Raw genomic sequence first — 559,063 nt, 5'->3', positions numbered from 1 at the left:
AAGGTTTTTGAACTATACCAGTTTTAAAATTTTAAAAACCGTATAGTTTTGTATTCATGGTTTGATAACCATACTAGTTGTAAACGGTTTCAAAACCATAAAAGTAAAGAAATGTTTTTTATGGTAAATTTTACTGTTAATCGGATGGACAGACTGCTGTCGGTTATTTTACCATAATTTTTTTAATGAAAATTCTAACCGTGCATGGTTAATATTATAATGCATTTAGAGTAATATCGAACTCCTTTGCTTAAGTTTATAAAAAGCTGGCTGTACGTCAAAATAGGCACACATATTCGAAATATTGTTTAAAATTTATAATTCCACCCGCAGCTAAACTTAAATCTGAATCTATGATTATATCCCTTATTTTTTCTCCGGTGTTATCTAATAATATTAATTACATTTTAATTACTAAAATAAAAATAGATTTATTAATTTTCATTACACTAAACTTTAAAATCTCACTTTTAGAAGTTTTGGAACACAAAATAATCATTTCCTAATATTTGCTTAAGTATTTTTTTACAGAGAAGACGGTTTTTTTCCTATCATCATGTGAAGTTCGACTAGCATTAGCCAGAAACCGTAACTCGATGGTACGGCTCTCTATAATTAAGAAACTAAGCTTAAATGAAAATTTTGCTCCAATCGTATCTAAACTCTGTTTCATTTAAGAATTTAATAAATATGCGTGCATATTATTAAATTCTTTTTTCAAACATTTATTTTAAAATCATTTTTAATCATTATGATAATTCCTTTATATGGTGTACGAGTAATGTAAGTTGATACATTAACCATGATTTTTATTTCTAATTTCATAAATACTGGCATGTTAAAAAATAATAAATTTTTTTTCTTCATGTAATTGGCAGAAAGCATACTTCGAGATAAAAACATTTAGTATCTCATATTCTATTCCATCAATCGAATACGAAACAAATTCAATAACAATTTCTGTTTTTCTGCATCAACATACTCCAGCAATTTAGCACGTTCTTTACGACAATTTAACCGGCTTGGAAATGGTATTTTTTATAGCAAGCAATTACTTTAGAGGAGTTTGGCTTACAAATCGTTTGCATTTTTGTTTTGGAAAAAAAAGTCATTTTAAGATTTAAAGACATCAGATCTTTTTTATGCTGAAACTTAGGACAAAACAAAATATAGTACGATTAAGGAAGGCTTTTCAGCAAATTGCTCAGTATACTGGAATAAAAAAGAGAAAATGCGAGTGTTGATGTGAAACAATGTCTTTTAGAAAAAACACCCTCAGTTATTTTTCTTGACGACTTTAAATGAATGAAGCGTACAAAAAAATTGCCAAACATTTAGTTTTTATTTTTTATTTTTTTGGGGGGGGGGGATATAAACTGACTTTCAATTAGAAATAAATGCAGTTTATCTACAACTTATGTTAAAATTATTAACCGTAAAGGACTAAAACTTGTAAAAAATGCAAAGAAACTAACTTTCAAATAAATGAAAAGAAAGCAAGACATAAAAACTTTAAAAACCCATTTTGCATTAACTTACCATTTTGTGAAACAATTATGATTGAAAACTTCCTCAAATTTTTCCTTTGCATATTATTCAAAGACAAACAATAATGTACGAAAAATATTCATTAGTTTATATCTTATTATATCAACTATTTATTTGTATTTTCTGTTGTTATAAATATGCTTCCATTTTATATATCTTTGTGTTTAATACAAAATTGGTGATTTTACTACACGAATAAATTTTCTTATTTTAATAAAGTCAGATATAGCTTTTTTAAAGTAGTTGTTTAAACCATTTTTTGCTAAAGGAATTACGTAGAATGCTCAAACAAAAGATTAAGTGACCGCATAACTTCTGATATAATGCTCGGATGTTCACGCATTCAGATACAATTATCTAAAAAAGATACTTTCAAGGAAAGTACGTTTGTCTTCCTGATTCCGTAGCTTAAAATGCACTCTGAAGAGCCTGATTAAGATATTTCTGAATACTCCCACGAGTAATAAATTAGTACCTAAAAACCAAATCAACTCATCAAAAGTATTTCAAATGTTCAGTTCTTTATTAAACGCATACTATGAGGGTGTTTTCACACCAAGGTTATCATTTAAGTATTTTTACTGTTTCAAAATAAACCATGAAATGCAGGAAGGTAATCAGATTTCCTTATAAAACTTCATATTGAATCGCATATTTTAGGCAAGTAACCAATATAATAAATGGCATTTCGATACTTTTAATATTTACTAAAATATTTCATGTTTTTTCAAATGCTGTTTTATATGAGAATTGTCTTTTATTAACAACATTTAAATTTTATAAAGGTAATACTTCTGAACACTCACCAAATGAAATGCAATATATCTGTTTCAAAATAACCATTGTTTTAAAGTTATAGGCTTAAATGTAAAAATTTATAAAGAAAGATAATTCTTTTTGTTTGAATCTTTTAGATCATAATTGTGTTTAGAATATGTTTTATTAATTTGAAATAACTTTAAGGTCGATTACTAATTGCAGCTATGTTTGAATTATTTTTTTGCGTATTTTTTACATGGTACTGCCATTTTTCATCTATTTTACTAGTTTGTCATAAAAATAAATGCGTAAAACTCGAAACACGTTCAATTTTCTATATTTATGAAAAATAAGGGAAAGGGCTTCGTTTCCTGCATAGAAAAATTTTATAGTTTTTATGTCACATTCAGCCAAGCAATAGTGAGATTGTTACGTTATTTGTTATAAAAATACTGAAGCAACATAAAAAAATGTCTTTATATGTATATGTTTCAATTGATTGATTTATTGATTGTTCAGATTATTTTTGTTTTAAATTATAGATTGTTCGAGCAATGATTGGTTGATTGCACATCTTATCAATGAGGTAATTAAAAGTTCTCATCCGCACCTTGGAGTTTTGAACAACTACAATTTTTAATTTACGCTATTCAAATCGTAAGATAAAATAGAAATAAAATTAAATAATTCTCGTGATTTTTATAAACTAATATATAATTATCTACATAATTTTAACACCAGAATGTCTGAAAAATTTAGTGCATCTCGACTCCAAAAGCTGTGACAACTACTTCACACCGAAGTGGTGAAGTGAACTAACATAAATAGTTCTCGGTTCTTTGTACTTCATTACACTATTACACCATGTTTTTATACTATTTTATGTAAAGTAGTTGCCACCATTTTTTTGTATTTAGTAACACTAAAACATATGATTAGAGTAAGATCATGTGCACGTAAGAGCCAGTTAGGTAATTAATTTCACAAGTCAATAAAAGGTTATTGTTAATCAAACATGCGCGTTATACAGATTGAATATTAAAGCGAATTCGAACTAGGTTTACACAACTGGAAATATACAGCCCAATTTTAACGACAAACTTCTGGCTCTGTAGACTTCGTACAGCAGCGAAAAAGAAAATTCAAAATCACGTTATCATTGGTGTTTTCGGAAGCGAAGATGGCCCAAAAATGGTGTGAATGAGCTCTAAATTCGAGTAAGCTTTTTCCACTTTAGGTGTTTAGATTTAAATTACACCCTTTAAATTGAACATGACAGCTCTATTTGGTATTAACTTGAAGTAAAGTGTTCTTTCTCACACATATTATGTTGACAAACATTAAACTGTTGTGTTTTCTCTCCAAGTATAATGTTTGTCAACATAATACTTGAAGAGAAAGCACAACAGTTTTTACAGTGCACTTAGTCGGAGGGGGACAGTGTGGCCCTTCTTTTATTTATTGAGTTAAGGTCAATTATTTGTCTAAATTTTAAAAAAATGCGCGAAACAACAGTTTAATAAATATATAACAGAGGCTCAAAGTCAGATGAAACAGTACATTGCAGTTATGTTTTCTTTTCTTTCATTGTTCATTTAATTGAAATTCCTCCACTGATAAATCATAAATAATGACGTTAAAAAAATAAACTAAAATACTCTTTTTCAATTCATAAAACTGATTAATTGCCAGCTGCTTTTCCCTATGAAACAAATGAAGCTCGAACTTCCACACCTAACTTCGGGATAAAATAGAAAACTATAGACTTTATGTGACCTAACTCATTATTTTCGTTCCTTTCTATACGTAAACTGGATGCATTTATAGCATTTAAAACTATATTTTAGTTCTGGAAAAAAGTATAGTAGCGATGATTCCAAGAAAAGAAGATTTTCTTCAAAATATTGCAAAATACCTCTGGGGCCGTCGTGACCCCTGCTGTTATTCTATTTAGAAGTTTCAATGCCGCTCAATAAGGGATAGATCCTTTAGGATGAAATGCATACTTAAATAGGATTACATTATGAAAAGTCAAGAAATTGCACTGAAAACTGTTTTTGGAATAGCAAAAAAAGGGCTACTCAAGTCTCTCCATCTTACTAGTGTTAATAAATTTTTCTTGATATATATTTGTTGTATATAAAGGATGTATATATGCCATAATTTCTTATACTTTTGCATGAACGACAGAAATACTAAAAATAATTTATATTAAGGAGTAGTCAGCATGAATCTGTCCACATTAGAGCCAATTAAACCCTTTTTTAAATTTTCTCCTTTGTTTTAGTTTGTTTTTCAACCTTGCATTATGTTTTTTAATATCCATAACAGTATTGTTTTTATAAATATCGAATTGTTACACTATTAAGAATTGTAAAACTGTAGCTCAAACGATTTTATTAGCTGTATTAAACTGACATCAATGGCTAACAGGCTATGACTTGTGGCTGAACACTGGCTAACAGGCTATAGGAAAGTTTTTCAATATTCGTAGCTAATTTATCTTCTTAATTAGATTTAATCATATCTTGCTAATTATGAGGCAATTCCCAAATCTAAATTCGCTAGAGCTAAATCTTACAATCTAAACTGTGAAAAATTTTGGGTAAAATTACAGTAAAAAGTACCGGCACTCAGAATGTTTGTACTTTTTACCGTAAAATCCATTTTTATCGCAACATGTTAAGGAACAGAAAATCTGATAAACCGTAATTTTTTACAGTAATAATCACAGGAAAATCACTGAATCACTCTAATTAAACAAATATCATTGTAAAAATTACTGTAAAAACTGATTTTACGGATGATGCACCCAAAGTGCCATTACTTTATACCGTAATTTGATTCGCTATTTTTTACAGTGTTTAGAAAGACAACTTAACATTTTATAAGGACAACTTGCTTTTAATAAAGAGATGCTACATCGATAGAGAAAAAATGGCAAAATCTTCGATCAAAACAATTACTTATTTTCATCTTAGGAATTTTAAAACCCATTAATATTTAGGGAAAATAAAACATAAAGCAGATGTCTTAAAATATTTCAATAAAGCGTCTAGTTTCGAGAAAATTTCAATGGCAAGAGTATAGCCCAAAGGAAAGTCTTTTAATAAATGAGAATTTTCTCCACAGATTCTTGAAGCTCACCACATTATTAAAATGTTTAGCGTGACTAAAAGGAACACGAAAAGTATTATAAATAGTAACTCGAAAATAACTAATCTTCAAACATCTGCTTCTGGCTATTAAACACAATGTATAATCTTTTAAGAGGATTTCTCGGTCGAATGCGCATTATCAATATTCTAATTGAGGAATATTTTGAAGTTTCAATTTATAACCAATATATGGAAACTTTTGTATTTATAAATTCACTTTCCTGAATAGAAAGAGATGGAACTATTTAAAATATTCAAGCGAAGTCAACAAAACATAAGCATTCATCGTAGTCATAAATGCCCTTGGAAATATATTTATGCTTTGCTAGCTTGTTAAATTCCCCAATGAATTTCTATGTGGTATTTCTTATCTTATTTTGGGAAAATTTAGCAAACGTATAAATTATAAGCTATTTAACAATCAAAAACTCTTTTGAATCAAAATTATATTGGTTTATAAAGAAAGTTAACCCCTTCCTTCTCGCTCCCGTGAAAATGGTGGGGTGATTTTTTGCTCGCTATTTCTCGCTCCCGTGATATTGACGGGCAGGGGTGTTCAGTAGTAATGCGCCAATAAGAATAAAACTAGTTCATTTCTTTTGCCCGGAAAACATTTTATTTCTCATTTTACGCACCATACAGCCGTACTAGGATATTTTTAAGGTAATTGTAAATAGTTAGTTTATCTTAAACTAGATACTTGCACTAATCAAATACGTGTATTTGGCAAAATAGACACTTTTATGACCGTTTTCTTGAAAATTAACCGATCGTTAAGGGGTTAAAAAATTTGAAATACGATCTTTTTCTGGATTTTTTCGACGGATTTCTTTTCATAATTAATATAAGATGCTGATTTTGATGTCTTTTTTTTCTTAATAACTAATAATGCTTCTAATGTATGGGAATTATTACGATATTTTGCACGCAATAATACTAAAATAGTTATTATTAAAGATGTATTCTTGAACCCATGTTTTAATTTATTATATTAATGGGTTGAAACTTGGAAAACAATGTATTCATTTGCTATGAATCAAGGCTTCGAAGAGAGTATGCTATGTATTCCCCATAACTTTCCTTAATATTAACCCATAATTTTGAAACTTGGTTAGATATTATATATTAGTAATATATGTTACCATGAAAGGCGAAATTATTATTGACAAATTAGGAGTTGCACAATTAGACATTATATGGTTCCCCTGACTAGCCCCAGAAATTACTTGTAAAGCTTTATATGAGTCTGACTGTCAGGTGAACTTGTAGCTTTATGTGGTTTGAAGCATCAAATTGCTAGTTACAAGGAAGGATGCGTGGTTCGATTCTCAGCTGCGGTTGATTAATAAAAATTAGATTTACATTTCACCTGACATTTCGACGTTTCACAAGATGTGATGGAGTTTATGTTGGCTCATGCGCAGTATAGAACAAATTCATTTAAAAAAAACTTTGTATTTTCAGATTTTTAAGTAATCTATTGAATTTTAAAAACATGGACATTCTTGAACATGTAAAACATCCAATTTTGTTAATTTTGGATACAATTTGTATTAATTAAAAATTTAAAGAAACATATCGAAGTATTGAATCCTCACAGTTTTCGTAGATATAAAGTATGAGAACAAAATATTTTAGTCACTTAGTTTCGGGTTTAAATAATCTATAAATTGACCAATCAACAAACGAATATGCATTCAGCTGAAAATTATTTTCACAAAATTGAACACAAAAATGGGTATGTATGAGAATTGAACACCAGAAATTGGTATGTATGTTGCGGGAATTCGAATAGTCTTCAAATTAGTAGGTTATGCAAATGTCTCTCAAATATCTGAATTTTCACTTAAAATTCGAAAATTTTACAGCTCCATATACCTAGAGCACGTAAAAATTTTAATCAAATATGTACTCTTCCCCTTACATGCCCGACTGGGCTTATAAACATTTACTCATAAATTTATTAAGCATCCCTTTAAATTGAGATTAGAATAATTTTTAGAGCAAATTTCGCTTATTTTTTATTTCCATATTTACAGATATTTTGTAGCAAAGCAAAATGTGATAAAAAAAAATGGAAATTAAAGTTGAAATTGATATGTGAAAGCGAAAGTGAAAATGATAGCAACTTTAAATGCTTAAATAAATGCAACTACGTCAATTTTTTCGATGTAAAGTTCGTTTAATACTCATTTCTACTTAATGTTTGTAATGTCCCTTTTTCGATCTGGTAAGTGAATAGTATGAAGTGTATAAAATTTCTTAAATAAATAGTTACATTCAATTGTTTTTATTAATACATTCGGAAAAGATATCCTGCCACGTAAAAGTTTAACTAGGATACGCATTTTGAAGAAATTGCTTAATTGGTTCACATAAACATTTTTACAGTTTCCAAACCCTAATATCACTTCCTACCATTCAAATCGCTGCAATATTGGCAAAATGACAAGATGAGAAATACGCCTATCATTCACACATTATCTGCCAGGAGGAACTTTAAGTCATCATTTTGTGTTGGGATCTTATCGTGTTCATCTTATCGTATCATCTTATCATCTTCATCTTATCATCAAGATCCAAGTAAACAAGTCTTATAGGATTTTGAAATCAGACAAATAAAAATAAAGGGTAAACATTTAGAATCAATTCGTTTTTCATTGGCAAAGTACAGTATATTAGTCTCCGTTTGAATAACTATCACATCATTCTGAAAAAAAATTTCTGAAATAATTCATTTTTCTATTTTCATACAAAGCAATTTATTATGAAAAACATTTTAAATTTGTTTTGCATATAATTTAATTAGAATTATTTGCAAATCCATACTTATGATTTTTTTTCAAGCACTTACCGAATAAAAAGTAAAAAGCACGCTTAAAAATATTTAAAAAATGAAACAAGTTTTCAAAATTTTAAAAAAAAATTCTAATTTTAGTTAGTTTTAATTTAAATTTTTTTTATAAAACTGTTTTAAAAAAATTTAAAAATTTCATAAAAATGTTTTCTAACTTAAAACTCTAACATAAAGAACTTTTTCTATATTTTATAATTAATTTCTATAATATGAAAAATAAAAAATTAAAAAGCGTTTTTTTAAGCTTAATATTTTTTTATATTAATGTGTGTAACAGAGGATATTTTGAATTTATATTTTGTTACTTTATTTTAATTTTTATGCAAGGAAAATTGTTTCAAAAATATTCAAACGTAAATAAAGTTAATGTATTTCATAAAATTCACCTGAAACTTTATTTATCAATTCTTTTCACAAATAAATTCTTCATCTTTAAAACAAAAACAAAAATTAAAACTCTAGAAAAAACCTTTTTGCATTAACTATCCATACACCGAAAAATGTTTTTTTCGTATTCGAAACCAGATATTTTAGCACTTTTCACAGATTTTTTTTTTAATCAAAGTAAGAAAACTCTTTTTTTTTTTTAAATGCCCTCTTGACTATTGATACTTAGTCTGAAAGATGTATGTGCTTTAGTTTTTCAAGTAAAGCACTCGGAAAAAATATTTAGTTCTTTTTTATGTTGAACTTCTTGCTGAAACAAGAAAAATGTGATTAAAAAAGCTTTTTTGAAAATTGCTCACTTTGTTGAATGGGAAATAAATAAATAAAACATTTTGAAAAAGTTTTAAGGTAACAATAAATGAGTGAAAGGTCTTTAAGATCTAAATGCTTGTTGTCATTTAGCCTTTTAACTACTAGCAATTAATATTGAAAACATGAAAAGCTACATGTAAATGTAAAGAAATCTACTTATTCACAACGTGAGTTTAAATTTTATTCGACAAATGATAATTAAATTATCAATGTCAGTTTAATGCAACTAATGAAATCATTGGAATCACATTTTTACAATTTTTGAACAGTGTAACAATTTGATTTTTCTAAAACCAAAACTATTATGGATATTTAACAAAAACATAACGCAATTGTTCCTGCGTATATTTAGTTGCATGTTATTCCTGATCTGTATTCATTATATTTGACTATACTGATAATTAAGGCACCTGTAATTTAAATTATTGTTTATTAATATAACTGAAAAAATGCATAAATACTGTGAAAAATATATAAGTATTACTACGTTTAACAATTCCTTAATATTAATATTGTGTAAAAAACATTCATTATATTCTAAGTCATTACGCACAATAAACATTTATCATTCAATCGTTGTTCAGGATAATACTTTATTCATTAAATAATATATTTTCATTATATTCTAAGTCATTACGCACAATAAACATTTATCATTCAATCGTTGTTCAAGATAATACTTTATTCATTAAATAGTATATATTTTAGCAAAATATTACAAAAGCATTATTTTAAATAATATGAAAACGAAAACTTGAACTACTTTTTTTTATTTTCCTATGCTACTATGCATGAATACTGATGAAATCAGTTAGACATTCTATTTTAATTAATACATTATTTCACATAGCAGCCATTTTTTGATTTTTATTTGTTCTGGTATTATAATTACATTATTTCCTAATTAATAAGATTAAATTTTTGTTTAAAATAAAGAATGTTTTGTTTAAGAGTAAATGCGTGGTACATTCGAAACGCTTTTAATTAATTTTTAAGCCAAAAACATTAGATGAAATCTTCTTAAAAAATGATTAGTACTGTGCACGTGAATTTTTTGGACAGTATTAATTTATTATAATCAAACTATTGAAATTTATATTTTTATTTTAAATGTCAATTTTAGCAAACTTAAGAAATAAAATATAGTTATTATTTTAAACGTAAATAAAATAAAATATAGTTATTATTATTTTTTAATAACACGTAATAAAATTAATTAAATTTATTTGAAACATAAATTACTGCCAGAAATAATTTAATTAAATAATTTCCGTCGAGACATATTATTTTTATGATGAATAAACTCAACAAATTTGCTCAGTAAATAGTCATACTAAATGTCGTTTTAAAAAGTAAACATAAGTTCAAAAATTATTATGCTTACGAAAAAATTAATTTGAAATAATTTGAAGAAAGAAAATCAAATTATCAATAGAAGATTTTACATTCCATTACCTTTAAATTCTAAGATTTAAGTAAAAATTTGTATTGTTTAAACTACCATGTTTTGTTAGAGAACAAAAAGAAGAAGAAAATTTTTAAAGACAAATCACATGCTGCTTTTTTTTATGTTGTTAAAAATGATACCTTAAATCTTTCCAACTTTAAGTCACTTTTAAGGTATATATTGTTATTAAATACCGTTAAATCAACTGGAAAATAAATTTAAAAAATATTGGACTAAAAACCTTTTATTTCTTTAAAAGGGTCAAGTTATTCTTCAATTTTTTGAAGATTGTGATAAATGTTGCTGCTCTAAATTATATTTGCTCAACAAAAAGCTTTTTTAAAAAACTATTAATTAACAATAAAGCACTCTGAACATTTTCCCATCGATATTTGAAAATAATATCTTTGTATTAGACTTAAAGATAAAAAGAAACCAGTTACACTTAATAAAGTTATAATTTTATTTTTCCAATGATAAATTTATTCTGAATCTATCTTTATTTCTGATCCAAATAATATTTTACCTAAGTTTAATTATCTTAATAAAATTTCCCAAGTGTTTCATCTTTTTTTAAATTTTAAAATTTCAATAAATTTAAGAAACTTTTGACGCAGGTAAACAAAATATCACGTTTATTTTTCACAAAAACATGTTTAATAATTAGAAACTGTTTGTCAATTAAATTTATAAAAACTCTGTGTACATTTTTCCTGGGAATTATAATCATTTTGCCTATGAATTCCTCTAAAGTGTTCAATATTATAAGATCGAAAATAAATGAAAGGTCAAAAAGAATCAAACAATTTGTTATATAACGAATTTTAAAAAAAAAAGCTTTTTGTTTAAATAAGATCAGTTCTTTTTATCTCATTAAGCATAATATTTCAGTAAATATTTATGTTTTCAGTTAATCTTATATTTATTATGTTATGTGAAAAAAAAGTTTTCCTATTACTTATGTTTTTCTTAATTAAGTATAGTAAACACTTTTTTAAACAAAAGTATGTGTTTTCAAACATTTAAAAATTACAATCTTGCAATCTCAAAGGAAATACTGTAATCTTTAATTACATTTTCAAAATCTACAAGGCTTGCATTGTAGCTATTTGTATATTTTAATTGGTCTTTATCATTTATATATGTTCAATAACATGAGAAGAAATTTTTGATAATTTCTGACTTTACATAAAAGATGATAAAGCATTTTTTTGTATTTAATATTTCAAAATAATAATGTTTCAAACAATAATGTCGCAATATTATGCTCAAACTCAAAACGAAAGAAAAATTACCGCTTTCTATTTTAGTTGCATTACCTTCTTCCACAAAAACATAACGATGCTCTCATTCATATTTTTAAGTGCAATTTTATAAAAACATAAATTCAATGACATATTTCTGAAATGTTCTTTATTAAATATCTAATTTCAGATGAAACGAAGCGTTTTAGAAATAGATCTCATATTCCTGAAATGTGGTATACTATTATGCCTAAAATTTCAAATTAGTTTTTGACATCAATTACTTATCCAACGGACTTAAAGAAAACGCAATATACAGTTTTCATAAAACAGATGCGTCACTAGAATTAAAGACGCTTACATGATTTTCAAAATTATCAGTAAATCACAAATTCGTTGTCAGAATGAATACCCATGAAATAGATAATTAACCTGGGTAATGGGATATTTGCAAGTGACGCAGTGTGGGTATCTCGATCCTGATTGGTTGTTGAAACGTGGTATTTGCTTACGTTATCAACTGTTGTTTCTGTTCAAATTCAAGTAAGCCAAGCCCGTCAAGTACCAATTCTCTTAAGTGACACATTCTATTTTCTTTCACAAAAAATCTATTCTTTCACTATACATGTCTTATTTAATACAAAGACAGGAATGAAGCCATGTAGAACATAAACAAACTAGTTTAGTTAGAACGTAAACAAACTAGCTTTTTTAGACAGCTCTACTAATTTCTGATATTTAATGATTTCAAATTTAGCTGTTTAGTTAGTAAAAATTAGCAAGTTTTACTTAACACTATCGTAATTTTAATATTAAAATAATTTTGGAAACATATTGATTAAACACTTCGTTCGAAAATTAGTTATTTGGAGAACATTGAATTCTGAATTATTGAATTCTGAATTATAATTTGGAGTTATATTTAATGATAATATAACTTCAATGCATTATATAACTTCAATATACTATATTGAAATTATATTTAATAGAAGGAAAATTTAATTATGTATAATTTAATAAATTGTAATATTTTTGTATTATTAATTTATTATGAAGATTTAGCATTTAACTTCAAAACTTATTTTATTCGCAATACGCTAAAAAAATAGTGTCAACTCAAATCGTGTTATAGCTAAAAACAATTTAAAAAAATGTATAAACTTTCTTTAGACCACTCTTCATTTTGAAGAACTAATTTAAATGATGTTTTAGCTTTGTGAACAGTGACTATGTTAATTCTTGTTTTCCGTTTGCCTATTTTTGCAATAATTTAAGCACAAGTCATAAAGTAAATATTTACTGCATTTCTCATTTTATTTTCGTTCCATTTCAAACAATGAGGTTCTATTAAGAAGAGTTATAAAGTAAATAACCTGGTCAACTTTCTTCTCATTTTTTATAGTTTTGTAATAATAGGAAAATACTCAAAAATACATTTTTAAGGGAGTAATTTAATCACTTAAAAGAGGAGCACTTTAAAATTAATTTGAAAATACTAAAGAAAACTGATTAAGAGCATAAAATATTCTCTGATATTATTATTGTAGACTTTCCTATAAGATATTAATCTCATTCAGTTTCCATGCAAATTCTTAACGTTCCAAAAACTAACTGAAAATAAAAAGAGATTTTAAAGAAAAAAGTTAATTTGATATGTAATTGAAAAACTAAAATTACCACGTTTCCTTTTGGATGTAAACTAAATAATTTGTAGAATTAATTTAAATCGTCAAGAGAACAAAACAACTTAAAAGGTTTTGCATGTTTAAAATTTTAAAAAATAATGCAATTAATTTTCTTTCAATCGGAAAAAAATTATTTTCTTATCTTAATTGAAAAAGGAGATAAGACTCGTTTTTTTCTGTTCCTTTCTAACCTTATTGAATTTTAAAGCTTTTCTTTTCATCATAATTATTTTACAAATTTAGGTCTTAGAAAAAGATAAAAAAAATAGCTACAGAAAATTTAGAATAGTTATAAACTTTATTTATTTACTTTTATTTCCTTAAAAAATTAGTATGATAATAACGGAGTTTGTTAAATAATTTCAAAATATTAATAACTAGAGACATGCAGTTTTAATTCTCGAATTGTTTTACATTTTTATCTAGACTATCGTTTCTCTAAGATCATTATTTTATGTCAATTTTTATTTATTTATTTTTCTTGCAAATTTAAAACAATGTATCAAAAAATGTAATAAACATGACTGCTTAAAGTTTAAAATAGAAAAATAGTTACTTTGTCTCAACTTATCGTCATAAAATTCTTGAAATAGCTTTAGACTTTTTTTAATATAAAAATGATAAAAAGAAGTTCAACTAAGCGTTCAGTTTTAATTTTCGAAGTGTTATAATTTTTATACCTCATTGACGATACTCATATATTTTTTTTCACAAATTTAAAACATTATATGCATAAAAACCTAATGAAAGCTACCACATAAAATATTTTTTTTTATCTATTTTGTTTCAGTTTCTCTTAAAAACTTGTTATTTATTTTAAGAATAATAATAAAAATAAATATGTAATTTGAATTTCAGAGTTAATCTAATTTTTTTTCAATTTCTAACAGTAAAAAGTGCCAAAACTTAATTAAAATATTGTAATTTTTTCAAAAGATCAAATATATCATCCATTTGTTCCATCGTAGATAAAAATGTATTATTTCTAGGCGTATTTTACATTAATGCATATAAATTATTTTTTTCCAAATTTATAATAAAATTCTGCTTTGCGTTAGCATTTAAAACATTAACATCGTTTTCCTTAAAGTCTTATTCTTTTAAATTCTTAAAATATGCATTAAAAGTGAGAAAAAAGCATTTTGATTTTTTTGATTTTATTTACGGTATGGTACGGTAAATTTTATTATTTTGTTTGTTTACTTCAAAGTGTTTTTCGGTTTTGAATGTGATCATCAAAATTTCCGGTACAAAAAATTGCTATCCGAACACAATATAAATCATTTCACTGCCAAATATAATAACATTAAATATTGTATGTTTCTGAGAAAAGAAACAAATAGCAAAAAAAAAAACTAATTCGCTGAGATAAAATATGTGACGTATTAAAACGATCAACTCATAACATAATTAAAATATTAATTAACGTAATCAAGTAAATTTCTTCTCATATTTCTTCTAAATATCTTTTAAATGTTATCTTCTTTTATTTCGGAATAACCACTGCCTTAAAGCAGAAAAGTCACGGGTGAAAGTACAAAAAGAATTTTCATGATCAAATTATGCGTCTGTGAAGACCGTTACCTCGCCGAAAGACCTTAGTTGACACAGTCACAGTGAAAAGAAAAAAAAGTCAATATTCGATGTCGTGGTGGATAAATGAGTGTGACGTAAGATGAATTCTCTGTGCTGATGAAAAGAAAAAAGAGAATAAACGAAGAATATCGACTTCTGTGATGAATGAGGCGACGTCACATTTCTGCTGAAATTCTTTTCTGACTTCCGTTGAGCGTCGTTATTTGCAGTGTTAGCATTCTGGTATTGAGGCTATGTAATTGCATTCCTTTAGAAAAAGATTAAAAGAGATATAATAAAGCAAGTAGCAAATGGCTGCATATTAAAATAAAGAATATTTAATTCTTATCTATATATTCCATATCCAGTAAATATGGTATTTTCATTGTGTGTTTTTATATTTCAGACACTCAATTAAAATTTCATTTACTAAAAATATTAATTTATTTTTACTTTTATTAAAAATGCAAAGTTATATTTCTTTTCTCTAAAAAAGCATATTTATTTTCTATCTTCCTTCACCAAAATCTATATATATATTTCTCTTACACGGCGACAAAAAAAGGCCTCATTACAACTCCCCGAATGGCAACGCTAGAAAATCGACCAATGATTGCCGCTAAAAATGTCACATGCCATATCTATCTGAGGTGGCTCAACATATAGCGCTTTTAAAAATGGAAACTGAAATAACCAGAGAGAGCATTCTCATCAAATGTGATCTCCCTATTAGCTGCGGCAATCTCATACTCAGAAGTGAGTAGTCTTTGTCAATAGATCTCTATTTTAGTATTTTGTCGAAAGCGCCTTTTTCACGAATTTATATATTAAGAATTTATTTGACGATTTTTGATTTATGTCACGAATTTATTTGCTTTATTACTGTTATTAGTAATTCATTGAAAAATAAGTCTCAGTCGTGATGTTTCGCTTTAAGATTTTATACTATAGCACATTTCTAATAGGTTTAACGAATTACATGTCATTTATTTGAATTCAAATTTATTTTAATGACTTAGTATTTACTAAAAAGATATAATTTTTTTTTTAAAAAAAAGTTTTTATATGGATTTGAATGATTGTTTTGAATTCTTAGAATTTAATGCATTTGCAATGCATCTAAGTTAATAGCGAGCGAAGCGAGCTTGGTTTGAGAAAATAAACCATATAAGATTGCGTAGCAATTTTCGGGGGTTGGCGAGCAGGGGGCGCAGCCCACTAGTATATTTAATTTTCCTAATAAGCAAAGCTTATTGACAATTTATCAAATGTACTTGACATCAAAAATTTTGCAACCAGCATTTTATAAAACTATAACTTATTTGCTCTTTTTTAAATAAAAAGTGTTTTTCCTTACAAATATAATAGTTTTAGCTCCTATATCTTAGAACATTTATTAAAACTGAAAATTGTATTTACATTTTATAAAATGGAATGTTGTTTTTAAAAATACTTTTGTATTTTATAATATTATAATAAATAATATATAGTATCGATTGCAAAAATACCGTTGTAATAATTTTACTATAAGCTATTTATTGTTATTTAATTATTCAGATCTTCTTAAAACTTTTTCACTTTCATTTTAAAGACATAGAAAGTGACATCAACCCTTGTCACATAAAATTCATAGCATCTACATTTTCATAATAAACTGACGTATCTAGTTCGTAATTAAACCCCAAGTGAGAATAATTTTGATGAAAGTCTCCAGATTACATCATTTGCATTTCCAACGTTTCCTATTATAAATATATAGCTTAAAATATGAGCATAAATAGGTAGATGAAAAGGATTTATTTAAACTTCAATGAAACTGATGAGAACATTATAATTCAGCGAAATGTATACACGTGACTATGTTCGTTTCATCAAAATTCACTATTTAATGGAGGCATTTAAACAAACCAATCTTTCTTTTTATAATACGTAGCTTAACTGCCTAATGCAATGCAAATAAATGCATATTGCACTAAGTATTTATTCAAAATTTTGATGCAGAAAAAGAACCTCATTCTTTGGACGAGAATGGAACATAATATAAGATTTCATGTGTATTAATTAAATATTGAAATACTAGAATTGCTCATTATAAAGTACACAATGCTTCCACAATTAAATTTAATAAAATCTAAAGCATCTAATTTATCTTTTTGTTTTATCTCATTATCCACTGAAATCAATAGTATTTATAAAGTAAACCTTTCAGTCTGTTTTCTTTGAAACGATTTTAATAAATACAATTGATTCTCCAATGCTAAATTCTTTTCTACATTCCAGTAACGAAACCCATAATCTCACTGGAATGATTTGTCTTTTAAGATAAAACAATTAAATTTGAAAGTTTCGTAATACCTTAAAATAGCTTTCACATTACTCCTTTTCATTTGGAAATTACAAAATATATATAAAAAAACTAAGGATAAGAAGAAGAAATGCATGCTTGGTGAATCTTTTTTAAGTTATGTTTTCCTTTTTCATGATGCTCAATTTTACCACGTTTATATTAACTTGCCTTCCTATATGTCTGTTCGGGTGGAATTTTGTAATCGATTTTAAACTAACTTCCCGACTAGCTACAGACTTCAAATTTGGCACATAGTTCAGAATTAGATGACAATGCATGAAAATGAAGAGAAAGAAGACATACAAAGTAAAATAAAATTTAAAATAAAGAAAATTTTCGCGATTGTCTTTGGTTTTCAATTCGATTATTTCAAATTAGTGTCACATGTCAGTTGAAAAGTTTTGTGTACAGTGAGTGAAAAAATTGAGATTTTGGAAGTGAGTACCAAAAAAATCAAAATAAATAATAATATTTTTAAAAACCACGTTTTTGTAGTGGATAATAATAATTAAAAAGTAAAAGTTTGAAAAAAGAAAAACGTAGGGGGGTGCATGAAATACATAACAGTACATATACACATTTTCTTACTCATACACATGCACAGCCACATACACATCCACATATACATCCACATACACATGCATATACACAAACATATTCCACATACACATCCACATTCAGATACAATTACAATTACAGATATGGATAGACATATTCTCATGAGCACACATACACACACTAATATAACATTACTGTTATGTATTTCATGCTCCCCACGTTTTTCGTTTTTCAAATTTTTATTTTTTAATTATTATTCTCCACTATAAAAACGTGGTTTTTAAAAATATAATGTTTTATTTCGATTTTTTTTCTGTGCTGCAATTACTGTATAACAATTTCACTAAAATAGTTGTACACAGTAAAATATTCTATATCAAATTACGGTAAAAAGTACTCACATTCGGGGTGCCGGAACTTCTATTTTTACATGAACATGTTACAGAAAAAAATACCATAATTTTAACTGAAACACTCTAATTAAATAAATATTACAGTAAAAATTACTGTATAATAGTTTATGGTAAAAAAGAATTTTATGGTGAAAAGGATTTTATGGATTATGCAGTCAAAGTGTACCGGTACTCTCTAAACCAAACTCAATTACGCATTCCTCGAACCAAAATATTGTGTAAATTTGCTGGAACTTTAACCCATTAGCAGATGCTATATCAAATGACTTAGTGTATTCGATATCAATGTAAAAGAATGAAAACATTGAGTGAGTATTTAACTATACTTCAAACCATGACTCCCGTTATAGGAACATTCAACAAGAAAGCTATTATCAACTACTATTAATATTTTTCTTAAGTAGCGTTTGAGGGTAAATGAAAATGCCTTACTAAACAAAGAAACTTGAATTAAAATATGACAGAAGGAAGTCACAAATTTGTCCAGTTGTGCCCAGGTTTGAAAACTTATAAATATTTTTCATTTTTGTAAATATTATTGTTAGAATTTCATATATTTATTCATAAGGTCATATGATTAAAATTAAACTACAGAAGTGAACAGAAAGAAAATAAATTGTAAATGTTTCAATAGCGGCTTGTTTGGCACCTATAGTCTGTCTATGGAAAGTATTCTCCTCGCCATTCGTCAGGAGCAGTGGCGGTGACTATAGTTACAAGGTTTAACTACTTTAAGTAGGGGATTTTGGATCAATATTTAAGAAAGGTTTTGACAAAGGTTGAGGAGAGAAGGGGCATCAGGTGAGAGAGAAGTTCCACTCTTTGAAATGCGCTATTTCTTGTTCTATAGCAGCTGACAGCTTTGGACTTGAAGGCGAGGTGAGTTCTTTCCATAATGAGTTTCTATAATGTGTTTCTAAGTAGTTGAACTTATAAACACATTAGACACCAAACAATTATTATATTTTTGCAAACAATTATTGCAATACAGTTCAATTAAATTGAACGGTGTTTCCAATCAAGTTGTATCATAGTATTATATATTCAAATTTAAGAAACCCTAATGTGTATAATAAAATGGTTTATAGGGCGCATTAATATGTTCAAATTTCTCGTCATTTTTCTTTTTAGTTTATAATAAATATCCGGTTATTTCGGGGATCAGGAAAATAATTTTGTTTTCTCCCCAATAAAAGGGTTTATTCTACACATTACCGTGTTTATTTTTTTTTTAATTTCTCATCAATTTTTTTGAAGTTCATCAATTATTTCTCATCATTTTTCCCATACAAGTCTATTAAATATTTATGAGTTTTTGTAGCCAACTTCATATTTAAGCAGCATGATCATTGTATATAATGACAGAGAGGCTTAAAAGATCTAGCCAAGGCTTGCAAGATGTATCACGGCAACAAAATTCCTTGACAAACAAAGCAACAAAGTTAAGTAAAAGTTCATTTTACGAAATAGTTTTTGGTTAGTGCCTTTTCAAATATGAAAAGTGGAACACATCATTTTTGGCATATTTAGCTTCTTAACTTTCGAAAAGGAAAAATTGCTGTTTAAGCAAGAAAAAAATTGCGATGTGTTTGGAGTTGTATTGACAGCATGCCTATGATAAATTCGGTTTGAAAAATTTTGATCCCCAATTTTAATGATGAAGATGCACCACGTTCTGAAAGACTAGTCTAAGCTGATGACGACACAATAAATGCAGTAATTGATTCAAATGGGTGGATAACAACTCCTGATATCCTTTATCGAATTCGACAGATCAGGATCATTTGAAGCTCAAAGCTTCCTCATATTTTTACCGAAAGAAGTATGCGCCGTCGAGTTACTGTCTGAGTTTTGATTCCCAAAAGTCAAGAAAATTAGGGACTTGTTGACAAGAAATAGGTTGTCTGTAATATTTTTACGACCTTTACAAACTTTAGACGACGTAACTTTTACTTCAAATGAGAAGTTAAATAATCCTCTGGATCAGTTTTTTGAGAACAAACAACAGAAATTTTATTGAGGATGGAATCATGATACTTCCAGAAGATCAACAAAATGTATTGGACAATATATAATTATTACTATAAGAAAACCGTCTTTTCTTTTCCTAAAAAAACGAAATTACTTTCAGGACGCCTCAATATGAAGCACGTGGATGACGACCTTTCCAAGAAATTCTGTCAACTGATACCAAAACAAATTTAAAAATTTTTAATACAATAAAAGAAAGCTAACATGTAAAAAAAGATTTTTTTATCTCTAAAGACTGGAAAAATTGACAAAGATTTTAATATTTTTATTGCAGAATTCTGTTGCTTAATTCGGTAATTATTTAAACTTTTTTTTCCTTCATTAATTCTGGGGTGCTTGTAAATTTCGTTAGTTTATTCACGAAAACTCCATTACTGTTTTATGTGTTTCACTTTACGATTATGCATTCATTTATGATCTCAGATTGTCGAGCAAACTGGACCATTAAACACCTTAAATAACTTCAGTCATTTCGCATAACGTAAACTATGTTAAGAGGATAACAAGACAAAACTTTGAGCAAATACATAATAAAGTTCTGAATTTATTTTTGTGTGCAAAGATAAATGAAATGCTTTAATGTATGCAAAAGTTAACTAAAAATTCGTAAGACAAGTAATAAAAATAAAACGCAGCAGTTGACGACGCATAAACAAAATTTAAATGTTAAATTAAGTAATTAAATTAACAATTGTTACCCGCATTGTTGCATTATATTTGCTAAACTTGAATGCTAATAAATCTATTAAATGAAATAGAAATAAATTTGTGTTACACAATTTAAAATTCAAACACAACCATGATGGTTATGCAGTGTTTTGCAATTATTTCCTTTACAATATAGTTTTAGAATTTCTGCCAGAAAATTATGCACATTATAAATCACAAACTAAGCCATTAAACAGAAAATGAAAAAATTAAATCACACTACATCAAAATCTAACAAATCTTTACTGATGTAGGCAGGACTCGAAACATCAAAATCTGTTTAACTGTTGGAGGAAATATGCTTGACTGTTTGAGGATTCATATTTGAAACAACTGCTTTGCAATTTTTTTGTTTTCCGGACAATCAAATAGGTTTTGATGCTTTACAGTAATCACATCTTCAACAGAGATTCATAAAATTTCAATAGCGCTTCTTTTTCATCTTTGAAATACTAACCTACTTCTTCGAACGTGCACACTTCTTTCACTTCTTTTTTTGAATCACTTCTTTCACTTCTTTTTATACGTGACATACATGACATCGGTTCTATGCTTCAGTAAATTTAATTTTTCTATTAAGAAGGCTACGTCCAAGGAATAGGGAAGTTTAATATTATAAACAAATTAACTGTTCAACTAAAAAAAATTATTGCACTTATTCAAATAACAATAAGGTAGATGCTTTTTATCTTTGTTCGAATTAATTAAAGTTTTTACTACATCAGTTAAGCATCAGAGCCATCTAGGTATTTTTGTAGCAAATCCGATGTTTATTTTCGAAGCATTTGAACAAAATGTATTTAAGACCATCATTATGGAACAAGCGTTAGTTTTGAATATTTAATAAGTCTCTGACTAAAAACATAATTGAAAGATAAGTAATAATAAATAAATAATTAGATATATAAATAAGTAGTAATAATAATTAATAAAGTGACTAACCATTAGATAATCCCTCTATTAACATTTGATATAACATGCCATGACAAAGAAAATGTTAACAGTTTTTAAAGGAAACTAAATGCCTTCCTTAGTAAAGAACAGAGAAAAACAGTGAAACCAACCTCTATAGAAAACATTCATTAGTGAATTGCTTCACGATTTCCACTAATGGTTAGCGATGTTTCACTGAGGAACAGGAATTCTCTTTCGCAGATTTCAAAGTATTACTGGAAAATAAAGCTCTAAGCACGATTGTTAATTTGATATGCTTTCTCTAAATGGTGTTCAATAGCTTTAAGTGTTTCACATTGCTTTAACATTAAAAAAAAATATAAGTTATTTAATAGTTTTCCTAATTTTTAAATATACATTACTAATTTTGTTGCTTTACTATTGTTATCATAATGAATTTCATTAAACACCGTGGATAAAATAAAAACAGTTTAAAGATATAAGTTATCACTGAAGTCTATTATTTAAATATAAGTTATCATTGATATTATGAATTTTTCACAGACCGATTTAATGTTGTTCAACCTAAATAATAATGGAATTTCAATAACTTAAGTCACGAATTAGGTAAGTTGCTTTAAAAGAGTAAAAGTTTATAAACATTCGATTCGAACTCGTATATGCATTATTTTTATGTATCTTTCAGTATTTGTGATCAATGCGATGTTTTATGAAATTTGCATTTTAATGTTATAGCACAAAGAATGTTTTCTTTTTTAATTAAATGAATAGGCTATCTCAACATGAAACTTATTTATTTCACATTTTCTGTTAAAAAATAAATTTTAAATAACTTCATACAAGTGTAAATGATGACAAAAATTCTAAAATATATAAATTATATAAAATACGTTTTAGGTATTTAGAAAGCATTTTAGTTAATGAAAAAATATCGGCTGACTTTAGGTAAAGAAATAGCTTCGCTTTGAAACTTCTAAAATATAATTTTCAAGAAAGACCAAACCATATCCCTCTAAATGTATACTTTCAAAAAATTACCATATTATAAATGAAATGTAGAGTTTACTCAAAACATCGTGTGAGCTCATTCAGGCATTAATGAAAACCACTCGAGCCACATATTACGAGTGCCACTTGCAATGTTTGCTGACATTTTCTACTCGCACGTTTTCTAAACATTCATTTTCTCTAAATACTCATTTTCTTAAAACTAGTATTTTTCCTGTCTGTTTAAAATAATATTACACGGAGAAAACAATTCTAGGAAAATTTCCATTCTGTACTGCATGTATGGCAATACTTTTACTGTTGTTACTTATAACGAAAGCAAAAGTAAAAAGTACATACTTTATTAATTCTTTATTGCTTTTTTTTTGTCTAATATCTGGTAAAAACAATAAACTTCATTAAGTATTAAAACAATAAAGAGTATTAAAATCGATTGCAATAAAAATCATATGGGTATAAAGAGAATATACGCTGATTTCTGATGTTACGACCTAAATGATAAACTCGACACGAAAGCGTAACATACATTTAAAAGGTGCAAAAACTACATACGGTTTTAAAAAAATAGAACTGGCATCCAGAAGTGACATGAATGCTGGGAGGTCGTAGAAAATACTTTCGGTTGCTTAGCGACGACATCGGATGAAAAATTTCACTCCCGAGAGAGAGTTTAGAAGAAGATAGAACCATCTATTTAAGTGGATGCTAAGAAATAAAAATGAAAATAAAAAAATTTTAAACTTCTTTAGTCCAAAATTATGAATGGAATTTACTTTGTCTTACGATGCAACCAATCATGAGATGCTTTTAAATCAATAAAATAATATTGAAAAATTCTCAGGTTTTGTAAAAAACGTTTATATTTATTGATTTATTTCATTTGTTTTTCATTTTCATTTTCCATTGAAAATAAATCTCTATGTATCATAAGAACATAATGGCATAAAAACTATCTTCCGTTATTGTTGGATCATTCTTACACTGTGAAAGCTACACTTCATTCTTATTCTTACACTGTGAAAGACTGTGAATGAAGTGAAACATTCCTCCAAGTTTGATGTCAAATGACCTTTATTATTTCAGTTTTACAACAAATCAAGCGTTCATATGCACTTTAATGCGTTAAACAAAATCTAAGCATAATTAATGGAGAAAGCTTACACCTCGATTTCTTTAATTCACACCATTTATGAATTATTTATATTTCATAAAACACCAAATTTGTCGGGAATTAATCCTCATATTACAAAAGTAGGTTGTTAACAATCGAGCACGAGTTGGTGGGATTTTTTTTTCTTTGTTGACTTGCACTCTGCTATGCATCTGCGGAAACAAAGGTTTAACGTTGCAAATCGTATAGTTTTAGTGGTGTAGTCAGAATAATTATATTTTACATGATAAATATGCTCCAACTGTATTTAACAATTTTATATTCATTTAAATTCGATATCCTTCTGTTTTGTTAAGCCTCGCTCGAATGCGTCTAAATATTCACTCTAACCTGTGTGTATGTTTCACTCATGAGCCTCAGTGTACAATGATTTTACTTAAAGAATAATTGTGCATGTTTTCTAAGACATTTGTTCTTACTTTAAATTGTATTTCAAAAGTAATTCTGCTGACTCTAATAGTATTGTATATAATGATCACAACCAATACCTAGCGAGTAACGAAACTATTAAAGTCACTATTTCTTCGTAATTTTAAGAAATACACTACTTTATGAGAAAAGTAATGTAGTCAGTAGTGCAATACCAAAAAAACAATAGTTTGTAGTGATTTATACCAAATGTTTTTAACGTTAAGAAAAGTCAAGAAAAAAAGGTTCGAACATAACTAAATATTTTGAATCTTACGCTAGTCCATCAACAGACGCAATGACAATAAGACCGATGTTCCTTATTTATTTTTGTAGCTTAATTAGAATAATCTTTCTTGACCAAGTTTAAAGTATTTAGTAATATCCCGGAATTTTTTGAAATAAGTATTCGCTGTCAAAAAAAAGCATGAAAAGTTGAACGTTGAAAGAAATTATTCGTTAACAATAAATTAGCTCATTTATTGGCCTAATTATTTTTTATAAAAGCTATGTGATAAGCAAGGAATTCATCCATCGCAAAAACGAATTCATAATACCCTCAAATGAAGATGATAACGTCTATTTATATTTTCCTCTTTATCTAATGCAAGAATTTTAGTTGTATTTTTAATGACTTCTTACACTGAGAAAAAAGTATGGTCAAAACTACCAATTTGTGGAAAAATTTATCATGTTTTATTTTCTTTGGAACACTAAAAAACTCGTTAATGTTTACCGTAATGCTTTGGAGAAATAAAATATATGGAATTGGTAATGCTTTGGAGAAATAATATGGAATTGGTAAAAATCCTTCCTTCCTCAATGGCACGACAGCCCCGGGTGGGCCCTGGCCTTCTCAATCAACTTCCTCCTGGCCTGCCTCTGCCTGGCTGTTGTCTTCCAGTTTGAGACTTTTAAGACTGAAAAGTCTCTTTCCACGCAGTCGGCCCATCTCAGCTTTGGTCGACCTCTGGGCCTTGATCCGATGGGCTGAGCCGAAAAGATTATGTTTGTCGAACGCTCTCTGTTCATTCGAATGGTGTGACCAGCCCATTTAATTCTTTGGATTTTTACATACTTGACAACATCAGGCTCTCTAAGGGCCCGATAGAGTTCCGAGTTTGAACGTCTGTACCAAGTACCATCAACTTGTTTGCCCCCAAAAATGGATCTTAGGATCCGACGTTCGAAGATTCCCAAGGAATTCTCATCTTTCTGTGTTGCTGTCCAAGTTTCTGAGGCATATGTTAGGATAGGTCTGATTAAGCATTTATAAATTAACAGTTTAGCATCTCTTTTTAGTAGGTTTGATTTTAAATATTTTTTTAATCCATAAAAACATTTACTTGCACTATTGATTCTTCTTTGTATTTCGGGTGCGATATTGCCATTAACGTTGACTTCAGAACCAAGATAAACAAAACTGTTTACTTTTTCAAACTTGTATTCACCAATTTGCAAGTGAGTTGTAGAATCAGTTATTTTGGTGCATTGCATATACTTGGTTTTCTCCTGGTTAATAGTGAGATGCATTTTTTCTGCCTCTTTTTCCATGGATAGAAAAGCTTGCTTTAAGTCAGATTGTGTTCGCGCTATGATGTCAATGTCATCGGCAAAAGCGAAAATTTGGACAGACTTATGAAAAATATGTCCTCTGGTATTGATTCCTGAATCTTTGATAATTTTTTCTAATGCCAAATTGAAGAGTAGGCATGCCAAAGCATCGCTTGCCTTACACCATTTTTTACCTCCATTGGTTCCGAGAAGTCATTATGGATTTTAACTTTCTGCATGGTCTTACACAGTGTAAGTGTGGTGAGTCGTACAAGCTTGATTGGTAAAAATAACAATAAAATATTTTTTTACAATCTGTGTTAAACTTTGGTAATTTGAGTGTGACACTTTTGAGTGTGGCATAAAAAACCTTTGTTCGGTAAAATTTACCTTTTGGTTCTGTATTTGTTACTAAATGTGTGATAATAAGAGCTAAAATTTTGAAAACCAGAATTTGTGATAAACCGTTACTATATAAATAGGAAAATCACCAAATAAATTATTTAAATACCGTATACTTTGGTTTTGTTACCAGAATTGTATTTTTCACCAAAAGCCTTTACCGTACAGCAATTTTACCACATTTTTTTTCCTGCGGGTAGTACTAGAGTGGATTTTAAGTAATTGATGTATTATTCTGTTTTTTTCTGTAATATGAAAACTATGTTTTTATTCTCGCCATTTCCATGTATTGTGTTTAGCATTATTTTCGCTATCAGTAACTGATTTCCTAGATTATGTAAAAAAGTTCCCAAAACAGTTCAAATAAACGTATTTAATTAGTTTTTAGAGTTAACTTAACAGCCTAAAACAGATAATCTTAAAAAATTACTTATCAAATTGCATATTTATTTCTTTAAATGCTTAAATAACAAATTTTTCATAATTTTAATCATCTTTTAAGAACCCGCAACAATTTTGTTTTTGTTTTTACGAAAAGAAGCCGCTTTGAGCTTATATTAAGATTATTTTAATTATTTAAATTAAGTTCAGATTTGTGTTAATTAAAGCCCATTAACTCATTCAGAATCTAATTTTTAATAGGTATTTTTAAATTTCATTTAATCTCATTGGAATTCTTAACCATTTAATAATGTTTAAAATAAAAATTGTCCATCCGGAAAACTTTACTTTTCCATTAGCAGATCAATAAATGATTTTTTTCTTCTGAAAATGAAAATGGTCTATTATACTTTACTTGATTGGGAAGAGCTTAATTGTTAATTAGTAGCCACATTCCATTAGCGTTCTTATTTAAAGATCGAAAAAATACTAAAAGCCTTGCATCCTTAGGCGAATAAAGGAGGGATAAAATTTGGTGAAAGGGTTTCAATCTTCTAGTTTAACAGGATTTCATTATTTAAAGGTCTTTTTCGATTGTATGGGAGTATTAGCTCTTTAGTACATTTAATTAAACAAATTATAGTCGGTTTTAAAAAAGTTTTTTTTTCGATATTTCTAATAAGGAAAACATAAAATTAGTTTAATGTAAAACATAAAATAAGTTTAATGTTTACAAAGCATACATAAAAATAATATTCTAAGGAATTAATATTTGTACAGAAGGATTATAGTGTAAAGCTTATTATTACTAATAGTTAAATCTACATATTGCCTTGCATGAAAGCATAAAATGAAAACAAAAAAAATAGTTGATTACTCTAATAGCTGTGAACTTAAATTTCAATAATACATGAATTCGAATACATTATATTTTAACAAATGAAATCAAATAAATGGGATTTTCTTTACTCATAATAAATTCCAGTTAATTCTTATAATTAATTCCAGTTAGTTCTCAATAAATTCCAGTTATCCAAATGCCTTAAGGCCAATTTTAATTAAGTAATGAAACTTTTCTTCGATAAATAATAAGAATTAGTAACAAAATTGTGCTCCTTTTTTAAAAATAAAAAGTTTCTTATTAAGAAGTTTAAACCACTTTTTTTACGATATGACGACTATAACGAAAAACATACGATTTTCTTAAAATTTGATAATTCAGAAACTATTAGATCAATTTCATTCAGAATTTGTATTTTGCTATTTAAAATTACATCCTTTGAAATAATGTAAAAGTTGTATTCCTTACAATTAAAACTTTTATCAAGCATTATTAAATAAAATAATTATAAAAAATAATTTTTTATGTGGTATTATTCTTGAATAATCAAATTTTATAATTTTTCTAGATATCCACCATATCTGGAGAAATATTGTAATTAGATCTCTAGATACAAAATTTCTCTAGATATGGCGAAATACGCAGTAAATAAAATTAACATTAAGGGGTCCAAACTAATGAGAACATGTTTTCCATATTGAGGCTACCCCTTCCCAATATTTGAATATTCAGGAATGAGAGCACGGTAAATCAAAGAAAGTTGGTTGTTTGACTCGCTTCATAATTTAAAATATTGTCTGGATAAATTAATTATCATATTTAAAATTACCCTCTTGAAGAATTAAGATAGAGTCCTACTACGTGAAGATCCGATAAGTAGATAAAAAGTAATTCAAGTTCCTTTCCTTGCACACCGAACATTTCCTGAGCCGTGTTATGTTAGTGAGTAAAAGAAACCTGCGACAATCTTCTGTTTAATTTTCTATGATAATACCTATTCAATGATAATAAGAACCCAAATTTTATATCATAATTTTTCTAAGAAGAATTAAATATAGGGGAGAGTCGGGTAGCTCCTCCCAGCGGGTACCCCCGCCCAACGTCAATTTCATATGTATAGAATGTTTTCTCAAGTCAATGTGCCATCGGACATTGATCGTTATATTAAAAAGAGATTATTTTCAAAGTTTCAAGTATTTATGCAGCTGTTAACATGGTAAACAATAGTTTTGAAAATATGTTGAATACAGTATTCATGAAGTTAAGAAAAATTGGTTGAATGTTTCGTTTAAACTTCATTTTAATACTTATAAAATAATTTTTTCTATACATACAGCATTAAAGTATGTAGTCTTAGGTTTAATTTGCACGAAGAAAGAAGTTTATTTTTGAAAAATTGTTCGAGTAATTACAAATTTACAAAAAAATTGAATTTCGGGTAGCCCCGCTCACATGAATGTCAGGTATCACCGCCCAATTTTATTTCGTTGATAAATGTACGGTGTCAAAGATTATTATTTTATTGCTTCAAATTTGAATGTTATATGCATTTTTAACAACAAATATTGTTGTTATTAAATGATTGTTATTAAATGATAGAATTCACTAAAAGTACATAAATATGTAATAAATAAATTAATTTTGTGATAAAAATGATAAATGAGGTTTATCTGTTGTCAATACATTGGTCACTTTCATTTACTCCTGAAAAAACAGCCAAAAAACATAATTTTTGTAACTGAGCGGGGCTACCCGACGCATTTTGAAAAGAGCTGAAAAACATGTTTTTTTAAATTTCTATTTTTTTAAGTTAAACTATTCTTTTTTTGGTTTATTCTCTTTGCATTATTTAATTATATGGTCAAACAATAGAAACATACAAAAATATTGATTATTACGCAATATTATACAGAAATATAAGCAATACTCCTTAAGTGAGCGGGCTACCCGACTCTCCCCTACTTCATTCGAATTTAACTTTAGATCTAAAACAAAAACGCTTAAAAAAATTTTACATTGAATGCAAAGAGTCATTTTTTTTTCTTGAATAATTTACGTTTTATAAATACTTTTCAGTAACTGAATAGAAACAGTAACACAACTGCATATAATGATCACTCTAAGTAATGCTAAATTAACAATAATTTTGAATCAAAATAATAACGTAAGTATTAATTATCCACAATCAAACAAAGAATGTTTTTCAATCAAACTCTTTAACTTTTCCGATTAATTAAATATAAACCAAGAAAGACTGTTTAAAACAAAACATTAATTTGAATTATCCGAATTAATTACTCACTACTTGCAAACAAAAGCAGACAAACAAGGATTGATTAACAAAAAAGCATATTTTTCGAACATCGCAATTAAATATAAATAAATAATTTCTAACAAAAAAACAATATTATTTTAAAAGAAAGCACGTTTTTCATCTCCAGTTAACAACAAACCAACAAAAAAATTTTATAGTTAAACCCTAAGTAAACAAAATCAATATCTATAAAGTATTGTTTAAAAATATTCTGTATTTAAAATACTTTCAAAAACCAATACAAAAGATAAAATATGCCCACATAAAAAATTATGGAATTTCAATTAAAGTCCTTCAGCTCAAAAATTGAAAGAAAAATATAAGACTTTGACCATTTCGAAATAATAAAATTATTTCAAATAGCAGCACATATTCTTTGTAACTTCAGAATATTCTCAGTTCATTAGCTGAAAACTTAGAGGCTTTCAGAAAACTCTTTCTTCTTCAAAGAAAAACTTCGATATACTGCGGTTACTAATTAGTAATTTCAGCCAAGATCAATGAAAAGGAAGTACGTAAAGCCACATCATTAGTCAAAATTTTATCGATCTCTTACTGAAAAAGATATTTTAATAGAAAAACTTATTTTTCAACAAATGAGCATTTGGAACCAGAATATTAATGTTTATAAGTTGAATATTAAAAATGGGATAATTTTTTAAGAAACTCTTTTATAAATTCTTATGAGTATATTTCATACAAAAATGCAGCGCTGATTGTTTAGTTAATAACTTAAGGAAGAAAAAATTTTAATTCCTTAACAATAAACATTACTGCGTAATAAGTTTTTTTTTATTTCAGTAAACAACTGGCTTTAACACCACCTATTTTTTCTAAACTATTCTAGACAAGATGTAAGACTATGTTCGTCTTAAATACATATTTGCCATATTCTAATCATGTTTATCAAAAATATTTTTTATATTTTATAACCACTTTTGGTAAAACCGAATTTTTGCTCTTCATGGCTATAACATACTATTAACATTTTTGAAAGTCTGTTTGTTTGCTTTTAAAAATGTAGATTCTGTTTGTTAGCGTAGATTCCATTTACTTGAAATTTATCAAAAATAATTTTTCATGTATGGATGAGAAGGATATATATTATGTAGAAAATATTTCTTACTTTAAAAATTCTTGATCAGCAAAGAAGATCCAAAAATCTTGACCTGCCATCAGCTTTAAATTAATAAACTTATAGCGGTAGTTTTATGTAAACTGTTTATTTATAACTTATTTTGAGGTATTCTTATTTTGTTTAATTTTGAATTCGGAGGCAATTAATGAACATTTAAATGCCTATTGTTATTATTCTATCAAAATTTAATTTATTTTGTCATCATAGTACTTAGGTGACATTTTTTATAAAGGGCGAAAAGTTACATTTCCTTTTCAATAAATTATATAAATTTCAAAATAAATTTTGCGAACAGTGTTCAGTCATTGCAACAATGAATTATTAATTAAAATCATTAGAATAAGGAATTAAAATGATGAATTAAAAATAGTTACACTGTAAAAAATTCTGGATCGAATTGCGGGGAAAAGTACCGTCACTCAGGGTACCGGTACTTTTTCTATAAAATCCACTTTTACCAGAACAAAAGAAAATTATATACCGCAGTCACTGAATCACTCTAATTAAATAAATATTACTGTAAAAATTACGGTATGATATTTTACGGTAAAAATGGACTTCATGAATGATGCAACCTAAGTACCGTTACATTATACCGTGATTTGATTCGAAATTTTTACAGTATATTTAAATTATAAAGAATTAACTTTTGATTTACTTTATGAATAATTAACTATGAAAAATTTAAAGATTAACTTTTCGAATTAATGTTAGGAATTGTGTAATTAATGTGTTTAGAATTGAGTAATTAATGTGTTTAAAATAATGTATTATGCACATTAATATGTTTCTCATTATTGCTTCGCAAGAACGAAAGAACTCTTTGATACAGACAAGTATTTAAAGAGATTTTACAGTAATCTTTTAATTAAAAAATTTAACTTTGTGTAACGATCTTTTTAAATTATACAAAGAAAGGAAGGAAAATCTTTTGTGGTGGGTTGGTAAGGAAAAAAATCAGAGTGATGGGGAGATAGTAAAACATCCTATGAATGGTAAATATAAATATCCTAAAAATTAAAGTAGTAGAATTTATTCAGTCAATTTGTAGATTTTATTTAGCCTATCTTCAGCTCAATTTTCTTAGATTTTAATTAATCTGCAATACAAACTTAGTCAGACAGAAACTATAATAACTCTAATTGTAAATATTAGGGAATCTGTGATGAAAGAAAATCTGCAGATGCTGCATTATTCTGCAGAGCCCGCTGAGGTACTGCAAAGATTCTGTTTCCAGAATCAAGAGTTCTTTTTCATTGATAATAAAAATACAGTATTTACGTTTATTTTAAAAATACAAAGTTATGAAACATTTTAAAATGAATTCATAGAACTTTCTTTATGTTACAGACACTACTGTGGAAATTCCCATAAAATCTGTAGAAATGACAAATAATGTAAATAACATTAGCTATCTGTTTTATATTCTGCAACAATGACTTCCAATATTAAAATACTTCATTCTAAAATGTCAAGTTCTGTAACATATAGTCAATCATATCTTATCGAAAGTATTTTTTTTCTCTCCAAAAAATATTTCTAATCGCAAAATAAATTACAGGTAAGATGTAATTAATGATTTTAGAATTATGTAAATAAAGTGTTTATAACTGTGTAATTACTGTGTTTATAACTGTGTAATTAATGTGTTTAAAATGATGTAATTAATCTGTTTCTTATTTTTGTTTCGTATAACTGAAAAAAATTAAAAATGACAAATGCTGTAAATAAAATTAGCTATCTGTTTCTATTCTTTAACAATAACTTCCAATATTACAATACTTAATTCTAAAATATCAAGTTCTGTAACATATAGTCAATCATATCTCATCGAAAGTATTTTTTTTTCTCTTCAAATATTTCTAATTGCAAAATAAACTACAGGTAAGATGTAATTAATGATTTCAGAATTATGCAAATAAAGTGTTTATAATTATGTAATTACTGTGTTTATAATTGTGTAATTAATGTGTTTAAAGTGATGTAATTAATCTGTTTCTTATTATTGTTTCGCATTAATAAAAAAATGTAAAATTTAAAGAAAAAAGCAAATGCTGGAAATGAAATAAACTATCTGTTTCTATTCTGTAATGAGTAATGAGACTTCCAATATTAAAATAATTAGTTCTAAAATATCAAGTTCTGTAGCATAAAGTCAAAGACATCTCATCGGAAGTATTTTTCTCTTAAAATATATCTAATCGCAAATAAAGTCAAAAAAATATCTCTAATCCTATTCAAACTACTAGAAGGATCTCATTAATTCTCCTTTCAACTGTAAATGAATCCCTGTCCTATTCCTAATATCTCTAGTTAATTAACGATATCGATAATCTGAAATATAGGTAACGCAAATGGCACTGACAAGGAAAATGTTTGTGAAATTACTCTCGCCAAATTCTAATTAGAAATACGATACGCTACCTCATTATGAAAATTGAAATGAGATAGCAGGCTGTCAGCTTAAACTACTCCTGATTCTTTGGTGATAAAATTAATGAGTTATGGGGGAAATTTTAAATAATAAACGCTTTATTTGAAAATATGTTTAAAATTTTGCATCCGGTTTTTATTTTTTATTTTTATGCTCAGACAAAGTTTGCTTAGAATCTGAAAACCAACAGATTTCTGCACTGAGAAAAAAATATAGTCAAAACTACCAGAATATGGTAACATTTACTGTGTTTCTAGCTCATTGGTAACACCAAACGACTTTTGTAAAATTTGCAATAAAACGATAAAATTCGGTAATTTCAACATGACATCTTTGAACATGGTATAAAAACTATTTATTATGTCGAATTTCTTTTAAGTTTTGCATTTTTTACTACATGTATGATAATAAGAACTACAGTTTTGAAAACCAGAATATTTGGTAAACCGATACCGTATCTGAAAACATACCAAGAAAAATTACCAAATGAATGGTTTAAATACCGTATACTTTGGCTTTATTAACCAGAATTATGGTTTTTTTGTTTTATTAGAAATGTCATTACTATGAAGTACAATAATTTTACCAGAATTTTTTCTCCGTGTAATTTTGTCTCATATTTAATTTATTTTTCTTTTATTTACTAATATAAAGTATGTATTATTATGTTGTAACTCAAAACTTCTTTTTTCAAATTGGATATGGTCAGATAAGGTGATAATTTTTAAAAAGCATTTTTTCAAAGTGTGTTGTTTCTTTTAAGATGTTTAAATTATAAATTTTTATTTTCTCTCATGCAATTTCCCGAGAAAAGGATAGCTAGAAAATATAATTTTACGTAGGCCTTTTTATGAACATTTGTAAAATTATTTTTATGAATTGACATTTGGTTCGAAGATATTTTAGACATGAATATATATTTTTAAAAAATTTTACAAGCATATTATACAATTTTATTCGTTATAGAGGGACATTATAATTGCCCTCCATATATTTTACAAATAATGAACTTACACAATAGATAAGTTTTAGGCATAGTTTTTAAAAGTGTATTCTATATTTAAATTGATATTTTAATTTTTTTGCGTCATATTATTTCGAACTATTTATATATTTATTATTATTATTTTTAATTATTTAAATCATTTATGTATATATATTATAGACTTGTTCTGTCCATCTTACACTGAGAAAAAAATTAGTCAAAACTACCAGAATATGGGAATGTCATCTTATTTCCTGATTGATGAGAACACAAAAAATCTCACTATTTCTCATAGAAGCCCATTGGTGAATTGGTGATGATCTTGATAATATTAACAATAAAATATAGTTTTACAATATGTTAAAAAATTTGCTAAATGTGCTGAAATTTGATAATTTTATTTATGCTACCGTAATGCATGGAATAGAAATTTACTTTTCAGTTTTGATTTTTTTTCCTAAATATGTGTTAATAAGAACTGTAATTTTGAAAACCAGAATTTCCGGTAAATCATTACCATGGGAATGGTAAAAGTATATAGTTTAAATACCGTATATTTTGGTTTCTATTAACAGAATTATGGCTTTTTTGAATTAGAACTACCATTACCATACACACTGTTAAAAACTTCTCTGAAAAATTGGACAAATAACAATTTATTTAATTGTTACTTTACCATATGCAAACATAACAGTCTTGTTATCATAAATAAGATGGTGATTAAACTGTTAACTGTGAGAAAAACCATTTATTAACTGCCTTCATCCAATTCGGTTTAACAACCAGAACTTTATCGCACTAACTATAACCACCTAATGAAGCCCCTTAGTTCTTTGCTGATGGGTATGGCCGAGTGGGCTAATCTGTCAATCTTGCGACTAAAAGAACGGAGGCTCGAGTCCCAGCGTTGACACCTCAGTATTTCCTCCTTTCTCTTTAACACATGAAGAGTTTCCAGTTCTCTGCACTCCCCAATTTGTGACCCTGGGCTATCGGAATACAATACTCTAATTTACGCATAGATGGGAGAACCATGAAGGTGCTAAAATGTGTCCAGAAAGAAAAAAAATTTAAGGATTTGAAACTATGACGGTTGTAAATATTTAGGAAACCGCATAATTTTGAAATCTGTTTTTTAACCATACTAGTTGTAAATGGTTTCAAAACTGTTAATTTAAAAAATGTTTTTTTACCGTTAATCTTACGGTTAATTGGCTGAACAAACTGTTGCCGGTTATTTAACCATAATTTTTTAATAAAAATTCCAGCAGAGCAGTACTTTTGCAGTACCAAAAATTTCTTTTGTAACAAGATTCAGATTTATTATTTTCATACGTAAAATCATTGAGTTTTAATCTTTTACAAATGTACAATCCATTACATTATTTTATTGCATATTTATCTGTTAATACTATTTGTTACTTTAACACATATTAAAGCAAATTAAATTCAAATTAAGGTAAAGCAAGTAATTAGAGGTAAAAATCCATTACTGCAAATTAATCTTTCAAGGAAACTTTGATCGAGTAGAAGCAAGGTAACAAACACTAATTAAGAAAGCACTTAACGAGGAACAAATGCCATTGAAATTAACGTCCATTATTGATTTTATACATCTCACATTCAAGTATCGGTAAATGTCGAACAGATAATTAGCGTGTAAGGAATGGTAAAAAGATGTAATTATAGTAGTCATTAAAAATGGAAATGATAATCTTTATCTGCCCAATAAATATCTTCTTAGAAAACGTGAATCAAATTCAGTTTAAAAGTATTTCTTAAATAATTTAGCTTCAAATGGCCCTTATAAATGAGAAGTAATTATGTCTGATCTATATCAAAGGACAACAAAATGCAACTTTAAGAAAATATTCAGGTAAGTGGCTTTGGGCATTGCTTGAATGCATAGTAAATAGCTTTAGCCACTTGTATAAGTAATATAGTACAGTGTGTACCTTTTATCAGTCTCTGTTTCATTCGTAGGACTGATTCAAGTTATAGGAAACAGAGTATGTTCATTTAACACAAATATATTTTTATTTACTATGTCCCTCACAATATGTAACGAAATTTAATATTTTTTAAATATTCCAATAAAATATCATTTTCATTATATTTATGATTATTTTGTTTTATTTTAGCTGGTGCTTGATACTATCAAAATCCCTTTTAATTGTATGAATAATAAAAAAATAGGGCCGGGATAGCCTGGTCGGTTGGGCGCTGTGCCCATGTCCGAGAGTTCGCGGGTTCGAGCCCCTCCAGCCGAAGACTCCCCGTGTAGTAAAGTGACTGATGCTAGTTAAATCTGTCTAGTCGCAAAAATCCTCCATGTTCCCATAACAAATCAATACCTCTGGGGGTACTGGATTAGAGATCGATCGTTCTCTGATTCAGGTCAAAATTACGATCCGTGGATGAATAAATGGATGTATGAGCGGGTGCGACGTATGGTGTGGCAGAAGTCGAATTCTTGGCTATAGATGGCGCCACTGGAAAACAAGAACAATAGCGTCCCCTCTGCCCAAACAGACATGCATCAACAACAACATAATAAAAAAACAACTCCAAATGAGTGATATCCAAGGAGTATAATCCAATTATACCAGTACAATATATGGTGCTCTAAGTTATAAAGCCTGCTGTATCTTTGGCCCATTTTTCTTACTTCAGAAAAATTATTTTTCCTGGTTGAATATATGAATTTATTCTGAATAAAAATTTTAAAAAAATATTAGATAAATGTATAACTTATTTTCCACAACATTTTACTTAATTTAAATTATTGCTTTCTGCATTAAAAAAATAAAAAGTTAAAAATGGTTCCCGGTACTTTGCAAGGGTACTTGAAACACTTCTTTTCTGTATAAACAAACATAAAAATTGAGAGGTTATTTTGTGATGAGTCATTCGAATAGTTTGTTGGATTTCATTCATCATGAATATAAATGAATTTGGCTTTACTTGTAGGATTTGCATATGACTTTGAAGTCTCCGAAGAGTTTTTGACATTTTATAACTCTAAGAATTCAAAAGACTCCTTTTTTACATGCATTGTAGATGCACATTTTACATTGTAAATCAGATATATCTTTTTCATTTTCTAGCTCGTATTCCAAAAGCTTTTAAAATCATCCTTGGCTTTTATATTGAATCTCAAACTGATTCCTGCTCTGGAATAAAACCGCTGAGTTCAGTTTCAATCTCGAAAATCAAAAATAACGCTTGATTGAGTTTTCTTTTCATTTCATTTTGCGAAAAAAATACAACATGTACTTCTCAATTTACTTCGAATATCAGACTCAGCGCCCAAATATTTAATACTTAGACTATTATAAATACTTTATTTTAATTAGATTAAAAATTCAAATAAATATATTTTATAAATTGTCGTAATTTTCGTAACGAATCATCATAATTGTCGTAACGGATATAGTCGATGCACTATTTTTGCTTTCTCAGTGCAATCACCCTGATACAACCAGGAGAAAGAAGACGCCAATGGTACTGTCAATGCTATATGTGATTTAGAGAGGGTGGTTACAATTTATACTTTTTAAAATCCCCTTTATTTTATTTTACAAATTCAGTTTTTAAGTAAACTTTTAATCCTGCTAAATAAAAATCTGAGCCATTAGTGCTGTAATTAATGGACATGGGTATACTTTGATAGATTGATATATCTTATAAATAGATGTATCTTAATTGATTCATCCTATAAAACATTATTCAAGAAAAAATATTTCTTTTAAAAAAAGGACTTTAAAAACAAAAATATTTTCAAATATTTATGAAAAACAAAACACGTGAAAAATAGGTTTTTCCTGAATTGATTTTACAGTCACGTTTCAATTTCAGTTGTAATCATATCTCAAATTACCCTAACAAAACTATTATCGATACAAAAGAAAGGCATGTCTAGACTGGTTCATTATCATAGCGCCTAAACTACTGAAGCTATAAGAAACATATGAAGTTTGGACAATGGGTTCCATTTATGACGTAATCACTAACGAAGTTAGGATATATTTTTGTTAATGGATAGAGGGGGCTAAATTGTTATAGAAAAGTTGTTCCGGTGGAAAACCACCGAGTGATCCAGTTTGTTAGGTTGTCTTAAAAGTAATGTTAAATAAATAGTAATGCAAAGTAATTATTTAGATTCATTTTGTTAAGTAGGCTTAAGTGATTGTTTAAGTAATGTTGAATAGTTATACACGTTACGTGTTTATTTAGAATAATTTTGTATTTTTGCAGAAATAAAAACTTATGAAGTAATTTTTCAGATTTATTTTTTAATCCTTTCTACAATGCTGTAGAAATTTCAAATTAAACGGTGCTATGGTGACGTATTCTGTCATACCAATTATTAAAGATGGAGATTGCTTTTTTTGAGCAATAGTGTATAAATTATACGATACTTAAGTAATGGCTCGAGATGTGCGCGAGGATGCATTGAGCTGAAGTTTTTATCTTATCTCCCAACAGATATGGAAATATTTTTAATACTCCTACTGCCTACTAGGCTAAAATGCCTCGAACCTCACACTTATGGTAGTTATTTTGATTTAGTTGCTGCCAGACAGATTTTAAATTATTACTTAACTTCAATACATAGAGAACTTTGACAATATTGTGAACAATAATTAAAATTGAAATCCAAGTGCATTCGAGCGGACACAAAGCCACGGACAACAGTTAGTGTCAATATCATTTTACAAGAAATATAAAATAATCACAGAAATAATTACTTTGTTACTGTTCCAAAACATAAACATTGTTTTTTTTATTATCAATTTATTAAGTTATCATTTATTATGAATATCTTGCGTATTAATCCTAATAACTTTTTTCCGTAATTTAAGTCAAATTTCATTTTTTCTGCCATATAAGCTTTTCCTATTAAGGTACCTATATTGGTTTTAGTTGAATTGTGATTGTGTAATTGTGTTTTATAAAATTCACTGTTTCTGGTAGCATTAATAAGGATTATAAGCATTCTAAAACTCCTAGTTGAAAGAACGCATTGTAAAATATTGCAATTATTAAATGTTGGTAGTCACAAAATGTATTTGAATTTGATTATGAAACAATTCGATTTCAGATCATTCCCTTGAGTCCAAAAAACGCTCAAGAATACCCATAGCAGAACTACCTTCTTGTAATTGGATGAAAAATTGACACGTTTCATTATATAAACTAAGTCAATAAAGCGCTATTTGACTTCTATCAAAATTTAACAACTTTTTATGAAATAAAAAAGTGCAAATCCTCATCATTTTTGCCTCAGAAATCGTCGCCAAAGCATATGAAAATCCATTTCCTTTAAATCTGGGGGAAATCTCTTATCATTCTGCAATGTATCACAAGTCTGTGTTTAGGGATTTTTCAATGTAATGACGTTTTTACAGTCGTTATCCATGAGTAGCCATTATTCCGAATTAAGTTACGGTTATTAAAAGCATCATTCGTAAGAGCATTTGGGTGCATCATTCGTAAAACCCATTTTTCCGTAAAATATTATACCATGATTTTTAATGTAATATTTATCTTTTAGAGCGATTCAGTAATTTTATAATTATTATTAGTGTAAGAATTTTTTTTTCAGATTTTTTGTTCCTTAACATGCTTCGGAAAAAAAAAAGAATTTAACGGTAATAAGTACCGGCACTCAAGATGCCGATACCTTTTACCGTAATTTGATCCAGAATTATTAAAGTGCATAACATTTGACAAATAAAATCTGATTTTTCTGTCATTGCCAAATAAACTATAGTACAAAAAAATTAGCTCCGAAACGATCAAAACTCAGACTCTCGGAAAAGAAATATTTCACCCTAAGACCAACTTTCAAGCAGTATTTTTAAATTTTACCTAATGTGTATCAATGACAAACATCAGCATTATCTTATTTCTAAGTGCTTATTGAGGAACGTTTTAAACAAAAACAAATGGTTAATTTTGTCACGTCTTTCAATAGCTAACGGCGTATTAAGCTTTGCAATCCTAGTAGAGTCTAAATGCCAGATAGACTGTACTTGCATATTGCTTATGCACTTACATATACTTACATTAAGGCTTATGTACTTACTTATTGCTTACAAAACTTAACTTCCCTGTATTAGTATCAGGCAAGCAAGCGAAACACTCCGTAAGAAATTTCTCGGGGGAAAAAATTTAAAAAACAATTTACTAAATTGTTGTTAAATAACACTTTCTTAAATTGCTGTTTAATAACAATTTATTAAAATGTTATTCAACCATATTCAAGTGAAGCAGTCAAATAACCATAAACAAGATGGTATTCAAACTGTTAACTGTGAGAAAAACCGTTTATTAACTGCTTCCACCTGCTTTATTAACTGGTAATTTTATCCCGCCAGCTAGACACACCTAATGAAACCCTTCAGTTCTTTGCAGATGGGTACATATTGTAGTCAAGAGGGCTATTCTGTCTATCTCATGACAGACAGAATGGGGGTTCGAATTCCAGCGTTGACACCATAGTATTCCCTCCATTCCTTTCAACACATGAAGAGTTTGCAGTGTCCTGCACTCCCCAATTTGTGAACCTGGTGCTAATCCAAGGTCCAGTTAAATTTCTTTTCTACTGTATTTTTTTTAAACCATGCTGGTCGTGAATGGTTTAAAAACCGTATAAATTTGTATTCATAGTTTTTTTAACCATGCCAGTTGTAAACGGTTGCAAAATCGTAGAGGTAAAAAATATTCATTACCGTAAACTTTATGATTGATTGAATGGACAGACTGCTGCCGGTTATTTTACCGTAAGTTTAGAATTAAAATCCTAACAGAGCAAGCACGGATCACGAAGTCATCCGAAAAAAAACTGCGAAAATGTTCTTAATGTTGACCAACTATAGCGAGAAGTGGTTTTAAAATTCGAGTAATTATAAATATCTATTTATTATACACTGTTATAAATTTCTCGGAAAAAATGGTTAAATAACAATTTAGTGAATGGTTATTTTACCATATTTAATCAAAACAGTTAAATAACCATAAATAAAATGGTAATCAAACTGTTAAGTTTGAGAAAAACTGTTTATTAACTGCTCTCACCTAATACGGTTAAACAACCAGAATCTTATCTCATCAACTAGAACTACCTAATGAAGCTACTTAATTCCTTGCAACTGAGTACATACCATAGCCGAGCGGGCTTATCTGTCAATGTCATGACCGGCGGAACTGGAGTTCGAATCCCAGTGTTGACACCCCAATATTTCCTCCATTCCCTTCAACACATGAAGAATTTCCGGTATACAGCGCTCTCCAATGCCTAGTACCGTACGGAATGTCTAGTTAAGTAATTAATTATTTTTTTACTTTTATGAAAAATTCTTGTTGTAAATGATTAAAAAACTGTATAGTTTTGTATTCTTGGTTTTATAACTGTACTTTTCGTAAATGTTTTCAAAGCCATAATGGAAAAAAATTGTCTTTACCGTAATTTTCATGGTTAATCGGATGGACAGATAGCTGCCAGTTATTTTACCATAATTTTAAAATGAAAATTTTAACAGTGTAAGCGTGTATAAGCTGATTTTTCGTAGATTGAAACTAAAATACAAATTAAAGCTTAAAAAAACGACTCCCGATAAATCTAATTACTAAAAATATGATAATGAACTCATGCATGAAAGATGATATTTATTGTCCGAAAATAATAAATGAGCTTTTATGAAACAAAACAAGACTAATAGGATTCAAACTTATAAATAAAAAAATAATCTTTAAATAATTATTTTAGAATGATTTAAAGTCACTTTTGGCTTCCAATCTAAAGTCATCATAAATTAGAACTGTTTTCGGAACAAGAAAATGCGATTATTCATTTCCTGAAATATTTCTTCTTCACTCAATAAACCTATCAGACTCTCCTAACAATAAAATCCACTTTAACGCTTGAGCAGTCCGATCTAAAGACAAATGACTTCAAAATCTGATCCCTTTAAATAAATTGCCTTGGCAGAGAAAACAGATTGTTTTAGGCCACTCTTTTCTTCACACGTTTATTTATCGAAATGAAATGTTCTTTTTCCTTACACAATTTTGCCATAAAGTAGATTGCTCAAAAGGGATTTCTAATTTCATTTGCCCTAAAGTACATTTTGTAAAAACAAAATTTAATAGTTTCGCAAGTTCGATTCTCAAACACATATATTTATTAAATTAGTTTATATTTAAGTTGAAGTAAAACTAGAATAGAAGGATAAAAATTGCGAGTCTTATTTATTTTGAATTTCAAATAAATTTTTAAAACAATTCGTAATTTTTTAGATCGTATCGTAATAAAAATATCATATTTTACGAGAACAATTATATTGAAAGTTAATTTCGTGATTTCATTGTAAGTAATTCAGTGAGCATTATGGTCCGTAATAAACGTTTTATTCAGGGGTAAAAAGTATTTATCCGTAAAACTTTATTACTTAAAAAATTTTAATTGCTTAAAGCTAGGACAGTAAATTTAAATACTGTTACATGGAAAAGCGAAAACAACCTGGTATGATTACTCTACAAAAAAAGATCGTAGCTAAAAAAGATAGTATTGGTTAATATATATCAATTTATACATTATTTAAACCATTCATTTAGGTAATATTTCCGTTCAATTAGTTACGGTTTACAAGAAATTCTAATTTTTAAAATCATAGTTATTACTACAAATTTAGTAAAAAATACAAAACTGGAAAATGCCATGCTCTAAGATATCATGATAAAATAACCAAATTTTACCATATTTACCAAATTTTATCACATATTATAAAACCATATTTTACTGTTAATTTCACCAAAATCATTACTAGAACGCTTTCGTAAAAGTTACCACGATATAAATAATACTTTTTAAGTAAATAATTCTTTTTTAAGTAAAATATTTTGTAGAAATTTAGAATATTCTTCATTTTTTAACAGATTACTAAGCTTACGAAAGTTATCTAAAACCTGAATTTCGAACTAATTTTCGTGCAACAAAAAAATAATTAATCGAAGAAAATTTTGTTTACTCAATTTTTCTTTTAAAAGGAATAAGGCTGTTAATGCATGTGCTGTTAACAAATCACAGCAGAATTCACAGCAGAAACAATTCACAGCTAAAACTATGAAGTGTACCGTCACAAGTAATATCAAGCCCGCAATATAAAATTTTTGCTACTTTAAAGTAAAAATTTAAACATCGAAACATACAGAACGCAAATTTAAACAGTAAAAAACTAAATATTAAAATTGAGCATAGAACACGAGTTTTAACATTAAAAACAACTTTAAAAACAAATTTCAAATTTCTATCAATTTTATTTTCTAACACTCACTTAAAACACAAGTTAAACTTTTGTTAGTAAGTTTTAAAACTTTTAGCTCCGATTTCAAAACTTCTTCATCACTTCTCGTTAGATGTCCTACATGTAGGATGTAATACTTCAGAGTGTAATACTTCATTGTATACCTAGATGTAAGACATCTCAGATAATACATTATAAAATTTCTGAGCTTATTCATTATCATATTAGCACACCGTCACCTTTAAGTCTTACTTTCAAAATCTCCAAAAACGTAAAACTTTAAAAAATCCTTAAATTTTTTTTTCAATATCCTGAAATGCTCAAGAAATAAATACAGATTAACCTGAAAATATAAATGGAAAGTACAACTTAGTTAAAATTCAGTAGTGAAATTTATATCAAAGTACAATTTATGCAACTTTTAAACATATATTTTAGATACATAATTTTAAATTTGTGTCCATAAGGGTTAAAAATAGATATACTGTTGTATAATTTAGCTATCTTCATCAAAAATGATTATTAAATGTTACTATCACATGTGCTTATTTTCGAAATTTACCTAATGTTTTTACAAATCACTTAATGAAACTTAATATCTTAGAAATATCTGGTTCAATAGCTAGTTATGTATATGAAAAAGTTTTAGATCTACAAATATATACTATTATAAAATAATTATATTAAATATTATGATTGTTATCTGTTCAAAAACCTAAATCAAATAACTTTTTTTTAGACTACGTTCTGCTTTAACTGCATTTTTGCATGAGAACAAATACTAAACTACTTTTTTTACTACGAGAACTACTCTCAATTCTTTATCAAAAGCACGGAAATAAACAGAATTCCATTTACTTTATCACTACTCTTCCCAGTTTTATATCCTTTGAGAACATTCGTAGCAACAACAAAATACCACCGTTCATTGATAAATACTCTATCCAGAGTTCTTCGTAATACGTCATTAGGGGGAGACTCCATGGATGCCATTAATGGCAAGCCATGCTTCTCATAGAAACAAGTAAATTGCGTTTCCCCGTTTCCCTATTCTCGCATCTGACAAGACAGGCATTTGTGGGCACGGTCGCTAATTTGGCATGCATTTCCTAGCTTTGTCCACCGTTCTGGTAGCAAGAGCTTTCGTAATTATTTGACCACTAAGTAGATTAGTAATGGAAGGGTAATTTTTCAAGGGTCAATAAGAAGGGTAAATAAATGTTGAAGTCTAGTTAATCTCCGAAGACGAAATTTTATCTTTATTTACAAGTATATTTTCTTTTGTTTTCTGCATACTTAAAATGAAATGGAAATTCTGCATATCTTTAATAAGTCCAAAAAAAGTGTGTAATACATTGTTGCTTTTTTGTAATTTAAATAAGTTTAGTACTTTTTGGGTAACAAATGTTGAAGCGTTGAAATGTTGAATAAGAATTGCAAATAAATGTTGAAGTCTAGTTAATCCCCGAAGACGAAATTTTATCTTTATTTACAAGTATATTTTCTTTTGTTTTCTGCATACTTAAAATGAAATGGAAATTCTGCATATCTTTAATAAGTCCAAAAAAAGTGTGTAATACATTGTTGCTTTTTTGTAATTTAAATAAGTTTAGTACTTTTTGGGTAACAAATGTTGAAGCGTTGAAATGTTGAATAAGAATTGCAAATAAATGTTGAAGTCTAGTTAATCCCCGAAGACGAAATTTTATCTTTATTTACAAGTATATTTTCTTTTGTTTTCTGCATACTTAAAATGAAATGGAAATTCTGCATATCTTTAATAAGTCCAAAAAAAGTGTGTAATACATTGTTGCTTTTTTGTAATTTAAATAAGTTTAGTACTTTTTGGGTAACAAATGTTGAAGCGTTGAAATGTTGAATAAGAATTGCAAATAAATGTTGAAGTCTAGTTAATCCCCGAAGACGAAATTTTATCTTTATTTACAAGTATATTTTCTTTTGTTTTCTGCATACTTAAAATGAAATGGAAATTCTGCATATCTTTAATAAGTCCAAAAAAAGTGTGTAATACATTGTTGCTTTTTTGTAATTTTAAATAAGTTTAGTACTTTTTGGGTAACAAATGTTGAAGCGTTGAAATGTTGAATAAGAATTGCAAATAAATGTTGAAGTCTAGTTAATCCCCGAAGACGAAATTTTATCTTTATTTACAAGTATATTTTCTTTTGTTTTCTGCATACTTAAAATGAAATGGAAGTTCTGCATATCTTTAATAAGTCAAAAAAAATGTGTAATTTATTGTTGCTCCCTTTTGTAATTTAAATAAATTTAGTACTTTTTGATATATCCATAAACCATAAAAATATTATTGCCTTTTAACCTTTCTGTACATTCTCATTGAACGAAAAATCACATAATAACAATTATTAGCAAACAAGGAGGAGGTGAATATTTCGGGTTTTAGCTTAAAAGGTATTTCTTAATATTATTCTCTGTTATTACTATGATGTTCAGATAGATTGTCACTCAATTCAAATTTGAGGACTTAAAACAATAAATGTTGTTCCTCAATTACATAATATAATAATGACATTATTTCATCTTATGCAGCATTTTATCAAATTACAATAATTAATTACCGTTTGGCAATTAGCAAACAGTTAGTAAGTTAGTTTGACTTTTGCAATAAATTTTAATTTACTTGCAGTACACATTTTTATATAGTAGTTGAATAGGAAATTTGTTTTCATAAATTTTAAAAATATTACGTTCAAAATCCTTTTCTTAAATAATATTTAAAGATTTTCAGAAAAATAAAAGGCAATGTTTCTCTCCCAGTTCAACTTTACAGGAGCGAAATTAACCCATGATCCACCTACCACTCAGGATCAGGCACTTAGTCAGTGCGAGCCGTGGCATTTTCACCAGCCATCGCTGGGATTCGAACAAGGGTTACCTCATTGAGAAGCGAGAGCTATATTCCCTGAGTCATCACGCCTTCAATAATTATAGTTGAGTAATATAAAGATTAGATATCGTTTGATATTAGTTTGGGCATATATAATTAATTATATTTGAAGAGAATTGCGTTCCAAAAATCCCCTTATAAATTTTGAAAGCTTTCAGTAGTTTTGAACTTACATAATCACTTTAGTTGTGCTGTAAATGCGATTAAATTTTTTTTATATTAGAATAAATCCTACAGAATCAATTATAGTATCGGCATTTCAAACATCACCTTGATATTTTAAATAATATTTAGCTCGATAGAAAACTCTTTTACTACTCTAGCCATATAAGAAATTGATAAAATGCAAACTAAAATGATAAGATTAATAAAAAGGGATAAAAACAGAATATTGTTATTGAACCACTTTAGTCATGTTGCAAAGAGATGAAATACTTCAATCCTAAATTTTAAGAAAAAGAATGACTAAAAGTAAATTAAACTTATACTATGCTATGCTTTAATTAACGAATCTTATAGTTGCATGATATTTACCTGATGGGATTAATAAAGCTCACTTTCTATTTAAAAATTCATTGCAAAATTTTCAGCTGCGGCTTAAAATTCAAAACTATGAAAGCATTATACTAAAAATAAACATCACTACACTAATAAGCTTACAGCAACTGCACGAATAATTTCCCCTGGTGAAAACAGCTATGTGGAAATTTAATAATGCATTTTCTGCTAACCGTCTCGAGATATCATTTAGAAAAATTCTTCTATGAAATTCGAAAATATTCACTGCTTGAATTATTAACAAGATTGTTAGCTGAGATTATTAACTGAGTCTGTAAAGCTCAAAAATTTTCATGTATAATTAACTTTTACTTTCATACTCTGCGGCACTAAATTTTATGTCAAGAATTAGATAGCTCTTTAAAAGCTTGCTATTAATTAAAATGATTTCATGCAATATTCAAATGGGTTTAAAAGGATTTGTTTCCACACTGAGCAATAATTAATAGATTAAAAATGATTGAGATTAATTTAAGTTTTACATAAATTAGATTGAAACTTTTGACATTTTAATCATATCTCATGATATTTGACTTCATGAATTATATCTTCTCTTTTCCGAAAATACTAATTAGAAAATTATGAGAAATAATTCTTATAAAACTGAGAAATAATTCCTATTGCACTAAATAATTGCCGAACAATGTTAAAAATAGTAAAATTTCATCCTTTTTCGCATTACATTTAGTTTTTTTAGAAACAAATTCATTTATAATTTGATACAAACTAAATGTTTGGAATTTTTTTTTTAGAATTTAAAAAAAATGACAACAATGAAACTCTTAAAACAATAAAACAAAACAAAATCGGAGTTAATAAGGAAATGGTTTACTGTGTAATTTTAAGAGTTTTTTTATTTTAGTTTTCTTTAATTGATAAGAAACTGACTTTCAAAATAGATGAAAATTCCTTTTTTTTTAAGCACTTTGAATAATAATTTTATATTGCTTCTCATTTATAAACTGTCTTTTCTTCTTTTTTATTGAATTTAATTTTCGAATATCAAAAATACTCTATTACAAATCTTTAGTCTATAGAAAAAAACAATAGCACAATTCATATCATTTGAAGTTTTATTTAACTTTTTCTTTAATTAAAATATCCGAATTATTTATGTTACATTTTTCTTGGCTCCTATCTGCTTTACTATACTTTTTCCCAAAAATATAGGCTTTTAATTTAAAAAAAGCATTCAGTACTTCTCAATGCATAAATAATAGTTCTCTTTTAAATTTAACGTTCATAATTCTCAAATGAGTGAAAAAATACAAAATAGTATTGACATCAAAGGAAAATTAATTTCAATAATCTAATTATTAATAATCTTATTATTAATAATCTAATTATTAATTGCTCTTACTTCTAATTGTTCTTGTATTAGCGGAATCACCATCTCGATTTTACGTGAAATCAATATTTAATACTGTTGCAGGTTCTCTTGCACAAATTTAATAAAACTTCTCCATTTCTATAGATTTTATTATATTAAAATTTTTTTATTTTAAATCGCATTTAAATTCGCATCAATCAGTTAATTTTTATTTACCAAACTTTTAAAAAGTTCGAGGATTTTCATTAAACTAAAAGGATATGCATAATTCTTTATTCAAAAGAAAAAGGGAACGATTATGCCATATGAATCAGAATAATAAGTTCGACTTTAAAAAAAAAAATTCTGAAATAATATTAATATTGATTTCCAGCTCTTTACAAAAAAAAAAAAAAGAAATATACGACATAGTGAAATTTCAGTCATGCAATCTATTTGATTGATCATGCAAAATCATATTTGAATAATCTCTCCCCGAACACTTTTGAGCATCTAAAGTGATATTTTATTTAAATTCTGTCATATTTTTTCTTTCAAATCTAACATTTCAAAACGATATTGGTCTTTCTCTCTTAGACTTTCCATAAATCTTTTTTTAATATTTTTACAGCCTTTGCATGCAATTAGTTTTTAAAAAAATTCCAAAAAATGGGTAAAAGCCTTTCTTACTTTAATTCAAACTCATAATATTGAAAACATAATGTAAAATTTCATTTCGTAAAAATATTTTATTTAAAACTTGTACTCGTGTTTATAGGTTTAAATTATATAAAGTTTGTTGGCATATTTGTTTTCAGAGTAAAAAATATTTCAATGAAATTCTACAACTTTAACTTTAATTTTTGCTAAACTTTTGCAATTAATTTCGATGACATTTTTAATAAATTGAATTATTAATAAAGTATTGTAAGAATTATTAATACATAAAATTGTAAGTAAAGTATTGTAGGAATTATTAATGCATAGAATTGTAAATAAAGTATTGTAAGAATTATTAGTACATAGAATTGTTAATAAAGTATTGTACGAATTATTAATATATAGAATTGTAAATAAAGTATTGCAAGAATTATTAATACATAGAATTGTTAATAAATTATTTCAATTTCGGGAAGAAGAAAAAACAAATTTCTAAATCAAATTAACTTAAAAATTTTGATCAAATTTAATGAAATAATATTAATATCTCTATTTCAACTACAGATAGCTCAGATTCATTTTCTCAGAGGGAGAAGTTTTGCATTTAATTTTGTTGACATTTTTAATAAATTGAGTTATTAATAAAGTATTGTAAGAATTATTAATGCATAGAATAGAATTGTAAGTAAAGTATTGCAGGAATTATTAATACATAGAATTGTTAATAAAGTATTGCAAGAATTATTAATACATAGAATTGTTAATAAATTATAACAATTTCAGGAAGAAAAAAAACAAATTTCTAAATCAAATTTACTTAAAAATTTTGCTCAAGTTTAATGAAATAATACTAATATCTCTATTTCAACTATAGTTAGCTCAGAATCATTTTCTCATAGGGAGAAGTTTACCAACTGAAAAGTTGTGCACTTTGCTTCAGAATCAGGTCACATGTTTACAATATTTATTACGCTAGTAAATTATTATGATAAAAGTTTAATATTTAATCAGCTAGAATTTTGAAAAAATGATCGCAGATAAAACAGAGTTAGGTTATAGGATAGAATTACTTTGAATCAGGTCACTTACTTCAAAGCTTATTCGAACGCCAAATTGGAATGATAAAAATTTAATCTTTGATCAGCTGTAATTAGAAGGAAAAAAAATTTGCATCTGATTCTTTAAACTATAATTTCAGGAGAAGGGATAGCTATAAAAATTAGCAATGAGAGCTATAATTCAATCACCTCTATTATAAATCCCATTATAACCAATTAACTCTCTTTATCTCATTACAACCAATAAGTAACATTTTCATGATGCAATTTCACTCACATCATGTAACAGGGTTATATGTAATGACAGGATATTACAAGGTATACATGTAATATGTCGTGTGTAGTATCAAAATAATATTCTGACCTATCTATTCGTTTAATTCATTATCACTAGAAAGATATTCTGCTTATATAATCAATCGATAACACACCTCTACTTTTAATCTGAAGAAAGCCTCATCCATTTTTTGTCACACATTTTTTTTTAAACTTTTTCAACCGATTACTTCGTACAAATATTCTTCACCCGTTTTAATCCAAGCTTTTCATTTTTAGCCAAAAATAGTACTTCAAATTCAAAATTTAATGCACAAAGATCAAGCATCATACAGGACAAGCATCGCATTTAGCATCGTCGTAACAAGCCAATTTAGAGGGTTAATCTCCAAAAAACATTCTCAAGTTCTACGTTTACTACCTCTATTTTAAATAATACGAAACGAGAAAAAAAACGAAAGTAAAACGTGCTAGAAATGAAATGACAGCGCGAATTGAATTCAAAATGAAACGAACGAAGGTGAATTCGCGAACTTTTTATAAATTTCTATTTAAATAAAACTATATATTTTCTTTTCTTTATTAAGGTTTCCGGAAAGAAAATGTCCTTAGAAGGAAAGTCTTATCACAATATTCAATTTATCGAATCCGATATTATATGCGACCGAATATTTTAGTGCAGAAGTGCTTTGAACGGGGATTATCGCTAGGGGAGAGGGGGGCACATGTGAACAAATTTTTTTATTTCTTCACTTTTCGAAAAATATCATCAATTTTTCATAGTAAAAAAGTCAATATGTTTTAATAGTATTTTCTTTCTCTTGTGGAATTTTTTGAGATTTTTCAATAAAATATTTCTTTACTTTATAATATTTTAGAAAAATGACTTCAATTGTTCACATGTGCCCCTATTGGGGGCACATGTGAACAGGCCTGGGGCACATATGAACAAGATTAAAAACACAAAGCAATTATCATATTTCAAAGAAAAAAAATCTTTAATATAACAGATATAGATACGCATTATACTGAGGGGGTTGTAGCTTACTATGAGAATTTAAATTGTACAACAGTACTGTCAATAAGAAAATAATTTTTCAGCTGTACAATAATTTATCCGTAATTGGATTTTTCGCAACTTCATGTTCCACGGGTGTTAGAATTGTTAAAGCTACAAATGAAAAGATAGAAAAAATGAAAAAAAGCATGAAAGAGTATTAGAGAAGGAAGAAAAAGGCCCATTACATTTTCTCAGGTGTATGAGTTAATATGCGTGATGCGCGATCAACCATTTAATAAAAAAAATTTTTAAAGGAAAAATTAATAAATTAATTATGGAAAATTAAATAATGATAATTTTAAATGCATATATATTTTTTAAACTTATAATATCATGAGGATAATAATCTTAATACTATGAAGGTGCACTTGTGAACTGTTCACATCTGCCCCAGATGTTTTGTTCACAAGTGCCCCCATCATCCTTCTTAAACCTAAGTTGAAAAATAAAGAACTTTTAATTGAGTAAAAAAAAAGAATAATTGTCATAAACTTACCTGAATGTTCATATAAGGATCTGCAATAGTTAATTTTAGTTTATTAGTTGATTTATATTATGCTTTCACTTGGAGAAGCGAGCGATTATAATATATGCAACACCAGCTGATACAAAGAAATTGTCAGAATAGACCAACAAAATGTCTCATTGTTCTGAAAGTTTTTCAGAGAGGTAGGACTAGTACTGCCATCAATTGAAAATTTTTCGAGATTTTTTATTTCAAATCATATTGGTAAAACATACAATGTTCACATGTGCCCCCTGTTCACATGTGCCCCCCTCTCCCCTACCCATAAACTTGATCGAAGACGCTTTTTTGAACGAGGGAACACTTTTAGTTCATTTTTAAAAGAAGATACAACACTAAATCTGTTAATAATGAGAATTGCATCACTATGCTATTTTATGAAATTTGCTGCTGTGCTATAGTTTTGCCACTATATTTATTACAAACCAGTATATAACTATGTTTAGTAAGCAAAAACTACTATTCTAATCCTAAGAAATGGCCTTGTTTATATCTTCATTTGTTAAAAAAAAAATATAGCAATGTCTCATTTTTTATAGCATTCATTATATTGTTTATTTTATCCCATCTTTTAAAATTTTTGGTGACTTGTCATTTAAAATTTAAAGAACGCATTTTTAGTTCGAGTTCTTTAAAAAAATATGTAATAGAAATTAGGTAGTTGAGAGTTTGTAAGCCAATTAATAATTAATTTGCATAAACTTTAACAATAGACTGAAACAACAGGGTACATATTATTTAGTACTGCGATTCTGCACGAACTTTTCCAAATACATTTCTTCTAACAATGACATCGTAAATTTATTATACAGAAAATTGCGTTATTTCTATTTATTACACAGATATAAAAGGAATTTCTTTTCTCGCCTTTACACAACAGTACTTGGCGACTTTCGTGAACAATTGTGCCGAAAACAGAATTATTCTTTTCATTGAGAAATGTTCTAGCGAACGCTTTCTGCAATATCTCATTAAGCAATGGCTCCACGACCATCGCTAATGGCCAACCCAAGAACGGACAAACAAATTACATTCCTTTAACTCTCGTTCATACTGTCAGTATGAACCAGCAGTTTTGGACACTTTTGTTAATTTGGCGAATCTCAACATTGTTTGAGGCGTCACGATGGCGACAATTTTGTTAATTATTTGACGACAAAGACAGGTTTAGAAATGTTGGAACAATTTTATAGGAACTATCGGATTCTTATTGCCTTTCTACATCTTTTGAAAAATATTACAAAACATGTATAGTATATTTTGAATAATGAATTAATATTGAATAATATTTATCGCAACAAATACTTATTAAAATTTAGAAATTCAAAATAGCTTATTAATGCCTAATAACAAAAATATGGATGATTAAAAAGACTGAAGATTTCAATGAAAATATTAAAAGAATAATGAAATCAGCAAACTTTATGAATTTTTTAAGTAAAAATTAAAAAGGAAACTTGTGCTGTGAGAAGACGGTACAAGAAAATGAAAAAAGTGTTTGCCCTTTTTTACATTAGATAGTAAAAGATATTATAAGCATAAACTGTTTAATATTATAAATCAGCATGGATTTTAAGAGTATGAAATTTGTAACAGTTAAATATATTTTTCTTGTTTGAAGTGTTATAGGCAATAGCAATGATCTGGTACAACGGGCAATTTTATTTTTATTTTATTTTTTAAATGTGTCGATAGTATAGGACTTTAAAAGTTAAATTATTTCTTTAATTTCATTTTCATTGAAGGATGTTAAAAAATTAAAAATTTTATGTAATATAATTACTTTTTATTAATTTTTGTATTTAATTCCATTCAATGGTGTTTTATTTACTTATGCGTGTTCTATTTAATTAAGACTCGCTGATTTGATAAATTTATGACCTTGAATGATTCTTAAATTGTAAAAGTATGACAGTTCTTATCGGTTCTTGTTCCAATTAAAAATCATACTTTGGGATCATCGAGATTAATCACTGAGAGGCCGATACCCCCAGTCTCCACGCCAATGATTTGAAATTAAAAGTAAGTGAATTGTTCACAACGGACAGTAAGGAGCATGAGAAGAGATTCATGGTTGGCTATTTATCGAAAGATAACATAGCGAAAATATAAAGCCAGACCCCCATAATCATTATTAAATTTGAAAAAAATTTGGAGAAAGCTAATCGCCAAAAAGAATTTGAGAATTACTATAACCATGTAACTGAAACATTTTCGTGAATTAAATTTTTGTGACAGGGAATTAATGAGTTTTACATTTGCATTGAGCCGACCGGCCTGTGTAGGGGGCCGGGAACTGTCCTTGCATCAGAAAGGTTCTGGGTTCGGCCCAGTGGGAAAAGAAAGTTAGCCGTTCTGGCATTTTCTGTGGCCAATGGACAATAGTTTCAAGTGCCCGCCATTAAAAAAAAAAAAAAAACATTTGCAATGAAATCAAAAGTTAGCCGTTACAATGATTGTTAAGAAAAAAATAAACTATTTATATTAGCTTTAAATAAAATGTAATAAAAATTTAAAAAATTATTTCACTTTAATTAAAATTCGATTAAAAATAATTAAACAAATAAATTTGAAAAATCAAAGAAATTTTTAAAGCTAGAAAATATTTAATGGCTATTGTGGCATCGCAGTAACAGATTTTTTTTACAGTGTGAGATTATTAATAAATTTTTATGGCATTCTTGTGTATTCATGGTAAAATGATCTCACGTTACTAAGTCTCGTTTTCGTTTGAAAAAAATAGGTCATTTCATTGAGCATCGACTGTATATTAAAGCAGGTGTTTTCACAAAAAAAGGTTATTAAATTAAAAAAGCATTTTCTAGAAACTGGCACGTTATCCAGTGGTGTACCGAGCTAGTGGCAGGGCTGCCTCTCGCCAGGGACGCAAGATCGTGTCGGAGAGCGAATATTGCTTGAGCAATATAGTAGAAATTTTAAACTTGTCGGGGATAAAAAGAAAAATCGGCTGTTAAAGAATTTAATAATCTTCAATATTTTGCATCCAAGCATTTTCCTTGCTTTCTTTTTCAACTGTTACTCTTGAAAAATATTCCCTACGCAGAGTACAAAAGTCATGACGTCCCCTTTCCCCTACTTCCCCAACTCATCTTTGCATTTACCAATTTCTAAGACTGTTTATCCCCCCCCCCTTGGTGATTTATTACATCTTCTCAAGGATATTATTTTGTCTTATTGCAGGAAGCTTAGCAACCCTAAGACCTCTTTCCCCTGTTTCTTGTTCCAAGAAAAAATTATTCCTTTAGTTTCAGAACAATCTACGACCTAAACGGCATAACAACTCTTCATCGCGATGCACTAAACTCTTTTCTAAGTTGACATAGTTTTTAAAGTGGTCAATAGTCAACTTTGCTCATTTGTTTTATTTGTGTTTTTTGCGTTTTCAACGTGAAGTAACTCATCAAGACTCATTTATTAAAAGGTAAGCAATGTTATAAAATATATTGTTACAATAGATATAAAATATATTACCATCTTCGATTGAATAATTTATTATTTAATTTAGTAATGATGGATGATTAAAACTGTTTGAATTATAAGGTATAAAAAAGTTTATATTATGTAAAAAAAAAATCAAAGTTTCAACGAAAGCGAATAAAACCTTCCGAGAAATAAAAATTTAAAAATACAACTTAATTTTTTATTTTTCGTGAACGATTCAACAGGTTTGATTAGGATCACATTTTCTCCATTGCCATTTAAAATAGCGCAAAGTGTCTTGGAAATTAAGACATCACTCAAAGCTTCTTCGAACATTAATAGATTAAATAATTAAAATTACAATTATTAAATACTTTTGAGTACAAGATTCTTTTTAGATAATGATTAATAAGCTATATTAAGAAACTTTTAAGTCACACAATTAATTTAAGCTAATTAATGTGTGCCAAAAATAATTTTGGTTGTAGAAACAGACGCATAAACGTACTTCCTCTGAATAAACTTTGCTTTTTTGGTATAGATTTTTAATCTTAACCCCTAAATTATGGTGAACGCCGCTATCTTTAAGATATGGCCCTCTAGTTAAATCGAAAAAGTGGCCAAAATTTTCAACCCTTTAATGTTAATTTCGATTTCTGCTACTTCAGCTTATCTCTGCAAATATTTAAGCAAATGAAACAATTTTTGCTTATAATTATGAGACACAATTATTCAAAAATAATTCAATGTAAAAATTACATTTTTAGTGCTATTAAATTTAAGGAGAGTATATAAATTCCAAATGTCACTTTTTAAAATTAGAATAAAATAGTAGTTTATGAGTAAAGAAGTTTTGAAAAAGTTGCATTTTTAAGTTTTCATTTCTCTGATTCCGTTCAGATTTTAAATCTGCATTTTAAAGTTGTATTTATAAAAATGACAAAAAAATTTGACTGACTTAAAATGATAAATTTTTTTATCATTCTTAAATTTAAAAATAATAATTATAAAAAAAAATTTTTGCTTGAAATTATAATTTGAAGGCGAAATGTGCAAACGAGAAATTAACATTAAGGGCAACATTAAGTTCAACCACGCACCAGATTAAACTAGTGGGATTATATTTTCCACATTGAGGTTAGCCTCATATTTTTTTGAAGTCAAGGAAAGAGAGTGGTTCGAAAAAATATAATGACTTCATAAGAGGAAATACGTTTCTGTGCCCGATTTTGTAACCTAAAATATTTTCCGTAGTTTTGTTTTATATCCATGATTGAACAGCCGACACAATTTTGAGTTTACGACTACCAATGTTCAACTCCGTAGAATAGTAATTTTGAACCCAATCCATAGGACTCCAGGATCAAGTATTTGGAGAATTTTTGCTTTTGTGGAGGACTTTGTTGATGGAACTAATTCTCATTTGCGTTGCATGTAGCGGAAAACTACGAAAACGTCCCCCGGTTAGCCTGAATACAAGGGGACTCTAATTCATAATCTGTCCACCTCTTGAGGATATTTTGCGTTCGCACTGTGGTCAGTGCGAGCTGGGTGTGGAATTCGTATCGACCTGCCTCCTCTGGGATTCAAACCTGGGTCTACCTCATTGGGAGGGGGGCGCTCTATTCCCTGAGACACCACAACTTGCACTTATTAGTTACCTGTTTAAAGTTATATTCTGAAACAATTAAGATTGAATCGAAATACCTGACAGTTTTTAAATTGTTCCTTTTTCATTTCGCGAATTTAAAATAATCAAAACCAGTTTATTTGATTAAAAAAAAATTAAATAGTGGCAGAGGTAATTGTTTGAGTCATTTCGAGTTTTATCAGTCAAATAAACTAGGTTTAATTATAGTAATGGCACCTATGCTATGATGGTTCTCGATACTGATTCGCCTGATGGAGGTAATAAATACTTCCTTTCTCACTTAAATATTAATTTGTCACTAAATACATCGGTTCTAATAGTGATCGCTTACGTGAGGATAATACTAAAAATATATAAAGGGCGGCAATAACGTATATTTTGCATTAGGTATATTTAACTGAAATATATGTGTTTTAAAATGAATTTGCAAGCTTTTTTCATTGGTTAGCGTTTTAATAACTTATAATTAATAGTAAAATTATTGTTTTTTATAATTTTTTCCACACCAATAATAGAAATGGTCCTAAATAGTAATTTTCATTACTGCTACACAAAGAAAATTAAAGAGCAAAGAAATTTGTACAATGCCAAGGGCGCAAAATGTTTCTAGTTACACCACAAATGTCATCAATACAATGTAGCAATAATGGTGCTTCAGTTTCCATTAAATATTTGTTGGATACCTTTAATAAGCTGCCTCCCAATTTCCTGAAGAATCTAACTCCTTCCTACGAAACTGCTTCAATCGAATTAACAAAGCAGCAGAACAATTCTAAATTATCAGTATCAAAATAATCAAAATAGCAAAACCTACCGCTGATTATAGCTTGAAGCAAACAATACTATCACAAAACAATCTCAGCTGCTATTTTCTACCTTCAAGTTACAAATATGAAATCTCCACAATTCAGCTGATTAATTGTTATGATGTTTACGACCAATCGATAATTTGCTAGATGGAAATTAATTTCAGAGCAGAATTTTCTGAAACGTAATTGTTCGGCAACTATAGAGACTTTTTTACAATTCCAGTCCCCAACACTCATTACTAAAATTTTTATGTGCGTAAATCTCAGAAAATACGAAAATTTAAAAAATGCTTTATTAAATTTAAAATCCATGCAGAATCGTTAAATTTATGTTTAAAAAATACTCTTTTTCCTAATTTAATTATATTTTGAACATTTTTACATAGTATAAAAGTGATGAAGGTGTTACCAGTTTCTATTTAATCAACTGTGTTTAAAAAGTTTCATCAAAAAAATTTTATGATATACGCTATGAAAAAGTCTGAAAAAAATTAAGATAACAAACCGTTATGGTATTAACACCTGCGATCAACATTTGTAAAATCAATTTTACTGTTTAGTCCACTTTTACAGCAAAATTTTATGCCCTAATTTTTACAGTAATATATATATATTTACATAAATTCAGTAATTTTACAGTAATCTTGTAAAAATTACGGTGTATCAGCTTTTTTATTTCATAACATGTTCCGATAAAATGTCGGCACTTTCTTGTCTGGCAGGCACGTTTTTGCCGGCATAAAATGGCAGCACTTTTTTTACAGTAACTTTATTCAGAATATTTTACTGTGCACCTGTAGCCAATGCGAAATGCCATGTAACTTTTGTAACCGTTATCAAATACTATACTGTGAATTAATATGAATCTCTGTAATTTTATTTTGTTTTTAATTTGATCAAAAAATAACACAATATTATTTTAATTAATTTGTGTATTTCGAATGCCTTTTGAAATAGAGTAAACTCGTTTAAAAATATTTTTTTTAAATTATTGTCTTCGTTACACTCAGAAATAATTAAAAAATGTAAATATAAATAATCTTGTGAAAATATTACAAGAGTATTGACAAGTCATGTGAAACGTGATGTAACTTTGAAACATTTGTCAAAAAAATGCTGTTATTAAATTCTACATAAATTAAACATTCCATTAATCCCTACAAATAATTTCAAATACTTTATTTGAGCAAAAAGAAAATCTTATTATTGGTCCAAATAATTTAAATATGCCACAAGCTTTTTAAGATAAAGTAAACATGCGTAAAAACATGTTTACTCAGAAAATGGACTTTTTGCTCGGATCAGTGATAATTTAAAAAAGTAAATAAAAATAATCTTTTATTGCGATAATTTTAAAGCATTAAATTACTAGACAACATAAAAAAGGTCTTGTGATTTTGTGTTCTCTAACACAGGTGCTACTTTCCAAAGGTCGATTGTTTACGCGATTACAACAGGTATTTAAACAGAAACTTTTCAAAATTAGCATATAGTATAATTTCATCTAGAATTTAATAGTTCACAATGCAAATCTTTTACTTTCTGGTCCTTTTGACCACTTCTTTTGCTCTTCCGTTTTCAGGAGAACTTAACGATGATTCAATTGAAATCTCTGAAAGTGAGAGGAAAGGTAAGTTTTTTTTAGTTATTATAAAAAAATTTCGTAAGCACTTAAAAAAAAATAATGCATATTATTGAAAATCTCATGCACGTATCGACTTGCACAAAATACTGTACAAGGGTCCTATGAGATAGCAAAAGAATATAATCAACAAACAAGTTTATTGCTCATTTTAAGTTTATAGCCTCACTTAAGTTTGGGGTTCATTTAAGTTTATGCTACGGGCCAAACTTGCGGACAATTTTGCTCCCAGTAAGAATTTTGAAGGAAGAAATAACAATCTGAAGGAGAATATAATGGACTCGTTAGAGGAAGAAAATGGAACTAGTTATAGAACATTTATCCAAATGTATTTTTTTTATTTTGGATAGTTTATATTGTTTATATAGCTAAAATTAAAACTAGTTTAATATTATAGAAGCAAACTTTTAAATTGAATGAGTAGAAAGCTATTGAATCCGATGTAAAGATTAAAACTTATTCTTCATTCAGCTCTATCTGAAAGAACAATAATTATGATTATAGACTTACATTGAAATAGCTATAAAAAAGAACTTTTTTATCCATACAACGAAACAGAGGGAATGGAAGGAAATGTTTGCTGAATAAGAGTTTTTAATTTTAATGAGTTGTTATTCCTGACATAGAAATTTTTGCGTACGTAATAATTTAAAATAATTAAGTTTCACAAATTCAGAACTTGAAATAATTCCATATCTATTATACCCAATCAATAGATTAAAAGCTAGTATGTGTATCATATTTAATCGATAGAGTAAAAGCCATCATATGTGTCAAAAGCTATTCAAGAGGTTGTACCTTAGAGGTGGAATATAACAAGAGCGCACGGATCAGGGTAAATTTTGTCTTCAGATTGACATCACGTGACTGGAGGGCAGATTGAGAGGGAAATAATTATACATTCCGTTTCTCCTTGTTATTTCAATGGAAGAAAAACGATGCTGTAATTTAGTCAAAAATCCTAATAGCTTTTTACTGTACAGCATTCAGCTGTACAAAAAATATTTAAGAGGATATTCATGATAAGTTATCTTTTTTTTTGGAATTATAATAATAACATAACCTATTAATGAACTTCTAGCATTTTCTTATTTTTCCTTAAAACATCGAATGAATTCCGATGATTTTCATTCCGAAGTCTAATTTTATGCTTTCAAAACTATCTTTTAAGTAAATATAACAAGAAGAACACAACTTAACTATACAGTAATTATTATATGAAATTATTCTTCATTAATATGTCTTTTTCAAAAAAATCATGCTAAAATAAAGTACACAAACTTTTGGTGGCATTGTTACTTCTTTAGTTCCTTATTTACTTTCTTTTTGTTTGTCTAGAATTATTTTTGAAGAATAAATTCTTCAATATTTCTTTTTCAATTTCCACAGCTTGCTTTGAATTAATACAGTTAATAAAATATATTTGCCTAGAGAGAAGAGGGGTTATAAAATACAAAATTAAGACAAAGCTTTTTAACTTTTAATTATAAGTTCTTATATGAAATTGTCAATTTTTTTTTAATTGAAATCGTCTGCTCTTTTTTGATTGCAATAATTTCATGAAAAAATTATGAATAATAGCAGCGTTATTAAACTTTTGCTTACGGAGCTCAGTATGATGAAGCAATTCTGATCCACTTATTGTTCCTGCCGTAAGCGAAGGGGATAATGTTGGCTATCCTTATCATCACAGTTGTAAAAGTTAAATAAAATAAAAAAAATTTAAAAGATGGAAACAGATTTATTTCTTTAAAGTTTTTTCAAGAGTATGCAGATTTTTTTAATTTCCAATTTTTTTTCGACACCTTGACATGTTTAAAATCATTTCTAGTAAATATTTTCAAAAATTCTAATATTTAAAAAGATATATATTGTTTGGCAATCTGGAGAACGGTTGTAAAATTCATGTCAGAGAAAATTTAAATGAGTTTTTTTTTAACATTAATATTGGTAAGCCAATTAAAAATATATCATGCAGGTCTGTTGCAAAATAACGTGAGATATTTCTGAAAACTAATGAATCAACTAATGAAAAAATAAGTGTAATCAAAAGATACACTTTTATTCTTTTTAAACTATTACAAAAACTCATTTTCCCATATATTTTATTTTTGAATGCAAACAATACAGTTTATACACATCAAAAAACTGGAATTGTAAAATAATTGCTAATCTAGAAAAGTGTTGAAAAATTATCCAGTATTTTACTGTTTTGATTATCATAACACTTCTGAATTTAACTTTCCTACATTGCCTTTTTAAATACAAAACACGAGTCTACCAGGAAAGCAAACTTGTCTCAAAAGTGTCACATGGTGCCCTTTTTTCCGCCAACATCGCCAAAAAAGAGAAGCCCGTAATATAGGGAAGTCTGATGGATGGACGAAGAGAGGTGGGGAAATATAACAGCAAGCTTGATCTATTTTTACTTCAGCTTTTTGTGTTATACTAGATAGTTTGAGCTCCGTACTTGTTTCTCAAATATTAATAAATTAATTTGTCTGTAGAAGTTCAATTATAATCAGTTGTCATAGGTACAAAACAACCAAGCATGTAACTAGTTAGCATAATTAGTATAATTACATAGCTACAAGCAGTTACAAACGGTTAGCATAAAATCTACCTGTTTTTTTCTGTTTTTTCGAAGTTATGCATTGAAAATTATGAAAATAATTCTTAATAAAAAATTTTAATTTATGTTTTTCAGAAACAATTGCAGCCATGAGAAATCCAGATTTATTTGATGGAGATATGCTTGGAGTTAACGAAATGTTCGTAAGTAGATTTTGATAGAGGTATTTCAAATCTTTTTACATTTTCAAATGAAACAAAATTTCTTTCATCAATTCAGAGCAAAAAATTTCAAAAAAATTGAAAATTTTGCTGAAAAATTATGATTAAAAAGAAAATTGTACTATTAACTGAAATTATGGATGTCTTAAAAAACTCTCGACCCAACTGTTTTTTTTTCTTGTTTCCTTTGAGAAAAAAACAAATTTCTTCAAGCAGAAAGCTTCAAATATTTAAAATTTGATCTTATTATGAAATGAGAATAAAAAGTAGTTTCTATACAAACTTGTTCAAACTTTTAAATACTCGATTAATTCATAAAGTTTATGCCTCAGTTTTCAGAGCTATAGTGATAAAAAACTAAGCATTCTTACCTGATTGAATAACTGTTTTTACTTAAAAGTACAATACCTAAAGCTGAGTTATTAAAATTGAAAGTTACCGAAAATGGTATAAAAATATGTATTGAATTTAAATTTGAGAAAATGTTATCAATGTTATATACGAAAAGATCTGCGAAAAAAAGTAGGAAGAATGGCAAGTGAGATTAAGCCGGAAGCAGTTACTCCTACTGAAAGGAGGGCCTAGTAAATATTATTTCAAGATAATCTCAAAGTAATAAATATTGTTGAATTCAGTTATTTTACTTTGAATTGCAAACTTCGATGGCAATGCAGTTTTTAGAAGCGCATTTGTGTTTCATAATTTATTCAATATGTACGTAATTATTAGAACAAATATATTATTCAAAAAAACAATTTCACTCATATTTCACTTAAATATAACCAAAACATTAAATAAATAATGGATTATTGGTAGAATAAAAAGAACTATATATATATATACATAATTAAAACAAGAAAAGAAACAACAAAAAAAAAATTTTTAAATTAAAAATAATTAAACAATTAAAGAAAAATTAAAAGAAATATTAAATTAGAAAACTTAACAATAATACTGAAAGAAAATGATAACATCATCTCACATGATTATATGTACAAAAATTGTGCTTTTTAATATAGTATTAATAAAGCCAAAGCGAATTATATAAATACAAAAGCATAAAAAAAGAAAAAAAAGTAACTATATCATTTCAATTTCAGAATGCAGACAGAGGTGGTATACGAGGAAAAGAGTACAAGTGGCGCAATGCAACAATACCATATGTAATAGCAGAGGATATTGATGGTAGGAATTAGTTTTTATTTAATGCTAAATTTTAATCATTAACTCTATTTTACCTTTGTTTTATACTAAAGCATTTCATTGCATAAAAAACAAAAATTAGCTTAGTTAAGCCTACCAATATAAACTAACGCAGTAAAAAACAATATTTTGTAACCTTATCGTCTTAGTATTCCCTAATTAGTTAATTTTCTCAGTCTTAGTATGCCTTAATTAGTTAATTTTCTCAGTATTTTCTTAGTATAAGTAACCCCTTAAAAGGCAATTTTTAAATACTTGTTAAAAGTTAAGTACAGTGCAAAAAATAAACAAACCACCTCGAGTAAATTGGGATCTAGTGATCGTATCTTCATGTTCTAGGACTCAATTTTTAAGACTGGAGAGGGTTACCTCAAATATAGCCATTGCAAGCCCTTATAAGCCATTACGAAAATAGCCATTACAAGCATTTACAAGTTATAGCCATTTAAGTTAAAGGAGAACCCCCATTCCACGTTCCTCAGCGAATTTTAATTTATCTGCAGTTAAATTCTATAAGTCAGCAAGGAAAAGGGCAATAATTGAGTTTTTATTTCAACCATCTATGCAAAAAATATTTTTATTTATTTAATAAATGATAGTAATGGTCACTAAGCCTTTAGACCATGGGCATTCCAATTTGACTAGAGAAAGAAGACAGTGCTGGACAAAAGCCCAAATATAAATCAGTCAAACCCAAGCTTGTCACACAAAGAGATCATATAGGAGAATCAACAATGTTTAAACGAAAAAGGTGGACACAAAGACAATCATGTCTTTTCAATGGTCTAAAAATTTCAACTGAACTATGTGAGTCAGTGACAAGGTAGGTGTTGTTCAGGGAAGAGAGCACTCCACTTGAAAGATGCAAAGCCATTTCACGGAGAAAGAACTTAATCCTTCTCTAGAAAAAGAAATTTCTATACAAATATTATAAAACTTTCAAAAAGCATAAACGTATCTCACCTAGTTACAAACGATAATATTTTTCATGCTATATTATTTAACATGGCATATTCTGGCTTAAGTTAACTCAAACCGAAAACCCGAAGTAAATTTTCACGGCTTAATTTTATGGCCATACTAGTTATTTGTTTAGACATTAAATTATTATTGGAGGACATTTTCAATTATTTATCCCCCCCCCTTATTTTAGAAATAAATTTGATATGTTTGTATGATTGGGCTTCGAAACAAGTGACCTCAATTTTTAGTTCAAAATTTGTAAGCTTTTTAAATATGTTTATAACAATATTCAAGGTGAAAAACGAAATCACAATGACAGTCACTGTCATTTTAGTGCTAATATAAGAATAAGGAGAAAATCAACCACTGTTAGGTAAAATATAACACTGTTACATAAAAATGGTCAGTAAAACAGTAAAAGGGTAAAAGAGGTTCTTAATAATTAAACTTAGGTCAAGAATAATTAAAAAAGAGATCATTAATAATTGAAGTTACGGAGAACTAGGATAATTTAAAACAGAACTATACCCGCTTTACGATATTGCATCATTTACCAGATATTATTATAAAATAATGTTCATATTTTTGAAAATTACATACTGTTGACACTGATCCCTCAATCTATCAATAGTCTATTTTTATTCGAACAACACCTTGTTCAATACGTATCTTTACAAAAGTAAATTCTCACCTATAAACTTCGAAAGCTTTTCAAGTAACTAAAGCACTTCATTCTCTTTTACCGTTTCATGTCTCGTGGGAATACAAGTTGCAATAGTTTTCTGTTTACTGTAAAATTTATTGTTACAAAATGAAAAGTTAACGTCAATCAAAATTTTCACAACTTTCTGCCTCAAATATGTTTTGGAACTCTGTGTAGATGGCGATAAAAACTTAAATCTTTTTCTCTCCATTCAATGCAAACTTAATGTTGTGATCGTTTTGATAAAATATGGATACCACATATCAGTTTTAAATTAAATATAGTAGAACAAGGAATGTTCGTCAAGATATTTTATAAATAAAAACTAATATATCCTTAGACTAAGAACGTATTTATTATTATTTCCAGACTAACCATGCAGTTTTATCACAACTAAATGTTGACAAAGTAATGGAGTTGGAAGGATTACTAGTTAACAGGACCGGGCCCCACTTTGGGTGCAAATTTGTACCCGCTTTGGTATCTTAAATTTTAAAAGGCACAAAACAAGAAATAAACGGAAACAAATTTTCCTGCATTTGAGTGAAAGATTTATTTAATAGACAAAAGTATTAAAATGAAATTTGAAAAAAAATAAACTCAAATGGAATATTTAAAAGAAAGGAACAAAATAGAGTGAAATTAAGAGATAGGTGAAAAAACTGAACGCCTCATTCTGACGATGTCATCCACCAAACTGAGGAGTTCACGAGGCTGTTCAAACAGTTAAGGTTACAACCACAAAGTTAATTAAAGTTACGCTCGCTACATTGTTAAATTGCCATTCAAAAGAATTAATTGTCAATCTAAATTTTGTCTACTTTATGACGTAAACAAAGAGGCAAACTCAGAAAATAGAAGTGATAAAAAAATCAAAAACAATGTTTTTTAAATTGTCCAAAAATGAGAAAATAATTTTATTTTTGCAAGATATGAATCGAAAAACGTAAGAGGCGTCACTTTTATAACGAACTTTTATAATGAACTTCTATCATCAAGTTTCAATCTACTTCCAACGGCAGTTACTAAATGTTTTGCTTTAACAAATTAACAAAAGATTTAACAAAAGTAAAATTATTTTTTACGTACTCATTTAAAACCTTATTCGTGTATGTTTAGCTCTCTTTTATTAAATTTTTATATCTTCGTTGTCATTGTACAATTACAGATAGAAAGAGAAAAGGCCTTAACGAGGCGTTTGCATATTTTCATAGAAAAACCTGTGTGAGATTTGTTCCGAGAACTAAACAAAAGGATTACATACGGATACATGACGGATTTGGGTACATATATCTAATATGTTTTTCTTATTATTTTTAAATTTTTATGCTTTCCGTTTCTTATAATTTGTTGAAAAAAATATTTTCAATTTTTTCTAAATGTTTAGTACTTTTTTAAGCGTTGTAAAGAAAAAAGTTTAGTAAAAGAAATTTACCGTTAGAAATTTGCTTGCTTATATATATATATATATATATATATATATATATATATATATATATATATATATATATATATATATATATATATATATATATATATATATATATATATATATATATATATATATATATATATATATATATATATATATGTGTGTGTGTGTGTGTGTGTGTGTGTGTGTGGGAGTTAGTGCAGCATTGGAGTAAATAACGACGATAATTTAACAACATAACAATTTAATAGAAATAAAAGAATGGAAGGATATAACAGTTAACGTTATTGACATGACTTGTGAGAGCTGCCTTCTCGCAGTGGTCTCCGGAATGCATGTGACTAAGAATTAGATTGTTCTATGGTGTAAAGTAAGAGTTAATTATAAATTCGGGAGTTTCCCTTCGGGACTGAATGGCGCCTCTCAATGTCAAGAGGATGATGCAACTTCTTTTAATATTACAAGATGGTGAATGACGTAATGTTCGAAGCTATTACACTATAATACTGTAAGAACAGCTCCAAACTCCACATATATATATATATATATATATATATATATATATATATATATATATATATATATATATATATATATATATATATATATATATATACATACACCTAACAAACCAAACAATGCGTACAAAGTTTAAAAAGTTTGCTTCCTCTTAAAAAAGTGTCATAATTTGACGTTAAAGAACCAAGAATATTGCGGGGAAAAACACTTTATATTAAGTGAACACAAAATCAAGCTTTCGTATATATTTTAAAGCGTGTCTTTAATTCTTAACTCAATGTAATAATGTAAGATGAATGCACCAAGATCTAGCGCATTCACACCATTCGTAAACTGTTTTTGCTTATAGTATTGGCTTACTTTCGATATCGTCAATAAATTGTTTATAATCGAATACGAAACAGCGTGAATTTGTTTCTGTTTTGCCATTGAGATTTTCCAAATTAAACTAATAAACATAAGAATACAAAATCTGTATTCCAGAGGGGGGTTTTCTTCAAAAATAATTGCTTGTTTTTCAATTCTGATTATTGATCATTTCATTACGATTAACATACTGAGGTTGGTAAGGCATTCGACCCATGTCTAAGAGATCGTTAGTTCGATCCCCGCTGGTCACAGATTCCCCGTGTAGTAAATGGTGACTGGTGCACATTAAATCTGCCTGGTCACAAAGTATTCCAAGTTTCCTTAACAAATCATACCTCTGGGATTACTGCATTGGAGATTGATAGTTCCCTGGTTCAGGTCAAAATTGCTATCTGTAGATGAATGAATGGATGTATGTACGGGTCTGTCCTATAAACAGTCTGCGACGTGTGTGTGTCTGAAGTTGTACTCTTGGCCATAGATTAGCCACTGAAGAACATGAAACGCACTCTCTGACTAAAATTTGCTTGGTTTCACCATTCAGGCTTGCTGGTATTGGCCAGTGGCATTAGAACCAACCACAACAACAACAACGAAATATTTTTAGATGCATTTATGATACTTATACATTTCCTTAATAAAATTTTCTTTGCTTTCTCGAAAAATATTGCTTCTTAATTAATAAATAACGATGAAGCAGAAGCTATCAAACTCGTTGATGAACAGAGATAGAAGAAACTTGAGCCTTCAATTCATTAAATAGATGTGGTTCTGAACCTGTAATTTTTTTTATTTAGATGTACCTCTTATGTTGGAAAACAGTATCGCGAACAACAACCACAACCCGTATCTCTTGGAAAAGGATGCCATCGTGTAGGGACAATAATGCATGAATTGATGCATGCAGTTGGATTCTATCACGAACATAACAGGTCTGACAGAGATGATTATGTTAAGATCCACTTGGAGAATGTAAAAGATCGTAAGACTCTTCAAATTACAATTAACTTAGAGTACATACCAAATTACAATTACTTAGAGTAGACCTATAAAATTGTTTAATACCATAATAAGAAATGAGATGTTACATTTTTTAACTGTTACACGCATAGTAACAGTATTATAAGCCTCTAAACTGTTAATGGAACATGATGTTACTTGCTACAAAGCCTGACTCTTACAAGAACTGCTTCCTAAGAGGACATCATATTACAGGAGAAACCTTTCTTTTCAAATTGTCTTTCATTTGCATTGCTAGTTAAAAATTTAAACGAAAGAAAATGTGAGATCAGGCAAACCTAGAGTAAGCCAGGAATTTTCAATTTCTGAAAAAATAATTTCTAAATATCAAAAGGCAAATAAATTATTGGAGGAGAACTTTCCCATTGCGTAATCTTAGGTTATCTTCTCGTAAGTTGTTTTCATTTTGATATTTTAAAATTTTCTTCAGTATGTGAAACGTCATGGTTTACTCCAAGTTTGTCTGAACTCACTTTTTTCTGTACTTTAAATTTTAAATTAGTTATGGAGGTGAAAGATAATTTGCTATGAAAAGTATCTCACGCGTTATGACTACATCCTCTTAAAACTACATCTTTTTGCAGTCTATAACCAACCTTTCGCGTGCAGGTCGTCGGGCTACCGAAGCGGGGATGCCATCCCTTCTGCAGAGGATCAAAATTGTGATGACATGTCTTCGGATCATCCTTAGGGATGTTTCCCAGACTGTCGTCAATAGCCCATTGTGCAGCTCTAGTGCGACGTAAATGAACTACAACAACAACAACGGTTCCTTTTCAGAAATGGGGAAATTAGTTTCATGGTGCTGGGACAAATCAGTCTATCAAATCAAATTACCAACCAATAATTACTAGATCATTACTTGACTTACCAGAAGGTTCATCCCTTAGATGTTTCACATCACTTTCTCTCATCTGGGAACAAAAAATGATTGAATTTCATCGTAAAGATAATAAATCTCATTGAATTTATTGAATTAGTCTCGTCTCACCAATTGATTCCCGTATAGTTTGAAAATTTTACCAAATAGTAAGTTTGATAAAATATTGATGCACCAAAATAGTGAAATCCTTTTAAATTGAGTTATGAATACTGTAGTTTTATTATAAGTCTCATTAACTAAATTAGAAATTTGGGTATTTTGTGAAAGTTATTCTAAAAATAATTCTCAGTCTCTTTTAGACAGTTAACGGGCTGTACAGCTTAAAAGGTTTAAAAAAAAGACCTGTTTAGTAGATAAAGTTGAAACGTTGAACTTGAGTAGTATGATATAGACTGCATACGAGGAGCAATTAAGGGGAGCAAGTGCAAAGTGACTTGGCTCTTCGACATAGATATCCATGTGAATAAAACCTTTCTGATTTTTCCGATAGAACGTTCTTTACTCAAAACCTCTTTTGAAATCGAAGGTGGTACGATTTAGCCAACTGTCCTCTACGCTGTTTAAAAAAAGTCACAAGACGTGAACTTCAAAAAAGAATTTGCCATGTCATTTCCTTGGAGATAAAATTTTGGAAATAATGATGGTTAGATAAACGCTGGTGAATGAAAATGAAATAATGAATAAATGAAATGAAATAAGGAACATGAAATAATCATTCAATCAATCATCGACACAAATGTTGAAAATTTTGCCAAGTAATTCTTTAAAAGTTCTTTTTCCCAAGAAATTTCATAAGTACGAAATTTTTATCAAATTTAATATTTTATTCCTTTTTAATCTTACATTTTTCATCTGAACGAACTAATTGAACATGAGCAGAAGGGTCAGAATTTTATTCAGTACTTGAGTCTATCGCATTTTGATACTCTGTGAGAGTTATTAAAAGGTGGGCTAAGTAGCCCCAATTTTCTTATGAATCAAAGGGTAACATTATCCAAAAAAATATAGGAAAATTAATTTATAATTACGCCACATGTATATTCCACCCAGGCAGAAAGGTCAGAATTTTATTCAGTACTTGTGTCTATCGCATTTTGATACTCTGTGAGAGTTATTGAAAGGTAGACTAAGTAGTCCCAATTTTCTTATGAATCAAAGGGTAACATTATTCAAAAAATAATATGGGAAAATTAACTTATAATTACGCCACATGTATATTCCACCCAGGCAGAAAAGTCAAAATTTTATTCAGTACTTGAGTCTATCGCATTTTGATACTCTGTGATAGTTATTGAAAGGTAGACTAAGTAGCCTCAATTTTCTTATGAAACAAAGGGTAACATTATTCAAAAAAAATGTAGGAAAATTAACTTATAATTACTCCACATGTATATTCCACCCAGGCAAAAAGGTCAGAATTTTATTCAGTACTTGAGTCTATCGCATTTTGATACTCTGTGAGAGTTATTGAAAGGTGGGCTAAGTAGCCCCAATTTTCCTCTGAATTAAAGGGTAACATTATTCAAAAAAAATTATAGGAAAATTAATTTATAATTACGCCACATGTATATTCCACCCAACTGCTGTAATGTTTAACACAAATAGAAGTAATATTAATAAAATTATCTGCTTTCGCTGTGAGCTTCACGGATGAAAGATTTTCGAACGCACTGAACTACTCACCTTCATTTTTAACAAATCGATTTCTTTTGTAAACATCATTGTACCCTGTTCTCACTATTTTATCTGGTAAGGAAGTAAATTTTTAATACCCTAAATTCAGTAGAAAATTAATTTTTTTTTGTTTAATAATATCTTCTTTTTTTCAGATGAGCAACATAACTTTCAAAAAGTATTAAAACGAATGGAAGTTTTGTACACTCAATTTGATTACGACTCCATCATGATTTATGAAAGCACGGCATGGTCCAAAAATGGCAACGATACTATTGTGCCCTTACAAGAGGGCGTGGTTCTTACAAATGCTAATTATAAAACAAAGATGGCAAAATCTGACATTGAAAAAATCAACAAAATGTACAAGTGCCAAGTTTAAATATTGTATGACATGTTATGCCTTTTGTAAAAGAAAGACAAAAACATATAAATAAAACAATACCACATTTCTTATTTCTGAAATTAATAATTAAATTACGTATTGGACAGAATTTCTTGATGGGGGAAAATTATACCGGTTTATGAAACACCGTTTACAGTTTGACTCTGGTTTCGATATCATTTCGAATTCAGTATCATACTGAAATCTTTGTTAAAATTTCTTTGTAGCCAAGCTCCAAGCTGCAAACAAGCTGATGCCATGTAGCCAAGCTGCAAACATTAATTCAGAAAATATTATAAGCTACTAGAAACGTAAAACTAATTGCTTTTAAACGTTTATCAACCACAACTCTTTAAACAAAGAGCTAAAGTATAACGATTCCTTTTTGCCTTCGATATCTGGACTGTCTGAGATCTCACTTGCCAATGAAGTGTCTGACTAAAATTTCAAGCGATGTTTGCTGTTAAAGAAAGAGTTAACAAACTAGTATCAAATAAGATTCAATATTTTATCAGAATCAGTATTTCATAAACCTGTATCACATTGTTTTCAGTACGATTCTAGCTCTAGAATGATAACGGATTCTTAATATTACCACTACAAACTTTACTAGTACATACTGAACTGATATACGCTAAAGTTCCTATATCTAACTTAGTTAGTTAATCATTCTGATTGATCGTTACAATCAGACTGATAAACTGATGAAATCAGATGATGGTCGTTGAGTTACAGCATTCTGATTGGTCGAGAGTCAAAATTTATCAAAGGAAAACGAAACCTATATTATATAAAGAGTTGTGGTCGATATGGAGTCATCGACAAGGGATTATTATTGGTGGAATCTCAAAGTCAAACGGACTCTCAAAGTAAAGCATGTATTCGTTTTTTCTGGTCCTTTAAAATTGATCTTAATTACTCAAATTATTTTTTACATAAAATTAAGAGTTAGTTAGCTTTTATGATAATTATATAAAAATATAAAGTTAAGAGCTGTGTTGGCACAGGGGATAGAGTGCTTGCCCCTCAATGAAGTGATCGGGTTCAAATCCCAGAGATGGCTGATCGATACGAATTCCGCACCCGGGCCACACCAACTACAGTAGTGACTAAAAATATTCTCACTTGTAGACGAATCATGGGTTAGAGTCCCCTTGTTGTCAGGCTGGCCGTGGGAGGCTTCGAGGTTTTCCTCTCCATGTGACGCATATGCGGATTGGTTCAATCAAAAGATCCTCCACGAAGACAAATTTCTCCCAATACTTGATCCAGGAGTTCTCCTGTTTTCTGGATTGGGTTCAAAATTACAAGGCTATGCAGTTGAACATTGGTAACCGTAAACTCTAACTTGCGTCTTCTGTTGAATTACAGTTTTTTAAAAAAAATTTTATTGCACTTAATTTGACTTATTTAATTGGATTAATTTTCTTAAGATTATGAAATCTAGATAATTTTATCTTTAACAAAGGCTTTTTTAAAGCTGTTGCGAACAATTTCTATTTAGTTAAAAGAAATAAAATTAGCTACTGCCCTATAAATAAATTGATTGTGTATATTAAGTTCTCTTGCTTTATTTATTTAATATAAAAACTACAATTTTATGTTTCTATTTAATTCTGACTATCCTAACTTCTCGCTGACAGCATTTATTCTTTTTCAGTAAGCGAAAATAGAATTTAAGCCTTAACTACTATATTTCAAACATATTATACTTCATTCAAAAATTTATAATACATAAAAAGGCTGCTCTAATGTTAGGAAAGAATGTTTTTTTTTTGGTGATATTTGACCCTTTCTCTCCTTGTCAGCAAAAATAAGTAAGTCTGAATTCCTTCTAATATGCTTGTGTTTTATAAAAATCACATCCTCCCCACCCCCGTTACTGCTTTTTACTTTAGCCTTAACGTATAATGGTGTAAAAAGAAATTAAAGATTTGATTTTCAATGAAGCAAAAATTGCGAATTTGTCTAAATTAACTTTATAAAATTTTAAACAGATACTTCTTAGCCGTTACTTTTATTGAAAAATGAGAAGAATGAAAATGTATACACCTGCTCTTTGTAAAAATGAATTAACTGTTATTTTATTGTCAAATAATTAATTGCTTTTACAATAATTAATAATTAATGTCAAATAATTAATTGCTTTAACATTATAGTTATTAGAAACTATTCTATTAGCTTTTACTAGGACTAAAGTTAAATCTGAAGAACTAGAGCTACATTACTTTACGCGGAACTTAACACAAGTGACACAGTGCCCGTCTAAATATGGAGTGATTGATTTAGGTCTGAATATCATGAAATCTGTGGCGCACCATTCTTTGCATCATTAAGCATTTTGCTACCATCAAGTCCTAACACGCCATTATATCCTTCTCATTAAATATGCTTTAAATGTAAGTGTTCTGACCACAAACCAGACCTGTTCTCCCGGTGACAGTTCCCCCACTCTGCAAGATAAATGGCCTAATTAATGATAATTATATCATTCCATCACACTTCTCTGTCAAAATACGTTTATAAATAAAGATCATCTCTGGATTTGTTATTTAAAATGAATTACAGAACTCGCTGTGATCATTATTGAAGTTGCAGATCATTCCTTCTTTCGTTTTTAGCAGATTGGAAAAAATTAGCTTAATAAGTCTAAAATAATTATATTGTAAATTATTGCATTATATTATTTGAATTAATTATTTATTTAATGGCAATGATTATAAATAATTGTATAGTAAATTGCATGTAATAAATATATATTTGCAAGCTAAGCAGTGCAATTTATCTGAAGCGTAAATTAAAAGGAATGTTTTATGTTGATATGATAAAGTTAACTCTTTAAAATGCTTAATAATTCTGTCTTGGTTTCCTTTCTCTTTTAAAAAGAAAGCTTAAAGTTTTCGTTGTGAATATTTGGTTTTTGATCATGCTGAAAAATAATATGGTATTTATGAAAGGTTTTACAAGTTTATACGAGTTATTTAAATAAAGAGTGATGGTTAAAATTATATTATCTAATTTTTGTTTTCACGCAATGTCTTTGAGTTTTGCTTAGCTAATAAACAATTTTTGACAATCATTGAAATATATTCTAAAATTGTTACATCACTATTCTTGGAATGACAATTAGTGACGGGTACAAATATTTTCTGCACAAAATACTTAATGTGATAATAAGTTCTCCCCATGTCACTGATTTATTTGTCCCATATAAATATATTTTTCACTATTCATAAGTAAATGTGTGGGAAAAATTTCATGCTAAATTTTTTGTAAAATGTAACATTACACACACGAAATAGTAATATGAAAGCTTAACCGTTATATAAAATAAAATTAGGAAAAAGTTCTACTGATAAAAAAAATTGCAAGATGAAAAAAAGAAAAATAATAATAAAAGACATACATTTCTTTAAAAACATAGGTTTTGAAGTACAAATGGGGAAAAAACATCTTTTCAAAATTTTCGTTGTTGAAAGACTTAGAAGTTTGAATAAGAAAGATGAAATTACAACAGTAGATAATATCTTAATAAATATTTCGAATTGATAGTATCCAAAAAAAATAGTACTCCGGTTCATTTTTCACAAAAGGAGACAGTTAAAAGCATCTTGGGTAACATTCTGCCAAATGAGTGATTTTACTAATCCGGATGGACTGAAAATAAATTTCGATGGTGGCACCCGCAAGCCTTGAACTGGAAGCTCGAAATTCAAGATGGTGACCACTCACTCAATCTATCACAATATTTGTCTCCCTTGATCAATTTTTCCACCTGAATGCGTCTCATAGAGTTATTTTTGCAGTAGTACGCAATGATAATTGCTTTTTAAATTATTAAGCAATGTTATGAGCTTTTTAAATTATTAAGTAGCTGTTTTTACATCGTGAAATACTCTACAAAATTGATAGTTTTCCTTGTAATACACTTTCTTTCCTTAAAATACAAATTTTTAGTTGGTCTTGCTATTAATTCAGCCGAAACAACATAAGGTATGTTGTGAGGCGTGTAAATGCATCTGCATAAATGAATGTGAGATCAATTGCTGGGCATCTGACTCCCTAAATAACAGACAATACACGCTTGCCTGTGTGCGCAAATTTGAATGCCTTGCTATTAGGTATTGTGTAGTAGGTGTTGTGTAGTATTCTTAACCAGTTGTTTCTATGTTCTAAGCAAAGTTAAGTGTATTAATTTTAGTGGTGAGTGCTGTCATGTGTTCTCAGATGTAACAGCAACACAATCTTCCTCGTAGTAATGGTGGCCGGGTGTGAATCCCAGCGATGGCTAATCAAAACGAATTCTGCACCCGTCTGGCATCGACCACAGTAGGGGAGAGTGGGGTCAATTGTAACATTTTTTACTTAACTATTTTTAACTAACAAAAATCCAATATATTATTAGTATTAATTGACAGACGAATAAAGTAGACTATCCTCTACTAGAAAATAAATATATACCTTATTTTAAATGTTATTATATTAGTTATTAACAATTTTTGACAGTCGTGCAGTTGTTACAATTGTCCCCACTTACTGGGTCAATTGTAACAGTTCATAAATTCAACTAAAACATAGTCAATTATACATATTATCATAGTTGTGATATATTTTTTTATTGATCAAAATAGTAGTGATATTTTAGGAGGAAAAATAGCAAAAATAATTATGAGCAGAGACCTAAAGGGTTAAACTTTTAACTTTAAGGGGTTAAAAATTTTAATTTATGCTGTGAAAGGGAACAAATAACATAATGCACATGCAACATAATATGAATAATATAGGAAACTATTGGTGGTTCTTAAAGAGTTAAGTAATGGTTTGTAAACATAAGATTATTTATTTTCAGCTGTTACAATCGCCCCTTTACTTATTGTTACAAACGTCCCCATGACGCCATTTCAGCTTCATTTGTTAAAAACAATGCTAGTTAATTAACAAAACTAATTTTTTTATTGAAATGTTAATTAAGGTGTTCACTTACATATTCGGTTAATAATTTTTATTTGTTTAAATAAAATTACTTTGTTACAATATAATATTCTAACACCAAAAAAAGTACTTACGTAGCGTGAAAATATCTTTTGTGATGTAACTCTTTCAAAAGTACATAAAAATGGTTGCCAGCAGGTGTGTACATGTAGACTTATTAAATACACCTTGTGCGCCACCTAGGAATCAAATCTAGAACCCGACACTTGAAATTTTTGCTCTGTTACAATCGTACCCTGTTACAATTGACCCCACTCTCCCCTACTGACGTAAAATATCCTCAGTGGTAGACGGATCATGGGTTAGAGTTCCTCAGCGATCACGTTAACCATTGAAAGATTTCATGGTTTTCCTCTCCATTTAACGCGAATTTAGTTCCATCAGAAATTCCTCCTCGAAGCCGAATTTCGCCCAATACTTTGTCCAGGAGTTCCCTTGTCTTCTGTATTGGGTTCAAAATTGCAAGGCTTCGGAGTGGAACATTAGTGGTCGTAAACCCAAACTTTCAACTGTTCTACGACGGTTCTAAAATTATAAAATAGCAGGTTATGAGAATTTGAAATATTGTGTAATGTTAGCATGGCAAAATTTGTAGCATTGCAACAACAATGAACAGAGTTTTAAAGTTGTCAAATTAAAATGTTCTCATCACAAACATTGTTACTCTAATTATAATAGAACGAATTTTGTCATGCTTTTTTTAAGAAGACGCAAAGAGGCGATTAACCGAAATGCCATAAACTCAAATTACTCGCTCAATAATCTCGATTCGGAAAAGTGCTCTGGAATTAGAGTCAAAACAGATTGGCTGAAGTATATAATTTACCAGGATGATTAAAAAAATATCTCTGGCTGTACAATCAATACCCCATGCTTGTTTTCTACGAAAGATTTAACACTTGTCGATTGTAACCAGTATTCGAGGTTATTAGACACAGTTACGTACACAGCTAGACACCTCTCTGTCGTTTAAAATGCTAAAAAATACTTATAAAAATTGAGTGTTGAAGGGTTAAACCTTAGTGACGGTTTAAGTTAGATGACTCCAACAGTTTGCTTAAAACTTCACCTTTCCTTCTAACTTGCAGAGAGTTGTAAGTTGCTGTTTCAAAAAGACTGGTACTGTACTTTTTATATTCTTCTTCCTTCCACTATATAATTTCTATATTTAGCGCCCAAATTAAATGATTAGGTAAGACATTCTCTAGTTCGACATTATCTTTTAGCTTGACGATGCATTCTATTTAGCTATAATATAGTGATAAATTATGTTCGTAGTGATCGGGAAACTAATGAAACTTTACACACAGAATTCAGGTTAAGATTTGATCACTTCAGCGGGTTGAAATTGTTTTTGGCGATAATTTTTATGTGATGGTATGACGATAAATTCCACTTGCAGAAGTCAGAAATTGATTGAAACTTGCACAAATGAACGCGGTTGGAGTAGATATGCATCCTTTATGTGGTCGCAATATTTCATAATAGGCGACAGTATGACGATAAATTCTGTTTTAAACGAAGAGAAAGCAATCGAAATTCATGATATTATCCTACAGTTAAAATATGAGTGATCTAGCTAATGTTGAAAACATTGTAATTTTGATTGACCATAAATTCGATTTAGTGATACAATGACGACAAACTCTGCTTGTATCTGTTAAAATATGATGAAAACCAGCATGTTTAAACCTTTGTCATGAGACAAGGAGTCTTGGTTAAAATGTGAGCATTCTAGCTATCTTGGAAGTGATGGAAATTTCGATTGCAAGATTAATGGAACCGAAGTAATCCTGCATCAATTATTACCAACAAAATTAACGCATCATTATTAACTGAAAGAGTCTTTCATAAATTATTTTACCTTATTGATTTTATTTATAATATTTCTGATGGAATAGTATATATTTAATGAAACTAACGTATTCCCTTGCATGGGCTAAAACAGCATTTCTCATCGAGAGTAGTGCTGAGCAGAGCTGAGAATTGGCTTCATTAGAGATGTTATACTAAATGGAGTTAGCTTCATATAGATGAAGTGAATGCCCTTTATTTGTCATGGAACTAATCGAAACTTCACTCATCCCTAAAATATTTAAACTGATTTGGATAAGTAAGTATTTACTCCCTCATATAGAGTGCAATCCTAATAACTATTCTAAGCTTTAATTAATTTAATAAATCATGGAATCTAAATGCTCATGAGAACATGAAATGACTTAGAGAGAGTATAGAGATTTGAATCTAATGATTGGAATATTTAAGGACATTACCCTGAGATATGCTCTTAATAACATCAGCACAGCATCTTTATATCATCGATTTTTCACAGATATCTAAACAAGGGATTTACCTTAATATTTTATTTATTAAAATTGATTTTAATATTAAAGGGACATACAAAAATTACAAATGCAGAAAGAATATTGTAAGTGATTTTTTTTCTAGGTGGTGAAAAATTGTAGTTATCTCTCAACTAGAACAAAGAATTGATTTCAGTTTTATCCCAAATATACCGCTGCAACTCTAAAGGCTCCTTTCTCTTTGATCATGTTTTTCATGAATACGAGTGTGTGTTTGTTTATTTTTTTGTTCGTTTGTTTCATAAATTTAAAGCAATTCAGCACAAAGCTTATATACTAAAATTTCAATATAAACTTTGTGCTGAATTGCTAAAATAAAATTTTCAAATATTTAAAAAATATTGTAAATATTTTTTTCTAGATGGTGAGAAAATTGTAATCTCTCAACTAGAACAAAGAATTGGTTTTAGTTTTATCCCAAATATACGGCTGCAACTCTAAAGTCTCCTTTCTCTTTGATCATGTTTTTCATGCATGCGTGTGTGTTTTTGTTTATTTTTTTCTTTGCTTGTTTCATAAATTTAACGCAATTTAGCACAACCCTAAATGGATGAAATTTGTAATTTGTATACATGAAATTTATCAAATGATTTGAAATTATACATGAATTATCGTCTGCATTAAATTTGAAATGCGTATACTCGTGTTAGTGTGTGTGCTTTCATGCGTGTGTTTAGTTTTCAAATTTAAGGCAATCTATCTGAACTAAATGAATGAAATTTGTAATACATGACATTTATCAAATCATTTGAATTTTTACATGAATGCGCATTATCGTCTGCATGACATTTGGAATGCATATGTTCGAGATTACTTTACTTCAATTTCTGAGTAGGAAAAATTAAAATTCTTTTTAAATTTATATTTCGTTTCGTACTTTAAAAAAATAATAAAAAAGCTGAAAATATGTCATTTTAATTCTTGAATTTATATTGTTTCAAACTATATAGCAACATACAAAGAAAATAAACTAAAATAAGGACATTTTTCTTCGAAATGGAAAAATTCAAATCGAAACTATGCAATTTTAGAAAAATTTTGAATTTTTTATAACTTATTGCAACCAATATTAAAAATATATTTAAGTATGGAAATTTTCTTCAAAACAAGACAAAGATAAAGATAGGAACAGAATATTTTCTATTCAACTATTCATAAAAAACTATATAAAAATTTTGTTGTTGTTGACGTATGCCTGTTTAGACTGAGGGGGTGTGATTGTTCTTGTTGTCCAGTGGCGCCATCTATGGCCAAGAATTCGACTTCCGCCACACCATACGTAGCACTCGTTTATAGGGCGGACCCATTCATTCATCCACAGATCGTAATTTTGACCTGAATCAGAGAACGATCGATCTCTAATCCAGTACCCCCAGAGGTTTTGATTTATTATGGGAACATGGAGGACATTGAACATGGAGATTTAACGTGCAAAAATTTTGTATACTTATTGTATAACACAATAGTCCAAAAATGTAAAACAAAACGTGCACTTAAATTTTTTTTAATAATGTAAAAACTCCCTTAATGAAGTGTTCCAAAAAAGCTCTTGAAAATAATTGATGATACATTTCAAATAAGAGTAATTTCTTCATAAGGAAAGCTATTTTTCAATCTATATTTTAAAAGCAATACGTAATTTCGATTGAAAAAAAGGAAGTGTAAGATTAATATAGTTTTAAATTTTTGCTCATTAAGTTATCTATCTTTTCCTTGGAGTAAAAAAAACCAAACATATTTTTCCATCGCCAAAACTAATTTTCTTTCAAAATCGTTTCATCGAATTATAATTAAAAATTGCATTTCAAAACCAACGTCGAATTTGGACAGACATAGTGGAAAAATCTTTAATTACTTTATTTAATGAAGAATTAAAGCAACTTCTTTTTACTGGAAATATTACAATCCTAAATTTTGTTAAATATTGAAATTCTTATAACAAGCATGAGCAAAATTCATTCATCTTATCATCGGTGCTTTGGACGAGAAAACTTTACACTCCATTTATTCTTAAGCATATTAGCTTTAATAATTAATCGCAGACAACGAGTTAGAAAACTTTCTGTTCTAATTACCCGTCAGTGTTTCAAATTAAGTCAACAAAATTTTGTCGTTTAAATTACTTGTTAGATGTCTATGGTTCATTTATTAAATTTAAAATTTATATTATAAAGGAAAGAAACATGTAGATTTTAGCACTTATGTTCATATTTTACAGAATAATTTATTCTTTAACATTAATTCTGAGGAAAACTAATATTCATACTTTATTCTTATATTGAAAATTAATCAATCAATAATTTATTTTATGTTTTTTTTTAAATAAACTTTTGCTTGATGCTATTTTTTTGGGTTTAACTAATCTGTTCCTGAAATATTAAAAAATATTATCAGAATATTGTTACACTTAAAGAGAAGAAAATCTTTAAAATCTAAAAATTCCAATAGCTTTTAACTGGTTTCCGTTTTTAAAAGAATTATCACTACGAATAATATTTTATTTCTAAATATTTCTAATGAGTATTTCATAGATAATAATAAAAAATATAACAGACATATTTTTCAATTAAATTTTTTTTCTTTAGATTAATATATTGACGATTATATAACATATTCGAGATTATTTCACTTCAATTTTTGTGTAGGAAAAATATAAATTCTTTTTAAATTTATATTTCGTTTTGTACTTTAAAAAATAATAAAAAAGTTGAAAATATGTCATTTTAATTTCAGAATTATTTATATTGTTTCAAATTTCATAGCAACATACAAAGAAAATAAGCTAAAATAAAGACATTTTTTCTTCGAAATGGTAAAATTAAAATCAAAATTACAATTTTAGATTTTTTAGAAACAAATTTAGAATCAAAACGTGCCCTTAAATTCTTTTTTAATAATGTATCACAAACACCCTTAATGAAGTGTTCCAAAAAATTCTTGAAAATAATTGATGATACATTTCAAATAAGAGTAAATTCTTCATAAGGAAAGCTATTTTCAATCTACATTTTAAAAGCAATACGTTATTTCGATTGAAAAAAGGAAGTGTAAGATTAATCTAGTTTTTAATTTTTGCTCATTAAGTTATCTATCTTTTCCTTGGAGTAAAAAAAAACTAACATATTTTTCCCTCACAAAAACTAATTTTCTTTCAAAATCATTTCATCGAATTATAATTAAAAATTGCATTTCAAAACCAACGTCGAATTTGGACAAACAGAGTGGAAAAAACTTTAATTACTTTATTTAATGAAAAATTAAGGCAACTCTTTTTACTGGAAATATTATAATCTTAAATTCTGTTAAATATTGAAATTCTTATAACAAGCATGAGCAAAATTCATACATCTTATCATCGGTGCTTTGGACGAGAAAGCTTCACACTCCATTTATTCTTAAGCATATTAGCTTTAATAATTAATCGCAGACGACGAGTTAGAAAACTTTCTGTTCTAATTACCCGTCAGTGTTTCAAATTAAGTCAACAAAATTTTGTTGCTGAAATTACTTGTTAGATGTCTATGGTTGTTCATTTATTAAATTTAAAATTTATATTACAAAGGATAGAAACAAGTAGATTTTAGGCCTTACTTTCATATTTTATCGAATAATTTATTCTTTAAGATTAATTCTGAGGTATTTGAAAACTAATGGTCACATTTTTATTCTTAAATTAAAGATTCATTAATCAATCATTTATTTTATGCTTTTGTTTCAAAACAAACTTTTGCTTGATACAAATTTTTTTTGTGCTTAACTAATCTGTTCCTGAAATATAAAAATAAATTGTCAGAATAGTTTGTGCCAGTTAACGACGTGAAAATCTTTAAAATCTAAAAATTCCAGTAACTTTTAACTGGTTTCCGTTTTTAAAATAATTATCACTACGAATAATATTTTATTTATAAACCTTTCTAATGAGTATTTCATGGATAATAATAAAAAATATAACAGACATATTTTTCAATTAAATTTTTTTCTTTAGATTAATATATTGATATAAATACTTAAGATTAAAACGTACACGATTGAAATAAAATAAGTAATTTTATCCCAAAATGAATCCTTGTTTGTTCATAGTATAGTAAGTATTTTTGTTATAGTTTTTTGTATTTTTATTACACGTAATTAACAGCATGTGTCAACTGGACATGAAAAAATTTAATTTTTAAACCCTTTTAATCATACGTTATTTTATTCACCAGTTATAATGACATCATTTTCTATGCCTTGTAGTTATCCCAAATGAAACTTTTCTAAAGAAATATGTAAAAAACGGCAGTAAATGCTATCTTTTAAAAATTGTAAAGGAAATAAAATAGTGATAGTAAGTTTACAAACTATAACTGAGAACAATTCTGTCGCATAAAAGCAGCGGGCAGGATAACAATAAATTCTCACCATCTGGTACTTGAATGGAAACAATCTGCTGTTGATATACAAAGTGCGCCAAAATCAGTTTTTGAAAGTGACAATAATTCGCGAATGGTGAGTGTACTCGTGAGCTTAATGTAAGCATTTTGCAGCTTTGGTGATTTTATTTAACTACACCATTTTAAGTATATTTGGTGTTAATTTAGAATAATAGTATTCTTACACACTAATTTTTAGTTTGTTTAATATGGAATTCGAAGAGATACTAAACAACAATTTTTACAGTATTGTTATTGAACATGAAAATAGAAATATGACATTAAATACAAAAAATCAATTTATTCAAAATCAATTTATTTAAAAATGTCAGTTTATACGTTAAACGCATAAACTGACATTTTTAAATTGTTTTCAGGAAGAAAAATGTCTAAACATTTTATATTAAAATATTTGAAAATTCAATTAAACTTTTTATTTTTTAATACAAAAAAATTATAAAAATGAATAGTTTGTTCAGTAATTATTAATTACTGTTTTCCACCGGAAGAAGTATTAAAAATTAATTTACAATGTTCTTTCATAAGAATGTTATGATTTATCATTATTTTATATACTTTGTTCAATATAGATATTAAAATGCATTAAAAACATTCTTAGTCTTATACGTATTTAAAAAAGCACATTACTGCGTCTTCCAAAACGAATCAATTCACTCCAAATCTGAATCAAAATTTAGCACACGAATGGTCTCGGTCAAAATAAAAATGATTTTGTTGAAAAATAATGATCAATAAAAAAAGAAGGTTTAATAAAATTAATGGAGAAGACTTTATTTTGAATTTTAAAAAAATCTCTCAGAATAGCATATTTATAGAACTGATGAAGGAATATACGAAACTAGCAAGAAATATTGTTATTGTGAGTGATTTATCATTCAAATTTTATCATCATTTCCAAGCCATTAAGCTTTAATGAATATTTTGAACATTAAAAGCTTTATGACTGTGCGGATCTATCAGATGAAATATACTGAATGTTTCCAAAAGTATAACTAATGACATATAAAACTATGCATAAAATAAAATTTTAATGTAATAATATTTTAAATTTAAAATAATATTCGAAATATGTTGTTTTTACTATCATCGTTATTATCCTAGGTAACGCTAGTTTAACGTTTTAATTAGTATCAGTTATAAAACACTATTTATCTTTTACTGATACCCATTAAGTGTGAAACATACGAGACAACAGTCTCTCTGTTAGTACGCCAGATGTCGCTCTCCTTAACGAAATGCAAGGAACTTTCTCGATGTGGATGAAGAGTGAGTCGGTTGAAGTTGTTTCTAGGGGAAACTGGTAATCTTAGTGATTAAGAGTCTATGTGACTATATTATTAGTTAGTTGAAGTGTGTTTCTGTGTGAAACATCGAACCTGTGTGGCTAAGGGCCTGTGTAATACATTCGTAAATCAGAAGACATGAACAAAAAAAGTGTGTCTTGTTGTACAAGAAACTGCTTTAAAACTTCCTTAAGTATACAAAACAATCAAAAATTAACATTTGTAATAAATAATTAATAAGATAGTTGAAGTCGCTCAATGAAAGAGGCAGACAATTAAAAGCAACCCTATATTAATTATCAGTTGTACCCATTGACAAAACAACCCCATTTTTCCGTGAACAACTTTAGAGGTGTTTCTGAAAATTTCATACATTTCTTTATTTAGTAACTTTAACCAAATGGAAATATTATTTAATTATTTAAAATTTAATTATATAAAATATTATTTAATATTTAATTATAGAAAATATTATTTAATTATTTAAAATTTATTAAAAATCCCAAATTTTTTCTCTGACTTACACGTCGTCCATGAACTTTTAGCATGGACAAAGCTGAAAAAAATTGCGTAGCTTGAAATGTGCATTTAAAAAATGGATAGAGCGGAAAAGACATGATTAAAATATTAACATAGCATATAACTTACAACACAATAACATGCAACACAATTTATAATTGTTACATAGAAACTAAGCATTACTCAAATTGCACCTTTGACAAAACATAGAACTTTGAACATAGCTCAAAAATAGAACCAGATATGACACAAAATGCGTCATGGATAAGGAAAACTTTCTAAAACCTACATTATTTTTGAGAAATAGCTTACAAAATTTGCAGTGTACGAGTAAAGATTTAAAACAAAAAATACTGTATTGTATTCAAACAGTTTTTTTATGTAGAATTTATAGCTATTTTTCACAGTGTGTATTCGTTTTTTGAAACACGAGCTCCCAGTTATTTCTATCTGCTTAAACATGCATTTTGAGCCAAATCCATTAGACAAACTCGCATATTAAATTGTATCCCTTCTCTTAAACGCTAATTTTGAACTACATCTATTTTTCTAAACACACGTTTTCTGTTATGACTATTTAGTGAAAAAATCAGAAGGCCTTTAATATGAGTGCTGTCGTGGTGTCATATATGTGATCAACATAAAATGTCATCAGAATATAACTAAATTTCCTTAATTAAGATTCAAACATTAGTAATCAGTCATTTATTTTGTAACTTACCTCTTAATTATGTTTTAAATTTACTTTGAGCTAGTACAGTTTTTAAACACTTCACCACCATAATTCTTATTTGGAATCGTTTTTTCTCTTTTCTGTTTAAGCAGCTCTGTATAGCTTTAAAACATTTGTGGACGTTTAATTATTTTATTTCGTGTTTTGATTGGTTAATGCGATAATTTTCATTCAGCGTTTGAGTTTCGAAAATTATTTTTTGCAATAGCCAACTAAAATGAAAAAGCGATAAAAATCTTAATGATTTAATATAAATAATGTGTTTTTTTATTATTATTTTGTTTTTGAAAATGTACTATACAATATTAAATAACAAATATAATGTATAAATAAATATTTATATTTAATAAAGAAAGGAAAATATTTTTAAAAACGATAGCAGTTATGCAAATTATAAATCAAGTATTTTTATTTTTAGTTTCTAATAGTTTATATGAAACAAATACTTCATCTTTCTGAACTTCATTAATCATAAGAGGAAACTGTTTTTAAAGAATTAAAAAAAATTATGCAATGACATTTCCGTAAAAAATGAAAAATTATATTAAAGTGTATTTTATAAAGCACAAAATAAATATGTATTTCTTTTTATCCCGTATTTTGAGAGCATTTTATAAACGCATTTCTTTATTTTCCGTAGGTACTTAATCCAAGTAATTATTGTGCCAAACTGTTTTATATGATAAACATAATTTGCAATTTTTATAAATTGTTACATAATTATTCCATAATTTTTATATTTTGTTACATAATTCACAATAGTGAAATTTCATGAACATTTATAGTCGTAAACCGAAAATTGGGTCGAATGTTCAACGACGGTAACGAAAAAACGGAACCTGCATAATTATTTTTTGACCGTACTTAATAATTCATTGATTTGCTTTTAGCTCCTCAAAAACGATACATGAACATGAAATATTTATTGGAGTTTTTTAAAATGCTTAAAAGTAAAAATATTTTGCAAACTATGTTTTTTTTAGTTTAAATATTAGAAAACTTGTACAGATCAAATACTTTCAAAGCTATTTTTTTCATCTCAAAATGTCTCTGGACATCAAAACAGCCATAAAAAATTTCTTTCTAGAGCTATAAAAACATATTTACTGCGCATTTGGAAGAAATGAGCCATAATTTTAAAATAATAATTTAAAAAGCTTCTAGTAATAACTAAAAAAAAAGTAATAATCTTTTTCGCATTAAATTACTTCAGTTTCAGTCCAGAAAGAAATGATTTAACATTTGGCTCCATACCAAACGAAAACAGTTTGTTTATTTCGTAAAAGAAATGAAGTTCTATTGATGAGAAGATCTTATTGCATTTTCAGTCATAAAATAATTCTTAAAAAATGTACCTTTTGAATGAATTCAGACATTTTTCCTGCTTCACCAAGCACAAAAATGTATTAAAGAAAAGCTTATATTATTAAACTCATTTACTTTTATTTTTAGAAAAGAAGAATATTAAAGTCCAGGGAGCGAATAAGAAATTCAATGAAATATCTTTAAATAATATTATTCTTCTCTCTGAAAAATGAGAATGTATTTTTAAACATTAGAGACGTATGAAATATTATGCTGTAAGATTTTTTTAATGTTGAAATTTAAGAAAATTAAATGAAGAAATATAAATTAAACCAATTTATTCGCATTAATGATATAGTATTAAATGCGAAACGGGTTTTCCACTTTGTGGTCGCAAATATTAAAACTGCTTAATTATTTCCTGAAATAAAACTTTCTTCTTTCTTTTGTTAGATTTTTCTCTAATTAGAATTTTCTCTTATTATTTTATTTTAATAAATAGTTACATTATCTCAATAAAAGGATCATTCAACATTTGGTAAAAAAATATTAAAATAAAACTTCTTCCGAACTATGTTTTAAAAAAAATTTTAAAAAACGTCGAGTTATCGCTTGATACTAAGACAGTCGTGGTCTGAACGAAAACGGACGTTTTAATATGAGGGGTCATTATACAATAAACTAAAAACAATACTTGACCAATTTTACCAAACGAATGCTTTACATTTATAACAATTTTGTAACACAAAAATAGGTAATAACGTACCTTTTTTCTGTATTAATATGTATGTAGAAGTATCCCCTAAAAATTACTTCATAAAGAAAAAAAAACGGGGATATTTCCGTATCGTGATCTGTCGTGCCAACTACAATCGCCAAGGTGCCAAATAGATTTTAAACTTGCAAATTTTTTTTTTTAAAAAATTGTAGATGTTTGCCCGGGGGTGGCTACGAGTTACCTTTCGAGTTGGATTATGGATACCTTTCGAGTTGGTCCCTTTCTGTGATGTTTCTTTTTAGTTTCGCAGGCCACTGCCCGGAAGTTTCCAAGACTTGGCGATTATTCTGCCACAGATCACGATACGGAAATCTCCCTAAAAAAACTATAAAAATGACATGGTGGTTTGGCACTGCCATTATAACTAAATAAGGTCAGGCGTGAAGGCAAAACAACAGCGAAGGGAAAATATTTTAACTCAAAAATAAACCACACAACGGGACTGATAATTCCCAAAAAGAATTAATACGATTTTCCAACTATAAAAGTATGACTGATAAATTTATTGTATCCTTTGAAGAAGAACAACACTGATTATGAATGACCAAAAATTACAAGCACTTAGAACTTAGAATAAAAATTTAGGGGATATTGAAATTTTTCCTTCAATGAAAGGGTATTTGACGTGTTTATCATTTGTTAAGTATTACTTGAGTTTTGTTATTGAGTATCGTGTTTACATTAAAGGAAAAAATATTTTAAATAATTTTTTGAAGCCGTTTCTAGGTCGCCATTTCGAAATAAACTGTGGTTCAGTAAGGACGTTCTAATAATTAAGAAATGGTGCACCTATAAAATAGCAAATGAGGCTTGCATTGGTCGTTGAAATGGTGGGATTGCCTCTGTTTGGGGCCATACTAAAGAGAGTAGACTGTATAAGAGCAATTTTATAAAAATCTGCAGCTTTACTAAAAATTTGAGCTAACGTATTAACAGTTTAATAACAATAAACTAAGTTTATGTCAAAGCTCATATATGAATGTTTAAGTCTCTGATGTATATTTTTGAATTGAACCAAAAAAACTCAAAATGTATATTTTTTGTCGATATACGTTTCTAAAGCTTATTTTATCCTTTATTCAACACGCACTAAATTTATTATTATCGCAATTTTTCGAGTGAAATATTCGACTTTTATTGGTGTAAAAAGGATATTGAATAAATTTAAAGAGTAATAAATTTGTTTATTGAAGTACTTATTTAATAATAGTAACTACCTTTTTGATTGTAAATTCGTGTAGTAAGTGGTAAGTATAGATCAGAAGGTGAATTAACTTATCAATAATCACGAATTCGCATAACAAACAAACTTAACAAATTTTTTTACTAAATATAACAGATCTGTAAAAAATATGGCAAGAAAAAGAACGATAATGTTTTTTATAAAAAGACAAGCGCGTGGCAAGATGATGATTGAACGTGAAAACTCAATACTTTATCTAGTTTTTTACTCAGTTGATAAATTTGAGTTTGCATGGTAATTGGGTATACTATAGCCTACGTCACTGGTTGTGTTATTCCTACTAAATTTAACCCATGAACGGCATTCTCTGCGAGCCTAACTTCAAGCCACAAATAAACAAACGAAGTGTTTGATCGTTTAAATAGCTGCTGGCCAGATTTTATTGCATTATAAAGAAAAGTAATTGATATTCGATTTTTGATTGATAATTGATTTATGTGGATAGTGGCATAGAATTTAGCATTGCGTCATGGTAAATGTTATTCCTACTAAGTGGAAGTAGTTGTGTTTTTTTATATTATACCCAATTATAGACAAGCGACTAGGGGAAGGACGATTCCATAATGTTAAAAACTTAGAGTTTCGTCGGAAGAGTAAAAATAGGGGAAGAGGGTAATTACACTGAGAATATTGGGGATTTTTTTGTTCTCTTCCTTGGCGTATTGGCTAAATTTCAAAGGTTTACCGTCACCGTTCGCATTTGTTTTTATGTTTATTTTTTGCGACGTTTGCTGTCATTTTCGAACTCGTATAAAATATGTTATTTGTTGAATTTTTTCGTTACGTCTTTGTTTTTATTATTGTTATCTGTTTTGCTTTTGTTTTTAAATTTTTTCTTACTTTAAAGTTAGTTAGATCTTAGTATATGTATGTTACCGGCAAAGTATGAAATGCCGGCATTGTATAGAATGCTGGATGTTTTTAGGCAAAGTATGAAATGTGAGAATTATACCGGGTAATGGCACTTGACCTTAAAAAAACATCAGTGTAGCGTATACCGGGCAAATATATACCGGGCAGTGGCACTTGACCTTAAAAAAACATCAGTGTAGCGTAAACCGGGCAAATATATAACGGGCAATGGCACTTGATCTTAGAAAAACATCAGTGTAGCGTATACCGGGCACTGATGTTTTTAAGGTCAAGTGCCCCTGCCCGGTTTATACACGGAATTCTTTTCACTATCTCTCCCCCCCTCCCCCTCACGTTCCTCCAACATGTACAGAATTGCTGGAACAGCGACCGATAATTGTCAACAGTACTGAGGTACGTACCTCTCTGCATCAAAAACGTTCTTTGAAGATAAAGAAAAATCGAATCTGACTGTCTTCTCTGTAAAGCCTAATAATCAATTCTTTCTTTTTTGATGACCCTAGTTAAGTTTTTTTTTTCAGAAAATCCCGCCAAAATTTGACTTCCAATGTTGGTGCTAAAATAAGTCGATATTTTGCTAAGCTAAAACTCTCACCAGCAACGTTTTCCCGATATCGAGCTCATTTTCCCCATTCTAAATTTTCTAAGTCCGTTTGTATTATGGAATCGTCCTGTCCCTGGTCGCTTGTCAATTATAGTGTCAGATAAACCAACAATTTCGTTTTCAGACTGCATTGTCGATTTTACCGCAGCAGAGTGAATTTCATTTGAATTTGACACATCGGCAATTTTATCGGCCATCACTGCTAGTTTATTTAACTCGTCAGAAGAAGTACTAAGTATAGTTTGCATCTGCGTAGGCAGTCTTTGCAGCCATAACGATTTCAAAAATTTGTCATCCACACTATCGCCAGCTAAATCATGCATTTGGCGAAGCAATGTAGATGGGCGTTTATCGCCTAAATCGATATCTTGAAGGAGTTTTTTAAGTCGTCTCTCTTCCGAACCACTAAATACTTCAATTAGTCAATTTTTTAATGTTTTATATGTTGAAATTAAATTACAATTGTAAATAAACAGATCATTTTTGAGAAAAAGAAATATTTTAATAAAGATTATAACATAAGACAAACTTAGACGGAAAAAAAAGAACAATTCTATTGATATATTTTCTACATAAATAATAATAAGTTGCCAAAATCAAACGAACAAAAACAAGGCAATACATCAGTCAGACTGCTTACAACAACCTCGATTTTCTGATTTCATCAATAACCTCCGGTCCTGGTACTTTATATTCTTTCACTTCCCCTTACCAGGGCACGGGAATGATCACTACTCATATACATAATATATTACAGTTATTCTATAAAACCTAACTGAGTCCTCAAACTATTGAGTACTTTCTTCGAAATGTTTTTTGTTAAGAGGTCAGCTACATTATCTCGTGAATTAATATATTGAAAGTCAACAATTCTTTGATCTACATTGTCCCGTATGAAAGCTATTGCAGAACATGCTTCTTTTGCCTTGTAAAGTACATAATCTTGCAAGTGTGCAGGGGTTTTAATAGCTCTTGTGCTTCTTCTGGCAGAATCACTTCGACAGACTTGATTATTTGGATCTTCTTGATCATGCTCTAGTTGGTTGGACTCCTCTGTCATTTCAACTTGTTGGTAAGTCTGATCTCCACAAACATTATTTTGGGATTCATCTTGGCTGATGGCGTTTGTGTCTGTATTCTGATCTATTTCTTCTGGCGATGTTTCATGTAGTTCAGAATTTGGATGTTTATTTGATTTTTCATCACTTGAGTTCATATTGTCTGTGTCTTCATTTTCAATAAATAAGGAAATCTTATCTTCATAGGGTCCTTCTTTGGTCAATTTGAAAGGGAACACATCTTCTTCAAAGAGCACATCTCTGCTGATAAAAAACTTTTTTCTTTCTGGATCCCAGAGTTTATATCCTTTGATACCACTTGGGTACCCAATATGGATACATTCTATAGCCTTTGGGTCAAATTTGTTCCGCCTTTGAAATGAGCGCGTATGGCTCCAGGCCCGACATCCAAAAACTTTCAAGTGATCCAAGTTCGTTTCTTTACCTGACCATAATTTTTCTGGTGTACTTCTTCCAATTGCAGTAGATGGGCGTCTATTTCGGAGATAAGATGCTGTGCACACAGCTTCAGCCCAGAATTCTGGCTTTGCTCCTGATTCTATGAGAAGGCATCTGGTTATGTTGATCAAAGTCTGGTTCATCCTTTCTGAAATTCCATTTTGTTGAGGGGATTCCGGCACAGTTAGCTGCCTTTGAATTCCATGTTTAATAAGATAGTTGTCAAAGTTTTGTGACTTAAACTCACCTCCATTATCACTTCTCAAAATTTTTATCTTCTTGCTGTGAAAATTTTCAGCCATTCTCTTGTATTCATCAAACTTCACTATGACTTCATCTTTAGTTTTGATTGGATACACTGTAGAGTAACGAGAAAAATCATCGGTGAACACAGCAAAGTAATTTGAGCCTCCCAGTGAGGGCGGTGAAATCTTTCCGACTACATCAGAGTGCACAATTTCTAAAGTTTCATTAGCTCGTGTGTTTGAGATTTTTGGAAACTTCTTGCGCTTCATCTTTCCTTGAATGCACACAGAGCATGGCTTGTTTGTTTCAAGATTGGATTCTTGTTTACTTTTAGTGGTTATTATGTTTCTCAAAGTGCCTGGGGAAGGGTGTCCTAGCCTACGATGCCAGAGTCCATTCGACTGGATAGTTGAAATGTACGCTGCAGGACAATCTTCTTCTATAATATATAGTCTTCCCTGTCTTCTAGCTCTCAAAACAATTTCACCAGTTTCTGCCAGTATTTTTGCTTCACCATGGGCAAATTCAATCTTAAAACCTTTTTCTTCAATCCTGCCAATCGACAGCAAATTTCCGCCCAAGTCTGGTACATACAATACATTTGCAAGATTAATGTTGCTTTTGGTAGAATCTTCTTGAACTGAAATAGTGATGTTTCCTGTTCCGGTAACTTGAACTTTTTCAGAATTCGCCACTTCTACTACTGAGGTGTAATCAGTTAGCGATTCGAATTTCTTTCTGTTTGACGTCATGTGCTCTGTAGCACCACTGTCTAGAATCCAGATTGTTGAGTCTTCAGCTTTAAATTTATTTCTTAATAAGGCCCAGTTAGTTTTTAAATCTATAGCAGTCTTGGCACTGCTTTGATTTCTTTGTTGTGCTTCTTCACAATTTTTGGAGATGTGACCCCATTCTCCGCAGCTAAGACACCTGACAGTTTTCTTCGAATTTGCAGCTGTTTCGCTGTTTCTTTTTGCTGTCCATTTCTTCACAGTGTTTGTCTGCATTGGTCTTTTTTGATTATAGTTTCTTGTGTGAAGTGCCCGTTCTTCCTGCTCTTCAACATTTGGCACATTTCTATATATTCTTTTTTCTTCAACTAATAGTCTAGACTTCACAATGGTTGTTGTCAAGTTATCTTCGTCCTTTTCTAAGTTCAGGATTAAGGTCTAAGGGGTGTTTCGGTTCAAAATTTTCGAATTTTTGAAAAAAATATATGTTATTCTCTGTTTTATTCTGAACATTTTGACACCAAATTTATGATGATACACAAAATATTTCCGAAGTTATAACAAAAATACTGAAACGCACTTTCTCGAAACAGTAAGTGCCACGCCCCTTTCCCAAACATCGTCTGCAAACTTTCACAGTTTTGTTTTCATTGCCGCGTGTTTTTGCTTTCTTATCCGTCATAATTTCTTAATATCACGTGATAATTATATTTTTAAACATATTATGATCAAGCAGTATTTCTACATCTCAACTCTTCTCACAATCAGTCTTTCGATTGTTGCTTTGTTGATTAAAATTAGCGTCATTAGCGTGAACTTTTTGTTATCATAGATGGATAATTCAAAATCAGTACGGTCAGGAAAGAGAGTGAAAAAAAGAAAGTTTCACGGTAATATGTATGTAAAAAAGTCTGTAGATACTGAAAATAATAAAACAATATTTGTTAAAAAAGATATAGAACTTAGTGCAAAGAGCAAAAAGTTGCAATCGCAGTCTTGCTCTAGGCGATCTAGCATAAAGAAAATTTCTGAAAATTTTAAAGGCTATCGTTTAGTGGATATAAATTTATTGTTTTCTGCAATTGCAGAAAAAACTGTGTGCTCTATTTGTTATGGTAAAATAGAGCTGTGTGAGAAATCTCAACGTGGACTGTCTTCTACTTTTGAAATCACTTGTAAAAGTTGCTCCAACATTTCATCTTTCACAACATCAGAAAAGGTTGGTATTAAAAAAAATGCACTGGAAATTAATAGAAGGGCAATTTTGGCTATGCGAACCATCGGTCATGGACTGACTGGTCTACAGACTTTCTGTCAATTTATGCGTCTTCCCACTCCTGTAGAACAGAAAACCTACGATGCTATTAATGAAAAAATTGCTCAGTGTGCAGAGAAAGTTGCTCTAGAAAGCATGAACAATGCTGCACAAGAAGAAAAGGTTTTGTCTCAATTAGAGAAATTTACAGTAAGTGGAGACGGAACATGGAAGACGAGGGGTCATACTTCTCTTATTGGTGTTTGCTCACTTATCGGAGCAGAAACAGGAAAGGTTGTTGACGTAGAGGTCATGTCTTCTTTTTGTAAAGGGTGCAGCTCATATAAAGGCCCTAAATTTGGTCCTACATATGACAAGTGGATGCTTCGCCATAAAACCAGCTGTCGAAAGAATCACTCTGGGTCAGCTGGTAAAATGGAAGTTGAGGGAATGCTGAGGATTTTTAAAAGGTCTGAGACAAAGCATGGAGTAAAGTATCTAAATTATATAGGAGATGGTGACTGTAAAACTTTCACTGCTATTTCAGATGCTTTGCCATATGGAAATGACTTGCCTGTTGAGAAAATCGAATGCGTTGGCCATATTCAGAAGAGGCTAGGAACACGTTTGAGAAAACTAAAGGCGAATCTTGGCCGGCAGAAGTTAAAAGATGGAAAAACAATTGGAGGAAAAGGAAGATTGACTGATGCTTTAGTTTTAAAGTTAACAACCTATTACGGCAATGCTATTCGAAAGCATTCAAACAGTGTAGTAGAGATGCGTAAAGCTGTTTGGGCAGTATGGGCTCACCACCGCAGTGCAGACGATGAACCCATGCATATGTTTTGTCCTCAAGGAGAAGACTCGTGGTGTTCGTATAATCGCGCTGTTCATAACAATACTGTCAACGTCTTCAAGCATAAAAACTCGGTTTCTAAAGTGGTAATGGATAAAATAAAACCCATATTTGCCGATCTTTGCCACCCCAAACTCTTAAAAAAGTGCTTGGGAGGAAGGACTCAAAATGCAAACGAGTCTTTTAATTCGGTAATTTGGAAATATTGTCCAAAAGTATTTGGAAGTGGTGTAACTGTAGCTAAAATAGCTACACATTTTGCTACGCTAGCCTTCAATGATGGTATGCAGTCTTTCTTGTCTCTCATGGAAAAACTAGAAGTAAAAATTGACAGAAGAAATTGTGTTGAGTTTTTCCGCAAAGATAATAAAAACAAGCACACTGCTGAAAATCGCAAAAAAGCTTCCACGTTAGAAGCTCGTAGAGCCAAACGAATGAAAATAGTACATTCTAACGAAATGTATAAATTAAAAGAAGGAAAAATGTATGAATCTGGAGGGTTTTAATTTTTAAAAAAGTATTTATTATTATTTCTAAATAAGTATTTTTAAATAAGGTCATAATTTGAAAAATTGAATTTATATTTCATAAATAGTGTAAAATAATTTGCATTTTTACTAAATGTTTCGTATCAATTGAAGTATTTTAAGAGTATTAAAATTTATATGTTTAAATATATTTTAATAAAAATGTGCATTTTATAATTTAAATTAATTTTACCAGTTTAATATGAATTTAGATAATTTAGCTTTTGTTTTCTAAATCTTGCTTTCTGTAAATCACAGTTTGACAGTTTTATGAAATATTATGATAAATACATATGGAAGACAATTGTACAAAATAAATTGTGCAAAATTACTGTAAAATGATTGTGTTACTAATATAATGGCAAAATTTGCATTTCTGGATATTTTTATTTATGAAATAAATGACTTTCTAATGGGAAAATGAAATTTTGACTTTAAACGCTTTTTTCTCAGATTGTGTATTTTGAGCTTGCGCGCATGATATTTTCAAAACTAATTGTCTAATTGTGTTCAAATTTTTCAAAAATGCTCGTTATGGGATGATATCTGAATTAAACACAAGTTTTATTACTTTCATAAAGGTAAAATGTTGATTTTATACAAATATTGTGCGTATTTTGAAAATTTTTAAAAAATTTGAAGTTTTAATTTTTTAAAAAATAAAAATTTCTTATTTTTAACACAAATTTTGTGTTTGCTGTTAAGAACATTTAATTTTGAGTTAGTCAAAATTAATATTATGTATTTAGTGTTTGATATTTGGACAAAATGTTGCGCACCGTAAAACTCACAATTTTCGAAATATTGAAATATATGTCTATTTTCATTTTAAAATTAAAAAATAATTTTCAGCTTTAAAAAGAATGTTGTTAAAGAATGTTAAAATTTGATTATCTCCTTATCTACTGTAAAAAAATTGGAGTTCTCAGTTAAATATTCCAAAAGTAACATTCAGTCGAAAATTACCTACTCTTGAGTAAAATTCTTGCATTGCGAATACCCCTTAGACCCCTTAAGCTTTCGTATGACTTTGGCAGACCTATTAACATGACGAGGGCAACTTCTCGGTCGGTGAAAGCGTAACCACCACTCGACAGTTTTCGGTGTATTTCAATCAATCTCGTCAAATATGATTGAATTGTTTCACCAGGCTTCAAGGTAATGTTAAAAAAGTCCATCATTAATTGTAAAACATGCAGTAAGCCAAATTTGGTATGCATATCCTTCAATACAATCCATGCGTCCCTCGCTTTGGCGCAGTCGCCAATATCATCCAAAAACGTATCTTCTACAATCAAGAACATTAGAGTTAAAGCTTCATCATTTTTCTTTCTCTCATTTTCGGACATTTCAGCAAGTCCATAGCCAGGATCAACTGCCTCCCAGCATTTCTTCTGCACCATCAGTGCACGGGCACGTATTGCCCATGCATGATAATTTTCGCCGTTCAACTTCTTCAATTTGTATTCTTCCATAGCGGCGATTATTATTGTGCTGCCTATCTTCTTAGATCCGAATTTCTAAAATTTATTTACACAGAGCGTCGTGCTGATAACGTGTTGAAATTAAATTACAATTGTAAATAAACAAATCATTTTTGAGAAAAAGAAATATTTTAATAAAGATTATAACATAAGACAAACTTAGACGGAAAAAAAAGAGCACTTCTATTGATATATTTTCTACATAAATAATAATAAGTTGCCAAAATCAAACGAACAAAAACAAGGCAATACATCAGTCAGACTGCATACAACAACCTCGATTTTCTGATTTCATCAATAACCTCCGGTCCTGGTACTTTATATTCTTTCATTATACATATCATTAACTGGAGGTGAAGTAATTATATCACTTACTTGCGCCAAGATTTCAGTTTCGATTGATGCAACGACAATATGGTACTTTGTATTGTCTTGTGTTATTCCACTCGTAATGAATTGCGATTCAACTTGCGAAAACCAGATGATAGGATCATCTTTCCAAAATTGTGGACATTTTACGGCAACTCGAGCCAATTCAGTAGTGCCAGTTTCACTTTCATTCGTGTTCGGCATAATTCACAGTTCGTTGTCACCAGTATAAATTCTCTGTCCGGGGCACCAGTGTAAATTCGTGTAGTAAGTGGTAAGTATAGATCAGAAGGTGAATTAACTTATCAATAATCTGTAAAAAATATGGCAAGAAAAAGAACGATAATGTTTTTTATAAAAAGACAAGCGCGTGGCAAGATGATGATTGAACGTGAAAACTGGTAGACGGATTCAGCGCAGTGAAAGTATTTAACGATAGGTGGCGGTCGCCACATGATAATAAATATTATTGACAAGGAAATTCTGGCAAAATACCATACTTGTATGATAAAAACATTTCTGGTTTTAAAAAAAAACATAATTCTGGTAATAAAACCAAAATGTATTTAAACCATTCCATAGGTCTTTTACCGTCTTTTATGGATGCGATTTACCGGAAGCTCTATTTTTCAAAACTATAGTTTTCCTTACTGCACATTTATTAAAATTAAATTTGTGGTAAATTTAATCAAATAAATGACTTTCATATCATGCTCTAAGGTATCGTGGTAAAATTACCAAAATGCTCTTCAGAGCTGTCATATATTTTATCATTTATTTGGTAATTTTAATCTCTTATCCTTTTAAGGAATAGAATGATGACATCTCTTAAAATCTGTTTACATTTCAATGATTGTCGGCTAGATGGCCGAGAGGTTAGCATGCCTGACTGCGAAGTCAATGGCTGTGGGTTCGAATCTTGTTCAGGACATGGATTTTCTCTCTGTGTGTTGTTCTCTATCGTGTGATGAGTGAATGTGTCCCTCCCTATAAACGGATGCCTGTGGCAGTGTGGAGTGGGTAATAATACTCTCCTCCGTGACTTAGGTTCACAGGTGCACACTGGGTAACGTTAAATGAGTAATACTTCTGACATCTTCCTAGGCGAGGAACGTAAAAGTTCAGTCCCTGCCATTAGAAGAAAAAAATTTAAATGATTAATTTGCAAGCGATTTAAATTAGTTGGAAGGAGTTATATTACGGTTAATTATTTACGGACGAAAAAGATCCCCTAAGATTTATTGCTAGTAAAATAACTAAACATTATCTGCTCCTCACTTTAACAACAGACGAAACCTAATTTGTATTAAGCACAAGAGCTTGCATATGCATCTAAACCAAATATATTTATTTATTGTTACGCATCCAGGGTTACGTTGGGATTCGAACCCGATACCTCAATTTTACATAACGTTTGGTGGAAATGTAAGACTGCTTTGCCAGAGACGCCCCTGTAAAACGAGCAATCAAGGATAAAGATTTAAATTCTAACTATTTATTTATCTATTTATTGTTACACATACAGAGTTACACATGCATGTTGTCTATTTATTGTACCTATTGTTACGCATACATACATACATTGTTACACACACGCGTGTGCTTATTCTGTGCATACATATGTGTAGCCTTCTGTGCTCATAAAGTCAACGAACAGGTAGCTCCAGTTAGAGAAGGACTTTAAAGAAAGCCACCTACTGTTGCGGAGTGGTAGTGGGTTCAAATCTCATCATATCACAGGATATATCTTTGCGGTGTTCTTCTCTATCTTGTGCTATATCTTCTTCAATTTGTCTAAGTCTTATAAACCGAACTTTGAAATGATCACACAAGCCTTAATATGTATGTCTAACAATTAAAAATTAAATATAAATGAATCGATGCGTCCAGGGTTGTTGAAGGATTCAGAAATCCTACCTTAAAAGCTTTCATTTCAGGAAAACAGCATGGTAATAAAACCATATTTATTGCTCATCTTACCAATAGTCATTACCAAAGCGTTTCGGTAAAAATTACTGCACTTTTCGATGTTCTCATAGAGCCAAAAACACGATAAATTTTGGCCTATTCTGGTACTTTTCACCATACTTTTCTTCCATCCTTCTTTTACTGCCATATTTTTTTATGCTTTAGTGCTAAGTTCTGCCGTACAATAGAAAAATCTACGTAAGCGGCAAAAGTTTTAAAATTGAAATTTTTATATGTTTAACATTTTTGAATAATTGCAAAGTATTTTTTTTTTTCAAAATTCATTTTTATCACTTTTCTGAAATTATATATGAGGGTTGATAGCATTACCAGGAGAAGGAAAATAGTTGTCAAGCCACTTTTCTCTTAATTTAACGTTGTTGTGTTGTTGATGTTACATGTTATGCCACTTGCCAATCAGCAAGCCTGCTTGAAGTCAAGCAAATTCTTAAGACAGAGGGTGAGTTTCTTGTTTTGCACTATCTCCAATTATGGCCAAGTAAACACCAATAATAGCCGAGTACACACGCACGTCATAGCCCGTTTTACGGGGAGGACTCAATCGTTCACTATTCATTCAACCACAGATCGTAATTTTGACCTAAATTAGAAAACGATCAATCTCCAATTCAGTACCCCAGAGGTATTGATTTGTAATGGGAACTTGGCAGACTTCGCCACCCCGACAGGTTTAAACTTGCACTAATCAACATTTAATACATGGAGATTCTTCGGTCGGTAGGATTCGAACTCCTATTCTCACGAACACATGCCCAACGTTCTACCAACCAGGCTGCCCCGGCCCATATTCAAGCGCAAAAAACTCATGCTGTTTTTTTTTTCTCTTCAATTGTACGACAGTATTTTTATTAACAAGATAATTAAACATTAACTAAACTGTTATAACTGATAAAAATTTCTAAATAACAATATTTCTTTTAAAGTAATACATCAATCTTATCCAAAATCATGCGTAAATAACATAATATAAATAATAAAATATAAATAATGAAGTAAATGTCTAAATTAAATACAGAAATACATTTTTAATTAATTTGAAGAAAAAAAACTTAAGTACTTCAGTATTTTGTTGATTTTAATGCTTCATTTTCTTTAATAACTTCATAAAAATCATTGTCATTTCTTTTCTTCATTTAAATCATTTCTTTAATAACAATATCAAATTCATTGACTTAAAAATGGCAACTTTAAACACAAAATTGAAAAGTATTAATGCGAATTAATAATTTAGTTAAATAAGCTTTTTTCAGTGATAATTACTTATCTGAAATTTCAATTAAATACATTAGTCTGATTTATTTGTTCTATATCTCTATTGTTTTATATTTCTACATTCTTCAATCTAGAATTTTCTGTCAGCAATAAAAAAAATCAACTTCTAATATTTTTGGAATAATGGTTAACTGATTTTGAATTAACAAGATGAAAAAAATTAAATATCGGTAATTTAAAAGATATTTAGAGCACTTCTAAAGTTAATCGAATTATTAATTTTGCAGGATTTTAACAAAGTATATTAAATTTACGTAAAATGAATAGTAAAATTAAAAATTTATATTTTTTATCAAGTATTGAAAATTATTATAAAGTACAGAACATGAAACATTTAGAATCGTCATTAAGTTGGTTGAGAAAGAGAAAGCATCGTTAATTAACAATGTTCATTCATAATTTAAATATGCATTGATATTAGTTTTTAATTAAAAATAATTACATTAACTTTTAAATACTTCTATATTTGTATTCATCCTTCAATAGATTTAATAATTTCTTAAAATAATATTAGATAGAAGATTAATAATTTCTTTAAAATAAGGGAAATTCACCACAATAATTCAATACCGCAAGCATTTTAATCCATTCATACGTTTGTTTCGGATACTTTTTGTATGCTTTTAAAGACTTTAGATAAAACATTTGGCAAATTGGAGAAATATGGACATTTTAATTACTTAAAATCTTACTTTTCATTTTTTCATTTACTCTTTAAAATATTTTTAAAATGTTTTATTCTAATGGAACTTTTTTTCAATGCTCACATTTAATTTCCATTTAAAAAATTTTAGTGGACAAAAAAGTCCATGCTTAGTAAAATTTGTTTAGAAAAACAGATTTTTAAAAAGTATAACGGAGTTGTTTATTCATATACATAGATCGCTTAAGAAAATTGAAAAATAATCCTAGAGCTCTTGAGAACTGAAAACTACTTTTGAGAAAAAAAAGTGTTTTATCTTTTTAATTAAGTAAAGCTGCTAATCAAGGATGCAAGTAAAACTATTGTAATTTTTTATGTATTAATGTTACTCTTTCATTTCGAGCGAAAACAAACTGCTAGAAATATATAAGAAAGCATAAGTTACAACGCAACTCTGATCAATACTTTCAAAAAACATAAATAAAATATGAGGTTTCGTGTTATCAAGAATTTGAAAGTGTGATAGCTAGAAAAAAGATATACTGTTGAAAAATGGGTAAGAAAAACATAGATAAATCTTTTTTTCTCTCTCTTTCGGGTATTTTCATCCCTCTGAAAACACGAAGCATGTCTCGCATAGCTATTTTTTTTTTAACCTGAAATCAAAAAAAAGTTTTATTTTGTGTAAATATCTTATATATATATATATATATATATATATATATATATATATATATATATATATATATATATATATATATATATATATATATATATATATGTATACTATAACATACTATACTATTTCATACATGCTTTATGTTTTAACAGCGTAATACTCATAGAAATCGAGATGTACTAAAAACTTTCTTAGAAATATTTTATCTTTTTAAGTCACAAGTAAATATTATGTTTAAATAAATATTCATAATATCACATAGAATATTTATATTTAAAAATTATTAAGATTCCAACGGTTTCAACATTATAAATTTGCAATACTCTTTCTAAGTCTATAACATCCACTTGAGTCGATTTCGCCTGATGCAGCTTTAATTTTTGTTTCGTTGCTTCAGTGAATTCCTAAAATGATTACTATTTGTTTAATCCAAAATTTCAAACAAAAGCATTGTTGTATTTTTCAAAAATATAAGCCATACCGTTTTTTATTTCCAAAAATTTAGTCATTACGTCCATGAGCTTCATCGAAATGGTGTTGCCTCACTGGAAAACAAATTTTTTGTTTCATTTTTACAAATATTTGATCTTGCAAAATTCGGGGAAGGGGGTTTCAGATTTGATATTCGTTTTGCTTCTAAGGCAACAGAATTTTTTAAAGGACATAAACATTTTGTTTAAATATTGCAGAATTACGTTGTTACAATGCTAAATTCCCGTTTTTAATGCCTTGTTGTTTATGGGCTTGGTGTCATAAACCTTTGATTTTATTAAAATCAAAGTTAATATAGCTTTAAATTATGGATATGGGAAACCAATTCTGACTCCCGGAAATAGATATCACATGATCAGGTATTGCATAAAATATTGTTCGATTAAAATATGCTATTTTCTTATGTGGCACTCAATTTTTAATAGTTCTGAAATGGCAACCGATATACTATCTTTGTCTTTCCATCCAAATGTTTTCTTGCACAAGTTTAGAAAAAAAAATCTTTTACGATTATTTGCAAATGTCGTAAATTATTACTCTTTGAAAAAAAATTTCCAATTTGTTCAAGCACAATAGTATTCAACTAACTGATGAAATTTGCTATTTTAATTTTTACGTACTATCTTTAATTGCAAAATCTCTATAAATTTTTTAAACTGTGAATTTTTTGGTTAAATGTTTATGAGCCTTGGAAGTTTAAATGAGCAATATAAAGCAAATTTGAACCAAAATTTGCCTTCAACTTTATCCAAAATAGCGAGGCAAAAGCAAGTATTTCGTTAAATAGGAAATAAACCATACATAAAAAAAACTGTACAAAATTCCAACTTGTTAGCTCATGGAAGCAATCATTAACGTACACTTTTTTTTGAAGAAAAAAGTTATCTTTAGAATTTCGTTACTCTTTTCTGATCCAAAAAAAAAATTTCTAAAATTTTATTATGACTATATATGTTTCCTTTCGGAAAAAAAACAGTAAGTAAACGAATCGCAGAGTAAGGAGATTCTTTTTTCGATAGCAGAAAATATTGGACAGTTTATTGAGAAGAAATAAGTTTTCGTATCCCATTCATATTTCAAAGAATTTAAATGCAGACATAGAAATAAATGGAGCAGAATTCGCAAATTTTATTATCTTTATCAGAAGTTAAATAGTTTGAACATTTGGCGCTTGCCCAAGTAGGAACATTTCCTTCATTTCGTTAAAAAATGTTTTCTGGAGAAAAAAACAATTCTAGTAGTTTTTATGATAAAAACAATACTTAAATAAATCATTGAATTGAATTATTATTCTTTTCTTGCTTCATCAAATTTTTCAATATAATGAATAAAACTCACCAAACCCCTTTCCTATTTTTTTATCTGTCTATTACGATTTATAAGCGGAATTAATTTATTCGTATGACAACGACGTTTTTGTCTTAATCGAAATAAATGTTTCACGACATTTTCAGAATAAATCTTATTACTAATTTATACGATTTATCTAACCCTATATACAATTTATTTCCGTTTCTTCGATGCTTATTTAGCATTTAAATATCGAATTACTATTAATGTACTATTCATAGCAATTAAAAGTAATTCAATATAAAAGTAGATTTCAACGCTTGTATTTTTTTTAAAAAATAAGCTTTCGCTAGAATATTATTGTGAAAAAGTATTATTGACGCATTTCCATTGATGCATTAATATTTTTTTCCAGTTTTGGAATTCTACAAATATTTCCTTTCAGTGAAACAAATAATCGCAATGAAACTAAAATTAAAGATATATGTGAAAATGAAAACAGAAAACTTATTTAGTTTTGCTAAAGGTACACAAATTTTGAACTCTCGAACATAACGCTCCCCGTCAGTAAAACAGCAATTAAATAAGAAAGACATGAACAAGTTCTAAACATGGAGGGGTGCAGCTGCCAATGAATACATAGAGTGCAAATTAATGTGAAAATAGGAATATTGGTAGCCGACGTTTAAGGGCAGAAGTTGGTTAAGAAGGTCGAATAATGGATAATTCATCAATGAAATTCAGGATTAGGGTGAACTTTGAAATGTATTATGACCTGATTTTCTACTTGTAGCTTTCGCCGTCTCACAGTCTGCTACGGTTTCTCTATTTTTTTCCTCATTAATTAAATTATATTTTATATTTTCTTTGGCAACTGAGTCTTTTCCCTAACCTTTTTCTGTTTTTATTATTCCCCGGCTGTTTTCCTTGAAAATGAGTGTCGTTTTCTGTCTCTCGAAACTAGCCGAACTTTCGTAATTTCAATTATAAATCTGGAGAATATATAATTTCAACTTCTTTTTGTTTTGTTTACTCAATTTTTTTAAACGTTGCGAGGAAATTAACTATTCAAGTTTTTTGCGTCTCCATATGCTTAAGCTCAACGAAAAATACAAAGTGATTTGCAAGATTCATTATTGTTGATTGTATTGTTAATTTTATTTTATTCATAGTTTTTGTTAATTGAATTTATTTTTCTTTTGAAGTTACTAAATATAAACTAAACGGATGCTATTAAATATCATTATTCTAGTTTTTTTACAAAAAACACGTTTAGTACTATATAAAATTCATTTCTGACATTTATCTTGTATAAAATCAAATTCTCTCTGTCCATTTATATCATAAATACACAGAATACTCAATTTCCAATAACATATTTTCAATTTAATAATTCGTCAGATATAACTGCCTGTTTAAGTGAAACAAAAAATAAACTCATTTATACGCTCTGTTGTTAATCATAATGATTCGCACAATTTAATCGATTTGTCACAAATTAATTTTTTAGTTTAACATATTAGCACTATTCCAAAATGAGTACACAACTCAAAGGCATTAATTTTATACCTGTTTATCATCCACACCTAAGATATATAATAATATTTTTTAAAGAAATTTATTTTAGAAACATAAAATATATTTAAGATAAATAAAAAAAAATTTATTTAAAAATAAGTGTTTAAGAATCCGTAATATATGAAAAAATAATTGTTGAAATCAATAGCTATAACAATAAATTATTTTCTTTAAATGCCAAAAATTATAAAAGGTATCATATATATCTTTCATGACTTGCAAAATGACCAAAAATTAATGCACAAAATGCTTATTCAATTGCATTGTGAGAAAAGGGTACACTGTGCAAAATACCGAATTTAATTACTGAATAAAATACCGAGCGTTTGGGTGCATCATCCACAAAGTACTTTGCAGAATACATTTACATAATTGTAGAATACATTTTTACCATAAAATATTATACCATAACTTTTACAGTAATATTTATTTAATTTGAGTGAATCAATGGTTTTAAGGTAATTATTACTTTTAAAATTACGGAGTATCAGATTTTTTTATTCCATAATTTGTCCCGGTAAAAATGGATTTTACGTTAGAAAGTAACCATTCTCTGAGTACCGGTATTTTTAGCCATAATTTTCTACAATGTATAATTATTATGTAATTTTTCAGAATTACAAAAAGGACTTATCCAGTTTCATTTTATAACTTGAATCTTACCGTCGAAAATTTGATGTATCATATCAAAAGAAATTATTAGGAAGAGAATATTTTTTAAGTAAACCAAAAACTTAGAGTGAGAAACCAAAAAAAAATCTAAAAACATTGAGGAATGTCAAATCTAATTAAGTTGGGAGGAAGAAGTAATATTTTATTCAAACATTCCTGGTCGATTTAATTTTTTGCAACAGCCATGGGCATTTCCTGACACCAGAAAAAAATATTTTCAAACTCTTCGAATTTCTTCTGTATACTGAAAAATGTATAGAGCATCAAAGTTTATAATTAGTTTTTTTAGAAAGAAAGTATCATAAAACCATAAATCTTTTCGAAAGGATTTGGTTAGATAATTGGAATTTGACAATCTCAGAATAACATAAAAATATTTCATTCTCCGTAAAAGTCACTTGTCCGGAAGATTATGAATATTTCTGGCAGCTTTTGAATTTTCTTTTTGGAAAATATTCCATGTTTCGAAATTTTTATTTAGTATTTGGAATTCACTCATCAAAAAGTAAAACTTTTTCATTTAGTGTTTGTTTTTTATGAAGCTATAGTTCAAAAAATAAGATTTAATTGAAAATATTGGTTAAAAGCAGGTTAGAAATACACACTGTGTTCGTGAGTATTACGTCAATGCTAAAACTGCATTTAAATAAATCGTGATATTTTATTGTTAAGTGTGATCGTGATATTTTAGTGATAATAAATTAAGTTCCATATGTCCGGTGAGTCTAATTTTAAAGAGTTTGTAGTCGAGGCATTTTAAGGAAATTTGACCTTGATAATGTGGAATTTGTACAAATGACCCAGATAATGTAACTGTTACAAAATATTTCAAAAAACGTAGAAAACATCATGAAGGTAAAAAATGCGTACACATGTTAAAATAATTTCTTATATCTAAAAAAAAATTTTAAGAATAAATCAACTAGATTTGTTGCGGGAAAGGGAAACAGTACTTAATAAACTCGTAGTGAAATTGGTTAGTTAGTTGATCTATCTTTTCAATGTTATTTTTTCTTTGTAATACGTAATTCATACTCTGATTTTCTCTAAAAAAAACACTGTTTATAATTTAAACCAGATTACGTAATTCAAATGATTATTAATATGTTGGCAATGATTCGGAAATATTTATTTTTTATTTAACGTCGTATATGATAGTATATAAATTAACTTCCATTTGAAAATCAATAAAAAGAGCACTTTCTCTACAAAAAGTTTACGATTTTGTTAAAAAGCAGAAATATAATTAGTTAAAATATAGACCTTTTAAGAAATAAAACATTTCTTTTCTTCCTCTGGCCTTTAATAGCTAATTCAAATTCGAATTAATAGAGCGTTAATCAGTCATTTTAAAATGCAAAATCTTTTGTTTTTTTTTAATAAAAAAAAAGTTAAATTAAAAATAAAATCACTAAATACTTACAAAAATAGGTAAAAGTAATTAGCGTAATGCATGTACATTTTACCGTAAAAAAAGTTTATGCCATGTTGTACCAAAAGTTTAATCGATGAACAAGATAATACAAAAAATGAAATTTATTGAAATAAAAAATTAAGAAGCTTTCATCATTTAAAAAAAACTGACTATAAAGAATTCAAGCAATTCAGACGATGTTATGAGCTATGACAACAGAAAACTTTTTAGCAAGAGATATATTTTAAATTCTTCGCCTTTTTATCCGGTAAATAATCCAAAATACTTTTCTTTTCATGTAACGGGTTCACTACATGTTCAGTAAAAGTCTACCTGAAATTTTTAAATTAATTCCAAAAACGTCGTCTGGCTTTTACTTTGCTTTTTATGAAACTTTCAATATTAAAATAATTCATTATTTCGTAATGAAAATTTAAAAAAATTATAATATATATTTAAACACATGTAGGATGCTTTCAAAAAACGTTGTCATAATGAAAGAGCAAAGCGTGAAAAATGATACAAAAAAATTAAAAATCGCATGAGAACTTGGAATCACCAACACTATCCGCAGCAGATAGGGGAGGTTGTAAATTATACTTTTGCATATTTATTTCTTGACGCTTCGATGTTGTTCGTTTTCCAGATATTTTTATAAAACATCTTAGCTTTCGTAGATGTAACATGTGTGGACATAAAATATTAATAAAATGAATTAGAACTCACTTTTTTCGAACAATAGCCCAGCATCCGACCAGCCAGGTCATCTCGTACCCACAATATACACCGAAGAGTCATTACATTATGACCACCCTGCTAATAACATGTAGGACCACCTTTAGCCCTCAAAACTGCTAGCAACCGCCGTGGCATTGATTCCACAAGGTGCTGATAGGTAGTCTGAGGTACCAAGCGCTCATCAACTGGTCCTGCAACTCCCTCACATTGCGAGGGAGTAGCGTGGCAGCACGAATTTGGTTTTCCAAGTAGGACCACAAATGCTCTATTGGATTAAGGTCAGGTGAATTTTGGGGCCAAAATATGACTTGAAAGTCACTGGAATGTTCCTCGAACCAATCCATGACGATTCGACCCTTATGACATGGTGAATTATCCTGCTGGTAAACACCATCCCCCGCAGGAAAAACTGTTGCCATGAACCTGGTCTGCAACTATGGTCAAGTAGCTTACAGACGTCAGGGATTGTTCTATGACGATTATGGGTCCTAATGTGCCCCGTGAAAACATTGTTCCTGGGCGAGAAACCATGAAAACCTGGGCGAGTTATAGATGGAGGGTGTCATAATGTAATGGCTCCTCGGTGTATTTAATAAATTACAAAATAATTTAAATTACAAAATAATGTAAATTACAAAATAATGTAAATTACAAAATAATGTAAATTACAAAATAATGTAAATTACAAAATAATGTAAATTACAAAATAATGTAAATTACAAAAAAATAAATTAATTAATTAAAAATTATAAGAATTTTACTTTATAAGTTTTTAACCGTCATAAGCAAAATAAATTAATATTAAACATATGCAATAAAAGCCTATTCCAGCACTTATTATTAAAGTGCTGCTAAAACTAATGATATATTTTAATTTATTTCTTACCCTAAGAGATTCTGTGAACTTCAAACATCTAATCTTACTATTTCATCTTTATTTCCATTTGTGTAGCTAGAAGGAAACTTATCCTTCTAGGAAATTTCCGTCCTTATTGTTAATTAATTTAGTCTCAGCACTTTTGTTTTATTGTGATCTAAGCAAATCTCTTCAAAGCCGAACCAAACTGCAAGCGTAAAACTTTGGTAAGAGCTTAGATCCTCTATAATTAAATAAAGAAACAAGAAATTCATATCTTAAATGTAGAATAAATTTCTATCTCGGTTGAAAGTTTAATAATGGTGAAGCACAGCATTAAACGTAATTGTTGACAGTGTTACGAAACAGTGTATCTCAACTCACTTATGCTGAAAAATTATATAACATTGCGCAAAAATCTGGTTAATTTTTCTCCTTAGTGATTAAAGAGAAAAATTAACCAGATTTTTAAGCAATGTTATGTAATTTTTCAGCATAAGGGAGTTGAAATACACTGCTTCTATTAAAAAAAACTGGCTTCTGACTTCATCTAACATAATTATGAATTTTGCATGTAAAATAGTAGAGTTCCTGCTTTCTAACTTTATTAGAAATTTACGACATACGGGTAACATTCTCTGATTACGCAAAAGCCAAAATTTACTGAAATTAGACGAAACAAACATTTCCTCACAAAGTTAACATTAAGTGATAGACAAGGTATTTTTATTTGGCGGAAACTCATAATTATTATTATGTATACTCTTTTATCCCATTTAAAATTGCTCTTAACTGTTCAAAGTATCTATTATACGCAAATAGAATTCTAAAAAAATCATATATTTTGTGAAATAATTATATTTTAAAAATTATAATAGCTGTACTTGTCTCTTTTATAAAGATGTTTATGTTATTATATGCTGAATAAATTACTTTTATTTTATTTATTTTTTATTTATTTTTTTTAATAAAAAGTTAGTTTTCTTGCTACGAAATTATTTCTAGTAGAAAATTTATCAAACAAATCAAAAAGAAAGTTATAATTTTACATTTAAAAAGCTTAATCTGTACTTCAATAGTCTGCTATACTTTGGCGTAGTTATGTGTGACTTGGCTGGGAAAAGAAAAGCGAAATGAGGCTTAAATTAACAAAATATTGGTACTATAGCAACAAAAAATTTTTTTAATTCACTCAAAAAGATAATTGTTTATTGGCTAGTTTCAATTAATTATGTTGCTTCCCTCATCATTTCAATTTATATTTTGTATTTTTCTTCTTAATAGTTTTGGAATTTCGAAATTTTAAGTATTTTGTAATTTCTCGATATCGTATTAATCTGGTAGCTTTTTTATGACTGTAATGTTAACTGTATCGTTCTACAGAAACATAAATTAGCTTTTGAAAAGTTATTACTATAATTTTTTAAGTTAAAAAAAGTAATTATATTACATTTTGCATAAATTGTTTGGGTATTATGTAATAGAGAAGTACTTTTTATTGTTTTGAAAAATCGAGAATAAAAATTAGATCGCGTAATTAGATGTATACTATGAAAGAAAACTTAGAGATATTTTATTAAATTTTTCTTAAGCGATCAATTTCAAGATTCTTTGCTCTACAATAAAATTATTTTAACTCTAATTTTCCAAAAACTATGAATAACTTTTATACTGCGTCAAGAATTCTACATATATTAGTTTTAGAGTCACTAAAGCACCTAGTTTCAGTTCTACTTAATATGCATAATATGCTATATAAATATTTTTATACGATAATAATATTTTAATAGTTTGCTTGCTAGGACCTCTGCTCAAATTGTCAAACTTATGATCAATCCTCTATTCGCTGAACATAATGTAAAATAAACCATTATACTATACACCGAAGAGCCATTACATTATGGCCACCCTGCTAATAGCATATAGGACCACCTTTAGCCCTCAAAACTGCTAGCACCCGCCGTGGCATTGATTCCACAAGGTGTTGATAGGTAGTCTTAGGTATCTGGTACCAAGCGCTCATCAACTGGTCCTGCAACTCCCTCACATTGCGAGGGAGTAGCGTGGCAGCACGAATTTGGTTTTCCAAGTAGGACCACAAATGCTCTATTGGATTAAGGTCAGGTGAATTTTGGGGCCAAAATATGACTTGAAAGTCACTGGAATGTTCCTCGAACCAATCCATGACGATTCGACCCTTATGACATAGTGCATTATCCTGTTGGTAAACACCATCCCCCGCAGGAAAAACTGTTGCCATGAATGGGTGAACGTAGTCTGCAACTATGTTCAAGTAGTTTACAGACGTCAGGGATTGTTCTATGAGAATTATGGGTTCTAATGTGCCCCATGAAAACATTGTTCCTAGGGGAGAAACCATGAAAACCTGGACGAGTCCATTGTTATAGATGGAGGGTGGTCATAATGTGATGGCTCTTCGGTGTATAATGTACAATTATTGATAAATGATATCCCTCAAAATCTTCATGAGTTTTTTTGATCATAGTTTGTTTTTCATTAGTAATATTATTAAAAACAAAATTTAATGTTTGTTTCCTCTAATTTAAATTTTATTTACTACATTTACCACACAAATATTTTTTTAATATTTCGGTCAATGGTATGTATACAATTAGTATAATAATATGTGGATTATTATGCAAAAAATTTTCTTGTTTAAAATAGAAATTTGAGGTGAAATGACTTGTTAAAATAAAATATTATAAATTTTAAAAAATTTTCCAGTGAACTACAAAAAGAGAAAACAATTTTATTTTTTGTTACGTATAAACCACATCACTTTTTGAAAGATGTTGGATTCTGATCTTATCTGTATTACAAAAGTACGCAAAATTATAGTGCGATACGAAAGTGATCAAAATTTCAATTGGAGAAAAATTTTGCTTGCATCAATTTCACAATGATTGAAATATCATCAAACACAGAGCTCCAGTTGAAATCTCGACACTCAAGCTAATTGGATAGGGGTCAAAATAATGATGCACTATAAATTATATTTTACATAAATTATGTCAAGGCTCAGGGAATAGAACGAAGTCAACTGGGTTCAAATCCCAGCGATGGCAGTGATTTGCACTGGTCGATACGAATTCCGCATTCGGCTCGCATCGACCACAGTACTGACGTGAAATATGTGTGTGGATTGACGTCAGTGCAAGACGGGTCATGAGTTAGAGTTCCCTTTCCATCAGACTAACCGTGGGAGATTCTAGTGGTCCTTCTCTCCATGTCACGTAAATGCATATAAATTCCATCAGAAAGTCCTCCACGAAGGCAAATTTCTCCCAATACTTGATCCCGAAGTTCCCTTTTCTTCTGGATTGGGTTCAAACTTACAAGGCTAAGAAGTTGAACATTAATAGTCGTAAACCCAAAAATCGGGTCGACTATTCAACGACGGTTATAAAATATAATATAAAATACTTTAACCAGATAGACGGAGGGCGAAATTTGAATTATCGATACATTCTTTTAGGTAATAATATGGCTATAAAAACTGCGTATAATGGCCAGAAAATGATTGAAACTTGAGATAGCATCCGGTACAGAGCTCCATTCATAATGTAAGTACTCTAGTTAATTGAGCAGCAGCCGAAATTTAGCTTGACCAAGATAGTAATAATAGTCTTGTAGTAATGATGATGGCGGCAAATCTTCTTCTGTCTAAGTTGATACTATGTGCAAGATATCGGTTGTTCGACCTATTTCGAAATGATGTATTTTTATCTTCAGTGTTTACTACAAGTCATTAATGGAGATTTATTGTAATTTATTGTGTTGGTTATTTAATCTTATAGCTAATATTACTTATTTATTACAATTATTGTGCGTATCAATTGTGTATTTATAACCACCATAGTTATTCAGGATAGCAATCAACTGTTTTAAACTAGGTAATTATTATTGTTGATAAATGATCACATCTCTGCAGTGATCAGCGTGATCGGCTGTAGAAATGTAATAAGTCTATTCTTGTGCTTGTTCGTGAATATTAAGCATTATTTTCAAGCCTCATTAGATTTCATTGTTGAAGAGGGAAACTAGAAGGAAATTAAAATTATTTTTACTCACTTTGAATATTAAGTATTACAAACTGCTTGATCTGCTTGATAATAGTGTTAGTACTCATTGTATACGAAAGTAATTTAATGAATAAGGGCTTCGATGATTCTGAATGATCAAAATTTATCTTGGCTTATTTAAGGGAATTGATTATACCTATCTACTTAATTAATTAAAGGAAATGATTATTCAATCTACGTATGTTGAGTATTGAATGCCTGCTTTGACTTTTATTACTAAATATAATTGATTAACTAATTGATATGTACGAAATGTGATATGAAAAAATGTGATACAAACGCTGCAAAAAATTTATGTTAAATTCCAGTTCTCTAAAACTACCAAAATTCACTGTTAAACTACATCATAATCTGTCAAAAGAGAAATTTTTTTGTTTACAAATCAAATCTGTAACCATTGATACAGATTATAACTGTTGTGTACAAATATTTTCAATTAAAAACTTTAGTTACAAATAATTTGATACTTTGAAGCAGATGCTCCCCTGCTTGCATGGTGTTCTGTCAAGAAATTTGATTCATTGCAGGAAGGTCTCAAGTTCGAATTCCACTTTGGAATGGTTGATCGTAATGACGGAAAGAAATTCTACAACTATTCTTTCAAACGTGATGGTTTTCGATGCCTTAAAAATCTCGCAAAAATTTAATAATTAAAAATAATAATAATAAGATGTTAGGGATCTGTTTCACTGTGCAAACCAGACGAGTACCAATTTGCATCATTCTGGATATTTTTGCCGTACCCTAATATACCAGAAATATCAAATGCGCACATATATTTTCTGTAGAGTTTTTTTTTCAGGAAATTTCTGTTAACATCTTTTTTTCCGTAATATAACAGAATATTTCTTTACAGTGCTGGCCTGTTACACATGTGACCTCTCTCAATATATAATTTTAAACACTTTGTCAAAAATGAAGTAAAAATATTACACATTTGGGGGGTTGTAAATTAAAATTTAAGCTGGATAAAAACAACAACACTGTCTTAACTTAAAAGAATCAACAGAGGAAGGCAGAAAACGGTAAAACCTCTAAAAGCTTGTGTTTTTAGTAATCACCTAAAAACCTTTCATTGATTCTTGCGGCAATCAAACAGACTGTTGTTTTCAGTCCCGCCTCCCTCACTAGTGATTCGATATATTTTGTTACATTTTCCTCACTCAATTATTACCCTTGTATATGCAGGTTATTCTACAATGATCATACATTTATATTTACAGAGGGTGTATTGTATATACAGCCTATGTATCCGATAGCACAGTTTAAATTTGTAACAAGCTAGCAACAAATGATGCGAAAAATCTTACCTTGATGTGCAATAAAATATTTTTCATTCTTTCTGTTTGGAAAATATTTTTTAATCAGATGCATAGTAACAAATGTATTTCTTTTTTCCTTACATCTGCTATCTATATTAGTCTTACTAAAACAAATATTAAGATAAGTATTATTAAACTATAAAAATCTATAAAAAAGTTTTTGAAAGTTTTAGTTAAGGTTTTTTTTACGTTAAAAATACACTATTCCTTCTTTAATTGCATTTTATCTAAACAGAAAGGAACACGAAGTATAGAAAAAAATTTCTACGGGGAACTCTCTTTTCTTAAAAGGAATTTTTTCAAGCTTAAAATTTTTATTTTGAAATAACTTGGAATAGTGGAATTTCATGAAACAGAATTAGATATAAAATAAGACATTTTTACATTTTAACAGAAAGTTATTTCTGTAATTCACAGAAAACTATAATATAAAACAATCTGTGCCTTGAGTAATTTTCTTTGTTCCAAGTGCAACATTTTATCTAAAAGAATGTTTTAAGAAAAATCCTCGCAGACAATATTTAAATATTTAAAATGTTAGTATAAAGTTTTACTTATATTATATTTCTAACTCGAATTCCGACTTCTTTCTTAAGAAATATCTTTTATCTTGGTATAAATATAAAGTGTCAAACGCTTGATAAAATACATAAACGGTGACTTTTTAACTAAAAGCTGCAGTTTTGTTGTGTCAATATATTTCTGTATATAAAAATAATTAATAAATGAAAATAAAATAAAGCGTAAGAGCCGCAGACGTTTTGGATACTCAACATTACGTTTCATTTTATTTCGCTGCGCAAAAACACAAGTGTTAGAAATTTAAAACACAAAGATGCATAGAAAACTGCATGGAATGTGTCTTAGAATAAAAAAGTAACATACGATTATTAGTTTGAGAATTATAAACAGGTTATTTTCAAGTTATTTTAAAAAATCTCAAGTGAGACACTTTGAAGGCAGATGGAAAGCAATTACAGAATTGAAATTTGACAAAATATCAATTTGTTACAGAGTTATTGCAATTTTTCGTGATTTTTTTAAACTTTTATCTTTAATGACTGTTCATCCATTGTTGTTGAAAGAAAATTTCTTTCTCGAGATCATCAAACTCATGCTTTACGTGATGTTAAAAGTAACAATAAATGATTAGATATAAAATAGAAACTAAACGAATGTTAGATTAAATATAGCGAGCTATAAATCTCAGCATTTATATAGAAATTTTTAAACCTGTAAAAGAGAGATAAAAAAATGTTTCCAGTTTGAACTGTTACATAATTTAAGGTTATCGTTATATTTTCTTCTCATTTACTGCTTGTTATCGTGTCTTACATCCTGCTTTCCTAAGTTTAAATACTTTGTTTTCAATTACCTTTATTTATTCCTCAAATCTAGGTATCCGCTCATTTCATTGTGATTAACATATGAACAAAATGTGCTTAAAAATATAATAATTATATATTTATTAAAAAATGATATTTTTACCTACTTTTAAGGTAAAAAAAATAATAAAATGAATGAGAAGCAACTATAGGTATTGATGAATGGAGCAAACAAGGGGCCTCCTTATTTTTTTATTATCAAAAACTTACATTCAAAAATTTAAACTCCATTTTTTTTCTTTGAGTGATATAATATTGTTTATAATATAATGTTTTTGAGATTATTGCAAAACCAAACAATTCATTTGTCTAAGTATTTCAATCTTTAATAAAAATTGCATTCATTTTATTGTTTTAACAAATCATTTATTTAATTCTAAGATTATAGTTTATCATGGACGCAATAATATTTTTGCCATCTTAATAGCTTTTTTCATATTGTAAATATACGCAAAACTGTCAGTATTTTTACAATTAGCAATTTCTTCGTTAACTTTGTGTTTGCACTTATAAAGCTTTATTACAAAAACTTTATTGCAAAACTTCTTCTTCATTAACTAAAAATTGATTTTATACAAACAATACGGTGATAGTCTTTCACCCTTAATCCGACAGTAAAGAGTAAATTAGAAATAAATTTTTCATTCTAGTTTCAAACTTAAAACAAAAGGATATATTTGAATCTTCACTGAACTATTTACTTTATGGTATCTTACAAACATTTAAAATTATCTCGTTAAAATTTGATTTTCAGCTGTGAAATCAGAAGTTTAAATAAATTTATGAATGTCCTAAAATATCCCAATTTCTAATTTTCAACTTTTTCATAAGTTAACATCTCAGTTGACCATCGTTTCATTTTTCTCATTATTGATATCATTTTATAGTTATATTTTGTTTAACTTTATAATCAATATATAACTTACTTCTGAATATTAATCGAGCTCATAGTTTAAACTTCTCACTCTTTCTTATTTAGCATTCAACTTTTTCTTAGTTTAACTTTTAACTTGTACATAGTTTAACTTTCGAAACAATAGTTTACCTTTTAACTTGTTTATACATTCCTTATAGCTTAACATTCTTATATATCTTATTCGTTACATCGTTCCCTGTATTCGTTATATCTTATTCATTACAATTACTTTTACTTTAATTTTTTTTGTTATTTATTCTATCTAGTTAATGATTCTATCTTTTGCATTTGATTCGGTAAAGAAGATCTTCACAGAAAAAAAAATCGCATCAATTTTAATATTTTTGATGCTTGTGGTGCTTTACTACTTTCAGCATACTTTTTTGCTTTAATATGTTATAAGGATGCATACTTAAACAATTTGTATGCATGTATTGTGTCAAAATTTAGAATACGTATGCATATTCTGTCAAAATTTAGAATACATGTACATATTCTGTCAAAATTCAGAATGCGTTTACGTATTCTGTCAAAAATTAGCGTACACTCTGTCGAATCTCATTGAAAGAGTCAATTGCGACTACGGAGTAAATGAACTTCTATATGATATTATGAATCGAAAGGTGATGCAATATTCAGCATCAAATAAATATTTAAATATTCCTTAAGCACAATCCTCTAGCAGAAAATAGCTTTTAGCTCTTCTATTTGAAATATTCAGATACATTTGATTATAATATATCTTTATCTCAATGCTAATCAGTAATTAAATTTTTGATTTGGTTGCAAATGAGCAAAGGTAATATATAAGTAGAATGAAATAAAGTATGAAATAACGCAAAATTGCACAGAAAAGTGTCAAAAATTAACTACTTCAAAATCAAATATTTATTACTTTATACTACATGGATTTCATAAGCTGTTATGTAACAGTGCCATTTTATAATGAAAGCATTAACATTAGTTTCTCTTATAAGTTCCAAACCATATTGTTTAAAATACTGACTCTTAATTTGAATTCGAGTTGAGATTCGAATTAGATTTTGATCTCATAAAGATAAAAACAAGTAGTGTCAACTCCAACGCTGCTCAAATTCAAATTTAAGAGTCCCTATACTTAAATTATAAAAGCGTCGTTACTTTTTTTAATTATTTTGGAAAGCAAAAAGAGTATAAGAACATTATTTTTGTATTATGGACTGCCTAGAATGAAAAATAGAGGATTAGATTTTCTCTCTCATTCAATAAATAGTATGGTATCTCGTATTTGATAGCTCAGTTATTAAAGCGACGATTTCTATTTTATCACCTATCTTTATATTAGACTCATAAATTAATCATAAAAGCTGTTAGAAAATATTTTTCCACTTAATTATTAGTATTTCTCAATTCCAACATGTCATTAAATCTCCCCGTATCTACTGAATATATTAGTTTAAAAGTTAACTTCAAACTCTTATTCAAAACATAATGAGGTTCATTATAAATTTCTCTACAGCAGAGATATTTATATGAACATTAAAATAAGTGTCCATAAATCCTTTTGAATAAATTCTTAGGCATAATGCAATTGTATTTACTATTTATGTTAAATAACATTACTTATTTTCTCTAGATCTTGTTTTATTCTTTTATTCTGCATTCCTTACTAATGACAAAATTCTGGTAATCAAAAATTTACAGATGCAGTGATATTTTCCTTTCAAATAATTAAATGAAATTACAACAATGCTAAATTTTTCCATGCATGTAATTAGTAGAAAATATTGTATGTAGTTCTTAGAAAGTATTATCTTCCGTATACAAATTTAAAAGTTAATTTCCAAAACATAATTATTATATGTTATAAAAATAAGTTATTGTTAAATGCATATTCTCTTAAAGTATTGCTAGCAGAGAAATGCTTATGAACAATTTGATGGAAATGATTGTTTTACATTATGACTGAAAATTAATATTTAGAAACATTAAACTCTTTTTTAATTTAATAAAAGGTGTTAGGGATTTTAAAAATTTTGGGAAAAACACTTTTTTTCCTCTTTAAAGACGCGTTAATGCCTAAAACTGATTCACACAAAAGTTTATGCGAGGAAAAACACCCAAATTTACTCAAATTATCTACCTTTTACGCTACCCCTTTTAATTTAATATTTGTATCCAGAAAACTTCAACAAAAAAAATTTCAAAACTACAATTTTAAAGTTAACCATACTAATAACTCAAAAAAATTAAATGAAGATTGCCGTCTTTCTGGCTCTATGTTTGGTCATTTTTACTGAAAAGTTTTAATGGGGATTTTCATAAAACTAACAATAACATATGCGTTTATAATATGTGATAAAATTTGGTAAATGTGGTAAAATTTTATAATTTTATCATGATTCTTTAGAGCATGACATTAAAACCATTTATTTGGTTAAATTTGCTTTTCAGTTTTGTATTTTTCACTAACATTGGAAATAAGAACTATAATTTTGAAAACTATAATTTTGAAAACCAGAATTTCCGGTAAACCAGTATTATAAAAACTCAAAAATTACCAAATTAATGGTTTAGATATCATATATTTTTAATTTTATTTTCAGAATGATGGTTGTTTGCTAAAAATGTCATTACCATACAGTACGGTAATTTTACTAGAAATTTTTCCTCCCTGTAGAAAATGTGCGAAAAATTACTCATTCAATCAGAATTTGCTTAGATTTATTACAGTAAAACTTGTAAACTAATTGTAAGCGGTTTTCAACAGATAGGGATAATTGAAAAATACATTATATGTTTTCCAATAAAATTAAAAATTAGGTGGCTCATAGCAATAAGCCAGACTTATTCGGAGAAGCTATAGACTTTTCCAATTTACCTGGCGCATTTACAACCTGACTTCAGTGACTGAGACTTCTTTTCCCTTGTTGTTGTTGTCGTAAGCCATTAAGGCACTGCGGTGCAATTGTTCTTGTTTTCCAGTGGCGCCATCTATGACCAAGATTTCGACTTATACGTCCTACACATTTATAGGGCGACCCATTCATACATCCATTCATCCATCCACTGGTCGTAATTTAGACCTGAACCAGAGAACCAGAGATCTCCAATCCAGTACCCTCAGATGTATAATTCATAATGGGATCAAGGAGGAGTTTATGACCTGACAGATTTAACGTGCAGCAGTCACCATTAACCACACGGGGAGTCTTCGGCCGGTGGGATTCGAACTCCTCTTCTCCCGTGCATGAGTCCAGCACCCTAGCAATCAAGTTATCCAGAGCCTTTCTTCCACTTTTTGTATTACTTTTAAAGGAATAACTTTTATAGTTCCTTGATGGATAATGAAAAACGTTTTTAATAATATTGATTTATTTTATTGAGTTTATGAAAATATTTCTCAAAATTTGTTGATTTTATCAAAAAAATGAGTGTCCTAACCTCTTAATATTCAAAATATAACTTATAGCTATAATTTTCTAGTAATTTTCTATGGCTTCTTTGAATTCATATGTCTCTTTTTTTTTATTTTGTCGTACGCCTGTTTAGGTAGTGGGGGTGCGATTGTTCCTGTTTTTCAGTGGCGCCATCTATGACCAGGAGTTCGACTTCTGCCACGCCATTCACACAACCACAACCCGTTTATTGGGCGGGTCACATTCACACACAAGGGAGAAAGGGCATAGAACACACAGAGAGAGAAAGAAACATTGATGTTTCTTTCAGGATGTTTCTTCGTTGAACCCAGGACCTTTCTGATGCAAGGACAGTTCCCTGCCCCCTACACATGCCGGTCGGCATATGTCTCTTTTTTTATTATAAAAACAATCGCTAATGCCATTCTCGTGTTTCGAAATTTAGCTACATTCTCTTTCGATAGATAAATATTTGCATTGTGAAAAGATACAAAAATAAAATGTGATAGGTGATTCAGAGTAACTCTATTCAGTTTTTGTCTTTATACTTTAATTTTTTTACTTTATTTTAGAAAAATAAAACGTCGATTAGTTTTTCAACTTCGACATTAATGTTTCACAGTTTTAAATATCACGAGTATACCGCATTTGCTACCAACGCAGTTGCAAAAATATAAATGTAATGTCCTGATATAAATGTAATAACATAATATCAAGTTTGAGAAAAGACTGTGATGCAGATGAGTACATATTACATATAAAATATTAATGAAACATATAAAATATTAATGAGATTCTTTAAATAAAAAAATAATCTTAACTTTTTAATACAAATTCTTTTATTACCCTAAGGCAAAAGTGTATTCATCATCTGAATTTTTGGAAGACTGCTCTAATGAAGCAACATATAAATAAATAAAAATTCTTTTTGGTCTTTCATAGTTAAAAATTTGTTTTTTTAATCACTCAGATTGCAAAATAGTAAATTTTCTCTCATAAACAGAAATATTTAAATTAAAAATTACTCTCTAGGCTAAAATATTAGCTTTAATTTTTTTCAATTACAATTTTAAATTTTATTATGAATAAATTATTTTCTATTTCATTTCTAGCATTCTGAATTCTTAAAATGTAAATGCTGCGTAATAGTTTTGCAGTTACTAGTTAGTGCATTGTTTGAAAATGATTTATATTCTAAAATATATTTACATTTCTTACTGTCTATTAGAAGTTTAACGGAACTCATTAAATATTTTCCTTCAACATAAAGCGATGTTCTAAATTATATCCATATAGGGGGATAATTAAATTAGAACCTCTAGATCCATTTGAGCAAAGTCTTTATTAGTATGTAAATTTGTTTAGTTATATTATGTTTCCCTAATACGAAAGCGTACTACTTTCCTCCATTTTGTTATCTCATTCTACTTTCTCTGGTTATCAAAGTTTTGGAGATAAAAAGATATTTTCAATTTAAATAATTGAATAGAAGAACAATAATGATGCAGTTGAATCCTCTTGGGTATGCATTGGAAAGAATGTATTTGATAGAATTTTAATAAAATAAAATCCTCTAAAGATAAATTGATGCCAGCTATTAGAAAAGAATTTTTAAAAAAAATTTATAAATTATTTTTGCATTAATTAAATAAGTTTATTTGATTAATTAATAATGTTTTGATAAAGTCTGAAATTAGCTCGACAATAATTAAAAATAATTAGTAAATACTGATTTTTTAGCATTCTTTTAGGTCCCATTTTAATTAGGAACGTCTAGTTTTTCTTTTAGTCTGATGTAACAATTAATTATTAAATTATGTTTTGCTGAATTTGATTTCGTAATTTAGTCTCATGATAGTTTCTACCATCAGTTGGTTCTTCAAGTTTATCTAAAAATAGATTTATTTAAAAATAGATTTATTTAAAAATAAAGTTATCTCTTGTTTAATTAGAAAAATTTATCGTTGTTGAAAAAAATGCTGTCATATTTTTTGCTTTTTAAGAAAATAGATGTTTTAAACTTGAGTTTATAATTTCTAAACTATACAAAATATCTGATGTATTTGTAGAAATATTGGAGCGTTTGGGATGGAAATCCAAATTAACTTTTCTTTCATAAGAACAAAAAAAAGAGAAATCTAAAAGTTGAACTATATTTGTTCTTTAAAACAATAATTACGAAAAGTATTTTTAAACTACTAAAAAATTAGAACGGATTTGGTTAGAGCTATATTTTTTTTTATATTAAAAATACATAATTCCTCCTTTGGTTTTATTTTACAACCGTCGTTAAGCAACAGCCGACTGAATTTTCAGTTTACGTGTACCAAAGTTCAACTCCGTGTCTTGCAATTATGAGCTTATTCCAGAAGACAACGGAACTCCTAGATCAAATATTAAAAGAAACTTGCGTTCATGGAGGACTTTTTCAAGGAACTAACCAGCATTACAGTTACATAAAAAAGAAAACCACAAAAACCTCCCACGGCTATCATGACCGCAAAGGGACTCTAACCCATGATCGGTCTACCACTGAGGATATTTTACGATAGCACTGTAGTGGGTGCAAGCCGGATTCGGAATTCATAACGACCAGCCATGGCTGGAATTTGAACCCGGTTCAACTCATTGGGAGGAGAAGACTCTATTCCCTTAGCCAACACATCTCAGCTATTAATAATAGTTAGAAATCTAAGGAAAATAATTCCTATAACCGAAATAGACAATAGTATACATTAGATGTACGCTACACAGAAATTTATAACCCGCCTCCTATCTTGTCTGCATCATTATCGAATTTAGTGACAGATGTTCTAATTATATAGAGTGACTAAGACAAAATAAAAAGTTTTTAAATATGTTCTATAACTATGTTTTATAAATATTTTTTGGCATGCTTATATATTTTTAGAAATTTTGACACCTTTCCTTTGACTTTATATTAATATCAAAGCTCTCTTTTGAACCAAACAATTATAAAAGATAATTAAAATATCCGCCAAATTACCCCCTCAAACGTAGCTGTTAATAATAGTTAAAAAACAATGGAGAGTAATGCTTATAAATAAAATAAACTATAAAGTAATGTAAATGTAGGCTGCACGGAATTTTTTTTTAACCCACGTGTTATCATATTTGCATCATCATCGATTTTAGCGAACGCTCTATCGCCAGAGCTACCATGGCTCGCGATTTTTATAGTATTTTGTCTAAATATTTTAATACACGACCGGGCACCAAGATTCGGCAGAGTAATAAGTCGAAATTTTACTAGGTATCTGTAACCGGCCAGTCACAATTCAACTTTTGCCCAGTATCAAGCTCAGGTGCAACTCTAGTTATTAGTTTTATTTAAAAGGAGTGGATATATTTATTTGAAGGGCTTTGGTTGTCTTTTCTATAGACAGAAACCTACACGAAATATAAACAATTTTCTTTTTTCGCTGAGCTCTGTTTCCTTAAAAAGAAATTTTCCCTCGCCAAAAAAGTTTAAAATTTATATTTTGAAACAAATTGGAACAGTAGAAATAAATTCCACGAGCAGAATTAGATTTGAAAATAAAACATTTTTACTGGGATATAACATACATCTTTCAAAATCTTTCTTCACCTTTTTTATTTGATCCAACTCCAGCATTTTACTAAAACACCTTACGTACTCGAATAGTAACGAGAGTTTTGCAGAAAGTCTTTACATATTATATTATTTCTAACTCGAATTCAAACTCATTTTTTTAGCTTGTTTCAAGAATATCTTTAGTTTTGTCATTTAAATAAAACCATAACTATGCATTATTAAATGAAAGTTGCGTTTTTACCGTGTCAATATATTCTTCAAAATATCAAAATTTTACACTCAGCTATTTAATTACTCAGATTAGATTAATTGCACTCAGATTAGAGTCAATAAAAATTGTATTGATTGTTTTGTTTTACCAGATTATCTAGGCCGGGATAGCCTGGTTGGTAGGGTACTGGACCCATGTCCAAGAGATCGTGGGTTCGATCCCTGCAGGCTGAAGACTCCCCTTGTAGTAAATGGTGACTGATGCACGTTAAATCTGTCGAGTCTCAAAGTCCACCATGTTATCAAAACAAATCAATACCTCTGGAGGTACTGGATTGGAGATTGATTGTTTTCTGACTCAGGTCTAAATTACGATTTGTGGATGAATGAATGGATGTATGAATGGGTCCGCCCTATAAACGGGTGTAACGTATGAGTGTGGCAGAAGTCGAATTCTTGACCATAGATGACGCCACTGGAAAACAAGAACAATCACAAAAACCCTCTGCCTAATTGGCATACGTCAACAACAACAACCAGATTATCTATATAAAATTTAGGTTATTATATGATAGAAATGATATTATTTTGATTTTTTCTACCTTAAAATGTTTTACATAATGTATACGGGAGTAAAACGGGAAACATACAGATCACCGGGAAAGACGAAATATAATAATAATCCCTTACAAAAATAAATTATTTGTAATTTTGCTAAGTGTCTAGTTAAGTCTGTTCAGTTTTGCTCTGGATTTTGTAGCGTTGTTCAGTACCGACGTATTGATTGTTTACTTCTTTCCACCCCGTATGGAAAACGAGTTTTCAGCTAGTTATAAATATAAGAATAACCTATCGAAATTTTTACAATTAGCAATTTCTCAAGTCTATTTCTTTTAATTGTTGTATTCAGTGAATGTAATGTAATAAAAGTAATATTTAATATGAATTTCTTGCGTGTTACCAAAATATATGTCAAATGAAACCTAGTGGTACCAGTAAGATAGGTTCGCCCTCTCTGCTATGCTCCATAGATTTCATATGCTGTTTTTCACGCAGAGTCATCATATAATAAAAGCTTAAATATTTATTTTATTTCTAGTTTTGGAAGAAAATTATTATTATTATTATTAGATACTTAGCTTTTTACCCTTATTTTGAGTTTTTAGAAATCATACCTGCATCCATTTAAACAGTTTCACGGAATTCCATTATTTTTTATAGATATATTAAGTTTTCCGTTATAATCAAACTCAAAATTGGGTTTTGATCTTACAAAGATAAACGCAGGTACGTGTAATCAAATCTGAAAGTCTCTTCACATAGGTTACAAGGGCTTGTTAATTTTTTAATTATTTTGCGAAACAAAAATAAAATGAAAAAAATGCATTACTTTTTGTTGACAACCAAAAATTGAAAATCCAGAATAACATTTTTGCTATCCGCTAGTAAATATTTCATAGTAGCTCATATTTGATAGCTACGTTAGTAAATAGACGATTTGTATTTTATCACCTATGTTTACAGTAGACTCTTAAACTAATCATAAAGACTGTTAGAAGATACTTTTTCTTCGACTTAATTATTATCATTTCTCATTTCCAATATATATTTAAACATAGATGACAACTTATGAAATTTTAACTCTTCTGGGAATTTGAAAAACACTTTTCTGCTCCTAAAACTCACGGTAATGTCTAAAAGTGATACATCCAAAGGCTTATAAGTAAACAGAATATCCAAATGTACTCTAATTTTTTACTCTTTAGTCAACTCCTTTTAGTTCACTGTCTGTGTCCACACTAAGAAAAAAATTCTGGTAAAACTGTCATGATTGTATGGCAATGACATTTCTTGTAAAAAAAAATTTTAAAAGTTCATTTTTGTAAAACCCAACATATTTAAAGCCATTCACTCGGTAATTTTTCCGTTTTTATACTGTAAAAAAAGGCCAGATTAAATTACGGTATAAACTCCACTTTGGTTGCATCATCCGTAAAATCAATTTAACCGTGAAATTTATTTTTACCATAAAATCCATTTTTACCGTAAAATATTATGCTGTAATTTTTACAGTAATATTTATTTAATTCAAAAGTTTCAGTGATTTTACTGTAATTATTCTGTGAAAATTACGGTATTTCAGATTTTTTGTTAGGTAACATGTTCCATTAAAAATGAATTTTACTGTAAAAACTGCTAGCACCCTGATTGCCGGTTTTTTTTACATTTTTTATATTATATAAAAATGATTTGCAGGAAATTCTTATTTTCAAAATTATATGTCTTATTAACACGCATTTAGTGAAAATGCAAAACTGATAAATAAATTTAACTCAATAAATAGTTTTTATGCCATGTTCTAAATATTTTTATATTGCCAAATTGTACCCAATTTACCAAGTTTCACCACATTTCTTAAATTCATATTTTATAATAAATTTATAAAATATTATTTTATAGTAAATTTTACCAAAATCATTACCAAAGAGCTTCATTAAAAATAAATAGTTTTTTTGTGGTCCCATAGAACCAGAAACATGGTATATTTTTTCATATTCTAATAGTTTAGAGCACACTTTTTTTCTCAGTATTTATATAGAACTATTTTGAAGTAGGATACTTATCAATATGTTCCAACTCACGTGATTTCAACACAATTAGACATATCTCCTCATTTCACATGTATAAATATAATATGTATATAAAAGTAGGCTCTTCATGTTAATGTCATCGATTTTGAAACATCATAAAAAAAGGAAGCTTAAAAGTAGAAAAAAGTAACTCATTTATTATTTAAAAATCATCCTATTCACTAACCTGAAATATAGAAGTTCATTATGTTTTAAAAACTTCGTGTATTTCCCACTAAGCAATCATACACTTCTTTCAAATACTAGCAACCTTAATGATTTCAGATACCATAAAGATCAAGAAAAGAAAGCGATAATACCTAAGAATCTAAGAAGAAAAAAAAACTTTCACTTCTGGCTCAATTAATGACCATTAATGAGAAATTAAAACAAGCTTAATTTTTTTTCGTAGGAAAGAAAACTATCCTTTATGTTCTACTTTATTTTTTTTCTAAATAAAGCTTCTTTTAGTTCAAGTAGAACAAAATCCTTTCTGAGGAGTTTCCTTTTACATCCATTTCTATAAAAATATTTCATTTGGAACATTTCCTCGATTATTGAATAGTGAGATCAAATCTAATTTACTTTTATCGTTCGATTTTATGTCTTTTTGCCAGCTCAACCAACCCATCATTAAAAAAGATCTTGAAACGAAAACATATGAAACTCTGATCTTCAGAAAAGGAAACACTTTTTTTCTCAAAACTTTAGAATCATCTTATTATTTTCTAAACAATAAAGTTTTTTACGAGAAAAAAGGTTTCATTTCCAAATAAAAGTAGTATAATGGGGGGAAAAAGAAATTTGAAATCAAAGTGCACTTAAACAAAAGAACAAAATGGATTCAAAAGTTTTTGCATACTATAAATAAAATAAGTAATTAAATAATCATCAAATTAAATATATGTATTTATGAAACAAGACTAGATCTTATTTGTAGAAACGACAAGTGCTTGAAATCGACGGCATAAATATCGGGGTTTTTTTAATATTTATTGACCATATTATTTCAAATTCTTTACTAAAAAGGTTTCTCTAGAGAGGGACGTAGGGTTTGGCTATACGAGCCGTTGGCGTACAAGCAGTTACATTATTAAAAAGAGTCACACATACATATATATATATATATATATATATATATATATATATATATATATATATATATATATATATATATATATATGCAGATTTTTTAATTGGCATTAGCAAATCAATCAATGAAAATGATGACGATACTGTTTAACCATAAAATATTTTTCTATGCTATTATTACGTTATTGGATTTGTTTAATATTCTAAAATAAAGACTTGAAACTAAAAGAAGCGTTTCTTTATTGTAAAATAATCCAATGATTTTATTTTCCTATTACGCAAAAACTTTTATTGTTATACAATTATTAAATAGCATATACATCATGCTTACTTTTATTACAAATTTTATGTAAACTATCCCCTGTCAACATATACAATTAAAACTATAAATACAAATTTGTGAAACATTATTAGGAATTACTGCGCTGTAAAAAATAACTGTAAATTTCACAGAAAAAAAGAAAAAATGTAATTTTTACAGAAAAAAAACTGTTTAAAAATGAATACAATTTTTTTCTGTTTTTAATCATTACCAGCGCGTTGTAAAAAATTTCCGTTTTTCTACAGACTTTCTCTGTATATTTGGAGGTATAAAGCAATTTTTCACAAAAGTTTTTTTCTCTGTTTTTTACTCTAATCATATTCTTCATATCCTTCATATCTTTTTTACTCTAATCATATCTATTCATATTCTTGCCATTCAGTTGTGCTTATCAAAACATTGTACAACATTGTTCAGCTTTTTGGATTTCCTCGTCATGTACTTTAGTATGCAACCTCCTCAGATATTAAATAAAATTTCGAAATTATTCAGTTTCTCCAATAGTCAACAAATTAATGTGAGAAATATATAAATGAAAAATATATTAAGTTAACAGTTAAATGACGCTACTTTAATAACGAGTTATATTGAATAAATTATGCAACACATAGTTTATGTTATCATCAAGCTTTTTTAGTTAGAAGGAAAAAACTTTTTCGGTAATAATTTTAATAAATATTCTTGCTCTAAAATCAGGATATTTCAAAACATTCAAAAGAAGTCTGAAAATAAATAAGAATTTATACTCAAATAATCTTTTAAAAAAATTTTTCTTTTCTCCTGAAAACAAAGAAGTTTCTGTGTTTGGCTCTTTACCAAGTCTGAGTAACTTGTTTATTTCTTTTCCAATCGAAGATTTTCTTTTATAAAAAATAGTACCGATTTCGCTCCAATTTACGTTAGAAAAATGATGCTGAAAAAATAATTCATTGTTTGGAGGATTTTATCTCCAACTTGCTACACTAACAAATAAATCTAGAACTATTCAGTTCAGAAGAAATATAAATTCACCAGTAGTTCTTGAAGTAGATAAAGTATACTTTTTTTCTGCAAATTACGGTCAACGACTTTTTTATATCTGGCAAACATTGCAACTCTTCTCATTTACTTATTTTCCATTTTTTAAGTGTTCTAAATTTTGCTTAAATATGTTAATGCATAAATATTTATGAATATGAGAATGTTGATATAAATCGAACAACAAAATTCATTTTTAACCAACTTAAATTCATAATTTTTAAGATTAATTAATATAGGTCCCGCAGTGGACTGATCGTTAAGACACGGTTCCCAGCAGATCACCGAAGTCAAGCATCACTGGCTACGGTCAGTGTGCAGATGGGTGACCATTTGGATCAGGCTGCGTAGGGACCGAGGGTGTGCGGTATTGGTCCTCGTTAAACTGTTTTACCGTAAAGTGCTCGACTTCGCGTGCAGGTCGTCGGGCTATCGAAGCGGGGGTGCCATCCCTTCTGCAGAGGATCAAAATTGTGATGGCATGTCTTCGGATCATCCTCAGGGGTGCTTCCCATACCGTCACCAATAGCCCATCGTGCAGCTCTAGTGCGGAGTAAATTAACTACAACAACAACATAATTAATATAGAAATATATCAAATCTTACAGCAATTAATTTTTTTAGTGTAGATAATATCCATTACCTGAGTTCACTTTCAGATGTGAATATTTTGAATTGAATTTGAATTAAAATGAGTTAACCTCAAAAAGTGGCACAGAATCATCCCGTTTTCAGGTACACTGTTTCAAATTTTGATTCAAATTCAAAATCAACCACAATCGTGATCAAATTTTCTGAAACTTCAAAAGTATTCTAAGTTGAACCATATTAGTTTATTTTATGACCGTCGTTGAACAGCCGACCCGATTATGTGCTTGCGACTGATGCTCAAATAAGCAGGCTTACAATTTTAAACCCAATCCAGAAGCCAAGGGAACTCCTGAATCAAGAATAATTGAGAGAAATTTGCTTTCGTGGGGGAATTTTTGATGGAACTAACCCGCATTTGCGTTACATGAAGAAAAAAAACATGAAAACCTCCCATGATTAGCTCAACATCAAAGGGATTCTATCCCATGATCCGTCTACCACTGAGAATACTTTACATCAGCACTATGATCAGTGCGAGCTGGGTTCGGAATTCGTTTCAACGTGCCATCACTTGGAATCGAACCCGGTTTACCTTATTGGGAAGTCAGCGTCCTATCCCCTGAGCAACCAAGACTCGAGCCATATTAGCGAGCAAACTTAATTACACTAGAATATGGATAAACTTGTTTAGTTTTACTTTATTGTTGTAATAATTTCGTCTGATATTTAAGGTGCCGATATCATTAATTGAACCGATTTTCTGAGAGTATAGAGTCACTCGCAGTCAATTAGGAAAATTTTACTATATTTGAAACTAATAAAAATAGTGCTGCGTATTTATTATAAAATAAATATACACCCCTTATTGTAACTTAAAATTGTGGCAGTTATTTTTTTTCCTTTTTTACCTACGTATTTTAAAAACATAATAGTAGTTTAAACGACAAATTTACGAATGACTTTAGTGATAACAACATAAGTAGAGAAATAAGCACAACTTTGGTGTCACGTTAAATAAATAAATATTTCTTAAAACAAATATAGAAAAATTTGCATCAAAAAAATGATTGAGAGCCAATAAAAAACCTATTTTAACACAATTATTCAAATATTATGAATTTAAATCTTTGTCTGGATTATTTCCAGTATATCAGCATTTGCAGCATACCAATATATCAACATATTCTTATTTAAAAAGTTACAAAACACTTGGACATGAATAACTAAAAGCAATGTGAAATATGCTTTGTTAACTTTTAAATACAGGTGAGTACATCTTTAGAATTGGACAATGCATCAAATAGGTAATCCCAAAAAACTGAAGCTGAGAGATATTACCTGATTCAAAACTTTATTCTTTTTAATATTGCAATGTTTTTTTATTTCGAATCACTTTTGCTCCTTCTCTTACACGTCTGGCAAATTGAGCATCTATTTCTCAGAGATTGAGGCAAGATACCAGCTTATTCTAAATTGCAAGCTTTCTTAAAATTGGCGGTGAAAAGAAAATGTTTCAAAAGAGGAAAAAAGTGCAATAAATATTTCAAAACTTTATTGATATCTCTGCACAAAAACTCCTGGGATAGAGCGTTAGCCTTCCAAGGAGGTGAACCGGGTTCGAATACCAGTCGATACCAACTCCGCATCCGGCTTGCACCAACCACAGTGCTGACGTGAAATATCCTCAGTGGTAGACGGATCATGGGTTTGAGTCCCCTTGCTGTCAGTCTAACCGGGGGTGGTTCTCGCGGTCTTCCTCTCCATGCAACTCTAATGCTGGTTAGTTCCATCAAAAAGTCCTCCACGAAGACAAATTTCTCCCAATACTCGATCCAAGAGTTCCCTTGTCTTCTGGATTGTGTTCAAAATTACAAGACTATGGAGTTGAACATTGGCAGTCGTAAACCCAAAAAATGGGTCGGCTGTTCAACGACGGTTATAAAATTAAATAAAATAACTTTTGTGAGAACCGCGATGGCTCAGAGGATAGAGCGTTCGCCTTCCAATGAGGTGTACCGGGGTTCGATCCCGGCAATGGCTGGTCGATGCGAATTCCGCATCCGGCTTGCACCGACCACAGTGCTGACATGAAATATCCTCAGTTGTAGACGGATCATGGGTTAGAGTCTAACCGTGGAAGGTTCTCGTGGTCTTCCTCCCCATGTAACGCAAATGCGGGTTAGTTCCATCAAAAAATCCTTCACGAAGGCAAATTTCTCCCAATATTCGATCCAAGAGTTAGTTCCCTTGTCTTCTGGATTGGGTTCAAAATTACAAGGCTACGGAGTTGAACATTGGTAGTCGTAAACCCAAAAATTGGGTCGGCTGTTCAAAGACGGTTATAAAATAAAATAAAATAAAATAAAATAACTTTTGTGAATAAACGGCTTAAAAAGTAATGGTAATGATGCAATAAACAATTCAAAAATGTATTTAAAATATTTGCACAGCAGAACAATATTTTTTTCAAATAAATATTGAAATAAATAAATCCCGCATTAGCCCCAAATTATTGAATGAACTTTTTCCTATTGATTCAATTTTTATTTTTATGATACAATCTAATACATAAACATGTACATTAAATCGTTCATAATTATGACCGAGCTCTTACTTGATATTTCTGTTTTCAGTTCCTTATTGCCAACGCGAAAAGAAACATATCAAACATATGCCCATAAAAAATTTATATAATACTAAGGGGTTCCACCTTCTTCTCGCTTCGTTCTCCAACCTTCCAAAACTGCTCTCATAGTTTAATTCAAATCGCTTCACAATTCGAGCGAGCTTCGAACTCTTTTTAAAATGAAGTTATAAAAATAAGCAACATATACAACCTCTGCAACTTTCGATTTATGTATATTTCTGTCTATTCATACGTAATACGATTCGATAGGTATACATTTCCATTATACGTAGAAATAACATGTAAAAATAATAATTCAAAGAATACAATTAAAACAATTTCACTATTATAATTCTTACGATATGTTATTTCAGTGCTTGGAGTTACAATAGTTTAAAGTCCTTTATTCCAACATGAACAAGCACCCGCAGGTTGATTCTAGTTGATAAAACGCGACTCTCACTTGAGTTATGAAGCATCATTAAAACTAAAATACAGTTCTATATTATTAATAAACCTGCGCAAATTAATAAGCATAGTTGAAACAAAGATATAGAAGAGTTTGTTGGTAAAAAGGTATGTTTAAGTGCTCGTGTTAATGACTGCTCACTCTCTTAATCTCAGTTCTTTGTTGTCAATGCAAAAAAGAAATCTAGCAATAATAACAATAATATTTTACAATATTCGCTAATATTTGTGAGCTAATATTTGTTGTTGTTGTTGTTGTTGACGTATGCCATTTTAGGCAGAGGGGGTGCGATTGTTCTTGTTTTCTAGTGGCGCCATCTATGGCCAAGAATTCGACTTCTGCCACACCCATACGTCACACCCGCTTATAGGGCGTGACACATTCATACATCCATTCATTCATCCACAGATCGTAATTTTGACATGAATCAATCTCCAATTTAGTACCCCCACAGGTATTGATTTGCTATGGGAACATGGAGGGTTTGAGACTCGACAGATTTAACGTGCATCAGTCACCATTTACTACACGGGGTGTCTTTGGCAAGCAGGGATCGAACCCACGATCTCTTGGACATGGGCCCAGTACCCTACCAACCAGGCTATCCCGGCCGCATTAGAGTTGTATAAAATAATCTAGACACTGCTCAATACGTTTTTTCAAAAAAATACTAACTACTATTTGCATAGTTTAATTTTTAGTGAAATTGATGTGTAAAATAAAAAATTCTATTTTGAATTTCCTTTTTAACTGGTATATATTTTTTATGTTTTATAATTATATTTTATGCCACAATAAATGAATATATGCGCTTGAAATGCTTACACGGTTCGTATCCCTCATATGAAAAATAAAAATCTAATACTTCTACTAAACTTTTTATAATTTTAAGTTGTTCATCGTGCATTTTCTCTAGAACGATAGTTAAGAAAAATAACTTTAAAAAAAAATGAAAAAGAAAATTTGTCTCGAAATTTGACACCAGTTTCAAATTTCTATGCTGTTTCCCTGAATTTAAAGAATATTCTCTTCAGTAAACAAAGCATTATTTCCAGTCTATTGAAAGTGTTGGCATTCATTTGAATTATTGATTTCTTCCTGCTTAGCAATTCAAAATAGTTTAAACTTCAGAAGAAAGGGAAGAAATACTTTTTCTTCGAGAAAAAAAATCGAATAAACGAACGAAATAGTGACATGAATTTCCATTTAAGAAAACACATTCAATACTTGTGAATCTCTTGCTGATTTATTCGTGACATTTTAAATATATTAGTTGAAATGTAAATTTTTTTTTATTTTGAAACTGCAGAAGAAAATTTAATTTTAATCTGTGGTTTTTTCCTCATAACTATAGTTAGTAAAAATAGCGACAAATGAAATGAAATAAGTAACTGCAATTTTAAACTAATTAAGCAGCAATTTAAAAAAACTATAAAAATTAATTAACACAATTTAACAACGTAAATTTATTTTTGTGAGCAATAATCACTCAATTCAGAATTTTCAACTATCATAATTAGCTTTTTCAAATAATAAATGTCTGATATTTAATGTCATAAATTATGTAATTATAATTGGCTACATTAATTAACAGTCATTGTTAATTACTACATTAATTGAAAATTATTGCTAATTAATGTAGTAAACAGGTTCTCGTAATCTACAATTAAAAACAATTAAAGTTGACTTACGCAATTAGCTGCTATGAAAACTACGTAAGTAACTGTTAAAAAAAGTTTTAATGGGTTGAACTTTTTGCAGGTCTTAACAAATTGGACACGGTGTGGCATTAACAAATGCCCCAATAGCTCCCTACATTGGCCGGCGTAACACCAATGAATGCCTCAGCTCATAAATTCAATTAGACGGCGTGACTTACTACAATGTTTGAACTATTTATATTAGCTGCATAAAAATTGCTCCACACTTGCTTGTGCTTAAAGTGTTGATGATTTCACTTCTTCTGCTATTCAGCAGATAAGTTATCTATTTAAGAAACAGGTGGCGCCCCAAACTTTTATTATTTTCCTGAAGCTTTCTTATGTTTTTAAATCGTAAAAAGCAATTTTCAAGAGTTGTTGCAGAAAAGCAGATACTTCAATTATTGTAATGTATGACCTCTACATGCAAAAATTGAGACAGTTAAAACCAGGTCTTATTTAATCCAGTTTTTAGACCTGCCCTACCATATGCACCATATAAAACTGATCGTGACTTTTTTTTTTTTTTTTTGCGAAACTTTTATTATAAAGGTAATGTAATACTGCAAAAGTGGCAAGATTGTGCTGCACGGTTGAAATGCTTAGTGGTTTTCTTGCTGCTTTTAATCTATGAATAATAATCCCTATAATTTTGCCATTATCTAAATTATTATCGTCAGTGGGTATATGTCCTCCTCAATAATTTGAAATCTCTACACGTCCCCCTCAATATTTTAGGCAAATAAAGAAACTTTTCGTGAATTACTATCGATTTAAATTCCTTGAAGTTGAAAACAATAAAATAATTAATATTTTTGCAGTTATTAAGTACATTTAATTTTTTTCTTATGTTTGAAATTAGAAAACTATCGTGGCTATGCATATTAATTTCGTCCTCCTCAAAAATTGGGCCATTGCAACACCCATGAATCAATAAATAATTATTTCAAAGCAATCTTCGTTCACAGTTCGTTTTTACAGTCACGGTAATTTTTGTCAAAGTGCTTTGGTAATGATTTTCTTAAAAGAAACTGTTGTTTTATAATATGTAATAAAAATTGGTAAATGTGGTAAAATTTAGTCATTTTATCATAATACCTTAAAGCATAACATAAAAACCATTTAGTTGGTTATATTTACTATTCAGTTTTATATTTTTTACTAAATGTGTGGTAATAAGAAAGATAATTTTCAATAACCAGAATTTTTGATAAACCATTACTATGCGACCGGAAAAATTACCAAATGAGAAAAGTTTAAATACTGTATATTTTGGTTTTAATAACCGGAATTATGCTGTTGTTTTTTTTACCAGAAATGTGATTACTATGAAGTAAGGTAATTTTACCAAAATTTTTTCACCTTAAAGAATACATGGAAGGAAACCAAGTACAAAACATTTTGACTTTTCTGCCTATAATTATTGTATAGGGGAGAGTGGGGTCAATTGTAACAGGGTACGATTGTAACAGAGCAAAAATTTCGACTGTCGGGTTCTAGATTTGGTTCCTAGGTGGCGCACAAGGTGTATTTAACAAATCTACATGTACACCCCTGATGGCAACCATTTTTATGTACTTTTGAAAGAGTTACATCACAAAAGATATTTTCACGCCACGCAAGTACTTTTTTTGGTATTAGAATATTATATTGTAACAAAGTAATTTTGTTTAAACAAATAAAAATTAGTAACCGAATATGTAAGTAGACACCTTAATTAACATTTCAATAAAAAAAAGATTAGTTTTGCTAAATAACTAGCATTGTTTTTAACAAATGAAGCTGAAATGGCGTCTTGGGGACAATTGTAACAATAAGTAAAGGGACGATTGTAACAGTTGAAAATAAATAATCTTATGTTTACAAACCATTACTTAACGCTTTAAGAACCACCAATAGTTTCCTATAGCATTTATATTATGTTGCATGTGCATTATTTTATTTGTCACCTTTCACAGCATAAATTAAAATTTTTAACCCCTTAAAGTTAAAAGTTTAACCCTTTAGGTCTCTGCTCATTATTATTTTTACTCCTAAAATATCACTACTGTTTTGATCAATAAAAAACTATATCACAACTATGATAATATGTATATTTAACTATGTTTTAGTTGAATTTATGAACTGTTACAATTGACCCCGTAAGTGGGGACAATTGTAACAAGTGCACGACTGTCAAAAATTGTTAATAACTAATATAATAATATTTAAAATCAGGTATTTATTTTTTTTTCTAGTAGAGGATAGTCTACTTTACTCGTCTGTCAATTAATACTAATAATATATTGGATTTTTTGTTAGTTAAAAATAGTTAAATAAAAAATGTTACAATTGACCCCACTCTCCCCTACTCTTTTTTTCTAAATCTATAAAATAAACTTAAATTTAATTTTTTTCTTGTAATTAAATTGTAAATCTTACTCTTATTTCTTATTATACAAATGTAGGTGCCTTTTTTATTCTAAACTCCCGTACTCTCATATTTTAGTGTTATATTTTTACCTATCATGAGCTTGCAATTGCAACCATATATTTTCATTTTATATTGAGCTTATGAGCTCGGAAAAATAAATAGCTTCTACGCTTTGACCTTACCGTTGGGATTTTTCAAATCCCTCAATTCACAAGAAAATCTCCTTTTACAACTGAATAAACATGGAATATGAAATTGAAATTTGATAAAAAAAATTTCGGAAAGAAAATGTAGCATAAATAGAATTCGCGTTTCCAAAAAAAAAAAAAGAAAATTTGCGCACATTTGTTTTCGATACAAAGCTTAAAATAATGTTTTTAATTTGCATAAAAATATTGCATTAAATTATACTTTAAGAAGGAAAAAAACTCCGACTAATCTCAAAGTTAGCGAAGAAAAATAAATAAATAAAATACCTTATTTAAAATTAGGGAAATCACAAAAATGCATTCAATGATTATGAAATAATAATTAAAATTTTCGATTTGAGCTTAATAACCTTTAAACCGGAATAACTTTTGCTTTAATGATAAGATTTTCAGATACTAAGTTTTAACCTTATTGATTTAAAGGACTAATTCAAATATACTAATTAAGTAATACTGACTAATAATAAAGTTCAAATAATAACTAATAGTAATACTAACTATTAAAAATTTTCCAAAAATGCACACTTTTTTGATACGACTATTATAAAAATATTCAAAAACATGTATTTTTAATTTGCATAAAAATATGCGTTAAATTATTCTTTAAGCAGGAGAAAAGCGTTTACTAATCTCAAAGTCAGCAACAACAACAAAAAAACACTATTTAAAAATAAAGAAATTACAAAACAGCATTTAATAATTAGGAATTAATAATTAAAATTTTCTATTTCAGCTTAATAACGTTTAAAGCAGAATAACTTTTGTTTCAATAATAATATTTTCACGTACTAAGTGCCAAACTTAATGATTGAATGGATTAAATTCAAATATACTAGTTAAGTAATGCTAACTATTAAATACTAATACTTACTAATGGTAATACTAACTATTAAAAATGTGCAAAAATACAAGCTTTCTTTCATAAATGTTTAAAATAATATTAAAAAAGAAAAGATAATGATTATGAAATAATTATTTAAATTTTCTATTTTAACTTAGTAAAGTTTAAGCCAGATAACTTTGGTTATAATGATAAAATTGTTTATATACTAAGTGCCAACCTTAATTATTTAAAGAATTGAACTCAAATATACTAATTAAGTAATACTAACTACTATTAGGTGGCGAAATCAAGCACAAAAATGTACTTAATCAAAATGAATGCTCTTTATTTAAAGGAGTCGGGTATTTGACTATTAAAAATGTTACAAAGGTTGCCACAATCTGGAAAATATTATCCTGATATTTTGACCAAGAGAGCATAAATTTCGTTACCCAAAAAAAAAAATTCGGTGGAAAAAAATAATGTTTTATAATTATTATTATCTGATAGTGTAGAATGTTTATCTAATTGTAACGTTAATTATATTAACTCCAAAAAATGAATAAATATAATTAATAAAATTCTGCACTTAATCTAATTACCTTATTTTTAACAGTGCGACCTTTATACTTTCTAAGGCTCTTTTATAGTAATATATTTTTTTTATTTGTTTTGACGTAAAATAAACTTAATTTGAATTTGACATTGAAGTTAATTCTAATTATTAAACCGTAAGTGAAAGACAGAAAATATAAAATAGGAAACTAACTCTACCATTTATCTCAGTTAATAAATTTAATAACAATCTTTTATCTTCCAAATTAGGTGCTGCTTTACCTTAGCAGAACGCTAAATGAGCTACTTCATTATCTCAAAATTGAATTACTCAGGGAAATTAATTATTATTGCTCTGATAATAAGTACATGGCAAAGAAAAATTTTACCAAAAACTTCGCCAATAATTCAATTGTTTAGCAACTACAGCAAAGGGAAAATAATTATGTTAGGAAAATATTGAATTATGCCTCCCCAGATACTAACAGCAATTTCAGTAGTCCAAGTGCTTTCATAAAAATAATGTCCCTAGTTGTTACATGAAATATTTTCATGGCATTCATTTTGTGATGTTTTCAGTTCTATCTTTGAAGCTTTTGAAATTTTAATTTGAGATGCATCTAGTTTGGCAAATACAACAATGAAAAGTATAGAAATATAATCGAATTCACTATTTTAACGCTCAATATTCAGCAAATCAAGAGATTTTATTTTGTTATATAGTTTTATTGAATTTATTTTAAGCCAACCTATAAAGTATTATATGTGTTTAGTGAATTAAAATGCTTTAATATTGATTTTTTTAATAGACAAAAATGCTCTGATAAATGATTTTCTTTGTAAATTTGATCGAATGAATATCTTTTATGTTCTAGAATAATTTTCAAAAAAAAAATATGTCAGTGAAATTTAAGTCTGAAAATTAGCAAAATGAATAGTTTAAAGAATAGAATTTATTTCTCTATCTTAAAAAAAGCGTAAAGGCTACCGCTGCTGTTTTGGGTGTTCAACTCAACGTTACATTTTGTTTTACTGCTTGAAAACTGTAACGCTAAAAAATTTGAAATTGCGAAGGTGTTTTGAAAAATTCACACGGAGTACAATGGATTGAACAAATTTATCATTCGATAATAAGTTCGAGAATCATATACAGTAAAACTTGTAGAGAGAAAATGACACACTCTCTACAGAGATGAGAGGCACCATGAGCGTTGGCGAGCGGAATCTCTAAGTTAATTTTAAAAAAATTGAAACTGCATAATTAATATTGAAGTTTGCTGAAATAAATACTTTTTTGGTTCTAATTTCATTTAAAAAAAAATCAATGTTCCCAGCCGTGAAGGTATATCTATTTTAAATCGCATTTTATCATATTCTTTTTCTTTTAATTAAAAAAATGATAAAAGCTATATAAGACTTTTTTTTTGCATTACTAATTTACTGTAGGTACACCTTTCTTAATTAAATTATTAGAATAAAATGTGTGAGTGAAGCCTAAGGTCAATAGAGTAAATATTTTCTAAGAATAAAACTAAATAAGAAATATCTATATAAACAAAATTAGAAATCCTTAGAATCAATTACGGACGTCTCACCTTAAGGCTTTTTTCAAAGGCTTCATCGTAATATGAAATGATGCTCTTTTTTTCGAATAATATGCTATTTTTATAACTACTGTTGGTTTGCAATCGTTATTTATGACTATTAGATCAAGTTTAGCCTATCTAAAGCTAGCACTGTCTACGCTTATTTTGAAAATGGCGCAAAACGCCAATATGGAGAGCTTTGCGGAAATAAAAAGCATTTGTGGTCAAATTTTTTAAAATTTAAAAACTTACTCCAGTGCTGCATTACCTGGGCTCATGAAAATTTTCAAAAACTGAGAATAAGGCAGTGATTTTGATAACTTTCATCTAGTTGGAAAAAATGTCGTCAAATTGGCGATTTTTAAAAAAGTTTAATGACTTTTAAAATATTCAAGTAATTTGTCTGTTCTAAAGCTCGGGTCATTCTCCTCGCCAAAATTATATATATAGTTTAAAATCATCGCATTGCTCTAATTGTAAATCATTTAAACTATGGCTTTTTTAGTTTCCTTGGCGAGAGAGCTTCGAAAAACAGCATTAACAGAACCTGCGTTCCATACCATTAAAAAAGTTTTTTGCGTTGCTCTGCTACCATATGCCCTTTTTTATCAAAATAATGCTAAAAAAATAATGAACGAGTCGCATGCACTTTTAATGAGTACATCTTGCAAATTAAGAAAACTGTACAAAAGAAGTTGAAGATCAATGAAATGAATACTCTTTTTAGTTCTTGTTTCATTTGGAAAGAACCTGCTTTCTAAAACGTGAAGGTTTGCCTTTCTTTCATCGCTATATTACCATAAATATGACATTTTGTTTTGTTCTCTTTCATTAAAATAGTAAGAAAAATACGTACATTAAGTCGAAAATCGATGGAATAAAAACTTTTAAACCAGTACCTATGCCGTTTTTTTAAAAAATGTATTTATAACCAAAGCTTTTTTTTTTAACATTGCGTTAAAGGTAATGTTAGTTGTTAAGGATTACTTTTGTTAAGTAAGATATCGAATTTAAGAGCTACTTCTTATGTTACAACTTCAAAATACTTTTGTTATTTCTTTCCACGGCAGCAAATTATTTAATAATAAATATCCACTCTCTCACTTACAAGAAGGAGAAAGTCGATATTTAATGAGAAATTTAATTCCCCAAAGGAAATATAAACAAAGCCAAAACCATTTCTTTAAGTGCATCCTAAGATATAGAAATACTTAAGAATTTTTTTTTCTATGTTTCATGGTTATGAATAAAGAGTTTGTATATCTTCTGAAAAAGAATCTCCGTTAAGAGGTTTTCTCAAGCTTTTTCTAGTTTAATAAAAATGGCTCAAGAAAAAATATCCCTCGAGTATGAAAACCAAGGATTATTTATTTTTATCGATAAATTTTATGTTCTGCTGTTCTTACTAAAAAAGAACGGCAAAGTGGAAACATATGTAGCACAAAAGTATTGTAAGAAATAAAAACTCTTTTGAAAACTATATTATTGCCCCAGTGTTTTTCATTTCTGCTTCATGTGTTTTAATAAATTTAATTAAGTTATAATTCTCAAAAAACCTTTTATGGAATGAGGTTGCTTTATTATTCAAATTAAATCACTGAAAAATGTTTGCGAAAATTTCAAAACATTTTTTTTTTTAAAGCGTTAAATATATTTGATTGTTGGCAATGTGATTGTGTGTTAATGTTTTTAATAATTTTCATTATTTTTACTATTACATTATGTTATTTTAGATTTATATTATTATAATTTCATTCATTTTTTTTAAATTTTGTATCATCTTAACAAAGTTGTTGGTAATTAAAAGAAAAGAAAATTAAATTTAATTGAAGCACTCTTGCAACAGCTTGCTCTGCAGTCTCATGAAACAATTCTTTTTCGTGAATGATGTGCTATTTTTGTAACTGTTGTGAGTTTGCAACAGTTATTCATGGCCGTTACGACAATACCTGCCTATCTTCAGCCAGCTCTCCTCATGTATGTTTAGAAAATGACATGAAACATCAATATGGAGAAAAGCCACAGAACAGTCAAAGTTTTTAGAAAAAGAAAAGCGTTTGTGATTTAGGTTTGTAGTATGTGAAAGCTTACACCAATGCTGCATTATCTGGACTCATAAAAATTTGCAAAAAAAAAAAAGTTAGAAGCGTTGATTTTGATAATTTTCATCTAGGTGAAAAATATCACAAAATTGGTGATTGTTAAAAAATTCAATAACTTTTTAAATATTTTAGTTATTTGTCCATTCTAAAGCCCAGATAATACTTCATGTCAATAATGGCATACATAGTTTTAAATATTAGCTTTGTTTCCAGAGTAAGACACTTAATCTGTTGCTTATTTTTATTTTCTTCGGTGAAAGATCTTCGAAAAACCATATTTTAGGTTCACAATTTCGAAGTTAATACCTGGTGGCAATGTGGTAAACCTGATAGCAGAAACCTTCCAGGGCAGCAGTGTGTGCTGCAGGTAACACCATCTGCAGGTTAATTTTTATTGCAGACAAAATTTCAAAAAATAATGAATAAGTGTATAAAATACAATTTAAATAATTAAAACTGATAATAATAATAATAATAATAATAATGAACTGCTAGCAAGATAGTGAATGTTTTTTATAGAAAATTTAAAAAATTGCCGTATAGAATCGAAATGAAGTGAAAAGGAAAAGATATTTCTATTCTGTCCTCGTTAATGAATGATAAGAAATCTTCTTCGAACTAAGTCTCTCCACATAAGTTAGAATGCTAAATAACATGAAGTTAATTATATACAACGCCGTAACATACATCGAATTGTTAGAATATAAGTATTTCTCTTCTACATCTTTTACTTAACTTGGATTTATTATTTCTTTACGTATTTTATTGTAAGAGTGATATATTTTTGTCTTGTGTACCTGGCAACTTCAATGCTTAATTAGTTTATGCTCTACATGGCTTCGTGCCTGTCTTTGCGCTAAGTAAGAAATATTCAGTGAAAGAATTGAAATCCTTGTGAAAGAAATTAAAATGTGTCACTTAAGAGAATTGATACTTGACAGACTTGGCTTACTCGAAGTAGAATGGAAAGGAATATTCAGTGAAAGAATTGAAATCCTTGTGAAAGAAATTAAAATGTGTCACTTAAGAGAATTGATACTTGACAGACTTGGCTTACTCGAAGTAGAATGGAAAGAAATATTCAGTGAAAGAATTGAAATTCTTGTGAAAGAAATTAAAATGTGTCACTTAAGAGAATTGATACTTGACAGACTTGGCTTACTCGAAGTAGAATGGAAAGAAATATTCAGTGAAAGAATTGAAATCCTTGTGAAAGAAATTAAAATGTGTCACTTAAGAGAATTGATACTTGACAGACTTGGCTTACTCGAAGTAGAATGGAAAGAAATATTCAGTGAAAGAATTGAAATCCTTGTGAAAGAAATTAAAATGTGTCACTTATGAGAATTGATACTTGACAGACTTGGCTTACTCGAAGTAGAATGGAAAGGAATATTCAGTGAAAGAATTGAAATCCTTGTGAAAGAAATTAAAATGTGTCACTTAAGAGAATTGATACTTGACAGACTTGGCTTACTCGAAGTAGAATGGAAAGAAATATTCAGTGAAAGAATTGAAATCTTTGTGAAAGAAACTAGAATATGTCACTTAAGAGAATTGATACTTGACAGACTTGGCTTACTCAAAATAGAATGGAAATAACAGATGATAACTTAAACAAAAGCCCGATTTCAACAACCAATCACGGTCGAGATACCCACACTACGTCACTTGTAGGTATCCCATTCTGGATAATAAAAGGGACACACATACACACAAACCTTTCCTTCATTAATATGGATTTACTTTTTCTCCCTATACATAAAACAGGCATTCATCTAGTTTCTAATATGGAATTGTTAAAATAAAAAACAATAATGCAGTTCTGTGTGTTTGTTGTAAGAAATGATGCTAGAAACCATATTAATTAATCGGTTATTATTATAGTCACAACGATGCAATTATTTTGAAAAAAATGCTGCATCTGTGTTATTTAACTAAGTTTGATAATGCGCTATCAAACGTAATTTACAAAATTCAATACTCACTTTTTCAACGAACTTTTATATAAAATAACGTATATAAGATTACTTGGTGGAGTACAAATCCTTCTTAAGACATAGTTTATGAACGTTGTGAAAATTTGGAAATCTAGTCATATAAAAATATTAAAATAAAATTGCCGACTATAATCGAAAAGATTTCTAACAGAATCAGTAGTAGAATATAGATTATGAATAAGATTTATATATTAACTTAATAACATAAATTATCTTGTAATTCAGCTACCAACATTTGAATATGCTAAAAGGCTTTAACAAATTCGTATACTTTAAAAATATTTATCGAAAAAAAAATGGTTTTATCGTCAAAATGCTTTTTAGAAAATCCAATTTCCTCCAACGAAATCCCAGAGCTTCATTTGCTTAAAATAAGCATTTTCAATGTTTCTAGTAATATAAAAGTTGAAGCGCTAAACATATTTCCATATTTAAATTCAATATTCTTTATTCCAGCAACTTAAAGTAATTTTATCGGGAATTCAACTTTATTCTTCAAAACAAAGTAGCTGACATTTTTACTTTCCCCTCCTACAATAGTGTTATCCGGTTTCATATAAAACGAATAAAACTATTTCATATTTATTCGGCAAAAAATTGGATTTCATTGTGAATTGAGGGATAAAAATCCCATAACAAGTTTGAGGGATAAAAAATCCCATAACATGTTCGAAAGGTGAGAAAAAATATTTTTGGAATAGTGAGAAATCCCATAAATTAAATATAAAAGAGAAAATGTTTCTCAGTACGGAACAATACTGATGTAGGAAGTAATAGTTATAGTTGGAAAAAAAACGTCTACGTTGTCTAGAATTAAAAAAAAATCATGGTAACAAAAATGTTCGATACAGTTAATATCTGATGTAAGTGACAGGATATAAATATCAAAATATCATAGCTTATTTTCCTTTACATTTAGACCAACAAAACAAAGTAATGTCTGCTATTTATTGCCTATTTTCTATTTTTTTTCCATGTATGGTATGCTATTTTTGGGCGTAAAGGAAGTATTCATGATTTTTGAGGAAAAACATTCTAAATTTAAAAAACTATGCACAGGGCTAAATTAATTTAATGTTACTATGAGATCATCTTTAACAGACTTTATATATAGACGAAAAACGCATTGTTGTTGTTGTTTCTAATGCGACTTGCCTATGGCAGGAAGCCTGTTCGTGGAATTTATTTATTTTAAGGTGGAGGGTGGGTCTCTTGTTTTTTAGTAGCTCGATCTATGGCCAAAAATATGTCTTCAGCCACACACACATATCACAGCCCGTTTATAGGGTGAACCCATTCATACATCCATTCACTCATCCACCGATCATGATTTTGACCTGAACCAGAGAACAATCAATCTTCAATTTAGTACCCCGAGGTATTGATTTGTAATCTGAACTTGGTGAACTTTGTGAACCGATAGTTTTAAAGTGCAACAGTCACCGTTTACTACACAGGAAGTCTTCGGTCATTGGGGATCGAACTCACGAACTCTTGGACACGGGCCCAATGCCCTAGCAACCTGGCTATCCTGGTCCCCATAAAACGCGTCGGTGATGGCGGATTACGCTAATGGTTTCCTAAAATCAAATGGACTGCGCTGCTAAAATCTTATCCCCTTGGGAAAGGTTGGTGCACGTTTAAAGCAACACTTATGACCATCTCTCCTACTTCAATCATGCAGTAAAACATTTTCTGATAAAATCGTGGTCTCGCCAATAATGTTAACCAGAAGAAAGTGAGCTATGGGGGGGGGTGTATATCAATAAGCGTTGCTTCCTTTTTTGGTCAATTTTCATTTAATAGTACTTATTCATAGGTTGTAATTTTGTTTTTAATTCAGTACTCTGAAAGTACCACCATATTTAAATAACGAAAAAAAAATTATCTTTCTTCATTTTAAGGTGACAAGGAAATTAGCTTAATTTTTAATAAGACCAATATGATTTTTTCAAGATTATTAGTTATATATATATATATATATATATATATATATATATATATATATATATATATATATATATATATATATATATATATATATATATATATACAAGGTCTGGCTATTAATTTCCAGGACTCATATAATAACTCAGAAGAAAATAAAATTAAACGCATAGCCATTTAATATTATTCGAAGTAATCCCCATCAGCCGTAATGCACGTCTGTGCTCGGCTGCACAAATTTCGGAAAGAAGTTTTAAAGTCCACTTTCGGAATGCTCTTTAATAGTGACGTTACAGTCTTCTTGATGGCTTCGACATCTTGAAATCTTGTCCCCTTCAGCGAATTTTTCAGCTTAGGAAACAGTCTGCGGGTGCTAGGTCTGGAGAGTATGGTGGATGCTGCATCTTAACGACACCATGCTGGGTTAAGAATAGCCTCACAGGCAGCGCAATGTGTGGAAGCGAACTTTTTCAATTGCTTCGGGCGTGCGTAACGACTGCGGCTAACCTGTGTGTGGATCATCTTCCACGCTTTCGCGTAGACCCGAAAGCTTTTAAACCATTCAAAAGTTCTTGAGCGACATAATGCTTCCTCGCCGTAAACTTGTTTTAACAATTTGTAGGTTTCCGCAGCTGTCTTGCCCAATTTGAAGCAACATTTAATGTTTATTCTTGCTCCATTTTCACTTCGACAACAGGAATTTAAGAGCTACGTTTTAATGCGCCTTTCTACGAGAACCACCTACTTCAGCATGGTGCCGATTGCACTGCACATGCGCAAGAAAGCACTCTTCAATATGCAATCATTAGCGCCATCTTCCGGCTTTTCGTTCTCCTACAGTTACGTCAGTCCTGGAAATTAATAGCCGGACCTTGTATATATATATATATAGCAAAATAAATAAATAAGAAAAAACACGACGAAAATTAAGAAAAACAATAAGCGGATATAATCGTGTGGGCTGATAAAAAGATTATGTCCTTTATTTTCCTGATTTTTTAAAAAAAATTTATCCTTTTTTTTTCGGATTTTTATTATTATTATTTTGAAGTTATACTTCTTATGCGACTTCCAACAAGATTGCATTAAACGTTTAAAGCTATATTTCTATTGGCCGGGAAATCACGTGGTAGGATCCAGTTTTCCCTCATTCATTTCCATATTGTTTTGGTTCTCACTAGCATAAAAATAATAAAACTCATAAAAGTATTGTTTTTCTATAAATATTTTTTTAGTTTGTTTTGATACACATATAATTTAATAGGGTAGTATTTTTTATTTTCAAATTTAGTGGATAACAATTGTAAAAAATGAGTGAAAACAATCCCACGGACAATGCGACGGATTTAAGGTTATGTCAAGGTACGTTTCTTGTGAATATCAATTGGTTAGGTTTTCCCTTCTGAAATTACATTATGTCGCATTCACATACATTATTAATACAAATACATTTACCAGGGCGAGACGATGAGGCAACCACAAGCACTTTCACTGGTTCAAGAGGTCCACGAGAGTTCCTCCGTGGACTCTCCACGGACTCTCTTGTGGACCTCTCCACGAGAGGGGTCCACAAAAATGCACAATATTACCGTTATTACAGAGCACGAAAGCGAGCGGAGAAGGAAAAAGAGTCGTTGAATAGAACTAGTGATCCTTCTACGACTGTTGATTCTTCTACAATTAACGTCGCAGGTTGCGAAGTTTAACTTCTTCAGCCAGGAGGGACTCCACGAACTATTTGTTTCTCTTTCCCCCTTTTTTCATATGGCTGTAATTTTCCTTTGTTTTATCTTCATTTTGAATATTGACATATATATATATATATATATATATATATATATATATATATATATATATATATATATATATATATATATATATATATATATATATATATATATATATATATATATATATATATATATATATATATATACCGTCGGGGGAACACGCGAGTTTTTTTTTTTAAATTATAAGTTAAAAGAAAGCTCAAGGAGGAAAGTATTTTTAATTTTAATAAAAATTTAACTTTAGATAACTTTTAATGAAACAATTCTGGCCGAGAAAGTTTGGTTCGTAGGGCGTAGGGCTCGTGTCCAAGAGGTCGTGAGCTTGATCCCTACAGGCCAGGTAAATCATGACTGGTACATGTTAAATCTATCGTGTCACAAAGTTCTCCATGCTTCCTTAACTAATCTCTACCTCTGGGGGAACTAAATTGGAGATTGATCGTTCTCTGATTCAGATAAAAATTACAATGTGTGGAGGAATGAGTGGATACATGAATGGGTCCCCCTATAAACGAGCTGTGACGTGTGTGTGGCTGAAGTCTTATTCTTGGCCAAAGTTGGCGCCATTGAAAAACAAGAAACGCACCCTCTGCCTTAATTTCGTTTCGTTTCACCTAGTAGACTTGCTGATATTGGTAAGCGACGTTAGAAACAACAACAACGAAATAATTCTTCATTTATGACTTTTTTGGCGTAAGTGACATCTTAAAAACCTTTTAATGATTTTGATGTCGAAATCGATAGGTATTATTATAGTTTATAAATGTGGTTTTAAGTTATTTAGTTTAATTTATGCACAGTATAATTTTTTTAATTGAAATTGTTTTTTATAAACATTGCGTAATAATTTTTTAAAACCTGTTTATTTTTTGCAAACGTCGAAAGATTTTAGTATAGTTTAAAGTATTTTTGTTTTATAACATTAAACAAATTTTAACTTATTTTGAACATTAAATTTTAATTCGGATTTTTTTTAAGTATAAATGTTTAGGTAAAATGTGATAAAGTACTTATGTTTATTATTCTTATTTTTAACCAATAAGTTCCATTTCATACGAAATATCTCTTTTAAATTAATGATTAATTTTAAATATAACGTACCAAATTCCGGCATGCTTCAACAGAATGTGTTCTAAACTATTTCATTTAATTATCACATAACTTTTGAAAACCTACCACCTGACTTGAAATACCGGATTTGCACAAAATGCATAAAAATATTAAAAAGTAGCACATTATTGCACATACTAAAATTGTTACCCTTTGAGATTTTAAAGGAATTTCATATCAAGGAATCACAGAGCTAAATATTAAATAAAGTGCATTATGATGATCTGATTTCCTGATGATCTTCCGAATAATAGTTAAAATAAGTTTACAAAAACTTGTTAGCGTTTTGGGCACTGTAGGTAGAGCTATCATATCTCTAATTAAAGCGGTCAATGTCAAAGGGGGTTTGTTACAAATCTGCACTTTCGAGAAAAACCAAAATAAAATATGTCAATTGTGCAAATATTGCTTCCAAATTGTTGAATTCTCTTCTTTAGGCAGTCTAGAAAATTACTCGATATTTGATATCAAGAAATGGGTATAGCTGTTGGAACTGTACAATTTTGAAATATCCCCATTTCATGTCCCCATTTAACATTGACAACAACAGAAAAAAGAAAGAAAGAAAAAAGTAATGAAGCAAGAATTATTCTTTTATGCAAAAGGTATAATTTTATTCCCCAGACAATTGTGTGATCAGAACAAAGATTCGAATTTTTTATCTTTTAATGTTAATTTTACTTTTTGCGTATTTCGCCACATCTCAAAAACTTTTTGTGCGAATTGAAAAATTTTTGCACAGAATTTAAAGAAATTCGTTTATTTAAAGAGAATTCCTTGCAAAAAATAAATTTCAGTAAATACTGATTACTTTTTATTCTTTTATTTAATAACGGTCGAAAACAATTTTGTATACTTTACAATGCCAACAAAATTGTATGCTTCACAATTCCAAATGTTTTCGACCATTATTATATAAAATAATAAAAAGTAATCAGTATTTACTGAAATTTATTTTTTGCAAGGAATTCTCTTTAAATAAACGAATTTTTTTTAATTTTGTTCAAAAATCTTTAAATTCGCTCAAAAAGTTCTAAAGATATGCGAAATACGCAAGAAGAAAAATTAAAATTAAGAGGTCCAGACTTTGGACCGCTCTCCTGACGGTACAATGGAGACCAAATTTTACAGGTTGCCGCTACCCCCTATATTTTGGGGATCAGAAATCAGAATTTGTCGAAAAACAGGTGTGTTTATTCAGAGAAAGTACGTTTTTTTGTCTGATTTCGCTATTTAAAATATCGTCTGCACTAAGTATTTAACATATTTGAAATCACTCCCTCAAATCACTCCCTGAGTCCTGGAACTTGAAGATCCGAGCATTAGATCAAAAGTTAATTAGAGTGGTCTGTTTTTTTTTTTTTTTTTTTTTTTTTTTTTTTTTTTTTTTTTTTTGCCCTTAATACATTGAATGCAAGTATAACATCCTATCCTGTATGTATAACATCCTACATTATGCTTTATTACTTCTCTAGCGAATTTTTCTCTAGCGGAAAACACTACCAGCAATATTAATTTAATGTTTTATGTAGCTATAATTGAAATTTAGAAAGTTTAATAAGAAATTGCTATATTTTAAATACCTTTGAGGTGACTCATTCCGGTTGCCGACCGATGTAAACAATCGTGAAGAAGTTAACTCAAGTCAACTTTCGTGAAGAAGTCAACTTTTCCAGTTTTTTATCGTTAGCGAATCGAATTTACTTCCACTAATATTTTCTTCCGTTTACTTGTATAAAATTGCATTGGTGAAAAATGATAGTTTTTATTTTATTTTATTTTATTTTATTTTATTTTATGACCGCCGTTGAACAGCCGACCCAATTTTTGGGTTTATGACTACTATGGGTTTCGATGAAAATTTTGAAATAATAGAATAAGAGTATTACTGCACATAATATTTAATTAAATTTTAAAATTAATTCTGTTATTGTATAAAATTACATATTTGTTACAACTTCAGATCATTCAGATCGGCACTTAAAATATTTTATAGTAGTTCAGAAGCCTCATTGTAAAAGAATGCTGGGAAGTGAGATACAGATTTTCAAATAAGTTCCTTAAGTCTTTAAACGAGTATGAAATAATTGCTTTTTCCACTTTCTTTTAACATCAGAATCAGAAATATTTTCTATTAACTCATCAATTTCTTTTCTTTATTCGGCCTAAATAAAAGAATTTTTTTCCTTTGACGTTGTATAAAGATTTATATTATGTTTAATAATATAATACAAATAACATTTTCTTCAACAAAATTAAAATGCATCTTGAATCTATCTGTGCATAAATATTATCGTTAGCTTACAGAATATGAAAAAAAACTTAAAATCTCTGAGGAGGAAAATTTGGGAAATCCATATTCATTGAAAAAATTACATTATTTATTATGTAACTTAAAAATAAAGATAAACTCTACAACATAGCCTTATAAGCATTTTCATTCAAATTGGTACAAAACTTTTCCACTAGATAGCACCACAACAAACTAACTCTAGTGTCCATACTAACAAATTTTGACTTATCATAGTGGCGACATCTGCAAGCCAAAAGTTAACCAACTGTAACAAAGAGAATTATTTATTTCTAAAATGATTTTTTCTCTTTGATTATGATCTCACAAAAAAAATTTTTGATAAAAATAAAGTTTAAATACTCATTAATTTATTATCTATTTTAATCAATATGATCTATAATTATCTATAATAATTTATAACTATTGTATAATTTATTATGATTGTTAATGTATTATCTATTAAGTTTAAATATTTATTGCTTATTTAAATCTTTAAAGGAGTCCCCGTAAAAGTTAAATTAAAAAAAAGAAACGTAATGTATAAGACGAAATCAGAAGATCGGACGATCGGACTCTTGAAGTAGAAATAATCTTTCAGCTTTTTCCGCTGAAAAATTTGTCTTTGCAACGCTGACAATTACAGTCATAAACTTGCCCAGATAGTTTTTCTAAGGTGTGGGTGTGTCACTGTAGTTCTAAACTTTTCGCAATATAATGTGACTTCAATGTGAAAGACTTTCCAAGTGAAAATTAATGTTATTTTATAATAAAACACGAAATTTTACTTCATTTTAGAGTTTTAATAGTTTATATTGCCTGAACGGCCTAGCCTGAATATTGCCTGAACGGCATTAACTAGAGTGTCACCTCTAGGCACTCTATCACTTATTATATGAAAAATAAAATGTATTGTATGAACTATAACAACCGCGATTCACACTTCCATTTATTTATGTTGACCTAAAAATATTTATAAAGCATTTTTAAAGAAATATATTTTGTCCTTGTTCCCTATATAGATGTCGTTAAAATGGATTATGATTCAAACATGATATGAGGCGGGTGGAAAAAAAATTCTTTGTAGCCTTTATTTAATGTATATTATTGTCTATTTCGGTTTTAGGCATTGCTCTCCTTTGTTTTTTATTTGTTATTAATAGCTGCTTTTGAGACGGCCATTTAACGGACAGTTTAGAGGTTTTTATAATTTTTTGGTTCAAAAGGGAGATTTATTAATATCAAGTCAAAGGATGGAAGGGTCAAAATTTCTATAAACACATACATATACTAAAAAAAAATTTAAAAAATTTTTAAGAAAAATTTTATTTTGTCCTTGTCCTTTATATAATTAGCACAGGATAAAAAGAGATAGAGCAAATAGGTTCCAAAATTTTTTTTAAAACAATCTCTTTGTGAAATACTGCAAGTCTCCATATTAAAAAAATTCCGAAAACAGATTTTGAAACAGAACATCGTTTTGAAAATAAATATTTAATTACTAATTCATTTCAGTAAAATATGAAATTATTATGATTTTATAATTTATTTATTAATTAATTTTAACTAATTTATTTTTTAATAATCCACTTTTGTAGAGATTCTCTTATATGACTGTAAAAAAAATCTAATTCGATTGCAAAAGAACTAATAAAATATTTTAGCTTAAGTACATAAATTGCTCTGATTTTACAACAAGCTAATTACATGGGAGCTTCATTACACTTTTAATTAATCAGATTTAAAAGATAGTCCAATAAATAGAAGAAAAAGTCTTTCGTCGAAAAAATTATTGCTCAAGATTTTTGTCAATGAAAATATTTATTATGTTATTAATATTTATTTTATTTTAAATTACACCTAAAAACTCCCCTTACGCTTTTCTCTTTTATTGGGGGGGGGGTGGAAAGATTTGAGGGAGAGAAATGAATTTTTATAAACAGGCAAATGAGACATTGTTTTTTCTGTGATTTTTACGCTGAGTAGAAGGAGACCAATTGCGATACAAACAGATTAATAGTTTAGAGGTTATAAAATTTTTATGTACAAAAAGTGCGAATTTTTACGTTAATTTTTTCAAGTATCTGATATTGCTATCTAAATAAATGAAACATTGTTTCTGTTAAGAACTGCCACGAGGCGGCGCTCTCATCATATAACACATTATTATTCAGTTGCCATTCAACTCTAGAACAGAGAACATGCTCTTGTTACTCAAAATGATCTTGTCAATTTTATGTTATTAAGTTGTAAATAAATGTTTATGTTTGTTACAGTCCGCTACTTTATAGCTCAATATATCACGAACACTAAACAAAAAGTGGTCATCGCCGAGCACGAAGACAGACCGAACGCTTGTGAAAATTGAGTACGAAATCGAAACGAACAATGGCTTTGGAGCAAATAACAGTATTTAACCGAAAGCGGGGTTATATACGAGGACAATTGACAAGGATTGAAAATGCACTTCAGCAAAATACTGATTTACCTGTAGACAATACGGACATCACTCAAAAATTATCAACTTTGGATAAACTTAGAACAAAGTTAGAGGATCTACGCAGCGAATGCTATTCTACTTTGTCGGATGAGGATTTGCCAGATTTTGAAGAAAGTTTAGATGGGCTGCAAATTGACCTCGAAACATGCGAGGTAAGCTTTCAAAAACTTTTAAATCCAAATTCTAATTCAAATGAAAATAGTTCGTCCTCTGGTAACTGTAAACTAAAATTACCGTCAATTAATCTTCCCGAATTTTCAGGTTTATATGTTGAATGGTTGTCATTCAAAACGCAATTTATGTCTTTAATTGACGATAACAAACAGTTGTCAGAACAACAAAAATTGTTTTACCTTCAGTCGGCACTTAAGGGTAACGCTAAACAATTAATTACGGTAAATGATACGTACAACAGTTTATTCGAAGCATTGAAAAAACGATTTGAAAATACACGGTTGCTAATTATGAGTCATATTGGTGAAATATTTAATTTTTCTAAAGTTAAATGTGAATCTGCGTCTAGTTTAAGACAGATGCTCGATAAAATTGAAAGTAATTTGCGATCATTAAAACAACTAGAATTAGAAACGAACCCTCTTTGCGAAGCAATATTAATTTATATAATTATTCAAAGAATTGATATTGACTCACGTAAATTATACGAAATGGAATTGGGTTCGGAATTACCGAGTTGGGAAAAATTTACGGAATTCTTAACTAAAAGATGTCAAGCACTAGAAAATGTAAACAGAAATTCAGGCGAATTTTAACGGGAACCAACCCCGAAATTCAAAACTCTAATGGTGAAAAACGAAAACAAAAATAATTGTTTATTAGGATGCATGGAATCCCACCCTATTTTTAGATGTAAAAAGTTTATCGATTCGAACGCAGATGATAGATTAAAATGTGTTGTAAGGAATAAATTATGCTTTAATTGTCTCGGATTTCACACTATGTCTAAATGTAAGAAAATTCATTTAAAATGTAAATCTTGTAACAAGAATCATAGTACAATGTTACACGGAGCGAACTTTTTCTTCGATAGACAAAATCAAAACAAAAATACGGGTGTGGCGCCAATGAGCAGGGAAGAAAGAAATAATTCAGTTTCGGAACAAGAAGTTACGCAATCACAAATGCAAAATGATATTTATAACAAACCGCAAGAGGCACCATGTTTATATTCTTTTAATGTAAATAAAAACGTTCTTCTTTCTACAGTGAAAGTTAAAATATTGCAATCGAACGGAAAATATTTGCATTTGACAGGGCTATGCGATTCTGGAAGTATGAAATCTCTTATTACAGAAGAGGCAGCTAATTTATTGGGTTTAAAAAGATCGCGTTGTAGGTCAAATTTAATTGGATTGAAAAATACAGTATTTCCGATCACTGAGAAGATTTATTCGCGTATAAGTAATGATGAGGAATCATTTAGTAAGGAACTCGAATTGTTAATTTTGCCAGAAATAGCCGGAAATGTTCCTTCGGAAGAAATAAATATTTCTAATTTGAATTTACCCGAAAACGTTAAGTACGCTAATCCTAATTTTTATTTACCGCAAAAAATATCGATTCTTTTAGGAGGAGACGTATTTTATGAATTGTTAAAAGGAAATCAAATTCGATTAAGGGGTAATTCTATTATTTTAATTGAAACAGTTTTCGGGTGGATGGTTACAGGTTCGATCCCCTCTACACACCCACATGATTCCAAATGTTATTTCATACAGGACAATGTTGATGAAGGGTTAAATAAATTTTGGGAATTAGAGTCAATTGGGATAGTTCCAAATGATAATACAGATGAGGAAAGTACTGCTTTAGCTCTCTTTAAAAATTCTGTAGATTACAAAGAAGGGAGGTATCAAGTTGGGCTACCATGGAAACATGATTTTAGGGAATTAAACGATAACTTAACTGTAGCCAGAGGACGGCTAGATCATTTGATTAGAAAATTTGAGAGACGCTCAGAACTGTATGAAGATTATCGTGAAATTCTGAAAGACTATGAAAATCAAGGCATCATAGAGAAGGTCCCAAAAGACAAAGTACAAACAGATAAACCGCTATTTTATCTACCATTTTCCATGGTTTACAGAGAATCAGTCAGTTCTAGTAAACGAATAGTTTTTGATGCCAGCTCACATGAAGAAGGTGAACTTTCCTTAAATGACTGTTTATACGCAGGACTTAGCCTAAACCCCCTGATATTTAACATGCTCATATTTTTTCGTTTGAATGCTGTGGTGATCTTAGCAGATATCGAAAAAGCGTTCCTTCAAATATCGTTGAATGAGACAGATCGAAATGCAGTGAGATTTCTTTTTCCAAGTTCGAACCCGGCCATAAGTGAGCAGTATGACATAAATATTTTTAGATTTTGCAGAGTTCTTTTTGGTGTCAACGCTAGTCCCTTCTTGCTTTCTGCCACAATTAAGGAACATATCAAAAAATATCAAGAGTTGCATCCCGCTACGACGAATATGCTCAATGAATGTCTATATGTCGACGACTTCATAGGAGCTCTCGACGACGTGAAATCTGCCTTTCAGATGTCGGACGAAGCCAAGAAAATTATGGCAGAAGCAAGCATGAATCTGTGTAAATGGAGTTCAAACAGCAAGGAACTAGTACAATTATGGAAAGATTGCGGGTTCGAAACCCACCCCATTCATTCGGAAGCCAATCCTACAGCCAATTTACACAAAGTTCTAGGACTGCCATGGCATGTGCATGAAGACTACATCTCTGTAGAACTGAAAGACTTGCTTAAATTCGATGGAAAAGAAAGCATTACTAAAAGAATTGTTTTAAGAACTATCGGAAAACTGTTCGACATATTGGGTTTTCTTAGTCCGTACACAATAAGACTCAAGTGTTTACTCCAAGACTTGTGGCTTAGAAAGTGTCCGTGGGATACGGAACTTCCACCAGACATTCGCCAACAATTTATTCAGTGGAGGTCTGAGTTGTCTGTCATTTCTAAATTACAAGTTCCTAGAATGATTCTAGACTCCAGTCTAGATGATGCCAAGGTACTTCAAATTCATGTATTTTCGGATGCCAGCCAAAAAGCATACGGAACAGCAGTGTACCTAAGAGTGAAGTACTGTGACAAAATCACAGTTAATCTTATAGCATCAAAGAGTCGTGTTGCTCCATTAAAGAAACTGACTCTTCCAAAACTAGAACTAATGGGTGCATTACTTGCAACCAGACTCGCCAAAGAAATAGAACAGATTGTAAAACGAAAAGGATCCCCAACAGTTCATTTTTGGACAGATTCCCAGATCGCATTGTTCTGGATCAAAGGACCTCATAATAAATGGAAACAGTTTGTTTCCAATCGAGTGAAAGAGATTCAAGCCCTTAGCAATCCTGAATCTTGGTCACACGTTCCCGGTAAACTTAACATTGCTGACATTCTTACGAGAGGAGTTAGTGCAGAAGTTCTTCTGAAAAATGAGGCCTGGTGGTCAGGTCCCGAGTTTTTAAGAAAAGATGAGATTTCAGTGTTTGAGTGCTCTAATTCCATTGCTGAAAACTCTTACCTTTCAGAGTTAAAAAAAGGTTCCTCTGTTGAAGAGGATATGTGTTTTGCTTTAACTAATCAAAATGTTATGTTTTATAATTACCTACTTAAAATTACCAATAATTTTTCTAAACTTGTTCGTATAGTTTCATATATTTTTAGATTTATCTATAACTGTAAAAATCCAAAGAACAAGGCAGGTAGGTATTTAGATTCTGAAGAATTGAACAAATCCGAAACTTTTCTCTTAAAATTTGCCCAAAGTGAATATTTAGAAGAATTGAATGCTTTAATGAAAGGTGAGAATGTGAAAGGTAAAAGTAAATTGTCTTCTCTTAATTGTTTTATTGATAAAAAGGGTCTTATACGTGTTGGAGGTCGAATTGTAAATTCAAGTGTTAATGATTGTACTAAACATCCAATTGTCCTTCCAGCAAAACATCCCTTAACCTATATGATTGTACATTATTTTCATTTGAAATATTTACATGTCGGAGCACAAACTTTATTGTACTTAATACGTCAAAAATATTGGCCTGTGAACGGCAGAAATTTGTGCAGGTTGGTAATACACAATTGTGTTACGTGCACAAAAAACAAACCAGTTTTAGAGCAACAATTAATGGGTCAGTTACCTAAAGAACGAATCGAACCTTCTCCTCCATTTACCATAACAGGTATTGATTTTTGTGGACCATTTTATATAAAATTTAAAGGACAAAGGAAAGGTGTTTTAAATAAGATATATGTTGCAATTTATGTATGTTTCTGTACTAAATCAATACATTTAGATTTTGTAAGTGACTTAACATCAACAGGGTTTATAGCTAGCTTGAAAAGATTTTTTTCTAGAAGAGGTAAGGCCTCTAAAATTTTCACTGACAATGGACGAAATTTCGTGGGTGCAGACGCTGAACTGAAACGGCTTTTCAAAATTATTAATTCACCAGATGAACCTTTGGCTCAATATTTTGCCGAGGAAAAAATTGATTGGCATTATAACCCCCCAAGATCACCAAATTTTGGAGGATTATATGAAGCCGGCGTTAAATCTTTTAAATTCCACCTAAAACGGATAGCGGGAAACTCCAATTTTACTTTGGAAGAATTCATTACAGTTTTAGCAGAGATTGAAGGAGTATTAAACTCCAGGCCATTGACTCCATTGTCAGCTGATTTCGAAAACTTTGATACCCTAACACCTGGGCATTTTCTTATTGGGAGACCCATCACTTCCATTACAGAACCCCAACTTGCAGATATCAATGAAAATAGACTCAGTAAATGGGAAAAGATTTCTAAAATTTCTCAAAAAATTTGGAGACTTTGGAAGAGAGATTATTTAAGTAATCTCCAAGAACGCCACAAATGGCAGTTCAGTAAAGATAATGTTAAAATTGGAACTTTAGTGTTGGTGAAAGAAGAGAATTTGCCAGCAACTAAATGGTTAACAGGAAGAATTGAGCAAATATTTAAGGGAAGTGATGGGAAGGTAAGAGTTGTAAATATACGTTTGCCACAAGGCAATATACTTAAAAGATCAGTACGCAACATTAGTATTTTACCTATATATTAATTCTTGTGTTAAAATTTTCATTATAATTGTAAAGTTGAAATTACGTGTATGTATATTTGATGTTTTGTATGAATATTGTCAATTTTTCATTTTATTTTATTATGTAATAAGCATTGTAATTAATAATGATTGGATTTAAACATCCAATCGGCGGGGAGTGTTAAGAACTGCCACGAGGCGGCGCTCTCATCATATAACACATTATTATTCAGTTGCCATTCAACTCTAGAACAGAGAACATGCTCTTGTTACTCAAAATGATCTTGTCAATTTTATGTTATTAAGTTGTAAATAAATGTTTATGTTTGTTACAGTCCGCTACTTTATAGCTCAATATATCACGAACACTAAACAGTTTCCTATGTATTTTTTTATGCTGAAGCGAATTGAGTTATACACAATTCAAAATAAAGAATATTTCTAAGCAGCAGGTGTTTTCATGTATAAAAATTACTACTTTTGCCATAATTTAATGCACTTTTTACTTCGTTATCTATGGACTGTTTGAATATGTGTGATACATTTTCTGATGAATTTTTTTTTACTAATGTAAATTAGATAAAATTCAAACTGATAGGATTATAAGTTTAAAAAATTATGAGAGCTTTCTTTATAATAAGTACAATTCAAAAATAGTACTTTTCATGCAAATATTTTTCTTTATTTTAAATATTTACATCTTTTGAATTGTATTTGGTCTCATTCAATTAAAAGAGAAAAAATACAGTGCCTTACTTGTCCGTATAGCAATATAAGATTCGCGAATAAATACAAGTACAAAATTGTACTTTTTGTACACGAAAAGCATATAACTTTTAAACTATTAGTTCGATCTTACTTATATATACTTCGATTCAAAAATATACAAATCGGAAGTAAACAGTTGACATCTTTCAAGTGCTCAACAATAGGCTCCCATTTTCAAGACCTGTTAGACGAGAATGAGAACAAATAAAAGTGAGACGAAATATGAAACGTAAAGTTGCCAAGGAAAAATTGAAAAATAAAGGTGAGAAGCAAGACTAGAAAAATCGCATTATCCGAGGGAGAAAGAAGAAGATTTTATTTACGACACACTAGAGCTACACAATGAGCTATTTGCAACCCTCTGGGAAAGATCCCTGAGGATGATCCGGAGATTACATACATACGTCACATCCCGTTTTACAGAGAGGACACATTTACGCAACATCCATCCTCCCGCAGATCGTAATTTTGACCTGAACGATCAATCTCTCATCCAGTACACCCAGAGGTATTGATTCGTTATGAGAACTTGGCGTACATTGTAATGCAGATATAGCAAGCACCAGTCACCATCTTGTTAGTTAAGCGATGAAAAACAGAACCACTGCTGCCGAGAGAGGCAAATCAGGGTAAATGCATTTCCACTCTCTCTGAAGAGGTCGTGAAGAACTATATGTCATTAACAAGGGAAGTAGCATTCATGTGAATAAAACAAGATTCCAGGGCATACGTTGAGCTAATGTGACTGGGGTGGAAATAATTTGGGCGCGGTCGAAATTAAAGTTCTGTCAAAAATTTCAACAATGTGCAGCAATGAGTGCTTTCTCGTATTCTTGATAACGGATAATATCTATCATGTTCTTTAAGTCTAAATTTTAGAGCTCGTCCAGTTTGTCCGATGTAGACAAGGTCTCATGCACCGACAAGGAAATTACATTAAAAAAGTTAAAAAATCATATATATATAAATTTCTGTTTGAAATTTTATTAAAAAAATGTTTGGATACGGAGCATACCTCATTTTTTTTTCTTTATTTTTCAGTTAATCTGTAGAAAATGAAAAAATTTTCATTTAAGAATTTCATGACAAAAAAAAATTTTTTTTTTTTTAATCTTATATCTATAATACCGAAATATATTTGATAATTTGCTGTTTAAAAAAGTTGTGTGACATTCTAGGAATGAAATTTGATAACATGAAAAAATTTCTAAAATCGCATTTGACTGGACCATAATCTCTGGTCACACGTTCTCTGGTTCAGGTCAAAATTACTATACGCCGATAGATGGTGTGTGAATGCGCCCCCTGTAACGGATGTGACGTATGTATGTTGTCTCCGGATCATTCTCAGAAATGTTTCACAGACCGTCGCTAATAGCCCTTTGTGCAGCTCCAGTGAGACATAAGCAAAAGAAAGAACGAACGGACCTTTATGCAGGAAAATAGGCGATCGCAACGATCGAATACGCCATCTGGGAGAAGACCGGTTCCATGCTTTTGGCCCTTCTCCTTTACTTCCCCACCGCTTTTCAGTTGAATAGGAATGTACTACGATATTTTTCCTTTTCTCAATATTTTTTGTTTTTAGTTAATAAAGAAATTTTTTTAAATTTCCATGATGCTTTCTTTTAGAACTATGTTTAATGTACTTTTCAGTTCCATATAGTTTCCCAACTTAAAAGAATTTATCTATATGAAAATCTGGACTGATCATTAAGGCACGGTTCCCAGCAGATCACCGAAGTCAAGCATCACTGGCTGCGGTCAGTGTGCGGGTGGGCGACCACTTGGATTAGTCTGCGTAGGGACCGAGGGTGTGCGGTATTGGTCCTCGTTAAACCGTTCTACCGCTAAGTGCTCGACTTCGCGTGCAGGTCATCGGGCTACCGAAGCGGGGGTGCCATCCCCTCTGAAGAGGATCAAAATTGTGATGGCATGTCTTCGGATCATCCTCAGGGATGTTCCCCAGACCGTCGCCAGTAGCCCATTGTGCAGCCCTAGTGCGACGTAAATTAACTACAACAAGACAAAAACTATTGTACTTCCTTCTTCTATGACTCTCCACACGCTACCGCTGAAAACATGTAAAGTGTTGCCATGTGTAGAGAGTCTCATCAATCACACTTCAGCATTCTTGCATGTTATTTTTCCTCCATATACAGTGAATGGCTCTTTTACAAAATAGAATTTTAGCGCAAATCCGAAAACTACGTAAGAGCATCATTACTAGCTAGTAAGGATTGAACTGTAACAAAATTACTCTGTCATAGTTAAAATTAAAAATATCTTTTGTCTCTAATTCAGTTAATTTGCAAACATTAATTTTAAGGTAGGTATGTAGGTAGGTACTTTATTTCCATTAATTTTAAACTTACTTTTAGGTATTTACCAAGCCTCATGACGCAGTTAAGATTATTTTCCGATTTTAGTTACTCTGAGGTGGCGCGCTAATTTTCATTATTGTTTAGATCGCCATTCTGTCGTGGTAATATTTTTGTTATTAAGTTGCTGTCCTATATTTACTTATAAAAATGGTTAAGCGTAAGAATAGAGTAGTATATGACTCAAGTAGCGATGACAGTGATAGTGCTGGAGAAATCAGCGATTCTGATTCATCATCTGGTGGCAAGGAAAACAATGTTGAAAACAACAAACCGGATACCACAACTCCTAAAAAAGCAGACACCACCGATTCAGAAACTTCTGAAAGTGATGATGACTGGACTGTTGATGGTAAAGGCGGTAAGAAAAAGAAAAAGGTTAAAAAACCTCCCCCAACAAAGAAACAGCAAGAGGATGTCAAAAGTTCGAGTAGTGAAGATGAGGATGAAAATCCCCGAAGCTCTGAACCCGAAGAAGGAGAAGTATCAGATTCAGATAGTGGTTCAGGTGAGGCATCAGATAGTGATGAGTTTAATGATGGATATGATGAAAATTTAATGGGTGATGAAGAAGATAAAGCTAGACTTATGCAGATGACTGAAAAGGAACGTGAACAAGAAATCTACAATCGTGTTGAAAAAAGAGAGGTTTTAAAAACCAGGTTCGAAATTGAAAAAAAGTTACGTCTTGCCAAGAAAAAGGAACAAAAAATGAAAGCTAAAAAAGAAGAGATGAAGCAAAAGATTGATGCCAGTTCTCGAAGCAAAGAAAGACGTAGGAACATTGAAGAAAAGAAGGACAAGTTGGACAAAAAAGCTCAAGCTATAAAAGATTTAAAGGAACAGAGAGAGAAAAAAAGAAAGTTGATGGAACTGCAACAACAAAAAACTGAAACTGATGAGCAGAAGGACGAAGAAGATGGTGAATCTGATAAAGATTCCGACCAGCCTGTTAAGAAACTTAAAGCGAGTGACATTTACTCAGATGATGATGATGAAGATGCAAGTGGTAATGAAAGAGATAATCAAAGTGAGGCATCATATCATTCGCGTAGTGAAGATGAAGATGATCCTTCAAGTAAGAAGTCTGAATTCATTAATACAAAAGAAGAATTATCTAAAATTAGATTATCTAGATATAAGTTAGAAAAATGGGTTCATGCTCCATTCTTTACTAAAACTGTTTCTGGTTGTTTTGTTAGAATTGGCATTGGTACAAATGATGGTCGCCCTGTTTATAGGGTTGCCGAAATCATTGATGTTGTTGAAACTGCTAAAATATATCAGTTAGGTACTACTAGAACAAACAAAGGACTGAGACTGAAACATGGTCTGCAAGATAGAGTTTTTCGTTTAGAGTTTGTTTCTAATTCTGAATTCACAGACTCCGAATTTTATAAGTGGAAAGAGACATTAATGTTAGAAAATATAGCTTTGCCAACGCAGGATGATATTAACAAAAAATTGAAAGATATACAAGTAGCTCTGAACTATCAGTATAAAGAAAAAGATGTTGAAACAATTGTAAAAGAGAAAGAGAGGTTTAAGAAAAATCCTCATAACTATGCCATGAAAAAGACTCAGGTCTTGAAAAATAAAGAAATGGCTGAAATCAATGGTGATGAGGAAGAAATTCAAAAATGGGCGGCAGAGCTAGACAGGCTTGAAGAACGAGCAAAAGAATTGGATAAAATGAGGACTAGTACGATTAGTGGTATTTCATATATAAATGTTCGTAATCGGCAGCGAAATATTATTGAAGCAGAAAAGGCTATTTTAGAAGCAGCTCTTGAGAAAGAAAGTGGAGATGATCCCTTTACAAGACGAAGATGTGCTCCAACTTTAGTAACAAAAAGCAGAGATGTGCCGATGAATTCTGCCCTGCTTCTTGAGTTAGCTAAGCAAAAGGAATTGGAGAAGAAAAGAAAGCAAGAAGAAGATGTGCAAAAGAAAAAGGAACTTGAAAACCAAAAAATGGCTAATAATTCTTCGCAAAACAATCATGATGAAGATTTATTCAGTGCCCATGATTTTGAAATTAAAATTGATCTTCAAATGCCCAACTCAATTTCAATAACTGCTCATTCAAATAGAGTGCCGTCTGCTCCTCCAGCTGCACCGAAAAGATCTTTAAATTTGGAAGAATATAAAAAAAGGAGACGGCTTATATGATATTTTTTTTATGTTCGTTAAATGTTAATGGGTTAGTTACATAATGAATGTTTTTAATTTCTTTATTTTGTTGTAGTAGAAGTTTTTTCATTGTCGTATGCAATATAAATATATTAGCACTAACTTTTTCTAAGTAAATTGTTCTGTACTATTGAAGTTCAGATTAATGTTTCCAACTTCATTGAAGTACATAATTTTAAAAATTCACTGTTTAAAAGCAGTTTTGAAAATAGCAGAGGTTTAGTAAATTTTCTTGATTGTGCAACTGTTTAGTAAATTTTCAGATTTTCAATGTATATATGAGAGTTAGACTTGTATTTTGCATCTGAAAGTAACTGCTTTGTTGAAAAATTTGTTTTTGTGTAGAGTTTTAAAAAAGTTGCCGAAATGCTGTTCGTTTTATGTTGATTAATAGCAGTTTGTTGTCATATGCCTAACTTTGTTTTCCTACTTCTTAATTTGAAAGAGAAAAAAAAAAAACTCTTTTTGGTGGAGGAGGATTTCATTAGGCTTTGCAACCACTTATTGAATGGTGAAATTTTAAAAAAAAATTTCATTTGCTTCTAAATCAACTTAATACTTTAAAAAACATAACTGAATTCTAATAATAGCTAATTCTAATATTTTTGACAGTTTGATTGATATAAGCAACAAACAATGTGTGTGTGTGTTTTTTTTTTTTTTTCCTAGCTGCTTTGTTTAAAAATTGTTTGTCTAGTCTCTTAAAAAAAAATTTACATGAAAAAAATGTTCATTCTACGCAAATCAATAACAGTTCATTGTAGTGAGTTTTGATAAAAAATAGAATTTTTTAATTTACAATGTAAAATGCTTTTTTTTGGGAGGTGATTAATTTAACAGTTGCATATGATTTTTTTTTTCAAACTGTTTTTTTTTTTATCAATTGAGAACTTTATAAAATACATATATACTGGTGATTTTTTTTTTTTTTTCAAGTTGATTTAAATAATTTTGAGTGTTTTTATTTTATCTAGTTCCATGAAGGTTCTTAGCCTTTGAAAATCTCTGATCTATTATTAACAAATTATTCACATTGAAAATAATTTTTTTTCATTTTAAATCTTTTTGAAAGTTTGTAGCTAAACTCTTTTTTTTTTTCTAAATTGTATGGTGTTAATAATTTAGGTCAATTTTGTGTTCTAACTGATATCTGTCTTTTTTTTTTTTTTTAAGAAACTTTTTTTTAATTGAAATTATATAAAATTTTTGGCATTGACAACATGATTTCGGTACTGATTTGTTCTAAATTATTAATTTATGCTCCTCTTTTTTTTTTTTTTTTTACTTTACTTTAAATACAAATGCTTGGAAATGTTTCAAGGATTGAGAAATTTTTTATAAGCACCAGCTTTTGATGATTTCAATCCTGGAAAAAATGGTCTATTGGCTTAATGTATTAACTATGAAAATTAACATACTTCTTAATATTCATATTTCAAATGCCACTTTGCATATTGAACTGTAAATAATAGAATATAATTAAGGATGGAAAAAAATTTCTTAATAATAAACCTGCTTATTATGTAAATATATATTAAATATATACCAGTCTATATTAGATGTTTTAAGTAAGGTATTCTTATAATGTAAAATATATTGTAGAAAAAATATCCATGCAAATTGTTAAAATGAAACTAAACATTTTCATTAAAAAAAATTCAACATTTCTTGAAGATGAGAGCTCTCAGAAAAAAGATTTTCTAAATATAAAGAATTTTTTTTTTTCCTTTTGCTCAAAATTATAATTTTGTATAATTAGTAATTACTGCACCATATTTTTACTTCATATAATTATTATATGTTAATATGTAAACAGTATTACATATTTTTTGTGCTTATTAATTCAATGTTTTAAATGTATCCAGTTTTTAAAAAAACTTCATGCATTTTGGTTTCATGACTATCATCCCAATTTTTGTCGGCTTAAATTAGTTTTGATGCTTCACCTGTCAAAAACTCAACCCTGGATATTTTAACTATTAATAGCGATTTTTTTTTTTTAAATATAATCAAAAAGAAACTATCAATTTATGTGAGTTTGTATGCACAAGTAAAAAAAAAAAAACCTTTTCCTTTAGTTTCTAATAATAATTTATTTTACTAGAAGATATAAAATTTAAAAAACATAGAAAAGTATACACTATTTAATCAAAATTGGGATCTGAATGTTTTCTGAATTCTTATTAGTAACTTTTACTATTATTCAATTTCAAATAATTTCAAATAATTTATGACATATTTAGTAGTGTAGATTGAAAAGGAGTACACTTTTTAAAGATAGGTATTAAAAGTTGTGCAATTTATTAACAGCGGTAATATTATTTGTTCTGACCAATGAATTTAAATTCATTCTTAATTTAAATCCAATCCATTTTTTGATCTTGATAATTTCAGCTTTGAGTCAGTTCAGAAATAATTGATTGTAGTGAATTTGTTATTTCAATTAATTTTATATCTATAATCATACATTTTTCAAGCCGGGCGAAAGTACTCTTACTAAGCAGATTTATTTTTACTAATAATAAATATATTGGAATTTCTTGTTTTTAAATATGTTTTTGAGAGATTTTTTTTTTATTTTTTAAATCCACCGCCAAAAATGTTAGTATCCACCAATTTTTAAAATTGTTTTCACTTCCTTTTATAAATTTTTCATCTTGATTCAGCCCAAAAAATAATCAATTTTATTCATGTGATCACCTAACTTGGTGTCTGTTCATTTATGTATGTGATATACAAACTGCCAATAAAGCTGAATTTTCTATGCAAACAGGATACCTACTTTTCATTGCTGTTTCTTCAACAGCATTATACCCCCAACAAATCCGCACTGAATGTTTTTACACCATGACCTGCCAATATTGCATAATTTTTTTGACTGTCTGTAATACTCAGCAATATGATGATGCTTATGAATTTAGTTTTTCTACTTTCCTTCTGTTGGTTTTATGGTAGTACTTCTGCATTTTGAGGGCTCCCGTAAATTGTAACATGTATAGCACAGCTAACTTCCAAATTTATAGTTTGCTGAAAACAATAGTCAATGTCACATGACATATTTTAACTTAATTTGTCTGATTTCCAACATAGGTTGCTCTGTGAGGCACTGTTATGTGAACCAAGCAATAGTTCGTTTTTAGTTCAATCGATTCTTTGTGCAGAAAAAAAAATGTTCACCAAAGTGTTATGAAAATAATCTAGAATTTCTTTCTGTATTTGTATTTATAAGTTGATTTTTAGTTAAACCTTAACAGCTTTGCTAACACATTTTTTTTTCCTTCTAAAAATTTGATTATCCAGTAATTCAAATGTAACAATGCATAAAACCGTAGTTACTTTTATTTATTTATCATTTTTTTTAATAATATAAAATTATGCTTATGAAAGTCATGATTTCTAAGTTTCGTTGAACAATGATTATTTGTTTGGTAATTCTTATATATATATATATATATAGGCACAGCACAGAAAATTGTTCCAAAATTAGTTCATGTTTTAAAGTTATTGATTAGAATATCTTACACTGCCATGCAATTGAACATAAGTATGTAACATAACTATGCAACATAAGTGCTTTAGAATTGTTTTTAAAAAAAGTTACTTCATAATTATTTTCTTTCTATTGTTAATGCAAAAAGTTACACTTGTGAAACAATGCTTATGAAAGTTATTATTTCTAAATTTGGTTGAACAATAATTATTTGAATGGTAATTCTCATAAGCACTGTGCAGAAAATTGTTCCAAAATTAAATCATGTTATAAAGGTATTGATTAGAATACCTTACACTGCCATGCAATCGAACATAAGTATGTAACATAAATATGCAATATAAGTGCTTTACGATAGTTTCTAAGAAAAGTGACGTGATCATAATTTTCTTTCTATTGTTTATGCTAAAAGTTCAACTTCCCAAAAAACTGATAAAATAAAACTTACTTTTGAAAAAAGACGTATGCAATAAGTATTTTATAATACAAAAATGACAAGTATATAAAAATCAAAATTGATTTTTTTATTGCACAACAGTAAAACCTTGCATAATATTACATGTTTAATGTATACTAAATTATTACATCAAGTACAATTCTTGCAAGCTAAGTCTCTTAAAATGTTTGATAAGTTCGCTTTTTTTGGTACCATTTTGTCTTTTCAAACAAAAAAATTTATTTACTGTTTCACTCTTTTGACTATTCTTTTTGAAGTGGATGCAAGTCTTTCTAAATATTTAATGCCATTTTATCCATTTATTTTCTTTTAAATTTTTGTTGCAACAACTTCATTGATTTTCATGAATTTGTGTTTTCCATAACTGATTCTTAACTACTTTTAAAAATAATCTTTGCAAGTTATGTAAATATTCCAGTAGATTAAAATTGATATAAAAAAATTTGTAAAATAATGTGTACAGAAAACAAAAAAAAAAAATTTCTCTAAATAATCAATAATGTGTATGAAATGTGTATTTATTGTTTAGCATATCTTGTAAGGCAAATAAAAGTTACTATGCAAGTTTTTATTATTGGTTTTATTACTTTCCAGGAATTATATTTTGTTCATATCAAACTTAATGCAAAGTGTGTTTATCTTTCATGTAATATGTGCTTTAGAGGCCTATTTCCTCTTGATCCTACTTAATCACCTATGACATGAAGATGGGGAGTAAAAATTCTAAATAAGCATGTAATCCTCTTTATTTAATTTTCACAAATTAACTGTATTTGGTAGTATCTTTTAATGCATGGCCATTAATGAAAGCAGATTTCAAGATATAAGGCGTGTTGTATTTTAGATTCTTTATTAATAAGTTTTTTGTTCTTAAAAGTAGTTTTATCATGTATTTTTACCTTTCTTTTTTTTATAAATATCTTTGTTTTTGTGCAATATGGGTTATAAGTATTTTTGCATCATCCAAATCTGTTTTCAGTAGTATAAACTGTATTTAAAAAATAATAAATTAAATATCACAAATGTGTAGTTTTAAAGTTATAAGGAAAATTCCATAGAAGTACTAAATATTACCAAGTGCTATTTCTTCTAATGCTGTCGAATAATTCCACATCATCAAACACCAAGCTATCATCCAAGATGGTGAGAGTAGATGACTCTTAAATGAAAATTCCTTTGAACTTTAAAACTAAGCATTATAAACTAATTGAAACAAAATATTTTAAGCACTTAACTTGCAACTGAGTTGTAAAATATAAATTTACATTATCTATTAGCTAATATTATTGGCAACGTTATAATAGAAATACAGTAGAGCGCCGATTATCTGAATGTCCAATTATCCGAACTGTGTCTAAATTCTTTTTTTTATTTTTTTTATTTGAAGTTTAGCATACTTTTTAACTTATCAACAATTTTTCTAAACGAGTAGATCTTCCGGATGAAGAGATGCCAGGTTATGCAGCAGAAGATATAGACTGGTGTTGAAACACTGAAAACAACCCAGGATTTTAAATAATGATGAAATTTTGAATGAAAATTGGAACTCCACAGGCGAAGAGGAAGAAGTTGGTGATCAAGTTCAAGATAGTGGACATTCTCATACAGAAGCATGCAATTCATTAGATATTGCAATGAATTGGCTAGAACGTCAAAATGATGTTGATCCAGTTCAGTTGATTTATTTAAAAAGAATAAGGGTATGGAATAAGAATATGGATGCTCAAAAAAGAGCATTTTCGTTCAAGTCTTTGCTGGATTTCGCAATGGAAAATAAAGAAAAATGTGTTAAAATCAGTAATTGACAAAAAAATAATAAAAAGCTAAAATATGATTTTAAAAAAAATTTATTAAAAATATTCACAAATTAAAGAGAGAAAAAACTTTTAAACGAAGCTATTTAAGATAGTACTGCCAGTCTTTAACCTGGAAAAAGTGTGAAGGGAAGTTAGTGCATAAATAATCATTTAAATTAGATTTTAAACAATTTTCCGAACCACATTCGTTCCCAAGCAGTTCGGATAATCGGCGCTCTACTGTATATCCTTAAAATTTGATTGGTTATCTGTTTCCATTACAAAAAAATTTTAAGGTTCTTTTCTCACCTCATTTAACAATCAAAATTGCAACGAATCGGGAAAAATGTGAGCATGAGTTGGCAACTTGAGAAAATCTTACGATCTAAGCCTTAAGATAATAGCTTGTTTTGCGGAAAATATTTTAATTCCACTCTTCAAATTAAAGTTACTCTGCTCCCGAGGTGCACTTCTTTCTTTTTACCCGAAATGATTTTTTTATTAAAGAAGGGTTTAAATATTTGCTAGATTATAATTTTATTAATGTGTACTGAATGAGAATTCTTTCATTAAAATTGCAGGACGTTGCAAAAATATATATTTTTATAAAAAAAAAATTTTAAAAAAACATGCACAGTTAAAAAAATAAAAGTATTTCACTGAGCCTTCAGCAGACTTTTTCTAGTTGCAGAGATTTAAAATTGTCTTACTCATCTTATATTTATTATATGCATAAAAAGTATGTTTTCGTATCTGTAGACAAATGGAACTAGTAAGAAGAATATAAACATAGTTATTATAATACATATTTAAAATCTGTTTCAGTGCTTTAATTTTTTATTAAAATGGTAATAACATGCAAAAATTTAAGTAAAGAGAAATTACCATTCTCACTCGAAAGTATTCTGTATTCTTTTAATGCACTGGGTAAACTTTCTCAAAGAAATAGGCTTGATATAGCCATTCTAATTTCTTTTTCAATATTTCTCTTTAGAATAGCAACTGCTGAAAACCCCCATAGTTTTTTCACTGGGGGGTCCAGAATACTATCTTACATGTATCCAAAACTCTATCAACTCCAATTAGAAACTCTTTTTTTTTTTTTTTTGAATAGCAAGAATAACTATTAAAATATATATATGACTTGAAGTCAATCATACATGGGCATCTCATTCCGGCAAACACACTTTGGAAATCATTGCTATAGTCTATTTTAGTTTTTCTTAACAAATTTCTTTCGATTAATACATTTACCTTATCTAATATACATATAAAGGCATTTTGAAGTATTGAAATGAAAAAAATCCTAAATAATAAATTGCAATTTTTTTATTCATCCTTTCTTGGAATTTACTACAATAATCAGATAAATTTTCTTTTACAATGTAAATTTTGATGTCTATTCAAAGTACCACTTTGTCCAAAAGTCTTATGGCAAAACTGACATCTATGTGGTTTTTCTCCAGTGTGTGTCAGCATGTGAATTTTCCATATACTGCGTGAAACTGCAACATATGAACAGCTCGGGCATTGATAAACAGAGTGCTTGATTTGTTCATTAGAAATAGATAATGATAATTTTTTATATGCAATAAACTTATTTGACTGCAATAAAGCTAAAGATAGAAAAAACCATTGTTAGTAAGAAAGTTTAAAACATATTCTAAACATGTAGTATTATAAAATACATTGAATTATGTTTATAATTAAGCAAAACAGTACTGAAACACACATTACAAAATTTGCAATGAACATTAAACACTTTTAAGTAAATTTCATTCCAAATTTTTCCAGGTATATCGAATAAATTTCAATGAAAATCCAGACATATTTTATATATACCATGCAACTTTACATCAGAAAACTTACTTTTTTTTTTATTTGTAATGTCAAATATTAGATTTTGTGAGGACAGAATATACATATATCATAGAATCGGGATGGGAACATTTCAGTTTGACTAAAATGTTAAATTTTTACGACAAATAATTGTCTAATACTAGATGTTAGAATTATTTAACTCGAATCTTAATAATTGAATACCAATACGGACAATTCTAAGATCAGTTATTTTCACATATATAGGAGTTTTGCCAGAATTTCGTAAAAAATTTCAACTTTCCAGAACTATTACCTGATATTTGGAGTTTAAATAAAATTCCCTGACAATTTTAGGTTTTCCATGTTCTTCCTGACCCATGGGAGTCCTGACTATAAAATTAACTAGTCTTGACGGTGTTCTCCAATGGTTTTTTATAGAAACCCCAATTTTTTCTTTTTTTTTTTATTGTATAAGTTGGTTATTTCTGTATTTTTTATGAACTGTAAAACTTATGGATTTCGCATCATTAATCATACTTTTCCACCTCAAATTAAAGTGGTGAATTTAACATGCCTTTCACAACTGTTTTTTTTTTTTTACTTTAATTAGCATTTAATTATGAATTTAAATTAATTTTAAAGAGGCTATAATCAAGAAAATTTTAAATCAAAAGCAGTTAGAAACAAATATTTCTATAACAAAATATCAACCATACTGATAGTGTCAATAAAAAATCTCAGATTCATGAGAGAAGAAAATCTTGCATAAAACTGCTGTTTAGAAATTCATGATCACGAGGGCTGGATTATGACAAATGAGGAAGAATCCGGTTCTATTTCAAGAGTCTCCTTCTCAAATGTCAGAAAATGTATCACAATGTTCACCACATACATAAAATTTTTCGCATTTAGATTATCAGAAATATATTTTAAAATTTCCATGATGCTTTAAGCGCTATGCTTAATGCAGTTTTGAGTTTCATAAAGTTTCCAAGCATAAAAAATATTTAATCGGTTTGAAAATCAAGACAGAAACCAACAATTTCCTATTCTTATGACTATACGGTAATGATGAAAGAATACCAGAACTCTTTACCATAGAAAAAGAGTTCTGCTGTGCACCACATGTAGTCATTTCAATCGCCAATTGTGAAAGCCTTGGAATGCACAAAGCTGTAGAGTTGATAAAAAAAAGGAGAAAATAAACTGTAAAAGAGAGACTAGAATGTGTCCTCAATTTAAGAAGGGAAATATCATTCCAGAAAATCTCAATCTAAAAATGAAATAATTCTTTAAAAAAATGTTTTATTTAATTAATTAAATACATTACTAAAACTAAAGTTAATTAACTAAATACTTTAGTTAGGGGAAAAAATTTAAATAAAAAATATTTTTTATTTAATAGAAGGGGCTTTCATCTGAATAAATCCTTGAAAATCTATCATGCTAGAAAAATAAAATCAAAGCATTTGCAGAGATTACAGAGCAAAACTTCGTGATTTAATTTTTTAAAAAAAACAATGTTGCGTGAAGACAACAATAAAATCGCAAATAATTTATTTATTGGAAAACTAACTGGTTTTTAATAAATAAATTATTTGTGATTTTAACGATATCATTCTGTTTCTATTTAAAATATTATTAACCAAATTCACATAATTTAAAAATACCTAAAAAAAATTACCACCCAGTCAACCAAACAAATCTTAAAGGCAGTGTTTAAAAAAGATTCGAGTAAAACAGTAAATTGATTTATCAATACATTTTTTCTCTTGTTTTTACATCCTAGTAAAAGTTAAAAAATATAATTTCAAACATAATTGTAATAAAAAATAATAATAATACATAAACATAATTATTGAATACCATTTTATTGAAATATTTTACAAGTTTTTTTTTTCTTTTTTCTTTCACAACATACTACTGTTGACAACAAATGGCAGCTGCATTATTTTTTGTTAAAATAACTACAAGTCAATATGTTTAGTTCTTATAAGAATTAAAAAAATAAATAAATGAAATTTGTACTATTTGTAGATGAGGCACTATGATATATAACAAGCAGGTAAAAATTAAAACCAGCAATATAATTAACTCCAACTAAAAACTTAATTAATTGTAGAAGAAAGAAAAAATACAGTTTTTCGACTTAGTTTTTTGGTAAAAACTTAACTCAGAAGGATGCTTGTTTACTGAGAAATGAAAAATCGTTAATATTTGAGGACAAACTGAAACTGCAATTTTAACAAACTTACATTTTCAATCTGTAAAAATTTATATGAAGGTGGAGTTTGAACCACCAAAACCTGTTTGATTACTGAAAGAAAGAAAGAAGTTGATTGTTAAAAACACTTTTTAAGTTTCCACAGCCAATGAAACTTGTTTTATGTTTATCATCTAACTTTCATTACTAGTGTTTCTCCCTAGCTTACATATTGACTTCGTGCCGATAATATCCATACTTTTTAAAAGCATTAAGAAACATGTATTAAGGGCAGTGGTTATAAAACACCCTGTATGTATTTTGAAAAATGAAGTAAAAAAGGGCAATTTTACATAATCCATAGTGGGAATATGAAAAATAGTTATAATACAATTTTGAATATTATAGATAAAATTTTCTTTCTTTTTTTCAGAGCAGTGTTAAATTGCAATTCTTGAGAGTAAAATTAGAATTGAATAAGATTCATGATGCAAATGTACAAAGAAAAAAACAAGTATAACAGAAAAGAGACTATCATGCCAAAAAACATAAATGAGACTGACGATGAGCAAAATTTTACCTGAGAGACAAAAAATAAAATATTTAATGAAATGTAAATGCATTCGGACTAGAAAGAATCACTCATGTAGAGTAACCTTTTGCATGATATAATTCAAAATTTTGATATTTAAAATTATTTTAACACTTAAAAAGCTAAAATACTTTTATGCAGCAAAATCATTACAGGTTTGAAAAATTGATTGGTAAAGAAAAAGACTAACAATATCCAAATAAAACAGAAAAATAAATTTGGCACCGAAGGAACATATTGTTTCAAAACAAAACCAGAATCTATAAAAGTTACACTAGGCATTACAGATTTATTTTTAGATCAAAATAATTTTCAGTAACATCTAATTAAAAGTGTTTAGATATTGAAACTACAACTCACTTATTGCGCTGATTTTTTGCATACAAGTACTTGTCACAATAAAAAATCTAAATGTAAAATAATTATCAAATATTTCAAAGTTTACAACTAGTATTAAAAACATTTAATATAAAATGTTTTAATACGCAAAAATTTTCGATTTAGTTTAAAATTACGAAGGAAAATATAGCAAAAATTCTCATCTTAGCTTTCACAATTATTCTTTAAAATTATCAATGTGTGGTTATAAAACTCTTTATTACATTATTTTTAAAAACAAGACTAGTTATGAAATAATTTTTAAAATATTTGTTAATATTTTAGAATTTATTATTTAGAAGCCTAGAAATGGCAAATTATGTTTCAATATTTTAGTATTTTTTAGTCTAAAATACCAGAATAAAGACTGATAGTATAAAATTAATAGCTCTCATAAAAATGTTTCTGATTCCTCTTTAAAATTGATAAATAATATTATACTAACTTGATATTGTTACTTGCATAATGTTTCAATTATATATATTTTTTTTTACTCTAAAAAAGTACAAGTATACAAAAATTCAACTCAACATGAGAACTGGTCTCTCAACTGGTATTTCTCTCGGTCAGAATTATCTTTTGTGTATAAATATTATCAGTAATTAATATACTTATGCATTCTGCTATAGAAAGGAAACTTCAAGTTATGAGAGCATAGTAAATAAGGGCAATTGGAACAACTTAGTCACATAACTTCATAAAATAAATAAAATTCCTTAGTTAAATTGCTTATGCATATTACAGCAACACATTTTTTTTTTCCTTTTACAGAAAAAGCTAACACAAAAAAACATGAAAAAGAAAATGATGCAACATATGAAAACATATGTGCTGCAGTTACATGCAACATATGTGCTGCTGTTACATGCTCAGTCATTTTTTAACATATTTACATCATTTTTCAGGTGTTGCAGTATAGCTAAGTAATCTCATTTTCCTTGCAGATTTCAAATTTTATAAGAGATCATGAACATAAAGTCTTATTTATGCGAGAAAAATGTAAGATTTGATGAGGCAATCCAATAAATAATATAATTGAAAAACACTTTTTTCAAATTTTAGCTGATAAGTAATTACTAAAACAAAAAAAAATTTAGAGTAAGTCAAAAATTTGAATAAGATGAGGAAAAAAACCTGTTAAATACTGATTTTTATTAAAAACATAGATGAACAATCGCTATTGCAATGTAAAAGCTAATTTTTTTATCACAAGACAGTTTCTGGAGCATCGGGACTCAGTTTTTTTCAACTATGGAACCCTAAATCATCCAAGTTTCCTTTGCTGGAACCCCAAATTTATATAAAAAAAATTTCATTAGCAGCTGTGAAAATTCCAAAAAAGGAAAGAAAGAAATTAAATATATTAATTTGTTCATTTTGTATGTACATGCTGAAAATGGAATTATAGTTTTCAAAAAAGAACTGTTATAAAAGTTGAAAACAGTAATCAGAGAAACATAATTCTTTATTTTTGAAATTAATAACTATATTTTGAATTGAAAAGTTCAATGAGAAATACTTATCGTGGAAATTTTAATAAATGTAGAATCAAAAAAACACTTTTTTCTTAAATTTTACTGTTTTTTTGGCATTTTGCATAAATAAGTTCATTTACACAACCAAAATAAACAAATTTTTTATTATTGATTCGATATGATATAAATTTTACTGGTTAAAAAAAAAAAATCTTAACTCCCGGAATCCCTGTTAATTCTTCCATGGAACACTGAGACTCTGCTGAATGCGTTTTTTGAACCACTAGCCCAGAGTCACAGTTAGCTATTTGACTGATTAAAGTAATTGAAATTAAGAGATCTAGAAAACGAGGTAGTAAACTAAGATAAATATAAAAGCAACCTGTTAAATCTAGAATTCATATAACATTAAAAATCTAAAAAATAAAATATATTTATAGGAAGCAAAGTTTGATACACAGCATGCTACAGAATAAATTAACAATAATATTAAGACCTAAACATTTCATAGAAGTTCGATAACTGATCATTCAAACTAGGTATTACTGAACTGATAAGAAACTATTAAACATATTCCATACTGTCCAAGCATTTTATAGTCGTAAGTTGTCCGTTAGTATTTTTGAAGACCAATCTGTTCTTTTTCTATTTTTTCAAAGTTTAACGAGCCTTAGAAATTCTATAAAATGGCCTGGCATTACATACAATACCTATGCAAAATACACACTAAAACTAATATTTCATACTTTGCCTAAAAATCAGACATGAGAGTGCGTAAGGAACAAAATGCCTGAAAATACCTTTCAACTCGAATTGTAAAAATATGAATAAAAAAGCATTTGAAATAATTTTGTAAAAAAAGAAAACATTTTAGTTATTTACAAACTTAAAGTTTTTCTTTCTTCTTCTTTTTTTTTTTTTTTTTTTTTTTTTAAATTTTTTTTTCACTCCTTGTGTACATTGACAAGCGAAAATTCTGTTAAGTTTTATACATGAATCATAAGTAAAAAGAATAAAATAATAATAGAGTAAAATAACATAAGGTAGTATAATCTGTACATTTTATACCGATACTAAAATGTTTAGTTGTTGAAATATTAAGAACTCTACTAAAGTTTAGAAAGTCCAAAAATTCTACAAAGAGTTGAAAGAAACTCATATCAGAAAAATACCAGGTATTCTATAAAAGGCTTAAGTATTCTATAGAATGTTGCTGTTTCAAAACTTGCTTGTAAAATATAAATGAGAAATAAAAAGCTTAATAGGAGATATTTTTACTTAAGTCTTTCATTTTAGAACTAAGACTCTCTACATCAGTGTTGCCAAAACAGAAAGAGCTCAAAAAGTAGCAAATTCAAACACTTTGCAAAAAATTAAAGTTAATAAAATACGTTTTTTTTAAACATATTAGGAAGTTAAATGAAATATAGAGAATACATACATTTCATCTTTTACACAAAGACGTACAAGCATCACAAGCTTCAATTTTTTTTTCTTCTTTTAAATCCCTATAATGTACGTTTTATGACCAATACTAAAATGTAGAATTATTTATGATTAGGCTATTATAATAAAGCTAAAGAAATAATTTTTCGACTTAAACCAAGATTCTAAATTTTAATCTAACTTATCAATTTTTATTTTGACAATTATAATCACACACGAAATATAAAAACAAAACTATATATTCAATAAATTGACCATGTAGGACATAAAAATGACTGAAGATTTAGAAAAATTATTTAACAAAAACTCCATGAAAATTATATGGATATGACTGTAGAAATTATTTGGATAGTTCCCTTCACCGGTGAAGAAAGAAGCAAACATAAACACTTTTGAACTGTGCAAGAAGGAGAAAAATATGCAGCTCCCATTTTGGGAAAAGTAATTATTATAACAACAAAAAATTAATTATAAAAGTCAATACAAAATATTTGGACCCCTCAAAAGAAGATAAGTCCAAGAAGTAGTGAGCTGGAATTTTTGAGTTGGGACATTTTAAAGTAGCCTAACATACTACTTATAGCCCAATCTGGCAACACTGATCTAAGTAACGTTTTAGGTAAATGTAAATTAATTAGTGACAAGAAATTTATATTGCAAGCAGCAAAATAATAATTATAACAATAACCAAAGAAGACAATTATAAAATGAACAAATAAATGGGACTTTTTGTAATGAAAGAGTGATAATAAATAAATACATTTACAGTAAAAATGGTAAGAGGTAATTTGCAAAAAAACATTTCTAAAGCTAAAAAAAAATACATAGTTAATAGGCACTTAATAGTGAGGTGAGCTTTTACGACATGTAGCTTTTCTGACATATAGGCCTACAATTGCTTAAATGGAAACAAAATATAAAATAAATAATAGAGTAACAATAAAATTAATCAATGCATAACTAAAACAAGTCCGCTTACCCCATGATCAATTCTAAAAATTAACTTTTAAAAACTAAAACATTTTATTAGCAAGGCATACATAAAATATATTTTTATGAAAACAGTCTTTACAACAAAAGTAACTTAACTCTTATAAAACAATATGGTTAACTATTAACACACTGCAAAGATAAAAACTTAATATAAAAAATAAATAATCATGGCAATTACAATAATTAATAAAAATCTATAAATATTGCAAAATGAAAGATTTTCTTTTCAATAAAAAAATTTTTTTAGCTAAAAATATTCATAATAAACTTAAAATTTTTCATATTTTAAAATTTTTCCCGGAAAGATGAATTATAACACTTTGTATGATTATAAAATAAGAAAGGATCAATGAAAGATTTATTTTTTATCAAAATGATTTTTATTTCCAATAAAAAAAAATTAAGGAAAATTTAAAATTTTTCTTATTTGTAAGTACACAATTTTTTCTTTAGAATTTGCTTGAAATATTAACAAAAATAATTAATTAAGTAAGAATACTAAGTGTTAAACTTATAAGTTTATTTTTATTTTCATATAAATGGGTAGTAAAAATTTTCAACTAATTTCACTTTAAATAATCTACAATAATCACAATTAGACCCACAATGAACAACATACAGCTGTGAGGGGCTTAGAAATATTCCCAGATAAAAAATAACTCAAGTCAAACGCAACACTTTTTTGATATTCACTGTTACAGTTAAATTTATATTGATAAATGGAAATCTTCTTGAAGTTTCTTCTTATTAAGGTATTCACATTCTTATTATGATAATGATAAAAATCTGATTAATTCTTAAAAAGATTTAAAGTAAAAATTTATTTTGATAATTATATGGAAATCATTATCTATATTTAATAAACTATTAAACATGCTACTTTATTTAAAAATTGCTAAAAAATATTGTACTCATTTTTAGTTGTAAAAGTAAATTATATTAACTTTTTACTAGAACAAATCAAATATGCACAGTCATCTAAGTTATTGTTGCACTTAAGTTTGATAAGTAACGAATAGCTTGTATTTTCTATTTCTTAAAAGCATCAAACGGTAGATCAAGTTATTAGAAGAAGAAAAAATAGCAGCAGTTACGGGTAGACGGTTAGTATACTGCTGCTTCTTAAATGATACAAAAGGCTAGCTTATGTCTGTAAATCTGCACCGTCTGAAATAATATACAATAATTGAAAGTTTGATTATCATTGGTAAGTGTCTATATCAATAATATAATATCAATGAAATTCGGCATATAGATAGTTTGTCATTAATGACATTTGAACAAGCAATCTGAATGGTTCCAGTAGGATGGAAGAAAAATAAGTTTCCTTATAAAACTCACTTTACACATTGCCTTAAATTGGAGATGATCCTTTTTTTCAGTTATTTAAAAGATAAAATCTGTGACTTTTGTTAGTTTATAGCTCTATTTGTTACATTTTTATATTAAAGAAAGGAGTTTTTAAATAGCTAAAGCTTTGGTCATTTGTATTTATTTCATTTATTCCTTTTGCCCTGCAATAGCAAAATGATTAAGGCACTGAGATGTTATTGCGAAGAATCCAGGTTCTATATCCATTGGCAGCTTGAAGCACACATAGCTTCAGATTGACTGGTAGTGTGAGAAATTAAGGTGGGAATGCAATGTTAATCACATTTCCACCATCATGTATTGGTCACAAAAATGTGGAATATCTTCAAGATCCTCTTGGCCACTACGGAAGTATTTTACTTAGTTTAGATTAATTTATAATCAAACTTATTTATTGCTACAATAATTTTTTATTTGCTTTTCCATTAGTAAATTCCTTGAACTCACCTATGTAATATGCTTTAAATTTGAACATGTCTTAATACAGTAACTGGTCTAATGTTGTCATCGAAAACATTTATTGAAATTTTAGATAATGTTTTAATTTAAGGTAATATGGAGATTATTTTAAATATATGCAAATTCAATATATGTAAAATATCCAAATAGAATGTAAAGATTCTTACTTAACAAATTCTTTCCAAGTTAATATTTCATGTTTTAGTCCCTACAAGACAGATTCATATGAATAATTGCTAAAATAGTGTAAATATATTAAAATAATACTTTGATTCTCTTCAAATGAAATATAAAGTTATAAAAATAGTATGTTAAACACACTAGCTTAAAATCAAGCAATAAATAACATTTTCTACATATTATTCCTTCTACTCATATTGCTCAAAGTGATTTGTACTGTAAGTATAATTATCTTCTAAAGTATTTTTAATATCAGGCACAGGAGCTAGATAATAAAAAATAATGATAAAATTCAAAAGAAAAAATGTTTCGCATATAAAAAAAAGTTACAAATACAAAAAGTTTACTTAAAATTGAATTTTTGTTGAAATCATTATTATTAAAATTAAAATAAAAAGCTAAAAGAAAGGAAGAACATGATATTCTATTCCACTATTTACATTTCATAAATGGGATTAAAAATATTTTGATAACATTTGTTTTAAAGATAAGACACAACTTTTATAAATGATTACTGCACAACATAGTGTAAGGCCATATGCTGCTGCAGAGAAAGTTTATTGTCACAAGATTTTCCACAAATACTACAACCTGTAGGATATCTCTCATCATGCTGTTGTTCATGTTTTTTCATGTTACCTTTTTGAGTAAAACCTCGCCCACATATCTGGCACTTATAAGGACGCTCACCAGTGTGGGCATTTATATGGTTCTTAAGATTGCTGCGAGTATGAGCTGCATAAGGACACAGGTGACACTTATAAGGTCTTTTAGGATCTTCTGCATCAATTTCATTAAAACGAGGAAAAAAACGCTTTACACCTAAAATTTGAAACAAGATATTAAATACACTAATAGATTTACTATTAACTGATTGATAAATAAATAATATAATACAGGCTAAGAAGATCAATCTGAAATATGTATTTTTAGACACTTAAGTTTTCTTCCATATGCATTCCAAATAAATTTATAATAGTACTATTTTATTAAAGCTAAAAGCAATTATACAAGTATTTTGGGAATAATATACTAATTAGCTTAATGCATGTAGCTTTTGTAGAAGATAAATAATTTACATAATGAAATACTTTTAATAACATTGGAAATATAACCAATAAGTGTAAAAAATATTTTTAAATATTCATATTAACAAGTTTTAAAAATATAATCACTAACTATTTTCTCTCTTAAGCAAAGTGACTTCTAAAAAAGTTAAGCTAGTTGACTTTAGTAAGATAGTGTTTAAAAAGAGGATTGAACCTTTTCTCACCTACCAAAAAAATAAGTTATGGTTCAGAACATTTTGGGACTTTTCATAGTCAATTTGAACTAAGATAAATGCACCAAGCATAAATAAACACTTTGATAGTTTTAAGTTATTGAAGATAACGATAATATTTTATTTTACTAAGTTCAAATCACATCATACCAAAATAAAACTTTATGAATTTATTTTTATATGAATATTTCAACATGAATATAATTAATAAAGTTTAATTTAAAATTTAATTTTTGTACATTTAAAGTTTAATTTTTGAAATAATTTTAAAAATTAAACATATACAGGGTGATTCTAAAAAGATGGGGAAAATTTTAGGAAGTGATAGTACACACCCAGACAAACAATATTTATCAAAGAATGCATGGTCGAAAACAAAACGCAAAGGTGCTGGAGCATTTGGAAAGTTTTTTCATGCAAACGAGAAAACTCCATTCCTATTGCGAGTTACTGCGCTACATTATTTGTCACCAAGCTTTCGGCCGCTGCAGGGAAAGTTCGCCTATCTTTTCTTTGCCATTGTACCAGCATAGCCGCTGCCGGCCACTGTTTTGAACACTTATTGTAATCACATGCCATTAAATTTGCTTTTATAACTTAACTTCATCCTTCTTTGTGTGTTTTTGCCTCATATAAGAACATGAACTTTGACGCCCTCTAGCGGTTTTGGGTTTTGTTTTCGACCATGCATTCTTTGATAAAAATTGTTTGTCTGGGTGTGTACTATCACTTCCTAAAATTTTTCCCATCTTTTTAGAACATCCTGTATACAAATAAAATAAAAAAACTGAAACAGAGGAGTATTAAACACACTTAATGGATTTACACATATATATAGGCATAGCATGAGAAGGGGCACTTTTTTGTTTGATAAGTATATTTTTTATAAAAATATACATAAAATAAATATGCATATATTTTCAAAACTTAAAAAAAGAACAAAAATTTCCTAAAATTATAAAGTGCGTCCTCCTCCCTCATGCTATGCTTAGGTACATACAAATGGCAGTATTTGTTGTTTGAAATGAAAAAAATTGAGACAAAAAAATTTTTTTTCCTTAAATATATATATTACTTTAAAGAAAACTTTTAATATAACACTGTCCTAAGAAACACATAGCATTCGGCATCATATATTCGCTTGAAAACTGGATTTTAAAAATATTAAAGTGTACAGATTTAGCATTAATTATAATTGATCTCTGAAGATGGGTCATTTTCTTTCTCTTAAAATTTAACACCAATAAATACATCAGAATATAAAATTTATAATAATGTAAAATCTAACACCATTTATTTATAAAATCATTAATGTAACTAATAAAACTACACACTTAATAGAAAATCCATATCACATGGGTGGTAAATTTTTTCCACAGAGGGAAAAAAAGAAACGAAGAAAAAAAAACAGCCTGTGAAGAAATAGGCTCCTTCAAATGCATATGAAAAAAATGGGAGCTGTTTTGAAAAGAAATATATGAAACACTAAAACACATTTTTAAACAATTTATAATTGCACCACAGTTTAAATAATAGTATTAATTTTAAATCTATATTTTTAAATAAGTCAAGAGCTAAAAAGCAACAATCGAAAAGAAAAATAAATTTAATGAGTTTCTCAAATTAAAAAAAAAAATAAGTATAGTACTTCAATATTTTAAGTAAATAAATTCAGTAAAATCTTATTTTATAATTATATAAAGAACTGTAATAATACCATGCAAAATTTCATTAATACTATTAAATTAACAAATCACACATTAAACATATACAATTCTACAAATCACATACTAAGTTTACAATTGCAAATAGCACACTAATTTGTAAAATCAAAAATTATTATCTGTGAATACTCAAACTGACACTTAAATAATATGATATAGATTTTAAAATTCCGTATAAAAACTAAAATAAATAAAATGAAAATATTTATTTTTTTAAATGTGTACAAGGGATTCAACTAATAATACTTATTGCTAAATAATTGCACTTAGTTTCTTCAATTTTGTTCACTATCTAACACACAAAGATTTTAAATGAAAATTGATAAAATTTAAAATGTTTACTTACAATTATCATAAAAGAAGCTTGTTATAACTCATTTTTAATCTTTATCTTAGTTAATATTAATTAATATTTCATGCTTTAAAGCTAAATTAAATAGTTATGAATACAAAAGATATATAATTATTCAAAGTAAACATATCATTCAAAGTATCAACATGAAATAAATTTAATCAGGAATTGCAGAAAAAATTTAATGTCATAATCTTAAAAAATAAATTAAAACATCGTATATTTTATTTCAGTAACTCTTTCATGAAAAACAATCAAATTATTTAAATCAACGTTCATATTCAAAATATTCACAGCCACATTATTGGAATTTTTAAAATTCCTTTTAGTTCAAAGACCATAATTATCCATATAACAATTGCTTGAAAGAGCTTAGCTTACTATGTAAAATAACAATTTGTAAAGTATACCCCTACAAAAATTAAAAAGCCCTATCTCCAAAGAATAAGTTTTGTAGGGAATAAGGAAAACAAATTAGATCACCTCATAAATGATTTGGACTAATATAAATTTCAATACAACTTCTAACTGTATTGGGTTTGGTGCTTTCAAAAGTTATAAAAAAGATTTTTTAGACCGATTCTGAAACACTACTAAAAGTTAGAGACTTAAATTTATCAGGATAAAAGTGTTTATATTTAGATATTAATGAACAATAACAATCTTTAACTAAACATAGTGAACTTCAGCCCTCCTTAAAAAATCTATAGCCATTGTTAAGAACTTAATAGGTCTACACTAAAAAATAATTTGGCAATTTTAAATAAATATTTAAAAAGATATAGATAAAATTTTATTTTAAAGAAATATTTAAGTTATGAATATTTTTAACTAAAGTGCTAACATTTCTCGGAACTTAATTTAAAAAATGTCACATTGATTCTAAAAGTTATTTAAAGCACAAGTTATTTTTTCTTTCCAAATTTTTCAAGAAAAATTCAGTACAATTTAGCCTTTAATTTTTAAAGTGCTCTGGTGGAACAATCAATAAAGGTTTCTCTCACTCCACTGGAGGAGAGCTGAATTCGATCCTAACAGCTAATTAAAAAACCGGCATTTATCTACAGCAAGGTACATGTTAAATCTACCCTGCCTGAAAGCCCTTTTGTTGATTGAGGTGTATAAGTTTAGAGATATGAGTACTAGCTCAGGTGCTGTTCACATCGTCTCATCAATGTCAAAATAACATGGCATTCCTGCCATAGCTGTTAAAAGATAGCTCTGGAAAAAGGGGATAGATGCTTGGATATGCTTAGGTGGTATGCTCAGAGGGTATAAGTACAGTACAGAACCCGTTATCCGGAAATCAGAAAACCGGAAAGCCAAAAAACCGGAACAAAATTCGATACATTTTCTCGCCATTTTTAAAAAAACATTTTTTTTTTCCTCATAAGATTTTTCTTTCTTTTTTTAAAGATGTTTACCTTACCATCATTTTGGAAATAATCATTAGTATATTACTTCATCGTTTATTCTTATTTTTAAGATTATTTCCAAATTTTTTTTTTTTTCAGTTGGGTTTAACAATAAAAAAAACGGCTTTTTGTAGCAATTCAGAAAACCGGAAAAATAAATTATCCGGAATAGCGATGGTCCCGCCCATTCCGGATAATCGGTTCCCTACTGTATGACTTAAAAAAAAAACACACACACACAGATACGTGACATTATAACGCCAAATATATTGACATAGCTCAAAAATAGAGAGAAGAAAAAAATTGAGAACGCAATTGCTTGCATTAACTCTAATATGCATTAATTATAATTCAGTATACAGTTCAAAATTTGCATACAAAATTGTCCAAACTTGTAAGTCCAAAAAATATTTTTAAAAAATAAACATAAAAATTATATTCTAGTATTTTATAACCATACTCATAGAAGGATATAGATAAAACAATCTTATTCAGAGCTAGATAAATATACAAAATGAGAACTACAAAAAGCTTACAAATAGGTTGTCACATGAAAGCTCTAAATATTTTATGAGACAATGTATCCTGCGTCATAAGTCAAAATTTACCACTAATAGTTAAGGTATTGTTAAGACATGGAGATGAGTCTAAAGCATGAATGGCATTGCCATGCTAGAAATTTAAGAGTAACAAGCGAAGACTTAATAAACTAAAATTATAATATCTGCGTAAGTACTATACCTTTTCTCTCTGTCTCAAAAAAAAACTTAGTAAAAACCAAACTATTAAAAGAAACAACGCCGAATAGCGGCGCTGTAGGATACCAGCAATTATAACAAACAATTATTAGCAAACACTTTACTCATTATAAACATAATAAAATCCTTAAATCAATTAATATACACTTTAAAACACTACATTTTGCTAGTATCTTTTAAATATGATCTTAATTGTATTTTTTAATCCCTACTTCCACGAAAAATTCCATAAACAGCCTATAAATAAAAAAAAAATTTAATCTTTTTGTGTGTTTTATTAAGTTGGTAAAGCTGGAACATCTTTTTTTTCTTTTCATTCTGATAATGGCCTTCTACCGAAAAAAAGTTGACTAGAAAAAATTATGTCTTTTAAGAATTAAATAAATAACAAAAAGCTTAGCAGTTAGATAAATTATATGATAAACCGATAAATTAAAATACACTCAGAGAAAAATACACATTGTTTAAGAAAAATTATCACTGCTAATTACAACATGAGAATACATAAATATACATTGGATCATACATCATTATGAATTAAAAAATTAGTTTGCCTAAAATAATTAATAAATGATTGTCTAGAATCATTAATAATAATAAAAGGTTAATTTGCCTAAACAATTAGTTATCTTTGATGATTAATAAAATATCTATCTCATTAACACGATTTTTTCCATAAATATATAAGACATAAAATGTTTTTTGCAGCTAAAATATAAACCTCTTTTTGATTCTAGAAAGGAGAAAGAATAACAAAAGTGTATTTTATCTGACACAGAATAACAACTCGATACAAATAGTAGTTTATAGTATCTTTTGAAATTATAGTTTAAAACAGAAATGCAGTTTTATTTTTGCATTCCTATAGCTAAAGTCAACTACTCATCACTTATTTACTTTAATTTTATGATCAGCCTTGAACAACCAACCCAATTTTGAGTTCACGACTATTAATGTTCAACTTTTTAGCTTATAAATTTGAACCCAATCCAGAAAACAAGGGAGCGTCTAGATCAAGCATTGGAACAAATTAGCCTTATTGGAGAACTTTCAGGTAGAACTAATGCGTATTTGCATTACATGGAGAGGAAAACCACAGTAATAACCTTCCACAATTAGGCGAAGGTCAAGGGGATTCTTACCCATAATCTATCTACCATTGAGGATATTTTATATCAGCAATGTGGTCAGTGTAAGCCAAAAGCAAAATTCATACCGACCAACCACTGCTAGGATTCAAACCTAGTTTGCCTAATAGAGAGGTAAACACTCCATCTGCTAAGCTACTGCGGCTTTACTCATTACGCTTACTATTTTCACTAATATAGTTGATTAGCAGAAAAGGTTAAAATCTTATAGTTAACCTCTTAAAAACCAGTGAAGAGTAAACGGCCTATCATATTTGATATTTATGACAGAAACCAAAATCTGAACTATTTATATGTTCTTAATTGACATTCAACAACATTCAGAAAAAAATAATCCTATTCATACCAGCCATTGCTAGGATTCGAACCTGGGTCGTCTCCTTGAGAGATGAACACTCTATCCCCAAAGCCACTGCAGCTCTACATGTTACACTTACTATTTTCACTATAATAGTTGGTTATCAGAAAACGGTAAAATCTGTTATAGTTAACCTCTGAAAAACTGATTAAGAGTATCCAGCTTACTAAATTTGATATTTATGCCAGAAACCAAAGTCTGAACTATTTATGTTTTATCAAATAACATTCAGAGAAAAATAATCCTGTTAACGAATTAAAAGTCATAACCAAAAATAAAGAGAGGACATCATTCTCGAAAAAATTCTATAACACTACTTAGAGCAATATCATTGCAAAAGTTTGGCAACAACACCTGAGAAACTAATAAAAATAATATCTAAATGAGTACAAACATGAAGTTACAGTACTCATCTTTCATAAGTCACTATACATCCTTTTAAATTATTGCAAATATGGTCAGATAGTTTGTGTGAACAGGTACCAACATAGGAATATCAAAAGCAATGCCGATTCAAAAGAATAATGAGAGTATGCAAACACATTGTCCTAAAATTTAAAAATCCATTTATTTTATATAAATAAAAATGTATTTTAAATATAAAATATAAGGGTACAAGTTTTAGTGACAGCCAGGCAGTGATACTCAAGAAAATTAAAGAAAAAAAAAGATCATAAAAGAAGACCAACTTGTAATAACCATCCCCACGCAAACTACTACATATTTTTTCTCTAATATACCTATCTCCACGCTGAAGAAAAAAACCTTTAACACCTTGATGTTGTTGATAGTTGGCCCAAACAGTTACTAATATGAAAATATCTACATTACATTTTTAATATGCTCTTTAAGATTCATGATCATAATGCACATAAATAACAGTTGTTTTTAAACAAAGGGTCTCAATTTTTTTAAATAATTAAATTTTTTTCATTTTGCACAGTTTAATTTTCAGACTTAGGACATTATTTCATTGAAACAGAAAATAATATAAATAAGTGAATACAGGCCTAGGCACTCAAAATATACCAGACATAAACATTGCAATACCAAATAATTAAAACAGAAAAATGGATTGACATGCACGAAGTTTTTCTTCTAAATTTCTAGCTAATTGTGTTTGATTGTCAAATATCTTTAATAAACGTGAAATTGAAACAGTATTGATGTTAATTAATAAGTCAAGAATTTCAATTAACAATTTACACATAAAAACATTTTAGCAATTTAAAACATTGCAATAAATCCTTATTTAAGCAACATTTAAATAAAAGGCAAAAAAATTTGAATAATAAGAATTTTAAATTTTCAAAACAGGAAGATACTTTACTATGACAATTAAATTAATTCACAAATAAAAACATACAAACTAATCATATTAAAACAATACATTTAATAACATTATTTACAGACATAGAGTTTCTGACATTTATTGACTTATAAACAATGGGAGTCCTAATTGTGAAAAATTAAAATAAATTCGAAAACACAAAGAATTTATGTGACAAAACTGAAGCCGAAATTTAATACTACAAAATATTAGAAAAAAACAAAACAAAAAAATTGCGCACCACAAGAGAGCAAAAAAGTACGCGTTGAAAGTAATGCCATCTTTTTTATTTTAAATTTTCTAGTTTTTTTTAAATTTATCATAAACATATAAAGCAAGATTTTGCATTCTTTTAAAAAGCATTTTATAACTATTTACCTTAAAATAATCAATAGATTGAAAATTTAAAATAAATTTTTATTAATTTGAGAACTGAAGTGATCGAAATAGGCTGCAGGTGGCGTCAAGCAGAACTCTCAACCTATGGCAACATTTTGCATGCTTTCATAATTATCGTGCGGAGAGTCGTAGAGGAAGGAAGTATGTTAGTTTCTGTCTTGATTTTCAAATAGATTATCATCTTTTAATTTTTAAAACTATATGGAACTGAAAACTACATTGAACATAGTTTTATGGAAAGTATCATGGAAATTTTAAAAAATATTTTTATTAAATGAAGGGAGAAGGGCCAAAGACATGAAATCGGTCTCTCCCCAGATGGCCTATTCGAGCGTTGCGATCGCCTACGCTGAATTGATGATGATAAACTTCAGTTTTGATTGAAATCATCAGTAATTTTAGTTGAAGGAACGCTCATTTAAATCAAAAAGCTCATTCGACGTTCATTTTCGAAAACTTCATTGATCAACTATGGAAAAAATTCTATTTGAAAATGTAGAGTTCACAGATTTACTAATTATTTCTAGAATTACTGGATTGATTTTAATAAAATATTTATTATTTCGTTACGATATTCAAGTTTAGTTTAAAATAAACAAGCGCCACACTCTATCACTCGAGTGACGATCGTAAAAAAGTTACTACGTGATTTCACATTGAAATCGTTTCAAAAGTTCCTGTAGCAGTTGTAAGCCACGCACTATGCTATACCGTTTCCAACGTCTGGTAATAGAAAAAATTCTTAATTAAAATATCAGCAACGATGTTTTCGGGTTTCAGATAATTTTTAAAGGAGGGATTATGAGTTCTGTTCCTCCTCCCCAGAGCTTCTCAGATATTCTGTTTATGGTTGACCAATCCATCTGTTATTTCACTTAGAAAACATTTAGGCAGATATTATAAGCTCTATCCGACTGCGGGTTATCTATTAAAAAATCTGGCCTGTTGCATCTTATTCCTACACCTAACATCAATTTAAAACACTTATCAAAAAGGGGAGATTACCGTATCGTGATCTGTGGCAGAATAATCGCCAAGTCTTGGAAACTTCCGGGCAGTGCCCAGTGAGAAACTAAAAAAAAAATCACAGAAAGGGACCAACTTGAAAGGTATAACTCGTAACCATTGGCGATCGAAATGGGCTGCAGGTGGCGTAGAGCAGAACTCTTTTCCTATGGCAACACATCACATGCTTTCCCCATTAGCGTGTGGAAAGTCATAGAGGAAGGAAGTACGTTAGTTTCTCTCTTGATTTTCATATAGATTAAAATCTTTTAACTTGAAAAACTATATGGAACTGAAAACTACATTAAACATAGTTCTAAAGAAAAGTATCATGGAAATTTTACAAAATATTTTTATTAAATAAAAAGGAAAAATATTAAGAAAGGGGAAAATATCGTAGTACATTCCTATACAACTGAAAAGAGGAGGAGAGGGAAGGGAGAAGGGCTAAAAGCATGAAACCGGTCTCTCCCCAGATGGCGTATTCGAGTGTTGCGATCGCGAATCACCGGGCAAACATCTACATGTTTTTTTTTTTTTTTTTTTTTAAATTTGCAAGTTTAAAATCTATTTGTCACCTTGGCGATTGCAGTTGGCTTGACAGATCACGATACGGAAATATCCCCATGAACGTGTAGAACGTGAATATCCCCTTGATATAGAGACGTGTAGGGTTATTTAACAAATGCGTGGTTAAACCAAACCTCTGCTATCAATGGTTGATTTCTTAGATATTTCAAGATCTGAAAAATCCCTAGTTCAACTGATTCATATGCTATCATAGAAGCAAAAGTATACTCTGTTCCGTACAATATCTGAGAAATCGACCCTTAAGATAGCAGAGATTTGATCTAGACAGGTTTCTCATTGAATAGCTAATTTCCATGGGAAGATTTCCATATTTTGTTCTACTGCAGAATAATCCCTCGGCAACTTCCGAGCAGCGCCACGCAAGAAACTAAAAGCAAAATCACAGGAGACCAACTCAAAGGGTATTGTAAAATCCAATCAAGTTAAATAACAGAACGGCAAAAATATGTATAATCAGAGATGATTGTGCTCCGGAAAAAGTCTGGATATTTCGCTAACCCCAATTTAGAAATTCTTCGAAATCCGGATGGAAATCCAGAAGTTTCAAGAAGTTATTGATCACATTTATGTATAAAAATTCTTGTATATCTTATTTAAAAATATTTAAACTGGAATTTATACTTGGCATCTCTTTTGTAGGTAATTTTTCTTGTAGTATAATAAAGATGAAAGTAAACTTATGCGAAATTATTAATTTAAATTATGCTGCATATAATTTATTTAGAATTTCATGTTGTGAAAATATCAATGATTTAAATTTATAAAAACAAATTTTTTGAAATGCGTCACTAATGATTTTCTTCAAGAAATTTTCAGGATTTGTGAGTGTGGCTCACAAATACCCCTGGTATAATCCAATAAAAACTGATGAATAAATGACATACAGTCAAGTGTTGAAACTTAACAATTTTATTAATCTGAGAAAATAATTCATGGAACACAAAAACTGATTTTTTTCATATATTTACAAAAAAAAAACTCACGTGACTCAATTGACTGCTATCACAACTCATGCTTATTAACACCTGATAAAATATATAATTAGCTTCTTCTCCGTTCATTATTTTTAACATCCTCCTACCTTTTGACTAATTTAAGCTTGCAAATACAGTTTACAAATTCAGTCTCTCTGGAACCTTTCTTCTTCCTTCAGTCTTCTTCTAGATTAACGATATTTCGGTAGATATTTGGTGGTAGTGGAGTGATTAAACCATTTTGATTCCTATAGGAATATTATAATGGAATAATATAATTATTAATATATTATTATGGGCGATATTCTCGCCTTTTGTTAGGGGTAAACATGCTAATTATTTCCTTTTCGCATCTTGTAAATCATCATCACATTAAAAGAAATAATTAAAAAAATCGTGAAATCCGATGCAGTAACTACCAAAAAAAAAAAAAAAGATCGACGACGAATTAACGCAAATCGAACTTTAAAAAGGGTTACTAAATGCATGTTTATATTTCATGATTCAGTTGTAATAAATGACATCATATTTAAAATATTGGATTTTAAAAACTATGTGGAAATCAGGGCTCGAAAAACCGCCCGTCCGCCCGTCCTCGGAAGTCAAAAATTCCTCGCGGACAACAGATTTCTCGAATCCAGCGTCCGCGCGGGCGGCCATTTTCCTGTTAATGTTCGTGATACATTTTCAATTTCTGTTATCTTACAAGAGTCTAGCTCCTCACTTCTAAAATGACCCTCTGATCTCGAAATACAGCAGCATACTGCGCATGGTGGAATTGATGTTTTCTCTGTCTGGGAGTACTGCAGCGGTTGAAAGGAGCTTTTCAGCAATGAACTTACAAAAAAGCACATTACTTACTGGTCTTAAACAAGAAGCGTTAAACGCATTTATGAGCATCTACCTAAATGGAAAACCTTTTTCAGATTTCTGTGCAGAAACCTCTGTAAATCATTAGCTTGATTGTGGAACTGGCAAACGTCATATTTGATTCATTTAAAAAACGCAGATAAATTGACATGATAATTGACAGATAACTTAACCTTTGTTATTTAAATAATTTCATCAAAGAAATAATTTATTTCATAATAGAAATACTGGGTTTTACTATTAGTAACCTAGAATTTCTTTTATTACTGTATAATGTAATCCTAGTATTTGTAATCCTAGTAACTACTAATTCTTTGTGCAATTTATATAAATGTCTGTAATAAATAAGAGAAAATTACATAAATCGGGGACTAGTAAAATTTCTGAGTTTTTTCGAGCCCTGGTGGAAATAATTAGTAATAACTAACTGCATAAAAAAATTAGAGCGAAAATTTCTGCTGAAAAGAAAACCAAATTTTTTACTTCATTATTCTCAAATGAGAATAGAAAAATCACTACCATTTTTTTCCCACCCTGATTCCTGAAAAATGCCTCTTTTGAATATATGAATTCTCCTACCGTAAGAAATGAAGAAATTCCATGTCTTCCTTCTGAATGCTTATTTGACAGAAACCTCTTCTAATGTCTCCAGTAACACTGAATTGTTTCTCTAAATTGTAACAGGAGGTCTGAGAATAGTTCAATGAAATTCAGTCCACATTCTAAGTATTAGTTAAGGGACGGGTGATTTGGCAGTTTTGATGCATCAAAAACTGGCCGAATCAGAGTAGTAGCACTGCTCGGTTTCAGCACAGGTCTATGAAGCAGATAATTCCCTTAACTATGCATTTCAGTTGGTGGAACTTCTTTGAGCCAACTTGTGAAAATATCTCAGTATTTTTTGTACAAAATCATATACTTAAGTTTTGAAGTGGTGTATTCAAGTCGTCTCTATCAAGCTAAGTGTAAATTATCGGATAACAATGATTTGTCATCTGCTCTAAGTAAACAAACTTTATACTGTTCATTGTAATTAATTTTCTCAGTCTCCAAAAAATATTCTTTCGCTTAGAGGTCAATTTCTTGCTTGGACTTCATTTCAATAGGATTATTAAATCAAATCAAATCTAACCACCATAAATTAGATATATCAATATCATTTACAAACATCGACGTTACGGTCATTGCCAAAGCTGAGCTTTCCTTTGGGGTATCTTCTTCAAGTACTTTTCCCATTAATGTCCATCATAAGTGGGTTTCAACTGCTATAAGACCAGATTTCAGCATCTTTCTTTTGCTGATCAACATTTTCTACATAATGTCGGCTCTGAAAAGTATATCAATTGATCCAATGCTATCACTAACCTCAGATAAAAAAATATCCACTTCCAGTTCTTTTATCCAAGATCCGTTACAAACGGGATGAATATCTTCACAAATTTTCTCTTGATCCGAGGTAGCGAAATTACAAAAGAATTTTTTATTCGAATTCTTTACCAACAATTTGCAGCAGTCATGTTTTATCTCTTTTTTGCTGACAACACCTTCAAAAAGCCTGCAACATTTTTTTAAATGTAAGATCTATGTTATGCCAAATCCAAAAGTAATCTTGCACTTTTTTTTTTTTATCTAAAGATACCAGCATGTCTTTCGAAGTCTGGAGAAATACTCTAGTACTAAGTTTATTAAAATTAGTCATGCTGTTATTATCCTCAACTTGCGTTCTTCTTTTTTTGACTGTTCGAGTCATGCTGTTATTATTCTCTTCTTGTGTTCATCTTTTGTCCCGCAGTGGACTGATCGTTAAGACACGGTTCCCAGCAAATCACCGAAGTCAAGCATCACTGGTTAGACCGTCGCCAATAGCCCATTGTACAGCTCAAGTGCGACGTAAATTAACAACAACATCTTTTTTCGCAAAAGTTTTTTGTGGCCAGCTTATTACACATCAATATTACATGCTTCCTAGAACACATTATGCCTCTTAAAGCAGCTTGACAACTTTTAACTGTGTGCACGATACTTAGACATGCAAAATAGCAATTTTCTTTTACAATATTTTGTCTTTCTTCAAAACTTATTTTTTGTGCTTTAAGACATTCAAAACTTTTATGCTTACCATCAGAAAATATACATTTAATTACAGCTGTAGTTGATCAGGGTTGCTATTCCACAGGGAAAACCCGAGAAATATAGGGAATTTAAAATATAACAGGGAAAATGCAGGAAATTCTGAGTTTTTCTTTACAAACAGAGAAAATGTAGGGAATTTTGTATTTCATTTTTAAAAAATGGTGACCACTCAAAGCGCAATCTATGGGATGCTTAAGGAAGATATTTCAGCTATACTAAACTATTTCATTTACTGCAGCATTATTTAAGTATGTTCAGCTGCTCTTTTTTTACTCTCAAGTTTTTCCAGCAATTAAAACTAGTATAGTTAGTCCAATATAGTTTATACAAGAGCAAAGTAATTCTTTCCTCTTAATATATTGTCTATAATATGTGCAGAGAAAACACGGGGAAATTTTTCTCTCTCCAGAATTGAGTGCCAATCCTGTTGATGCTATTGTCAACAAATTGGCCGTGGTAATCGTGTTATAAACTGTAAGATTCTTCTGCCATTGCTTCTTTTTGTAACCTTGTGTACACTTAGGTTTGTTTTATCCAAACTCCAACATCACAAAATTAATTTGTTCTTCAACTTCTGCTTTTATGAATTGCATTAGATTGTTCAACATGCAATTCCAATTTGTTACAATTCAAATGTAATCATTTCAATGAAACAAAATTTGAGTATTGTTACTTTATAATTTTATTTAGTAAGTATTTATAAAACAATTAAAATTTTTTTAATTATAGTTATTTATTTTGATAGTGTAACGATATCATTAGAACTAAAGCTAATCAGGGTAATTTTTTTTTTGGTACATGACCCAACACTTAATATGTTCATCTATCTTTGAAAGTTCAAACATTATATAATACTAACTTCTTTTTTTTGTTTGTAACTTTGCTGCTCTGTATTTGCTTTATCAGTACAAATGACCTAGTTACTAACTATTTACTATTAATAAACATAGAATTAATTCCCATCATTTATAATAGGATTAGTTACAGCAGGGCCTGATTACCGAAAAGGCACAGGAAGCAAGTGCTTCCCCTTTTAAATTCTAGCGGGGCCCCCAAATGACTGAAATTAAGGGCCCAATTTCTTATTTTTTGTAGCCAAAAAAATATTAATAATAAAAGAAATAAGAAAAAAAAATGACTCCAACAAAAACTCTCGAAAAGAAAAAAAATGGGATGCTTAATAAATGGGATGCTTTGTGTTGTTTTGCCGCTAGTAAAAAAATTGGCATAAAAAAAGAGACTCATCTTGCAAAGAACCTTTCGTATAACAACAAGTAATTTTATAATTTAATTTAGTGAAATGTTTAAATTTTGTCAACATATGTGCTAGCTACTCCCTCATGTTTTTGTTACTATATATAGTTGGCTACTATACATGTTGGACCCTTCTTTACGTGCTTTATAAAGCACGTAAAGAAGGGTCCAACATGATTGCATAGGATCTCTGTATTCCTTTCTAAGGTTCTAATAGTTTTCACATGGTTCTTCCCTCTTTAAAATGTATTGTTTATGGGCGAAAAATATCAAAAGTTTCTTTTGCTCAAGTTAGGGGGCCCCCAAAATCCTATTATGCTTCCCCTATTTTCAGAGGTTAATCGGGCCCTGAGTTACAGTCATTTAAAACTAATATATAATTCTTACAAAATCAAACCTTATTGTTAATTGATTGATAAAAAATCATCCAATCTATTAAAAACTCTTTATTAATAAAATAATTACAGGCTAAGTATAAATATAAAAATTTACAATAATTTTTAAGTCTGCACACAATATGAAAATAATTTGCATTGTTAAAACTTTACAATAAAAGTCAATAGAATTATGTACACATACATTATAACATTAAAATATGACATAAGTAACATATAATATCACAATATCGATATTGGGAAAGCCACTTGATTAGGAATTTCTCAACTTGCTGGAATCTATGAACACAAAAGTACTAGTTAATATTTCTCATAAAAGAGTATAGACAGTGTTCAATAGTGATCACTCTTAATATATATGTTTCTAATACTCCCGCCAAAAATATGTACATAAAGTGTAATTTATTAATAAGAAAGAAGTTTAAAAAAATAAATAAACATCACAAATAAGGAAGTTAGAATGAAAAACAGCAAAACTAATTTGTTTGCCTCGTGAAAATTTGGTGCTTTTAAAATAATTTCCTTTCAACCCTTTTTTGTTTCCTCATGATGGAATCAAAACAGGTTTTGACATTTTCGTTCATTCCTTCTTTAACAGTGATTCATTTGATTTTAATGACATTTTTGTTTTTTTCAAACTTAAATAATAAGTTTCGAACCTTAGTGTTTATAATTTTTTCCTGCATTTTTGATCAGGATTCTAAAATCATGTACAAAAGGTGGTCATGATAAAATACTATATAAATTAAAAAGTCCAATTTATTACAACAAATAGAGAAGACATGAATAGGTGAGTTTTAACATTCATACGTTTACATTGTGCATTGCAAAAGCATGAAATTTTATTCAATGGTAAAACAATTTAATATGTATTTCCTTATCTAGGAACTAATAAGGTGAAACCCCATCACAAACAAGGGCCTAACTCCATTTGTTTATGCTCTATTTTTTTAATGGTCATAGTAGTAATGCTGCATAATTTTGACCCGATAATGCATATATATAATAAGATAGAAAGTGTATTTTTCTATATGAGCATAGAAGCTTAGTGGACAACATAAAGGAAAATATATAAATTCTAATATACAACTTTTAGATATGATTATTAGCTTAACTTAGTTGCATTATTTAAGTTTTTTAAACATCTTTTTAAGACATTTTTATTCATATATACAACTAATAGCATTTATAAATGGCTAAAACTTTAAGTTACTATTGCTAGCTAGCAAGCACAACACAACTCACCTAATGATATGATAGTATCATGACTCTAAATCCATAACCATTGAAGAATCTTCTTTAAAATCAGACATTTCTGAATACTTCCAAAAATCTTCAAGGCGGGAATCGTGATTGGCACAAAAAGCCTTGAAGTCATGCATTACTTTTCTCATAAAGTGCTCATCAACTGTACCAGTGTTTTTCCACCTTTTTGTGATCATATAGTTCCAAGACCACAGGAAACCAATCTAAAATTAAAGGTTCAAAACAATCTTAGCCAAAGCACACACACATATATATGTATATATATACATACAGTGCCCGCCGTTTATTGAAATCACTTTCGTTTTATGCTCTTTTGATTTTATTAAGAGGCGATTCAACATTTGAAGAAAAAAAAATTTTTTTTTACGATCTATTCTAAATGCACACACTTTTAAATTTGAAATAATGACCACATTAATGCTTTATTTTAGCTAATTTAATTATTTTAATAAAGTAAAACCCAACATAAGATTAAATTTACAAAAGTTTTGCAAAAAACCGATCAATGGTTGCTTGAGTTGCAGTATTTAAAATTAACTTTTCAACATCATTTGAGAGTTTATAGAAGTTTTTATAGTTTTCGATATTCCTCCTCTTTGTTTTAAGGCTTGCCGCAATACATTAAGTGCTTTTCTGACTTCCATTGAAGATGGCACTGATGAGTTTATTTCATCTTCTGAGTCTGATTCCTCTATTTCTTGATGGGAAATAACTTTGCAATTTTTGACGTCTATAACAATTTCAGAATCAGATTTTTCTCCTGATGTTTGCTGATTATCGTCAATAGCTACGTAACGTGAAAAATTCTCGTTCATTTCATTTTCTTCCTTGCTGATCATTTCTTCGAAACAGTTATGAGCCCCATCTCCGTCTCCATTGAAGCTTCACGTTGACTACATTTAGGAAGCTTATCATAGTTTTGCACAGGGATTATGGTTTTGCAACACTTCAAATTTATCTTTAAGACTCAAATCCTTCCTTTTCGGCATGCTGATAAAATTTAACACCAAACGAACTTAAAAATGATATATGCTCTAACTTTAACTATAATTTACTCAAACGGCTTAAAAATAATATGGAACATGCACACAGACAGTTTTTGGAAATCTATTCATGTTCTCTGTTAAGATAGATAACAAAAGAAACTTCTCTCCCTTCTATGGTTCATTCAGTAAAAAAGTAAGATAAGAATTCGACCCCCTGTTGAGTGAGATAGGTTTCTCCAAACTTCATTCAAGTCAAGGAATTAACATTGATAAATTTATTTCTATGAACTCGCCGCTTACCACCCACATTTTTCCTTAACTCTTTTTCACTATGTATATCACAGGAAAGTGCTAACCACACCTGTTTCACAGGTTTGTGAGTAACTGTTGCTTCTTCTAAAAAAATCTTTAAACTTCGAAAAAATAATATTTTATAAATAAGAACAAAAAAAGCTGAAATATTGCACCTTTGATTTTAAAAAGCGGCGGCATTGATTTTATTAAAGGATGTTTTTAACATGTATTAATATTGTAACGATTCGGTTCTTGCCGATTTGATTTTATAAAGCGGCTGATTTTATTATCCGGTGATTTTATTAGCGGCGGGCACTGTATATATAAAAGTTCAAGATGAAGATAAAACAAAGAAAAATTATAGACATATTATGAAAAGGGGGGGGGGGATAATAAGTAAAAAAATAACATACAGCAGTTTAAAAGGAGAAAAAAAAAGGATGAAATTTTATTTAAAAAAACCAGAAAAAAAAAGTTCACACGATTATATCCTCTCTCTTTTTTGCGGATATAATCGGGTGAGCTGATGAAAAGATATCTCTTTTTTTCTCTGGTTTTTTTAAATAAAATTTCATCTTTTTTTTTAAGCTGTTGTATGTTATTTGTTTACTTATTATTCCCCCCCCTTTTTTTCATAATATGTCTATAATTTTTCTTTGTTTTATCTTCATCTTGAACTTATCTAATGAGTTCTGTTTACTTGCAGCTTATGAGCAATAAATGAAACTTATTGGTTTTCTTAACTTTCTTCGTGTTTTCTTGTGTATATATATATATATCAGGGTACCCACTCATTTTTAAAAAAACAAATTCAAGGACTTACTCAGTAATGCTAAAATACATGTCAAACAGATTTTATTACATTGAAGCGTTTATAAAGTTTACTAATTTTACATTGAGGCAATTTTTTAATATGTGTAGCCCTCAGCAACCAATGGAAATGGTTTGATAGTACATTGTGCTTTAAATCAGTTTGATGATTAACAAAAAATGTCCAATTAACATTAGCATACTTGCCAACTTTTAAAGACTGGTAATAGTAAAACTTTTCATGAGAAATTTAAGAAAGCATATTAGAATTAATCGAAAAATAATAATTAGCATATTTGTTTCAATTTTAAAATCACAATCTTTTTATTACCTCAGAATATTAGTAATATATTTTGGGCATAATAAAATCTTTTGTAGTACAATATTTTGTCAGATAACAAACTAAGATTTCGAAACTTTATTTTCTTTAAAATAGATCACGAATCGCAAAATTTTGTAAATACAATTTACTATGCCTAATTTTAATATTGTATATATATACAACACGATATGTTACATGTAAATCAAATTACATGAAATGTGAAGTAAGCATTTAAGATCTGCGTAAATTATGTATCACAACATGACTAGCAAATTGAAATGCAACATAGGTTTCGTAAATTGAAACAATATGAATAGCAGAAGATACAGTTTGAATAATGCATAAAGTAACAAGTCATAAACCATGATAAGTGATACACAAACAACTTCAATGCGAATCTCGTTGAGTGATTCTTTGATCACTTTAATGCAAAACTGAACGCACAGTTTCCTAATCATTTATATGAAAAAATTGATGCCCAATCTGGTAATCATTGCAATGCAAAATGCGATTCAATAAGTAACTAAAATTAGAATCTCTAAATGAGATTCATAAATCACTTTGATGAGAATCGCAAACAGTTATCCTTAAATCCTTCTAACATGAATCCCAATGCGTGATTCGTAAATCACTTGAATGAGAATTGTGATGCATGATTTAGAAATCACTTAAATGTGTATCACTTTGTATGATTCACAAAGCATTTTAATGCAAACCCTGTTGAGTGATTCACAAATCACTTTAATGAGATCTTCAATACAAGATTCATAAATCACTTTCATGCGAATCAAAATGTTTGATTCATAATTCACAGAATAAATTTGACATGTTAGAGATAAAAATCTGAACATACACAATAAAAAAAATTAAATGAAGTTAACACAAAGATTATATTTAAAATTTGAAGAAACACTGCATATCAAGTGGTAACTAAAACTATGTACAAAATCAGAAATTATTTACTCAAGATTTTGACTTCTTTTTTAACATCAAAATGATCAATAATCTGGCAAAAAAAAAAAAAAAAGTAGGAGGGAAAAATTATGTATTCTCCTTCAAGAATTTACTCATGAAAGCTTTTTGAGAATTGTGCTGGTGCAAATTTCTTTACCATTTCACATTTGGTAGCACTATATATTGCATACATCAGAAAATACCAGATTTTTAGGATTGGAAAAAGAAAAAATATTGGAATTTCAGCAAGCTTCTTCCCTTCTCTACAATTTGGAGAAAACTAATATTATCACACAATAGCAAATAAAATAAAAAGTTTAAAAAAACCTCATGTTTCGAAATTAGTGGATGGCATGCTGCATGTGGTTAAAACAATGCTAATACTAGACATGGTTTCATTCAATATTTTCTTTTCACTATTGGTTTTCCCACACACTACTAGTATTTTGCAATCTAATCACAAGAGAGGGGTAAATAAGTATATGGGAATTTTTCTAAAATCACAGATCAGACTTCCAGACTCAACCTTGAATTATTCTTCAGCAAAAAAAAAAAAAAAAAAAAAAAAAAATGGCAAAAGTAGTGAGAGTAATCAAAATTACAATCGTTTCGGTTGAAGTTTCTTTTCTTTTGTACATTTTACTACTATTCAGAGAAAATTACTCCCAAAAAAATCAAAAACTTTTCAAGGATCTTATTGCAGAATTCAAGGACTTTTCGGGGTATTAAATGTATTTATTCAGATTATAAAAAAACTACTCCTATCAAGACATAAGCTATCAAGAATTCGTTACACAATGAAGAAAGATTAAAGAATCAGATCCAAAATTCATATTATATTATTTGGACATGTCATATGATATTGCACCATTTCAATCAAAATTTGATTTGATAGAAAAATATGCAGGATTACTTATTAAGATAATTCATTTTAGCCACCACTTGCGGATTATATTTTATTAAGCACTTTGACTTCATTTTCAGTAATTTGTTACAAAATAAGAACTTAGAATGTGCATATAAATATCTTTGTAAAATTAATAGAGTTACCTTAGTATCCGTTTCAGCATTCATTGCAGAATGTCTTTTATTTTTCACTCCACTAAAATGACGGGTAATGTATTCATCATGTGGACTACTAATCTGATGTAAGTCTAAGCTCTGAAATTATTCATTCAATTCAATTGAAATTTCATTAAAATCAATTTCAGAAATTTTATATTTTTTATTTAAAAAAGAACAATATTATATGACTGAGAGTCATAAAAGTAAAGTAATTAAAATATTCAAACAGAAAGACGAAAATTAGATGAAGAAGAGTTTTTTTTTAAATACTGCAACATCAAAATCTACTACTCACATAGCAAAATAAAGCAATACAGTATTGTTTTTTCTTTTTGCCAGAAAATAATAATTGTTGAGAATTAAGTTTTAAGAATTTAAAACATAATTGAATTCTAGCCAATACGATTGCTCTGTTATAATTAAATTTTAAAATGCTAAAAGACATTAGTATTTTAGTATGCTGCTATATTTAAATGAATGTTTGCTTAGAACATTAAATATTATAAGTAATTAATATTATAATATTAAATATAATACATTTGGTAAGTTTTATAGTATTTAATGGCTATGGAAAGAGGTACATTTCAATTTAGATACATTTCAAAACAGCATATTTTAAGACTAAAGTACTGTTCTTAATTTAGATATTATATGAAAATTAGCAAACATAAATACATATTATAACTTATTTATTTCAATTGATATAATTTTAAAAAATTAATTTGTAATAATTACATAAGAAATTAATCTTAATTTGTAAACTTTGATGAAGAGTAAAAATAAAGTTTTATACCACTTAAAGAATGATAGAAATTTTGAGAGATTTTTTTTTTTATCCACTGGTTAAATATCAAAGAATAATGACACCATTATGCACTTAATTGACAGTAACTTAGATTATTTTATTTAAAATTAAACACAGATTATAAAAAATATTTTTCAAATTAAATTTAAATTATTGCATGAACTACCTAAATTTGAAAGATTTTATTTAAAAATGATAAAAAAGTAATATTAACTGAATGAAAATAATAAAAATTCTCAGTTTTTATAAAAGTTATAAAATTCAAAATCACAAAAATCAGAAGCGACTACACTGTACTGAATACATGACACTTATGAAAGTGGATTACATTATCATGATCATTAGAATCTTTGAGAAAATCATAAAAAATTGTAAGAGCTGTAGCAGCAATAAAGAAATATTCAGATTATTAAAAAAAAAGTTATTATTTCGAAACATAGGTATTCTGTAAGAGTTACTTAGTGAAGAAAAATTCGTTAAGTAAAAGAATTGTAAATGAGATAATGAATATGATATTGCATTATTCAATTTAACTTAAGCAAAAAAAAAATCTGATTTACTAGAAAAATATAAAGTTATTATACATTACATATTAATATACCACCAAATTTCATCAGAAGATATGTAATAACATATACTGCCATTAGTCTGAATAACATGACTTAAAATTTATTCAACAAAATATTTTTCTAGAAAATTTATCAAATTAAAGTTATATTCTATTAGAGTATTTCTCCATAATAATTTGATACTTGATGGGAATTTAAGGTAGGTACTTTATTTACGTCGCACTAGAGCTACATAATGGGCTGTTGGCGACAGATGGGAATTTAAAATGGCTAACATAGAATTAATATATTTGTAAAAAAACTAATCTGGCTACCTTAGAATCATGTTCTGCATTCATAGCAGAAAGTCTTCTATTTTGCACTCCACTAAAATGACGGGTAATATATTCATCATGTGGACTACTTATCTGATGTAAGTCTATACCCTGAAAAATATTTAATAAAAACATTCTTAATTAACCTTATATCTGATTGATTTATTTAAAAAAAATTTTAATTTTAACATGAATTATTCAAACAAAAGTATAAAAACCTAAATTCTTAATTTCGGAAGGTACAGTTGCTTTTAATACTACCAATTTCAAAAACTAGTACTCGCAAAGCACAACATTTAAAATTAAGTGATAGAATGCTTATTGACCTAGAAGATTATAATTATTTGGTATTAAGTTTTGCAAATTAATAATATGACTTAATTCTAGCACTCTTACTCTGTGACAATTAAATTTTAAAATAAAAATATTGTAAGACATAGTATTTAATAGGTACGGGTAGTAATACCCTTCCGAAAGGAAAACTTTTGCCGCTGAGTATTGTAATTTATTTGTATTATAAATTAATAAAAAAACAATAAACTGAAGCGCAAAATTAAAAAATTGGGGAAAGAATGACACAAGTTATAAGGGTATATTTTTGGATTTCAACCATCTGAACAATAAGTTGGAGCAATTAAAATTTTAATAACTAATTCGATGATGAAAATAAACTTTAAAACACATTTAACCACAATGGAAGAAATACTAAAGGATTACAATTATATGCACACATACAAATCTATACACACGTTTTAAATTATATATAAAAAAGATAACTTTATAACAATATATATAGTTTTTATTAATACAACTGAATTAAGTTTTTATAAATTGATTATGTTTTCTTTTTACTAAACCATTAAAAGACAATTTTTTAAAATTAAATGGTCACAACCATTTGCGAAAGTGAAAAGTAAAATAATTGGCACTTTCATATGATACGGACCGATGGTACACTGAAATAGATTGTGGTTGAATGAATTGCGAAAAGTTGAATAGAACAATGAGAAAACCACACTTTTTGCATAATTCGTGGCGAAAATCAACATGGTAAAGAAGAAATATATCATTTTGAAAAAATGAAAATTAAGCACTTTTTAAAAACACCCAATGAAAAAAGCACTTTTAAGGGCTTTTAAAATCGAACATAATCACCTTTAAGCACTTTTTTAAAATGCTATGCACCCTGATTATTAAAGAAACTGATTAAAAAGTTTCGTATTCAGCTATCGCCACCAAATATGGAATTCTAAAATTAACTGTTGGCCATATAGCAAAGAAGTGAAAGAATGGAAAAATCATGCATAATCTTCTAAGATTAGGAGACTTAAGAAAAAGGTAACATTAAGACATGTTACTCTAAAGATTGTTTACTCAAACAAGAGCTTTAATCAAATATGCTAGGAGAGGGCCAACAAACATGGACTCACAGTGAGTAAACACACCATAAGATGTCGATGTCATTGGAATGAAATGGATTGTATGCACAGGATCCTGTAAAAAACCTTTCAACCGCAGACATGTATATAAATATGCGAACGCCGTTCGCGGTAAATTTGTCACCATAGCAGAAATTTTTTTAATATTACTAAAAAAAAATCCTTCTCTCCAAAAAAAGTTTGTATTTTCGAATTCAAAAGGTAATCATATTCACGCGATTTTTTAAATTAAATATCCTGATTCGTATTCCCGTGATTTATAAGTCACACAATGAGATTCATATTCCCACAATTTAAAAAAGAAATGAAATCTCACATATTTTTATTAAAACGTTGATAACATTCTGTGAAGAAATGCTTGTTACATATACATGTATTTTTGCTTGTTCAAATTTCAAGTATTTTTTTCAATTATTTCAGATTTCTATTTTCAGTTTTTGTTTTTTACCAAACTCATTCCTGTGGAATGAAACACTATAGAGTTCTATAAAAATTAAACAGTATTTAAAACATCTGTTATTTTCAAACGAATTTCGCTAAAATGAGGATTGAAACTAGTTACAAGAGTTAATCAATGCGTGCAGAAAGTTTTTTAATTTAGATTTTGCATTCACAGAAAGTTTTTCATTTTATCTAAGTCGGCTCATCGGGACAAAGAATAGGATAATTTAATTGAATTTTGTAAAAGAGTGAAAAGCATGGACAACTTAAGATAGGAAGAATGTCTTTTGGAGTGATGAACTCAAATTGTTTGGAAGTAATAATTGACATTTTATTCATTGTCCAAAAGGCACCAGAATGGATCCCAGGTACCAACTATCAACAGTGAAACATGGAAATGGTTTGGGAAGCTTTCCATCATAATGGTGTAGCTTCCTTACACACATCTATGGGACTTTGGATTAATATGTTTTTAAAAACATTTCACGTATAGTATATTAATAAATACATTTCAGTATATTAATAAAAACATTTAAGTTCACAACAAGGTAATGATCCTAATCACACCTCCAAAATTGTGACCATTTGGTTTACAGCTAAGGATAAATTTCTGAATTCGCCAAGTCAATCACCTGACCTGAATCTAATAGAATACCTTTGGGAATTCTTCCTAAGGACAGTTGGGGCAGAAAGCATTTTACAAAAGCAGAGCTCCTTCAGATTCATAAAAGCAAAAGGGTATGCAATGAAGTATTAAAAATTTGCTATATTTTCTAACCTTAAGATGATTAATTTCAATAAAACTTTGGAAAAAAAAACTGAATTGTCTCTAATTTAATGAGAATTTCTATATGCTCATTAGAATTTTAAATTGTATATTTGAAATTTTTAGAAAATAAGAGTTAAACATTTTATATTATAAGCGCTAAAATTTTATATATAAAAATTTATGTAGGGAAAATTAATTTTTATTGTTTTATTAACATTTTTTGTAATAACAAAGCGATAATTGTTTTTAGCATATACTATATCTTTTTCCTATATTTAGTGTATATAAGTATACACGCAAAATTTAAATGAAAAAAAATTTTCGATGGTAAAATTAATTTTTTAAACAAATGTGAGTTAAGTTTCTTCTTAAAAGCTAGAGTTTTGGCAAGCCCTGCAAAAAAACATAATTCTTCTTTTTTTCATATAATGTATCAGTGCAACATTCATAAATGTTGATAGTGAAAGTGTTGAGAAAACAAATGTCACTTAAAATAAACTACTTAAACATATTTAAACTTAGTTTTTTTAAGAAAATTTAAAAAACCTAAAAAGTTTAGAAATAATTCTGCAATAATAGGAATGTTCTTGATAACAATATGTCTAAATATTTAGTGGAAAAGGTACAATTTTCCTTTTTACAATTGCAAAATTACCTACGCAAATTTTTGTGATACTTAAGTTTGTTTCAACTTACCCGTAATAGGTTTTTGCCATTGCTTTTTTTACATTCTCTACGCCGAATCGGTAGCATAACAAACATGCTACCACTGACATGTACGTATCTAGGAGGAGAGGAAGATGGATTAGCAGGATTGGTGGGGTTCCGGTAAGGAATGAAACCAAATTTGCATAAAATTTTTTCTTGTAATTTTAATAAACCTTCCTCTGAAATAAAAAAAAACTGAAGTTGAAAAAGGGCCTAAAAATATAAAAAAACATGAAAATAAAAGAAGTATTAATTAAAGACAAAAATATATGAATTGGAAATACATGAAAAATATAAGAATATATAATAAAAAATACAGGAATAGGAGTCAAAATTAGAATGAAATGAAATTCAAATACACAAAATTTAAATTCTGTAATTTAAAAATAAATGCTTATTAAACAAACATGTACTTATTCAATTACATAATTCTTTGACTCAAAAGTAATTTTATACTTTCTCTTACCTAAAATTTTGGTTGTATCTTAAAATTTGATACGTAGATCGTTCATTTCTATTTTTATGTAAATCCTATAAACCTCTGTTACAGAATGTAAAACATTGATACTTGTGAATTGGATCATAACTCAAGACTTTTTATACTTGGATATAATATAAAATCAGCACGAAAAACAAAATTTTTAAATGATAATAAGAAAATTTTATTCAATAGACAAATTTAGAAAATACCTCAAAAGAAATATTCGTTTCATGAATATTATTCAATTACAGTATATTGATAATTTCAGCAGAAAGGTAATTCTCTTTCCAGATAATGTAAAAGATATCGAAGTATCAATTCATTCAATTTTGCATTTTATAATAGGTAATTCACCAATTTATGATTGCTTATAATTTACAATAATGATTTCTTATGAAGTTTAATATTGTGAAATAAAATTAATTTTAAGTACTCGTTTAAAAAGGAAAATCAGCTGTCCATTTAGGTCAAAACTCGCAATTTTCAGGTTTTTGATCGTTTCTAAAAATGTTTTTTGTACTTTAAAAGGATGTATTCTTTCCAAAACTTTAAATGTGTTTGCATAACAACCAAATTTTATGCATTTTTTTTTTAAAATTGCTTTTACAAAAATGAAATTTATGAACAGGTTTAAAAAACTATTAATCTATTTTGCTCCTGGTATTAATATGTGAAATATTTGTTTTTAATGCAACTCTGAGAATGGAACTGCATGAATTTTTTTTATCATTACTAATGAGGACACAAATTAGTTATTTTTCAACAATATAGTAAATAAAAGGTTTATAAATAAAAAAAAGGATTGACAATAATTTTAAACAAGAAACAAAATATGACCTAAGGCATGTCTCTCATGACACACATAAAAGGGTAAACAAACTGGTATTTAAGAAAAATACTCAAAACTGCTTTTCAGTAATCTAAGTAAAGATATCTTTCAAAAGCTAAAAGCATGGAAATTATTTTCTCACAAATTATTAAACAATGGAAATTGCTCGTATAAAATATCATACTCACCATCAAGAGCTTGAACAGATGTGTCAATAAAACAACTTAAATCTAATGGTATGAATATGGGTCCTCTTAAAGGATCAGAATCATCAGAAAAGGGTAAAGCAAAGGGATCACTGGGAATCGGTACCAGCTGCAAACCAAACTGAGTCGATTTCCTAGCCCAGCTTTGAACCTAGAGTAATTAGAAGTCTAAGTGTGAAAACATTTAAAATTCAAAATATGTTCTCCTTTATAAATAAGAAATAACATAGTTTTTAAAAGTATGTAAAAATGTATTATTTCTCCAATTTCAATTAGCTTCAATAACAAAACAAATTAAAGGCTTTAAAATTAAAACTGGACTAAAATCTTCTACAATAAATAAAAATATAAAAGCTAAATAAACTGAAGTGACGCATGAAATAAAATTGCAATAAAATATTACTTTCTTCAAATTTGTTACTTTTAAATAGGCTGAATACAAAAATTATTTTTTATTTGAATTTTCTTTTTTTCTCTTTTGCATTTTTTTAAAATTTTTATTGAGATATTTTTAAATAAAAAAAAAACAAAGTTTACCATTATTCGAATAAAGCTGTTTTTTTTTATTCTATTAATTTCTTTATTAAATAAAAAAATTTCGTGTTATGCATAATTGTCACAAGTTTTAAGGTTATGTCAACATGAAACTTTCTAAATCAATTTTTTAATATTTCTAAAATCCATTTTCAATATCTTTGAAATCCATATTTTTTTCACATAGTTCCCCCAAACATTAAAATTACGACATTGAAAAAGTTAACTATTTCTTTATATAACCATAAATATTTTTTCAATATTCATGCTCTAATCAAAGCCAACAAAAATAGTTTTTCTAATATTTTTGCTTATATTATTCTGATCAAATATATGAGCACAATTGCAAGATTTAATAAAAAGATAGAGATTAATGATCAAAATTTAGTTGTAATATGATTGAATCAGACAATTTGTCAATTTAACAATGCAATTGAAAAAATAATAAACAGAACATAAAATATTCTGAAGATCATAATATTTGTTAACTGCAACTCTTACACTAAAACTTAACTGGAAATAAAAAATTCAAATTAAGTGAAAAATAACAAACTGTAAAATTTCAATCATTCCTTCAAGTAATTAAAATAAAAAATACTTTTCAAATTATGTAAAAAAAAACTAAAAAATAAAGCATAAAGCAATGTCAGCTTTACCATTTCAGCAGCTTTATTGCCTGTAGCAACCATCCATTCAACTACTAATTCAAAAGCTTCATAAGGCCTGTACATATTCTGGTAACGTAACTGACCCCATTCTTGTCTTCCACTTTTAGTACCTTGATCAATTTGTATATTGGAACATTTGAGGCTTAGTTCTAGAAAATTAATAAGATAATTAGGTAATAAAAATAAACGTACTTAATTATTATTGATATTATTATCTTTTAAAATACAAATAAATTTTTCTATCTTATTCACTCATTATAAACTAACTATATGTTTCAACTTGGCTATTTTATAGCTTTTAAAATATCTCACTTTTTACATTCAATATATTTTTCTAGGATGTCTAAAACAGGTAGCCAAATTTTTCAACAAAAAATAGGCACCTTTTAAGCACTTTGAAAAATATCATAATTAGACAGGGTCGGCAAGTTTTTGACAATTGATGGTTTTATCCAGTTTTATTTACAGTGACGAAGACGATGGCACGTTACAAACGATGAAATTAACAAGAGAAATGAAAATTTCTATCACTAATTGAGAGAAAAAATTGACAATTCCCTGTAATCAGCAAAAATTTGAGAGATTTTTCGATTCTATTACAGAGGGCGGAAAATGAGATTTTTTGATTCTATTTACAGAGGGTGGAAAATGAAGTCTGAAATTGAGAATCTCTTGCAAAATGCAGCAAGGTTGCACATGAGAGTTAAAAATCCTTAACACCGAATCCAGCTCAGTATAAGCAAGTGCGGACCCGCAAGTATTTCATCAAATAGGTTAAACAAATGCTGCTTTCATACACTACAGACTGGCTTTACGCCGAAATAGATTAGGGTTGAATTAATTGTGAAAACGTTGAATAGGACAATTTCTTTTTGCATAATTTATGGCGAAAATCAACATGGTAAAGAAAAATATCACATTTCGAAAAAGGGAAAATTAAGCACTTTTTAAAAGCACCCATGGAAAAAAGCACCTTTAAGGGCTTTTAAAAAACGAAAATCGAAAATAAGCACCTTTAAGCTCTTTTTAAAAACGCTTTGCATCCTGGATATCCAAATGAAGGTATATGGAAAATGGAACGTTAAGTGGGGGTATGCAAAAGAAATACAAGATTTTTGATAGAAATTCTAAATTTTTTAAATTAAGAATTCTTAAAAAAAAAAAATTCAATTTGAAACGAAATTATCTGAATCATTACAATGGGTCAAAGCATTAAACTTAAAAACTCATAGATTAAACTAATTATTCTTGATAAAAGAAAATGTTCATTGATTTGGCAACATTTTATTTAAAATAAAAATAAATTCCTAATTATCTGCAAAAAGCGGTGATGGATCAGAGGTTGATTTACTACAAAAAGATTATGGAAAAAACCTTTTCATTAATTACTTACATAAAATTATACATCTTTTACAAAATTTCGACTATATTTTTGCGCGTAGGTAAATATAATAAAAAGTACATCACGCAATATATGAGTAATAAATTTTTTAAACTAATGTAACATTTATTATTATTAGATTTTAGATAATTTATTATAAACATGAATCAACTTAATGCAGCTAGCTTTATTAAGTGAAAAGTGTTCAAAGAAAGCGAAATAATTAATACCATTAACAGAACTCCCATTACTTCTAAACATCAGGGGAAAGAGGGATAGTGTGTATAATTTTAATAAATTTGCCAAATAGGTTTACTAGTCCTCATTTTTAATATAACTTATATATTATTTTTAAAATTGAAATTTAACTTTGGTAATTATCTTTTTGTAATTGATTTAATATGCACTAGACACATGGCATAGAGATAGTATGGGCAAGTTATTAAATTGAGTATTCAATCTACTTTTTAATTTATTGTTAGTATTTTCTTAATTTAATTATTAGGACCATAGGAAATAAAAATCTTAAGTATGAAAAAAAAAAAAAGATTGTGTAAGACACAAAAATAATTATAAGTAAATAATAAACTTTACAGAATTAATCAAATTTAAAATTGAAAAAAAAAAGGATAAATAGATTATATATTTTACAAATTTAATCTGATTTTGTCATTAACTGTCCAAATAAGTGTTGTTGTAATAAATAACCTCTTTAAATCACAGAGAGCTTAACATTGTCATATTTAGAATAGCCCTACAACTATTTTTTTCCCTCCCCCCTTACAGTCCAGTAGTCATTTTTTTTCTTCGTTTTTTAAAAAGACAATTAGAAATCAAAAATGAATAGCAAATATGGAATAAGAGTATTCATTGATAGCATAACATTAACAATAAAAATAGTTTAAAGTGGCTACTAAAAGGTAAATAAGAATGATTTTTTCCTCATATTTTGTTAAGTTTTCTTGTTTGTCACACAATGAATCACATAAAAAACTGTAACACAACTTTGGTAATTGATCAAAAGTTACAGAGAAATTTTGAGAGATAAATAACAGAATCATTGTAGTTGTTCACACTAGCCTAAATTTCCTCACTTTAAAAATAATAAAAGAAAAGAAAAAGGCAAATTTCTGTTAAGAAATATTCAAAAATAACTACTAGAATTAGGCAGGTAAGGAGTGCTCCAGATATCTTCATCAGAAGGAAAGTTGTAATTTTCATTTTCAGCTGCTGCAGAAAATGCAGGTCTGAACTCAACCTCCATCCATTCTCTTTGCAATAAATAAAGGGCAGCATCTTCACTGTACTCATTTAGATCATAGTCTTGAAAATGATACAAAAATGCAAACACAAATCAAACAAGTAAACAGACAACTTTTAAAAATAAGAAATTAAATTTTTCAAAACATCATTTACATTTTATTTATTTATTGAAAAAAAATTTTTTTTACTGGCAATTCTAAAAAAAGCAGAATCTATTTGTTTGTTCAATAATCTCTTTTTAGTTCCTATTGCATTATTCACTTCAAGAAGAAGATCACGGATACCTACACATGTGACCTATGATGACAGCACCAGCTGATCGCTTTTAAGCAAAATGGTGTGTTTAAGTTGAGCTAAGTTTCTCCACATAAGTTAGAATGTTAATTAACATGAAGTTTATTAGATACAGCATTGTATTACACATCAATTTGTTGAAAAATAATTCTTTCTTGTGTATGTCTTATACTTAACTTAGATTTATTATTTATATATTTTATTATAACCGTGCTATATTTTTGTTTTGCGTACATGGCAACTGTGATGCATAATTAGTTTATTAATACTTTACATAGCTCCATGTCTGTCTTTGTGTTAAGTAAGAAATATTTAGTGAAAGAATTGAAATTTTTGTAAAAGAATCTCTGTGTAAGAATATAGAATGTGTCACTTAAGTGAATTGATAATTGACAGGCTTGGCTTACTCGAAATAGAATGTAAAGAACAGTTGCTAACGTAAACAAATTCTATGTTTCAACAACCAATCAGCATCGAGAGACCCACATGTCACTTGCGGGTATCCCATTAACTGAAAATAACTAATATTTTTTAAATTTTAAAATGGCAGTACATTTGTTATACAGATCATAGTTTAATATTACAAGCTTTATAGGTTCAAATAAATTTTAAGGCAATCAAAAGTTAAAATAAAATTACACAATTTTATGTCTTATTTATCCTTTCCTCTACGTTTAAGACGAACCTTCATTGCAGTTTTTTTTTCAAAAGGTCTCTTTAATTTCTTAAAAACATTCTTTTTTAGAAAAGGAACTCACAAACAATAATGATTATAATAAAAAGTCCACCGTTTCACCATATATTCAGCAGTATGATTAATCATAAAATAGCCTGAAAGACTAAATTTATGGGGATGCTTTAAAGACAAAAAATTCTTCATTATTATGCTAACTTGTAACGTTTGTGATGATTTTGTGATTAGTCAGTACCATATTTATGTAATGTTATCATTCCACCACCCCAAAATTTCTTTTTTCTTACTACAAAGCAAACAATCTTTTTTTTTTTTTTCAAATGTAATCATTAAAACTTCTGAAACAGTTAACATTCATAATAGTTTTTATAGAATAACAATTTAGAACATACATCAATAAACATATATTAAAAAGTATATCTATAATTAGCATCCTGTTATGTTTCAGGAATAAACATTTTTTGTGCAAAATGTAACATTTTAAATGGTAAAATTATTTGATTTCATAACTATATTATCAGCATATTTTATAATGAATCAGAATGAATACTTACTCTCATATTTTTCATCATCTTCTGGTACTACTATGTAATACAAAAAGAAGCCATGAACGAAATCTTGTATAGTAGTTCTTGAAATATGAGAAATTAAGTACTTATCTAGAAAACTCTACAAGAAAAAAATTTTACTTATTTATTATGCTATTTAAAACAAATAATAGGCAGATATATGAAAGATAACAAGACATATTCCCCCAAAAATTTTCTCACTACTTACCTGCCTCTTTATAATTTTCTTGTTAAAAACAAAATTATAACTAACCTGTAGCATTGTTATTGCTTGTTGTTCTAACTGGATACCCTCAACATGTTCTATCAACCATGTTACAGCTTCAAAGCTAATAAATGTAAAATTTGACCATCCAGCTTTAGCAATAAAATTCAATCCATCCCTGAAAAGAATTTACTTTAAAACAAACAAATACCAAAATAAAGTTGTAATAAATAAATAAATTTAAACTGTTTTAATATTTTCGGCCATCAGGTATCTTTGGAATTTCATAAAAAATTGAACAGCTCTAGAAGATACCTGTTAGAGTAGAAGTTGATTTTGATTAAAGAAAAGTACCTGCCCTTGGCCGGTAAAATTATAGTTAAGCAATGATCTTGCAATATTAGATTGTTAGTTATCAAATGCTCAGCAGTTTGGTCAATCTTGTAATAGACACATTATATTCCTTTTTGTTTTTTATACCTGAATTTGTTCCATCATAAAATTAACTTTTAAAATTACTTATTAATTTTACTGTTATGAATTTATAATTTATGTTTCATAATAGATATAAGCAACCAGGCAAAAAAGTGATCAAATAGAACAAAATAAGGTAAATTGGATATTTATTTAGTTCAGGAAATAACAACTACACAAAGCTGTTAACTTTGAGCAAGCTAGGTGGTATCAGGAAGCAGGGAAGACTTCCACTCAGATGGCTTGATAATGTTGAGAAAAATTTAAAAACATTAATAATGACTCATTGGAAAAAACATGCATCTGATAGAAAAAACTCATTGGTCTGCTCTGGGCTGTAGTGCCAAGATGAAGACAAACATCATCATTACTCAAGAATTAGAAAAGTTGCACTTTTTTTCTCTATATTACTCATTTAAATTTTTAAAAAAAAATAAGTAATAATAATGTGATTAATTTAGTGTAATTATGACTAATAAGAAGAGAAATATCTGTACTATTTTTGAATAAGCATACCTTTAAATAAAGATTTTTTTTTGATGGATTCAGATTCCTGACACTCATAAGATAGCAAGCAGCCAGAATCCAAGAAATTTGGTCATTAAAACTCCAAAAATTAAAAAAAGGTATGTTTCTTCAGAGAAAGTATATTTTTTGGCTGATTTCAGGTCTTAAAATATTGTCTGCACAACTATATTAGCATATTTAAGGTTAAGGTCCTTAAAAGATCTAAGTGAAAATCTAATCATTAGAACAAAAGTTATAAAGGTGTTTGCTTTTTTTATTTTACCCACAGCACATGTTGTTCCATACCTAACTGCGACATATTTATGGTTAATAAAAATCCTGAATATTTTTTTTATTTAAGTTTTTCCCACATTGTAAGGCATGTTTAGCAAAACAAAGCTTAAAAATTGTAAGAAATATCTCATAAAATTGATACACTGAAGAAAAAAATACAGAATATCATTGAAAAATGTGTGTTAAGATATTAAAAATTTGATCTAGAAAAGACAAAAATCACCTCACAAGTAAAAGAATTAAATCACATGTATGAGTACATTAATTTCAAATACAAAAAAATTTCTACTAATACTAAAGTATAATTTTAATTTGAAACAACAAAATCTATTAAAATAGTTAATGCAAGTTTACAATAAGTAGATTTACTTACTGGGGGTGTTTCATTGCTTGTATGATATCAATTTCAGGCGAGTTTTCATTTAATCTTTTGCAATCAACCGGAAAGCTAAAATCAAATTATAACGTTGTTAATAAAGTGAAGCTTAGCAGAACTTTTATTTGTAAGTATAAAAGAAATGATAGTTATCTTACAAGTCAACTGGATTGTCCGCAGATAAGGAACTTGTTAATGCTTTTTCCGATTTTGAGATTGTAATCTAAATACAAGAAGTTGAATATTAACAAACAAACAAACAAAAAAACTACATAAAAACTCAAACTTATAATAACATTAGTTTTAAAAACTTTTGGGTGTACCTTAGTTGTTTTTGCATTTTTAGCAATTATTTGGATGATAATATGTTAACACCATGTATATAAATGTTTAGCAGAAAGTCAATGTGGAAGATTGCATTTGAAAAGTCAACTGAAAAAAAGGAAGAATATTTTACTAGAGTTTGAATCTTACTCATAAGTAAAGAACTTTCTTGTTTATAAACCCAATGATAGCTCTAATGCGAAATAAGTCTTTCTACTTCTACAAAAGTTATAAGCAATGAGATAATCTAAGTTTTAAAAAAAATTTAAATTATGAAAAACTTTACCCTTTGTAAATTCCAGAATTAAAAACTGAAAGCTAAAGGGTCTTGACAAAATTTTTAGTTCCAATTTTTGCTTCAGAAAATAGTAACTAACAAATGAGAGGTATAATTTATAAATTTTAGTTGAAAATTTTTAAGTTAAAAAAAACAACAGTAACCCAACTAAGAATATACTATTCAACATAAGAACAAAGCATTTCCCCAGTTTTCATAAATTTCAAAAATTGAATCAATACAAAATTATTTACTATATCTCACTGAGAAATAAATCTGGTAAATAAGAGTAAGTTAAGATGGTTTATGAGAAATTTATCATTAATACCTTAATTAGAAATATGCTTGATTTTTCAATTAAAAAAATATATAATGCTACGAAGAACATAACATTCAACATAAAAACACAAACAGATATAAGGTCTAGAAGGTATGAGAGCATAAAAATTCACAAATAAAGAGCAGCTGATGGTTGCAAGGGTTAGAAAAATGACTAATTAAAACACGAAATAGACAAGGGCACATTTAAAACAAATAATACAAAAAAGTTTGGGTGAAATTAAGTGACACAATAAAACAAAGCTACTGTTAAAACGTAAAAATATATTGATTTCAGAAAATTATTGAATGAACATAAAATGAAAATGTTAAAAGTGAAGCAACTAAGAATTACATAGTAATTCAAATGGAATAATAAAATCTGAATAATAATTTTAATAACTAAAATTTATTTTTTGATAATTTAGATAAACATATAATACAGTATAAAAAAGCCTTTATTAGGCATTTCTAAAGTAATAAATAATGAGTAAGGAAAAGTTTAAATAACATTTTAACGTTTTCCTTATATGCATAATATATATTTGAAGGCAGCAATAGAAATTCAAAGTTAGAAAATATTCTCTTAATATATAAAAAAAGACAAACACATACTAAGAAACGTCAAGCTAAATAACTTAAATGGATGTGTTTTGTACATAAATAAGTGTCTACAATGTTAAGAAGAAAATTTGTTCAGTTGAGAAACAAAATATTTGAGAAGGGGCAAAAAATGCTGCAAAAAGGAAAACAATAGAAAATGATAAAGAATTTTTTTATGTAAAAAAAAATGTAATTTTCCCTGAATTTTATGCAACGTAATTTTATTCTATGCTATGCAATTCTAATCTATCCATGCAATGCAACATGGAGACTAGTGATGCAAATTTAAAAAGTCACAGTACCCTTCCATCTACTTCTGTAGCAGGAGAAACACGACCGGATGGCAATACTAGGTCAACTCGAGCTCCTCCTCTAGCAGAATTGCTACGCATTCTAGGACGATCATGCACTTGGTTACTGGCTAACCTTTCTCGAAATGAAGAAGCTCCAGACGTCGTGAGGCTAGCTTGGCCAACACTTGATCGACGAGGAGGAAGCAAGTGTGCCAGCTAAAAATCACAGGGAAAGGTGCTCATTTTGATTAAATAAATAAATATATTAACAATTCTTATAAAAAACAAAAGCTGTCCTCTCATGAAACTTATAAAAAGAAAAAAGAAGAAAGTTTAGATTATGCATATACAGTCTGCCCTCTTAAACAATTACCATTTGTTCCGGCTCACTGTATTCAAATAAATGGGGAGTGCATTAGTCAATCTTAATTGCTATGTTTTATGAAATTTTACTTTGACATGGTGCTTTGAGGGAATAAAGTCATTTTAATGACGAATAAACAATTATACTTAGTGCTGTTACAGTTAAGATCATAAAATATAAATGACATTTAAAATTATATTAAAATCAATCAATGCTAAAAAATATAATTCTATTTACTTCATTCCAAAGAAATACTCTCTCTCTCTAACTCAGTGGAAGGACAACCCATAGAGGGCCAAGGCCTACGGTGCCCAGCTCAGTTTTCTTGACCTTGGGCTCTGGGGTGCAGGAGCAGATGTTCCGGTCAGGTGGTCAGACGAACGCGGAACCCCCAGTGTTTAGTTCCCAAGCATGCTTGGTACTCATTTATCGACCCACTGAAGGGTTGAAAGGCTGAGTCAACCTTGCCCGACCCGAGGATTGAACCCAGGACTTATGGCACGGGAGCGTGAAGCGCTACCACTCAGCCATTGGGCGTCAAAGAAATACTGTTGACATTATTAACTTAACATTTCTCTATTTCTTACTTTCCCATGTTTAAAATGGCGGGTGAGTGAAGTGTGTAAAAGAGGGGTTAATCCCCTTTGACTTGATGAATTCTCAAACTACCCCTTGAAACTTGTTCGGAGCAGCAAATAGATAAGAAGTCCGTATTGAAGTGACTATATGCAGTATTTTGATCTAAACTGAAAAACCGAAATTCTATTCTAACTAGTAAAACATTTTTTTAAATTTAAAAAAAAAAAAAAAAAAAACATTTTTTTCTATTTTCATACACAGAAATGGGAAATTTCATTACCAGATATGCAATTAAGGTTGGTATGACTGTATATATGTTGACATATTGAAGTATAATTTGTAATTTAAAAATTATATGTAAATTTCTTAATGATTTGTACAAGTAAAAAACTCTTTTAGAGTATAGCACAGCATTAAAAATTATATTTGTGAAGAAAAAAACGAAAAAAACATAGAATGAAAAAATTTTCAAATTTGAACTTAAATAATAAATTAAAAATTTCTTAATTTTACATTTTCATATGAAATTTAGGCAAATTTAAAACTTTTGAAGATAATTAGTTCTTAAAAAATGAGGAAAATGGCATATTACTAAAATTCTTTCCAAACAAAAATATCTGATTTATAAAGTAAACAAATTAGCACTCAACTAAAAAATAATTAAGATTTCAGTGAGAGGACAGCTAAAATAAAAAGATGTGTAAAATGTTTCATAACAAGAGACAAAATACAAAAAAAAGCAGAAAATACAAAATGTAACATGCAAAGATTTAAATTTGTGCAAAAGGAGTAGAAATAGGTTTTGATAAGTACTATACAGGTCGCAGAGTAACATTCAACAGTAATGGAGGGTTGAATTTTACAAAGTTAATACATAAATATAGAACACAAAAATTCAATATTTCAAATAAAAAATATCAATAATAAAAATCACATAACAATTAACAAAAATACAGCAATAAATTAACAAATAAAAAATATATAAAATTAAATTACAGTTCTAAAATTAAAATAAGATTATTACATACAGTTAAAAAACCATTTATTAAAAAATCACAAAACATTATTTACAGATTTCATATTTAAAATGTAACACAAACTAATACATAGAAAGATATTTAATTTTCCTTTCATTTTAATTTTTTTAATTTATTTTAAAATTCCTTAATTGTGATAAATGTATTAAAAGAGTCGATTCAGGATATTAAATTCAGTAGTACTCAATTACCAACAGTAACTGGGACAGACTTAATTCAATATATCAAAATATTCAGATTTTAAAAGTAAGATTGCTTTTTAATCTTCTTAAAAGAAAAAAAACTGCAAAATTAATGAAGCATGATGGTTAAACAAACTAGTTTTAATAAAAATTTAATAGTTGAAGGAAATCAAACTAGTTTTCCTTCTTTCGAATGAAAGAAGGAAAAGTTTCAAATATTTTTAGGAAATCAAAACAGTCATCTTTAACTAACAAAATGTTTATTTGTTACTCATAGAAAATGACATTATGTAGTCATTCAAAAAGTGTTTTCCATTTTGAAAACCTAATATATAGATATGTCGTTCAAATAGCTTCTCCTCATTCATTTCAGGGTCAAACTCCTTTTTACCTCCTCCTGATGCAGTTGTAGAATTTCTTATCCTGACTTTGCTTAGATTGTGATTAATATTTATAATGGGAGTTACAGTGCACAAATAAAAGAAAAAAAATTTAAAAACGAATTATATTTTTTTACTATTATAAAATAAAATGAAAAATAAACAATTATTACAAATTATTTTTTTACATAATACAATACTTACGACATTGGAAACAATTAATAAAAATAATAATCTTATGAGTCTGAAATTATGATAGCATATTAAGGAGGGAAAAAAAGAATTAAGAAGGTAGATTAGAAAAAAAAGCAAGTGTAAAAAATTTCTTTTGGAATTGAAATGTCTTTTGGAAACAGATATATCCGAATGAAAGAGGTTTGGATAAGTTCTAGTGTAATTTCATATAATACATGATATTTAATAATTAATTAATTTTTTTCTAGCAGCAACTGAAGTTCCTTTTTTCTTTTTAAAAAATGAATAAAAGTCTTAAATATAAAAATAAAATTAATTAGTAGGTAAAATTAATGATTTCAAAAAAGCAATGTCCACTATCATAACTAAACTATCATCAACTGGGGTTACTTTGTTCCCCAAGTAACATGACCATTATGTAAAGAAAGCTTGACTGGCAAAAAGCAATTACTCATTGATCTTTGAGAGCACTATAAAAGGTCAGGGCTGTTGGTTGTTAAGACCGAGAAGAAAGTGTTTCTATTTTAAGATAGTTTGTCAGTTTAAAAATAACTGATTTGTATAGAGTGAGCTACTGTGCAATTAGAGTACTTTAGCAACTTAATGTAGCCCATAATAATAGCTGGTAAGTTTTACATAATATTCCTGTTGTGAAATATGTAATTGTCAGTGGTGGGATTTGATTGCAGAAATTTAGTTTTGTACCTAAATTTTCATGCAGTCTTTTAATCATACAATGTTATTCTATGATCCATAGGAAATATGGAGCTGCTCTGCCTACCTATCATTACACAGAGTGTCAAAATAACTAGTATGAGACACAGATTTAAACAGTGAGGAATGCATAAAATCTTTCAAGCATTACCAAGAAAAAATTTGAACATTTATGTTCTATCTAAGAACCAAAGAAAAAAGATATACCCTTCTCCAGAAAAAGTGGATAAATACAGCATTTTCAAAACTATTAAGTAAATTGTTTTGTGAATTAGAATTTTCAAATAGCATGACTCACATTATAAATCAACATATATGCTCCATTTTTTAAAATTATTACTGCTAATAGTTACGACTAAAAGATCCTAATCAAAAATTTAATGAATGCCTAAAAAAAATATAAAACAATATAATTTATAAGAATGTAAAATTTTTTAACAATTAAGTATACCTTTGCTTAATTTACTCCAACTAAGGAAATGTTGCCGAGACGTTTACTATATTAGCAATTTTAAATAGATAACATTAACATAGATAACATAACATAGGTAAAATTAACATTAAAGGATGCAATTTCTCTTGATCAAATTAAAGGGGCCAAATTTCTCAGATTGTGACTATCTATCATTGACTCAGGGTCAAGAATCCAAAAGGTATATTTATTCTGAGAAAATATGCTTTCGTATTTGATTTTGTAACTTAAAATATTTTCACACAAATTATGTATATTTTTTCAAATCATTCCCAAGAACCATTACAACTGCACCCTTGTATGAGAAAATCTGTTCATTTCAATAAAATTTGAGAAGTTCTGCTTTTATTTTGTGCACTGTATAACAACTTACATATACTTGAAATATATCAATACTTACATCTATAGTATATATAGATATGAAATACATCTATACTATAGGAAAACTATCTTACTTGAAATATATAGAAAGTAATTCAATTCGATATTAATTAATGAGAAAAAAAGCAGACACTTTTTAAGCAAATAATTTTAAAAACAAAGCTGCTTAAGAATTCTCTTCTAATTTTTATTAAACAAAATATAATTTTGAAAGGAAAACAAAATATAATGTTGCTGTTGATATAATGGTGAAAGATAGTAATTTGTGAAAAACTGAAAAGTTAGCTTTAACATAATTTTTTTACGAAAATATATGGGTAATAATTTTTAGTTTCTTCACACTATATTATTTTTTTATTTCAGAGAGCAAACTTTACAAGGGGTGTTTAAAGAACTGGCGTATCTATTGAATAAAAGTTTTAAAAAACTCACAAGTTAAAATGTTACAACTATACTATAATGTAAAAACTTAGCAGTACCTTTAGCTTTGGTTTTCTCGAGGGTATTTTACGAATTTTATTCATCACTTCTAGCAAGTTTAAAACATTTTTCCGCTGTATAAGTTTTTCTTCTTCAGAAAATTTTTTATATAAGTCACAGCGCTCGTGTCCTTCGATGATTTTTTTTGTTTCAGGTTGACCAGCTGGTAGTAGTAACATCCTTAACCTCCAGTACTTTAAAGACTAAAATAATTAATGAAAATTTTTATACAGAATAATTCAATAATCATAGTAACTTTATAAAGCTCAAAACTATATACACGGAAGCATAACTATATAATAAAAGCTACTGAGTTTAGAACAACATAGTATTGATTCTGAGAGACAAATATTGATGAATTTGGTATAAATGTTATATTAATCATGAAAAAGAGAAATGTGCAATTAAAAATTTGGCTGGTAGATAACACTTTTCATTTTTAAGAAAAAATTTTAATACAATTAAGAAACTTTCAAAGATTGAGCAATTGAAGGAAATTATAAATGGACTATGTCAACCTTCATCTATCAAAAGGTACCTCATGATAGAATCAAGTTAACATGTCTTATATACTAGTGAATTGGTATTTAATATTTATAGTGGTAGTTACGCCACACAATCACTGCCATAAAATCATTCTACACCATGTCATTACAGAAGAAAGAACTGAAAAAGTTGATCATAAAAGTCATTGTGATGGAGGAGAAACTGGATTCAAATGAAACTGAATCAAAGCAAGTACAAAGCAAGTACAACAGGTAACAGGAACACGCTATAACACATTTTGGACTAAAATGAAATGTTGGTTGAATATATGCAATAATTAAATAAAGTTATGTCTCTTCAATTGCGATTATTTTTTCCTTTATTACATTCTTTTCTCACCTAGTGGGTAAAATGTGAATCAATTTTCTTTTACTGTAGATCTTTCTCCCATGGTACATATAATTCTATATGTAGTGTGCGGACATCTTCGCCAGAGGGCGCTTCGCACACTCACCTCCATAAAGTAATTGATTAAAATAAGAGAGAATCGTTCTCGGAACTGACTTGTGAAGTCAGATAAAATCATGTCAATAACTTACCATTCATTTCATATTATTTTTATACATGTTTAAATAAAAAAGTGTTCATATAAGTGATAGTTATTCATGAGAACCAACCACATTTATTCATAAAGGAATATTACACTATATACTAATTTCCTTTAAACTATGTCAACCATAACAGTTTCTACATTGATAATTTTAATTATAAACACCCAATATAAGTGCAAATTGCTTTGTAAAAAATACTATGTCAGAAATCAGAAACGTTTTTGAGAATTAAGTCAATATTTTGTACCCAGCAAAGCAAACTTATTACAAACAAATTTCAAATTATTAAAAATACTTTATATAGAAAGAATGAAAAGTTTATAATCAGGTGGCAACTATAAGTACAGTTTGGGCATTTGAGGGTCAAACAAAGCAACAATCATTTAAACGATCACAACTATAATCATATAAAAATATCAGCACAAAATCTTATGGTATAAAAAATTTAACTACTTGAAGCTTTTTTAAGATTGACATTAGAAATAAAATTTAAACTATAGAAACTTTTATAACATATAATCAAAACTTTTCATAACACAAATTAATCAATTTTTATTCTTCATAGAAGTCAAATTCAAAAAAAAAGTTTTATTACTTTTATGCAGTGAGCATAGATTAAATTCAATTAAAATTATTTTTGAAGATAATAAATCACATAAAAAATTAACCTCTTTCAATTCAAATTCGCCTTCTCCTCGATTGCAGATATAATGATCTAAGTAATTCCAGTTATAATTTTCCAGTCTTTCACTAGTAAAATCTACCCAGGACACACCATATGTATCACTATCTGGAGCATGAAAACGGTAACAGTAATGGATTTTTATTTCTCTGTGAGGATGACTGCAATGGTAAAAAAATAATAGATTAATTGCAAACTCCCAATTTAACACTTTGAATAATGCATTTTGAATTCAACTAAAATGATTTACAAATGTAATTGCTATTGCTTAGTTAAATTTAAAAACATTTGGTTACATAATGAGATACTTTGTAACAAATAAAGCAACAAAAAAAAATCACCCAGAAACCACAAAGTGAAACTAGTTAATAATAGAATTACACAAATACATTTATGCAGATTGTTTAATCTTTAAAAATAAACTAAATTCATAACTCATTATATAGGATGGGGCTGTTTATTTCCAAGACTGATCCAACTACTGAAAATATTATGTGAAATCCATGCCCATTTAATCCACTGGGTGTTTTGACATTTTCATTTTCACTGCTTTCAAATGTTTGCACTTTTTTTAATATAACTGTAGCTGAAATGCGCACAAGTATTTTCCAAATGTCCAAAGCAAATGGTTCCAGCTTATCTTCCCTCGATTCAGAAAACTGATATAAAGGGTCTCTTATCTATTATTTTACTCTCTCCTATTATTATATAGATGGATGTTTAGACACATTAAAATTAATGGCTTTTCCTGCATAATAGGCAATTAAAGATAGAAAATAAAGTGAAGTTTTATTTATGCCCAACCACATATATATGCAGAACCACCAGTAGATAAATTAGTTTTGAAATACCTCCACCAGCCCGGACTTAGATGAAATAAAAAAACTTTCTGGGAATACAAAACCTCATTTAACAGACTTTTGGCACACATTCATTAACTTTTGCAACTATTTTCATCACAATATTTTGATGCAATTTGTTAGAAAATCACGAATTTTTTTGAAAATGCTCAATTTTTATAGAACTTTATATTGATTCATACTACAGGGATGAGTTTGGTAAATAACCAATAAAGCTGAAAATAGAAATCCAAAAATGCTAAGTGCAAAAACAATTTTTAAATAATTTAATTAAAATCACTCTAATTTGAATAAGTAAAAAGTATATGTAGGAAGCATTTATTCATTTAATGAAAGTATTGATGAAAGAGATGTTATTTATTTATTTAAATTGTGGAATATGAATCTCAATATATGATTTTAATATCATGCAAATATGAATCTTGATATTTGATTTTAATATTGTGCGAATACGAATTTCGATGTTTGATTTTAAAATCGCCTGAAGACGAATTCTGATGCATAATTTTTAAGTCACTTGAACATGAATCATAATAGTGATTTTTAAAGCCAGCAAATACAAAAAAATGCAATATTTGATATAAAATCGTGGAAATATGGAAGACAATGCTTGATCTTAAATCCTGTAAATAGAAATCGCATTTGCATCAGTAGGAAAAAGCATAAAAATTAATATTTTTTTGTTTCTTGGGAATTCGAAAAAGATAAACTTTCTTTGCAGAGGTGGATTTTTGTAGTTAAAAATTTAAAAAAAATTTCAGCAAAGAGACAAATTTTCAAAGAACAGCGCTTTCATGTTTGTGTATATTATTCGGGTCTACACCTGAATCAATACACTTCTGTAATTAGCAGTAAAAGTTATTTAACTTTTAAAGTCCTGTTTCGGAATGCTCTTCTTTTATAACATGGGATTATTTTTAAAATCTTCAAACATTCTTCGGTTTCAGAGTGTGTGAAAATGATTCTTTCACTTTACTCCTCAGACAAATCTTTGGCAGACCTTTCTTGTTCAAATTTTTTTTTTTTTTAAATGTCAAAGAAACATGGTTTTGGATGTCAAAAACATTATGAAAGCCTTCAAGTCAAAAGAGAATGGAACTTCAAAAGATGACTTCAAAATTCATAAATTTTACAGATAATTACAGAAGTATATTGTGGAGGGTGACGGTTACTTTTAATCATATTAAAAGGGCATACAATTCACATAATATTTCCCAGAGTTAAATTTAAAAGTCTTGGAAATTAATGGCCGCAACTTGAATTATATTATATACATCACTATAACTTCATATTTATGCACTTACATCTTTAAATTTTATTTATCTTATTTTCTTTTATGAAACAATTAAAATATTATTTATAATGATTTTTATAGATATAGATAAAATAATTTTTAAAAAAAATCAAAGTGAAAAACGTTTAATTAAACTTTTTATTACAATACTAATAGATTTTTGAAATAAGTAAATATTTTATATTCTATTCTACTCTATTACATATATATATATATGTATATATATATATGCATATTTATTTTTATATATATATATATATATATATATATATATATATATATATATATATATATATATATATATATATATATATATATATATATATATATATATATATATATATATATATATATATAACACAATAAAGACAAAAGGGATAAAAAGAAAAAAACAAAGAAAGTTAATAAGTTTTATTTTTAATGCTCATAAGCTGCAAGTACACAGAAAATACTAGCAGAAAATACTTAACATTAATAATAAGTTAAAAATATAGAGAAAACATGGAAAATAATAAAGATTAATGAAAAGAGTTTTTTTTAAAATAAATGTTAATTATTTTCCAAAATCATTAAAATTGTATAGTTATATCAACCTTAGTGAACTTCTTTATATTATGAACTTCTTTATATTATCTAGTATAATATTATTACCTTGGTCACATCTACTTTAGGGCCAATCCTTGGTAACTAACAAATCAAACGCGCTTCAGTACTACAGTAGGAACTCTATTCGTATGCAAATGTAACATTTGATGGGTACATTAACAATATTAAAGCTTTAATAATTTCACTTTTACCAGTGTTTATTAGTGCAAAAAATTGAGTTTTTGGTAAATATTTAATTTTTTTAAAAGAAACTGTAACTCAAATTTATATATACCTTTAATGTATAAAATAGATCAAGTGAAAATAAAAATAAACTTATTTTTTCCACTTACGTACCAGTGCAAATAAATTTAAGTGGTAACAAAAGACTATATTTTATTTATGAAAATGGTTACTTAAAAAAATCTTGTTGGATTAGATATTAAAATAAAGTAGACAAAAACTAATTAAATTTGTTTTTTATAAAACAAATGGCAGGTAACGGTGTAAGATTAAAAGATGCATTTTAACAAGAGACAATCAAATTAATTTATTCCATAAAACCAAAAAAAAAAATTTTTTTTTTGTGCAAAAATTGTGAAATAACTATTTATCAAAGCATGTAAAAGAAAATATTTACCACATGCATTTTTAAATATATGCATCAGTAAAAAAAAATACGTATTGTTTAAAATTGTCACAGTGAATTCTAGTTTTAATACATTCTGTAAAATAAATAATAGAAAATTAATAATGATGAGGCAATTTTTCAATTCTTAAAACTTAATTTATTAATGATTGGAAAATTTTGGTTTCATCTGTGGTTTGTTACTATATTTTCTTAACTTACAACTTTCATTGCAGCAAAGAAAAATTCCTCAGAGTTGGCAGTTATATTTACAAAGTTATTATATTACGCTTGCTAGTTAGAATTTTAGTATCTTTCTGTTTGTCAATTAGATCCATACTTTCACAGACGCCTATGGTAACTCAGGAAAACTTTTTTTAAATTTTCAGTTTATGCATGAAAATAGTGATTTTAATAACTCTTATGGACTCTTACAATAATTAGATGAATTTAACAAATCACTCTTACAGACTATCACAAATTTAGAAATTTCGATTAATCATATTTTGATCAGAAAACAAATTTCAGCAATGCTAATTATTTCTTGATATTAAGTTGTTAGCAATGATAAAGACATCGCATAAGTCATACTCACCGAGGTCTGTAATGTGTGACTGTTATTTTTGATCCTTCCAAAGACAATTTATGGAAAATTCTGCCTATGCTTAGTAAATACTCTTCCTGAAATAAAATGTTTAAGTTAATAAAGTGAAACAGATGAGTTAAAATCATTTTAAAAGGTATAAAACAGGCAAATTTAATAGCTAAAAAATACATTTTTGAGCTAAAAATACATAACTCAAACTAGCATTATTGAGCCGTGACGGCTCAAAGGTATCTATTTAAGGTAAAGAACTATCCTTGTGAAGAACTGGTGTTCAATCCCCAGTGGCAGCTTGAAGCTTACCAAGTTTTAATTTAACCAATACCAGCTTGACTGGGAAATAAAAGCAGCCTGTGCCAGTTCTGTTCATATTGCCACAATTATGGCGTTAGTCATGAAATTGTGAGCCTTAACCTCCATAACCCACCTGGCTTGCAATGAACTGCTGAAGGGCGAGAATGCTTTATTTTACTTTAATCCAGTATTATTAGTAAAAATATTTTACAGGAAAGTTAAATTTTTATTTATATTATATTAATAATCATAACCTGTAAAACAAATGCATAGATATATTTAATTTTTTTTGTACATTTTAGATAATTTGTTTTGCTTAAATTAATAATAATTGAATTAAAATAAACCAGTTATACAAAGAAAGTGAATGTGACATATTTGTTTGACACTTTGCTTCTTAAAAATTTTATAGTAAATTAATAGTAAAATAGTAAAAATATTGTCTGTTATTATTAATAATTAAATATTTTATTATAAAATAAATAAATATCAAAAATTATTTTCTGTTTGCCTGTTCTTGGCAATCTAGCTAGCTTTTAATAATATTTCTTATTTTACTGCAAAGCTAGTTAAAAAAAGAGAGGTTTTATTAAATGCTACCTTGCAACAGACTGTTGGTTCTGGTTCCTAGTAGACACAGTTCCTAGTGGAACACCAATGTCAAGCATCACTGGCAGCTATCAGTGAGATGGTTGTTGACAAGGTTGGCAAGTTTCTGCCGTGGTGGTTAAAACCACTGGTAGAAACCGGTTAAAACTGGCACGGCAGAAACCCTTTTCTGCCACATTTGTGGCAGAAATTCAGAAAATGACATAAAAGTTAAGTACTGAGATTGACATACAATGGATAATTCATAGAAAAAATATTTAAATATTAAACAAAGTGATCAGTGAAATTGCTATTTACATTTATGAAACAGTGAATCTAACCAATTATATTACCTCTTACATACAGCAAAGATTAAAACTGTTACTGTTATAATAATTGGATTGTTGCCATGCAAATTATGTCTTGAAAAGAAAAAAAACTATTTGAAAGTAGCTCTATTCAGTTACATTAAGATTTAAATGATAATAAATACTGAATTTCAGAGTTTAATATAATAAACTAAAATTTAGTATTTATATTTATCATTACATTACTTTATTCTTTACTTAATATAAATATTTGATATACTGCACTGCACTCTTTATATTTAATATAAACAAAATAATATATATTTACATACAATGAATTAAAAAGTTTGTTACAGTTACATTTTTCAGTTTACTTAAACAAAATGTCATTAAGCAATTACCAGAACTAATATAGAAGTTTTTTTAGTTTCTGCCAGTTTTTACCAGTTACAACCAGTTTCTGCCAATGGCATGGGAAAAACCAGTTTCTGCCGACAAAAAACCAACCCTGGTTGTTGACCACTTTAAACAGCCTGCATAGGGACCGAGGGTACACGGTATTAGTCCCTGCTAAACTGTTCTATTCTAAAAGGCTAGACTTTGTACATACGTTGTTGGGCTACCAAAGTGGGGAGCCATTCCCTCCATAGAGGATTACAATTGCGATGGCATGTCTTCGGATCATCCTCAAGGATATTTCCTAGACCATCATCAATAGCTCATTGTGCAGCTATAGTGCTGTTACTACTACTAAAGAGCTATTATGCCCACAGAATATTTGGTCTATTCCTAGAACTCCTTGCAAATTTATAAAATACAGAGAAGAAAGTATGCTCAAACAACTGAAATGTAGCATTATCTCTAAAAAAATGAAACTTAATATTTTGAAAGAAAAAATAATAAATGCTAACTGACAGAACATGAAGTTTAATGGCACACAATCTGGAAAAGTAAAATGTAAAAGAATGTAGAGTATAATAATACACAAGCTGAATGTAGAGTTTAATAGCTAAAAGGTGGAAACAGCGGTTAAAAGGACACAAAAGCTGAGGGCAGCTATCAAAACACAAAAGTGTCTCTGAATATTGGTTTTATTAAAGTTTACACACTCACTGTAATGAAACCAAACAGCAAAATAAAACAAGTTTAATGTAAAAGAAGGAAATCAGAGTAATAGAAAGGGTAAAGATGCCTAGGCTGCCTCTGAATATTAAAAATCCCTTTTTATTCAAAGAAAGTAAATCAACTGGTAGATTAAATGCAAAAAAAAGCTAAAAAAATAAGTTTTTTAATGTGGCAATTACCAAAACAGTGCAGCTTCTTTTCCTCACAATATTTTTCTCTTATTATTACACATAAAAGTAGAGATATCATAAATACGGTAATGCACATTGGTGGAAACTGGTTTATACAATTGATAAAAAAAATTTATAATCATCAGTAACTTTCAACCCAGTTCTGTCCTACATTTTAAAGTAAGGTTTGTGATTCTGAGTTTCATATAGTGGTGCTCTATATTAAAAGAAGATAATAAAAAATTTTTTTTTTAGAAAAATGAGAGAAACATTGTAAATATTTTACCATTTGTTCAACACTCTGTTGTCCTTTATACAAAAGTGGTGTATATTGGGGACTTGAACTAACTTGATTGAATGGGTATGATATGTGCTGCTTTGGGATAAGAATGATTTGAAAGCCCTACACAAAAAGAAAAATTAATTAAGTAAAAATTTTTTTCTCATAGTTTTATCAATACCAGTAGTTATTAAGAAAACAATTACTTGCTGCAATCTTTGGCAAATTAACTCTTTATAAACCTCTGAAGTGGTTAAAGAACGCCGACCAAAATCCTCATCATTTTGAAAATATCTGCAATATATTAAAAATTGAAGAAAAAAAAGTGCAATAGCATACAAAAATTCTAAAAATAATATTCAAAAATTCTATTAATATTTTTTTTATTTATAAAACCTTAAAACATTTCACAAAGAATTAATTAGTATGCAATATACTTAAAAAATGACAATAAAAAAGAGCTTGCTATGGAGTGAATTAACTTTTGAAAACAACTAGTCTATTCATCTTTGTGATTTTTGTTAAAAATGAAGTCACTGGGATATTAATTATAAGGGTTACAAATAATTTAGTAAAAAAAGAAAAAGAGGTTAAATCAATGCAAATTAAATCGTGCCAGGTGAAATCATAAGGTGAGTTGATAGTAGGTGTGTAAATAGTAGTGTTGCAATATATCTGGCCCAGGACAAACAGAAGGCTTATCAAAAGTTCATGTAATATTGTTAGCATTTTTATAAAAAATTTTGTATTATGAAGAATTTTCCAATTTAGTTTTTATAAACACATTATTTTCCTAAAAAAGCAATATTGAATGATTTTAAGAATTAAGATATTGTTGTTTCATTCATCTTCCCATTCTTAAATTTTAAACCTAAATTCATGTACAAAAATGTCACGCTTGTCAATCACGAATACTATGTTATGACTTACAGGTATTACTCAGAATTTTGATACGCATCAATTAAATTTTTTAACAATTTTAAAACTGTACATGAAATAAAAACTTTTAATGCTAGAAATTAATGCTATTTTAGGTATTTCAAAATAGACTGAAAAAGTTCTAAATGTAGTAAATAAATATAAAAATACAGTATGTACTCAATATTTAAAAGCTGAAGGGACATTAAAAAAAATTTCTAACATGTAATTAAAATTTGTATTTAAGTTCATAATTTCCTTAATCACTTAATTATAAAGTAGGCTTAAAATGAAAATACAGTTAATATGCCACTGAACACTTTTGAGCAAAATTAATTTTAATGGATAATCCCTCAATTCCTTTTAAAAATTCTATGATATGATTACGGTATTGTTGATTAGAATCAATAATTTTTAAAATCACATGAAAGAGATGAATCAATAATTGTGTAACTACAAAAGACAATCCTACAAGATTTGCTACTGCATTCTCTTAAAATAATAAGTAACCATATGACCTCTAAATTTATCACTATAAAAATTTGATAGTATAAAATTATTAATTGAGTATCTTTTTCATAGAATGCCTGAATTTCTGAAAAGGATTAAACATGTGTGTAAGCTTGTATATAATTAGTAGACGGTCTATTAATCGTAACTATCGAATTTTGTGAGTTGTACTAGTATTATTAATTCAAATAAAAATATTATCAAAATTCCAAATTTTTCGATTCTTCAAATCTATTTTCTAAAAATTTTCATTTCTATTTTTAGAAAATGAGATGTTCTGAACAAATGCTAAAATCAACAGGAATATCAGAACAAAAAGCTAAAAATCATGTTATGTATATTGAAATTAAATAATGCATATACATAACAATATAATAAATATTTATAGTGAAGGTGATATACTTTGGAACAGCATTTTCAGCTATAATGTCATCAGGAAGTAATATATAATCTGAAATCACATAATCATTTTGCAAACTTCTTCGATCAGGAAAGTAATCAGTAGTGATTGGTAAGCAAGCAGGTATGACTAGGGATTTCCAATCAACCCCTACAAACAAATTTTGAAGAAAAAAAATTACATAAATGATGAGTACAAACAGATTTTATATTTCGTTTTGAAAGAGATTACTAACCAGTAGTTACAGCAGGTGTCCATTCTTGATCTCCAGTTATGCTACATAACCAAGACATATTATCATTTGCGATACCAGAAGACACTCGACCACCTGAGTTGGATAGTCGTCCTTAAGTTTAAAAAGAAAATTATGATAAATAAAAATGATATAAAACATTTAGATACTGCTAAAGTATTACATTATAATTAAACGTCCATGTTTTGTTCCTACCTTCTCAAAAGTAAAAAGAATTATCATTTAACTCTATACCTTTTAATTTTACATTAGGTACTGTATTAAAAAAAGGAAAGAAATCTTAACAAAGGATTTACCTTCAGCAAAACTGTAACTCATACTACTGGTAGAGGATTGTGTTTCTCTTTTCATAAGATGACTAGGCTTGTATTCATTTGGAGCTAAAGTAGTTTTTAAAAGAAATCGATTATATTAAAACAACAAATTTTGTTTTGAAATTTTTAAGAATATTTAACAAATTCCCAACAAAATATTTTCCCACATGTCACCACACATCTTATTACAGTTAGGAAGCAGACAATAAGTACAGTGAATTTAGTACAATACAGTAGGTTAAGTTTTCATTTTAACAAAATTATAAACAAAAATGCATGTTAATATTGGAATTTTTGTTTAAAGGAAAGGAATTCAAAACTTTCTCACAATCTTTCTTCTTTCAAAGATTTCTCACATTACTTATACATTTGTTATAACTTTGCTATGCTACTTTACCATTTGCTATATTATTTTAAGATTTGTTACATTACTTTAACAATTGTTATTTTTAACATTTGTTATATTGTTTTAACACTTATTTTAAAATTTGTTATTTCTTTAACATTCGTTCAAAAAATGAAAAGTTCACAAATGAAAATGATAAATCTGATACAGCTGAAAAGATCAGATATATAACATGACATTTGGAGCAAAAAGCAATATAAAACAAAAAGCAAGCAAGAAGGAAAAGACGACACTCAAGCTGGTGAACAACATTGCACGATGATTATTGTCAAAACTCACCATCTAGTTCATAACTAAAACTATGAGAAGCTTTTTCTACAGAAATTAAAGTTGCTGCACTAATTTGTGGTATCGCTTGGTAATGATGTTGTTGCATAAATATTCCAGTTGGACCTAAACATTTGTAAAAATAACACACATATCCCATAAAAAATAAATGTGTACAAAATTGGTTGGGAAGTTTAAACAAGAAAATAAATAATTGATAACAAATATTTCTGTAGGAAGAGAAATGTAAGATAAAAATGTGCGAAAGTATAACAGAACCTAGCATACTCTCAAAATAAAGGTTCTGATTAAAAATAAATAATATTACTTAAAAAATTTATAGAATTTTCATTTATTAATAACAAGAGTAGCGCTAATTTTTTTTGGTAAAAATGTTTGCTAATACTTTAATTAATAAAAAGTAACACTGAGAGAAAAATAAAAACTTAACTCATCAAATAAAATCATAAAAAAATACTGAAAAGAGTTTAATTTTTATTATATTTAACAAAATCGGTATAAAAAGGAGTTTTTAAGGTAATCATAACAGCCTTGAACACATCAGCAGAGATTTATGCATACGACAAAATGTTATCACTAAAAAGTTAAAGAAAACAAAATTGTTTCTTTTCTCAATTTTGAGTAAAAAATTCTCATACCTTAAAAACATACATTTTCATTATTTGTTGTCAAAAAATTTTACAATTCTTGACAAATATTAACAATAAAAATTACTGAAAAACTGTCAAGACTTGAAAGTTAATTTCTATAAAGAAACAAGAAAATTAATAGTTTTCTTATAAAGCGACAATTTCTTTGATGTTAAACAATCAGAAATAAAGAGGATTATTATTACTTATTTTTTAGAGCAAGGTGATGAACGTTTTTATTTTGAATAATGGGCTGAGCACTGTTGCAAAAAACTTTGGTAATCTATCTATGCTCTAGACGGAAACAATTTTGGAAGCATAGCTACCAACATGGATGGGAAAAAATCCAGTAGATTTTAGGAAATCATATAAATTTCATGATAATTGTTGCATAATGTACTAAATATTTTACACATAGGGAATTTTAGGCATTTTCACAGTCATCAAATTAGAAAAACTGCTTCCAGTTATGATTGACATTAAACATACTTGAAATATTATGTACTATGTTAACTCATGATTTCAAACATTAATAGGCATTTAATTCATCAAAGATAGTTAAAGGATTTTTTTTAATTTAAAAAGAGAGTTCTGAATTAAAATAAACTGAACATTTTAGAACAAAAAAAATTTTGAACTGATTTCTATAAATGAGGATCGCTTCATTATCTTAGTAATACTTATTTAAATATTCAAGCAAGTAATAATCTGTACAAAAATTCTATTTAAACAAAAAAGTTTTCTTAGGAAAAGTATTCAATTTTAGGGAATTGTCTAAAATGTACAGAAACCAGGAGACTTTTAATTAAACCAGTAGACCAGGAGAAACTGGTAAAATTCAGTAGAGTTGGCAGCTATGCGTAAGTAAAGTACAGCTGTTGTATGAAAATGCCCCCCCCCCCCTCTTTTTAAGTTCATTTTGAAAATAAAATTATCAATCTAAAAGAATCCGGGAATAAAATTGAAAGAGTTCTATGCTCTATCTTAATAATAAAATAATATTGGTGGGAGACAACAGGTGTAAAATATAATATTTTGCAAAAAGGCTTTTGCAAAAATTATTATAGAAATTACCTATAAAAGCAAAGAAGAAAAAAAAAGCATAACCTCCAAATGAATAAAAAGGAAAAATTATATAAAACAGGTTTACGGATTATATTTCAAAAATATTAGGTCATTTAGGATAGCCTATCAAAAGTTATTGAAAATATTGGCAAACATTGCATTAGTTTTTAATTTTAAGAGAGAAAAAATATTTTGTATATATTTTGGCATTAAAATTTTTCATTTAACTAATTAAATTTGAAAAAAAATGATGCATCTTCCTAAGTAACCATTTAAGAGAATAAATGTTTAAGACATTGAATTTTCTCACAATAAAAAGTTAAGTTGAAGCAGACTACACCTCATTCATATACAGAATGACATGAAATAATGTTACCATAATGAAATATTTTAACAACCCTCTAAGTATTATCCTTGTCCTTTTTTGCATTTTAAACTGCAGGCTTTCAAGCATCAAAATATTGAAGTTATATTCTTTAAACTTTTCAAAAGTAAATAATCGTTTAACTGCAGATTTTTTGAACGATCAAGTTTATAATTTTCAATTGACCGCGTTATTCTTTATTTAATAATTATTTTAAAAATATTTTAAAATCTCTATCAGAAAAAGAAAATACAATAAAAAATTTAAAATCTTACAAGTAATTACATACTATTCATGATTTTTATAAATTTCTGGTTTGATCATTCAGCTTAAAATGTACCAATTTAAATTCTTAAAATTCTAAGTCCCCCAGTGGACTGTAAAGCATCATTTTCACTGCTTGAGGTTCAGCCGCCAATAAAAATGTGAACCTATTGATGACTTTCTCGTAGGAAAACATTTTTCCTCAATCAGATTCTCATTCTCCCTTAACAGCAATTAGAAGTGTGTGAACTGCATGCAGTGAGAATGATCCTGAAGACAGGATTCCCAGTAGATCACCAAAGTCAGTGAATCGGTGTGCGACTACTTTAACCATTCTACGAAGAGACCAGGGATGTGCAGTATCAGTTCTAGTTAAATTTCTCTACTGTAAAGTTCTAGACTTTGAGTGCAAGTTGCCGGGCTACCAAAGCAGTGGAGTCATTCTCGCTGGAAGGAATCAAAATTGTGATGGTATGTCTTTGGATGAACCTCAGGAATGACTCCTTGACCGTCACCAATAGCCCATTGTCCAGCTCCAATACATGAAGTACTACTATTAACTCTTTATGGTATTAAACTTTTTGTGCAAAACAATATAAAAATCGTACTATTTTCTATCATACAACTATTTTACAAGTTATAGTTATAAGGAAATTTATTCTGTGCCAATAGATAATTTTAAAAAAAAAACATTTTCTTCTAAGATTTTTTTAAAATGAATTTAAAAAAAGTTTCTATAAGAAATTTGGGTTGACTGCAATATAGTGCTGGGTTAACGTAAAATATACCTAGAGACATTAACTGATAGTTGACCTTATAATTAAATTTTCTATAGAATTATTGATAGAAAATAAAGAATGCATGCATTAAAACTAAAATAAAGAAATATAGAATGTATGCATTTATTAACTGTAAGATATTTCAAAAATAATGGTAAATTAATTGAAAAATGTTTAACTATCAAGGCTTAATTTGCTTTTGATAAAGTTTTCGAAAAAATAAAAAAAATCATCAATTTCTTAGAATTTCTAATTTGATATCATTTATCAAGATTAATTATTTTTATTTTTTTGGTAATGAAAAAAGTGATTTTTACGATTCAAAATTTGTGAGCAAACAATTAAAAAGTAAAAAGAAGTAAGGATAAAAGAAAGAGACAACAGATGTAAAAAATATAAGTAATTTTTCATAAAACTATAGTCTTGTTTAGTGTTAATTTTATTAGAAAGAAGTCCTAGTGCAGTTTTATGCAATCATTTTATTATTTTAATTTGATCCTTATAATATCGGGAGTTTAAATAGTTTCCAGTAAGCTCGATAGCAAGATTTTAGTGTATACTTATTATGATTATGAAATAATAATTATAAGTGGACCTTAGCTTTTCAAAAAGGAAATTACCCTAAAAAATTTATTAAAAACAAAATAGTGTTTAAGATAATAATAGTGAAAGGTATCATTTTTATAAGAATATTGTAGATTTAAACTGTTGAATGATTTAGTATTATTAGTACTAGTTTCTGAAAAGAAACATTGTGCAACAAAAATATTGAATTTGAAAATTTGATTGAAATAACTAAGTTAAAATACTGAAGCAACAAATAAACTGTCTAAGTAAAAGTTGATTGATTAAGTAAAAAAAAAAAAATTGTCTCTGCATTAATATTAAAATATAAGTATAAAAAAATAAATATTAAAAAGCTATATAGTTCCATATAGTATATACTTTTTGTGACACTGTTAATCAATGTAAAAGTAAAACAAAGGATTTAGGTTTCTTTAGAATGACGTAAATTTGTAAAGCATTGTTCATATGTTTAAATAGCATCAAAATATATCTTTTTAATCCACATTTCAAATAGCAATAATTATAATAATAACATATGAAAGACAAAATATAAATCTTCTTTAAAATTACTTAGAAAGATGAATTCTTTCACTTTTTATTGCTCAAACAAATGCAAAAATTATGTTTAATTCATTTGTTTGAAACTTTTTCTAATAATTGATAGAAGAGTTTAAGTATAAATTATTACCTAAAGGAAACACATGAGTCCATCTTCTTCGATTAGATGTTAATTTGATAGTTATTTGTGAAGGATTAAAAGGATTTACTAAGGCTTTAAGACGTCTAGTTAAACACTGTTTGTTGGACTGAGATTCATATGACGGGTCACTACCAATTATAGTCCGAAGCTGGGGAGTAACTTCAGTTTCTAGTTCTTCCTTTATAGCTTGTTTGTTGGGCATATTATCAGCTTCTAAAAAGAAAATAATTTTTAAATATAATTTTTTTAAACATATATTGTACTGCCATCATAGATATACAATTAAATTCTATCCAATAGTAACAAAAATATTTTAAAGTTTGCTTTTATTTTTACTCAGTTGACTAGAAATGATAAAATTTATTTTTTAAGCCTTAATATTTGAAATATAAAAAACATTTCCCAGTTTATTTATTCTTTTAATAGCAAGCATAGCTTTACATAGATTGAAACAATCCAAAAAAAAAGAAGGGAAAATTCAAATAGAAATAAAACGTGTTACGAAAAATATTTTAACTTATTTTTGATAGTTTTAAATTTTAGTACATTAACAAAGACTTATAAAGTCCATACAAGGAAAAACAAAATTATTATAAATCAGTCAGGACACAGTTGAGTTCAAGTAAGCTGTTTTAATTTTTAGGAATATTTATTTCCAATTAAAAGAATAACAAAATATACAATAACAGTAATGAAATTAATTATAAATAATTTCAAAATATATTTAATTTTTAGAAAAAGATATGGCAAAAGTAAGCAAACATTGTATTTATTTACCAATGGAACTCTGATAAGAGGGTATGAGAGAAGGTTGCTGTGACTGACGTGGAATAGCAATAGCTGCCGATGAAGCATGAGAATGGGAATACTGATAGGGAAATGGAGCAGGCTCTGACAAAGTCAATCGACTGAATTCTTCAGTACTTCTGTGGGTACAGACACAAGATGTTGAAAGAGGTGGAGTTTCTTTTCTTTTTCTGGGTCTTTGTAAACTAAGAGTTTGCCTACAAACAAAATTTAACATTAAAATAAAACAAAATAATGCAAGTTCAGATAGCACATTGAATGATGAAAAAAGAATTTTCTAACCGAACAGAAGAAGAATGAGCAGGGGCTTTGAAGACTTGTCGATCATATTCATCATAATCAAATAAAACAGGAAAAGACGGATCAGGCTGGCTTGCATGGCGAGACCTTTTAGATTGTGATGCTATAATAAAGCATACATTCACAAACATATAAATGAACATATGCTAAATAATATCCGTCTAATTTTTTAAGGTTATCAAACATAATTTTTTCTGTTCAATAATTTATAAGCATTACAGTTGAAAGTATTTTATTCAAAGAAAAGTTCATATTCATTTAAAAGTAAGTATGTAATTATTCATTTAATGTATGTCTGTTTGTATCTTTAAATTTCTTTGCCTTGTTAGTCCACACAAAATGGTAAGGAGAAAAACATAGGTTTAAAACAGTAAAAAAAAAAAAAAATTACGTTTGAGAAAACAAAAAAAGGTTTTAAAAATATTTTTATACCAATATTTAAAAAAAACTTGTTAAATGAAAATTAAAATTATAAAAAATCAACAATTATTAGACACAAGCATGAAAAAAAAAAGAATAAAGAGCTAAAGACATAGATTAAGAAATTAGTAACTTGCCTCCTTTTCCTCTTTCCTTAATTGCTTCAGGCTGTAAAATAGGATATTTTGAATAATAGACTAAGAGCAATAAAACTTGTGAATTAATGGGTGGTTCTTATAATCCTGAAGTCAGCTGGGACATACTCTGAATTGATAAAACCATTGTCCTACTCTAATATTTGAAAACACTCAATTACTTTAAATGTTACAGATTACCCCTTTCCATATAGCCTCTTTTTATTTAAACAAGTGCTGAAAATAAAAAATTTTTATGAATAAACTTTTACTTGAGATAAAAATTATTATTTAATGTGTAACACACTATATTTTTAATTGTAATGTTTTCTTCGAAACAAAAATTTTTTAATAGAAAAAAAACTTTTCACCCTATAAGTACAAATTATTTAGAGTATGCTCTACTGTCTCCAGCTCTTAGAACACCACCCATTTATTAAATGTAACTTAATATACTTACACGGAATGTCGGTAATTTTATTCTGGGCACAAAATCTATGTAAATATTTTGATTTTTAATGGAATAAAAACTGAAAAAATAAATAAAATAAATAGTTAATAAAAATGAAATGACATTGAAAAATTAAATTAAAGTTATTTTAAAAAAGTAAAGACAAATCAAAATACAATTTTAGTTAATATGAAAAAAAAAGAGATATTGTTTTTTAAATCTAACATATACTGTGAGTGTCCTAACAAGGAGTGAGTGTCCAATTTATTAAAATATTCTCAAAAATAAAATTTACATTAAAACTCATACCTTACAAAAGATATCACAAATCAAATGAGACAATTTAAACATCAATAGTTTAGTTATTTTTTATTAAAAATATAATTACCACTTGAATTAATTTTTAAAACAGGAACACGTAAAAATATTAAGGTTATCTAAAAAAAGGTTTCCGGTCTTCAATCACGATTCAAAACATAGAATGATTAGCATAGCCAGAAATATTGCTGTTGTAGTAATAAAGTATCATCTAGTAAAGGCAAAGCATGAAATATAAATTTTTGTACTTATCTTCATTTTATGTTGCAGCAATAATGATGAAAAAAGTATTAAGGTAACATTCTGTTACTTTTCTGCATATTTTTTTGTGATTTAAGAGGTCAATTCAAAAAAGTATCTAACAATAATTTATATCAACAATGTGAACAAAGACCTGACGATTGTTTGTAAGTGTGCTTTAGTATGTACGCTGACATTTTTTTATAACCAGAGCACCATCTAGTTGAAACTACAATTGAATAATAAGCATGTGTAAGTAAGAGTCATTAAACTTTATTTTGGGACAAAATGCAAGAAACTTTGAACAATGTCAGATGCATTTTGCCTATAGCTTGGAGATTCATCGAATAGAAACAATATGCATATTTTAAAGATAAAATGAGCCTCAAACAAATAAATAAATAATACAATCATTTCAAAGAAAAACAATAATCAGGGAAGAGTGAAGTACAGTTTCATATACCTGGTTTTCTTATAAACATTAAAGATTTTATTTATACCTCAGCACATTATTGAAAGACTGTAGAAGGAAATACCGTTTAACTTCCAATACCTCTGAATGTTTAAAATTAGGTATAAGTTTAAAAATATTTTTTTTAAAGAGTATTTAATAAGTTACCTTAAGTTAATCCAATGTGGCATATTGTAATCATCTGCTACAGATGGTGCATTTCTAGGAAGTTGTTTGTTATAAAACTATACCAAAAAATAACAAATATTTCATTAATGATATGTTGAAAATTAAATGCATAACTTCCTTTTACATTTTTAAATTTTTCGATTTAAAACTTTTCGACTTATTAAAAATTTACTGCTAAAAAAACTTTTAAAATTGAACAGAACAAGCATAAAAAATAGCAAAATAAGAATTTAAAATACAAAACTGGTACAGTTCTTATAGTAACGTTTTTATTTTTTTCTAACTGGAAATTCTTAAGTTTAATGCAAAGTTATTATATTTACAAATACTATACATATTTTTCACATACTATAATTATGATGAAAAATAACATTAAAATTTTTTAACTTTTTCATGAAATGTATTGAGCAGTTTTTCTCCAAGAGCAAGCTGTATTGCAATACAAGTTCAATGCATTTTAATGTAGGAAGGAAGAAATTTAAAATTAAGATATATAACTTATAGCTGTTAAGTTTATTTTTAATCATAAAATTAAGAGTAAAATTTTTTTTTTAAAAATTATTAAAAGAAGAGAAAGATAATTCCTAACTGAAGTTATTACTTTAAATGGTGCAATTTAGTAAAAATATATTTCATAGAGTCTAGTAAATTCTGTGAAGATAAATATACTTAAGTGTATAAAATATATCTTAAAATGAGAATTAATCATTTAAAACAATATAAATTATGCATGTATTTGCATTTAAAAAAATTATGCAGGCACTTATTTTATGTACTATAGACAAACATTAAGTTATAAACAGACTTACATTATGAGATCAAGGTTCACAAATTAAATAAGTGACAAAAACATACATTTGCTCAACTTAAACAATCAAGTTTAAGTATACAAAAAATAAACCAACCACAATTTTAAATAATACTAACTTAAAATCCCTTGAAACATACAATATTTTAAATAAAAATTATATCTCCTGATCATTATTAAACATTATAAAAAAAGTATCAAAAATTTATTTACATTAAAAAAAATGTAAGTTGCTGGCAGTATTTTATATTTCTATTATTTAGAGTAAAGATACAATTCAAAATAGTAAAAATACAATTAAAAAATTTTGTAAACAGCAATGCAATTTATTTTAAAGTAAAAAAATAACAATAAAGTATCTAATGTTAATTAAAATTTTTAACTTTTATTTTTAATCAGATATAAGGCTATACTCACAGATAAATTATCATTAATCACAATTCTGATCACAAACAAGACAATTATAACCTAAACAAGTGCATTGTTTGATAAGATTACTTTAATAAAAGACTTACTTTAAATAAAGGAACGGCATGCAAAGGTTGCTCGCCTAAACATACAAGATCACTTCCAATACCTATTGTAGATATAAAATATTTTAAAATTGACTGCAATGCAAGTCTAATTCATTTTATAAAATATTTTTTAAATCAAAATATTTTTAAAGTATTATTCAAATATGTGGTTGTTTATACATTTTTACTTTAAAATACATTTTTATTTTTATTTATACATTTTAATTTATAATAAAAAAATTTACAGCTTAATAACTGCTAACATAATTTATGATGAATGTGAAAAAATTATATATTACATAAGGAATTTCTTTGGTTACATAATCTTTCCAGAAATTAATCATTCTCAAAACTATAAATTTAATAAAACGGGTAAAGAAAAACATATTACATGCATCAAAAATATTTTGAAAGTTTAAGTTAATTCATTCCAAATAAAAACTGAAACAGTCAAGGGTCAACTTAAGTAAGACTGTGTATACAAGTTAAAATAACAATAGTAATAAAAACAAAAGTATCTTTTAAGAAAATTAACAAGATATAGATAGAATCATCCCATGTAGATCAAAGTCACCATTTATAATCAAACATATACTGTAAGTAACAAGATTAAGGTTCAGAAATAGATTTTATTCACATTATTTACAATAAATAGATTTTATTTACATTAAATTTTATAAAGATTATAGTCATTGAATTCATAAGAGAAATTTTCCCAATTTCACAAATAAAATATTTTATGACAGAATGACACAGCGAATTTGACAAGCTTCTAAAAATAACATTACATATACTAACTTGCAACCCAAAATTGATATTATTGCCTTTATTATTTAAATAAATTACAAAAAATAACAATTCTTCAAGAAGCTAGCCCACATTTTTACTTAAAAATGCGCTTTAATTCTAATTTGATTTCAACATAGTAACTTAGAAAGACAAGAAATCAATTAAATATTATGCTACTGTAGATGGTTACTTATCAGTAGAAATGACTGTAGTTAATTCTTGTAATTAAATGCACGGATTTTTAATTATACAAACCAATTAAATTTAACTCTTTAAGATGCATTGTTTTAGTAATTACTAATTTTTAACCTTAATTGAGCATTATGTATCTATTAATAATTTTCAACTTGTATAATTATAACTAACACTTTATAAAATTCGCTTGCTAAATAGTTTAATTTGATAATTCCTTTTGTTATCTTCGAATTGTTTGTAGGGATGATTCCCAGACCATCACCGATAGAACATTGTTAAGCTCTAGTGTGATGTAAATAAAGTACCAATCGTTTGATAAAAATTGTTGTATGATCATCATTAAAAATTAAAAAGGAAACTGGTATAAATATTTTAATTCAACATTGTTACAAGGTTTTTTTTCCCACTTTTTATAAGTGATTGCTGCATAAAATTTTTTACAATGAAAAATAAAACTTAATGTATACAACTATAAAACTACATTATACAAAGATTAAAAAAAAGTTACCATTATCAATTATCCTTTGCTTTGTGATAATAGTTAATTCACGGTCAACTTCAAAGAAGCCAACACCAGGCGTAATGACTACAGATAACTGTCCAGTTCGATCAAAACTTCGATCCATGAAATGCTTTTCAAATACTGAAATATATATTCAATTTTAATTATAAAAGCAACTTTTATTTATAAAAAGGATTTGGAAAAAAATTAAAAGAATATTTCATAAGGGATACAAATACAGATAAAAAAAACTCTTGCTAAACTCAACAAAGCTGATAAGTAGGTAAACTATTAATTGATGGTAATTTTTAATAATTATTCATATATCATTAATACTAAAGCCTCAAGGTGGAGACATTGAAAAGAAATAACAATAAACACATGCATTGTCTGATGCTAAAATAAATTAATTAGCTACTTTAAAATAATTTTCAAACACAATTTAAAAATAAATACTTCAAAGTAAACCCTTATACAGATTTTTAAAAATTAATACTTAAGAGAGTTGGATTTGTTCAGCAAATGCATATTGAAGGTTCAATTGAGATTTTACATGTACAGAACAATAAGATGAAATAAAAATAATCAAAATAAAAAAAACTCTGGGCAATTAACATTTTACAGTACTATTTAAACCAAGAAAATATTTTTATGAAGCAAATTTTTAGAAACCATGATTAAATTTACAGATTTTTTGACAAAATGTTTTCAATTTTTATTGTGTTGGCCACTGCATATCTTTTTTATACAAAAACTCATATAAATACAACAACTTTTTAAAAAAGAAAAAAGATTGGTTTTCAAAATATGTCTCAAGAGGATAGATTTCCCAAAGAAATTTTGGAACTAATTAAATTTAGTAGTTGAATTTATTAAATAATGCCTATGTTTTTTAAAAAAAAGTTATTTCCTTCCTCCATTTTAGAAATAAAAGTGTTTTTAAATCCTTGTAGAAGAAAAATAAAATTAAAGCTGCTTTAATATTCAAAATATCTTCATTTGCCTTTATTTTTAGTTACTACAAATTCAACACAAACGATTATATTTGAAAAACTAGGCTAATTAATGATTATCGGCAAAATTGAGGGGAAAAAAACTATTTTTCCTGAAAAATTAGACTAAAATCTTACTTGCATTTTGATCAAAGTTAGACAAATATAAATTACAATAAAGATTCAAACAGAGCTAATACTTCCTTAATATTTTTTGCAATACAAGAAATATTTTTCCTTCTACAAATACAAGATTCAATATGTTGGTGTAATTATCAGATGAAATTTGACTCACTCAGGTACAGTTGAATACAAAAAGATAATGATAGTAACATAGGTTGAAAGATACTGGTCAAAAAGCCAAGAAATAGTTTCTAACAGCCAATTGTCTTGTACATTATTCAATAGAAAAACAATTTAATAGAAATTTGGTATTCTACAAGATACTCTAGTATAAATTTGCAGAACCAGTACTAAAAAAATAAGGTTAGTAGTAAAGGTATAAATAAAACATAAATAATTACCATTTAATGACATGTTTAAAACTTCTAAAAAATTTCCTTGTGAAGATGTAGAATTAATGGCACGAGGGACATCAATGCCTCCCTTTTCATGATACTTTAACACTGTATCTTGATACTGATTGAACAATTTTTTCAATAAAATAATAGTTGAAGTCCAATCTTCATATCGCTCATTTTGCACAGCAACTCTTGAAAAAGAAATCGCAAAATATAATACATAATTAAACCATACATTCATTATGAACAAATTGATGAAGAAACTAGGAATAGATTGAAAAAGTACATAAAATACAGCTTAAATTTTAATAAACAGTAAAAACATAAAAAGTAGTCAAAGAAGTTCATAAATTAGTATCAAAAATATAAATTTTGTTAATTAATATTAAGTTTTAAGCTGTTTGAAGTTTATTGACAATAAAATACAAAAGTGGAATTCAACAAATAGATTTTGTATGTATTATTTTCAGCGTTTTCTTTTTTTTTTCTTCTGTTTATGTCCACATGATTTAGCAGATATATGTTATGACAAATTTAAATAATAAATGTCAACAAAAAATCCCAAGGTTAAAATCCAGACTCTGAAATATATTGTTTTTTAAATTTCTAATCATTCTATCTTATATAATTTACTAGAATCCACTAAACATGTAATTTGAAGACTAAAAAAAATTGAAAATTGCATTTAAATAGTTTGGTAGTTCACAATAACATATATTAACATATTCATTGCTCCAACAGAAACTTAATTTTTTTCTGTAAATGCTATAAACTAAACTTCAAAATTTTTAATATTTTTGATTTTTTCTTTTCTTTATAATAACATAAACAATACCTCATACACCTCTTTCCAACCCAAACAAAATAGTTGATAATACTGGAAAGACAAATAATAAGTGAGTGTATAACAAAGTGAGGAAAGATTTAACTATTAAAGGATTTAATTTGTACTAAAGTTTTAATTTTGCTGCTATTACTTCTACGTACTCCCACACTACAAACACAAGTCATTGAGAAAAGCAATATTTTTTCCAATATTGCATGCAATAAGATTTCTTATAGGTTTTAAAATACTGTAATAATTGTAAAGAAACTGTTCCTAGTAGGATAACTTTTTTACAAACTTACCAAAGAAGCACAATAATTAAAAGATTTAACATAATGTGATTTTTGATTAATCGATTAATCATTGTTATTTTGATTAATCATCTACTCTGACAGCCACCATGTTAAATATGAATTACATTTCACATAATATGATGCATACAAGTAATATTAAAAAAAAATGCAAAATAAATTTTAATTAAATTAGTAAAATTAGAACAAAGAATAAAATATAAAGAAAAGTTTAAATAAAAAGTATGCGTTAATAAAAAATAATAATAGCAAAGTTATAAGTATAAAATACATGTTAATATTTCCTTAATAGCAAATAATTGTATTCATATATGTCTTTCTAACTATATGACAGCTTCCAATATATAGAAATCCAGGATTTCTTACAGGTACTTGAAAATAACATTGTATTGCAAGTTTAGTTAGAAATAATATTTCTTAATGATAGCTTTAAACTATGATAAAAATTACAACAATCCCGTTATAACTTTTGATAAATTAAAAAATTATTCACCATGTAAAGAATTTAACATCAAGTTTTTTAAAATAAGAAATGATAATTAAAAAAAGCAACTTAAAACCTGTAAAAATCTTCAAAAAATCTTCCTTTATAGTCTCTTTGCAAACATTCTCTCATGTATGAAGGAAATTCATCAATGGATTGTGCATCGTAAAAAGTTCTTGAAAATAAAACTATAGTAACGTCATGATTACAGTGCAATTTCTGAAAGGAAAAAAAAAAACAATGTGTGTGTACATATTTTTATATATATATATATATATATATATATATATATATATATATATATATACAGTCAAACCCCGCTATAGTGAACGAAAGGCTCGATCCCGTGCCTTGCTATACACGTATAATGTTATTTTTAGTGGATATAGTGAACCAAAAAAGTGAGGAAGTTGGATATAATGAACTTTTTTCTGTCTTCGACTGATTTCCCCCCCCCCCCATTTTCTTTGTAATAATTTTGAAATTTCTACTTCAAAATAAATACATGTAGCGATTTTTTAAAACCATCTATAGAAACTACTTTTATGTGCTCGAATGGCAGGTTAGACAGGTTTAAAAAGCGGAATAACAGAAATTCAGGAAAAATTATCTGAGAGTCAGGAAGTGTTACCATATCTGATGTTGAGGATTGCTCATCAACTAAAGATTATTAATTTTTGAATTAATGAAAAATAACACATTTTTTGCTACTACATAATATTTTTCAGTCATTTATATGAATATAATGCAATAAAAAGGAGGAGTTTGAGAACCATTAGTGAAATTGCCTGCGTAACGGATATAGTGAACTCCCGGTTATAGTGAACCGAAATTCCGGTCCCTTGAAGGTTCACTATAGCGGGGTTTGACTGTATATGTATACAGGTTCATCTGAAACTAATTGCAATTGATAAGTAATTATCAATATGTAAATTCATTTTTGGAAATAAATAAAATCAGAATAACTATAAAATACAAAGAGTACAAGAGCTGTTTGATAATTCTGAGCAAAATAAAAAAAATTCAAATTATAGTATAATATTTTCTTCCATTTTTATTTATCAATGAATTTACATTACTGAGCTTCATAATTTCCACAATTTTAAAACGGACAAAACACGGATAAAAAATAACCACCTGTAGAAATGAAACAATTTAAAAAATGATTACTGATTTACAAAAAACCTGCAGTATAGCTGAACAAACACTGCAGAGACTCTTTTTCTGAACTTTGTAAACTTAGTGACTATAAAATTTTATAAATGATAACCAAAAATTTAGGGAACTGAAAAGACCAGTGCAAAAACTAAGTAAAATTTTTTGAAGAAAAAAATGCATAGAGTTGCTGACTGTGAACAATATAGCTGCTTGGATTAGTGCAATAATCTGGCGCAAAAGAAAAATGAATGCTCTTCTATGTGGTTAATAGAGTGACTTTATGGGTGGGAACTACTAAAATTAAAATTCTATGAATATCTAATCTGAAACATTTTTGACAAAAACTATTTTCTTTGATACAACCAAGTATTCTTTTGAGAGGCTTTATTTCAAAATTGCAATTTTATATTCTCCATTTTTAGTTTAAGACCAAGTTCTTGAGCCAGACATTAAGAACTCATTTGATTAGATAATAAAGCATAATTAAATATTAAATAATTGACTAAGTAATAATTATAATGTAATAAAATGTAAATATAGTTTCCATTAACATACAAATGTTTGTTTAGAGTGCATCTTATTAAAATAGTTTCATTAAACATGTAAAAAGAGTAAATGCTTATTTAGTATGATTGTTCATGAAGTTGATGATTGTTGTATGAAGTTCATTAAAAGAGATAATTTGAATTAAATTTAAAAAAAAAAAAAAAAAAACATAATACAACATATGTTACACTTTAATCTTAAAAAAATTAAAATAAATCTAAACTCACTTTCCATTTTGAAAATAAATCTGGTAAGAAACCATCAATGGCTTTTTCAAAATAGAGATCACCATTAATGTCAAAATCCCACATTTCACAACTCATTTGTATGAACAGGTAAACCATACTGCTAGCAGAGCGATAAACTATCTTGGTCTCTTCTGTAACAATACCAGATGCGACCTTTTCTCCTTGAATATACATTTCAAATACTTGACACCTGTATAAAAATTAAAATTGCTTTGCTAATAAGTATTCAGTGATTTAATTTAAAACATTTATATTCTTATCTAATATATACAGTTAACTCCTCAAATGCCAGCACATATTTAACAAACAGGATAAGAAAATTTTAAGAAGCTAGTTGGTTAAACATTAAAAAGGAAATATGAAACTTTTGTTATGAGCATAAATCTTTCATCGGTTTCGTGAAAATTATTTTACTAGATTCCTGACTAAATAATTGAGCTTCCTGAATTTTAAACTATGATTTGTCATATGTCAAAAGAAACTCACATACTTTTCTCTCTTGAAATACATAGTAAAGTAATGAGAAGTAAGTCAATAATAAATTTTGTTATATAGCCTTTATTTTCAAAAATCTTGCCAATTTGAGTTCAATAAGAAAATTTTCTGGATTTCTATATTCTCGTTAAAAATTAATTGGAGTATATTTTTTTCCCATTAAGTTGATTTCAATTTGGTGCAAGACTATTTTGAGATATGCTTTAGCCATTAACAATAACAATTTGAAGCTCAAACAATTTTTATTACATAAACCTAATAATGTAAATATGCATGCAATATTTAAAATAAAAAAAAAAATTACTGCTTATAGTACTTTTATGATACCAGATTGAACAAAAATAAAATTATTACTTAGTTAAAATCAAAGAAATTGTGCACACTATTTTAATTTCAGTTAGGTCTTTTTTTCTTTAAAATTTAGAACAAATGTTAAGATTTTTAAGGAAAAAAACCCTTTAAATTTCGAAAAGTTTTATAAATTAAGTAACAAAAAAATTATTTCTGTAAACATTAATTTTTTTGAATTTTAATATTAATTAAAATTTTAGATTTAGATTTTTTTATATTCGTTTACACATTCACAATTAAATTAATTTCAGTAAGTATTTTTTAACTCGTTTAATCTTCCACCTTCTCCCAGGGGCAGTAAATCAGCTCTTTTTTAATTGCTGTATTTATGTAAACTAGTTTATTAAATGGAGTAAAGTTCGCAAATTGATATAGCAGATGTGGGAGAAGGAAAAAGAGAATAAAAGAAAGTAGAGACACAGTTAACAGGTATAGTAATTCATTACACTCAAAGGCTAATTAATATAAAAACAAAAGGATAAAAAAGAAAATTAATTAAAAAATTATTCATTTACAAATTATTATTCAATAACACTTCAAATATATTGTGAAAAATATTTTGTTTCATTTTAACTTTATTGCATATGCATACACCTCGATACATTATTTTTGACACATTAAAATGGGTTTCTTTAACACTAAGAGAAAAAAATAGTACCTGATTCCAAAAATATCTAACTTTTTCTCAAGATACAGGCATTTATTAATCTGAAACAAAAACATGTATTAACATAAATACAATAGTCAAGATGTTATAATCATACAATGATTAGAAAAGTATAATACCCTATCAATAATACACCTGTGTGCATATTACTAATATTAAGCATATATTAGTACATAATTTGTATATTTTTTATTATCAATAATATTAATTACTAGCTGAAATGTTACAGACATTTTTTAATTGTTTTTAAATTTATTTTGTTGTTTTTGTCTTGCCTATATCAATGCAAATTATTTCGAAAAGTAAATATAGCACTATCCATAGAAGATGATTGCCTCACAGAAGTTGGACTTTTTAAATGTTCTAAAAATTAATTATAACATATTTAGAAATATAGCTTAAAAAAATTTTTTTTTAACGATTCCACATATTCTCCTTTTTCTTTTAAATTTGAAAGATATTAAATTGTTTAAAGAAAAAATATTGTTTCTTAAAAATAACTTTTCTCACAAAAAAGATATGCTTAGAGATATACGCATTTATTAATCTGAAATAAATATCATGTTTTAAAATAAATACAATATCCTAAATTTTTATAATTTTTGTTTTCTGCCAGAATTGTTTTTCTGACTTTATAAAAATAAATACAATAGTTAAGATGTCATAGTCAGACAATGATTATCAACAGTGTGAATGTTAGTAATATTATGCATATAAATAATAAAATTTTTAAACTTTTTATCAACTTAATATTAATTTTAAAAAAATGAAATGTTGCAGAAAAATTTTATTTTTATTATAATAATCGTGATATTTTTTTTAGAAATTTCTTTTAAATGTTTAAAAAAATGGTACGATATTTAGAAACATAGAGAGAATTTTATTAATGTTTCTACAGATTTCTCTTTAGTCACTTTATTTAAAACACATTAATTTGTTTCGAATTAAAGAAAATTAAAAAAAAAGTGTCTAATAATTTAGCTTTGAAATAAAAACAATAATAATGTTATCTTTCAAATATCTTTTGGAAAATTTTGAATTTAATTAATTTACTATAATTTCATTCACTACAATTGTTGAAAGATAACAATAGGATGGTAAATAGCAATATTAGTTCATTATTTTTTAACTAATATACATTTGAAAATAAATATTTATTATTCAAAATGCTGGAAAAAAAAATTCATTTTTCAAAATATTCATTATTTTGTGCTACATTTTATGTATAACAAAATTCAAACTTATATATTTTTTATAATCAGAAAATTTTTATAATAAATAAAATAAGCATATAAATATCACTATCAAACATGCCATACCAGAAATGTCTTCAATCGCCACATATCACTTCTTGCCAAATACTGATCTTTAAAAGTTAACTCTACTGAATCAAGTGAAATATCCTAAAATATGTTCAAATTAAAAAGAAATTCTATATAATAACTTTAAAATTTATAAGTAAAATTAGCAGATAGACAAAGACTTGGTAATAATAAACATTTAACAGTTTAAAGATGACATAGACATAAATTCAAAATTTAAACAAACTATTATGGAAATCTTACTTTCAAATTATCAATGACTTTTAAGGTAACTTCCATGTACTGCTTCAACTGAAAATTTGCAGCAATTGATTGATCAATACTAATGCAACCTTTAAAAAAATTCATATATTATTTATTTATTTACAATAAAAAAAGATTAAAATTAAATAACTTTTGGTCTAATGAACAAATTTTAAAATTAAGCTTTAACAGTGCAATTAGGCTAGATTAATGTGACAAAATTGTATCAAAATTGATAGAGTTCTTCTGAAAATATATTTTTTAAAACTATTTTTAATTTACTATACGTCAAACTTATTAAACAATAATGAACAAAGGAAATAATTTAATTGCACTCTACAAATTTTTGACTAACTATAATTCATTTACATTCTTGAATAGCAAAGCAAAACTGATGATAGGAGCCAACTAGTTAATTAATGTTTTTGTGGATTAAAGAAGATTATTTAATTTGTTATATACCAGCTATTTAATATTCAAATTTTTACAAGTATTCAAAGAAAGTAGGGTTATCTTTATGCAAGAGCAGGACAGTGACAAAACAATGATTAAAAGCACAAAAAGACATTTAGGGACATTAAATTGGTCCTATTTTTAATTCTAAGGAACAGAATGTACTCTTTCTTAGTTTCAGAATTAATGATAATACTAATTTGTTTTAAGTATCAAAATAGCTTTCTAACTTTTAAGCCTTTTATTTTTACTTCCAACATTTTTCATCAACTTTATAATATTGATCAGTGTTTTTGCAAGTTGTACATTGAAGGCTTAATTCAAAAATGGTTTTACATTTCTTTCAATATTATGTTATATTAACCATTGCTTTGAATTTAGGGTACAACTCGATTGTTTCTCAAAACAGAATACCAGTTTTATCCCAGATTATTCAATTTAGAAACTATGCTCTATAAGGAATTAGTCCATTTGATGTTAATAAAGTAAATAAATGTCCACATCAATCATATAAAATGCAAGATAAATTGAAGAATTAATTATTTTTACCCATAGCTAAAATTACCTAAAGTTAGACATACTAGTTCAGATAGACTTAAATGCGCATCTCCTGAATAGCAATCTAAAGAATTACAAATTTCATCGAATCAACATACCTTTTTGCAGTGTCTCTGGACCAATAGTAACTTGCAGAAGAATAGGGCTATGGAAAAAATTTTATTTAAGTCAAAACTGTTATTGAGTTAAAAAAAAAAGATTCTAGATTATACATAAGGGAAGTCTTTAAATAATACTTTTATTTTAATCTGAACTCATGAAAATTTGAATATATATAAATAGAACTGCGTTTTTGCAGGATTTATACTCAGTTTCAAGAAAAAAATTTCGCGAGTTTTTCATTCAAATTTCCAGAGCAACAATAATACATGTAGGAAGACAGAATTTGAATTAAGAATACATGAGAATTACATTAGTAGTCAAAAGACACTGATAAAATTTTAAAAGCATGAAATTTAAAAAATATATATGCTTCAATGCAAAATCTCAATGGTTCTTACATAATATCTGCCAGTTTTATACAATACCATGATATAGACACAGAAATAAAACTTATGATTAAACCACTTATATATTTAAATTCTCATAGTTTTAACCCGAATACAAACCTTAAAACCAAATACACCCAGAACACATAAAGCAAAATATTCTTACTTTGAGTTTTAAGTACAAATTTAAATCTGCATTCAAAAAAGAATTGCATTTTGAAAATTTTAAACTAATTATTAAAAAATTTTTTTTTAGTTTGATAAAAAGTGTTTTTTATTTCTCACTTTAAAGAAATTTTTTTTTAAATAAATATAAAAAGTCAGAAAGCTAACAAATTTTGTGAAAAAAAGGTTTCAAGTAAGAAATTATAATTTTTCGATTGAATTCACTCAAAGAGTAAAAAGTAACCAAAAAATCTGAGAGTGGCTACACTAAATTAAAACTGTAACATTCTCATAAAACCATCAGAATTTTGATCAGCAACCTTTTCAAAAGATGTAGTCATGTAATTAATTCATGCAAGTCTTTTTAATCTTTACGAGTCAAGTAAGATTGAATAGTTTCTAAATGAAGTACTTGCAATATACACCTAAGATATGCCACCAACAAAATTGTACAAAAAATGCTTTTCCCTTTTCTTTTTTAAGACTTAAATAGATGACACGTGCAAGAAACAATCAAAAAATGTAATGCAAGGAAATATACATCAAAACTTAATATTTAACCAAAATATTATGTAGCACTCTGAATAAAAATAAAAGATTTACACAGTTGAATAGTTAATTAAAAATTAATTAAAGCAGAAGAAAGATATGGAGCAAAGGTAGAGCTTTCATCAGCTAAGAAACTGTTAGAAAGCTGAGGTGAAGAAAATGAAAATTTAAAAGAAAATTAAGAGCTTTTGGGACTTAGTGCCCCATAGAAATAAAAAGATTTCAGATAATTAAGATTCCATTATAATAATAGATTGCTAAAATGGGGAATTTGTTGAATTGTTTCATATCGGTACCTATTCTTGCGAACTACAATCACTAAGATATCAAAAAGATTTTAAACTTAAAAAAATAAGTAGAGGTTTGTCTGAGTTATACCCTGAGAGTTGGTCCCCTTCTGAGATATTATTTTCTTTTTCTAGTTTCATGTGAGCCAATACCCAAAAGTCGCAAAAACTTGGCAAATATTTTAGCATAGTAACCATTACAGAAATCTTTCTGCAGACTGAAATACACTATTGAAGTTTGGCCAGAAAACCACAGTTAGCAAGTAAAATATAGTCACATTTATTTTAGTCTAGTGAAGATTTCCAAATCTTTCCAAATATTTCCAAATATTTTAATATTTTAGCATAGTAACCATTACAGAAATCTTTCTGCAGACTGAAATACACTATTGAAGTTTGGCCAGAAAACCACAGTTAGCAAGTAAAATATAGTCACATTTATTTTAGTCTAGTGAAGATTTCCAAATCGTGATCTGTAGCAAAACAATGGCCAAGTCTTGGAAACTTCCAGGCAGATACCAGTGAGGAACTAATAAAAAAAAAAACATCACACAAACCAACTCAAAGAGTATACCTTGTAGTCTCTCTTGAGTAAACCTCAAAATTTTTTTAAATAAACAAAATTGAAAGTTTAAAACCCAATTGACGCCTCAGCGATTGTAGTTGGCATGACAGATTGTGAACTCAAAATAACTCTTTAACATGCAAACTACTTAAGTTTCTTTACTACTTCATTTTCAAATTAAACGTAAAGATTTGTATGAATAAAAATGTTTTAGTACCTCCCACATTCTCCTTCAGCTGCATTTATCTCAACAACATCTCCAACAGTGAGGCCCTGGTCATCTTTTGAACTGATCACTAAGCTTTCCTCTATAAAAGAGATAAGTGTTTCAGAAAATTTGAGGCAATAAAATTTTTTACAAAATATAATAATGAGAATTATATAATGACATTTTAAAAATAAGTTCCAGTTAACTTTTTTTTATTAAACAAATAAAACAGGAACAACTAAATTGATCTTTTGAAACATGAGGTCACATTTGAACAGATTAAAAAGAAATGAACACACTAAATTTGAAGCATTTAAAGAGAATACTTCAACAAATATCAATAAAAATATACCACTAAAAGATTTGTTATGCGTCAATAACTTGAATGTTTTCATTTTCTTAAGATGTAAAACAAAATTTTAATTTAAAAGTATTTTATTTCTGAGTATAAAATTTATAGGAGAAATTCTGGCATGTTAAAAGCAATTATTTAATTATCAAATTTCTATCGTCAGTTTGTTTATGACAGTCAGATTTGTTTTTATATCAAATTAGTATACTTCCGGCTACCTACTTTTGCAAAGCAAATAAGATTCAAAGCTGATTTTTGCTTCTTTTTCAATGGCAACATCTTTCTTTATAAAGTTCATTTTGATTGATGTTTTATATTTTTTAATATTTAAATTTTATATTTATTTTTACAGTGCAAATATTTTGATGGAAAAGAACCCATTATTGAGGAGAACGATATTTGTCTGAGTTTAAGCATAATGAAGACGGTATTTAGCTGAGCAGAAACAAACACCTGAAGGCATAAATAATAAGCAATATAAAAGCAACATTTCAAGCACATAAAATTCTTGGAAGTTCCAACTATTTAAAAAATTAATTTTATTAAAATTATAAATCTAATACTAAATGTGTTACCTGTCTTCAAATGTAGTCATTCAAATTTTTAATTCCCATCTAAATAATTCGTTCTTAATGTTTTGATTTTCATAAAAAAGAAGCTGATGGTAATATTTTTAATTATTAGAAATTAGTTGAATTTTTAAATATCGGTTTGAAAATGTGATCCCTATTTTGATGTCAATGCTACTTTTAATTCACTGTTCTTGATTCAAAAGCATGAAAATGTGTGCATGAAAATGAAAGCATGAAATGTAAAAGCGTGAAACTTCAATATTTATGATTATTTTATTGGGCATTTTAAATTTAGGTATAGTTATTTTCCTGGTTACGAATAGAAGTAGCTTTAATTTTATTAAAGAAAGGACTTGACTTTTACACTTATAATCAGCAAATTAATAAGGCTAATCCATGGCATGGAGTTCTTGGAGCCCTCCAATTTTAACTTTTGAGAAGTTTATGGTTTAGGTGAACAGTTGTTAATCATTTAACAACTGTTTGATAATCATAACTTTTGATTGATTCAATTCATAATTTTAACGTCACTCATTATTCTTCATTTAATAATAATTCTTTTATCTATATTTTGAATCTTTCTTTCAGAAAATTAAACTATAAAAAAGTTGAAATCTTGAAGAATAATAAATTGCTGTCCATGGTTTTTGCAAATTTAGGGAACATTCCTACTGAATGTGGTTTGATCATTCCTGTTTAAAAACACCAATCAAATTTTCAATTTTTAAATGTATATTTTATTTTGATGAAGAAGTGACTAAAAATATAGTAGGTGCAATGTTGAGAATTATGAAAAGTTTGTTTTTAAAGTATGTGAATTCAGCACAAAATTATGTATTTTTAACAAAAAACAATGAAAAAATATTTGCACTTTTCTCTTAAGATTAATCTATTAAAACTTTCAGTTTGTTTTTGAGCAACATCGATAGAACAGTTTAGAACGAACTCCAGAAGCTTCGTACTGGGGAACTGACCCATTCTTAAGTCAAGTTAAAGCTGACAACAATCAAATGTTTTCTCTAAATCCAAAAAATACATTTATTTATCAATATTCGAAAGCCTATAACTACAATCTATTATTGGTATATTTGGTACCTTTAACAACACCAGTAGTACATATTACAACAGTTAATTAAGCATCACTGCCTAGGCAGTTTTTTAAATAAATGCTTCTGCATTTTTTTACATCCCTTTAAAACAGATTCAAATTCCTATTAGAGAAAATGTGTTTAATGCTTACGAATATTTTAGTCTTGACAGTAATTTAGTTACATTTTAGTTAAAATCTCATTTTCATTTAATATTAAAATCTGTTAAATAATTGATCTATAGAAGATTCTTTGATTATCAGTAAAAACTGTTATGGCATTTTTTTTTCTTTCCTTTCTAGATGGAGGATAAGTTTGGTCCATTTCCTATTTCTTCTGAAGTTAGGAGAGCTGTAGAAGAATATTTAAATGTCCCTACAGTGTTTAAAGGCCAATATTGGACAAAAACCGGGATAAAATTTTCTGATTCCATTAAAAATTTTCGAGAAATGTTTACAGATGTTCTTCTTGATTTCAGGATAGTTTCAAATTCCTGTAAAGGTACTTATATCTCTAGTTCAGCAAAAGTTGAAAAGGATATTTATCATATGATATAATTTTGCTTCTAAGTAATTGTTCACTGTGTGTGTTATTGCTAAGTGCAAATAAAAATAATCTGTTGTATTTTTTCCTGAAACTGCATATTTTCTAATATGTTAATAATCTAATTCAAAGAATTTTTCAATCAATTATTGTTAAAATATAAAATAGGACTCTCATATGAAAGATTTAGTTTATAAGTGTGCCCTGTTTTAACAATATGTCACAATAGTTTGGATATCTTTCTACAATATGTGTTTATAATAACAATATCAATATATAAAATATTGTGATGTAAGGTTGGTAAAGCAAAAATTTGCATTGCATAAAATAAAAAAATGAAGGTCCTGAATAACCTTTCATCTAATAATTTGTTTTCCATGAGAGGTTACCAGAGAGGTTTCAATCCTAATGGTTCAAAGTCTTAACCTTAAATAAGATGGAACCTTAATGATGGAATCTTAACCTTAAATAAGATGATTTCTTTTCTCGCCAACCACTTTTGGCACATTTTTATTGGTGCCACTTCTGTCACATACTGAAATTGAAATCAAATATTGCAATCCTAAAAATTTTGTCAGTCATATTGGATAATTCTATTATTACAGTACTAGAATACAGTATGGAACCCCTAATTCAGCATCCTGAAATTCATCACTTAATCCGATCTATTTTTTTTAAAAGAAATTTTTATTAATAAGAGAAAAAAATCATTTATATTTGGAATTTTATTCTGTTGAAGAAATTAACTTTATTTTATCTTTTAAAAAATTAAAATGAAGTGAAAGGGAAAAGTAAAAACACCTGCATTTCCAATGAACAAAATAAAGAAATGCAAGTTGGAAGAAACTGATCAATCAATCTTGACAGCTGTGCAGGTGCTCTACTGGTTTATCCTCACATTTCCCTCTCCAGTTTGACCATAAATTAGCCACACCCTTTTGACTTTGGCACTACCACATGAATTCTAATTCAATAAAATGAATTCAATAATTCACATTCAATAAAATGAATTCTATCCCAATTGGTGCTTTTTTTATTTGATGTAAATTATACTCTTTTGTTTTTTTATTAATTATTAACTGTTAATTTCTTTATTTTGTTGTTAATTGATAGCTTTTTTTTAAAATCCTATTTAGTTGTTAGCTTATTAAAAAATTTCGCTAGCTTATAAAAAATATATATTGTTATTTCTATTATATAGATTATTATTTTAATTAATGAAATTTCTTAAGATTGGACAGTTTCAAATTCGCCCCCTTCATAATCTACAATCAAAACTTAACTAAATTTACTGAAATTAATTAATTTTCTGAAATTCACAGTATAATTGAATTATCATTATATATGGGCATCATATTAGAATTTCCGAAAGAGATCCAAAATTCGGCAAATTCTGAAATACGGAATTTCGTCGGTCCTATACTGTTTATATATATGTGTGTGTGAAATAGCATCAATGTGTGAAATATATATATATATATATATATATATATATATATATATATATATATATATATATATATATATATTTCACACATTGATGCTCATTTTAATGGCAGCTATGTAAATATATTAATATTATTTTTTTAGGTACATCATGGGAAGGAGATGCTCAATATATGGAGGCAACTATTTCTCAATTCATTGACTGGCAGCATGGGGTAGCAACCCCAGAGACTCCTTTTTATAAATTTAATAAGGAAAAATTTTGGGCATACTCCAGCTACAATTATATGAATATTATTTTTTCCAAGGAATTTAAAATGTTACAGGTTAACTTAATTTTGATTTTTTTCATTAAATATTAATGAACAAATATAACATGTAAGAATTAAAACCTATATTTCTGCTCAGACATAAAATAATTGAATATTTGAAAAATTCTTTTCCCTCTAATAGATAATTTTCACTTTTAACGCCAGTAACATTGTCAGAACCATCAAGAATGTAGTCATGAAAAAGTATCTAATTAATAGCCTATTTAAAGCAAAACACAGTTTGTATGATAAATATTTGAATGGATTCAGCATTTTAGGCATATATAGTTCAGTATGGTATATATGGCTCAATATGTTATATATGGCTTAATATGGTCTAGTTCAATTAGGCATCTATAGTTCAATATGGTATATAACAAAACCAACATGGTTTTGTTATATATGGTGTTATATTTAATATTACATTTTTTTATTCCTCTTTTTATCTACTATTTAGAAAAATTTCAATTAGTCGATTAATTTGGCTGTTCTAGATTTTTTTTAATCAGTTTTAAATATTCTAAGTTAGTTTTTTGAAATTATGAAACAAATGTGACTAATTGTGCATTAAATGTTTATATTAAAAATGAACAATATTTATCGAAGGACTTTTTTTATGAGATGATTGTTTTTGTATTTTTATTTTCAATAATTAAACAAATTTACCAATTAGATAGACTGCAATTTGACGCAGGGGTCGCATTCCCCCTAAAATTCATAAAATTCCTAAAAGCATGTGCAAACCCTAAAATTCCTAAAAATCTGATAAAATTTTGTTGGTGTTCCTAAAATATTAGTTATAGGCTAAATATAAATAAAAAAGCAATAATCTAAAATATAAGAATTTAACTACGTTAATTAAAACTTTTAATTTTGACACATGGGAATTCTGATCCTGAGAGAGGTTTTTCGATAAATAAAGCAATGCTTAATGTGAGTCACCATGAGTATACTATTATGTCGCTTAGACTAATCAAAGATACCATTCGAAATTATGGAGGAGTGTTGAAGATCACCACAACACTATTGAGGGCAGTAAAAGAATCTCACAAATCATATCAAGAATATTTTAGAAAAATGATCATGATTAATTTGTTTTTCTCTAACTTTGTTTTTCTCTAACTGATTTGAAATCTAATAATATCACACAATAAATTTTCTTAATAAAGTAAAGTAATAATAAAGTTTTGATTAAGAAGGTAAAAATTAAATAAAAATCCAAGTTGGTGTTAATTTATTTTTTCTCTTGATTTATTCTCACTTTTGCCTGTTCCTGAATTATGCACTTAATTTCTGATAGGTAATATGTAAAGTTGAAATTTCATTTTTACACTTTAGAGATTTCATTCTTGACTTAATAAATTTCAGAGCTTTATTTTATGGCTTGCAATTATTTATGATATGTGTGGATGAATTGTAATAATCTTCTGTTATGTAATAAACTACCGTGTGATCTGTTTTTATCCTAGCAAAATCATATATTACCCCTGAAATTTACCTAAAATTTTTTGAAAAAAGTTCCTAAAATTACCCTAAAATTTTAAAAAACTTTGCTGCTACCCCTGTTTGACGCATTTTTTAAAATTAATATTTATTTAATATTTTCTACATTAAAATTTGAGTTTTCGACAGTAATTTTCAAAACAAAAAGAGTTTAATGTTAAAATAATTCAAAACATAATTGATTGATCACTTGTAATTTTATTTCTATGTTTATTTAAAAATACTTCATATTTATAATTGCTTATAATTATCCTTACACCAGAATTTCAAGTTTTTGACAGTTGTCAAAAAAAGGTTTTTGACTTGATGGTTAAAACCGTCATTTATCAAAAACTTGCCAACCCTGGTTATTTTACAAGTTATGTATTAATCTTCTCATAAATATTATAAATATTATATATTGTATAATAAAGTAGGCCTAGTGTATAAGTGAACAAAATTTAATGAATTTTCATAAATAGTGATTAACTTTATTAAAAGAATAGCTACCCAAACAACAGGACAGATATTATAAAAACTGTTTTTTAAATTGTTGCTTTTACATTTTATTATATTGATTAAAATAAATTAAAACAGATAAAATGAATAATAAATATTTTAATACATCCAGTTTTTATTATGTATGCTAATTGATGAAATCTAACTTTGAAATTTTATAAAAGGAGCTTTATATAAAACTAGTTATCTATTTATAAAGTCAATCACTTTTCAAAATCAAAAATGGGCTTTTCTTCTCTTCTAATATATGAATCATTTTATTTCAAGATAGGATATGAACTGGGGACAGTTTGGATTTCCAGAGATAACTGGAAAAGATAGCACTTTTTGGTTAGGTAGCACTGGTGCCAATACACCTTGTCATGTTGATTCCTATGGCTGTAATTTAATTGCTCAAGTTTTTGGAAGGTAAATGTTTTATTGTTATATTTTTTGCTTAATTTATTTTGAGTTCTTGAATTTCATAGTCTAGAATACTTTTTTGTATGTATTGTTATTAAATTCATATACACACTGTAAATTTAAGAAGTTCTACCTATCAGATAAGCTTGTGTGAACTAATTTGTAAAAAATGCAAATGTTTTTACGTAGATAAAATATTAAAATTTGATTGAAAATAGTGAAGTAATACCTGTGCTGATAGTTTTGAAAAGTTCTCAGATTTTCAGCATGTGTTTAAAAACAATTTAATATCCATCTAAATCATCATTTCTCTGCTCATCTAATTTTGTTCATTGCTAATTTTGTAATTGCTAATTTTGTTCAAAACTAATTTACAATAATCTAATTTTTTTTTTTTTTTTGGTTTGCTACCTTAAAAGTATCAATTGCTTATTTCAAAGCCATTCATTCTGAAATGGTTAATATTGCCTCTGAAATACTGTCTCACATTATAGAACTTCGGTGGCACATTGATTAATTAAGACACTGAGCTGTCGTCATAAAAAACTGAAGTTCTATCTCTAGTGGCAGCTAGCTTGCCATCGTACTTGAGATCCATAGGTACCAACTTGTTGAGAAAGTTCAGCAGCTGATGCGCATTGCTCACCACCATGTTGTGTGTTTGTAAACAAAGCATGGCATCATAGGTAATGACTTGGTTGTATTTGGAGGAAAGTTGCTTGTCTTGTTTGCAACAAAATGTTTAGCTGGTTCAGTAGAGGAAAATTACTATGAGGCAGAACGCTGATGTTCTGCACTTATTAGTTTTTTTTAAACAGTGGTTAAGCTGGAAAGCTTTTTGTACATATTTAAGTTTCATTTTAAGTAAAAAAAAATTTTTTTTTTTGTCTATCACATATTGCAAATATTAATTGTTCATTTTGAAATTATATTTGCCCCTAATGCAACTTTAAATTTTAAGTTAACAAATGATATTATTACAAACAAAGGTCATTAAATGTAGCTCTAAATTTTTTTTCTAGTTCCTGATTTGATAAACAAATTAATTATTAATTGTATTTATACTGACATTCTATCATAAATGTTTTTGAACTCTGTAAATTCAATAACAGAAACCTTCCATGATCTGAAATTTCAATTGGGAATCATTTCTCCCCCCTTTTAAAATCCTAAAATAATCAGGCAGTGTGATGCTTCAGTAGCGTAGTCACTGAAGGGCAAGATTTTTCAGAGAGATTTTAATTTTTCCCCAAACAATTTCTGCAGGGATAATGTGACAATTCGTCTACAATAGAACTGACTTAGCAGTGATAACAGAAATTCATGCATGATCTTTACAGAAAAAATGGAAATATTATAAAATTCTTTGCATACTTTGAGGGAATGATATGGATATTTTATCTACGTGGTATAACTTCTTTTTGGCTTCCAACAGTTCGACTAAACATATTGGAGATGATCCAATGTTTATGCTCTACTCTCGTTCCTTTACAGCATTTCGTGGCGCATGGATTTCTTCCATCATCTTTTTTAAGTATAATTTTATGTGTTTCAAACTAAATATAAGCATCATGCATTTCTTGTATATAATTTTTATCTACCTTGAATTTGCGAATTTAAATTTTGCAATTCACACGATTGCATAACCTTATTTTTATAATAATAGCCTCCCCCTTGATTGATTTGCAGACAAATTTTGACTTATGAATGGTTATGCTGCAAATTGATTCAATAAATTTTGCTACCATGTTTGTAATTATGATAAAGTTAGAATTGTGTAAAAATTAAATTTCTTTTAATTATTTTTAAAATGATATATAAACATTTGAAACAAATTATTTTGAATCATGAATATTGTCTGTTACAAGCCACAGTTTATGAAAGTGTTATTTTTAAAGTTATATTTATCCCTGATTAAGCTTTAAATTTTAAGCAAACAAATTATAATTACCAATGAAAGTCATTAAACATGACTTTAAAAAAATTCATCTAGTTACTGAACTAACAGACTAGTTAGTTATTAATTGTGTTTTTACCAACTTTCAATCATAAATATTTTTGAATTCTGTAATTATGATTAAGTTTGACTCTTGTAAAATTACATTTCCTTTTATTTTTTTAAATGAAAAATTTTTCTATAAACATTTGAAACATCATTTTATTTCTTGGATATTATCAACTGTTCAAGTGCAAAATTTAATTTTATCTATTGTGTGCACCAAATGTTTCTAAAAGCAATTTTTTTAAAACTTTTAATTATTTTATTTATTTAAAAATGACAAAATAATATTTTCTTTTTAGAAAAAAATGGGTGCTTTTTCCACCTGAGGATGCTAAATTTCTCTATCCAACTAGAATACCCTATGAAGAATCTAGCATTTTTAGTTCAGTTAATGTTGCAGAACCTGATCTAGAAAAACATCCTCTTTTTAAGGTATTTAGTTAAAAGTTTTTTTATTCAATAAATATTCGGAAATTATACTTCATTTCAGACCATTTTTATTTGTATCTTTTTATTCAACAGACATAAATTGTTTAATTTTGATCAGTTATTGTTTTATTATCAAAGCATTTATTTCGTAATTCAGTAAAAAGTTGCATTTGTGAAGGTTTTTCTAACTGTAAATATTTATTAATAAACTTTTAATTATTTAATTTTTTACTTTATAAGCTTTCTTTAATGGAAAAAGGTAAGAGAAAAATAGTGTTTTATCTTAATATAATCATTATGTTAAAATTAATTACCTTAATGGTATATTGAAATTAAACACAATTTTAAAATGCCTCTTTCAATTCAAGAAAAGAAACTATCTATAATTTTCAATTAAATGTTATCTATAACTTGACTTTAACATGTTTAACTTTATAATTTAACTTAACTGTTTATACATTTATATAATATATAAATTTATATAATTTATAAATTTATATAATATATAAATTTATATAATATATAAATTTATGTAATATATAAATTTATATTATATTTAAATATTAGCTTAATTAAATTTTTAATTATAAATATATTTATATTCAAGGTATACTCAAATTAAATATTATAACTTTAATATTTTAACTAGAACTTTAAATAAACTGTAAATATAACTCTTAACTATAAATATATTTATTTTAACTATAACTGCATAAATCATTAATCAGAAAAAAAATAATTTGCACCATCATTTAGAAAGCAAAAATATTCCAAAAAGTTGAATTTTTGCTTTAAGTGGCATTTTTGTAAATATTTTGAGAATACGTTCTGATAAAATTGTATTGCTTATACTGTTGAACTTTTTCTAATTATAACAGACATGTTACTTATATTTATAGTATTTTTACTAAATTGAATTTTTTAGCACTATTGTGCATTAATATCTCAAAATATGCTGAGAAATTGCCATCTTTATGCCATATCAGTGTTTTTCATACTAATTAGGTCACATGTATGTTATATTTTTGTGAAGTTACAAATTTAATAAAATCTTTTAATTTTTAGAAAGCTCATCCCTATGTTGTGATTTTGGAAAATGATGAAGTCTTGTTTGTACCTAAGGGATGGTGGCATTTTGTTTTAAATTTAGATTCTGTCACTGTGAGTGTTAATACCTGGATCAAATTGGTAAGCATATCTCAATCATAAATATTTCCTGAAACAATTAGAAGAATATGTTCATGATTTTCACTGAATATTGTTCAACCTGGGACCTTGGGACCCACACATTATTGTAAAACTAGGAAAAATGGTGTCCCATAAATTAAAACTTTGTTAAAAAGCTTTAAATCTTATTAAAATGTTCATCATAAAAATCTGTTTTAAACCAATTAAAGGTCTAATAACAAATTGTAAATTTAATACATTTTTATCATTTTACTATGCTAATTATAAAAGCCTTAATTTAACTCAATATCAAAAAATTATCTCGTAATGTAATTTGTTTATGAGATAAGATGTTATAAAAGTTATGTCAAATTTTCTAAAAAAGCTATTTTAACCAATCTCAAAATTTATGAAGAATTGTTTAAAATCATAATAGGTCATTTAACTAATATATTTTAATATTTCAACATAATACTAAAAGAAAACCTGAGCTGTGAACAAAAGTTTGTTAGAAGAGGTATTTCCTATTTTATTTATTTATTTTTTAAATGGATGTCAAACTCTCTATTTGCATTATTTCCCCCTGATATTTCTTTTTTTTTTAATTGTACAGTAGGGAACCGATTATCCGGAACGATCGGGACCATCGCTATTCCGGATAACTGATTTTTCCGGTTTTCTGAATCGCTACAAAAAGTCGTTTTTTTTATTGTTAAACCCAACTAAAAAAAAAAATTTTTGGAAATAATCTTGAAAAAACGAAGTAATACACTAATGATTATTTCCAAAATGATGCTAGGGTAAACATCTTTCAAAAAAGAAAGAAAAATCCTAAAATCTTATGAGGAAAAAAAAAAATTTTAAAAAAAATAGCGGGAAAATTTATTGAATTTCGTTCCGGATTTTTGGTTTTCTGATTTCCGGATAACGGGTTCTGTACTGTATTTCTTTTATTTTTATTGTGTTCCTTTTATTTTTAGTTTAAAAAAAAACCACAATTGGATACAGTAGTCCTCTATTAAAGATAACAAAGAATCGAAAAAGAAAAAAAAAATCTTAAATTCAGTATTAAGAGAATGAAAATATTTATTCTTAATTCATTGCTCTTATTAGATTTCTTATTATTCATCTATTAGAATGATATCAGTTCTGTACTGTAATGCTTGAAAACAATGCAGAGCTTTTTTTTTTTTTTTTTTAAATTTTGAAGTGCATTTGTAATTTGTTGTTGTTCAACTCAGTATATATATTTTTTGACAATAATAATAAGTTTTCATTTAAGAATTTTTAAATAGGATCAAATTGAGAAACCTTTCTTTGATTGGCAAATTCAAAACTGTCAATTGACTTGCGTTACTGGTTAAAATTCATGATTTTGTCTACTTTAGAGGTTTTACTTATACCCTTTTGATAGTTTCGTTTTTATTCATGAGGAGCAAATCTGTTATAATTTTTGCCAAACGTAATTAATTAACTTTTTTTCCTCCAATATACGTCATAAGCAGGTGGTTGGTTTATATTTTCTTTTTCAAATCTTAGTTTATTTTAAATGTTAAGTGGTTGGCATTAGTTATATGTTAATTAGATAGCAAGATAAATATAGCTGGATGTACGTTTCTTGCTCTCTTCTCTTTTGATCAATTAATTGGCTGCAATGTTCTGAGCAGCAGCTGAGTGGGTGCATCCAGATGAATTATTGAAAGATTAATCTTTGGTTTGTGCAGTCAGTATGGTATTCTTCTCGATGAAGTTAAAGGTTAAAGCTATGAGCTCTAATATCCTGAATGGTTAAATGCTGAGAGTCAGCTTTGAGTTCTGCTAGAGGTAGTGTGTCAATATTTACATGGGGATGAATATAAGAACTAGGTTAACAACCATGTTTTGTCCGAAAGTGATTATAGCAACAATGCCATTAAACCTTATTCACAATAACTGTTAAATGCATTGGCATAACTTTTAAATTTTTTTAATGGTCCCTCAATTAATATGTTTAAGAACATCAAACTTTTAAAGTATTAATTTTTTTACATTTTATTTAATTTTTAAATAATACAATTAAGTTGAGCTCATATTACTTATAAATTATTTTTAGTGTAAATACAAGTAAAAAAGCACATAAATATTAACACACAAAGCATAAGTGCATTTAATTAAATCTACATTTTGTATTTTTAACTGTGTCAAATAATCATGTACCAGATACCTCTTTAATTTGTTAATTGCAAAATAGTTGAAAAATAATTATTATTTTAGTTTTTTTTTAAAAATAAAACAAATTGTGTCAATTTAGTAAAAATACAACAACAATGCTTTAAACCTAGTTACTTTTTAAAGTTTTTCAACAAAATTTTAAAAAATGAACCTGAAGTTTAATTTAAATGTTATGCATAGTTGAATAATTCAAAGTTATTAATTGCAACAAAGGAAAACAAATTATTGAGTCTCATGTTGTAATTTTATACATATTAGTTTTTATCTTAGGAAAAGAACAAATATTTCTGCAATAGTCGAGTTTCTGGAATAGGTCAAACTAAACCCCTACTTAGTTATGCTAAGAATTAAAAGTTCCTAATTTTACCTTGACAACTGTAAAAAAAAAAAATAATAAAAAAAAAAAAAAAACATGAATAATGATCACTTACTTTTTTTCTTAAAAAATATTTTCTCAGCTTTAAAAACTTAAATATATTGATTTCCTTGGTTATTGATAAAAATCTAGTCCATTTCAAATTTGAATTTAATTTTTTTTTTATTATTCAATTTTATTATGGTTCTAAAAATCTGTGTGGGAAAATGATTGTAAATAAAGATTTTGATTGTATTGAATTATTTTTTAATGCAAATCTGAATTAGTTTGATTTTATACTTTCTAGTGCCACAGAGCTTAAATGCGACATATTGCTAACTGTGCATATCTGATCTGTTTGCAATTTCTACCCAAAGGGAACATCAAATTTCTTAGATTAGATTCAAACTAAGTTTAAAATTTATGATACACATTTATCACAATGGATTTCTTTTTTTTGCACTGTTCGAGATCAATCCTCATTCTTTAACCATTTAGGTCAAATTTTGCCCACCTGACTCTTGTTATATTAACTCTTAGCATGCACACCCAAACGATTACATAGCTATTTAAACTAATCATGAGTTTTGTTGAAAAGTTATCGATTGTACATTGACTCTTATAGCTAATAATTTGCTTCTTTATTTCATTTTTTTTTTCTTCACTGTTTAAATGACTATTATTTTAAAACCTGTATGGGAGTCAGGATTTCTATAAAGTTTTAACTGTTTATGTAACTAAGCTACTCAGTTTATAAAATTCTAAAAATTTATTAAAATAAATAAAATGAGGATTTCCTATGAAGAATCATTACTCTCTGTTTAATTTGGAGAAAGTTTCAATAAATATTTGTGTGTGTTTTATTTAAAGGAATCAGATTCCAGTAGTCATCTTGCAGAAAGTGCTACAAAAGTTCTTATGACTGCTTTGATATCTTCTTATGAACCAGAGGGAGAAATATGGTTGAATCCTAAAGAGGCATGAATTTCTATTACTTCTGTTTTCTTTTTAAATCAAATTTGTATATTAACTTAAAAAATAAAATTAAAAAGAAAATTATGCATTTTTAACTCTGAATATTTTTAGAAGGAGGCTGAAATAATTTAATGGTGTATCTTTTAATTGAAATTATTTTTAAGGAAATTAGGTTATTGTCAGATTCTTTGAATAATGGATTTTGCAATAATTTAACTTTTATGTACATGTTGTCAGCAGCTATGTTATTAATAATGTAGTATTGCAATTGTTATCAAATTATTTGTAGTCTGATTTTTCTTAGGGCTCAGTGGTAATCATAAGAGCACTTGTAATGCTTAAAGCCTGAAATTTTCGTAGATGTTTCTTTCTTCATATTTATGTCCTAAATAATATTATTTTTGTTAATTTCTAATAATACATATTGTAGGGAACCAAAAGAGGTCCAAAGCATTATCACTAATTTGGACAGCAGTTTTATGTGGGAGGGACAATAGTTTTATGTGTGAAATGCGTTAAATAAATGAAATCAAATTGTAATTTACTAAATGCAATTTTTTAAATACATTCTGATTGTTATAAATTTTTTTCTTTTCTGATTATTGTTACTTTTAAATTTTAATCTCTTTCTTCCTATTCAAATTTCGAGTAATGATATATTTGTAATTTAGTTATAATTACATATTGTGTAAAATTCCAAAGCACTCGCACTATTTTGGACATCAGTTTTAAACGTGTATATTGAAATGTGCTATTTATTTGACATTTAATAATAATTTGCTAACTGCAGTTAGTTTAATTAAATTTATTAATTGTGTTATAAATTTATTTGATTTGTAATTTCATTTATTTTATTTAGGAATTAGTATCTCCTGATGAAACTCTAGGTTACATTATTTCAACTCTAAAAGAATTGAAAAATAAGGGGGATATTTCAAATTGCCATGCTCAGGATAGCAAAACTAAAGTTCCAAAATTGAAAAAAGAAGATAATGTTCATTCAGAAAGATGTAATGACAACATTTTTAGTTTTCAGAACATTATTCCTGTCAAGTCAACATCTATTTTAAAACTGTATTCTAAAGAGAATGAAATTAGCTCTGAAAAACCGCAGTGTGATCATGAAATAACTACAGAAAAGATAATTAACTGTTTTGTTCATCCAGATGTAATAAATTTAGTTTGCCAATTGCTAAAAGAAATTTGAATAATAGTGTTTTTTGGATGACTAACTGAAGAAAGAAAACTGCAAATTTATCTCAAGTTTTTATTTTCTAAGCATTCATGATTGTTATATTGAAAATTTTTGGCATTTGATATAATGATAACTCTTAATTTATGTATAAATTAAGAGTTATCATTATATCAAAAAGAGTTATCATTTATATAGAAAAATGAAAATAATGTTTTGGATGTTCATGACAAAGCTTATATTATGGAGCCCTTTTATTAAAATTTGTCCAAAAATTATCAGTAATTAATTACAAATTATCAGTGATTCTACATAGATGCATTTTAGGCTTAAAATTAACCACTTCTCTAACAATGGATTGAGACAAGTTTTGATTTATGAATATTGAACTTTTTTTCATTCTAAGATGATAATTTAATCACCATTATTAAAAAAAGCTCAGAATTCGGAATAATATGCATTCTAAAAAAATTGTTGCATATTAGTGGCACATCTCAAAAAGGTTTTATATAGTATACAGTTTTATATATATATACGGTTTTATATATATTATTATAAGAGATTCACTAAGATTAAATATTATTCTTGTATCATTAACATTATGTAAGTTTGTTTTTGTGAACATACAGGTGTTTAAGACGTATGTAAATGGTGGTTTTGAGATAAACATGTCAGATCAAAATAATAGAACTAGTAATTTTGTTTTGATATTTTTGAAATAACCTTTCTAATAATTTAAATTAGGCTTGGGATTTGTTTTAGTCTCAGGGGATGGGATGAATAGATGAGTTTAGTCTCAGATAGGTTTTTCAAATATAATAAATTTTAAGTTTTATCATCTAACATGTTTTGCAAAAAATCGGTTGTTCAATTCAGGATATTTCCTTCCCCTTGAAGTGTTGAGTTAGGTTTCATTTCACACGTCATTTTGATCTGATGTACATTTCTAGAGATATTTGATTGTTTCTATACTTTTCAGACACTCTGCATATATACATATATCCTCTAATCTATAGCTTTTTAATGTTTCATTTTTAATTGAAGTTATTATTGCCTCCAAAAATTATTTTAGATTTTTTAAATATATTATTGAATAGTCCTAATTGTATTGCCAAATGTGATAGTCAACAGTAATGTTAATGCCATTTCAAAACTTTTATGAACTTTCAAATCATTATATGTTAATCAATTCACTTCAATTTTTATATAAAAAAAATGTTTTAACTCTTAAGAATTAATGGGTCAAGCATACTTAAAGTGTTATTTTATCATATTTATTAGCAATAGGATAAAATATTTAAATTTAAAAAAATTGGTAAAGGCAGGTAAAAATGTATGGGCAGTTTGTATTGTACAATGGTTTCCAATCTGAGGTAAGGGCTGAAAGCATCCTAAAGTCCTTTTTTTTTTTGCTGCCTACAAAGCAAAATATATATATATATTTTTTTGTTGCGAAAATTCATATATTAATTTTTTTAGTGCCCAAATTAAATAAGTTTAAATTTTCTCAGTTTCTGAAAATAAGTGCATCCATCTTTTGTTTTATGAAAGTGGGTTCACTAGTTTTTGAGGTTAATTATTATTAAAAGAAAGATTATTTAGTATGAGCATATTACAAATTATCATATTTCATTATTTCTCTGTATTAAAATTTTTGATTTAAATTTTATTAACTTTAAAAAAAAAACATATGTTTTAGAAACATATAACTGGAAGAGTGAAAATGTGTACAGACTAGTGATATCTTTCAGTTATTGGTTAGTTAACTTTTTACCTCTGCAAATATATATATACACACACACTAAATGATTTTAAAAATAAATCACATTTCTCACTTATAACATAAAACACAGTATTTGTAGAAGTTAATATTTTTGTGCAATTATCGTATGTAAGATATTGCTTAATACTAATACAATTAATGTTCTTGAGCTAATGATTTTGATGATTACTTGTAATCAAGAATGTTTGTGTTTTATGAAGAACTTCTACAATATTTAAACAATTTTTTGAATGAAACCTATTTCTAGATAATTTTTTCCTAGTCAATTTATTTTTAAATATTGTTAATTTAGGTACTTATGTAATTGTTTTATTTTGTACTTTTATAAATGTCTGTTTTTATTGAATAAGGAAGCAACTGTTTCTGTTTTTTTTTATATATATATATTGTTGCTTTCTGCAATCCGTATAATTTTTTTTCACATATACAAAAATCAATATGTTCAAGTGTTGAATTTCAAAATGATAAACATTTCTTTGAAACTTATATATATATATTTTAATTTTACTATTTTAAGCTGCAATATGGTAAATAAAACTATCCTTGATTATTTTGTTCTCTTCTTAACAATAAAACCTTAATATTTTTACAAATAATTTTAAAGTTGGAAGCAGTTTTAATCTTGTTCAACTTTTGAAATAGTCAAAATTCAAATTTTCTGAACTTACAATTATAGATATACTCATATTGTTAATTTAAATTCTCAATTTACACTCAAAATGACTTCAGCATTTTTTTTTTTTTACAAAATGTGTTTTAGCTTCAATTAATCAATCAATTTAAATAATGTTTTCTTTAAAAAAAAATTTCATTTTACTTTTATTTGCTGTTATAATTAAATTTTATCGTATTTTTTTTCAGGATTTCAAGAAACTTTTGAAATTTCTAAACATCAGTAAAAGGAAACTTCTTAACCAAATACTGCTATAAATTGTCGTTTTATACATTTTATAATATAAAATGTATTATAATGTATGTAATGTTTACCTTGTCTACATATATTATTATGTAAGCACTGTTTTTGCACTTTTTCACAAAATTAAAATAGTTTTATTCATGAAGTTTTTTAATATGCTACCATTATGAAATTTTGCAGACACTTATATTACGACTTTTTTTAAAAATTTTATTATTTACGTATTAGGGCAAGGTTTTATTTGGAGTAAATATCTAATTTAATGTTTATTAATAAGATAATTGAAGAAAATATTCAAGTAAAATATTTAGCCTTTTTATGAATCATAACCTTAAGGTGGACGCAAGTTAAATGAAACTGTTTTTCTTTTAAAGTCCAGATTATTAAAAAAATTTTATCAAGGAATTTCTATAAACTTTTTTAAAAAAAAAACTCCTAAAATTTTTTACTTAATGAAGATATTTTTTGTTGTAATTTTATGCATCCTTTATCTTTTTTCAAAGTTATAATTTTGATATCAGTCTTGTCATTCTTCAAACATTGATTATGTTTGTATTTTAACTCTTTTGTGTTTTTATTTTTATTATAATATATAAACTCATTTCTGTAGTCCCTGACATGGACCTCGAGATCCAAAAGTGACTTGTTTAATTTGTTTCTTCTGTGTTTGATTTTATTTTGCATTGTATTAATAAATATGTTTCATTTATTCATTCATCCAGCAAGTAAATTCTGCCATGGTATCAGGTCTCAAAATTAATTTGCCAGGTCCTTTACATTAACTTGTGAAAAACTTATAGGTTTGATTATGCAATAGAAAAAGAACGCTACAATTCTTAATATACTAAAACTAAATGCAACTACAAAGTTACAAATAGTAACTTTGTAATTGCTGCTTAAGTGCCTTCTGTATAGTTTCTAGCAACAATTTCTTAAAATTTTATTTTAAACATGTAACATCTTTATTTACAGATATCTTGCCTAATGCTGAAGGATATAAAAGATTTTTCAACAATTCAGTGACATCGATTGGTTTCGCTGATCAGTTGAAAAAATTTACAGGAATGCAATCACTTCTTCAGTGCTCTTATTGCAATTATTCAACGTATTGGAGAACAAGTTTCAAGAACCATTCTTTTGTACATTCTAAAGAGAGACCTCATAAGTGTCCTGAGTGCCCTAATGGTTTTACTACAAGACAGAATCTTAAGAGACACTTATTGGCAATGCACAGATAACTGATAAAAATTTTCATTCTACAAAATCCAGTCAAAATACTTGGTTCTTCAAAAGAACAAACATATTTAGTTTTACATTTTATTATATATAAATATATATCAAAAACATTACTTGTAATGCAGTCTTTTAGCTATTATTAATCCACATGAGATTCTGATCCTTAAAATATACCTAAATTAGATTCTAATATTATATTTAAAAAAGAATATATGGTTTGATAATAAAAATATCAATACAAAAGCTACCAACAACAATGGTCAGTGACTATTGGTAACATGTCTGTGTGTCTGCATTACCAATTTTTTTTTTTTTTAAATTTCGTGTGTATTCAAGCTAAAGCAAAATTATTGCTGTTAGTCTGTCTTGAGAATAAACACAGATTTTAAAATCATTTTAATATGGTGGCTAACTGTTATTGTGAACTACAGGGGTGCTTCATTGATATTTTCTATTGTACTGTGTTGGCCACCTAATGAAAGGAATTAAAAGTTTGCATTTTATCCTTCTTCACACTGTGAATTAACTTAGGACAATAAATTTATTCTATCTACTATATTAATTTATTTCTTATCTATTAGAAATCTGGCTTGTAATCGATATTTTCTATTACAAAATGTTGGCCACCTAATAAAAGGATTTAAAAGTTTGTATTTTATCCTGAGTCAACTCTAAGGCGATAATTTTATCCTATCACATTTGTTTATCCCTTGGTTTTAAAAGTTTTTAGAGGCTCTGTTTCATATGTTAGTAATGCAGAACATTTTTTATGACAAATGTGATTTTATTAGAATTATTAAGTATGTCAAGAAATGTTTCACTTGTTACTTTCAAACTATGTTATAGACTTTCGTATTAATAAATTATTTTCTTCTATGTAGCATATGGGGCAAGTTTTTTTTAAAAATAAGCATGACTTGGGGATTAAACTCTTATTTAAATAATTTAATTCAATATAATATTTAGGTCAAATAAAATATAATTGATACAATTGTACATTTATTCTATCCAACATCTTAGAAATTATAATTAAAATTTAAAGGGCGCTTAATCAATATTTGTTTGAATATTCACATGCTTGTTCAGGCATGTAATGTTTTAAACTATGTATTATAGAAATCTTTACATGAAGTATGTATTATAGAAATCTTTTGCCCATGGCATGTTTGGCAATTTAATTTTTGAACCCTACTTCATTCTAAAAAAATTTTCAAATAAAGTTTACAATGAGCAGAAATGCTACAACAGTTTCAAATTAAACTTCAATACAAAAATTTTAAAAATTTATTTTTAACAAAACAAATTTAGAGCTTTATTCAAGAGACCCAATAATTTTTAAACTGCAAGATTTTCCTTACAGTCTTGTATAATTTGTAGATAGTCTCCTAGAGCAACTTTTAAAATTGTTAATCTTGTTGTATGATGAAAATCAGAAGAAACAATTACGCAGAATTGGGTAACAGTGACATGTTTCAATAAAGACAGTTGCAGCTAGGCATGAATAACAGGATAATACCAAAATTTTTGACTAGCTAACAAGATTGAATTTTGTACTGTAAGCAATTCATGCCCAGCTGGTGTTAAAATTGTGAACTAATGTAAGTGGGATTTTAGATTGCAATCCTTTTTTCCCCCTCCTTTTTATTTTGTACCTTTCTTTCAATGTCCTCTTATTCCATAGTTCCAAAATTAAATGCTTATTGATTTCTCTTAAAAGGAATATTGGACAACTGTCATCTACATATCTTCAAACTAAAAATATATTTCAGTGAACAAAATAGGAAGAAAAATGGATGCAAGAAAAATAAAAAACACTCCCTAATTTTTGTAATACATAGTTCTAAAACAAAAACATTCTGGTCTTTTTGTTAAAAACAAAATATGTGGCCAGTATCAGAAAATCACTTCGAACAGTGCACTGAATATTCTCGTTGAATTGCTTTATGAATGCCTTAAAGAAATAACTTAGTTTTATAAGCAGATATAAATATATAGTGATTGCTAGCATTATGATGATACAATCGACCAAATCTTCCTAACTGAAGATTATACAAATCATTTTCTATATATTTTAACTACAGTTTAATTGTTTTTGTTTGCAGACATCTCATCTGTTATGGAAGGGTACACAAGATTCTGCAACAATTCAGTGTCATACAATTATCATCAAGTAATAACAAAAACTCCTACAAAAGAGCCTTTTCTTCAATGTGCCTTTTGCAGTTACACGACCAAGAGGAGAACAAGCTTAAAAAATCATAGACTTGTACATTCCAAAGAAAGGCCATTTAAATGTACCAAATGCCCCAATGGTTTTACTACAAGACAGAATCTTAAAAGACATTATATTGCATTGCATAGGTGACTGAATATACTTTTGCACTTTGTAATTGTTTCTTAAAAAATAAATTTTAAAAAAAATATTTCATTCTCTATTGTTGATATATAAATATTACTTCATATTTCCTAATTATATATATTATATTTTTTTTTGTACACTCAGTTTTTTTATCAACTAGTTTGGATAATATTACTTTTCATAAGATGCTATATATAAAATCTAAACATAATTATTTTTTAAATTTTTCTATGTACGAATAAATTAAAAACCATTTTTCTTTCATTTGATATTTTTTTTTGTTCACAAAAGAAATTGAGTTCAAAAATGTAAGCAGAATAAAAAGAGAACTAAATAGCCCGAGGAAATATTTTATTTAGTTATTTTTAAAGCTTTTTGTTAACTGATTTATGATCAGAGCTTTATGATGCAAAAAATTAATGTACAAATAACATAGCATTTTTAAAGACTTTATTGACAAACTTATACCAATTTTTATAATGAATGAAGAAAAAGTTAGATACACACAGTACTTTTGTATTGGATCTTTTAATGAAATGAGATTACAATATGAAAATACAAATCAATAACTGTGAATAATTATGTAAAATGCAATTTATGAGTTTAGATGGGTTTAATCTTAAAGTGTAAGCCAATCAGAGAAAACACTAAACACTTTAAGTCTTGCACTAAGTAATAAAAGCAACGCAGTCCATCTTGATCCCTAAAATTTTAAAAAAAAAGGATATTTTGTTACAAAAAGCATCAGTAAACAGGAGTGGTGTGCAGAGGTGGTGGAACAGTCCCAACAATCAATTCCAGTCACCATTTGACAACCTAAGTCACTAAAACTTATAATCTATTACTATCATTCTTATCGTGAAATATTTTTCTGTTAAATAAGTAGCAGCAAAATATTTTATGAATAATATGATCTTAAGAATATTTTGCTGAAAATAATACATTTTTCACCATAGAATAATTTCTGTTTATATTTATACATTAAAAATGAACTTAAAATATTGATTTAAATTTTTATAAATTAATACTTTCTTTTTTTAAAAATATAATTGGGGCTTTTTTGTTCCCCCTTTTCTAAGGACATTTAACCAGGAAATTTGTTTGTGCATCCCAACACCCCTGCATGTCCCTGTAAACAAACATAAACATGTCCAAATAAAATAGCATAGATAGTTAGATAGTAAGAAACTGCATGCTTATATAAAGAACAGACTTTTTATTTAAAATTCTTTTAATACGATTATAAGATAACATTTAAAGAGAAGATATTAAAAAATATGTACTATTGACAAATAAATTTTACTGATAAAGTACCACCAAGGAGGAAAAAAAAAAGGTTGTCTAAACAAACAAAGTCCAAACATGCAAACAGTAACAAATTTTTACAAAATTCTGCTCAATGATATGAAAAAAAAAAAGTAGAATAATCTGAATTACAATCAACAATTTAGGGAAAACTCAATGATTTTTTTTTTTTTTTTTTTTTGTAATTCTTTTGAAATAAAATTTATTAATTTTTTAGTTGTCTTATTTACAAATTCATGTATCATGTATATATATATCAATATTTAAAATTAAGATCAAAAACCCAGTGAAATGAGGAGTATTTCATGCATTTTTATTGGACAAACAAATCGCACATGCTCTTTAATAAACAAAACAGCTACAATCATGTTTCACTGTCATTGGTAAGAAACCAATAAAAGGGAGAATCATTTCATAGTATTTTTATGTAAATTTATACTTGCAGTTATTTTTAAATTATTTTTTTTGAAAAGCAATCACGAGAGAAACATTTTAAGTTCCAAGCAGCCATACTTTCAGTTCTCTTTTAACAAATTTTTTAAAAATATTTTTTCTTAAATAATGTTTTATACTTTCTATACTCAAAAGAGTCAACTAAAATTTATGTTACATAAAAAAGAAGAAAAAATCAAGCAAAAATATAACATTCAACATAAGAAGAAATACCTGTCAGCCAAACAACAAACGACACTAAATTATTTGGAAAAATAATATAACAAAGAACCCCGATCAAAGATTAAAAAATTTCAGAATTCGTACTTTTCTTTAGAATAATTATTTAAACTTCACTTAACTTAATCCCAAAATAAGTCCATTTTCCTGATCTTTCGGTATTTGAAAATTCTCAAAATTTACTAGATAAACAAAAGTCATTGATAATAACCATAAAATAATAGTAAAAATTTCCCTTAAGGATGGGTGCATATTTAAAAAAGAAAGATTTAATTAGTTTGTGCCTATTTTCACTCACTCACCCTAATTAAAAATATTTCATTTTTTAAAAAAAAGTAAAAATGAAATTATTTATATCTGACTAAACATGGTTATCCACAAGGGAAAAATGAAGACTGATATAAGTTTAGGTGCAACAAAACTGAGTTTTGTTCACAATTTGCACTTTTTGCTCAATAAATACTATTCATTTTGGAGCAATTTGAGCAGCTGTTCCAACCCTTTAATTCATTAAAGAGAAGTTTAAAAATTCACCAAACTATTACTGATGTCAAATATTTGGAATTTGGTACTAGTTTATAAAAAAAAATAATAAATAAAAAAAAAAAAGAAACTACATACTAAAATACAAAAGAAATGGAGAAATAGTACTAATTTGTTTAAAAGAAAAGTAAAAAATTTCCATACCATTTTTAACACCAATTATGTTCAACAATTTTGTTGGGTAATAAAAAATGTGTATTAAAAAGCATAACTGATGGAGAAATATTATTAATTTATTTAGGAGCTTAGTACCATTGAGTAAAATGAGGAGCCTTGTACCATTGAGTAAAATTAATAAAGCAATGGTACAAGTTCATTTAAGAGAAACAAAAAACTATTAAGCAATTTTCAATGCAAACGATGCTTAATTAATTTTGGCAATAGGCACTATCTGAATTTAAAAAAATAAACTATTTTACTAAAGATTAAGTTAATGGAGTCAATTATAATAATTCGTTTAGGGAAAAAGTAAAAAACGTTATACCATTTTTGATACCAATGATGCTCAAATAATTTTGTTAATAAGTGCTGATTGAAATTTAAAAAAAAGTAAGCCAAACTAATGAAGAATTGATACTAATTTGTTTAAGAGAAATTTAATAAACTGCCATTCTATTATTGATGTCAATGATGATTACTTATTTTTATAAATATGTACTACTGTAATATGTACAAACAATTTTATGAGTAAATTTGGTGTCTATTTAAATTACGCCAATACTATGCTCTGCATTTTTATTATAGATGCTGTGAAAATAAGTTCATTATGGCTTCTTGAAGGAGAAGAAAATTGCTCGATTGTGGTAAATTTAAAATATCAAGATTTGGTTCAGAGCAAAAAGTTTTTCTGCATCCCGAGCAAAAGGCAAGTTTTGCTTAATCCAATATCGCAAATTCCCTAGGAAAGACATATAATTTTGGAAACAAAAAAATTTATTGGAACTATTTTAGCTTTGTTAATTGTGTCAGCATTTGTCTTTCAGTTTTGTGTGTGATTTCGTCCTGTTCAATGCTGATTTTGATTTATTAAATTTGTTTCACCCAGTATAAAATATAAAAGTATAATTTTTTTTTAATACTCTTTCCTTTCACGAAAAAATAAAAACTTTTAAGAGTACTTAACTTTTGTGATGTAAAATTAAGCACTTTTAAAACTCATATGAATCACATGGTCTGTCCCTAATTTTTAACATTTTGCCTTTGAATCATATTAAAGTAACACTAATACAGTTCACTAGATAATAGTCCTAAAAATTGAAATATGCTGCGGTGACATAATTGTTACAAAGCTGCATCTATAATTTGTTTTAAAACGAGTTATGGTTAGAAAAGAGAGAGAGAAAAAAAGAACTAAGCTACAGCATTTATATATATTTGATGAGGTAAGCCTGCAATTTTGATAGTTAAAGGAAATTAAGTTTCAGTCAACTTTTGGATACCAAACTAAATATAGCTTAATTTTTTAATTCAATAAATTTTAATTTTTGAAATATTATAGAAATACTGTTTTAAATACAACAAAAAAAAGTTGAGTACCATTAGTTCTTTCAGTTGAATAAAATCTTTTAAAGCTTCTTTTGAAACACACAAAATAATCATATGAATTCAATTGCTTGCATTTGATGATTTTTCTGTTGTTGGGGGGCTTAGTCAACTACTACATATAGTTTTCTTTAAATTAAACACCTTGCTTGCCAATAACAATGTGGACAATGCTTTTAAGTATTTTATAAACAAAAATAAAATGCATTATGAAGGAAAAACAACAGCAACAACAAAAAAAACAGAATTTTACCTGCTTTGATTTACATCCACTAAAGATCCAATTTTGGAAGTTGTAAAAGAAACATGCTCATCCCCCATAACTATTTCCAATTCCTAAAAATAAAATAATTAGAAAAATATATGGTAATAAATATAGCAGCAATCTTATTTAGTAACAGTTAGAAACAAACACTTCAAATAACAAAAAGGCATAAGTTATACAGTAGATGCTTCACATGGTTGAATCTGAAAATCTTCACTTAATTGCACATACTGAACAGGACTTCTTCAGAGAAGAATATTGTAATAAAAGATATAATTAATTATAAAAAAAAACCTTAATAAACATATGTCATAAAAATATTTGCGTGTGGTAATTCAGCATTAGGCTGATTGAGAACTTAGTTGCTCTTAATGTTGTTTGCTATGATGATGTTGCTTATTACTGAGCAGTGAATGGAAACTGTATTTGACTGTAATTTTATTGTAAACTGTGCATAAATCATCGTTTTCATTTGTTTAACTTGAATTTTTACTCACTGAAGATTAATGCTGCTTTACGCACTAGTGCTTTTACATACACTGCATTATCGCATCTTTATTGTTATACATCACACATTTTGCAAACAAATTACAATCAATTACTGTTTACAATAGCTGCTTGAAAGAGCAAACAACAGGGATACAAGATTCAAAGCAATAGTGCTCTCTATCGTTTTAAACCAGTATTTCCACACAAACATTTCTGTATGAAATATGCTTATTTAGGTTTCCTCTACTTGCCTTTACATTTTTGAACCGCCCTGTATGTTTGTTTTCAAGGTTAAATATTAATCTTTCGTTACTGAAAATTTACGATGCAGAGTCAGAATTGGCATGAAATTTAGCTTGTCTTATAATGTTCTTAAAATCATTAAAGTATAAATTCAATCATTTTAAGAAAAATGCTTGATAAATTTTTTATAATTTTTATTATATATTGATGAATGAATAGAAATATTTTGGCAACTTTTGAGCAAAACAAACCTTAGGTATAAATTTTTTAATCTTAATTTCTGATGTATACGTTATTGATAATCGTCTCATTATCCTTAATTTTAGAAATCCTAGAATCAAAAATAATAATAAAAATTTGAACTTAAATGTACATATGAGCATTATGTCAAACGAGCAAAATAATTTTTGCGAATTAAATTTTATTAAATAAATGACAAAACAATAACAATCAATATAATTTCTGTGTCCTAATATCCTGCAATAAAATACTAAGCTTACGGCTTTTTGTACACCCAAGTCTTTTTCTTATTTTAGAGTGAATGTATGAAAAGTATTTGTGATATTATGAAACCAATTTATGAAAAAAAAACATTAAAGATAAAACTTTTTGAATATACTATTTTTTAGTAATTTTCTTTTCATTATATACAGTCAAACTTGGATAATTCGAACGTCTTTAATTCGAATTCGTGTATAATTCGAAGCTTTTCTACTTCCCTAGACACATGTATATTCAGTTAATGCTAAAAAATCTTGGTTATTTCGAAATCCAACTTCTTTAATTCGAAGTTTTTACCCTTTCAAAAATGACAAAATCTAGTTTAAATGCAGTTATTTTTGAAAAGTATTCTGGTTATTTTCAGCTATTATGGAAATTGTTTTAGGGATGACAAAGGGGAGGGAGAAAGGACGACGGGAAGGGTATTTCGAATCACGTGATAGGATGCATACGTGTCATTGGTCGGAGCGGAGGAGAAAAAAATTGTCACCGGCTAGGCGAGTCTTCATGATCTTGAAAAAAGTTATGTCTACGTGAGTCGTCCTTCAAAGGTCATCGGGCAGTTGATTGACAGGTGTTCCTCCAATAGTGGTGCGTTTATTTTTTTCATGAGATCACCTTGCATCCGACTCCGGGAAACTGGTGCATAATCACGGCATTAAACACTAGGACTGTAGTCGACATTACTTGAGTTTTCTACATTGTGATTTTAGTTTTGTAGTGATAGTTCAGTACCAGCATGTCATTTAGTAAGCTCCGTGTGCCGTATAAAACCTTATCTTTCGATGAAAAAATTGCTGTAATTCGAGAAGTAGAAAAGGGTGTAAAAAAAAAAAATGCATCATCGCAAAAGAGTTTGGAATAGCGCCTAACACTCTTTCGACTTTTTTAAAAAATAAAGAAAGAATTTTGAAATCTAATGGAAATCGCAAGCGTGCTAGAGAGCCTGATTATCCTGACGTGGACGAGTGTGTTGCAAAGTGGTTTAAACAAGCACGGGACAAGAACATCCCTCTCAGTGGAACTCTTGTACGTGCAAAAGCTGAAGAATTTGCCATCAGTTTAGGTAACAGCAGCTTCAAGGCAAGCTCCGGATGGTTGGATGGGTTTAAAGAACGAAATGCAATTTCTTTCAAGTCTGTGTGTGGGGAAAGCTCAAGTGTGAACCAAGGTGCAGCAAATGAGTGGAAAAAAAAAGTTGCCGAAATTATTGAGTATACACAGGACAGAGACATTTTTAATGTCGATGAGACAGGACTTTTTTTCAAATGTACCCCTGCAAAAACTCTTACTTTTAAAGGTGAAAAATGTAGTGGTGGAAAGCATAGTAAAGATAGAATCACCTTACTTGTAGGATCAAACATGGATGGCACAGAGAAATTACCATTACTAATGATAGGAAAATCTCGAAGTCCAAGGTGTTTCAAAAATGTCAAATCAAAGCCTATAGAATACCTTTCTAACACAAAAGCATGGATGACGGCGCATATTTTTGAAGAATGGCTACTTGATCTAAATCGCACATACCAAAGAAAAAACAGAAAAATCATCCTGTTTATTGATAACTGCACTGCTCATAAATCGATACCCACTATGGAAAATATCACGGTTGTTTTTTTCCCGCCAAACATGACATCAGTGGTGCAACCAATGGACCAAGGCATCATTAAAAATCTGAAGCATTTTTACAGATGTCTAGTCGTTCAACACCTCCTTACTGAATCTTCCCAAAAGCTTCCCATTACTCTCCTCGATGCTTCAAGAATGTGTTTAAATGCATGGTCCAAAGTCAGCCAAAAAACAATAGCAAATTGTTTTCGGAAGGCAGGATTCATCAGGAACACAGTCCCGAGCGAACTTTTTAATGAAGAAAATTTACCTCTCCCAGTTGCATGGGAAGACAACATTCCGTTTGATGATTACGTCAGTATGGATGAAAATATAGAGATTTGTGGAGAATTATCGGATAAAGATATTCTATCTGAAGTTCTAAACAATAAGAATATTACAACAGAAGACGAAGAAGATATTGAAGATGAGGTAGAAGAACAGAGGCCAATTCCAACTTCAAGTGAGGCAGTCGTTCATTTATCAGAATATCGACGCTATGCAGAAGGACAATCTGACGTAAGTGAAGCTGTGTTTAGAGCTATAAATATTCTTGAAGATTTTGTTAGAAAAAATCAAGCAAGCTCTTTAAAGCAATCTGATATAGCTAAATATTTTAAAAAATTGTAACGTTTTAATTTAAAATTAATAAACAATCTTTGTTTCGCAATTTCTGTTACGAGTAATTATTTTAAGACATAAAAATAACATTGTTTGGATAATTCGAAGTTTGGATAATTCGAAGTTTCGCAGAGGCCCCTTGCCCTTCGAATTATCCAAGTTCGACTGTATATACATACAGTAAATACCGTCATAAGAACACAATTTAAAAAAAAATCTGAAAAAATTTGAATTAAAAATTTATGATTTTTATGTTATACTTCCCTTTAGGAATCAATGATGCATGGAAGAAAAATCAATTTATTTTGGTTTCAAAATAAATTTTATTTCAACTTTAATCATTATTTTTTTAATTTGTGAAATATTACTTAAATGTATTGATAAACTATACTCAAAATAATGCATAGTAATGAGCTTAGTTAATTTTCATCAATTTCGCGATGAATTCAGCATTTACCCATTTTTTATGACCAAAGCAGGTCTCGAAAAAACTCAGAAATTTTACCCGGGACGGTACCGAGGACGGTTTGTCCAACAATGTACCCGTCCTCCTTTGAAACTAACCCATCGCAGCTTCTAAATAAATAAAAATATAATTTTCTTTTATTTATTACAAACATTTATGTAAATTGCACAATGAATTAGTACCTAGTTACTAGGATTATAAATATTAGGATTACATTATACAGTAATAAAAGAAATACTAGGTTACTAATAGTAACCTAGTAATTCTTTTATGAAATTATTTCTTTATTTTATGAAATAATTTAAATGACAAAGGTAAAGTTATCTGGAATGTCAGTTTATCCGAGGGTGCTACATTTTTTTAATTAATCAGATATGACGTTTGCCAGTTCCACAATCAAGCCAATGATCTACAGAGGTTTCTGCACAGAAATCTGAAAGGGGTTTTCCATTTAGGCAGATGTTCATAATTGCGTTTAAGTCCAGTACGTAATCTGTTGTTTTTTTAAAAATTCATTGCTCAAAAGCCTTTTTAACTTCTGCAGTACTCCCAGACAGAGAAAACATCAATTCTAATAACAAAAATTGAAAATGTATCATGAACATTAAAGGGAAAATGGCCATCAGTGCGGACGTCGGATTCGAGAAATTCGTTGTCCGTGGGGAATTTTTGACCGCCGAGACCGACTTGATTTTCGAGCCCTGGACCATAGCATTTTCAGCAGTTTTTGTTACATATTTACATTTAGTTTTAAAAACCTAAATAATTAAATACAACTTCATAGCATACCACGAATTTCAAATCACAATTTGAGTATTGACTTATTATTTTGACCCACTCTATTAGAAAAAATTTCACTATAAACCAATCAGGGTTGACATGCTTTTGACAATTGATGGTTTCATCTGGTTTTAACTGTCATGTCAAAAACTTGGTGTGTTGATAAAGTTTTTGACAACAGTCAAAAACTCAAAATGTTGGTGTAAGGATAAGTATTAGCCATCATAAATAAGTATTTATAATTAAACATACATATAAAATTACAAGGGATTAATCAGTTATGTTCTATGTTAGTGTTATTTGAATTTAAACTCTCTCTTTTTTATTTTGAAAATTACTGTCAAAAACCCAAATTATGGCATAAAATATATTATATAATTATGAATGAAATTATGAAAAATTGCAATTTATCCAATCCCTTAATCTGTTAAATTATTGAAAATAAAAATGCAAAAACAATCAACTAAATAATTAAAAAAAAAAAAAAAACACCTAACAATTATTTTATTCATTATACGCAAAATCAATTTTCATTTACTTCCATTAAAATCAAGAGCGTAATTCTTTTGGCAGTAGCAATCTTTTTACGCAACAAAAGATCGTAAAAAATATATGAGATTTTTTTTTTCTAGCTGTAGTAAAATGCCACCATAACCGCATAACTACAAATTTCATTTCTGAGCTATCAAATTTTTTAAAAATTAGAATATAAAAGAAATTGGATAAAAATTATAAAAAATAAAAGTCTGGAAAAAGGAGGATTTTGATTCCGGTAATAGGGAAATAAATTTATTAAGTAACAGATAATATAATACAATAAATATATAGAGCTTAGTTAACAAATACTAAATCTCCAACTTTTTTCTTTTAAAATGACATCTTTTTTGCTAAATATTTACTTTGAATTTTTTTGTTTTTAATGTGGTATTGCCCTTAGGCTTTTTCAATCACTTACTTGACGACCCACCCTATCTGGCTGAGGCCATAAGTTATCATCTTCCTTCATAATTTCAGAATCTTCAATAATTCTTTTCAACTCTTCCATTACACACTTATGAACATAAGCCTAATAAAAAAACAGAAATTTGTACCTAATAATAAGTATAAGAGGACAGTAACAGAAAGAACATACACATATTTTTAGTCTAGTTATAATGCTAATGATGTACTAGATCTATGCTAGTGGGCAATTAATAAGAGTCAAGCATAGTGATGATACTAAGATAATAATGGCACGTGTAGGCACTAAACTGCCACAGTCTAGGTCAGAAAAACATATGGACCTAGTTACTGCACTATGCACCAAATAGTGATTAGTGAAGAAATCATATGAACATGTTTTGAGTTTAAAATATGTTTTAAAGAAATATAACCTTGCTCTAGTTTTAACGTTCTTAAAATTCCTGTAAAACTTAAGGGTAACACTACTTTGCTAATTAGTTATTCCTACTGTATCAGACAGATGTAATATTTTGAAGTCTAATAGTCCATCCAGAAAAAATGTAGCTTATTGATATATAAATAACAAAGAAAGGGATTAATCATAAAATTTAAGAAATTTAGAGCTATCGGCTTGTTTGAGAAGTAATTTCGCTCTTTGCCAACAGTGGACTTAATTATATTTATTACAGCCTATTTCAGACTGAAGCCATGTAATCATTATTTTGAAAGCTGATGTAGCAAGGCAAGGTTTGCTTGTGAAGAAGTTCTAATTGAATCAATGCAAAAGTTTTTGGTTGGTGCCCTTTCAAATATGGAAAGTGAAAAACAGAATTTTCAACATATGTTACTTTTTTACTGTCAAAACTACTGTAATTTTTACTGTTTACTTTTCGATTAACCCAATATTTTAATTAATATATACATACTTACACAACTCCAAAACAAAAATTTAAGAACTGCTGTAGTTTTAATTTAACATATCTCTATTACAATTTTATAAAAACTTTATTTTCACATATTGAAGTTTAAAATAATAGGTACTTAATCACATAAAATTATATGTAAGTTGATTTATAAAACTTGTGAAATTTTATAAAATTAATATAAAATTACAAAGACGTACCTCTTTTCGAATCATGGTGTCATTCTTGTAGTTTGAATTATTTGCATAACGTAATTTGCCTAAAATAAACATATATTTAAAATGAATTAAATAGGTATAAATTGTGATGAAGTAAACGTTGCCCAAAAATTATGAACACAGAAAAAATTAATTCTGCAACTTTGCTTTTGAAATGAATAGAATAATAACACAAACTATGCCCAAAGTCAATAATTTGATTTCTTAAAAAAAATCATTAATTTACCAACTGTATCTTAGGATTCACTTTTTGTTTGAAAGGCATTCAAATAGCCAGTGCAGAAATAGAGCATTTTCAAAAGATAATTTAATCAAGCATTATACAGCATACCTGCCAACTCTTCCGGAAGATTTTATTTTCTTATTTAAAGTGGGAGCAATACTCAGGTTATTCCAATTAACTTTTTAAATTATAATGAAAATTATAAATGAGTTTGACAACCACTACATATAAATGATTACAATAAATATATCAAAGCATAATAATCCTTGCGCAAGCGAATTTCAACGGGATCAAAATATAAATATGTTTATGAGTCAGATTGTTTTTCGTTTATTGTTTTACAACCACTCTGAAAATCCATTCTCCGAAAGAGTGAAAGTTGGCAGGTATGATACAGACATGAATTGTTAAAATGAGGAAAAACACATAATTGTGAAATAAAAAATTAAAAAAACAGACTTTTAATAATAAAGAAGAATATTTTAGCTTAAGATAAAACTAATGATACTCATGTTCAACAGCAGTTTCATCTGGTTAAAATTATCAAATTAAAGTCTTTTTTTTTAATAAAAATGCTCACTGTTATATTATGATATTATTGATTAGTTGCGGCCTCAGATCACAATCCGGAAATATCCTTATGAATTTAGAAAAGCAGCAGGAATTAGAAAACAAGAGCAACAAGTTGGTTCTTTTGAAAAGTTCACAGTTCTTCATATAATACGTCTGTATGATGTCTTAAAAAATTAAGCTCGGAATGAAGACTAAAGGTGTTGGAAAATAAACAAACATAAGAAAAAAATACATAAAATTTAAGAGACGTAAATGTGTAAAGGATATACATATATATATATATATATAATATAAACATATAACATGCGATCATAATAAATAAATTTACCATCTGGTCTAAACTCAAATTCTAAAAACTCATGTCCGAACTTTCCTTTATGTCCCACATAATACCTCAAGTAAAATTCAGACGAAGACATAATGAAAGAATAGCAATTTAGATAAAACAACAATGCTTAAAAGATACAAGCTTTTTAAACAAACTAGTACAACAGTAATGAAATAAAATGGCAGTGTCTATTGCACCGACTATCGGTAAGATAGCCTCAGAGCTATCGCGCCGACGTTGACAACAGCGCCACTTTACAGAAACTAATTCATCGGTACAATAGCTATAAGTTATGCTTTTCTGCCTGTGTATGTGAAATTGGTAATGGGTTGTCATTGTTTCACCAACAACAAAAAATTTAAAAATAAATGAACATTATTTCTTTTTTCCTTAAAGCGTATAAAATTTTTCATAGAATTTTTAAAAACTAAATTATTTATTAACATTATATTGGATTTATTTAAATATATTAATTGTTTCTTTCGACTCATTTATATTTTAATTAATAATTTAAATAAAGTTTTTATATACAAATAAAGGTGTCTTTTCCTACTTTTTTTTCTGGTGAAATATATCTATTTTTTATTTATCATTTATTTCAAAGGGTACCAAAATTTTCGAAATTATTATTTTTCTTTTAATTTATAAATTTTTTGAGACAGTTTTAGGGGCGATAGCTATTACGGTTATTTAAATAAATTATATTAAACTTAATTGTCTGGTTGAAAAATATTTTTTAATAATAATATTTCATAATTATAATTTAAATTCAACTGTTTTTATAATAATAATAATACACTGCATAAAGTGACAGAGAAATTAATGGTATACCATTAATATATATGAAAATATGTTTTGCGATACAGCTTTTTATAATACATCTAGCATTTGAACATAATATATTAATATTAATAGTTATTTATTTTTGTAGAGAATTGTTGGGACTGCGAGAGAAAACATTGGCCTTATAAATTATTAATGTTATTAACTTCATATTGATCAAATATATTTTATGTAATTTATTTTCGGTGGTTGACTTATAAATTAAATGAAGATTAAATAACTTTTTTCAATAAATTATGTATCCAATAACGAGGATTTAATGGCAAAAAAATTTAATTTTTGTCTTATTTAACTATCAAAAGTAATTAATTTTGCTTAGTCATTTAATTCCAAAATTCTTAGTGAATCACGGATTCCAATGACAAAATCTAACCCATCGTCCAAGAAAATCTCTCACTTGGTTTTATAATGCAAAAATGCAGAGTGGGAGCTCCAAAGATACTTTGAAACCGTGTTTTAGGAATCTATATCTACACTTAACATTTTGTCTTCAGATTAATGTTTTTAAATTTAAAATGATGGGGAAATCATCGGCAATATTTAAAGTGTGCATTCACATTTATAATGCTTGGGCCCAACATTCTTACTTACTTGCGTTAAAAATAGCTATTTTAGGCTCTAGTCAGTTTTCTTGTTATGTAATGAGTAGAGCAGCGAACACTTCACGTTAATGAAATATTACCTTTACAATTGTCAAAAAATACACTTTAGGCAGATCCAGAATAACTTGAAGTGTTAAAATGAAGCACCTAAGGTTGTTGAAAAAATAGTTCCATAGGTGTAAAGAATTATATTTCAGGTTGATAAGTAATAACCTAAGGTTGAAAAAGAAACACCTTAAAGTAGTAAATATCTACCTCTCCTCAAATGTAAGATCGAAGCACCTCAGGTTGTTACATATACCTCTGGAGCTATATTTGAGGTAAATTTTGAGATATTCATTTGAACCCTTTTCAACCTAATGACATATTTAAATATTAATTTCATTTTTACCTTTGAAAAATACCTCGATTTATCCTTAATTAAGGATAAATCGAGGTATTTTAACCTTACCTTAACTATTACCTTAAGGGCACTCAAATAACTTTTGATCTAATGATCAGAGACCTTCACGCTTAGGGCTCAATCTTAATGGTTCAAGAGATGGGTGACCACAAATATGCTAATTAATAAGAGTCGACGATATTTTAAGTTACGAAGAAGTCAGACAAAAAAAAAGTACTTTCTCTGAATAAACATATACCATTTTTGGAAGGCTACAGACAGATTTACGAACCCCCTAAATATAGGTGGAAGCGGCAACAATTTATAGCCAGGAGAAGTTAATGTAAATCTTACTATTTTGTGTATTTCGCTACATCTCGAGAACTTTTAAAGCAAATTAGATAATTCTATGCAAAAAATTAATTTTTAGTGAACTTTCATTATTTTATTCAATAATGGTTGAAAAACTTTTGAAAAGTAGGTATACAATTGTTTGCACCCATTTTAAAAATTATAATTTTACAAGATAAAATTTGAGCGAAATCGATCGAATAGTTCCTGAGAGATCGAAGTTTAAATATCTAGCCTTTTTGAAATTCAATTTCTAAGAGACTATTCGACTGATTTCGCTCAAATTTTGTATTTTGCCATGTAAAATTATATTATTTAAAAACTGACGCAAAAAAAACTTGATAACTTTTCAAAAGTGTTTTTTTTACCAAAATTGAATAAAATAATAAAAAATAATGAAAGTTTACTAAAAATTATTTTTTACGGAGAATTATTTTTGGATAAATGAATTTTATAAGTGTGTGAAAATTTTCTTCGATTCGCTTAAAAAATTTTGATGTAACACAATGCGTAAAGTAAAATTAATATTAAGAGGTTCAAACTTCGGAGCACTTTCTTGACCGCCATATTCCATGGACTGCTGCTCTGCTACCCGTATATTTTGGGGTTTAGAAATCCAAATCCGTCAAAAATGGTATGCTTATTGGAAGAAAGTGCGATTTCTATTTAATTTTGGCACTTAAAATATCGTCTGTACTAAAATTAGCACATTTGAGGTCACCATGGTGACTTCAAATGTGCTAATTTTAGTACAGACTTTCAAGTCCTAGACATCTTATCATCAAATCAAAAGTTATTCAGGGTGGTCCAGTTCGTTGTTTTTTTCCTTTTGTTGAGCATTGTACATTCCAGGCTGAAAAACGAATGGAATGTATGTTACGATACATTTCAGGACAAACATCCCTTTCTGCCATTAAAGGATAGTCAATTCGTTTTTACTATGGCAAAATATTTTCAGTTTAAAATAGCTTTGCTTCTAATCTTGATGGTTGAAGGCATATCAGTTTCAGGGACAGGCGCAATGTTTTAAAAGCGTACTTGTTTGTACAGTTAGAACGGATCATGATCAATTTCCAAGAATTTTTCTTTTGTGTTAAACTAAAACTACATATGTAACTAATGGATGAAGGGTCATATTACTTCCTAATTCAGTCAGGATGCAAAAAAAAAGCGTTAAGTTTTTTTTCTTCCATAATTTTAGTCTATTTCAGATTTTTCCTTTTTTTTCCAATATTTCTTAGTTTACTTAGAATATATTTAAAATTTTATACATACCTATGATGACCAGGAGAAGTAATTAAAATTTACAAATACAGTAAATCCTGTTTCTGTGCGGTCCTTTTTTATGCGATTTTGGTTTTGTGCGATTTATTTTTATGCGGTATATGAATCTTAGCGGCGTTAGCGCCAGTTTAATTTTTCCTATCAATGTACATATACATGTTGTGGACGAACTCTGATTACGTGGTCTCTCCTTGACAACGATGTATCTGGACTTCGCGATGCTCTGATCATTTATTTTAAACAATCTCCTGATAAGGCAGAGTCAGTTACGTACATACGAGGGTCACTCTGAAATTTTTGAGATACAATTTGGTGTTTAAAGTTACACTTCATGAGGTTTACAAGCAATTGACCAGTCGACCGTCGTCATAAAACTGATCACCGATTTTATGGTACCAAGAAACAAATCAATTGAAATCCTATCTTCAAGCTATTGTTAACCCTTTTCAGAAGATGCGCGTTTTGGCTTACGACGAGTAGCAGCAAACTATTTAACGCATAATTTGAAAACTTCTCCATGTACAATGAAGAATTAATTATTTTTAAAATTTCTTTAGGTCTAATTTAATTGAAAGCATTATCTCATAAATCATTGAAGTATTTTTTTTTTTAAGTCCAACTTTTTTTATGCGGTCCCTAACCACCGCATAATTTTTTTTTTTAGGTAGTATATCGTACAAAGTTGTTCGTTATACGTAATAACTTATAACAAATTTTTTTGTATGATTTCTTTTATGTTTTACTGCATGTTTTTCTTGAGTTTATGATTATAATAACCATTTACTAATAAAAAATAAATATTTATCAGGAATATAAGCTTATAAAGTATCTGGCTCTCCCTTACAAACAAATGAAATAAACTGTGTTTTTAAGTTTCGCCTTTGAAAATTTGATTTCCAGAAACTTCTGTGATCAATGATTTTTTGAAACGTCTGAACCTTCGATCTTAGAATAGCGAAAAATCCGGGATTTTTCAAGAGCGTTGTCAGCCCGGCCTATTGACAAAACAAGTTACGATTACTTTTGGACCACTGAAAGCTAAATTTGTCACTTTACCACTTAAGAGAATTATTGTAAATAAACTTAGAATTTTTTCTGCCTTATGGGTAGAAGTCTCAAATTTCAACTGAATTGCTATAGATCTGTGTCTGATGCGCAAAAAACTAAACATCTTCAAAGTTACAAAATAATCCTTTAAGTATTTCTTGAGAAATTTAAAGCACTTGTTCTTTGAACCTGGGACATAGTATAAAATGTCCTTTCACTAACCTGGAGTAGACACAAAAATAAGTTAAAAAATAAGATTGTGTGAAGATAAACTGCTGGAATCTTAAGTAACTCAGATTCATTTGTATCGTCATTTAAGATTTAAAATTAATTAAATACGATTTAATTTTTTCAGTGCCTGTATCAAAGTAATACCATGTTTGGTACTATATATGTTTGATATTATACATATGTTGTGGAGGTTAAAATTTTTTTAAGTTCCACTTATTTAAATTAAGAATCAAATATAAAAGATAATTTTCAAAGTAAAATCTTCATAAAACAGAGGAAGTTGATAAATAGGAATTTTATAATCAATATTTAAAGATTAAGTGTAGGAAAGAAAGGAGTAGATTTTTTAAAAATTTATTCTTGAAACATTTCTATAAATACAAAAAAACCTACTAATTTACATTTAGTGAGCTCTGTCTTGTATATTATCAAAATTTCATTAAACACAAATGCAGGAAGAAACTAAACTTTTATTGGACAAAAATGTAGCAGATTTAAAAAATTAAATATAAATTTATACAATTAGGATTAGAAGCAAGCAATCACAAAGTTGAAAGAAACATATACTACATAAATTACAGTTAAAAGGAACATACTGAACGCAAATTTATTGAAAGTAAAGTACTATTCTATCAAAATAGGTAACACCTATACCTAGAAACTTAACTATTTAACATCTTGGTGGGAAAATTTATGTCATTGAAGTCCATCAGAAATTAATAAGGAAAGGTAAATGATGAGTTTTTATGTGGACATTCACTTGAAATTTGACAATGGTTAAACAAATATTTAAAAAAAAAAAAAAGCAATAAAAATTACTAATTAAGAAATAAAGTTTGTTTCAGAATTAAAAAAAATATATATAAAGTTGGCTTACACATGACAAATATTTATTCAAAATTGGTTTACACATGACAAATATCTATTCAAAATATATCTCACAGGAAGAAAATCAAAATAAGCTAAAAAAAAGTCTAAAGGTCTAAAAAGCCTAGATTTTTAACAATACTTTTGTTCTGGAGGCTGCAGAGGGCCGACACAGGAATAGTGATACCACTGCGAATAAGAGTCGCACAAAATAGTATTACCATACCGCAATCTTGTTTGCATGAATAACATTCCCATGTCATCATTCTCGATTTTGTAAAATCACATTTTCAACCAATAGTCACCCATCAGAAGTAAAGAACAGCTTCACTTCATTAATTTCAACACATGATTCCATACAAGAAGAAACCTTCTCTATATCACATTCTATAGCAGCTTCTTCTTCAAAATGCCTTTATTTATGGTCTTCGATAATGTCTCTTCATCTACAAAGCAGTTCATAAGCATTTTTTCCCCTCCAAAACTGCTTTTCTTGTAAAAGGAGTGGGCCTATTACCTTTCTTCCTCTTCAAACCAACAACTGTTGTCGTTAAACCTAAAAATATAAAATATTTTAAGAAAAAAAAAAGCCAGATAAAAGAAATCATTACAGAAGATAAAAATTGCTAAAATAAAAATAAAGCAGTTTTTAAGGACGATGGGAACCCGGCATAAATAATAGAATTAATTTTTGGGCCATTTAATGAGTGATTTTTTTTTTAAATATGCAAAACAAAACAAAAAAAAATGAAATTTTTTTTTAATTTTAGAAAGAATTGCTAAATTGTGTATTGTAATCTCATTTGCTAAATTGTGCAGTTAGAAAAGCTAAGGAAGGGAAAATGATAAATCTGACCAAATTGAAATTGTTTTAATGCAAGATTAATATACTTGTTCCTTTCACATTATTGTTGCATTTATATTTTATAATGTTAGAGTTAAAAATTGTGTCTTTAACAATAAAAAAGATTCAAATACAGTGGCACCTTGAGATACGAATGCCCTTACATACGAGTTATTTGAGATACGAGGAATGGCCTTGCAAGCCCTTCTCGTCCTCGACAATGCTCCCGTTCACCCACCGAACCTCGAAGTCTATAGCCGAAAATTGTGCTGTCGGCTAAGTCCGTAGCTTTGAAGGATTCGAACTCGAAGTGCCAGAGGAGGAGGAGATTGTGCCTCTGAGAAAATCCATGGACCTGGTGATGGGTGAGCATTCGGGCGTACTGCAAGAAATTGGTTTCAGAGAAGAACCAGAGGTGGAGGAGGTTATCTCTACAAATGAGATAAAAGAATTCTTGGGAATGTGGAAGAGAATTTCACAGTTCGTGGAAAAGAAACACCCCGAAAAAGTTGAAACTGGTCTTACATCGGAGTTATTTAATGAGACTTGCCTAACTCATTTCTGCAGCATTCTGAAAAGGAAGAAACAAACCTCCTTGGACAGTTTTTTTTTAAATCTGGCTAAAAAAGCAAAGACCAGTGAAGAGAAAAGCAGTGACTAAAATTAAGCATATAGTAGCATTTAAGTTGTGTGTAAGTTGCATTTAAGTAACCAAAATACAAATATGCATGTACACTTTATAAAAGCAATTTTTTCTGCTTTACAATCTCTTTTATTATGTTTTTATATAGTATTTGCCATTTATAAATACATTTTTCTTATTCAAAAACACACAACAAAAACAATTGAGGGTAGCATTTTTGGGGACGGAACGAATTAATGGCATTTCAATGGGCAAAATTGCTTTGAGATACGAGCAAGGTTAGGGAACGAATTAACTCGTATCTCGAGGTATCAATGTATATGTATTAGTGAGTTGGTGACGATGCGTTATTTAAACTCCTTTTAATTTTGTTATATGCATTTTATATTAACTTTTTGGATTTATTTCTATTTTTAAGCTTTTACAATACTATTTAAATAAAAATATTTACACAGTAAAACTTATAATAAAAAAAAGAACATTATCATAAAAAATACTGTCATAATTTAAAGTGAATAAAGATATTTAAAGAGATATGAATTATATTAAATGTCAGCACAAAATCACTATTTATGATAGTAACATTCCGGATATATTCTTCCTCAATCAGAAACAAATTTACTAATATAATACTATTATTAGGGTCATGCATTAAATTATTAAAAAAATTATATTGTTATAACAGTTTGCATAACTAAAGTCAATGTACTTGCTTTACTTACAAGTATTTCATTGAATTTATTTTTAGAACACAAACATTAAATTTGACTCAAAACTTATTTTACTTGGCCAAAAACATATTCAGAATTTGAATTTTTTATGTGTCTCTGCTTCTAACCATATTTTATGGATACATAAAATTTAAAGCAAGGACTGCATATGAAAATTTACTATGCTCTTATATATAACTAAAATACATTTGACATTATGTCAAGGTAAAAAAACAGGGGATATTTCGTATTGTGATCTGGCGAAGCAACTACAATTGCCAAGGTGCCAAATAGATTTTAAACTTGCAAATTTTTTAAAAAATATATGTAGATAATTGCCTAGGGGTAACTACAAGTTATACCTTACGAGTCAGTCCCTTTCTATGACATTTCTTTTAGTTTCTAGCGGGCCACTGCCCGAATGTTTCCTGGACTTTGCGATTATTCTGCCGCAGATCACGATACAGAAATCTCCATTAACAACAGTTTGAGAAACAACAATAAGTTCAAATAGATATTAAAATATTCACACGTAAGTCAGTGTAAATCACTCTGAGTAACAAAATAATTTCTTAACTATACAAACAATATTATGATAGAAAATGGAGATAATTAGAGTAAATGTAGGAAAAATTTTTACCTATATGAAATGGAACAGAAATATAGATACTTGGAGATTCACATATTTTTGAACTTTCTCTTGGTGCTCAACAGGTATCAGGCTTTCTTTAGGCGAAGAACGGAACAAAGATTCGGAGAGGACATGGTCATGATCCTCATTCATTGATTTTATCTCCAAAAATTGTTTATCTGGAGACAGCAGCTGGACAATTTTGAGTAAAGGTTCTGGAAAATAAATTTTTTTTTAAACAAACTACGTATAAAAAATGTATAAACTAAACTCTATAAGGGCTTGCAGACACAATAGAAAATAATAGATATAGCAGGTCAGAGAACATATAAAACAAGAGTGTTAAATTTATTTAAAAAATGTTCTTTACGAAGGTAATTATAGTGACTATTGACATGGTGACATCAGGAACGATGTTGCTAATCAATTAACACATTTTAAATAATTCATTTTAAATAACACATTTTAAAAATTAATTAGATTAAACAATACAAAATTTACTTACTTGGATTGGCGACTGTTATCTGTACATTTTTTTTAATGAATTCTTCCACCATGTGTATTTCAATTCCAGCTGAGCCTTATCAAATTTTTTAAATTTCTTTGAAGCATTTTGTAAAGTTTTCGCTTCTCTCTTCCAGAAGATCGTCCTTTTTTTCTTCATGAATGGCTATTTGTTATTCTTCATATGAAGATAATCAAAATGCTACAAAAATTGTAGCTGCCTTGACTATAATAAACAGAGCTAAATTATTTTTGAAAAAAAAATCGGAGAGTCACGTGGACAGATACGCTCTATGATTGGTTGAAAATTTGATCGGTACGATAGCAAAATGAATTTTGCTGCGCCGATAATCGGTGCAATAGACACTCTGAAATAAAATAGACAATATATTTGAAGTTTAAGTTGAAGTTATTATGGAAAGAAGAATTTCAGCAGGATTTATAAGTTTGCTTGTAACCTTTTGTCCAGTTTTGAAGAAATTTCTAAAATTAAAAAGAAAATTAGTTGTAACCGTGTGATTTGTTGTTGATGTGCAAATGCAAAACTTTTTTATAATTTGATTAGTACTTCTTGTTTCTATGAAAAACTGTAAATATCATGTAATTTAATTAGAAGGGTATCTTCGTGATAAAAAAATACATTTAATATTTTAAATGATACATTATTAACATGTATTTTCCAGTTGGATGGCCAAAATATTTAGAAACTCGTAGCCCAAACTCTTTGCCACTGTCCGTATTTTGTAATAGAGACCGTTCTCTATTTTGTATTTTAGGTGACGATTACATAAGTATATGGTTTATAAGGGTAAGGACTCAATATATCATTAAACTAAAGCATTTTACGTGCAATAGTTTATTTCAAACCTTAAAATTTGATGTATGTTAAGAAACCTTTTTATACTATTATTATTGATACCTCATGTTTTTCATTGATTATAGGATGTTTTGTTTATTATATACTTTTCTTTTAGCTGATTAAGACATTTTTAAAAGTTCTAATAAATAAATAAACCTATTTGAATTGTTCTAGCTATAACGATATTAAGCAAGTTTGTTTTGTGTTGAATTTTTAAAAAACAATCTTAATGCTTGTGACGTATTTCTATTCTTACTACTGTAATTTTGTGGGTGATATTTCTGTACCATGATCTGTCGCGTCAACTGCAATCGCCTAGGTTCCAAATAGGTTTTGAATGTGCAATTATAAAATAATAAAAAAATGTAGATGTTTGCCCGGGGCTGGCTATGAGTTTTATCTTTCGAGTTGGTACCTTTCTGTGATGATTTTTCAGTTTCTAGATCATAATATGGAAATCTTCCCCCTTTTTTAATACCTCTTTTGATGACTTTTTAGAAGCTAGCGAGATAATGATGAGACAATCAGAGGATAACCTAAAGGTCTTTCCAAGCTAAATTTAATCAAGATTATTGAACTGAACTTGAAAACTAAAATTAGTAAATCTCGTTAAAACTTTTGTTATAATAACAGAGATGCCAACTGCTCCGGACACGCCAAAATAATAAAAAAAACGGTAAATAACTGCAAAGTAAATTTTTCAAATATTTGAATATTTTTGCTTGCTTTTTAAAAGGTATAGCATGACATAAGTACTTCAAAGTAGTAAATTATATAAGCCTACAAATTATTTAGAAATAGTGGTGGATAAAAGTCTACTAAATTGAATTTACTAAACCAAGAATCACAATTGATAAACTACCACTTTAAAATATGTATTTGCTGTCCAGAGCAAGTTGGCATCTCTGTAATAATCGTCAAAGCATATATTTTTGGAGCCTTTTTTATAAGTAGTGGTCAAAAGTAGTGTGTTCCACTAATGAAATTGTAGTTGCTAGTTTTTTCGTAATTTATGGTGTAGTGTGGTACCTTCTTTAAAAGGTTGGCCAATCAGTGCAGGCCCGGACTGGCCAGTAGGCAGACCGGGCAAATGCCCGGTGGGCCGGTCTGACCTGAGGGCCGGTTGGGCCGAACCAGCAGCGCAATTTTTTTTTATACATTGCATGAATTTCAAGTAATATTGCGCAAATAATAATATTAAATAACATATATATGATATATGTAGTAATAATATTGTTTTAATGTACAGGGTGATTCAGAGCATGCGTGCCACCCATTTTCTTCGAGAATGGAGCAAATAATCGATTTGAAATAAAAAATCTAACAACTAAATCGACCCCAAGGAATTCAATAGTGATATTGTTAATTCCCGGAAGTACCCTGCCTGAATCACCCTGTATTTTATAACTTAATATTAAATTAGTTCCTGGAGATACTGTTAGATGTCGTTGTAGACACATGATAGAATCAAATAAATAAATAAATGTCCGACTGGGAGTCTTTAGTGCTGTGTAAGATTCTCTTTCTTTATTATTTCCAGTATTGCACAAACGTGAACTTTTTATTTTATCCAGTAGAATTTTCTACAATGTGTGACTCTTCACTAAACTTTTAATCTAATGTATTATTTGTTTTTATGTGCTTTTTAAATTCCATTTGGTAAGTACCTATCTTTAATTTTTCTTTCTATATTGTATAGGTATTAAGTTCCAGGGGTTTCCTAAGGATCGGTATCGACCCCCAACCGGTCGAAGGACTTTTAAAGGGGGTCTATAAGGACGAAGGGGTTATGGGGGCCTATAGTCGAATTTGTACCGTACTAAAACATTAAAAGTAAAAACTGGTTTAACCTCAGAATTCAATAGCATATCTCATCATCATCATAGTTTGCTAAACAGCCGAATGTGAGCCAATGCCTTCCGCAGAAGATTTCTCCTCGACGACTTCCGATTATTCAATAGCATATCTATTTGACTAATATTTGAATACACTATACACTTCATTGTCTTCTAGCAAAAATAGTAGTAAAGTTGATATTTGTTTGTATACAAATTGACTAATACATATTGTATTTATTCATGCAATATTTTTTCATATTTTGAGTGGAAAATTAAAGAATTTTTATGAAACAGCTATTCTTAATGGGCTCTGAATCTTATAAACTGCTAAAGATAAATGTCTGTCATTTTCAAACTCAGATTCAACTACAAAGCCGTTATATGTCACATTGATTACAAGTTTAGAAACTATACAACAAAATTCAAATTTCAAGCCAGATATCCGTGCAAAGGCAAAAATATTTTTAGAATCATTTTGCAAAGATGAAACAGTAATCCCCGCCCAAATATTCTCAAGAATATTTGAATTAACTACACCACTCTCCCAATATTTGCAAACCTCTGGTTTAGACATCTTAAAAGCTTTTGGAATGGTATCACAAACGTGTTCAGAACTAAAAAAAAATAGTGAGAGATTTTGAAAGTGTACAAAAAGTTACAGATGATTTTATTATTCGCGTAAATAAGGAATTTGAACAAAGTTTCCACAAAAAAGAGTGAAGAAAAGAAAATTGATGCCGGTTGAGATAGCGTCGAATGAAACAGTTTTTGATGATGAAACCACTGCATTTAAGATAAACGTCCATAACATTATTTTCAGCACAGTTGTAGCGCCAATGGAACGCCGGATTCCCGCAAATGGAAAATTGTACGCTGACTTTTCCGATCTAGATCCGAAACATTTTCCTGAAATACGTCTTAACAAGCTTCATTCTGGCGAACTAAATGAGTTAAGCAAACTCTTGCTAAAATTTGACGAAACAGCTATAGGTGAAAATTTGAGGATTGAACTAAGAAATTTAGCTTTACAGTGGGAAAAACTGAAAAATTCAGACCAAGAAGATTATAAAATAATCAGAGATGATCATTCAAATGAAGATAATAACGACTTTACTTTGGAAACAGAAGAAGAAGTAAGTCTAAAATGTGAAACACGCAGTGCGTGCAAAAATTGTGTTATTTGTTGCTACAAGATATTACTGAGATACAATTTATTGACCAATTCTTGCAATTTAATTGGTTCAGCATTAAAATTTTTACTAACATTGTCAATAAGTCAGGTGGCTTGGGAAAGATCATTCTCCACATTAAAAGTAATTAAAAATCGAATGAGGAGTACTTTATCTTCGGATAATTTGAATGCTCTCATGGTAATGGCAATGGAAAAAGAATCTATTAATGAAATTAGACAGCGACGACATAATCGATAAAGTGGCAGAAAATAGTGAGCTTCTTCAAAAGTCATTAAATTAAATTTTTATTTAATGACTTGACTTTTGAAGAAGCATTAAATCTATTTTTAAAAAAATGTTTAGATAAATCATTCATGTATGTGTAGTATAATAAATATTTTTATTTACTCTTCATCTTTCACCTTCTTTTTGATTTTATCAAGCTATGTTTCCTCATAAGAACCATGTATTTTAAACTGAAATATATTCTATAAAGGATTATTAAGCAATTTCAATCTTCTTTCTTACTTCGATAAATTATCTTACGTTCATGAGAATTTATAAGTAAAAAATGCCTAAAAATGATACATTAGGAGCCGCGTACGCTTCGCGCACACGGTGTTTATCTGAAATAGAGGGCCGATATCTCCAAAATGCCCGGGCCGATTTTAAATCCCAGTCCGGGCCTGAATCAGTGCTATGCAAAGAAACGATATTTTGTAGCAATTCCTGGCAACTGCTTTTAATGTTAGTTTATTAAAGAAAGAAAATTCTAATGCAAAGAATTTTTTAAATTCGATGGGTTCAAATCTTCGGTCTGTCATTTGACCCAATTAAAAATGCTTCTATGGCTGCTACTCAGCGTTAACAAGAATTAAGTATTCAGAATCACATGTAACTTAATATTTAAATTAGCCATTATGAATTTTAATAATTTATCACTTAGGTCACACTTTCACATGCGAATGTATTCTCGTAACACATTGATGCTATTTCAAAGGAGGGGAACATATTTTTAATGTACTTAACTTCGTAAAGAAAATAAGAAGCATTAAACACTTAACAAAATTGTTAGTATTGGATTATTTCCTAGTATTTATTACTTTAAATATTAATAACAAAAAACCAATATTAGTAATAAACCCCCGTGGCAGAATCGCAGCGACGCGGTGACATTGTCACAGAACGTTACAGAGTTCTTGCAGAAAGACTTATTTTTAAAAGCAAAAAATTTTACTTTTCTTTTCTATAGAAATTTTCGCATAATATTTGAATCACGCATTTAGATAATCACTTTTTGATGCGGTCAATTTACGCCGAGCGTATCGTAAATCGATGTAATGTTTTGATTGTATTTTCGGCAGTTACTGATTTTCTCGTGGATTTTACATATCACGAAATATTTAAAACAATATAGAAAATTCGAATCGTGCCTTTGAGTATTTACTTTTTAAGGCAATAATTATATCGAATTTTTGGCAGTTATTGCAATTGATTTCACCATAATTTTAAAATCCGATATTTGTTTTACCAGATATTATTTATTACAACAGTCTAATCTCGAAATGAAACACGCGTTTGAGGAATCTGATTCTCGTGATTTTGTCTTCGATCTTTTTTTCAGTAATTACTACTAAGGTTTTATGTTTTTTAATCATTTTTTTAATGTGAAGATTATTTCCAAAATGCGAAGAAGAAAATAATTTGTGTGTCCCCCCCAAACAAAATGCAAGAATATCACCCCTAATATTAGAATAAAAAATTATTACATGTTCAATTAAAATAATATATAACTATAGTTTTTTTTGTAAAGACAGTGCTTTTGTTATTTTAAATTTGTAACTTATATCTTTGTTATAATTGATAGTATCTTGAAGAAAGGTATTAGTGCTAGAGAGTTTTTTCGTAGATAGTTCTAAAAAATTCTGCCACGGGGGTAACAAATTGGTTCATGTAAATATGAATAAGTATTTCTTAATTTCTCATGTTTTATAAAAGCCAATTTTTTTTATTTAAAACCATTTTGCACATAGGTGTAATTTAAGTTCTGTAGCAAAGTTTATTTCCTCCGAGTAGTGAAGTAGTTACTACGTTATATATATATATATATATATATATATATATATATATATATATATATATATATATATAAATAATAAATGATAAAGAGCAGTTTCCGTAAAAAGGTTATTTCACTTTAACTAATTATTGTTAGAATAATAAATTTCCTTTAATCTCTTTAATTAATCTTTAGGCTGTCCTTAATAAAGTTCCTTACTTTTTCTGTTACTCTTTTAAAGAGTTTCAAATTATTAGGATTCGAGTTATTATTAGGATTTCCTTTTAATATTACAAAATAATATCAAGCAGGTTTTTTTTTTAATTATTCTTTTAAAACTATAACTATTCTTTTTTATTCTAAAATATTCTTTTGAAGCTATTTTTGCTTTTAAAGTGTTCATTGTAGGATATTACAAGCCATATGTTAAAAATATTGCATGAAAATCTTACCTTAAAGAAATAATATTTTATTCAAAAATTTTCTTTTAAATGTCGCATAATTTAATTATCATTACCAAACTATTGAAATGCTTCTATATCTCTCTTTAACAACAATTTGTTGAAATATTTGTCTCTCGTTTATTTAAATTTCTTTACCTACTTATTTTTTACAGCCATGTGTGGAGGTGACTTGCTTTAGAAGAAGTAAATCATCAATTGAAGAATTTGGAAAAAATCAGTTAGCAGAATGGAAACCGGATTCTCTTATGATTGTTGTAACTGTATGTGATATAATATTTGCGATAATGTTTTACTATTATGACTCTTTTTATTTAACATATAAATGACAAATGCTTTAAAATTTGATGTTTGAACTATTTGCTCTCAATCAAGATTGGGCACAGTTTTTATACAAATATAGTAGAGGGTTCCCTTACTTAACACAATAATGTAAGTTTTGGTGCTGTTGCATGTCTCTGAAGCCTGGTCCTTAAAAAGACCATCTCCTTCCTTTTAAGCATTAGGAAGCATTAGTAAAATCATCACACTTTGTTATAATAAAACTCTCTGCTTTAGAGAAAAGCACTTCAATTGTGAAACCTAGTATTGTCAATTTTTGTGTTATCTATGATGTGTTTGCTTCAGGGTTAAACTAATGTTGTTTGAACCAAATCTTTTTTATAAAAAAAAGAAAACCAAGATAGTTTTTTTTTTAAAGAAAAAATCTTTTTAAATACTTAACTTTATATTATTTATATAAATACTTCAGTTTAAATATAACTATATGAAATAATAGTAAATGTTTTTGTAGAAATTTTAAATAGCTAATCTGAGACTTTTTTTTCTTTCAAACCTGGTTTGCTTAATGAAAAAATAGTAAATGTTTTTATTGCATGATTTTAGGATTTATTTTAACATAAAATATGCACATAAAATTTGTCTTATGCTTTGATCTGAAGATGAAAATTTCTAAAGACATTTTTATCCATTAATTTTGTTATAACTTATCATTTATTCATATATTTGTTGAACAACATTTTTAAAATTGTTCTATATTTTTTTTTTTTTGAATGCTTATAAATCTTAATCAGTCTAATACAAAAAATTATGTTTTAACTTGTATATGTTTACACACAACAAACTAGTGTCTTATTATTTAAAGAGAAGTCCTGTTTTAAGGAGAGTCATTGATGAATTTTAAATGAAAGATAAAAATCAGGACTACAAAGCAAGTGAAAAAAATATATTTATTTCTTCCAAGTCATTCATTTCTTCTAAAAATGCTCTCAGCAGCTTATAAAGCTTGGATACTTATTTCTAGTTTTATCCTGGAGTTTCCTTCTGATTTAGTGTATCCACCTTTAAGTAAATTTAAGTTAATTCAAACTAAATTTAAGTTAAATTAGTTTAACTTAAATTAATTAGTTTATTAGTTTAAATTTAAGTTAATTCAAACTTAAAGTAAATTTTTTCGCAATGCAAATTTTAAGTTAGCATTTTAAAAAATATGTCATTATAATGTAATAAATCAGATAGAATATTAAAAGGATAACAAAATTAAGTATTTTCATTGAAATTGTTAATTCTTTTATTCACATTTAACTATACTATTCACTTAATTTAAAGAAATTGACAATTAAAGAAAAATTTAACTGAGGATTATTATTGCATTAAATAATTTTCATGAACAGTTGGTAATAGTTGATTCATGAATAGTTCATAATTATCTAAATACCTCTCAGCCTCATTTTTTAAAGATTACCAGTATTAACTGTCCTAAGTGTTTTTCAAACGGCGACTTGTCCTGCCTTTGTAAAACATTTTTAAAAAAAGTAATTCACTGTTTAAATAATAATTGCACAATGGTAAAATTATTTGTGCTTATACAAATATTTATTTTGTTTGGATTGTTCTCAACTAGTTAAATTTTTAAATTAAGTTTTTCTTTTTTAAATATTAAAGTTTTTTTTTTTAAAAAAAAAAATAAGCACACTTTTTCTTAAAATTCACATTTAAATTTTAATTTTCTGTTTAAATTATAGATCTCATTTATAGATTTTAAATTAAAGCTTTCATGTCTATATCAATAAATAATTTTAGTTCACTTCTTATGAAAAAAATTTATGTGCAGCTATTATTAATTTATATATATTATATTATTAATTTATATATTGTAGATTTGATAAAGTTTTTTTTTCCGTCTCATTTTGATAAATCTTTATGATAATTTAGTACCCTTTGCAAACTCAAAATGCCCTTTTCTATGAGGAAGAACCCTGCTTTTTTTATTCCTAGAGAGAACTCTACCAGTTTTACATCGGTAACATTTTTATTTTATGAAATAAATTCTTAAACATTTTAGATGTTATCAGAAAGTTTATTTCATAAAGTTTTACAAAAATCATAGTAAACTGGTGAATTATAATGTGAAATTTCAATAATTTTTATAACACTGCTCAAATTTCTTTGCAACACACTTGTGTGTCACCTTATGTTGGTTATAAAAAACACCTCTGTTGTTTTTTTAGTTGTTAATGTTTAATATTACTAACTGCTTATTCTTTTTCAGACTAGCCTCAACTATCTGATGTTTTATCGAGTTGATATTGATGATTCTTTGAAATTTCTATATGAGCAGTTGGATAGCAAGTAATATATTTCTTTACTTACACTTTAATGCTTTTGTACAATATTTTGTTATCAATTATTAATATTTGTTTAGTTAGATATTTCCAAAACAATAATTAAAATTAGTGAAAATTTGTTGAAAAAGTACAGCATAATTTCATTTTTACTCATTGGCGACTTGGGCAAATTTGCACTATGTAATTCATAAAAAATTTCTTGCCAAGTTCAGTTTTATTGAATAATATTCAAGGAAAACAGTTCTTAACACAGAAAAGCAAACTGGTTGTAAATCAAACTGAGTTAGTTTAGAGTCTACAGGTAAAAAGTTTCTCAAATATTGTACCTCACATAGAAAAAAATTTTAATTGAGTAATATGAGGATTTCCAATTTTTGTAACAAAATGATTTGAAATAATTAAATTAATGATTTTTAAATCAATTTGGAAATGTCACTTGTTCCCTTATAAATTTATTTTGATTTATAAATTAAGACTTCTGATATGATTTCTTTAAAAACTAAAATTAATCTACCAAATCTTATATAGGAAAATAAATTACAGTAAAGATCATAGAAATTTAAAAATTACAGTATACGTCAAAATTCGGCATGGTTAAAGGATGTCAGTATTCTGAATTTTTATTCTAAAATGCAAGAATATTAAAATTTAAAGAAATAAAATAATAAGGAAAAAAATAGTAAAGAAGTAAAATAATAAGGAAATAAAATAATAAGGAAATGAAGTTCTTATTTTGTAGAGATTTCTCTCTTAATAGTAAAAATTTTACGTATTATTTTAGTTTAATTCCTTATCAAACGGAAATTTTGTATGGTTGTATATGTTTGGTTATCAATTAGTTAATTTTAAATAGTGTTGAATAAATCCATTTAATTTCATTCTTTATTTATAATGTATTTTTTAAAATAAACTTCAACGTTTTTATTTTGGTAAAAACTGTAGTATTGTTATGTAGTGCATTTAAGTAAACATTTTGCATGTTATTTTTTATAGGGTCTCTGGATTACGTAGAGAAAGCGATGAGCTGTTTTTGAAAGAAAAAGTGCCACCTCTTTCACTAGAACTTGTGAACAATTTATGCCTTGACTCATTAATATGCAGGTTAATATTTTTTGGAAATATCATTTTATGATTTCATGCATTTGTCGACAGTGAAACCTTTTCGAGATAATCCCCATTAGTTACTTAGAATAGTCTCAGTAAGGCATTTTAATTGTACTATTGGCAGAAATTTTCAGTTTCTTCCTACACTTTTTTCTTTTAACACAAAACAAGTAATTTTTTTTGGTCTCCAAGGCCTAATTGAAAGCCTTGCCATTTTGCAATTGAAAGATGATTCTCTATATACTAGTTTAAAAACTAAATAACTTGTATAAGAAAAAATGCTAATTGTTTTTCTAACTGAAAACAGTTTTTTTTTAAAGGAGATAAAACATTATAGCTTTAAAATTCCAGTATGTAGAAATGCTAATTCCAATGTCTAAAATTTAAATACTTCTTTTTTTAATTTCAGAAATGTTCTGTGGCCAAAACACTTGCAGTTCAAGAATTTATTTAAAAATTAAGGATGCAAAAATTCATTTAGACTTAAAGGAATAGAATTATTTTTCTAAAGAGAAAATTGAATTTTTTTTCTTCATTAACCTATAAACTGATACTATAAACCAAATGGTGTTTTACTGTGGCCTTTCTATGAAGGTTGTGCTCCCCTAATCTATATATTTTTTTCACATTATGTAATTTAATTAATGAAAACAAATTTCATGAAATAGCTTTCCAACACAAAAATATTTCATATTGATTGAATTTAAAGTAGAAAAATTATCTAGCTGTATAATTTAAAAAAATTTTTTTTTTTAACCAATTAAAGAAAATTTGTCTTGTATTCTTTTAGTCTTGTGTGTATTCGAGATGAGCTTATGGTTACCACTCTAGATGGTCATTTTTGGCGGGTAAGATGGGATGCCAAATTAGATGAGGATTACACTCTAATTTTATGCAATATCTCATTTCGCTTAGATCAGCTGCAATCTAGAGGTAAGTTTTTCTGTGTAACAAGAATTTAAATTCAAAAGATTCTTTCAATGTGTGAAGCATATCTATTCATTAATTTGTGCTCAATACACACTGAATTTTAGTCCGTTAAATTATATAAGCTAAACGAATAAGTGGTTGTCCAAAGAAAAATTAGAGAAGTAAAGAAACATAAGTGAAGTCCTGTGCTCTTTTAAAGAGTAAAAGGTTGAAAGAAGAACCTTTAGTTGAAATTTATTAAAAGAAAATAATGTACAACCACCCAAAAAGAAGAAAAAAATTTAAAATAGGATCATGAAGATCCTTAAAAAATGATATGAATTTTTAAAATTTGCGTGTTGTAATAATATTGAACTAATAATATTTAAGTTAAAAAAAATTATATGGAAATGGTTAAACAACAATAAAAATCTAAAAAAGGGCACATTCAGAAATCAATGTGGATTTATGACGTAATTGTTATGAACCGAATGATTAAAAGTGATACCGCAAATTCGAAATTCACGTGCCATAATAGTCACGTGTCATTGTATTAAAAACATCAACATTAAAAAAGCTATGTGAAACAATTTAACTGCAGAATATGGTGTGAATGTTTGATAGAGTTGTTGAAAACTGTGCTCGTCAAAAAGGGATAACTCAAATTTGAAATTTGCTTACATTAAAAGTTTTAGAATTTTTTTTTTCAGTCATTACCATGTGTTTCAACAAACACATGGTAATGGCTAAAAAAACATTATATAACCTACTGAAAAAATTATCAACAAACAACTTGGATTTTTATGATGAGTCGTGGTGAATCAAGCATATCAAAAAGAAATAACTCAAATTAAAAAATTTTTATATTGTAGTAACCTCATAAAATTTAAAAAATTATGTTGAAATGGTCGAAAACGATAAATTATTCGTATTTACGATGAAATCATTGTGTACAAAGTGCATTTAAAATGTGTTGAATAAAATTTAGAATCCTTTTTTTAAATAAGATTTCCACATTAGAAATTTAAAAATAAAAAAAATATGAGAAACGACAGGAATTTACTATAGAACTGTCAAGAATCAAGCACGTAAAACATTATTACTCAAATTTGCATATTGTAACATGGTAAACATAATGGAATTCGATAAGAAACTAAGACAGATTTAGGATGAAATTGTCTCTAATGAAGTGCGTCAAAAGCGTTAATTCAAATTCAAAAACTTTTGTGTCATAATAAAGTCATATTAAAAATATTGGAATTTCATGAAAAAAGAAAATATGTGGAAATGGTTGAAAAAACGATCATAAGTGTTGCAAAATCGGAAACGGTGGAATTGTTTAAATCTAAACACTTAAAAAATTACTCCAATTCAAAATTAGTGTGTTTTAGTAATACTGTATTAAAAATATCGAAATCTGAAAAACTATGTAGAAATGCCTAGAAACGAGCGAAAAACCATATGGATTTTGAAAAAATTGGTGGCAATAGACCTTTTTATCGGCCAGGTAATCATAATTGGAGGCATTATTCAAAGTGCTAATAGGCGATGTTTTCTGCAAGAAAGTATTATTTTTCTGTCTGATATGATTTAAATTAGTTTAAATGAAAAAAAGGGTTGATATTTAATTTGAATAAAGCTTAATGTTCTAACATAGGAAGTTCAAAATAACAAACTTTTTATAGAAGCAGAAAGTGATTAATGAACAGATTAATTTGAAAAACAAATAGTGTGGATACTAAGTTAAATGAAACTTAATATTTCTCTTAACCTTTATTAAAAACAATGAAATCATAACAGAGAAACAATAAAAAAGCACTTAATCAAAATTAAAGGCCTTATCCGAAGAGTTAACAGTTGGTATTTTCAACAAAAAACAAGTATTTTAGTGTAAATAAAGAAAAGAGAGCCGTTGTTGCTCCAGGGATAGAACTTCCCAATAATGTGACACAGGTACGAATACCAAGAAAATTGGTACCAAAATTTTATTTATTGTTTTAAAATTTTGTAACTTTTTATTTAAAAAAATAAATGTTTATAATTTTTTTTATTTATTTGATTAGCAAATATTATATAGCATTTGAAAATTTTGGCTTTTCATTCGTGATTTTCATGCTGTGCTGTGCAAACATTGCTTTGATTTGGAACAAAATGTTACTAATCCTTTTTTTTCTGTGATGAATATCATACTTTTTCTTCCACTTTTATCCAACTTCAATTGTCAGTCATTTAAAAAAGTCGTTCAGTCAAGTGGTGCGAAAAAAGGGAATATTTTTACTGTGAGAGGCCACATTTAAATTAGGCATAGGTAAAAGAGGCCGCATAAGTTGATATGCACATATTTTGAAATTAAATGCGACTTTTTTGAAATTATTATAGTTTTTGTTTACTTTATCACTTTATTACTTTACGTAGAAATTATGCAAAAAACATTAAGTCATTTCTTGAAATATAATTTACAGTAAAAAATAATCTTTAAATAAATAGCTACATATGTTTGCATATATTGCTACAAGCATATACAGATAAATACAAACCACCAACTCCACAACATACAGGCTGAGAGTTGCTATTAGTTAGGAAAATAGGTACTGCCTGTCAGTCAGAACAGCCGCCATCACAGTGTTAGTGTATTTTATTAGGGGAGAGCCATGGCCAAAAATAAGAACAAAAGATTTTCTGTTGTTGGATGTTGGCAAATTGGAAAGTATGCCACAATAGCAATAATTTCAGACTGAAAAATTGCTAGAACTACACCACAACTAATTTATGTCATGCTCAACAGATGGTAGCACATTATTTATTTCTATTAATTTTCAAATTGTTATAATCTATATAATTAAATATCAATTAATAAAAGAGTTAGAGGTCACACAAGAAACTCATGGAGGCCTTTGTTTCCCCACCTTTTGTATAATGTATAGCACCTTTAAGTTCCTTACCATTTGACAATGTCATTTTACGAGCTATAACTACTGGCTTACCACAGTTTTAAAATTCATGTATGTGTTTAATTAAAACAATATAAATCATGTTAATGTTTAATTTTTTTGTGTAAACATTGTTCAAATTTTTGCATTGAAAATTGAGATGTTATTGTTTTTTTAATTAGTTACTTATTAAATTCTTTGCATTTTATTAATTTTTCTAATGTTTTGTTATGAATATATACCATAAATCTTACTTTAATTTTTCCATCCTCCATTTAAGGATCCAAATTTCATGATGCACAAATCCATATAAAAAATATGGAATATTCTCCCATCATAGGAGGGTTTTCAGTTGTACTATCAAATGGTCAAGCCTGTTTTATTACTGCTACTACATTGAAGTTTGAGCCTCATGTATGTAATGATTCCTTTTTGTTGTGTAAATTATTAAAAGTTTATGTACACATAAAAATTTATTGTATAAAGTGTTTTGATAGTATTGAGTAAGAAAAAATATTTTCTTCACCTTATATTTAGATGTTAATTTTTAGTATTGAAAGTTCATAGCTCTTTCCTGGAGCAGAATTATATCTAATGTATTACAACAAATCTTTTGACAGTTGCAAATGTTTTGTGAGTATTGTCAAATATAAACGACTCTCATTTGTTATCCATTACCATTCTTTTTAATGACCAATTATTTTTATTCTTGCACACTGAATTCTCAAAAAGAAGCCTTAATTAGTTATATATAAAATTATGTATGCATGCTTACTTAATGAAACTTAAATTGTTAACAAAAAAGAAGAAATGTGCATAAATTGTATACTTAAATTGTAATTTATATTACAATTTATGTGAAGCATAATTTGTGGTGTGACATATATCATAGTTTTGTGAATTTCTGTTTTAGGAGCCTAGAGTAAATAAGCAAAACTTGTAGTTTTATTTAATTTATGTAAAACTTTAATGTAGTTTTTTCTGATGTACATATATTCAAATAACTGATGATAGAAACAATATAGCTCAAAGAGGTTTTATCAAATGAATGCCTTTATTAAACTCGCAACATTTGTGACTTTGGTGGAATATTTTTTTCAGTGGCAGTGAATTAAAACAGAAGTATTTAAAATAGAATATTTATAAAACTTTTGAGAATAAAAAACAAAAGACATGAAATTCGGAAATTCTGAAGTAGTAAAAGAATATGCTTTTATTTATGATATTCATTCAATCACACGTTTTTATAAATTCAAGTAAAATTTTATTGTTTTGCGTATTTAAACTAGTAATCAATATCAAGCTTTTTTTATATAATTTTTTTAAAAATATGATATGGTTTTAAGTAGATTTTTTTCAGTAATTATTATTTATGATAAGAGTCTTAAGTTTTATTTTCTTTGTAACTATTTTGTATTTCTTGCAGCAAGTTTTTGGAATCTTTGCTAATGATGTTCAGAATGCTACTTGTACAGCTGTGAATCATAGGTTTCGACTCATTGCTTATGGGCAAACAAAGTATGCCTCATTTTTTTTTTTAATTATCTACACTATCGATAGTGTTTTGTATTTTAATTGCTAAGTTTATTTATTATTAAGTTCAGAGTTATTAATGATTTTTCTTTTGAAATTTGAAATAACTGTTGTAACTTTTCTCATAATTTTTTTTTGTGAGAATGAAATATGTGAGCCTTTGTATGGCTGTTTCTTTTCATCTTTTGCAAGAGTAAAATTATATTATTGCTAGTTTTTTTTTAATATATCAATTGTTTTTTTAACCTTTGCCTGTATTCTGTCAATTATTGCATGACAAGCAGGACAATATAGTAAAGAAAAATTAAAACAATATCCAAAGGAATTGTCAGTGCTATAAAATAGAAAGTTTTTGAGAATATTAGAGCATATACTGAGGTAGTCTTCAGTCATAGACATGTAGTGGTTGCAAAGAAAGCAGGTTTTTGTATAAACCAGTTCCATTCTATACTGATATGATGGTTTTGCGAGATCTATTATTTATTAAAACATGATGAAAAAGCAAAATATATGCTCTGTTATGACTTAAAATTATTTTATTTGAATAAGAGGAATTACAATCTTATAAAAATCTTACTTGAATATCTTGTTAGAAAATTAGATTAAAGGCTATTTCTAGTTCTAAACAAATAAATAGAAATGATGTTATTATGCAAATCTGTGACAGTTTTTTTCCTTGTACAAATAATTTTTTTTTGTTTTTTGTTTAAAAAGGAATAAATTAATTGACAGAAAAATAAATAAATTTGATCTTTAATGTATGCTTGAATTGTCGTTCCTTTCATTTCCCAGTTCATGGAAAATCTAACTAATCATCACCACTTAATCATCGAACCTTTTATCTCGAATCCCTTTAGTTAATTAAATGTCATTAAACTATTTTTATCTAAAGATTGTAGTTAATTTTTTAAATTTTTTTTTTTTTTTTGTTTTGTTGAATAGTGTTTGTTTTGATCTTTGTTTACCTTAGAAGCGTATTATCCTGAAAATTCTATTTTATGGACTTGTTGATATTTTGAAAATACTCAACTATTATATTACAAATCTTATAGCAATGTGATTATTCATACTTCTTAATTTTTTGTTACTTAAAATTTTTTAAAACTAGGCTTTTCTTAATTATATGCTTTTTTTTAATGCAATTTCAGTGCTCAAGGGATCATTTTCTGCATTGACGATTTAACAGGTGCTCTACAATCTACACATCAATTAGTATTATCCAGTAAAGACTTTCCTGGTAAACTAATCATTCTTATTATCTGTAATTTAAGTTTTTCTCACCTTTATTGGTTCTGTTTGTTTGCTATAATGAAAGGTTTCTAATGTACATAAATAGATGTCGAAACAGCTGCTGGAGCCGTATCAAATTTGAAATGGACTCCTGATGGAGGAGCTCTTGCTATGACATGGGAAAAAGGAGGCTTTGCAATTTGGAGTGTGTTTGGTGCCTTACTGATGTGTAGTCTTGGTTGGGATTATGGGTAATTGATATTTCAAGCATAATAATAAATAATTGCCTAATACTTACTGTAATTTATGGTATTAATTAATGTAATTAAAATTGGAGGTGAAGGAAATTTTAAATTTTACTGTTGGAACAGTAATCTCAGAGTATATATCAGTATTTTAGTGTGTGTAAAATTACCTTATACATTTGTCTCATTTTAATCCTTATAGTTATCTCAAACTAGCCTCAAAGTAGGACTCAAGGTTTTAATTTTTATTAAACTGTATTTTTCTTCTAGGGTTTAAAATGTTTTCTATTCTCTTAAAATTGATTAAAAAATGCTTCTTTTTATTGATGATATAATGTGTAAATAACACATTTTTTATTTTATCATTGGTTCAATAAATAAAAGAAAATAACTTTTTTTTTAATAAATTTTTTTAAAAATAAAGTTTTTTTTTTTTTGTATTTTTTGTATTTTTACTGATTAGCCTGTATAAGTTGCTGTAATAATTTAATGTCTAATTCTGAAAATTGCATTTTCTAAAAAATAGTATAGTAATTTTCTTTCTGTAGAGATGCTGTGACCTATCTATATTTAAAAGTTAAATTATCCCAATGTTTTGCGTGATTGCTGTGCAGTGTATACCGTGATTTTATTTTTTCTATAAGCTTCCCGTGAGAAGATCCACTATTGATTTATTCAAAATTAATATTTCAGAAAATATTAATCAAAAGTATTATTCCAAAATCCCGAATTTATATTAAATATTTTGCTTTGAAATTGGTATTCTCATTTTTAACAATTTTTTTATTTATTTTTTATTAAAATATGGCATGATAAGTTTTTAAATGACAATAAGCTGTCCGGCATCATTATCTGCATATGAGGTAATTAATACTATTTGGTTACTTGAAAATAATTGAATCACTGTAGTATATTTTTCCTCCCTTGCTTTTATCTATATTTTTTTAAAAATATTTTATTTTCAAATTGCCAGAAAATTAGAAAATAACTTCATTTTATTTCGCATTTTGATTCAGTTTCGTTAATCACTTTTTTAAAAATTAATATTTAATTCATTTATCAATTCTGATTACATTATTATTTTTAACTGAAAATAATATCTGAGTTTTGATAAATATTAACAGTCATATAATAATAGAAATCATGAGAGTTTCCCTCTGCCATAATTTGCTAATTGGTGCTTAAAAGTGCTTATTTTTTCATTAACAAAGTGATGTTTTTTTGCTTATACAGTGTTTACTATATATACATAACTATAAATACATTGTAATTTAATGCAAAATCTGTTTTAAAATGGAGCTTTAAACAGAGGATTAAAGGAAGGCATTTAATGTGTTACTCTGTTTTATTAATCAGATTAAAAATTTATATTTGGAATTGTATAAATAACAAATAAAGCATACTTTTTATTTTTATAGGTCTGCTGATGTGATGAAAAATGTTTCCCTTCTAATATCTATGGTAAGTGTACTTTAATAATGTAATTATTTTTTATAAGTTTCTTTTTTTTGTGTTTGATTGTATATTTAGGATTTTATGAAACTATACTTTCAAAATTCCTTTGTAATTTTATTAAGAGGGAAGGCTCTAGAATAGGAAACAAATAATATATTCTTTCTCTTCTAGAAAAACTTTAACTTACCATTTCTAACTTATAAGATGATGTTTTGAAAAATTTTATGCACTATTATTATATTCCGTTTTTTATAGAATATGCAGTATCCATGCAGTTAAAAATAACAATATAAAAATATTTTTAATATTGAAATATCGATCTTTCTTTGAAGTAAACATCCTTTTTTTAAATTGCTAAATCATTGTTATTTTAATTTATGACCAGAAACATCTTTAAATATATGAAACCTTTTGTGCATAAAGAAAAGTACTAGTAAAATTAAACTAGAAAAAATACATTTTAGAAATCTCACATTTATAATATTCCGTATCACATTCATGCATTTTATTACTTTTAGCTTCCCATAATAATATATAATTCTTTACTATCAAAAGGAAAGTTTCCATTAAATTCTCACAACTTAATACGGATTTCAAACTTCTTATAGGTCTTTATTTTTTTTCTATAAGTTGACTTAAGTAATGTTATTTTACATAAAAATAGGCTGATAAGAATATGCTTCCTTCTTTTGAGAGAAAGAATTTGGTAATAATGGATATTTTTATTATTTCCGAAAAAAAGCTAAAAATGAAATTTATTGGTTACCAGTTTTTACTCTTTTCCATCTTCATATATATGGACTTTCAGCCCTGTAGATCTAAGATGTTTTTCAGCTAACAAAGTTTCAACCAATATTTAATAAGAATTTGAATTTAATTAAGCATTATTATGTTTTCAAAATATAATTGAATGTGTTTTTGAAAATAAAGGCTAAAAAATACAAATTTTTTGAATTTTTATTTATCAAAAATTATTTAAATAATTGCCATTAGCACAGGGTGGCCACCTACCTGAAAAACCTTGAATTATCAGGGAATTTTTTTATACTGTAGAAAACCTGGAAATATCAGGGAAATTTGGATAAAAACCTGGAAAAATCAGGGAATTTTAAAGAAAAGCTGGAAATTTTTTCTTTGATAATTTTTTTAATTTAACTTATTTAAATTAGTTACTAATTTTCTTAATTTAAATAATTTTATCCATTATACCCACTTTTTTTTAACGGAAATGTATGGCCAAACAGTTGAAATATCATCAACTTAGGGGCTGTTCAAAAAGTACGTACACAAAAATGGAGAAATTTTAAACCCCTCCCCCCCTTCGTACATTACCGTACATAAGGTCTTACTCCCCCCCCCCTTAGAGTACGCACATTTTATTAGTCTACCCCCCTTTTTCATAAAAATTAAAATAATTATGTTTTAAATAAAATTAAATATTTACTTAAGGAGGGTGTAGGATAAAGTCAAATTTAAATTTCGTGTATGTTTATAAAGTACGTACTTTGTATAATACCTCCCCCCCCTCCCCATCGTACAAAACCGTACATAATAGCAAATTCCCTCCCCCCTTCGGGATGTACGTACTTTTTGAACGGCCCCTTAACAATACTTTGCTTGCATCAAAATTTGCTCCATTACAGCTCTGTTAAACTAGAATGCCACATAAAATTCTCCCATGGTTGCTAAACGAATGCAGAAACCTTTGACCGCTATGGGACTGAGCAATTTAGGAAAGATTTTGGTGGGGGTTGAAAAAGGGATTAGGATATTAGCTTCTGTTTTTAAATTCTGTCCTTGGGCTGAATCCATTTATGGCTCAAGTTTGTTCCGATGCTTTGGTGGTACTTTTTTTTTCTGTTTTGACAAAATGTTTTTGTATTTTTAACTTAGTAAAATTCTCCAAAAATTAGTTGGTTATAATTTAATAATAATAGATTTTATATTGCACTCTTTTTCTGAAAGCTTTTCTACTCCCATTCAAAGAAATCTGTGAATTATTTTTTCTCAGCAAACCAACCAATCACGCATTTTTTAACAATCGCTAACAGCAATATTTGTCGATAAATTGTTACAATTGTTGCATTAATGCTAATTTTTTCTATTTCATTTTAACCTTTTATAACATATTTTAAAAAGATGTTTTTTTTAAGAACCAACTATATATTAATATTTAATTTTACTCTTTTATTGGTCAATATATGCTTTTTAATTCAAAATTTTGTACCAAAACATTTGAAAATGAAATAAAAAATCGTGCCAAATTGTCAAAATAAATTATTTTTTTCAAGATGATATGTTAAAAAAAATAACATTTTGAATAAAATATTATATAATATCGACACTTTTCTTGTACACATCCTACACTTTGTAAGAAAAAAGAAACAGAAACCTGGAAATTTTAAGATTTTTATCTGGAAAACCTGGAAAAATCAGGGAAATTTGAAATCTGATTTGAGTGGCCACCCTGTTAGCAGTATCTGTTACAGAAACCTTTTTTTTTTTATTCTTATTGTAAATAGAATTTAAATCAAACTAATGCTATTTTGCTTTTGTAACTTTATCAGGTTTGTATGAAAACTATCATTGTGAGCATCATGAATTTCGATATATATTTTGTTAAAATGTTAGATATATTGTTTAAAATTTTTTAATGGTAAAAGAAGGATGAAGCATTATAATTTAAAATTTGTGTTATACATTTTTTTTTCTTTTTTTTTTAAAGAAATGTTTGTTACACTTTTTAAAAACAAAATTTTAAATTTTCTTGACATTAATGCTGATTTTTTTCAATAAGTTATTTTAGTATAGTTTTTAAAGGTAATAAAGTAACAAAAAAAAACAATGAGATATTTATTTTACTGGGAAAAAAAATTTCACGTTAGATCTTTATAGAAAATAAGGATTTAGTTGGAAAAAATATATTTTATTGTACTTAAACTAAAAAAAATAATGGTATTTTGTCCTCTTTCCCTGTAATAATATTCATTTGGAAGTTATAAATTTTATAGTTTGTAAATCTTTCAAATTGTTATTTTAAAATTTCAAATAATATTGTAATTTTTTTGAATTTTGCTGATTATTATTATGATTTTTCCTGCAGGAGTGGGGACCTGAAGGTTATCAGTTATGGGCATTAACAAGAAAGCAACCTAATTTAAAAGAAGAAAATCAACCACTTCCTACTGTGAAACACCCTAAAATCGATGTAGTTATTTTTCAGTTTGTAAAAAGTGCCTTAACTGTTAATGCTGGAATGGTTTGTATACTTGATTTTTATAAAATTCTAGTGATAACTTGTGAATTATGTATTTTCTGCAGTATAGCTTTGTTCCATGTATAAATCAAACCCAAATTTTAAATATAAAAGGATGGGTTTTGTATATATCGGATAAATAAGTAAAACGACGCAAAGATTTTTTGTATTAATGCCTTTTTTATAAAATAAATTTATACATAAAAACAATATGAAACTCTATGAACGTAAGTCAATTTTTTCTATTTCACTTTCAATTAATTATGTTCGTTTTTCTGATGAACTCTTGATGTTCTGTTTGTTTAAAGAGTTTAAATTAGACATGACTGTGTAGTAGTTTTGTTACTTTCTTATTATTTATCTTATAGAATAGGTTACACTTTTATTCTGTGCATCACAGATTTTTCAAAATTCTGTATGTGTCTGCTTCCAAAATCACATTGCAAGTTTAGGGTACAAAAAGTTAACTTATGCACCAGAAAATACTGTGTATAAATTATATGAAACTCTGGAAGAAAACTCTTTTTTTTTTTAAATTCTTTTTTCCTTTTTTCTCTCTCTCTCCAATTTGCATTTTTTTCTAAAACTATCCTGTCTCAAGTAATTATTCACGAAGAATTTAGAACTGACAATTAAATCAACATTTTTAGTTTCTATGTTCCTCAAAAAAATTTTTTTTTCATTTTGTTTAGTGAATATTCAAAGTCTTTCTCTTGCTTAAAATTAAAATGAATTAAAACAAAGAATTTAAAAAGAAAATGAATGATGTTTCTTAGACTGATTCTTGCAAATTTCTAAGAAAAATAAAAGTTCTTACTTAGTTAAAAATTTAATGTAAGCTTGAGTTTTTCTAAACCTGCATTTTTATATAAAATATTTGATTTTTCTAAAAGGGAAAATTTTGTTGTAGACTGGTCGTGAACATGTTTTTTTGCAAGCTGAAGACAGATTATATATCAGTGCTGGCGCTGATATTATACATAATAAACCGGTATCACATGATTGCAAGTTAGAACAAGAATCTCCTATATCTGTTGGAATCTCTCGTGAGCAGATGCTGGCTGGTAATAAGCAATGGATAATCATTCCTGTAAGTACATATTTATTGTAATAACAATGCAATGTGCTATGTAATGTGATTTGTCTATTTTTGCCCAGTGGGGGATGCAATATGTTGAATGTAGCTGAAGCTGAATTATTAAACAGCTAAAACTTTTATTGGTTACTTTATTCTTGATTGCCTTTATCCATAAAGTTAAATTCCAAATTATTTTTAGTATATAGAAGAACAATAGTAAATATTGTAGGTTAATTTTCCATTTCATACTATGAAATCCGACTGAAGCTCAAAGTCAGCATGGATATTAAAAACTGGCTAAATAGTGGTGTCTCAAAATTGTCCAACCATTATTTCCTAATTTATAGATATATATATAACTATAATTTATAATTTTGCATTTCTTAAACATTAATTATAATTTCTCAAGAATTTAGTTTTTAATTTGGAATTAGGAAAATCTTAAAAACTACTTGATAGACAACCTACCTTTTTTTAAAAACGCTCATACTTTCTGTTATGCTTGTTCTTATTCTGCAAATATTCCATAATTTTTTATTAAGTGATTGATTTGAAATTCTGAGACAACTCCTTATATTTTTGCAGGTAAATGAGTTTATTTATTCAATAGTTTAAATGTTGTGTATAAAATTTAAGTATTGAATTTTTTTTAATGTAACTAAAGGCGTATCAACAAATTACGACTATGCAATAATAATATGTTTCTTTGTAAATGTGGCTATGTAAAAATATTGCTACAAATTAGCATGCATGATAACAATGATGAGAATTTTTTGAGGTATTTTGCTTGAATAATATTAAGTAGACTGTCTAGTAGCTAGGCAAATTAAAACGAAAACTAAAATAAAGTTGAATTGTCAATATAGTCACTTCTAATATTGGCTTAAAATATTTCTGTAAGATAACAAACTATATTGCTTTTTAAAAAAAAGTTAAATTGCAAGTTTAATAGAAGTCGTGGCTGGGATAGACTAGTTGGAAGGGCGCTGGACACACATTCACGAGAACAGTAGTACGAATCAAGCCTGCCAAAGACTCCTTGTATAGTAAATGATAACTGTTGCAAATCTGTCGAGTCACAAATTCCTCCATGTTCTCATAACAAATTATGCCTCTGGGGAGGGACTGGATTGGAGATTGATCGTTCTCTTGTTCAGGACAAAATTACAATCTGTAGATGAATGAATGGATATATGAACGGGTGTGATGTATGGATGTGGCAGATGTCGAATTCTTGGCTGTAGATGGCGCCACTGGAAAACAAGAACAAATGTACCCCTTGTCTTAATGGCCTGCTACAACAACATCATCATACTTGGAAAGTAAAACAAAAGAGAAATAACATGGACTGGTGTAATTCATGTTAAAGATGTTTGAAATATATGCTTTTATTATTGTTCTGATGTTAATATGTAAAAGATAATACTGCATTTTTTTGAAAATTATATCTCTTTGAATATTTCTAGATACCATATGGCTACCTTTCTAATAACTGGCCTATCAGAGTAAGTAAACTTATTGATTTTATTGACATTGCATTTCATTTTCTTTCCTTTAATCATTAAATAGTAATTCTTTACATCTATGTAAACCTTTTGTATAAATATTTTAATTGTGTTTGCAATTACAAAATTTATTCTCATTTTTGCATTAATGATGTTTTTTTTTTACTTATTATTTTAGTACACAGCTATAGATTCACAAGGTCAGAGTATGGCTGTTGCTGGTAGAAGTGGCTTAGCACATTATTCACTAGTACAAAGAAGGTGGAAATTGTTTGGAAATGAAACACAGGTAATATGGGAGTTTTACATATGATTAACACACATTATTCAAGAAGTACTCTGCTTATAATATGAGTTAATGTTAAAATTTACATTGTTCACTTTTTTAGGAAAGAGATTTTGTCACTATGGGTGGATTACTATGGTGGGAAGATCAAATTATACTTGGCTGCTATAATCTACGTGACTTGAGAGATGAGGTGAATATAGTTTTTTCTTATACCACAGTTTATGTACCTTACTATTTAAATATATAATTGAAAGTTACTGAGAAAAGTTAGATTAGTTTGTGATATTTGTCATGAAATATTCATGCATTGATGATTATTAAAACAATACAAAACAATTACTTATTTATATATATATTTTTTGGAAACACTTATTTAATTTTAAGTAATTCTATAATTTTTTGTAAGATTTAAACCATTAAGGTAGAATAAAATCTTTATGTTAAGATATTATTTTTCTCAAAAAAAAATCTATTATATTCAAGTAAACTATTTTAGTAAAATATAAATATGAAAGAAAGCATTTTAAACTTAAAAACATTTATTGTTTCTGGTAGTTCTAAAAGAGAAAAAATGTCCTTCTTAAGTGGTACTTTTTGAGAAATGTAAAATTAAAAAAGTTTATGATTGTACTGTACTAAATAGTTTTTTGAAGAAATGACACTCAAACATCTCAATTAATATGTGCTTTTGTCAAATTTATTAATGCACTTTATTTGTTTACTTTTTAAAAAATGTGTAAGTGATAAATTTGTACATTTGTTAGATCCGTGTTTATCCTCAAGAAAGTAAACTTGACAATCAATTTTTACGTGTGGTTAAGATGGACTCTCAAGTTCTTCAACTTTCTGCACTTGGTGATCGACTTCTGAGTTTTTGTGCTGATTCTCATTTGACTTTATTTTTGTTGCAAAGGAAAACATCACCAACGAGTAAGATTTAGTTATTTTATTGATTTGTAATATTTTTGTAAACATTGCAATTTGAAATATTTATAAAGTTATAATTTAACTTAAATATAAAATCTTAGCACTCTTAAGTATAAGTATAAACTTGCATTTTATTGCTTTTATTTAAAGGATTTTTTTATTTACTGATTTTATTTACTGACAGTATTTTAATTCATTAACTGATACTACTGATGTTTATTTATTCTTGTTATACCATTTCTGTTATTGAATGATTTTTTTCCCACACAAATTAAGATTGAGGTCCTTGGGGCAAAACATTGATTCATCACATTTTTAAATTTCCCCCCAAAATTTTTTCCCTCAAACTGATTTACTGATAGTCCATTGTGCTTTTATTTAGCCGAAATTCCAATCTCCAGGACTTGTAAAGTACTTATCTAAAAACAATATGAATGGACAGTTTTACGTAATATGTAACCTCTAAGAAAGTATGAGCTATCTCTGAAATTGAACTCTAGCTGTAAATAACTAGTAAAACTTTTAAATGACTTGTGAAACTTTTTGTATTGCGTTTTATAATTATTATTGAATAATCATACTAAATTAATCTTACTGTTCTGGAAAAATGAAAAAAAGAAATACAAAAAGTTTTAAAATCTTCCAATATTGTCATTAAATAAGTTTTAATTTTTCTGTTTTATTTTTTTTAAATTTGTTTTAATCTAAAATAGAAAGCAGGAAAAAATATTTTAGCTCCATTATTTAACCATTTGCTTCATAAAAATATTGTTTCCTTTTACATTTTGTCTTAAAATTTAGAATGAAGGTTTAAAAAGTAATTTCTCAATCACCAAATATAAGGAGTGCAATTGTTCCTAAATCAGAAATGTTTGTTTCTAATTTCTTTACATTTTATGTACTAAATTAATATTTTAATCTTCGTTTATAGGTTTACCTTGTTATGATCACAAAAAAATTATATTTTGAATAAGTAAGATATTTGTTTAAAAAAGTGATTAATGTTTATTTTTAGGTAGTGTACTACAAGTCACTAGGCTCTTAGAACTTGATGTTTCAAATTTAGTGTTCCATCCAGCTTGTGTGATTTCTGCTATTTTAACTTCTTTATGTACAGAAACAGGTATTAATTGCTTTTAAAAAAAAAATCCTTTATATATTGCTTAGAAGTTTGTAGCTGCTAAATTCCAATGAATATGCATTATGTGGCCATTGCATGTAATTGATTCTCAAATTTTAAAGCTTATTTTTAAAAAAATATTTTTTATCTTTATTTTAAGTGAGATGGCCGCGAAAAGGAGATGAAAGTATACTGTTAAACATATGTGGCCGATTGCTTTTACTACAGCAAGATCCTGTTGCTAAGACATCTGATATTACCAACAATAATACTCAGGTATGTTTATAACATTTGCTAACAAGCATTTTTCACAATTATCTATGTGTTGATAAGAGTTTAAAATAATAAAAAAAATGTTAATTTGGTGCATGATTCAAATAACACTCTTTAAATTGTTTTCTATAGTTTTGAATTGTGTCGATACTTTTTGATATATTTATTGTAATGATGTTTCATTGATTTCTAATTGCTTTTTGTACTAGCATTAATAGCATCATGCTATAGACATACTTATTTCATATTTTATAGTCTTTTGCGAACAAAACTATGGTGTTAGCATTAGCTTGTAAGTGGTGTGTTAAGCACGGTTTTAGAGCATTATTGATTTTCTTAATTAAATTCAGGATATCCGCACACCTGGAAAGTCATGAATTTCAGTATTGAACAAAATTTGTCGTGATTTTAACTATTTTTTTAAAAAAAATCATGGAAAGCCATAAATTTAGATTGCTGAAAGATCTAATTTTTTAAGTGGAATCACCCCCCCCCCCTCTATTTTATCTTGTTCCGAATATCTGAATTCATAACGAACTTATAGTCCTATTTTATTAGAATATAAAATATTTTTATCATGTTCTTTAAAAATTATGGTGTTCCTTCAAAAAATGGAAGGAAAATCATCATTTCTGAAGTGAATTATCTTTTAAACTTCTGTGATTTAAGAATCTTTATTATTTATTTTTTTAATATTTTATTAATTTAAAATTCTAGCTGAAGCAAACCAATCATTGATGATTTTTTTAAATTCCGAAATGAAAACAGAAAAATCAGCAGTATTTCTTTCCTTTCCGAAGAACAAGAAAAGTATCGTTAGAATAAAATTCTGCAGGAAAAAAAATTATTTGCTTTTGTATTTTTTTCAGCTATTATATTGTTTCAACTCTTTCTTTACCCTGTTTTTAAAATTTAAAATCTATAAATATGAAGGTACATAGTATATTAGTTTTGGTTATACCTATCATTTCAATTAATGTTATTATAATGCTTTTTTAAACTTATTGTTGTGTTTTTGTCGAGAAAATAGTGACTTGGTTAAGTCATGAAAAATTCTTGGAATTAGTCATGGAAAATCTAAAATGTAGCAGATACCCTGTAAATTGTCAAAGTTAATCAGGGATGAAAATTGTGGATGTTTCGTGGCTGTTTTCAGGAGCAAGAAAAAAAAACTTATTGATATTATTATAATTCTGTGCATGATTCAAATAACATTGTTTTCTATAGTTTTGAATGATGTTGATATTTTTCCATATAGTTATTGTAATGATGATGTTTTATTGATTTCTAATTACTTTTTGTATTATCATTAATAGCACCATGCTGTAGACCTACTTATTTTATTAAATATTTTATAGTCTTTGCGGACAAAACTATGGTGTTAGCATAAGCGTATAAGTGGTGTTATGCACAGTTCTTAGAGTAATATTGATTTTCTTAATTAACTTGTCACATTTATCAGAACATCAAGAATGAAAATTGTAGATGTCTCCTGACTTGTTTTATAGAAGTAAGGAGAAAAAAAAACTTAGCGATAATATCCGAATTTAGTTTAATCTAAAAATGTGTGTATATCTTATTAGTGTCATCAATACTTAAAAATTAGAAATTTTATGTTTTTTTTTTTTTTCTAATTTTCATTTTAATCAATAATTATTACTATTTATTGTGCAAACATTTTGAACTATTAGGATATCACATTTATTTGTTAAACTCTGATTACTTGATTAAAAGTTATTTAGGTGATTTTATTTTGGTTAATTCAGCACCTTCTTTAGCTTATTTTTATCATTTATAAATGTTATCAATTGTGTTGTTTCTTATTTTTTTTATTTTAATCTTTTATGAGATGCATCAAACAATACTATAAATTTATAACTTTAAAGAGAAATAATCTAGCCTGAAACTTTTTATTCCTTTGGTTTACCATTGAAACTTTTCTGTCTGTATAAACTTAAGTGCTGTTGGTACTTATTCATTGCGCCGGTAGAGGCAATAAACCCGTCTTTGCTAAAGACACAAGTATATTTAACTGTTTTTTTTTTCTTTTTAAATTTGTTTGAATTTACGATTTACTCTCTTGGCTCTTTTGAAACAGTTTTATTTCCCAGACAAATAAAACAGCAGAATTTATTTGTGTGTACATAAAGAAAAAGTACCATGCTGCTTACCAATAAATAATTATTTTTTTCTTTTTTTAAAATTTATTAAAAGTTTTATCTTAATTTTTTGACAGTTTTTATTTTCTTTTTGCTTTATTTTCCATTTTAATTATATGTATTGAAAAAAGTTCATTCAAAAATTTTCTTAATATTTTAATAATTTGGAAATTTAGTAATATTTTTTCATTACTGTAAGTAATAGGTAAATGATATTTAAGTATTTAATAAAATCCATTAATCATTTAACGTCCAAGTAAGATGTAATTTTAGAAGCTAGTATATTATAATGCAATGTGATTAAAATATGATATAACTTTAAATAAAATAAAAAATTATTAGGAAATAACATTTTATAATTTTTTATACTCTGAAATATATGTTAGAGTTAAAGATAGAAATCAGTTGAAAACAAAAAAATCTGTGGACCCGTGACTTAAAACTTACAAAATTTTTCTACAACTGAAGCATGTTAAACACAAATATGAAATAAATATATTATTTTAAAATTAAACACTGAAAATGGTCAAATAATACAATCTTTCCACACAAAAAACCTTGAAATCTAATTTAATTAAATTTTTTTAATGAAAATAAAATGTTGAAAACTTGTGTTTTTAATTGCAAAATATTATACAGATATTTTTTTCTCTATTATTTAAGACTAGTTGATAACGTCTTTAAGCACTGAGGAGTAATTCAGTCATTATTTATTGATAAAGCTGAATTCGTTTTTGCTAAAAGTAGGACATCTCTGACTTAATTATTAAAATTATGTAATTAAAATTAAATTACATAATACAAAAAATTACACAATACAGAATTGAAATTACATAAATTTACATGGTTATGTTAACTTATGTAATTATGATTCTGTTCAATTAGTTGTTATTAAATTTTTGTTTTATGTAAGAGAATATGAAAGTTATAAACTATGTAAGTAAATGCATTAAATTTTGAACATATCTAAGGTGTAGGTGCTTACTAAGATTAATTATGCTATTTTAAAATTAAATAGAATAAAATTTAAGTATTGCATTTCACTTTTTCAGAAAGTACCATCATATGGATTACCAACTGTTTTGGCTTCATGTGTTGAAAATGTTTGGGTATGCTCTCACAGCTCAAAAGATACACCTCATCTTACAGAAGCCTTGTGGATCGCTTGCGGTGCACATGGTATGCGTGTAGGTACACCTGATCTCAAATACTTTCTTACAACTTTTGTGGAGAGAGAAAGCAACATGTAGTATTGGATTGTGTGTTTATTAAAGAAAAATTAAAATTTTCAAATATTTAATAAAAATAAAATGTATGTTTTTTTTAAAATTGTGAACCATTGAGACATTTTTGTCTATGAATGAACACTGGTTCTATCACCGTAAATTTGAATAAGTATCTTAGTTGTGTTAAATATTTTATCTTGAATATAAAATCTCATTTAACCCTTCAGCTATTGAATCATAAACTTGGTTACATATTACAATTTGGATGCTTCCCCATAGTGAAAAGGAGAATTGGAATATGTTATTAAATGAAAATGCAATACTTGATAAATTATTATACAAATTTGACCACTCAGTTATTTCTGCAAAATATCATCATATTACAGCCCATCCTTAAATTTTAAAGTATTCAGAAACCTGCCTTCTTAATACAAGCTTTATTAAAAGCAATCAAAGTTATCAGGACCATTTCTAAAATAAAAAATTTTACTCAGTTGTATTATAATGTAGTATCAGTTGTATTCTCAGTTGTATTGTAATTTTGATTAGTTCAAACATTTCCTTTTGTCAGTTATAAACTATATGCAGTGTGCTATGACTCATATTTAGCTTAAATCCATATTCTCCTTTGCAATCCGACAATTGCCTTAGGAGTTCTTACTTTGACCTCCTTTATAATAGGGTCTGTAAATGCTGCATATGTTATGCCCTTTCAATTATAATGGGCTGCCATATGCCTCAAACTGTTGTACCTAAACAATGTAATATTTTGAGTTAATAAAATCTAAATGAATCTTGTTAATTATATATAACATGACCCAGTTGATTCCATTTGTAGTGAATTATATGTTTCTCAGTTATTTCTGTATTTGAGTGCACTAGCATTTAACTTATTTGAAATTTGCACCTTGATTAATATTTACTAAATTCCACTTTTGCTATATTCAGCTGATATTATCACTTTTTTCCCCTTTCGAACAATTATAGTGCTCACTTAATTCCATCTTACTTTTTAATTTCTTAGTCTTGACTTAATTCACAGAAGTAGACTTTGGTGTTCCTCAACCTTGGAGTCAAGTCAAAGTAGCATATATATAATGTATATGGGGTGGGAAAAATAATGGAAACACTACAATGCTAATACATTTTTTTCATATTTCTCGAAAAATTCTACGAGAATCATTTTGTAAATCTACAAGTGTTTAGTATATGTGATTTCTCATACTTATCAATGAAGTGGAAAGCTTTTAGAGGTTTGAGAGATCAATAATGAATTACAAATGGAAAATTGTGTTTTTGTGTACTGTAACTTGTAATATTCCAAAAAATGTAGTAAGAAATTTGTTACTTGCAACAATTACTTTGGTTATTATGTGCTGTAATTGCACAAAGTTTCGTAAGCCTAGTTTACATATTTATGAAATTTTTTATAAAAACTGGCCATTAATCTCTGACCCATTAGGTTCTGTTACCTTTTCTAAAATTTCACCCTGTTTTTATTAATATTTCTAATGTAGGAGATGTATTATATTTCTAATGTTAATATTTCTAATGTTCATGAGAATTTTTAGTAAATATTTGAAAGCTAAAGTTAGGGGGTTGGCTTGTAATTGTTTCCCTGACTTTGAAAAGTTTCAGGAGGACATGGCTGAAAGAAATGCTTCTCCTTTTGTCAAGCATCACCAATAATCAGTAAATATCTCAAAAGGTACAAACAAAACATAAAAATACATTATATAATAGTTGAAAACAGAATACCTAATCATAAAAAATTAAAAAGAAAAGCATGAAAAGGACATTTAGATAGGAATACTATAATTTTCTAATTATTAATTCTGGAGGTCCACCACACACAATCTGCTTTTAACATCTGTGCAACCATTACTAGATCTACCATTACTACAAGAGAGGAGTAAATTTTTATTTTCAAGTGTAGCATGCCTTATTTTTTTACGTTAGCTTACATTCGAGTTTTAAATTTTGGGAGGATCTTCAAATAAAGAGCAGACTCTTCAGCTTATACATGGATGGGCTTGTATTCAGAAATATACTGTAATGTTTGTTTGTTTTCTAAACAGTTTCAGGCAGTTGCTTCCCAAAGTATTAATTTCTTTCTTTTATTTATTAATAGGGTTGCTGGATCAAAAGGGTTGAATAACTATGATTTACTTATACAGTAAAACCATTTTCCATGAGGCCATTTATTGTGAATGATAAATACAGGAAAATGATTAATGTGGGTCAACATAAAGTATCAAATAATGACTTTAAAATTTATGAAAAGTAATAAAAGAAGTAATAGACTTCATAATTGAAAAAATTATGTTAATTTTCTGTTAGTTTGAGTGAATACAGAAAGTTCCCTATTGTTTCAAAGGTATTAAGACTTTTCACAAATGTTGGTGTGGTTCTGTTTTATCATCTTCCATCTTCTTCCACGTCACATACTTTGTTCAACTTCTGCAACCATTTTTTAAATAGACAACACCAGAAGTTTCAACATTTTCTTCTACTGATGCATAATAGTTTTTGAGGCATTTCACCCAAATTGTAACAAATCATTATCATCATGAGATAGTTTTTTTTTCTAAAAAAATAAATAAATAACTTCAACATTTTTATTAAATGATGGTAGAATGTCTGAATGAAGATGCAGGAATATAGTAGTTTAAAAAACTATTTAAACGGGTATTATTAACAGGACATAACATGATATTAAATGCAAAATTAGAATGCCAAAATTTGGTTTCATAATTACTTAAGGATTTATTATTTGCCATTGTAGAATTTATTATTATTATTATTTTTTTATATTACTAATATTTTAAGAAATGTACTTTGATATTTATATAGCAATGATTGACATTAAATTTACTAAGATTTACATACTGAAACATAAATATGTTTTGAATTTAATTCTTTTTGTCATAGATGGTTTTTTAAGTTGTGTGCGCTAAATAAGTTTTACGGTGTGTTAAACATTTGTTTTACACATTTAATATTTTAAGAGAGTGCATTAAAGGACTGTAATATAAATTCATAAAATATGAATTTTTTATTGATCAAATATTGTTTTGAGCTTATCTTTTCATTCGTACAGCATTAAAACTTCCTTAATTTTTATATCTTTCTATTTTTTTAAAGGTTTGGTTGCCACTATTTCCAAGAGATGGAGAAAAGCAACGATCTCACAACTTTATGTCTAAGAGAATAATGCTTCCAGTTCCTGTTTATATTTATCCTTTAGGTACATATTGAGTAAAATGTAATGTATGAGACTAAAATTACTGTAGAAAATATTGGGATTGCTTATGTTCATATAAAATATCTAAATATTTAATTACTTAGAAAATGAAATTAAACTTTTGGCATTAATGCATGTAAAATTTTAAAGTTAAGTTTACCTAAGCATATAGCGAGCCTATGATTAAAATTATAGTTTTAGTCTTGGTCAGTTTTTTTTTTCCTTTTTTTTCTTAAATCATCTTCTTAGTTCATTTAAAGTTACAAAGCAATGATCAGCAAAGCACCATTTATTTATCTGTCAGGGGACTGAAGTAAATTGATGTATAAATGAAAAGGTGTATAACTTAAAATTAAAAAAAAAAGTAGTTGTTGGTAATTAAAATTGAAAACAAAACAACTAATCTGTTCTTTTGCTAACTCCACTTTAGATAGTCCCAAACGTTTATCAAACTCTTTCTGAATGTCAGTTTTTTTTAAAGTAAATGTGTAACTCTTTCAACCTTTTTGAAGGAAATGTTACAAAATAAGTAATAAATTTTAAAAATGGCAGGCAATATGCAAGTTGCATACTAAGGAAGTGAACAAGAGGAATGTGGGTGGCATAAAAAATTTGATTGCTATAGGTCTGCATTTATATACTGCTTATTAACTCACTCCCTCGATGCGCACATGTTTATGGAAATGTATGGCAATCAAATTTTTTGTGCCAACTGCATTTCTCTCACATTCTCAATGTGCCACTAATCGTAGATGCTTTACCATATGTAATGTTCTTCCTTTCTAATATATATGAAAATATCCTTTGCAAATTTTTTTTTAATGTTATTTTTTTTTGATATATTACAAATTGATATAGTTCTTTTTATTTGATATATGTAATCCTTTAAAAAATTAATGCAGAAAAGGTATTAAAACAGTTGATTAATTTTATCCATTTTGTTACAAGTGATAACTCTTTATTACATAATTATATAAATTTATATTTGAATATTTATAAATGATGTTTCTTAGAAATTTTTTTGAATCTCCATAACAGTTAAATTAATTATTAGTTGGTTGTGAATTAGTTTTGAATTAAATTTATTACATGAGTAAGTAAAAAAATTATTAATTTAAAAATAGAACGAGCCTCTCAATATTGAATTAATTTAAAATTGAGTTTAAATTGTTTACATGGTGGCAAAAATAATCAAGAAAATAACTCTTTGTCAGAAACTAATTATTTTATCATATTCATGTAAAGTCTTGAAAAATTATTTTGTATTTTTTTAATATATATATGAAGAACTTTCAACAGTAAGAAGAAAATTTTTTTATTAGTGCATATTTCCTAATTATAATATTTTTTTTAACTGCTTAAAAGGTGCTTATTTTTTGTTGAAAAATTTGGCTTAACTTCCTGTTTAAATCTTAAATGCCGCTGTGTATCTCTGCAAACATTACGGCAATGATTTTATTTCAATATTATTTATTCATTTTCTTTTGTACTGTATTTTATCTACCTAATAAGATAAAAATTGTTATAGCTGTTCTTTATGAAGATGCCGTTATTCTTGGAGCTGAAAACGAAACAGTTCTTCTCCCTGCAGACAGCTATGGAAAACAACCATTTTGTGTAGTGTCTCGAACTGTAGGTTTTTTTTATTTTAATATTTTTGTTTAGAAATAAATAACAATTATCTTATTTTAAATTAGATAACTGTAACATATGTATTTGTAAACAAACCATAAAAATATGCTTGTTCAAAAAAAAACTTGCTGTTAATATTTTTAAGTAAAAACATTTCTAAAAATTCTTAAATTATGGTTAATTTTTTAAATTAAGAAATGCAGAAGGAAATTAAATTGAGATGTCAACTAGCTTACCTGAATATTAGTTACTTTACCTTAAGAAAATACAGTTTTAAATATACAGATACAGTTGTTAAGAAGATACAGTACACAACAATTCTTGCTGACGCATACGTAGTTAAATAAAATTTAAGGTCTGCTTATAAAAAATTAATTAACATATCTCTTTCGTGTTTCTCTATCTCTCTCTATCTGTTTACTGTAAAAATGGTTTGGGTTTTGAACTGTGTTTGCAAATTAGCAATATTTACTTAATATCAATAATCTATAGCATTTCTCATTGAAGAAAAGAAAGTGTGCACATTAACTAGTAAATATTGTAAAAAAAAGTTTATTTTTTTATTTCAATGAATTTTTTTTTACTACAGTTTACTTCTAAGTGTTTTTTATAATTATCTTCCGATAGATTCAAAAATTTTTAATTCCATTCACTTTATTGAAAGTTAAAAAACTGTATTTATTTACAATTTTTTCTTCATGATAAATTTTTTGCTAATTGAATGCTCAACACTGCAAATCAGTTTTTTCTCACTTTTGTATTGCAAATAATTTGTTGAAGGAAAAAGCGCGACAAAAAATAAATATATTTTCATTGTCTTATAACTATTATATAGTGGGTCAGTAAAATAAAAGTCTAGCTAGCAAATACATGTGTTCAAGTTGTTGAATTTTTTAATTCTAATTTAATAAAAATAGTTTTCTGTAAAATTTTACAAGTATACGCAGCAGCAGTTCTCCTCTTAAAATAATAAACTTTCTTGTTTTTTCAGGATAATTATTTTTAAAAATAACTCTTTTAAATTCTTTTTTTTTTCAATGTCATTATTTACAGTAATTTATATCACATGACTTAATTTCTTTTGTCCTTATTACAAAGATATATTTTTAAAATATTTTATCATTTTTAATGCATCCATTTGTTTTTAGAGCCAAGTTTATCTTCATCATATATTAAGGCAACTGTTAAAAAGAAAGTAAGTAAATTTATTATTAATTATTTTTTATGTACTTCAATTTCATGTTTTTTTCTTTCTGCTTATTTGTCCCAAAATTCTTGAACATTTCCTCCCTCCCAGTGAAATTGAGAAGGTTCATTTCTCAAATGCACACTATCTTATGTCAGCTTTACTTGCATTGTGAATGGTAAAAGTAAATTGGCAGTTAACAGACATGGTCTATGGAAATATGTTATCCTCATTTGTGAAATTTAAAATTGCAAAATTGAAAAAATACAACAGACAAAGCTATATCATATCTGGCATCTTTAATTCCAAAAGAAATACAAATCAAGTTATTTCTAATTTGATGATAATTTCTTTTAGAATTACTGTTCAGTTTGATGAAAATACAGAAGAGGAATGTCAATTAAATATGTCTTTATAAAAAATTAGCAAGATAAAATTTTATTAAGATTTTGAAACAACTTATTAAATTTTATAATTTAAATACTTAAAGTCCCGCAGTGGACTGATCGTTTAGGGACCGAGGGTGAGCGGTATTGGTCCTCGTTAAACTGTTCTAACGTAAAGTGCTCGACTTCGCATGCAGGTCGTTGGGCTACCAAAGCGGGGGTGCCATCCTCTCTGCAGAGTATCAAAATGGTGATGGCATGTCTTCGGATCATCCTCAGGGATGTTTCCCAGACCGTCGCCAATGACCCATTGTGCAGCTCTAGTGCGACGTAAAAATGAACTACAACAACAATAAATACTTAAATTCTAAAGAATTATTCTGTTATTCTTTTGCTGTTAAAACTGTATTTTTTACTTTGTATTTCAAGCGTTATTAAAAACCATATTTTTTCATATATATTAATAAATAACTTATTAATAGTTTATTATATAATACTTTTTATTTATCCTTTTCTTAATAACTAACCACATATTTTGATTATATTAGTTTAGGGTACCATGCATGGGAAATTGCTCGAAGCTGTTCAACCCTACCATATTTTCCACACTCCTTAGAATTACTTTTACATGAAATTCTTGAAGAAGAGGCAACTTCATCTGATCCAATTCCTGGTAATGTTTTCTAGTTTTATTTAAAGATAAGGGGCTTTTCAAATATCATGCAAGTAAGATGTGAGGGTTTTGTGGTATAACCAAAAAAACAAACGTAAAGCAGGGCTAATTGTGCTCCGGAAAAAATCCGGATTTTTCACTAACAGTGATCCGGAAGTTTCCGGAGATCGAAAGTCCAGACGTTAAAAAAAATCTTTGATCACAGAAGTTTGCAAAAATCAAATTTTTAAAGGTGGAACTTAAACACACAGTTTATTTTATTTGTTTGTAAGGGAGAGCCAGAGAGATACTTTATAAGCTTATATTCATGATTAATATTTATTTTTTATCAGTTAATAGTTGTTATAATCACAAACTCAAGAAAGAAAGAAATATTTGTAAATTTTAATTACTTCTCCAGGTCATCATAGGTATGTGTAAAATTTTAAATACATTTTAGGAAAAGTAAGAAATGTTGAGAAAAAGGAGAAAAAACACCCTGTTTAAATTTTTTTCTAATTTTTCAATTTAAACCGTTTTTTTTTTTTTTTTTTTTTAACTCGAGAAATTTTCTGAAATTTTGACTTGGGTTCACAATCACCCCTGATAAAGGAAATAAGGTTAAATAAAATAAAAATAACATTCAGATTGACAATAGTAGCTATGTTCAGATTTGGTATTTGTTATTGAACGTACTTTATTTTCTGATAGTATAACTTGTGTTTATTTATGATTCACTATTAACTATTTTATTTTAAAAAGAATTAATCGTTTCAATCATTTTCTCTATCAGATGCTCTGCTACCAAGAGTTATTGATTTCATTCAAGAATTTCCAGTTTTTCTTCAAACAGTTGTTCAGTGTGCTAGAAAGACAGAGTTAGCACTATGGCCTTACCTCTTTTCAGCTGTTGGAAACCCAAAAAATCTTTTTCAAGTAATTATTTTATAAATTAAAATATTAGTGATTAATTTATTTCTGTTACTTTTTTGCAAATTTATAGAAATTTTTTTACAGGCGTGCTTAAATCAAGGTCAGTTGGACACAGCTGCATCTTATCTGATAATTTTACAAAATTTGGAACTGTCATCAGTAAGTCAACAGCATGCTACATTTTTATTAGATTCATCACTTGAAGCTGGCAAATGGGAGGTAAAGATTTTTATTATTTATATTGTTTATTTTATATTTCCTTAAAAAATAATAAAGCATGAATATCTCAATTTTTAGCTGGCAAATGAACTTGTGAGATTCTTAAAAGCAATTGGTAAGTTTATTCACCTTTAATTTTAATTGGACTTACATATTTACTCTTTAAGGGTTTATTAATTCTATTTTTTTAAAAATTGTTATGGAATTATTTTTCTTCCATTTATTCATAATTTTCTTGAACAAAAAAAAATTTTTTTTTGCCTTGAATAAATTTTGAATTATAAAATTATTTTGTTTATCCATGTTTGGCTGTTGTTATATTTAATTCAAGTTACTGCATTTAATTGCTTAATTGCTTTGTGCTTTTTTTGGTAAATAAATGCTATAATTTAAATTAAAAAAAATACATTTCAAGTTCCTATGAATGTACATTGGTAAAATGATAAAAACTAAACACTTTAAACTCAAAGATTTCTAAATCATATCAAAATTAGTTAATTGTTAAACATATTTAACTGGAAATAAGAATTTAAAGAAAGTCCAGCATAGTAATCTAATTGAATTTTGATGGGAAAAATGATCATCTTTTGGCAATTTTTAATTTCAATGATGCAACTGGTGTAATTAAGTAGAAGATTTATTTTATTTCTCGATTTATAATTGGATTCCGTTACGTAATGGAATTGTGATGCCAACGCTATATTTTTTCAATGAAGATGATTTAACCTATCTAAAAACTGAGAGAAAACTTATCTCTGGATCTGAGCATCCTCAAAATTTTGAACAAGTAATTTACAAATGCATTCCCTGATCCTGAGGCCAGTAACAAACAACAAATGTTGAAGACTAAGATTATCTTGAAATAAATCAAAATTTTTATATTTGTATGTGTGAGTTTAATCTATTACTCTTTATAATAAATTAATATTCAACATGTTTCTTTTTCAGACCCCAAAGATAATGAAATGATTCCTCGTTCCTTTAATTTACCAAATAAGTACGGTATACCTCATTCTACACCCCCTGTAAGCCCAACGGAAGATGATCTGTCCTTTGTATTAGGAACTGTCTCATTAAGTAGAACTAGATCTCAAAGTACAACTGTTTCCCAAAAATTGGCTTCTGCAATTCAAGATAAATCGTCACGAATTCAACATCAAGATATTACAAGAACAATTAGTGAGCCACATAACATTCCTAGGAGAAGGTATGATTTTTTAAATGTTACAAATATACTATTATTCAGGTGTAGTAATTCGGAAAATCCAGTCACTGTTCCAGAAGACAAGTCTCAATTAATATGTAATGTGCTATTTTGTGTCCAAAAACATCAAAACAGGAAACTGAAAATCAAAACAGCATATCACACTTTACACTGATTGCTGGTCTAGGGAACCACTGATAATTCTTTTATTATGATTCTAGTCAAATTTCAGTCGCCTTTGTCCAACCGATCATCATTAATTTTGAACCCTTAGCTATTTAGGTCTCATTTTTTTTACTTGGAATCTTCAGTTTTAGAAAATTGCATACATTCCCAATAAATTTTAAATCTGTTTTAGCATTTTCTATTTTAAAAAATTCAATGTTTGCTTCAAGCATATGATAAGTATTTTTTTGCATAGATATAAGTAAGATTTCTTTATTTTAATGCATTGATAAAAAAAAATCAGAGAAATGGTATTTAAAAAAGTTTTGATCTATCAAATATTAAAACTTCATTAATATATATTCTGCATTTTTGTAAGTACAAATGTCAATATTTTGCATTTTGCCAGCAATTAGATATCAAATTCTCCATAGCAAACAACATAGAAAAATTTCTGTTAATTATTCTTATGTTATTTTAGGAGAATATCTGAACATAAGGAAAAGCCGAATCAGGATGAATTTTTCATAGATGCTCTATTAGTAGGGCATGCTCGGAAGCTGCTCAGTTGTGGAAAACTGAAAGATTTAGGATATTTTGCAGCTCATCTTGATTTTCATTTAGTTACATTCTTTACTAAGGAAAGGTCAGTGTCTTGTTTGTTTTTCCCTATAAATCTTAAGTTTTTTTTTCAACTTATTGTTAATCTTTTATGTTTAAAGACCCTATAACTCTTTGTTTTGTTAAGATTTCTGATTTTTCTTAAAATAGAAGTTAAATCTTCAGAAATTTTAATAAATCTACATTTCTTTCTTACTCTTAATTTTTCACTTTATTATTTTGTGTTCTAGATTTGTTGCGTGCTTTTCAATTTTCACTTTTAAATTATTTCATGTTTTAGGATTATTTCAAATATTGTTATAATTTAAATTCTTACTTATTTGTTACTATTAAAATGTGTTGTAACATTGATGAGATTGATCTTTATCCATCAAACTATTAGTATTGCTTTTAAAAAATTATGTATAAATTGTGTGAAAAGTTTTCCAGTAGTGCTTCTGTGGTTTCTGGAAAAATAAAGATTGAGATTAAAACATTAGCAGTTAAACTACTGGTCAAAAATGCATTAAAATGTCTCTTTTGTGTAACTTTTCTGCTTTCAGAAGAATGAAAAATTGTGGATTTGTTTTATGGAAACCCCACATTATTCCCACATTAACTTATTTTGGTAATTTTTTCATAATATGTTAATGATAAATAAGCTATATGTAAATTATTTTTTGACTGAAAACTCAAATTCAGAGTCCTTTGCCAAAAAAATAAATGAATGAATTAAAAGTGCATTATTCAAAGTTGAATCTTGATTTTTAATCTCAAAAGGTTATATTTTAATTTTAACCATACTGTAATTTTTCGATAAATTTAACATACCTAACATTTACATAATGTTTTATTGCAATTATATTATTGTTCTCTGAAGCTATTATATATATACCCAATAGTAAGACATGTATTTACTGCCTTTCAATGATTCAATCCCTTTATTTTGACTGTCTCAAGAAATTGAGCCTCAATCTTAACTGCCACTGATCACTAATTAATGTGTGATTTTTTTTCTTTCCGTGCACTGCCTTTTTATTGAATAGTATGGTCCTAAGCCTGTTTGTTATGCAATGTGATATCAATGTTAAATAGTGAAATTTGCTGTAAAAATGCAAAAAAAAAATAGTTTTTTTCATCTTAAATTTAAAGCACAAGCAAATTAATTATGTTACCTACTGCATTCAAATTTTTCTGTAAATTATATTTACATAGAAACGATGCAATAAAGATGTGGCATTTTGTATTTTTATCTCTAATTTTCAAACAATTTGTTAAATAATTTAGGGACCAGGCTGCTCACGTTGATGATTTTCTCCGCGCTTTGTTTACACTCCATCAAGACTTTCAATGGCCATTTCCCTTATCATCTGTACTTTGTACAAATAACTTAAATAAAAATACAGGTATGTATGTATATTTGTTGGAAAAGGTACTCTTTAATAGAAGGTAGTAACATTTTTTCTTATAACCAACAATATTTAAATGGATTCCTTCACTTAGTTTCTTAGTTGATATTTTTCATTATATGAAAGGTTTTAACTATATATGAAATTGCCAGGAAATATACTACCTTTCACTAAAAAGCAATAATGGATGGATGGATATATATATATATATATATATATATATATATATATATATATATATATATATATATATATATATATATATATATATATATATATATCCATTATTGCTTTTTAGTGAAAGGTGAAAAATTATTATGTTGCATGATGTTCCATAAATAAAATTTATGCATCTATAATCTCTAAATTATTATTTATTTATTTTTAAGGATGTTAATTTTTCCAAATGGGTTATCTAATCAGTTTTTTCTTCAGGTCATTCTCTTTAAATCATAGTTGTTCTTTTCAAATGACATAATGCTTTAATGCTTTGCAATCTACAACAAAAGTGTATTAAGGTTGATAAAATATTTATTTTTAAAAAAAATGTTGTCTGCTGTGATTTCAAAAAATATTATATAAGTTAATTTCTTGTGAAACAACCTAAAATTTTGGGAGATTTTTATTATTGTAATATCCTTTCTTAGGAAGTAATTTGAAGATCTGCAAAATTTTATCCATGTCAGTTTTAAAAACTTGACTCTTTCTAATTATTTAGCTTGAAATTCATATCCACAATCAGTGCCTGTATTTTAATTGACTCTTTATTATGATCTTCATTATTTTTTCATGGTATTTCACCGAAAATACACTATAGTATTAAGTCCCACATCCGGATGTCTGTTTACGGGAAATGTCTATCAAATTTTACAATCAAAATAAACCTTTTCAAGGATATATATATACAGTGAAATATGTTTAAGAAGTTTCCACTTAAAAAGTTTTCCCGCGTAAGAAGTTATTTTTTTAAAAAACCTAATAATATAATGTACCTAATTATCAATTTTTAAGCAAAAACTGAAGAAAACTATTTCTATATTAATTAAGGTAAGTGCTACTTACCCCGTTCTCCAGGACTGCCACATTTTGGAGGGTAATAAATATCAATTTGCTCAGTCATAAAAGACTAACATGTTTTAGAGACAATCACTTTAATAACGAAATATAACAAACAAAAAAGGATTAACAATTAAACATCTAATTATCGTACGGAGCTAAACATGCTTGTTCACAGATTGAGATCAAAACATCAACTGGTGGCGCTGTGGGCGCACCAAAACAACATGCGCAGAAGTGGGAATTCTCGACAATCTCCCACCTTTGGATTCGAAGAAATATTTTCGAATCCAAACAGAATTCTTAGTCTATATGGTCCATCTGAAAAAACTAAACAAATAAAATTATTAGCAAAATGGTTACACTTCCAGCGGAAAAAGTCTTTGTATAGGTCTTAATAGTTTCCCAGATTGGGTCTTAAGTTCCACTAAACGGATTCTCCCATCCTTTCCTGGATAAGTCTTTTCAACTTTGGCCAATGGCCAGAGTATTCTTTTATGGTTGGAATCTCCGATTAGCACAAGATCTCCTTCTTTGATGGACGACTCCCTTTTAATTTTAGAATTATTTTTAAGCAAACCTAGATATTCAATTCTGAATCGGTTTCGCAGGTCTTGTCGCAATTTTAACCGATAAGAATATCTTTTGTTCAATTTTTTTTGAATCAATTAGGTCAAGTTCAGGAACACCAATTTCTTTAATTTCCTGTAGAAACATGGATGGCGTGAGCGCTGACAGATCTTCGGGATCTTCTGAAAGATACGTTATAGGACGGGAATTAATTAAACTTTCCGCGTCGCATAATACTGTAGCTAACTCTTCTTCATTCAAACAAGCTCGTCCTAGAACCTTTCTCAGGATGCCTTTCAAAACTCCTATTAATCTTTCGAAGAAGCCTCCCCACCAAGGGGCAGAGGGAGGATTAAATTTCCATGAAATTCGTTTCCTTGAAGCAAAGTCTTCAATTTCGTTCCAATTAATGTTCTTCAAAAGATTTGCCGTTCCCACAAGATTTGTCCCATTGTCAGAGTATACAGTGGACGGGAGTCCTCTGCGAGCAATAAATCGGCGAAGGGCCAAGATGAAACAATCTGTTGACAGGGACGATACTACTTCGAGGTGCACCGCTCGGTAGATGGCACAAGTGAAGAGTACCACCCAGCATTTTCTATCTCCTTTTAAAAGCAGAGGTCCGCACAGGTCGACACCTATAATTTCAAAAATAGCTGCGTCTCTGACTCGATCTTCTGGGAGTGGAATGCTTACGGCTTCCAATGGCTTAACCGAGAATCTTTTGCACTTGACGCAATTTCTTACGACGCTTCGAATTGTCTTTCTGGTTTTAATGATCCAAAACGACTCTCTGAGGTGAGACATCAAAGTTTGAACACCGGCATGTTTTAGTTCAATATGTTTGTCCATTATTAATTTTTCCACCAAATCATGCTTGCTAGGCAATAATATAGGGAATCTAAAAGTTTCTAAGTCTTTTCTCGATGTTATTCTTGTCTCAACTCGTAAGAGACCATCGCTGTCTTTCACAGTTCGAAAATTTATCTTTCCATTAAAAGATTCTCTTTGAATTTCTTTCAAAACGAACTTCTCAGATGCTTCGATCTCTTCTACCTCCAATTTTCCCTTCTTTCTATCACTATGATTTCTTAGAGTATTTTTATAAAATCGGATGACGTAAGCCATGATTCTCACAATTTTGTTGAAGGAAGACACATTTTGGAAGATTTCAAAGGTATTAGTTGTTAAATTTGTGGCTGAGGATATAGTTCGTTTTCTTTCTGAAAGAACTACTTCAATATCCGGAGAAAGTTCACTAGCTGGCCAATTCTCGAATGGCAGTTTTAACCATTGGGGGCCCTCCCACCAATGGGATTTCAATAAATCTTTAGAATTACATCCCCGCGAGGGCAAATCTGCGGGATTATACTTTCCTTGAATATGTCGCCAAGCCTCCGGATCCGTAAGTTTTCGAATTTCATTGACTCTGTTAGCAACAAAAGTGGCCCAGTTATCTTGCTTTTTAATCCAGTATAAAGCGTTCATTGAGTCAGTGTAGAAAAAGGTTTGCACATTCTTCATATTCAAATCATCTCTTACAGTGTAAGCGAGCCTGGCTCCAATGGTACACGCGAGAATTTCTAATCTAGGAATTGTTATCGATTTTAGGGGTGCTACCTTGGATTTAGCCTGTAAGAGTTGACAGTTAACTATTCCCCCTTTAACATTTCTAATAAAAATTGAAGCCGCGTAAGCCGATTTGCTCGCGTCTACGAAGACATGCAGAGTAGAATTTTCATCTAGATCAGGTGTTTTTCTAGGGATTTCTATTTCTTTCAGATATTTTAATTCATTAGCCCACTTTAGAAATTTATTCCTCAGATTATCCGGAAGTCCTGTATCCCAATTAATTTTCTCCTTCCAACATTCCTGCAAGATTAATTTAGGAACTAGTGTGACAGGACTTGTAAACCCAATAGGGTCAAAAATTCGGCTTAACATAGATAATACATTTCGTTTACTCGGAATGGGTTGATTTTCCTCATTTATCTCACAAGATAAAGTATCCCTGTATAAATTCCATTTAAGGCCCAATACTGAAACGATTTCTTTATAGTTATCTCCAGACAAGTTCAAAATTGAGGTTTCCTCATCACTATCTGGCCGATTATGTTTCCAATCCCTTAGGTCAAATTGTGCTGAAGCCATTAATTCTTTAGACACCGTAATGAAAGAATTTAACTCTTCAATAGTGTTCACACTTGCAACACAATTGTCTACATACATGGAATCTTTAAGTTTTAAAGCTATGTCTCTCTTGGTTTCATCTACATTCTCTAAATGATAATTTATAGTCGCGGCGAGTAAAAATGGGCTTGCATTTACGCCGAAAACTACACGACAATGTGAATAAACAATTAGTTTCCCTGGATCACCTCCCTCCCACCATAAGAACCGCAGAAATTTCTTATCTGAGGGAGCAACGTTTATTTGTTGGAAAGCTCGACGAATGTCCGATATTACCCCAAATTTCCCCTGACGAAATCTGTTAATGAGTTTGGGGATCAGTTCTAAATTATTCGGCCCTTTCTCAACGCAATCGTTCAGCGACACAGAATTTCTTTCCTTAGCGGACGCATCAAAAACCGGTCGGATTTTAGTTGTGGAGTTTTCTTTAAATACTGGTCTATGCGGTAAATAATGACCTTTATCTTTTGTCAGTTCCTCTGAATCAACGGGTTCAATAATTTTTTCGGCTACCCAATCTCTGAAGACGTTTTCATATTCATGTAAACAGTTTCGTTTTTGTAACGCCTTTACGCAAGACTTTAACCGCTTTTCGGCAAGGTTTCGATTGTCCGGTAATTCAGGATGAACCTCCAACCATGGGAGTGACACTTCGTACCTACCTTCTCCATCCCTTCTTAACGACCGAACAAAATGATCTTTCGCGGCTTCCTCAATTTCTGATCTCGTTTGAGAAATATTCGGTTCCGTAATTCTCAAAGAATCAAGTGACCATAAGTCACAAATATTTAAGTCAGTAACATGAAGTGATAAAAGCACTTCATTCGTTATAGGACTTTCTCCAGTTCTTCCCATTAAGGTCCAACCGAAATGCGTATTCATCGCGACAACGCCATTCGTTATATTTTTAATTTCTCCAGTAAATAAATCTCCAGCATAATCCGCACCTATTAATCCGTGAATTTCATTAGCATTCCTATCAAATAAACATAAAGTTTCATTCACGGTTACGTCACTAGGATAAATTCCGTGCCCTTTTAATTCCTTCATAATTTCCCTATTGTCCAATTTTGGAATCGGGGTACAAATTGTCTTTTGTTCCAGTACATTTAATGTATAAGTAAAACTATTGTCCACATTACTTAAATTAATCGTGTAATTTTTATGTGATTCTTTTTTCTTTAACCCCCCGAACAATCCATGCACAACTGTTTCCTGCCCAAGACTCTTTAATTTTAACTTACGCGCTGCAAATTCCGATATATAACTACAAGAAGATCCAGTATCAATAATCACCCTAATCAAATGTTTTTGTTTACCTCCCGAAACACTTACAATGAGAGTTTGCAACATTATTTTTTCTCTACTAGAAGAGTTACTTAAAGCACAGGCAGTATCAGGTTTCATTTGGGAAAGATAAGAATTATTCCCCTTCCCCCCTGTTTCTATCGAATTTATTTTTCTTTTCCCCATACACATTATACTGACGTGTCTGCCGGAACATATCTCACATTTAACGATAGCCTTACAAGTAGAGGAAAGGTGTCTTTTTTTTATTTTATCATTTAAGCATCGGAAACAAGAGCCAGACCGCTTACAAATGTCTATTTTTTCTTCCAAACTCAAATTATTATTCGTGCAAGAAGCCGAGTAATGTTTATGAGATTTACAAAATAGACAAGTCTCTTTCTCATTCTTCCGATCTTCAAAACACTCATTAATTAATACAGAAGCCGATGGCTGGCGCCTACACTCCTTCTCAGTAATGTGGTGATTCATTCTAACATGTGTTTTGATTTCCGAAACAGAAGTATTCATATTTAAGAAAGTCATTTCTCTGGCTTTTAATTGAGATGATAAAAAATCGATTAGCTCATCAATTTCAGAAACAAGAGGATTTTTCGTTCTTTTGTTGAATTCAAGTAGTAGATCACGGGGCAACAATTTGGTTAAAATGGGAACTAGAATGTTCGAATAGCTATCTTTTTTAACAGATAAACTTTCTAAGCTTCTGATATTCTTTTGTATGTGATTAAAAATGTTCCTGAAGTTTTTTACGTCATCAGAGTTTTTTAATGGGCATGTATGGAGTAGGTTTTCAATGTGTACATTAATCAAAATATTTGTATCGCCAAATTGTTGCTTTAATAAATCAATAGCGTGATCATAATGTTCCGCGGTTAATTCTAAACCATCAATCACATTAAACGCAGGACCTCCTAAAAATGATCTCAAATAAATGAATTTATCAAGTTTACTGAGGTTCTTATTCTCATTAATTGACGAATTGAAACAATTCCAAAAATTTAACCATTCAGAAATTTCTCCGTAGTACTTAGGAATAGTTAATTTAGGTAACTTTATGCGTTCCCTTTCAATGGTTTGAATGTCACTCTGATTGGGACTATTTACAGAAATATTAGCTTCTTGAAAGGAATTATTTAAATCAAGTTCTTTGTTTAAATTCTTAATAAATCTTAATGTTCTAAATTTTGTTTTAGTTATTTTTTCTTTGTACTCTTCTATACAGTTAAATTCCTCTTCCATATCCTCGATTTTGATTAAGCCCTCAATCTGAGAATCAATAGTTTTTAATTCCTCGCTTTTTTCACCAAAAAGTTCGAGTGATTCTTCGAGATCTTCCACACTTATGTCCGGTTTTAGAATGTCAGTTTCGATTTTAGTAATCATCTTTGTCACCGAAGCTCTTACAAAGCCGCGTTTCCGTTTCAATTTATTTAATTCTTCTTCAGACATTCTGTAAGTGTGAGTCAATTTATAGTTATTCTTAATTGCTAATCTTAATTTCTTTAAATTGGTGTTTAATGTCTTATTTCAAACATGCAAGATTTCGTTATCAGGTAAAAGTCAATAAATGTCAATAATAGTTTATTACCGTTTAATGGCAGTCCCTGTTCGGGCGCCAAATATCAATTTTTAAGCAAAAACTGAAGAAAACTATTTCTATATTAATTAAGGTAAGTGCTACTTACCCCGTTCTCCAGGACTGCCACATTTTGGAGGGTAATAAATATCAATTTGCTCAGTCATAAAAGACTAACATGTTTTAGAGACAATCACTTTAATAACGAAATATAACAAACAAAAAAGGATTAACAATTAAACATCTAATTATCGTACGGAGCTAAACATGCTTGTTCACAGATTGAGATCAAAACATCAACTGGTGGCGCTGTGGGCGCACCAAAACAACATGCGCAGAAGTGGGAATTCTCGACATAATAATATACCTAATAAATTTACCTTTATAAGAAGTTTTTTTCCCGGTTAATAAGTTTTCATGCGCTTCCAATTTTCTTCATTTTTATTAAACTTTATACTTAAAATGTCTTATCTAGTTTTACATTTCTGTGACATAAACAGATACATGAACTATGCAAAATTAACAAAGACCGCAGGCCTTCCTTGCTCCCCCATTACACAAAAGGTGTTTCATCGGGAACAGGTGTGAGCAAAGGAATGTGAAACTTTAGATGAACAATGAAACTGATAAGAATGTGGGAAATCGCTTGGACATTGTGTCCACTGTAAATGAAAGTTGGAGAGCCTGATGAAGTATGAACTGCACTTTAACATGGAGAAATGTGGATTGTTTTTCAATATTTTCAATCCCGATAAAACTTATGCATTAAAAGGTGAACGCTGCCATGTAGGAAAAAACAGTAAAAAAAAAGAACATTTGATACTTTAAGGTGGGGGTAGTATAAATGGTACAGAAAAATTACCGATTTTAGTTATTGGTAAAGCGAAAAATGTGTGTATTTTTAACCTTCAACCATTTAAGAAGTTATCCCGTTTAATAAGTCATTTCTTTCTAGTCTCTTAAAAAGACTTCTTAAGCGGGTTCCACTGTATATATATATATATATATATATATATATATATATATATATATATTCAATCTGTTAAAAAGGATATTTAAGAAAAAATTTCTTGCTGCTTTTCAGATATCTGTTCAATAAACAGACTATAAGATGTGTTAAAAAGATGAGGGTAGTTAAAGAAAAAAAAACTTGGTTGAGAAGAATAAACTATGAATACTAATATAGCTAAATTTTATTAGAGTTTGAAAAAAACACCTGCAGACAAGCTTTGTTTCCCTTTAAGTTAGGTATAAATTTTTTTCTTAACAAAATCTACTAGATTTTGTTCTTTCTTTTATATTATTTTTTTATTAAATTGAATTAATTTACTTTTAGAACATGAGGCTTTATTTTAATATTATTTTTTTCTGATTATCTGCCCAGCGAATTCTGCGCAGGAAATGGAGGATGGGGGGGGGGAGAAAAACATGTCTTTATTTATGAAAGAGAAAGTTCTTATCGTCTGCAGCTTTATTTATTTTTTAACCTATGAGAGAACGTTGCTGTGTGAAATTAACGTTAATTGTTGATGGTTTATTATTTTTTTTTATTGACGGATGCATGTTGTGATGTATCTTTACCTATAATCCAAAACATCTATTTTCCGGACTTGCCAAAGTCTTGACGATTCCATATACGAGATTTTTCACCTGTATTTACTCTAAAGTTGAAATGCATGAACTATCTTTACATTCAAATTTTTCACTTAACCAATTTTAAAGTTTGTAGTTTAGTTAATAAAATCATACCATCAGATCAAAATGAGTTATTCTGATCATCTAAAGAGTAAATTAGAATTTACTCTACAAATTATAACTTTTATTCGTTTTGTAAAAGTTTACTAGAAAAAAAGGTTAAGGAAAAAATACCGGCTTGAAATCTATTTTATTTAACATTAAGTTCAGTTCCAATAAAGATTTTTACGAGTTTAATTAGTGAAACGAAAATATAATGAATTAAGCTTAATATTGTAAGGAAATTAAATATTTCTTTAGAGAACAAAATGTTACTTTAAGAACTAAATCTTTAACGAAATATTTTTCAAGCAATGTGTTAATACCAGTACCCTTTCAAATTTTAATTAATAATGTCATTTAGTTAGAATTATTTTTATAATAATGGTTAAATATAATGGTTTTAATAACTTAATATCTTCTCTAATAAACTTAATTGAATAGAATATGTGTTGCATATATAAATAACAAGGAATTATGAGATTTAATAATTTTTTTTCTTCCAGATTTATTGCACAATTTTTTGGATTATAAGTCTGTCATCATTGAGTCAGGCTTTATATCTAATTCTATTTATCATAAACTAACTGAATTTAATTATGGCATGAAGACAATGGTTGCAGAATTCATTCATCTGATAAAATTAGGAATTCTATTAATATTCCTACTAGTAAACTCAATGCAAATTTGGTAAAAAAAGCTTCAATTAAAATTAAAATTTGTAATAGTTTAAAAAAAATGAATTAAACATATTAATTGAAGAAATTGAGAATTTCTCTAGAAAACAGAATGCTACTTAGAGCTAAATATTTAAAAAAAAATTTCAAGCTGTGTAATACCTGTGTCCTTTTAGATGGTATTTAATAATGTCCTTGTGTTAAAATGTTTGTGTAATGATGATAAAAACGAATGCTTATAACTTAATATCTTCTCTAATAAACTGAATTGAATGGAATATTTGTTGCATATGTAAATAATAATAATTTGTTAGATTTAATAAATTTTTCTTTTTCCAGATTTAATGCACAATTTTTTGGATTATAAATCTGTCATCACAGAGTCAGGTTTTAAATCTAATTCTACTTATCATAAACTAAATGAAGTTAATTATAAGGACATGCAAGACAATGGTTGCAGAATTAATCCCTCTGATAAAATAAAGAATTCTTTTGGAATTCCTCCCAGTAAACTCAATGCAAATTTGGATAGAGTGTCTGACCAAACTATTGAAGCTAAACTTGCCCCAAAACAAAAAGGTAACTACGTTTTTTAAAAATTCATTTTTTTAAATGTAAGATCAAGTACTACTTAATTATTATTTATTTAATTCAATTAGTTTGTATGGCTATTCATAGCGCCACACACACACAAAAAAATTATTAAATAATTGTAAAATAATTTTTTATTTGAATTATCTTTGGATAAAAAAAGTTTTATAATTGTGTGCAAAATTTTTCCTTTTATTAGCTTAGATAGAGCAAAATCAGCACAAAATTTAAAATTAATATAAGGGGTACAAATTTTCAAGACCCTGTTTTCCTGTTGCTACTGCAGCCCCTTATATTTTGAGAATAAGGAATCAAAATCCATCAAAAATTGGTATTATGATTTAATAGATATTGTAGGTTATTCCATGGAAAATACGTATTTGTTTCTATTTTCATTAACTAAAATATCATCTACACAAATTAATTCACATATTTAAGATTAAGTCTTGAAATCATAAATATTGAGTTTCAGTTCATGAAAATTCCATCATTGGAGCTGAAGTTATTAAAAGTATTTGCTTTTTTTTTTCCTGCACTCTGTACATTTATTTTCTAAAAGTAATCTTTGTAGGATTTAAATACTTACTATAAAAAAATTAAGTATTGTAATTTTGAAACCAAGGAGAAAAAAAACATGGATCCCATTGCTTGTTTGGCTGCTGAAAAACTAGTTAAAAATAATTTCACTTGTGGAAAGTGTGTAATTAATTGCTTATGTATATAAAAGTGCCAATAAAGAAAAGTGCTCCATATTTTTGCCACAACATAAAAAAAAATGTGTTTTTGCTCCGTAACATTCAAATTTCTAAACATTTAGCTATCAAGTTTATTGAGTAAATTTATGTAAATAAATAGCATTAACAAGGTAACAATTCTAGTGATAATTCACTTATTCATTAAGTGCATAGGACTTGCATTTATCCTATAATTAAGGTAAGTTAAGAATCACAGGCTACATGGCTAGATTCACCTTACTATTTGTTTAAAGTTGAAGGTTTTCATCCCAATGTTACACAAATGGGACTAATTTTTGCCTTATTTGTCCAGATTCAACTTATCGATAAATTTTCACCCAATAAAAAAAAAAAATTCAGCGTTTTTAATTTTTGTATTATTAGATTCAAACAAAAAATTTCTAGTTGTTATTCAAGTCTTAATTTCATAAAATTAGTGACAGATAACCTTTTATCTCCCTTTAATATTTGATTAAATTTTTAAGTAATTAATTACATTTTTAAGTTACAAAAATTTTATATAATAAGTTTGGGCTTAGCACAAATTTCACAGAAGTGATTTTTTCTTCATTTGTTTATTTGTCTTGATTTGCTGTTCAGAATTTTTAGAGCTCTAAGATAAATTAAGGATGAAAAAAATTGATTAATTAAATTTAAAAATAATTAAATTTTGTGGTATCCACTTATTTTACTGTTTTGATGTGATAGAGATTGTATGTATAATTTATTTAAAATTATTTTAATCCAGTTAAAAAAATAAATAATCAATAGATTTTTGCAATCGTGAACTGATGATCTACCACTAATTGCCTTTTTTAAAAAAATGTTTGACTACATTCAAAATTATAAAAAAAAACTTTTTTAATTAAAAATGTTGAAATCAATTTTAGTTTTCAACTGAATATTTAGGCTTCAGATTAGCTTTTAGTAAGAACTGAACCAAATTAAATGTTCAAAGAATACTTAAATTTTGAGACATTAACAGACAGGTAATTCAATAATTTTTATTTGTAAGACTGATTTATTTTAATTTTTTTTTTTCTTCCAAAATCACAAAATTCGTTTAAATTTAGTATTATGCAATGTATTTTAAAAAACTTTTAAGCTGTTGCCTCTTTATTACATTCAACAAATTCAAAAAAAAATTTAAAGAGTGGCAATTGGATTTTTATTCAGAAATTATCCACACTAGAGGATTTGTCTCAATGCTTGTTCCTGTAATGTTGTGTTCTATTTCCTTGTCATTTTCTTGGGTTTCAAATAGACAAGCAGCAGAGTTGAAAATTTGTAGTTTGTTACACGGAATGATGTTTTTTTTTATTGGATGACATTAAAAAGAAGTTATCTGTGAGGGAAAAAGTAAGCATGTCTTGCACCAAATTTTTGACAACTAAATGGTTAAATAAAAGAAAAAGTTGTATATCGGATAGTTTAACATTTTAAAAGCTGGATATATATCAGTTTCATTCCTAACAAGCATGTAATTAATTCAATATTTTTTCTTCAATATTCAATCTCAGTAAATTTTGAAATATATTTTTTTACTGTAATTTTTATAATTTAAAATCATACAAACTGCTAATTCAGATAACTTCCAAACTTAGTGAGTATAAACTAGTTTTTAAATTACTTTTAGAAAGCAGCTTATTAACCCTAGATGTCTCAGAAAACAGCTCTTTATGGACAGATGACAGTCTGAACACATTTGACGAAGAAAATTTTTCATCATTACCTTCATCCCTGGAATTGGAAAATGTTCCAGAAGATCTAATTAGTAAAGGCCCATTAGAAACTGAAGTACAATTAAGGTGATTTGTTTTTATATGTGAATTGTTTTATAAGTTGTAAATGGTATAAAGTATTTATTGTAAAATAATAACAGGCTACAATTAAAGCTAGTGAAATTAAATTTCAAAAATTTGAGAAAAAATATTTGTTAAATCTTATATCCAAAAAAAGTTTTGGTATACAATGCTGAATAGTTATATAATTTTTTATATCTGAATTTTTTTTTGTTTATGAACTGAGTAGCATATAATATATATTACAGTGAAATTAAGGAACTATCACTTCATTTTTATCGCTATTCAGTCATCAATTCTATGTATATTGTCAGTGACGTGTGGATGCCTTGGGCAAACACCTCTATTAGAAGCCCTTTAAAGGAGAAGTGTAATCACAGAAATATCTTACTGAAAAATGGAATTATGCATCAGCAGTTCCCAACTGACCTTAAAAAGTGTGGTACTGGCATTTGATACTGATCAAGGGTCCTAACCATGATAATTCTTCGGCTCTAATTTGAGTTTTTTTGGCACAATTCCTAGGGAATTATGCTAATAAAGTAGAAGAAAAATTAAAGTTTAAAAAAAATTAAAAAAAGAAATAAAGTTCACAAATAAATATATATGTGTATATATATATAAATATATATATGTATGTATATATATATATGTATGTATATATATATGTATATATATATGTATATATATGTGTATATAAATATATATACACACATTCATACATATATATATATATATATATATATATATATGTATATATGTATATATATATATATATATATATATATATATACCGATTGTGAAGCCTCGATTTTATATTTAATAAGACGCATAAATCAGACGCATTAAAAACGCACAAAGCGGGATAATGTTAAATTGGAGTTTTAAAAAAATGTAAGTATATTTTTCAAAAATCCACACTTACAATATGAACTACTGAAAAAAATATGTAATTTTTACGTATTTTTTTCTTTTAGATACAAATTCAACAATATCCCTCTTGATACTTATCATTTTTTGCAAATTTACATTCGCAAATGTTTCAGAGATTTTTATGCTTTCAAATTCTAGATCAGTTGTGGGTATATCCCCTGACATTTTTTATTTTATTTTTTGCTGGTTTTCATAACTATCATCGGGAGTGGGCATAAAATCAGATACTGAAGGAATTGAAAATATGGGATATATATTGTAGTTGATATCTACGCGTTATCAACTTAGGAAGATCTGCTACCAAATTTTATTCTGAAGGGCCAATGTTCCCATTGGATACAGAGATCCAATTAACCCCGAGAAGCTTTATTAAACCCATTTGTAATGCATTTTAGTGGACACTGTCTTACTCTCTAGAAGGGAAATGTTGAGCTTCCAGAGCATTATTTTTTTTTTGCTTTAGAAGCATCTTGTAAGTCATTGAAATAAGGAAAAAGAAACTATTATCTAGTCAGTTGTTTAGTGTAATGCGTTTGAAATGATTGGGTAATTCTAAGATTTAAAGGTTGAAACTTGCTGGAAAAAATTCTGCTCTTAAATTTTGTGATTTAATCTCCCATACTTCCTTTAACGACCCTTCCTGTGTTTTGCCCAATCCACCATCCTTCTGATTTTGACTCAAGGGGGAAATCTCCTCTCATAGACAAACAGACTATAATATAGAAAGAATGCCAGAAAAGCTATAAATAGAAAATAAACAAGTATCTTACGAAAAAAAAATTTTTTGTTCTGTTAGAAAAATATATACAACAGGCTATTCTCAAAATGGGTAACGTAAAATCTGGCATAGTTTAGTATTGGCAATAGTTCCATTTTTCCTTAAACATATTTGCATGTATGTACATATATGTATGTATATACATATATGTATGTATATACATATATGTATGTATATACATATATGTATGTATACATATATATATATATATGTGTGTATGCATGTATGTATATCTTTCGTAGGAGCTACTTGCATATGTGTATAGTCGTCATACCAATATAAATATAGGTGTCCATTTGTCATTATAATTTTTACTTGTATTTTTTGTAGTTAGTTGGCCTCAAAGTTTCTCCCATTTTTTTACAATATTCGTGGTTCTCATAACTAAATTAAGACTTGGTAAAAGATGAATTATTTCCAACAAAATAATTTTCTTTATTTTTTCCTTAAACATAATTTAAATTTTATTTGTAATATTGCTCACTTTTTAACCACCTTAAAACTTATTTGATTGTTTTAAAAACATTTTATTCTCCAAAAATTTTTTTTGATACAAATATTTACCTGTTTAAAAAAATTTAAATTCATAATGAAATAAATAGTATTGTTAGTCATATATTAGATACCCATCTCTGGTTGAATGCTTGGTCCTCCTCTGTGCACGTGACTGATGTTTATTTAATTTATATGTTTGAAAATAGTTTTTTTTTTCATTACTAAGACAAGGTAAGAGATTTTTCTCTTCGAGACATTTGTTTTATGAAAATTATAGAATCGAACTTTTTTTGTTCATTTATATTTCTCATTTTATCTCAATATAAAAAGATAAAGTTAAATGTCTTATTTTTTTAACATTATCTAAAAAATGTCCAGAAATGACTTTATTTTTTACGTGTCTGAAACATATTTTTATGACTTCTTTGTTGCAGGTATCTACTACAATTGCTATTAGAAGCAGGCTGTTTGGATTGGTCTCTATTAATTGCCATTGTTTTAAGGGATGTCATGGGTGTCATACGTGTTGTAAATTTGGCGAAGCAGCCTGATCAGTTACCAGAGATTTTAAAACACTTACGGGATGGAATGGCCTCTATTGAACAGTGGGCTGAAAAAGAATGGTAATGATGGAAACATACTTTATTGAATATAATCCTTTTGTTTAGAAATTTTCTGTATGTAATTTTTTGAATTATGCTTGAAATTGAATTGCTTTTGATATATTCATACAGTATATGTTTATTTTTTAAGGCAGTAATTTAGATTTTTTTTTTTAAAAAAGTTTTAAAGAATTTTTATGTGTCTAAATTGTTTTAAATTGTGTTTGTTCAATATAACATATTTTTAACTAAATCTTTAATTAATATGTTTATTTTTTATAAAAACTAAGTGATTTTGATAACAAAAAAGTTGAAAAAATTTCTATGTATGTAAATTGTTTTAAATTGAATTTACAGAAGTTTAAACAACAAAACATATCCTTAACTAAATATTTAACTTAATTTTTTTTTAGAATTCACTACTCATAGTTCTTTTAAAAATGTGATAATTGGCACCTTTCAGGTAGTTATAACCTTCAGAACTGTGCCTTGTGTAGAACTTGGTCCTATTTTGTGAATATCATTACAATTAAAATCATTGTCAATGTTAGGGTGATAATATAATAATATTTTAATTTTGCTATTCATTATCTAAGATTTTTCAAAAAGTACAATACTCCATCATCAGTATGACTCTCATTAGAAAAATAGTAATAGCTTGGCATATGAATTTTGCAAGAAAAAATTAAAAAAAAAAAAAAATTGCGTTCACATGATTTGCTAGTTACCTTAAATTGGCCCAAAAATGGATGTGCGCAAGGTATTAATATTATACTGGATCATTTAAAATTTATAATTAATTAAGGTTGATATTTAAATATAAAATTTTATTGATTTTAAAAAATTAACATTTATTTAATAAATAAATAAACATGATTTACCCGTTGTGCACGGATTTGTCTGAATTGGATTTGCACATGGTAAAAATATAAGTTTAGTTAACAAAGAAATATTTAATTATGACATACAATCCACTCAACAATTTTATGTAGAATTTAATTACATTAATTGGATACCCATTGTTTTTTTATTAAATTTTGGAAGGGTTCGTCTATTTGTTTTTTCGGTAAATAAACATTACAACAAATTCTTTTGTTCTTATTCATTTGATTACAAATTGTATTTAAATAAATGTTTTTAGAAACACTAGAATTCCATGTAATTAGTTTATTTATATTAAATTCAAAATCATTTCTTTCAGCGTATAAATTAACTGCAGATATTTCTTCTTTTTTATGTACTTTAATCCAAAAAAATAAAATTATTATCGTCATAATTACGAAGCAATATTATTTATTCGGGTTAAATATTATTTAACAAAATTGTATAATTTTGAAAACTAAAGATAATTAAATCATCAATAAATCTGAAAACTAATTTAATATTGAGAGTATAATTTTTTTCAGAATTATATAAAAATAAGTTAGCTCAGAGTGATGAATAATTAGACCCTTGTAATATTCCATCAATTTGATCAAAAATATTTTTCCTATTGTAAAGATAATTAGTAAAAACACAAAAATTTATGAGAATTTCCCACTAATCAAAATTGCAATTTAAGAGATTTTTTGTTGAAAAATGTGGCTATGCATCATGCAATTGGGTATAAGGAGAACTTTTTAAACTGAACTTAACTTTATTTATAGCCTAAATTTGCTAATATTTTAGTTTGGATTATATACATATAAGGTTTGTATAGTATTTTCTTGATATTTGCATTGCTTTTTTGTAATGATAATAATCACAAAATATTTTATTTGAGTTATGATGAGGGGTTGAAAAGTCTACTAGGTCACCATTGTGGCTAAAGAGTTGCAGTTGCTATTTTTAGCATTAAAAACCTGAATATTTTTTTTAATAAATAAATTAAATTAAAAGTTTTTTTTAACATAACATTTAGAATTAATATCCTCTTGTCAGATTTAAACAGGAAAAACGCATCTTCTCTATTTTTTGATCTTTATAATTACAAATTTTATTTAAAAATGAAAAGGGAAAATTCTAGAAATTATTCAGATATTTCTACAAATAATAATAAATGTACTGTTGCTGATTATTTTGTGGATAATCACACACAAAACAAAAGAAATATATTATGAAGATAATTATCAATAAAAATGTCTCAGCACTAAATAGAATGCAGTGGATTCATCATTTGCTATGGTTAAGCATAGTACTTTCCAGATTTCATCTGATTTCTTGTCTGGTACTCCAATTGGTTTTTAAAGTTCATTCTAATTAGAAACATTTAAAAGTAAACATACATTTGTCTACTTTATTTAGTTTAAAATAATATTAAGTCAAAAGATAAAGATTTTTTTGATGTTATTTTATAAAAACAAAACTCAGTTATGCTATTTTTCATTACACAACATGTCTCCGAAAAAGTTAACCCTGGTTCTGAGAAATTTTAAATTTTTTGTTGACCTATGGTTTTGGTGATTTGTTTTTAAAGAATAGCTCTGTGTATGAAATATTTATTTTGTATTCCTAATTCGCCTTTATACATCATTGTACCTTCAAGAGTTATCTTACTAAATTTTTTATGTATATTGCTTTGTATTTTTTTGTTGTGTGCTAGTAAAAAGTATGAACGCATAAGTTGATTTCATCATCCTCTATTTCCGCTTTTATTTTCATATATTGTAATCTGGCGAACTTGTTATGAAAACATTTTAAATCACTTTTTAAAAATGTTAATAAAATGTACATTTGAATTCTCTACTTGCTTTATTTATTACATTTTGAGTTTTATTCCGTATATTCTTGATTTTTTTTTATTTTCTATTTTTTGCTTGGTTGTTTTATTTCACATTTTTTGCTTAATAAGTTCTATTTACGTTTCAGTTTTTTGTTGCTCCTCACACTATTGTATTGATATATTTTGCTTTGGCTATATTAATACAATATTAGAAAACACTTTTTTTTACATAATATAGTGTGAACTGATGATGAGATTCTCCTTTTACGTATTTGTTTCCATGTTTTCTCTCTCCCTTTCTATATATATATTATAAAATGCAAAAACATTTATCATTTTCAAAACTAGTTTCTAGGGAAGAACTTTATTATATTTGCCACCTTAAAAACGTTTAAGCACAATTATAAATATATTCAATATAAAGTTGCTCATTAAATTAATAATTACTTCATTAAATTATGTAAAAAAATTTATTCAAAATTACTGCTCGTTAATCTTTAATTTCATAAAGTTATCAGTTGTGTTCCTTAGATTTCAATAAAATCATTTATAAATGTATACTGAGCAGAAGCATTGTCATATTAGCAAAGATAAAAATAATTAAGCAAACTAAAAAAACCTAATAAATTTATGAACAAGTGAAAAATGTTGAAGTGTTTAGACTCTATGATTGTTGTTTGCTCTAGACTCATGGAAATATTTAGTGAATGAACCCCAAATCAAGGATTGTGGTACTCATCTATAAATAGAACAGTGTGAGGTTTGTCTGTGACAAAGTGAAAAAAAGAAATTTATAAGACAGAGTAATAAAATTGTCTTCTACTATTTTGAAATAATAAAGAAATAATTAATTGGTTCCCATAATCAACAAAAATTTGTGAGATTTTCTGTTTGATTTTAAAAGGCGGGAGATGAAGCATAAAATCGGAAATCTGTCGCAAAATGCAGCCGAGTTGCACATGTGAGTGCAAGAATCCTCCCCGCTTAATCCATCTCAATGTAAATGCCATACAAGGACCCACAAATCCAACGTTTAAAATTATTAGAACTTTACTACGATATGGCCATGGTTATATCGAAATTGATCTTGGTTAAATGAAGTGACAGGGTGCTTAGCGTTTTTAAGAAGTGCTTAAAGGTGCTTATTTTCGATTTTCATTTTTTAAAAGCCCTTGAAGGTGCTTTTTTCATTGGGTGTTTTTAAAAAGTGCTTAATTTTCCCTTTTTCAAAATGAGATTTCTCCTTTACTATGTTGATTTTCGCTTCGAATTATGCAAAAAGACTCAGTTCACATTGTTCTATTCAACGTTGTCTCAAATAATTCAACCCCAATCTATTTCGACGTATTGTCAGTCCGTAGCGTATGAAAACGCCATTCGTTTTACATGATTCAAAATTTCATGGTTTTTGACAATTGTCAAAAACAATGTCAAAAGGTTTTTTTTTACATGACGGTTAAAACAAGGTAAAACCATCAATTTAAAAAAAAACTTTACAGTTCTGCCTAATTTTAATATTTTTTAAAGTGCTTAAAAATATTTTTTGAGAAATGCTTAAAAGGTGCTTATTTTTTGTTGAATAATTTGACTACGCACCCTGACTGAGGAAATGTTGAATGGAACATTGTGAAAATGATTTAGCGTAATGCATATCAACAGTTGACAAGGCAAGAAATCTCTTTTTGGAGCTATTTTTATTGAGAGAAAATTAAGCATTTTTAGAGATGTCCCATTAACAAACAAACAAAAACAGAAAATAAGCACTTTTTAAAAACGTTATGCACTCTGCAATAGTGATTTATAAGGGTATCAAAAAGTCTTTCTCAAACCTAATATATTTTTAAATTATTCATTTATTTATTTTTTAAATTTGATGTTTTAAATGTTCTTTTTCCTTTCTTTTAAGTCTTGGTTACAAAACATTCATGTTGATGGTGCATAATCAAGCTAAAGCATTGAGTAAAATCAGCTCTCCCACTACTTCATTAATGAAGAGAGAAATACAGCGATCTACAGAAGACTATTCCAGTGATATCTTGTATGACAGTGAAGAAAACCACCACAGACTTTCAACCAGCAGCGATATCCCTGGAATTGAGGGTACATTAGTTCTTCATGGATCAAGTCCTGATAAAGAGGAAGAAGTATCATCCAATGACTCTGAAGAAAGCTTTGATTCTCAAAAAAGAGAAACTCAATCATCAGAATGTTTAATATCATAGAAAAAGTATTTTGTGTAGTTTATGTACATTTGTAGCAAAGTGAGTGATACATTTTATGAAGAACCATCTTCACTGTTTTAACTGATATTTATTATATAATTGAAGTGGATTTCATAGAATTTGCTCAATTATTGTTTTATAAGGAAGGAAAGTGTACGTTATTCATGTAATTGGAATACATATAGCAGTATTTATGGTATTACTAACCACTTTTTTTTAATACTTAAAGAATCATTCCAGATTTTACAGTTTGTAGCTTTGCTGTATATCTATTTAAAATACATCAATTTTAACTTGTACTCTTCATTTAATTTTGAGATTTGTGTATCATTATTTTGTCTTTGGAGAAATGCATGATAAATTGGTTTCGACACAAATATTTTTATACCACTTTCTATATTTATCGCCGACTTTAGTTAACTCTTAATGAATTATTACGTAGTTTTTTCCTTCCAATTATATGTTTAGAATGTTCTATGAATTAACTGTCTAATAATACTCGTTTTTGTGAGGAAAAAAAAACTAATATTTTTACCAGTTTAAAAATAAGTATTTCCTGTAGATAATTTTCAAATTTACATTATATTCGTCAAATTTATATTTTTTCCACAATTGAAGAGAGTATAGTTTGAATTCACATGAATGACTTCTCAAAAATTATTATTTTTTAAATATTTTTCTTTTTTAAAAAGAACATTATGATAAAGCATTGTTTCTTAAATGTTATTGCAACACATATCTTGAATGCATTATGAAAATGTTGTACAAAAACAGTTTTACTGAAATATGGTAATTTTTGTTAAAACTTTATTTTATAATTTTTTTTTTAAACCTTAATTCAAATGAATCTGACTTTTTCATTGTTAACCATTCGTGAGCTAGAAACATTCCATCCCTTATATACACTATGTTAACAGCTCATTACTTATTTCAAATAAGCAATTTGTGGTTAAAAATGTATGATTTTAAATAGGAGAAATAATGATAAATTTTAAACCGTGAAATTTTTCATGAGAAAAACTCAATAATGGAACTATATTTGTTTCCTTTCAAATTATGACATTAATTTTATTATGGTGTTATTATATTGTATAATTTCATTGAACTAATTATCATGTACAGAAAAAAAAAATCTTAATTTTAAAGTGTGTTGCATGCACTAAGCTGTTGAGAAACTCTGAATTGAATAATGATAACTGATGAATTAAATTCATTACATTAATTAAAGTTCACATTTTAATGCAAGTTTATTTACTTAATAATGTTTGAAGTTTTTCTACTTTGATAAGTATTTTTTTTTCATGCAAAGTATATTTAGCTTCAGTAAAAACATACAAGTTAGAATTATAACTGAAATTTTTATTCATTAAAAAAGAAAGCTGTGACTTATCTAATACAAATTTAAAAAAATAAATTTTGAATTGTTCCATTTCATCATTATGGAAAGTTATTAATTCATGTCTTTTCAGTGATTGAAAAAAAAAATCCATATATTTAGTTTAGTATTATATATGTAACCATGAAATAATATAAAATTTTACCTAATTTTTGTTTTTTCTTACATAGTTGTTTCTGCTCCTATCAAACTCTATATTCATACATTTATAAAAAAACATTTGTTTATTGGATACAACTCTGCTTAATTAGTATATTGTTTTTAATTATAATGTAAACATCTGCTTTTTTTGCCTGGAAAGCTTTCACTTGAAATCTGTTTAACTATTTAATCAGATTGCTTATTAAATAATACAGCAGAGTGCCCATTTATGCGATTGTCCCATTATCCAGATAGTTCAAGGACCATGTGTTTTCCCATTTTTTTCAGAAAGTTACATAAAAAAATCTTGGAAATTCTTTGTTTTCAGAATATCTGAAATGGATTGAAAAATGCCTTATTTTGCCTCTCATTAAACTTGAAAAAAACCTTATGTTCTTTCCGCCCAATTTCAATGTGGGTAAGTGGTTTGTCATAAAAGAACAGGTTTCTAAAACAATTTTAAAAAATTAAACTTAAACATGCCATTTGTTATATGTTATTATAGGCACTAATCCTAAGTTTTGAAAAAGTGTGAAAGGCAGTTATTTAAAAACAATCACATAGCCGTTTTTTATAGTTGTCCTATTATCTGGATAATCTGTTATAAGGAACTACTTTGGACCAGAGTGGTCAGAATAATCGGCGCTCTGCTGTATTTGAAACTTTTATTTCAACTATTTATTAATAGTACTGATGAAACATTACAATTTTAAATGTAAATACTTCTACTTTTTAAAGTTGTTAGAAGTAAATGCTCTAGATTTTTTTTTGTTGTAAATTTTTATAAATTGTTTAGAATAAAGTTAAATCACAAAAGTAAAAATTTATCTTTAATATTCATAGATGTAACACTAGAGATCTGATTCATATGTTGTTCCATTTGTATTATAATCATTACTTTGTACCTGTATGTGTTACTTGTATAATGAATGAAAAGATTATTAAAGAAAAATTTGAATTTTTTTATATATAAATTGAGAATTGTTAATGTTATTTATATGTCAAGTCATAATGCCAAAATTTAATATATGTAAAATGATTTATCTCAATAAAATAAATTATTTTTGTAACAAGTACAATTTTTTATACCTGCATTTTATTTTGATGGCAATAGGCAAAATTGTTCATACTTATACTTTTTTATACCATACTTATACTTAAGTTCATACTTATACTGATATAAGATGAATATTGACTTCATCTTTTCGTAAAACAATTTTTTCTCAAAAATTAATGGCTTTAAATAGCAAAATAAAAAAGTAAATAAACTGAAATATCAAAGTGTGATAAAAAAGATTTTCTGTTTATAAAAATTGGCTGATTTGACTCTTTTAAGGGAGAAACTATTATGTGATTATTTATTATTATCATTTTTTAGTTACTTAAATTTTCAATAAAAACTCTTAACAAGTTAAGCTTGAAATTCGTCTTTAAAAGCCAGAGAAACACATTGCTTTATTGATTTGAAGATAAATGTCATAGAACTATAAATAATATAACACATTGAATAAAGTTAAACAATATAAAAAATAATTTTATTGTAAATATAATTCAATTATAAATATTTTAAAAAATTACTAAGAATATTTAAGATTTGTATTTATACAATTTGAAAGTATGACTACATCAATAATACATATTAACTTAATTTTAGCATCAGGATTTATTCTTTAAGCAATGCAGAAGTAAAAATTTTTTGCATAATTTGAGTAAGTTGGGAGGAGTCAAAACACACAAATCCTCTTCCTGCAGGTAACTGTTTTTTCAGCATCATTGCTTGGTCTCCAAGAGACCCAATAAATATAGCAAAAGCATTAACTTTTGGGTCCATTACTAACAGTTTTGCAAAAGATCTTGGTGATATACCATAGCGATCAAAGTTAGCATCACTCATGACAATTACAAAATATTCATCAGCTTCAACTTTAGTAATAGTTTTGATAGCATGATCAGTGGCTTCTAAAGTATTGTCTCCGCTAGCACAAAATTGAGAGTGAGCAATCATATTCCTAAGGATATTTAACCTCTCTTTTCTGTTTTTGGGAGCTTGGCGAAATTTGGAAAATTCATAACAATATTCTTCACCAGAATGACCCACTATCTCATATTGGAACTTTTCATCATAGTTCTCAAGTGCTTCCATAAGAAGAACCACACATTCTAATTCTCTTTCTAGCCTATGATCATGTCCGTTAAAACGATACATGCTGCCACTGACATCAACAACTAGCCTTAAAAGTTTAGGTTTCTCTTGAGGACTTCCCATTTCAGGTTCTTGCAAACCTCTTTTCTTATAGATGGATTTTTCCCCTGTTATCCCTTCAATTAGTTTTGTATCATCAAACTCTCCTGAAGTCTGATGCCTTAACCACTGCCTTTCTTTACTCTTTGCTTGTAAACTATCTAATATAACACGTAATGATTTTATTTGATTCTCAACATTAGTTAGAAAATTGCCATATAACTCAGCATCATATTCACTCATTTCAATATCTTTTAGTTTTTCTTTATATGCTTTTCTATTCATTTCTCTGGCAGCTTTTCTTACTTCCTCTGGAACTGCATCTTTCATATGATCAGGTACTTGATAGACATTGTGACCAGCATCAAGGCGATAAGGGCCACCTCGTCCTCCAAGCCCAGCAGTGTCTCTTCCACCAGTACCACCAGCCCATGTGTTTCCACCTACATGAGGAGCTCCTGTTGGGTCAGTTTTGCCATGCTTAGGGTTAGAAACTTCCTTGTTGTCTATACGTTCAATTGTAAGTTGCTGTTCATTACCAGCACCAATCATTCTTCTCCATTCCTCAAAAGATGAAACTAGAGACTGTTCACTAGTTTCCCACTTTCGAATGCACCCTCTAACATCAATCGTCACTAATGTTTCATTCTGCAGTAAACACATTAAAAGATATGATTTTGATGTATTGATCAACCAATTAGCAAAAGAAGAAGAATTGAAAGGTATATTTGCATCTACATATGCATACGTTGAGCTCTTCAAATCAACTATTTCCAAAAATCCGGCATCATTCTGACTGTATTCATTTTTAATGTGTGATGGAAATTCATGTACAAATGTTATTATTTGTTGATTATTAGGCATAATACAATTTCTTTTCATATCAGTTAAGTTTCCATCTTCTCGGGGAAATTTTAATATTTTCAACTTATCATCAAGTAGAAAAGATCCTGTAACAAGGCATGCATAATCAGTTGATGATGACATCAGAGCTGTGGATTGTGAGCTATCTGGTACAATTGTTTTTATTTGAATGGCTTCATCAATTTCTGATTGTAATGAACGACTTTTCCAATTTCTTGAGTCAGAAAGATCGACGAAAAAATGGTTTTTTTCACAGTTAATTAGTAAGCTGTGTTCATCTTTGACAAGAATACTACAGATATTATCAGGGAAATTCAATTGCTGAGTAGAGTTCTCTTCAAAATTTAATAGGATTATTTTTTTACCATTTTTATGGAACAATAGGACTTTTTTTTTATTTGGAAATTCGCATAATTCAAAAAACTGATCAGCTTTATTTGACACTATGTTACTTAATTTAGAAATAGCTTCATCTAAAAGAGAATTGATGTTAATCCTATTTATAATACCTTCTTTTATATTTACTAAGAATGTTTGGTTAGTAAACTTTTCATGCAGCAAAATTAAATCATTATAAGAATTAATAACTGATGTGTAAATTTCAGGTTTATAACCACTTCTTATGTTGGGAAAATAGCCTGATAAATTAATACTACTCATTAATTTTTTATTGGTATTTATTCTATAAATTGAAAGAGGATTTGCTGTAACAACATACAAAATATCAGTACCATCAATATTTGTAGCTTTGATATCTAAAGGCACATCATTTTGTTTTAAAGGTAACTGATAAAAACTTTGTTGCTCTGAAAAAATTGTAGCCCTAGGCTCAACTTCATCAATATGGCTCTGAACTACAGGTAGATGGGATTTATTACTAAGATACAATTCACGATTTTCAGTTTCCCACGAGTTTATATCTTTAGATAACATCCATTCAGTATTGTTAGTTGTTTGTGGAAGTTTATACCTTTTAGCAACTTTTATAGTGACTGTCTGTTTTCCAAAAGGTATACCATGTTTTACAAATATTTTAGAAAGGGTATCCTTAAACTCAGAATTAAAAACATCAAAATCAAAGACATTCTTTAATACAAATGGTATACCTTCTTCAGGAAACTTGTTCAAATGTTTAATGATATTAACAACTTCTCGAGTAGAATAAGGATATGATATTAAACCAGCATCAGACATTGAACGTAATTCAGCGAATAGATTAGCCAATTTTCTTAAATAATTTTCTGGCACATTAGGACCATACTGCTGAAGCATCATTATCTCTGACTCTAAACTAGGATTCTCAACAGCATGACAACTAAAAATGTCACCAAGTGTTGAAAAAAAATCATTCCCTAAGAAGGGAAAGCCTGGTCTATTAGCTAAAACTATCATTCTGAAATCTGGATGCATTATCACTTGATCGTTTCCATTAACTTTCTGATCACTATGGTGAGCAATACAGCGTCCATCAGAAAGAGACATTTCTCCAGACACGACAAGAGCTTTTAAAATACTTGTCACATGAGTTGGTGCTTTGTCAGCTTCGTCTACAACTAATACACGGCCAAATTTAACAGCTTTTAAAAGAGGCGAATCTTCATAAACAATTCTTCCATCTTGAACTGTTGGTTGCTGAGTAAGAGATTGAACTGTTGTGTCTCTATGCAATTGAATGTATTCTCTAGGCCTATTTATCAACTGTAAAAATCGATCAGTAATTTTATTTTTTCCAACTCCTTGGTTACCAACTAATAATAAATGCTCACCCAAAATGAAGTCTTGTAACATCGCCTCCATTACTTTGATGTGTTCTTGGCTATTGTAAAACAACACATTAGGGACTTTAAGTTTATCTGAACCTGCATTGTAAATTGGAATCTTGGTGTCTCCAATGTAAAGTTCTTCAATTATTACACGAATATTTTTCTCCACAACAGATGGTTTGGGTTTTTTGATTGAACAACTTTCAAGAACACTTTCCACTCCTTGCTTCGTTAATTGAGGTAAAAATTCAAAAAGACAAGATTGTTTTATTAAATCGTAAATACTTTCATGAGGAAAAGCCTCCAATCTTCGAGCCATTCGAACAAGTTGACGAGTAGAAAATGAAGTACTAATATTTTTTAAAACATCATCTTTTGAGTTACGCAATTTGTGAGTGAAGTTCAATAAAATATCTATTTTATCACTAGAACAGTTTGTAATGCTTTTAATAACAGTTTTTTCTTCTTCCATATTAAGAGGTCTAATTTCATGAAATAAAAATAATGAAAGCACTTGTGGATTTAGCCAATTTTCTTTAGAGCTTTGAATTTTAGGAGGTTCAGCTAATGCAACAATGCGAAAAGCTGGATGTATACATATAATATTTTTTGCTTCTAACTGTTCATTAGATAAATTCAACTTATTTTTTAGAGCATCAAAACGGTCAGATCTTAATAATTTGGTACCATCATAAAGCTGTATCTCGCGATCATGCACAAGTCCTTGTAAAACTGACAGTGTACTAGAATGAATCCGATGCAATCCATCTAACACTAATAACTTTCCTTCTTTCGCAGCTCGCACAACTTGTGATGGCCTCCATAATGTATTTCCTTTTTCATCAGTAATCCTTTGTTGTAATAAGTCTCTAGCTGTCATATCACTGTACAACATCACCATTTCCACAGGATAGTTAAAAAGTGAAGCAAATTTTTTTATTAATGTTCCTTTTCCACTACCTTTGTTTCCAATAATGCAGAAATCATGAGATAAATGAGTTAAACACAGGTCTGCAATTACATTATTATGATATAAATTGGAAACAAAATTCACTGAACCAACACTTATGTTATGTCCCAAAGCTCTAGCTGTAAATTTATTTTTCTTTGTTTCAAGTTTAACTTCATGTGTAAAGTCATCATTATCAAGATATTTGGATACACCAACTTTTACTTTGACGGAATTGGTTTGAATAGAAAATTTTTGCAAAGTTTCACATATTAAATTCTGAGCACTTTTTGGTAAAATTAGCTGATAAGGATATAGCCATTTAAATGTGTGTCCCACAGGAAAGCCAGGAAGTTTATTCAAGATGTTGAAGATGAGAAACAAATTTTCAATTGGAAACCTAGGTAGATCTAAATTAGAAGATTCTTCTGATAAAAATGTATGGCAAGCAGAAAGAAATCTTTCCAATTCATCCTTTTGAATGCTTTGAAATGATTCAGAAAACTCAGAAAGTTGTTCCTCAAAGCTCATCTTTAAATGAAGTGCTTGGAATCTTGATCTAAATGGAGGATCTAAAGGATTTCCTTTGAACTGAGGAACAGGTAGTCCAAGCGCAACCACCCGAAAGTCTTCAGAAACTCTAACTAATTTCCACTTGTCCAGTTCTTCTTTTGAATGTTCAAGCAGAAGCATATCATATCTATCTGGTGCAATGAGAAAACGTCCATCTTCAAGTTGCATTTCCCTGTTTTCCAACAAGTTATTTAAAACAGGCAATACATTCCTCTCAACTTTTTCAATACCGTCAAGAATCAGAAACCTACCTTCAATAGCAGCCCTTACCGCACTTTGATCTATATAGTGAGCAGTACCATCACAAATTTCTCTTCTTTGCTTTAAATCATTTTCAGTTGTATCACGAGACAAGATAACATATTCCATTTCCCTTTGCATCATCTCAAGATACTGTAAGATTGTACGAGCTCTGTAGCGTCCTGGTGAGCCAATCAAAAACATATCTTGACCCAAGATATCTTTTTTCATGATCCATAACAAGTGGTTTATCAAAGTTTCTGATGGATTCTTTTGAAGGTACAATAAAGGCACTAAATGTGGGTTTTTGGGTAAAGACACAGATTTAGTTACTTTACCAATTTTAATATCATAAATAGCTTTTTTACTACATTGACGAGAGTGAATAAGATTTTTTACACACCTTAGGAAAGAATGATGAAGTTTGCTATAACTGCAAAACATGATTCACTAAATTTATGATAAGTCTTGTGGAATTGTATAAATATGTATGAATAACTAATTATTGGTTATAAATATTAATAGAATACTATCAACTATTATCCATGCATTTCCAGAAATCTATGACTTCCAAATTCCATAGTGTTTCTTCATTTGAATTAACCAGCTTTGTTATTTTCATTGCCTTTACAGTGATTGTAGGTTTTGTTGAAAGTAGCTCTCCAATAACCATACAGTATAGACCTGAAATATTAAATAAATATATAAAGGAAATTACAAAACTGCACAACATTTTCATAAATATATACAAAAAATTCATAAAAATTACTTTAAAAAATATATAATAATATCATTCAGCCCTAGAAAAGGAAAATATGAAACTATTCAAAATTTAGTGACATGAGATGTATCCTATAAACTTAAATGTAGGATTTGGCCCTCTCGAGTACTTTAAAGAACTGTGTATTAAATTGCAACAAATTCATTATTCAATTTTTTGAATATTTTGAGAAATTTTCAAGCAAATTGAAAAATCTTTGTACACAATTATAAAATTCGTTTATGCAAAGATAATTCCATGCAAAATATTAATTTTGGTAAACATTTAATATTTTTTATTATTTTATATAATAATAAATTAAATAATTTTCAATTGTAGCTTATTTGTTTACTCCATTTTAAAGCATCTAAGTTCACATGGCAAAATTTGAGCAAAATCAGTTAAGTAGTTCCTGAGAAATCGAATTTCAAATATATAACTTCCTTAAAATTCGATTTCTGAGAACCATTCAGCCACTTTTGTTCAAATTTTGTATTATGCTTTGTAAAATTAGATACTTTAAAATGATGTAAAAAATTGAACACCATACAATTCAAATTTTTTTAAACTACTATTAAATAGTAATATAATTATTATTAATATTTACTAAAATTTATTTTTTGCATAGAATTATCTTCGGATAAACTAATTTTATAATTGTGCACAAATATTTTTCAATTCACTCTATAAGTTCACAACATACTGTATAATAGGCAAAAGGTAATGTATTATGTAGCCAAAAATTTGGACCGTCCTCCTGACGAAACTATTCGGACCATATTTCTCAGATTGTGGCGAGGTAATTTTGGGGTTCGGAAATTGGAATCAAATTTAGCTCAATTTTGAAAAGTTTTTAGGAGAATTAAAGAAATGCATCATTTCTAATTTAAAATAAGATCTAATGTATTTATTTATTGTAAATTTAATAATTATACAATATTTAACCTTTCTAAAGGAAAACTCAGCCTTTCCAGATAAAAAAAACTTTTCCTTTTTTACTATTCAGTTTTGTGGCTGTGATGTATTATTGCAAATTGTAATTTTTTCAATTTGTTGCTTAAATTATAGCGATTTCCCACTCACTGAGATCTATTGGCTACAGTTTATCTATTGCCAAGACTGAAATGGCTTTGATTACAGTTTGTTTATAAACATGAAGGAGGTCTATCTTAAATAGCACTTTTTTCATTAAAAATTCTTATCCATGTTCAGTAAAGAAAGTGTCTGCTCTACGAAAACATGGTTAATTAATAGAAAATTGCCAAAATTTCAAAAATTGCAATTTGAGCTGTCCGTTTTAGAGGAGTGCCTATTATCTGAGGTTTCCCTATATCAAACTAGCGTACAAAGCAGGGCTAAAAAAAAAACTCAGAAATTTTACCCGTCCCCGAGGATAACTTGTCCAACAATGTGCCCGTCCTCCTTTGAAACTAGCCCGTAGCTTCTAAATAAATAAAAAGATAATTTTCTCTTACTTATTACAAACGTTAATATAAGTTGCACAATGAATTAGAAGTTACTAGGATTACATTATACAGTAATAAAAGAAATACTAGGCGGTTTTTCTACTAGACTAGACTACTAGACGGGCAGTTTTTCAAGCCCTGCTACAAAGAAAATTTTAAAAAATTTTTTTATTACTTCCAGAACCACTGGACACATTTTAATGGAATTTTGTATTAACCTACATCGGTGTAATACACTAGCATAACAGGAGACCAATTTTTTAGAGGAACTTAATTAAAATACACAGTCATCATAGTTCTCAAAATTTCACACATAAAAGTGAATTTCTTATATCTGCTAAATATCTAAAAAAAAATAATAATAATAATTACAGTGAAACCTCCAAGAAAGCCCACCTCTACGTAGTGACCACTTTTGGGAGGCACAGAATTTTTTCCGTAGACTTTGTGCTGAAGAAAACCTTTAGGAAAGACCATTAAAACAAATCTTTCTCAGCGGCCATGCAAATATCTACACCAAATGCAGAAAAGGTCAAATAAGGAAATACAAAATGTCAAAACAAAACAAATAAATAGATTAAAATGTATACAAAATATGAGCAAGGCTCTTATTTAGAAAGCTCTTTTTGACAATACAACCTCATGTTGCAGACAGAGTGCACTAAATATGATGTAATCAATGATTTACTTTCAGAGAGGATTCCCAATTTAAATTAGAAAAAAATGCTTTTTCAGAAAAAACAAGAATCTCAAACAAACAAACCTCGGCTCGTATTTTAAAGCTAACTAATTTTTATGATATAATATTAAATGAAAACTTGACAGGGGTCTGTTTAGAAGAAATTTGGGTCCGTTAACGGACCCTTCAAAAAATATCTTTTCATTAAAACGGACCCTTGACAAAATGATTTTTCTTTTAATCGGACCCTTCACAAATTTGTTTATCTTCATTATTATTTTGTTAATCGAAAAAACCCTTTCCAGGGCAGAAAACAAGAAAGATGGATGTAAACGAATTAAGTTTTGTCTTCGGCAGACGATTCTTCCATTATTCGTTCGAAATTAATATTCTGCGTTCAGCAGTATAGGCTAAATACCGAATATTTGTATGTTGCATCTCTAATTTAGAAGCAGCAATTGTTGTTTATTTTTTAAAATTTAATTTTTTAAATTATAATTTTACAGTGTTGAGCATAATCTTGTATATCTTTACAATTTAAAAACTCCTTGAAAAAGTTTTTTTTTGCAATAACGGACCCTATTTGCACAAATTCATAAAAGCGGACCCTGGTTGAAAGAATGTGAGTAATTTTTTCAAAATTTCACGAAAAACGGACCTTTCACAAAATGTCTGGACAGACCCCTGCTTGAACAAAAAAGATAATTGTTTATTTATTCAGAGGTGTTTGTGAACCCAACTCAAAAATCCTGAAAATTTCTTGAGTAAAATCATTAATAGCTCATTTCAAAAAATTAATGTCTTTATAAATTTATATCATTGATATTTTCACAACGTGAAATTCTAAATAAATTATATGCAGCATAATTTAAATTAATAATTATATATAAGTTAACTTTTATCTCTAATCACACTTGTTATTCTACCAGAAAACATATTTACAAATGAAAAAGATGCTGAGTATAAATTCTAGTTCTAATATTTTTAAATAACAAGAATTTTTATACAACAAAAATTTTTATACATAAATGTGATCGATGATTTCTTGAAACTTCTGGATCTTGGATTTCCAGAAATTTCGGGGTCGCAGTAAGAAAAAAATCCAGATTTATTCCACAGCACAATCATTTCTGATTTATTAAAAATAGCTTCATCATTAATGATTGGTGAATTTGTTTTTACACATAACTATATCAGTTGGGATCATTTTTATAGATGCTAATTTTTATTTATAAATCCCCCTTAAATTGAAACTAAAATCGTTAGCGAAAAATTTTCTACCTTCCATAACAATTTTGAAGTTAATGGAGGTAACCTCAAATAACGATCAACCTCCATGAACGACCATTTTACTGTATAACGGAGAGTGGTCTCTCCTGAGAGGTTTCACTGTATTTTATTTATTTATTTTTTAAATTAATTTTTATCTTTGATGAATTTAAATGGATAATGATTCGTGACAATTTTCTATACTTGATTGAAATATTGAGTTGTACTTTTAGAAATTTCTATTTGTCTGCATCTTCCCCCCCCCCCATGGCATAATACAAATATCACAAACACATGGCATAATATATTTATCAGCAAATTATCAACTGGATCAGCTCCATCTGGATGTAGTTGAGGTTTAATAGTAAAAAAGGTTCTAAAATTTTTATTAATTAAAAAATTTACCTTCCCTTGTTTTGAAAAATTAACTTTACAACTGAAAGAAGATAGCTTACATTATATAACTTGATCAGTGGCTAGTTACTAATACATATATATCATACAATAGTTCCTAATATCATTTATAACATCAAAATAATATACATTTGTTCAGTTACAACTAAGAAACTACTACCTGCTAATATATGAACATAGACTAATATTTACAAGGATTCTACTGGGCCGGGATAGCCTGGTCGGTAGGGCGTTGGGCCCATGCCTGAAGTTCGTGGGTTCAAATCTGCCGACCGAAGACTCTCTGTGTAGTAAAATGGTGACTGATACACGTTAAATCTGTTGAGTAGCAAAGTTCTCCATGTTCCCATAACAAATCAATACCTCTGGGGGTACTGAATTGGAGATTGATCGTTCTCTGATTCAGGTCAAAATTACAATCTGTGGATGAATGAATGGGTCCGGCCTATAAACGGGCGTGGTGAATAGATGTGACAAAAGTCAAATTCTTGGCCATAGATGGCGCCAGGAAAACAAGAGCAATCGCACCCCTCTGCCTAAACAGGCATACAAAAGACAGAGACAAGGATTCAGCTATTTTTCACATTGTTTTTTCTGGTAAAAACTCAACCATGCCCACCCAACACGATGCCTGCTTATACCGTCAAACCTCTGCAGTCATATGATCAATTTCTTGGACATTGCAGGGTAGGTACCTGGCCAATATATAGAGATTACCAAGGACTAGCTACCTACCTTCTAGCTATGACAAACATCGCAAGTGACCATGTGCGAGTAAAATAACATCCATATGCTAAGATAGAAAATTTCATTTATGTTGATTTTATTGTTACAAAAAACATGTTATATAATATTTCATACCATCTTTAATCCAGGGTCCAAAACCAGGAGCGTCATTTACAGACACAATAGTTGCTAGGCCTGTACCGTCATCTAAAGTAAAAGTACGTAAGGAGGCAGGTACCTATAAGTATAAAAATATCTATAAGAATAACTATAAAAATGTATTAATTTATTTCATGAAAAGCTTTGAAACATGTCAATCAAGAAACAAGTGACGCTACTTTCCACTCTCACTTTCTTCCTACATTTTGGACACTTTTATCTTGCACCAGTTTTTTTTTTTTTTCTTTTTAGTGTTATGCCACGTTTAAGTTAAAGATATGTTAATAAGAAAACTAAAACGAATAACAATTTAGATAAAAATAAATTATTGATAACTTTACAAAAATTAAATTGAAAATTTTTCTAAATTACTATTTTTATTAACACATTTTTATAACTTATATAAATGTCTTCATAAAATATCCCTTTTATTTTACTAAATTTTTATCAACTCTTAGAAATCTTTATATATATTTACAATAAATAAATGTTCAAGTCGATGGAATCTTTTAGCCACAATTTTTTAGATTACTTTTTGACTACCTCAAGCACTTAGAAATGTACTGAAGTTCAATGTTTAATGTCGATGCAAAATCCAATCATTTCTCGGCCACTACCAGCAGAATTTATCAGAATATGACCCTTAAGGAGAATTTATAGTCAACCAAAATTTTCTGACATAACTGACAATTTATTTAAATATCTTAATGCATTCAGAATCGCTTAAAACATACAGAAAATATTTTATTACTTTTCTAAGAGTGCTAATTATTGCTTATTTTTAAGCAAAAAACGTTTATTTTCATTTTCGTTTGAAATGGGGTGTCACATTATTCGTTATGAATTAACGTCACCTGTACCCATCTGCCGTTCTTTTACAATCACTCTGCTGTGAACGTCATTATGTTTTAGCTTTCGTTTGAATTATCGCTTAAATCTAGTTATTTTAGATGGTAAATAACTATGTGAGAACAAATATTAATTAATTGTGGCCTAATGTAGCTTAATGAAAATGTGGGCTAAATAAATTTATTTTAATAATATATTAAATTTCAATGGTAACCACTGAAACATCGTTAATAGTTGATGAAGTTTTTTAGTTCTGAATAGTATGATTTTTTAGTTCATTAAAAAAGGTGTTAGCATGAGTTCTGTATACCTTATATTACTTATTAAAATTACTTATTTATTTGCATTATAAATGGAAAATAATCTAACCATGTTAATCTTAATTTTGAAGTGTATTTTCAAATCATTTCGAAGATTTATTTTTATATTAAGTGGAGAAAAAAAAAATTTAATCCAGAAATAACTAAAATGCAAGATTTCTGTATCGGTGCTTACGAAAAGAAATAGCAATATTTTAGAGAAATGAAATGATCTAGTAGCAACACCGTCAAACTAGAAATAATGAAAAAATATTTTTTCTCCAAACATAACCAACTGTTTATTTATAACCTCAGAATTATATATGCAGAACTTACATTAAAAATTATACCCTGTACCCAAATCAGCCGGAAAGGGTCAACTTTATTATGATCTGTCAATGCCCATTTTTTAAATTTGCAGGACTCATCTAAAACAGTTTGCAAACACTGGCAGATAAAAAGTTTTCGGGCGGGTTCTTCAAGAAGGCTCATTATCAAAAATGAACAATCATTGTTGGTTAAGGGACATGAAAAAAAAGGTGATTTTTATTACTAAAAAAATTTATCTCGAAGTTAAGAGTTAAAGGGTTAAGGCAACAATTATTATCAAAATAAAATAAAATTCCTGACTAAATGCTGCATGACGCAACATCTGTTTTTATTCTTCATAAATCTATTCTACGAACAACTGATCACACTCACTGAGTTCCTTGCATTTTTTTACATACATACATTTATACTCTGAAAAGTACAATAATATCGAACCTTAAAAACCCGTTTAAACGGTTTTTCCAGTTGATTTTACAAACAAATTACTTTTGCTGACCAAACATTAGAAAATTTTAGTTTATTACAGAAATTGAATCTTGATATTTGTTATAACTATTATCTCTGATTTTTAAATTATGTTTAAGAATTATTATAGTGTTTTGAAATCAAAAATATCTGTAATTCTGTAGCTGATGAACAGTCCTTTCAACGTACAAAAATAAGGGATTCATGTCGTAAACAAAAATGATCAACAGTAAACTGAAAGAAGTTTATGCATGAGACGTAATAAAAGTCATAATCGTGGAAGTAAAGTGATGATTATTTGCTCAATATATTTCTAGTTATTTTTAAAAGTGTCCTTTTAGTTAAGTTATCAAGTTAGTTTACATGCTTTAAAATATTAATAAAATTTTAAAAAAAATTTGAAAGTGAAAATGATTAAAGTTATCTGAAAGAAAATCATGTTTTATTTGTACGAAAACTAAAAAGTCTTTCAGTTAAATAATTTAAAAATATTTTATAGTAACATGAAGCCGTATTTTTTTTTCAAATGTGTATAAAATTGTTAATAATTTATTAAATAACTGCTTAGCTGATATTCTCAAAAAAATTTGTACGTCCCCTTTTGATAAATCTCTTGAAAAAAACATTTTTCTAATTCATTATTTTGGAAATGCTAGTTCAAATGTTGCGAATAAATATTTTGGCTTAAAATTATTCAATTCAATTAATTTTTTTTACGGTTTTGTGACAATTTGCATTCCCTTTCATTATTTTCAAGTCATTAAATTATTAATAACAAATTGAATAAAACAATGTAATTCAATTAGCCATTGTGTAGAAAAGGTTTATTCCTATAAGATGTTAGTTACCTTATTTAGATCAGTTCGATAGGTTAGGCAATTCGTTAAAACAAATGCTGAAAACTGCTATTTATGACAAAAACCATCTGAATGAAATTATGAATAAATTGTATTGTAGCTGATAATACTTTAATCATGGTCATTAATAATTTGTAAATTGAGTTTAAAAATACAGTTCCAATGAAATTAATAATTATTTGTATGTATTTCTATTTAGGACATAAAGTTATTCTACTATACGCATGTAAAACTTTTTTTTCCTTTTCTTCTCTCATTTCTGACTTCTTTAGAACTAAGTCTCAATAAAGATATTAAAAGAAAATATAATTCATCTCCAATTGATTTGATTTTTCTTAGAACTTTTATTTCGACTATATAGAGTATATTCTTCATGAGTAATGCTCTAATAAATTTTTGTTATGTTATATTGAAAAAACACTTTTCCCATTATAATGATTTGTTGTAACCTTTTTACTTTAATAAAATATTTATAAATGATATATTAATAATAGGTTGATTTAATGCAGTTTCTTTAAATAATGTCTTGAATTATGTTTGTGAGTCTTATTTGGAAATTGTTTGTTTATTTTTTTAGATTTTTGTTTGGAACTAAACAAATATGAAAGACGAATCTTTTAAATTAAGAAATTTTTTATATCAAAGTTTAAAAATAGGTAAAAAAAAAAAAATTTAGAAAAAATTTGAGAGTGTTTATAGTCAAAGTATAGTTGAGAGTTGCAATCAAAAATTTTTCAAAGCTTTGTTTCACAGATTTAGTTATTTTCATACTAAATTTTATTGAAAATGGAATTTGGAATAAATCTAAATATTAGTTCGCTTAGAATAGAATTATAGATTTTAAAAATAATTCATAACTTGTATACTACAAGTTTGAATTTATTTTAATATAAGTATTAATATGAAATAAATCAACTGGAAAAATTGAGATGGTAAGATATACATGTCAATGAGAAAACATAATTTTCTTCAAAAGTATTATGTCATCTTGTTTTGAAGCAAATGAAGTTTATTTTATTATTGACTATTAATATTTAAATTAATTATAAGTATTTTTATATATATCATTATAGTCACTGAATACATATCCTATTGTACCATTTTAATAATTCTCTACCGGTTTATTTTTATGGTAAGAGATTATTTGTGATTATTGTAAAATCTAACTGTTACTCATATTTATATTGATTGTTGATCATCTCAAGTTAATACAATTTCTTACTTTCCAGACAATTTAAAAGTTTGATCTCAGTATGGAAGATCCTAATATACTTGACATCGAATCTCACGTGTTCATGGAAATTGAGACAATGTTAGAAAATAAGTCTACAAGAGATAACTTCTTACGATCAATTCCATCCTCTATCTTTACGTAAATATACCTTTATAATTTTTGTTTTGCTAATTAACAGATTATTTTTAAGTCAAACTTAGTTTTTAAATAAATATAAATTTGTTATTACAACAAATAAAACATTTTTAAGATCTTTATCATTTATTGCATTTTTCAACATTATCCTATCAGCTCCTAATAATTTTACATCGGCATTTTATTATGCTTGTTTTGTTTAAATTAATTATTTATTTCCAGAAATAAAAAAATATAGTAGCTTGAGATTAAAATTGTGATGTTGGAAATATTCAAAAATATAGGGTGTCATTCTTATCTATTGATTTTGTAATATTGTATTAAAATAAAAAAGTTTTAAAACTGTTCTAATTGGAAATCAAGGTTGCTCTTAAATAGTAATCTAAAACTAAATGTAAAATTTGCTTATTATTATAATTATTTATTATTTATTTATATATTTTTACAGTCCTACATCGATTCAACTGATGGATAATGAGTCATATAAACATTATATGAGCACTGGGAAATGGCTACTTTTTCATTTAGGAAATAAGGGTGTTCGTGTTTCAGAATTTGTTCGATGGTTAGAAGAAGCCAAACTAGAAAAAGCACTTATGCTTCTAAAGAAAGATGGTATGAAGTATTTCATTTAAAAAGTATATGAAAAAATTTTATATGTCCTTTAACTTTTATATGAATAGTAATTTCTTCATTTTTTAAATTATACTTTAAAAATTCTACACTCAATCCACTTGATGTATTATATCTCGAAGTCTGAAACCAAAAAGAATTTCTGCTCCAATTTTAATATAAACAGTAATTTCTCCTTTTGTTAAACAAGTTCATAAAAATCCAGTATTGCAATCTCTATAATCAGTCAAACTCTGTAATAATCTTTAAAAAAATTTCCTTCTATTATTTTTGAAGAAAAAAATCTTTGATGAACCAACATTTTCTTGCTAAAATTACTTTATATAAAGAGTTTCGGTTATTATTCAACAATTCTATGGGGTGTAATCTGTTATTGTTTCTTACTTTCTTAATTTCCCAAGAAAAAAAGGAATTATTACGTAGAAAAGCATTTTTAGCAACTAGCGATAAGCACCTTTATAGCTCTGTCAACCATTTAACTTTAAAAGAATAAAACTCAAAAATTTAACACTTTAAGAACTTCATTGAGAAATTTAAGAAAAAAGAGAATTCCATTCTTCTTGATTATAATTCAATGTCATCAATCACAAAAATATGAAATGGCAGTTTTATCATTTGAAGTTATGTTAAGATTGAGATTGTTATACTTTTGTTATGATAACTCTGTATATTAGAAATTTTTTTTTTAAATAAATACATTTTATTTAAGCATTTATAGGGAAACAAAACTTTTATCCCATTCGTTAATGAGTATAGTTAAATGCAAAGTTAAAATGCTGTGCATGAACTTTTATTTTTATTAATCAAAAGTTCTAAAATGACATATATGTTAATATATTATACAAAAATACATTATTATTCATTTATGGGAAATTATAATGCTCAGAAAAAACAAAAAAGTTCAATATTTTTCATTACTCAAATATTTTTTTCCTAGTTTTTGAAGAAATGAAAATGCTTTCTTGAACTTCCTGAAAACTTTTCTTGAATAATTTAATTTTATGACTCATTTTTTGAAACTGTAAAAAGAAATAAGGATGTTTGACAGAGTGAACAGAAATCTCTAGAATCACCCATTCCTAGAGAAGTAAATTTGTAAGATATGCAAGCACAGATAAAAATACTTGCTCATCTGATTCGTTAATTTAACGAACACAGAAAAAATTTATGCTAATGAGGTTACTTAATTAATTACTGTAGGAAAAATCTTGCTCTATGTGTGGTGATTAGAAATAATCAAAAATTTTAAAAGGATTACAGCATCAGGTTATAGTTATGTTAGAAGAGGGAGACTATAAAACAAAACAAATTTCAGCAAGGCTTAAAATTCAGCAAAGCATATACAATTATGCATTTTTCAGCAAAGCTTAAAATTAAGTGAAGATTCAAGGGTACTGACATTGCTTGAAGTAACATTTTTTTTAGTCAATGCTTATTATACAATTTTTAAAATGTCAGTATGATTTTTAATGAAACTAAAGTAATAAAAATATTTGATAAACAATATCATAAAATTCTTAGTGCCTCCCTTCAAGTTTATGATATTGAAGTTTGACTGCATTTTGTTATAGAACAATATAAATTAAAGCAAATTCTTATAACAATATAACTTTTATTAAAATATGTAAGTATAATATAAACTACAGCTATTATTTGTAATCAAAAGATTGAAAATTTCATCTCAGATACTTCCTTTAAGTTAAAACAGGTTTTAACTTTTAAATTGTTATATATTACCAAGCTAATCAGGAAATTAATAGGCAATGATTCTAACAGAAAAAAAGAAAATCTGTATTATTTTTGGCTTTTGCTGTATTTTTATGAAATATTTGTAAAGATCTGTTTTATGGAGTATGTATGTATCAGTATTTATATATTTAATTTTGTAATAATGATTAAAATCTTTTCGATACATAAATTGAGAAATTTAATCACATTTGTTTTATTTTAGTACCTATAACAATAATCAAAGAACCACCATCAGTTGTTCATGTGCAGAGGGGCGCAACATTATCGGTAACTTGTAAAGCAACATCATTTCCTGCTCCAGAATACCAATGGTTTAAAGAAGATGAAGAACTTTTATTACAGCAAAATGAAACATTGTTGATTGAGCATATAAAGTATATTTGATTTTTTTATTTTAAATTTTACTTGTAGAATAATTATTGCTTTATTGTCAAATTTATTATTATTTTTTATTTATTTATAATTTTAATTTTTTTTTTTTTTTTGTTAAAGGGAAGAGGATTCTGGTTTATATATTTGTCTTGTGGCAAAACCAAATTTAGATCCTAATAGTGATCCTTGGAGTTATACTTATTCAAACCTTGTTCAAATTGAAGTTTCAGAAGGTATTTTTATTATTTTGTATTTTATACTGTTTTCACTATTTTTGACTTGAAAACTAATCAGTGAGAGCATCCTTAAACAAGCATTGAAAAAATAAAAAAATTTCAAAGAAATTATATGAATTATTAAATATCTCTCAACTGACGTCTCTAAATCTCATAAAATAGAATTGTAACTATTAAATCATTTAATCATCAAAGTCAGTCAAAATTTGTTTATTTTACTTAAAAATAGGTTTATATTTATCTAAAATTTACTCTCAGATTTTACACAAAACCTTCTTATTGCAAAATGTATTTTAAATCTTATACTTTTCTTATGTATTTTAGTTCTCTTAGGTACAGTTTTCTTTCTAATGCGATTAAAAACAAAAAATCATGTTTACTTCAAAACTCAAATGAACTATTACAAAATTTGCAACTTGTAAAAAAGTGTATCGTCCTTTATCTACCATGTGAATTTCTTTAGTTTCAGGAGTTTTTTGCATGCTTAGCTGTAGTAATCGTGGTTAGAAGAAAAGTACATTGTTATTGTTTGTTTGTATTAGAGTTAATATTTGACAGATATAAAAAATGTTTTTTCTATGCAATTGTATGGTTTCAACCTATTCAACTTAACATAAAAACATTGAAATTGAGAAGTGCCAAAATTTATAGAATTGAGCATTGTTTTTGCAATCGCTTGAAAGGTTATCCTCTGAAGCATCAAACGCTATTTTTTTTCGCTTTGTAAATGACTATTCAGTTCAAAGGATTTTGTATTACCTAGATTTAAAAAAAAAAAAAATTACGTTAGTATTACTTTGTAGTTAATTATTCAAGAAATCTTCTATCCCAAAGAAGTGAGAAATTAAAAGAATAATTACTTTAAAAAAGGCAATAAAAATTTACATTTAAAATTTTTAAAAATGTTTCACTAATAACTTTGTTTTGTAAAACTGGTTGGAATCGATAGTCTTTTTTATGTAGAGTTTTGCTATGTATAGTTAAATAAATAAATAATGTATACAACTTAAATTGAGCTTTTACGCTTTATTAAAAAATTTTAAGGTATATTTTTAACCTACTTTGGTTTCGTTTTAAGCAATTAGCTAGAATTATCTTAACAGTATATTAGGCTCATCTTTTTAATGAGTTCCACAGACAGCACTGGTGCATGTGAACAATAACTACACTGTCACAATTTAGATAAGAGGGTAGATGGTGACTGTTAATCACCCAGTCTTCACATCCTGCTCCTTATCCACCCTATTGTGGATTGATTTTTATAGCTCAGAAATTGCCGGGGACTATTCAGGACAGTAATTGGAATTAAAGTGTATTCCAAACTACTGAGACAAAATCAGAAAAAAATGCAGTTCAGTTTAACGTTTAGCCTTTAGCACAAAGAATCAAAGTCTATCACAAAGCTGGCCTTTAGCCACCATGTCAAACTAGTGATTAGCTGTTTACAAAAATTATTCAATTAATAATTTTAAAAATTTAAATATTAGCTTTAAAATTCATAATTTTATGTAGTGTAATTGATTGTAATTGTTTTTTTGTCACATAAGCATTTTAATTATTATTAAGCTACATCCCTTACAAATATTTTTTTAATCATAAGTCAAATTAAAATCAATGAGTTTTGAAATACAATTTATGATAAGATACAGCAGGAAATATGGTATTTAGAAATAACATCTATCCTTAACACAGAATTCTTAGTATTTAATTTTTTTTATATTTTTTGACACAACTTTATCAAGTATAACTAAATACATACTTAAACTATAGCTGTTATTTATACCACCTAATACAAAAATATTGTTTGTTGGTAAACCTTAAAATCCTTGAAATTGTGTCTTAGTGCATAAAGGAACGTAACCATAATTTTAATTCTTTTTTTACTTTTCTATTGTCACAAGGTAAAAAAAAATTTTCCAACTAATTTTGTTCCTAATATATTTAATTAATTACCTTACTAAACTGTATTTATTAATGAAATACTCTCACCTATAAGTCTTTCTTTTATCAATTTATTCTATGGAAAGTAGTGTAATTGTAATCAATTTATTAACCTTTCATTTATCTTAGTTAACTTTGTTTACATTATCTTTTGTTATAATGTGAGTTTGATTTGTTTAGTGTCTTCACAAAATTGCCATTTTCCTGGATATTCCATTTCAACTCTTAGCTCAATTTCAGATTCAGTAAGTTCAAATACTATTAAATATTTTTCCTTCCACTTTTTTTGCACTTTTGGAAGAAAGAAAAGAAAAGTATGCAACTTATGAAAAAGTTTTACTAAAATAATATTCCTTTAATATTTTATAAATATAAATGTTTTTAAGATTTTTCATTATTTACCAATTTATTTTATTGACTATTTTGTTCCTAGATGTCTATTATAATCAAAGTTGCTATCAAATCCATCACAATCTAGTTAAATGGCCAAATCTCAATAAGTTTATTTTCTGACATTTGGAGAAAAATTAAAATTATTTTTCATATTTTCAAATATTACTTTCAAAAACTTCAAATTTTTTTTTTTTTGCAAACTAAAAAAAATATTCATAAATAAATAAAGAGTAAAGGAATACTAAGCTTGATAAATAATGAATACTAATACTGTTAATAGTTCTAATTGGTTATTTTTATTTAAAACTAACTTCTAAGAACTTATAAGTATACTATGAATGTAAATAAATGTGATTTACCAATTTTTAATCACTTAAAATTCAATGAACTTGAAAACCAGTAAACAAATTATCAACTTTGTTCCATATGAAAGCAAAAATTGTAAATTAACAAAACAATTTTGATATGAAATAAAAGTGACTGAACTAATTTTCAGATAGAGAAATTATCATTGTGTAAAGATAATAATAAACTAGCATCAGTTGTTTTGACAATCTTTTCTTTTACATATTCTTATAAATTTTTGTTTTTGGAAAGGAACTTAGTGAAACTATTTAAAAGAACAGATTGAAGATTGAATCTAGTGCAGTTTCCATATTATCACCAAACATACAAAAGTGAAAATGACATTTTAACTTGATTTAAGATATTTTTTTCTTTGATTTTAAAAATAATCTAATATGGCATAAAAATTCGTTTACAATTCAATCTTTGCTTCATTACAATTTTCAATAAACTGTCTGACATATTGATGCATTAAAGATTATAGCTTTTAGAATTTTCGGTCTGCCAGTAGTCAGCGATGTTGTTCTGCATTGACCTTAATACCATGGCCTTCATTTATTTATTCATATCCTCATCTCCTAACTATGTCTGTAAGTCACTTGGTAAAAACATTCTCTATTTTACACCTTTTGTGTTCCATTCTTTATGATACAAACACTTGTAATAAATACTGCTTTATAGCCTCTATCATTCACAATAATCATATCCTGTGTGATTAGTTGGTCTTTTACATTTTCTTAATTTATAATAGGAGATTGAGATTCTTATTCAAATTTGTTCCTTATACCTTATTGGTAAAAAAAAATTTTTTTCTTGTTGCAACTTGTTTGCAACTTTTCTTCATCTTCCTCTTTCCTTCTTCACATTCTATCTTTTAACACTGAGGAATGTTCTTAATTATTAAACCAAACTATATGTTTGTTTTTGTGACTTTATTTGCTTTTTATTCTCATTGTCTCCTTCTATATTAAGGTATGAAACAAATTTATTCAATTATGTATTAATGGCTGTTTTTTTTTTCATTTAGTGGCATTAATATTCATTGTTAAAGAAATTTATTTTAAATGTATACAATTAGGAGTCAATCAAAGACTTTGGCATTAAAATATTTAAAAAATTAGAAAGTAAAGTGTGAAGTTAGATTGTGATGTATATTTCAATATATATTATGTTTATAGATATATATTTTGAAGCATTCATTGCACTACAACTCAAATATTTTTCTAGCTTTCCCCAGAAGACAGCTTGATATCCATTTCTGACAATTTAAAAACACTGCCTTTATCTGAAAATCAGAAAAGAGCTGGTAATTATTATTAGTTATTCAATGGTTTTTGACTAAATTATGTACAAAGTAGCAACTGTTCTAACAAATATCTAAATTTCTAGCAAAAATCAAAAGTAAAGTACATCCTCTTGATGGCAAGATTCCTCAAGGTGTAAGTATAATATTACATTGTAGAGCTAAGTACATCAAATCGGATCCAAAACTTCCCAAGCAGTCATCCAACAATATACGATATCAATGGTACAAAAATGGACGTCCAATTGAGGGTAATTGTTTAGTTTCTAATTTTCAAAATTTTTATCTATACTCCATTGCAAGTTATGAAAGACCATTATTTCAATGTAGAAAATGTTTACAGTAAATGCATGCTAAATTAATGTCAAGCTCTCAACCTGAATTAATGTAGTATCAACATTTTTGAAAAAAGGAAAAGTGATACACAGGCTAAATTAATTTCAATGTCCCAATCGGAACATAAATAAAAATTTTTAATTCTTGAAATCACCTTGTGTGGCAATTCTCTCTGCTTACTTGATATTATTATGGAAAAAATAAAAAATGAAGACTTAAAACTAAGAAAAAAAATATTAATTAAAAAGCTATATCATATTTGACGTTCATATAAGTATTATTTTAAATAATTCAGAATGTGTATTTGAAATAAATAAAATTAGTTCTTAGTTATTTAAAAGTTAGCAAAACAAAATTAACATTGTTTTTGAGAATCACTTACAGCAAAGTTTCTGCAGATTTATTAGGTTATGAGCAAATTCCTTTTAACAGGAAAAAAAAATAAAGCATATTCATAAAGTTACTTATTTAAGAAAATATTTTTAACATTTATTTAAATTATCAATATTTAATTTAAAATTCCTATATTTAAATTATAAAAATTGGGATTCAATAGAGGGGAAGAAAGAGACAATTGTGTAGTGGCCCATCGCTCAAAAAGGAGAGAGCATAATAAATGAAACAAAGCACATCTCCATTTCAAAATGAGAAAATTTTATAAATCCATAATTTTTAAAGTGATTAAAAAACTATTTTTATTTATTTATTGTTTTAACTTCCTCTCCAGGAAAAAATCTACCTACTTAAAATAAATTGTGGAATTATTATATATCTTTCTCTTTAGAAGAAAGTGAATTTTTAATTTCTACCTCTTATTTTATTACTTATTTATAAAATGATGCAAATTTTTCTCCAAGTGTTTTTTTTTTTTTTTTTTTTTTTTTTTTTTTTTTTTTTTTTTTTGAAATTTCTGTTTTATAAAGTTTTTCTCCTTAAATAACATTTTTTAAAGCATATTTTAGCAAAAGTAGTGTAAAAATAGGTGGTTAATTAATATAGTAAACTCAAACTAAGGTAAAGTGATTAAAAGGAGGAGTTCATTGTTCAGATGATCCAGATAGCCTTGTCTCAGCACTAATGATGATTGATATAGAATAACAGTTTTAAATGATAATAAAGTAATAAATATTTTTATAACAATAATTAGTGAGCAATTACAAAATAAAATAATCTGAAATTTAATATTGCTTCTAATACTCACACTGGCCAATGAATTAAAAACCTGTGAAAAGGTCTGTGCACTGTACAAAGGTCTGGTGGTTATCATGGTGTGGTATCCTGGTGTTTCCTGAAGGAAAGTAAAAATACAGGCAATACATGCAATTATGCAATACAGGCATATTGGCAGATTAAGTGCAACCTACAACGTTACATATTTATTTCGAAGGTGACAGATACTTTATGAACAATAAAGCAACTATACATTTTGCAAGAAGCCTTCAATATTGGTTTAATGAGCAAAAATCTGACTTCTAATACCTTCCTTGCCAAAGTAAAACCGGATCTTAACACAATTGAAACTGTTGGAGACATTCTGGAAAGGTACATTCCTCAACAATCTCTTTTTTCTTTAAATATACAGGATCTTAGTTTGTATAGCCAATGTATGGTATTCTCTCGACATTATTGAACTCTAGAAGCTTGTAGTATCAATGTTCTCATACATGCTGGTTTTTAGCAGTGCAAAAAGAATTCCAATAAAATATTAATCTAGAGTTTCTAATTTATTAGCCAGTGTGTGTATGTCTCCCTTCTTGTATGTTTATTAGAAGGAAACCATTGTAAGAATATAAATATTCATTGCAGAGATGGTCTAATTCAGCAAAACAAAAGTAAAAACTCAACTTCATCTTGCAAATATTTTATTCCATAGAAACCAGTGAGAGCCATCTTTTTTTTCCATTCATTCAGATGCCTTCTAACATTGATTTGACATACTTGTTTCTTCTTTAAGTATGAAATATTTTTTTTTTGAAAGAACTATGTCATTAAATATAAATTCCAATAAGATTAAAAATTTATAAATATTTTTGTTGATTATATGTTATATAATAAACATTATAAAGCAAAAATATCTTCCGAAATATAGATACTAGAAAAATTATAATTTTTTAAAAAAATAATTCTGTCTCTTATATCACAAATTATGACAAAAATTAAATATTTGCTGGACATGTTTTGCTTTTATCAGGTTTGTTGCATTAAAGGCATGTTTGTATAATTCAATAATAAAATAGATGGAATCATATGAAATTTATGAATACATTACTTAAATTTATTACTTTGGTCTTTTCTTAACTTGCAATAGATAAACAACTAGGATTTGTTTTTTTAAATTTTAATATATTCTCTAATATATTATTTTTGTATGACAAATATCAGGTGCAACTTACTGTGATCTCCCTTTGAATTATTTATACCCTGATCCAGTTACTGGAGATATGAAATGGCAGTATTATTGTCTGGCTTTTGATGATTACGATAGAGAATTTTCAAATACTGTAGAAGTTGAATTGGAAGAGGAAAAAGATTCAACCACATATTATGGTATTCTAGTTTACATTATATTTGCAAATCAGGTCACAGGCTTATGACTTGAGTCCGGAAAAGAGTGTATTAAAAAGTATTTTAAAAACATCCCTCTAGCTTAATTATTTCAAAAATTGTGTGTAGATAAGCAATGTGAGTTCCTTTATATATCCCGCCATGAATCATGCAGTTCCTTGCTGTTTATGTTGTCGATGTATTTACTAATACATTCCTCATCAATGCAGTTTGTAAAATGCAGAATCTGACATTAATAGAGTTAAAAAACAGTTAATAAAGTTGAAAACGGTTAAAATGTACAAACTTTTCTGGCATAAAGGGGTTCTAGTCACAATGTATGTTATGTGTGCATTGAATAATCATGTAAGAAAGGCATAAAGTTTACTCATAAAAAATTAATCTGTTCATGTAAATAAGAAAAATGCCTTTCTTTGTAAATAAAGAGTATTCGGAAAAAAGTTGCATTTAAGCATTTTGTTGTTCATTTTTGTAAATCATAGACTTTTGATAATTTTAGTTCATTGAGAATTAATGAATACTCTGCTTTTGCCTCAGTCCCAATGTAAATTTCCTCAGACATAAAGTTATAACAATGTCTTGTTATAAACAATTTTGACTTTTTAATTAAAAAGCTATTTTATAAAAACATAATTATTTAAAGCACAAACATAGCTTAATATATATGAACTAACATTTGTTTAAAATAAAATTTATCAGGAAAATTTCAACTTTAGAAAAATTAAATCAATAAATTTAACTGCCATGATTTAAAAAAAAATCTTGCTTGGTTATTATTTCATTTGCAATTGAAAAGAATTTTTTGATCTATTGTTTTGTTAACCCAATAGTCCTAGGCTTTAATATGTATAATCTATTCAAAAAAGCCCTCACTCTTTAGAATGTAGCAATCAGGCATAAAATATTTTAAAATAATTTTCTTAACTAATTTTAGTTATTAATTTAGCTGTAATAATCTATTTTCTTGTATTTAACATGGCAGATAGATTTACCCAATAATAATAAGCAACTACATTCTGCTTAATAATGCTACTACATTTTTACTTAAAATGTTTTTTTCGAAAACTAATTGAAAAATGTTATCTTGTCTTGCCAAGTAATTTATCATACAGTTTTTGTCTTCCCAACCTGAAAGAAATTATATTTTAGTTCCATTATAATATTCATTTTTAACTAACTTTTTTTATTCAACCTAATTTTCAAAAGTCTAAAAAGGTGTGCTGTTCTTAGTCATAATTCATCTCATGAGTGTAAATGTTCTATTGAACACTTATGCAAGTCTAATAGTTATCACAAATTTTCAGCCAAATTAAGAACCCTTTTTCAGACATCTAGATCAATACATAATAAATATATATCTTATTGCATATCTTATTATTACTTTTTTTGTGTGGTTATTTTCCTATTTCCTGTTATTTTTCTATTTTCACCTTTCCAATTGAATCAATACTTACATAAAATTTTTATTTTACTTTTAGCTACAGGCAAATATGCTTTCATGATTGCCAATGATACCTATGCCAATTTACAACATTTAAAAAAGCCTGCACGTGATATCTCAGATTTGGCGATACTTCTTGAAGAAATGGACTTTGAAGTGTATGCCTATAGAAATTTGAATTTAGCAGAAATTAAAAATGCATTTAAGAATTTTTACACAAAATTGGAGCCAGGTTGCTATGGTAAATTTTCTTGCAATTAAAAACTTTACATTTTATTTTAAGCCATCAATGTTTTATTGTGTTTTTTATTCAAATGTAATATTCATTTTAATATATATACTATAACAACAACCCTTTCCCCCTGATCTACCCTTTTTAATATCATTAACTTTCATTTTGGCAAAAAAGTTTTTTTCTTCTTCCAACTGTATGAGAAGACCCAAATTTGTACAGAAAAATTGTACATTGCAAAAAATATGCAGACAACATTTATTTCATCTAGATTCATTGATCTTAAGAAAACTGAAAAATTTAATAAGTATGCAAATTAAATCGGTTTTCAAATTAATGAGAATAAAACAAAAACAATGATAATAAATGCAAACTCTAATGATAAAATAAAAATAAATTCTGAAGAAATTGATTCTTTCACATACCTTGGAGCTATAGTAAATAAACAAGAAGGTAGCTATGAATATATAAGCCAAAGAATCATAAATTACCTGTTTCAGAAGCTTTAAAAAATTTCGCCTGCAAACACAAAAATCTCCACAAGATTAAGTTTTCAGAAGAATACATTGTGCCTAGAAATAGGGTGAAATTCTCACATTTGAACTATGGAGAAATTCACTATAAAAACAAATAGTTTGATTGCGATATTCAATTTAGTATAAATTGAATGTGAAGAGCTATCGTCTGATATGTGAATGTGTAAAGCTGTTATTCCTTCCCTACTTTTGTACAGTGCTGAATTTTGGAACCTTTGCAAAACTGAAATAGAATAACTGAAAACATTTCAGAACAAATGTTTAAGAATAATTTAAATAATTTTCTGGCCTAACACTATTTCAAATAAAGATCTATTAATAATGGCTAAGTTATCCCCCATTCAAGAGGAAATTTTTTAAAGAAGATGGGCTGGACTTATCTTTCGTCTAAAAGGGGAAAGGCCGACTAAGATTGAACTTACTTGGTCACCTGATGATAAACGTAAAAAAAGAAAACTGAGACTTGGCAAAGATGCATGTACCAAGATCTATGTAAAGCAAAGCTAAATAAATTGGAGGAAGCAAGAGAACTGTCTTAGGACAGAGGTGCTTGGAAACAAAGACTTTAGGCCTTGTATGCCAGCTGGTGCAAAGAGGATAGGTAGATTGATAAATGTGTATATTGATCGATGAGTAAAGAGAAGGAGAATTCAGAATTTAAATAAGGTCCTGCTTTTAGTATAAAAGGAGCCAGAAACATGAAAATCCTGAGTCATGAAACACATATTTTTCAAAGTAAAGTGGTGTCACTGTTGTCATAATATATATATGTATAACATTGTACTTAATTATCTGAATTAAGAATGCCAACTGGAAAGAATTGATGAGGATTTACTATAGAATCAGAGCAAATAAAGCATGTCCAAAAATAATACCCTTGAAAATCAACATATATGTGTTGTAATGATATCGAAAATCGAAAGAACAAGTGGAAGCAGGAGAAAAAAAATGTCCTGTGTAATTAAAAATATGTTATAAGCCTGCAGAAATAAATTCTAATAAGATTTTATTTCCTCAGAAAACCCATTAAGTAAATTTCTGTTATATATTTATTTAAGTAATTCTTTGTTGTGTTTCTATTACATCTTTCTTTATTTAACAGCCCATTTTTTCTCAAGCTACTGTTAAACATGATATAAAATGTTAATTAATGTGCTCAAAAATCTAATTTTACAATCACTATGCTTCTCTGAATATAAAGACTATTTGCTACAATCTGCTCCAAAAACCAAATTTATTTGCTCCTAAACACTTTTTTCTGCTCCAAAAGGATTATGCTGCTTGTTCCATTCCTGTAATTAGTATAGAAAAAAAGAGATGTTTTCAAACTTTATTAAGTTTAAACTTGAAGATATTTGTCTAATTTAAAATCATGCAGCGATATTTTTCATGAGTTATCTATTAAAGATTTTTAATACTAAGCTTTTCTCTTCCCCCAATGGGTTAAAGGCTCACTTTAAAAAAAAAACTAAAAAAATGTCAATTTTTTAAGTTATGTAAAATCTCCGACTAAAATACTGAAACATCATTTTAATATTTAATTATAATTAATTGGAGTAAACCTATCTATTCTATTAAAATAAAAATATTATATTAAAACAAGCATTATTTCTTATAATTTTATAAGTTCAATCTTTATTTATTTTCAGTTTTATTTTATTTTGCTGGGCATGCCTTTGAACAGTTTGGACAAGTGTATCTTCAGCCTGTGGATTGCAGTGAAAAATATGACCCATTAAAGGCAGTATGTGCTGAAGAGATTTTACAATGTTTGCAAACAGCAAAACCTGCATTGAATGTTTTCCTGATTGATGCATGTCGTAAATTACCTGATCATATACGGTAGGGTTTGTTGATATGATGGCTATCAAATTATGTTATATTTATCTTTGGAATTTTAGAATATAACTTGAAATAAGCATAATTTGTATTAAAAAAATTCCCTTATTATCTATTCTACTTTTGCGATACTTCACTTTTCCTAATTATCGATCTTACTTTACACTACTAATTTTACTTTTTTTAATTATTTTTTATTTTGCTTTTAAGATGAACATTTTTCATGGGCATTTTTGCTTTATTGTAAAAACTTTGACATTTCCAAAGTTCTAAATTGTTGTGGAATATCTTCTTGCAAGCCTTATATTCCATCTATCTCTTTAGATATAGTAAGATTGCCTGCTTTAATATGCATAATCAATATTCTTAGAACAATTTGTATATTTTGTTTTACACATTTTATATGTGTCTCTAACTTTTAATTATTGTCACAAGTACGAAAAGTGCTTGGTGAGATGGTTATAATATAAAACTGGATGTCAGCACTATCCAAATCTATGTATTTGTGATATGTATTTCATCTCTAAGCTCAGCTACTTATGCTCTTTGTGAATACACATGGTTTGTGTTCAGTGATAAAATATTTTTTAATATTATGGAGATTACAGAGGTGGAAAGTGGATTAGATTTTAATTTTAGTATAGATTTGAGAGTGACTCTGAAATAACTGATTGTTATAAAAGTTTGGTTAGTGAATCTGAGAACAGTGATGATGGATCTGCAGTATTGCCTGAAGGAGTATGAATTAAAATTGTATCTACTTCAGTAGATCATGCTTCCCCCCCCCCCCACGTTTCAAATTTTTGGGAAAACCACAGGTATACATAAATTTTCATTTTACAATAAATATTTTGAGGATTTTGTGAATGACAGTTTAGTGAATCTCATTGTTTCGGTAAACAACAGGTATATCAAACAATTCCAAAATTCTCCAGGATTTCGCCTATCCGAAAGTAAAAAACTTTGTATACCTGTCAGACATAAGGCATAAATTCTGATATTTCTCAGTACAGTTATTGTAAAAGGTATTGTAAAAAAAGAAGAAAAAAAAAACAGAATTTTGTACAGAAAGGTGACAGATTCTTCCTGTTTTTATCAAGAAGTCTAAAACATATCTCTTTATCAAAACTGCAACCAGAATTCAGAAATGAAAAAAAATCGATAATAAGTGAACAAAAAGCAAAAAATTAGTAAAACATTTTTAAATTATTTTTTTTTAAATCCAATTATTTTATTATTTTTGTGGTTATTTCAGGAATTGTTTTCCTCTTTAAGCACCCCATCTCATAGTTATGCCATTATTTGCTAAAATAATATGTTATAGATTTAAAATAAACCAATTGTGTTATATGCAGTTATTCACAATCATTTTTGTTTCAATATTTGAGTAATTACAGCTTTACATTTTTTTTTAGAAACGGTGAAAAATTGACTCTAAATGTTCAAGAAGCTGAAAATTTTAAGATATTTGATGGGAAAATGGGAAGAAACACTATTTTTGGATATTCCACGTAAGTATTTACGTTAAACTTCTTTCTTTTTTTTAAAGTAATTCCATGTCAGGAATGCCGAACTTTTAAAGTAGTGTTATGGTTTATTTTTATTATTAAGTCTTATGATGACAGCTGCAATTCTGTAAACTATATCTCTGGAAAAATGTGGATGCAGTGTTTTTACTGTCAGAAATCGTGCCACTATTTTAAATGTTCAATATTTGTTAAATTTTATTTTGAGACAAGAAAGCTGTTACGCATAGCAACCTGAAATTTAAAATCAATGTAGAAAACCATCGTGGAGTTGAATGAAAAATTTACAAGTTATTGATTAAAAAAGGAACACCTTACAGCATTTTTCTTTCAACCTCTTTAGTCCTTAAAAGAGCATAATGCCTTAAGTTATATACTTCTTCGCATCAACTGTCACCAAAAGCTTATTGTGCAGCTCTAGTGTGATACAGTTAAAGTACCAAATTGCAGCAGTATACTACTTTCCTTGTTCACCTGAGCCACATCGTTTTTTCCTACCTTGTTTTCTGTTACAAAAAGTTTTTAGAGGGTAGAGTTGTTAGCCCCATGCCTAATCCCAAGCCCTGAGGAACAGGATGTTCATTTATGTCAGATGTCTCTTCAACTATCCTGACCAGCTTTGGTGACACTACCAGTAAATGAGAAAAAAGCAATGAGAAAAACTTAATTTATTACCCCTAAAAATGTTGAAAACTAAGTAGATTAGCCTGTGGTAAACTTGTAGATAAGCCTGTGATAAATCCTGTATGCTGTGATTACAAAATACGTTTAACCATCACTTAATTTACTATGCCCAGGCCTCAACCTTTCAAAATGATAATTTAATCATAATTTATTTTCAAAAAAATATTCTGTTTTAAGAAACTGAACCATATAAAATAATGATTGTTTTGATTTTTTGCATGACATAAGGAAAACATCACACAAAAAATAAAAACAATCATTATTCACATAACAATTGCATAGTATTCTAAATATTTCATTGAAATTTTTCAGATATTTGATTTCTATTTCTTTGTTGCTAATTCATTATAAATTTTATAGGCCATTTCTATATTCTGCTTATGAATGTGATTCTGAACCTAACAGTTTCTTCGTCAAAAATTTGAAAAAGCACATTACTAAAAATAAAAGAATTAATGATATATTGGATTTAGTTCAACAAGGTAATTTAGTTATTTATTTAAGTATTTATATTGTACTATAATTTTATTAACTACCAGGTTTTGGTTCAAAAAAACTTCATGTGCAGGGCCTCACCTGGTGACTATTTGCTACTAAGACCAAGGGGGACTATCGCTACTGTCTCTCACAAAAATCTATTCTAAGAAATATGGCGTCTAGTCTTACAAAAAAAGCCTACATTTAAAAAAATTTTAACAAATAGATGGGTTGCTTGAAAACTAATTTTGAGTACATCAGAATTTGAAAAATCATGAAAATGAACAAAAAAATTATAAATAAATGCAGTGAAACTTCATGTCATGGACACTCCTACAAAATAGGCATCTCTCATTATGGAAAATTTTTAAATTTCCCATAAATTTTCTCTGAATAAACCATTATGTACCATCTCTGCAAAATGGGCACTTCCTTTAACAAGATGTGGACAGTCATTTGTACATAATTTTCAATCTCTTCAAACTGAACACCACTTTTCCAATTTTTAAAAAAAAATTTATTTTCTCTCTAAATTCTCTCCCTCCCCCCCTTTAAAAAAAATCTGCATGTTTCCCTCCATTTTTAAAGCATGTAAATATATTGCCTTATTCACACTTAAAATTTTTGTCAAGCTATTTTACTAAAGAATCGATCATTTTCCTGTCCCCCTTCTTCATCTTAGCAAAGAAGTGATACTGTTTACATGATATATTTCAGGTAGCAGCTAGCATCTTTTGATTTTTTCATCTAAAGAACTCAGTTTATGAGACCCCACAAGTTGAATTTTTAGTTCCATTTCCCCACTAAAAATTCCTTTCTTCTTCTAATCAAGTATTTAAAACAACTGGATTAAAAAGGAAGATAATAGAAATATATTCATTGAGGTTTTAATTTAAATTAAACATTTATTCAGACTCTTGACAAACGGTTAATTGTAAATACAACAACTCTATTAGGCCTGATGCCTTACAGGTAGGTATTTTCATGTTTTCTATGCATCAAAGGAGTTTTCTTGAAGGAAGTATTGCCATGTTTCTTATCAAACAATGGGGAGATGTGAAATGTAAAAATTTATGTCCTGCAAACTTTTTAAAAAATTATGGGAAAATTTTTTTTTTTTTTTCGAAAGTGACATGCAACACAATTCAAAATTTCTACAGCTAAGTCATTAAATACAATATTGCTGAAAAGATGACTCAAAACCCAAATTTTTTTAGTCTATAAAATTACAAAATTTTTTTGATAAAGGTAAAGATCACTTCTTATAAAAACAATGTTTATCTATAACTTTTGGGTCCTACAAGGGACCTGAAAACTGCCATCTTCTTTTAGAATGTAAGGCTTATTTTTAATATTAAGAAATAATTTACTTGTAGTTATATGTATAATATGTGAACTAGTTACGATATGTTGATCACACTTGTTTTAAAGAAAATATTTTATAAAAACTTAATTATAATTTCTTACAAAAATGTTTCTTTATCACTTATGGCTCATTATTGAAATCCAAAAACTGAAATTTAATTTTGGAATGTACATCTTACTTTTAATATTAAGAAATGATTTATTTCTCTCTATATATGTAAAATGTGAACAAGTTAGATTATATTTATCACACTTGTTCTAAAGAAAATATTTTATAAAAATTTGTTTTACTTAGCAAATTATATTTTGAGACAATCAAAAAGATTTTAATAGTAACATTGGGTGAAAAAAATTTGCTATTTTTATTATAATTACCTTATTAAAGTTTTATATAAAATAGGCATTATTTATTTATCCTCATGTTGATCACCTCTAGTAAAAATAAGCCTACTTTTTCAAAGTTTGTAGGTTAATTTTAAAAATTATTTTTGTTTTGTCTACATCTGATATCAAAGGTTTCTGTGAGAATATTTATGACAGCAAGAATCTATATATCAAAAGAAAATAGCTGCAGAGTGAATCTTAAATTCACAACATCAAAATAAAAACGACGGAAAATATAAAATAACACAGGGTAAAAAAAATTTTGTTGCATTTTTACAAATGCTTGATCTTACCTAATTAGGGTGTGGGGATTTCAAATTTGAAATTAATATTGCTCTTAAAACTAGAATTTTTGTGACATTTTTTATCTATATTTTGACAAAATGTACAATTTCAAAGAGGTTATATAGTTTGTCTAAAATAAGAACTCCTCTAGACATTCGTCTAGACTTGTGGCGCTGACTATGGTAACGAGGTATGACTATTTCAAGTAGGGGTGCGGGGTCACTGTTTTTAAGTGATTTTGGCTCGGGTCGGCGGGAGAAAGCGAATCTTTTTCTTTGGTGTATTGCGTTAGTCCCAAAGTGAAGCTACTCTCCCTAAAATGCGTCAGTCTTGTTTCCATAGAACCAGATGGCCTCAGACTTTGTGGCGGGAGGAGTTCTTAGCTTAGACAGACAATATGCAACTGGGAGTCGCTTAAATGTTGTAACAAACTTCTAGGGAAGTTAAGTCACATTACCAGGATTAAAATTGCATAGGTACCCATGCCCGGAAATGTTGCCGTTCGATGCTTTTCTATTATGAACTATTTCTTCGTTTATTCTGAATAGTACAGTATATAAATTTTTTGTACTTTTGTAAAACATCTAATATTTTTGATTGTTTATTCAATATTAGTCTGAAATATTTTTGAGAAATGGAAATATCTGTGCTTTGTAAAATACTAGTATTTATTTCTTAGCATTAACAATTTATTCTTTTAATAGCTCGTGAACTTTTCTATCAGTAAAAGAATAAATTGTTGAACAACTGAAAAAAAGTAGCTGTAGTAAAGTTTTTGTAAATAAACCTGATGTTTGGTTGCATATTTATATAATTTCACTTCAAAAACCAGAATATGGAAACAATTGTGACATTTTCTGTAACTTTATTTTTTTCAACTACATAAAGTTTCAAAAGCTATGCTTTGTTTTATGGAATTTAATATATTTGTTAATTAAAGGACAAAAAAAATCAGTTTCATAAATATTTATCACTTATTAAAAACAGCTGTCAGTACTGCATATAAAATTAGATTTAAAACAATGATAAATAGGAAGGAATTCTTACAAAATTGTTCAAGTAGCAAAATATTTGGTTTTTAATTCAGTCTGATTTTATTATAAATAAATGTTTGAAACTATACAAAGTAGAACCATTTATAATGGCTTATTCTTCCATTCTATTTTCATTGTTTCAATTATCATTTTAGATTTTATGAAGGAGGAAAAAGTGAAAAATCGTCAGTTTCCTGAGATTAGAACTACACTTTCTGGAAACCGAAAGCTTTGTGATGAAATTAAAAAATGTACCAACAAATCACTTGATTTAGATTTTACTTTAAAAAAATTTAGAGGTAACATTATTTTTAATATTTTATTTTAATTAATATATTTTAATAAATGTATTTAGTTTTTTTAAACTATTTTATTGCAGAAAACTTAGCTCCATCTCCGACAGAAATTCCACTTAGTTCGGCTGGATCAACTATCATAATCAAAGCTAGTCCTTATCTAGATGTTTTTATGAATGACATTGACATTTTGGTTTCAATATTTATCAACATGAAAGCACCTCTAAATATTTTAGATGAAATGGAAATAGATTTAATATCAGCAGATGAGGTATTTCCTATTAAACATAGCTTCTTTTTATTTTCTTGAGTTATAAATTATTTTAATTATTGTGTTTTTACTTTATTCTAGGAAAAAATTAAACTTTTGCCAGCTACAAGTGTTTGTTTGCGAAATATAGAAAAGAAACCTAGTGAGAACAATTTTTTGTTGAAAAAACAAGCATTTGGCATTCAAAAATTTCAGGTACACGTTTTATTCAATTTTTGGAAACAATTTTACTAATATGAAGATTTGTAATGTTTTTGTTATTAAAATATTAAATACTTTTAAAATTGAGACACTAGTTCTCAATTTAAAAAAATCAGGTTTTTGTTTTATTTTAATAATAGATTCGTTGAAAATAAGCATTTTCATTGCAGAATTCATGCTCTGCATTTTTAAAAAATAAAATTTGTAGTTAGTGAAAAATTTTAATATTTTATATAACTGGGTTCTAAAATTATGTCGGTCACAAAGCGAAAACTGAATATTTTCTCCTTCAGTATCAGGTAGAAATTTTATTTATTGCCCAGTCAGTTCCAGGTACCAGATAAAAACTGGAATCTATGAGATATTATCTATGAGAATCTATTTATAACATCTATATTAAATCATTGTAAAAATCATATAATTTTCTAACTAATATTTTAGAAGATATATTTCTATGTAAATAAATTTGTCTAACACATATAAAAATGAAAATGTGTTTATTTTTAATTTTTTTTTTCTTCATCTTTTTAACAAAAAAAAAATTGGGATAACTAGTGACATAAGACTGCTATGGAGGCTAAGCATAAACTAAAGGATTTATTTATACAGTCCCTGTTTAATATAGGATATTTTTAAATTATGTTTAAAATAATTATGTAATATTGAATGGAAAATGTTTTAACTGTCAGAGTATACTTTTTAGTTACGCAAACAACATTTTGTAGTGCTAGTTGTTCCGATCAAATTTGTGTACATATAATTATAAAATATATTTAAAAATCATTATATAACTTTTTTAATTTATCAGACCTAAACAAGGCCCATAAAAGTAAATATTTTTCTTTTTTGTATTATTATAGGGTGAAACAATCGATTGCAAGTTACTTATTAAGTTTCCTCGAGCAAAGAAATGTATTGAAGCAAGTGTTAAGATTAATGTGAAAAGCATTACCGATTTGAAACTATTTGTTAATCATCTGGGGACACTTATCATTGAAGGAAACTCATTATGATCTAAAATTAGGTTTGCTGGTCATTTAATTTCAGCTTTTAATGTTGATTTAATCATTCATGTGAGAACACTCCTTCGACAAGCCACATACATAGTATAAAAGCAGGGGTCTGTCTAGGCCAAATTTACTACCATTTAGCAGTACCTTCACAAAATACTTTTTCTTAAAATTTTATTTTTGTATCCTCTAAGAAACAATAAATCCCTATTTTTGTGTTGATTTTTTAATATAATTTTTAATTTTCACAAATTATGTCTAAATTTTCACAAAATAGGTACCTCTCAGAAAAACCTAGACAGACCCCTGAAAAGGAAGAGTAGTATCAGAAAAGGTTAAGATTATAAATTTAGATTCATATTATACACCAAGTTAAAATAGTTTTCTGCTTCCCTATACTCTTTTGCAATGTTTCCTTTTTTTAAAAAAAAATTGGTAATCTCTATGTAAAAGTGGTAAATTTATTTTTCTTTCAAAGTATAACAATTAATTTTATTTAATATTCATGATATTGATATATTTAATTATCTGAGTGTTACGTTATATGTGCAATTTTTCTCTCGATTCTGTGCTTTCTCATTTAACAACATAGGACGAAACTAGTTTTCTATGCAGGGAAGCTATTAGATTAAAAGTCAGGTGTATATATGTCAGGTATTTTAAGTAACCCTTCAAAAACTATATATTTATGGTATATGAAGGGTTACTTAAAATCTCATTGCTGTCTGTATGGTCTATGGTTTGACTGTTATATTATTACTACATAACCACAAATTTTTTTTAATACCCAGTGAGTCCTTCTTATTGAGTTACATATACAACATAGTTAAGTAAATCAAGCCCTCTATGATTTTTTCCAATCTTAATATAAGAATAATATTTTAATTGCATTGGTCAGTTTTGTTTCAATGTTTAATTTTTATAGCATAGCACAAGTGCCTTTTTATTGTATATTTTATTTTATTATTATTATTAATATTGAACTGTATTTTAGTTGTTTATATTTATGATTAGTTCATAAACATAGTTGTTATACTTTTTATTTTGGTAAAAAAAATTGATTTAGGCATTCAATTTCTTTTTTAAACACTTTTTTTTTGTTGGTAAGAAATAGTAAATGCTATTGAGTTTTAATGGTGAATTAAAGCTTGGTTTTGATAACAAAAGATTATATTTAAACTTGTTTTAACTCAACTTTAAGTTTAAAAGCGTTATCTGTATAAAAAAGGGCATTTACATTTCCAAAACATTGAAGAAGAAAAATAACTTCTAAATGAACTGCAATGTCTAAAATCAATTTAAATCAGATGATATAATTTTAATTCGAAAATAAATCTCACAAGCATTAATGACACTTCATAAAATTATAAAATAAAACAAAAATATGATTGATTGTTCACTTTGGGAAGATGTTTGAAAAATGTGTTAATGTTTTCCTTTAAACCTAATAAATAAATAAGAAATCAGTTGGGTTTCTATTGACAATCAGTACTGTAAAATAAAAGTCATCTTCTCTAAGATTCTTCATAGTTTAATAACGTTTAAAGTGGTTTTATGTCTTTTAAAGTTTTGCTATCTTCTGTACTTGCTCCTTCTTATAGAAGCATTTTGTTACATTTCAGAAGCCTTAATTTTTCATGAAAAATATAAAAAAGGTTTACTTTTCAAACCAAGACTAGTTTGTATGAGTATATATGTAGCTAGTTAAAGAAAAGAAATAAAATTAAGCTTTACCTGATATTGATATTTTTATAATGCACTTTATATAATGTTGATGTTTTATATATGTGTTAATGATATTTTAAAATGTAAAAAAAATATATATAAAGTTTTTTTTTTTAGCTTCATCAGAAAATTGTAATTTAGCAACTTTAGATAGTGTTTTACAATTCTTTAATTAGAATATGTTATAAAAAAATTCCATAAAGAAGTGTTAAGTTTTACTTGAATTCAACTTTTTTATAATGTCAAGGACATGGAAAATACAGCAATATTATGTTATATTTATAAAAGCAGTATTTTGTAACCTTCGTTATAAAGTATTAGATTATTTTAATAAAATGTAAAAAATTTTGCATTTTGGTGCATTGTGTTATTTTATCATCAGACATACCCTCCATTTCATTTCTTCATTAGATGCAAGTTGAAAATATTGCCAAAATTAAAAATCTTTTCTAATGCAGTACTACTATGCAACCATTATGCATAATTAAAAGGAGCTACACAGCAACATAACCTGGCTACTACTAATTCCAAATATTATTTAAAAAATAACTGTTCATCAGGGAAGGAAGGTTCATTGACTCAAATCAGCTTTATTTTTCAAGAAATCAGATATAAAATTTTATAAAAGCACTATTTTATTAGATAGTTTGCACTTTTTCTAACTTGAAAAGTTATAAGTTTAAATGCTTTTAAAAAAAAAATTTTCTTTCCAGAATGCCATATTTATATAGCAGTAAAAAATATGAAATATATTCTAATTGTTATAATATTTTAAAATATTGTATCAATTTTAAAAATATTTTATTTTAATATAATTATGAATCTTAAATACATATCTGAATTTTTAAATTCTTACAACATTAAAAAAAATTATACTAATATAGTATGAAGAAAAGTTGTTCATAGTTCGTATTGTTTTTTCTTATACTATTTTTTTTTATAAAAAAATAGTTAAATTATGTATAAAAAATGTTTGTTTAATTGTACTTAAGACAAGTTATTTGCCATTATACCCTTTTTAAATATGAATTATGCATTATGTCTATAGTAGTATTGTCACAATTATAAATAAATTTATCGTTCAAATTAATTTTAATTATATTTATAAATTGTAACTAATAGTAAACCATAGTTTTTAAAGTAGCTTTTACAAAAATCTTGTTCAAATATAAAAAAAGTAGGATTTTTAAACACTCTTATAGGTTACATATGAAATATCGCATATACTTAAAAATTCATTCTTAACTCTAAGTACAAAGTTAAAAAAATCTATCCTTCGACCTAGGGCATTTTTGTAAAATTTTGCTTCTGCTGTTAGACAATTTCTAAAAACATCAAAATTATATTTAAAAACAGCCTACAAAAAAAAAAAAAAAACTATATATATTATTTTCATTTTTTCTTTTAAAAATTTAAATTATATACTCAGACATACATATATACGTATACATACATATATATATATTGAATTGCTAAAGCCTTTTATTTATGTAATTAAATAGTATTTATTTTTAGCAGAAAATAGAAAAAAAATTTATTACTATTTACAATTTAGAATATTACATTCAATGAATCAAAGAAAGGATGGGAAACATAAATAATGGTAAAACTAAATTATCCACTTGATTAGTTTTAGCCTCAAGGTAAGATGTTGATGCAACAGCTATTGTAAGTAAAATGATGTTTCTACAAGTGTAACTATGGCCAGCTATTTTAAAAATGGAAGAAAAAATTAGAACACATTTGCATAAACCTTAGATGTAAATAAAAATTAAATAGAAAAGTACAAATGTAAACTTTATTTCTTTTATAATTTAGTAATTTCTCCTCTACTTTTAATTTATGACAGTTTTTTAAGCAGTTAGTGTGCACAATGGAATGTATAATAATAAAAAGACTGCAAATTATAACCTACACTTTCCAGTGTTGTGTAATCTATACTATGTAACATTGCAGCAAAGAACTTAATTATTTGCTATTTGCGAATTGAAATAAAATTATCTAGTTTTTATGATGAGTATTGAATTATAGCAAGGTATTTCGAGCAATTCTTGAGTTAAATGTTCTTTATTTTAGAGGTAAATAAATTTATTGATTAAAAATGCTGCAAATTTTTTGTTGATTATAGTAATAAAATAAAACATCAAATAGATAATAACTTAGCTTGTTTTGTTTTTTTAAATGTATTTTTATGATTACATCTTACATCAAACCATGAGATTTAAATAATTTTTCTGCAGTAAACAGCGATTTTCTTAACACCTTTGGTATGTCAAATACCACAATAATCAGAAAAAAAGTTATGACACATAATTCTTTATGAAAAACAAACAAATAAAATAAAGCAAACCAGCAGATTTATGTCAGCAGAATTAAAACTAACTTTAAAAAATAATAATGCATTTTTTCTGAATTAATAACAGAAAAAAGGCGAAGGAAGAAATTTAAGTAATTTTGAGCATCAAATTACATTGCTGCTTTTCATTGCTTAATGCAAGTATTTGATCAGTTCCAAATAAAAACATTTCCATATTTTGAAATTCTTTGCTTTGTCTATCAATAGGTGAAATCCTTAAATTAAAAATGGTTTATAGGACCCACTTTTAAAAAAAAAAAAAAAAAAAAAAAAAAAAGACAATATTTTCAGTCTAGCAGAATCACTCACTAAAAGTGCCAGGTTTTGATAATTTGTCTTGCTTTTATGTTGTTTTTTTTCAACCTAACTGTTGATAGTTGTATGACTTTACATGATTTATACAACTATCCCATTTACATGAAGCAAATGGAAACAATGGATTTGATAACTCATGACTACAAATGACCAATTTACATAGCTTAGAAAATTTCATTAGAACTTTTAGATACTTGTAATTTACAAAGTATTAATTTTGATTGTAATACCAAAATACTTAATAAAGATTAAATAAAACATGCTTACCAAAGCAGAAAAAAATAAATCCAAAGATCATCTGTACCAGGAAACAACCAATACTACCTTCAATAGTTTTGTTTGTACCTGTTAAAATATTATGATAACTGCATTAGACTCTCAAAAATAAAATTTGATAGTTTGTTATATTTTCATTGCTTATGAAAATATCTAACAAGACTATGGCTGTAAAATAAAAAAAGACTGCAAATGAGAAATAGTAAAAGTCTATAAATGAAAATCTAAAGTAATTCGGACTAGACCTAACTTCAGATAATCAAAATATTCAGATTACAGAGGTTAATTATTTAAATCATCTACTTTAATAAACTTTCAGAATAAAAATAATTACCTATAACATATAATTTTTTAGTGAAAGTGGAAGGTCAAACCAAACTATTGAATAAAGAGTTTAAAAATAAATAAATTTGTAACTATCAAATCTCTTTACTAGAATCAAAACATTGCTAAGTGATCTTTTTGTCATAAGATATAGTGAGAGGATGTTTTGCCAAAAGTTCACTTCCTTTATATAGAAAAAGTTTTGAACTACCAAAACTTTCATTGGTTGAACAAATTAAACAGTTAAGCTCTTCGTAAATTAGGCAGTACAAAGTTGTGTGACAGAAGTTCTCAAAATATCATGATAAAGAACTGAATGTTACCCACTCGAGAAGTGTCAATAATGGTATCCTTATGTTTATTTTTTTGGGAAGAGGGCAATCATCTTTTAACTGACTCTTGTAAATATTTATTTCTAAAACTATTGTGCATATTATGCTTTTTAGAGTTAATTCACAAGAAATTATTTGTAATAATCACTCTTGTCAAACATTAATTTATTATATTTATTTGTATTGTCTGTTTATCTAAAGAAAATAATAAAGTGACAAATTTTTTATACAATTTTATTACATACAAAATTCAAGTCCCACACTTGATAAATTTACTTCTAGTATGAGGATTCCACTGCTTCTTTGGCAGATATCACTACCAATTCGCACATGTTTTTTAAAATTCTGGTGTTTCTAATTTGATATTATTTTGCCACTTGAAGTCAGATTCAGACTAATCACCTTATGATGTGATTAATTTATGCCAATTGTAAATCCATTTGGTATTTTGATTGTTTTTTTCATAAATTATTGAAATTAATTTTCACATGGTTTTTAAAGATTCCGATAATATGGGAATCACTGTTAGAGTATTTAATTTTTGACGCAATGATTCTATCGTTTTTTGTTTTTGATTGATGTTTTGGGAATTCATGCTATTGATTTCTACGTATTTTTTTAAAATGTGAAATTTTTAATACAATATTATTTTATTTATTACAACAAGCGAATCTCGAAACAAACCACACACTTGAGAAACCCCCTTTGAAGAGTCTGATTCATCATCGATCTTTTTTTGATAGTTACTGCCACACCACGGATGTTTAAATTTCATTTTATGTGATGATGAGTTACAAAAGGTGAAAAAGGATATAGTGTTTTTCTTCTTTAAATGGGAAGAATATCACCCATAATATTGTATTCTTTTACACAAATGGATGGAAAAGATTAGATTTAGAATTCAAAAACTTATATTCTATACATTGAGACATTTATTGTAAACACAAAAAACTTCTGTTACTTTTAATTAGTAACATACATCTGTTACTAAAAGAAATATCTTGCAGAAGATTTCTCACAGAAAGCTCAAAAAAATTCTACCACAGGGATTATCAGTAGTTAGTTGTAACAATTTCTAACCTAATTATCTGAATGGAATTATAATCTAGTAGAAAACCAAATACACATTTTAAAATTCAACTTAGTGTTGATTTCTTTTATTTTATCATCATAGATGCTCTACTAATTTGGAAATAAATTGGGGCTTCCCATAAACTATATCAATAAATGAAGTGAAGAAAGAACTTCAAATTTTTACCTTTCCACTTATGATGACCAAATGATTTGCCACACATTGCAGCTACTGTGTCTCCAATTCCAACTGATAGTATACCGCTCATAAGACAGATGTGGAAACCTACACAAGGAAAAGATGTGAAAAACTAGATATATATCAAAACACCTATCTACATTTGAGGTTGTAAATAATATTTTAGCAGTTGTGAACTACTAACGTGGAGTTTTTAAAGAATATAGAATTTTAATTAAACTCATCAGAACTTAAGAACATGACTGTTTGTCCATCTAACCTTTTTATACAACGGGATATATAGTATTTGCTTTAATTATTTATACATATTGGTCGATAAAAATCTTTTAACTTAAACTCGTTAAAATATTAACACATTACCTTGGCTACCAGTAGGAAAAATATATGATGCTACAGAAATTCTGCTAAGGTTAGAGAGTATGAATCAGTAACTAAATTTTTTTTATATTTGAAACTTCTATAAAAACCAAATCATATTCAATGTTATTAAAAAGATTTTCATCTTTTAATTTTGTCATTAAATACATAACTAGAAACACAATTTTAAACTATCTAATTTTATACTATTATGAGAAAATAAATATTAAATGATAACTTTTACTGTTTGTGGAAATTTACTGGGGGTTCGACAAAAAATATTAATTCTCCAGATTTAAATAAATTTAAAAATAAATGCACTTAAGTTCTTAAACCTAAAATTTATCTCAATAAGAGACAAAAGATAGCCTTAAAATTACTCAGTATTCTCTATACATAACTTTTCTTATTGTTTTGACGTTTATTTTTTTTTCCTCTCTTGTCATTATTATTAGAAATTTCTTCTTTTAAAGATTTTATCCAGTTTTTTAGAATCTTTTTTGGGGGGTACTTCCATAAGATGTCTAATAAGTTATAAATATTAAGTTGAGAGGAACACTTCAAATGATACTAACTATGAAAATTTTTATTTTACTCCTTCTAGAAGCTGATGCTGAAAATCCTTGTAGTTCTGTAGAGTACAATGCAATATAAATTTATAATTTTAAAACTTAATTCATTTATTGTCATTTTATTTGAGCATGTTAAAAATTCAGCTATCCAATTTTATTTAAGACTCTGATAAATAAGGCTTAAATTTTGATGACATTTGCATTTTTAAACCCTTTCCTCTTTTATGGTAATTTTTGAGATTTTGCAGTTCCCCCCCCCCTTTATATTAGGGTATTTTTTGTATTAAATCATTATATATATATATAAATTTTTTTTAATATCTCTTTTCTCTAAAACATATACATCATTTTATATATCAGTGCTGTGTACATTTTCCTCTCTTCTCCAGTCTTTTAACATTTTACCATTTAATATTTATTTCAAACTTTAATGAAAGCCATTTCTAAATTTTCTTCTGATGTAAATTTTAGAAAGAAATAATACTCACACTTCTTGTTTTTTTAAGTATAAGATATTTTTTATAGATTAATAAATTTACCATCACCAAAGGTGGAAAATAAGCTATAGCATAGTAAATAGACTTAAATGCAGTATTTTTAACTATTAGACTCCACTAAACTAAAAGAACAAGAATTTCTTTTATGGAATGCTGATATTAAATAGATAAATATAATAAAAATATCATACCTTTAGTTTCATTAGAGTAACCGCACAACCAAATAGGAAATGAACATCCAACAAGCAAATAAATATGTGTTAAAATTAATAATCCTGTATCTTTTTCATCTAGAAATATCTGAAATGCATTTTCAATAGTAGATCCAATTGGCGGTATTTTAAGCACTCGACTCAACTAGAAAATGAAAAAAAAATATTACTAGAAAAAGTTCAGAGCTAATTTAACTTCAAAAATAAATTTAATTTTATACCATAAAAGAATAAATAATTTTTTAAAATCTTTATGTTCTCTAAAAGTGTTTAAAAAAATATACAATAAAATAAATCACCCCTCAACTGCCAGCTGCTAGCCAAGGTAGCCATAGAGGTTAAAACGCCATAATTTAATGAGCATGATGGTGGCAATGTGGTCACTATTGTACATTTGCGCCCTTTACTACCTAAACTATCTCGTAACAATCTATCTGAAACAGAGGTAGCTTGAAGTCATTCATCAACCCAGATATTGTCTTCCTCCTTGAAGGTGGTTAACTCCTGTAGGCGTCTGAGTGCTTTGCACAATTTGTAATTAAATTAAATTGGCTTTCTTTCTCATCTTCTACATTTATTTTCCCATTTTAGCATCTTACTAAAGCTTTCATTCAAAATTTACAAAATCTATGTAAAAAACTGCTAGAAACTTTTTGAATTTTCAAGACATTCAAATCAGACTTTTTTGATACATTATCAAATATGATTCAGAATAAAATAAAGAAGAAAAAAAAATTTAACAGTTTTTTGGGCATGTACAGAATGAAAGGATTACTTTAAATGCTCGTATCTTGCGCAATTTTTTAAACGATAATTTTGTACTTTATTAAAAATTACTCCAAAAATTTTGTTTCATTTTATAGAATATTTCTATAGTTATACTAAGAAAATGTAAAAAAAAAAGTTTTTTTTAAATATAAAATGTCCATATTTCCATGACTAACTGTAAACTAAGATGTATGTAAATTTATATTATATTTAAATTTGCAACAATATTTTTAAAAAAATAGTATAAATATACAAAGAGATTAAAATATTTGTGTTGATTTATTTTCAGCAGTAAGAACTTACTTCTAACATAAGAAAAGCTGCAAACGCAATACCAGAAGAAAGTCTCAACAACTCTAGATCATATAAAATCCCTGGTACATATACAGCAGTAATTATAAAATGAAACACTTTTCTTATTAATGCAGAGCCATTAGGAACTGAAGACAAATTAATTAAAACCACAAATAATGTACAAATGAAGGTACAAGCAACCCAGAAAAGTAAAAGATAAACCTGCAAAAAAAGCAAAATATATAATATAAACTATAAAAATTATACAAGAATTCAGCCTTAGAAGTTAAATTTATATGGGATGTTATTCAGATCTTAAGAAATGTCCTGTGATTCTTATAAACTATTACACACATTATAATAAGTGATGTAGAAATTAAACTAAAATATATCAAATTTCGTTTGAATTACAAATATTCGATAAGTAACCCTTTAGTTATGTGACAAACATCTAATTCATAATCAAGTAGTATGCTCTACATATTTTATAATGTCACACTGTCAATGATCCTTAAGGCTGCACAGAGGCGCTTTTATATTCTAGCGATGCTTTCAGCATACATGGTTTATTAACAGTGTCCTCAATAAAAAAAATTTAATTATAGAAAAGAAACCCATAAAAAATCACATGATATAACAGCATAGAATTTGGTGGCTATGTAATTAAGGATAAACCACTTGCAAATTCTAATCACTGTTCTTCAAAACACTAAGAACTTAAAGAATGCATTTGTGAAGTATTAGGAATCATTGACAGTGCTAAAATACAAATAGTGAAGAGTGAACATGATTATGGATCATATGTTTATCATATAACAAGAATCACATATAATTGCAAAAAAACTTTTTATATTTATCTAGGGAATTTAATCACTACATTTTCATTAAATTGCTTTTGTGACGGTGATCTTGCAATTAAAACTTTCAATACTTTTCAAACAACAAGAACACTCAAATCTTACCTGGAATTCTTAATCACATGACAATATGTGTCGATAGTTTGATAACTGAAGCAATGACTTTTTCAGATTATATTGTGATGTTAGAAATATTATAAATCCTCTGTTAAATTCTTGTGCCTTTTTGGGTTGCTACTACTCAGTGAAGTACATTTTGCATTCGCTTTTTCTTTAATTTTTTTATTTTTTATTACTGATTGTTCCTGCTGCTTGTGCTCATGCTCTTGTTTTTGTAATGTTACCTATAGATCACATTCTAACTTACAGTTCATGTTGCCTGATTTTTTCATGAATTGATTTTTTTTTAAAAAGTCATACGATAAAGACAAAAAAAATTCCTGTTAGAAGCAGCAGCTCTTATAACCCTATAAAATTTACCATCAATCAAGTTCGAAACTCCCAACAAGAATTCCCAAATTGACCATGGTGTTCTGTGCACCTGAAAATACATGTTTTATTTCCTGGCTGCTACAAGCTGGATTTATTGGCATTCACAATTTATTATTATTAATTTAAAATTCATCCACTTCTTGAGTCTGACAAACTAGAGTCCCAGCATTTCATTTATAACTTTGTGCTAAATGAAGAAACAAGTTTCAATGTTTTCCTAGAAGCAGAATCTATATTGTCATTTTACTGTGAAATAAAATTTATCCTCAGACAAAAATTTTGATCACTTACCAACTAGCTAGAGTGCTCAAATTTCAAATGGAGCTTTGTGCTTTATGCCAAAACAAATTACAATTACTTCCTAAATATCACAAACAAGATTTAATGTGAATCAAACTTTGGAACTTTTCCTCAATAAAAACAAACATACATGCAGAAAACTAGACTACATTTTTTTGAAAAAGTATTTTTACCAAAAAAATTCTAATTAACTTGAAAAACATAGTTTTCAAAAATTTATAGTTATCATTTAAAATTATTACACATTAAAAATATATTATTGAAATTTACAGTCATGTACTTTCATTTACTTTAATTGAAATATTCAAAGAATTTACTGGTATGTAATGATTAGTGTAACTAAAATATAAATACCCTTTCTTGAGACTGCAAGCAAAATTTCAAGAGCCAAATGAAAATATTCTCATTAAGGTAAAATCTCCAAGCATACATCATGATGACAGATGTCGCAATAAACAGAGCAAAAAATTTTAAGACTCTTCTTAAAGATGGTATTGAATAGGTTAAGAAGATCAATGAGAAACAGCCTAAAAGTAAAACCTGATTTTTACAAAGAAAATAAATAAATGAAGATATTTAAAGTTCAATTAGTTATTTTTATTTAAATCCACCAAATGAATAGTTACCTGTAAGCATTTCGCATGGTCAGGAATCTCTATGAAACTATGTATATTTTTATAGGAACTTATCTAGGGAAAAAAATATATTATAATTATTATTATTTTTAATAACTTTTATACTCTAAAAGAAAATGAACATTTTTTACTTAGGAACTTAAAATAACTAAGACAATCTAAAATAAGACTGTCATATAATAATTTTAATAAAAGTAAATTTTTTAAGACTCATAAAAGGAATCTATGCACACTATATTATTGAATCAGCTACAAAAAGAGAAATATTTTATTACACATAAGGCATGAACAATCGAAAATCTTATCACAAAACCAGTATATGGTTTGATCAAAGCAACTTCCTGAAATTTGTATTTAAATTGAGATCTTTCTCAAAAGATTTTATTACAAAAATAATAAATAGTCATTTTTTGATTAAAACATTTCATTTATTATTGAACCATCATGCTAAACTCTATATTAAGCTCTTGGAAAAAAATTCGCTCCACAGAAACTGGACAAAATCCTCAGATATCAATGCAAGCAATGCATTTCTAAGAAAAAAAAACTATACGTAAAAAATGAAATAAAAACTTTACATAAAGCTTCATTCTTTCTGAAAGAAATTCTCCTTGACAGGTGGCCTTATAAGAAACCATTTGTATTTTGTACCCAAGTACAAATTACAACTAAATTGATAGAATAGATTACTTTGAAAAATATTTTACATTTTAGGCAAAGAGTTATAAGTAGCATCCTAATAGAATCAGAGGTTTTGAAAAAGTTAACTGCATAAACATTTCTCTGATGAACAAATCAAAATATTTTGAGCATGTGACTATTAAATAAAATAAATTCCATTAAAACTGATTAAAACAAAATTCTCAATAATAAAAACTAGATAATTACCTTTCTTGATAAAAAGATTTCATTGCTTAAGAAAAACAGCACAATGCTTTGAGTCAATACTTGAGCTTCACCCATAGTAAAACTTCCAGGACATTTTTCTAATAATATTCTAACTATATAATTGTAGCAGCAAACAATGAGATAATTCAAAGTAATAACATGGAAAAAACCTAGGAAATATGAGCATAAAGAGAAATAAGTTATTGTTAAATATTGTAGTTAAAAAAAATCGTTCAAGAAAATAAAAATTTACTTACAACTGTAATAAGAAAAGTATTTCCAAACAAATAATGAAATTACTACAGAACTAATTAAATAGAATGCATGGGTAAAATGTTTACTTCTAAAATCATTTTTAAGGACATGTCTTGTGAGAAAATCTACAGCACTAAGCCAGGAAGATATAACAAATAGGAATGAATATAAACCTGAAAAACAAAAAAACAAATTTGATGACAAAGACCAATGAGGGTCATTTTATAACAATCAAATAGAAAATTTTAGTCATAGATTGTAGTAAAATGATGTAGCAAAAAATTCTTCATAAGTTAATGTAAAACTAATGTAACTTATAATTTAAATTTATTATGATATAGGCAGAGAATAAACCAAAATATTTATTTCTTACTTACACAAAAATAGAAATTTTAAATAAGTAAATTTATGAAACTTTGATTAATTTAAATAGATCTTGACTTTTTAAGGGTCTTTTTTTTTACTTTTGATAACAATATTAAAACAATAGGGTACTTTTTTGTTAGGGAGACACAAGAAAAGTCGCCAAATAATTTAAAAAGAAAAATTTAATAACTATTATTTATCAGAAATATGAAATAGTATTTTGCATATTGAGGAATTTTTTCAGTTTTATCTTGAGTGTAAATATAAGTGCTTTAAATAAAAAATACAATATATCAGTGCTTTAGCAAGCAGAAAGATTTTCATATCGTTATTTGTGCCAAAATGTAGGCCAAGTGTTATGGGGGGAAATGGCTTAAATTTGTTTTAAAGAAACATTAGAGAATTAGACCAATTTAAAAGATAAAGCTCATAGCTCCTTATAGGCACGCAACTGTATATTTTTTTAAATTATTGAAAACACAATCATAATATTGACATTCATCAATCTCAGTTCACCTAAACTGATGCAATATGGAAACATCCCCATCAACACCAATTAAGTAGTAAACAATTTCATTTTTTATAATGAGCTCGAAAAATGGAAAATAAAATAGGGTATATTTCGATATTGTGATCTGTCACACCCACTGCAATCACCAAGGCTCTAAATGGATTCCAAACTTGCAAAAAAAACATTTTTTTTTAAAGCATGTAGAGGTTTGCTTTTGGTTACCCTTTGAGTTGATAACATTTCATAATTTTCATTTTATTTTTAGTTTCTTGAGTGTCACTTTCGGAAAATTACCAAAAAATTGTGATAATTCTGCTGCTGATCATGCTAGGAAAATAGTCTCTAAAAAGGATTTTTTGTTCAGCTAATAAAGAACCATTATAAATCAATTTAATATAATAATACAGAAAATATAACTACAAATACCAAATTTCTATTAATAAAAATTGACAATTCATGTTTCAAAATAAAAATATTTAACTCTACACAGATCAAAACATTTAACTTAAATGGAAAAAATAAATTTTTAAATAGTGTTCTAGTTTAAACTTTCTCTTGCAGAATAATCATAACCTCACCTCCACCATGTGAAAGACTTAAAGAAAGCATAGATGAAGGCAACAAAACTGAACACCATTCGCCTGGATCAGCATTTTTCCTAGAAGAAAATAATTCTTTAAACTGGCATGATAATAAGACATTATGACATGATTATGAATCTCATAGTTCATGACTGAAATATACACAGAATTTATAAAATACAACACTATAATCACAAAAAATAATATCTACAACACTAGCTTATCTTTTATGTATAGGAAAATAAACTCAATGACAAACAAAAATATTATAGCTGAAACGGAAAAAATATGCAATTCATTTTTACCTGAATTTGTAGCTCATGGCCCTAAAATCTTTTTCTTTTTAAGTATAAACAAATTACATTTAGTATTTGGAGGAGCGTATTTTTTTTTTACGAGCGACTAGGAGGGGGTAAGGCTAGTAGGGGGGAATCAAGCTGTGCAACTGACACGCCCACTACTACGTTTCATTGATATCATCAAAACTGATCAAAACAACTAGTGTAGTGCTGCCATCTTTAAGATTTTGATCATACTAAAGATAACTTGTGAGATAATTGTTTAAATTTTATTTGCTGTAAAAATGAAATAATTTTATTAATTCAAACTTTTTTCTTTCTGCTTTTCAATTTTTATAAAAAAAAAATGCCAAAGTCTTTTTAATTTTAAGAATATTTAAATTAGAAACTTCAATAAATATATATGTATTTTTATAATTATCCAGTTGCAAGTTGTTAGAAGTGATCAGTATAATTGCATATTTTTTTACTTTGAATATTTTAAAAAGATAACAATTTCAAAGTATGTAAAAGTAAGGATTTTTTTTGTTTTGTTATAATTATTAGAATATTTATTTTAGAAATATTCTGTAAATATATATGTGTCTTGGAACTTATTAAAAAGAAGAGTCAGCATTTTAAATGCATGTTTCGAGAGTTATCTGTGCTGAAATATCAGCTTTGGGTTGAAATTATAATAAGCCTTAAAAGTCTTTTATCTTATAACAAAACAGAAATCAATTTAAAAATTAGGAACTGAGAAAAGAGGTATATTTCTGAAAAGAACAGTTTTTTTCCCCCCTTTGAAAGAGAAATAAACCACCAGTTTTAAACAGAACTAAACAAAAAGTAATGACTGTGGAATGACGGTCGCTCTTTTTTTGGGTTGATGAATTGATTAGAAACGTTTTTAATTGCTGCTTTCTGCTCAGTTCAAATACCAATAGTTTTCCAGCTAGACGGTAAGCGACATCTAACGGCAAATTTATAAGCTTTAGGAAAGATCTCGTCTTTGTATAAAAAGCAAGGGTTAAATTGTTTAAAAAATAACAAATAGTATAAAAACCTAAAAAATTAATTAAAAGAGATAGTTACATCAATTACCCTGTTTTGCTTCAGGTACGGAGCTTTACGGTGAGGTAAAGACAGGTAATTATAAAAAAATATAAAATTCGTGCCAATTGAAGAGTTGATGTTAGAGTGAAATGTTAACAATGTGTAAGAGCGGTGGTATATTTCTTTTAAATCAGGTTTAAACTAAGTTAACTTGTTTTTTCTATTAGCTAGCATTTTAAATTTTAGTGAAATAAGTAGATAACAACTGCTTCTAAACAAATCGATAAAATAGGGTACTTCTTTTCCAGAGTCATGTTTCAGTTTACAAGGTCTTTTCAGAATGGTATGTTATACTTTTTTCCCTTAGCTGGTTAAAAAAGCTTAAATATACGTAGGGGAAACCGGTGCTTAAGCATACCTCAATGCCTTAACCTCCTATTGGAGATAAGATGTAAACAAAAGTATCAGTGCATGAAACTGAGACAATCAAACATACTTTAACATGTTCCGAATTTATTTATTTATTTAAACTGTAAAAAACATGTACAGTGCACAAAATATAAAGTAGAATAAAAGTCTGTGCTCTGCAAATATATTTGGAGAACTCCGCTTTTTATTCTATAATTTATCTTTTTATTATAATTTATGATGAAGTGATGTGACGTATAAGACTTTTTAAAATTTGGTAACTTAAGAAATATTTGATCGATTTTATTCAAATTTTGCATTTGAGTAAAATTGCATACCATGAAAAATAATGCCATGTAAAATGACATAAAGACTTCTATTTCTTAAAATTCAAAATTGTTTTTGACTATTAACAATTAAAAAAAACTTTTTAAAAAAGAGCTTTAAAATTGCGTGCAAAATTTTTTAGATTCTCTTAAGTCTCGAGATATTCCGAAATACATAAAAAATAAAGGGGTTCAAACTTTAGACTACTTTCCTCACCAAACTATTGAGATCGTATTTCTTAGATTACAGCTACCGCCTAGATTCTGAGGGTCAAAAATCATAATCCGTTGGAAAAAAGGTATATTTATACACAAAAAGTACGTTTTTCTGTCTGATGTTGTAACTTAAAATTTTATCTGCTATAATTATTCATCATGTTTGAGGTCACCCCTTTAAACCATTTAGAATAAATGCTATTATTTGTAGATCCAATCACTAGATCAAAAGTTATTCAAGTTTTTACTTTTCCTTGCACTCTTTTACTTTTCCTTGCAGGCTATAAGATCATCAGTCAGAAACAACAAATTCCATAACAAAAACTAAAAGAATCAACACTCAAGAAAACTAGACTAATTTATAGCTTCTAAAACTTCCATAGTTAAATAGTATTCTATCTTCACCAATTTCTATTAAATGTCAATACGCCACCTCAAAAAACATCGACTTTCATTCCGAATGGTACTCTATTGTGCCCTATATATTCCCTAAATAAAAATTCTAGAATTAGTAAATTAAATTTATTTTTGACATCTTAAAATCATGTTTTCAGAGAGGTCCTTAAATGCAAAAATCCCCACTACCAGGGATATGATTAATGTCGTGCATAAAAAAAAAATAAAACGTTAGAATTTGATGAAAAGAATATAAAAGTTTCACTATCTTGCTCTCAAAATGTATATATATATATATATATAACAAAATAAAATCATATGAGACACTAAGTAATTATAAAATAATTGATTTTATTTTAATTAATAATAAATAGAAAAGTGTTGTCTACATTGAGAACTATGCTTTTTTTTATAATTATTATTATGAGATTTCACCTAAGTCCTGTTTCACTCTCTTCCTCGTTTTACTCTTAGTTGCTTCTTTTTTAAAATCATATGTTAAGATTTTAAGTTTCATAAAAAAAGAACAAAAAAATTTTTTTTTTTAAATAAACGAAATCTTTAATCTTTTGCACAAAAAGAATCTTTGACAAAAAAGGGTTTGTGGTTGTGTGACGTGGGCGACGCTGCTCTACCGCCATGGCTTAGCCATAGGTGCTCACTGGGTAACGATAAGAGAGTAGCAATTCTGAGGGCAATGGGAGATAGATTCAAGCGCCCACCTTAACCAAAAACAAAAAAAATCTTTGACAAATGTTAATCTCCTGCAATTTAGAACTTTTTCATTTTTCAAAAAAATAATTATTACTTGCCTCAGAAATGACAAGAAACGTTATTAAAAAATTTTTTCTTTCTTAATATACAAATGCATTGGATACGTGAAACAGCATTTGGTTATATTTTTATATGGATAAGTTAGCTTCGAAATGTGAAGTTGTAAATAGAACTAATGTCTGCTACACAGGAGAGAGTTTTGATCTTAAAATTTTTAAATAAACCACTAAATTTACTGCATTTTTAAAAAACTATGCGTCTGCTCCTAAGCTGAAAGAAAATATTCATCACTGCCATACCCCATATTTTATATATTGCAGACTAGCACAAAAAAAAGGGAAAAAATGAAAAGAATATGCTTACAAATGCTGAAACTATAATTGCTAATATAAAGAATCAGTCTTTTACTTTAAATATTTCGGAAATTATTCTTTAGATTTCTATAGTTTAGATTATTTAGATAGAAATTATTTTATTAGATTTTTTTTACACATTTACATTTGAAATGTGTTAGAAAAAAAACTTTTTTCTCAAAAAAAAAAAAAAAAGACTATTAATAATCTAGTATCTAAAAGCATATTAAGGTGGGTAGGAAAAAATGTAAACTTTTTATAGCAAATGTCCATGCATACTGAGTTGCAAATGTATACAAGGGATAATTTATACATGCCAGATGTACAACTAAATGCTTTTCGTCTTTGTTAAATAAACAACCAGTTTTCAAATCACACGCACGCACACACAAATATATTTGTATAGTCATAAAACATAAACCACTGCATAAGATGTTTTATTATTAAGCTATTATTCCTGTGGCAGAATATTTTAGGATATAATGTCTTTATGTTACATGTTATATGCATGCATGTGCCATAAAATTCAATTTGTTTCTCTAGAGAGGGTAAATGTAAGCCACTGAACTAAAATTGAGTCAAAGCACATAAGATCGACAAAAGCTGTATCGATTCCTTCAACGAACCTTGTATATATCTATGGATTTATAAAGATTTTACATCTTGTGTATGTAATAATAATAAGCATCAGACATTTTATAAGTTTTTTTATTTAAAAATATAAAACAGAAACAAAAATATTTAAAACAATTCAATTTTCAAGAAAAATATTTATTATTTCTTTCCACTTTTTGTGCTTTGAGCCTTCTTTGACACAGTCTTAGAAGTACCAGAATATTTATGTTTATCATCCCTAAAGGAAAATAGGAGAAATGCATCATAAAAATATTTTGGTTAAAAAATTTAATTTATTTAGTTAAGAATACTGCTTAGATTTAATCTCATAATGGGAAAATAATGTCTTTAAAAAATTAAATAAATAATAAATAGTTGTTCTACAGCAAATAGAACAGATTTAAGTTCAATTATCTTAGCAGAACGTTTTTCAGGTAACACAACATTATGCCTTAACTTAAACTTAAAAAAAAAATGAAAAGTTAAATATGAGACAAAAATTGCATATAAAGAAATAGAAAAATAAAAACTTATACTAATCATGTTTTCACAGAAAATGTAAAAAAAAAAAACTTCATTGTTTTATAGAATAATAAAGATAAAGATTTTTCCAAAGTTCAGAGATTAAAAGACTTTTTATTCTGTACACAGTTCAAAATGCGTTTACGAAAATGTGGGCTTAAGGAAAATGGACACTGCATGAAATGTGCTTTTTCAATACTTAATCTAAATTCAACAACTAAACTAAGAATTTCGTTTTCATTTTTCCTAACTTATTTAAACACTAAACATAATCATTACAGTATAATTTCCCCGATTTCAAGATGGGAGTCACAAAGTACATTACAGTTATAACTTTTAAAGTGATGTCTTTGTATTCAGAACACTGAAAGATAAAGTTGGTTTTAAAAAACTAAATCCAACAAAATAAATTTAATATCACTAAAATGAGTATATAGGACTAGTAGCAACCTTGTAAAAACAACAATGAATTTTTTAAATCTTTCTTTAAAAAGAAGACTAATTTATTAAAATAAACCAAGTGATTTTTGGAAATGGACACTACCACACTAAGAAATTATTTGGATTAATTAATTAATTCTTAAAAAGAAGAACAATACTCATAAAAGAAGTTTGAAAAATGGAATCAAATGCTATGTACATTTTTTCAAATAACTATGTCTCTTTTTTTAAACATACATTTCTAGACGTGTCCAGAATAAAAAACCAACTAACAATTAAATACATTTGAAAATCTGGGAAAATAACTGTAGAAAAAAAGTTAATAATAATATTTATGTCTTTACAGACATTCCAACTTCAAGTTACATTGAAACAGATTTCTCAGAGAAACATAAAGATCTAAAGTTAATTGTGATTCTATAAGTAAAACTTATTTTCTAAACAAACTTAACCATTAATTGTACATAGTTTATCAATCAGAGTTAACCAGAATATCATGAATAACGTTTTGAATTTAATTATGAAACGAATGAATTCCTCAAAAGAAAAAAAAAGTAATGTAGTCAAACTTACAATAGTTATTTAGTGAAGATAATTACTAAAATAATTATTAAATAAATAAAGGAATCAATTAAAAATTACATTTATCTATAATTACATTACATCATATCCAGAAATAAAATTTCGGAAAATCTATGATAGCTGGCATATTTGTTATTATAATATAATTAAACAATGAATTATTTTGTGAGACTTATTTAAAACTTTTAAATTAAGAATCTACAAGGACATTAATGAAAGAGCATGTAAGCATAATAATTAAAATTTTTAAATAAAAAATTAACTTATACCTTGCCATTTTTATTTTATTTCTGCAGCCTTTTCCACCTTCCCAATGTGCTCCAGATTTTGAAGTCATACTGCCAGAACATGAAGAGCAGGGTTTTTCTTTGCTATATGGCTAAAAATAATGCACATAAATCATGTTTTTAAAATATGATAAACAAAAGGAAAACAAAAATAATATTTTTTAAGCAGTTTGAATAATATTCCCTATATGAAAATATAAGAATAATATTCCCTATATGAAAATATAAGAATAACATTCCCCAATCAAAATAACTTTTTTTAAATGTTAAGTTTAAATAAGAACAGGCAAAGAATATAAAATATTGAATACATAATTAAGAAAAAATTTTTGAGCTGAAATTAGACAACTTGAAAAAAAATCTTACAACAAAACACATGAGTTCAACCAATCTATATAAAAAAATAATATAGACATACTTAAAAAGTTATAAATTTTTCAAGAAACATTAAAGAATTCTGTTAATATACATACTTAACACAGTAAGAAAAACTTCAAGTACAGTAGGGCATAAAAGATTTCTTTGAATCTTTCCTCAATTAAATCATTAAAAGTGATCTTGATGGTGGTACAAATCTGCAGACATATATTATTTCAGACCTAGCAATCACTGAAGAACTTTTACTATGTTTGTCATAGCAAGATCAAATAAATTTAAGTTTAAATTATTATATTTATAATAATTTTAAAAATAAGTTGTGCGTGCATGCATGTATGCAAAAATTAGAAATATAATAAAAATTTTATGGTATTAACTTAAAAAGGTTCTCCTCAGGATGTTATATAAATATATATATATATATCATAGCTGACAATTCTTTTTTCTGTAAGTTGTTATTTTTATATGTATTTAAAATGATAGTAAAATTTAATTTTCTCTATTTTAACTTTCAGTTTTATTAATTTAATTTAAAATAGTTTAGATCACCACTACATAAAAATTAGCTAAGCATATATATAAAATGCATGATAATGTACTATGGTCTAGCATAGGGACGGGCAAACTTTTTTGGTCAAGGTCAAAAAATCGAGAAGAAAAAGTTAGGTGGGCCGAGCAAAAACTTCTGAAATAAAAAAACACGATATACAAGCTGTAATTTAAATATTTAATGAGATGAATGAAATTGCGATTTCATTTTTAAAAATTCCTTAAATTGAGGTTCGAAGTGAGATGTGTTTATTTTAAGGAATGAGGCTAAATGCTTGTCTGTTATTCTACTTCTGAAATGATTTTTTCTAAAGTTCATAGTTGAAAACACTTGTTCACATATATAAGATGAAGCAAACATAGCACTGATATTCTGGGCATGAGATATATTTGGAAACTAGCTTTTGGTAATGATTTCCAAAACTCAAACTTTGGCACGATTAAAAACAACAATTGCGTGCAATCCTTCCATACTAAATAAATAATGTTAGAACTCGCACCGGCAGAAAAATTCGCTCATTGGAGCTTAAAATGTGCTGTCTGCCACATGTGAAGCACAATTCACCTATGTTAGACTCCATACGTCTGATCCTCGAGAAAGGCAAACGCTTGTTGGAAATAATCTGTGGTTATTCTATAAAGAACTTCTGCTTTCAACATTTTACCAATTGAAGCTGTCTGTGCTAACTATTTCATCTCCATCAATTTCACCAATAGAGAAAGTAAAAACGTCATCAGTACTTTGTTAAAAAAGAAAGAACAAAAACAGCTTTAAACAAAGTAGACAAAATAATGTATGCATAATGTATCTTGTTTAGATTCGTCACGGATCGGCAAGTTAAAATTCTACCCGCGGGCCGGATAAAACCTTCTGGCGGGCCACAGTTGGCCCGCGGGCCGTAGCTTGTCCATCCCTGGTCTAGCATAATACAAGCTCTAGCATAATATAAAAATATTTCTGCCCATCATTGCAATTTGATTGTAACTTTATTACCATTTGACACAATTATTCTCTGTGAAAATTAAAGTTGGCAGGTATGATAATATATTCTAAACACATTCATCCCTGGTTAAAGGAATATCATTGGTTCCAGCCAACTTTATTCAGGTTATTTGATTCTGAGGGGAGTACAGAGTGAATTTTAAATACTTAAATGCCATGTTTTTACGAAATTTTATTTTGATATGGTATGTAATACATAGTACGATGTTTTGAGGAAATAGGCTTATTTTAATGATCAAAAACAATTTTAAATTGAGCAGTTAGTATTAGTATCATGAAATATAAATGATATTTAAATTTATATAAATACAAATCAATGCTAATGAAAAATATTATTTACATACTATAATGCTATTTATTTCCTTCCAAAGAAATCAGTAGTTTGTTTTTACACGTAGAACATTTCTTTACATCTTACCTTCCCACATTCTAAATGGAATGTGAATAAAGTGTGTCAAAGAGGAATAAAAAACCCCTTCGTCTACTATTTCATTGACAAAAAGATTTGATCAATTTTTAAACACTGCTTGACACCTGTTTGGAACAGAAAGGAGATAGGAAGTCCCTATTGTAGTTGCCATGAATTATTTTTGCATTTAATTAACTACTAAATGAAAATTCCATTCTAGCTTGTGATATTTCATAAAATAGAAAAAAAAATGTTTTCCTCTTCTTTATGCAATTAAGCGAGGACTAGCAACATGAATTATTACTTTACCTGAGGAAATTTAGCATTGGTTTCATACAAAATAATTTGGTTTTAGCAAATTTTATTCGTACAATGGTGCGATTATACAATATACAATTAAGTGGGGATGACTGTGCAAATTAAATACATACATTAACACATTTGTATTAAGTATGAATTTTGGATGACAGACTTAATCTTGTATACTACTTTATTACACGATGACTGATTGGAGATTTTTATATGCATAAGCTGTTTTTTTTGATAAACATAAGATTTAAATCCTATGCTCTCTTTCTCAGATTTTTTAAAGTTGCTTTTTTTTTTATTAGTCCTCATAATTTTTCACTAACCATAGTTCAAAAAATTAACTAGTACATCTCATTATGACTATTTTGCGTTATTTTAATATAATTTTTGATAATATGCAAATCATGTGAGCTACTACATTTATCAATTTTGATGTGCAATTAAACATGTACAAACATTCAGTAGTAAGCATTTTGTAAGGGATGTAATAATTTAAGTTAGTTAATCTAGTAATAAAATAATGAAAGCGTCAATGTGTTAGCATGCTAATTTTTGGGAAAAGGTGGCCCATACAGCTTTTAAAAATAACAAATTTCCTCAGAGCATTAACAGTAAACTACAGTTTAAATGAAGATAAATTATTTTTTGATTGTTTAAAAATGATTAGAAACATTTAGATCACCGTTGAAGATTAAGTGCAAACAATTTTGTTTTTAAATGTATACAAATAATAACAGGATCATAATACATAACTTCAACAATTTTTACACTATGGTGGTTGGTTTTTCCAAAATATGACAATCTCTTCATGGTGAAGAGATTTAAGACTCTCATTTCTAATATGCAGCAACATTTCTTATGTAGATTTTAAACTATGCTTTGCAGATTTTAAATTATACTTTATGGAGAATTATTTAAGGAATGGAAGCTGATAAAGAACACCAAAACAACTCCTGAAAATTAAATATCCACCAGAAAATATATTCAAAAAAGGATTTTCAGCTTATGAGTGTAATTCATTAAGTGAAATATACAACCAAAGGTAACAGAGGCTCCATAAGTTTTACTTCGTTTGAACAGCTATACCCCAAAGTCATTAACATTAATATAAAAAATTGCTTGCTACTATATCTCATACACAATGAGTAATACTAAAAAAAGGATAATTATGCTTTTGGCATAATTCAAACAAGTTATATACAGTAATAATAGATGTTTTCATTGCTAGTACACATTTTAAATTAGCATCTCATAGCAAAATTAAAAAAACAATAAAATAAACTAGAGAATTTGATTCACTTTATAAGTTTTGTAAAAGAATCATTGGTTTTTAAAAAAAATGAATAAAATTTAACAGCACATACCTGCTCTTTAGAGCAAAACCCACATATCATGCGGGAAGCAAACTTCATTTCATGATCATTTTCTTTTTCATCATGGCAAATATCACAGGGATATAATCTTCCACAACAAGGAAACCTTAAAAACAATCATTAAGCAGTTAATATTTTAGTAATTTAAAGTTATTTTAAACAGGGATTCATAAATTACTTGCAATGAAATCAATGAAAAAGTTGTGTTTTTTATATGCAAGGGCTAACATTTTACTATGAGATTACAGAATTGAGATTAAAACACAAATATTTGTGAAAACTATCTAAAATATTTCTAAAAGTTTCAGCAAAATCTAATAAAATATAAACAAACATATAAATATATTATTTAAACAAATAGATATTAAATTATCTAATATGATACACATGGGATTTGCAGGGGCCCAATTTTTGAGAGGGACAAAATTAAATTACACAGTCACAATAGTTTTCTGCTCACACATAAGAAAAAAATTTATTAAATGTACTAAATGCCTGAAAAAAGAACAATTATTTTTATCTCTTTTTTGTTTTTAACTATAAAGAATTTAAGTCGATGATAATTCACAAAAATTTTCCTTCTTTGTTTAAAATATTGAGGGATACTTTTAAAGATTTCTAATTATTGAGGTTTTTTTTTAGAGATTTCTAATTATTAAAGGGGACATACATCCATGATCCCCCTCCAATGAATTATATATATAAATTATACAACTACATTTTAAAGTTAAGCTGTTTAGTTGCTAAATTATATTAAATTTCCTGAAAATTCCAATTACTTATTTAAATTATTAAAATATTTGGCAATTATTTTCGAAATATTTTAAATTTAGAAAAAAAAAATAAAACTTGGACTATTGCTGACATGTAATAATAATTATCTTAAAAGTTACAAAATATAAAAATATTTGGCCATACTACTTTAAGTTATTTATCAATTAATTAAATTGAAAAAATCCTTTTAGTCTGGAAGAGTGTTTTAAATTTATGTATCTAATTCTAAAAAATTAGTAGAATTAACAAAAATAATAAATCTTTAAAAAATATTTGAACCTAACATGCAACATTATACACTATTTGGAAGAAAGTGACGGGACACGATACAATAACGCTATAAACCCATATTTATTAAAATTAATAGGAGGTAGGACCTCCTTTGGCTGCTACCCTTTTAGGCATGCTTTCCACTAAATTAGCCATAGTGGCAAGAGGAATTTCCTTCCAAATGTTTAACAGGAAGTTCCATAGTTCATGCTTGCTTTTGAGGAGTGGGGTGCAGGCCCTCAACCGACGGTCCAATTCGTCCCAGAGATGTTCAATTGGGTTAAGATCAGGGTTCTGCGCCGGCCACTCCATGCGTTTAACGTTGTTGTTCACATACCAATCAAGAGTCCTCCTTGCAACATGGGATCTTGCGTTGTCGTCTTGATACAAGCAATCATCCATGCAGTCAGTATGTTGCCCACAAGGTAGGAAGGACATGATTGTCGAGAATATCACAGTATCCATCGGCATTCATCATACCATCAACCTTCACCAGTGGGCCAGCCCCATACCAGGAGAAACAGGCCCATACTATCAATCCTCCTCCACCAAACTTTACAGTTGTCCCGTCACTTTCTTCCAGATAGTGTATATGACAATCTAACATAGAATTTATGAACATTACGAGAACCACTTCCTTCTCTTGCAGCTAAAAAAAAATATATAAACAGTATTTGTTAATTAATTAGTATACGAGGTGCTTTCAACCATAATAAATTAAATCTGTTTAACTTTGCGTTATTTAAATATGACTTAAAGTTTATTTACTAAATAGTTTATCATAAATGAAAAAGATTTTCCACAGAAATGAAATAGACATCTACTATAGAAGTGAACCTTCATATTACATATATTTTTACATTAGTTACATACATTTTTTCAAGAAATTTAAAAAAAGATTTAAAAAAAAAAAGATTTTTCTGCATGCCTAGTAAATGGGTAACTTATAATAATTTTGTCACCTTAACCAGCGGTAGCTTTTTTTGTAATGCTTGCAAGTTCCAAAATCAGGTAATGGTTCTCCTTCCTTAAACAATGGGTCTTTTCTTTTTTCCATTTTTTTCGTAGGAGCATTTTTAGCAGCTTAAAAGAGAGAATTTTTCAATTAATATAAAAAAGAGAAGAAAAAAATTCACTTTAAGGGTAAGAGTTTTATAAATTTTTAAAATGAGTATTAGCATGACTTATACTCATTTTAAAACCAGAAAAGAAAATTCTTTTCATTGATATAAACAGACGAATTTTTATTTCCAATCAATGATGTAATCACTCTTGTAATCAACAGCTTTTTGCCATCTAATGTGCACTTTTTCAGAGCCAGATAAATAAAAATCAATGGGCAGTTGAGAAAATGTCTGTAGATGACATTTTGGATATCATTAAACTTTCACATTTTTTGATAATTATAAATAAATAGAATAAATGTATAAAATAAATGGAAATTTGATGGCATAATAGTGGGCGAATATTATCAGGGAGGCAAAAGCTCTCACTCAAATTAAAAAATTTTTCTTCCTGGATTGGTCTTCCTGATCGACACAAGCATAAAAAACAAAATTACTGGATTTGAAATTAGGAAACCACCTAAGACATTAATGAACATCTTAGGTTCATCGATAAAAATATTGAAAAGGTTTTTGGATAGTAATTGTTGTGTTACAATTGTTTTGTGAAACTTAAAAAGTATTGCCGGAAACTCAATGCCGGATATGTGCTACCTCGGTTATTTGACTAGTCAGATCATTAAAAAAACTGATATTTATTTTAAAGTCACTCTAACCTTAATGTCTTCAGTATGACTTTGAAGTATACAATGAGCTAAAAAATTGCAAACAAATATCGAAATGCACATAAGTAACATTATTTTCTAATCCAATTAACACATTAAAAATAGTTTTTTTTCATAAGAAAATTAAATTAAATGAGCAATTTTAAAATATGATTTTGCATATATCGTTTGGTAAAAAACAATATAATGTTTATAGATGTATTTTATTTTGTATTATTCTTTACTTGAGTACATTGTAGACAAAGCAGTTTTATAAAGAATTTAATTTGGTATAATTTTAAATGAAATAAAATATGTTAAAGTACACACAACATTTATTTCCTATTTATTTTCCAGATACAGAGTAAGGAATGTAGTAAAGATTTTAAATTAGAGTAATGACAAGAATGTTTATCGGAAAAGTTCCATTTTTCAAAAATCTTGTTAAAACTGTAAGTAATAAAATCTAAAGAAAGTTTAAGTGACACACAAGGTACCCACAGAACAGGTCATTGGCAATAAAAGGGAAAAAACAAAACAAATAGATTACAATATAAGCTAAAACAAAGAAACAGTAATTGCTTAACCGAGACTTTATATTCCTATAATGTTTAAATCTAGATATGCAGATCACAAAATACATAAAAATATTTGCTTCTGTTTTAACTTGTATGGTTATTTGATAGTGAAAACATAGAGGTGCATCTTATTAAAATTTACATTGAGAGTGACTTCATTATTTAAAAATCTGCTTGATAATGTTTTAAAAATAAAGATTAATTCCACTGATCTATTGTCAGAATTGTTAAATTTCAGAACAAATATATTAACAAATTTACCTATGTATGTTGAGCTAGTTGCTTGAAATTTGACATTTTCAATACTAAAGATTAACTTTTCATTGCAAGATGTACACCATCTTTTTTGTTTTTGACCATAATGCAGACCCTTAAAAATTAAAATAAAATGTTAGAAAGGTATCCATTGAAAACCTACAGACTACAATTATAACAAATGGTACTACATAAGCATTTTAGTTAGACGAACAAATATTTATATGCACATGTTTACACTTTGACAATTGTTAATACATATATTTGATAGAAATTTTTTTAAAGATAGAATTTTTTTATAAACTGAGAATTTTGCATAGCAATATTAATGTATGCTACAGTCAATATTAATAATAATAATATAAATCTGGTAAATATTAATAAGGACCAGTAATGTGATAAATTAATTTAACTGTTTATTTGGTTGCTATAAAATTGCCAACTATTAATAATATCAAATTAGAAAAAATATCAGTATATATGAATTAGTGAATATATATGAAAATATCAGTAAAAATGATAATATATACATTTCTGCTGGGTTATTATTTTCTGTGAATAACAATCAAAAATAATAATCACATCTTTTGGCAAATATGAATGTTTTCGTTCACATTGAATGTTTTCGTTCATTTGTTCTGATTCGCTACACATTGATGTTTTTCTTAACCTATCCAAATTGATTATTATTAATAATAACCGGCACTAATAAAACGATTAAGCAAATAAAAGTCAATAATTTGTAAAAATTCATCATATCAACTGTACATTGTTAGTAATAACTCCATAGGTAATTGTTACTGAGGACCAGTTAATGTGATCCTGGGTTATTCTAGTTTATAAATTTTACCAGTCATTATTAATAATAATCTGATTTGTTAGTTTGACTTTAACATATTAATCCTAATTTTATTTTAATTGAAATGTTGAAGTCAAGGAAAACATTGTTAAAACAAAGTGCACATAAGAACACCTCAAGCCTTAGCAGTTAAATGAAGCTAGTTTAACAATTTCTTTGTAAGAGATACCATTACCCGAGAAAATAATAATATGACATAGAACTAAATAAACTAATAAAATTAAATTAACATAAGATTTTTTAAATTCATTTTAAAAGAGCTAAATTTTCATTTTATATAAGCCATCTTTTTACTTAGTTTTATTTTATAAGAACAATTAAAAGAGTTGAACTAAACAATCTATGTTAATTTGAATAAATTAAAATTTTTTTTAAATTAAATTTAAAATACAATTTTAAATTTTAATTTCAAATTATGACAAATAGCATACTAATCAAGAATAATGCTTAATGGAGGAATAGTTCTAAATTTAAGAATTTACTTACATCAATTGTGATATGTTTAGAACAATTGAGGCAGTCTAAAACAAAGCATGACTCAACTAAGTTTATGTCTACAATTTGACACTCTACCAAGTGAAGATTTCCAGCAACATTAGAGAATTGATGCATCATTGATGGGCTAAAGCTACATTCTATTGCTTTGCTACATTTAGAACACTTTGAAGAACTACTTTTTCCTGTAGAACATTTGATATTGCAAGAAGTTTTGCATCGTATGCAATGGACTGTTATAGACAGTTTAGAGCAGGAGAAAGTTGCAATACCTTCAACTAACTCAAGGCCATTAAATAGAACTTTGATACCTTGCCTTAAAGCTGAATTATCAAGTAATATGCTGCTCTTTGAAAAATTTTTTGTCTGATTATCAATAATATCATCTTTTGTCTGAAATTCAGAAGAATCTAAATTATATTCTGCAGAAGCTTCTGGGACTATTTCTGCAGAGTCTGGGTTGTGAGTGTCATTGGTTGAACAAAAGAGTTTTTCCACAGGAACAAAATCAATACCATTTTTCTTTGCTTCAATATCTCTTTTCACCTATAAGTGAAGAAATTAGAATAAAACTTAATCTATTACTTATTACAAGAACTATATGATAAATGCTAGCAGTAATTAATATAATGTATAGAAATAATGAAAGAAAAGGTGAAGAACCACAAAAAAGAAGGATTAAATGAGCAATATGCTACATTATTTAATATTATTTAAATGAATAATATTTTTTTAATAATTAATAAAAATTTGTGATAATTTTCTTTTTTTTATTGGTTCAGACATAGACTTAAAGTTTTGTGTATTGTGATATGTTTGTGTTCATGCATACTGCCATGCAATAGAAAAATCAATGTAAGTAACAAAAAATTCAGAATTGAGATTTTTACATGCTTGGTATTTTTATATAAGAGCTAAATATTGCAATTTTTATTTCCAAAATAAGTTTTATTTTATGAATTTTCTGAAATTCTATTTTAACATTGATAGTATTAGCATGAGAAAGAAAATAGTAGTCAAGCCACTTTTCTTGAAATCTGTTATGAAGCACTTGTGTTGTTTTTCAATTGCTTGGCAGCATAAGAGATAAATAATATATATCCTGGAAGTTTAAGTGATACATACGCCAATAGATTGTAAAGAAAAAGCACTCAGACAAAAACTAAATAAATAAATAAAAAATATTCAATTTATATTACGTATAATCCAAAAGATATTTGTGTTTACTTTAAATTGTCCTATTTTGCAAATGAAGGAACAGTTAGGCTAACACACTGAAGTTTTTTGAACTCTTTTTTTATTATTTTTTTAGTGAATTGGGCACATTTAATTCAATTACACAAACTTAAATAGTGTGGTATTTATAATTCAGGCTGGCATTTTGACAACAAAGTTCAAGTAGAAAAATAAAGTTCACCTATTTTCATACAATTATTTGATCCTTAGGAACTGGCTGAGAAGTAAGAAAAATCAGTTGGTATTATTGAATCTGCTAAAATATCTTGACTTACATGAATGTAAACTAGTGACTTAAAGAAAAAAAAAAGAAGCATAATAAGTTAATAATTTTCCAAAAATGATTTTTTAAGCATTTTTATATAATTATATTAAAGACATTTAATTATTTTAACTGTAAGTCATAAAGCTATAGCAATATTAACAGTGTAAATTTTTAAGGTATTTTAAACAGCTTTTTTTCTTTACTACAGGGAAAACTATAAAAAAAATTTATTTTTATTTAAACATCGAAATGGTTGTTAATACATATAGGTGCCATATGCTTATGTTTTATATGAGACATTCATGCAAAAATATGTTTAGATAAAAAAAATTATAAAAAAAAACAGCTCTAATTCCTTTTTATTTTTTACCACTTCTATAGTTTAACCTTTTGCTTACGGCTGGTACAACATGTGATGGTACAACACAGAACACCGTAAGCAAAGGGTTAAACATTTGTCTCATTGTTTACTGGAATAACAGCTATAAGAATTGTTTTAGCTCCAACAATTGCTATTAGCTTCATTGAATTTTATTTACAAACATGCTAAATGCATTGCAAATTATTAGAAAAATGCTAATGATGTTGTGAAAGCTCTGTTAGTCTAAATAATATAGATTAAGAAAAGTAGAAAAAAAAAACTCAAGGAGAAAATGGAATTTTGCTTTCTGAAATTTTTTTTAATAATGCTTGATTAAATTGGCATTAAAATAAATCATACACATTATTTATGTATTGTTATAACAAAGTATAGTTATGCTTTTCTAAACACCAATGATCTTAAAACAAAATGCATCTTTCACAAAAACTTAAGAAACAATGCTAGATTTTCAAATTTCTAGTTGCATTGAAAATAATAGAAATTATTTCAAACAGCAATACAATTATACAGGAAGACATTTGAGCAATTACAAAATGAAGTCAAAGGAAAATGTATACCATTCTTAAGCCACAAATGAACAATTCCTCTAAATTCCTATCAAACCATTTAAGAAAAGGGCGAAACATTAGTTCAGTTTTGGAAGAACATTTTACTTCTTCAAATCTTTTTTCAATCCAATTCTTGATACTTTGATTAAGATATCTATTGAAGTTAGAAAAAAATAGTTACTATACCTTAGATGGCACAAAAATAACATCAAAATTTATTTTTACTATTCTGTTTTTTAAAATAATAAATAAATAGAGCTAAAAAGAGACATTTATAATTAAAAAATTATTAGATAAAAAGTATTTTAAAACCATTTTGATTAAGAATAGAAAATTTATTATATATTACTACAGTATTACTTCATTACTACATATGAATTCAGCATTGCTATTTAGCAATTTAAACATTTCAATTAACAGTAAAGTATTGAAATAATTCTATAGTTTTATTTTGTCTCTCAAACTAAATTATTACAAATATTTAATGTAAGTAAAACAGCATTTTCTATATTACTAAAAATTCGCAAGTGAACTAACATTTAATAAGTCTTTCTCTTTTCTATGATCTTTGTTAAAATATTTATCACTTTAATTTATAGAAAATAAGAAACATATTTTACAAATGCTTGCACAGGCAATAAAAATCTCTGATAATTTTTCCGAAAGATGTATATAATATGTAGATAATTACTAGAAATTGAATCAAAATTAATAAAATAGTTAACAAAAGTTGAAAAATATTCAAATACAAAATTGCATGGCATAACAAAAGTCAATATAGAAAACGTTAGAAAAATTTTGTTAAGATCTCAAAAACATAATGTATTTGCATCTTAAATATAATATAAATTTTAGATACCAGTGATATTACAATAAATAGAACTCTATAGATTTTTATATTTTATTAACTCTTTAAATTATATTAACTCAATTAAGAGTAGGATAAAAAAAAAAAATTCTCTCCAAATGTACCAATTTTTCATTTTTAGAAATTTAATTCATTCATGAGTCATTATTAGAAAGTTTAATATCAAAATAAAACAATTAATTATAAGAAGATTAAAATAAATAAAAGTTTAAAAAAAACATTAAGAATCCTTTCACATATAAAATAATTCTGAGATATAGTAACAAAAAAAAGTATGCATGTAGTTAATAAGAAAAAAAATCTATAAAAGAAATTGAGATAAAAAAAAAACCTTATCAGCATATCTGGAATATTGTTTGAAGACAAGACAACTGTTATTTTACAAGCCTAAAAGAAAAAATACAACACATAACATTAGTTACATTAAGGAATACAACACTTTTGACTACATCTATGAAGAAATTTAATTATAACATTGAAAAATGATAGTTTGAAAGAGAGACATTGAAATCATCAGTTTGCTTTACATTTGCATGAATCAAACAGAGTTAACAGTTGCTATTATTCATATTTTTTTAGACTACAAGTGCAGTGAAACTTCTTAATATGACAACCCTTGATCAAAGATTTTGAAATGGTCTTAATATTTTCATTGCTTTGCTGAGCAACAGATAACATGCAAATGAACAAACAGATAATTTAAAATCGATAAATCATTCAAACACATTGTATCAATAAATGCTAATTTAAAATATTCCTATTTTACGTAAATTAAGTGATTAAGTATAAAAAAATAATTTAAAAAAGCTAAAAATAGTTAAAAATATAAAAATTAACGAAAAAAACCTTACAAAACAGCAAAAAAACCCATAAAATAATTTTTGAAAAATATTAATTAAAAAAAATCTCATTTTGTGCAAAATTGATGTAGAAAATAGTTAATATAATATCAAAATTATAAATAAATAAAATGATCAACAGCTAAAAATTAAAATTAACTTTAAATATGTGTGTGACTAATCCCCTCACTGTCTAGCGCCAGCTAGACATTATCCATGAGTCCATACACTCTTAAAAAATCCAGGGCAAGCAAGGGGTCTGTCGCGAAAGTCTCCTTAGAAATGCGAAGACAAGGCAGAATGCGCTCCGGGGTCGCATTTTTCACTCCACACTTTGCACAAACCGGGAAAACTCCTCGGGTGGCTGCTGGCAAATCTCGACAGCGCCGTCTGGTCGGCTCTATTGCAGGAAAGGCCAATGGAGCGTGCAGGACATCTCCGCAAATACCAATCATGGGATGGAGGGACCCTCCAAGACTTTAAGTCACTGTTTTTTATGATGGAGTATAGCTCGTCAAAAGTCAATGAGGCGACTGAATACAATGGCTCAACCGAGACCTGCCTTGCCAAGTCGTCAGCGACCTCATCTCCGCAAATCCCCACATGCGAGGGAATCCATTGGAGGTGCAATTCGTGAACCTCAGCAATCTGTCTAAGTAATTTCAAAATAGCGATGTTAGTGCGGTCACCAACATTCAACCAGTCCTTCAAGCGCTTCAATGACAAAATCCATAACGCTCTATAATTAGTTTAATTCAAAACGGCCTCAAGACCCGCCTCAATAGCCAACAGTTCGCTTCTAAACATCGAGTAATTGTCTGGGTTTCTAATTTTAATTTTTCTGACTTCGCTATCAGGAGTCTTAATATCAGGGGTCTGTCTAGGTTTTTCTGAAAGGTACCTATTTTGTGAAAATTTAGACATAATTTGTGAAAAATTAAAAATTATATTACAAAATCAATACAAAAACATGGTAAAAATATAGATTTATCGTTTCTTAAAGGATAAAAAAATAAAATTTTAAGAAAAAGTATTTTGTGAAACTACCGTTTTTCCTAAAGTTGAATTTGTGAAACTACCGTTTCACCTAAAATTGAATTTGTGAAGGTACCGCTAAACGGTAGTAAATTCGGCCTGGACAGACCCCTGAATATATACTCCACTCACAGATTGACGTTCTTCATTTTTGCTCCCATCTGTGTAAATTTGGATATCTACTTCAGGGATTTCGTTGATTATCTCAACTGCTTCATAAGATCTGGGACTGTACTTGATTTATTCACAGCCTGTTGTAATTCGGCGTGGAAGAATACTCCCCTTAATCCCTCTGATGGATCAATACAATATTTCAGGGAGAGGCACTTTAAATATCGAATAAATAAATAAAAACGATATTTCCTTTAAATCAACAATAAAAAAAAATGAAAAAAGAAGAAGGAAACAGAGAAAAAGCAGGTTTGATAGAATCTAAAACCAGCAGTTCATGTATTCTGCTTTATCCACTTGTTTATTATGTTTCATAATTTTACTTGTACAGCTTAAAAATTTGAAATCATGTATTTCTGAGAAAAATAATAACGTTAACTTTCGGTTCCTGAAAGTGGGAATAAACTTGACCATTAAAACAGATAGCCTTTCACCCAACTCATTCTTTTTGAAGAATGACTTGCATATTTCCCTTTCACTTTTCTTCACATTTGCAGTAGGAGAAAGAGGGAATGGGTAATGTACTTCTGTAGATCCTTGTTAGATGATTGCACGAGGAGAATAAGTAAATGGCTTCTTTAGTTGAGGGGGAGAGCATTCATCATGCATGTTACTTTCTTGCTACCTGTTTTTCACCTGCATTGCTAATTCTTTAAATTATCATTGACTCTAAAGTATAAAAATAGATCACTGCAAAAGATAAAAATGGGAAGGGCGGCAATAACATTTTTGAGAAACAATTCAACAAAATAGATTCTCAAGTTTAAGGAGGAAAAAAAATCATGAGATAGGTTGCTTCATTAGATACATCACACATACTAAAATTTTAGGCAACACTGCAGCATATTTCTGAAAAATTATAGGATAAGAATTTTTCATGTTCTTAAATTTTTTAAATTATATTCTGCTATTCAAGTTATGCTTTCATGTCACAGTCCTTATATGAATCATGAATTTACTTCCTAGCAGTGAAAAATTTCTGGCAAGGTAGCTGCCTAGGACAACTAAATTTTTATAAAAGCAAATCAACTTTACTTCAGAACTAATGAAGTAAACTGTTAAATAAATAGTTAGATAAAAGATAAAAATTTTAATATGAATTATTACCTCAATAGGATATTTATCAGGAAAGTAAACTTCCAGGTCTAAGCTTTTAAGATCAAAAGGCTGAAAGAAATTGTTATAATATTGCACAGGTTATTTAAACTGGGAAAAGATAAAAACTGAACAACAAACTGTAAAAACTAATACATACACATGTAAGCAATTGTAATGAATAAAATATTTTAAAATAAAGTTCAAAAATATTTAAAGTATATACAAGATAGAATGAATGTTAAGTCAATGAGAAAATTCTTAATATTGGAATACAAAGTTAATTTTTTTCTGAAAAAAGTTACTAACATTTTTAGTAGGCAACTAAAAAATATATTCTTTTTATTTATATCTTAATATTGTGCATTTATGCAAGTTACTTTAGAATTTTATTGAAAATGCACAATCCTCTTATTGATAAAAATTTAGAGAAACTAGTTGGTTACACAGGAAAGCAGGTTAGATTAAATAACAAAGACTTCATGGTCAAATGCTTCAAAAAAATAGTTTGTGAATATTCTTAATAAAACTACAATAACATTTTTCATTACTCATCAAGATTACTGATAAATAATAGTATAATAAACATGAACATGGTTGGTTTAAATAAAACGATAATTCTGGTTGAATTAATATAAAATATTAAACTCCATATAAAATAAAAAATGTAAAGTTATATTTTTAGTAGATTTCTTTACTATCAATTTATAGATTTATATTTTAAATATTATCAATCAACAGATTTATATTCAGTAAAACATAAATAAACCGGCATAAAGTTATTAATTAGTATGTTATTCTCCAGCAAATATTCTTTTTCAACAGAGCAAATATATTCTAATTAAAATACTGCTAAGTTGTTTATAAGGAGCAAAATAAAAAATTAAGAAGAATTTTTCTCAAATAAAATTACTATTAATACTAACCCAATCAGGATCCGAAGGCTCAAATGTAATTAAGATGGACTGTTGTTCTGATGCAACATGTTTTGGATATCTCTTTTTCAGCTGAGTGATTTCTGTGTCCCTTGGAAAATAAATGGAATTGAAGATTACAAAAAACATTTTAAAAGAAATTCAACAAAAATTTAATTTCAAAATAAAAAGTAGTTCTAATATCTCGTAGAAACTAAGTAACGAAGCCGTTTCACAATTATGTTTTCAAGACTTCAAAGGTTTACAGTTGTTTGAAATATAATAGTTGTTTTTAAAGTATATGGGAGAGTGGGGATGAATGGGACAATTGAATTTTTTGTGCCTATATATTGTTTCAAATGTTTGATACTTCGCTTAGCAGATGGCAGCACCCAGCCTAATTTACAGACTAACACCAAAATCAAAAGCTTGCATGCTTGTTTGAACAGGACCTCAAAGTGTGTTTTTTTTCTATATCAAAAGTAAGATTTTTTGTTTTCATTACAATATAGTTTTTTAAAAAAAATATTTACTTGAAGCTAATAATGTTACAATATATTAAAAATCTACTTATTCTAGTGTCAATATCAATTTGAATAGAGAATATTCACTTCCTTTTTTTAGGCCTACTTTTTAATTTATTTCAACAAGTGGGTACAGGGATGAATGGGACAATTGTCAGAGGGTGTAATGGGACAGTCCCATTCATCCCCTTCTTAATATAACTTGAAAATTTTGCATCACTATCTTGCAATATTCAACTTAATTTCTCAGTGTATTTCTTTTCCATTATTTTAACAAATTTGTTAATATTACACTAACAAAACTTTATAACTAGCAAAACTTTATAAATATATATTTCAAAATAATAAAAAATTTATATCTTGAAATTATTTTTTTGTTAAGTTGATTAGTTGAAATTTTGAGTTTTTTTTCTCATCAGCTTCAAACTAAATACTTTTTTAATATATACTGCATTTTAATCTATTTCAAATAATTTACTTTTTGTAAAAAGTTAATATTTTATTTATTTTGTAATACCTATACTTATATACAGCAAAGTGTATTGCTATGTAATTAAATTATTTTACATTTAACTTTCATAGGATGCCTCGAAACTGGAAAAAGAAAACAGATAGAGTAAGAGCTTCGATACCCACAATTAAAGAAGCTGTCAATGAAGTGCTTACAAAAGGAATGTCGATAAGAAATGTTGCAAAAGCTTTTAATATGTCAAAATCAACATTGAGTCGTCATGTGACAGTAGCCAAACAGATTCCTACTACAGAATCGTATGAGCCCAACCCAGACATTGGTAATAGAAGAATATTTTCAGTTAATGAAGAAAATGAACTGTGTGGGTATTTGAAAACCTGTTCCCAAATGTGCTATGGGTTAACAACTATTCAAACAAGGAAACTTGTGTTTGAATTTGCCAATTTCTTGGGAAAAGCGCCTGTTGCATGGCAAGAAAATGAAATTGCTGGTAAAGATTGGTTGTCAGGATTTCTAGATAGACAAAGGGAATTATCTATCCGCACCACCGAAAGTACAAGTCAGGCAAGAGCATGTAGCTTCAACAAAAACAACGTGTCCATTTTTTTTCCAGAAATTAGAAGGTCTGCTGCAAAAATATAAGTTTGAACCAGCAGATATTTATAACTGCGATGAAACAGGCTTAAGTACAGTGACTGAATGTCCTAAAATTATAGCTACAAAAGGAACAAAACAAGTTGGCCAAATTACATCAGCAGAACGGGGGCAATTAGTTACGATGTTAAATTTCATAAATGCCATTGGAAATACAATTCCACCTGTTTATGTTTTTCCTCGGGTTAATTTTAAGAATTTTATGCTTGAAAATGGACCATCAGGAAGTTTAGGTCTAGCTCATCCAAGTGGCTGGATGACTGCTGAAAATTTTCGGAAGTCAATGGAACATTTTGTCAAATACACCAAATGCACTAAAGAAAAACCCGTATTATTGATAATTGATAATCATGACAGTCATGTTAATATTCCAGTCATTTCCTTTGCAAAAGAGAATGGCGTTGTGATTTTAACTTTTCCTCCACACATCGAATGCAACCACTGGACACATCGGGCACTGGACCACTGGACACATCGAATGCAACCACTGGATGTCGCAGTTTACAGTGCCTTCAAAATGAAGTATCGCATTGCGCAAAATAACTGGATGACAAACAATCCAGGAAAGACCATGAGCATTTATAACATTGCTAAGCTTTCAAATGAAGCATTTACATTTGGATTTTCAAAAGAGAATATAATTTCTTCTTTCAATAGAACTAGCATATATCCCTACAATTCAGAAATTTTCTCTAATAAATACCGACTTTCTTGCAGCTTTGGTGACAGATAGGCCTATAGCCAGCGAAGTCCCAACAGAACCATGCTCAAGTCTCTCTGGACCACCTAAAGAAATTTCTGTGTGTTCACAAAGTCCTCTCACAGGTATTCGACCATACCCAAAAGCCTCTCCCAGAAAGGCAGGGCGTAAAGGAAGAAAACGAGGAAGGTGCCGTGTGCTGACAGATACGCCAGAAAAGCTAGCTATTGAACAACAAGAGATGGCAAAAGTAAAGAAATTTAGAGTGTCAAAGAGTAAAAAGCCAAGAAAGGGATTTAAAAGGCTGCAATTTAGTAGTTCTGAATCCGATGTAGATGATCCTGTTTATTCAAACAGTACAGATGATGAAATTAATATGGATTATGATCCTGTCCTTGACAGTTTAGAGAAAGACATTAATATCGGAGACTACCTGCTAACAAGAGTAGCTGGCAACAAAGCTATTCACTTTTATATTTCTGAAGTATTAAATGTTAGTTCTAAGGACGAATTTGAAGTAAAATTTTTAAAACGAGAAGGAGCAAACAAATTTGTTCACGGAAATGAAATTTCAGATATTTTGTTGTCGGATGTCGAATGCAAACTTCCCCAACCTATCTCCACTGGTGGATCAGAAAGACAAATAACTCAACTAAGTTTTCAAGTTGATTTTAATTCATACAATGTTAAATAAATTTTTATTTCTTTTCTATTTGAACTTTTCTATTACTGATGTTTTGTATTTGTAATATTTTTACTTGTAATACTTTTATTTGTTAATATTTTGCATTTGTAATATTTTTATTTGTAAATCCTTTGTATTGTTAAGTTAACAATTACTACTTATCATCTGAATCAAAGTCAAATAAAGTATTTCCTCATTTCATAAACTTGTCCCATTCATCCCCATCATTGGGATGAATGGGACAAAAAACATACTTTTTAAGAAGCAATATTTTTGCAAGTTAAAACTACAGCTGATTGATTGAGTGCATCTTTATGGATAGCTGATAATTCAAATTATCGTATGGATAAAGTGAAAAAATTGAAAAGTGTTAATTTTCAATAATATTGATCATAAAATGAAATTTGTCCCATTCATCCCCACTCTCCCCTAATAACTAATATTAAATTAAAATAAAATCCAATAACTTCTGATGGCTTTGAGAGTCCACAGAGGTTTAATTCTTTATGTCAGAATTAAGAAAAACAGACATTGTTTTCATATCTTCAAGGTCAATTTTGATAATAAAATTAATTTATTATATTTTAATGTAATGAAAAAAAGGCTTAAGTTATTTTCTAATTTTAGCAGTTTTAAAATAATTTTCATAATGCATTTAGAAAGATGTAACATTTTAATTTAATAATTGATTCTAAATAATAATTATCAATAATTAATTTTAATGGGAAACTGAAAAAAATTGAACTTAATGTTTATGCAATGAAATATTTTGCAACAAAAATGATAAAAAAGACTTCAGAATTATTTGCCATGATTTTTATCAAAATTCAAAAAAAGTTATTTCTTAAAAAAGCTTTGTTTAATTTTTAATTAGTTAGAATACAAATAATTATCAACAAAATTATTATTAGACACTTCAAACATGACATAACAATATGAACTGATGAAATTATCTTTGACTGCTACATAATGATTTTATTTACACAACATGAAAAATATCATTAACACAAGACCTGTAAATTACCTTATTTTAGCAAGCTCATGAACTGAAAGATTGGACAAATCGTGGAGTTTTCTACCATGCGAAATTTTATGAGGTACATATTGACATTTGACAACATCAATGGTTTCAATTGTGCTAAAAGAAGCCATTATTGAAGTGGTTTCCTCAATAGCAGAGACATCAACATAATCCACATTATTTTCGCCTTTTTCATTGTTATCATTTGATGACATTTTCTGAACTCCTTCCACATTTTTTACTGCATTTTGTTCATGTTTGGGAGGATGATAAAATTTGCAATCTTCTCCCCGATGACATTCACCTTTTTTAAAGTAGTGGCATATTGGAACACGCCTTTTCTTAGCTGTTGTGTTCAAAGAAATTTCGGCGACTTCTTTGGAGAGTTGAGTAATTTCAGAGGAATGTTGATACAGGCAATGATCCCCTTTACCACAATTTCCAGCTTTATAATATCTGCAGACTACTTTCTTTGTAATAAATTTTCTATCTGAGAGTGTTTGCAATGATGTTCTACTCGAATTATTCTTTGATACAAATATTCTGTCAGGAAAGCCAATATTTTTATTGCCCTTATTTTCAAGAAATAAATGCTCGGGAGACTGTTGGTAATGTTTATATTTGCAATTTCTTCCATATCTACAATTTTTATACTTTGAAAAAAATGTGCATATTTTGGGTCCGTTTAATGCTCTAACAGAAGCGTCGTTAGATTTCGCCTCGTAAGTTTCTATCGTATTATTACTTTCACATGTTTTCGAAACTGCATCTACTAATAATTGTGTATCTCCCATCATCTAAAAAATTTACATAAATTGATAAAATATATCGCATATGCAATGAAGCAAACGATCCATAGAAAAATAACTAAAACTGTAAGTTCAAATAAATATTTATAGGACACAAATTTTCTAAAACAAATGACAAAATAATAAACTCAAAGACTCCTTTATTTTAAAAAAACAGAGAACATTAAATGAAAAAGAAATTATAAGATAAATTGAAAATAACAATTTATACATAAAAATGATAAGGGTCAGCAATTTATTAACGTTTCAAAAGTGATATCAAGAGTGATGTTGATAGAAGGATTGAATTATATATACTTACTGCTCGGAAATTCAGCTTGTAACTTACATTTGACACAAGTGCTATAAAATAGTAAGCTAAGAGCTCGTAAAATTTTAAAGATATAGATAAGACAATAATACCCGTAACCTATTTATCTAATCAATCAATCAATTTTGAAATTAGTGGTTGTTTTTGTTGTTCGACTTTGACTTGCGACCAAATATTTTACTGTCTTATAATAATACCGACTTATATATTTTTTTAAATGTATTTTTCAAACTTTTTTGTAGGAATCTCTAACTAATCTCTTTGAAATTATATTATGAGTAAGTTTGAGGCTTAATGTTTGGTAACACTCTCTTGATTTTGTTACAAGGTTTTAAACTTAATTTTATTTATGAATCTAATTCGTTTGAATTATAATAATAATTTAAGCAGAGGGTTTCTGAATCCTGATCTGTGGCAGAATAATCGCAAAGTCTTGGCAACTTCTGTGAAGCGGCCCACGATGAACTAACTGTAATATTAATTTCTTACAGTTTCAGTGCCTTTTTTGTTACAGGCCTAAACTTCTGAAGTTAACCGTTTTGTTGCATTTATGAGGTTTCTTCTCTACAAATAGGCTATGGGGATGTTTCCGTGTCTTAATGTGTCCCGACAACGATAATCACCAAGGTGCCACATGGATTTTAAATGTGCAATCTAAAAAAGAAATGTGTAGAGGTTTGCCTGAGAATGGGTATGAGTTGTACCCTTCCAGTTGGTCTCCTTCTGTGATGATTTTTTAGTGTGTCACGGTCCTTTTTCTGGAAGTTGCCGAGACTTGGCCATTATTCTATTGCAGCTTGCAATATGGAATTCTCCCCTAGGCTATTTTCAGGTAGTTGACAAGTCAGTATTAAGAAAAGTAAGTAAAGAAAGGCGGCAAAAATTTCTGATTTTTTTTGTAAAAAATTCAGCGGAAAGTACCGTACAAAAAATACACAGCTGTCGCGCGTTTAAAATTGTTGTAAATTTCTATTAAAGTGAGACTGAGAGAATCATAGTGCTGTTGGAATAATAATTTTCGTTATCCTTAGTATATGTTTAAAATAATAGTTTAAAATTTGTGTTTAATGTTTGAAATTATATCATTAATGATTATGAACAATGTAAGTGTTGTGAAGAAGACGACAGGAATAATAGTAAAGCAGTATTGACTAGGGAAGATTTTTAAGGAAAAAGAGTTCTTGTCCACCCAAATTTTCTAATTTTATTTTTCTCTTCATCAAAAATTGTAAAATTTGTTTTGAAATTTCCAAGAGATCTTAATAAGTGCTTGTGATATTCATGTATATTTTTAATTTTATGATTTTAATTGAATACTTGCTCCTGAAAATTTTTACACCTTGAAATTTGTTTCTCGTAGTATCAGCTTTCACGAACATAAACGGTTTTTACCTTTTGATTTTCATGTATATTTCAATTATTCCATGTACAAGAACCAAACATTGGTATTTAGGCAATTGCAGTTTGCACAACCAAAATATGATACAGGAATATCCCCAACTATGGTCAACTAAGTTGACTATGGTGGAATTTTCTTTTCCCAGCTTATGTAAAAGAATCCCAAAGGAGTCCCTTAGTATTTGTCATTTTTGAGTTTCCAAATAATGTATCGATGTAGAAAAATTAAAAACTGATTTAATCGTTTAAACTAGGGGTGCACAACCTTTCTGAGTGACGGGCCACTTGTACAGCAGATTAACAAAGAGCTGCATGCATATTTAGTCATGTTAACCGCAAATATAATAATTTTTATATTACCATTTGTATTCTGAACACAAAATTTTTTTATTAGTAAACTAAATAAAAGTTTTTGAAAAAATTCATATACTTTTAATTGCTTGAATTTATTTGAAAATAAGAGAAACTAATTCTTTTTTTAAAAAAAAACTTTTTCATAAGAATTAATTTTTCATATATATATATTTATTTGGGGGATATAAATTCTAACCAAAAAAAAAAAAATGTAGTGCTTACAGAAATGAAAGTGCAAAAAAATTTACACATTTTATGTAGTAATATAAATTTGAATTAAATATTTTGATTAAAGAAAATTTAAAATGTTTAAACAAAATCCAGAAATTAAAACAAATCCATTATAGTGCAAAATAATATTATATACTTATTTAATATTATTTTTATTTCTTGAATTATAAGAGGCTAAAAATAAAAAATGTTTTCTTTTTAGTTTTTTCCTAAAGAAAATCTCCTATGCTAGTAAAAATTTAAAACAAAATAAATTCCAAACAGTAAGCAGTTTAAAAACTGGCGTTTTCCTCAAGTTTTTCAAATTTTTCATGTTGCAATAATATTATATTAAAATATCAGGATTTCTAATACCACGTACAAATGTATGGGGTCAACTGCCGAAGCATCGAAAAAGTAACTTATATTTCTGATGAAATATGCACAAGTAAATTTTATCAAATAGTGATTATTTAAATTCGCAATTAGAAATTCGCTTGCCATATTAAGATCGCAGTTAAAGTAATGGGATCATCAAAATCACAAAGAAAAGCATAAAAATGAAATAAATCAATCATTACATTTACGATTATATTAACACGAGTAAAGTTCGCCAATAAATAACTATTTAAATGCATGATTTAAAATTAGCATGTCTTAATAAAAATCAGAATTTTTAAAAGTGCATGAGAATGCATTGCAGAAACTGCCAAAGAAATGATTGAAAAACGAATTGGAATTAATACTATCAGAAATATTGAATACAATCGGCACAAATGAAGCAGAGCTCATTCTAGGCAGAAAAAAGGGAGGGTGCAAAAGTTTAAAAAAAGGGCATTATTATTCTAAAAAGGCAATAATTTCTTTATATGGGCTTTACACGTTCTATTAAATAACATTGTCAATTAGTAAAATAAATTTTTTTTATTTTTAATTTACTAAAAGTAGCGAAGTAATCATATTAATAACTAATTTTTATTAATAAATTAACATATATATCGAGTTAACGAGCTAATTAGCTTAGTAATTTATTTAAAATGCATGCATATATTAATAAAATAAAAAATTAATGTTTTTGAATGTCTGTAGTTATGATTTAATAATTAATATGATTAATAATAATTAGGATTTAATGATAGTGGAAGTAACTGCAAACTTTCAAAGACGTGTGCAACAAGGGGGTGTGATGGCTGTTTTTCCTTTCCCATATAAATCTATGTATTGACAGCAATGGCAAACTAAATAAATAGAGTTAAAAATAACAAAAGTTTAAGAAATACATTGTAGAGTTTGGGGAAAAAATAAAGAAGGGTTAAGGGCAAAGAGGGTATGGAGTCTATTACATCAGGGCACTAATTTACTTCAGGGGCAACAGGGTGAATTCTTTTGACTAAAAGGGCAGCAGGATACTGCGCCCTGTTTACCCTGCCCAGAATGAGCTCTGAATGAAGTGCTGCAAAAAGTGATCAATTAAATGCGCAATTTATGACTCACTTTGACTTTTTTTTGAGGATTAAAGTTTTTAACTATCCCCAGTCGTTTACTTTGTATTGGTATACTTTTTTACCTATGCAATGTAAATCGCACAATATCTAATAATAGGTCAATTCTCCTCAATATAAATTTAATTTGCTGATTTTCCTTAATATTTTTTTTGTAACTATGCTGTAGTAAATATAGATTAAAATTTATCAATTATAACAGTGTTTTCACTACAGCGTGACAATGCAAGAATCTCGTATATTTTTTTCTTTTCTCGCATTAAAAAATGATTACCGCGAGAAATTCACGCGTTTTATAAATCAATTTCAACATTCGCGAATTTCTCGCATTTTGGAAAAAGCTTCAAATTACGCCATATAGAATTAAATCTGTTTCACTTTTCTTTCTGGATCTTTCATTATATTCAACCTCTGCCCCGTTATCTAGCTTCCCTATTTACTAGTATTGTTCAGAACCTTTTCGAACAACAGAACACAACCACGGAACCCCTTTCAGAACACATTTCTCTACAACCACGTGTTTACCGTAGGTAAGGTTTCTTCATGTAAGATGTTCAAATTTTTTATGTGCTAATGTAAGATGGACAAATACCTTTTAAAGGCAAAATCTTCTATGATGATGCACCAAAAATATTCAATGCTTTAAAAAGTAGAAGACGTTAAAAATGTATTATAAATAAGGAAATTATTTTTTTTTCCAAGAGTTTTTGGTGTTTTTTTTAGTTTTTAGAAATCTCATTTAACTTTTTAAAATCTCACCCAGTTTTTGAGAAAGGGTGAAAAATTCTCACCCATTTTTTTTCTATGATGAAAACACTGTATAAGTATTACTATTATCTGATTATGAAATTCCTAGGAGTTTGAGATTTCTATTGGTTGCTTGATATTTTTTTCATTATAGTTTATTTGAAATTTTTTTTGAAAATTTCGTTTTTAATAGAACTTGTTTGAGGGACAAAGTGTTATCCTGAGCTCATTCTTTAGTTGCAAAGATGCCTCGAAGCAAGAAAACGAAGTGGAGGACACTAAGTATCCCTAAAAGATTGCAGAATAGTTCAAATCAAAGGAGTCATTATACTGAATCACATTACTGTCAAAAGTGTGGTAGAAATCTAAACTTTTATACTTATAGAACTGGTCAGTTATGTCAGATTTGTAGTAGAGATGAAAGAAGTTGCCAAAGTGATATTCAAATCCCTGGTCCTGGTTTTCTGGATTTTGCTCATTTACAATCAAGATCAGGTCCAGTTAATGATTCTCTTCAAGGTTATAACATGTTGAACTCCCAGTAAGTTGAACTATTTTATAGTAAATGTTTGTGAATTCTTGCCCTTCTATTTTGTTTTATTTGATATTGGTTAATAATAAGAAGGAACTATTTATAAATTCTAGAAATTTATGAATAAGATATCATTACTAAGAAGCACTTAATATGAAGCAAAGTTTTCTAGTATATAGTACTATAGTTCCAGTAGATATATTTGAAAGATGTTTCAGATTTTTTTTTTACTAAGCTTTATATTGGAAATTTTTTTATTGTGTAGATATTTGCATTGTTGTCTGCACATGTATAAATGTATTTATTAATTTTAAAAAAAATATTATTGACTTATAAAAGATATGACATTATATTAATTTTTCAGTTCAAAAGATTATTTTCTGTAAAAGTTTAAACTTGACTAATACAATGAAAAGAAATGTTTTTATATACAGTTTTATTTAACATATGTAGGTCTTTTTTATAAACATAAGGCTCAATTAGAAATATCCTATAGAAAGGTAAATTAGTCCTAGGAAGGTTTGTTACAGAAAAAGATTAAAAATTCTGCAACAGGTTTTTGACATGTCTTGTTATAAACTTTCACAAAACCTGGAGCAGGTTTATTTGCCATTGGGGACATTGCCATTATATCATATAAACATATATATATATGATATGTATGTATATATATATGTTTGCTAAAATGTTTTGTCTTTGGTAAAGAAGTTATGATAAATAATAATACTTTTTTAATAATGTATTATTATTTATCATAACTTCTTTACCTCTGGCAGTTCACTCTCTCGATCTTATTCATCTCTGATATTTTTAATGTTATTAAGTGGATTCTAATGACCAATGCATCAGTTAAAAGGCCTTGCCAATAATTTTTAATTATTAATTGCTAAATCATGGATTTCTTACTGTTTTGACAAAGTTTGTTAGTGTTTAAAATTTACCACCTGCTTTTTTATTTTAAAACTATGAAAATGTGTGCTGTGAGTGCTTCCCCTCAGTGACAGTTTTTAAAAATGATGGAAAGCATATTGAAGGGCTTGGATATTTTTTTGTTGTTGTTGCAATTTAGGACTTTTTATGAAATGAGTTATTTTGTTTTAGGCAGAATAACCATATTTTTCCCCAAGAAAAGTATGGAGCACACTCTGGTGGTTGGCAGAGAAGAATTTATTTCTCTGATGCTAACAAAAGATCACATAGTTTCAATAATTATGAGGTATGTTTTGATATTTATTTTTATATTAATATTTCTCTCGTTATTTATAGAACGTTATTTCAGGTAAAGTGCTGGAGTGTACCATGCATTTTAATATCTTCATGTATATACAATATTATAATTACAAATGTCCTAAAATCTGGAAAACTGTTTTCGCTTCTAAGTGACTGTTAAAAATTAGACAATAAGCATAAGATTAAAATTTTGAGAAATTAAAAACTAAAAATTTTTCAGAAATGAGAAAAAACTTTTTTTAGTCAGTCTTTGTTTTATTAATCATGATAAAGATTATGAGTTACTTGATTACTAGTTGATGTATGCTTAATTCATATTGACTTACATGTTCTGACTTTTAATTTACATCTTGTACTGTTTAATTAAATTATTTTATTTATTGGATTGCATTTAAAATTTCTTTGATTAAGTTGCTCTCTAATTAGAAAATATTTTCTTATTCAAAAAATCTGCAAGAGTTTGATTGCTTTCTTAGATAAGTATTCAACTTGTAAAGAAAACATTTTATTATACTAACATTCTTCAAACTTAATTGTAAAGATCAATTCAATTAAACTTAATTTGATAACAAATTTCTCTGTAATATTTATTTAATACTCTTCAATTTTATTTATAATAGGGTTGATTATTTTTAATTAAATAATTTAAAATAGTAAATAAATGTTGGGTACAAATAATTCCTCTAGAACCACAGTGTTAAAATGGTATTATTAATTCGAATTATTTATTATTTAATGCCATTGATAATTTTAAAATATGCTTAAGAACATCGAAAAATTTTCTGACCTAAAGTATATAAGATAACAAAAAATTGAAAAGGTATGATTAAGGTTAGAATGACTGAAGTTTTTTGAAATCTAATAAATTTTTAATCTTGCACAAATGCTAAATCAGAACATAAAATATTCAATAAAAATTTAGGTTTTGAGAACTATGATAGCGAGAATTGATACTTTTATTTTTATTTATTCTATTAAATGCCAAATAAACAATTAGTAGTTTTTTTATAAAACCAAACATTTCTTGCCAAAAAAGTTTTTTTTAGAAGAACATTTTGCTAACTAACTAAAAATGGAGCTATATTTTTATACTTCAAAAGCTGAATAAATTATATTAAAATTTATATTCGTTGATTTGGTTTACCATGTTTTTTGCCAAATAAAAAAGTTTGATTTGCCAGCTCAAACTCACCATGTCTTAGTTCAACTACCTCATTGTTCTTCTGCATGATTTCAACACTTCATGACTTTCAGTTGGCATTTGTTGCCTTCTGAAACATTGTTTTTTCATCTTAACATTAGTATTTTAGTACAATAGTTCGGTGACTGGTTGGCCCCCTTACACAAACCTACCATTTCACAATTCTATTCCTGCTCTATTATATTATCTATAATATTAGTGTTCCCATTTGCTGGAGACAAAACATTAGTGCACAGTGAGGTATGATAAGATGTTTTTAGCAACATTCAAAAACTTTAATTAGAATTAATTTATCGTTAATATTTACATATCATTTTAAATTCATCAAAAACATGTACTGCTTAAATTTTCCTGGCAATTACAACATGAGGATAAGTAAACAAGTAAACAGTTAACTTGAAGTAAAAAAAAAAAGGCAAGCAATGATGTCAAAACATCTCTGGCTTTCATACAAAAATTTGGATGCAAAAAATAATTAACAGTGCGCTGGGCATTTTGCAAATCATTATAGTTGAGAAAAAGCAATAAGTTTAATTATATCCTTTATGCACCTGTTGAAAACTTAGTAAGTTATAAAAGACTCTAGAAAATGTCATATCTTTGAGCTTCATTTTTTACATTGTGATGAGTTAAGAAAGGTATAATGTGATGAAAGATTCACTGATTAGAGAAGGTTATAAATATTTCCAACTCTTCTACCTGTACAAACTTCCCACTTCATGGTTCCACATAGTTTTTCTCCTGCACAATATCACCTCTTTTTGCAGTTTAACAGCGCACGAACTGGTGTGGTGATGTTCAGTTCATCACCACACACATTAAGATAAGAATAAAAATGAATAACAATTAAAAATAATATACTCTTAAGTAAGAGAACAAGATCATTAGAATGATCACTAATTGCAAGGTGTTAAAACTATTTATTTAAAGTTGATCATTTAAGATATTTAGAGTTACAAATTTTGTTCCAGGAAGTCATTCACACTATAGCAGTGCAGAGCAGTGCAGCAAAGATAAAAGTAACAAAACATCATAAAAGCAATACCACATATATATAAAAGTAACAAAACATCATAAAAGCAATACCACATATATATAAAAGTAACAAAACATCATAAAAGCAATACCACATATATCTTTCCCCCTGGGGAAAAAAAATTTAATAAATTAAATTTTTTTCTTGAAAAAGGTCACTGACTAGTAGGATCTTTTGGAAGAAGTCACTGATTAGTTATTCTTGCATAAGGATGGTTACCGTTACAACACAAACTATGATCAGGATGAGCAGTGTGTCTGTTTGAAAGTTCAATTCAGTAAATTAACATGAAGGTGTTGTGTTTTATGTATGAGGTTGCAGCAGGGATCAATGATGCATATAGGTATCATGAAATATTATTTTTTTTTTTTTTTACACAATGGCTACCACGCAGCTGAGCATTTACCAATGAAAAGCGAAACAATCAAGAGATATTTGTGGCCTTATGATGCCTCAGGAGTACCTATCTTTCACACGCCATTGAAGAGTTCAGAAGTTAGAGTGGCCGGCATGATTTTCTGACGAGGATTCAGCAAACACTTCCACTTTGAGACAGATCCACTCACAGGCAACAACTCAGCAATCACTTCCATAGGACTGATCCACTCAGACTCCCAACCAGACTAATTCTGAAAGAGTTCCACTTAAACGTCCTTAAAGTTCACATTAAATTGCTTTTAGTTCAGTAACATAAAGAGATTTAGTCACGAAGCTTTCTTGATTATCATGATAAGCACTTTACACATACACAACATAAAGAATTATAATATATATATACAATGACAAAAACATAGTATAAAATAGCACATTACATACACATTATTACAAAGTAGTTACACCCTTTTATTTTTTTACAAATCCCTGAGGATCTCTAGGTCTGAGATTATATCTCGGTTCTACCACATCTGACGAATCAGATTCTGATAAAGAATCATTTAAAAATGAAACGGGTGAAATAGATGTATCACGAAAGAAATCATATGAAGAATTACTTTCTTCACTTTGAACATCTGTTTGTACATCACAATTTAATTGAGCCCTACAGGGTTGTGATACAAAATAACCAAAACTTAGTAATTCTTTCTCATTAATGGGCTTCATTAAGGCAGGATATAATTTTTTATCCGCAGCAGGGTGTCTAACCTCACACCCTTTAAGGTTATCACTAATTACAGAATTTTCTTCCTCAAATATGGAAGACGATGGAAATATTTCTCTCTCTGGAATTTTTATTATACGATTGACATGAGATGTAGTAGTTTTTAATGGGTTAGCTACTAAAGTTAATTCAAACAGGACAGGGGAACATTTCCTTGACACCCTATAAGGACCATGGTTTAATTTTGAGAGTTTTTTCGAGGTGTGAACTTTAATTTTAGGTGTATGAAGATAAACCAAATCACCTAATTTTATATCTTTGATATGTCTAGTTGTGGCAGTAGAAGCAACCTGGTTGTCAGCAGCTTTCTCTAAATTTTCTTTTACAATGGCAAATGCTTGTTGCAATCTAGGAATCAATTCTTGAACATAGGTAGGATTATCATTGTATGTCCTAAACTTTGACGAAAATATTAAGTCATATGGCATCACAAGATCACGACCATATACTATATATGCTGGGGTTTGCTTTATTGTACGATGGAATGCTGTGCGAAAAGCCATTAGAGCCAAGGGAACACGTTCACACCAATCTGTTTGGTTTATACTAACAAGATGGCTGAGGGAATCAATGAGTGTTTTGTTTAATCTTTCTACTACACCGTTTCCTTGCGGATTATAACTTACAGTATGCTGCTTTTGAATGCCAAGTGTATCATATACTTGCTGCATTGCTTCGGAAATGAAATTCGTTCCTCGGTCTGAGTAAAAAGTTTCCATGAGTCCATGACGTGAAATGAAATCAATCAAAACTTTAGCAACAGTAGAGCTTTGGATGTTAGGTACAGGATATGCCTCAGGATACCGTGAAAAATAGTCTGTTATAACAAGTAACCATTTATTTCCATTTTTTGAAGTCACTAGGGGTCCAACTGCATCAATGCTACATTTTTGAAAGGGTCTACTGGCAGTTGGAATCTTTTGTAAAGGTGCCTTGTTTGAGGCTTTAAATCCTTTACGTTCGATACACGAGGGACAAGAAGCAACATAATTTTTAACATTTTTGTACATATTATACCAAAAAAAATTTTCTTTGACTCTATGAAGGGTTCTAGACAAACCTGGGTGGGCAACACTGTTATTATCATGACATTGTACTAATACAAGTTGAATTAAAGTTTTGGGAACAACTAGTTTAGGATTTAAGGAATTAACCCTAGAGCACAGTAAGACACCATTCTTTAGAAAAAAATTTGGAGAAGACGGGGAAAATTTTACATGAACACTTAATTTTCTCACAATTTTCTGGCAATGAGGATCATTTTTCTGTTCATCTATTAATTGGTTTTGTGATAGGTTAACTAACTGAAAGACTTTTAAATTGTTTTCTTGGGACTGTACACAATTTATGGTATCATTTGTTTTTAACCGCGATAGGTAGTCTGCCATAAGATTCAATTTTCCTGCCTTATGTATTACTTTGTATGAATAAGATTGCAAGGTCATTATCCAACGTGCAATCCTTGAATTATGATCTTTTAGATTTAGTACGTAAGATAAGCTCTTTTGATCGCAATAAATGGTGAATTCTTTTCCGATTAAATATTGTTTGAAGTGTTGAACACCAAAAATAATTGCCAATGCTTCCTTTTCAAAAACAGAATAATTTATTTCACTATCCTTTAATTTCCTAGAGGCAAAACTGATAGGATGCTGAAAACCAGTCTCATCTTCCTGAACTAATACAGCACCCAACGAATGTTTACTCGCATCAGTACAGAGAGCAAACTGTTTATCGAAATCTGGTAAAGCCAGGCACGGTTGAGATATTAAATGGTTTCGCAATTTTTCAAAAGCGTTTTGCTCAAGTTCAGTCCAAACAAAAGGAACCTTTTCTTTGGTAATATTAGTAAGGGGAAGAGCTAATTTCGAGTAATTTGGTATGAACCTACGATAAAAGCCTGTCAAACCAATAAATGCTCGCACCTCACGTTTACTCTTAGGAGGAAGAGCCCTTTGAATAGTCTGAATGTTTTTAGGATCTGGCATCACTTTACCCTCTATAACTCTATGTCCAAGATACGTTACCTCATCCTTAAGTAAAGAACACTTCTTAGGCTTAAGCTTTAGGTTTGCCTCTCTAAGAAGCTTAAACACAATACCAAGTTTTTCAATGTGTTCTTCAAAGGTACGACTTGCAATTATTACATCATCAATATAGCAACCAATAGATAAATCAGTCAAGCCAGCTAGTACAAGTGACATTAACCGCTGAAAACTAGAGCTTGCATTCTTTAGGCCGAATGGCATACGTACATATTCAAAATTTCCATATTCGGTTGCAATACCCGTTAAATGTGCATGAGCAGGATACATTTTCATTTGATGAAAACCCGAAGTTAAATCTAAAGAGGAAAAGAATTTTGATCCAGATAGCAGGTCTATCATTTCCATTAAATTTGGAATTGGAAAATTATCAGGTAAAGTTTTTGCATTTAGTTTTCTCAAATCAGCAACCAATCGATATGAACCATCTGCCTTTTTCACAAGGAGTACAGGAGCGGCATAACTGGATGTTGAAGGCTGAATAATTCCAGCATCCAACAATTTGTTAAGCTGATTCCTCATTTCAGCCTTCAAGTGATAGGGGACACGATAAGGTTTTTGCCGAACGGGGATATCATCAGTTAATATAATGTGGTGTTCAACCAAAGAGCAAGACCCTAACTCACTAATCTCATTAGCAAAAACAGTTTTATATTCCAGTAAAAGATCAGATACTCTTTTTTGTTGATTTTCATCTAAATGTACTAAATTAAAATTTTTAAGAAAATCCTCATTATTGTCAGTAATGGTATTTATTGCTGAATTCTGTGAGCGCTCTACTTCATCAACCGTCACACCCTTGATCCTGCAAGTTTTCGAACTTTTATTTAAAGTAATAATATCCTCCGTAGGGTTAAAAATTTGAATCAGACATGCTGAATCATCCAACACTTCCGTCACAGCATGGGCAACAAAATAATCATTTTGCATATTATTTTCATTTGGTTGCACATATACGATATCTCCCTTAGCAAGTTTACTTGAATTAGAAATTTTTATTTGTACATTACTCACTGAATGCGGAGGCAACTTTAGTTTTCTATTCAGGATACCGAAATTTTGTGTTTTACATATATTTGAATTATTTATACTGTTTAAACTATTACTAGCCTTAACTGATACCATTATATCCCTCTCTATAACCTCACTATTAACACTATCCAACCATTTTATTTTAATCGAATGATTATACATTACACATTTTGAACAATCAATAATGAAATTAAATTCTTTTAAAAACTTGAATCCTAATATCAAATCAAATGTTGACGATAGTGGTTGGTTAGAAACAATAAGTTCTGTTAGGAATGTCTCCTCACTAATAGATATTTCAGTTTCAATAACTGAACTAGTACTTATACCTACACCTGTTACAGCAGTCAAGCTAGAATTGTAATCTTTTACCTTAAATTCCTTCAATTGCTGAAATATATTAGGGGAAATAACATTTACAGTTGCACCTGAATCAACAAGGGCTCTGCAGGTTATATTATTAACATTAATTTGTATTATAGGTAGAAAGTTTTGATTTAGATTACAGATGAGGTTATCGTCTGGATCAGGTTGGGGATTTACTGAAAAAATTGATCCATTACCTTTTCTCCCCTCTAGTAGTTTGGGTGAAATTCTTTGGGTCGAGTGCCACCCTGATTATTTGCTTCAGTTCTATGTGTGGTGGTGTACAAAGGAGATTGTTGAGTTTGGTGATAACTTTGTTGGTCATTTCCAAAATCCTCATTATATTGTACCTGAGTGGTTTGAAATGGTACCTCAAATTGCTGTTGGTGATTGAATGAACTCCGTGAGTTCTGCCGGGGTACTACAAATGGATGCTGCTGATTAATAGCAAATTGAGTGGGTTGCTGATATCTATTATGATTAGGGCGATTTTTAAAATTAGCTCTTTTCTTCTTTCTGCACTCATTTTCTTTATGTCCAACAATTTGACAGTAATTACAAGTTATTTTCTGAACTTTATTAATATTGGCGGCAGCTAACTCATTGATTTGAATTTGCATCTCACTTATCTGCTTAGTTAGGAGTGTTAAAACATTAACGTAGTCATTTGGCATATCATTAGTTTTATGTACTGGAGGGGTGTTAAGAGCATTTACGTTTGAACTTAAAGTTTGTAATGAGTTTTCTACCCTATTTGAAATTTCAATAGCTTCATCAAACGATAGGGGATTTAAAAGAATAACTTGGGCCTTTAAAGCTGGTTTTAAGCCGTTAATATATTGCGACATTTTTACTTTCTCCTTAAAATCTATAGGCAAATTTGCCAATTTTGCTAATCCCTCAATCCGCATGGCGAAATCCCTAGCTGTTTCACTTGTCTCCTGCTCAGCTGTAGAAAATGCAGCAAAGTTTTGAGCGAAAGATGTAGTAGGCGTAAAATAGCCTTTAATTCCCTTTTTCAGAGATTCGTAATCCGTAACTTTCCCTTCTAATGAATTGTTATAAAGCTTCCTAACAGCTCCTTCCATTTTTAATTTTGTTATAACCAATAGTTGTTCCTTTGACCATTCAGCTAATTTTGCTGTGGTTTCCAAGGATTCAAAAAAATCATTATAATTTTGATCATTTAAGGTGGGGATCAAAGACAACAAAAATGGGGATTTCAAACCTTCAGCCATATTTAATAGCTTATGTTTGCTAATAAATAATATATAAATAACAGTATCTATAGATACTACCACATAACAAAATATTAATTAATGTGTCTGCCTATCCTGGTCACGGCACCAAAAATATATGTGGTGATGTTCAGTTCATCACCACACACATTAAGATAAGAATAAAAATGAATAACAATTAAAAATAATATACTCTTAAGTAAGAGAACAAGATCATTAGAATGATCACTAATTGCAAGGTGTTAAAACTATTTATTTAAAGTTGATCATTTAAGATATTTAGAGTTACAAATTTTGTTCCAGGAAGTCATTCACACTAATTAATAATAGGTACATAAAAATGAATTTACATGAAATTATACATTATGAAGCTGCACTACTAATAAGTAAAATAAATAAAAAAATAATTAAGGGGTGATAGAAAATTTTATCATATAACTTAGCTGTTGAGGATCCTCATATTTTTATGTCTTAACCCCAGCTCTCGAAAACCATGTGTGTCCTTCCCTTTTTTCTCACCTCCTCTAACCAAGCCCCCAAAGCATACTCAACTCTTATTGGCTGTTACCACCATCACAAAATAAGTAGGGCTATACTTGCTATTTCTTTTTTTTTTTATTTTTGGCTAAATTATTTAAGGGCAGAAAAGGGCAGGTGAAAACTTATGAAAGAGAAACTAAAACTTTAAAGTAATTATAGCAGTGCAGAGCAGTGCAGCAAAGATAAAAGTAACAAAACATCATAAAAGCAATACCACATATATATAAAAGTAACAAAACATCATAAAAGCAATACCACATATATATAAAAGTAACAAAACATCATAAAAGCAATACCACACTGGAATAATGTATACTGCGCCAATCACATGGTAGTAATTGGAGGGAACTGGTTATTTAGCATTACTGTTAGCTTAACTGCTGCAATAATTGTTAAATACATAAAAAAAAAAATTTTTTTTTTAAAATTCCTCCTGGAACATATGATTTAATTTTGAGATTTTGGTTGGAAAGCGTTATTTCACATCATTGCCAATTAAGATTATTACCCCTAACCACTCAGATAATTACAAAATATCAAGATGAAATATTTTTAGTTTTTCCTTTTATTTGATAAGGAACACCTGGGGAAAAGTTGAGACTTCTATCTTAAAGGAAAACTTTTATTTAGCATGCCTTTCTTCAATTAGAGTAATTTTCCCATTAATTACAAAATATGAAAATGGAACTTTTTAGTTTTTCTATTAATATTATAAAGAACACCTGGTACAAACTTGAGACTTATCATGGTAAGAGCGTGTTATTTAGCATTAATGCAAATTAGGCACATTACCCAAATAATTACAAAATATCTAAATTAAAATTTTTTTGTTCTTCCTTTTCTCTGAAATTTGAGACTTCTATCTTGGTGTCAGACTTTTATTTTCAGAACAATCAAACATCTTTGTATATTTAAATGTTTTTATTTCCTCACAGCATTCTCAAGTTTTCTATCAGCAATCTCCATCTCAAAGAACAGTTAGCTCTAGATCACCTCATGATACTCAACCATCACTTTCAGTTTATGAAGCCACATCGAATTATGAGTTGTCAAGTGTAAGTACTTTCTTATATGGTGGTTATGTTTAATGCTTTTTATTGTATATTTGGAGTTGAGCCTCCTGTCACTGTCGCTCACAAATCCCTATGATTGCTTCGCAATAATTGTTGTTTCTTCGTAAAAAGCAGTTTTTTTACAAAGTTAAAATATTTGTGCTAAAAAGCATTATGTTTACTTAAGCTGGTGTCCCCACTTCCTACGTCCAAACAATATAATCAGTGGCATAGCTTTGATCAGCTCTTATGATCAGTGGCATAGCTTTGGTGGGAGGGGGATAAACCCCCCTTCAAAATATATTGAACCTCAAAGTAGTGATTTATATTATTTTACTAGCTTTTTTTTTAAAATGATGATTTTATAGATTGAATGTTTTACATCGATGCAGAGAATTTTTCTTTTCATCTCATGTGTGACCAATTGCTAATGTGATCAGCTTCAAGGCTGCTGTTTGAACCATTCTTCAGCTTTGGAGGGTGGGGGTAAAAATACAAACAGCAAAGCAGAAACAAACAAGCAAATATATTTTTGGTTCAATTGGAATTTAGTTTTTTTGTAAGTACAATTTGAAAGTATCTTAACAGTGCTAGAGGTTGTTATATAATTATGGATTCTTAGCTAATTAAAAAGCAAGAACTGAATGCAGTAGTAATAATGTTGATAAAAATACTAATTCTATCTTGGTAGACAAATATTGTGTTATACAAGTTCAGGAAATAACTCAAAAACTGTCTGTAGGAATGCTTACTGTGTTGTCCAAATTTATTTTCCTAGTTTTACCCTCTTTTACTTTTTGCCAATAAATAATATATAAAAGCACTATAAAAAGAAAAGAATATTCAATTCGTTTAATTCAAAATTATTTTATTTAAAAATATTTTTAGTGATTATGCATGATATTTCAAAAGTAATTAAATAATCATATGCATTTAAAGAAAAAATTTAACTATTTAAAAGAATTATTAGCTTAAATTAAAAAATATACTTTAATTTGGTTTTATATAAAGTTCGATTCTAGATTCCTTCAGTTATAAACTTAGATATGCCAAGTTTGAATAAAATCAGAAATCTTATCCTATTAAATATATTTTCAAATTATTCGTGTGAAATATAATATTAATTGTCCTTTTTATAAAAATGCTGTTTCCTTTGTTTCCATTCTTGCAGCTTAGCTGTTCTCATTTTGACTGTAATTATTTATTTTAAATATTAATAATTTTAAAAGTAAATTGTATTAGCAGTTTTTCTATTTGTTATTTAATACATAAATTTTTGTTTTAATTTTCAAATTTTATTTTTGAACACCCTATGCCAAATATATACGTCCATATATACACCATAGTGTATGGTATCGAAGTATGTCATAAGAAAATTGATAAAATTTCTAGACCAGATAACCTTTTTAATTAATAAAATCAAAAATATAATAATTGCAGATTCAAATTTTAATACAATTATTATCTAATGCCAAATTTATATTAGGGATAGTATAATCTATAAACAAGAAATATATATAGAGAATAAATATATATATAGAAATATATACTGCATACAAGAAATATATAAAACTAGCTGTACCCTGCGTGCGTTGCAACGCTTTCAATTTGAATTTGAATTTTGTATTTAAGTGTGTAAATGACATTTTCGATTATGATTTGAACTGCAAATTTTATTTAATGGTGAAAAAAAGCAGTTAATTCTCTAGGATATCATTAGTGCATTTTCAAACAGACATGTATGGTGATGCACACGGAGCATGAAACATATTTTGGACAATGATCTGAAATAAGACTGGATCTATGGTGACATCAAGAATTTCTGCTGATATCTGATCAGTTTTAGAAGGTGGTTTTTTTTCAATAAGCCAAATTAGAATGTGTGCCTGAGGCAATCCTCGTTTTTGCCATTCAATAGAGTACACCCAACACCGTGTCTCTCTAAAAACATGACGCTTCACAATGAAATCAAGTAAAGATTATCATTTTTGTTTGAACACACGTGCTGTAATATCATGACGATCCGATGATGATTGTCCTGGTAACAAAATATCTCTAATTTCAACCCAAGCAGAATTGCACGTAAATGTAATAAATAAATCTAGGAGCCCATATGCGAGAACATATGTCATTGCATCCTGTGAGTATTCATACATGTGCCTTGGAGTCCAAGGCACATGTATGAATACTCAGACATGTATGAATACTACATTTGCAGGGAGTCCAAGTATTTCTCCCTGCAAATGTAGTCGGCAATATAATCATTTTCCCCACATCATTAGGATTAACGTTACCGTCATTAATTATTGCATCCCGTAAATGAATGCATTCTTCTGAACGTAATTTGGTTTGATTTAATTTAATATACAGTAGGCGTTCAGTTTCAATTTTCGCATACATATCGACAATGTATTGATGAACTAATTGTCGACATTTTAAAGTATGATTATCAGCGTTTTGGCAATCATTAATCTATATGCATAAAAACTTATTGCACTTGCTTTCTTATTGGTTTTCTCGCCTGTTTGCGGACTTCTTAATTTTATGTTAAAATAATATCCCTCCTCTCCTCCCCAAAATAAAATAGGATATTGCAATGCATCATATGATCGATACGTTTCTGAGAACTCTTTGAACGTCACGATTTCTGCGATGAAGAACTGTATCACGGGAGGTAAATTCTTCGCCAACTATAACAATAGCCACTTCATCCAATGTTGGCGCATTGTATTTTTCTTTGTGGTGGCCTACAGGTGTTTTTTCAGCTCTAATAACAACTTTGTAAATATCGGATGACATTTAGTCTAGGGCAATTGTGAACAGCCTAATTAACTGATTATGTTGATCGAAAAATTTTTGTAATACGGTAACAATTTTTCGTTTAGTGCCATTGTTTACCTGACAACGTTGATTGACTTGATCATTTGTGTTATCCATGAAATAAATTTGTAGAAATTTATGATCTGCGTTAGGCATTGAAAGAAGTGATCCTTGCACGATGATAAATTTGGCCTTGCACTTTGAATGTTGGGATGTAATTCTCGTTCAGGATACGTGTAGCACCGAATAAAGTCATTTAGAAACACGAATTGTACCGGCGTATATGCGCCAAAAAATGTTTCGATTGGTTTGTTTGACCTGATACGAAGGTTGATAATGTCTCGGCAGGCGACGTAAAATCTTGTAGTTTCTGTATGCTTCTAGAACAGCAAATTTCAGCTGTTTCATTTTTAAATTTGAGAGCATTACAAAACATACATAATTGATATATTTCTCCGATGATGACACTTGGGGGAAGACTATAGTTTGTTGTCGGATCATAGTGAAATGCACTGAAATTCAAATCAGAGTATTGGCAGCGTCTGAATAGCGAAATGCGTTCTCGGTCGGTTTTCATTCTTGCTTCCCGTTGCTCTGATGTTTCCGACGAACGGGCTTGTGTAGTTCGTAGTTGATTTGTTGACAGTCTTCTTTCCTGTTGCTCAGACGTTTCTAAGGAACGGGCAAAAGCATTCTGTTCTCGATTAGTTTTAAGTCTTTTTCCCGTTGCTCCGATGTTTCTGAAACACGGGTAGTTCTCTTTTTGCGCGCTTGAGATGTCGACCGACTAAGAGCGATTTGCTTAGGCGGCATATTTTTGCAAATATTCTTTCTGACAACGAAAAAGAAATGTAAAAGTTGGCAGTGGTCGCAAATTTGCTAAATCGAAATATCACATACATATTTTAAATAATAAAAAGAGCAATAAAAATGAGATGAATAAGAAATATGAAAATTATAAGATTTAAAACAAAAATCAATTTTATAAATGAAAGAAATAAAATGGATGAATTCGAAAACTTTGCATAAATAAACAAACAAACTAATAGTTTTCAAATGACAACTGTCACAGCACTGAAATCTTCGAAAAGTATATTTAATTTTGCTAACCTAAAATTACGTACTAAATATAAATATTTCTGAAAACGTGCAATTTGAATGAAATTTGCTTTTGTCTTTATATTTATTAAACAGTTTTCACAGTACTGAATCCGTGATACGACCAACAATTAAGAAATCTATTCTCGTTGATTTTACTTGCTTGTGCTCACCTGACATAAAGAAAAGCGCATATTAAAAATTAAAGTATATGCAATTTACTTTAATTTACTTTTCTAAATGAATAGAGTTATAAGATAGAAAATATCACTGTTGTTATCTTCAAGATATTTGAAAATTGAATCGTTTATAGCAAAATTTAAAACAATGGCTAGCTTTTAACCAATCAGAAAATTCCATTTCGACTTTCACTGATATCGCTGGAACGGTTTATCGCACGGGATAAAAAGTATCCTATGTCCTTCTCCTGGCTCTAAACTACCTCCCTGCCAATTTTCAGCTAAATCGGTTCAGCCGTTCTTGAGTTATAAGTGAAGTAACTAACACGACTTTCTTTTATATATATAGATAAATATTATTGGTAGATACCTTTAAATTAGAGATAAAAAATATTTTATATGAAAACAATATCTTTTTAACTTTTATTAATTTTATGCTGATGACAACCAAAAATGGAAATTAATATGGAAAAATTAGATTCTACCTTGTGATTTTCTGGTTAGTAAAAATGCAGCAACAGCAATGGCAAATTGATTTAGAACATTAGGTTATGTTTTATAGAGATACTCGTTCTATCTTGATGATGTAGTCCTTAAAATGTTTACATTCCATTTACAGACACCTTCAACAAGTTTTCCTTCTCGTCGTAATGGAGATTATAAAAGGAAAAGGGAGCCCGACGATGCACCTTCTAAAAGAATTAGAGCCTCACCCTATGAAACTGCTTCACAAATTTGCCAATATGATCAAGTGAGTAATTTTTTAATTTGTTTGAACCACTCTCAAAAAATTTTGTTGATGTTTTTGTCAAAATTATGTCATATTTTTTTGGTTATTTAGATTTTTTTTAACATTTTTAATTTTAATGCAATCAGAAATTTTAAGCTGAGTGTTTGAAAGTTTTAACTTTCATTTTGTTCTTGCCTTGTTCTTATTTCTTGCCTGCAAGTTTCAAGTAGCAGAAATCTACAAATTCCTCACACTTAATTAAGCATTTGTTTGCATCATAGTCTTGATGAACTAGAGTTGCTCAGAGTTACCACTTCATTGAAATGTAATGAGCTCTAAGCACTAAATATGAACTAGAAAATATCTAAAAATTGGTTTCTTTTTTTAGTTTTTTTATACTGCTGGTGAAATTATTTGAGCTTTGTTCATAATTTAAGCAGCTTTGTTCATAATTTAATTATTTTTTTCAAGCAGTTGTTGGACTTACAACACTGATGGTACTAAATGCATTATCACAAAATCTTTCCCTCTCTCTTTGAAATCTTTTCAATCATATTTTTGAATATTAAAAACCTTCCAAACTTTCTCTTTATTTTTCAATAGGGTTGAATTTTTCGAGAAAACTAAATCATACTTCCTATATTTCATAAAATTTTGATTTTTTTCTCGTGTAGTAAGAACTTTACGTTTACCAATTATCTATGATATGTGTTGATAAAATGAATGCAACGCTAAAAAAAGAAGATTTAGATTGGAAAAGAAGAGTAGATTTTGGATGAATATAAATTACTGAAAAGTCGGACAGGAAAATGAAAGCAAGCACATGACCTATGGAATCAACAAGAGTTTGAATCTGTTTATTGGTAGGAATATCTTCTGATAGCCATTGAAATGTGATTACCTCCAGTTTCTTATTAATCTGTTGACACATGTTATACTTTGTAATTTACAATAAGACTGTAGGGAGACCTCTCATCAGTGCTGGATTACCCATTGGCCCAGATTATGGCCTGGGGCCCCCAGTGATTAAAGGCCCCCTTAAAATGGATTTTTTGAAAATAAATTAAAGAAAATTAAGAGGAACAATGATTTAAAAAAAATCAGTTTCAAATATATATGTTATTATTTTTTAGCTCTAATTTAACAAAATAAAGTAAAATTTAATTTATTATTATTTATTTTAATTTTAAATATGCTTTCTTAAATGAAAAGATATATAAATACTTTTGTATTTGAATAAAAAAAAAAATATGAGAAAAAAAATTTAGTCTAAGGGCCCCAAAAATTTGAATGGCCTACGGCCCCTGCGTACGCTTGATCCGGCACTGCCTCTCATTGTTACTCTTTATAAAAGTAAACTATTTCATCAACAGACTGTTGATAGCCAGGAGGTCATGAAGGTTTTGTCTCCACTATTTTAAAACAAATAACATTATTGTGGCAATATGATCAGCATTGCACGTACACCGCCTCTACTTTCCCGAACAATCTGGTACCCATTGATCTGAAGCTAGGTGGGTTTTAAGATTCAATAAGGGATTGAATCACTGTGGCGAACCAGTATCTTAATCACTGTGTTATCGAGGCTTATTACACTTTATTGCTCATTAAAATATAATTTTCAAACTGAAAGGAATTTTAAATACTTTTGAAGGGACTAAAACAAATACTTTTTCTCTGACAAATTCAATGAAATAACCTTCTAGAAGTTCAAAATAAATTCCTTGTTCAGTACAAGTTATGCTAGTAATAACAGAGCTTTATTTAGGTTTTTTTTAAACATTAAACTAACTCTTCATGAATATTTCCTTTTTAAGCTCAGGATCTTGTAGAAAATGATGTCTCCCAATAAGCAAGTTTACTATATTATTATTAAGCTATATTTTTTGAAAATTGAAAATTTTCTTCCTTGAAGCACATTGTTTTATTTTCATATATTAGAATTCTGATCTTATTTTAAATTTAAGAAATTTATTATTTTATTATTATTCTCTCTTTACAGTTGAGTATAAACATCATGTCATACTTTAGAGATAATGTGCAGACAGATTGGGTTTTCGATAAAAAAATGGAACTGCGTTTTAGATTGCAGCAAATAATTCTGAGAAAGTTTTCCGGTTGGTATATATTAAAGTTAAAATAACTTTTATGCATATTAATTTGTAAATAAGTATGCCATAATACATATTATTTGTTAACTAAAAATGCTTTTAAAATATACTAAATTGTTTTAATTTAATTTATTAATTTTATTGATAAACACAATTTTTTATGTTTTAATTTATATAATTATATATTACTATTTTCTTTTATAAGTTTGATTTTATATTTTCATTATTAAATTATTTAATAAATGAAATATAAGTATATAGAGTTATAACTTTTTATTTTGTTGTTAATTTTACACTAGGGCTATTTTAATGGGCTATTGTTAGTTATAAGAATAATTGAGATGAAATAATTTTTCACAGAAAATTTGTAAATCTCGTAATATAAAATGAAGTATATGAATGTAATATATATATTTAAGAAAGCGGATGGGAAAAAATTTGTTTTAATTTATAAATGGTTCCCCTTATCTTTAGTGAAAAAAAAATTTTTTTTTTCTGGTATCTTGACTGCATTAAATGGATAATCCTTTTGAATGCAATAGTAATAATAATATAATTTAAGTAAAACAAGTTTAATATCTACAAAAAAGAAAATTTCAGTATAATGATGTAATTATTAACTAAAAGTTCAACTCCAATTGTTTCACCCTTCAAAAAGTTTGATCTATGATCATAATAATTTTAAAAAGTGCAATCTATCCAATAGTATATTACTTCTACAAATTAAAAAAAAAAGTATTTAGTTTCCCTGAGTTTTGTTAAAAACAATTTTTCAGTTACCAAATTTTTAATGTGAATATAGTTAGGTACTGCATCAATTATGACGGACTAAAAATAGTATTTTTCTAATATTTCAATGTTGAGATTGAACAAAAATATGTGGTGCAAATGATTTTGATAACATCATTCAAACACTTGTTTTTAAATATTAAAATTGTGTTCTGCAATACATTTAAAACACATTTTTTATATTACAAAAAATCTGCTATATTAATAAAAAAAAAATCATTTTAATAAGTCCTGACATATTCGTGCTTGGAATGTGACAGGAAGTTAGCATGATCAAAGGGATAAGACATAAGATAGGTGCACAAAGTCTAGCCTCGCAACCAATTTGGGCCCTTCAACATTCAATGGGGCAACCATGAGTTAATAGGAAGAAAAAGAACTTATTGACTTCATAAGAAATTTTATAATTTTTTTTTATGCTCATCGCAATAATGACAAAATTATAGCTTTAAAATTCTAAGAAGTAAAAGTACCAATTAAGGGTGTCTGAAGATTTAATTTTTTTAGCATTTCAATATTTTTTTACCAAAACATTTTTAAAACAAGTGTAGTTCAAAGATTAATTTAAAATTTAGAGATTTAAGTGATTTATAGGCAATAAAAATTTAATAAAATAAGTTTTTTCTTCAGGAAAGTTGAAAACCTGCCATAATTTAGTTTTATTAAAAAAGTGAAAGGTTTTAATTCAAAAATAATCATCACATATATTGTCTTTTAATTTTTAAGACAGATTAATATTTTTCTTTACAATTAGGAATAATTAGGTTATTATATTGAATGATAACTTAATTAATTAGAAAATTAATAAATTGCATTATAGTTATTATAACTTTAGTAAAATTATTAAGGTTAGTTTAAAGTTATTACATTATAATGTTTGAAATTATTATTTTAAATTATGTTATTTTTATTGAGTTATATTTAAGTTAAAACATGTTATTTCTCACTTTATCTGTATTAAATACATAATCCCTTCGAATGCTCATAAAAGCGTAATTCATTTCATCCTCGGAAAGCAATTTTTTTTTTTTTATGTGTGACTTTTGAAGGGATCACATACCTACATTCAAACTATAGGTATTCTCAAAACTCTTTTTCTTATTCAATATAAACAAAATTTTGAAGGAAACTAAAAATATTTTTTTTAACTTTGGATCAGGAATGATGCTAAAGAACAATTATTTTTGGTATGAACTTTTCTGTATTAATTTAAACCTGATTGCCAAAGGCTTTACCAGATTTAAACGTGATATCATATGCATGGAGATTGAAGCATAATACACACATTTACCTTGATGTTTAATGCATAGAAAGTTAATAACTGCCCTGTAAGCTTATAACTCATAGTTAATTGATTATTCTTCCAGATGGCGCCATTTTTTTTTCAGAAAATTTTTTTAAATAATCAACTACTTATTAGGACTAAGGTATTTGGGTAGCATTGAAAATGTGCTGACACTGTAAACTTTTTTTTATGAAATAATGAAATTGAATTCTCACATTATATTTAGTACTTTTTCCTTCTAAAGTCTCTTCTTTTCTGTTTCAGGTTGTAATGTCTTTGTGTTTGGATCTTCTATGACAGGGTTTGCTACTAAAAATAGTGATGCAGACATGAGCCTCATATTTTCTGATGCAAAGGTATTTGTCTAAATGTTTTTCTTGTTGCTTCTGTTCATCTGCGATGTTATTTTTTTATTTTTTATTTATGCACTATTTCTTTTAATTTTTTTATAAATAATTTATTTGATGCATTAGAAATGAGTTACAAATACATCTAATTATAGTAAAATTATTTTTTTTAAGTATGAGATGGACAATATAAACTTAATATTATTACTTATGAATGTTTTTTTAATTTGTCACAAGAAAGGATTTGTGTATATGTTTAGAGAATATCTTTAATTTTATAACAGAACCAGAGTTCATTTTCTAGAACTGTCTTTGTACAATATGAAACTTGGATAAAATTTTCAGTGTATCATTATTCTCTAGTTAATTTTAGTTTTCTCTAGTTAATTCTCTAATTATTTTTTTTTAAGTATGAGATGGACAATATAAACTTAATATTATTACTTATGAATGTTTTTTTAATTTGTCACAAGAAAGGGTTTGTGCATATTATTAGAGAATATCTTTAATTTTAAAACAGAGCCAGAGTTCATTTTCTAGAACTGTCTTTGTACAATATAAAACTTAGAAAAAATTTTCAGTGTATCATTATTCTCTAGTTAATTTTTATTTATTTATTTGTTATTATTGTTCTTTTTTTGCTATTTAAAATCTTAATAGAAGATTTTTTATTTCCTGTTTTCTTTCATACATATGCTCTGCTATCAACTTTTTTTTTATTATAATAGTTTAAAAAGCTAATATTTTTCTCTTTTGTATAGCACCTGCAATAAGTACTCTTAATTTTAAATAAATTTTAAGAGCAAAAATATAAAAAATATATTTTTCTATTTAGTCTGAATGAAAGTTAAGTTTCTTTGTACGTTACTACTCTGGTGTATGATTGATCTCTGTACTCTCAAACCTAAGTTTCAATTATTAAATGTAAACTGAATTTATTTATTTACTTTTCTTTTGAGTTAAACCTTTTTATCAATGATAGTACTTAAGTTGAAAATATAGAATTTTAAAATTCTCTTCAAACAAGCTTGAAAAAATTCAGCATCATATCACAAAATATACCCTACTAATATTTCTTACTTATTTGGGTTTTTGGATTGATAATCACTAGTTTTATGTGATCTTTTGATAAAGCACTTAAAACTAAAACTTAAAAAAACGATATCATTAACAAAACCTTCAATCCTCTACATTTAAGAGTAAAAGTATTGAGAATAAAAGTATTAGAAGAGAGTCATTTAAAAAAATGTCATTATTTTTTATGGATCTTCAGTGATTGACTGGTAGTAAAATAAAGTAAAAAGAAAATTTTGAAAATAAGTAATTAAAGGGAGTAAAATTTAAACTTGGGAAAAAGTTAAATAAAAGAATTGTTTTAGTACTAATATGTTTTTTTTTTAATCTTGAAATAGAAGTGAAAACACATGGACCAGTTAAGAAATTAAAAAAAAAATTTTTTTCTTCTTTTGAGCAGTCAAAAATTTAATTTTAATTTATTGTTTCAAGTATTATGTAGAAATATTACGCAATAGAAATAAGAATAATTTTAATAATAATTCTTCAACCCTAAATATTAATGTTATAGATATCTTAAAATATATCAATTATCATTAAGTGATTTATTTGATCAAAATGCTTTTTTGTCCATGATTTTAATTTTTCAATTTTTTGTCTCTGTTTTGCTCCTGCTTTTCTTATTAAAAAAATCTGATATTTATGTAGATTGTTCAAAACAGAGTAGTTCGAATACTTTGGGAGCTTCATTCTTTATTTTCAAGACATCGTAAGTATTCAGTTTAGAATTTTACCTCATCTATTTTTCATCGCTTTTATCTTTCATGCAAAAACTTTTTTTGTTTCAAATTAGAGAAATTATTTTAGGCAGTTATCTTTGAATTAGAAAAGTTATCTGTAATTCATTCTAAATTCATTATTTTTTTTCTAAAGTCATGTACAGCGATTACAAATATATATATATATATTAAAGTTTATCAAATGGATTGAGTTTGTTTTTAAAACAAAGTACTACTTTTGATAAGCAAAATGTAACATGGCTAAAATTAACATGTTACGTAACAATTGGTGTTAATAGATATATTTGATTTTTCTCACTATGTCACACAAAATAATTAATATAAATGTTACTTTCTAAAATAAAATCTTTGCAGTAGTTTTTTTTTACAAACCTTTTTTTTTATTGAAAAGAATCTCTGTGTTCAAGTTACATTGGAAAAATAGTATATTAAAAACATTTGTAATATCTATAAAATTATATAATTAATAATACTATTTATTGTAATACCAAAAAATAACTTTTTCCTGCCCTTATGGAACTTATGTTTTTTTCCCCATCTATCCTAAATCTAAGAAAAGTATTTTCCATCTTGAAACAAAGATACAAAAAAGAATGACGTCCACACTCAAATCTATTTGTGATTAAGTATATATTTGAAATGAAGTGATAAATTCATATCTTTTGTTTGAGATAGTAGACAAAGTTACTAACCATTCTCTCAATTTAAGTAGTTTACAAAAACATATTACCCTGATCTTTCTTTATCTATCAAGGTTGTCACCTTTATTCTTTCAATCACTTAGAAAATGTGCATTATATCACAAGTTAATATGATGCAGAACAATAAAAAGTGACCTCCATATAGTTAAAAATAGAGAGATTTTGTTGTTCTGGTTGCCACTTTGTATGAGGCACACAAATTATACTGTTAAAAATTGCATGTTTATGATGTGATAAGAAATTTTCAGATAGCTTAATCCTCTTTTAATAGAAAGATATGTCCATTAGTCACTGGACTATTTAAAGCTGGTGTAACTTCATAATTTGCTGACAATCCTTTGTCCACAGCATGATATGAAAAGTAATAATCATTTCTTGTTAGCCAGATACCTGGTCAGCGCATGTGGTATAACTTAGTATACTTATACACATTTACAGAATGTTCAAATTTAAGTTTCTTTTTTTAAGTGTTAAATAGCAAAATGTTGCTGCTTCTGTTCCTCCTAAGTTTACTACAATCATAATAGGACCATTTTGATACTCTAAATGCTAATCTGAACTAAATGGACTAGATCATCAAGAAGAAAAATGCTGTGGCCACCAAGAGCTACTGACAAATGATCTCATAGTCATCTTGCATTGGTTGAAGTATAAAGTCTCGTGTTATATTACAATCTTGTACATTCTTCGCTAATCTTTACTTTAAAAGTTTCATAATAATTTTCTTTTTCATCATCCGGCCAAAAGCAAGGATATTCCTTTTCATCCACATCAGAAAGAAGTACTATAGTTTTGGCAGTTGTGATTCCAGACAATCTCCCAGAAATCAGCAATTATGTCCATTGTAGGATGTTGAGTTACAATAAACTCATTTAATTTATTAAATCTCTGAAAAAAAGTAACATTTATATAATAATCTGATCCATCTTTATCAGGTTTTGGTGTAATCTGAACTCCGTGGGATTCTACAGGTATTATATTGCTGTTTCTGTTTTTGATCTATTGCAAGATTTTGTGACTGATATAATAACTGAAATTTTTTGCAAGCAAATGACAAGTTAAAATTGTTTTCAAGTCAAAGCAGTATTGATCCATAAACAATTCCAGTAATAGTTCCAGCATTAATAGTAGCTTCCTCAAAGGAATAAGCCATCATACTTTGCAAAAATATATTTTTCAAATCAGAGTATGGACCTTTATATAATTTGGAATGATCTACGATACTTTGGCTAGCTCCTTAAACTCTGACTCGAAAAAACTTAAGAAAAATAATAATAACTTTTATTTACTGTACATAAGCTGCAAGTACATAGAACCCATAAAATAAATTTAAAATACAAAGAAAATTCTATAAATAGAAGACGAAAATTATTAAGAAATACAATATTTTTAAAAAGAATATTTAAAAACTAAAAAATTTTTATTAAACAGCCGGAAATAAGAAAAAGGGAAAAAACTAATTACGTGAGTTGATGACAAGATTATATCTTTTCCTTCTTTGGTTTTATGACTTTTTACTGTTTTTTTTTTAAAGTTTCTAAATATTCTTTTTTAAAAATATTTTATTTTCTTAATAATTTTTCTTCTTCTCTTTAAAAAAATTATACATTTCTACCTTGTCTTTTTGTATATTTAACTTGTATATATCACAGAATATTGAAGTTTGTTTTGATATATTTTGCTTTAGCTATATTAATGCTATAACAGAAAACACTAATATTTGTGGATATAATTGTGTGAGTTCATAAAATAAATATGTCTTTTCAATATTAATTTTTCTAATTTCATATATGTAATTTCATATGTAATTTGTATAATTTCATATATATGTAAAATTAGAAAAATTTATAATGTAGTTAATATATATATGTGTAGTTAATGTTTATGTATGTGTGTCTAGATTATATATTTATAAACATTGATTTTTATTGCTATTTTCTTTTAGAAAATTTCAAAAAATTGCAAGTAATTCGTGCTAAGGTTTCTATATTAAAATTTAAAGATACTTTAAGGTTAGTAAATTTTTTATCTGCATAGTTATTGATAATTTTTTTTATGTGTATTAAATAAATGTGTTAATTATGAAGGCAATATCATAAATACCATAATCATATTATTCTTTTAAAACTGTTTTCATTTTCACTTTGTTTTTCTTAAAAAATTGCTCTTCTTTAACATGCTGTCTGTGTATGATTTTATATTAATTAAAAAAAGTAAAGATAACTTACCTGTTTTTGGAACTTTTTTATTAATTCTGTAATCTGACATACTATTGGCATTAAATGTTGTAAAATTTTTCACGAGGCTAATTATTTTTAAAGTTCTAGATTTCAAACAGAGCTATATTATTTTTAATGACCCTTTCTACAAATTTAGACTTGTTTGAATGCTTCTTAATAACTCTGTTCTGTTCTGGTTAAAGAATATAATTTTTTAAATTCTATTTGTAATTTTTATAAATTCATAATTCTTTAAATATTTTCAATTCAAATTTTTTGTCAATTGATTTAAAGGACAAAAGTGAATGGAAGAAAATTTAAAGTTAAAATTAAACATATTTTATAAAGTTGCTGTTCTTCCTGAGCCTCAAGATAAATGACTGTTTGTTTATTGATCTTTAGTTTTGATTTGGTTGTTTTTAATCCTCATTAAATTATAAAACCATTTCTAAATACCTTTACACATTTTTGAAAAAGTTATAATAAACTAAGGTTTCAATTTTAATTAATTGAATATAAGGTATCTAAGTTATGTATGTCTTGCATTAATTTTACTTCATATTTTTGCAGTGGTTTTGAAATTGATTTAAATATCAACAATCCTACTGGTATCAGAAACTCTCAATTGCTACGAAGTTATGCTAGAGGTTTGTAAATCTTTTAGGAATTTTTGTGTATAATTCATTCATTTTAAGAAATTTGTATCAATTTTTTTAAAGTTTCTATAAAAAATATTTATTTTTCTCAAATATTCTTTTATTTGTGAGCAAACTCAAAGGCTCATTCATCTATCCTTTTTAACTGGTATAAACTTACATTTTATTGTTTTAATATACCACGTCGATGTACTTAATGAATAATTTGTTTATTGAAAAATGATGCTCTAAGCATAAAATATTAGCCTTATATGTTCAGGCATGATTTCAAGTAAAATATCACATAAATATCAATCAAAAAAGATAAACATAACTTTTTTCAATGAAATCAGTTAGTAAAAGTATTGAATCGAAATATGAAATTCGTAATATGAAAGTATGTCATGCCATATATCATACATATATATCATGCTGTGTGAAACACTTCACAAAAGTGTATTTGGATTATATGAAACTGTTAGATTAAATATAAAATCAGTTTTGTCTGATATTTTAATGAAACTGAAAGGGCCTTATTTTTATTTTCCTATAAAGTGTATGCATTTGTAATAATAATACAACTTCTGTCAAACCTTTATAGTTGTTCCTTACATCATAATTAATTTTTATTTTTTAAATTTATAGTGGATGACAGGGTAAGGCCATTAATTCTAGCTGTTAAATTTTGGGCTCGTGAACATGATATAAATGATGCTAAAAATGGTACGCTTTCAAGTTACTGTCTAGGATTGATGCTGATTCATTATTTGCAATGTAAGTGTCGACTGTAATTTTATAAACGTTTTGTATTTTACTTTTTATTTATTTTATATTTATTTTTATTTAGTTAGTTTTATATTTATTTTTATTTAGTTAGTTTTATATTTATTTTTATTTATTTAGTTTTATATTTATTTTTATTTACTTAGTTTTATATTTATTTAGTTAATGTTTAATTGAAAGAATTTACTTAATAAAAAGCATATTTTAGTTGATTTATCCAATGAAGCACAACATGAAAACATTCTTTCAGCTATTGTTTTTCATATTGAAAAAAGAGTGAACTGAGCTGCTCACATTAACAGAATGCATGAATTTTTGTATCCCTGGACAGAAAAAGGCCAAAGCAATAATGGCTTGATTCTGTTGAATCAAACTTTAGATAACGGCAGTTCAAATCAAAAAAATTTGTTAGATACCAGAGAAATCTTCAACAGAAAGCCTTGGCACACTCTTTGATGTTATATCAAATACGGTAATAATTAACTACTAATTCCTAACAAACTTTACAAAAAATGGCTGAAAAATTCTTTTTGTTTAATTTATGAACTTCCTTTTAATTTTAGTACTTTTTAGTAGTTTTGAAATAAACCCTAATACTTTTTGCAAAGTACCAAAAAATCTGATTTATAGTTTTTAAAATCAAGTTCTTTTCAATGGTGTAATTTTCATTTTAATATTGCAGCAATTGTCACAGAATTATATTTATTGCAAACTATGGAAAGATTGCTCTGTGATTGCATGAAAAAATTGACGGGTGGCACTGCGACATATTTAATATTTTATAGTCTGACTAATTAAAAAACAATATATTAAACTAGTTTTTAATGTAATTTCTTTCAAATAAAAACGAAACTAATCTATTTTTTTAAAATTTTTCTGATACCATTTTTTTCTTTTAAATTTAGATGGGTGTAACCCTCCGGTTTTGCCATCTCTTCAAATTCTGCAACCAGTAAGTTGAATAGCATAATTCTATAATGTAGGTTTTATTTAAGAAAACAATAAAATTAAGTATTTTTTATTATTTAATTTTAAAATAATTAACTTATATTTGTTTTCAGGATAAATACTCACCAAATTCAGACGTTAGTTTGTTAGAACTTGATGAAATATTACCTAATTTTAAATCCGAAAATACTGAAAACCTTGGTCAACTTTTTGTAGGATTTTTACATTATTATTCTAAAAGCTTTAAGTAAGTTTTTCATTCTAGTTTTACTCATGTTTTAAATTATATTTTGTTTCTTTGCAGCTTGGAATAATAAATTGTACAAAGTGCCTTTTTGGTTATGGTTTTATCACCTTTCAAATTTATTACTGTCTCTTCAAAAGCTTAACAAAGTGAATAGTCATATTTAAGTGAAGGAATAATTGAATCAACTACTGATATAACTTTGAGAAAGAAATTTTAAGAAACATACTGAAGTATTTCATGTGCAAAATATGCTAAGACCAGTGTTTCCCTGAAAATTTTGTGCTATACCCAATCTAAGCCTTTCTAAAATTCTTAATCCCTCACCTCTACATAGTTTTTTAATATTCAAAAATTTAAATGTTCACAAAAGGAATTTGAACTGTAGGTTTTAGGAAATTACTAAGCAACTGCGAGTTTTCATACAAGCTGAACCTACAAAAAGGAACTAAACTTTAAAAACAAAATAGTTTAATGGAAGATTTTTCTATATTTTAGTTATTAATATTTATTTATTATTTAAATTTAGCAAGATTCTTGCACTTGATTCTTACTGCAAAGCAATATTGTGTCAGGACCTAGTTTATTTAACTTTTGTCTAAAGTTTCCCCATTTTGTTATGTCTGGCCAATTTTTTTAATAGCTGCCAGTCTTTTATGACGCTAAATCCACTTACAGCTAAATAGAAAAATGAAGATGGTAACAAAAGTTCTCGCATATTGCATTTGTGTATAGTATGACTTTTTTCCACCATTTAGCAATGAGTAATGAAGTTCAACAGTCTCCCTATAGTTAGCAATCTTACAGATACTAACCTTGTGGACGTAAGTTATGTAGGTTGGACGGGAGGTTTACACAGCTTAAATGGCAATTCAAAGTCACTATAAGGTTAAATTTGACTCTTGACATGTCTATTTTTAAATTGCCCTCCTATTGGACAGATGTCCCACAAGAAGACACTGGTGTAGACATAGCAAAATTTTCAGAAATAGTTTATTTGTATCCATACAAAAAAAAAATGTTCAAAGGATGAAAGTGTATGTTTCTACAGGGTGCGTAGCATTTTTAAAAAGTGCTTAAAGGTGCTTATTTTCGATTTTTAAAAGCCCTTAAATGAGCTTTTTTTATTGAATGTTTTTAAAAAGTGCTTAATTTTCCTTTTTTCAAAATGAGATTTTTTCCTTTACCATGTTAATTTTCGCTACGAATTATGCAAAAAATATATGCAGATTTTTAATGTGAGCTGAGGGGGCATTTTTTCTTCAAAGTTCACCCATAACTTAAAAAAATAAATCTGTAACTCTTTATAAAATGAGCTATGCATACTAGTTTCATATTTATTCAATGTTTATCTAACTAATAAAATTAAAATAAGTTCAGGAAAAGGGGAAAAAAAGTTTTGAGCGCAAATGTTTGAGAGGTCTCTTACATCCCAAATGAACTCAACCATCAGAGAGTTGTCAAAATTCACATTTAGTCATCTTTATATAATTTTTACAAATAAATTTACGATTATCCTTTTCTTCAGTGTCTTGAAACACTTAAAATACAATCAATGTAATAGATTAACAAAAAACTTTGATTTATTGGAGGTTCAACTTTCTTATGCTGACTGTTTTCCCTTCAAACGTTAACTATTATTCTTTTTGTCATCAATCCCAATTCAATGCAGTGCAGTATTGATGCTAAAAGTGCAAACAACAAGGACAAAAAAAAGGCAAGTTTTCTGATTTTATACTGGTGTTATCCCTTTCTTCCTTAACTGGTTTTGACTGGTTTCTTGCAATCAATGTACAATCAGTGCATTGATTGCAAGAAGGGGTGATAGATTGTTGCCTCCTTGGTTTAGCATAATTTTTCTACACCCATAGAAGATAGATTTTCAAATAAAGAAAATCAAAAATTATTAGCATGAAATTGAAGATAGATGATGCTCTTTCTGAACATGGAAAAAAAAAATCATGTAACAGTAATTGTGGAGTTATGCAACTTGGAGTTGAAGCAAGTTGACTACTCTAGGTTGTTGCATAATCAGATTGGAAGTGATGTAATGGTTGTTACTCTAGAGCTGGGGTCCCAAACCTTTTTGTACCTTAGAGCAAATACCAGAATATCGGCCGAATGGCGGGCACCATTTATTTTTTCAAGATAAATTTATAGTTGATAGATATAGGTAATAATACACACTACATATAGTGCACAAAAAATGTATTTTTAAAAATTAATTCAATATATGAATATAATTAATATTAATATTCTTGTGCAAAATAAATGATTACTAAAATGCTTGCAAAACATACGATGTATATAGTCAGTATAGAAGTCAGCTATATAGTATAGAAGTCAGCTATATTTTGCTTTGTGCTTATATCTGTGGGGATGGAGGTCGTTTTCATGGCGATTTCTACTTTGGTTGTGTTTATCATCAATATTGAAAAAGAAAAAAAAATTGCATAGAATTTTATAGGAAAATGGAAAACTGAAATATTTTATCGTTGGACACAAGCAGCGGGCACACCTAGACCGATCGACGGATGCCATGGTGCCCTCAGGCATAGGGTTGGGGACCCCTGCTCTAGAGTTTCGTTAAGAATTTTTCTAAGAAACTGTACCAATACAATTTCAAAATCGGCATTTTCAAAAATGGTTATTTAATAATAAAAATATCTTCCTGTTTTTGCTCAGGTTATGTTAAAAAAGTTTTCTTTCAGTGTCCAAATAAGCTTTCACCAGTTAAAACAAATGTGATTTTTCAAACACATAATTAAGACAGACTATTGAATAGAATTATGTTACTTATCAAATAATATTACATGTTTGTTTTTGAGAAAAATTTGCATAATTTCAAAAAATTCTATTAAAGTGAAACCTTTTTGAAAGATGTGCTGTTAAATTATATTGTTTTTAATTGAGAGGATGAAAATAAATGTTTTTTCTTCTTCTAAAATTCGATAGGGGGATAAAATAGGGCTTTTAATTAAAGTCACAATAAACTCATAAGGAAGTAGCAGCTTTTAATAAAGTGCATATTTGGATTTAATTATTTTATTTGGTTTTTCACTCCTTTGTTCCAACCACAGGTTTTACATTATTTAACTTTTTTTTCTTTCTTTTTCAGCTATAAAGAAAAAAGAATATCTGTACGTCTGGGTTGTTTATTACCCAGAGTTGATAAAATATTAACCAAAGAAAAGAATTTAAGACATTGGATTGATATTGAAGGTAAAACAAAATATCTATAATAAAATTAAAATGTTAAGTGTTAGAATTCAAAATTATGGAAAAGAAATTTTTAATCTAATACAGTTGTTTAACTTAATATTCTTGTAACTAAATTTTCTTTTAAATATGATTAAAAAAAATAACTGCATGTATACTCGAATTAAAGTTCTGTACATCTAAATTATTGCTGAGGAAAAACATTTTGTTTACTTTGAAATTACAGTATTGTTTAGATGAAATTTAAAGTGTTTCACAAGCTAAATTATGACAAAAGAATGAAAATACAGTATCAGGCTGAAACTATTTAGAATTCACAAACTTGAAGGTGCTCACACTTATGAATAGAGTCAAATTCTTGAATTTTCTTTGCACATGATATATATTAAAATTATTATATTGTGTCAAAATAATGCTGTCAAACTTTGATAAACAAATTTCAATATAATATCAATCACATGATTATTCACATTTTTTGTAATTTATTTACAATATAGTTTAAAAAAATTATTGAAGTGTGAAGTGTTCTTTACTGATGGATTTCAATGTCATTACTGAAAATTTCTCATCATTTACCATATGAATACAGCAAACTCTTGAGATAGTTATATTTCTAATGGTTATAGAAACGGGGATACTCAATGCAAAATCTTTCATTATATCAAAATCTTATTATTTGGTGCTAAGTAGTTAATGCTACTTGATAACAAAATCAGAAGGGCTAATGAATGCTTATTTGGGCTGAGAAGACAATTGTAATCTTATCTCAACAGTCACAAAACGAAACTAAAAATATATAAGACACTGTTACGGTTTTACTTTTTGTAAGTGATACATCTTAACCTTTTGCATATGTCTGCTACAACAAGTGGACCAGGATGTCAGGTTTTACCATGTAAGTGTTATAAGCAAAGGGTGATGCAAAACCCACACGTTCGAAAGAAAAATTTTCTGAGCCTTCCTTGGTTCAGTGCAGGACGAAGAGCATTGGAGAACAAGACACAACTTTAAATAGTAAAAGCTTTATAAGCAACCACAAATAAGTCGAGTAGGTAGGAGTAGTAATAGATTGAAGTTGCTGGGGTATGTGTACAAAAGCTCTGAAAATACCACTAGACTCTTAACATTCAAAAAACCTGAGGGATCTTGTGGTAGAGGAAGTCCACCAACTAGATCAGTGGTTACCAACTGGTGACCCACGAAACCTTTTTTTGTGGCCCACGAACTAAAATATATTAGTTGTCATTTTTCTGTGGACAATTTTCGTAAGAAATCTATATGAGTTTCAAATACTTTTCGCTAAAAAAAACTTAATTTCTGTGAAATTTAACATATTAACGGTGCAAAAAAATTTATTTCTCAGGCTTTGCACCCAAGAAAATATTTATTCAAATACAAAAATAATCGTGTATGTCACCCTTTTTTATTTTGTTTTTTTGTATTTTGTGAATATAATTTAGCATGTGCGTATCAGAAATTTTCTCGAAGTAATTCTCCGATTTAACTTTTTGAAACCATTCCTTTTGGACGAAATTATTTACATTTGTAAATTTTAAAACGTATAAAGGAGGTATTGAATATCACGTTTTATTTAAATTCTTTTAATTAAATATTACCTGAGCGGAAAAGAAGAAAACATTTTTTAGATGCTTGAAATTTTTTTTTATAGCTATAATTCCTAATAAGTCAAAAAATTTTTTACTTTATCACAAAATTAAATTAAAAAAATAAAATCTTGTCACTATGTTTCTGATTAAGAGAAGATTCAAAATGATACATAATTACATTATTTGTAAAATATAATTCTTATTTTATTAAGTTTTCATTCGAATACAAGTACACTTCCTCGGTCCCTGTTGCAGGCGCCAATGAGTGTCAGTTGTGCTACCTATGTGTTCTGTTGCACATTAATTTTTTAATACATAGGTGCACATTAAATTTATAGTAGCCAAAAAATTTTAATATGCAATTAAATATTTTTAAAAATCTACTTGTTATTTTAATTTATAATTCAATACTTTTGTTTTGTACAACTTGATAATAATATTTAATGTTCTTCAAGCATAAAAGAATCCTATATAAAATTTTGATAAAGTAGCAGCCCGCCATTTGACTGGTGTTTTTAATTGCGGCCCACGTCTTCATGTAAGTTGGAAACCCCTGAAATAGATGATTGGATGACACCGGAAAAAAACTTGAAAATTTAAAAATAAATGTTGCTGTAGATAGATAATGTTGTAAGGAATACATAATTGAGGCAGCTAAGGCATATAAGGGGCTGTTGGGCTTTTTAAGAAGTTTATGATTTGTTAGTTGATCTTATTTGGAATTTTGTCTACTTATCACAATATTTATTTGCCATTAATTACTTCTTACAGAACCTTTTGAGCAAGTGAATACAGCTCGTGCTGTGAACAACTCTAAAAAAGCTGCCTACATCAAATCAGTTTTTGACTATAGCTACAATGCTGTTGTACAAAAGGGAGATCTAGGATGTTTGTGATGTTATATTCTATTTATTTTGATGTAAAGAAAATAAAAGGGTATATTTTCTCATTTAAGTGCTCTTGTTTGATCTCAATCTTTTTCTTGTTTGATCTTTTTTTTTTTACAGAAAGCAATACTAATCTTTTTTTACATCCATTATATTTTTAAAGACACATAATGATAAATATATACTATTTATTTCTTTAACATCATATCAATTTGAAGATAATTAAAATAAATACATTCTTAAATTTCTTTGCCATAAAAGCAACACTGCATAAAATACATTTTTTGTACAAACAATTAAATATCTTTCAGTTCAACAATTCATGTTTTCTTGTCCAACTCCTAAATCACAGTGGCGATCACTTTCTGAAATATGCTAGCTGCTTATTGAGGGTCGTTGGGACTGATTTATCACACGAGAAATATACTCTAGCGTGGCCTAAAAAACAAATGAATACTTTTAGAAATAAATTAATTAGCATAGGATCAATCAGTAAATGATATTTTTAACCACTTTCGCACAAACTTATTATGCAGTTCTTGAACAGATAGAAATGAAATAACTTTTTATTTTAAGAATTGAGTTTTCAGACCTTATTTCCATTTAGAAAAATCACAAAATGAGTTGTAATACTTTCTGTTCAATATAAATTTTTAGAAAAAAAAATCATGGTACGTGTTAAAAGAGGCATTTTATAGAAGTTGAAATCAAAGGAAGATATAGGAAATGATACTAGGTGGTAGAAAAGATAAGTGCCAATGATGATTTTTCATCATATTCATACCCCCATATCAAAACGCATCGACATCGATAAACAACGCATCGACTCTCTTCTTTGTTCTGGGAGAGAGGTTTTCCTCCAGTGGATCCCTGGCCATTGTGGCATTTATGGAAATGAACAGGCTGACATGTTGGCTAGAGAGGCTTCAGCATTGCATCCATCTTCTCATCCAGTTCCCCTTAGAAATGCAAGGCGGCTTCTTAAGAGCAAATTCAGGCACAGAACAATATCTGCTCTTAGGGACTTAGCTGATGGAAAGTCCTGGGCTAGCCTTCTTGATGACCAGCAGCGCTCTCACCTTTCCCTCCTTCCCAGAGCCGAGGGAGTTGCTTGCCTTAGAATAATTACTGGACATGACTACTTGCAGGCCCATCTATTTAAAATTAACATGGTCAATTCACCTCTTTGTGTGCTCTGTAACACTTCGCCTATGACTGGGGAGCATCTATTTGATTGCCCCCCTCTTCTTGACATTCGTTCCTGTGATGACTTTTGTGCCCTCTCACCTTCTGGAGCTACTTCAGCGTTGTATTGGACTGCAAGACGCCTTATGTCTGCGAAGACGATGGCGGGCGTAATTTAAAAAAGAAAACATCAAAATAAACTCTCATTTTACTTATATAATTTAAACAGAGTTATACATACTATATTATATACAATTTCATTACTCTGATAATTTTATACAATTATGTATATGGTGTCACTTTTATTATCTTCAGAAGTTTATAAATTTATGAATGACTAATCATGACAAAAAACATTTTTTACCACAAAATATAATGATTGTAAGTTTTAATCACTACAAGCTTCTCTGTTATTGTATAAATCCTTTATGGCTGTTGGAAGTATATTTTAACATTACATTACTAGAAAAAAAGTGGCTTTATTAAGGGTTAAATGAAGGCATGATGTTTTTAGATGAAATGTTCAGCTCGGTTGTAATGAGCTAATAAAGTAATTTTCATATACTAAAGCCAGAATATGCGAAAGTATATGGTCTAGTTCTTGAGAATAAAAATCTCTTAAAAAATTGTTATTTAAAATAAAATCATTTTGAATCATAGATTTCACATCCTTTGCATTTGGCAACCTATGCTCTATATAATGAAAAATGTTTAGTTCATCATATTTTATTACCTTGTAAAATTTGTATTTCTTCGTTGAACACTTTGGGTGTTAAAGGTAAATAAAATAAGATTTTTATCACTTGATTTCAATTCTAATGAGCGAGAATTTAATCTATTTTAGCAATATCTTTATTTTGAAAAAAAAGAATTCTTTTTGAAAAAGTGATTCATTGATATTGCAAAATATCTTTGAGGTAAAATGCTAAAGGTTAACTATCCGGAATCATCACCTACTAAAATTTAAATTTGTATTTTTTACTTACGTCATGAATAAGAATATATTGGTCTTTATTCTGCACGGCTCCTGATCGATCCTTTCGAATTTGGGAGATGCATTGCAGAATATCGATGGATCTTGATTGATCATATTCTCTCATGCAAATATCCAGTGCAATGAAAACACCTGTTCGTCCCGTTCCAGTACTGAAAAATAATAGGAAATGGATTTTTTTTTAATTTTTAGAAACTTTTAAATTTTTTCAATAAATAGTACTGTAGTGATAAATTTAGATGTAGTGTAAAAAAAATTTACGGAAAAAGAGAAAAACTATTTAATTTTCTATTTTATTCTTATTGATATAATATTAGAAACTAGATGTCCCCTCCAACATTTTAGATTACTATTATCTTTTAATTTTATGTGGTATAATTATTAGAAAAATTACTTATTATAAATTTGCAAACTCTTTATAATTTACATTTAATAGATTAAAATAATGGTTGTAATATTATCAATTTTTTTTTAAAGAATACTAATTTAAATAATTTGTTTAATTAGTTAAAAATAAGAATAATTTATTTAAGCAGTTAAATATAAAAATAATTCTCCATTAAATTAAGTACTTTTTTCAAAGGTTAGAAGGTATTAATAAAATTCTTTACTGATATAATTTTTTCTAACTTTTTAAAAAAAATGTATGCATGTTTAAGTAGAAATTTTTTTACTCTAGATATTAGTATGTAAAAAATATCTGAAACCAAAACCGAATCTGCCATAAGGTGATCCAAGGCAACCGCCTAAGGATGCCACGGAAAAAGGGCCAAATATTCAAGTTTCTATTTTATTTAAAAAAATATTTTTAATATTTTCGTAAATTTCTTTTTAAAGGGTGCAATAAATTCATCAATATTCTTGTCATACGAATTTTTTCTTTATACGTGGTTTATTTTTCGGCTTAAAATATGAGGTCTTGGCATTTATCTAGAAGTATGTCATTGTTACCCGGACGTATGTCGAAAATGGCTATCCAGATCAGATAATTATTTTAATTGCATTTTTTTCTTTTTAGTGTACAATTTTAAATGGTACTTTTACGTATTATAACATTGAAAAGAAGCACCAATTATCGATTATTTAGTTAGTTTCCTATTTCTTATTAAAATGTATTGTTATTTCCAAATTAGTCTAATATTTTTTAATTAATGAATATTTATGGCATTATGCACTTTGCGAAATAATGACCAAGTTTTAATGTCCGTTCTTAGGTAATGTAATGCAGCTGCTGTGATAATTTGCAGCTCCTGCTGCCGTTCTAGAGTGTTTTTACTATCAATAATGTCAGTAAATTATATGAAATTAATAAACAATTATTATTATAATGTTAATTATATTTATTAATAATATTTATTATATATTATTATAATTATAACAATTATATTATAATAACAATTATCTATATATATATCTATATATATATTTCTCTTACACGGCGATAAAAAAAAGCTTCATTACAACTCCCTGAATGGCAACGCTAGAAAATCGACCAATGATTGCAGCTAAAAATGTCACATGCCAAATCTAGCTGAAATAGCTCAACATATAGCGCTTTTAAAAACGGAAACTGAAATAATCAGAGAGAGCATAAGCAAGGCAGAAGTGATAGTCTTTGTCGATAGATCTCTATTTTAGTATTTTGTCGAAAGCGCTTTTTTTCACGAATTTACATATTACGAATTTATTTGACGATTTTTGATTTATATCACGAATTATACTATAGCACATTTCTAATAGGTTTAACGAATTACATGCCATAATGACTTAGTATTTACTAAAAAGAAGTAATTTTTTTTCAAAAAAAAGTTGTTATATGGATTTGAATGATTGTTTTGAATTCTTAGAATTTTGTGCATTTGCAATGTACCTAAGTTAGTAGGGAGCGAAGCGTGCTTGGTTTGCGAAGCAAACCATATAAGATTGCGGAGCAACTTTCGGGAGTTGGCGAGCGTCAGCGAGCAGGGGGCGCGGCCCACTAGTATATATATATTTCTCTTACACGGCGACAAAAAAAGCCTCATTAGAACTCCCTGAATGGCAACGCTAGAAAATCGACCAATGATTGCCGCTAAAAATGTCACATGCCAAATCTAGTTGAGGTGGCTCAACATATAGCGCTTTTAAAAACGGAAACTGAAATAACCAGAGAGAGCATTCTCACCAAGTGTGATCTGCTGATGACAACCTAAACAATATGGAAATGAATGGGGGGAAACTGGATCCTACCACGTGATTTTCCAGCCAATAAAAATGCGCCGACAACAATGGTTGATTGATTTGTTCATTTACGTCGCACTAGAGCTGCACAATGGGCTATTGGCGACGGTCTGGGAAACATCCCTGAGGATGATCCGAAGACATGCCATCACAATTTTGATCCTCCGCAGAGGGGATGGCACCCCCGCTTCGGCAGCCCGACGACCTGCACGCGAAGTCGAGCACTTTACGGTAGAACAGTTTAACGAGGACCAATACCGCCCACCCTCGGTCCCTACGCAGGCTGATCTAAGTGGTCACCCACCCGCACACCGACCGCAGCCAGTGATGCTTGACTTCGGTGATCTGCTGGGAACCGTGTCTTAACGATCAGTCCACTGCGGGACGCCGACAACAATGGAAAACGGTGTCAGACCATTATGATTTTATGTTATATAGAGAAACGTTTTCATATACTAATACTAATTTTTAAAAAAAAGTTGCTATATGGATTTGAATGATTGTTTTGAATTCTTAGAATTTTGTGCATTTGCAATGTACCTAAGTTAGTAGTGAGCTTGGTTTGCGAGGCAAACCATATAAGATTGCGTAGCAATTTTCGGGGATTGGCGAGCGTTAGCGAGCAGGGGGCGCAGCCCACTAGTTATTATTATTATTATTATACAATAATAATAATTATTAAACAAACTAACTCGACATTGTATCAAATTTATTCTTAAATCAGATTTTAAAACAAATCTATCGCTTAGTTGCTGTTCACAGTGGTGCAAGTGCTGCGCCAATTGTGGAAACCTGCGCCTACATGCTCCAAATTGAAGTAGTTGAGTTAAATTGCGCCAAAAAGGATATTTTCCCCAGGGTATCGCCAAGTCAGAAATTTCGGCAACCAAGCTACTGCCATGTGGAGGATTCTTGCACTCTCGTGTACAACTCTGCTTTATTTCGCAAGATATACTCAATTTCAGGCTTCATTTTCCACTCTCTGAAATGGAACCGAAACTTCTATCGAATCTTCGGGGACCAAATTTTAATAGCAAAAGAAAATTTTATTTCTCTTGTGAATTTCATCGTTATTGAAGTGTTATCGTCTTCGTCAATGGCAAACTAATGGCCTTCTTGCTCTATCTATTCTATTTATAGATTAGTACCATGATCTTTGAATTAACTTGAGGGATCATTCACTGAGTACATATTTTCATGTTGATCCTCAGAGCAGTCAAGAACCACAAAGCTTCTTAACCTCAAAATTTCCATCTCCCTTTTATTCATTTAATTTAATAAAGATAAGAATTAATTGAGTTTCCTAAACGTAAATTTTTTATCTGAGGGACCATCCACTAATTGCATATTGTTTTTAAACATTTATTTTAATTTATTACTTTTTTTACTAATATTTTATTTTACTTATTGCATTTTATTATTGTATTATTACTTAGTTCATAAAACTTCAAATATAAATGAATTTTCAAAAATGATAATTGCAAAATATGTATGGAAATTGAAATAATGGCCCATTGTAAAGTCTTACGCTTCATATGCATCAACCAGCCAATCAGAAATGGGAACGTTATTAAATCAGAAATTATTGTTACTTTAATGAGCCTTTTCAAATACGAGATAAAAATATCAATACAATAAAAGACTAGAATAGTCTAACACAGTTTTTCGTTGTCTGCATTTTTATAAACCGGAAAGTCACATGGTTGGATCCAATTTTCCTACATTAATTTCCGAATATTTTTGGTTGTCATCAGGATAAAATTAATAAAAGTCATAAAGGTAACGTTTTTCTATGGAATATTTTTATATCCCTAATTTAAAGTGTTTACCTGAAATATTTATTTTTCTTATTCTGCTTTACTATTATTATATTTTTGATTATGATTGGTTTCTAAATTAAAAGTTTAAAACTAAAAATGTAGTTTTTTCATTATAATTAATTCTATTTTATTACCTTAATACGCTATTTTTAAGATAAGCATATTTGAATGGGTGTCTAAATTTATTAACCATTGCCAATTACATTAATATAGCATATTAAATAATTGTTAAAGAGATTCGTTAAATGATTTAGAAATTCGATCAGCTTCATACACGAAGTGATATACGCATAAGTTGTATTTAAAATATCAGCTTGTTTGGTAAACGAAAATATTAAATTTTGTCCACTCATTAAATTTGTAAAAACATAAATGTTATTGCAATTAATTAGTTAACCTTTAATTTTATATATTATTTTTAAAAAAATATTGCTCGCAAAATTATTTATATTTATAAATAGGTCCTAATAAAGAAAACTGGAAGAGCCTTGCTGAAGGGATTGGCCCTAAATCTAAACTGTCTTCAAGGACCTACCTGCAATGGACAACTGTAGGACCAGAGTTGCAGTTGATAAATGGCCGACACTGTTGCACGAATGTCACTAAGCTCGAGGAATCTTTTGGCACACCTACATCAGGCCATCCTGTGAACCACAAATGCACTACATCTCGAAATAAATTTTTCTAAAAGAAATATTCTAGATAAATATATTGAATTTTCAATCATAAATAGTTATCAATGCAATCATATACCTATTACTGTCATTATAAATAACTGATTTTAAACATTTTGAAATAAAATTAATAATTCTTTTTAACCTTTAAGTACTCATAACTAATAAACACTTTTAAAAGTGCTCCTACTTAGTTACTAAGCTACTAAAAATAATAATAGTGATTATTCGTGAAATTCAAAAATTTCTTGGGAATTGTACTATTATATTTACATTACATTTATTATGAAAATGAATTTTATTAAATCATATTTTACATCTTATTTTCAAAATGAGGAAGTTTGGCAATCAGCTATCAAACATATCATCACCTTCACTTACATAAGAAAATGCTATGAATTTTTTTTAATGATTGAGTGCTTTTAAAAATTAAATATTTAAAAAATTGTACTCTAAAAGCTACAAAAAGTGACTCTCGTTATAAACAGAGAAACTATAAAATTCTTTGAGAATTTAAAAATACCACTGGAATTCTCAAAGAAATTCACAATTAACTCTGGAAATTTCTAAAATGTTGGCAATTAATAAGGATCACACAAAATTTCACCCAGAATATATTCCATTCTGTAACTAAGCATTAAAACTTTTATGCAGCGCTCAATATCTTATTGAAGCTTATCCAGTTAAACTTATTACAGTAATCAATACTGTGACTTTAAGTAGGGCTCCCAAAGGTCCGCCACAAATATTCATGGGGTAGCAAGCTACTCATGAAAGCAATTTGATGTTGTTGTTAATTTACGTCGCACTGGAGCTGCACAATGGGCTATTGGCGACGGTTTGGGAAACATCCCGGAGGATGATCCGAAGACATGCCATCACAATTTTGATCCTCTGCGGAGGGGATGGCACCCCCGCCTCGGTAGCCCGACGACCTGCGCGTGAAGTCGAGCACTTTACGGTAGCACAGTTTAACGAGGACCAATACCGCACACCGGGGCCGGGATAGCCTGGTCGGTAGGGCGCTGGGCCCATATCCAAGAGGTCGTGGGTTCGATCCTCGCCGGCCGAAGACTCCCCGTGTAGTAAATGGTGACTGATGCACGTTAAATCTGTCGAGTCTCAAAGTCCTCCATGTTCCCACAACAAATCAATACCTCTGGGGGTACTGATCCAGGAGTTTCCTTGTCTTCTGGATTGGTTCAAAATTACAAGGCTACGGAGTTGAACGTAAGTAGTCGTAAACCCATGAAATTGGGTCGGCTGTTCAACGACGGTTATAAAATAAAATACCGCACACCCTCGGTCCCTACGTAGACTGATCCAAGTGGTCACCCACCCGCACACTGACCGTAGCCAGTGATGCTTGACTTCGGAGATCTGCTGGGAACCGTGTCTTAACGATCAGTTCACGAAAGAAATTTGAAGACAAGATATAATATTAATATTTATTTATTCAGAAATAAAGGCATTTGTTTTTGTATTATATCAATAAACTTTTATGTACCAAACACTAAAAAAATTATTAATTTTTGTATAAAAAATATTATCTGATATTACCATCACTTATCAATATATATAATGAAATAAAGAATTTATGTGTGTGTCTGCATACCGGATCACGGGTAAACCGTATTCTCTAAAAATACGACATTCAACTTGAAGCTAAATGAGTTTAATTGTAAACAAATTACTAAGTAGTATTTTTCAATTATATTTTTTATTCATTTAAAAAATGGACTTTTCTCATTGGTTTAGCTGAAGCTTTTTTTTTTTAAGTAAAGTGATAATGATTCAATTTTGTCAAATATTTTAAAGATAACATCAATAATGCCTGCTAGCTTATAGCTCTAATCAAAAAAGTTGTTTATTTCGTGTTCTGTAATACTTAAATGTAATTTATTCGTTATGCCAGGTTATCTGAATGATCAACGGGATCGTTGTAGGATTGGTAGACTACGTGACCAAATTAGTATTTATAAGTACTAAAAGAAAACACAAATATTTTTAATTCTAAATAAATAAAACTTCTTTGAAAAAAAACGCACTAAAAAGCAGCAGAAATTTCAGAAAAAAGTATCAATAAAGGAAACGAAGGAAATAAAAATATGACCACCGAAGCCGACGTCTTCAGGGGCTACCGGCCCCGGTAGCCATAAAAACAAAACCATTTCTAATTGAGGGAGAAGCAAATGCCTAAATTAACTCCCTCAGTACCCCGATGGTTTTGTATAGAAGTCCAGGAAAAAAAAACATGAAATACAAATAGCAAATTAAGAAAAGAAACTCAAACAAAATCATCAGAAAAATAAAAACTCACTTAGTCACAGGTCAAACGTCGATTTCACAAGCTTGTGAAATCGACGTTTGACCTGTGACTAAGTGAGTACAATACTCATTAAGCATACCTCACCTCCAAATCTAATAGACGAAGAGTAGATAGTGTATAAAATTCATACACATCCTTCTTTAGAAGTGACACTTGAAAATCTCCATAAGGCTGTTGAGATATTAAGGTGCTTTGGGGAAAGTAGACAGCGCATCTGGACTGCAATAAATAAAACATTCTTATTCATGCACATAACTCAAAGTCATTTTGCTTTGAGAAAAATATAAATACTGAATTAGCAAGAAAGTAATTTCGTTTTTTAGTGTGAAATAATTTTTTTTTTTCTGTACAAAAGATAAACTTCAATTAGTCAAATATCTTCCATTCTGATCAATGGCATTTTGCCAGCTTTCTGATAACTTCTTGATCCCGATCTCAAGGAACATCTGTTCCACAATACAGCAAAAAATTCAAGTAAGCGTAACTTGAGGTCCTGGGCAAGACCTGAATTTTTTCCATCTAAAAAGTTTTGTAAATTTCTAAATAATTGATTATCCGATGATGCAAGATTGGAAGTATTTGTAGATAGCAAATAGCAAAATAATCATGTTCTGATACGAAATTGTGATTGAAATTCTGAAATTCATCTTCAACAACACGTAGAAAATTATTGGAGCTTGGCTGGTTAATTTTCTTGCTTTCCCCATATAGCTTCGATTTTGCATCATCGGATTATTATTTACCGAACAAAACTTTTTAAATGGTAAAAATTTCAGTCATAACGATGTCCTTAAATCATATTTGCTCGAGTTCTTTGCTGTGATAAGGACCAAAAGTATTATGAGCATGGGATCATGAAGTTACCAGAAATGGTCATCGAACACAAAACAATTTTGGCAATTGTCAGCAGATTAGAGCATGATCAAATAGAATCATATGTTATTTCTGTCTATCAGCCATTTGCAAATAAACTCAAGAAGAAATCACGTGTGATTGTTTTATTCTGAAAAGTCATTTTGAAAGAAATTTCTTTTCTGTGCTGCTATCTACCATTAACATATAGTATTGAAATACAAAAAGTTGAGTTCTTAATGTACTTAGATTAGTATATTAGAAGTTAGTACCCTTATTGTTTTTTTTTTCTTTCTAATTTTAAAGCGTTCATTAAATTTTTGTATATACATTTACAAATGCGTATAAAGGAAGATTTTATTCAGCATGCCAAATAAAGGATTTTGACAGCTATTTCTGTCAAAAAAGAAAGCAGGAATCGCAACATAGAATAAAAGAAAACTTCATAAGATATTTAAAATGCATGGAAGAAAGCAAAAAAATCGAATAAAATAATTAACTTATTCAGAAAGTTGAGTTTACTGATTCGAACTATATTTAAAAATATTAATAAGCTTTGTTACTTTTCTTCAGTAAATAAATATAGCATTTTTCTTTCGACACGATTATAGCGTGTAGCATTTCTAGACGTTTAATTATAACTGTAAGTAGGTTTGATGAATACCTTTTAATTAATTCCTGTGGATCAAAACCTCCCAAAGTTTGACATACCCTTCTTTTTTGATTTTATCACTGTTCTTCAATAAACTTAAATAGATATTCAACTGTGTAGCCTTGTAATTTTTAACAAGAAGTAAAAGACAAGGTGACTAAGTTAATCGTTAGAAAAAATTCACCTTTTCCCCTGAATTTTGAGTAAAACTATTATGTGTTTGTCTTAAAAGTAAAGGAAAATACAAAAAATCTATGGCGGGTATCCTGACGGTATTTGAACTTACCCAGATGAACTCATGATGCATTAGTTACAGCAAATATTTTTTGTGTGTAGTGTGGTCAGTGTAGATCAGGAGTGATAATATACGAATAAACCAAGAAACACTGGTCAATTGCGTGATAAGTAAACGATTACTTTAATTTCCAAAATGATTTTAAAATAAAAATAATTAATTAGTTGTGCAAACATAGTTTTTATAATAGATTTGCTTTAGAATTTTTTAAAAAGAAAATTATTGTGTTTAGTAGAATACGTCACTAGAATTAGATGACCCCTAATAGTTATCGCCCGGAAGAGACCTTAAATATACAATCTATCTTGTTAATTAATTTCATGTTTGATTGTGTATGTGTAAAGGATATTTTAAAAGTTTTTTTGTAGAAAAATATGATTTCGTGTCAAATAAATGACTCTTTAATATTTATAATAATCAAAATTGTTTTGAATTATAGAGCATTAAAATAATTAATTATAATTTTAGTTGTATGAAAATGCATACATAGCATATCAGTTTAAGAAGCTTTTTCATGCTTTAGCGCAAACTTTTATAGAAATAGAATTGTTTTTGAAAATAATTATGCTACTAAAAATATGTTACAGTGCAGGTTTTAATAGTAATACTTAGTTTTTCGCAAACCCTTTGAAATGTAAGATTTGATAACATCAAAAACTGTTTGACTGCCTGTTAAACCAAGAGTTTAGAGCAGTTATTAGACATATCTCTAGTTTCCTTCAGCTAATTTAGCTGGTTTTAATTTTTTCCACGCTTGTGATTCAACAGCTTTCAATAATGGTTTTGCAAATTTCTCACTTGAATCTAATTTGCAACCACCAATGTGTGAGCTTCATTTTACTTCACTTTTCTAAAAACATACATTCATAGTGACGATTGCGGTACACTCTGTATTTGTAAGAAGAAAAAAATTAAAATAGAAGGAAAGACATAGTTGAAAAAGAAAAAAAAAAAAATACTAACTGTTCCATTTTCTTCGAACATCGTCAACATAACTATCACTCGACATTGTTGTTCCCAGATCATTCGCCAAAAATCTTCAATACCTTCGGGCAAAGGGGCCTGGCATGCAATATAAAAAGAGGATTTGCCTTCGTAACCCTGTAAAAAATTTATAATTACGAAAAATACCAACGGAGTGCTCTAAAATATTTGATAACAGAAAATGTAGATATTTTTTATTACCTTAACATAATTGGCGTTGATGTAACATTTTAATGGATCTCCTGAGGGATCGGCTAACATGACCCGACTTTCAGCCTCTGTAAGGAAAATAATATGAATATATTACTGATATTTTTTCTTCATTCTTCATTCATTCATTTTTTCTATTTTCAGATAGGATTATCCGGAAATTATAAGGAATTTCTTGTGTGTGAATCCAATGATAGTAAAAGATATGAAATAATTTTTAAATAGACGATTAATTGAGGCTTTAAAATATGTAAGAAATAATAAGCTTCTTACTGGGAAGTATGTTTGAATATCTATTCTTTACGTGCGCTCCTTCTGGGATAGAATCAAGCTTCGGCATGTTCATTGGTAATCTCTAAAAATAAAAAGATGCGCAACTTTAGAATGATCTTAAAAAAAATATAGTAAATGAATTTATAGTAAAAAAATTTATAGTAAATTGAATAGTAAATGAATTTAATTAAAACTAGTCTACAAAATTCAAATTGTGAGCAAATACTTGCTACAGTTCTCCAAAATTAGTTTTTTGTTCTAGTGTAAATTGCGAAGTTGGAAATTATGACATTGGAAAGTTTCTATAATCATTAGTTCTGGTGAAACAGTTAAATTCATTTTACTCTGAAACACATTAGTTTCAATATATGATTCAACATTTCATTCTGTTATAACAAAATTATACGATAAATGAAGTAATCTAATTTTAAATGCATAAAATTTATTTTTAACCATTTTTACGAGTAGCTAAAATTGTTTTTCATCCAAATCAGTTTAAAAAATATTTTCCATGGAAGATAATAATAATATTAATAATAAAATAACAGTAGAAAGGTTTAGATATAACGTGTTTTACCATCTCCCTCATAGATAAGGACATGGTAGAGGTTCTTCTTTAATTATTATTTGGTCCTGATTTGATTCTAAATTTCGTTCAAAGGAATATATTCAATGCTTTTTATCAGTAAATAACATACCTTGTATTCTTCTTCAAGCAAATCTTTACTTTTTAAGCTATTTGCTAAAGTTTTTTCGTTTAGTGGATGAGATGGAATTTCCTAAAAATGAAAGAAAAACAACATTTTTACAACAAAAAAAAAACTGCAACTATTACTTAAGTAAGTTTCAGAGTCAGTTTCTTAAGAATCAGGCAGAATTGGCATTTTTGATTTTATTGAAATATTCATGATATATTTAAGTAAATCCATAACAGTTTTCTGTTTTTTTTTTCCAAACGAAAAAAAAAAATTCAAAGTTTTGGGGTCAAAATTAAAGATTTTCTGTAATTTTGAAAAAAATACATCCGTTTACAAGTAGCAATAGTTTTTGTTAAATGAGGGAACTATGGTACTGACTATTACTCTTACTAATACTCTTACTGCTACTGACTATTACTATTACATATATTCCCCAACCTCCACACTAACTATTAAGACACCCAAAACTTTTAGTGGTTTTTTCCCTTGAAGGTCAAAGGTCATCCGCAAATATTCAAATTAAGGCTATTTTCATAGATTGGTGTGCGTTTAAAGTGACCTCAAAGTGTCAGGAAACTGAAATTTTGCACAGCTTTCAAGTGCCTTCACCAAAAGTAGGAAACTTTCTGAAAATAAGGCTTTAAGGACAGCAGAAAAAAAATTAATTTACGGATCTATGGCTATTTTGTCAATTTTTATATAATATGATATTGAAATTTGAGGCCCGTGGCTGATTAATTGAATACAGAAATATTAATGGGAAAGCTGTTAATTATTTTTAAGAAGTGATTTGGGTCTGTATGAATATCTGAAGTTTTTGAGAGTGTTAATAAATTTTACTGCTATTGTAAGAAAAAAAAAGCAGAACTTTTTGAGATTTTATAATATTATTTTTACTACAACCATGTAGTCTTTTTTTCTCTCAAAGATTCTGAGAAAGATTTTGCGGGGTATACTGGGTGGTGTAAATGAAAACAATAACTGGAGAAGGAGATTTAACTTTGAAATGTACAAGATTTATAAGCAACCTGATATTATCAAATATATAAAAATAAATAGAAGGAATTGGATCGCCCACGTGATTCGAATGATTGACGACAACAACAATAAAAAAGATACTGCCTTTTAGACCCACTGGAAAAAGAAAACGGGGAAGGCCGCTGTTGAGATGGGCTGACTCAGTGGAGTCCGATTTTCTCGCAATTAACGAAAAGAATTGTTGATCAAAGATAAATTGGAAGTCGTCATGGAGAAATCTTCAGAGGAAGACATTGGCTCACATTGGGCTGTCTGGCCAACTATGATGATGATGATGACAACCATGTAGTATAATTTATAACATGATAATTTAATTGAAATAATTACGTAATTTGTAATTCTATACATTTATTTGTATCACTATAAGAGAATGAGTTTAAAAAAAAGGAATTACTGTGAATAAGAGCTTAATTTCTAATTCGGATTTTAAAGTTACTATTGTGATGTTGCATTCGTGCCTTTCAGTAAATCTGTTTTACTGCTGAACCGAATAAATTGGGGGGATTACGATGTGGCGCTGAATTTCTGGACATTTCATTTCATTCCAATCTTAACGTAGAGTAATACAATAACATGTTAATTTGAATTGATTAAACATATCCTTTCAATTACCAAAACGTTAAATTTAATATGAAGCAATTAAAAATAAAGCAATTTTTTTTATTCATTCAGTGAATTTAAATTTAATTTGGAAAAAAAAAGTTACCGTGAAGTAAAATCTACGCCAATGCTGCAATTTTGCTTTCCTGTAAAACTGTTTCACTGCTCAACCACAATATTTGCAGGGAAAAAAAGAACAGATCAAATTCGAATTCACCCTTACTTTTTATATCGTGTTGTATAATGTATATATCACATTTTTATTTGTAAATTTCTGTTTATTTATTTATTTTTTTGAAAAATATTCATATTTGTTCATTTAGTCAAATTATGTAAAAATGAAGGAAAATAATTCCTTTTTGAAAATTTCATAGGCGCATTTCCTATTAAGCAAACTTTGTTAAGAGTAACTTGTAGCAAATTGTTATTAAAAATGTGAATAGATTTTTTAGCAACTGCTTAGCAATCTGAAACAAATTAAATTATTCTTTAGGGATCGATGTTTGAAATGATGTAGGGGAGAGGGGGGCGCATGTGAACAGGGGGCACATGTGAACATGGTATGTTTTACCAATATGATTTGAAATAAAAAATCTCGAAAAATTTTCAATTGATGGCAGTACTAGTCCTACCTCTCTGAAAAACTTTCAGAACAATGAGACATTTTGTTGGTCTATTCTGACAATTTCTTTGTATCAGCTGGTGTTGCATATATTATAATCGCTCGCTTCTCCAAGTGAAAGCATAATATAAATCAACTAATAAACTAAAATTAACTATTGCAGATCATTATATGAACATTCAGGTAAGTTTATGACAATTATTCTTTTTTTTTACTCAATTAAAAGTTCTTTATTTTTCAAGTTAGGTTTAAGAAGGATGATGGGGGCACTTGTGAACAAAACATCTGGGGCAGATGTGAACAGTTCACAAGTGCCCCTACATAGTATTAAGATTATTATCCTCATGATATTATAAGTTTAAAAAATATGTATGCATTTAAAATTATCATTATTTAATTTTCCATAATTAATTGATTAATTTTTCCTTTAAAATTTTTTTTTTTTATTAAATGGTTGATCGCGCATCACGCATATTAACTGATACACCTGAGAAAATAGAATTGTTAAAGCTACAAATGAAAAGATAGAAAAAATGAAACACAAAGCATGAAAGAGTATTAGAGAAGAAAGGAAAAGGCCCATTACAACACCCGTGGAACATGAAGTTGCGAAAAACCCAATTACGGATAAATTATTGTACAGCTGAAAAATTATTTTTTTATTGACAGTACTGTTGTACAATTTAAATTCACATAGGAAGCTACAACCCCTTCAGTATAATGCGTATCTATATCTGTTATATTAAAGATTTTTTTTCTTTGAAATATGATGATTGCTTTGTGTTTTTAATCTTGTTCATATGTGCCCCAGGCCTGTTCACATGTGCCCCCAATAGGGGCACATGTGAACAATTGAAGTCATTTTTCTCAAATATTATAAAGTAAAGAAATATTTTATTGAAAAATCTCAAAAAATTCCACAAGACAAAGAAAATACTATTTAAACATATGGACTTTTTTACTATGAAAAATTGATGATATTTTTCGAAAAGTGAAGAAATAAAAAAATTTGTTCACATGTGCCCCCCTCTCCCCTACTAAAATTTTTATAAACGGTTGAAAATATTTAAGTTCTTGAATTTTGAATTTTTGCTCAGAGTTACTGCGAGTATCTTCAAAGATTCAAGAGCTTATTTCTTATTAAAAAAATAATTTTAAAAAAATGTCTTCAAAAGCCTATTCTATATAAACTGCATTTTGCAGTTTAAACGATCGCATTACTCCGACAAATCCTCACCAATTGACTTCAAATTTCAATTGTATTGTTGTATAGTTAAAAACATCATTGTTTTATAGCTTTTGTTTTTAAAAAAATTCTGTCACTGCTAATCACATCTGTAGTTGATATATATGTAATTAAGGGTAAACATTGCTTTTATTCTAACTTAAAAATTGTATTTCTGCTGGTCCTGCTGTTCAATCTTCGCAGAGAAAGGCTTCATTGAAGAGAAACTACACATCTGTCAATTTGTTTCGTATCACATTAGAAAAACTATTTTTCAATGTTTGCATAGTATAGAAATTTTTTCAAGTTTTTTTATTTATTCCATCATTGCATTAAAAATAAATTCCTAAAATATTATTTCTTTTTTTCACCGCTAGAGTAACAACTCCTTAATAAGTATTTCAAATTTTCGCAAAAGCACTGAATTTAAGTTTAAGCCATCCTATATTCAAAGTTCAAGAATTTTTCTACTACTTTGAAAAACTAAGTAAAAACAATTTTTTAAATTTAATATTGCTTCGAAAAAAAACTACATTTAGTTTTATTCTTGATTAAATCCTGCGTTGTGTGTTAAAGTTTTAAATTACAGTTTCTACTTAATGCTGAGTGTTACCTAATGTTACATGACAAGTTTGAAACAAGCTGAAAAACAGCTGACAAAGCTCACATGTCAGTCACTAAGTTTCAACTTCGAAAACGAAATGAAACATGCGTATAATTTTTTATTAATCTATTATTTGTGAAAATTGAGGAAATATTAGACAATAGATAAATAATTAAGAATATATGTATCTTTGACAATTTTATTGTATGACTGCAATAAGGACCACAAAAATCTTAGGTATGGGGGAGGGGGTAAAAAATATCTTTATTTCCAGGAATCCATGGGGTTATCACAAACTATTTTAATAGGTTGTTGCTTTTTTAAACATCAATAAGTTCTCAATAATGCTTTTAATCATTTACAAAAGATGAAAAATTATTTACATTTGAAATGCAATTGAAATACAATGATTTGAAGAACATTTTACTTCTGACTCAACCTTGCAAAAAAGAAAAGCAGTGTAAGAAATAAGTAATTAAAAAAGTTCAATTTCAGACCCAACCTGTAATGAACACGGAGGTAATTACAAATAAAAAGTAATTAAAGACATAGCTCACTAGTTATTAAAATTTAGAAATTTTATATTTGAAATTCTGGTTATTTTCTGTTTAGTGATTTAGATCTAAAAAAAAAGATTTAGTTCCGATTCTGCTTTGAATAACGACCAGTCCATAATATTTTAAGCTGCGTTGACATGCTTTTTTATTTACATCTAAAAAACATGATTTAAGTGCTAAAATATTTGTTGACTCATTCCAAGAAAAGTATTGATTTGAATGAGAGAATATCTATTAATGAAAAAATACAATACTTTTCTTTAATAAAGCTTCTAAAGATAATGACGTTAAACAGTTTAACCTTGGATTCTCAACCGTAAGATCATTAAAAGATAAATCAGAAGTGACTAATAAAGCTGCTTATTGCTGTAATACCTGATCAGTAAAAGCATGGTTGAGGTAAGATCTAGCTGACCGTCTAATCCTTCTCCTCCGAAAGCTAGCACTGATGGACAGTGAATCTAAGCTGTAAGCATCGGCTGCTGTTGGAGTTGTCGCATCCGAATGACGACCTTGGATCAATTTTTGCTTCATTATAACCTGAAATGACACAATTTTGACAAAATGACACAACTTTCCATCCACTTTAAGAAATCAGACAATGTGTTATACTAAATACTATGCATTTAAATACTCTACACTGCTATTAACATTAAATAGAATAAATCAGTAACCTCTTGTTATAACACTATTGTGGAGGATTATAAATTTACTATGCCACTCTTCATCTATCAAAAGGTACCTCATGATAGAATCAAGTTAACATGTCTTATATACTAGTGAATTGGTATTTAATATTTATAGTGGTAATTACGCCACTTTCGCTCATTTTTTTCTATATTGCTTACTACCGGGAGATTTTATTTACTTCACTAGATCTTTTTTTTCTTTGAGCAGTTTATATTAAGCAAATCAACTGTTTCAATGTGACCATCCATCGATATTGGTATGTTCTTATCACGTCCGGGTCACCAATGAGGGGAATTATAAATCGACTATGCTAACCTTCATTTATCATAGAGGTACCTTTTGATAGATGAAGGTTAGCATAGTCGATTTATAATTCCCCTCACTATCAACATAAAAGCATTTCACAGCGATACTTATTCTAGAATAATGAGTGTTAATGCTCAAGCTATCCTAGGGATGGCGAATTGGGCAATCGATAAGCAAAATGTTTCGATTTTTTTAACTAGATAAAAATAATTGAAACTGACGATCGATTCTCACATTTTTTTTAAAGTTTTCATGAGCCTGACAAACTGGCATTTTTATTTTTTTATTTTTTTCACAACCGGTATTGAGCAGTCGAGTCATTTTTGAGTTTACAACTTATCAATGTTCAACTCGGCAATTTTCCTTTTCACAAATCAGCGACGCTTTTTCATGATGAGATTTTGCATCACTAGCTTAAGATCAGCAAATCATAACTTAACAATTATGAATAACTTTTACAAATTTACAGCAATTATAAAAATGGCATGTTATTCGATGAAAAGTGTTATTTCACATGACAGAGCTTTTGAAAGACAGCCTAAATAAACTTTAAAATAGGAACTATTTGGGTCCCGCAGTGGACTGATCTTTAAGACACGGTTCCCAGCAGATCATCGAAATCAAGCATCACAGGCTGTGGTCAGTGTGTGGGTGGGTGACTACTTGGATCAGCCTGCGTAGGGACCGAGGATGTGCGGTATTGGTCCTCGTTAAACTGTTCTACCGTAAAGTGCTCGACTTCACGTGCAGGTCGTCGGGCTACCGAAGCGGGGGTACCATCCCCTCCGCAGAGGATCAAAATTGTGATGGCATGTCTTCGGATCATCCTCAGGGATGTTTCCCAGACCGTCGCCAATAGCCCATTGTGTAGCTCTAGTGCGACGTAAATGAACAACAACAACAGGAACTATTTGGGATAATTATTTATAGAAATTGTAGTTTGTAGAGTCTTCTTTCAATGAAGCGACTAGTGTTCGAATCCCGACTATGGCTGGTCAAAACATATAATGCTTCCAACTCATCGAATAATTTACGTTTATAATTGTAACTTTAATAAATTTTTTTTTCAAGATTCTTGTGTGTTTCGTATTCTGAATTGAAGCTAAAAGGGTTTAGTTTGCCCATGCCGCTAGAATCTAAGGCACAGCCCAGTCGAAATAATTGGTAAATCGGGAATTTTTTATTAGATAAATTTATCTAAGTGCATATAAATATTTTATCGTAGCTTAAATTGTGCTTGAAACGTTTGCTTTATACGCTACATCAAAATTTGCATAATCGTTTTGGGTTTTGTATTCATGCAATTTACGAATTTAAAACTCACTATCACAATAAGTAACCACGTGAATTATGAATCGCACATTGCGTTGCATGAATTACACATAGTTCAATCTTAGCAAAGATGGAAGATCAGAACTAAGAACATGTTCCGTTATAACCAGTTTTGATATAGATTTTATATAACATTGCCAAGAATTTTTTTACATCATTATCACATTAATGGTCATTAAATAATATTTAAGCAAAGCAAAGCAAATGCAAAATGCTACTAAACTCTAACAAGTTATATCTGAGTAAGGCATGACTGCAAACTTACACACCTGCCTGATTGTCAGGTGAAGAATAGAGGAGTAAAAATGCGATTGTTAGACTCGCCGGCAATTTTCATCAGGTAATCAAACTTGTTTTGATTTTCTTCGTCCCATCTTCCTCACTAGTGATTCGACAGATTTTGATAGACTTTACGCTTTCTCCCGCTTAAATATTAACTGTCACAGTTCTGTATACACGCTAATCTGCATCTTTTTTCAAACCTTCATTTGAAACAAGGATTTTACAAATATTTGTTAAGGGTCATGGGGCACCCATGGTCATGGAAATAAATATTGCATCATAGAACACTCTGTATGGGTCAAAAAGCTTCGAATGATAACTGTAACGCATCTGTCTATCTAGTTGATAGCATGTTGTAGGGGAATCCCGTTGAAGTGCTTAATTGGAATTTCACAAATGAAATATTGTGCTTAAAATTGACTAATTAAGCTTTAAAAATAATGGGAAAAAATTTGAATTTTTATTTTATTTTAAAATGTTGTATTATGATCATTAAAACATGTATACAGTAGGGATCTATAAAGTTTTTTAAAAAAAGAAATAAGTTCTTTTGTATTATCAGGAAATGAACGAAAAAGAATTGAGTCATTTTTACTTGTATCTAACAAAGATACAAGTGTTCTTTCCAATCTGTTAAGAAATAGTTATAGGAAAAAAATATATTGTTTTATAAAAAATAAACTAATTCTTCAAAATGTTCCAAAGATGCAAACTTTTTACCCATTAATTGCTTGAATGACTACTAAAAACAACTAAACTCAGTGGCGCGACAACCCGTAGAGGGCCAAGGCCTACTATGCCCATCTCAGTTTTCTTGACATTGGGCACTGGGGTTGCAGGAGCAGATGTTCCGGTTAGGTGGTTAGCCAAACGCGGAACCCCCAGTGTTCAATTCCCAAGCATGCTTGGTACTCATTTATCGACCCACTGACGGGATTAAAGGTTGAGTCAACCTTGCCCGGCTTGAGGATCGAACCCAGGACCTGTGGCACGGGAGCGTGAAGAGCTACCACTCAGCCACCGGGTTTGAATGATGTTTAGAATTTCGTATAGATAATAACAAGTCGTATATAGATAACATAACGTATAATGTAACGTATAGATAACATCAAGTGATTTCGTATAGATAGACTGATAATTTCGTATAATTATCAGTTTTTCTTCTTTATATTGTTAATAAAGTTTGAAACTATAACTCAGTGCCTCCCCCCCCCCCTATATGATTTGATAGCACATGAAAAATGTTTGGAATTATTTTCAGAATATTTGAATATAAAAATTGAAAAAATGCATGAATTTTTTTTTAATTATCAGCAAATAAAACTAATTAATAATTTATCATCAGCAAAGAAAAACAAATTAATAATTTATTATTGACAAAAGAAAACAAATTATTAATTTAAAAAATGAGGGAGAAGAACTTTCGCGGAACTTTTGAAAAACTTCGCGGTGCATAGGTTGGAAAACGCCATTTTTAAAATTAAAAGCTGGGAAATTGCCCGGATCTGCTTTTTTGTATACATTTCTTTTTACTTTTTTCATTTTTGTTTCCTTTTATGAATTTCATATCTTAAGTTTTTTTCCTGCTAAATTTTACTCCTGGGACGATTTGAAGCTGCTCTTTTACAACAAACTAAAACAAAATGTATGAAAAAGAATTTTATTAATACTATATTTCAATAAATTTCAAATAGTTTCAATTAAAAAAACAGTGAAATTGACAGAAGATTTTCAATTTGTAAGTAATGGTCCTCGAGATTACTAAACATTCTAAATTTCTAATATTTTTGCATTCATAGTATACTGCCACGGAATAGAAAAATCAACATAAGCTACAAAAAGTTCAAAATTGGGATTTTTACATATTTGATACTTTAATATGATTAGCTGCATATTGCAGAAGCAAAATTATTGAAAAATCAACTTTCTTCCGAGTTCTTAATTTCCATTTTAGCGTTATTAATATTAGCAAGGGAAGGAAAATATTCGGAAATAGATTTTTTGTTCGAAAATATTTTTTCTTGAAATGTATCGTGAAGCACTTACGTTAATTTTCAGTTGCACGGGAGTGCAAGTATCAATGCATATTTTACCATTACTTTTAGATAACTGCACATTTTTATTTTGCTATCACTTTTTTATTTTTTCACATCGCACTACTTTGTTTAATGGAAACCGGGCAAAACTGAAATGCAAATATAAGACAGATTTTATTGTTTATATAAAACTAGTTTCTTAGACTTAGAGGAAATATATATATTTATATATATGTATGTATATATATATATATATATAAAATACATCGTGACAGGTAACTTACCAATAGTATGCAGAGTAAGCACAGAGCAACACCAGCTACTGCCGATATTGAGACAGCTGCGACAAATCCAGAATTTAATTCAGGTATGATAGGCAGAGGCGTCGAGATGCTTTCGCGGCTGTACATACGCACTTCAATGACCTGCAGAATGGCAAAAACATTAGTCACTACACGATTCACAATCGTAAGAATTTACTACTTCCTCATCGACAAAATTTCTAGAATTGAATACATTGATCGCAAGACAACTGACAATATTTATGTTGTGATTAAACAACATTGTATTTCGTGTTTTCTACTTTATATGCTATAAAAAGGAAATGTATTGTTACTTGTTCAAGGAATGAAAGAGATGTTATATATATATAGTCGGCTCTCAAGTGACATATAACGTCTAGATTTTATAGTTGTGAGAAATTTTGCTTTTCAGGTCTGAAGTTTCATAATTAGTGAAACTCATTAAGTGATATTTTTGTTTAATACAAATTTATTTTTGTTTTATATTTTAATGATATTAAAATTTTTTTAAACCTGATCAGCTATGAAGGTTCAATACTTAAAACACTGAACTGTCATTGTGAAGAACTGGTAATGATTTGACTACCCCTACTTTTGGTGGCGGTTTGAGGTACACTCAGATTCAGGTCAATGGGTATAAGCTTTTCTCGGAAGTTAAGGTGGTCGAGGCACAATGCTGATCACTTTATCCCTATCATGACTTTGGTCACGAAATTGTAAAGCCTTAATTTTCATAAGTCCGCGTTACTAAATAATTATCGACTCATGTTCATTCGTCACACCAATCCGATGGTGTTACGCGCGGATCTTATTCCGTTATGATCTGGGAAGAGTAAACGGAGCTTAAGGACGTTAGTTTCGATCATTTTTGGAAAAGTAAACACTTTTAATTCTCTTTCTATAAAAGGGTATAGCACTGAATTGGTTGAATGAAGGATTTGAGGTTGGAACCCGAGTTGCTTTCGATAAAGACCTAGTCTCTGGTATCACAGTAGCTGCGAGACATCTTAAAGATCTTTTAAAACGTCAAGAGAATGACAATGGGATTATAAGTGGAATTTCAAACATATAAACTCAACGTAAGCAAACTTTTACGATGACACATACAGTTTCTGTCCCTTTGCTTTGCTTCGTGTAATTGAAATTTTGTGTAGAATTCTCTTCGAACCAAAGTTATTTTATACCGATTTTTCTTTGTGCCCAAAACTCTCCACGCAATGAACATGTCGCACTGGTAGTGAAATCCATACCTGCCAACTTTTAATCCCTTCCATTATCATTTTTCCCAGTGGTATTAAAATGAAATTAAAACTTCAATTTTAAGCAAACAAATACGTTGTATTTGAGAAAACTTAAGTTGACAACCATTATAGTAACGCATATTAATATATGTGCTTAATTTTTGTAAGAATAGTGGTGATCAAAATCATTTAAAAATTAAGTTTACAAAAGAAAAAATAGTATATATTTACTACCATTTTAAATAAGAAAATAAAATCTTCCGGAAAATCCGGAAGAGTTGGCAGGTATGGAAATCCCCTTTTGGCAGAATAAAAAAAATCATATTTGACTTGCTTGATTTCCGGTCAAGTAAACTAGTTTTCTTCATATTATTATAAAAAAAGAAACACTGTATAGGGGTGAAGTATTCTCACAGTTTTTTTGCATATTCACGAAAATACTAATCAAAGGAAAAATATCAAACAGAAACGAATAATAAAGAAACAGCAATAGCATTTGAAAATATGATAAATAACATTATGTAAACTTACCGAACTCTTAAAAGCAGAAGGTGCCCACTTTCTTAAAATGACGCCACATAGCTCGGTCATTCGTTCCTCATACTCGCCAGATTCATTGGTGACATAAAAAGCAACGGTAACATCTGGTGAATTTTGAGAAGATCTGAGATTTGAGCTGAGAGTGCAAACTTCTGTGTCCAACACAATGTGGTAGGGATGAATAGGACGTGTATAATGGGAAAGAGATGTAGATAAGAACTCCAGAAAGTCCTGTTGTTGCGAACAGAAATGTTCCCAGTTTGTTTCCAGCAACGTTATCTCGACGCAAACTGGTAGACTAGAACAACCAGGATTTGTAAGTCTTGGAGGAGGAACTGTTTCCTTTTCCCGCGTTAGAGGAACAATGGTGGTAAAAGTATCTGTAATATTAAATGTTTCAACATGTTTATTTGATATCAGATATCTTCTTCCTTATTTAATGAATTTAACCTATTAAGAACCAGCAAAAGAAGAAGCTCTTTCCCAGGCATTAACGAGTATACGTATCAATACAAGATGTAATACGAGAATACCAAATTGAGATCACGCCCAAGTGATCTCAATTTGAATTATCAAGTGAAATCTCAATTTAAATTATCAATTTTAATTTTATCAAGTGAAGGGGACTACCGTTCATCGCCTGATCACGTACATGTGATTATAGTCTTGAACGGGTTAAAAAGACAAATGAGTTTAACTTTTATCGGAAGATATCGAAAATAGTTAATTTTAATCAAATTTAAATGTTATTGAAATGAAGAAGAGTTAACTTTGCCCAGTATATGAATAAAATTAATGCAACTTCAAAAAATACAAATGATGTTATATAATGATGGTAGTCTAAAGATGTAAGTGTTGAAACACTTAAGTGTTTTCAGAGTTTCGACGCTGAAGGAGTTTCACTGTCGAAACGATCGCATTGTGACATTATTTGAGCTCTTTTTACCCTGTTTTAACTTCATTTGTATAAATTATTTTAAATCGATAAAAAATAAAAAATTTCCAAATATTTTAATAAAATTAAAAATACTATTTTTGTTTTTATAAAAAAAAAGGAAGAATATATAAGAATTCTCTTAATGAATTTGAAATATTTAAAGATGTAATCTTTGAAATGATATATATTTATTAAAAAAAATTAAGTTTACATCTTGCTTTTTGACACCTTTTAATTCTTTTTAACTAACCAATTTATACAGAAACATTTCCCATTTCTATTTTATTTAAAGTGAATTTCAAAGCGAATTTTAAAGTAAATTCTCAGTAAATTTCAAAAAAGTTATGCTACAAAATGTAATTGTTTAATTTTTTTAAAAATTTTTTTAATTGTTCTCTCGTAAATAAGCACTTTGAATTTACAATTTACATAATACTCTAACGAGAAATATTTCTATGTACCATACTATGTACTTCATAATACTTCATATGTACCATACTTCATACTATTAAAAAATGCTTCTATAGGTCTAATAAATAATTCATCACCGTTGTGTTTGTTACCAGATTTGAATACGGGCAGAAAATTTAAATTCAAGTTTAGAAAACTCAACATAGTTTAATAAAAATATTTTAACTACGTTATATGCTTAGTTGATTAAAATTTCGCAAAATTTTCAAAGCTGCTTCCATCATTATTTGATTTCATTCCCTTAAATTCATTTTATAAGAACAAAAATACAGTGTTTCAATACGGGTACAGTACCACATTGTCAGCAACAACAAAGACAAAAAATAAATAGATAAATAGAACAACGATGGAAGTTAATATCGGCAATTTTCTTTTTTTCATTTTATGCTGACTATAATCGTGTAGTCAATCGATATTTTTTATACTGTGAAATTCTAGAGTTAGGTGGTACCTCATTAGGTGGTATGAGGAACCTATTTGAAAGAAACATGATTAAGTTAAATAATACGGCCAGCACAAGTAATCACTATATTTTTGAGAAGTTAATTATAAAAACTCGAAAAAGTAAAACATTTAAAAATAAAAAAATAGGTCTGTGAAAAGCTATAAGATTAATGCTTATTTATTATATTATTTATTATTATACTTAAAAAGTACTTTCAATAAAATTGTTTTAAAAGCTTCTTTGTGAGATGAAGCGATATAAAATACCTGTATGGAGATTAGTAATAATGCTTTGTGAACTCAGAACTGAAGGCTTTGCAGTGCTCTCTGAAATGGATGAAGACTCAAGTGAAATTTGCTGTTTTTGTTGAGTTTGGGAAAAAGAAGATTTGAGTCTGAAAAAGTTTTCAGTTTCTGTAAGCACAGGTGTTGGACTAAAGGACGATGTGAGAACAGATGTAGTGTCCAAAACCTTTTCTTTTCTGGAAAATTTATCATCCTGAATAGTCATATCTGATTTAGAATAATGCCAAGAGATCGTAGAAAATGAGCTTAAGAGAGAAGTTGGTGAAATTGAAGAAGTTTTAACGTCATCGTTCAAGTCAGTTTCCTCTTTCTTTTTTGACTCTAACTCGGGAAAAATGTAAGTGTTTGTTTTGAGTGAAAAATAAGAATCGGTTGTCGATGTGTCAGCAGTCTTATCTGGAACGGGATTAGAAAGCGGAGATGATGATGTACTAAATATTTTTGAAAATAATATTGATTCACCCGAAGGCGCATTCCATGGCGAAATTAACTCTTTCGTTGGCATTGAAGGAGTATTTTCAGATGTCTTCGAAAATGTCCTAACTGGTAAGTCATCAGTCATGGTGCTTGGACTCTCACGCTCTTTAGTAACTTGTTTAGATTTATCACTCTTGTTTGTCAAACCCTGAATCACTATTTCATCTTTTATCCTGTCAGTATTTTCCTCCAAAATGAGATTTTCTGATGTTTGAGCTGTAGCACTATTGGCCGGAGTAGATGTCAAGTAATCAGATAAAAATTCAATATCTGAAGTAAAATTTAATATTTCTGAAGATGTTTCTTCGACCAGCTTTGAGGGTAATAATAACTTCACTGATGAAGTGGGGTGAAATGTTTCAACTGTTGGTTGCAATTGCTCCTCATTAGCTTTTGAATTTAGATCACTGGGGGAATCTTCCCCAAGCATATTGCATTTCCGATCACCAAAACCACAAGATAAACTCGTGGTCATATCTGGCATAGAGGATGTGTAAGTTTCGTAGCTAAGTAGAACAGATTTGGTTTGGGAAGATGATTCGCGTTTGAAATCAGTGAAGACAAAGGTGTCCGAAACAGGCTGGTCTGGTAAGAAGTAATTTACTTTTTCCAACAAATCTCGATCAACACTGTTTTCGGGACTAGCGTCGTTCTTCTTCTCATCATTTAATTCGTCATAATCGGTTGAATTAGTGTCATTTTCCCACCACACGTGTTCTTTTTTAGAGTCTGTATCGTCATCCAGGACTAGACTAGATGAGGAATCATCAGTTGGAGGCAATGTGATACTGTCCACAGAAGATCCATTTCCAAACAAGACATTCGCCATCTTTTCTTCCTCCTCTTCCGCATCACTGTAGGTACTTAGCGTAGTTTCTGAAACAAAAAATATATAACTTAGAACTGCTGTTAAAAAAAGCACATATGAAGGTTTATTTATAAAAATTTATATTTTTATTAACATGAAGAATAATTATACTTGTATTAATAATTAATGAAATTCATTATTTAGATTTTGACATACATTTCAGCAAGAATTTGAAAAATCATGTAATTTTTACAAATGTTTGGATAAAGTAAATACTTCGAATTTATTAAAAAGACATTATTAGTAATGAAATCTAGATTGAAAAGCAATGAATATGAGTATAATGGATGGGTGTGATGCATTGGTTAAAAAAAGATGAAATTGCTCTGTATGGTTATTTGCAGATTATGCAACAAAACCATTTTAAATAACGAGTTTAACTAAGATGACCCACATCTCCCGCCACCCGAAAAAAAAAGAAAAATTTCTAAACGGATATCTGAAAACTTACTGTTTTACTTTTCCAATTATTTAAAAAAAAAATAATAATAATACCGTTTGTGAATCTCTGCGTGGGATTTCTGTTCACAGAATATTAAATTTAAAAGATAAAACAGCGAGTTTTCAAATATCCGTTCAGAAATTTTACTACAATTTTTTTAGTTTTGGGAGAGCGCAGGTCTGCTTAATTTTCAACATAAACTGCAGAATGTGAAACTTTCTTGTAAACAAATCTCACTAGAAGGGTATAGAGGATTTAAAATTGCAAAAGTTCGTAAGTGGTAGTAGTAAGTCGGAAAAAAAAATCAGTGTTGTGCGGGGGGGAAAACTAAAACTGACAAACAATTATTTTTGAAAAAAAAAAAAAACTTAATATCTGAACAAAAAGGAATCAAAAATTTCGGATGATAAAAAATTCTCCATTGATGTATCGAGTATGAAAATGTGTTTATTTTTTTAACTAGGGAGTAGACGACTTTTATTGTCACTTTATATAATATTAAAAAGCTGGTAAGTTCAATAAATCAAAATAAAAATCATATTTGTCAGGTATAGAAAAGAATTTAAATAAATTTAGTTAAAAGTTTTTGGATATAAAGTTTAAAATCCTGGATTTGTCTTATCTCGTACTGAAGGGTTCTTTATACGCGCGCGTGATATAGTTCAAAAATCAAATGCAAGTGCCGAATATTTGCTTTTAGTTCCGGGAAAATCGGCAATACTTTTGGCTCTATAGTCTTTGGCTTTTAAAAGACGTTCCTTTTCTGTAATAAAGGCAGCCATTTGTAAAGCGTTATAGAAATGAAAGATATAACTTTCTAATGATTTATTAGACATTATAATAAAAGGAATAAATATTTATACTATTATTTAATACTATGCCTACTATTCCTTATTTCCTTATTTCTTTATTTCCTTATACTCTTAATATTTATACTATTCCTTATTTCTCGTAGTATTCTAAATAGTACTTGCATTTTTACGATTTTCAAACATTTGAAAATTGCACACTCATTACAAAAAAAAAAATAATAATACCGTTTGTGAATCTCTGCGTGGGATTTCTGTTCACAGAATATTAAATTTAAAAGATAAAACAGCGAGTTTTCAAATATCCGTTCAGAAATTTTACTACAATTTTTTTAGTTTTGGGAGAGCGCAGGTCTGCTTAATTTTCAACATAAACTGCAGAATAATAGTAAGTTTCAAAAGAATTGGCCAATTGTTGAGCATCACGATGCTGCAATTATTAGATTATTGATTGAAATAAGATTGCAGATAGGTTATTTTTGTTGTACAAAATTAGGTATTAGTAGGCAGTTTTTACGTTAGGTTTATATTATGTAATATTGTTATTAGACACGATATTAGTTTTTTTTATTATAAGATATTAAAGGGTTTTACAATTGCGAAGAGCAATTAAACTACACGATTCAATGTGATCAAATATTACATGAACTTTATTTAATTCAAATATTTGAAGTTTCGAGTAGAATGAATCATTCATTATAAATCCACAAAGAAAAAATATTTCTATAATACTGATTCATATGCTATTTTTCTGTTCACGATTATGTATATTAGAATAAAAATGACGTTAAAAGATATTTACACAGCAGCTATAAAAAATTAACATAATATGTTATTTCTTTACGATATATATATATACACACACCTTGTTTGTTACCTTGGCTCTTCGCTTCACGTCAAGGCCAAGAGCTAAATTTTATATTTTAATAACTTTATATTTCATTAAAAAAAGTTTAATTTTTCCCTTAAAGTTATCGTAATTTATTCATTTTGCTAATGGTTAACCAGCACGAAAGCGAGTTTTGTAATAAAAACGCCAATATCGATTGATATGTTATTGAGAGAACGAAAATGAAGAATTGTAAAAGGCTGGTGTTGCTGACGATATTTTGGGCACTCTAAAGTATAATAAATCAAAATTAAGTTTTTATAAATCAAAACTTATATACAAGCTCTAAATTTCAAGTCTTCATAGATTTGAAATTCCATGCAATAACTTTATAAATAAAATTTTTATTGCGTGCATTACTTAAATCAACGGCTGCAGCTTTGTAAATTTAATAAATTTCTGAAACATTTATATAAAAAAAATTAATATTCTTATAGTTCAGCTTAAAAGTTGGACATCTTTACGTTTCTTTCTATTTTGGATTACCATTGGTGAAATGGCTTCTCAAAATGTCTGTCAAAATTTTTGTTATTTTTATAACTGCAAAAAGCAACAATAATAAGCTAAAGCTTTGATGTAGAATAACATTTATGTCTTACGATATTTTATTTCAGAGTTTGCGGCACTAGCAGATAGAATGCTTAGAAGTTAATCATAATGATGAAACAATTAGTTATATAAATCAATAGTATAAATTTTGCTGAAAGGCGCAAAAATAAACAAATAAGTAAACAAAATCACGTAACGGTTAGCTGAGAAAGTTAACGGCAGGCGTATTTAAAGTCACAAGCTAAATATTATAATCGACAACTTTAAAAAGAAAAGTATATTGTTGGACATTAGTTGTTATCAGACTAAAATTAAAAAGTGGGCACTGCTGATATGATAATGGATCGATAATGGCTGGCATGGATCGATTCGAATGAATGTATTAAGTTTAATAGCACAACATTACCAACTACAAAATACACATCAAGCGTTCAAGGTAACGAAATCGAACGATGTTTAAAAATTGAGTTCGATTCGAAAGAAAAAGAAACATTATGGGAGGGGGGACAAAATGAAAAGAGGGATGAACATTAGGATGTTTCGGCTTTGTGGAACCTGTATCTAACTCAAGGAGAATATCTCAGAAATCGGTTGGGATTGAAACCGGTACTTCAGAATATGTTTCATATCTCTGTCGCTACCATGAAGAAGTCTCTTATTATCTCAGTTTGGTGCTGGTTCATCGAAATTCTATTTTGTCCCAAGTAGTACTAAATTAGTAATTAGTAAACAGTAGTACACTAAATTTTTTTTAAAGTGTTCTAAACGAGGAAAGGTATCCCTAACTTCCAAAAAAATTTTCAGATCTAGTTTTTAAAATGAGCATTGTTAAGCTTAAGAAGCAGCGTCATGGTCAGCATAATTATGGTTAAGACATCGTTGATAAGAAGATATTTTTTCGTTGAATTTTTTACGTGTATCTATCTATATATATACTAGTGGGCTGCACCCCCTGCTCGCTAACGCTCGCCAACCCCCGAAAATTGCTACTCAATCTTATATGGCTTGCTTCGCAAACCAAGCTCGCTTCGCTCGCTACTAACTTAGGTACATTGCAAATGCACAAAATTCTAAGAATTCAAAACAATCATTCAAATCCATATAAAAACTTTTTTTTTAAAAAAAATTACATCTTTTTAGTAAATGCCAAGTCATTAAAATAAATTTGAATTCAAATAAATGACATGTAATTCGTTGAACCTATTAGAAATGTGCTATAGTATAATTCGTGATATAAATCAAAAATCGTCAAATGAATTCGTAATATATAAATTCTTGAAAAAAAGCACTTTCGACAAAATACTAAAATAGAGACCTATCGACAAAGACTACTCACTTCTGCCTAGCTTAATAGTATGAGATTGCCGCAGCTGATGCTCTCTGGTTATTTCAGTTTCCGCTTTTAAAAGCGCTATATGTTGAGCCACCTCAGCTAGATTTGGCATGTGACATTTTTAGCGGCAATCATTGGTCGATTCGCCGTGTAAGAGAAATAGTAACGTAAACAAAGCAAAGCAAACGTTGCCACCGGTGGAAAAGAAAAACAGCCACAATTTGGGAGCCACGTGAGAGAATTATATATATTATATATATATATATATATATATATATATATATATATATAACCCATACATATCTTTATTTGACTACGTAGGACTTCTAGATCAGCCTTATTTGACCCGATTATGCATTTAAGGTCTTCATAAACCTCATTGCTCTGATTCTTATTTATGTGTTGCTTGTTTAATTAATTATTACCAGATACAGGAGCTCATTATGCATTTCGTTGCATTTCAAATTAAATCCGTAATCACGATTTTTTTATAATTTTTATAAGATTTGGAATTAATCAATGGGGATCCGCAAAAAGGTAGATGTGTGCATGTGCATACTTGCTTTCGTGTGAGTGAGTGGGTGAGTAAGTGAGAGAGTGAGTGAAAGAGAGAGAGAGAGAGTGAGAAAGAGGGTGGGAATAAATAAAGAAATAAATAAGACTTACCCGTGTTTATATGCCATATAAAAGTGAAGAATAGTACAAAAATACTCGATGCTTTAAGAATAGATGTCATCCCTTGGATTTTATGTTCGTTTTTCCCTCCTGCATCATGTGTTTTGGCCACATACTGACTTTTTTACCATTCATTTAAAATTCAAAAGCTCCATAAAAATCTTGAGAGGCTAGTTGGAGGAATATATCAATGACGAATCATGTCTTTCAGATTTTCTAGAAGAAATATTCATAATAGTGACAATACATCTTCAACAAACATCATATTCAAATATAAGTGAAATAAAATAAGAAAAATGATTAATTCATGCTTTCTCAATCGTAATTAAGAATGGTATTATAAAAGTGTTTAGAAATCATAAACAACTTCTTTCAAAACATATTGTAAATCTCTCATGCTACTCATATTTCCTTTAAAAAAAGGACGTAATTGGTTGCCAGATAGAACACGTAATTATTCGCTTAAATGTCAGAAAATATGTCTTCTTTTCGTGATAATCTGTAGTTACTTAAAATTTCACTTGCTTAACTGTGAATTAAGAACCGTGAAATGAGATCTTGCGCTTCTCGGAAACACCATTATTTACTCTTTATTATCCTTTATTTAGAGAATATTACTTTTGTTACCAAGCATGACAAGTAAGATATGGTAATAAATATAAAATTCTAATTGATTCCATCCAACCATACTCCTAATTAAATACTACGAGTTACTGGGTATTTTAAAATCAGTGGCTATAAAAACGTGTATATCTATTGAACCAAAATTTCATTAAAACCAGCTAATGCTCATAAAAAAATTCAATCGGTTATAAGCAACTTAATCGAAAAGATTCGGTTTAAAATTTTAAAAGATTTAATACATATTTTAAAAATTGCGTTTTCTTTGTTATCCGTGTCCTATTTTAATAGAAAGTTTTATTATCTGAAAAGTGTTATTCTCAAGACAATCTCCATATATGACAAACAAATCACATTAATAAATACAAAAATTATTAAAATCTTCCGTTACAATGTATGATATATAATACAATTGTTATATAAGAATTAAAATTAATATTTAAATGAACGTTGAATGGATATTTAATGGAACGTTTTCTTTGTTATCCGTGTCATATTTTAATAGAAAGTTTTATAATCTGAAAAGTGTTATTCTCAAGACAATCTCCATATATGACAAACAAATCACATTAATAAATACAAAAATTATTAAAATCTTCAGTTACAATGTATGATATATAATACAATTGTTATATAAGAATTAAAATGGATATTTAAAAATGATTGAAAGTCTCTTATGTATTTATTTTACATTGTTAAGAACATCTATTAGGAGTTTAAACACAATACACACAAACACAATACACACAAATGTATTTTAATCCATAAAAGGAAATTATCAGATGATAGAAATTTGCAAATTATTTACGCTTTGCGAATTCCAGTTTTATATATCCTTATAAATTTCAGAAAAAATGACTTTATAGTTATTTTGACCGCACAGCAACTTGGTTAGAAATAAAGAATTCCATGCAAGTAGTTTCCGGGAATGAATTGAATTCAAAATGAAGTCAACTCTATTCTTCCTAACACATCAGTATGGAATTTTGTAGAATTCGTGAGATCATGCTTAAAAATGTGAGAATTTATCGCTATATACCATTCGAAAAATATATCTAATGGTTGCTGAAAACGCTTTTCGATTTGCTTCGCTGGGCAAAATTAGAAGCAATGATAAAAATTTAGTTTTGAATTCTTCCTTTTACAAATACGTCGATATTTTTCTTATTGTCTTACACAGTCTATGTTAAAATAGCACTTTACAGTTTACAATGCACACAATATGTAAAATAAAGATAAGAAAGTAAAACGGAACATCCTGAATAACTTTAATGATGGAATTTTCACTTACTCTTATGATGCACTCTTCATATTCGCGATTCTAATGTTATATGCTATTTAATTTGTGCAAACTAAATTTTAAGTTACAAAATCAAAGTATCTACAATTAAAAGAAAAATGTGTTTCTAATAGTTTAGTCAAAAGATTGATGGCTTAAAATTTAATCCCTAAATGTGAATGGTAATTTTTTACGTATTTCTTTAGATGTTTGGATATGTTTAATCCGATCAAAAAGTTCTTGCTCCCAATACGTTAAAATTAGTTTATCTAAAATTAAATTAATTCAAAAAAATAAATATTTTCAATTATTATATAATTTAAAACTGTTCGAAAAAAGTTCGAACCGTTTGTCGAATAAGTTTTGCACCCTTTTGAGCTATATTATTTTAAATGAAAAAAAACAGAGAATCAGAAAATTGATAATAATTAAAAAAATTGGCAAAATTGTTCTGGAGTGAAAAACAATTACACACTAATAAGACAATTTTTAATTTTGCATTTATTATTATAATTTTACGTTTTTATTTCTCACATTTTTGCATTTCTATTTCTTAAAAATAATTCAAGGAATTCCACCATTAAAAACTACATAGTTTATGGAAAATTTTGAATACTTAAATGTTCAAATTTTTTTTAAAAGTATTATTAGGTATATTAAGTATTTATTTTGTTTCGCATCTTTAGATAGACGAATTTAGATCGAAGAAAAATGCTGTAAAATTTTTCTGTCTTGCTCATTTAAATAGTTATAGAGATGCAACATGCAAAATTAACATTATAAGGTTCGTCTGATTTGATCATTCCAGATTCTCCTTCATAATTTCAGATTTCGAATCCGTCGGGAAAAAAAAGGAATGTTTACTCAGAAAAAATATGTTATTGTGTCTGATTTTGCAAGTTAAAATAAAATCTGATTTGATAAATTAAGGCATATTATAGGTTAAACCTTTCGATAATTTAGATTGGATGTTAATACATGAAAATATGATTAGTGAATAGCGATCTTAGGAGTTTTGTTTTTAATCCGCGAACTAGATACATTTGAAATAAACGAATTCATTATTGGATAAAATTTACAAACTTATCTAAAAATATTATAATTTTTCAAATCATTTCTAAAATTTCTAATACCTAGGTTTTTTAGTGAGTTTTTTACATGGTCTAAAATATTTCTTTAATGAGCTTAAATTATATATTTAAATTTATATAAACTATCAATTGACATTGCGTATTAAGCGATTACTGAAAGCCTTAAGAATTAGTAAGAAAAATTGGAAAAGATTAGTGATTTAAAAAGACTGTTGCAAAGTCTAAATTTGAAAAAAAGAACATGAAATCAGAGCTATAATTACAAACTAGGAAATGAATTAAATTGACAAATTCTTATGCTTTTAAAAAAATTGTGGAAAAGGTAAAGGTACCGTGTCTTCTTAAAGGTACCTGAAGCTAAAATCCAATTTCTCCCACGATACTTAGCAATGTTATTACCAAATTGACTACGGCCCCAACTCTTTCATGAAACATTCAGCATCACTGCAGATTAAGACGTGACCATCGTTCTAACGAAGTCAAATAGCCTCAGGGTAAATTCGTGTAGTATTGGAATTCCTTGACCCTGACTTAATCCTCGTTTTCCCTTTTGACGATTCTTCTTCAAAATTTAAGCATTTGTCTGACAGGTTGAATGATTCTTAGTTGCTTGGGCATTAGACAAACTTCAAGGTGATCACACGCTGTGTCAATGCTGGATTTAAAAAAAAAAGATTTTTTTTTTTTAGAAAATTAAACGGTTGCCTCATCTCTAACTTTGTATAAACGCATAAAAAGTCTTCGCTGCGAAAAAGACCTTCATTTGATTGCTTCGCTCATTTTTAATCTTATTGTTTTCATGACTCAAAGAGACTATCCTTGGTAATTTCGATTTGAATGTTTATTAAACGTATGAGCACTGGAGCGACAGATTATATTCTAAAAGAACTATTATTTTAAACTGGAAAAGATTAATAAAAATAGCTCTATAAATTCGTTTATGCTTTATTATCGAAAACTGCTTATCGAATATTTTTTAAAACTGCAGTTGATTTGAGGCAAAAAAGCTGACTATAATTTTGATTTCAATAAGGATGCACAAATAACAGTACAGTAAAAAAGTTGGAATACGATTTTCTCTCACACTTTCAACACTAACTAATATTATTATCAGTTCAAAATTTAAGAACATTATTTATCGGAAAGACACACAGACAAAATAAGTAAAAATTCTAGCAAAGACAATCAAGAGAAACAGCTAAGACTCAATACTCTTAAATTCATCATTTACCATTTCGACTTGATCCCCTCTATTTAATTATCTCTTCTTTACTTTTTTAAAACAACGGTTATGCCTCTTTCTAAACTTAGTTAAATGTGTTTCATAGTTTTATTTTATATTAAAACTGTCAAAAAACTGTTTAATTAAACTTGAGAGTACATTTTTAATTTTGCTTTTGAATCCGACTGCAGAAATAGTTCAAGTATCAGGATGAACATATTTTCGTGGTAGGTTTTTTGAAAGAAACTCCAATTTTTATGTTAATGAGAAGACAATTTCAAAAGTCTCACACGGTTAGCCCGTTTTTTTCTTTCTATAAGCAAGATATAGGGAGGAGATAATTCATGTCAGAAGTATGGTCGGTATGGGTCGTTTACTACAGCCGAATAAACTGTGTCGCTTCATGGTACATAAAGAATATTTTTGAAAAATAAGATTTGCTAAACTTTGGCAACAACATTATCTTTGATTGATGACGTAGACGATTGCAAAACAAACAAATAAATCCTAGAATTTTAAGAGAAGTAATATTATTAGCAAAAACTAGAATTAATTTGGATGATTTTTCATGATTTTCTACCTCCTGTGTCTGTCTATTTTTTGGTAATAAATATAACAGTTGTACAAATTTAGGTCATAAATATAACAGTTGTAAGAAGTAATTTTTAAAAATAAAAGCTTTATTGGTGTGAGCGTGAGAAGCTTATGAACATTAGTTTGAAAATTGTGTTTTTGAGAAAAACATATTTTTAATTTCTTCAAGTTATGGTTTTATATGGCTTACAGAAATATTGTAATTAAAGAAAACATAAAAAAAGTGATGCAAAGTAGCGTGCAGAGAGAGATCGGATGCCCGTTTTAATTTTTTTGACAAGATGCTCCCATAAATACGAGTAATGACTTGTGGAGGAAAAGCCAATTTAATATCAATCACATTCTTTAAATTATTTTATTCTTAAAATCCTTCCCAAAAAAGTACACACATTTGGATAGCAAATTAGTATCAAAGCATTGAATAACTAGTGGGGAAGTTTAAGTGAATACATTAAAACAAGTTTGATTGCCTGAAACTGGAATTTATTTTTAATAACCTTTAAAAACTCTCCATTTTCGCATGCAATCAATCAAGCTTTGATGTTTTCATCCCCGAAACTCTTCAGTGGTCATCTAACAGATTTCAATATGATTTTTTTACTTTTGCCTAATTACTATAAATATGTACGTTTTTAATGATATATACATTTTTACCTAAATATTAATAATATAAATACAATTGCTTAAGTATATGTGTGCACATAATCTTTAATGTGTTCACTTTCTTGACAAGGACTCAAAAATATCTATTAAAGTCATTACGGAAAAACCGGTATATTTATAAAAATCTAAATCCATATTTTAAATTAATTTTTCTGAAAACGTAAGTGGAAGCAAAATATTCTTTACTTTTTCCTGCATATAAAGAATATTTACATATTTTATAACGTAAAGCTTTTTTTTTTAAATTTTTCTTGAGAATTATATTTTAATCTCTATGAAATATTTTCCTTGACACAAATATTTACCAGTTTAAAAGCGTTGTTCCACAGTAAAAATAATAGTAATAAAGTTTTAGCTTCATTAGCAGTCAATTGGATACCTTCTTTATCTGGATATCAGGAGTCGTGGCAACCTTCACCCTCCTACAGTGCGTTATAAGTGCATCAAGGATGAGAGTTTTACTTTAAAAGTTCAGGATTGCATTTTTAAAATTTTATAGTCTTAGATTACGCATGTAACTGCAAAATCAGTTTTTGCGTGTAATCATTACTAAGCGTAACGTTAGGTTTTGAAAAACAGCCTATTTAAAAAGACTTTGAAAAGAAAAAATAAATATAAATAAATATTTATTTATTCATATGTTTTTGTGAGTAAACATGCAGGCGAACTTTCACAACAATACTTTCACGAGGAGTAAGATGGTTCTTCGAAATGCGTCAAGTTTATCAGAGCGTGAAATAAGAAGTATCGCAAGGTTACCCATTCAGGGCAGACAAAAATGTTACACCTATTAATTGAGTATTGTGTATAACTCTTCTTTTGGACGTTTCATCTATTCTCTTTTAGTGATTTTGTTCTTCATTAGACATGCAGACCCTTAATCAAAAAGTCATTACAATATACATAGCTCTGATAACCACTCAAGCAAAATAGCAATAATTAATTAATGACGTCTCTTAAATAAATAAGTGTACTTTTTTATTACAATTGTTAAATTATAATGTAACTATATATATATATATATATTACATTTTCGATTTTGTTTGCCGACGGATTATGATTTCTGATCCCCATATATAGGAGTGAGAAATATAATCTAAGAAATATGGTTCCAATAGTTTGTTCATGAGAGCGGTTCAAAGTTTGGATCCCTTGGTGTTACTTCTACTGTTTATTTCGCCATATCTCGAGAACTTTTTAAGCAAATTGAAAGTTGTTTAGACTCAATTATAAAATTCGTTACTCCAAAGATAATTCGATGCAAAAATGACTATTTATTATATTTTTATATAATAAATAGTCGGAAAAATTGCCCCAAATTGCGGCTACCCCATATATTTTGGAGGTCATAAATCCAAATTCATCGAAAAAACAGTTATGTTTATTCAGAGAAAGTTCATTATTGTTTCTGATTTTGTTACTTAAAATATTGTTTGCACTTATTTATTATATTTGAGGTCTCCCTCTCAAACTATGAAGTTTGAGTCACAGAACATGAAAATCCGATCATTGGATTAAAATTTATTCAGAGTGGTTTGGTTTTTATTTTATTTTTTTCTGCTCACTATACATACTATATTGAAAGATTTTTCATGTTCTAAATTGCAATCTTCATCTTCGTTGAATTGAAATTAGTCTGACGCATGTTCATTAATTAGTACTAACTAATAATTAAAACAACTCATAAATTTACGCACAATGATTAAGTTATATAAAAAACAATAATCACATTTTCAATTAAAATATGTACGGTTATTTATTTTAAGAAAGAATCATCATCCTAAGAAAAGAAGGAAAACTACAATATGGTACCATAAGATTTATTTCGGAAACAGTCAAAAGTTTTATTCCTACAATGCTTTCATAGACACAATTTTAAAATTTCTTGCATATTGATTTATAATTATAGTTTACTTAAAAGAAATTTATGTAAGAAATAGTATAATTATTTCACGTATTTTAATAATGATGGAAAATGTTTTAAATTACGAAATATTCAAACTGTAACACCATATAATCTACGTTATTGTTTATGCTAAAACCTAAGCTTGAAACGAAATGTTAAATTTTTTCTGAGGAAAAATTGAATTTTTTTTTTTTTTTTTTATAAAATCGTTTTTAATTTTATTACAATCGTTTTTAACTTGTTGTATCTTCCACAACTATTTAACCAATTACTAATCTGATCGCTTGAACTTTAAATTACAAGGTTACGTTCTTAACCATTACAAACATCATGCGTAACCACGTATCTAATTCTTCATGCATCGCTGGATAGAATAAAAAATTTGGAGGAAAAAAAAACATGTGGTTATTATTGAAGGCAGTTCCACATATCATAGTTAATTTTAAATTTTCATATTTACTTACTTATTAATTTACATTATTAGATTTTTTTTAGTTTAACAGCGATAATTTAGAAAACAAGCCAGAAAAATAGGGCAACGATATTAAGATTTATTCAACGCGCATGAGTATGACGTAACATAAAGGCACTGATGTCCATATGTTACCCATTTATCCGTAGGCTGATGTTACAAATTTCTGCCTGACCAGAAGAGGGCGTTGTAATCACTCGCAATAATTCTGTAATCACTTAATCACTTATGTGGCAGGCAATGGATTAAAATTGGATGGCTCATTGGAGAGCCCCATTTCGTATCATATATTTTTATTGTTTTTATTTTTAAATTTGTTTGTTATTAATTATGGTTTCTTTAATTAATGCACCCATTCACCACTGAATCATTCTGCAACAGCTGATATCAATGCTCTTGTTGTTACACGCGGACTAAATATCATACTCTAGGCATTTATACGATTCCACATTGTTGATATCAATATTTAAAATTATGGTATGATGCAGTCATATTTCTGTATTTTTGACTTTTATATGAGATTCATTATGCTGCATTTTTTTCTTGTTAAATTAAAAAAAAAAACGTAAGAGCCTCTGTCGCCACTGTTTTAAGTGTACAACTTTCCATTACATTTTAATTTGCGCGAAAAAGAAAGAAACTTGAAAATATGATAGAGAGAATAGAATGGAATCAATAACCTGAACATTCGACTGTTAGTTCGAGAGATATCAGCTGCTGAACTTGTAGTAAAAATAACACGTGGGCTGTAAAATAACACAATAGCAATAGCTATGCAAAATAAAAATTGCACAGCCCAAATGAAAATAATTTGTTTTTAAAACAATAGTATCGATAATAAAAGTACTTGACTTTTTAGTATGTATATCAAAATTTTTTTTTGTTACTTAACACCATTTGCCATGATGTTTTTCTTATATATTCCGATATCGGTATGAATAATTGTAGCCCAATCTTTGAAAAATTGGTATTTTTTAAGAAAAAATTGAAATTAATTATTAGAAAATAAAAATTGGAATTCAGAAATTTGAATATCGAAAAAAATAAATAAATAAAGTTATTATTATAAAAACTATCTATTGTTGACAAAGTAATTTGATACAAATTGCTCTAACGAGATTGAACTTTTGAGCTATTTTTTTTCTCCTCAAAATAGCATTAAAAGTTGTTTTGAATATACATAAAGTTGGGAACCAATCAAATGCTCCGAAATTAAGATTTCAAATAAAAAATTTTTTAAATGAAGTTTATCGGTTTGGGAAATGAAGCATTTATATGTAACTAAATAATATGTTAATAGACTAAACAACATAAAAAAAAGTTTTTTATAAGTTTTAATGGCTAAAAGTTGTTGTCTTACATTATTATTTATTTTTGGAGCGCATCTGAAATGTTTAGAAAAGAAAATAATTGCCAAGAATATCCACCAATATTTGAAAAATTTGTCCCGTATTACATCGCGAACGAAAGTTCATTCTTGTAAAACTATTCGTACAATAATGAAAATGCATGCCCTCCTGAGATCCTGGTATTTCATTCAACATACATAAGTTGAAACAGCATGTGTTCCGGCAGCTACTGACACTCCACAAATATGTCTTCCAAATCACTGAGTTTTCTGCTCTGGTTGCTTCTTTCACAATTTATTCTTTAATGCCCAAAAGGAGAAAGTATTACCGGAATAAATGAGATGCACTTTTATTAACAAGATTATTTGAATTCCAGATTTTTTATCCGAAATAATAAAAAGAAATGCAAATTTGAATGAGAGATTTAAAACTCTCAGAAATTATTTAACTCTTTCTTAAAATAATTTTGGATATAATTTTTTATTTCTCTTTTTTTTTTTAATTATGTTAATAATAAATGTTCCGCATTTTGATGTATTCCAAATGTTTAACGGTCGAACAATTTCGTTGACACCTTAAAACGCAGCAATGCGTTCTGATAAATGACCAAATCTCCAGGTTCATGCGTCATAGTGTAATAGTTTACTAAAAATATTATGACGTAGTTTTGTTAAATATGTAGCAATCTCCAAATTCATGAAGTTATAGCCACTTTTTTTTCTTTTCACGACAACATTTTATAATTTTATACGGAATTTATTCAGTTTTCGATTATGGGTAAGGGCTAAATTATTATAAAAATTTAACGACCTTAGGTAAAAATTGGAATTTATTTTTTTAAACATGTTTTAGCATTTTTATGCTTCATAACCATCTTTTCATTTGAAAGAATCTCAAACAAGCCAGAATTAAAAATTCAATATATATATATTTATTTACTCTGTCTTAGTTTTATATTTATAGAGAAAACTAATGCGATGGAAATCTTGTCATTTATTTACTTTTTCTCTTCCAGAACAAAAATATTCTTCACAAACTTACATTCTGTACATTATCGACACAACTCGATATTTTCTCTCTAGCATGTATAGTACAAACACTGATACAAAATTATGGTACAAACATTAAGGTTCTGACATAAAATTAAAGATATTTTCTAAACATTTAAATATGAATCCTTTAAAATCAAATCATGTCTTCTGAAACTTTTTCCTAACAAATGTGATTACATAATTAAATTAGATATAAAACTATTAATGTATATAAGATGACCTGAATTGCAATGTTATGGGACATAGTGTTTACTTACGATTTCAGCACAACTACACTCAGTTGACTATTTTATGTCTCGTAGTGTTAATATTTATTTTAAAAATTTCGATGTATGGGTGATTATCCAAAAACTTAGCATTTTCAAATCCTAAATTCTTAAAAACTAAATGCTTAAAAAAATCCGAAAAATTCACATACTCTTTATAAGGCACTTAACAAGAGGAAAATAAGTGGAGCTCGATTTAATGATGTTGGCTGTTAAGTCCATCTTATGGCTCAGAAAATGCCAGTAGAGTGAAACTTTTGCATGCCAGAAGTGTCAAATTTTTAATAAAATATTATTTCTGGTAAAATTCTAAAAACAGACTTAGGCTTAAGAGAATTGTTTTACGAGAATCATCACATTATTATGCATGTTACATGTATTATTTTTTTTTAAAAAATGTTTTCACGTATAACAGAAGTTTTGTACAGGAGAGTGTTACATTGTTACATGGCTTAGTTTAGAGCCTTAAATCTATAACAAAAATGCCAGGTGAATCTGAACTTTAGATCACTTTATCAATCCAACAGAATGGATTAGTATGAACCTGTATGGAATAAACAAAACTAAATTCCTAACTGCAGCAATCCGCCAACAGTCATTTATGAAGAAAAAAAGTGTAAAAAAATTTGCAAACAGTACTTAAAAATTTCAATAAACTTTTGTGGAAATTGGAATTTTGAAACAAAAAATCGTGTTATGTTTATAAACAAAAATGGCCTTATTAGCCTGTCAGATTTTAAATGTGTGTTTGTATTTTTGTTGCATGATGCACAGTGGCCCGCATGATATTCTTTACCACAAGTTTAACAGTTTATAATTCTAAGACAAATTTTTTATAACCATTGTTGAACAGCAGACCCAATTTTGAGTTTACGACTATTAATGTTCAACTCCGTAGCCTTATAATTTTGAATCCGATACAGAAGACAAGGGAACTTTTGGATAAAGTATTGAGAAAAATTTGCTTTCGTGGAGGACTTTTTAATAGAGCTAGCCAACATTTGTGTTTCATGGAGAGGAAAACCACGAAAACCTCCCATGGTTAGTCTTACGGCGAGGGGACTAACCTATGATCCATCTACCGCTAAGGATATTTTCTTCAGCACTTATATCTTTATTTTATTCCATTGGACACAGGGTTAGCAGGTTTTTGACATGTGACAGTTTTTGACAGTTTAAACCATGGTTTAAACCGTCACGTCAAAAACCTCATTGTCAAAAATGTCGAAAATGTCAAAAACCTATATTCATATGTGAAATTTAATTAATACATAAAATTTATATATTTTTTATAAAGGATAGTGTTTCTAAATATGTTCTAGAAAAAATAAATTTAAAATTTTGAAGAAACACTTATATTTTGAATAGTAACCAAAATCTTGTACTTTTGAAAGCTCACATCTTTTGTAATATTATGTATTCATTTTCATGTGTTATTGAAAATCTGCAGTGATATTATTAAGAAATTTATTTATAACCAAATTTAGTGTATAGTATAGATTATACTAAAAATTAGACATTTTTAAAGATAAACATTAGCAGTTTTGCACATTAGACATCTTTTAAAGAAAAATCTTTTTAATATTCTTTTAAATCTTCTTAATAATCTTTTTAACATAAGACAATACAAATTTAAGTGCTTTCTGTTAAATACACAGAGTAGTTAGTGTCGATTTACAGTATATTCAGCCTATTCATTTACTATGCTGAAAATTTAGTTTATCCAAATACTTGTGAATTTCATTTTGCTGAATACTATATACATAGTTTTGTTGAACATCTAAATATTCAGCTGTTGAATAATTACTTCTTGCTTTCAAGATATGCATTATTTGTATTCTTAATACAAGTGGGGGAAACAAATTAAGAGGTAAAAATTGTTTTAAAATTATAAGTGTAATAATTATAAATAAATATAATAAACAATATGAATTATATTTATCATTATTCCCAAATATAACTACTTTTAAATTCAAATTAACATACTGGATAATAAAGATATTCGGTATAACATTAAAAATTTTTTTTCATACACTTGTATCAAGTTTGTATTTATACAACATAACTTGTAAGTTCTTTATAAATATTACTTATATGTTCCTTATATGTCAAAAATGCATAGTAATAAACTTTTAATTTTCTTAAGTATCAAAAAAAAAAATTTTTTTTTTCAAAATATAAATATTTAAAAAAATTTTTTGCAAAATTTTTCTGCACATGCATTTGAATATAAATTTCTGAGATTTTAAATCTGTTATTTTACCTTAATTTTAATTAAAAAATATTTTAAAACCTGCTGATTACCTATAGTATAATTAAATTTCAATATAATGCATGGCAACTGTTGGTAGTTTTGAAGTTAATATATTCTTTTGGCAAACTTTAGTTTTTGACATTTTTGACGGGTTTTTGACGGTTTAAACCAGTATTATACCCTTGTCATGTCAAAAACCACTTTTTGACGTCAAAAACCCAACCCTGATTGGACATTTACAGCAAAATAAAGCATAACATTTAAGTTCAACACTCAAAGCAGCGAGCGATGCATGCAGATGTAACTAAAAATAAACCATTACATAGTTCTTCTTAATAATTTTCATAAAAACTCATGAACTTTAACTTTTTACAGAAAAATCATTATCGGAGAATAAGCATTTCATCAAAAGAAACATTAAAATCTTTTATATAGTATGAAATCGTGAAAGAAGTTGGAGCAAGCATACAAACACGATAATGAAAGGCCCCGAAGTCTGGCCCCGAGGCTCCGAAATGATGATGTATCTTTTTTCATGATTGGGTTATTTATATAAGTTGTCTTTAGAAAATATTTTTAGTATAAACAACATAATTAATTTTTTATAAGTTGAAATTTTCATTTATTGAAAATAGTGAAAGGAACATTCATTTGTATATACATTCAGATATGAACTGGGACCTAAATCTATTATGCGTTTAATATCTAATATATATAATTCTCTTACGTGGTTCCCAAATTTTGGCTGTATTTCTTTTCCGCCGGTGGCAACGTTTGCTTTGTTTTGTTTACGTTACTATTTCTCTTACACGGCGAATCGACCAATGATTGCCGCTAAAAATGTCACATGCTAAATCTAGGTGAGGTGGCTCAACATATAGCGCTTTTAAAAACGGAAACTGAAATAACCAGAGAGCATCAGCTGCGGCAATCTCATACTATTAAGCTAGGCAGAAGTGAGTAGTCTTTGTCGATAGATCTCTATTTTAGTATTTTGTCGAAAGCGTTTTTTTTCACGAATTTATATATTACGAATTTATTTGACGATTTTTGATTTATATCACGAATTATACTATAGCACATTTCTAATAGGTTTAACGAATTACATGTCATTTATTTGAATTCAAATTTATTTTATTGACCTAGTATTTACTAAAAAGATGTATTTTTTTTAAAAAAAAAGTTTTTATATGGATTTGAATGATTGTTTTGAATTCTTAGAATTTTGTGCATTTGCAATGTACATAAGTTAGTAGCGAGCGAAGCGAGCTTGGTTTGCGAAGCAAACCATATAAGACTGCGTAGCAATTTTCGGGGGTTGGCGAGCGTTAGCGAGCAGGGGGCGCAGCGCACAAGTAGTTTTTATTTATTTACTAATATTAACTCAAGATTTATAAAAAATAATCATTTCGAAAACATTTTTTTTTCTTAATTTCTTATGATTTAATAGCTGATTTTTTTTATATTTTTTGAGCTTTCAATTCTTCATAAAAAATTTCGTGGATAGTATTTTATATATATTTATTCAGACGTTTTTATATTTTATAAATAAAAATTTCCTTAGCTCCTTTGCTGAAATTATATAAATAACAGTTTCATAATTCCTTATAAAACATTAAAATTCAATTTTAGTAGAATACTGCAAGTTTTGAAATGGTTTAAAAATGGCGAATAATAATTTTAGAATTATAACTATTAAAAGTAAAAATATGAAAATAAAAAAAATTTTACAAAAATATGTGGCTATAATATGGATTCTAAGTACGCCATTGTAAAAAGGATAATTGAGAATTTTAAAACACGGAAAATGTTTAACAATATCGTGCTTTAAAAACTGCGTTTAAATAAATCAAGATTAATCTTTTCAATTTTTAAAAAACAAGAACTGATCTAACTGATCAAAAATTAAATGACGTAAGTAAACAAACTTATGAGAAAGGAAAAGAAACAATTGAAATGACGGTTTCCGCAATCTATAACTATGGTAAAAAAAAAAAAATTTCAAGAAAAAAAAACGTTAACTGGTTTCAATTTTTGTTACTCATTTCCTTGTTGCACACTAAGTCTACGATTGATTCTAAAAAGGTAAATTCATAGAAGAATGAGCTCGAAATACATAAATTTTCCTTAGATTTATATTAAATAAATGTTGTTTTTCTTTGAAAAAAAATATTAAATGATAAAATTTCATTGCAAATGTTGTTCGACAGTGGAATTAAAATGGATTTAGAACCAAGAATTTTGGCACATAAAAATATTAAAAGTTCCTGTGAAAAATATGTGTATTATGTAACAAAATTGATTTTGAATTAGACATCTCTTATTTCACTTTTCAAAATACGAAGGGACCTAAATTTTTCTTTAGGTTTCAGTTTATAAAGAAAGGAGAAACGTTTCAAAATACTTAAAGGATCATTATTTTTTCGTTCATATATATATGATAAAAATTTCAATTTTATTAACAGTTTGTGTTCATTTGTTATTTCTACTAATTTGCTTGATTTGATGCTAAGGAATAATATCAAATTTAGCACTAAAATTACGCACAATGTTTCTTTCACCTTTGAACTATTAATTTGCTGGTGTTGAAATGCATCGTTAATAGCAAGGCCAAATATTACACATCTATATTGTGTGAAACAATTAGATTAAGTACGAAACATCGTTTTCTATTGACTATATAGAGAGTGAAAAAAAATTTTTTTTTCAACTGAAAACAATAAAAACCGGTTCTCGCAGGTTTCGGAATATTATAATCTACTCCGTTCTTCAATAGTTTCATAATGAGCCAACGAGTAAGATAGATATTGTTATTCTTCAACAAAAATTCAAGGTTAATTGAAAACAAAGTGAAAATGCTGACCTATCTGACTCTCTAAAAAAGTTTTTTTTTGTTTTGTTTTTTCCCTACAATTCTTAATATTCCCCAACCAACTACCGGGTTCAAACGCGCATTCCTCGAGTATATCGTAAAGACTTGTTTAACAACTAGGTTACGTTCTTTGGAAATTCCAAATGGGATTTTTCTTTTCTCCCAGAAACTTCAAAATGTAAATTTATTTAATTGATATTTAACGCCACAGTAATTAATTTCATCTAACTACCTAATAAAATGTTCTAGTATATTCTCGAATTTGTTTAATGATCGAGAAAAAAAATTTTTATGTAAATTTTAAAGTCCGAGTAGGTTATGTTAATAGTTTTCACATTTTGTGCGTCTAATTTGTTGGCTAAAATAAAATAATTGTTGTTCAGTTGGTCGGAACGCGGTGTATTGAGGTGCGAAACTATAAATTTTAAAAATCATTTTTTTAAAACAAAAATAGCTAGTAATAAAAAATAATAATTAATAGAGGGTTCATTAAAAAATACTTAGAGAAGAATTTAATATTTGAAAGTTTTAGTACTTTTTTTAAAGTTCGTATACAATTCCAGAGAAAAGAAAAATCCGATTTCCTGATTAAATTTCTCATAATTTTTTGCCAACTTTTTGATTGATTGCCCACTTACAGAATATTTATTTTTCTACAGATAACAAATACAAAACATAGAAATGACTAAGCTGACATATTATAACTCTGCCTCTTGTTTTTTTAACAAAACATCTTAATAATAATTCACAAAACTAATGTGATAAAAATGCCACTTACATAATTAAAAAAAATTCTTAATAGAAACAAAATAAAAAACTTATATTTAAACAATTTAATTTGAAATTGTATATAACATTCGTGTTAAATTATTAATGATATTATAAATGTTTTATAACTTCGTATCGCTAAGAATGTTGTAAATTTGAGTACAAAAATAATAATGTGTGGTATCGAGCCACGATGATTCATTGGTTTACAAAAACTGGGTTAAAAAGACTAGGGTTCGGTTCTTAGTGGCGTCTTGATGCCCTTCCAGTTTCGGATTGATGGGTACTAACTAGCTTGTTTGGGGAGTAAAAACGGCAATGTCTGTAATGCTAATCATATTGCCCTAATCTTCCTGTTGATATCGAACAATCATGACCGTCCAATAACGGGCTTTCGCCGTACTGCTTTATATGTGATATCACACATGTAATGATAATAATCTTTCACAAAAGTTGAGTAACTGTTGTGATGAAAGTGCTAAGTAGCTAAAGAAAAAAAAAAAAATAAATAAAACATCGAATTATAAAGAACAGTGAAAATAAGAAAAAATATTTAAAATATTTCCTCTCTGGTCTTAAAAGCATAACCAATTTAAAAGCGAAAATATCACCCTAATTACAATATAATTAATAATAACGATGCTAAACAGTTATAAATTATAGCGATAAAAAATACTACTTAAAAGCATAACAAAATATAAAATGAGAAATTAAGAATAGTTTTACTTATTCAATGTTTAGTGCATATAATTTTATATATTCGTATAGTTCCATACTTATATTAATATTTTTTTTTTTACTATTAAAGCTTGCGTAAAAACTATTTTCCCTGTTTGAATAAGACTCTGAAACATTTGCTTTCGAAAGTACTTATTTTCCATTTTAAATTTTAATTGTTTCAATTTTTCACGAGTTGAGTAAGCCTAGTTTTGATTGAGTTAATCAAACAAATCATTGCTCCACATAAAGTGAACAAAGATCAATTCAACTATATGCGATACAGGTTTTCAATTGTTTACATAATCAAGATCAATTAAATAACACAAATAAAACAATATATTGTACGTGTAAGGGTTAAGCAACGAAGCTTGAATTTATTCCTGGTACTATCATTCATGATGGATTCCTGTAAATAATCTTTCTTCACAATTTTGTTTTTTGATCTATTAACCCATTAATGTTACTTAATAAACATATATCTAGGAAAAAAAACCTTGTTCAAACAAAACTAAAAAAAAATATTAAAAATCACTATTTTGATTTAATAACCTACTTTGTTAGTTTTTCCAAACTAACAAGTTGGCAAAAATATTGATTTCCATTTACTTAATTGCAATGGAAATTCTTAATTACAATAAAAAATTATGAGAAAAATAAGATATTTGCTTTGTGTAATTTTTATGACAGTTTCATGTCATGTAAATATTTTGTTTGAATCTAGTAGAAAATGTTCCATGACCGAAATTATAAGAAATGCGCAATGAAAATGTCCTACCGATTTGCAAAAAAGTGCTAAAAATTTTAGTTTATGATTTTTGAAGAAATAATTTTTTAAAAAAACCAAAAAAGTAAAGAAAGTTAAATTAATTAAATTTTAAAAAAAATATTTTATCACATTAGTCAACTTTCTTCTGAGCTGCAAATTTCTAAGCGTAAAACACATTTCTTGCTATTATTTAAAGGCCAGGTTTCAGAAGTAAAGACGTACATTTTTCTTCAAAAACTGTGTATTTTTAAATTTATACATCGAAAAATTGTGTAATTTTTTTTTATCGCAAAATACTTTCTCCTCAAAATGTACAAAGTGATTTCCCCACAAAACAAAGTTCGAAAATTCGGCGAGTCTTTCTTTTTTCTGTTTTGAAAAACTTCCGTCGCACGAACTTTTTGTATTCATAACGCAAATTGGTTTCAGAAAATTATGAAATTTTGTGCATTCTTAGAGATATGTTTAAGATACATTTTGGTTTCAAACTAATATTGATGAGGTCATTAATATTTTAAGTAATTTTAAGCAAAAATTTTTTGGTTTCTTTTTTAACAAAAATTTTTAGCAGTTAAGTTATGATCTTTTGCAGCCACGTACTCTGTTGTCTGAAATTTTTTATCTGAACTCATGAATCTGAAAAATCTTGTGTCCTATTTGTTTTAAAATAATTAAAAAATTGCAAAATTGCTTTTTTTTTCACGATCGAAAATCCATTCACTTTAATATCTTGAATTTTTATCACTTTACCGATAATCTATCCCACTGTGGTTTGGGCAGGAGAAAGGAACGAGCTCAGATCGCTAAACCATCTGAAAAGAACTGTACCAGTAGTTTCATAGTTTATACTTGAAGAGATAGTGAGCAGTGGGCTTAAAGTGAAAAATATTAAAATTTAAAATAAATTAAGGTGTAAAATATATTAAGGTATAAAAGCTGGGATATTAAACATGATTTAGGTGGAAAGACCGAGTAAAGTGATCACATGCAAGACCTTGGTCCTGATTGCAAAAAGATCTGAAATGCACAAGCAGCAATTCCAATGAAGTAGAGAAGCGAAAACCAGGAAGTGGAGTTCCTTATTCTGATTAAATGTAAATGTCAAGAGAGTACTCTTTTAATTTTTTTTTCTCAAAAAATCACGTTTTATTTATCAATATTACAAATATAAGATGAGGTAAAATTAGTAGGAAGTAAAAATATGAAATTAAAATTATTGAAGAGAAATGATTTGCCAGATATTAAAATAAACATGTTTACTATGATATCAGAAAAAAAGAAAAGAAGGATATTTGACGAAACCTTGTTCTAAGAAGCAATTTTAATGTTAAAATTTTAATGAATGAGAAATTTAAATATTTCAATTTAAAATTTAATTTTGTCAACGGCTGGTACTCAGTTTTTTTTTACTCAATTTAATTCATTCCTTTTTAACATAATTAACCGTATCGTGACTTTGAATTGCAAATTTTACCCAGCAATAGTTTGCATAAGTTATTAAAAATAAACTAATATATATTTTAAAGAAAATATGATTCAGGATTTACATTATAAGATAACACCTATAAAGAAAAAGCTAAACAAATTTGATGCTTATCAAAATAATTAATCAGTATAATAAAGATTCGGTTGCTTTAAGAGTAATTTAGATTACTCGGGAAAAAATGCGATTTTTAGCTAAAATACTGTAGCGTAGAAGAAAGCAAACATATAAATGCAATAATTTAAAAAAAAAAATCGATGAATTAAACTTAATTTTTTTAAAAATGTTTTCAAATTTTGCAGAAAAATGATAAATTTTAAATTTAGCACTTTCTTTACAGATTGTAGTATATTATTTCAACTCAGTATTTTTTTTCTTCACATTTTAGTCAAGAAACAAAATTCTCTAAAATCAAATAAAATACTTTTACACCATAAAACTCTCAGAAAGGTTACTTGAATATTGAATATATATATATATATATATATATATATATATATATATATATATATATATATATATATATATATATATATATATATATATATATATATATATATATATATATATATATATATATATATATATATATATATATATATATATATATATAATATTTTTTAAGCGATGAAATTATACTATTTGATATAATACAAATAATTAATTATATAGTATAAGTGATATTTATTGGGGGGAAATAATTATTTTCCTTTCACATGCTCTAATGCATTTTTTAAATATATGAAAAAACTAAATTATTTTTGTAATAGTTATTTTATAATACTGTTTAATTTAAAAATCTGAAATTTCAAGTACAGGCTTATCTAAATCTCCATTACTACTTTACAATCACCTGTATCTACATCAATTAATGTATAACTTTTAAATTATTATTTTTAATTAGTTTATTGCTTACGTAATAATTATATTGCTACGTTATATGATTATCAGTAATTAGTTTAGCTGTGTAGTAATTAATTATTATTAGTAGTTAAATACATGTAATTTTAGACATATATTTGTAATTATAGATATATTAGCAATTATAGATATATTAGTAATTATAGATAGACGTTTTAGAAGATTAATCACTTAAGTATTAAAATCCAACAGTGACAAACATGATTAAATACTTGTTAAGTGATTGTACGTTTGTTTTTATATTTTGATCTTTCACTATCCATTATATAATACATTTTTAGTGTCACGAAACTTCAGATATGTAGAGAATGAATAGCATGATTTTGAAGTAACACGCGGGCGTAGATCTTGGAAGGTGAATGTCTTTTCACTTATCAAAACATGACTCATAACATTCCGAAACATTTTATACTACCTTTTTATATGCTCCGCAAAACAAACAAAAAATAAAAAAATACATTCACTTACTTTTCTTGAACTTGTCATTAAATAGTGTTCCACGTCTCATTCGAAAACGATATTTTTAAAAATCAATTTTAGCAGGCGATTTTCTTCGGAACCACGTTTACAAGACTTTATGAAGTTTTTATGACATAGATGTGATCTGGCCGAGTTCTATCGAGAAGAATGGGTTCCGATTTGATATTACCTATTACCTGAGCCAGTTCTCTGAAGAAACCGGTTCAAGAAGTTGAATAAGAAGTGTCATTACGTCTTGTTTCTCCTCCAATATTTACATCCTTCGCCGCTAAGCTTCAATCACGTTACTATGACAACCATGAATCAAACAGCGTCGGCTAGCACTGCCACTTTTCTGTGCGTTATGGTTCCCTCACTTGAAAGATATATGATACATTCAGGACAGCTGATCTATCCAAAATGTTTTTGTTTCGACGCCTTTTTGAAATTCACACAATGTGAGAATGTGTTTTCGTGTTACTGATCCAGGAAGGAAAAGTGAAAACTACATGAAAAATAAATATCAATTTCGCTACTTACCATTACAAATAAAATTAGAGATTGCTACAATTTGTCAACAACATAAATTAAAAATTATATTTATATAAGTGTAAATTTTTAAATTTGCTTATACAAAGTAAAGTAAAGAAGGTTTGCATGAACTTGTACAGAATGAAAAAAAGACGGAGTTTGAATGTTTGAGATGTTATAATAATAATCTATACATAATAATAAAAGCGGCTGTGTGTGTGTGTGTGTGTCTGTAATCACAATATATCGCCCCAGAAGCCTCGCCCAGGCACGAAACTCGGCACATAATTGTGTTTTGACATAATGAAGAAGTATTTTTTTTCTTTTTCAAAAATTTGGATTAGTTATTTAGTTATCAGTCATTTTGTAAGTCTATGCTTTTCGTCTGCTTTTTCGTCTTCAAAGAGCCATATTCAAAAAGCAATTAAAAAATGCATATACTTTTCCCCACTCTTATAAATGTATGCTAATGCGAACCTTACAATTGAAATATTAATTTTCGACAACTTAAACCAATAATATACGAAGGAATTAATAATTTAATTGTAAAGTTCGCATTAGTTTACATTTATTAAAGTGGAGAAAAGTTTAACTTTTGTATTAAAAATGTGGCAACATATTCGATACGTAAATAGAACGCTTCGCTTTGATATATTTGTCGCTGTTCATAATTGTTATAATAAGTTTTTCTTCTTCTTTCCACGCTCTATTTTTTTTTCTTAAGCGAAGACGATAATTTTTGTAGCGATATTGTAGTACTTTGTACAACTAAAAATTCTTTTCACAACACTTTAAAAATATTTACTTTATTTTCTTTATATATACAGAGAACAGTCTGCAAAGAATTCGATTAGGTTGAAAAACATTTTGCTAAAAAGGAACGAATTCAAAAAGAAAAAACAAACAACTTAAAGAATAAAAATGCTGATGCCAGCCAATTTTTTGAAAGTTAACTTAGAAATAACAAACCAAACGATGTTAAATAACAAACCAATCGATGTTAACAAAATGACGTAGAAAGCGCAAATAGATCAAAATTATACAAGCACAACTAGATCAAATTATAATACCTGAGTGCTTGACGTAACAGATATAGAAATAGAATTTGATACCATAAAAAATTATATAGAAATAGAAATTGATACCATAAAAAATTTATTCGTTTTCGTGTTCTTTTCATGTATTTAGCATTTTAGTTTTTTTTTTCTTAAGCGTTGTAGCTATATAATTTCAAACATCCTCAAGAGCTATAACACATCTGCAGCAGAACTGGATATGAAGACAAAATTGCAGGACAGGAACACTTTAATTGTCCACTAATCTTCAGATTTCCTGCTATGTTTTAAAAAACTTTATTTGTGAAAACCTTCAGCGTGGCGGACAGCTGGCCGCCTTAGGCGGCTAGTAGAATAATAAAAAAAGTTAGAGAAAAATAAAACACTATTGAAATTGGAATTTGCTGAAATAATCCCTGACTCTTGAACCAAATATTCAGCTTGTTTGCCTACAAAAACGCTTTTGATATTTTAATAATGAATTATTGATGCATTAAGAAAGTTTATATTTATACTGCATTTTAACTCAATATCTGCATTTTAACTAAATTCTGATGATTTTTGGTAAATCAAATCTGACATTGCGTAAAGAAGTTAATAGACAGAGCTATTTCAAGGGTAAGAAATTTCTTTCTTTTGAATTACTTTTGCAGAATAATCTTGTCTTGTCTGAACAACTCTATCGTATCACCTCACACTTTACCTCACCATAAAATAATTTTGTCTGAATAACACGCCAAATAGCAGATAAAATAATTACATGGAACTCCATACGATTATAATACGATTGGATGCAAAGTTCAATAAGACATATTTAGGGAGTGTTATTCACATATGGGTTAAAGTACTAATGTCCGAATAGTAAAACAAATATTTAATAGCAGTAGTATCTTATTTTCATCGTGATAGAGATGCATGAATTATTTTATTTTATAACCGTCGTTGAACAGTCGAATTCGGTAGTCTTTTAATTTCGAACCCAATCCTGAAGGCAAGGGAACTCCTGATCAAGTATTAGGAGAAATTTGCCTTCGTAGAGGACTTGTTGATGGAACTAACCCGCACTTGCGTTATACGGAGAGAAAAATCACGAAAACCTCCCACGCATAGCCTGACGGCAAAGGGACTCCAACCTATGATCTGACTACCACTGAGGATATTTTACATCAGCACAGTGATCGGTGGGAACCGGATGCGGAATTCGTATGGACCAGCCATCGCTGGAATTTGAACCCCGACCATCTCATTGGAAGGCGAGCGCTCTATCCTCTGAGCCATCAAGGCTCCGCATGAGTTATTGTCGACGATCTGAGAAGCATCCCTAAAAATGATCCGAAGACGTGCAATCACAATTTCGATCTTCTGCAGAGGGGATGACTTCCTCGCTTTGGTAACACGATAGCTTGTTCCCGAAGTCGAGCAGATTACTGTAGAACAGCTTAACGGTAGAACAGCTTCGTTGAATGATCAAAGTGGTCACCCACCTGCTCACTGACCGCAGCCGGTGATGCTTGATTTCGGTGGTCTACTGGGAATCACTTACGATTAATAGCAGTGTATTAATCCACTGTGGGACAATAAATATTTAGATTGTAATAAAATAAAGTAATAAATGTCTGAATAGTTTTCACGTTGAGGAAGTGTATCCCTCTAGTCTGTTAAGTCCTAATACAATCAAATGCTTTATTTTCGGTACACACCTGGTGTTTTTTATGGTATATTTTTACGTGAATTTTGCAGCTCAGCTGCAATCTCGCACAAGCCAAGATGACCGAGGGACTAGGTGAGAGGGTTGCAGGTTTGTGTATAGAGAACTCACTGAAGCATCTCAGCATTTATCGATGAACAACTTAGCAAATGGGGCAATACAATTTAAACTAATGAATTTTAAGTAAGAGAGATAAAAAAAAAATATTACTCATGCTCACCAAATGTTTGATACATTCTAAAGCGATAACATTGTTTCCTAAAAACTCTAAGGAGGCAATGGTTAAATAAAAATCATAAAAGGTCCCACTAAATTGCTTCATTCCTTTTGTCGATATTGTCAATAAATATGTAAATTAAGCAATAAATTTTGAATTAATGAATCTTAACGAATTCAAAATAATTAAAAGGGAAGATTTCGTACTTTATTCTTATTCAAATAGAATCGGTACCAGAAAATACTTGCTGTGCAATAATAAATAAGTAAAAATAAATAAAAATAAATAAATAAAAATAAATAAATAAATAAAAATAAATGAATAAAAATAAATAAATAAAAATAAATAAATAAATAAATAAAAATAAATAAATAAATACAGATCATTTATCAAAGTGTCTAAAAGGCAAGCTTTTTGAGAATGATATTTTCCCTCATTGAGCCTATTAAGCAATAAATATGTAGCGAACCTATCACCACAAATAATTATAAATAAAAAACTTTACGTAAAAATGCTTGAAATGTTACTCCCTGAAAGATTTGACATTTTTTAATTTATGCTGTGACAAACCTGGTTTCAGATATAAAACAGTATAAAAAAAATTAAAATGTAAATGTTTTGGAAGACTTTATAAGACAAGACTCAATGAAAAAAATTCAAAAAATGAAACAAATATTTTTTATTTATTTAATAGCCTGATTAAGGGATCTTATAATTTATCCCCTAACTTGAGCATCATCTGAAGAGGGCGTATTATAAGCGTATTCTACCAATAAAGAAGTAAAGTGCAAGAACAAAAATCAAAATCTGTTCTCTATGTACAAAAAGCAAAAAAAAAAAAAAAAAAAAAAAAAAAAATTGGAAAACAAATATAGGGGAAAAAAAACTCAATTCATAACTATAAAGATGCATATCGTCTTACTAGTTCTTTCTAAACTATGAGAACTTTTATTTCGAAGATCAGGTTAAGAGTCAGAAAAATCTCGCTAAAATTGCACAGTTGAAACCTTGTTACTATGTAAGGTCATTACTCGTACCCCCTGTACTAATTATACAGAGGACAAGGACAAAATAAAAAAAAAAATTAAAATGTTTTATTAATATTTTTTAGCATATGTGTATGTTTTTAGAAATTTTGACACCTATCCTTTGACTTCATATTTATATCAAAGTTCTCTTTTGAAATTATAAAAAATAATTATAATGTTCGCCAAATGGCCCCCTCGAAAGCAGGTGTTTATAATCATTGGAAAACAAAGGAGAGCAATGCTCATAACCTGAAAAAAATAGCATAAATAGAAAATCGTAGAATAGGATCACGTTTTTCCAAAAATTTGCCTTCGTGGAGAACTTTTTGATGGAACTAACCCGCATTTGCGTTATATGGAGAGGTAAACCATGAAAACCTCCTACGGTTAGCCTAATTGAAAAGAGACTTTAACCTATGATCCGTCTTCCACTGAGGATATTTTTCGTCATCACTGTAGGCGATGCGAGCTAGGGTCGGAGTTCATATCGACCAGCCAACGTTGGGAACCGAAAGCGGTTCACCCGGGATTCGAACCCGGTTCACGCCTCATTAGAAGGCAAGAACTCTATCCTCTCAGCCACCACTGCTTAGATATTAAAAATAATAAGAAAACAAAGGATAGTAATTCTTACAACCGAAATAGATAATAGTATACATTAAACGTAGGTTACAAAGAATTTTATAACCCACCTCATATCTCATTTGCATTACACATCGCATTTAGTGACACCTGTGCTAACTATATAATGTAACAAGGACAAATTTTAAGAAAAATTACAAATAATTTTTAGCATATTTATATGTTTTTAGAAAATTTGATATCTATCCTTTCCCTTGATATTAATATTAAAATGATTATATAAAAGTCTTCGTTTGAGCAACAAAAAAAAAATATGAAAAATCATTAAAGTGTTTTCCAAGTAGCCTCCTCAAAAACAGCTATTGATAATAATTAGAGAACAAAGGAGAGAAATTCCTATAAGCGAAATAGACAATAATATACAGTAAAGGTAGGCTACACAGAATTTTTTTTAAACCCGACTCATGTCATATTTGCATCACCATCGATTTTAGCGGCCCCTGTTCTAACTATATAGAGTAACAAGAACAAAATAATAAAAAAAAAACTTGTATAAATATTCTTTTAGCGTATGTATATGTTTTTAGAAACTTTGACACCTATCCTTTGACCTGATATTAATTTCAAAGTTCTCTTTTGAACTAAAAAAAATTATTAAAAAACATAAATTTTCCTTCAAATGTCTCCTTCAAAAGCAGCTATTAATAATAATTGGAAAACAAAGTAGAGTAATGCCTATAATCGAAGTAAAAAGTAGTATACATCAAATCTAAGCAACACAGAATTTTGTTTTTAACCGGCCTCATATCATAGTTGCATCACCATCGATTTTAGCGGCCCCTGTTCTAACTATATAGAGTAACAAGAACAAAATAATAAAAAAAGAATTTATATAAATATTCTTTTAGCGTATGCATATGTTTTTAGAAACTTTGACATGCACATGATATTAATTTCAAAGTTCTCTTTTGAACTAAAAAAAATGATTAAAAAACAATAAATTTTCCTTCAAATGTCTCCTTCAAAAGCAGCTATTAATAATAATTAGAAAACAAAGTAGAGCAATGCCTATAATCGAAGTAAAAAGTAGTATACATCAAATCTAAGCAACACAGAATTTTGTTTTTAACTCGCTTCATATCATATTTGCATCATCATGGATTTAGCGACATATGAGTTCACTATATAAAGGACAAAGTAATTTTTAACAAAGTAATTTTAAAGGACAAAGTAATTTTAGTAATTTTTATTAAGTAAAAAATTTTTTTTAAATGTTTTATCAATACTTTTTAGCATAGTTATATATTTTCAGAAATTTTGACACCTATCAATTGACTTGATATTAATATCAAAAATCTATTTTGAACCAAAAAAAAATTATAAAGAATTCATTAAATTATCCAGAAAATGACCTCCTCCAACGCAGCTATTAATAATAATTAGGAAACAAAGGAGAGCAATACCTATAACCGAAATAGACAATATAGTATACTTTAGATGTAGGCTACATCGAAATTTCATAAAACGCCTCGTATCTTATTTGCATCCTCATCGAATTTAGTGACACCAGTAATAACTATATAGAGTAACAAAGAAAGGAAAAAATTTTTTAAATGTTTTACAAAAATATTTGCATATGTAAATGTTTTTCGAAATTTCGAAATCTATCCTTTGACTTGATATTATTCTCAAAATTCTATTTTGAGCCTAAAAATGAAAAGAAAAAAAAAATCATTTGAGTGGCTGAAAAATGACCCTGTGATGCCAGAATTGGCATGCACATATTTATTTTCTATCTTTTAAAATATCCTTCATTACTTAAGCTTATTTTTATTAATAGAATTATTTTTAAAATAAATCAAAAACTTAATCTTTTTAAACGAACATAAAATATTTTTCTTCTCTTCCAGATCAATGTAACGGATACTTTCTTTTTATTTCATTATTATGCAGACATATTAATTCACTGTCGCCTCTAATCGAAAACAAAAATATATTTATAACTTTTGATTCTAATTTTCCAACGGCTAAATGTTTCGGTTGCATGGTTATAATAATTCACATAAATTTGTTGGCGACTCGTGATCGCCAAGGTGTTCTTTTAAACCCATGTGGATATGCTAGTTGGCTTTGTTTTTGGCTATGATATATTATGATAAATCGCCAAATTTTGGATCTCCTACCCATACTCTTTCTCTGTCCGTTGAGAATAAATATTTTTTTGAATTTCTAATTTGGTGAGACTGGGACCCCTTTTGAGGGGCCTCCCCAGTCTTAATTTTCTAACGGTCAGAAATGTTCTGGCTTTATGATCTTGATTTTCTTTACTAGGGCCCAGGTAATTAAATTCATTAAGTGACATAGAGATAAATTTTTTTCTTACAATGTAAATAAACATGAATAATTAATTCAATGATAATAATTTTTTTCAAATTGAGAACAACTGTAAAGATTACATGGATTTGAAGTTGTAAAAATGTAACAACAATAATTTTTAATAACAATATTGGACATGTTACTCAGTCCTAAATTTTTTAAAATGTGAATTCAAATAAGATGATAATATTTATACTTTCCTGTGCATAAGAAAAGGGTTATTTAATACAAGTAATACACACCAAAATACTACTTTTTGATTTAAATACTTTTTACTGTGAAATACTAATGCAACTTTTTGTGAATTTTTTTAAACTGAGCTATTTTATACTATTTAATAATTGTTTAAAATAAAGATAAGAGATTTTTATGCTGAGTATAAATTTTTAGATGAACATAATAAAATGTTCAGATTTTTTTTTCATGCTGAAATATATAAGCTTGAAATAATGGAGGCAAACAAAACTGAAGTAAATTATTTTTCTCAAGAAAAGGACTTGTACAAAAATGAAGAAATAATAATATTGTAAGTTTGCTCTTCTCTCTGAGTTGAGAGAAATTAAAAATATCCTGGCCAGGTCATGACAATGCTCAGCAAATGTAGCATTTTAAATACTCAGCAAAAATTTTTCATGTATAGCTCAGAACATTTACATATGATATTTAGTAACTTGAGTGTTAAAAGTATATCTTAGAACTACAACTGTATGTTCTAAAAATTTTTTTTGAATAATAATTTTACTTTGATATTTAATTATACATAAGTGTATATTTCATATTTTGTTCCTTGAATATATTATGTTTCAATGCATAAAATTTTTTTTGTAACATGGGGGAGATCCAATTTAAAAAAAAAAATATATATATATATATGTATATATATTTTTTTTCTGTGTCCAGCGGGGATATATGTGATGCCAGAATTGGCATGCACATATTTATTTTCTATCTTTTAAAATATCCTTCATTACTTAAGCTTATTTTTATTAATAGAATTATTTTTAAAATAAATCAAAAACTTAATCTTTTTAAACGAACATAAAATATTTTTCTTCTCTTCCAGATCAATGTAACGGATACTTTCTTTTTATTTCATTATTATGCAGACATATTAATTCACTGTCGCCTCTAATCGAAAACAAAAATATATTTATAACTTTTGATTCTAATTTTCCAACGGCTAAATGTTTCGGTTGCATGGTTATAATAATTCACATAAATTTGTTGGCGACTCGTGATCGCCAAGGTGTTCTTTTAAACCCATGTGGATATGCTAGTTGGCTTTGTTTTTGGCTATGATATATTATGATAAATCGCCAAATTTTGGATCTCCTACCCATACTCTTTCTCTGTCCGTTGAGAATAAATATTTTTTTGAATTTCTAATTTGGTGAGACTGGGACCCCTTTTGGGGGGCCTCCCCAGTCTTAATTTTCTAACGGTCAGAAATGTTCTGGCTTTATGATCTCTCAATAGAGAGTATTATTTTTTGATCCCTTTAAGGGATTTCTTATTTTTTTGATGAAGTGGCCACTATCGAAATCTTAAGTTATGATTAATAAAACCTAAAATTCACATTCAACGATTTGTACATTATTTCCTGGAAACTCAACTGTTATTGTTTTATTCATTCAATATTGGCCTAAATGAACATATATACATTCCACTATACAACCCGATACGGCTAATGAAGGAAGCAGCAAAGCCTTTCATCATTATAGACCCCCTCAAACGCAGCTATTAATAATAATTAGAAAACAAAGGAGAGCAATGCTTATTAAAGAAATAGACAATAGCGTACGTTGAATGTAGGCTACACAGAATTTTTTTACCTACTTCATATCATAATTGCGTCATCATCGATTTTCGCGACAATTGTGCAAACTATATAGAGAAAAAAACAAAATTAAACGATTTGAAAATTATTTTATAAATATATTTTACCATATGTGTAAGTTTTAAGAAATTTTATCACCTGTCTTTAGACTTGATATTACTATCAAATTTTTTTTAATTTTTTAAACCAAGAAATATAAAAAAGAATCATTAAAGTGTCTGAGAAATGGCTCCCTTAAAAGCAGCTATTAATAATAATTAGAAAACAAAGAAGAGCAATGACTTTTACCGAAATATTAAATAGTATACATTAAATGTAGGATACACAGAATTATTTTACTCGCCTCATATCATAATTGCATCTTCATCGATTTTAACGTCACCTGTGCTAACTATATACAGTGGCAAAAACAAAATAAAAAAGTTTTAAAATATTTCATATATATTTTTAATATATGTGTGTGTTCTTAAAAATTTTCTTTTCTTTCCTTTGACTTGATATTAATATCAAAGTTCTCCTTTAGAAGCAAAACAATTATTTTAAAAAATCATTAAATTGACCGCCAAATGACACTCTCAATTGCTGCTATTAATATTAATTAGAAAGCAAAAGACAGCAATTCTTATAGCCGGAATAGAAAATAGTTTACATTAAATTTAGGACACACAGAATTTTCTTTCGCGCCTCATATCAGATTTGCATCAACATTGATTTTAGCGACAACGACACCTGTGCTAACTTTATAGAAGACAAGGACAAAATGTAAATACTTTTTTTAAAACTGTTGTAAAAATTTTTTTTAGCATGTGTACGAGTATAAGTTTTTAGAAATTTTGACACCTATCATTTGACTTGATATTAATATCAAAGTTCTTTTTTGAACCAAATAATAATAAAAAAATCATTAAATTGTCCGCCAAATAATCCCCTCAAATGCAGCTATCATAATAATTAGAAAACGAAAGAGAGCAATGACTATAACGAAAATAAACAATACTATGCATCAAATCTAGGCATCACAATATTTTAAAATCCGCCTCATGTCATATTTGCATCATTATCGATTTAGGCGCCATCTGTGTTCACGATATAGAGGACAAGAACAAAATTAAAAAAAATTAAAAGTGTTTTATAAATATTTTTAGTATAGGTATATTTTTAGAAATTTTGACACCGATCTTTTGAATTTATTTTAATATCAAAGTTCACTTTCAAACCAAAAAATTATAAAAATATCTTTAAGTATCCGCCAATCACCCCGTCAAAAGCAGTTATTAATAATAATTAGAAAACAAAGGAGAGCAATGCCTATAACTGAAATAGAAAAGAGTATACAATAAATGTAGGTTGTAGTTGTAGTTCATTTACGTCGCACTAGAGCTGCACAATGGGCTATTGGCGACGGTCTGGGAAACATCCCTGAGGATGATCCGAAGACATGCCATCACAATTTTGATCCTCTGCAGTGCAGAGGGGATGGCACCCCCTCTTCGGTAGCCAGACGACCTGCACGCGAAGTCGAGCACTTTACGGTAGAACAGTTTAACGAGGATCAATACCACACATCCTCGGTCCCTACGCAGACTGATCCAAGTGGTCACCCACCCGCACACTGACAGCAGCCAGTGATGCTTGACTTCGGTGATCTGCTGGGAACCGTGCCTTAACGACCAGTCCGATGCAGGACCAATATATGTAGGAAAGCACATAATTTATTTTACCCGCCTCATATCATAATTGCATCATCATCGAATTTAGCGACACCTGTGCTAACTTTATAGAGTGAGAAGGACAAAATAATTTTTAAAAAAGAAGAACGTCTTATAAATGATTTTAGCATATGTATTCAGCATATTTTTAGTACAGGTATTCCAATCCAGAAGACAAGGAAATTCCTGGATCAGTACCCCCAGAGGTATTGATTTGTTATGGGAACATAGAGGACTTTGCGACTCGACAGATTTAACGTGCATCAGTCATCATTTACTACACGGGGATTCTTCGGCCGGCGGGGATTGAACCCACGAACTCTTGTACATGGGCCCAGTGCTCTACCAACCAGGTTATCCCGTACTGTGCTGACTATAAAGAAGACAAGACAAAATATAATTTTTTTTTAAAAATTCTTATAAATATTTTTTGGCATTTGTATAAGTTATTAGAAATTTTGATGCCAGTCCTTTGACTTGATATCAAATTTCTGTCTTGAATCAAAAAATTATAAAAAATCACTAAAGTGTCCATCAAAAGCAGTAATTAGTAATAATTAGAAAACAAAGGAAAGAGATACTTTTAACTGAAATAGTAAAAGATATACATTAAATGTAGGATGCACGAAATTTTTTTCTCCGCTTCTTATCATAATTGCACCATCTTCGATTTTAGCGACACCTGTGCTAACTATATGCAATGACAAAAACAAAATAAAGAAAGTTTTCAAATATTTCACAAATATATTTAATATATATATGCGTTTTTAAAGATTTTGACACCTATCTTTTGACTTGATATTAATATCAAAATTCTATTTTGAAACAAAAAATTGTAAAAATTGAAAAAATGATTTAATTGTCCGCCTAATGACCCCCTCAAACGCAGCTTTCAATAATATTTAGAAAACAAAGGAGAGCAATGCCTTTGACCAGAATAGACAATAGTATGCATTAAATGTAGTTTACGCAGGAATTTTTTAAATTACTTCATATCATGTTTGCATCAACATCAATTTGAGTTACACCTGTGCTTACTATATTTTATAACCGTCGTTGAACAACCGACCCTATTTTGGGTTTAGGACTGCTGATATTGAATTCCGTAGCCTTGTAATTTTGAACCCAATTCAGAAGACAAGGGAACTCCTGGATCAAGCATTAGGAGAAATTTTCCTTCATGGGGGACTTTTTGATGGAATTCACCTGTATTTGCGTTACATTTAGAGGAAAACCATGAAAACCTCCCTCAGTTAGCCCGACGGCAAAGGCACTCTAACCCATGATCCGTCTACCCCTGAGGATAGTTTACATTAGCACTGTGGTCGGTGCAAGCCATACACCTATACTTTGACTTTATTTTAATATCAAAGTTAACTTTTGAACCAAAAAATTATTTAAAAGAACCCATTAAAATGTACGCCAAATGACCCTTTCAAATGCAGCTATTAATACTAATTAGAAAACAAAGGAGAGCAATGCCTCTAACTGAAATAGTAAGTAGTATACATTAAATGTAGGATGCACAGAATTTTTTAGCCCTCTTCATATCATGTTTGCATCATTATCGATTTTAGCGCCATTAAAGTTCACTACATAGAGGACAAGAACAAAATAAAAAAATTTTAAAAGTGCTTCATAAATATCTTTTAGTATACGTATATGTTTTTGGAAAATTTGACGACCATCCTTTGACTTGATTTTATTATTAAAGTTCACCTTTAAACCAAACAAATTAAAAAAAAATTTTTAAGTGTCCGCCAATTACCCCTCCTCCCCCTCAATTGCTACTATTAATAATAATTAGAAAACAAAGAAGAGCAATGCCTTACAACTGAAGTAAAAAATAGTTTACATAAAATATATTATGGACAAAATTTTGTTACCTACCTCTTATCATCTTTGCATACATTTATGTCTTCGACATCTGTGCTAATTTTATATGCCTCTAGCTGAAATAGTAAACATTAAATACAGAATTTTTTTTACCCACCTCATATCATAAATGTATCATTATCGTTTTAGCGCCATTTATGTTCACTATATATAGAGGGCAAGGTCAAAATAAAAAAAAATTAAAGTGTTTCATAAGTAGCGCATAAAAAATTAAGTGTGGTTAAATATCAAGTGAAATAAAAGATTTCCAGAATGTTAAGATATCGAAAAAAAAAGAAAAAAAAAGATAATTTATTGCGCTTTGAAACCAAAAAGTTTAAATGTGTTCAAGGAACAAAATAGTCATTTTGTGTTGAAAATATGAAAATGAAAAAAATGCAAATACCATTTGTAGGCATCCAGGTGTGAGATCTCACGAAGGGCGATGCAAGTTTCCTGCCGTCATGGTATGCTTTGCAATACAGTATTCAGCAGCGATGGAGCAATTTGTCCCATTCCTCTGCCAGTGCTCGGATGATGTTGTCCTTGTTTATTGCAGGGCATTCTCGACCAGCAACACTCCTCCCCGAAGCATCTCTTACATTTTTAATGGGATTCAGATTTAGAGAACGTACTGGCTATACAAGGCATTGAATATCCTCTCCTTGTACACACTCCTCAACACTGACTGTTGGATGACATATTACGTCGTTGCCCATAAAAATAAATTTATCACCGACAGCACCACTGCACAAGCGAACAATGAGGCAGCCGTAATGAGCTATAAGGCAGCAGTAATGTAGCTTTGACCAGTCATAATACCAGTTGGAAGCACATTGAAGGGCATACGGCCACTAATCGTTATGCCACCCCACACCTTGACACTACATATAAAATATCAGTCCTTTTCTTGTATCTTTATTCGACTATATGCAGAGCCAATCTCACGCCAGATCATTTGGAGTCAACAATCAGGCTAGAAATTGAATCGACTCTCATCTGAGAGTAGTACGCAAGCTCAGTCCTCTTCACTCTAACTGCAATGCTGAAAACACTATTGGGGCGCTACGGTGACGTCTGAACAATGGTATGCACACAACAAGTGGGCGGGGGCATAGTCCTCCTGGTTGCAAAGGTCTGGCTGCAAATTTTCGGAAGATTCGCCTGCCAGTAGCAGTATAAAACTGATTTGCAATTTGATGATAGGCAATATGTAACTGTTTCCTACAGACATCATTCATGGAACACAACTTCCCCGTGACGTCTGCCAGTTGTTTGAAAAGATTTCTAAAGCCTTGAATCAACACTGTAGCTTACGTGGAACTCTTTGGCAACATCTGTTATTTTTCGGTTTTCCTCGGTAATACGGCCACGCAAAAATCATCGAAATAAACGTTGGAAAGACATTGAAAATTTCACGTTCGTCAATTGATTGCTTTCTGTTAAAGATTAATTTTGAGCAAAAACTCTTAATACGCTCAAATATCTCTTATTAGCGCTATCATGTAACAAACCAGTTCGACAACCCAAAATTTGCACACGTGAAGCACGTTTTGTTGTATCTTGCACTTATACTAATTTTCACATTTTCCTACGTTTAATTTGATGGTTGCTATTATTTGCATCCGTCCTCAACAATTTTCCAGCAGTGAATATAAAAAAAATTGGTATTTTATGGAACATATAATTGATTACTTTCGTTGTTACTGTGCGCAATATAATAGCAATCGACAACAATACACAGCTTGACAATTGCTAAGGAACAGTTGAAATTTTTGAAATAATTAAAAATAGACATTGATAGAAGAAATGAAACTAAGTACATATTTAGGGGAGACAATGTGCATTTATTATAATATAAATTGGTACAAATATTATCATATCGTAAAATAGGAAAATTAAATATAAAAATATGCTAATTAGATGATTTCCAAACAGTCACTGGAAATTGGTCTTCTTACCAGAATGAAACAGGTATGCGTAGCTCAGTAAGAGGCATGATTGCCTCGGACACTAATGCATGGTTTGCATCTGCTATTTATGCTGTACACTAAACTATCGGGGTGTTCTAGGGGACCTCTCTCAAGGCACAGTTCTTGGAGGTCGTGTTTCTTATGAAACGCTCCTGCAAAGGGAGATTTACCACACCCCTAAGAAGACGAACATGGTGAGAATAATCTCTCTGCATTACCACTGAGATATAGCGCTACCTCAATCAAAGATGTAACTCATTATTCTGCATCTGCTATTGTGCATTATGCCGGCCCATACCAGCACGCTTGGGCCACACCGATCACGTTCATGAACATACAGTTGTACATAACGTGCTCCCTCCTCTTTCTGTCTCCACACTGATGGCCAAAATAACTTGTTACGGTGAAACGGAGTTCGTTGTAGAAAATCACTCTGGGCCACTGTTGGTGACCCAACCAATACATTCCTTGCACCACGTAATATCTCTTGACGATGGCGTGGTTGCATCGATCAAATTTCCATGCGGACAAACTAACTTGATTGTAGAAACCTGTGCACCGGCTGTTGCAACGTCTGCAGCTATAGGAGTGAAATTTCTATTCCTTTTCCCCACAAGGGATGCATATCGATTGTCTTGCGGTGTGGTGCTCCTACCACAATCACTGGCATGCTTTAGCATATTTTCACCAGCTTGTGCGCCTTTTTTTAATCGCGAGAGGACACTCCCATTACTGTGGCCACAAGCTAATTAATTAGTGCATACGATTTTTTAAAGTACGAAACCAGACTTATACGCGTACTTTCTCTGAATAAGCATGCCTTTTATTTATTATTTTATTTTTTGACGAATCCTATGACCATCAAAATATCAGTGAAGGATGCCACAATCTGGGAAATAGTTTTCTCAATAGAGCTATCGAAAGTTTGGCCCCATTAATGTTAATTTTATTTTTTTGCGTATTTCGCCACTTCTGAAGAGCATTTTAAGCGAATTCAAACATTTTTGTGCAATTTTTATGAAATTCGTTTATCCAAAACTAATTCCATGCAAAAAAGTAATTTTTAATTATTTTTTTTATGATATTCGAAAACTCACCTTGCGGGCGCACCTCCAATCACCGTCAAGAAAATAATGCAACCTAAATTTTGATGATAAGTTTTTCGCAGAAAAAAACTCCGGAATACGTCGTCTGGGGAGAAGACCGGTTCCATGTTTTGACCCTCTTTGCTTTCCTTTTACTCCTCTGGGGCCGGATTTAAGCTTGGTGGGGCCCTAAGCTACTGAAAATGATGGGGCCCTTATAAGTTCAATTCCATTTCTGTACATCTAAAGTAAACTGTCACTATTTTTTATTGTTGAGTATTAACATTATATTATCAAAAAATTTAATAATATTACTTTATTATTAAATATATTAATTGTGATGAGACTATTATGTAGAACCTTTCTTTTATTGCACATATTTTTTGAACGAGGGGAAAAAGTTACAAAAGAAACACATTTTAAGCACAGAGTAAAAATTTGTCTTGCTGGGCCACTATGTATTTAGTTTTATTATATATTAGTTTTTTTTTAGATTAATTTTAAATATATTTTATTTGCAATTTTTAATGATTTTTTCGCGAATTTTTTTCTCAATTGTTTTTTCTTTACGTTACGAAATCTATAAGACTTAGAAACATGAAATTTTGAATGTGAGTAGAAAATATGCAAAGAGTTAGAAAGAAAACAAGAAAATACAATTTGATTATTAGTTTTATTTTTTTTATAACCATCGTTGAACAACCGACTCAATTTTGAGTTTACGCCCTATCAACCAGGCTATCCCGGCCAAATTTATCAGTTTATTTTATAACAGTCATTGCACAGCCGACCCAATTTCGAGTTTGCGACTACGAGTTTCAACTCTGTGGCCATGTCATTTTGAACCCAATCCAGAAGACAAAGGAACTGCTAGATTAGAACCCAGAGGTATTTATTTGTTATGAGAATTTGGAGGACTTTGTGACCCCGACAGATTTAACATGCACCAGTCACCATTTTATACATGGGTATTCTTCTGCCGGCTGGATTCAAACTCCCATTCTCACGAACACGAGTTCAAAGCCCTATCAACCAGGCTATCCCGACCAAATTTATTAGTTTATTTTATAACAGTCATTGCACAACTGACCCAATTTCGAGTTTACGACTACTAATATTCAACTCCGTGGCCTTGTAATTTTGAACCCAATCCAGAAGACAAGGGAACTGCTAGATTAGAACCCAGAGGTATTTATTTGTTATGAGAACTTGGAGGACTTTGTGACCCCGACAGATTTAACATGCACCAGTCACCATTTTATACATGGGTATTCTTCTGCTGGCTGGATTCAAACTCCCATTCTCACGAGCACGAGTCCAACGCCCTATGAACGCGGCTATCCCTGCCAAATTTATTAGTTTATTTTATAACAGTCATTGCATAGCCGACCCAATTTCGAGTTTACGACTACTAATATTCAACTCCTTGGCTTTGTCATTTTGAACCCAATCCAGCAGTCCCTGGAGCAGGTGAGGGCCGTTATATTAATACTGTTTTTAAAAATAAAAAGAACATTTCATAAGCTGATATTATTTAATTGATGTTTATATTGAAAATATTTCTTCATTATTTCTACTTTCTTTTTAATTATTTCGAGTACATTCGTTAAATTTTAGTGCAAGAAAAAAAATTGTCATTATTTCTGTAAATTTTGGGCTTATATTTTTAAGGATTTATTAAAGGGTCTATTAAATATCAGAGAGAATAAATGTTATACGGGTTTAAAGTATCAGCTCTGCTCTTGATGGTTGGTGTATAGTGTCTAGGATGTGAAAGAGCAACAGTGCCGGGCGCACGATTCCAAACCGTAATGTTCCCAATCCTAAAGACGGGGAATATGCAACTTTTTCCCTCTTTCTCGGGAATACGTGATTCTAAGCAATGACGTCAGAATAAAATAGGTTTGTGCGCATGTACCTCTTCTGGAAAAGTCGCAGTATGTTGATATACAGCTTCGAAATGTGCGAAGCTGAAATCGCCATGCCTGAAACAACTATTTATGTCATTTTCATTAAACAAAAGAAGAGAATCTGCTAATTTCCTTGGTTGGAGTATCGACACATTAATTTAATAAAGAGTTCGTGAGTGATGCTAGGTAAGTCTAATTTTCTTAAGAGTACCGATGGTTCTTTTCGCGCCAAACTGTGAAGTTTTAACGCTTTTACTTTTGTTAGTTTTTCCTTTAAAAACCTTTCACAGATAGATACTAAGTGAAATTACGTTCAATATGTAAATAAACAGTTATGATAGGTATGTTGAATTATTAAAAATATATGTTCTTAGTAGTTATAGCTTTGGCTCCGTTACGAATATTATATTAAGTTATAGAATTTTTTATTTATATTACTTTATAAATTTTTATTGAATTTGAATTGTACTGTTATTAAGTATCCTTCCATTAACAGTCATATGCATAATTCATGTCATTGAGCAGCTCTAATGCGACGTAAATAAAGTACCTATTAATTATTAATCTCTTCTTAACAAAATATCGTGCATGACTTTAGTTTTCTGCATTATTTTTTCTAATCAGTTAATAATATAAACAATTGTATCTATTAATTTAATTTTAGTTGCATGGAGAAAATTTTTTAATAAACAATACATTTCTAGTGACAAAATATATAACATCTTACATCAGGCACATCTTAGTTTTAAAACACCTTTCAATTTCACAATGTATAGAAATAGATAATTTAATATTTGTTGTTACTATTATTTTTTGTTTTGTTGCTACAGAAGGAATTATGGTACTTATGTATTTCAGGTGCAATAAATAACAATTATAACACAAATAATTAACAGTAGTAATTATTTGTGGTGTTTAATTAAATGTGGATAATGGGAAACATAATAGAAAGATTGTGGTAATAGTGGTTTTCTGACTCCAAAGATTGATAATTAACAATATAATCCTTTTTAAAAATTGTTTCTAACAAAATATTCTTCAGTTTCCTTAGTGTCAAAAATATTTAAATTTTAATGTTATTAAAATTGTTTAAAAATCGTGATTTATCCTAAATCGGTTCCTTATAGTAAGTACCTACCTAATTAAACATAGAATTTCTAGTAAATAAAGTTTGAGTACATTTATTCGTTAAACAGATACCCCTTCCATTGAATGCTTATGGCCTCACTTTCTTTTTTTTTAAATTTTCAGCTACATTTATGCAGACAGCTTTCTATTTGATGAATGAGATGATTTTTCTACTGTAAAGAGGATTCTTATCCAGAAACTAATTTTGATATCTAAATTATGGACAGTGGCTAAGCTGAACTAAATATCACATGGCATCTTCAGTGAAATCACCAGTACAATTAAGACAATGACAAAGGCTAGTAATAGATCATCAAGCAAGGTTTTAACTGATCTTCCAAGTAACCTCCCTAGACCAGCGGCTGCTACTAACTATCATTTATCATAGGTTTCATAATATTTTACAATGCTCTACATTATTTATGGACATCTTAAGTCTTTCTTTTCTTTTTGAAAAAAAGAGCTGTGATAATAGACTGTAATTTATTATACTTAAGGATTTTCATTTCTTAATATTTTGAAATTTCTGTTACCTTTATATTTTTCAAACAATTGATTAAAATATATATATATAAAACCTGTATTCATGAAAATGTCTTTGATAAATTACATTTTTTTGTAAAATAATCTCCATGCTTAAAATATCTTAGTATTATGCATTAAAATTTTGTGAAATATTATATTTAATCATATTTTATAAAAAATAAAAAAAATGCATTGATGTCTTAATCAATTTTGTGTTAAAATAGTGGTCACATATAGTAGTAACTTAAACTAATTTCTTTGTCTGTGAAAATCATTGACTAGTTTAACAATGCTCATTCGAAATTGCTGTAAAATTTATGCAAATATTTAAAAAATTAGATGAACAGTAAAGGCATATTGAATTCAGATTGAACACTTGTTGAATTCAGTTGCATACAACAACGAGCCAGTTGCCCAGCACATTGCAGGTTCTAGTGAATTTGTTTTGTATGCATGCCTGTGCTTGATTGTATTCAGTTTTATATTATTTTAAAAACAAATCATGGATTTTATTCGTTTATTTGACATGCTGCGCTATTGATTTGAATTCTTTTTCTTAGTTGCTTGAAATTCACATAATTTGATATTCTACATAGCAAAATTTTTTCCTCGTTTTATCTGGTACATATGTTTTTTTAAAAACAAATAGGATTAATTTGTTTTGACATGCTTTAATGCATTGAAATTCACTTAATTTGATTTTAACTGTATATAGCAAATGTTTACCTCATTTTTTTATCTTGTATAATTTTTACAAACCATCCAAATCCAAAAAATATCCATTTGATTTTTCTACTATGCCTATCAGTCAGCTTACTAAAAGGCATATAATATATTAATTATTAGTCGAAGGGGAAAAATGCTATAGGGATAAAAAAATTTTTACAATTTTATTTGGCAGATCAAGTTAATTACTGCTAGTTTCTTATTTCCCTAGGTGTAGATAATTTTTTTTTTTTTTGATCTGTATGCATTATTCAAGTGTTCTATGTTTGATCTGAGTATGAGACCAGAAAAAAATTCAAGTTTTCTTAATACCCTTGATTCATAAAGTTATTGTTTTAATTGTACTATTTTTAATTATTGATTTCAATTCAATAAGTTATTGATTATTATTTCTTCAAAGCTTTGAGGTTTAAGTAAAGTTATTTCACCTGTGCATATTACAAAATGTTTAAGTTTTTTATATTGCTTATAAAATAAGAGATCTAAGATGTGCTTTGAAATCAGTCCCCATTGATAATAATTGCAATTACTAAAATATATAATAATTTATTAAATTGTTATTATTTACATAATTAATTGTTACAGTCGACAGTAGCATTATTTAAACTTCATTTACAAATTCAAATTTATTCTGTTTCAAGTATTGAATAAATTTGTTAATTTTTATTTTCTGTTCTTTATGAGGATATAAGATTTTTTCTTCAGTAATATTATTAAAATTGTATTTCCAAAATTCTGTTTTCATCTAGTTTTCAACATTTATTTTAACTGCATTTTATGGTTTAGAATATTTTATGAAAAAGTATATTTACATTGTTTAGCAATTAGCTTTTTTTATAATTCTAGTATTACATGCTTTATAATAGTTTCAAAATCCACAGTGGGTATTGAATGTTTTAGTGCTTTTGAAATAAAAATTATTTAGTTAAAAAACTAGGGTGCTTTTTTTAGATTTTTTTTGCTATACATAACAAAGTTAATACCTGTTTTTGAAATGTAACTGAAAGCTTTCTAGCATTATGTTCTTTAATATAAGAATAAAATTAAATAATTTTTAATGGGCATTTTGGCAGCTTTTTCTTGAGGGATTATAAATATTTAGTTCACTGGAATTGTTCAATTGAAGGTTATCTTTCAAGAATTGTAGTTTTTATTCTATTTAATGAATTTGTTTTAATTTATAGCTCATAATGTAAATTTCACTGTCTAAGATCGGCAAGTCCTTTTTAATAAATTTTAAACTTTGTAAGTTAGGAATTCTGCAACAATTTTTGATTAAAAATATAACTTGACTTTATTATTCAACATATTTTATTTGTGCTAATGTTTTTTTCCTCCATGACCCTATCCTTACATTTTTTGGTCCCTGGTGATCTACAAAATAACAAGTGTTAATTTTTGATTTCTGGTGGAAAAATATATAAAATGTAAGAAAGTTTAGCTGAACAAACTTTATCCTGCCTTACCGAATAGAAAATCAGTTTTCCACAGCGTTTTTTTTTCTTTTTCCGAACTCTACAAATGTGTTTTTTTTTTTTTTTACACAATCCATAATTTTTATATTCTTTTCCTCTTTTATCAATTATGCAAAAACATGAAAAGCTTTCTAAGACTTAAAAATGTAAATTGGATGCAATCAAAATTTTTTTTGTGTTTAATGAAAATAACGTTTGTTAAAAGTAAATATTATAAATAAAAAATGTTTCGATTGAGTATAGATCTTGTATTTATCCTTTTTGAAACCTTTATTTTCATGTACTGTTGCTTTCATTGCATAAGTCTTAATTTAAGACCATCAGCACTAACAGCTTTTTTTTTTCTTGTATTTATCCTTTTTGAAACCTTTATTTTCATGTACTGTTGCTTTCATTGCATAAGTCTTAATTTAAGACCATCAGCACTAACAGCTTTTTTTTTTTTAAAAAAACTTGATATCTAAAAAAAACTGTTTAATGCCATGATTGTAGAATATCCTATTTTACTGGCTTACAACTTGCATCTTCACACGCTAAGTCACACTAGTCAAATTAATATATTTAAACCTATTGTTTTCAAAATTAACTTTAATTTTTTTGTTACACTTTTTTTAAACATAAAATTTGTTCACTTAATAACTTTGTGTTAATAGTATCATATTATGGATTCACAAACTTTTGTTTCTTTCCAACTTAAATTTTAATTTAAAAAACCGTAATGTTCTATAGCCATTTCCTTTCTGATGAGATAATTAAATACATAAATTAATTTCAATCCTAACCAAAAAAATCTTAATAAATACTACAAATTCTTCTAATTACAAGGAAATATTAAATCTTTTTAAATCAATCTTTTGGTTATTTTCTGCTGATATTTGGGTAGCTCTCTGCTATAAAGTTTAAATGGTAGACTATTAGTTCCCCCCCCCCCCAGATATATGAATGAGTTATTTGTTCAAAATATATTTTGAAGATTATATTTCAGCTTAGTATAAGTTTGAAGTATTATTTGAAATAAATTTTTCATTAATAATTCAACATTATGAAATATCATTCCCTCGCTCGCAACTCTTACCAGTTACAAATGCAAAAAATTTTAATGCTTTGTCGTTCAACCTTTACCGTTTAATATTAATACCTGTAATGCTGTTACTATGAATAAAATTGGTCAAAGTTTCTGGTCTTTAAATAAGTTTCATATTGAGCAAGAAATTTGAAACTCTTATTTTATATTCCCTCACTCATAATGAATGATTCAAAATATTTCAAACCTAAGTAACTATTATTTGTATGAAAACGGTGCACATGTTCTGCAAAACCAACTCAAAAACTAATATCAGTAAATTGGGACAAGTTTTTTAGTGCATAAAAATGAAAAAGCAAATTGGAAGTTTCTATAGTGAGATACATATTATTTTAATTTATTTATGGGAAAAAAAAAACTCCAGAAGCAACTAATGCTATTCAACACTTAATGCAAGGTTACACTCTTTTGACGTCGATTACTTTATACAGATAATTTTTTTTAAAACGCACTGTTTTTTATTTCCCATTATGGTAATAGTTCTTGAGACGCCTTTAAAAACATAAGAATCAATTACAAGTTAAAAAAGATATTCATAAGCAATTTTATTTTAAATTACTAAACCTAATTAAACTACTAATTACTTCCTAAAACAATAATTTTCACACTTAAGAAATCTCTGACATAAATCTTTATCGATGTTATCTTATCACTATTTGAAAATAGCGTATATGTACTGAGATTTACTAGTTTCAATCACAAATCTTCAGTGTTAATAGTGTAAGATTATTAATTTTGCGCAACCAAACCTATCATTTTTATTTATTGTAATACAGCTGTATTATCTCATGTGTATAATTAAGAGAAAAAGTTTTTTAACTAAATTACTCCAGACTAGGTTAAGCTGCAATATCCATATGCCTACATTAATATATATGAAAATTAAACCTTTCCATTTTGAATATCAAACCTAAACAATTTGTTTATTTCTGTTCACGTACTTATTAAATGAGGGAGCATTAAAGTTCCCATTCTTGCAGTCCTTGTGCTGAAATATTTAAGAAATTATTTTACTTTTTTAATCATTTATTTTATTAATGTTTTTTATTTTATTGTTTACTTTAACATGTGTTAATTTATTTTTTATAAGTTTATTTCAATGTTAAATCAATTCATTAATTAAATATTTGAGAAATGTCTCAAGATTCTATTTCTTATATGCTTATTTGAATGTTTACTAAATTCAGTTTAACTTAAAAAACTATTGAGAAAGAAAAAAAGGTTGCAAGAAAAAAAAATCAGATTTTTTACTCATATTTATGAATACAAATGTAATTGTTAGTTGCAGCAATTGGTAAAATACCATAAATAAATAAATGTAGGGTTTATTTAAGAATTAAAATAAAATGAGAAATCAATTAAATAAATTTTTATTTCTAAAAGCATTTGCAAAACATTTTTAGCACAACATGGTATAAAAGACAGATATAAAAACCCTCTATAATATATACCTAGAACAAAATAACTTTGTCTCTGCTGTATAATAGAAGAAAGTTCCAAAGAAAATCTCAGACTCTACACAACACTTTTTCCAAGAATCTGAAACAAAAATAGTGCACTAACTTAAATTACAGTACATTTTAAAAATAAAATCACTTTGAAAACATCATAGCAACTGAATTTTTGATGAAAATTTTTCTACAAATTATGTATTAGATAAAACTATAGTTGGGGTTACGACAAAACCTTAAGTCAGAAGGTTAGCTTACTATCTAGGCTTTTTCAATAATAAAAAGTAAATTAAATCAACAGAAAACTTGCCCAGGAATAAAAAAAGTTTTTCAGAAATATTCTAAATATATATATGTATATACAAAGGAATTAATATAAGGAACGATTTAGAGATAGATATTTCAGATTTTAGTCTTCCATTTATGTGCATTATAAAATTACGGAAATGAAGCTTCAGAAAATGTAAAGCCTGTTTTAAATTATAGATAAACGCACAAATAAAGGGAATTCCTAAAAGCATGTCAAATCATTCCTTGGAATGTAAAAGCATATTAAATATTCACAGCACAAGATAATTCTACTATATTTTACAATAAATTAATTCGCTGCAATATCCTTTAATTAAAA

The 559,063-nt window shown here is 28.1% G+C and overlaps 16 protein-coding genes and 4 long non-coding RNA genes across 38 annotated transcripts in view; 10 read left to right on the top strand and 10 right to left on the bottom strand.

Annotated features, from left to right (window-relative positions):
* The first annotated feature begins 59,624 nt into the window (after positions 1-59,624).
* On the top strand, positions 59,625-71,885 carry LOC107443125 (astacin-like metalloprotease toxin 5). Its single transcript, XM_016056893.4, has 6 exons — positions 59,625-59,858; positions 62,578-62,645; positions 63,764-63,848; positions 66,701-66,815; positions 68,650-68,834; positions 71,585-71,885. Exons 1-6 carry the CDS (start codon positions 59,753-59,755, stop codon positions 71,809-71,811), a joined length of 786 nt encoding a protein of 261 aa, XP_015912379.2. The 5' UTR covers positions 59,625-59,752; the 3' UTR covers positions 71,812-71,885.
* Positions 71,886-94,329: 22,444 nt separating this feature from the next.
* Positions 94,330-96,879, top strand: LOC147807154 (uncharacterized). The gene has a single exon (XM_087168794.1). It carries the CDS (start codon positions 94,330-94,332, stop codon positions 96,049-96,051), a length of 1,722 nt encoding a protein of 573 aa, XP_087024920.1. The 3' UTR covers positions 96,052-96,879.
* Positions 96,880-154,119: 57,240 nt separating this feature from the next.
* LOC147807153 (uncharacterized) lies at positions 154,120-159,674 on the top strand. Its single transcript, XM_087168793.1, has 4 exons — positions 154,120-154,383; positions 155,968-157,829; positions 157,932-159,261; positions 159,660-159,674. Exons 1-4 carry the CDS (start codon positions 154,120-154,122, stop codon positions 159,672-159,674), a joined length of 3,471 nt encoding a protein of 1,156 aa, XP_087024919.1.
* A 2,796-nt stretch (positions 159,675-162,470) lies between these two features.
* Positions 162,471-169,184, top strand: LOC107443116 (RNA polymerase-associated protein RTF1 homolog). The gene has a single exon (XM_087167857.1). It carries the CDS (start codon positions 162,624-162,626, stop codon positions 164,643-164,645), a length of 2,022 nt encoding a protein of 673 aa, XP_087023983.1. The 5' UTR covers positions 162,471-162,623; the 3' UTR covers positions 164,646-169,184.
* Positions 169,185-171,720: 2,536 nt separating this feature from the next.
* Positions 171,721-190,000, bottom strand: LOC122269677 (uncharacterized). Of its 5 annotated transcripts, XR_011637287.2 has the most exons (3): positions 189,936-190,000; positions 178,320-182,149; positions 171,721-172,025 (listed from the first exon to the last, which is right to left on the bottom strand). XR_011637287.2 is itself a non-coding variant. In XM_043043851.3 (2 exons), the coding sequence occupies exons 1-2, from the start codon at positions 189,973-189,975 to the stop codon at positions 181,839-181,841; spliced, it is 351 nt and encodes a 116-aa protein (XP_042899785.1). In that variant the 5' UTR covers positions 189,976-190,000; the 3' UTR covers positions 171,721-181,838. The 5 variants fall into 5 exon arrangements, 2 of the variants coding, with proteins under 2 accessions (XP_042899785.1, XP_087023985.1); XR_011637288.2 differs by lacking the exon at positions 189,936-190,000 and adding an exon at positions 189,774-189,928 and having other exon boundaries at positions 171,721-182,149; XR_011637292.2 differs by lacking the exon at positions 189,936-190,000 and adding an exon at positions 189,792-189,928 and having other exon boundaries at positions 171,721-182,149.
* A 7,351-nt stretch (positions 190,001-197,351) lies between these two features.
* Positions 197,352-257,542, bottom strand: Iml1 (GATOR complex protein Iml1). Of its 4 annotated transcripts, XM_043043847.3 has the most exons (39): positions 257,312-257,542; positions 256,969-257,059; positions 254,796-254,842; positions 253,687-253,775; positions 253,441-253,524; positions 252,113-252,162; positions 250,588-250,798; positions 248,733-248,875; positions 247,039-247,226; positions 245,529-245,663; positions 244,037-244,098; positions 242,693-242,769; positions 241,525-241,594; positions 241,068-241,098; positions 240,493-240,613; positions 240,181-240,407; positions 239,392-239,616; positions 235,027-235,140; positions 234,324-234,407; positions 234,010-234,120; positions 233,777-233,924; positions 232,153-232,240; positions 231,953-232,069; positions 229,173-229,258; positions 225,197-225,371; positions 223,431-223,634; positions 218,657-218,863; positions 216,991-217,055; positions 216,830-216,904; positions 215,230-215,359; positions 214,962-215,076; positions 213,315-213,479; positions 210,764-210,924; positions 209,556-209,724; positions 208,046-208,236; positions 204,701-204,811; positions 202,998-203,108; positions 198,561-198,784; positions 197,352-197,594 (listed from the first exon to the last, which is right to left on the bottom strand). In XM_043043847.3, exons 1-38 carry the CDS (start codon positions 257,352-257,354, stop codon positions 198,578-198,580), a joined length of 4,728 nt encoding a protein of 1,575 aa, XP_042899781.1. In that variant the 5' UTR covers positions 257,355-257,542; the 3' UTR covers positions 197,352-197,594; positions 198,561-198,577. The 4 variants fall into 4 exon arrangements, with proteins under 4 accessions (XP_042899781.1, XP_087023982.1, XP_042899783.1 ...); XM_087167856.1 differs by lacking the exon at positions 218,657-218,863; XM_043043849.3 differs by lacking the exon at positions 235,027-235,140.
* Positions 257,543-257,750: 208 nt separating this feature from the next.
* LOC107443127 (HSPB1-associated protein 1 homolog) lies at positions 257,751-274,782 on the top strand. Of its 3 annotated transcripts, XM_087167854.1 has the most exons (9): positions 257,751-257,975; positions 259,274-259,472; positions 261,105-261,286; positions 263,544-263,680; positions 265,976-266,108; positions 267,171-267,293; positions 270,709-270,816; positions 271,673-271,823; positions 274,650-274,782. In XM_087167854.1, coding segments are annotated over exons 1-9 (1,038 nt in total). In that variant the 5' UTR covers positions 257,751-257,972; the 3' UTR covers positions 274,652-274,782. The 3 variants fall into 3 exon arrangements, with proteins under 3 accessions (XP_087023980.1, XP_042899779.2, XP_071039561.2); XM_043043845.3 differs by lacking the exon at positions 274,650-274,782 and having other exon boundaries at positions 271,673-273,799; XM_071183460.2 differs by lacking the exons at positions 259,274-259,472; positions 274,650-274,782 and having other exon boundaries at positions 257,859-257,975; positions 271,673-272,208.
* A 3,258-nt stretch (positions 274,783-278,040) lies between these two features.
* Positions 278,041-281,878, top strand: LOC147807152 (uncharacterized). The gene is made up of 2 exons (XR_015435518.1): positions 278,041-278,301; positions 281,564-281,878. It is a non-coding gene; the product is annotated as an uncharacterized LOC147807152 (long non-coding RNA).
* mago (mago, exon junction complex subunit) lies at positions 278,733-290,749 on the bottom strand. Its single transcript, XM_087167855.1, has 5 exons — positions 290,542-290,749; positions 289,400-289,458; positions 288,290-288,400; positions 282,615-282,697; positions 278,733-279,002 (listed from the first exon to the last, which is right to left on the bottom strand). The coding sequence occupies exons 1-5, from the start codon at positions 290,630-290,632 to the stop codon at positions 278,903-278,905; spliced, it is 444 nt and encodes a 147-aa protein (XP_087023981.1). The 5' UTR covers positions 290,633-290,749; the 3' UTR covers positions 278,733-278,902.
* Positions 290,750-295,731: 4,982 nt separating this feature from the next.
* LOC147807151 (uncharacterized) lies at positions 295,732-299,728 on the bottom strand. The gene is made up of 3 exons (XR_015435517.1): positions 299,482-299,728; positions 298,986-299,191; positions 295,732-296,704 (listed from the first exon to the last, which is right to left on the bottom strand). It is a non-coding gene; the product is annotated as an uncharacterized LOC147807151 (long non-coding RNA).
* Positions 299,729-299,983: 255 nt separating this feature from the next.
* Positions 299,984-363,947, top strand: LOC107443107 (guanine nucleotide exchange factor subunit RIC1). Of its 2 annotated transcripts, XM_071183461.2 has the most exons (33): positions 299,984-300,288; positions 306,025-306,132; positions 308,421-308,500; positions 309,490-309,597; positions 310,391-310,533; positions 313,720-313,853; positions 314,866-314,957; positions 316,121-316,209; positions 316,309-316,453; positions 317,866-317,908; positions 321,006-321,161; positions 322,069-322,248; positions 323,703-323,741; positions 323,920-324,030; positions 324,131-324,220; positions 324,795-324,960; positions 325,973-326,080; positions 326,238-326,353; positions 329,562-329,696; positions 332,880-332,982; positions 334,508-334,611; positions 335,760-335,806; positions 336,732-336,856; positions 337,629-337,771; positions 337,853-337,987; positions 338,066-338,102; positions 338,936-339,194; positions 339,838-340,002; positions 341,244-341,362; positions 350,816-351,055; positions 353,438-353,609; positions 356,244-356,432; positions 361,019-363,947. In XM_071183461.2, exons 1-33 carry the CDS (start codon positions 300,151-300,153, stop codon positions 361,332-361,334), a joined length of 4,335 nt encoding a protein of 1,444 aa, XP_071039562.2. In that variant the 5' UTR covers positions 299,984-300,150; the 3' UTR covers positions 361,335-363,947. The 2 variants fall into 2 exon arrangements, with proteins under 2 accessions (XP_071039562.2, XP_087023979.1); XM_087167853.1 differs by lacking the exon at positions 329,562-329,696 and having other exon boundaries at positions 299,988-300,288.
* A 432-nt stretch (positions 363,948-364,379) lies between these two features.
* c12.2 (von Willebrand factor A domain-containing protein c12.2) lies at positions 364,380-369,946 on the bottom strand. The gene has a single exon (XM_087167852.1). It carries the CDS (start codon positions 369,944-369,946, stop codon positions 364,535-364,537), a length of 5,412 nt encoding a protein of 1,803 aa, XP_087023978.1. The 3' UTR covers positions 364,380-364,534.
* LOC107443109 (von Willebrand factor A domain-containing protein c12.2) lies at positions 368,837-376,765 on the bottom strand. 3 transcript variants are annotated; one of them, XR_015435515.1, is made up of 4 exons: positions 376,460-376,765; positions 374,952-375,054; positions 372,101-372,239; positions 370,045-370,186 (listed from the first exon to the last, which is right to left on the bottom strand). XR_015435515.1 is itself a non-coding variant. In XM_016056872.4 (3 exons), the coding sequence occupies exons 1-3, from the start codon at positions 376,613-376,615 to the stop codon at positions 370,035-370,037; spliced, it is 411 nt and encodes a 136-aa protein (XP_015912358.3). In that variant the 5' UTR covers positions 376,616-376,765; the 3' UTR covers positions 368,837-370,034. The 3 variants fall into 3 exon arrangements, 1 of the variants encoding a protein (XP_015912358.3); XR_015435516.1 differs by having other exon boundaries at positions 370,048-370,186; positions 372,125-372,239; XM_016056872.4 differs by lacking the exon at positions 372,101-372,239 and having other exon boundaries at positions 368,837-370,186.
* Positions 376,766-376,946: 181 nt separating this feature from the next.
* Positions 376,947-401,912, top strand: LOC107443119 (mucosa-associated lymphoid tissue lymphoma translocation protein 1). 2 transcript variants are annotated; one of them, XM_043043841.3, is made up of 17 exons: positions 376,947-377,200; positions 379,005-379,147; positions 379,593-379,759; positions 381,729-381,900; positions 382,019-382,131; positions 384,256-384,320; positions 386,041-386,119; positions 386,203-386,367; positions 388,835-388,999; positions 390,496-390,699; positions 392,876-393,068; positions 394,481-394,576; positions 395,636-395,757; positions 398,976-399,119; positions 399,200-399,387; positions 399,469-399,582; positions 400,449-401,912. In XM_043043841.3, the coding sequence occupies exons 2-17, from the start codon at positions 379,029-379,031 to the stop codon at positions 400,599-400,601; spliced, it is 2,259 nt and encodes a 752-aa protein (XP_042899775.2). In that variant the 5' UTR covers positions 376,947-377,200; positions 379,005-379,028; the 3' UTR covers positions 400,602-401,912. The 2 variants fall into 2 exon arrangements, with proteins under 2 accessions (XP_042899775.2, XP_042899776.2); XM_043043842.3 differs by having other exon boundaries at positions 377,128-377,271; positions 400,449-400,751.
* Positions 401,913-403,827: 1,915 nt separating this feature from the next.
* Dolk (Dolichol kinase) lies at positions 403,828-415,267 on the bottom strand. 2 transcript variants are annotated; one of them, XM_016056892.5, is made up of 11 exons: positions 415,087-415,267; positions 414,779-414,858; positions 413,410-413,496; positions 413,069-413,238; positions 412,172-412,234; positions 411,900-412,085; positions 409,906-410,118; positions 408,814-408,979; positions 407,185-407,283; positions 405,262-405,339; positions 403,828-404,031 (listed from the first exon to the last, which is right to left on the bottom strand). In XM_016056892.5, the coding sequence occupies exons 1-11, from the start codon at positions 415,101-415,103 to the stop codon at positions 403,889-403,891; spliced, it is 1,302 nt and encodes a 433-aa protein (XP_015912378.3). In that variant the 5' UTR covers positions 415,104-415,267; the 3' UTR covers positions 403,828-403,888. The 2 variants fall into 2 exon arrangements, with proteins under 2 accessions (XP_015912378.3, XP_015912376.3); XM_016056890.5 differs by having other exon boundaries at positions 413,326-413,496; positions 415,087-415,253.
* A 4,013-nt stretch (positions 415,268-419,280) lies between these two features.
* Positions 419,281-442,557, bottom strand: LOC107443114 (uncharacterized). The gene is made up of 11 exons (XM_016056877.4): positions 441,468-442,557; positions 437,421-437,520; positions 436,507-436,566; positions 433,686-433,741; positions 432,496-432,640; positions 430,047-430,601; positions 428,708-428,816; positions 427,063-427,183; positions 425,048-425,162; positions 421,018-421,127; positions 419,281-419,441 (listed from the first exon to the last, which is right to left on the bottom strand). Exons 1-11 carry the CDS (start codon positions 442,259-442,261, stop codon positions 419,363-419,365), a joined length of 2,244 nt encoding a protein of 747 aa, XP_015912363.3. The 5' UTR covers positions 442,262-442,557; the 3' UTR covers positions 419,281-419,362.
* Positions 442,558-442,688: 131 nt separating this feature from the next.
* On the top strand, positions 442,689-480,703 carry LOC107443115 (poly(A) RNA polymerase GLD2). Of its 4 annotated transcripts, none has more exons than XM_071183465.2 (16): positions 442,689-442,861; positions 446,475-446,577; positions 446,988-447,335; positions 448,428-448,542; positions 458,109-458,228; positions 462,942-463,073; positions 465,055-465,169; positions 467,502-467,593; positions 469,307-469,367; positions 472,045-472,111; positions 472,889-472,965; positions 473,599-473,727; positions 474,642-474,688; positions 474,798-474,931; positions 478,047-478,150; positions 480,526-480,703. In XM_071183465.2, exons 3-16 carry the CDS (start codon positions 447,040-447,042, stop codon positions 480,648-480,650), a joined length of 1,614 nt encoding a protein of 537 aa, XP_071039566.2. In that variant the 5' UTR covers positions 442,689-442,861; positions 446,475-446,577; positions 446,988-447,039; the 3' UTR covers positions 480,651-480,703. The 4 variants fall into 4 exon arrangements, with proteins under 4 accessions (XP_071039566.2, XP_015912364.3, XP_071039567.2 ...); XM_087167851.1 differs by lacking the exon at positions 446,475-446,577 and adding an exon at positions 443,158-443,442 and having other exon boundaries at positions 442,721-443,054; XM_016056878.4 differs by lacking the exon at positions 446,475-446,577.
* A 109-nt stretch (positions 480,704-480,812) lies between these two features.
* LOC107443113 (uncharacterized) lies at positions 480,813-534,555 on the bottom strand. 2 transcript variants are annotated; one of them, XM_043043838.3, is made up of 14 exons: positions 534,170-534,555; positions 513,394-513,618; positions 507,322-508,713; positions 505,194-505,582; positions 503,404-503,544; positions 498,849-499,013; positions 493,828-493,908; positions 493,130-493,211; positions 492,848-492,924; positions 492,626-492,763; positions 489,948-490,082; positions 487,396-487,544; positions 482,813-482,972; positions 480,813-481,079 (listed from the first exon to the last, which is right to left on the bottom strand). In XM_043043838.3, exons 2-14 carry the CDS (start codon positions 513,461-513,463, stop codon positions 481,017-481,019), a joined length of 3,042 nt encoding a protein of 1,013 aa, XP_042899772.2. In that variant the 5' UTR covers positions 513,464-513,618; positions 534,170-534,555; the 3' UTR covers positions 480,813-481,016. The 2 variants fall into 2 exon arrangements, with proteins under 2 accessions (XP_042899772.2, XP_042899773.2); XM_043043839.3 differs by having other exon boundaries at positions 513,394-513,572; positions 534,170-534,521.
* Positions 534,556-552,056: 17,501 nt separating this feature from the next.
* Positions 552,057-555,358, top strand: LOC147807149 (uncharacterized). The gene is made up of 2 exons (XR_015435514.1): positions 552,057-552,232; positions 553,298-555,358. It is a non-coding gene; the product is annotated as an uncharacterized LOC147807149 (long non-coding RNA).
* Positions 555,359-558,338: 2,980 nt separating this feature from the next.
* The window catches only part of LOC147807148 (uncharacterized), a 2,679-nt gene continuing 1,954 nt past the window's right edge, over positions 558,339-559,063 (bottom strand). The window contains exon 3 of the long non-coding RNA XR_015435513.1: positions 558,339-558,523. This is a non-coding gene — a long non-coding RNA (uncharacterized LOC147807148). The remainder of the gene's footprint in view (positions 558,524-559,063) is intronic.

Source organism: Parasteatoda tepidariorum, chromosome 7, assembly GCF_982258835.1.
Source record: "Parasteatoda tepidariorum strain Cologne lab strain chromosome 7, Ptep-v5.0, whole genome shotgun sequence".
NCBI lineage: Eukaryota > Metazoa > Arthropoda > Arachnida > Araneae > Theridiidae > Parasteatoda > Parasteatoda tepidariorum.
Note: the sequence above shows the minus strand (reverse complement) of the source record. Positions and strands in the feature narration are given on the sequence as shown.

What these genes read in the sequence shown, in the direction of transcription:
- LOC107443107 (XM_071183461.2), top strand. Translation starts at nt 300,151, where the DNA reads ATGTATTTTCCAGTTGGATGGCCAAAATATTTAGAAACTCGTAGCCCA. An exon ending in ATCCAGTAAAGACTTTCCTG is followed by an intron (nt 316,210 to 316,308) that starts GTAAACTAATCA and finishes GTACATAAATAG; the next exon opens with ATGTCGAAACAGCTGCTGGA. An exon ending in GAGATTCTTAAAAGCAATTG is followed by an intron (nt 338,103 to 338,935) that starts GTAAGTTTATTC and finishes TTTCTTTTTCAG; the next exon opens with ACCCCAAAGATAATGAAATG.
- Iml1 (XM_043043847.3), bottom strand. Translation starts at nt 257,354, where the DNA reads ATGAAAACATTCAAGTTATTGACGCATAACAAATCTTTTAGTG. An exon ending in TCCTTACCTGCCTAATTCTA is followed by an intron (nt 210,925 to 213,314) that starts GTAGTTATTTTT and finishes TTAATTTTCTAG; the next exon opens with AACTAAGCCTCAAATGTTCC. An exon ending in GCAATAAAGCTGCTGAAATG is followed by an intron (nt 209,725 to 210,763) that starts GTAAAGCTGACA and finishes TAATTACTCTAG; the next exon opens with GTTCAAAGCTGGGCTAGGAA.
- LOC107443119 (XM_043043841.3), top strand. Translation starts at nt 379,029, where the DNA reads ATGGAAGATCCTAATATACTTGACATCGAATCTCACGTGTTCATGGAA. An exon ending in TTAGCTCAATTTCAGATTCA is followed by an intron (nt 384,321 to 386,040) that starts GTAAGTTCAAAT and finishes ATATTTTTCTAG; the next exon opens with CTTTCCCCAGAAGACAGCTT. An exon ending in TACTTTAAAAAAATTTAGAG is followed by an intron (nt 399,120 to 399,199) that starts GTAACATTATTT and finishes ATTTTATTGCAG; the next exon opens with AAAACTTAGCTCCATCTCCG.
- LOC107443114 (XM_016056877.4), bottom strand. Translation starts at nt 442,261, where the DNA reads ATGATGGGAGATACACAATTATTAGTAGATGCAGTTTCGAAAACATGT. An exon ending in ATTCCAGATATGCTGATAAG is followed by an intron (nt 432,641 to 433,685) that starts GTTTTTTTTTTA and finishes TAACTTCAATAG; the next exon opens with ATATCTTAATCAAAGTATCA. An exon ending in AATAAAATAAAAATGGCAAG is followed by an intron (nt 419,442 to 421,017) that starts GTATAAGTTAAT and finishes ATTTTCCTTTAG; the next exon opens with GGATGATAAACATAAATATT.
- Dolk (XM_016056890.5), bottom strand. An exon ending in AAGTCTTTCACATGGTGGAG is followed by an intron (nt 413,497 to 414,778) that starts GTGAGGTTATGA and finishes TTTGTTTTTCAG; the next exon opens with GTTTATATTCATTCCTATTT. An exon ending in ACCATGCGAAATGCTTACAG is followed by an intron (nt 412,086 to 412,171) that starts GTAACTATTCAT and finishes TGTAAAAATCAG; the next exon opens with GTTTTACTTTTAGGCTGTTT.
- mago (XM_087167855.1), bottom strand. Translation starts at nt 290,632, where the DNA reads ATGTCTTCGTCTGAATTTTACTTGAGGTATTATGTGGGACATAAAGGA. An exon ending in ATTTGAGTTTAGACCAGATG is followed by an intron (nt 289,459 to 290,541) that starts GTAAATTTATTT and finishes TGTTTATTTTAG; the next exon opens with GCAAATTACGTTATGCAAAT. An exon ending in CAGATAGGGTGGGTCGTCAA is followed by an intron (nt 282,698 to 288,289) that starts GTAAGTGATTGA and finishes TTTTATTTTTAG; the next exon opens with GAATTGGAAATAGTTATGGG.
- LOC147807154 (XM_087168794.1), top strand. Translation starts at nt 94,330, where the DNA reads ATGTATGTAAAAAAGTCTGTAGATACTGAAAATAATAAAACAATATTT.
- LOC107443115 (XM_016056878.4), top strand. Translation starts at nt 447,040, where the DNA reads ATGCCTCGAAGCAAGAAAACGAAGTGGAGGACACTAAGTATCCCTAAA. An exon ending in CGAATTATGAGTTGTCAAGT is followed by an intron (nt 458,229 to 462,941) that starts GTAAGTACTTTC and finishes TTCCATTTACAG; the next exon opens with ACACCTTCAACAAGTTTTCC. An exon ending in AATTCTGAGAAAGTTTTCCG is followed by an intron (nt 465,170 to 467,501) that starts GTTGGTATATAT and finishes TTTCTGTTTCAG; the next exon opens with GTTGTAATGTCTTTGTGTTT.
- c12.2 (XM_087167852.1), bottom strand. Translation starts at nt 369,946, where the DNA reads ATGTTTTGCAGTTATAGCAAACTTCATCATTCTTTCCTAAGGTGTGTA.
- LOC107443125 (XM_016056893.4), top strand. Translation starts at nt 59,753, where the DNA reads ATGCAAATCTTTTACTTTCTGGTCCTTTTGACCACTTCTTTTGCTCTT. An exon ending in TTGGAGTTAACGAAATGTTC is followed by an intron (nt 62,646 to 63,763) that starts GTAAGTAGATTT and finishes TTTCAATTTCAG; the next exon opens with AATGCAGACAGAGGTGGTAT. An exon ending in CGGATACATGACGGATTTGG is followed by an intron (nt 66,816 to 68,649) that starts GTACATATATCT and finishes TTTTTTATTTAG; the next exon opens with ATGTACCTCTTATGTTGGAA.
- LOC122269677 (XM_043043851.3), bottom strand. Translation starts at nt 189,975, where the DNA reads ATGGCATTACTTTCAACGCGTACTTTTTTGCTCTCTTGTG. An exon ending in TACTTTTTTGCTCTCTTGTG is followed by an intron (nt 182,150 to 189,935) that starts GTGCGCAATTTT and finishes TTCAAATTTTAG; the next exon opens with GTGTAAAGCGTTTTTTTCCT.
- LOC107443109 (XM_016056872.4), bottom strand. Translation starts at nt 376,615, where the DNA reads ATGAGCCTTCTTGAAGAACCCGCCCGAAAACTTTTTATCTGCCAGTGT. An exon ending in TACAGGGTATAATTTTTAAT is followed by an intron (nt 375,055 to 376,459) that starts GTAAGTTCTGCA and finishes TTATACTTATAG; the next exon opens with GTACCTGCCTCCTTACGTAC. An exon ending in TGGACCCTGGATTAAAGATG is followed by an intron (nt 370,187 to 374,951) that starts GTATGAAATATT and finishes TTAATATTTCAG; the next exon opens with GTCTATACTGTATGGTTATT.
- LOC107443127 (XM_043043845.3), top strand. An exon ending in TTAATACCTGGATCAAATTG is followed by an intron (nt 267,294 to 270,708) that starts GTAAGCATATCT and finishes TTTTATTTAAAG; the next exon opens with GAATCAGATTCCAGTAGTCA. An exon ending in TATGGTTGAATCCTAAAGAG is followed by an intron (nt 270,817 to 271,672) that starts GCATGAATTTCT and finishes TATTTTATTTAG; the next exon opens with GAATTAGTATCTCCTGATGA.
- LOC107443113 (XM_043043838.3), bottom strand. Translation starts at nt 513,463, where the DNA reads ATGACATCTATTCTTAAAGCATCGAGTATTTTTGTACTATTCTTCACT. An exon ending in ACCATGCTTTTACTGATCAG is followed by an intron (nt 493,909 to 498,848) that starts GTATTACAGCAA and finishes TTTCATTTTTAG; the next exon opens with GAAATTCCATCTCATCCACT. An exon ending in TCAACGCCAATTATGTTAAG is followed by an intron (nt 492,764 to 492,847) that starts GTAATAAAAAAT and finishes AATTTTTTACAG; the next exon opens with GGTTACGAAGGCAAATCCTC.
- LOC147807153 (XM_087168793.1), top strand. Translation starts at nt 154,120, where the DNA reads ATGGCTTTGGAGCAAATAACAGTATTTAACCGAAAGCGGGGTTATATA. An exon ending in TTGACCTCGAAACATGCGAG is followed by an intron (nt 154,384 to 155,967) that starts GTAAGCTTTCAA and finishes TATTTCATACAG; the next exon opens with GACAATGTTGATGAAGGGTT. An exon ending in TCCTCTGTTGAAGAGGATAT is followed by an intron (nt 157,830 to 157,931) that starts GTGTTTTGCTTT and finishes ATATATTTTTAG; the next exon opens with ATTTATCTATAACTGTAAAA.
- LOC107443116 (XM_087167857.1), top strand. Translation starts at nt 162,624, where the DNA reads ATGGTTAAGCGTAAGAATAGAGTAGTATATGACTCAAGTAGCGATGAC.